Source organism: Somniosus microcephalus, chromosome 15, assembly GCF_052327205.1.
Source record: "Somniosus microcephalus isolate GS21.2 chromosome 15, FLI_Smic_1.0, whole genome shotgun sequence".
In the NCBI taxonomy this organism is placed as follows: domain Eukaryota; kingdom Metazoa; phylum Chordata; class Chondrichthyes; order Squaliformes; family Somniosidae; genus Somniosus; species Somniosus microcephalus.
The window spans coordinates 45,558,655-45,990,366 of record NC_141001.1 but is presented as its reverse complement, the minus strand read 5'-3'; the positions used below and the strand labels follow the sequence as shown (position 1 = coordinate 45,990,366).

The window sequence follows — 431,712 nt, the reverse complement described above, 5'->3', positions numbered from 1 at the left end:
GTGCAGGGGTTGAGACGCCTATCTCATTTGGGTGTGGACTCCGGTGGGGCTCTGATCGAGGGCTCTGCAGTGGCATGGAAGTGTGAGCGCTTGGAGAGGAACCCCCACTTCCTTGAGGTCTGCCACCAACCTCCTTCTCATGGGTCAGGTCCCCCTCCGCACCTGCAAGTGGCTGGAGAGCACCTTGCTGCACATCAGGGGACCCGTATCTGCAATGGCAGTCCTACTCAGAAGGTCTTCCATGAAGGTCTGGTTTTTCTGTTCAATAGATGCCCATCGCTCCTCAAGAGATGTCATTCTATTCTGAACAATGACCATGTTTTCCATACCCTGGCGACTAAGCTCCTCCATGGCCGTAGCCCTCCTCTCCTCTACCGTAGCCATCCTCTCCTGTATGGTAGCCAGCCTTACCATGGAGGTAGCAATCGTTTCCACGGAGGTAGCCATCCTTTGTGGTGATGCGTTCATGCGCCAATGACTCCACAAAGGCTCTGCTCATGTTCGCTATGGACTCCTCCATTCGCTCCACACTCGCAGCGACCCTGGAGACAAAACCTGCCAGAGACTCCTGCATCTGTGCCTGGAGTTCCATCACCTCTGATCTTATGGATGGACCCAGAGGCAGAGGGTCGACATGCTGCTGAGCTGAGCTGGCAGAGTCCTGCACCCTCCAACTAGGACTCTCCACTGCTGTCCCTGTCTCCAGAATCTGCTGATGCTCACTTATGAGCTGTGATACACCAGGTGACAACACTACTCTATGTCCCGAAAGTCCCGAGGTGTGAGCGTCTGCGCTGGTGCTGGGTGCGCTGCGCCCTCAGGGGTTACAGTCTGGCTGCTCAGCCTCTTCTTCCTGGCTAGGGGGGACGGATGCTTGTGATGGTCCTGTGGGGGAGTAAAGGAAAGTCAGAGATGTGATGCAAAGGCTACATCCACATAGCTTTTTGCAGATGCTCATAAGTGCATCTGTTACAGCTTCAGAATCATTATCAGCGACTCATGCAATGTCAAAGAGAGAGATGGGAAACATTTCTCTCACCAGTTTGCTGTGTTGCACCCGTCTGTCCGTCTCCCACGTGCGAATCATCCTCAATGCCCATAATTTCCAGGACGGACTCCTCCCAGGGGGTCAGGTGGGCTATTGAGGGTGTCCTTCCTCCTGTCCTGGCTCGCTCTCTTTTCCTGCAATGAGGGAGCTAAGTGGAGGTTTTAAGCATCAGAGTGATAGGGAGTGTGAGGGCTGCATGGTGGAATAGTTACGTGAATGTGAGCATAGAGAGAGAGGGAATGGGTAAGGGTGCATGGATGTCAGTGTCAAGTGGGATGTGGAGGAAGAGATTGCTAAAGCTGAGTGCTGGTGAGGAAAGGCAATGGGGATCAGATTGAGGGTGATGGGAAATTCATACTCACTTTTCCAGTGCGCTGAAGGTCATAAAATCTTTTCCTGCATTGTATCCAGGTTCTATGGGTGACTCCCAAGGAGTTGACCTCCTCAGCCACCTGCATCCACACTGCCTTGGTCTGAGTGGGAGGCCTCTTCCTCCCTGATGAAGGGAACAGCACCTCCCTGTTGGCCCTAGCCCCATCCACTAATGCCTGCAGTGCCGCCTCGTCAAAGCGAGGAGCTGATCTTGCCCTCCCGCTTGTCATTTCTGCTGCAGCTCCCTCACACTGCACAGTCAAGAAGCTTGGCAGTCTGCAGAAGAAGCAAGGCTTGCTGTGGACCTTAAATGCAGCAGCAATTATGACGTCATCAGAGGGGACTTTCAGTCATGAAAAACCCATTTGCAAAGGCTTCCCACACGTTGGAAATCAATTGGCCAATTGAATTAAAATTGCATCAATCTCCCACATCCATTTAGATTCGTCTGGGAAACACAAAATTCAGATAACACGACACCATCCCGCACCTGATTTAAAACACCCCCCAATGGGTCTTTCTAAAAAGAGAAAGAAACAGGAGAGGGAAAAAATGGAGCAGAGAGAAAGAGCAAGGGAGGACTAGAAGAGATGAGAGAGACAGAAGAGCAAAAGAGGAGACAAGAAGCGAGGACCACAAAAGGGGTTGGGTGGGTAGGAAGAGAGAGAAAAAATAAGAAGTGGATGACTTCACACTTATGCCTATGGGAGTCTTTTTTTGTGTATGGGGATCTTGCATAACCTCCATTCACCATCATACTTCTGCTGCTATAATTTATTATTTATTACTGTTTTATTTATTATTACTGTATTTCTATTAGTATTTTTATCATTGTTATGCCATATTTATTCCAATGTTGGGAGGACTCGTAAAAATCAACATTTCGTTGTGCAGTACACACGTCTGCTGCATATGTGACAAATAAAATTGAATTGAATTGCTGCCAAGCTGCTCAATCACTTCCTCACCTCCACCTTCGATGTTCTTGTTCCCAGTAAAACCCTTACTCTCTCCCACCCTAGTCATTCCCCCTGGTGCGGCCCCCAACTTCACTCCCTCGAACAAGAAGTACAGACTGGAGTGAATCTGGCACACAACTGGTTCAACCATCCATCACCATATCTAGCTGGACCACATCAAACACTATCAGGCCTCACTCTTTGCCAAAACTGTTCACTACTCCAGGATCATCCTGGAGGGCAAAGATAACCCCTGGTTTCTTTTCTCCACTACCAACTGTCTCCTTAAACCCATCTCCACCAGCCCCTCCACCATTACCTCCAACAAGTGCTCGAAGCTCATGGACTTATCACTATGATGATGATTGAGACCATACATTCACTTGCCTCTGCTGCTTCTCCCTTCTCCTTACCCACTAATCCAAATTCTCCCTTCTAGGTTCGCCCCAGCATCGTTCTTTAATCTCTCCAATCTTCTTTTTCCTTCCAAAACCAATGTTATCACCCTCCTCCTCAAAACACCACCCTCAACCCCTGTCCTTGCAAACTACTGATTCATCGCTAACCTTCATATCCTCCCTAAAATTCTTGAATACCTCCCAAATCCATACCCATCTTTCCCACAACTGCATGTTTGAATCAGGTTTCTGTCCTTGCCACTGCACTGAAACGGTCCTAACAAGTGGCATCATCTGTGATTGTAACCGTGGTACATTATCCCTGATTGTCCTTCTCAGCATCTCTGCAGCCAAACTATCTTCCTCCAAAGCCTCTCCTCCATTGTTGAACTCACCAGGACTGCACTCACTTGGTTCCACTTCTACCTATCTGATCATAGCCAGAGCATCTCCAGCAATGCCATCACTTTCTGCCACTGCATCGTTCCCTCCAAAGCCCCTCAAGAATCTTTTTCACTTCCTGTTCCTCATCTGCATGTTGGTGACATCATCCACATTCATGGGGTCAGTTTCCATACGTACGCTGATGACACCCAGCTCTACCTCTGCACTATCTCACTCAACTCCTCCACTCTCTCTGTGTTGTCAGACTGCTTGGCTGACATCCACTCCTGGATAAGCCGCAATTTCCTCTAGTTCAACCTTGAGAAGACCAAAGTCACCATCTTTGACCCCGATCACAAACTCTGTCCCATCGCCACTGATTCCATCCCCTCTCTGACTACTGTCTCAGTTTGAACCAGACTGTTTGCAAGCTCGGTGTCCTGTTTGATCCCGAGTAGAGCTTCTGACCTCATATCCTCTTTATCACAAAAAACACTTGCTACCACTTCTGTAGCACCGCTCACATCCACTGCTACCTCAGCCCATCTGCTGCTGAAACTCTCATGTATTTGTCACCTCCAGACTCTACTATTCCAAGGCTCTCAAAACAAAAAACAGATTATCTGGTCATTATCACCTTGCTGCTTATGGGAGCTTGCTGTGCGGAAATTGACTGCCGCGTTTCCCACATTACAACAGTGACTCCACTTCAAAATTATTTCATTGACTGTAAAGCGCTTTGAGACGGCCGGTGGTCATGAAAAGCGCTATATAAATGTAAGTCTTTCTTTTCTTTCTCCTGGCCCCCGGCCTCCAATTATTTCAGCTCATTCCAAATTCTACTGATCATAGCCTATCTCACACCATGCCCGCTCACACCATGCCCGCTCACACCATGCCCGCTTACCTATCACCCTGTGCTTTCTGACGTATATTGGCTTCTAGTTCTCCAATGATTCCAATTCAAAATTCTCATCCTCATGTTTAAATCGACCCTCCCTATCCTATAGCCAATGATCGGTGGCCATTTGACCAAGCTTTCAAACACCCTTTCTAATATCTCCTTCTTTGGCTTGGTGTCCATTCATTTATGATTACGCCTGTTAAGCACCTTTGTACATTTTTCTATGTTAAAGATGCTATACAAATGCAAGTTGTTGCAATCATATACAGCCTGCTCAGTGGTTCTAACCCCCAGCTCCAAAAGGTTGGGCATCTGTGCCATGGGAATGAGAAGCCTCAGGTTTGAGAGACTGCCATCTGTCCTCGCTCTTATGGGCTTTGAAGAAAGAATACCTTTTGTTCCTGTGACATGCAGTAAGACTCTGGAGGTAGCAAGCAGACCACAGCAGATATGAGTGAAAACATTTGGAAGCAGCCTGTGAGTGTAAAATACACCACACTACCACATGAGCATTGATAATAAGTTCCTCTATCACTTTTAACACAGCGTGAGGAGCTGGCCATTGAAAGTGGTAGATATGCTTAATATTGTGCATTCTTGAAAGGTGAGGCTGACTCCGCTTTACCGTGCCTGACTTGGAATGGTGATTAAACCCTTTTAAGAACATAAGAAATAGGAGCAGGAGTAGGCCAATCGGCCCCTCGAGCCTGCTCCACCATTCAATAAGATCATGGCTGATCTGATTCTAACCTCAAATCTACTATCACTCTCCATCCGACCCGAACCCATGTGATCTCCCGGGAGAGGCAAAAAACCCAATGGCCAATTTGGGAGAAAAAATCTGGGAAATTCCTCTCTGACCCATCTAGGCGATCGAAACTCGTCCAGGAGATCACTCTGTCCCTATATTTTCTACACTACTTACCTTCTGTAAAGGTGATCTCCACCCCAGCCAGGAACAGGAATAAAACCATCTCCTGAAATCTAACACAGAATTAGAACACAAGAAGTAGGAGCAGAACCAGGCTACACGGCCCCTGGGCCTGCTCCACTACCCACAGGGCCATGACCATTCCGAACCTAGACTCATGTCCAATTTCCTGCCCGCTCCCCGTAACCCTTAATTCCCTTTACTTCTAGGAAACTATCTATTTCTGTTTTAAATTTATTTAATGATGTAGCTTCCACAGCTTTCTGGGGCAGCAAACTCCACAAACCTACCACCCTCTGAGTGAAGAAGTTTCTCCTCATCTCAGTTTTGAAAGAGCAGCCCCTTATTCTAAGATTATGCCCCCTAGTTCTAGTTTCACCCATCATTGGGAACATCCTCACCGCATCCACCCGATCAAGCCCCTTCACAATCTTATATGTTTCAATAAGATCACCTCTCATTCTTCTGAACTCCAATGAGTAGAGTCCCAATCTACTCAACCTCTCCTCATATGTCCACCCCCTCATCCCCGGAATTAACCGAGTGAACCTTCTTTGTACTGACTCGAGAGCAAGTATGTCTTTTCTTAAGTATGGACACCAAAACTGTATGCAGTATTCCAGGTGCGGTCTCACCAATACCTTGTACAACTGCAGCAATACCTCCCTGTTTTTATATTCTATCCCCCTAGCAATAAAAGCCAACATTCCATTGGCCTTCTTGATCACTTGCTGCACCTGCATACTAACTTTTTGAGTTTCGTGCACCAGGACCCCCAGATCCCTTTGAACTACAGTACTTTCCAGTTTCTTGCCATTAAGATAATAACTTGCTCTATGATTTTGCAGCACTGATTGGCTGTGTGTCAGATGGTTAAATTTTCACTAACACCCTTCCACTTACCTGCTTTAGTTCTCCTTGGGACTTTCTGTGTCGATTCAAAAGAGGCCTCCCTCCAGTTCGAGACTTGTGAAGCAGCACTTCAACATTAGTATCCCCAAAAGAGAGGGGTGATTGTATCCTGCAGTGGTCTCCTTTGACATGAATTTCTTTGCTGCATTCAAAATAATATTTTGCCTTGTGGCCCCTTTAAGCTACTGCAGCCTTAAAGTCCGAGGACCACACTCAGGCCTTTAAGCCTGCATGCCAACCCACAAAACTCAGAAAAGCTGACAAACAACTCTAAAAAGCTGAAACAAAGGCCCCGATTTTCTGGCCGCCGTCGGGCGGCTTTTCATGCGGTCGGGGGCTGAAAATCGGCGAAAAAGCGGAGCGGGCCGGGGGCGGGGCAGGCCGGGACCCCGACCTAGACCCCTCTCGCCCCGCCTGATTCCCCGCCCCGTCCGACTTTCGGACTGCCGTTACCCCGCGCCCCGCTTCAGTCCCGGCCGCCGCTGGCGGGACTGGTCGTCGGAGCACTAACAAGCAATTATCTGCTTGTTGAAGTTGATTTTCCCATGCAGTTACGACGTTGGGGCTTTCCCCACCTGAAACCCGCCTGCGGGGAACCCCGCTGCTGAGAGCTGGCGTGAAGCTTGCTAGCTGTCAGCTGCAGGTAAGGAGAAGCTGCGATTTAAAGGGCCAGCATTTGTATGTTGAAGGACTTTGTTGTTGCAGGTTTGGGGCTACTTCTTCAAGGCTTAGGCACAGCTGTGGAAGGTTGGAGCTGTTGTGTATGTACCTTTAAGAGAATAACTGGTCTCAGACTGCAGTACCGGCAGTGACCACCCCTGTATAAAAGGCGCTAGCGAGCCTCTGTTGTTTCAGTTTCACTATTGACTTCCACCAGTAAAGACTTGTTTTGTTCAACTCCTGCTGTCCGTGTCTCAATCATTCACGGACGTAATACTGGCGACGAGCAGATACGAACCTACCTACAGTCTGCACCACCTCCTGGGATCCATTCCTACAGCGAAGTGAGCAGAGGTCGAGGCCAGAAAGAAAACAAAGTAAGAGGCAGTAGAAACGGGCGTCGACCGTGGGCATCCGCCCTGTGTTTGCAGAGTTGAAGATTGCTGGAGAAGCTGTCGGAAGTGGGGCCTGGTTCCTGTCGACGGTGCTTCAGCTAATCGGGCTGGTGGCAGGTAGTGCACTGATCTTTCCTGGGCTGCGGCGGTCGCGAAGTCGAGCGGGTGGTTTGCAACAGGGCCGAGCAGCATTGTCGGGAAGAAGAGAGAGAGAGGGTGGAGCACACAGGGCGCGGCCGGTGCTACGAAGCCGGGCTGCGTATAGACCCGCGAAGAGGGAGGCAAGAGTCCCACAGGGTTGTTCCACGACGGGAAAATAATTTTAAAAAAGAAATATTAAACGCGCAAGAAACCGCGAGGAGCTGCAGGTTGCAACGGGAACCGCGGAAAGCAGCGCTAACAACAGCGGGGAAGAAGGCAAAGCGCGGGAGGCGCCATTTTGTTAAATCGGGGAAGAAGGCAAAGCGCGGGAGGCGCCATTTTAGATTTGCAAGATGCCGAAGACTGGCTGTATCATTGCTTTTGATAATACAATAGAGGACTGGACCACGTATGTGGAAAGAGTCGAGGTATATTTCGAGGCAAACGAAATAGCGGAGGAGAAAAAGGCATCGATATTGCTAAACGTAATGGGCGCTAGAATGTACGGCCTGTTGCGGGACCTGATTACTCCAGCCAAACCGAAGGCGAAGAGTTTTAACGAAATTGTTGCTGTCCTACAGGAACACCTAAACCCTGCACCGCTGTTGATAGCAGAAAGATTTAAATTCCACAGGAGAACTCAGCATAAAGATGAGAGCAAGGCTGAGTACCTTACGGAACTATGCAAGCTATCAAAGCACTGCCAGTTCGGAGCAGGACTGGCAGATACCCTACGGGACAAATTTGTCTGTGGACTCCGGAGTGAAGGAACACAGAAGAAGTTACTCTCAGAGAAAGAGCTGACGCTAGATAAGGCTTTCAGCGTGGCAGTATCGTATGAAGCAGCAGCCAGGGGAGCTGCAGAAATTCAACAAAAACCACAGGAATACGGCACCCACGAAATGACACAGGGATTTGCAAAATGTTATCGCTGCGGCAGAACTAACCATGACCAGAAGGACTGCTGGTCCAAAGACAAAATATGCAGGCAATGCGGGAAGATGGGACACATTGCACGAGTTTGCAGGTCTGGGAAGAAGACCAGCGACAACAAAAAGGCTACTAAGGAACCGTACAAGAAAGTACAAAAGATGACGGACAGTAGTTCCGAAGACCAGATGAGCGATAGTGAATCCGGGAACAGGAGACTAAGCTGTCTCAAACTTCACAATGTAATCGCAAAAGAAGATCACCAAACCATTTGGGTCACCCTCACGATAGCAGAGTCCCAAGTTAAAATGGAATTGGATACAGGATCAGCGCTAACCGTCATGAATCGACGAGACTACGAGCGGCTATTTTCACACATACCCTTGAGAGAGACATCCATCGTCTTGACGACGTATACGGGGCAAAAAGTATACCCCAGAGGAAAAATAAGGGTGCCTGTCGAATACAACGGCAAGGAAATACGGAAATTATATCTCTACATACTGCCAAATGGTGGACCACCGTTATTGGGATGGGAGTGGATCAGGAAGATAAACTTAGATTGGCACGCCATTCATGCAATGACGGTGGACGGTAAAAAAGATGAAGACGTCACTCCTGGACAATTGTCAACAATCTTAGCTAACGCCAAAGAGGTATTTCAACAAGAACTGGGCACGCTTAAAGGCGTAACCGCCTCGATAAAAATAGAAGAGAATGCAGTTCCCAAGTTTTTCAAAGCAAGACCGGTACCATATGCAATTCGCCCAGCCATCGAGGCAGAGCTGGAGAATCTGGAGAAGGCAGGCGTGTTGTCTAAGGTCGACTGGAGCGAGTGGGCGACACCCATCGTTCCTGTCATGAAGAAAACGTTAAGCAATAAGTCCGGGGAGCCAAGGAAGATTCGCATCTGTGGGGATTTCAAGGTGACGGTGAACCCAGTCCTTCACACAGTACAATATCTTCTTCCAAGGATAGAAGACATCTTCGCCTCACTGTCTGGAGGGAAGCGTTTTACAAAAATTGACCTAGCACAAGCATATTTGCAGATGGAGGTTCAAGAGTCCTCTAGGAAGTATCTCACGATAAACACTCACAAAGGTCTTTACCAGTATCATCGATTGGTATTCGGAGTAGCATCGGCTCCGGCGATATGGCAAAGAGCGATGGAACAAGTCCTGCAAGGGATTCCGGGGACTCAGTGTTACTTGGACGACATCCTTGTGACAGGTGAAGATGACAGTGAACACCTTAACAACCTAGAACAGGTGCTCACTAGACTACGGGAACATGGGCTGCGAGCCAACTGCCCCAAGTGCGAATTTTTTAAGAAACATATATCGTATTGTGGCCACGTGATTGATGAAGAGGGGTTACATAAGTCCCCTGACAAAATTGAAGCGGTTGTTAAGGCCCCAGCGCCTGAAAATGTGTCGCAACTGAGGTCATTCCTCGGATTGGTGAATTACTACCATAAGTTTTGCCGAATTTGTCGACAATTCTGCACCCACTGAACGCCCTGCTACGAACGGGGGTAGCATGGAAATGGAGCGATGATTGTAAGTGGGCCTTTCAGAAGAGTAAGGACTTAATCACTTCAAGGGAAGTATTGGCTCACTACAACCCAGCACTGCCGATCAGACTGGCGTGTGATGCGTCTCCCTACGGCATTGGGGCGGTACTGTCACATAAACTCCTTGATGGTTTAGAGAGGCCGATAGCTTTTGCGTCACACTCGTTAACTTCTGCCGAGCGTAACTACGCCCAGATTGACAGAGAGGCCCTCAGCCTAGTGTGGGGGGTGAAGAAGTTCAATCACTACCTGCACGGTCAAAAATTTACTCTACTAACCGATCATCAACCTCTTGTCTCCATTTTCAACCCTCAGAAGGGCATACCGATAATGACAGCACAACGGCTGCAGAGGTGGTCCCTTTTCCTAGGGGCACACCAATATGACATCGAGTACAAAGGAACTAAACAGCATGGAAATGCTGATGGGTTGTCACGCCTACCGTTGCCGACGGTGGAAGAAGACGACCTTGCAGTGGATCCAATGGAGTTATTCCACTCGACCATAGTCGAATGTCTCCCTGTGACGAATGCAAACATAGAAAAGGAAACACGGAATGACCCGACACTATCACGGGCCTATGATTTAACGGTGAAGGGATGGCCAGCACATGGCGAACCACTGCTGCCAGCATTCTCGCCGAGAAGAGAACAGCTGTCAGTGTGCAGAGGAACCTTGATGTGTGGATCCAGAGTAGTAATTCCACCTAAGTTGACGGATAGAGTGCTCAATGAGCTTCATGAGGGTCATCTGGCTGGGGTAAAAATGAAGAACTTAGCCAGAGCGTTTGTGTGGTGGCTGGGAATCGATAGAGAAATCGAAGAGATGACCAAGAGCTGTGCAGGATGCCAGAAGGTCCAAAACGCCCCACCACAAGCTCCTCTGCATCCATGGGAGTGGCACTCATCTCCATGGCAAAGGGTGCACGTTGATTTTGCCTGTCCCTTCATGGACTCGATGTTTTTAATCGCGGTGGTGCACATTCAAAGTGGCCAGAGGTAATAAAAAATGTCCTCAACCACCACGGAAAAAACGATCACAGTTTTACGAACCATATTCGCCAGGGATGGGCTGCCTGAACAGATTTGCTCTGACAATGGACCACAGTTTGTGTCTGAAGAGTTCCGGAGGTTCTTAAAGAACAATGGTGTTAAGCATTACACATCTGCCCCATATCATCCAGCCACTAATGGATTGGCCGAGAGGTTTGTCCAAACATTCAAGAAGGCTATCAAGGCAATGTGTAATGAAGATATACCCCTACAACACAAGGTGGACAACTTCTTGTTTGCCTACCGGAATGCGACACATGCGGTTACCAACCAAACTCCAGCCATGATGTTCTTCAATCGAAGACTACGATGCCGCTTGGATTTGGTTAAGCCAAACGTCCGAAGAGATGTGGAGAACAGGCAGTTTCAGAATATGAATGAAAGGCCGACCAGGAGTTTTAAGATAGGTCAACCTGTTTTGGCCCGGGACTACCGCACTGAGAAATGGCAGCCAGGAACGATTTGTACACGACAAGGACCTCTCATGTATACCGTGGACGTAGGGGAGAGCATTGTAAGACGCCATGCTGACCAGATTCTAGAGTCACTGGAAAACGTCAACTCCACACCACGATCTGATACACCTGGTAATGAAATCGACGTTCCAATTGCACCTACCGCAGAACCGGTAATATTGGAAGCAGATGAACCAAACAACGACATTGATCCCGACTCAACATTGCCAGAAGAACCTGATACCCCAAAGAGGCGTTATCCAGACAGAATCAGGAAGCCTCCTCAAAGACTGAACTTATAATTGCTTAAACTTAACCAATGTATCTAGCAACCGTAATTGTGATTGTAATTAGTTATCATTTAGTTGTTAAATGAATGTTATGTACTGTTTATCTAAAAGGGGAGGAATTGTGTATGTACCTTTAAGAGAATAACTGGTCTCAGACTGCAGTACCGGCAGTGACCACCCCTGTATAAAAGGCGCTAGCGAGCCTCTGTTGTTTCAGTTTCACTATTGACTTCCACCAGTAAAGACTTGTTTTGTTCAACTCCTGCTGTCCATGTCTCAATCATTCACGGACGTAATAGGAGCCTCACACACTTCTCCAATGTAATCTCCTGGGAAGCCCCTCTCGCCACCCTCACTCAGCGCTTCCTCAGTGGAGGCATCTACGAGAAGCGTGGGACGCCTTTTTTTCCTTCCCTTCTTGCCATTAGAGGATCTCCAGCAGCAGAGGCGGCAGCAGCAGAACCAGGAACAGCATGATGAGCACCAGGCTGCTGCTCACTCACCTGAAGCTGCACAGGCCAGAAGGGGCCAGCGCTTGGAAGTGGCTTGAGAGCACCTTGCTGCGCTTTAGGGGGCCATGGGGACCCGTATCTGCACTGGCAGTCCTACTCAGAAGGACTTCCATGAGGATCTGGTTTCTCTGTTCAACAGATGGCCAACGCTCCTCAAGAGATGTCATTCTCTTATGTGCACTCACCATGTTTTCCGTACCCTGGCGAGTTATCTCCTCCATGGAGATTGCCAACCTTTCCATGGTGATGCGTTCCTGCGCCAATGACTCCACAAAGGCTCTGCTCATGGTCGTTACGGACTCCTCCATTCGCTCCACACTCGCAGCGACCCTGGAGACAAAACCTGCCAGAGACTCCTGCATCTGTGCATGGAGATCCATCACCTCTTCTCTTGCGGGTGGACCCAGAGGCAGAGGGTCGACATGCAGCGCAGCTGAGCTGAGCTGGCAGAGTCCTGCGCCCTCCGACGAGGACTCTCCACTGCTGTCCCTGTCTCCAGAATCTGCTGAGGCTCACTTGTGAGCTGTGAAACACCAAGTGACAACACTACTTTATGTTGCAAAGGTCCCCCCGAGGTGTGAGTGTCTGCGCTGGTGCTGGGTGCGCTTACTTCTGCTGACGCTGCGCCCTCAGAGGTTGGAGCTTCCTCTGAGGAGTCTGGCTGCACAGCCTCTTCCTCCTCCACAGTGAGGACGGGGGCTCTGGATGGTTCTGTGGGGGAGTAAAGGAAGGAGTTAGAGATGTAATGCCAAGGTTCTTCTGCGAGTTGGCATCTGCTGACAGCTGCATCCATGCAGCATTGGTCTCAGTGGGAGGCCACTTCCTCCCTGACCTAGGGAAGAGGACCTCCCTGTGGGCCCTAACCCCATCCAATAATGCCTGCAGTGAAGCCTCGTCGAATTTGGAGGCAGCTCGGGGTCTGGCACTGGCCACAGCTGCTGCAGGCTCCTCTGCCATCCTGTGTAGTTCATTTGGAAGCCTTCAGAGGATGCAGTGCTTGCTATGGACCTTGAAAGCACCACGAATGATGACACCATTCTGTGGGGATTTCTGACTCGATTTAGACAATTAGCAAGGCTTCCCACATGCTGGGAATTAATTGGCCAATTGAGGGAAAATTGCGTGGAGCTGGCTGACACTTTTTTATGTGTGTCAGAAACCCCACATTCGGGGAAACCCGACCATTTCCCACACAAGCCGAAAATCGGGGCCAAAGAAGCTGATAATTCAAAAAACATTATACAACTAAAAAATGGTGCTGAATAAAGTGCTATGATTTAAGGGGTCTGAATAAGTTGAATTCCTTTTTACTACATTGGGTTTCAGGTTTTTTATTGGTGTTTTGAGATCACATTCCACAATTTATTCAGTTTTTCTGTGAAAACTGAAACCCAGTGTCCTCATGTGTGACACATGAACAGAAGTAGTTACAACAGGATTGCGTGTGGCATGAACTTGTCGTGACGTAAGCGGCAGCTGTATCCAATATGCCATAAGTTGTACTATAGGGAAAGCTAATGTAAACAAAAAATACAATTTTGCTTTTTCTGTTCTTTTGCCGTGCTATTTTCATTTTTTTGTCCTGCTTTTGAAAACCAGTTCAGTTGTGTCTTTTTACCACGTGTGATTGTGTAGAGCAAATCTTTTGACCCATGAGTAATGCTCTCTAAATGTTGTGACTTTTAAGTTAATCTGTAGCTTGACTAAGTTTGGAATCAATTAACCCGGGCAAGTTTATATACAGTGTTATTAACATTTCACTGAAGCCGAGGGCCACATTCATTAAGCTTTCATATTTCCCTACTGTGGGTAAGAAATTGGTTAGTTTCTTGCACTGATAGTTATGACTGGGTTGAGATGATGAATAAATACTGAGCACAATATGCCACAAGCTAGTTCAAAGGTGCAGACCTTAGTGAAGCAAAATGTAAGGATAAAAGACCAGTATAAGAACATAAGAAATAGGAGCAGGAGTAGGCCAATCGGCCCCTCGAGCCTGTTCCGCCGTTCAATAAGATCATGGCTGATCTGATCCTAACCGCCAATCTACTATCACAGAGCCATCTCCTGAATCTAACAGAATTAGACACACGAAATCGGAGCAGGATCAGGCTACACGGCCCCTGGGCCCGCTCCGCTACCCACAGGGCCATGACCGATCCGAACCTAGACTCATGTCCAAATTCCTGCCCGCTCTCCATAACCCTTTATTCCCTTTACTTCTAGGAAACTGTCTATTTCTGTTTTAAATTTATGTAATGATGTAGCTTCTACAGCTTTTTGGGGCAGCATATTCCATGGACCTACCACCCTCTGAGTGAAGTAGTTCATCTTCATCTCAGTTTTGAAAGAGCAGCCCCTTATTCTAAGACTATGCCCCCTAGTTCTAGTTTCACCCATCATCGGGAACATCCTCCCCGCATCCACCCGATCCAATCCCTTCACAATCTTATATGTTTCAATAAGATCACCTCTCATTCTTCTGAACTCCAATGAGTAGAGTCCCAATCTACTCAACCTCTCCTCATATGTCCATCCCCTCATCCCCGGGATTAACCGAGTGAACCTTCTTTGTACTGACTCGAGAGCAAGTATGTCTTTTCTTAAGTATGGACACCAAAACTGTATGCAGTATTCCAGGTGCGGTCTCACCAATACCTTGTACAACTGAAGCAATACCTCCCTATTTTTATATTCTATCCCCCTAGCAATGAAAGCCAACATTCCATTGGCCTTCTTAATCACTTGCTGCACCTGCATACTAACCTTTTGAGTTTCGTGCACCAGGACAATGTACAAAGTCAAACTACAGTATCAGAAATCCATTAGTTCTTATATTAACACTGATACAATTAGGCCAGTGGTACTGACAATGAAATAACAACAATCCTAGTAGGCTTGTAAATAAAGTAAATGGTACAGGTCCAAGTCTGGTGCTAAGATCTTGCTAGCCCAGATACAAGGTTATTTTGTGGGTGTCCCTAACCTACAAATGGCTTAGACACCTTTCAACCTCTTGACACTGTAATGTGGAACAATTTCTCTCCTGCTTCCCAATCCTCAGAATGTGGGGGCATAATATGGGCTAACACCTCTCCCTCTCTCCCCTATTTCAAGCCTTTATCCTTCTATAGCTTTTAGTCTCGTTCACTCTCCCTCTGTCAATCCTCCCGAGCCAGCTATCTTTCCACCCTCAACATATCCCCCGTTATCTTTTACCCACTTTCTCATTTCCATCATCATGAGCTCCTTTTTGCTCCCTCTTTGTGACTTTTTGAGACCTGTGCCACTTATCTGAAACAGGAAAGAGGAAGTAAAACACAACTAACTTCTTCATTTTTGACCAAAAAGATCCAAAAGATCACCTGCAGAACTGCTATGCAATCTGAGCTCCCTCGCATATAAATGTGATGCCCCGAAATATAATCCATTCCCTTCATTTCCAAATTTAGGAAAGTGTCTCCATTTTGAATCTAAAGTCCAGTAATTACGGACTAAAGTCTCTGCCAACAAATCTCTCTCATGACCGTATTACCAGGACTGCTGAAAATGGGGCATACCTGCCAACCCCCCATCTACTCCGTTCCTGCAGCGTTTCCACAATGTTTCTGGTTGAGACTGACTCGCTCCAAAAAGTTTGCAATTTGCCTCTGCAAAGCACGCGCGGCATCCGCGCATGTGCAAGAGAGACAAATGATTGACTTTGTGGAGCGAGTGAACCACAGCCAGAAACGATGCTTTGGGAAACGCTACACGGATGGAACAGATGGGGGTCAAAAAAACTCTCAACATGGACAGTTGGTAACTACGTTTAAGTCCTGCAGCTATTTCCCACCCTCACCTCAGCAGGCCAGCTCCCAACCATAGGTATTTCTAGTGCCCGGGCCTGGCCCTCATTATTCAAGTTGAGTTGGTCCTGGAAGTTGTTTTCCCCCTCTCCCTGGCCCCAGTGCACTTAAAGAAAGACTTTAAGAAATCCATACTTAAGAAAAGACATACTTGCTCTCGAGTCAGTACAAAGAAGGTTCACTCGGTTAATCCCGGAGATGAGGGGGTGGTCATATGAGGAGAGGTTGAGTAGATTGGGACTCTACTCATTGAAGTTCAGAAGAATGAGAGGCGATCTTATTGAAACATATAAGATTGTGAAGGGGCTTGAGCGGGTGGATGCGGTGAGGATGTTCCCAATGATGGGTGAAACTAGAACTAGGGGGCATAATCTTAGAATAAGGGGCTGCTCTTTCAAAACTGAGATGAGGAGAAACTTCTTCACTCAGAGGGTGGTAGGTTTGTGGAATTTGCTGCCCCAGAAAGCTGTGGAAGCTACATCATTAAATAAATTTAAAACAGAAATAGATAGTTTCCTAGAAGTAAAGGGAATTAAGGGTTACGGGGAGCGGGCAGGAAATTGGACATGAGTCTAGGTTCGGAATGGTCATGGCCCTGTGGGTAGTGGAGTGGGCCCAGGGGCCGTGTAGCCTGGTTCTGCTCCTACTTCTTGTGTTCTAATTCTGTGTTAGATTTCAGGAGATGGTTTTATTCCTGTTCCTAGCTGGGGTGGAGATCGCCTTTACAGAAGGTAAGTACTGTAGAAAATATAGGGACAGAGTGATCTCCTGGAAGAGTTTCGATCGCCTAGATGGGTCAGAGAGGAATTTCCCAGATTTTTTCTCCCAAATTGGCCATTGGGTTTTTTATCTGGTTTTTCGCCTCTCCCGGGAGATCACATGGGTTCGGGTGGGATGGAGCGTGATAGAAGATTTGAGGTTAGGATCAGATCAGCCATGATCTTATTGAATGGTGGAGCAGGCTCGAGGGGCCGATTGGCCTACTCCTGCTCCTGTTTCTTATGTTCTTATGTTCCATTTATATAGCGCCTTTCACGGCCACCAGATGTCCCAAAGCGCTTTACAGCCAGTGAAGTACTTTTTGAAGTGTTGTCACTGTTGTAGGAAACCGGGCAGCCAATTTGCACTCAGCAAGCTCCCACAAACTGCAATGTGATAATCATAGAATGGTTACAGCACAGAAGGAGGCCATTTGGCCCATTGAGCCCATGCCGGCTCTCTGCAAGAGCACTTCAGCTAGTTCCACTCCCCCGCTCTTTCCCCGTAGCCCTCCAAAATGTTTTCCTTCAGGTACTTATCTAATTCCCTTTTGAAAGCCACGATTGAATCTGCCTCCACCACCCTTTCAGGCAGTGCATTCCAGATCCTAACCACTCGCTGCGTAAAAAAGTTTTTCCTCATGTTGCCTTTGGTTCTTTTGCCAATCACCTTAAATCAGTGTCCTCTGGTTCTCGACCCTTCCCCCAATGGGAACAGTTTTTCTCTATCTACTCTGTCTAGACCTTCATGATTTTGAATACCTCTATCAAATCTCCTCTCAACCTTCTCTGCTCTAAGGAGAACAACCCCGGCTTCTCTAGTCTATCCACGTAACTGAAGTCCCTCATCCTTGGAATCATTCTTGTAAATCTTTTCTGCTCCCTCTCTAAGGCCTTCACATCCTTCCTAAAGTGCGGCGCCCAGAATTGGACACAATACTCCAGTTGAAGCCAAACCAGTGTTTTATAAAGGTTCATAATAACTTCCTTGCTTTTGTACTCTATGCCTCTATTTATGAAGCCAAGGATCCCGTATGCTTTTTTAACCGCTTTCTCAACCTGCCCTGCCACCTTCAACGATTTGTGCACAAATACCCCCAGGTTTCTCTGTTCATGCACCCACTTCAGGATTGTACCCTTTAGTTTATATCGCCTCTCCTCGTTCTTCCTACCAAAATGTATCACTGCACTTTTCGGCGTTAAAAGTGTGATAATGATCAGATAATCCGTTTTAGTGATGTTGATTGAGGGATAGTGCCATGGGATCTTTTACGTCTACCTGAGAGAGTAGATAGGGCCTTGGTTTAACGTTTCATCTGAAAGATGGCACCTCTGACAGTGCAGCACTCCCTCAGTACTGCACTGGAGTGTCAGCCTAGATTTTTGTGCTCAAGTTTCTGGAGTGGGACTTGAACCCACAACCTTCTGACTCAGAGGCGAGGGTATTTCTAGTGCCATGGGCCGGGCCCTCGTTATTCAAGTTGAGTTGGTCTTGGAAGTTGTTTTCCCCCCTCCCTGGCCCGGGTGCACTTAGGCCAATTGTAGCATCTCAAATCAACTCACTCAGCACAGACTGAAGTGAAGACCTAATCTGGGATCCTCTGATCTGTCTGGTTATGACTTTACACTAAACTATCAGAGGAGTTGATTGTAATTAAGCGCACTACCCTTTACTCTTTTTCTTTTCCTGATTTACTTTGATAATGCTTGAGTGATGTGACAAGATGTTTATGAAGGTGTATTACATAGAAAGGCCATTTTTTAATTGACCATCAACTGGAAAACAAATTTACAAGTGCCCCCTCATGAGGAGGCATGACTAATATAATAATTAAAACATAAAATCTAAATCTAAATTAAAAAGGAAAACTTATCATCTAAATCATAATGCTGTTATAGCGACCGATCACAGAAGGCCTGAAGCGTACCAGGGGAAACCACATGCTCCTTCTCTAAGGCCACCCGAGCACAGACATCATTTGCCAATATCTGAGAATCAGTTTTTGGTGGAGGCTGTTTGTGCACCTACTCATCCATAGTAGGACACAGATCTGTTCTCCAGTGAGGTCAGATTGGACAGCTAAGTTATGTAGCACACTACTGCGACACACCAGAGATGCCACATAGCCTGGATGGTATACAACAATTAAGGCACCAAAATCGATGCTTTAGTAGTCTGAAAGTTTGGGTCTTTCATTAATGGATCGCTTTTGTCTCTCTGGTTATAACAGTCCTCACTAGATTCAAATAAATCTGGCATACAAGACTGGCTAAAGATTAAGGAGCCACATATAAATCTCTGAAGTTCAACGACCAATCATAAAACAAGTCCATGTTCTTTTTTCCCCCTTTATTAAAACGTTCTCTCTCCCTGAATCTCTGCTCAAGATAAGGGCTCATGGGGTTGGGGGTAACATATTAGCATAGATAGAGGATTGGTTAACGGACAGAAAACAGAGAGTACGGATAATTGGGTCATTTTCCGGTTGGCAGACTGTAACTAATGGGGTGCCACAAGGATCAATGCTTGAGCCTCAGCTATTTACAATCTATATTAATGACTTAGATGAAGGGAACGAGTGTAATATATCCAAGTTTGCTGACGATTCAAAGCTTGGTGGGAAAGTAAGCTGTGAGGACACAAAGAGCCTGCAAAGAGATATAGACAGGTTTAGTGAGTGGGCAGTAAGGTGGCAGATGGAGTATAATGTGGGAAAATGTGAGGTTATGCACTTTAGTAGGAAGAATAGAAAAACAGAATATAATTTAAATGGTGAGAAACTATTAAATGTTGGTGTCCTCGTACAGGAAACACAGAGTTAGCGTGCAGGTATAGCAAGCAATTAGGAAGGCAAATGGTATGTTGGCCCTTATTGCAAGGGGGTTTGAGTGCAAGAGTAAAGAAGTCTTGCTGCAATTGTACAGGGCCTTGGTGAGACCACACCTGGAGTACTGTGCACAGTTTTGGTGGTCTTATCTAAGGAAGGATATACTGGCCTCAGAGGCGATGCAACAAAGGTTCACTAGATTGATTCCTGGGATGAGAGAGTTGTCTTATGAGGAAAGATTATGTAGATTGGGCCTATACTCTGGAGTTTAGAAAGTTGAGAGGTGGTTGCATTGAAACATGTAAGATTCTGAGGGGGATTGACAGGGTAGATGCTGAGAGGTTGTTTCCCTGTCTGGAGAGACTAGAACTAGGGGGCATAGTCTCAGGGTAAGGGGTCAGCCATTTGAGACTGAGATAAGGAGGAATTTCTTCACTCAGAGGGTTGTGAATCTTTGGAATTCTCTCCCCCAAAGGGCTGTGGATGCTGAATCATTGAGTATATTCAAGGCTGAAGTAGATAGATTTTTGGACTCTAGGGGAATCATGGGAATCAGGTGGGAAACTGGAGTTGAGGTCGAAAATCAGCCAAGATCTTATTGAATGGTGGAGCAGGCTCAAGGGGCCAAATGGCTTACTCCTGCTCCTAATTCTTATGTTCTTACATTATGTAAAAATGCAAGGTTTAATATTATAATTATTTAAATATATTTAAGCAAATCAGTGCTGTTTAAACAAGGAAAGTGACTGACAAAAACTGAATTGACTGAACAAATCTATTAGCCAGCAATCATATGAATCAGCTTACATGTCACATAAATATTTGATTCATTTTTTAATGAAACATAAGACTGCTGGTTTTGCTGTTTTCATTACTTGTGTGTGACAGGAAAGAGTGATACAAGCATTCCGATGAAAGAATTCACTGATACAGCATCACATGACATATACATTATTATAAGGCTGGATCTTGCAATATATTATCAAAATAGTTACTGTATCATAGTATGTCATGATACAAGACTTTTCAGTACAGTGTCCTTTAATTTATATAATTTTCATGTTCTTTTATCAGACTCCAGAGTTGTTTCCTCAAAACATAATGGTCTTCCTGAAGTAATTAAAATTTATAATTAATATCATTAAGTGTTAGACATTGGACCTAGGTAGAGGAAACATATGTATTCAGTAAGTAAAGTATGTAATGTGTGAATCGTAAAATGGCTGACAGCTAAAAACCGTTGGGAAAGTCTCACCGTCACTAATCACAATCTGCTTGCTTTGCAGAAGTAACTTGAGCTTGTTAAGGAAAAGTATGTATTCAAAGTAACTTGAGCTTGTTAAGGAAAAATATGCATTCAAAGTAACTTGAGCTTGTTACCAGAACAGGAACTGTTATCTTAAGAAAACATGCTACTGAACAAACCATCTGGCCAGAGACAAAGGGCGGTTGTTGCAGCAATAGACTAAGCCAAGGCCGCAGTCACAGAAGGTCCCAGAACCAACTGATAACAGAAATGTGATTAATGTCATGCTTTATATTTGCCATTCAGATGTTGATAGCTTTGCACCCGCCCCTAGGGCAGGGTATGATTTTTGTGTATAATTGTGAACATCGCTAGGGTATCGGTGGAGTCGAATCTGAGAAGGGTCTCAGAAGGTTCTCCCCAGGCCCGTGAAAATTAAAGGATCGTTTTGAACCATCACTCGAAGTCTGTCATCTGTACCCAACTAAGTGTCGACCTTGTATATCACTTGGTCCGCTTTTGCTTACATCACTTCCTAACATAAGGGAATGTGTCCAAGTAAAATCAATTGCTTTCTCCTAAAATAAGGATGAAGAGAGCTTCACCCACCTAGCCTGACTGCTCATGATGCTTTCCATCTATTACCAGTGTTTGCAGAATAGGTTAAGTGTTGCGATTATGATACAGTGAACTATTTCATTTGATCTATTGAGGAAAATTAATATTCTGGAACGGCCGTCTCTTTTCTCCTCCATTGTTCCTCCATCCTCTGACTCTTGCTGGAGGATGGTTCTATGGTGCCAGTAGCCGTATAGTACTTCACCCAAGTGACCATACTAACTTGTATGGGCAGGTGATTCAACTGTGGCACCATCAAAGCTAAACCTGGTCCTGTCCTCACCCAACACACACACACTTTCCAGCAGAGGTCACAGGATAATAACCAAATGAAAAAAAAGGGGCTGATTCTTCTTCTCCCTAACCCAGCAACACTGAGGCTAACTGTACTGCCCCTCCCCCCCCCCCCCCAACTGCCACAGCTGAATTTGGTAAACACAGTAGACCAGGAAATCAAAACTGGAAGCCAGCCCCCTTCCCCCTCCCCACACACCCTTTTCTGAATGGCTCAGTACCACACCCTATGGCCTATTGACCCACTGAGATATTGGGGTTCAATCTCTCCTATCTGAGGCATATTGTTTCTCAGTGAGAAAGCATCTTTATAGAACAAAAAAAAAGTCAGGTGGTTTATACAGTGAATCAGTTATTGGCTGGCTCCTGTTACATTAAGCGTCACTTATCATCCTTTGCAGTTCTGGATGCTGTCCTGGTTCTCCAACACAATTTAAAACCACAGTGTCAGACTTGAGCAGCAGCCAGTTGTGAATTTTTAAAAAAGCAGGAAATGGTGGAAATGTATAGACAATCAGCATCTCAGAAGACAAGTTAGCATTTCAAGTGAGATTTTTCATCACAGGAGCAGAATCTGAGGAAGGGTCCCACCCAAAATGTATCCCAAACTTTTTCAGATGCTATCAACCTACTCTGTATTTCCATTGTTTGCTTTCTTACAATTCATTCCCCCCCCCCCCCCTCCTGACTTTTGCTGGGATATAGTTCCACAGGTGCTTGTAGCTTCCTGGTCCTTAGCCCACTTGTTCAGCGTGAGCCTAAGCACCAAGTGTCAGCAGGCTTTTCAACAGTGGGGGAGAGGGGGATTACAGCCAAGCCCAACCTTGTCCTCGCCCAACATCCACACATGCACTTTTGGGCAGGATAGTGATCCAGAGAGGGAACCAAGGCTGATTTTTCTGCTCTATATAACACCCCTATACTGAGATCAGCTAACTCAGCACAGACTGTGGCTGGAACCTGGGACCTATTTGGTGTGCATAGGTTAGTGCAACTGAGTCATCGGGAAGCTCTTTAAATTAACTCACACTCCATCCTGCCACTTCCTCTTCCTGTTTAGACTTGAATCCCGTAAGAGCTGGCAATGTGGAGGTAAATCTGGGAAACTGTAATGTAACTGCTCCTGGCTAACATAGGATGAACAGAGCAAAGAACCATTAACAGCAAGTAATTTAAACAATTAAAAACATACATATTAATTGTTCGAGGGAGGAGGTGTGAATATGTGTGTGTTCTGGCTATGCAGCGATCTCAGATAATCCGGTGTCTGAGGTGCTTGAATCATTGAGGATCGGGAATGATCAAGCAACAACTGGATAATCCGCAGCTCATGCTCACGCTCCTCTCTCCGTCTCTCTTCCTCCCATTTGTAGAACCTTTCTTCAGTTTTCCTCTGATAGTCCATGAAGGTGTTGATAATGGTGCCAATGTGTCTCTGAAACATGGTTCCTTTCTTCGGCTTCATCCTCTTCTTTGGCACTGAGCATTCTACATGTTTTCAAAAGGACAGATAAGTGAGATATGATCAGATTACTTGGGATAAAGAAAGACTTGTATTTATATAACACCTTTTACAACCAAGGACGTCCCAAAGCACTTTGCAGCAAATTAACTACTTTTGAAGCGTAGTCACTGTTGTAATGTAGGAAAGGTGGCAGCCAATTGCACACAGCAAGCTCCCATAAACAGCAATGTGATGATTGTAAGAGCCATAAAAGCTTAAGAAAATACTTTAAAATAGTGGCTAAATGGCATAATACAGTTAACTTACCTGAACGACTTATTGTATTAAGAAACCCCCTATTTTCTTGCTCCAGTAGTATAGTCCGACACCCCCTTCATTCTTGCCACAATGGAACAGTCCCTAAGCCACACATGGGTGCAGCCATCTTACAGTTTTAAACTGCACGTGGTGAAAGAGGCAGAAGCTGTGAGGTTTGGAGCAGTACAGTTTTTGACCGTGTTCGTTTATACGTGTTTGCTTTGTAATTCCGTTTGTTAAGTGTTATAGTAAACAGTTTAAAAGACAAAGCTACGTTTGGGAACGTTTTATTTCGACACGCGTCTACTCGATGTTAAAAGCCCCACAGCCCAGTGGCCTGCCTGTTTGGAAACTAAGAAGCGCCACTACATTAGTCAAAAACTAGCTCCCTAAGAAGGAAGGGACGGAATCGTCGGCGAACGTATACATGAATGGTCACAGAGCCAGACGACAATTTAAGAAAGCGAAGGTACAGTGACTGTTACTTGCTTTGTTCATTCTGTTGAGAAGCTAAATAAGAGCTGCGGGTAAAATGGCCGAGGCCTTAAGGAGCCAGGAGCTTCCCCCAGCCAGAAGGATTGCTGGCCAAAAGAGGGAAATAAAGCTCACCCCAAAGGCAAGGGAAGAGAAGTTACATAGAAGCATAGGTGCAAGGAAGGCTAAATTAGTTCAGATAACTGGAAAAATGAAGATAATTGATCGTCTCATGGAAGATAATGCTAATATTAAGAAAGCTGAAGACATGATGTATTACGATTTCTCCAAGCTGCATGAAGAATTTAATATACTCAATGAAGATGTATTAGCACTTCTGTCTGAAGAAGAGGGAAACACTGATCAGCACGACTGGTTTGATCTTAAATCAACCAGCATTAAGGACTATATCAAGGCCACGGAGCAGTGGATGTTAAAAATTCGTCAAGATGCTGATACAGCAGAGAAAGATAAGGTTGACGATGAAGTCGGACCAGACGATAGCATTTCAGAGACTTCCGCCAGACCGAGCAAAAATCGAAAAGAAGGTAGCTCTGTTTCTGGACGCAGGTCAGTCGCTTCTACCACAAGCTCGGCGCGACGCATGAGAGCGGAGGCTGAACGGGCGGCGTTGATGGCGCGCGCAGCATCTTTAGATGAGAAGCAAGCTCTTGAACGGGAAGAGGCCCAACTGCAGGTCCAAGAGGCCCAACTGCAGGCCCAACTGCAGGCCCAAGTGCAGGCCCAACAGGCCCAAGTGCAGGCCCAGCGGGCCCAGGTGCAGGCAAAGAAAGAACGGCTGGAGATGAAAACAGCTATCGAGGTCTCAGATGCCAGGTTGAGTGCGTACGAAGATTATGAAGGCTCACGGGACGGCGGGAGCCACTGCCAGTCAACGTTGCCACATAGAGTTGGATCCAGGGCACCTTCAAGAGTTACAACAGAGCCCGAAAGCAATTCCCCGGCATTACAGCGTGGAAGAGTGGCCTCTCCACTAACAGGAGCACGTGATGCTACCCCAGACGTCAGACGGTCTAGACTAGACCCTGCTGATGACCACCAGAGGCCTGAAGACACAGGGAGAAGCCTATACCGAGTGATGCAACGTCAGAACGAAATTACAGAGATGCTTGTAAAACAACAGAATCTGTTTCGACTCCCTCAAAGAGACATACCAGTGTTCCAAGGCGACCCACTCAAGTATAAGCCCTTCATCAGATCCTTTGAACAAGCCATTGACTCCAAGACAGAGAGCAGCAGTGATAAGTTGTACTACCTGGGACAGTACACCAGTGGTAAACCACAAGACCTGGTCAGAAGCTGTGAACACATGAGACCGGACCGGGGATACATAGAAGCCAGGAAGTTGCTGCAGGAGCACTATGGTAACGAGCTGAAGATAGCCACTGCATATATCGAAAAGGCTACCAAGTGGCCACAGATCAGATCGGAAGACGGAGAGGCATTGAACGCATATGTTCTCTTCCTCATAGGATGTCGCAACACCATGGAGGATGTTGAATTCATGGAAGAGATGGACAATCCTACGACTATGAGAATCGTCATCTCTAAGCTTCCCTACAGGATGAGAGAACAATGGAGAAGAACAGCCTTTGAGATAATGGAGAGACGGAAAAGTAGAGCCAGGTTTGCAGACTTAGTGAATTTCATAGACAAACAGGCTAAAATTGCTAGGGACCCATTGTTTGGAAACATCCAGGATGTCAGCCCGACCACCGATGGAAGAGTGAAAGCCAAGCCTGCTGAATCAAAGACTCTCAGGAAAGGTGGTTCCAGGGGAAGCAGCTTTGCAACTATCGTCACTCAGGCCGAGGAAGAAAGGCCCCAGAACTCATCTCCCAAAAAGAGCAGCACAGTGACGCCTGCTAATGCCTTTCAGAAGCCATGCTTATTCTGCCAGAAGAATCATACATTGGATTTCTGCAGCGACATCAAAGCACAGCCACATAAGGACAGAATCGAATTCCTGAAGTACAACGGCCTATGTTTTGGATGTCTCTCTCAGGGGCACCTGAGTAGAAACTGTAAGCAAAGAACAACATGCAGAGAGTGCACTCGGAAACATCCCAGTCTGCTGCATATCCATAAAGAAGAACAAGTCTCTAAGAAGAGTGAAGAAAACAATACCGACGAGAAGGTTGTTTCAAGTGCTCTGGTGTCGCTAGAACCAGAGACTTGTGGACTCACTGGGGCCGGTGACAGTGACTGTATTCTTGCCATCGTACCAGTAAGGATCAAGTCTAAGAGGAGTGAGAAGGTTGTGGAGACTTACGCCTTCATGGATCCAGGTAGTTCAGCAACGTTCTGCACAGAATCACTCATGCGACAGCTGAACGTTAGAGGCAGAAGAACAGAAATCCTATTACGCACCATGGGTCATGAGAAGTCAATGCAAAGCTATATCCTGTCAGACCTAGAAGTGTGTGGCCTTGAAGAGAAGGATTTCATAGACCTGCCTAATGTTTTCACACAGAGGGAGATTCCTGTTAGAATAGGGAACCTAGCCCTGCAGAAGGATGTGGATAGATGGCCCTACCTAGAAAAGGTGCATCTCCCATACATTGAAGCAGAAATTGGCCTATTAATTGGAACCAATGCCTACAAAACTATGGAGCCATGGCAGGTGATAAACAGCAAGGATGACGGACCCTACGCCGTCAGGACAGCCCTTGGATGGGTAATCAATGGACCGGTAAGGAGAGATGATGGCCACAAGTCGAACAAGGAGGAACGACAAAACGTCACAGTTAATCGCATCTCTATCGCAAGCATTGAAGAGCTGTTGATACAGCAGTTCAACGCAGACTTCTCAGAACGCAGCTGTGAGGAAAAGACAGAGATGTCACAAGAAGACCATCAGTTCATGGGTTTGATGACAAGGTCTACACAGTTCATTGATGGCCACTATCACATTGGTTTGCCACTGAGAAGACAGACTGCGAATATGCCGAACAATCGCTGCATAGCAGAGCAGCGCGCCATCAGTCTAAAGAGAAAGCTGAACAAGAACCCCGACTTTCACGAAGACTACAAAGACTTCATGAGAAACATCATAGCGAAAGGCTATGCTGTAAAAGTGCCCGAAGAACAGTTGAACAGAGACGATGGAAGGGTCTGGTACATTCCTCATCACGGGGTGTATCACCCAAAGAAGAAAAAGATCCGTGTAGTGTTTGACTGCGCCGCCTCATTCAGAGGAACTTCATTGAATGACCAGCTGCTTCAAGGTCCTGATCTTACTAATACCCTCATTGGCGTCTTGACTAGGTTTAGACAAGAGCTCGTTGCCATGATGGCAGACATAGAATCAATGTTCTACCAAGTCAGAATCCCTGACGAAGATGCTGATCTTCTGCGTTTCCTTTGGTGGCCAGATGGCGACGTTAGTGAAGCGATGGTGGAATGTAGAATGGCCGTACACCTGTTTGGAGCCACATCATCTCCCAGCTGTGCAAGCTACGCTCTCAGAAAAACTGCAGAAGATGGCAAGGGCAAAGCACCATCCGAGGCTGTGGAGACAATCTTCAGAAACTTTTATGTCGATGACTGTCTGAAGTCCGTGTCAACAGAAGACGATGCCATCGCACTGTCAAGAGACCTTAGAACTCTGTGTTCGAATGGAGGATTCCATCTGACTAAGTGGATAAGCAACAGCAGAGCAGTTCTAGCTTCTATCCCAGAAAAGGAAAGAGCCACTGAAGTCAAAGATCTGGACCTGAGCCACGATGTCCTTCCTATCGAGAGAGCTCTTGGTGTACAATGGTGCATCGAGTCAGACACGTTCAACTTCAGGATAATGGTGAACGAAAGACCATCCACAAGACGAGGGATTCTCTCCATGGTCAGTTCCATCTACGACCCTCTCGGATTCCTGGCACCACTCATTCTGCCGGTGAAGCTGATGCTACGAGAGCTGTGAAGAGACAAGAGAGGATGGGATGAAGATATCCCAGAAGGTCAAGCTCAGAGATGGCACAGATGGCTGACAGATTTGCAACAACTTTCTAGCTTCAACGTCAGTAGATGCATCAAGCCCGCGAGTTTTGGAGTTACAAAGACGGCTCAACTACATCATTTCTCGGACGCCAGTGAGGACGGCTATGGCACGGCTACCTACCTCTTGCTGACAAATCAACAGGGCCAGAAACATTGTGCCTTCCTCATGGGAAAATCCAGGGTGGCTCCGCTGAAGCAGGTCACCATCCCGAGACTGGAATTGACGGCAGCGGTTGTTGCAGTTAAAGTTGACCAGGTGATGCGTAAAGAGTTACAGCTCCCATTAGAAGAATCTGTCTTCTGGACGGATAGCACGACGGTGCTGAAGTATATAGAGAATGAGAAGATACGCTTCAAGACCTTCGTAGCAAACAGAATCTCATCCATTAGAGAAGCTACACAACCATCTCAATGGAGGTATGTAAACACCTCATTAAACCCAGCAGATCAAGCCTCACGGGGATTGAAGGCTGAAAACTTCACGAGGAGCGAAACTTGGATACAAGGCCCAAGTTATCTGCTGGAAACAGAGAGATCATGGCCAGAAAGACCAGATATGCCAAGTCAGATTACTGAAGACGACGTCGAAGTCAAGAGATCAGTCACAGTAAATTTCATAACTACGAAAGAGAACTTTGACACAGTGAACAAGCTTGTTAACCATTTCTCAGGATGGCACCAGTTGAGGAAAGCAGTTGCATGGTTTCTAAGGTTGAAAGAGTTGCTGCTACACCTGAGCGGTAAGAGAAAAGAGTACCGAGCCACTATCAGTCAGTCTGAAAGTAACCCTGATAAGCAGAGAATGCTTCTACAGCAGTATATGCATCAGCACAAGACCACATTGAGCAAGAATTCATTGACCGTGGAGGATTTGGCCAAGGCTGAGAAGGAGATAGTTTGCTTCAGTCAAAGACAAAGATACCCAGAAGAAACCAAAGCTCTACAGCAAAATACTCCAATCAAGAAAGGTAGTCATATCTACAAGCTGGACCCTACACTGCAAGATGGAGTACTGAGGGTGGGAGGGAGACTAAACAAATCTGCTATGCCAGAGGAGGCCAAGCATCCTGCTATCCTTTCTAAGGACCTCCGGGTTGCTACTCTCATTCTTCAGCATATACACCAGAGTATTGGACACAGTGGGAGGAATCACGTGCTTGCGAAGCTAAGACAAAGATACTGGATTCCAGGAGCTAATTCCGTAATAAGAAAAATACTCTGAATGTATTGTTTGCAGACGGTTACACGCTAGAGCTGGGGAGCAGAAAATGGCAGACCTGCCTGAAGACCGTTTGTTACCAGACAAGCCCCCATTTACAAACGTAGGGGTGGACTATTTCAGGCCTTTCGAGGTAAAGCGAGGACGGAGCCTTGTCAAGAGATATGGTGTGCTTTTCACTTGTTTGACCATCAGAGCAGTTCATATTGAGGTGGCACACACGCTTGACACTGATTCCTGTATTAACGCCTTGCGGCGCTTTGTCTGTAGAAGAGGACAGGTGTCCATTATGCGTTCTGATAATGGCACTAATTTCGTCGGAGCAGAGAGAGAACTACGGGAAGCTATTGAAGGTTGGAATCAGCTTAAAATACAGGAAGCCATGATGCAAACAGGAATTAAGCGGATCTTCAATCCTCCGGCTGCATCCCACCACGGAGGTGTCTGGGAAAGACAGATACGCACCGTAAGAAAACTACTCAGTTCTGTACTGAAGCAGCAAGCGCTGGACGACGAGGGACTCCAAACCGTTCTGTGCGAGGTCGAAGCCATCATTAATGACCGACCGATAACTAAGACATCAGATGATCCCAATGACCTCGAAGCCCTGACTCCGAACCACCTGTTGTTGTTGAAAACACAGCCAGCCATGCCCCCGGGAGTCTTCAAAAAGGAAGATCTGTACGCCCGTCGGAAGTGGAGGCAAGTTCAGTATATGTCAGACCTTTTCTGGACCAGATGGACAAGAGAATACTTACCTCTGCTACAGGAGCGTCAAAAATGGTCCAAAATAAAGAGGAACTTCATCGTCGGAGACATTGTCTTAATTGTGGATGATTCAGCCCCTAGAAATTCTTGGTTGATGGGAAAAATAATTAAGACCATGCCAGACTCCAGAGGCGTCGTTCGTCGCGTCTGTTTGCAAACCAAGACCAGTACCCTGGAGAGACCGATCACAAAGCTCTGCCTGCTACAAGAAGCAGCGTGAAAAGCTCCTGAACGAAAGAAAAAAGTGGACACTTGTATTGTAAATATGTTGAACTCATTAGTTTATGACTCTTAATGTTTGAGTAATTGATATGCTTCATGTGCCTAGTCAATTAGGGGCCGGAATGTAAGAGCCATAAAAGCTTAAGAAAATACTTTAAAATAGTGGCTAAATGGCATAATACAGTTAACTTACCTGAACGACTTATTGTATTAAGAAACCCCCTATTTTCTTGCTCCAGTAGTATAGTCCGACACCCCCTTCATTCTTGCCACAATGGAACAGTCCCTAAGCCACACATGGGTGCAGCCATCTTACAGTTTTAAACTGCACGTGGTGAAAGAGGCAGAAGCTGTGAGGTTTGGAGCAGTACAGTTTTTGACCGTGTTCGTTTATACGTGTTTGCTTTGTAATTCCGTTTGTTAAGTGTTATAGTAAACAGTTTAAAAGACAAAGCTACGTTTGGGAACGTTTTATTTCGACACGCGTCTACTCGATGTTAAAAGCCCCACAGCCCGGTGGCCTGCCTGTTTGGAAACTAAGAAGCGCCACTACAATGATGACCAGATAATCTGTTTTAGTGATGTTGATTGTGGGATAAATATTGGCCAGGACACCGGGGAGAACTCCCTTGCTCTTCTTCAAATAGTGTCATGGGATCTTTTACGTCCACCTGAGAGGGCAGATGGGGCCTCGGTTTAACGTCTCATCCGAAAGATGGCACCTCCGACAGTGCAGCACTCCCTCACTTCTGCACAGGAGTGTCAGCCCAGATTTTTGTGCTCAAGTCTCTGGAACCCACAACCTTCTGACTCAGAGACAAGAGTGCTACCACTGAGCCACAGCTGACACCTGATGCAGCAGCGCAAGCCTATGTTCTACTTAGTGCTCTTCTTTGTTACTTTAAATTTTTTAATTTTTGCCCCTGCCCCCCTGTAGCTGCCAACTCCTTGCCTTGCCTTCCACTTCTGGTACTTCACCCAAGCAGCTATTCTTGATGTGAGCCTAGTTAGTAACTAGTCAGCGGGTTATTCAATTATAAAGAGTACCAGTCACCACCTGACATCTATAAAAACAGACTTTCAGGTAATGATCAGGAGCAGGGACTCTTGCAATTTTCTTCTCTCCCTAGCCCAGCGGTGCTAAGGCCAGTTGTAGCACTCTTACTGCAGGCCCAGTGATCTGTACGGCTTAGTGCTACATTTGGTGGTGATTATGATGACAAATAAAGTATTTTTGTTTAGTTTTGGCTTGGTGACTGTCCCTTTAAGTCCAGTTACAATACATGGGAGCTTGAAAGCCAATTTAGGTTAAAATCCATGTCCCGAGCTCATTGCGCTTTCATAACAGAAGTGCTGGCCTACTAGCAAAGACCAAAGAGAAGGCCTGGCAGTGTCTCAGGAGTGGGGAAGACAAAGGGCAGGCCGGGACTGCCAAACAGCAAGCAGCAGACCCTAGCACCAACATTATGGGGTGTCAAATGAGTGGAGAGAATACGTAAATAATATGAGTGAGGTAATCTGGCATTAGGCCCTTCCATCGCTAGGTCACAATCTCATACCTGTTTTGACTGTGCCAGTAATTCCTAATAATTTGCTGGATTTGTAAACAATAATTCTGTAATTATCCAGCTCATATTCATAACATTATTAGTGCATCATTGCTCAGGTACACACCATGCTCAGGTTCAGTCCTTTTTCTGCTTGTTGCAGCAGGGGCCTCCGAGGCTGTGCTAATCTTCTCTTCTTCCACAGGGCCTTCTGTTTCTGCTACATGAGGAATCAAGAAAAATAGTGAATGACAACAGTAAATTGTAGCAGTCCCATTAGAACACAACAGCAATCAACCAAACTTTTCCCATTAGACCTCACTAACACTCAAAAGAACCAGTATCATTAGAACCCAGCACCATTCAACTAAACCAGTCCCATTAGAATCCAACAAACTCAACAACACTTAACTGAACTAGTGTTGCATGCCACTTGAAGGTGCTTCATGGGACAGTACAAAGGGACCTTAACCATGTATCTAACCTGTGCTACACTATGCCCTAAGCCTCACATCCAAATGGCAAATTCTAATCTGCTCCCAATATGGACTACATTCCACAACCTTAGCCTCAGTTCAATGTTTCAAGCCCTAAGCAATATTAAATGATAACTCCTTTGGATTTTCTCTTTCAGATTTTGCTTGTCTGTTCAACCTTGTTGTATAAGACCAAAATCAAAATAAACAAATAAAAGGTTTTGTATCTGTATGAATGTGGAGTTTCTCCTGGCCTTCTGATTGGACCATGCTAACCATATGGTATTATTCATACCATAATTGGCAGGATCAATCAGACCCCAAGCCATAAGAAATAATGGAGCCATGAAGATTGGATCTGTGTACTTACATCTGGAACAAGCCTCCTTACCACCTGTGAGCAATGCCATGGGAAATTTCCTCGTATACATATACTATTGATTATTGTCAAGACTAATCGCAAGCAAAAAGACTTCTGTTGAAAATTGCATGCTTGTGGGAGCAGGTTTGGGCTTGGCTATGATGCCCTCTATAGGGTAACAGCCCCACCAAAATGCGTTCTCTCGGCTCTCATATGAATAAATAACAACAACAACTTGCATTTATACAGTGCCTTTAACATAGTAAATCATCCCAAGGTGCTTCACAGGAGCATTATAAAACAAAATTTGACACCAAGCCGCATAAGGAGATATAAGGGAAGATGACCAAAAGCTTGGTCAAAGAGGTAGGTTTTAAGGAACATCTTAAAGGAGGAAAGAGAGGAGAGAGGCGGAGGGGTTTAGGGAGGGAATTCCAGAGCTTAGGGCCCTGGAAGCTGAAGGCACAGACATCAACGGTGGAGCGATTAAAATTGGGGATGCTCTAGTGGCCAGAATTAGAGGAGCGCAGATATCTTGGAGGTTTGTGGGGCTGGAGGAGATTACAGAGATAGGGAGGAGCGAGGCCATGGAGGGATTTGAAAACAAGGATGAGAATTTTAAAATCGAGGCGTTGCTTAACCGGGAGCCAATGCAGACACGCTGGCGCCGGTGACCTCTTAAAGGGGGAGGGTCGATTTGGCTTGCAGCCACGCCCTGCACATTGGAGCCCTGATTCTCGGCCTGGACAGACCTGCTGCGACATTGTTACGCCTACGACCATGGAGAGGGCCAGGGAGCGAGCGCAGCGGTTCAGTGAGGGGGCGCTGAAGGTTCTGGTTGGCGCAGTGGAGCGCAGACGAGCTATCCTCTTTCCGGACAGTGGCAGGAGGCCGCTGCCCAACGAATATCGAAAAGCTTGGAGGGAGGTGGCACACAGAGTGACCTCCAGCAGCATGGTACCTAGGACCCTAAGCATGTAGGTGCAGCAGGCGGTTAAGAAGGCAAATGGTACTAAGCATGCAGGTGCAGCAGGCAGTTAAGAAGGCAAATGGTATGTTGGCCTTCGTAGCAAGAGGGTTCGAGTACAAGAACAAGGATGTCTTGCTGCAGTTGTACAGGGCCTTGGTGAGACCACACCTCGAGTATTGTGTGCAGTTTTGGTCGCCTTATCTGAGGAAGGACGTTCTTGCCATGGAAGGAGTGCAGCGAAGATTCACCAGGCCGATACCTGGGATGGCAGGAATGACGTATGAGGAGAGATTGTGTCGATTGGGCTTATACTCACTGGAGTTTCGAAGATTGAGAGGGGATCTCATCGAAACCTATAAAATTCTGTCAGGCCTGGACAGACTAGATGCAGGAAGGATGTTTCCGATGGTTGGGGAGTCCAGAACCAGGGGTCATAGTCTAAGGATAAGGGGTAAGCCATTTAGGACTGAAATGAGGAGGAATTTCTTCACCCAGAGAGTGGTGAACCTGTGGAATTCTCTGCCACAGAAGGCAGTAAGAGGCCAGTTCATTAAATATATTCAAGGAGTTGGATATATTTCTTAAGGCTAAAGGGATCAAGGGATATGGGGAGAAGGCAGGGACAGGGTACTGAGTTTGGATGATCAGCCATGATCTCATTGAATGGCGAAGCAGGCTCGAAGGGCTGAATGGCCTACTCCTGCTCCTATCTTCTATGTTTCTATGTAGGTCAGTGGGCACAGGGTTAATGGGTGAACGGGACTTGGTGCAACTTAGGACATGGACAGCAGAGTTTTGGATGACCTCAAGTTTAAAGAGGGTAGAATATGGGAGGCTGGCCAGGAGTGTATTGGCATAGTCAAGTCTCGAGGTAACAAAGGCATGGATGAGGGTTTCAGTAGCAGATGAACTGAGGCAGGGGCAGAGTTGGGTAATATTCCGGAGGTGGAAATAGGCGGTCTTAGTGATGGCGCAGATACGTGGTCGGAAGCTCAATTCGAGGTCAAATATGACACCAAGGTTGCGAACGGTCTGATTCAGCCTCAGACAGCTGCCCATCTGGATGAGGTACCAGAAGGCAACTGTACTCCAGCATAAGTCAGCACCTTAAGGAGACAATTGGGGTGAAAAAAAGGAATTCTCTGGAATACAGACACTAAGGCCAGTGGAGTTAGCAGGCTAAACTTGTCTATACTTTGACCATTTCCTAAGCAGAGATGTGAAAACAGAGATTCAAGCGCTGAATAGAGTCAGTTGCAATCCTCCGTTGTTGATTCCAATCTTCCATTGTGTGCGAAAGTGATCCCACTTACCGTTCCACCCCCCCACCCCCAAAATATGCCATTCTCTCTCCTCACAATGTTATCACTAGTTTGGGTAAATGTTGGAATCGAATCCTTGCCTCTCCATCATTCTTTATAAAACTTGACACATACCTGTAACACTGTCTGCCCCAGACGGTGGTTCAGGCAGAACTTTATCTTCTTCCTCGTCTCTGCTGATGGCTGCAGCTGGTTGGGCATAGCACGCTGTGGGAGTTTAAGATTTACAGTGTGTGAGTGCTCTGCCAATTTTAATAGCAAGATGTGTCCTCCCCTCAGTGGAAATCTGGGCAGAGAGAATGGTAGTTACAGCATGGAGCGCACAGGTTACGCTGTTCTCATGAAGATTCATATCTGTAAATCAGTGCTTTTTTTCTAACCAGTTTTCTCCACTTTTCTCCTCCACCTCTCTTCAAGGTGTTGACTTTTGTTGGGGTACAGCGTCACAGGAACCAGGTACCCTCACCCAGTGGCCACTATTTACCTATGACAGTGAGTATCGGCAGGATATTCAGTCTAAATAGATATCCAGGTTCGATCCTGTCCTCACCCCACATCCACACATGCGAATCACCAGGCTCACTGGATAGCGATCAGGAACAGAAACACTCACTAAATTTCCCTTCCCTAAATCAGAGGTACTGAGGCCTATTGTAATCTCCTTACCACCATCCTGACTGCGATTAGTAGCTTGGTACAGACTGGGAATAGAACCTCAGACCTTCTGGGCTGTGTGACTCAGCTCCTCATTCGCCTAACTCATCGGGCTGGACTTTAAGGAGGAAGGCGAGTTGGGGGCGGGGGAGGCGGTCGGGAAACGCGGAAGGCCGGGTTTCCCGCAGGCCCTGCCGACTTTAACGGCAGGGCCTGATTTGCATGTGAGGCCTCGGTTTCCCACCCACAGCCAGCCAGATTGAGAAGCGAGCTGGCTGCGGGCGGGTAGGCCGGCGGCACCAGGCTGCACGGGGGGGGGGGGCGGGGGGAGGGTTCATGTGGGGGGCCGGGCTGTTAAAAGGATCGGGTGGGGGGGGCGGGGGGGGGGGGGGGGAGGTGGTCAGATGGAAGATCGGGGGGTGGGGAGAGTATCGTGGCCGGCCTCAGCCTCGTCAGTGGGGTGGGGGGAAGGCCTAGGGGGGTGATCGGAGGCCTCTTGTGGGGTTCTCCGATCACGGGGGCTGGGTTAGATAGGGACCCTGGATCCAGGAGGTAGGTGTAAAGGCACTTACCTCCTGGATCCAGCAGTCCCCACCTTGCTGTAACGAAGTGTGTAAAACCCGTCCACTTGCAGTTAAAAACAAAATGGAGTTTAAAAAAGAGGCTTCCTTCCTCATTATAATATTTAAATTGATGTCCCGCCTCCTGTAGATAGAGAGGGTGGGTTCAGGTCGGGAATTCGATTTTTAACAATTTAACTACCCCCACGCTCCAAACCCACACGTTTTTTTTTAGGTTAAAATTCCCCCCATCAAGTCAGAGAGGCAGCAATAAATCATTATCAGTTATAACCGGTGGCGGCGCACTAGCTCACTCTCAGGCTGGAATTTTGCTGGCGCTCAGAGTGCGGGTTTGGAGGCGGGTCCGCGGTCAAAATCAAAAAGATTGACAGTGGGTCAGTGTCACACTGTAAACCCACCTCCTTGTCAGTTTCCCAAGTATCTGGTCTGTCATTCCTGAACAGACCCGACACCAAGCGGTGGGTCAGCCAATTTAGATACTTAAAAGCTTGTTAAAAGGTAGTTAAGCATCATTTTACCATGCACTTAACATTTTACCAGCTTTTCCACAAATTTCCCGGAGTGCGGGGATCACGTCAGGTGAGTAGGTCGGATGTTGTGTCAGCATGAAATGATTTATTAACCTGACAGCTGTAAATGGTCTATGAAAGCTCCCATTTCATAGGTTTTCACTTTCCAAGATTAGAAGCTGTTGCTTACTGCATTTGGAAGACAGATTGAGCTTTATGCAGCTAGCAAGTGTTTGGAGCAAACTCTCTATCCAGTGTCACCTCATTGGAACAACCTCTCTCACCATTGACAGATTGCTTCTGTCATCTCAACCTCACCTGCCATCAATCCATCAGCATCAGAGCCCTTGAAAAAAATCTCACCTTGGTCCTCCGAATCCCAACACGATCAGCACCAGCATCACCAGGCACACCAGCAACACCAACATCCACACCAACCTTCTCCACAATCAACTGATGCTGCACTGGACACAGGGAATCATCACCCATGCACATTGCTGCCCAGGACGCCAGCAATGGCCTCACCATGTCCAGATTTGCTTCACTTAACACTGTACACCCTGGCTGCCACATGATGCACCAGGTTGGCATCACTCCACACCAGAACTATACAACATCCCTACAATGTGCAAGCCATTCCTTTCACACTCATCGCCATTGGCGGAGGGGGGAACGTTATGTCTCACCATTCACTGCAACTCACTAAGACACTTTCAAAGGTGCACACAAATCTGTCCAAGGAGGCAAAGTGGTGAACACATTAACAGAAACTTGAACATTGGCTAAAGCACACAAGTGCCTACCCTTGTGTGTTGTTAGTTGTTATGATTGCACTAGGATGAGGGTGAGTATGAGGGGTGGTTAGTGAGATGGGGAAGTGATGATGTAGATAGAGAGGGATGGGTGGAGGTGCAAGGTAAGTTGGTGTGAGTAAGGAGGTGCAGGAGTAGGGTAGAGAAGGCACAGTAATGGGGATATGATGAGTGGCACAGAGGTTGAGGCTGAGTGTGGCTTTGCAGTAACGTTTAGTGATGTACTGTGATCATTGAAAGGTTTGCGCCACTGCAGCCTGGTCCTCCTGACAACATCCCTGCTTGTGTCCTCCTGTGCAATGTGTAACCGGGCTGCGTTGGTGTCCTGGGGAGGTCTCTTCTGTTGAATCCGTGATTCTTAAAGTATGATGTTTTCCAATAACTACACGGAGGCTGTAACTTAACAATTAACAGGTGTTTACTGGAGGAGGGTAGTCTAAAGACTGACAGTACAGAGGCATGCTCACGGCTTATATACAGGTGTGGTCACTGCCGGTAATACAGTATACAGGAGCTGTAAAAGTAGTTCTCTCTTAAAGGTACATACACTACAATTCCTCCCCTCTTAGATTAGCAGTACCCATAATGTTCAAATAACAATTAACACTTTAACATGCACATTAAACTGAAATAGTCCATTTATAGATTCAATCTTTGGGGCGGCTTCCTGATCCTTTCTGGATAGCACCTTTCCTGAGGTTCTTGTTCTTGGTGCGGAGGCGCTTCTAGCCCCTTTTCGTCGGTTATTTCATCAGTTTCCACTGCTACTGTTTCTGAGGTAGATGCTACCGGTATGTCGGGTTCATCCCCAGGGACGCGAGACATGGGGTTGGCTCGTTCCTGTGATGCTAAGATCTCCCCGACATCCACTGTGTACATTAATGGCCCCTGCCGTGTGCATATCGTTCCGGGTTGCCATTTCTCTGTTCGGTAGTCACGGGCCAAGACTGGTTGTCCTATATTGAAGCTCATGTCGGCTTCTCATTGATGTGCTGGAATTGTTTATCCTCAACATTTCTTCGCACATTTGGTCTGAGCAAATCCAGACGAGATCTCAACCTTCGGTTAAAGAACATCATGACCGGGGTCTGGTTGGTAACTGCATGTGTCGCATTTCTGTAGGCTAACAGGAAATTGTCCACCTTATGCTGTAGTGGAATTTCATCATCGCACATGGCCTTTATCGCCTTTTTAAAGGTTTGTACGAACCTCTCAGCCAATCCATTTGTGGCTGGATGATACGGGGTGGATGTGTAATGCCTTACCCCATTCCTTCTTATAAATTTCCGAAACACTTCGGACACAAACTGTGGTCCATTATCAGAGCAAATCTGCTCTGGCAAGCCGTTCCTGGCAAATATGGTCCGTAGGACTGCAATCGTTTTCTCTGTAGTGGTTGAGGACATTTTTATCACCTCAGGCCATTTCGAGTGAGCATCCACTGCTATTAAGAACATTGAGTCCATGAATGGACCAGCAAAATCAATATGCACCAGTTGCCATGGAGATGAGGGCCACTCCCATGGGTGTAGAGGGGCATGTGGTGGTGCATTTTGGACCTTCTGGCATCCTGAGCAGCTTTTGGTTAGGTCCTCGATTTGTTGATCGATCCCCGGCCACCACACATAAACCCTAGCAAGGCTTTTCATTTTCACCCCTCCCAGATGACCTTCGTGAAGCTCATTGAGCACTCTCTCCCTTAACTTGGGTGGAATTACCACTCGGGATCCACACATCACTGTCCCCTGGCATACTGACAGCTGTTCTCTTCTGGATGAGAATGCTGGCAACAGTGAGTCGCCATGTGTTGGCCATCCCCTCCCCGTCAAATCATATACCCGAGACAGTGTCGGATCATTGCGGGTCTCCTTCTCTATATCTGCGTTAGTTACTGGCAATCGTTCAATTATTGACGAATAAAATATTTCGATAGGGTCCACTGCTGGTGCTTCCTCCACAGTAGGCAGTGGCAGGCGTGATAGCCCATCAGCGTTTCCATGCTGTTTCGTGCCTTTATATTCTATTTCATATTGGTTCGCCCCTAGAAAAAGGGACCATCTTTGTAACTGTTGTGCAGTCATCACCGGAACGCCCTTCTTTGGATTGAAGATGGAGACAAGTGGTTGATGGTCAGTCAGCAAGGTGAACTTCTGCCCATGCAGATAGTGGTTGAATTTTTTTTACTCCCCATACTAGGCTGAGGGCCTCCCTGTCAATCTGGGCGTAGTTGCGCTCGGCTGAGGTTAGTAACCGAGACGCAAAGGCTACTGGCCTCTCCAACCCGTCTGGGAATTTGTGCGATAGCACCGTTCCAATACCATAGGGTGATGCATCACATGCCAACCGAATTGGTAGTGCTGGGTTGAAATGGGCCAACACCTCTTTTGATGTGATCAATTCTTTGCACTTCTGGAAAGCTCGTTTACATTCGCCATTCCACTTCCATGGTACCCCCGTTTGCAGTAGTGTGTAATACTGTAGACAAATTTGATAAGAACTTATGGTAGTAGTTTACCAGCCTGAGGAACGACCTTAGTTGTGACACATTTTCCGGTGCTGGAGCCTTGACTACTGCCTCAATCTTTTCAGGGGACTTATGTAACCCCTCTTCATCAATAACGTGGCCACAATACGAGATCTGCTTCTGGAAAAACTCGCACTAGTGGCGATTAGCTCGTAGCCCATATTCCTTTAATCTAGTGAGCACCTTCTCCAGGTTGGCGAGGTGATAACTGTCATTTTCGCCCGTGACCAGGATGTCGTCCAAATAACACTGGGTCCCTGGAATCCCTTGCAGGACTTGATCCATTGCCCTTTGCCAAATAGCCGGAGCCGATGCTACCCCGAACACCAGCCGGTTGTACTGGTAGAGACCTTTATGAGTGTTGATCGTGAGGTATTGTTTTGAGGCTTCTTCTACCTCCATTTGCAAGTACGCCTGGGCCAGATCAATTTTGGTGAAGCGTTTACCTCCAGATAGCGAGGCGAAAATATCCTCAATCCGTGGAAGCGGATATTGTACCGTGTGAAGGACTGGGTTCACTGTCACCTTAAAATCCCCACAGATGCGGACCTTCTTTGGTTCCCCAGGCGTATTACTCAATGACCTCTTCATTACAGGAACGATGGGTGTAGCCCACTCGCTCCAGTCTACTTTGGACAGTACTCCTGAACGTTCCAACCCTTCCAGCTCTGCTTCGACGGCTGGTCGGATCGCATAAGGCACCGGTCTGGCCTTAAAAAACTTTGGGCTTGCATTTTCCTCTATTTTAATCGTTGCTGTTATGCCTTTTAGTGTTCCGAGTCCCTCCTGGAACACTTCTTGTGCGTCAGTTAGCATTTTTGACAGTCGTCCAGGTGTGACGTCGTCATCCTTTTTGGCCTCAACCTTCAGTGCCTGTATGGAATGCCAATCTAATTGTATCTTCCGGATCCATTCATGTCCTAGTAGTGGTGGTCCTCCATCTGGCAATACATATAGGTCCATTTTAGGTATTTCCTGGCCTTTGTATATCACTTTCACCCTTATTTTTCCTTTGGGGTAGACTTTTTGCCCTGTGTACATCTTCAAGACAATCTCTGTAGCTTTCAAGGGTATATGTGAAAATAGCCGCTTGTAGTCCCTTTGGTTTATGACTGTTAGGGCTGATCCTGTGTCCAATTCCATTTTCACTTGGACTCCGTCTATCTTGAGCGTGACCCAGATAGTCTGGTGATCCTCCATTTTGGTTACATTATGTAGTTTCAGACAACCCAGCTCCTTGCTTCCAGAGTCTGTATCACTTTTCTGTTCGTCTGAACTACTGTCCATCACCGTATGTACCTTTTTGTACTTCTCCTGTGGAGATTTCTTGCTGTTGGTTTTCTTCCCTGACCTGCAGACTCTTGCTATGTGTCCTGCTTTTCCACACTGTCTGCACACTTGGTCCTTGAACCAACAATCCTTCTGGTCGTGTGTTGTTCTGCCGCAGCGATAACACTTCCCTGCTCCATATGACATTTCATTGGTGCCATATTCTTGCGGTCTCCGTTGTATCTCTGCAGCGCCCCGTGTGGCTGCTTCGTGTGATACTGCCATGCTGAAAGCCTTGTCCAGCGTAAGATCCTTTTCTGATAGAAGCCGTTTCTGGGTTCCTTCACTTTGAAGCCCACACACAAACTTGTCCCTTAACGTATCTGCTAGTCCCACTCCAAACTGGCAGTGTTTCGATAGCTTGCGCAGTTCCGTTAAGTACTCAGCATTACTTTTGTCTTTATGCTGGTTCCTTTTGTGGAACTTAAATCTTTCTGCTATCAGCAGCGGTGTGGGGTTTAAGTGGTCCTGTAGGATTTCTACTATGCTTTCGAAATTCTTATCCACGGGCTTCTCTGGGGTTATTAGGTTTCGCAGTAAGCCAGAAGTTTTTGCACCCATGGAATTTAACAAAACCAGTGCTTTCCTAGCATCTGGCACTTCATTCGCCCTGCAGTACACCTCAATGCGTTCCACATGTCGCCCAATCTTCGACTTCATTGTCGAACGCAGTGATACTGCCACTCTTCGGCATCCCTGGGTGTGATTTAACTGTCTAAAATGGCGTCTCCCGCGCTCTCCCTTCTTCTCCGATGGCACAAAATGGCGTCTCCCGTGCTTTCCTTTGTTCCCGCGCTCGCCCTTCTTCTCCACTGCGGCTTCTAAAAATGGCGTCTCCCGCGCTCTCCCTTCTTCCCCGCGGCTCAATGGCGTCTCCCGCGCTCTCCCTTCTTCTCCCCGCGGACGCTGTTCAGCCCTTGAGCCCTGGCTGTGCTCTGCGTGTTCTCCTGTGCGCCTTTCCCGTTGCCGCCGCTCGGTCCTGAACCCGGCTGCTGCTTTACCCTCTCTGTTTTGTTTTTCCTCGACGCTGCTCGGTTTTCAACCCCCGGCTGTGCCCTGTGCGCTTCACCCTCTCTCTTACCCCGTCGACGCTGCTCGGCTTTTTCTCTGCTGTCGGTCGGCTCCAGCCACCGCTGTCTGGGAAGGGTCTGCGCTGTACCTGTTGCCAGTCTGTTGCTGGATCGTCGTGGCTGGGGAACCAAGCCCGGCTCTCAACAGCCTCCCCTGCGATGTTCACTCTCTGCCGGATGACTGGGCGGTTGCTCGTGGTCGACGCCCGTGCTTCTGGCCTCGACTTTCTTCCACCGCCCTCCCGGAGCGAATCCTTGAAGGGAAATGTAGAGTTGCAGGTAGATTCGAATCGACCTCGTCGCCACTGTTGAATCCGTGATTCTTAAAGTATGATGTTTTCCAATAACTACACGGAGACTGTAACTTAACAATTAACAGGTGTTTACTGGAGGAGGGTAGTCTAAAGACTGACAGTACAGAGGCATGCTCACGGCTTATATACAGGTGTGGTCACTGCCGGTACTACAGTATACAGGAGCTGTAAAAGTAGTTCTCTCTTAAAGGTACATACACTACATCTTCCACCCATTGGAAGGGAAGAGAACCTCCCTGCGTGCTGTGACTGAGAGAGCCTGGGTACAGCTGTGCACCTTTGTGCAGTGCTTGTCAGTGTTTGCAGCACCTCAATGCTGTAGAACACTCACAGCAGAACTGTCAAAATGAATGTGGCCGTGGTCCCTTTAAGGAAACCGGTTGATGACGCGTCATCAGATGGCGTCATCAGACCCGCTTCCTTTTAATTGGCCGGGAACCTCACACAGCGGGCTTAACAAGCCCAATCAGGGCAAAATCACTTGGAGGAGGCGGGATGAAGACGGGAGTGGGGTTTGAGGTCGCTGCCTACTCCGGCCGCACTCAACTCACCACAGCTGGCAAAATCGCGGCCACAGTGTCACACAGCCACAGAGCGGGGATCGGCACAAATTCAAGTTCTGCTGCAGGGGATAGTGGCAGCAGCTGGAAGCAAGCTTTGTACCCGCATTCTTGGCTACAGATGACAGGCCATGCAGACAAAGAAAAAGGGAGGAAGATATGACTTAAATTGAAAACATTGGGAAACTCGCCCAAATAACCATAAAAATAAAACAACAAAGAATCACTTGTGACTAAATAAGATGATCACTTGTAACTATGAATAAGTAGAGAGCATGGATTATATGTGGGGTGGAAATATTTCAAAATCAATACAATCAGAGATAATGTTAGGAAAGGAATTTACAACCTTTCAATTAAAACAAAAATGCTGGAAATACAGATTCATCAGTATCTGTAAAATACATTCAGGTTAATGTTCAGCGATATATTCTCCCTAACACTATGGAGCTGTGCATAGATTTTACAGTGACATATGTCTGAGTATGTCACCAGCAGTCACTGGATTTCAAAATAATGAATTGTATGTGAAGCGCTTTGAGATATTTCTGAGCGATGTAATAAGGCACTTTTTAAAGGCAGTCTTTTCTTTCATAATAATTGGTCGTCACTCCTAATGAGTGACGAGTGACACATTTGTAATTGGGGAAGTAGAAGGTACAGCCACATCAAAAATGAGCAGAAAGGAAGTTTCTTTGGCTGGAGGGAGATAAAGACTATTTATTTTACATCTAGGACTTCTATAACCTGCTGTGAATATTAAAGAAGATGGTGACTTTAGAGGTCGGTTCTTTGATTGCTGAGGGAAATTTTATTCTCCCATCAGGTGCCCATGGCATGGAGCCGCACTCGTAGGGAGCACTGACACTAGAACTCCAGCAGTCTCTCATTTCCATCTATTTAAATTAACAACTTCCATTATATAGCGACTTTAACACAGAAAAATGTCCCAATTTAGTTGACAGAAAATCAACCACTGCTGGCCTGCAATTTCCCAAATAGTGCTCCCCGTGAGCACCGCTCCTCACCAGGAACACGTGATCAGAGAATCAGCTCTTTTGACTCTGGGATCTGTGCTTTGAATGTTAAAGGAGGTGGTGACTTTAGGGGAAGTGCAGTGAATGTTAAAGGAGACACGTGACTCCAGGTGACTGTATCTGAGATATTAAACATATGGACTAAGATAGATTAAAGTTTATATCAAGAATTTTGTGTTCATTTCTTCATTATGACAATCTTCCATCAATTTTCAAAATTATAAAAAAAATTCAAAGCTCCACTGTTTTGTTGACAGTCTCCTTACTTTCTCGCACTATAGGTCAGTCTGTATGGTGTGAGTGGGCACTGATGATTCTGCAGAGTATTTAGATACCTGAAGCCCACACTCCTTCAAAGACCGAGCATCACAAGCTTTGACAGCTAAAAGAGAACCCCCCAGAAACAGTTATCATCTCCAACATCAGTTATAAATCTCATAATTCATTAAGAAACTACTCATGAAATAACGCTGGATGGCCAGCTGGTGGCGCCGTCCAAGGAGTATAAATACTTGGGCGTCGGCCCCAGCTTTCCAGGGACATTTTGTAAGACAAGGAACTAGTGAAGTACAACTAGACCTCCATGTTCTGAAACAAGTTGATTAAAGACTTGCTTTATGCTCAAACCAAGTGTGTAGTGAGTTTTATTACGTCAATTTAATCAACTTGATATCGACTCCACGCTTTGGGTGATTCAGGAACAGCCAGCTATGACTCGAACCGTAGAAGGGAACTCAGAAGTAATCGATCCATCATGGAGAAACTACTCAGACCCGCCCGTCTCGACCTGGACCCGAATTCACTTACAGCCACTAAGGTATGGAAACACTGGTATCGTACCTTTAGCAACTTCCTTGAGGAGTGTGGTGAGAATGTTCCTAACAAGTTACGAATGCTTGCTAATTATGTATCCCCTCATGCGTTTGATTATATCGAAGACTGTGTAGACTATGACGCTGCTATCCAAATACTACAGCAGCTATATGTCAAGTCCCCAAATGAAATTTTTGCTCGGCATCTACTGGCCACAACTCGACAACAACCCGGGGAATCACTTGACGAATTCCTTCAGAAACTTCGCAGGCTCAGCAAGGATTGTAATCTTAAAGCTGTTACAGCTGAGCAGTACCAGGAGGAGTTCATTCGTGATTCCTTTATTAATGGGATTGCGTCTCCCTTCTTACGTCAGCGTCTGTTGGGGAATAAAACCCTCAAGTTACAGGCTGCCTATGACCAGGCATGTTCTCTGAACTTAACAAAGAGGAATGCAGACACCTATCTTTCACCACGTGCACGGGCTGCTGCTATCACTTTTAGTGACTCTTTCGATAGGCCTCGGGCGGAAGCCCTCACGGATGACGACCCCAACCCGGCTGATGACAACCCTACCCTAGAAACCTACACTGATGACGACCCAGCACAAGCGGCATCTTGGCAATCTGGAAGGAAGTGTTTCTTCTGTGGAGGCGTGTTCCATTATAGGAAATTTTGTCCTGCTCATAACGCGACCCGCAATCATTGCAGCAAGAAAGGTCACTTTTCTAAGGTATGCCAGTCAAGAGCCGCTGTTAGTAAGAAAGGCCACTTTTCTAAGGTATACCAGTCAAGAGCTCCTGTTAGCTTTGCAGCTACTATCTATAAAACTGCTCCTCCCCCAAGAGCCACTACTAAGGTTACAGCTGCAATCTATAAAACTGCTCCTCCCCCAAGAACCACTACTAAGGTTACAGCTGTCAAGGGTAAAACTGCCCCTCCTCCCATCACAGCTGTTTTTCCCCAAAGTCTGTCCCATACAGCCACGAAGTTTTCGGTAAATGGACACATTTTGAATGCACCAATCAACTCATGCAGCTCTGACAGCTTCATTAGTGAGCGGGCTGTCAGTAAGTTAAAACTGCATATTTACCCCTCGGACAGGGAAATTGCAATGGCTCTGACGACACTGACCACCAATTCTTCCGGCTTTTGTCTTGTCGACCTTATTCTCAATGGCTGCACTTATTTCTCCACCCGGCTCGGGGTGCTCAAGAACCCATGCAGTGATGTGCTCCTGGGACAGGATTTCCAGAAACAACAGAAGCTGGAGCTTACTATTTCCAAAGTACCGTTTTGTGCGCTTTCGGCGGCTTCGCTCGACGAGCCCTCCTTGTTTGCCAAACTTTCCCCCCGATGTAAGCCCATAGTCACTAAATCACGACGTTTCAGCCAAGATGATCGATCCTTTATCGAGACAGAAATCTCTCGCCTTCTAGCTGACGGTATCATTGAGCCATGTTCATCTTCCTGGCGGGCTCAAGTCATCGTTGTTAAAAATCCTCTGAAGCAACACAAGAAACGTCTTTGCATTGATTACTCGCAAACTATTAACCAGTATACCTGGATGCCTACCCACTACCACGCATCGATGACATGGTCAATAACCTTGCCAACAAGGTATTTTCAACTTTTGATTTAAAGAGCGCATATCATCAAGTGCCGTTAAAGGACTCTGACAAGAAGTATACGGCCTTTGAGGCCAATGGTCGGCTTTACCAGTTTTGTCGCCTTCCATTTGGGGTCACCAATGGGGTGGCCGTCTTTCAACGGGCAATGGATAGTCTAGTCAAACAGGAGAACTTAACGGACACTTTTCCATATCTGGATAATTCCATTGCTGGTCATGACCAGAAGGAGCATGATGCCAACCTCCAGAAATTTTTTGACGTTCTCCGTCGTCGCAACTTAACCTTAAATGAGTCCAAATCTGTGAAATCAGTACCATCAGTCAACATCTTTGGCTACTGGGTGGGCAACAGTGTCATCAAACCGGATCCGGAGCAACTTCGTCCGCTTCAGGAGCTCCCTCCCCCTACGAATCTCGGCTCTCTTCGTCGGGCACTCGGCATGTTCGCCTATTATGCAAAATGGATACCCCACTTCTCCGACAAGATCCAGCCCCTGCTTCACGCAAAGTCATTTCCGTTGGAGGCAACGGCTATTTCAGCTTTCAACCTCCTCAAGCGACAACTGGAAAAAGCCACGCTTCGTTCCATTAATGAAAATCTTCCTTTCGTGGTCGAGTGCGATGCATCGGATGTGGCGATCTCTGCTACCTTGAATCAAGGTGGTCGACCCGTTGCATTTCTGTCCAGAACTTTGCAGGGAAGCGAGCTCCATTATCCTCCTGTCGAGAAGGAGGCTACGGCCATCATCGAAGCAATACGTAAATGGAGTCATTTTCTCACTCATCGCCATTTCACACTTATAACCGATCAGCGCTCCGTGGCCTTTATGCTGGATAACCGGAAACGCACTAAGATCAAGAATTACAAAATACAACTCTGGAGGATGGAATTGGCCACCTTTGGATACACCATACATTATCGACCCGGCAAAGAGAATGTGGCCCCGGATACCCTCACGCGGGCATTCTGCTCTTCTATGTCAACTTCGACTCTGGCGGATCTTCATACTGACTTATGCCATCTTGGCGTTACCCGTATGTTGCACTTTGTGCGATCTAAAAATCTCCCATTTTCTACAGAAGATGTGAAAAGAACGTGCTCCTCATGTAGAATTTGTGCGGAATTAAAACCGCAATTCTTCCGTCCATCGGATGGCTCGCTCATACACGCTATGCAGCCTATGCAGCAACTCAGCATTGACTTTAAAGGGCCATTGCCCTCCTCAACGCGAAACACCTAATTACTGACTATGGTGGATGAATATTCATGCTTTCCCTTTGCTTTCCCCTGTCCCAATATGCTTACATCCACAGTGATCAAATGCCTTGATCAAGTCTTTTCCCTTTGCGGTACAGCCAATTTCATCCACTCTGATCGGGATCCCTCCTTCATGTCAAGCGAACTCAAAAGTTATCTCTCCCAACGGGGAATCGCCACAAGTAAAACGACACTGTACCATCCCATCGGTAACGGACAGGTTGAGAGATACAGTGCTATCATTTGGAACGCTGTGCTGAGGTCATGCAACCTACCAGACCAGCAGTGGGAAACTATGCTCCCTGACGTGTTGCATTCCATCAGGTCTCTCCTTTCTACGTCTACCAATGTCACACCTCACGAGCGATTCTTCAGCTTCCAGCGTCGCTCCACCCATGGGACATCTCTACCGTCATGGTTGACAGCTCCCGGCCCCGTGTTGCTCTGAAGATTCGTCCGATCATCTAAAACCGATCCTCTCGTCGACGAGGTAGAACTCACGGACGTCAACCCCACGTACGCGCACGTGTGGTACCCCTGTAAGGTTCGAAAATTTCTGCACAACCCCAGAACAGAAGGAAAGTTATTTTTTTTAAAGGATTTTGGAAATCTGTAAAAGGGATAAAAGTATGGTTGGGCCAAACAGAAAAATTTCAAAGAGTTAAATTACACATTTCTTTCCAAGTGTAAGAAGGTAGAGATTTTGGACTGTTTTAAGGAGTTATTGGGCCAAAGGGATTTAAAATAAAAATCCCAGGAACATTTCTGGCTGGTTTAAAAGACATGTTCAGGCTTGCAAAAGGCTGGAAGAAAGGGGAGGCAGGGTGGGCCCCCGAGTTTGGATATTGAACTGTCTAGGAATGTCCAGGGCCGCCCCAGTTTTACATAAGGACAATGAAGCCTGTTTCCCGCCGAGAATTCACAGAGACAGGTATTGAATAAACAGGACATGTCCCCAGCAACACAAAGGAAGGAACATTTAGCCCTACAGGATACAACAAACAAACCACAGTCCAAAACCAATTAAAGAGATTGACAAACGTTTTGCATTTTTAAACTGGTTTCAAGGCAATCTCGAAACCAGTTAAAGGCCAATTAAGTTTAGATGAGCCATCCCCTAAACTCGTTAAGTTTGGATGGGCCATCCCTGAAGCTCGTTAAAGTTTTAAAACACATTAAAAATAACGAGCCCGCCAAATTTAACAAAGAAACCCGAGATTTGGCGGTCAGATAAGCCAGGCCCCAAATTAGTATAATTGAGGCCTGCCTTTTCAGTTCAAACAGTTCAGTTCGTTCATCAGCTCAGAAGACAGCCAGTTCAAGTCAGTTCAAGTTCAGCCAACCAGCTCAAGAGAGAGATCATCATCGGAGACTTGAAGGAAGAAAGAAGAAACAGAGATCGCGGCAACCAAAGGCCTACAGAAACCAACAACCGCCAATATTACCACCAACCAGGTAATATTGGGCCACCGCGACCAACAAGAAACCAACCGCCGAAAAAACTTACGAACCAAAGACTTGTTTCCACTCTACAAGCTAGTCTGACTTACCCCATGGTAAGAATTGGACACAAAAGATCCTAAAACTAGCCCTAACCAAAGAAAATTGGGTACTTACCCAATAGATCCATCAGCGCAACTAACCGCATCTGCGGACAAACCCAAACTGAAGACCCAACGCAGGTGCAGTCTTCTACCACGTCCGAGGTATGGCAGGCCCCAACCATCACAACTAAAGAGAACCCCGAAATCGCGAACCTCTGCATCTGTCAAGAAAGTTGTTTTGGTGAGCATTTCCTGGTCCTCTGGATTCCAGCCTAGCTAGTGTAGTGGGGTTGGGAGGGTAAGGGATTTTGTGTATTGTAATTCTCTCTCGCTTATTCCGAGTGTTCCCCACCCTTTTAAAGTATAAATTTTATTGTATTGTATATTTTCCTGTCTCAAAATAAAGATCTGAATTCTTTTGACTAACCCAGGTGTCTGTTGCAAGTTTATTACGACGCCCAAATAAGTCCAAAGTCTAGAACAAAAGGGAGTGGGAACGATTCAAACCGCTCAAAGGAGTCAGAAGTGAAGCTGACAAACAACCCACACCACCACCCCTTACACCCTGATGGCCAGGAGTCCACCGTTTCGCTCAGGGACCTGGCTCCCTGTCCGGCCGGTTCCACGGACCCAACCGATAGAGGGACCCACGGGGATGATGCCGACACTCTGCGCTCCCCCGAAGATGACGCCCTACCTGGGGCATCGAGAGATCTGCCAGCTGCCCCACCGGATCCACTCGGGGAGCCGAGCGCTCCCCGTGGGATGGCTACCCGAGGCCAGGACGCCGGTCAATCCCCGGCTATCCAACAGGATGAAGCCAGTTCTGCGCCTGTGGGGACCCGCATCTGGAGTCACGACCTCCCCAGCCTCCCTCGGGTCGATCAGAGCAACAAGGGCCCTGTCGATCCACCGGTACGGATCAAGCGGCCCAGGGACCAAGACACGGTCCGGGGAGACGTGTCTTCTATCCATAAACAAAAATCTAAAAGACTGCGGCTATTCGTGGTCTGCCTAATCCGCTAAGAAGAAGTCGTCGGACTTCCAAATCTTTTAGGCAGGAAGCACGTTATAAATCTCATCATTCATCAAGAAACTACTCGTGAAATAACGCTGGACGGCCAGCTGGTGGCGCCGTCCAAGGAGTATAAATACTCGGGCGTCGGTCCCAGCTTGCCAGGGACATTTTGTAAGACAAGGAACTAGTGAAGTACAACTAGACCTCCATGTTTTGAAACAAGTTGATTAAAGCCTTATTTTATGCTCAAACCAAGTGCGTAGTGAGTTTTATTACGTCAACAATCACTTCCTGTAAATCTTCTAAATAATTGATATTCATTTCGTTTACATTAAAGAAAACACACTGAGGAATTGTGCAATTATTTATGATGTCCCTGTTGCAGTCTGAATTAAAAGGTTACCTGTGACGTTTTCTGAGGCTGAAGAGGCCTGTGGTGGGCCATTTTCCAATTTCTCTTCCTCCTCTTCTTCCTTGATCACCGCACCGAGGAACGCTCTGTCCAGTGCTCCCTTGGCCTGGAGAGGTCGGCACCCCAGCACCGCATCCATTTCACTGTAGAAGCGCATTGATTTGTACCTCCTGCCGGATTTCCTCTGATTCACCATTGTCCTGTATTCGAATTTCAGGTTCTTCACTTTGGCTCGGCATTGCATCCAGTCCCGTTTGACCCCTAACGCTTCAAGGCTGCTGGAGATCCTCACGAACACATCTTTATTCCTCACTGCCCCGGCCAGCTGATCCTGGATGGACCTATCTTTCCAAATGGACAACAAGCCTTTGATCTCCTCGTCTGCCCAATTCTTACTTGCTCTCCTTGCCATTGTTGAGGCTGCTGGTGATTATCCAGTTTATTCACGATTTTCAGGGAAATGTGGATCTCTCGAAGAGGATGTAAGCTCGGAGGCGGCTCGGTGATGATGGTGGAGGAGGGGTGATTGGTGTTGGCTCAGGCTGGTCTACACCCACAAAAGGCTTGCGTCACTGTGTAACCCGAGACTGCAGCGTAAAGCCGATTAATGCACAGCCACAGGAGTCTCAGCACAGAACACTTTCCAACCAAGCGGCTCCAAGCTCTCACGCCAAGAACTGCCTCTCACAAGAAGAATTAGAATCTGAGACTGCAGAATGTAAGAGCGTTAAATGCCAGTCCAATGGAAGCTGTGAGGTACAGGAGGAGGCAGGTTGTGGTTTGGATTCCCGTTCATATCGATTAAAAAAAAAATATCGTCTATATTAATTGACAAAGTCCTGCAAAGCGAGCGGACAACGGGAAGGAAACAAAGCGCGAGAATTTCTTCTTCCTTATTTTAAGTCAAACGTGTTTAGACAAAACCTATCTATTACGGTTGGTTGATTAGTTACATGAGGCAGGAGCTACCCCTCTGGAAATATTAGAAGTGACACTCATTATCAGTATACTGTGTATAACAGAAATTGCAAACCCGTTTAAGTATGTGGGGTGTTTAATTTTTTATGTCAAAAAAGGTACCCCCACCCCAAATGCTGAAATGAGTTTATGTTGTTGGAGCTTGTTCTGTAAGCACAGGAAAATGTGGGTGAGCAGCCATCCCAGCAATAGGGCACCACACTTCAAGCAGGAGATCATGGAAATATTACTGCGGCAGAGGAGTCATTTTCTTTCCCCTGCAATGGCACATCAGGCTGAAAGAGTCAGGCAACCTGGAGGCGGTCTCTAATTCTGCCAGTGCCAGCAACACTGTGTTGAGGATCTGATTCAGTGTCAGGAAAGTTCAGTGGCAAGGTATGGAACCATACCGACATTCATAGTAATGCAGGGTAGCAACTATTACTGGCACGAACTGTTACCACTTACCCACACGTTCTTACAGTATTTGATTAGCGTCCCATGGTTGCCCATTAGGCTGCCTAGAACCTTTCTTTCCCAGGAGCACCTCCTTCAGTAGGAGCTTCCACTGTGCAACCTGCTGCTAACTCCTTCCATTTACAGCACCTGCATGATGCATGTTTTTGTCTTCCTGGCCCCTATGACTAAGAACATAAGAATATAAGAAATAGGAGCAGGAGTAGGCCATTTGGCCCTTCGAGCCTGCTCCGCCATTCAATAAGATCATGGCTGATCTTCTACCTCATCTCCACTTTCCTGCACTATCCCCATATCCCTTGATTCCCTTAATATTCAAAAATCTATCAATCTCTGTCTTGAATATACTCAACAACTAAGCCTCCACAGCCCTCTGGGGTAGAAAATCCGAAAGATTCACCACCTTTTGAGCGAAGAAATATTTCCTCATCTCAGTCCCAGGAACCAGTCTGGTGAACCTTCGCTGCACTCCCTCTATGGCAAGTATATCCTTCCTTAGGTAAGGAGACCAAAACTGTACACAATACTCCAGGTGTGGTCTCACCAGGGCTCTATATAATTGCAGCAAGATGTCTTTACTCTTATACTCAAATCCTCTTGTTATAAAGGCCAACATACCATTTGCTTTCCTAATTGCTTGCTGTACCTGCATGTTAACTTTCAGTGATTCATGTGCAAGGACACCCAGGTCCCTCTGAACACCAACATTTCCTCTCCATTTAAAAAATACTCTGCTTTTCCATTTTTCCTGCCAAAGTGGATAACTTCACATTTCTCCACGTTATATTCCATTTGCCATGTTCTTGCCCACTCAGTTAATCTGTCTATATCCCCTTAAAGCCCCTTGCATCCTCCTCACAACTTACATTCCCACCCAGCTTTGTATCATCAGCAAACTTGGATATATTACATTGCGGTCCCCTCATCCAAATCATTGATGTAGATTGTGAATAGCTGAGGCCCAAGCACTGATCCTTGCGGTACCTCATTAGTTACAGCCTGCCAACCTGAAAATGACCTGTTTATTCCTACTCTCTCTTTTCTGTCCATTAACCAATCCTCAGTCCACGCTAGTATATTACTCACAATCCCATGAGCCCAAATTTTGTTTAATAACCTCATACCTTGATAAACAGGTTGTGGTATCTGTCAGGTCACCAATGTTAACGAATCAATCCACGTGTTTGGTTTTGAAGAAAATTGCACATAACAAGAGGGAGAGGATGAGAATGCATCCTCTCTCCACCTTTGAGGAGTAGGCCCTCCAAATACAGGACTTTGAAGTGGCAGAAGGAGATGGAGAAGTACAAGGCCCAGCACAGTGTTTGCACTATGCTTATCCTTCCTTTGGTCTCCATTCTACCAGTCATGTTCACTGATACTGAAGCAAGCATTGAACAACAGATCCACACCAGTACTGTAGGTCAATGCTAGATGCCGAGGGCATGTTTTTAACAGTTTTTGTTCTGTTTCTATAGGTGTGGCAGAAGAAGCTAAAGCATTTGGGGCTGACTAATTAGCAATGAGTATGCAACAAGGCTGGTAATCTTAGATAAAAACAGAAAATGCTGGAAATACTCAGCAGGTCAGCCAGCATCTGTGGAGAGAGAAACAGAGTTAATGTTTCAGGTAATCTTAAGATTGACCAAGCCAGAAACATATGCATAGCAAGACCAGCTGGATCTGACTACCTAGGAGGTAACGGGGTTGGCTATCCTAGAAATCTGGGGACATTGAGGTCAATTGTTGACCACCTATCACAAAGTGGGGCCTTTACCCACTGAACCAGTGGAACTTTATTGAGCCAGTTTATATATTCTAGATTCAATATTCTGTACTTGACACCAATCTATACAGTCAATGACACCAACAAATTCCACCCTTCTGTGCCTAAACTCCTGAATTAAGCAAATAAGAAGTTATTAGGTTAAAAGAATGTATTCACTGGTCTGAACCACATCCCCCACAATGAAATGGTATAAATCACAATCGCATCCTCATGCTGATGATGTAACTGAACAATGGTGTTCACCAATGGTTTGTTGGCAAATTGCATATGGTGATGTACTGAGGCATTCCGAGTATGGTATGTGCTGAATTAGCTTGAGTACATTGATATAGGTGCTACAAATGGCTTTAGTACTCTTAGGTTTGGTGGGGAGGGGGTAGAAATCCACATTCCCTGTCCTGCTCAGGGCCACTATCCAGTGACTCCTGCTAGAAAGTGTAATGCCTGTAATTTTCTCCACAGCTGAATAACCTGCTGACAGTCTGACACTCACTAGGCGAACACATTTAGAATGCCACGTGAGAAAGATACTGGAGTACAGTGAGCTTGGAACCATAATTCAGCAATAGTCAACACCTTGAAGAGTGGAAGGGGAGAAAACTGGACAAAACAAAAAAAAATTGACAACAATTCATGTTACAGTTCAGTGGAGAATTGGTTGAGATTATCAAAGAAAATGCTTCTGTTATACTTCTGATAGAAATAACTTCATTCTGAACCGTCACAATCCTCAACTCATTTATTTTTATATTGATACAAGTGTTAATGATCTCAGTACAAATTTAACGAGCAGAAAGCAACATGTAAATGAGGTCGTATTTTGCTGCCAACCAATCTGATTAAATAAGACCAAGAAAATAATAAGGAAGGCAAAAATGGAGTAAGGCACAAGTAAGGAGTGTGATGGAATACTCTCCACTTGCCTGGATGAGTGCAGCTCCAACACTCAAGAAGCTCGACACCATCCAGGACAAAGCAGCCCGCTTGATTGGCACCCCATCCACCACCTTAAACATTCACTCCCTCCATCACCAGCGTACCGTAGCTGCAGTGTGTACCATCTATAAGATGCACTGCAGCAATTCGCCAAGGCTTCTTCGGCAGCACCTCCCAAACCTGTGACCTCTTCCACCTAGAAGGACAAGGGCAGCAGGCGCATGGGAACACCACCACATCCAAGTTCCCCTCCAAGTCACACACCATCCTAACTTACAAGTATATCGCTGATCCTACATCATTGCTGGGTCAAAATCCTGGAACTCCCTACCTAACAGCACTGTGGGAGTACCTTCACCACATGGACTGCAGCAGTTCAAGAAGGTGGCTCACCACCACCTTCTCAAGGGCAATTAGGGATGGGCAATAAATGCTGGCCTTGCCAGCGACGCCCACATCCCATAAATGAATAAAAAAGGAAAAAAATTGCAGGTGGTATTAAGGGGAGGAGCAAAGGCTCTTATAAACTGATCAAGAAGAGTCACAAAAGAGCAGATAGGCCCATTAAAAACATTTCAATTTGATAATTGTAGAGAATAAGGACACAACAGAAATACTAAATAATACTAATAGTCATGCCCTATGGAGAATGATAATACAGTGCGAGAGGCACACAGAAGACGAGGTCAGTGAAAGGGAGAAACTTACAGCTTAATTTAAACAGAAAAAAATGAAATGGATAAAATAATGGGATTGAAACCAGATAGGCCAGATGGCTTCTACCTGAGGATATTAAAGAAAATAAGAAGGAAAAATAAGAAACGAAATAATGTAATGTAAGATATAATTTGCTGTTCGTTGTGACTTGGCTGAATTTAATGTACCAGCATGCTTCGAGAGTTCTGCAAACAAACCTTTAAACAGATTTATTTAACTTCTATAACCCTTTTAGACTTGGCATGAGCGGCTCATTGTCTACAGATTTAGTTAACTTCTGCAACCTCATCAGACAGGACCTCGAGAATTCTTCAAAACAAACCCTTAAGCTGACTGAACAATGAGGAACTTCTGCAACTCCTTCGGACATGGCGCAAGCGGCCTTGAAGCCCATTGACTACAGATAAGGAGAAGAGATACCCATGACTGAACAATCGTCAACGTAGTCTGGGACAGAAGAAACACCAGTGATTGAACAATAGCCAACGTGGTCTGGGACAGAAGAAACACCAGTGATTGAACAATAGCCAACGTAGTCTGGGACAGAAGAAACACCAGTGATTGAACAATAGCCAACGTGGTCTGAGACAGAAGAAACACCAATGATTGAACAATAGCCAACGTAGTCTGAGACAGAAGAAACACCAATGATTGAACAATAGCCAACGTGGTCTGAGACGGAAGAAACACCAATGATTGACCGGTCACACAGAAAGAAGGGCCTGCTGCTCACCGCCGAACTGGTCACTCGCTGGTGTTAGTACGTATGTAGGCTTATGCTTGCTCGTTGAAGCTTATGCTTGTGTGTAAACTTGATTTTATGCTTGCTTGTAAACTTGTTTGATTTTAAGTAAAGAAGTAGTTACCCTGACATCTTTGTCTCATTGTCTTCATTCTGGTTCGGGTCTGAACTCTAAGTAACTGTCAGACTGGGATACTGTAAAGGGCCTAGTCTTACAATAACTATCGGCAGGTGAGTTTAACATCAGTATAGTAGGAAGGTTCCTAGAATTCATCAACAGGGACAAAACAAGGGAGCAAACATACTTAACCATACACTTGGAAAGGTATAAACTGACTAGGGTGAGTCAGTATAACTTTGTGAAAGGCAGGTCATGTCTAACTAACCTAATAGAGTGATAGTCACAGAATGTTGGATAAAGGAGAATCAATGGAGATCATATGCATGGATATTGAGAAGGCATTTTATAAGATTCCACATAAGAGACTGCTAACAAGAATTAAGGCATGTGAAATTGGAGTTAATCTTGTGGCATAGATAGGAAACTGGTTGGGAGGAAGGAGACAGAGTTGGGATAAAAGAGAGAGACGGAGTGGTGAGCAGTAATAAGTGGTTTCCCCCAAGGATTGGTGCTGGGGCTTTTCACTAGATATAAATGGCCTAGATTTGAGAATAGAGGAAAGTGTATCCAAGTTTGCAGATGATTTTAATATAGGAGATATAATGAATTGTGAAGAGAGCTGAAAATTGCAATGAACCTAGCTAGATTAAACAAGTCGGCATAAAGATAGCAGATTCAGTTAAATGTAATAAAGTGTGAGCTCGTACACTTTGGACATAACAACGGCATATAGGAGTATCTAAATGGTAAAGCACTATGTGGGCTGGATGAACAAAGGAATCTAGGCCAAAAACAGAAAATGCTGGAAATACTCAGCAGATCAGGCAGCATCTGTGGAGAGAGAAACAGAGATAACATTTCAGGCCAATGAAACTTTCATTAGAATTGATGAAACGTCATCGACTTCGAGCGTTAACTCGGTTTCTTTGGGGGCGAAATTTGGTATCGCCCCGTTTAGGGCGTTAATTTTTGAAATCCTGAAAAATTAGCGCCAGACGCTAATGATTCTGAGCTTCCCCTAAATTGGCTGTTAGCGCTCCTGGAAAGAACTGGAGCGGTAAATCAAGCGCTAATGACCTGAGTAGGGCGCTACAGGGGCACTACCAGCGGAGCGATAATGAATTTCAGGTGCAATGCAATCGGGAATGATCCTTCACACTGGCTCCTTCCAGCTCTTAAAGGGGAGGTTGCATCATTGTGCAGATCCTCATTATCAGCATTGCTGGCTGTGAAGGCGACCTGCAACCAACTCAATCCCCTGATCGTGATGGCTGATCCCATTCCCAGGGAGAGCTCATCGTTTCACGGACGAGGCATTGGAGGCATCGGTCGCAGGAGTGGAGCGAAGGAGGGCAGTGCTGTCCCCAGACTCTGGAAGGAGGCCATTGCCCCAGGTCTTCAGGGTAATGTGGAGGGAAGTGGCCCAGGAGGTCTCGGCCAGTAGTGTGGCCGTACACAGCCTGAGACAGTGCCGGAAGAAATTCAACAACCTCACTCAGGTGGTCAGGGTGAGTACATGCTTCAACAGGTCCTGCATACCAGCATCTGAAGCTCAGTCTGTACAGACTGCACGAACCACCACACCCCCACCAAGCATCTGCACCTACTGAAACTCACATCCACATCTCATGCCTTGCCTACAATCACAGCTATTCAACTACAGCAGGCCATCTCCCAAACACATAGCTGAACTCTGACTCTCACACATTTGTTTCTCTTGCAGGCCAAGATGGGCCACAATAGGCAGGAGCAGCAGAGAACAAGTGGGGGTGATGCGCAGCTCCAACAGCTCTCAGACCTGGAGGAGCGAGTGCTGCGATTCATTGGGCAGTAGGTGGTGGATGCCGTGGTCCTCGGCAACGCCGACCCCCTTGGGGGCAACAACGGTATGTTCATTTCCTCTCCTTCTCTCATCCCACTTCCCCCTCACACCACAAGCAATTCCCACTTTCCAGCTGCTGATACTGTCTGCATTCCTTGCTCCCTTCCTGCCCCCCTGCCCTCACCTTAACGCGAATCTTGTGCCTTTATGTTTTCAGAGAATCAGCAACCAGATTACCAGCCTGTCCCCGAGCCTCCCACTGAGAGTGAGGAAGGAGCAAAGCACCACGTCAATGCGTGTCTCACCCGCAGACACCACCTCCGATACTGGCACTATGCAAGTTTAGTAGAGGGATCTGCACTGGGTGATGCACCAGGGACGAGCGGGCTGCAGCAAGGCCAGGGGGAAAGGATAGCTCAGGAGCCAGCTCCCCAGAGGACGAGTTCGCATGTGTGTTCTACTGCACAGGACTCAGATGAGTACCTTGATGGGGAGGCGTTCACAAGAAGGGTGACAGCCATGCACTCCGAGATGATAGATGCAATGGCAAGGGTGCCCGAGAGCCTCTCGGCACTGGTAAGGAGCGTGGAGGACTCCGCATCCAACATTGCACAGAGCTCTGCGCACACCATGGAGCCCATCATTTCCACTCTGCAGAGAATAGTGGACTCCCAGAGAGGCCGTGCGGATCCAGACCTCATGACGCGTGTCATGGGAGATGTGGCAGCTTCCATTGCAGCACAGGCGGAAGCGACGCAACGTCTTAGTGCTGTAATGCAGACAATGGTTAGTGGCATCGAATCTCAGACTGCTCTCATGCAGTCTCAGCTTCATGCCACGCAACGTCTTAGTGCTGTAATGCAGTCAGTGGTTGGTGGCATCGATTCTCAGACTGCTCTCATGCAGTCTCAGCTTGATGCCACACAAGCTCTGACTGCTGCTATCATTGATGGGTCCACCACAGTCCACCGGGGATCTCTCGGTGTCGCGGCAGGCCACCAATCTGTGCTGCAACAGATTGGTAGGGATGCTGAGGTGCTGCCCCGGGGGAGTGACAGTGGGTCAGTGGAGCAGGAACCTGCTGTCCTCTCTCAGGATTCCAGCATTCCTGATCTCAGCACTGCCACTCCGCCATTGCATGAGAGGGGATCTCATTGAAACTTATAAAATTCTAACAGGACTAGGCAGACTAGATGCAGGAAGGATGTTCCCGATGGCGGGGGAGTCCAGAACCAGAAGTCACAGTCTAAGGATAAGGGGTAAGCCATTTAGGACTGAGATGAGGAGGAATTTCTTCACCCAGAGAGTGGTGAACCTGTGGAATTCTCTACCACAGAAGGCAGTTGAGGCCAATTCATTAAATATATTCAAGAAGGAGTGAGATATATTTCTTAAGGCTAAAGGGATCAAGGGATATGGGGAGAAAGCAGGGACAGGGTACTGAATTTGGATGATCAGCCATGATCTCATTAAATGGCGGAACAGGCTCGAGGGGCCGAATGGCCTACTCCTGCTCCTATCTTCTATGCACTTGTCTCTGCCTGTCATCCAGCCAGCCCAGACTGCCGCCACCCATCCTGAGGTGGCGCAGTGTACATCCAGGCCTTCCAGGCCCAGAGCTGGTGAGGGGCGTCCTGCAAATCCATCTGTAGTCTGTGGCACCGACACTCAGCAGCCTGCCACCAGTCCTGCTACAGCCACTGGGGAGCCACTATATAGGAGCAGTAGATTAGGGAAAGGCACTGTAAAGAGGGAAAGTAGGGGTTTGCACAAGGGTGATTACATTTATTATTGGAATATTGCAGATTTGGTGCTGTGTCTAATTTCAGCTTTGGGGTGTGGTATGGAATGAGAAATTGATGGAGTGATGGGGACTGGCTGAGCAACCAGGAAGTGGCCTCGAAGTCATTGGAACCGAAGTTTAATGAGACGGTCACGAGGCCGATTGAGTGGCTGGCTCCTCCGTCGCTGTTGTTCATGCTCGTGTTCCTCCTCCTCCTCATCTCCCTCTTCCTCCTGCTGAGGTGATGCGGCTGTGCCTGGTGGCAATGACTGGGCCCTCATGATGGCCAAGTTGGGCAGCATGCACCAGAAGACGACGAAAAGGGACACCCACTCAGCTGAGTACTGGAGGGCTCCTCCCGAGCGGAACCGTTGCTTGAGCACCCAAATGGTCTGCTCAGTGATGTTCCTGGTGGCAGCATGCCTCTCATTATATGACTGCTATAAGTGGGGTTGCAGAGGGGAGTCATGAGCCAGGTGGAGAGCGGATAGCCTTTGTTTCCCAGCAGCCAGCCGCAAGCTTCATGTGGTTTGCAAGCGTGACCCAGAACTTCCGGTCGCCTGTCACTTTAATTCTCCGCTCCACTCCCACTCTGACCTCGGCCTCCTACTGTTCCAACAAAGCTCAACGTAAGCTCGAGGAACAGCACCTCATCTTTCGATTAGGCACTTTATAGCCTTCTGGACTCAACATTGAGTTCAACAATTTCAGATCATAATCTCTGCCACCATTTTTTCACATGGCAACTGTTGATGATTCTGTTATTCCCATTTACACCTCTTCTAGACCCATCTTTTGTTTCTTAACTTGTCCCATTACCATCTCCTTTTGCCTTGCACCATCATTCCTTTTGTCTCTTAATCTCTCCTGCCTTCCATCCTATCACAGACCTTCCCTTTTGTTCTTTCCTCCCCTCCCCCCTCTCCCTGCCCCTACACTTGCTTAAAAACCTGTAATATCGCTAACTTTTTCAAGTTCCGACGAAGGGTCATCGATCTGAAACGTTAACTCTGTTTCTCTCTCCACAGATGCTGCCTGACCTGCTGAGTATTTCCAGCATTTTCTGTTGTTTCAAATTTCCAGCATCCACAGTATTTTGCTTTTGTTAAAGGGATCTAGGTACGTGGTCATTACAAGCTAGTTCACAAATGCAAAAATGCAATCAGAAAGGTTCATGGTTGCTGGGTTTCATCAGAAGAGGTTTAGAATACAAAAGCAACAAAAGGTTGAAATTGGGTTAGGCCAGTAATGCATGGGCTCAAAACGAATCGGCAGCCCAGTGGTGCCATGCCTATGCCTGATTGGCTTCAATGGAAAAGGAAATCAGGCGTGATATAAAACAGGCTGCTGATTTGCTATAAGCTCGTGTCACACTACTGGCGAAGACCAATTTCACCCCCATAGAGTATTGCTCAGACTGCATTTAGAATATTGTGTTCTGCTTTCTGGCCCCACCTTAGGGAGATATACAGTTCTTGGGAAAGTCCAGAAACGAAACACCAGGATAAAACAGGGATGAAGGGACTGAGTTATGATGATAGATTGGGTTAAATTGTGTTATAGTCCCCAGATGTGAGCAGGTTTAGAGGTGGTCTGATTAAAGTGTTTAAAATAATGAAGAAATTTGACAAGATAGATAGGGAACAACTCTTGCCTCCAGTAGAAGAATCCAGGATAAAATGAGATAATCTTAGAATTTGAACTAAAGCAGTTATAACCAAGTCCTGGACACAATTCACACAAAGGTACACGAGAATGTGGAAAGCACTGCACCAGAAAGCCATAGATGCAAAGTTAATTGAGGTATTTAAAAGGGAGATAAGTACTTATTTGAGAAGCAAGGTTATAGAGGGATAAAAGTTAAGGATTAAAGAGTTACAGCTGCCATTGCTAACAAAAAAAGTATCCCTCCTCGAGACAAAAAGGCAAAAGCACGGAAAGAATCCTTGCTGGAGGTGTGTGTGAAAACCAACACAGTGACATGGAAGCATTTACCTTGTGCAACTCAGCCCAGCTTTCTAACTGATTTGTCTCTTATCTCTTCCTAGACATGGAACCAAAATTGCATCAACAGTGATCAGCTGAGGCAGCAGTAGGGCACTACAATCGGTCTCAGTATCCTGGGGAAGAGAGGGGGAAACAAACCAGCCATGGTTCCCACTCCGGATTGTTGCTTATATGTTTGGCCGTCAGGTGTGAACAGGATCAGGTTTGATAGCGATGCTCCCCACAGTCAAATAGCCTGCTGACACTCAGTACTTAGGCTTACACATTAATACAGTAATAACCACTTGTGTAAGGTACCAGACAGCTGTAGGTGCCCATGGAACCCATACCCCAGCAAGAGTCAGCATCTTCGAACAAAAAAAAAAAGGAATGGCACCAACAGCAGATTCAATCAAGGTCTTCATGTCTTCAGAATTTTGGTCAGTCATTATTTCTCTTCAGGCCTGGCCACACTACCTGGCCATGTCTGACTCATGGTGGACAGATCAGGTGTCAGTCTGTTGACCATGGTCTCGTCTTCTCTGGAGGCGGGGTTACCCTGAACAGCTGGAGTCATTGGCAATGTGATTCTTGGGTTCAGGAGATTCAGAACAGACACCCTCTGAGCAGCACAGTTAAGGTTAGCAGACTGAAAAAAATGAATTAGGGGTAAGAATGAATTTGCATTTTTATACACCCTATCACAACCTCAAGCTTTTCATAACCAATTAATTACTTTTGAGGTAGCATTGTTGCTATGTTCGCAAAAAGAAGTCAATTTTTTGCAGAGTAAGTCCCATAAATACCAAATGAGATGAACTTTTAATATATTTTTAATGGTGTTGGTTGAGTTGGAATGTTGGCCAGGACACCAGGAGAATTCCCTGCTCTTCTTGAGATAGTACCTTGGGAGCTTTTACATCCATTTGAACCACTGGAACAAGCAAACGGGGTCTTGGTTTAACTGAATCATCTAAAAGATGGCACCTTCAACAATGCAGCATTCTCTCAGTACTGTACAGAAGTGTCACCCTAGATTATGTGCTTAAGTCCTGGAGTGGTGCTTGAAACCACAGCCTTCTGAATCAAAGAGTGCTACCAACTGAACCAAGATGCAGCGTATGGCAGTGTTACACATAAGACAATACAGAGGCTGGAGTGCTTCTTATGCCGTGTGAGCAGTTCATGGATTTTTTTCATCTCGGCTGCTCAGCCTTCTGAAGTCAATGGAAATAAAAATCGTGACAGATGTAAAATGGCTGCCGATTCGCTATCACCCATTTTATACGATTGCACAAAGTCAAATTTACCCCCTTTAACCTTTCCTCATAACTGAAATTCCTGATATCTGGAATCATCTTCATTATTCTCTGTTCTCTCTCAAGGTCAATAATATTCTGTGTGGCCAGCACACAGTAATCCTGATGGGACCTGACCTGCACCTTATACAGCAACAATACAACCTTTTCATATTTTTTACTCTATGTTTTAATGCTCATCAGCAGTGTTCTGTGAAGGATACGGTGCTGCTGCCCAGAGGGGGAAGGCTGAAAACTGAAGGTGCCTGTGTTAGGCGGAACAAGCCTGCTGACCCTGATGGATGAAAGTACAAACGAGCCTTTGGCGTAAATACCTGCCCGATTCTCATTGGCATGAACAGTGCTGGGAAACAGATTTCATCTACCGGGAAGAGAGAAAGACATGAATAAGCGAACATATGCATTTTTTTACGTGCTTTTTTTTTTTTAACCAATTTTCTCTCCTCTTCTGAAACCACCCTGTTGGGATGGCACCAGTTGCCTTCTGGTACCTTGTCATTTATGAGCCAGCATGAGTGACAGCAAGCTATCAGATCATCGGAGTCATCACGATCTATCCAGTTCCAGTCATCGGCTATACACATGCACTTTCCAGCAGGGATCAATGGCTAGTGATTAGGAGCAGAAACTCAACTGATCTTGGCAGAAACCAGCTAATGGCGCAGACCAAATATCAAACCTGGGACTTTCATGCCTGTATGGCTCGGACTTTTAAAAAAATTATTAAGGCGCACCTTTTGTCTTCATGACGATGATGTTTCATTTGCATCAGTGTGTGTTTGCAAGCTACCAAACATGGTTTGCAGTATATTTTATTGTATTTCTCCTCTCCTTAATGCTCCTTGTGCCCTGCTGAGGAGAGGACGGTGGCTCCCACACACGCACCAGTACTGTGCTACAGCTGCGACACTAGGAGGTATGTGAGTGAAGGTGACTAGCCCTCCTTCAGGGACAGTGTCTGGCCGCCATCTGACCATAACCATATGGGTGAATTGGGGAGCTTGCCAAGTGGGAAATAATATGAGTGAGCCTGTGACCAGCTGCACAGGACTTGTTCTTCTCAATGATGAGGGAGCTCCTGCAAACTTTAAGTTGTTTAGTAATTTCCCCTCAACTTCCCTCCCTCCTCTGGTCCCCCGACATCAGTCAGGAAAGCACCCCTCCATCTGAGGAGGCCAGCTTCCTCCTGCACAGGTGAAGCTCACCTCTACTGGAAGATTACTCAATTTTGTTTTTGCAAAGACCAACTTCGCAAGTCGTGACTTGTTCAAGGGTCACTCTTACAGAACCACTATAAACGAACTCCATTCTATTCATTTCTTAAACACAATATTTCTTTCTCTCTCTTCTGCCTCCCCTAAAATCCCATCTACAGCATCATCTGAGAGCTGGCAGGCTGTGAATTGAAGCCCAGAGACATGTGGATTGCAGGGCGGCTGAAGCTGCAAGTAATGAGGAGGTGACTGCGAGGTTCTAGGGAGGCCTCACTGTGAAATTCTCTCGAGTTTGGTATTTGATATCCACATGTTAACCTGGAAATCTAGCAAAAGCTGACCGACAGCTTAAAAAAAACTGACCAAAACACAAATGACAATGCAAACAGCCCTAAATATAGGCATCGGACATGCAAGCTTGAAATTGCATGAACCAGGGGGTGGGCAGGGGAGCAATTATGGCATGGTTCTAGCAGTGGAGCAGTAATTTGGAGCAGAACTCAATCTGCTGGGACTGACTTATTGTGCTCCAGGCGTGCATTGCACAGCTAGTTTGGGAATGTGTCAAGGAGTGTTCCTGGGAATTCCACCTGAAGCGCCCTAATAGGACCAGCAGGACATATGAGCAGGCTTGGGTCCTGTTCTGGGCATAGGGAAGGCCCCAAGAATTACTAGTGCAACGATAATTCACCCCAAGAGAAATTGATTACCGTAACAGTGGTCTTACCGTTCCTCTGGAACCTACATAAAAATATATTGCACCTTTATATTCAGCCCCATATGGGACTTGGGCTCCCCTATCAGATCAGCAGGGTGTCACTCTGACTTTAGGCTGCCTCAGCTGTGGATGCCTGGCCCTATTAGGTAAATTACCTTATCCCCGGGATTAGGGAGGGGGTCAGTGAGAGCATAAAAACATAAAAAATAGGTGCAGGAGTAGGCCATTTGGCCCTTCAAGCCTGCTCCGCTATTCAATAAGATCATGGCTGATCTTCTACCTCATCTCCACTTTCCTGAACTATCCCCATATCCCTTAATATTCAAAAATCCAGCAATCTCTGCCTTGAATATACTCAACGACTGAGCCGCCACAGCCCTCTGGGGTCGAGAATTCCAAAGATTCACCACCCTCAGTGAAGAAATTTCTCCTCATCTCAGTCCTAAATGGCCGACCCCTTATTCTGAGACTGTGACCCCTGGTTCTAGACTCCTCAGCCAGAGGAAACATCCTCCCTGCGTCTACCCTGTCAAGCCCTGTAAGAATTTTGTATGTTTCAATGAGATCACCTCTCATTCTTCTAAACTCTGGAGAATATAGGCCTAGTCTGCTCAATCTGTTCTATAGGACCATCCCAGGAACCAGTCTGGTGAACCTTCATTGCACTCCCTCTATGGCAAGTATATCCTTCCTTAGGTAAGGAGACCAAAACTGCACACAATACTCCAGGTGTGGTCTCACCAGGGCCCTATATAATTGCAGTAAGACGTCTTTACTCTTATACTCAAATCCTCTTGTAATAAAGGCCAACATATCATTTGCTTTCCTAATTGCTTGCTATACCTGCATGTTAACTTTCAGTGACTCGTGTACAAGGACACCCAGGTCCCTCTGAACACCAACAATTCCCAATCACTCACCATTTAAAAAATACTCTGCTTTTCTATTTTTCCTACCAAAGTGAATAACTTCACATTTCTCCACATTTGCCATGTTCTTGCCCATTCACCTAGCCTGTCTATATCCGCTTGAAGCCTCCTTGCATCCTCCTCACAACTTACATTCCCACCCAGCTTTGTATCATCAGCACACTTGGATATATTACATTTGGTCCCCTCATCCAAATCATTGATGTAGATTGTGAATAGCTGAGGCCCAAGCACTGATCCTTGCAGTGCCCACTAGTTACAGCCTGCCAACCTAAAAATGACCCGTTTATTCCTACTCTCTGTTTTCTGTCCGTTAACCAATCCATGCTAGTATATTACCCCCAATCCCATGAGTCCTAATTTTGTTTAATAAGCTCTTGTGTGGCACCTTATCGAATGCCTTCTGAAAATCCAAATACACCACATCCACTGGTTCCCCCTTATCTATTCTGCTAGTTACAACCTCAAAAAACAGATTTGTCAAACATGATTTCTCTATCATAAATCCGTGTTGACTCTGCCCAATCCTATTATTATTTTCTAAGTGCCCTGTTACCACGTCCTTAATAATAGATTCTAGCATTTTCCCTACTACTGATGTCAGGCTAACTGGTCTGTAGTTCCCCGTTTTCTCTCTCCCTCCTTGCTTAAATAGTGGGGTTACATTTGCCCCTCCTCCTCATTACCACCTCTTTTGGCTCCCATCTCCTGCTTCTCTAGTGGGGGGGGGGGGGGTTAATTGAATGCCATTGTACTTTGGGTGGGAATTTCTGATCTCGCAAGAATTTGTACTCAAAGTGCAGCGCCATTCAATCCTTTAGGAGCTGGGTGTGGTGCTTAGAAAAAGGGAGGCAAAAGCCGGGATTGGTGTTGAGGGATGGAGACGAGAGCGGTGCTCAGCAACAGAGTCAGGGGTGGCACTGATTTTCTTCCACAAATGCAGACACTGCCCTGAAAACACTGATTGTCCCTGTGAAACACGGATAGTTGGCATGTCTGTTAATATCAGGGTTTGGAGTCAGGGCTCTAGCTAAGACTCAGCTTTCTAATGTTGCAATTACCAAGCCATGTGTCTTTGAAATGTACCCAGTGTCCATGGACCTCTACCCCAGTATGAGTCGCTGCCTTCAGGAGAGATGGGGTGAAAATCAAAACAAAAGTTTGACTGTATTTTAATTTGTGCAAAGTATTTTAACCAGAACACAAACCTTTGCTTCTGCTGTCACTTCCTCTGCTGTCTGAACACAGCTGAAGCCGCTTCTGGACTGCGAGCTGCTTCTCCAGGTTCCTGCTGGTCTCAGACTGAAGCTTCTCAATGGCACTCTGTTTACTTCTCCACATGTTCTCCTCCAGCACTTTCATTCTCTCCCAAACCTAAAACATAAGACCACACTCCTCACTTTTTGGGACTGGGTACTGCAGTGGGTTATACTCTGTCTTTCACCCAGAGACATGGGTGTGAATCCAGGCCAGAATGATGGGGAGGAATTCTCTCCTATCTACTGGCTGTAAGAGTCCAAGTCATGTGAATTTGGTCAATTTCAATCCAAAATAGTGAGCATATGCCTTATCCAGCTTTGAATTGGCAATCATTCAGAGGGGTCACAAGGTGTGGGAAATAGGAAAATGTTGGGTTAGAGTAGAGGGAGCTTTAGAACAAAATTTCATCAAAAAAGGTGTCTGTATTTCTTTCTCTGTTGGCTGATTCCTGCTCTGTACCATTACTGCTCCTGGGAGGGCAGCCCTGCGACCATTCTCCACCTCTCTTACTCTATGCACAGGAGCAGGGTCAACTTACCTGCAGTTTGTCCCCTCCTAACAGCATTTGGGAGGTCATCATGGATAAGAAAGTATCCAGACATAATGGCAGTGCAATTCTGAGACAGAAGGACCAAGAAAATCCCTGATTTAATCTCCGTACTGCGCTGATTCAGCCAGGGATTCAATTTTCCCTTCCTCCTACAATCCACAGGCTTTAAAACCCAATCATTGCATCACCTGATCACGACCTTTCGATTTACTTTGTCTTTTTTGCTATTCTTTTCAACATTGGTGGCATCCTGCACTGTGGGCCTTGGCCCTTTCACATTGTTTTCTCAATTAAAAAAAAAAATCTTAAAAGTCAAATAAAGGAAATGTTTTAAACTAATTTTCTTGACTCCCCACTTACATCCTGTGGAAGCTTCCTCTTCAGCAGCAGGCTCTTACTCACACTCATCTTCTGTTGTCTTGCAGTAGCACTGTGGGGAAAAAGAGTCAGAGATCTACAATGAGGCAAACAAACACGTTAAGTGAGATGAACAACCAGAGCGAAGTCCTTCCACAATCAACGCAATGAGGGGGGATCAGTAAACCATGAAAATGTGCATGCATGATTTCAATGGACCTCCTGACAGATTAGCAAGACAGGTTTACAGATGAGACATTTGGGTTGTAAAATACTTGTTAGCAGCATGCTGGCTAACTTGATAGATAAATGCAGCAGCCAGTGTGTTAGTGCCCTCAGATAGAACGAGAAGGTTTATAGTTCAATCCCCTGTCTGTGCTGAATTAGCTTTTAGCTCTTAGTTGGTGGTACTAAAATTGTCCTCAGTACCCCTCAGCTAGGGAGGGATTAAATCAGCCAGGGTTCCCATTCCAGATCATGAGTCTATCAGTGTTACAAGAGGTCTCCCCAGGTGCAAACCCTCTGCTCCAAGTTTCCCTCACTCTCACCAGGATGCACCTAGCCTCTACTTTGTGCTTTTTCACAGTGACACAGCAGAGTTTGGGAGCAGTAATGGGCATCTAGCTCTGTTCTACTGCTTCATGCCATGCACAGTGGTGGCAACTTTTTCCCCAAAATGTCCTCTTTAAATCTCTTCCCATCCCTCCTGAAGGTGTTAACTCCCGTTCTGGGTACAGTTGCGTGGCCATGTGTGAGCCGAGATGGTAAGTGTCACCAGGTTTTCCACCATGAAGGGCATTGCATCCAAAATCCGTGCATGCACTTTCCAGCGGGAGTCACTGGGCACTGATCAGGAATGGGAATCTCACTCCTTTTCTCCTCCCTAACACAGGGCAATGAAGCTAATTGTATCGTCCCTACTGCTGCTCCAGCTGAGATCAGTTTTGTAAATGGGTTTCTACTTTTTAAAACCATTGAAATTATTTAAAATAAACCTTTTTTTCCACACCGATAACCTGATTCCTATCTCTTGGTTTCTGATAATTAAGTGATTTAGCTGGCGGCAGTTTCTCACCTTTTCTGTGGTGGTTTTGGACCAGCTTGTGATAATCTGGAATCTCGAGCTAGGTGATTCAGCGTCTTTCCTTCCTTTGTCTCTGTATCACTACTCTGGTTCCCTGCTGTCGATTGTGCATTCCATGACCTCAGCACCCTCTCTGGCACATCTGTTTAAAAATACAAATGTTGATTCGTTTAAACTACCCATTTCAATCTTAGAAAAATAAACTTAAAATGAAATTCATTGGAATTAATTAATAAAAGCACATGCTTCAAGATGCACTGTTAACACTAAATATTGAGTTCCCTGTCAGGTCATCAGATGGAGCAGGAAAGCTGGAGAGTTCCATCTCAAAGAAAAAATGAAACCACATCTCAAGCTTTGTACAGATGACAAAGGCCCTTCAGCCCGTGTTAGCTCATCCATCCAGAAAAGAAAGAACTATCACAGCATCCATCTGCAACTTGATCGACTCTTAAGGTTTTCATTTCCAGTCAATTCCAGATGTGCAAAGACATTCTACCAGTCATCATTCCAAAAATCTACCCATTGCCAGTTTGAATCTAAGCTCCCTTGTCCCACTGTCATGGTCTACATTCAAGTATTGCTGTGGTTTTATATTTTATATATCATTTAATATCTTGTATGCCTCTAAAAAGTGTACAGTTGCCACTTTAAGACCAAAGGGGGCGAAATTGGGTGCTGAATTCAACTCCCGCCATATTTGGCGGGAGTTTTGCGGTGGCACTACGGTGTTGCGCCTCGATCTCCTTCGCCCAGAGATCGTGACATCATCGCCGTGCACATTGCCCCGGACCCGAAATTGACTTCCACCCCCTGCAGCAGCGCCGGTCGAAAACACCGACAGCTGCAGGAGGCGTGCATCGGGCGGCCGGCCGCTTCGGGGGCGATGATTAAAGGCGAGGGGGCAGAGGTAAGTAAAAAAAAAAACTTACCTTGTTGCAGTTTTTTTGCGGGTTTTTTCTGCTCGAGTGTCGGGCTGATCACACGGGATCGCGGCTGCCTTGGTGGTCCAGGTAGGTACTTTTTATATTGCAGAGCCTGCAGCGATGGCCCTTCCCTTTAAGGGAGGGAAGGAGCCTTTGAACGCGGCAGCGCTGCACGGCCCAGTGTGCACCCCTGCTGAAGTCTCCGCCCCGCCTGCTGCCGATTGCGCTCCAAGAAGGAAGTGGAGCGCTTGATTTAGCATCCACTTCCTGCTTGGAGCGCAACGGTGAATTTTTCAAAAGTTTGAAATCATTAGCGCCTGGTGCTAACTTTTCAAACTTTAAAAAATTAGCGCCCCATACGGGGCGATAGTGAATTTCTCCCCAAAGAGTCTTAATTTCTCCTGTCTTTCCTCATAACTGAGTTCTCTGATTCTGGGGTCAGGGGGTTGGCTCTTCTCTGTACCACTGCATCACCACATGACAGGTTTACATACATTTCCAATATATATGTGAACATGGGTATATTGTTCATGGAAAAAGTTGATTGGCAATGTGTGTGGACTATTGATATATTATAAATGGTGTACTTTCACTTTTCTCCAGGGTTTGAATTTTTCCCTTTTATCTTAGTGGCCAAAACTAGACATAACACTCAAGGTGCAGTCTGACTAGAACACTTAAGTTTTAGTGTAAGCGCTTCAGACATACGCATACTGTATTTAGCAATACAGTTCAGCATTCTGCTCATTTTGTTATGGCCTGGCGTTAAGTGCAAATCTACGAACATGCCAGAACTTTCAACTTTACTTTTAGTTATTTCTACACTTATCTCAGATTCTATATTTTGTCCAATTTTTTTTCTTCTAGTGTGGAGAACCTTACACTTATCGGCGTTAAATTTCTGCGTTCACAAATTTTGGCCAATACTTTCACAAAACAGTGTTGTTTTTTTTTAAAAGGAGGAACAGAGACTGGAGGCTATTTGTCTCTGCACCAGGTCTACTATCTCGAGGGAGCTGAGACTGAACTCCCCATTCCCCTTACCCTGGTGCCTCAACCTAGGGCCAGTTAGGATGTATTTACAAAGATGTGTGACTATGAAGGAGTACAGAGGCTGCTGATATGGGAAAAGCAGCCAAGTTTTCAGGTGTCAAGGATGAGATTGTCCAGCATGACATCAGGGGAAGTTGTGAGATTTTCAGCACTGATCGGTTTACTTAGATTGTGTTTCGAGTGAAATTTGCATTACTATCCATGCCCTATTTTACGCCCTAACCCATTGTATGAATCCATCTCAATTCATGGTTGATAACCCTCCCAACAAATGGGAATTTTCAAGAGCTGCACCAATCGCGGAGGTGGACTGACTTTAAGCCAATATTTATCCCTCAACCAACATTAATAAAAAATAGAGACTATCTGGTCACTATCGCACTGCTGTTTGTGGAACCTTGTAGTGCACAAATTGGCTGTCCCGTTTCCTACATTACCACAGTGACTACACTTCAAGAGTACTTAATTGGCTGTAAAGCATTCTGGGATGTCCTGAGGTTGTGAAAGGCGCTATATAAATGCAAGTCTTTCTTTCTTTAGGTTGTGCTTTTAGCTTTACGGAGCAACACAAGTGACCGAAATCTTCATGACAACACGTCGATTGACAGGCATCTCCATAGTGATCATCTGCATTCGGTCCCAATATTGCAAACAATAAATGTACAAGCCTTATGCGAAACACTGGTGAATATTAGTGTAATATTTTCTACAAAATATTGGATAATTGCACACAATTACAAGAACTTTGGTGTGCAAGCATCAAAGACTTGGTTTAAATGCATAAGATGCTGAATGTCTGAAAAATTGAGGATTTCCTACTTTAAAATTTTTAAACCCCAAAAATTCTCCCACTTCCTTCTCTGAATGTGCTGAGTCATGCTGGTACAATTTGATGGCTGTCAGCAGCCCTCTGCAACTGCCCCTATTCTTCATGTGTGAGTGTCAGCAGTCTATTTGGCTTTGGGGGCATCACAGCTGATGTGAGCAAAAAGCAGACCAAGTGATATACAAGGTCGACGCTTAGTTGGGTACAGATGACAGACTTCGAGTGATGGTTCAAAACGATCCTTTAATTTTCACAGGCCTGGGGAGGGCCTGGGGAGAACCTTCTGGGACCCTTCTCAGATTCGACTCCACCGATACCCTAGCAACGTTCACAATTATACACAAAAATCATACCCTGTCTTAGGGGTGGGTGCAAAGCTATCAATGTCTGAATAGCAAATATAAAGCATGACATTAATCACATTTCTGTTATCAGTTGGTTCTGGGACCTTCTGTGACTGCGGCCTTGGCTTAGTCTATTGCTGCAACAACCGCCCTTTGTCTCTGGCCAGATGGTTTGTTCAGTAACATGTTTTCTTAAGATAACAGTTCCTGTTCTGGTAACAAGCTCAAGTTACTTTGAATACATATTCTTCCTTAACAAGCTCAAGTTACTTTGAATACATATTCTTCCTTAACAAGCTCAAGTTACTTCTGCAAAGCAAGCAGATTGTGATTAGTGACTGAGACTTTCCCAACGGTTTTTAGCTGTCAGCCATTTTACGATTCACACATTACATACTTTACTTACTGAATACATATTTTTCCTCTACCTAGGTTCTACGTCTAACACTTAATGATATTAATTATAAATTTTAATTACTTCAACAGCCAAGTCCGATGTTGTTCTCCCCCAACATTCACACATGCATAGTTACCAGAAGGGATCACTGGATCTGACTGGTTTGGTTTCTCCTTAACCCAGAGACACTTAGGCCAACTCTAGCATCCTATTGTCTCTCTGGCTGAGATCAGCTAACTTTGAACCGACCAGGAATTGACCCTCAGCTGATGTCATTATAGCAGCGTCCTTACGGAACTCTGGGTAATGATAGAAACACTTGTGGATCTCCATTCTCTTGCATTCAAGTAAAACACAAGCTGTCTCACTGGGCCATTGAGAAATAGCTGCAGATATATGACAAAAAATGGCCAAGAAAATGTTAGGAATAAAGTGGGCACAAAGATCACCACTAAAGGAGGTCTGAGTAGGACCCAGACTACAAATGCCAACAAGGTGTAGGAAAAACAAGGTTAACGTGCTACAGAGACATAACTGAAATGAGATCACTCTGCTACTGCATCAAGCAATGGACTGGCAGCCACATGGGAGGGAGGATGAAAGCTTGAAAAAGAATGAATGTGAAGTTTTCAGGTTATTACACTAGATGTGCTCTTGGGTTCAGCTCCACCACTGGCTCCCGTGAGCTGACTTTGTGTCCCCTATGATCCAAAGTGCGTTGTTTTCTGTCCAATAAATAAATGATAGCACGATCTAGGGATCATAAGAGAGAATTCTCTCTGTACACTGGCTTCTGGAATGTATCACCTGCTATCATGTGGAATTTATCACCTGCTATCATGCGTATTTTCCTCTCCAAATAGTGGACTGGTCAAACACTCTTACTGAATCAAGACATAGGCTTTGAACCAATAATTTGTTTTATTTATATAAGATAGGTGAATGAACAGTACACAGTTTTAACACAGTGGGATATATATTTCCCTATACTCCTCGATATATAAAATAAAGACGCAACTTGTTTTCTTTCTAAACATGGACCGTAAAACAGAAAACCACATACTGTTAAATTTCTCCAAACTTCACTGGCTAAGCTGGCTCAGGCTTTTATAAAACAGATAGCCTGTGAGGTTCATAGGCTCTCTTTTCCATCTCTAACTCCACTGCCTGAGAATTACCAATATTGATCTGTACAGTGATGTATCTGTCCACCGAGCTGTCAATCAAAAAGTGCTCCAACTAATCAAGCGTCCTTCCCTCTTTTCAATAGTCTCACAACACCTGTTAATCAAAGTAACTACTCCAGGATGGGACCTATCTTTTGAACAGTGAAACAAAGGCTGCAGATGATACACCTCTCATGATTTAATTAAACTAGAGGCCATCAATATAAGATAGTCACTAATAAATCCAATAGGGAATTTAGGAGAAACTTATTTACCCAGAAAGTGGTTAGAATGTGGAACTCGCTACCACAGGGAGCAGTTGAGGCGAATAGTATCAATGCATTCAAGGGGAAACTAGATAAGCACATGAGGGAGAAAGGAATAGAAAGTTATATTGATGGGGTGAGATGAAGAGGGGTGGGAGGAAGTTTGTGTGGAGCATAAATACCTGTTGGGCCGAATGGCCTGTTTCTGTGCTGTAAATACTTTGTAATACTTTGTCATTTGTAAATAGTCATTCACTAATATTGAATTAAAGCAATTTCTCATAAGGGTCAAAGATGTTGTCAGTGAATGTGGCAGCACTGGCAATTAGCACTTGGAATTACTACTGTCCTCAATTTACTCACAACAATATGAAGAACACCACAGCCAATTTATCTGGAACTAAACTGATGTATTTACCTTTGAGAAATTCCTTGTGTGATGCTGTTTTACTTGCTGATTCTAGCAATACAAAAATACAAGTTCCAAAAATATTCAGCACAGATAAAAATCCATTTTACCACAATGAAATACCAGTATTTATATAGCATCCAAACATCTTAGAATGCCTCACAAAATAAATGACTGTATTTTGCAGTGTAATGCAAATACAGTAATGTCCAAATAAAAGAGATAAGTGACCAATCAATCTGCTTATTCGGTGCAGTTGGTTAAGGGAGGAATGTTGGCCAGAAGACCATGAGAACTCCCTGCTCTTCTTCAAACAGTACCACGGAATCTTTAGTGCCCACCATAACAGATAAAGAGAACCTTGATATTTACCATCCAAAAGACAGTGAGGTAGAAACTCGTCTAGGTTGCTAGCACAAAGCTGGTGGTATCGCATCGGCTGCCTGTTATCTGCACCGCTTCATTTTCAAATCCATTGCAAGCAATGGAATTGGATATTAGACGGAGCATATAACAGGGACAAGGCGCTGCCACTCATGTTGCGCTACCTTCCAAGACAAATTTCGACCTCAGTGCCTCTTAAATTAGATCACTTCCTCAGTATTGCACCAGTGCCAGTTCAGATTATGAACTAAGTCCTGGTGTATGGCTCAAACCCACAACCTTCTGATCCAGCTGCAACAGTGCCAGTCACTGAATCATATTGTCAGATTATGACCTAACTGAGGTGCAAGTCACCTGGGAAGTTCAGCAGAGTCAGAGAGAAAGGTGTAGATTAATAACCTCCTCATGCTGAGGGTCCCAGGTCTAAATAAGCACGTCAACTGAAGTATCGCTACAACTACCCCAACTGAGTCCAACTAACTCATCCAGATTGGGTATAGAATCTAGGATGTTTGTGGCCTTTATGACTCAATCTCATATTGGACAGAAAATGAGCAAACTAAGTCTTTGGGAGCCCAACTTTTGGCTGTTCTACAAAGAAGAATATTAATGTCCCAAATCCAATTTTTGTGATATTATGACCGCAGTCAAGATCAGAATGTCATCCAAGGTGAGGCGCAAGTATCGATTATTGGTGCGTATCAATAATCTTTTGTAGTTCTCAAAGTGCTAAATCTCTAATGTGGAAAGACACCATATATGTACACACACGTACGTGCATAAACATGTACATACAGACACACGTGTGCACACAAGCGCATCCATACAAATTCTACCCACCTGTCGTGGATGTCTGATCGAGTGGACTGTCTGCTGCAGATGAGCTGACAGACTTGAGAAGGCCCCACATCTGCTTCCTAGAATTTCACAGCAACGCAGCAATGAGATTCTGAGTTAGAATCATAGAATCATAGAATGGTTACAGCACAGAAGGAGGCCATTTGGCCCATCGAGCCCGTGCCGACTCTCTGCAAGATCACTTTGGCTAGTCCCACTCCCCCACACTTTCCTCATAGCAAATATTTTTCCTTCAAATACTTATCCAATTCCCTTTTGAAGGTCACGATTGAGTCTGCCTCCACCACCCTTTCAAGAATTGCATTCCAGATCATAACCACTCGCTGCGTAAACAAGTTTTTCCTCATGTCGCCTTTGGTTCTTCTGCCAATCACCTTAAATCTGTGTCCTCTGGTTCTCGACTCTTCTGCCGATGGGAACAGTTTCTCTCTATCTACTCTGTCTAGACCCCTCATGATTATGAACACCTCTATCAAATCTCCTCTCAACCTTCTCTGCTCTAAGGAGAACAACTCCAACTTCTCCAGTCTATCCACGTAACTGAAGTCCCTCATCCCTGGAACCATTCTCGTGAATCTTTTCTGCACCCTCTCTAAGGCCTTCACATCCTTCCTAAAGTGCAGTGCTCAGAATTGGACACAATACTCCAGTTGAGGCCGAACCAGTGTTTTGTAAAGATTCATCATAACTTCCTTGCTTTTGTACTCTATGCCTCTACTTATGAAGCCCAGGATCCCGTATGCTTTTTTAACCGCTTTCTCAACCTGCCCTGCCACATTCAACAATTTGTGCACATATACACCCAGATCTCTGTTCCTGCACCCCCTTTAGGATTGTACCCTTTAGTTTATATTGCCTCTCCTCGTTCTTCCTACCAAAATGTATCACTTCGCACTTTTCTGCGTTCAATTTCATCTGCCACATGTCCGCCCATTTCACCAGCCTGTCTGTGTCCTCTTGAAGTCTATCACTATCCTCCTCACTGTTCACTATACTTCCAAGTTTTGCATCATCTGCACATTTTGAAATAGTACCCTGTACACCCAAGTCTAAGTCATTAATATATATCAAGAAAAGCAGTGCTCCTGGTACCGACCCCTGGGGAACACCGCTGTATACCTTCCTCCAGTCCGAAAAACAACCGTTCACCATTACTCTCTGTTTCTGGTCACTTAGCCAATTTTGTATCCATGCTGCCACTGTCCCTTTTATTCCATGGACTTCAACTTTGCTGGAAAGCCTATTATGTGGCACTTTATCAAACGCCTTTTGGAGTTCACCCAAATTTTGTCCAGTTTGGATACTTCACATTTGTGTTGGCCAATGCCTTTAGAACCTTTCGAACAACACATGCTGCTACTTGCTTTGTTCTGCTACAATTATTTCCGCCACCTTGTTGGGCGCTAAATGATTGGTTAGCACAATAAACGCAAGTATATTTTATATGAAAAATATACATATAAAAATCTCAACAGTAATAACAACTTGCATTTATATAGCATCTTTATGATAGAAAAATGTCCTAAGGCTCTTCACAGAAGTATAATCAGACAAAAATGGACGCCAAATCAATGAAGGAGATAGTAGGAGGGTTGACCAAACGTTTGGTCAGAGGTGGGTTTTGAGGAGAGCCTTATAGTATCCATCCTAAGCCCACATATCCCCAGATACACCATCATCTTTCAACACAGTCCTTCATAGCTGCTGGAGGAGGAGGAGGGGAACCTGGCTGTTGGTTAACAGTTTGTTCAAATCCAGGGGAGTCTGCTAGGGGTGTGGGGTGGGGGCTCTTTTATCAATTAAGGTCTGCCCAGCTGTATGAATCTGGGTATGGAAGGAGCCTCCGACTGGTGAAGGGTCTACCCATCCTTGGGAGTCTGGTGGAGAAGGTGGATTCCAGCCAGATATCTTAACTTTCAAAGCTTATTTCATGGAAACACTGCCAGAGTGGGCACTCCTTCTGGTGCAGCTGGAGGTAATGCTCCTTTCAAATACACATTCAAAATGTCCCCATGCATGGAACATTTTGCATTAAGGTCAGTCTGAACCTAGGGCAGAATTTTCTGCATAATTGGGCACATTCTGTAATATGGGGAGCTTCAATTTAGAACAAAACTAGATCAGTCTGGGAAACAGGACCATCTGACAAATTCTGAGCCAGTTCTGGAAACTCTGAAATGACAGGAATGAGAAACAGCATAACCCCGCTAATATACTGGAACCCCTGGATCAGAATAGTCCCCTTCTCCTGACATTTTTTTGATATTTCCATTTCCCCAAACTCCCTACTCTTATGGCTTCTCCAATGAGGATTGCTGAATTTGTGCCAGAGGTGCTAAATATCACGGTGTTTGTGCGTGCACTCATATCCATTGGGAACTGGCGAGAGACTGTCCCAACTTATTATACTTAAGACCTTCACCACTCTTTCAAGCTCAAAGCCAGGGGTGAAAAGATATTTTCAAAGAGAACAAACTCTTCATTTACTTTATCTATGGTGGATTTTAACTTCGTTCCCAGAAATAAAGGTAGCACCCAATGGCCTAAAAGAAAACAGAACTTTGTTTACTCTGTTTGTGTTGATTTGAACCCAAGGTCCCAGAGGTGAATGGCATCAGTCAGTCCTCGATCACAGAGAGGAGACCCTCTGATTGAGCTGGATTCAATCCTGGATCTTACTGGTGAAAATACAGTATTCTAACTCATTATCCCACTCAATTTCCATGTCTAATGACCTTAGTTCTAGCACACTTAGCTAGAACTAAGGTCATTAGACACACTTAGCTGGGGGGCACGGTGGCATAGTGGTTAGCACTGTTGCCTCACAGTGCCAGGGACCCGGGTTCAAATCCGGCCTCGGGCGACTGTCTGTGTGGAGTTTGCACATTCTCCCTGTGTCTGCGTGGGTTTCCTCCGGGTGCTCCGGTTTCCTCCCACAGTCCAAAGATGTGCGGGTTAGGTTGATTTGGCTATGATAAATTGACCCTTAGTGTTAGGGGATTAAATACGTGGGGTTACGGGGATAGGGTGGGATATGTGTCGGTGCAGGCTCGATGGGCTGAAATGGCCTCTATCTGCACTGTGGGGATTCTGTGATTCTGTGAGAAGCTGAGTTGCTAAATCCTACATTTAACACCAGCCTTCTCCTTCACTGATGTGAGATTTGTGATCTTCTATTGTAGTTAGTCACGATTACTCACTCATGCATTTCCTGTAGCTGGGCGAGCTGGAGATTGTGTTCTTCGATCAATAACTGCACTTGTTCCTCAGGAACCAAACCCTGCAAAAAGGAGGGAAAATGTAACAGATTAACGTCATAGTGCTGAGCGTTAGACTATGGCGTTGGCTCAAATCTAGCCCTGACTGATGAGGTGCCTGTGTCAGCCTGTCCAGAGTCTTTATGATACTAACATACCTTAAGTAAATGAGAATAGGAGAAAATAATGGACATGTGGGAGTGAGTCACAGGTTGGAATCTAATTGAGGGATTCAGGTGATTTATATATTGACAATAATACATAGTAAGACTGAGTGTTGGCAGACTGTTGAACTGTGGAGTTCATCACTGCCAAGTCCAGTCCTGTTCTCATCTAACATCTGCACATAAGCACTTGTCAACTGAGGTCACTGGATAGTGATCAGCAGCAGGAATCACTGACTGATTTTATATTGTGTTTTTTTGGTTTCTCTTTCTGTCCAGTTGTGTATTGCACTTACTGATTTTGCTGTGGAAGAGGATGCCCAGGACATGGCGGAAGTGCAGCTTTCTCTTAGCTCGGGTCTTTTGAGGCAGTTCTCAAGCTCATCCCGGTTGGTTTCCTTCAGGTCTATCCCTGTAAAAGAATCATGCACAAATAATTAATGGTGTTGTTTGAGAGATAAATACTGGCCAGGACACTGGGAGAATTTCCCCGCTCTTCTTCATAGTGCCATGCGGTCTGTTACGTCCACCTGAGAGGGCAGATGGGGCTTCAGTTTAACGACTCATCTGAAAGACGGCATCTCTGACAGTGCAGCACTCCCTCAGTACTGTACTGAAGTGTCAGCCTGGATTATGTGCTCAAGTCTCTGGGGCTTGAACATAAAACTTTCTGACTCAGAGGCAAGAGCGCTACCACTGAGCCAAGGCTGACTCCTTAGACCCAATTTTAACCTAGCGTGGAAGTGTGGTGTGCGGGGGCTGGACTGGGAGGGAAGCTCCCACCATGGCGCCAGCATGAGGCCTGTGCAATATTTACTCCTGTGCCTCATTTAAATGTCCCGACACGTGACTATCGCCCGAAGCCTGCAGGGAGCAGGAGCAGAAAATCACGCGGCCACACCAGTCCCCAGCAAGGTAAATTGAGGCGGGGGGGGGGGGGGGGGGGGGGAGGTGGAATTCTTGATGATTGTAGTTAGGGGGAGGGGGCCGCCTAGGGCAGAGGGGGCCTGCGATTTTTTTGTAGTGTCTTAAAATAAGTGGCCGCAGAGATCGTGGATGCATTGGTTGCAATATACCAACATTCCCTGGGCTCTGGAGAGGTCCCAGCGGATTGGAAAACCACAAATGTAACACCCCTATTTAAGAAAGGAGGGAGACAGAAAGCAGGAAACTATAGACCAGTTAGCCTAACATCTGTCATTGGGAAAATGCTGGGGTCCTTCATTAAGGAAGCAGTAGCAGGGCATTTGGAAAATCATAATGCAGTCAAGCAGAGTCAGCATGGTTTTATGAAAGGGAAATCATGTTTAACAAATTTGCTGGAGTTCTTTGAGGATGTAACGAGCAGGGTGGACAAGGGTGAGCCAGTAGATGTGGTGTATTTTGATTTGCAGAAGGCATTCGATAAGGTGCCACATAAAAGGTTACTGCATAAGGTAACAGCTCACGGAGTTGGGGGTAATATATTAGCATGGATAGAGAATTGGCTAACTAACAGAAAACAAAGTCGGGAAAAATGGGTCATTTTCCAGTTGGCAAACAGTAACTAGTGGGGTGCCACAGGGATCGGTGCTGGGGCCTCAACTATTTACAATCTACATTAATGACTTGGATGAAGGGAACGAGTGTAATGTGGCCAAGTTTGCAGATGATACAAAGATGGGTGGGAAAGCAAGTTGTGCAGAGGACTCAAAGAACCTGCAAAGGGATATAGACAGGCTAAGTGAGTGGGAAAACATTTGGCAGATGGAGTATAATGTGGGAAAGTGCGAGGTTATCCACTTTGGCAGGAAAAATAAAAAAGCAAATTATTATTGAAATGGAGAGTGATTACAAAATGCTACAGTTCAGAGGGACCTGGGGGTCCTTGTGCATGAAACACAAAAAGTTAGCATGCAGGTACAGCAAGTAATCAAAAAGGCAAATGGAATGTTGACCTTTATTTCAAGGGGGTTGGAGTATAAAAGCAGGGAAGTCCTGCAACAACTGTACAGGGTATTGGTGAGACCACACCTTGAGTACTGCGTACAGTTTTGGTCTCCTTATTTAAGGAAGGATATACTTACATTGGAGGCAGTTCAAAGACGATTCACTAGGTTAATTCCAGTGATGAGGGGGTTGACTTATGAGAAAAGGTTGAGCAGGTTGGGCCTATACTCATTGGAATTTAGAAGAATGAGAGGTGATCTTATTGAAACATATAAGATACTGAGGGGGCTCGACAAGGTAGATGCAGAGAGGATGTTTCCCCTCGTGGGGAAACGTAGAGCTCAGGGGCATAGTTTCAGAATAAAGGGTCGCCCTTTTAGAACTGAGATGAGGAGGAATTTCTTCTCTCAGAGGGTTGTAAATCTGTGGAATTCTCTGCCCCAGAGAGCCATGGAGGCTGGGTCATTGAATACATTTAAAGTGGAGATAGACAGATTTTTGCAAGATAAGGGAGTGAAGGGATATGGGGAGCCATGATCTTATTGAATGGCGGAGCAGGCTCGAGGGGCCAAGTGGCCTATTCCTGCTCCTATTTCTTATGTTCTTATGTCAGGAGCAGAACTCCTGGTCCTTCTGGCCCACAAGGAAACCTTAAAAGAAAAGAACTTACCAAGGCCTCTTCTGACCACTATCAATAGCGATTCGTGCATTTCACAATTAAAATAGCATCGGGATCCGAATAACGCCATTGGACCCCAACGTTGAAATATTTCTGAGGCCCCACCTGCCTGCAGCGAGTGGCCTTGATGCTCCTGAAAACCCATTTTATTGTGGCGAGCGTGAACGCGGCTGGAACGCAGAGTGTATCGCTCGGCCGTCAGCACAGCGGCTGACCTGGGAGTGGAGTGAGCAGCGACGCCCGACCAGAGTGGACCTGCGTGAGGTACAAGCAGCGCGGCAACTTTAAAAGGAGGGGGCGAGGCGAGGCATACCAATTCAACAGCAGGGGAGAGAGGTAAAAAGTAATCAAAGTGTGACGTCACCAGGAAGCAGGTAAGTGATTGGTTGGTGGGTATTTCTCTCTTTTTTTAAACTTTAACTCTGGTTTATAGTTTCTAAGGTCTCTCTAGTGTAGCAGGGACTGTTGGTAAACCAGTTAACTGTAGTGTAATTAGTGGGATTGATTGATTTAATTTTAAATTCAATTAATTAAAGGGTAAGTCATGGCAGGACAGCCGGGCCCCGTGATCTGCTTCTCCTGCGAAATGCAGGAACTCAGGGACACTTCCTGTGTCCCTGACAACTACATGTGCAGGAAGTGCATCCAGCTGCAGCTACTGACAGACCGCATTGCGGCACTGGAGCTGCGATTGGATACATACTGGAGCATTCACGATGCTCAGGACATCGTGAATAGCACATTTACAGAGTTGGACACACCGCAGGTAGAGGTTGGACAGGAAGAAAGGGAACGGGTGACCAACAGGCAGAGTACTAGGCGCAGGCAGGTAGTGCAGGGGTCCCCTGTGGCCATCCCCCTCTCCAACAGATACACCACTTTGAGTACTGTTGGGGGGGATGGCTTATCAGAGGAAGGCAGCAGCAGCCAACTTCCTGGCACCAGGGGTGGCTCTGCTGCACAGAATGGGAGGAGAAAGAGGGGTAGAGCTATAGTAATAGGGGATTCAATTGTAAGGGGAATAGATAGGCATTTCTGCAGCCGCAAACGAGACTCCAGGATGGTGTGTTGTCTCCCTGGTGCAAGGGTCAAGGATGTCTCCGAGCGGCTGCAGAACATCTTGGAAGGGGAGGGTGAACAGCCAGTTGTCGTGGTGCATATAGGCACCAACGATATAGGTAAAAAGCGGGATGAGGTCCTAAAAGCGGAATATAGGGAGTTAGGAGATAAATTAAAAAACAGGACCTCAAAAGGTAGTAATCTCAGGATTGCTACCAGTGCCACGTGCTAGTCAGAGCAGAAACAGAAGGATACTTCAGGTGAATACGTGGCTAGAGGAATGGTGCCAGGGGGAGGGATTCAAGTTCCTGGGACATTGGAACCGGTTCTGGGGGAGGTGGGACCAGTTCAAACCGGACGGTTTGCACCTGGGCAGGGCTGGAACCGATGTCCTAGGGGGAGTGTTTGCTAGTGCTGTGGGGGAGGGTTTAAACTAAAATGGCAGGGGGTTGGGAACCTGAGCAGGGAGACAGAGGAAAGGGAAACAAGGATAAAAGCAAAAGATAGGAAGGAGAAAAACAAAAGTGGCAGTCAGAGAAATCAACGGTTTAAATCAAACATGGCCACAGTAAATAATAATTCTAATAGGTCTAAGAGCGTTAAAAAAACAAGCCTGAAGGCTTTGTGTCTTAATGCGAGGAGCATTTGTAATAAAGTGGATGAATTGGCTGTGCAAATAGAAGTAAGCAAATACGATTTGGTTGGGATTACGGAAACGTGGCTCAAGGAAGGCCAGGACTGGGAACTCAACATCCAGGGGTATTCGATATTCAGGAAAGATAGGCAAAAAGGAAAGGGAGGTGGGGTAGCATTACTGGTTAAAGAAGGGATTAACACAATTGTAATGAAGGATATTAGCTCTGATGAGGTGGAATCTGTATGGGTAGAATTGAGAAATACTAAGGGGGAAAAAACGTTAGTGGGAGTAGTTTATAGACCTCCAAACAGTAAGGTGGAGGTTGGGGATGGCATTAAAAGGGAAGTTAAAGAAGCGTGCAATAAGGGCACAGCAGTCATCATGGGTGACTTTAATCTACATATAGATTGGGCCAACCAAATTAGTAACAATACTGTGGAGGAGGAATTCCTGGAGTGTTTACGGGATGGTTTCCTGGACCAATATGTCGAGGAACCAACCAGAGATCAGGCCATCTTAGACTGGGTATTATGTAACGAGAAAGGATTAATTAGCAATCTTGTTGTACGAGGCCCCTTGGGTCGGAGCGATCATAATATGATCGAATTCTTCATTAAGATGGAGAATGAAGTAGTTGACTCAGAGACTAGGGTCTTCAATTTAAATAAAGGAAACTACGATGGTCTGAGGAGCGAGTTGGGTAGGATTGATTGGGGAATGGCATTCAAAGGGTTGACGGTGGATAGGCAATGCTAAACATTCAAAGACCGCATGGATGAACTACAGAATTTGTTCATCCCAGTTTGGCATAAAAATAAAACAAAAAAGGTGACCCAACCGTGGCTAACAAGGGAAATTAGGGATAGCATAAGGTCCAAGGAGAGGGCATATAAATTGGCCAGAAAAAGCAATAATCCTGAGGATTGGGAGCAGTTTAGGATTCAACAAAGGAGGACAAAGGGATTAATTAAGAAAGGGAAAATAGAATATGAGAGTAAGCTTGCAGGGAACATAAAAACTGACTGTAAAAGCTTTTATAGATATGTGAAGAGAAAAAGATTGGTGAAGTCAAGCGTAGGTCCCTTGCAGTCAGAATCGGGGGAATTTATAATGGGGAACAAAGAAATGGCAGACCAACTAAATACATATTTTGGTTCTGTCTTCACAAAGGAGGACACAAATAACCTCCCAGAGATGCCGGGGAACATCGGGTCTGATGAAAGGGTGGAACTGAAAGAAATCAGTATTTGTAGGGAAATGGTGTTAGGAAAATTGATGGGACTGAAGGCCGATAAATCCCCAGGGCCTGATAATCTACATCCCAGGGTACTTAAGGAAGTGGCCCTAGAAATAGTAGATGCATTGCTGGTCATCTTCCAGAACTCGATAGACTCTGGAACGGTACACATGGATTGGCGGGTAGCTAATGTTACCCCACTATTCAAAAAAGGTGGTAGAGAAAAAGCGGGGAATTATAGACCGGTAAGCTTGACATCGGTAGTGGGGAAAATGCTAGAGTCCATTATAAAAGATGTAATAGCAGAGCATTTGGAAAGCAGTGACTGGATCGGACAAAGTCAACATGGATTTACAAAAGGTAAATCATGCTTGACTAATCTACTGGAATTTTTTGAGGATGTAACTGGTAAAATAGATAAGGGAGAACCAGTGGATGTGGTGTATTTGGACTTTCAGAAGGCTTTCGATAAGGTCCCGCATAAGAGATTAGCGTGCAAAATTAAGGCACATGGGATTGGGGGCAAGGTATTGACTTGGATAGAGAACTGGTTGGCAGACAGAAAGCAAAGAGTTGGAATAAACGGGTCGTTTTCCGAGTGGCAGGCAGTGACTAGTGGGGTACCGCAAGGATCGGTCCTAGGACCCCAGCTGTTCACAATATATATTAATGATCTGGACGAGGGAATTGGATGTAATATCTCCAAATTTGCAGACGACACAAAGCTGGGTGGGAGGGTATGCTGTGAGGAGGATGTCGTGAAACTCCAGTACGATTTGGACAGGTTGGGTGATTGGGCAGAAACATGGCAAATGCACTATAATGTGGATAAATGTGAGGTTATCCACTTTGGTGGCAAAAACAGGAAGGCAGATTATTATTTGAATGGCAATAGATTGGGAGAAGGGGAAGTGCAAAGAGACCTGGGTGTGATTGTGCACCAGTCGCTAAAGGTAAGCATGCAGGTGCAGCAGGCGGTTAAGAAGGCAAATGGTATGTTGGCCTTCGTAGCAAGAGGGTTCGAGTACAAGAACAAGGATGTCTTGCTGCAGTTGTACAGGGCCTTGGTGAGACCGCACCTTGAGTATTGTGTGCAGTTTTGGTCGCCTTACCTGAGGAAGGATGTTCTTGCCATGGAAGGAGTGCAGCGAAGATTCACCAGGCTGATACCTGGGATGACAGGAATGACGTATGAGGAGAGATTGTGTCGATTGGGCTTATACTTACTGGAGTTTAGAAGATTGAGAGGGGATCTCATCGAAACCTATAAAATTCTGTCAGGCCTGGACAGACTAGATGCAGGAAGGATGTTTCTGATGGCCGGGGAGTCCAGAACCAGGGGTCATAGTCTAAGGATAAGGGGTAAGCCATTTAGGACTGAAATGAGGAGGAATTTCTTCACCCAGAGAGTGGTGAACCTGTGGAATTCTCTGCCACAGAGGGCGGTGGAGGCCAGTTCATTAAGTATATTCAAGAAAGAGTAAGATATATTTCTTAAGGCTAAAGGGATCAAGGGATATGTGGAGAAGGCAGGGACAGGGTACTGAATTTGGATGATCAGCCATGATCTCATTGAATGGCGGAGCAGGCTCGAAGGGCCGAATGGCCTACTCCTATCTTCTATGTTTCTATGTTAACGCATCGCCCGCACCATTTCTCGCCAGGCGGGCGGGTTAAAACAGGGGCTCTGGTTTTTATTTTATTTCTATTTATTTTTCTTAAAAAGTTTTACCTGTGGCACCCAAGACAAGTTCCTCTAGACTCCAAGCCTCTGTGGACTGGTCCTTCCACATTAATTCCTCCATCTCTTCTAAGCAGAGGCTGATGCACAAGGCCGCTATGGTTCTTGCTGGTGAGCGTGCAGATTTAGGAGTAAAAAGCTGAATTTCTGCACAACTCATGTGTTTCTGTTCCATCAGTAGATCCTGAGAGGAAGTCAAGGAAGGAGGATCAGCCTCTTGACCAGTGTACAATTGCATTCTACTTCATTTATTTACTCCATTTAAGCCCACCCTCCATTATACCAATGTGACATTTTATTTATGACATCCACCATGGTTGAGTGAGACTGCCAATCTGTGCTGAATTATACGTAGCTCAATCCGATGGTCTCACAATTATCCATAACTCGGCTGAAATTCCTTAAACTGGTTTCAATTAGAATCTTTGCAGCCAAAATAGCCTAATCGTGTCGGCTAGATTTAAATCAAAGAGCCAGACTTGCATTTTAACTATGCTGTCCAGAATGTCCCAGGTTTTATCCCCAGCCTGTGCTGAGTTACCTGATCTCAGCCAGGTAGCAGCATGGTTGCTGCAGTTTAGCATCAGCACCCTTTGGTTAGTGAGGGGACAATCAGCCAGTGCTCCTGCTCTTGATCATTACTGAGTGATCACTGCCGGAAGTGTGCCATGTGGGTTTGGTCAGGAGTAGGTGGGGAAGTGATTTTCCCATGGTTTGAACAGCCTGCGACACTCACTGTGTAGGCTTACCCATGAATAATGTGCGCTCAGGCGAGGTACTGGAGGGCAACCAGCCTCCATGGAACTAATGTCCAGCAAGAAGTTAAATGCTTCCAGGAGAGAAGGAAGAAAATTGGCAGGGAGTGCAAAGAAATGACAGTGTTAACAAATTAACTGCACCTGCCCGGACTGGAACTGAAGGAGTCACTGTAGAGTGTGTAACAATTCAGAGGGACCCTGAGCCACTAAAATCCCCATGCTTTGTATTTGTAGATCAATGCAATGTGTGTTGATCAGAAATTAATTAAAATACTGTATTAATCTTCATGTGGACCATACTTTTCTAAAGCAAAAAAACAATTTAACTTGGAATACAGCCAGTTTATGATGACTTATTTCTAGGGCTGGGGGTGAGAGGGAAGGTTCGTTTGAGGTGCAAATATGCAATACCACCCCCTATGCATGTCAATAAATTGTTTCCACACTCTAGATTCCTTTGTGCTACACATCTTCCCCTCATCAAAGAGGGTGACAGACACAAGTTCTGAGAGCTCTGCTGACATAACACTAAGGGCTGGATTTTAAGGAGGAAGACGGGTTGGGGGCTCCGAGGTGGTCGGGAAACCCGAGAGGCCGGGTTTCCCACAGGCCCTGCCGATTTTAACGGCAGGGCCTGATTTGCATGCGAGGCCTCGGTTTCCTGCCCGCAGCCAGCCAGATTGGGCCGGGCCGGGCCGTTAAAAGGATTTGGAGGGGGGGGCGGGGGGCGGTCAGGCAGAGATCGAGAGATCGGGGATCAGGTCGGCCCATTAAAAGGATTGGGGGCAGGGGTGGTCGAGCAGAGATTGGGGGGGAGTGGGGGGAGAGGGGATCGGGGCCGGATAATCGGGTGGGTGAAGGGAAAAACGTGGCCGGTCACCGGAGGATCATGGGTGGCCTCAGCATCATCGGTTGGGGTGGGTGAGGGTCGGGGAAGGCCTGGGGGGGGTGATCAAAGACCTCATGAGGGGGATCCAGGAGGTAGGTATAAAGGCACTTACCTCCTGGATCCAGCAGTCCCCGCCTTGCAGTAACTGCCGGGAATTATGTAAAACCCGTCCACATGCAGTTAAAAACAAAATGGAGGTTAAAAAAGAGGCTTCCAGCCTCATTATATTTAAATTGACGTCGCACCTCCTGGGAACGGGTTGGCTGCCCGCCCCTGTCGTGCTTCCCATCCTGCCGCCGTTAAAACCGGAAGTGTAAGGTTGGAGACGGGTCCAGGCCGGGAATCCGACTTTTAACAATTTAACTACCCTCATGCTCCAAACCCACCCGTTTTTTGTTAGTTTAAAATTCCCCCCTGTTGTGTATGTAACCGTTTACCTTTAAGGGAACTATAGAATGTAACTGTTCGCCTTTAAGAGCACTACTTTAGGGTGGCACTATCTATTGGCTCATGTATACTGTAATACCGATAGTGACCACACCAGTATATAAGGGTTGTGATACGTTAACTAGGGCAGAATCGCCCGAGCCTCTGAATAGTAAAGACGTGTTTTATTTTGTTAACAGTGGAGTCTGTGATTATTTATAATACAACCCACAGACTTAACATTGGCGACGAGTCAGGATTCGAACCCTGCGGCAGTTGTTCCACGGCGGCTTCGTCCGAAGACAGGACGTTGAAGAGAGGTTTCAATCCTCACCAGTCTGGAACCGACAGGCTGGAAAGCGACAGGCATTAGGACCCTGAAGCCTCCATAACCTCGTGGGTAAGCCGCAGCGTTGGCTGCAAAGACAGGGCGATCGCAATCCCTGATAAGAGCCGCGGTGAAACGCGCGAGCGGGTAAGCCAGAGCCCGGGAGGGAGCGAGCAAGAGCCGCGCGAGCGGGTGAGCCAGAGGCCGGGGGCCGCTTTCAAGTGCGAGGCGCAGCCGGGCCATCGATCGCATCCGCTGATAAGGCCCGCACTCGGCCTGAAAGTCAGCGTCAGGGAACGGGTGATAACCGCCATTGAAGTGGGCGGAGAGCGCCGAGAAGCGCGGGAAAACCGCCATCGAAGTGGGCGGGGAGAGCGAGAAGCGCGGGAAAGCCGCCATTTTTCGCGGGGAAACCGCTGAAGAAGAAGGAAGAAGCGGGAAACCGCCATCTTGGAAATTATTAAGAATTTCAGGAAAGTAATAAGATTTTTCAGAAAGGCTGGTGTGTTCTCAAGAAGAGAGGGAAAATAAGTATAAGTACAGCAATACTTGTGGTGTTCTCAAGAAGAGAGAAGAAAATTAATTAGAATTTTCAGAAACAAGAAATAAGTAAAGCAATACTTGTGGTGTTCTCAAGAAGAGAGAAGAAAATTAATTAGAATTTTCAGAAACAAGAAATAAGTAAAGCAATACTTGTGGTGTTCTCAAGAAGAGAAGAAAATTAATAATAAGTAAAGAAATACTTGTGCTGTTCTCGGAAAGAGAAGAAGATGCCTAAGCGAGGAAATATTAATGATTTTAATGCTGAAATAGAAGACAGGGCCACGTATGGGGAACGCATAGGTATATATTGCGTAGCCATATACGCCAAGGCAATAACTTTGTTAAATTCGATGGGAGCAAAAACATACGGGCTCTTGAAACATCTAATAGCACCAGTTAAACCAGTGGACCAGACCTTCGAAGAGATCGTAGCAGTGCTGAAGGATCAAATTACTGCAAGCATTTCCAAATGCTACCGTTGTGGAAAGACAACGCACGACCAGAATCAGTGCTGGTTTAAGAATCAAGAGTGCAGGAAATGTGGCAAACTGGGTCACATCGCGAAGGTATGCAGGTCCAGAAAGAAGACCAACAAACAAAGGAAGCCACCACCACAAGAAAAGTACAACAAGGTGCATCAGGTGGCTGAAAAGAGTTCAGACGAACAAAATTCAGACTCAGACCCAAACAGCCAGGAGTTGGATAGTCTGAGAATCCACAATGTGGGTAAAGTAACTGATCTACAGACGATCTGGGTCACACTAAAAATAGCTGGAGTCCAAGTACGAATGGAGCTGGACACGGGATCAGCTGTATCAGTCATCAACCAAAAGGACTACCACCGACTATTCTCTCACATACCCTTAAGAAATACCAAGTTCATATTACAGACTTACACGGGGCATCGCGTATACCCCATGGGGAAAATAAGAGTCAAGGTGAGAGATAGGGGTAAAGTACACCCAAGAATGAATTTGTACGTACTACCTGAGGGAGGACCACCACTTCTAGGACGGGAGTGGATCAAGAAAATAGACATGGAATGGCACTACCGACAAGCAATGACGAGTGAGGACTCGGTGCAGACAAGCAGCTCAGACTCTGAGCCGGAAGACGATAAGTCCAGCTTATGTATGAAAAACAAGGTTAACATTAACTCACGGACTAAGGTTGGAAAATCGATGGCGTGCATAAAGACAGAGAATTCGGAGTCTGTTCAAGCTACAGACATATGCATTACGGAGGAACACCGGGCTCGAACTCAACGCTATTTCAAAGTACAACAACAATTAGAACAATTAAGTTACCGCCTCGTACAAGAGATGAAAACAATGAAAAAGTTCTATGACACCGAATGGGAGAGTCTGGAAAGACAACAGAACCTACTGGCTCAAGCAGAGAGCGACCATAGAGCCATCGTGACCAATTACCGATCACATCTCCCTGATGATGTTCAGGGGTTAGAATATTTGCATGATCTAGAGATACAGCAGAAGGGCAAATCACGCTGCACTGAGGATTTTGTTCTGCAATTAGAGACGGAGCTAGTGCAGGCAAAGTTAAGAGAAGTTGAATCACAGGGTGCTCTTAAGGAGATGCAGAAACAAATCTTGGACATGGAAAAGAGAAACGCTTCTTTACCTGATGAGAATAATGTGGCCATGTTGCAAGAGGAGCTTATAGGGGCGAAACTGAAAGAAGCTAAGCAAAGGATGTTGGAACTTGAAACGCAGAACCAAATCAGCGGTAATCAGCTATGTCAAGCAGAGAAGGAGTGCAAGGGTCTACATGAGAAGGTGCAATATCTCTCAGCCCAAAATAAGGGACTACTCACTCAGTTAAATGAAAGTAAACGGGAAATGGCTGAGATGGACTGCAAGAATAAAGAGTTGATGGCAGTGAGACTTCGAGAGGCAGATAGCATAGCAGCCTTGGCTGAACTCCAACAGGAAATTGCGAAAGAAGCAAATGAAGAGGAATCTTCAGGAAGCCAGGATTTTATTCCAGTTCTTCTCTACGACTCCTTACAAGCAGAGTGCGAGAAGTTGAAAAAACAGTATGAACAGGCCCAGACTACAATTCTGGAGGGGGTTAACTCAGCAACCTCCGAAAAGCTAGTTTCGTTGGAAGTATATGAGCAACTAAAGGTTGAACATGAGCAAGAAGTCCAAAGGCTGCAGGAAATTCTTGAGGAGCTCAGGGCCAAGACAGACTCATCGGTAGAAGTTCCATACATAGATGAGGATGTAGAGGTGAAAGACATGGCAGAACTCATAAAAATATGGAAGGAAGCCCAAGACAAATATGAGGCGGCAATTACCGAGGTTGACCGACTTGAAGAACAGTTTCAACTGGGAATGGGCCCTGAACATGAGCTAGAGAGCATCGAGGCGCAACTTCTCCAAGCACTGGAAGCCAAAGTACAAGAGGAAGAGAAGATGAAAGCATTGGAGAAAATGATGGATGAAATGGAGGAGTACGCTGAATTACGTCCAGGGGAACAGGAGAATGGGGAAACAGCTACTTCAGTAGAAGGATTAAATATCCTGATAACGAAATCCCTGAAGGAAGGGAAAGGATTGAACGCACAAATGAGGCCAGGAGGGAAGGAAGGGCAGACATCCGAGGAAGAGCAGGATGAATATGATTGCTTGAAGAAGGGTTTTGACCTGTTGAGTGACACCGAATGTTATGAGGATGTGGTCTGCCCAAATTGTGATGGGAACTCCCAAAGTGCTGAAATCCTGAGGAAGCACTTAAGGTCTAAGGAACATAGAGAGTTGGTGGCGCTACAGATGGCAGCCGGGAAAAGAGCTCGGAGAGTTTCAAAAAGGCAGAAAAGAAAAAGAAGAAGCAGAAAATAATAACTGTTTAAAATATTATTACTTCTACTACCTCAGTCCGAACACTACGAAAGGTGCTAAATTTGTAAAAAAAATCCAGGGACATTATCAAGACAGCCAGTGGGTTGTATAAGTCCGCACTGCTGGTTCAACAGGACGAAAGTACAAGCTGTTAAAAAAAAAAAAAAAAAAAAAAAAGGCTATGGAGGATGCTGTCTGGAACGAATTAATACCAGAGACTGAATTTATGAACTGTTCCCACAGAGACTGAACCTGTAAACTGATTCCACTGAGAGTATGTTTGTAAACTGTTATATGACGTTGACTCCATTGAGAGTATATCTGTAAATTGTTATATGACGTTGACTCCATCGAGAGTATATCTGCAAACTGTTTATATAAAGTTGAAGATTGTATGTTTAACGGGATTCTGTAAGTAATAAGCTAGGAAGGGAGGAGTGTTGTGTATGTAACCGTTTACCTTTAAGGGAACTATAGAATGTAACCGTTCGCCTTTAAGAGCACTACTTTAGGGTGGCACTATCTATTGGCTCATGTATACTGTAATACCGATAGTGACCACACCAGTATATAAGGGTTGTGATACGTTAACTAGGGCAGAATCGCCCGAGCCTCTGAATAGTAAAGACGTGTTTTATTTTGTTAACAGTGGAGTCTGTGATTATTTATAATACAACCCACAGACTTAACACCCCCTAAGTGATTAATGAGCTCAGGTTTGATCTCTGCTACGCTCCTGATCTGAGTTGCGCCAGAAAGTGGGTGGGGGGACAGGGAAGAGAAAGAAAGTCAGAAGGGATTTAAGTTGCTTGGACAGTCTCAAGCTCAAGGTGAGCAATAAGCCTATAGTCTTGGCAGCAAATGTGGTGAGGTGGCCAAAAATTTACCAGAAGATAAATTATATTAAAAATAATTAATAGAAAATCAGGAGCGTGTCACTGCTACCTGCGGCAATCTGAACTCCCCTTCGGCAATCACTCCTTCCCGATCACGGAAAAGCAACACCTCCAGCATAGCGGAATCCTCCTTTCCTCCTGACATCGCCATTTCAAACTTTGCCCCTTGGGTACTAGGATACAAATAAAAATCATGAACCATGTCACCAGTTAGAAAACAGCAGTTTTATATCCTTGAAAAACATATGACTTGATGCGGAAGTCCCACTTCAATTCACTGCCATCGGACTGCATAACTTCCTTTATGGTTTTTCAGTTTATTTTCCTTGTATGGCCACACGCCAAGCAAAGGAATGTTTTCTAAATTAAGAAATCCAAGTGAAAAGGCCTAAGGTGCAGGACATCACAAAAGGTTGAAAAGAGGAGACAAGGTGAAGAAGTAGCAATTAAGTGACACCTAGCTTGGGTTTTAAAAGCTGGTAGGAGGAATGGAAGACAGAGAGGTAACGAGTTCCACAGGGTTGAGATAGAGTAGGAGACGATGACCTTTGATTTCAACCATGAGGACATAGGAAGATTTTGTTATTTGTTACAGTGGTTCCAGATGATTGAGAAGTTGTGCCAGGCTCAACCAGAAGATGTCCCTCCTGTAATGAGACCCAATCTTTGACAATTTGCTGGTTTCCGAGTCATCCAAATCACTGAGATTCCCAGGTTCGATACCCAGCCTGTGCCGAGTGGACAACCTTACCTAAATTCTCTTTCGAGAGAAGTGGCTTCAGTGAGTCTCTCATCTCCCCTCAGATAGAGCTTGGAGTTGGGGCACATATCTCAGACAAAATCCACGATTTGGCCATGTACTCCCATAGCTTTCATCTCGAGGGCTGCAAGAGGCACTGGTTGAAACCCTTACAGAAAAAATATCGATGAAAGCAATATATCTGTGTAACCCCTGGCCCTAACTACATCACCTGATTTTACATCAATCCACAACACATTGCCTACACATTCCTCACAGCAACAACATCCAGCCTGTTCCTTTCTGATTAACCTACCAGCCTCCAAAGTACCATGACAACCCAGAACCACATTAACAAGGCTCCTCTGTAGTTCGCAGTCTCACTGGACTGCTCCTTCTTATGAATTGAAACCACAGTTGCACTCTGAACTACGAAGGATATGTATGCCTCAAACAGAATCTTATCAGAAAGGCAGCTCCACATCGAGTCAGCAGTTGCTGGCAGTGTTCTCCAAAACCAGTTCCTTGATTCCACAGTAAAAGTATACTTGAGAACTCAATAGCAGGAATGGGTTTTCAGAGGCACTCCTCTGAATGAGGATGAGCACCTTGGGCATGGCGAAGACCAGGTCATTTGGGGTATCCCTCTGACCTAGGTGAGTGCTGCATGTATTTACGCAATGTTGCTGTGCATTAGAAGTCCCCTCCGTCATACTGGTTGCAATGGTGAGTATTGTGTAATTGCAGTTGCAACTGAAAGCATTAGATTCACATTTTTCTGCAGTTGAGGACAGAATTGGGCCCAGTTGTGATGCCAACTGACGTAATAAAACTCACTACGCACTTGGTTTGAGTATAAAGCAAGGCTTTAATCAACTTGTTTCAGAACATGGAGGTCTAGTTGTCCTTCACTAGTTCCTGTCTTACAAAATGTCCCTGAGCAAGCTGGGCCCACGCCCGAGTATTTATACTCCTTGGACGGCGCCACCAGCTGGCCGTCCAGCGTTATTTCATGAGTAGTTTCTTTATGATGATGAGATTTATAACATTCTTCCTGCCTTTTTACATAGGCGAGTCGGGTGCAGGCGATCGCCGTGGCAGGTCTCGACCCCGTTCCTGATTCCATGCCGCTCCTCAGAGTGACTGTGTGTTAATGGGGCCTATTAAGGCTGCCCTGCGCGTTTCCCAGCCCAATTAAATGGTGCAGGTCTGATGACGCGTTTTCAGCCGGGATATTTAAAGGAGCCATGGCCACATTGCATTTGAAGGTTCCTCTAGGAGTGTGCAGGCAGCACCCTGCACAACTGGACTGCTGGAAAGAGTGCCAAATATGACTGCACTGAGACAGAAGGCTGCACCCAGGTTCACCGATGACTCCCTCCACGTGCTTGTGGAGGGAGTCAGAGCACGTCGGGAGGTCCTCTTCCCTGCTAATGGGCGGATGAGACCTCCCCAGGAGATCAAAAGAACCTGACTCCAAATAGCAGTGGAGGTAAACAGCAGGGATGTGGTCAGGAGGACCTGGGTGCAGTGCCGAAAATGTTTCAAGGATCTCATTAGATCAGGAAAGGTGAGTACAAAGTCACACTCACTTTCATCCTGCTGTGCCTCTTATCACATCCCCATCACTCTGCCTTCCCAACCCTACTCCTGCACATCCTTACTCACACCAACATACCGTGCACGTCCACGCATCCCTCTCTCTTTATCTACATTATCACATCCCCATCTTACTAACCACCCCTCACACTTACCCTCATCCTAATCCAATCATACCAACTAACAACACACAAGGAGGCCACGGGGCTTTGGCACCCCACTCCATCATAGTCTCCCTCTAAAGATGTAACCCATCAATTCCATACACTCATTCCATCACTCTCACTCAAGCTTCTCTTCTTTCCCTCCTTGCAGGAAAAGAGAGTCCAAAATAAGAGGGAGGGGAAGAGAACAAAAGGTGGAACGTCATCCTTGGCGACCCTAACATCGGCAGAGGAGGTTGCCTTGGAAGTTTCTGGAGTCGGCAAGCAGCTGGAGGTGGGAGACGGAGAGATGGGGGCATCTCAGCAACCTGGTGACAGAATTACATATCATACAGCAAAATGGCATACATCAGTCACTCATATGGGGACTGATGTCATCAGCCACTGAATGGTCATCATGTGCATAATGGCATCTGTACCCATTCTTCATTTGACATATCTAACTCATCTCTTTACTCCCACAGGTCCATCAAGAGCCCCCCCCCCCCCCCCAGGAGGAAGAGAAAGACGACTCCTCAGGAGGAGCCTCCAGCCTCTGTGGGTGCACCGTCACCAGACATAAGTGCACCCAGCACCGGTGCAGATACGCACATCTTGGTGGGTGTCACGCGAGATAGTGTTGTCACTTGGTGTCTCACAACTCAAGTAAACAAGAGCAGATGGTGGAGACAGGGACAGCAGTGGAGACTCCTCATCGGAGGGCGCAGGACACTTCCAGCTCTGCTCAGCTGCATGTAGACGCTGAGCCTCGGGGGGCCATCCAGAAAGAGGGCAATCCTGGAGCTACAGGAAGAAGTGCTGGAGGCTCTGACAGGTTTTGCGACCGCGGTGTCTGAAAATGTGCAGGGAATGGAGGAGTCCATCTCCAACATGAGCACCACCATGTCGCAGGCGATGGCGACTGTAGGCTCTTCCATGGATAGGATGGCCACCTGCATGGAGCAGCTAATGCACCACTCACAGGAGCACATGGTCTCTATGGAGAATAGACATCAGACGCTCATAGACCTCCTCTCTAGGAGGGATGTCAATGTAGACGTGAGTCCTCATGTGGCCCCACTGTGGTGCAGCAAGGTGCTCTCCAGCTCCTTGCGAGCAGGGAAGTGCCAGTGGCCCATGAGAGGGATGATGGTGAGAGTGGACATGGAAGTGGGGGCTCCTCTCAAAGTGCTCACGCTTCTCCCCCGTTGCCTCCCCCTCAGTCAGAGCTCCAGATGCCCCCTGGGTTCGTGATGGCCAAGTCTGCCCCTGCACAGTCGCAGGAGGAGCAGATTTTGGCGGGGCCATCACAGGCTCCAAAACCCAGAGGACGTCCGCCAAGAGTGTCTAAGCAGTCTCAGCAGGGAAGTGAACAGGCTGCCTCTACCTCTGCTGAAGCCACAGGGATAGCACCTCGTAGAAGCACGCGTGAGAGAAAGATGAAGCACAAGTTAATTCATAAGGGTAGCTACTTGGGTGTTTTGTTAAATGATTGTGTAAAGATTCTGTTACTGTAATGCTGCATTATGTTGTGCAGGGAGTTGCAGACCACGGCGATTCTGGAGACTCTGACTGGTGCGTACTGAAGGGCTCCTCCAGATCGGTCAAGGCATCTGAAGCACATTTTCAGCCTGCCTACTGTCTGCTCTATGACACACCTGGTGGAAATGTAGCTTTCATTATATCTCTCGTGAGCCTCAGTACTTGGCCTCCTCAAGGGTGTCATGAGCCACGTCTTCAGTGGATAGCCCTTGTCTCCAAGCAGCTAGCTGGAAAGTCTGTTTGGAGGAGTGAAGAACTGAGGGAGGGTGGACTGGCGCAGGACGAAAGAGCCATGGCAACTGCCAGGGAATTTGACGCACACACGCATGATGATCTTCCTATGGTTGCAGACAAGCTGCACTTTGAGGGAGTGGAAGCCCTGGCAGTTGATAAATACTCCTGGGTGATGATGGGGTGCTCTGATGGCCACATGTGTGCAGTTGATGACGACCTGCACCCGTGGGAAGCCAGCCAGAGCGGCAAAGCCGAGCGCCCGCTCAGTAACACTGGCGTCATCAGTGGTAAAGTTGATATAATTGGCTGACTTGTCAAGCAGGGCATCGGTGACCTGTGTGATGCATCTGTGGGTGGCCATCTGCAAGATACCGCAAATGTCTGCTGCAAATCCCTGGAAGGAGCCTCAGGCAAAGAAGTTGAGGGCGCTGGTGACTTTGACAGCCCGTGGTAAGGTGTGTCCACCTGCTCCTCTGGGCTGCAGGTCTTGCTCCAGCAATGTACAAATGTCTGAGACAACCTGGTGCGATAGTCTGAGCCTCCTTTGGCACTGCTGCTCCATCGTGTTGAGGAAGCTCATCCTCTGCCTGTATACCCTGTGTTGGGGGTATTGCCTCCGGTGTGGTGCAGCCCTGTGCTGATGCCCTCTGTCCTGTGCAGCATCAGGTGGTTGAGGAGAAGGTTGGTGGTGCTGCTGGTGTGCCTGGTGCTGCTGGTGTTGGGGCTCATTGTGGTCTGATTCTGAGGAACAAGGTGAGACAGTATAAAGGGCACTCGTGCTGATGGAATAGATGGCAGGTCAAGTAGAGATGCCAGAAGCAATCGATCAATGATGTGATAGGTTCTAACAATGAGGTGACACTGGATGGTGACTTTGCTGGAAACACTTGCAGCCTCTAGAAAGCTAAATCTGTGCTGGCAATACAGTCAGCAACAGCTTCTGCCTGAGGAAAGTGATCAGCTGTGAGGTGGGAGTTTTTATTGTACTTTCCACACTGTGCACTAATCAGCTGGATCAATGGCCACTCAACTTCTGCCTCACAGACGTGGTTCCCGAGCTGCGTGATTCCCGTGGTTATCCAGTGAAATTTGAAAGGTAGGGTTAAAAAGACTCTTAACGGTCTGACAAGTACCTAATAATGGTTTAAATTAGCTCACCTGCCTCTGCCGGTCGGGTCGCTGCTGCGCCGGCAAACACACCCAAGGGAAAGGCACGTGGGGGGCCGGATGATGGCGGGTTCCCGACTTTCTGCAAGATTTTTCAAATTTCCCACCCGACCCGCTCCAATCGCGCCTGCACAGACCCCAGAAAATTCCGGCACCACTGTTTAGGTTCCCAAATGAAGAATGGCCACTTGAGTGAGATACTGGAGGACATCCATCGCCTGTGGAACTGTGCCCCAGCAGGAGTCAGTTTGGAGAAACAGCAGATAAAGCAGGGGGGTGGGGTCTGCGGCGGGTGGGGTAGCATCACTTACCCAGTCAGCACAGACTCCACGGCTGACTTTGCAAAATCACTCTTGGCTGCTTCTGACGCTTTTAAAATTCCAGATTTAGACCCAGTGACAGGCAGATCTATCAACAGGAAAAAAAATCAGAACACTTAGCATTAAATGAGTGTCATAAACCCAACCAATCAGATTGCAGAGCTGGTCTCACAGTGTGTATCTTATTACCAGTGAATATTCTTTTCTCCATTTAAGTTTTGTTAGTGCTATTTCCACGGTCTCTTTCACATCACACACAAGAGATTAAAGAATGACAATGAAATATTTTACCACTTTCTCTGTTCAGGAATCCCAGCTCAGATAAAGCATGGGTTGCGTGCAGAGTACAGCTATCCTGAAACCCCCTACTGGGAGTGTATGCACATTAATGTTGGAACGATAGCAACAAACTTATGTGAGATCCCCCTATGGATGAATAGCCTGAAAACATTCACTATCAAAGCTCACACTTGAATAACAGCCACTTGTGCATGATGCTGGAGGATGACCATAAACCAGCAAGGAGACAACATCTTCAAAACATAAATTTATAATTTAAAAAGTGAAAAAGAAATTACACCCAAGTTATGATGAATATGATCGATATCCAGCAAGTCAAACAGACATGTAATGTACTCCCAACTGAATCCTTAATCAAATCACTTATGCACAACTTGGTCAGGTTTGTCTGCTAAGTAAACATATTGGCCCCGATATTTACGGGGAGGCGGGGAGGGAGTGAAGGCGCATGTTTGCTAGGGGGCAAACCTGGATATGCCAGGAACACAGAAGTTCTGCCGAATTTAACAGCAGGACCTCATTATCATTGTTTTACTCCGTTTCCTGCCTAGCAGCCGGACAGATTAACAAGCTGGCTGGCTGGCTGCCGGGTGGGAAAGGCCGCAGGCGGGATGGTCCCTGGTAACCAGGGAACATCGCGGGTTGGTGGGGGATGGTGGTGGGGGGGGGGGGGGGGAGGAAATCAGAAAACATTGCGGGTCTATTCACTTGAATTACTCCTTGTGGTAGCGATATTTGACTCCGAGATGAGCTTCCGACCACATATCTGCGCCATCATTAAGACCGCCAATTTCCACCTCCGTAACATCGCCTGACTCTGCCCTTGCCTCAGCTCATCTGCTGCTGAAACCCTCATCCATGCCTTAGTTACCTCCAGACTTGACTATTCCAACGCACTCCTGGCTGGCCTCCCACGTACCACCTTCCGTAAACTTGAGGTCATCCAAAACTCTGCTGCCCGTGTCCTAACTCGCACCAAGTCCCGTTCACCCATCACCCCTGTGCTCACTGACCTACATTAGCTCCCAGTTAAGCAACACCTCGATTTTAAAATTCTCATCCTTATTTTCAAATCTCTCCATGGCCTCGCCCCTCCCTACCTCTGGAATCTCCTCCAACCCTATGATCCTCCGAGATATCTGCACTCCTCCAATTCTGGCCTCTTGAGCATCCCCAATTTTAATCGCTCCACCATTGGTGGCCATGCCTTTAGCTGCCAAGGCCCTAAGCTCTGAAATTCCCTCCCTAAACCTCTCTGCCTCTCTTTCCTACTTTAAGATGCTCCTTAAAACCTACCTCTTTATCTGCTCTAATATCTCCTTATGTGGTTTGGTGTCAAATTCTGTTTGATAATCGCTCCTGTGAAGCGCCTTGGGATGTTTTACTATGTTAAAGGCGCTATATAAATACAAGTTGTTGTTGTTGTTCAGTCTTGCCCTCCAACTGATCTGAATGGTTTATATTGATAACCTCCAATCCCAATGAAAAAAGCTGATATCTGTTCTGAGACACTAACCAAGCTGACACAAGGGGTGAAATGCTGAGTGTCATCTTAAAAAGCACATATAATCTTGGCATGTATGTTCTCGGTTTGTATAGCTCAGCACTGCACATAGTACATTTACCACTGAGCCATGAGGGAAACACTTTAGTGTCTATATCATTAAATCCCAGTAATAAAATACTTTAAAATGGCTCAGTGGCTGTTCAATTATTTCCCTGAAAGTGCTTCTTTATATATAGTGACTTAAACCATACCTGACTCTTCATCTTACCTTGTTTGCCTGCACTTATTTTGACCTGTTTTGGTGCTTTGTTTTTCTGCCTGGCCTCTGGGTCCTGGATAAGCTGTATTTGGTGACGCTCTTGTCGGTAGGTAAGCAGGCAAGACAGGCCTTGCTCAAAGGGGCCATAAAATTTAGTCATGGTCACACAGAGAAATCTGAATGAAAAGAAACAATTGCACATTAGAAGCTACGCGAAAGGAAATGAAAACCTTCTCTACCGGTCAATTATAAGTCCATTACGAGTGGAACCATATAAAACTCCTTGAAATGGAGCATGTCCATTAAAATTGAGACCCCTTGGAATGGAATGTGAATCTTTGAAGACTATAAAGTAAATCCACCACGGAGTCTCGCTCGAAGGGAATGCGGATCAAGGAGTTGGGTGCAGAGATCAGTACACCCAATCCATGGCACTCCCTATTGCCTGGTCATTAAAATTAATCACTGGAAAATCAGGAGCACCACAAATGGGGTGAGCAGACCTCCAGATCTGATTCTTTGATCAGCATTCCAATTAAATGAAGTTCTGCACCAGGAGTGGAGCCTCACAACATTTATATCCTTATATATTAGACTTAGTGGTCAGCAATGCAACAGAACTGGTTAGTAACCTGGAAATGGGTGAATGCTTGAACTGCAATGACAATTGTGCAGTTAGATTTGATATTGTGTCAAAGACTAAGGCCAAAAATAACAATATGGAGGTGGACAACTTTAGGAGAACAACTTTTGGAGCTTTCAGAAGTGTTTTAGTGAGGATTCTTAGAAGCAGAACTAGATAACGTGGAAATAAAATATATCTCATAACTGTATGGAGTTCCTGTTTATTCAGCAGGATAATGTTAATTCCCGTGTAATCAAACAGAGTGCTTCTTTAATCAGCAGGGTAAGGGATACATACTGTTCAATTCTACGAAGTTCATGTTTATTCAGCAGGAGAAGAATCACTTACTCTGTAACTGTATGGGAGTTCCTCTGTACTTAACTGGATAAAAGTTAATAAAAGCATGTTTAAGTTCTCTGGCTGCTAACAAGTTAATTTGTATAGTCTTTTACCTGTGGTGGAGAGGGTCACCCGTCCAGGTCCCCTGCTCCTCTGTCTGCCCTTCGGTCTGCGCTTCCCCATCAGTGGTATCCTTCTTTAAAAGAGCACCCTCACCCTCCCATGGAAACTGCAGAGAAAGGTGACACACATACATGAACAAGGTTGGTAACAGGCAGGAAGGAAACCTTTGGAGAGTTGAGTGGGAACATTAATGTCAGGGTGAGCACAGAAATGCACAGTTGCTGTAACATCAGTGCTTCAGTGTTGGGATTAGTGCAGGATGTGAAGTTATCTTGACATGATTCGGGGCTAGTTTAAAGAACAATACACATTTACTGATTTAACCATTTGTGACCATTGTGAGGGAAGCAGGGCTGCGTTCTACCTCAAACAGTTACTATTCCGTATTAAATTTTGGTTTTGTTGACGTGACTTGGAAAGACAGATAAATGTAACTTAAACATTGGCTTCAGGTGGCTGTATTATTTTATAAAGAGATATCTGACATAAGAAAACTACTAGGCACTTAGTCTGAGTATTAAACAAGGCTTTAATCAACTGTTTTTCAACATGGAGATCTAGTTGTGTCCTTCACTAGTTCCTGTTAAGGAATGTCCTGAGCAATCTGGGCCCATGCCAGATTATTTATACTCTCCCTGGACAGTGCCACCAGCAGGCTGCCCAGTATCATTTCATAAGTCATTTCCATATGAATGACAAGATTCATGTCAATATCGGCGCCAGAATTGCTGGACCTGGGATGGCAAGATAGTGGATATGCTAAATGGAGGGCTAGAATTTGGGGCAGGACCCAGTTCTGCTGGGCCTCTGCTGCTTTTTACTGATCAGTGAAAATTCCTGCACCCACTCCTTCTGCCCTGTCATCACTGAAAGAGGTGGGACAGATAGGATAACGTTCCTCACCAGAAGTCCCGCCAGTCCCGCATTCTTGTGACCTGCCAAAAGTGTTCCTACGTGATACAAGCGGTCATTCTTAACATTTGAATGTAGACAGAAGTGTTGACAAGCCAAATGGCTGTGAGGGCATCACTGATAAGCCCAATCCTCTCATCACTCAATGTCTATGTGTGTATTTTCCAGTACTGGATGGTGATTGGGAGTGGGATCCCTACCTGTTTTCCCCCTCCCTCCCTAGCCTACAGGAGCTGGGCACAATTGTAGCACCTCAACTGCCACTCCAGGTAAGATCAGCTAACTCAGTGCAGGCCAAGGACCTTATGGCCTGTTTGGTTTATTGCCTTTAGGTGTCAGCCTTGGCTGTATCACCTCAGAATCGGAGGGCCATGGGCTCAAGCTCCAGTCCAGAGATGTGAGCTCATAATCTAGATCGATAATTCAGTGCAGTACCGAGCGAGTGCTGCAGTGTTGAAGGTGCTGTCCTTTGGATGAGACATTAAACTAAGGTCTTGCTATCCTCTAAGGCACACTACTCAAAGAAGAGTGGGGAGTTCTCCAGTGTCCTGGTCAATATTTATCCCTCAACCAACATTACTAAAACAGATTAACTGGTCATTTATGTCATTGCTGTCTGTGGGATCTTGCAAATTGGTTGCTGTGTATCCTTACATTACAACAGCGATTATCCTTCAAAAGTACTTCATTGGCTGTGAAACATTTGGACATCCTGAGGTTATGAAAGATATAAATGCAAGATTTTTGCTCTCTTTGTCAATACACATCAAGGGAGTGCATAGCTTCTTTAAGTTCTGAAAAGGACTTACTTTCTCTGTTGGGATCTTGGCTTCCTCCAAGTCACTGTCCTCCTCCTTCTCCTCTTCCTCATCGCTTTCCTCTGCATCAGCCTTTCGATCCTCTCTGCTAATCAGGCTCTGTAGGGTTTCCTTCGTGGGGCAGTAATACCAGTCTGCTTATTCATTATACACAACAAAAGCTGCAACACATCCCACGCACAGAGGAAGCCTCCTGCCTGGCAGGGAGATATGATTAATGTCTGTAACAGAAGAGGTGACTGGATGCCTCACATATACTGAAGTCATGAACTCAGCCTTGTGAGTCAAGTTTAAATTGTATCTCTCGCTGGTCATGAAGCTTTGATTTTATTCCACATTTTATATATAATGTTTGTTTTAATAGTTTTTTATTCAATTTTCGCCACTCCTCTCTCACACTGTAGTGCCATTATTTCGTCAAGCTGCCATGCTTGATGTGTGAGCCAAGATGGTGAGTGCTGGCAGGTTATTTGACTGTGAAGGGAATGTCATCCAACAACCACATACACTGTTCCAGCAGAATATGGAAATTGATAACGATCAGGACTGATAATCTTGGCTAATTATCTCCTATGTAGCCGAGGGGTAACTCAGGCCAATTGCAATGCCTCTATTGTTGTCCTGGTTGAGATTGGATAACTCAAGACAGACCAGGAATTGAGCCTAGTTTCATCTTTGTCTATGTGGTTCAGTATCTCAATGGACACTGAAGCTACCCACTTATCCATCGAGAGTGCTTTACATACAATTTTCACCATCCTTTTTACGAATATTGCAAAAGGTACAAAAAGGAAACAGTGCAAGGAATATAAGTAGGTTCAACAGAGCTGTGTAAAAGTCACTTGAATATTAATCATCGCATAATGAATAAGCTTTACAACAAACACACGTCAGCCTCAACAACTTCACAAACGCTGGGTGTACAGAGAGGAAAATCTCCATTAGTTCAAATCCAAAGACTCCAAAAAGGTCCTGGGCAAATGGGATGCCAGGCCCAAGCCCGGTCTGAGAGAGAACATAAGCCTAATCAGCCCTCTCTTCGCACCTCTACCTTTCTCCTTTCAACAGCCCGACCCACAAGAATCTGGGAAGAGCACCTGCCACCTAACAGAAAAGGGCTGAAACCAAAGCACTCAGAGAAGCAACTGAACATAAGGAAGAGAAAAGAAGGGAGAGGGAAAACTTGAAGGGATAATATCTTGAAGGCTTGAGTGAGAAGAACCCTTTGGGACAAAATTCAGAACCCTCAACAATCTTGTTGATCAGTTCTGCCATGCACAACACTGGGGAAATTTCCTGAGGGCCCCACAATCAGGACCTTCTGATGCAACCCATGTATTATAATATAAATAGCCGCAGGACCCCGTGAAGTAGTTGGGCACCATCATAATATGAAGATGGCCTGTAATTATCCATTAAATCTAAAATGTATTTGATTTTCCAAATTTCATTTTAATGGCTACTCTTTCTTTGCATTCTATCACACATCCCTGCTACTAGGGGCAGTAGCATAAACATGGCTCCCAACAGCCAGACAATACTAATTGTCTCTTTAGCTATTTTCTTTTATTTTCCTATTTTTCTCCTCTTTTGAAGGCTCATGAGTGACTCATGCTGGATATTGTTCCACAGGTGCCAGCAACTGACCAGAACCTCATCTGAAACAATGGGGAGGAGGTGGAATTAAAAGTTAATAGTCCTGAAGGCTCAAAACGCAGAACCCTCAACATTCTTGTTCCTGACAGATCCTGCTGTGGACATCCTCAGAATTTTCAGAGACACCCAAGGTCAGTGACTAACTGGTATGTCCCACAAATGGTACATACCCCATGACACAATAAAGTTAGTTGGGCACCACCATAATACCAAGTGGTCATTCTTCATGTCTGACCTTAGACAATGGGTGTCAGCTGACTATTCAACCACGGGAGTATCACAGCTAGCCCCATCCTATCGCCAGGGGTCACTGAAAAGCAGCCAGGATCAGGAACCCGGAGTAATTTTCTCTTCCCTAGCCCAGGGGCACGGAGACCAATTGTGGCACCCTTACTACCACCTCATCTGAAATCCTGTGTGTGGTTTAGTTGCATAGAATTTTTGTTTTTTATTAAAGTTTTCTTAATTTCATTTTGAGGTGCACTTCACCAAGTTCTCAGTATGATGCAGTAATATAAACATGGCCTCATGACAAGCAGATGATAATGAGTTCAGTTTTATCAGTTTTTTAAATAAATAATTCCACTTACTGCCTCTCTAGATACAACGTGCAGATCAGAGTCAATCTGTCCATCCCTCATCCCAGACAGAACTGGACTCCCTGTAAACCGCTGTGATTCTAGGCTGTAACAGTAATAAGAAAACATCTTCAAATCCCAGCCACGGTTGCACTATAGCCAGTAATGACTGAGTGTGGTAGTGAGATTGCTTCTACATACCTCAGTGTACCTTTCCTCTTCAGATATTCTACTCGAAACTTCCACCGTCTCCCATGGGTCTTCGTAGTCTGTACACAGAGAGGAGATAAATTGCCACAAGGTCAAAAGGAAAGGCTTGCTCAGTCTAGTACTGTACATAATGTCGCTGGATGTTTATTCTCCGTACAGTTCATGTGTGTTTTCGTTTCACCACTAGCACCTTGGAGTACTGTGAACCTAACTGGCTCAGATCCTGGATTACTGACTCTGCTTCCAGTCTGGATGGATAAATGGAACATCTAAATTTCACCCCTGGACCTGGATTATGCTCAGGCCTTGCATTGTCTGCATGGACTCCACAGTACTACAAAATCACATACCATCAGCTTTCCAAATAACTTCTCCCAATTCAAGATTTGGCGTTCCCGAGCAACCCATCTGGCCTAAAAAAGAGTAAATTGTAAGCGATTACCGAAAAAGGAACTGAGGAACAAAATAATAATCACGACGTCAGGGTGGACTGGCTCCCCAATAGGACGCGGTATTCTTTGTATTCTCACGGAAAATGGGTGCACCATTAATAAAGGGTGATGGAATCATTCGGGGGGCACTCAGGATTCCCGATTTTCCATATGGCCAGTCCACTGCTGCTGACAGTGCCAGCGTCTGAATGCCGATGGCCATTGTTAAATTACCGTTCTTTCATCTCTGGGTCCTTGGCTCAAATGCAGCCCTTAAAGAAGGCATGAAGGTCTCCTTCCTTCGCTGATGAAGGAACTGGACTGTTCCATGAGTTCCAACAGTAATCTTTTACCTCATATCCTGAATTCAGCCCAGACAGTGGGCCGAACTGGCAAAACGTTTTAAAAAAGTACCTTACTTTCCTTTGGGGCTTCAGGTTCCACCAGCCTGGCTCACATCCATCCATCTGGAGGCCGGTATGCCTCACCTCACTTGGGCATATTGACCTACAGAGATGTGTCGTGCCCCTGAGCTACTGGGGTGGGATCCCTGGCAAGGGATTCCCCACCCCTACCTCTGCCCCTCCGACAATATGGCCTCATAAGGAGTGGGCAGAGGTTCGCCCTTCACAAGGTAAGTCTGAAACTCCGGAAATAGCGGGAGACTGGCAGAACTCCTGAGAAATTTTGGCCCCCATGACATTTAGCTCAGTTGCATGGAGGTTCTATCCTAAAATAAATCCCGTGGGACTTGAAATATATACTGGAAGATGCTAAATGAGATTAAGGAGAAAATCTACACAAAGTGCTGACAATTATTATGAGGAATCCATGAAAACAGGGGAGTCGCCTTGGGTTGGGAAAAACCCAATGTGGTCCAATTTTCAAAAAACACAAGAAAACAAACCCAGGTAATTAGAGAACCATTAGTCTTATATCAATAATCGGCAAAATAATGGGATTGATCATTAGGAATAAACTTGAGGATTACCTATATGAAAATAACCTAGTAAATGGCAGCTTCAGGAGGAATAAACTAAAAAATGAGGTCTGTTATGATGCTATACTGCTTTTGAAGTGAGACCTTGTGTACCTAATAGCAATTATAGGGTTTGCTGTTAAAAAAAAAACACATGCCCAAGAAATTAAGTCATTTATGGGATGTGGGCATCGCTGGCAAGGCCAGCATTTATTGCCCATCCCTAATTGCCCTTGAGAAGATGGTGGTGAGCCGCCTTCTTGAACCGCTGCAGTCCGTGTGGTGAAGTACACCCACAGTGCTGTTAGGGAGGGAGTTTCAGGATTTTTACCCAGCTACGATGAAGGATCGACAATATACTTCTAAGTCAGGATAGTGTGTGACTAGGAGGGGAACTTGGAGGTGGTAGTGTTCCCATGCGCCTGCTGCCCTTGCCCTTCTAGGTGGAAGAGGTCGCGGGTTTGGGAGGTGCTGCCGAAGAAGCCTTGGCGAGTTGCTGTAGTGCATCTTGTAGATGGTACACACTGCAGCCACAGTACGCCGGTGGTGGAGGAAGTGAATGTTTAAGGTGGTGGATGGGGTGCCAATCAAGAGGGCTGCTTTGTCCTGCATGGTGTTGAGCTTCTTGAGTGTTGTTGGAGCTGCACTCGTCCAGGCAAGTGAAAAGTATTCCATCACACTCCTTACTTGTGCCTTGTAGATGGTGGAAAGCCTTTGGGGAGTCAGAAGGCGAGACACTCGCTGCAGAATACCTAGTCTCTGACCTGCTCTTGTTGCCACAGTATTTATGTGGCTGGTCCAGTTAAGTTTCTGGTCAATGGTGACCCCCAGGATGTTGATGGTGGGGGATTCTGCGATGGTAATGCCGGTGGATAGGCAATGGCAAACATTCAAAGACCGCATGGATGAACTACAGAATTTGTTCATCCCTGTTTGGCATAAAAATAAAACAAAAAAGGTGACCCAACCGTGGCTAACAAGGGAAATAAGGGATAGCATAAGATCCAAGGAGAGGACATATAAATTGGCCAGAAAAAGCAGTAAACCTGAGGATTGGGAGCAGTTTAGGATTCAACAAAGGAGGACAAAGGGATTAATTAAGAAAGGGAAAATAGAATATGAGAGTAAGCTTGCAGGGAACATAAAAACTGACTGTAAAAGCTTTTATAGATATGTGAAGAGAAAAAGATTGGTGAAGTCAAGCGTAGGTCCCTTGCAGTCAGAATCAGGGGAATTTATAATGGGGAACAAAGAAATGGTAGACCAATTAAATACATATTTTGGTTCTGTCTTCACAAAGGAGGACACAAATAACCTCCCAGAGATGTCGGGGAACATAGGGTCTGATGAAAGGGAGGAACTGAAAGAAATCTATTTGTAGGGAAATGGTGTTAGGGAAATTGATGGGATTGAAGGCCGATAAATCCCCAGGGCCTGATAATCTACATCCTAGGGTACTTAAGGAAGTGGCCCTAGAAATAGTAGATGCATTGCTGATCATCTTCCAACATTCGATGGAATCTGGAACAGTACCCATGAATTGGAGGGTAGCTAATGTTACCCCACTATTCAAAAAAGGTGGTAGAGAGAAAATGGGGAATTACAGACCGGTAAGCCGGACGTCGGTAGTGGGGAAAATGCTAGAGTACATTATAAAAGATGTAATAGCAGAGCACTTGGAAAACAGTGACAGGATCGGACAAAGTCAACATGAATTTACAAAAGGTAAATCGTGCCTGACTAATCTACTGGAATTTTTTGAGGATGTAACTGGTAAAATAGATGAGGGAGAACCAGTGGATGTGATGTATTTGGACTTTCAGAAGGCTTTCGATAAGGTCCCGCATAAGAGATTAGCATGTAAAGTTAAGGCACATGGGATTGGGGGCAAGGTATTGACTTGGATAGAGAACTGGTTGGCAGACAGAAAGCAAAGAGTTGGAATAAACGGGTCTTTTTTCCGAGTGGCAGGCAGTGACTAGTGGGGTACCGCAGGGATCGGTCCTTGGACCCCAGCTATTCACAATATATATTAATGATCTAGACAAGGGAACTAGATGTAATATCTCCAAATTTGCAGATGACACAAAGCTGGGTGGGCATGTGTGCTGTGAGGAGGATGCCGAGAAACTCCAGGATGATTTGGACAGGTTGGGTGATTGGGCAAAAGCATGGCAGATGCAATATAACGTGGATAAATGTGAGGTTATCCACTTTGGTGGCAAAACCAGGAAGGCAGATTATCTGAATGGCAATAGATTGGGAGAAGGAGAAGTGCAACGAGACCTGGGTGTCCTTGTGCACCAGTCGCTGAAGGTAAGCATGCAGGTGCAGCAGGCAGTTAAGAAGGCAAATGGTATGTTGACCTTCGTAGCGAGAGGGTTTGAGTACAGGAACAAGGATGTCTTGCTGCAGTTATACAAGGCCTTGGTGAGACCACATCTTGAGTATTGTGTGCAGTTTTGGTCGCCTTATCTGAGGAAGGATGTTCTTGCCATGGAAGGAGTTCAGTGAAGATTCACCAGGCTGATACCTGGGATGGCAGGAATGACGTATGAGGAGAGATTGGGTCGATTGGGCTTGTACTCGCTGGAGTTTAGAAGAATGAGAGGGGATCTCATTGAAACTTATAAAATTCTGACAGGACTGGACAGACTAGATGCAGGAAGGATGTTCCCGATGGTCGGGGAGTCCAGAACCAGGGGTCACAGTCTAAGGATAAGGGGTAGGCCATTTAGGACAGAAATGAGGAGGAATTTCTTCACCCAGAGAGTGGTGAACCTGTGGAATTCTCTACCACAGAAGGCAGTAGAGGCCAATACATTAAATATATTCAAGAAGGAGTTGGATATATTTCTTAAGGCTAAAGGGATCAAGGGGTATGGGGAGAAAGCGGGGACCGGGTACTGAATTTGGATGATCAGCCATGATCGCATTGAATGGCAGAGCAGGCTCGAGGGGCCGAATGGCCTACTCCTGCTCCTATCTTCTATGTTTCTATGAATGTCAAGGAGCAGTGGTTAGACTCTCGCTTGTTGGAGATAGTCATTGCCTGGCACTTGTGTGGTGCGAATGTTACCAACCTGCCACTTATCAGCCCAAGCCTGAACGTCGTCCAGGTCTTGCTGCATGCGAACATGGACTGCTTCATTATCTGAGGAGTTGTGAATGGCGCTGAACACTATGCAGTCATCAGCGAACATCCCCATTTCTGACCTTATTTTGGAGGGAAGGTCATTGATGACGCAGCTGAAGATGGTTGGGCCTAGGACACTGCCCTGAGGAACTCCTGCAGCAATGTCCTGGGGCTGTGATGATTGACTTTCAACCACCACAACCATCTTCCTTTGTGCTAGGTATGACTCCAGCCAGTGGAGCATTTTCCCCCTGATTCCCATTGACTTCAGTTTTACTAGAGCTCCTTGAGGCCACACTCAGTCAAATGCTGCCTTGATGTCAAGGGCAGTCACTCCCACCTCACCTCTGGAATTCAGTTCCTTTGTCCATGTTTGGACCAAGGAAGTAATGAGGTCAGGAGCAGAGTGGTCTTGGCGGAACCCAAACTGGCCATCAGTGAGCAGGTTATTGGTGAGTAAGTTCCGCTTGATAGCACTGCTGATGACACCTTCCATCACTCTGCTGATGATTGAGAGTAGACTGATGGGGCGGTAATTGGTCGGATTGGATTTGTCCTGCTTTTTGTGGACAGGGCATACCTGGGCAGTTTTCCACATTGTCGGATAGATGCCAGTGTTGTAGCTGGGATGTGGTCAGGCCCATAGCCTTTGCTGTATCCAGTGCGCTCAGCCGTTTCTTGACATCACATGGAGTGAATCGAATTGGCTGAAGACTGGCTTCTGTGATGGTGGGGACCTCAGGAGTAGGCTGATATGGCTCATCCACTCGGCACTTCTGGCTGAAGATGGTTGCAAACGCTTCAGACTTGTCTTTTGCACTCACATGCTGGGCTCCACCATCATTGAGGATGGGGATATTCATGGAGCCTCCTCCTCCCGTTAGTTGTTTAATGGTCCACCACCATTCACGACTGGATGTGGCAGGACTGCAGAGCTTTGATCTGATCCATTGATTGTGGGATTGCTTAGCCCTGTCTATAACATACTGCTTCTGCTTTTTAGCATGCATGTAGTCCTGTGTTGCATCTTCCCCAGGTTGGCATCTCATTTTTAGGTACGCCTGGTGCTGCTCCTGGCATGCTCTTCTACACTCCTTATTGAACCAGGGTTGATCCCCTGGCTTGGTGGTAAAGGTAGAGTGAGGGATATTCTAGGCCAGGAGGTTACAGATTGTGGTGGAATACAATTCAGCTGCTGCTGATAGGCAGTTTTGAGCTGATTGATCTGTTCTGAATCTATCCCATTTAGCACGGTGGTAGTGCCACACAACACGATGGAAGGTGTCCTCAGTGTGAAGATGGGACTTCGTCTCCACAATGACTGTGTGGTGGTCACTGCTACCAATACTGTCATGGACAGATGCATCTGCGACAGGTAGATTGGTGAGGAAGTAGGTTTTTCCCTCGTGTTGGTTCTCTCACCACCTGTTGCAGGCCCAGACTGGCAGGTATGTCCTTCGGGACTCGGTCAGCTCGGTCAGTAGTCGTGCTACCGAGCCACTCTTGGTGATGGACATTGAAGTCCCCCACCCAGAGTACATTCTGTGCCCTTGCTACTCTCAGTGCTTCTTCCAAGTGGTGTTCAACATGGCAGAGTACTGATTCATCAGCTAAGGGAGGGCGGTAGGTGGTAATCAGCAGGAGGTTTCCTTGCCCATGCTTGACCTGAAGCCATGAGACTTCATGGAGTCCGGAGTCAATGTTGAGGACTCCCAGGGCCACTCCTTCCCGACTGTGGGACAGGACATACCCAGGGATGGTGATAGAGGAGTTTGAGATATTGGCTGAAAGGTATGATTCTGTGAGTATGACTATGTCAGGCTGTTGCTTGACTAGTCTGTGCGACAACTCTCCCAATTTTGGCACAAGTCCTCAGATGTTGGCGAGGAGGACTTTGCAGGGTCGACTGGGCTGGGTGTGCTGTTTGCCATGTTGGTAGCCGGTGCCGAGTGGTCCGTCTGGTTTCATTCTTATTATTGTTTCATAGCGGTTTGTTACAACTGAGTGGCTTGTTAGGCCATTTCAGAGTCACATATAGGCCAGACTAGATAAGGACGACAGATTTTATTCCCTAAAAGGACATTAGTGAACCAGATGGGTTTTCCGAACAATCCGATAGTTTCATGGTTACTATTACCTGATACTATCTCTTTACATCGAAACATAGAAGATAGGAACAGGAGTAGGCCATTCGGCCCTTCGAGCCTGCTCCGCCATTCAATGAGATCATGGCTGATCATCCAAATTCAGTACCCTGTCCCTGCCTTCTCCCCATATCCCTTTAGCCTTAAGAAATATATCCAACTCTTTCTTGAATATATTTAATGAACTGGCCTCCACCGCCCTCTGTGGCAGAGAATTCCACAGGTTCACCACTCTCTGGGTGAAGAAATTCCTCCTCATTTCAGTCCTAAATGGCTTACCCCTTATCCTTAGACAATGACCCCTGGTTCTGGACTCCCCGGCCATCAGAAACATCCTTTCTGCATCTAGTCTGTCCAGACCTGACAGAATTTTATAGGTTTCGATGAGATCCCCTCTCAATCTTCTAAACTCCAGTGAGTATAAGCCCAATTGACACAATCTCTCCTCGTACGTCATTCCTGCCATCCCAGGTATCAGCCTGGTGAATCTTCGCTGCACTCCCTCCATGGCAAGAACGTCCTTCCTCAGGTAAGGTGACCAAAACTGCACACAATACTCAAGGTGCGGTCTCACCAAGGCCCTGTACAACTGCAGCAAGACATCCTTGTTCTTGTACTCAAACCCTCTTGCTACGAAGGCCAACATACCATTTGCCTTCTTAACCGCCTACTGCACCTGCATGCTTACCTTCAGCGACTGGTGCACAAGAACACCCAGGTCTCTTTGCACTTCCCCTTCTCCCAATCTATTGCCATTCAAATAATAGTCTGCCTTCCTGTTTTTGCCACCAAAGTGGATAACCTCACATTTATCCACATTATAGTGCATTTGCCATGTTTCTGCCCAATCACCCAACCTGTCCAAATCGTACTGGAGTTTCATGACATCCTCCTCACAGCATACCCTCCCACCCAGCTTTGTGTCGTCTGCAAATTTGGAGATATTACATCCAATTCCCTTGTCCAGATCATTAATATATATTGTGAACAGCTGGGGTCCTAGGACCGATCCTTGCGGTACCCCACTAGTCACTGCCTGCCACTCGGAAAATGACCCGTTTATTCCAACTCTTTGCTTTCTGTCCGCCAACCAGTTCTCTATCCAAGTCAATACCTTGCCCCCAATCCCATGTGCAATAATTTTGCACGCTAACCTCTTATGCGGGACCTTATCGAAAGCCTTCTGAAAGTCCAAATACACCACATCCACTGGTTCTCCCTTATCTATTTTACCAGTTACATCCTCAAAAAATTCCAGTAGTCAAGCATGATTTACCTTTTGTAAATCCATGTTGACTTTGTCCGATCCTGTCACTGCTTTCCAAGTGCCCTGCTATTACATCTTTTATAATGGACTCTAGCATTTTCCCCACTACCGATGTCAGGCTTACCGGTTTAATCCAGATTTATTTAATTAACTGAATTTAAATTCCCCAGCTGTCGTGGTGGGATTTGAACTCAAGTCTCTGGATCATTAGTCCAGGCCTCTGGATTACTAACCCAGTGACATTATCACTATGCTACCGTTCCCTTGTTAACATAGTTTACAAAGATTCCGAGACAAGGATGGACACTCTTGAATGTATGGGGAGTTGAGACTTGCCCGAGATAGTGATCTAATATGAGAGCCAAAATAATCTATGGTAAGAACATTTATAAAGACGTAAATCATAACAGAAGGTTAAGCTGGAGCACTATTTAACCATGATTCTAGGACAAGAGGACACAGGTACTAACTAGTAAAAGGCAACCCCGAATAGTACGCCCTACTGTACTCATGTAACAGTTTCTTCTCCCAAGGCAGCCTTTCTTGTTGTCCAAATACCAGGGACACTAAAGTCAATCTTAGCACCCATACAGTCACTCAACTGAGATCGCCTATCTCAGCACAGAACAATGAATGAACCTGGGCCCTTCTGACTTGTATGGCTCAGATACACGCTGCCTTGATTGGCTAACTGGCATTGTCTGGCACACTCGCCTCCCCCACCCCCCCCCCACCTTTATGGGGGAAACTTACATGACCATCAAGTAGCTGCAGTCGCCTCACTGCCACACCCAGCTGATGCTTTTTCCTTGAAAGGTAAAACAGAAGGATTTTAATAAAAGTACCATGTAGCAACCACTTGCACCATTGAGGGCAGACGTGAAAAAGAGGATAGTCTTTGGGACCTCATCTGTAGAGTGGCATGGTGCTACTCCGATATTGGGCTGGGCAATGGCCCCATCTGCGCAATTTGGGACAGATCAGGGTCCAGCTCTGCCGCATTTGAGACGGCATTTCGAAGCCTGTAACTTTGCCTCCGAGCCATCTTTAAACCACAGTCCCGTGGTTCAGAGTTACAGACCGACTGTCCTGTATGCAGGCGGCATGTTACAGTTCTGTATTGACTGTCTTTCAGATCTAAGGCTTCTGGTCTGTCTTGCATAGTGCCATACCCACCAGGCCACCAAGGGAGCTTTCACCCTGTCACATTGTTCCATTCTGTGAAAAACAGGCATCCATACCTCTCATGATTCGCGTATAACAGCTCCAGGATTTCTTTCTTCTGTTCCCATGGAGTAGCGTAGAAACGTACAAGACGGACCAGCTCGGTGGTTGGAGTGCACATGTCGGAAGCACTGGGCCATCAGAAACACAAAAGAGGGGGATGAAAGCAGGAAGTGAACAAACTGCTGCTGCCTCATCAAATAACTCCTCCTTCCAGAAAAACAAATAAAAGGATTGGAGCTGTATATATTTTATTTGAGTGACCCAAGTGAAGGGCCAAGATGCACAGTGGAGGGGCCTCACTAAGGTTGAAAAGAATAGGATGGAAAATGAGGTCAATCAAAAAGCAATGATTTGGTGATGTCAAGCTTGAATTTTCAAAATTGTATGAAAAAATTGATTGTATGAAAAAGAAAAGATTGAAGGAGGTAAGGAGTTCCATAGTTTTGAAATCCCAGGAGAGAATGGGGTGAATTTTCACTTTTATGGACGGGTGGAAAATTGCCGGTAGCAGATGGCCCGCCTGTTCTACACACTGCTTGTTTTTTGTTTCTATTGACTGCAATCAAAACGAAAATCGGGCGGTGTGTAAAAAGGGAGGCGTATCCCCCATCACCGGTTTTCCATGTGTCGATCCCCTATCACCGGTTTTCCATGTGTCGATCCCCTATCACCAGTTTTCCATCTGCCTATCCCCTATCACCAGTTTTCCATCTGTCGATCCCCTATCACCAGTTTTCCACCTGCAGATCCCCTATCACCAGTTTTCCATCTGTCGATCCCCTATCACCAGTTTCCCACCTGTCGATCCCCTATCACCAGTTTTCCACCTGCAGATCCCCATCACCAGTTTTCCACCTGTCGATCCCCCATCACCAGTTTTCCATCTGTCGATTCCCTATCACCAATTTTCCATCTGCAGATTCCCTATCACCAGTTTTCCACCTGCCGATCCCCTATCACCAGTTTTCCATCTGTCGATTCCCTATCACCAGTTTTCCATCTGCCGATTCCCTATCACCAGTTTTCCATCTGCAGATTCCCTATCACCAGTTTTCCACCTGCCGATCCCCTATCACCAGTTTTCCTCCTGCCGATCCCCTATCACCAGTTTTCCATCTGCCGATCCCCTATCACCAGTTTTACATCTGTTGACCCCCATCACCAGTTTTCCATCATCCGATCCCCTATCACCAGTTTTCCATCTGTCGATCCCCTATCACCAATTTTCCATCTGTCGATTCCGTCACCAGTTTTCCATCTGCCGATCCCCTATCACCAGTTTTCCATCTGTCGATCCCCTATCACCAGTTTTCCATCATCCGATCCCCTATCACCAGTTTTCCATCTGTCGATCCCCTATCACCAGTTTGCCATCATCCGATCCCCTATCACCAGTTTTCCATCTGCCGATTCCCTATCACCAATTTTCCATCTGTCGATTCCGTCACCAGTTTTCCACCTGCCGATTCCCTATCACCAGTTTTCCATCTGCCGATCCCCTATCACCAGTTTTCCACCTGCAGATCCCCTATCACCAGTTTTCCACCTGCCGATCCCCTATCACCAGTTTTCCATCTGCCGATCCCCTATCACCAGTTTTCCACCTGCAGATCCCCTATCACCAGTTTTCCACCTGCCGATCCCCTATCACCAGTTTTCCATCTGCCGATCCCCTATCACCAGTTTTCCACCTGCAGATCCCCTATCACCAGTTTTCCATCTGCCGATCCCCTATCACCAGTTTGCCACCTGCCGATCCCCTATCACCAGTTTCCCACCTGTCGATCCCCTATCACCAGTTTTCCACCTGCAGATCCCATCACCAGTTTTCCATCTGCCGATCCCCTATCACCAGTTTTCCACCTGCTGATCCCCTATCACCAGTTTTCCACCTGCCGATCCCCTAGTTTTCCACCTGCCGATCCCCTATCACCAGTTTTCCACCTGCAGATCCCATCACCAGTTTTCCACCTGCCGATCCCCCATTACCAGTTTTCCACTAATACAAAAGCAAAATACTGCAGATGCTGGAAATCTGAAATAAAAACAGAAAATGCTGGAAATACTCAACAGGTCAGGCAGCATCTGTGGAGAGACCTTGCATCAGAATTGGAAAAAGTTAGAGATATTACAGGATTTAAGCAAGTGCAGAGGCAAGGAAAGGGGGGAGGGGAGGAAAGAACAAAAGGGAAGGTCTGTGGTAGGGTTGAAGGCAGGAGAGATTAAATGACAAAAGGGATGATTGTACAAAGAAAAAGGAGATGGTAATGGGACAAGTAAAGAAACAAAAGATGGGTCTAGAAGAGGTGTAAATGGGAATAACAGAATCATCAACAGCTGCCATGTGAAAAAATAGGGGCAGAGATTATAGTCTGAAATTGTTGAACTCGATGTTGAGTCCAGAAGGCTGTAAAGTGCCTAATCGAAAGATGAGGTGCTGTTCCTCGAGCTTACATTGAGTTTTGTTGGAACAGTAGGAGGCCGAGGATGGTGAGGTCAAAGTGGGAGTGGAGCAGAGAATTAAAGTGACAGGCAACCGGAAGTTCTGGGTCATGCTTGCAAACTAAACGGAGGTGTTCCGCAAAGTGGTCACCCAATCTGCGTTTGGTCTCCCCAATGTAGAGGAGACCGCATCGTGAGCAGTGAATACAGTGTACTAAATTGCAAGAAGTACAAGTAAATCGCTGTTTCACCTGGAAGGGGTGTTTGGAGCCCTGGACGGTGGGAAGGGAGGAGGTGAAAGGGCAGGTGTTGCATCTCCTGCGCTTGCACGGGATGGTGCCGTGGGAAGGGAAGGGGATGTTGGGGGTGATTGAGAAGTGGACTAGGGTGTCGTGGAGGGAATGGTCCCTTCGGAATGCTGAGGAGGGGGGGGGGGGATGTGTTTGGTGGTGGGATCACACTGGAGATGGCGGAAATGGTGGAGGATGATCCGTTAAATTACACTTTACTTGATGGTCTCTTGTTTTTCTTATTGAGAAACCTAGGTGAAGGGCCAAGGTTCATTGTGCAATACACCAGATTAGGAGAGAAGATGAGGTAAGTCAGGAAGTCGTAGTTAGGCAATGTCAAGCTTGGGTTTTAATAGTCCCTAGATTGAAGGATTAGGGGACGACCGGCACGAGTTAAGATTTGCAGATTTGATCTATTGGGAAAGAATGAGCTAGAGTAGGAGATGTGCAATGAGCTTGAGCTCAACGCAGTGTGGATGTTTGCAGTACCTGCGGAAAAGCCGCCCTGTGGTAATGACTAAATGGGTCAAGACGCTGCTGGGAAGGGCATGATTCAGCAGTTGATCCTTGAAGTCCAGAAGCTGTTGGAAAACCAGAGAGAGGAGAAGAATCAATGAGTAACTGATTCTGATTTATGCTCCATAATGGCGGGATGTCTAGTCCATTTACTGTAGTAGGATTCAAAAAGTATCACTGAAATATAAGCCCCAATTTTCTGACGCCTGTTACATAGGCAGGTCTGTGCCAGCAGCAGGGAAGGTTAGCCTCACTGAATTTCGCTAGGCTGGCCTCTTCTAATTTAAAAGGCTTCTTGTGTATAGAAAACAGACACAGATGGCCTGGCCGGTAGTACAGTCGGGGAGAGAAATCCAGCAAGGCAGTTGCTCCTAAAGGCCATTAAAGAGTGTTTTTTTTATTTGTTTGACCGAACCAATCCTTTTCTGGTAAGAATAATGGAGACAAGGATGAAAACACCTCATTTTGACAATGGAGCCTTCGAGGTCCTGCTGCAGTAGTTGCAACAAAAGTGGGTGGCTTCATTTGGTGGGGAAGATCACCCTCCGGTCAATGCAGAGGTTAAACTGCTTAGATGGAGGTTGCGGATACAGGGAATGGAGTCTCTCAAAGAGGAGGTAACTTAGAGGTATCAGGAGGTGTGCCAAAGTAACTGTACCCACGTGTGCACAAGTAACTGTACCCACGTGTGCACAAGTAACTGTACCCACGTGTGCACAAGTAACTGTACCCACGTGTGCACAAGTAACTGTACCCACGTGTGCACAAGTAACTGTACCCACGTGTGCTCACACTATTTTACTATGGCAGCACAGTTCACATGGCACAAAGCAGAATTGGGAGCTGTGGAACCTTCAGCCAGGTAGGATGCAAAGCATGGAGATAACGGAGTCGGGCAGTCAACTAACAGACAAACTTATTTCATCATAAACAGGTAAATGAACAGTATTTAGTACAAAAACTAGGGGAGATTTTCCTGGGTCTGTTTCCAGGAGCATTGGATCACCTCAGTGCAGCAAATATCGGAAAATTGGGCAGGCTAACCTGTAAAGGAAGCTGCCTAATTTTCCAATATTCGCAGTGCCCAGGGGTCACCTGGGCACAGGTCCAGGTACAAATCTTCTCTATTATGTTTACAATTTTTACTGTTTTCCTTGAAATGTCTGGACAACAAAGATGCTTCTCCTGCACATCTCCTCCTCAACATAAAATTGAACTTTGCAAGGTGGTCGCTCATTTCTTTTGTGGTAAAGCACTGCCACAAGTGATTGATTTATCTCACGCCCTCTGTTGGCTTCAGGCTGACTACTGATCTGAGCCCAAGTAGCCCACGACTGGAGTCACCTAGCCACAGAGCTGTAAATCAAAGGGACTATAAATAATCTTCAGCGATGTCCCTCTCACAGGCTTCATGTCTTCACCCCAGAAACAGCTGTCAATCAAAACCACTACCCTGGAATGTCAATCATTTAGGATATTTGTAATTGAATACAATGGCTTGATTCATTGATCTGTGTCTAATACTTTGAATGACCTGCTCGTGTCTCCTTCCAAGTATAAAGTGAGCAACCAACTTGTGCATACCAAGGAATTCCTGAACTACACATATCTTTTGCCTTGCCCTGATATGCAAAATTTAGCCAGACTGCAATGTAAATTCCCTACAGGTTGCAGAAAACAGCTAGCAATCACTGGTCTTAAACCTGTGTGTGTACAATGGCCCACAATAAAGTAACAAATAAATCAGCTAACAGAAAAAAAACTTCATTTTTGTCACAATGGGCTTGTACCTCTCTTGCTGCCGGTATTGAGCTCTTGCTGAGGTATGGTTCCGCTGATGGTGAATTCCAGTATCTCACCTGCCCAAATGACTATTCTTTGTGTATGATCCCAGATGATGATTATAAGCAGGTTATTTAACCGAGGCAGGGCATCACAGGGCCTGATCCCGTTCTAACTCAACATCTAGAGATGCATACTTGCCAACTGGAGCCACTAGATAGCGCTCGCAGTGGCCGAGGGGCTAAATACTCTATGTGGTGTGGTACTGAGACATGCAGACCAGGAAGACCACAGGTTCAACCTCCTGTCTGTGCTGAAATAGCCGATATGAGCCAGAGCAGCAGTTTGAGGAACAGTAATTAATTCCAATGCCCTTGAATTAGTGAGAGGAAAAATCAGCCCGAGTTCCTGCTGCTGATCACTAGAAAGTGTACACATGGCAAGGTTATATGAGGGCAGGATCAGGTTCTGTGGTGCTGTCCACCACAATCAAATAAACTGCCAACAATTGCCCACACACATACCCCAGCAAGAGTGAGAAAGGAGGATGGGAGAAAGCTGGAACACAAAAAAAGTTACAGGTCCACGCAGGGCACGGAGACTAAAATACAGACCTCAGGAATACCCTTCGAGAAGAAGTTGTGAATAGGCAGATAATTGTGGTAGTACCTCACTGATGCTGCTCTGCAGTAGTGCCAGTGATGATAGGACAGTGTCACACAGAGACTCAAATAGTGCGTAATCCTTTGCCTCCACCGTCTTTGCATCCTTCCAACAAAACAGAAGACAGGTTTCAACACCATCACGATCTCATTCAGACTGAGGACTCCATCTCAACAGAGTCTCACCCTCAGAATCCATTTTCAAGAAGCAGTTTCACCTTCAGGATCCACTTTGAACAGCAAGCTTCTCTATCACGGCGACTTTTAAGGATGGCGTGTCACCAATAGAACCTCCCATTTGACGGAATATCGCCTTCTAGTCTGCCTCCATTTGTCTCTGCCTCAGATATCGCTAGGACCTGCACCTTCCATCGTCACGTGGCAACTCTCACTCCCATTTCTCCTTCCTCCCGCTGAAGACATTCCTGCCCTTTAGTGCCCTCATTTGGGGGTTTAGTGGAGTCAGGTCAATCACTACACCCAAAGTGTAGGGAAGGGGAGGGAGGAAATGGGAGAGCCAGCGAGGAGATATGGCAGGGCAGGTTACTGGGGGAACAAGAAAACGGGCAGGGAAGGGATGGTAATGACTGGGAGAGAGACAGAGGAAACAGGGCAGATAATTGGGAACAGATAGACAAGGGTAGGAAGGGTAACAACTGGGAGAGGGAGAGGAGACACAGATGGGAGGGTAACAACTGGGTAGAGGGGAGAGAGACTAGAGTAAGCAGTTCAGTAAATTGTGAAGACATTTCATGCAGGATGTGAGGGTGCTTAAAAACATTTAAAAATTGTTTTGAAAAATTTGCAACACTGCAAGGTGAAACTGAGATTTTTGAAAACTAGCATTGTACCAGAAAAATCCCAACTGTTACAGAGCTGGTGTTAAAACAGGAATTTTACTCGGAAAGGACAGAGTGCAGGAGAAAAAGGGTGGAGTAGAGAATGTCCCTGTGAGCTTCAGCTTCATCCATAGATATCACCAGGGAACTTCAACGACACATCAACAAGCGGCTAAATCCCACGTGCCATCACCTGACCTGCCGTGCACTGATGCTGCAGTTTGGTGAAAACGGACAAGCGATCAGGCGCAGACTAGAATCATAGTACCTCTTCAGCAGGCTGTTCTGTCTCTTTGTTTTCCCCCTCTTCTCCAGTCCTGGACAGCAGGTCTGCAGAATCAACGTTACCTGCAGCATCAGAAAGGAAGATAATCACCATAAACAACCAGAATGGAGCCATACCAGCAGGCTGAACACTCCTAAACCATCAGTGTAGTTTTATTTTGTCCCAACAAGAAGACGAATAAGAGGCAATTTGTAAGGTACTAAACAGAATAGAACAGGACATTCCTGAGTACTATTTCATGTTAAGCCATGAAACTCAAAAAAGGCAAGTTCAGGATTGATGTCAGGCAATACTTCTTCACAAAGACTGATTGATACCTGGAGTGGTTTGCTGAAAGGAGTCAAAAACTCTGGAACCATTCAAGAGGCAGTCAGATGGGGGACCGTCAGTTTCTATGGAAGGTGAGCAATGGGCCTCTCACATCTGAGAAAGTGGCTGGTCCATAAGTTTGGAATTCTTTGTTTTCCCCAACTTTAGTTCCCTCACTCCTGAAGGTACTGGCTCTTGCTGTGATTTAGTTCAATTTTAACCAAACATTCTCTGGTACCTCACCCAAGTGATTATTCTTCATGTGTGAGTTTAGACAGTGGATGTCGGTCGGAAGGCTATTCAATTGAGGAGAGCATTACAACTGAGCCTGATCCTGTCTTCACTCAATGTCAACACCCTTGCACTTTCCAGGAAGGAGTAACTGGATAGCTATCCATGTGCAGGAACCTTGGCTGATAACACAGGGAAGAAAATGTGGAATGGAGTTTATTTAGAAAAAACAAGAATTCTATGGATAGCCCACTGAAAAACCAGACCATCTGACCAAAGGCAAGAAAAGTGATAATCTCAGTGTCCTGGGGACTAATTAAGTGAAAACTTCATGACAAGGGAGGGGAACGTCAGATAATGAGCCATTCCTAAATGCACTGTGCTCGCCTGGTCCGTGGCACAAAAAGGCCAAAAGAGGCAAAAGAAGAACTGGAGGTTTGGGCGTAAACAATGAAACAGATTTTTAAAAGTTACGTCCTGACAAACAAGTGTACAAAGAGCTATGATTCCAATCCAGAAATTACAGTGGTCCTTCCTGGTTACCAAAATGCACACGGTGCTCACGACCAACCTGGAGCATTAGGAGATTTCCCAAGTTATCTTCCTCGAATGACCTCTGCTTTGAGTCACCATGGGCTGGATTCTGCCATTGGTGGCGGGTTGGGGACGGGTCAGGTGTTCGGCGGCTCCCGCTCCCGCCTCCAATGTCAGGCAGGATAATTTAGCTATTTTGCCCTAATTGGGCAATTGATTCCCAGCGTGTGTGCACCCCTGGCCCAATGAGTCTTTTGGTCCTGAAACGCGCCTCTGATGACGTCATTTATGCAGCTGCATGCAAGGGCTCCAAGCAGCCTTGGTTCATTTACTGCCTCAGAACTTTTATTTGCGACTTTTCTAACGGTTTTGTCCTCTTGATATGTCTACTTTAAGGGCCAAGGCCTCACCCCGGTTTGATGAGGACTCCCTCCATGCTCTGGTGGAGGGAGCCAGAGCTCAGAAGGAGGTGCGGTTTCCTTCCTCTGGGAGGAAAAAACCTCCCCAGCAGATGAAAGCTGTGTGGCTGCAAGTGGCACAGGAGGTCAGTTCGAGGTCAATGTGCAGCAGAACCTGGCTGCAGTGCCGAAAGAGATTTAATGACCTTCTCCGCACAGGAAAAGTGAGTATAACATCACCATTACCCTCAATCTGCTCCCCATCGCCTCTCATCACCAGCACTCTGCATTGTCAACCTCCTCCTCCACATCCCACTTTACCCTTACATCCCTTGCACCCTTAACCATCCCTCTCTCTCTATGTACACATTCACTTAACTATTCAACTATGCTGCCTTCACACTCCCTATTACTGTGATGCTATGACAACAACTAACAACACACAGGGAGAGTCCTTGGCCTTTGGACCTCACTCCATCTTTGTGTCCTTCTAAGCATCTATAACATGGATTCTCTACACTCACTCCATCATTCTCACTCAAACTTCATTTGTGTCCCTCACTGCAGGAAAAGAGAGCCCACAATAAGGGGGAAAGGGCGAAGACAGGAGGAGGGCCACCCTCAATAGCCCAGCTCACCAGCGCTGAGGAGGCGGCCCTAGAGATCGTGGGAGCCGAGGAGGATGTGCAAGTGGGGGACAGACAGACGGGCGCATCAGAGCAAGCTGGTGACAGAATAGTTTTGCATCTCTCTCATTTACATTGCATGAGTGATTGATATGGCTTCTGATGCTCAATCAGATTGACTTATGATCATCTGCACAATTCTTTGTGCATGCAACATTTATATTACATGTCTAACTCATTCCTTTACTACCCCACATGACCATCAACAGCCTCCCTCCCCACTGTCCAGGAGGAACAGCCTGAGCCTCCAGACTCCTCAGAGGAAGCTGCAACTTCTGAGGGCACAGCGTCAGCGGAATTCAGCGCACCCAGCGCAGACACTCACACCTCGGTGGGACCTTCGGGAGATAGAGTAGTGTTGTCACCTGGTGTATCACAGCTCACAAGCTCACAGCAGATGGTGGAGACAGGGACAGCAGTGGAGAGTCCTCGTCGGAGGCCGCAGGGCGCTCCCAGCTCGGCTCAGCTGCATGTCAGCCCTGTGCCTCCGGGTCCATCCAGGAGAGCGGTGATTGAACTCCATGAACAGGAGCAGGAGTCTCTGGCAGGTTTTGTCTCCAGGGTCACAGAGTGTGGAGAGGATGGAGGAGTCCATCATGAACATGAGCAGAGCCTTTGTGGAGGCATTGGCGCATGAACGCATCACCATGGAAAGGATGGCAACCTCCATGGAAAGGATGGCTACCTCCATGGTAAGGCTAGCTACGGTAGAGGAGAGGATGGCTGTGGCCATGGAGGAGCTAAGTCGCCAGAGTGTTGAAAACATGTTGATTGTTTAGAATAGACTGACATCTCTGGAGGAGCGATGGGCAGCTATTGAGCAGAGAAACCAGAGCTTCATGGAAGTTCTCTGGAGTAGGACTGCCAGTGCAGAAACGGGTCCTTATGGCTCCCCTGAAGTGCAGCAAAGTGCGGTCAAGCTACTTGCTAGCTCTGAAGTGGGGCTGACCCATGAGAGGGATGTTGCTGGCAGACAACAAGGAAGTGGGGGCTCCTCGCCAAGCGCTCATTCTCCCATGCCACTGCGGAGCCCTCGGTCAGAGCCCCACCAGAGTCCTCACCCAACTGAAATGGGCATCTCATCCCCTGCACAGCCGCAGGAGCAGCAGACTGTTGGCGAGCCCTCACAGGCTCGCAACCCCAGAGGACACCTGCCAAAGGTGTCGAGGCAGGAGCAGCATGAAAGTGAGCAAGAGGCAGGGGAAGCACTATGTAGGAGCATGCATAAGAGGAAGGTAAAGCACAAGTAGTCACAAGGGTAGTCACTTGAGTGTTCTGTTGTGTTTAATTGTTAAATGCCATCCTTTAGTGAATGTAATAAAATGAAGTGATGGCAAACTGTTGAAGTTCTGGGCTGTGTCATTTTGCAAATGGAAGTTCCACATTGAGGACTCAGGGTGACTTGGATTTATCATGATGGTGGTCAGAGTGATAGGAAGCCGTAGGTTCTTGTCATTGTCTATGGTGTGGTAAGAAGGTGCGAGCCAAATGTGTTTGATTGGGCAGCCTAAGCAAATCTGGCCAAGATGAGTGCATCCCTTGCATCCCGGGCAGCAATGTGCTCGCGTGCTGCTGCCGCTGGTTGATGCGCCTCCACAAGGTCTTTGTTCTCGCTCTCCTCATCCTCATCTGAGGAGGCTATGCGCTGAGCCACTTGTCCCTCAGGCAGCTGCAAGCCACGATGCTGTGTGAGGTTGTGCAGTGCACAGCAGAGAACGATGATTCTGGAGACCCTGGCTGCTGAGTACTGCAAGGCTCCACCTGATCTATCAAGGCATCTGAATCGCATCTTCAGCAAGCCGATGGTTTGTTCGATAATGGATCTGGTCGAAATGTGGCTGGAGTTGTAGCACTCCTCAGCTTCGTTGGATGGCCTCCTGAACGGCGTCATTAGCCATGTCTTCAGGGGATAGCCCTTGTCTCCAAGTAGCCATCCGCAAAGTTGGTTTGGCAACTGAAGAGCGGAGGCACACTAGACTGGCGCAGGATGACGGAGTTATGGCAACTGCCAGGGTACTTGGCGCAAACATGCAAAATTTCCTTCTTGTGGTTACACACCAGCTGCACGTAGAGGGAGTCGAAGCCCTTGCGGTTGACAAAAAGTGCTGGATTGTGATGGGGTGCCTTAAGGGCCACATGTGTGCAGTCTACGATGTCCTGCACCCTTGGCAAGCCTGCCATATTTGCAAATCCAACCGCACGTGCAGTGACACTTGCTTGATCCTTGGAGAAGTTTACGTAATTGTGCGCCTTTGCAAAGAGGCATCAGTTACCTGTGTGATGCAAGTGTGTGCGGCTGCCTGGGAGATGCCGCTGATGTCTGCCGTTGATCCCTGGAATGAGCCTGAAGCAAAAAAGTTGAGTGCGGTGGTGAGTTTTACGGCCACTGGTAAGGGGTGTCCACCCGCTCCTCTGGGCTCCAGGTCTTGCTGCAGCATTGCGCAGATGTCACCCACTACCTCTCGCGAAAGTCTCAGCCTCCTTTGGCACTGCTGCTCAGTCATGTTGAGGTAGCTCATCCTCTGTTTGTAAACCCTGTTTTGGGGGCATCTCCTGCGGCGACGTGCTTCCCTACGCTGGCGCCTTCTGGCCTGTGCAGCTTCATGTGGGTGAGCAGCAGGTTGGCGCTCCTGTTGTTGCTGCTGCTGCTGTTGTTCCGGGTTCTGCTGCTGCCATGGCTGGTCTTCGTCCGAATCTGAGGTCCAGGAGGAAAGGGAATAAATGGTTCCCATGCTGCTGGTATATACCTCAGTTGAGGAAGCGCTCAGTCAAGGTGAGGAGAGGGTTTTCCCAGGAGGTCACAGTGGAGATGGATCTCAGCTTCACCACTTCCAAAATCAGTGGACCTGCAAAAAGTTCTCCAAGACCTGAGAAAACAAAGTTCTGCCACCTGCAACTGATCCTTGTTGAAAACTCCGTGGCGCTGCAGCTGTTAGGAAGCCAACCACTTGTGAACCCGACAGGATTAGCTGGCGCGTTTCAGGAGAGACGTGCAGCACACTGGAAATGTGGGAAACTTTGAAAGGCCTCTCAAAATGGGATTATAGGGGTCGTTAAGTAGCAGTTAAGTGCCTTAAGGGCCTATCCCGCCGCTTGGAGGCGGGACCGAAACGGAATCTGCAAGTCCGCATTTGGGAAAGTTGCGCAGAGGCGGGTTGAAGGCGGGATCGGAACCCGCCGCCATTTTTTGCAACTTTCCCACCTGACCCGCCTTCAAACCCGCCTCTTCGGGGCTGGCAAAATCCAGCCCCATGCATCCAGTTTTCAACTGGACATTCTGATTTCTGAGTGAGCATTACTGAAATGTGAACCAAACACAAAAACAAATTTTGTATTAATAAAAAACTTGCAGTCAGAGATTGCAAGATGTAGGTCCTGGGTTGCTGCAGTAGGGAAGCGGGGGCACGTGGCCGCTGGAGGGATTTGGAAAGAAATTGATGAGAGATGTGCTCAGAGACAGTGAAGTGAGTACTTTTGATTGGCTTAAATTTTCTAGAAACCAATTAGGATTTTTGCGTGATGGACATTTCACATGTATGACAAACACACACTAAATGCAAGACTTTTTTTTATATACTAGGAAATTTACCTAACATTGCTCACAATGTCAGGGAATGCACTCATTTATAAGGAAAAAGGAACATTATACCATGTAAAACACAATGGGGCAGACTTTCCACTCCTTGCACCAGGGCGCACCACACAGAGAAGATTTGGACGGGGAGGATCGCATGCCGGCAACAAGCCCACGCAATGTCCAAGCGCCCTGCCCAAATTTCCTCTAAGCGATGCTCCTGACGATCATTTATGCCCAAACACAAGTAGAGGAAAATTCACCCCAATGTGTTATTCTGCTGCTGAATTGTTAGTGTATGTCAATTTAAGGCCAACAAATCTAACTGATATTAAGCAAACACTGGAGGAGTCCATTCAAAGATGAAGGCTCAAGATCTGGCTTTGTTTGTGTCAATTAACATCCTGCAGATATTGTGGCTCCGGTATTTTCTGTTCATGGAGAGTTTCCCCTGGCCTACTTCTCTTTCCGGCACCCAGATCTTGAGTTCCTGGAGCTTCTCACTGTTACCAGTCTGACTCGGTTCCCACAGCTGACCCAGCTAGCAGACTACAACTTTCAGGATGCACCATACAAACACATTGTGGACAAAATTCCTCCGAATGCAGATTAAGCAGCTTCCCTTCTGAATCCAATGAAAACTGCCACATTTGGGGAAAGGCGTTTATTAGATCAGGACTTTTTAAAATGATTGACAGTAAAACTCGTCATTCACGCAGTATGCCAGGGCTTGTTATTTGTAATTCCCATACTGTATGCTCTGTTCAGCAATTGGAAAGAACCGCTAGTACCAAAATCCAGGAGGGTATATATTAGGATGAATGAATGATTTGAAGATAACTGTAAAAAAAATTGTATAAAAAGCACAAAATAATTTAAATCTTGACCTTGAGCTTTTGAACTCTCTGAGGTACCTTTGACAGGACAACTACGGCATGTAACCAACACATGAAGAATGTCCACTTAGGCAAAGTATTGGAGGACACCTGACACCCATGAAACCCACACCCCCATCAAGAGAAAACACCTAGAGAAGAGGAGAGAAAATTAGTGCAGAGTCGATACATGGCCCTTAAGAAACAAGCAGGAACTGCGCCCCCACCCCAAAAACTTTCCTCTTACTCCTCACTATGAAAACTTCCATTTAACCTGACGAGTCCCCTTTAATAAGATTTCAGGAATAGAGTTGGAGAATGGATCCATTCTTCGGCTCTCCTCAGCTCCACAAGAACCGTGGACTCAGCCTGTTCTAATCCCCTTACACCTCTTCTCTCAGCAGTGTGCTACTCCTGTCCTTACCTGCTGCGCTCTCCATGTTCAGATCCTTTTCCTGACCCGAGTGCATTGCGCCGCTGTGTGCGGTATCTGGTTGCCCGGAGACCGCAGATCAGAGGCCTGGCCTGCAGGAGACGCACCATCGCTGGGGGAGCGTTACCTGAAACCGGCCTGAAGGTCCGGACCATCCACAAGGGAGAGGGAGCCTCCTACTGGCTTCTTTATGGGTAAACATCTTTCTTAAAAGTTCACAAAACCAGGATACAATGTTACTACATTAACTGAGTGTTTTTCAAGCTTGCACATAATTCTGGTTATTCCACAAGTTGTTAGTTTTTTTTTAAATTCTAAAATGATAACACTTGGAGTAAGGAATGGTCATTGAGTCCATCAATGCCACATCTATAGCACTTGATACTGGTCTTGACCAACATCTCTCACTCCCCAAAATAAAGGTGATTTTTTGTGATTTTAGAGAATGTAATAGTCATCTTGCACCCAAAGGGAATGCACCAGAAGCATTAACCTGTCCTTTCTCTTTACAGATACTAATAGATCTGCTCTGTACTTCCAGCATTTTCTGTTGTTTTTTTGGTTAAGTCGCAGCACCTACTATTGTATTGTTTCCCGTCTTCATTACCTCTCTTCCTTCTGGTTCTGTTTATTCAATGTATCTGCTTCTTGCTTTCTCTTCAGGTGAGTGAGTCAGAGTTACTCCGTGCAGCCCCACTACTTGGGAGATAGTGTAGTAACCTGGGAGGTTATGAGTAACCTGATCCACCAGGTGGTGCTGTGGCAATTGGTCTCCTGAGTTAAGTCTGATCTGTACTGGTTGTACTCTTTGTTTTTGCTGCCTCATGGCAGAAGCTTTTATGTGCAAGTGTTGATTAAACCATGTTACGGAGTTAACCTGTGTCTGTCTCCATCTATGGCCACCTCAAGATACCACAGTCAGTGGCATTTTTGCCCAAAGAGCAAGGAGCAGAAAGAGGATGGTTGAAGAAGGGAAATAGAGGGTGGAGATAGAGAAAAGGAAGGAAAATTAAGGCTGGATGGGAAGTGTGAAGGAGAATCAAGAGAGAAAGTGAAATTATAATGACTACTGCTATGAATGTTGGGATATCCTAGTTGGATAAAAGTATTATGGGGAGCGAGTCTGAGTTTAATATAAACAGACTTGACTGTAGCTGTACAGTAATATTTTGTAAGATATTCCATACTGGATATAGAATAGAAAGCCTGGCACTGAGGCCCTGGAGCTAGCAAAAGGCTGCAGCTATTTCTGGGAGCTCAGAGCCAAGTGGGAAGCTGAGAAGAGAATGCACTGTCAGTCCATTAATCAAGATGTTGGGCAACGTAGACTACACCTCTGACCTGGTTGCTCTCTGCTAAGCATGTTATTAGCAACAAACAATAAGAAAAGGCTGGCTGCGATCAATCATAGTTCAGATTTAGTGATTACGAGGTAATGATGGCACTCAAAATATCAGGATAGAAAATGTAGTTTAGAGGGGTGTTTAACAAAAGTTTAACACTCTGGAAGAAATGTTGCATACATTTTGGTGCTCTTTGTGTCTCTTTTTGCCATTTGCAATTACACAAACTGAGTTGGGAAGGAAACAGTTTTTATATCGAATTGCTGCTAATAGGTCTCCTATGGCATTGGACACAGTCATACAAGGCCTAAGGCACAGTATATTGCAGTTCTGCTCTTTAATCCTGGGCACACCCCTGCTGCTGTCACTCGAGTTGTGGGGGGAGGGAGGAGGTAGCCTACATATTCTTCTTCCATTCATCCTGACTATGTTAAAATCAAGACTATCATACTATCTCCTATTCTAACTCATTCATGCAATATTCAAAACTGGAATTCCTTACCTCCAACCATCTTCTCTTCCTTTTACACTCCACTTTTCAAACCCAAGCTCAATGTCATCTAATCATTACTTCACCTTCTTGCCTACTGTTTTGAATGTTAGTGCATTTTGAACAGTAGAGATCTTGATCTTTTATTTGGTTTCTCAATTTAAAAAAAATGTCTTACTAAACAACTGTTAATCAACTGCCACCCATCAAAATGGCTATCCCAAACCAAATGTTGATCAATAAAGAGAGGAAGAGGCTTTAAAGCATAATGGCCTAGAAATTCAGTAGCGCCCCATTTGGGGCACCAGCCTCGCTTAGCGCCCCAGAAGTAGTTGCAGCCGCCCGCCGGAAATTCATTTTGCGCACCCCAGAGGGAAGCGCGGCGCTACTCGAGGCGCCCCGCATCCCTCTTGGGGCGCTGCAGCTGAAGATCGCGGCGCAACATGCCGCAGCGCCACACGCTGCGGCACGGCGCGCTGCGGTACTGCAGGCCTTCCTCCCCTTCTTAAAGGGGAGGGGCCTTCTGCAGCGCGATCGAGGATTGCGAGTGCCGGCAAAAGAGCCCGGCACCGAGGAGAAGTGCTGGGCTCTTGGAATGCAGCCGGCACTCCACGGGGGTGGGGGGAGCTCAGGAGACCGGGGACGGCAGCGCGGAGAGGTGCTGGCAGGCGGCCAGCAAAAAAAATGGCCGCCCCGCACCTCCTTTAATTAGCGCCTCTACCGCCGCAGGTAGGCCCCCCTGAACCGGTCACAAATAGCGTCCGGCGTTAAAGCAGGGGGCACAACTAAATATCACGATCGGGGCGGTAGCGGGGCGCTACACACACCGATGACGTCATCGGTAGTGGCGCAGCGCTAACAGCTAGCGCCGCCATTAGCGTTCTGCTAAATTTAGCGGGAGGCATGGCCAGTGGCTTCCGACCCACTTAGCTCCCTCTTAAGGCGCTAACAGGTGGCGCAGCCCACTGAATTTCTAGGCCAATATATATAATTTATTCTAGCTATTCATATAGACTTATTCGGGGGTTTAATGTGTTTGTGTTGATTCAAGATCAGATCTTCTAAATTGACCAATAAAGGAACATTGTGGCAGACTTGGCATCGTCCCCTGTTGCTTTGAAGTCTCCGCTCTGTTGTGTTATCATGTATTTGCCATTGGGTGCCTTGAGGATCAGAACATTGGAGCCGACCAGCTGAATAATGAAGTTGATTGGAATCTCTCCAGTACCAGCGATGAAGCCGTCTTTATCCATTTCCCAATACTTGTCCGTGGACACTGAACCAGAACATAAAGAGGCAGACAGAGATTAACCAGGGATTTACCAGAATTCAGATAAAAGAGTCATTCAAGAGGAGTTTTAATTGAGGGTTTGGAAAGAAAAGTCGATTGGACTGGTGCAAGATAGGAGCGCACAATTAAAGGGGCAAGTGTAATCTGTTGAAATTCTCAAATAACCCTCAGTGCTATAAAGGAAGTACTCTGTGCATTTATTGGTGTCTTTGGTCACTGCTTGTTTTAGAGTTTGACATGGCAGTTCCACCTATGACAGCCTGCCTGCCTGCCTGAGGGTTGCAATGTCCTATATGATTGTCCTCTGTTACAATTCCCAGTTTTAATAGAAGAGTTTCACTACAGCTATGAATGCTGGGATAGCCCAGCCTTCAATGCTGTCTCGTGCCTTGTTTCACTTGCCAGCAACAGAAAACAGGATAAAACACTTGCAAATCCCAGAGAGAAAGATAAATATAGAATAAGGGGCACAGAGAAAGAGGGAAACAGAAGAGAGGGAAACAACGATAAGAAAGAGTAGAGAAGAATACTGTGATGAAAATGAAATGTTTTGTCCATGGTATATATTTTTATTTTCTTTACAGTTGTGGTAAACCACTGTATTGTATATTGCCACCTCTGGGTGGCGCTGTGTATGGAGGCATGCCTCAGCTGACTCCACCCACCACTGTGTGGGTTTCGTTCAGACTTGTTCAGTCACTCACGAAGAAGCATGGTCTCTTCTTAGCTAATAAAAGCCTTATTCATCTCTTCTTTCGACTCATCATCTCTTCTTCGACTCATCACCTTTTATGAAGTAATTGATAAGCGTATCAATTTTATTAGCTAAAAGTTAAATGGCGACACCTGAGGAGCAACAACAGCAACGGATACAGCAGACATTGCTGAGAGCCCTCAGACCACCACGCCTGGACCTCGACCCTCAAGATGTGGGTGCATCAGCCAAGTTTGAACACTGGCTGAGCTGCTTTGAATCCTTCCTCGCAATCTCACAGGTTACAGAGGAGGATCACAAACTGAAAATTTTGACCGCCCAGGTGAGCCATCAAGTATATATGCTAATCCGGGACTCTAATACGTACGTGGCGGCCCTCGAGCTACTAAAAGGGCAATATACGCGCCCAGTGAACACAATTTACGCCCGACACCTCTTGGGATCCCGCAGGCAGCAACCGGGAGAATCGGTAGGGGCATTTGCACGGGCGCTACTGGCACTCTGCAGAGACTGCGATTGTAAAGCGGTAACGGCTGTGGAGCACGCGCAGGGACTCGCCTGTGATGCCTTCGTCAGGGGCCTCCAGTCAGACCACACCCGGCAGAGACTGCTAGAAAGCAAGGAACCCGACCTGAAGACGGCCATTGCCCTTGCGCTCTCGTTAGAGGAGGCCCACCGAAACCTCGAGGCATACCCCCGTAACGGCGCCGAGACATGGCAATCGAAACCGTGGGACACGGGACCGCCGCCCCCGGCACCAACCGCTGCAGCGACCCAACCGAGACAGCAGCCTCCGGTAAGAACTGCTTCGATGCCCAGTAACCAGGCCCAAAAATGCTTTTTCTGTGGCCAGTTAAAACATCCCAGAGCGCACTGCCCAGCTAAGACAGCTACCTGCTCGGGCTGCGGGAAGAAAGGCCATTACGCTAACGCCTGCAAGGGGAAGCCAGCCAGCAGCGCAGCGTGCGGGCCGTGGGAGCAGCCATCTTATCCGCCATTTTGTGTACCCCCGGCCGCATGGCATCCGCCGCCATCGTATCCAACGCACTCAACCGCCATTTCGTCACCGGAACCGACCACCGTCTCGGCGGATGACTATAGTGACTCACTAAGCCACATACTGGCCTCCGTGACGCTGGATCAAGGCCACCCTCACCATCTATCCAGCTCCATGATGGATATCGCGGTAAACGGCCGCGCCACCAGTTGCCTGATCGACAGCGGGAGCACAGAGAGTTTCGTCCACCCCGACACGGTACGTAGCCACTCCCTCACGATTCTGCCAACGCACCATCGCATTTCTATGGCGTCCAAGTCCCAGTCAATGGACATCAGCGGCTACTGTGTGGTGACCCTGTCAGTAGGGGGCACTGAATATAAAAAATTTAAACTGCTAGTCCTGCCCCGTCTTTGCGCTGCCGTCCTGCTAGGGTTGGATTTTCAGTGCCACCTTAAGAGTGTCACACTAGCATACGGTGGACCCCTCCCCCCACTCACAGTCTGCAACCAACAACTTTTAAATCGCCCGCTGCAAACCACCTGCAGCCTTTCCACATTAAAAGTCCCCCCCCCTCCCCTGTTCGCTAACCTCACCCGCGACTGTAAACCCATCGCTACCAAAAGCAGGCGGTACAGTGCCGGGGACAGAGCTTTTATCAGCTCTGAGGTGGAGCGGCTCTTGAAGGAGGGCATTATCGAAGGTAGCACTAGCCCCTGGCGAGCCCAGGTTGTAGTCGTTAAAACCACTGCAAAACGCCGCATGGTAATCGACTACAGCCAAACCATAAACCGGTACACCCAGCTGGACGCGTACCCCCTCCCTCGCATATCTGATATGGTCAATCAGATTGCGCAATACAAAGTATTCTCCACCATCGACCTTAAGTCAGCGTACCACCAGCTGCCCATCCGCCATGAGGACCGCCAGTATACTGCCTTCGAGGCAAACGGCCGCCTCTACCACTTCCTTAGGGTCCCCTTCGGCGTCACCAACGGGGTTTCGGTCTTCCAAAGGGAGATGGACCGAATGGTTGACCAGAACGCGCTGCGGGCAACCTTCCCCTATTTGGATAACGTCACCATCTGCGGCCACGACCAGCAGGACCACGACGTTAATCTAGCAAATTTCCTCCGTACGGCCCAACGGCTGAACCTAACGTACAATAAGGAAAAATGTATGTTTCACACCAAGCGCCTGGCCATCCTCGGCTGCGTGGTGGAGAACGGAGTCATCGGGCCCGACCCCGACAGAATGCGCCCCCTAATGGAGCTACCCCTTCCCCACTGCCAAAAAGCACTGAAGAGATGCCTGGGGTTTTTCTCCTACTACGCCCAGTGGGTGCCCCTCTATGCAGACAAAGCCAGGCCCCTCATCAAAGCCACCTCCTTCCCCCTGACACCAGAGGCGTGTGCAGCCTTCACTCTTATCAAGAACGATATCGCGAAGGCCGCAATGCACGCGGTGGATGAGTCCATCCCCTTCCAAGTGGAGAGCGATGCCTCCGACTTCGCCCTAGCCGCGACCCTTAACCAGGCGGGCAGACCCGTGGCCTTTTTCTCAAGGACCCTCCAGGGCCCCGAGACGAGACACTCCTCCGTCGAAAAGGAGGCCCAGGCTATTGTAGAAGCGGTGCGTCACTGGAGGCATTACCTGGCCGGGAAACGATTTACCCTGCTCACTGACCAGCGTTCAGTAGCTTTTATGTTTAATAATAAGCAGAGGGGTAAAATCAAGAACGACAAGATCTTGAGGTGGAGAATCGAACTCTCCACCTACAATTATGATATCTTGTATCGGCCAGGGAAACTCAATGAGCCCCCAGATGCCCTATCACGTGGTACATGCGCCAACGCGCAGAGTGATAGGCTGCAGTCCCTCCACAATGACCTCTGCCACCCGGGGGTCACCAGGTTTTTCCATTTTATCAAATCCCGTAACCTGCCCTACTCCATCGAGGAGGTCAGGACCATGACCAAGAGCTGCCAAATCTGCGCCGAGTGCAAACCGCACTTCTATAGGCCGGACAGAGCAAGCCTGATCAAGGCCACCCGCCCCTTCGAACGCCTGAGCGTCGATTTTAAAGGGCCCCTCCCCTCCGCTGACCGCAATGTGTACTTCCTCAACATAGTTGATGAGTACTCCCGTTTCCCCTTTGCCATCCCTTGCCCAGACATGACCAGTACCACGGTCATCAAGTGTCTGAATGACATCTTCGCTCTGTTCGGGTTCCCCAGCTATATACATAGCGACAGGGGCTCATCGTTCATGAGCGACGAACTTCGGCAGTACCTGCTAACAAGAGGTATCGCCACGAGCAGGACCACCAGTTACAACCCCCGGGGGAACGGCCAGGTGGAAAGGGAGAACGCGACGGTTTGGAAGGCAGTCCTCTTAGCACTAAAATCTAAGGGCCTTCCGACCTCCCGCTGGCAGGAGGTCCTCCCTGCAGCGCTTCACTCCATTCGGTCACTGCTTTGTACTGCCACTAATGCGACCCCTCATGAGAAAATGTTCGTTTTCCCCCGGAAGTCTACATCGGGAACCTCGCTACCGGCATGGTTGACTTCTCCTGGGCCCGTCCTACTGCGGAGGCACGTGAGGACGCATAAAACGGACCCCCTGGTCGAGCGGGTGCACCTCCTACACGCCAACCCCCAGTATGCCTGGGTGACATACCCAGACGGGCGGGAGGACACGGTCTCCATACGAGATCTCGCACCCTCGGGTACCCCTGAATTACCACCGTTATCCCCCTTACCACCGTTATCCCCCTTACCACTGTTATCCCCCACCACCCCTCCCAACCCAACCCCTGCAGACGGCATGCCAAAGCCCCAGGAATCTTCGCCAACCACCCAGACACCAGACCCGACGTCGGATGCTGCAACACCACCGCCGCCACCACGACGATCAGGACGTCAGACAAGGCCTCCTGATAGACTTAACTTGTAGTACCCTTCACCCCGCCGGACTTCACATTAAACAAGGGGTGAATGTGGTAAACCACTGTATTGTATATTGCCACCTCTGGGTGGCGCTGTGTATGGAGGCATGCCTCAGCTGACTCCACCCACCACTGTGTGGGTTTCGTTCAGACTTGTTCAGTCACTCACGAAGAAGCATGGTCTCTTCTTAGCTAATAAAAGCCTTATTCATCTCTTCTTTCGACTCATCATCTCTTCTTCGACTCATCACCTTTTATGAAGTAATTGATAAGCGTATCAACAGTATTTCTGGAATGAAGATAATTTCTCTTTGAAAAAATTCAGCTTGGGGACGGAACATTTCATTAAACCAGTATATTCACTGCTGGAGCCAAACTAGCTCCAATGAAACAGTGTTGTGAGTATGTTAATGGTTTCATTGGGACCTTGTTTACCTGCTTGTACTTTTCTTAAAATAGTCAAGTAAGATAATTATTCAGTAGATGAGAAAAAATCTCAGTCTATCTCAATATTACATCAGTTTAACTGGAAAGAACCAAGTCATATAGTTTAAATCTGTGGGCTCTAGACCCCAGACATCCTCTGTTTTAAATTCTGTGGATGTTTGACAGCCTTACACAATTGTGAAAGACACATATTTGGTTCCCTTTGTTTTTGGTTGAACTTCAGAGAGGATGGAAAATATATTTTGAACAGCTTTACTGCAGTTATTCTTGTATTCCTGTATTGCAGGCTATGTGGATGTGCCATGCAGATACTCCATGGTGGGTAGATACAACCCCATGTGTAGTTTAATGTTACGGCTGCTGCTGCAGACTTAGTATTATTAAGCGATTTAGCAAAGTATATTGTTTTATATCTGTGGAAGTGTAAAATATATGTTCTACAGTTACGTGAAATCTGACATATTGACTTTATGCTACTCTTTTACCTTTTTAATATACCTGATTTGTAGTTTATAGCCTAAATCACACTGCCTGATAGACAATTTATTCTTCCACTAGCCAAAGACTAGGAGAACATGAAAGGGCTCTTGCCAAATCCAGAAAGTTATTACAGGGGTTTCGATTGGACCACAGAGAATGTGATATTAGAGGATATTGGGGATAATTTTCATAATATTGGGGATAAAACCTAGCGGCGCGGATCGCACACCTGTTGTAGAACCCACAGTTCTTAAACCCTTTAGTTTCAATGGGATGAAAATCGGGCAGGATCCTCTCAACAGGTTATCACCCAGTTGGTGAATTTGAAAGTAACTTCCATTGTGTGCATAAGGTCATACTCTGGTTTGTAGCGAGTAAGCACTCACTCATGGGGCTGGGTCTTTGTCTTGAGCATGAGAGAAATAACTGGTAGAAGTCTAAAAACTTAACAAGTACATTAATGCCATTTTGATAACCCCTGCAGCCTATCTGAAAGATACAATTTGGCTGTTTTAAACACATTTATGTTTTAGGAGTTGAAAGGTACACAGTTCATGAGTGAAAATCTCAAACATGGGATTTGGCCAATGTTAACAGTTCTACTTGCTGCCCTCCTTTAGAATAGCTGCTTTGAGGCAAGAAGGGGCAAAGTTTTTATCTGGAATTCCTGCTCATGTGAATTCATGAATGGGGAATGTTGTCTTACAATCTACTGTCCCCATTCATGTGGTCAATGGAGCAGAACTTCATGATTGCATAGGTGGGAGGAGTTGAACACAAAATGTCTGCTTCCACACTAGCTTAACCAGAAGTTCTAAGCCTCAAACAGGGAAGCTATAGGTGACTAAACAACACCTTTGACATCTCCCTTTATAACATTTAGGAATGTGGGCAAATTCAGTAGACAATGGCCCGGAATTTGCGGTGGGTAATAACAGTGAATGAACAGCGTTCACTGTTATTACGCAACTAATTATCAACTATTTCTTTGGTGCTGGATTTCCTTTAAAGCATTTTTGTATTTTCTCATTATCCTTGGTTCAATGGATTCCTCATCTCATGTACAACTCATGGCTGAGAGGGGAGGTTGGTATCCTGCTGATGGGTCGGGTGAGCACAGGATTGGGCTTGGCTGTGGTACCCCACACAGTTGAATTGTCTGCTGCCATTAATAACTAGGCTGACACATGAAGAAAGGTTACTTGGGTGAGGTACACCCACAAAACCGTATCTCTGCAAGAGTCACCTCAGGAGTGGAGAAGATGGAAAGAACCCTAATTGTCTCTGGTTTACAAAACAGCTCTAATTAAATCGAAGCTAAAATTACTTATCTTTCTGAGAGATGACTAGGGTTCTTTCAAATGGGTTACTGCACTGTATTGATGATAAATTTACCAAGTTTGAATTGGTAGTAGCCATCTTCATCTGAAGTCATCCTACTTGCTTCATGCATGGGTCTGTTGCCATCTAATCTTTGTGTCCCAGAACCAAAAGCAACAAAGCCAAAATCACTTTGCAGTATTAGGGTGGTCGGTTGATGAGTTTTAGAATGAATTCTTGAGAATTATCTGTGAACCAACGTACAATGATATAACTACTGAAACTCACAGCTTAAATCCTCCTCACGAGTCTTCTTTTGTTCAACTATTATCAGCTCAACTGATGAACAATTTTTAATAGGGAGGTACATAACTCAGGACCATAGGCAGAATACATATAATTTTTGAAGTATTTGGATATTTGGATATTTCCCCTTTTATTGTTTGTATTTCTATCTCTTTTTGTTTTGCTCAGCAGCCAGTAGGGTCATCATGTGCGCTGGTCACAGGCCAGGTTGCCAGAATGTGACAGGCTTGACCAAGCTCCTGCTTCTCTGCTTGTCTGATGTTAATTTCCCTTCCTCCCCCTCTCCCCCACCCCCACCCCTCTCCCCCACCCAAAGCTGGAAGATGCTGCAGCCTTTGCTTGGCACCCGCCTGCTTAATGCAGTAAAGATCAGGGATTGATTGGCGTGGAATTTTATAGACATCGTCACTGATACCCAATGTTACTTCTTCACCATCACCCTTTACTCCACAAGTGACGATATCCTGCTTAATTGTCAGCTGGATATCAAGTCATGGATAAGCCAGAATTTTCTCAAGATTAATACTGGCAAGATGAAAGCCATCTTGCTCAGTAATGGAGAGGGTTGATGAGGGTGGTGCAGTCGATGTATATATGGACTTTCAAAAGGCATTTGATAAAGTATCACGTAATAGACTTGTTAGCAAAATTGATGTCCATGGGATTAAAGGGACAGTGGCTACTTGGATATGAAATTGGCTAAGGGACAGAAAGTAGAGAGCAGTGGTGAACGGTTGTTTTTCAGACTGGAGGGAAGTATACAGTGGTGTCCCCAGGGATTGGTGATGGGACCACTGCTCTTTTTGGTATATATTAATGACCTGGACTTGGGTGTACAGGGCATAATTTCAAAGTTTACAGATGACACAAAACTTGGAAATGTAGCAAACAGTGAGGAGAACAATTGCAGACTTCAGGAGAACATAGACAGACTGGTGAAATGGGCAGACATGTGACAGATGAAATTTAATACAGGGAAGTGTGAAGTGATTCATTTTGGTAGGTAAAATGAGGAGAGGCAATATAAACTAAATGGTACAATTTTAAAGGGGGTGCAGGAAGAGAGAGACCTGGGGGTGTAGATACACACATCTTTGAAGGTGGCAGGACAAGGTGAGAAGACTGTTGAAAAGGCATACGGGATCCTTGGCTTTATAAATGGAGTACAAAAGCAAGGAAGTTATGCTAAACCTTTATAAAACTCTGGTTAGGCCCCAGCTGGAGTATTGTAGCCAATTCTGGGCACCACACTTTAGGAAGGATGTCAAGGCCTTAGAGAGGGTGCAGAGGAGATTTACTAGAATTGTACCAGGGATGAATGACTTCAGTTACGTGGAGACACTAGAGAAACAGGGGTTGTTTTCCTTGGAGCAGAGAAGGTTAAGGGGAGATTTGATAGAGGTGTTTAAAATCATGAATGGTTTTGATGGAGTAAATAAGGAAAAACTGCTTCCAGTGGCAAAAGGGCCAGTAAATAGACGGCGCAGATTTAAGGTAACTGCCAAAAGAACCAGGGGAAAACATTTTTTACACAGCTATTTGTTATGATCTGAAATGCACTGCTGAAAGGGTGGTGGAAGCAGATTCCATGATAAATTTCAAAAGAGCATTGGATAAATACTTGAAAAGGCAACATTTGCAGAACTGTGGGGAAAGAGCAGGGGAGTGGGACTAATTCAAAGAGCTGGCACAGGCACTATGGGCCAAATGGCCTCCTGTATTGTATCATTCTTTGATTCTATGAGCTCCCTCCAGAAGTATTGTGCCTCAAGTGCTGATTCCATCTCCTTTCTCAGTAGCTCATTCAGGCTGAATCTAACATTGGTGTTCTCTTTGTACTTCAAACCCTACATCCAGGCTTATGTCAATCTCCATATCATTGTCTACCTACATCCCTCATTCATCCCCATGACAATCCCCATGGCACAGAAACAGACCATTCGGCCCAACCAGTCCATTGCCAACCTTCGTCCAAGCCTATCAACTCAGGACTTGATTTCTCCCAATGCCTTTCTCACTGGCTTCCCAAATTCCAGCTTACATAAACTCAAACCCATTCAGAATTCTGCTGTCTCATCCTGTCCCATATGCTTGTCTTTTCTCCTTTCTGTTGGCTGTCCAACCTCACTGCACTGACTATGGAATTCTTGTTCTTGATTTCAAATTACACCCTGATCTCACTCTGCAATCTTCTCCAGCCCTATACCTTAGCATGCATCCTCTACTTACAACTTTTGTCTACAACATGCCCCCCCTCTCTCCCCACTGGACTATCAGTGGCATGCTCTGCATTCTCAAACTCTCTTGCTAAACCCCCACCCACCCCCCATACCTTGCCACCTCTCTCCCAACCTTCAAAATCTACCTGTCCAACCACACTGTCCATAGCTTCTCTCCCACTTCCAGCTAAGTGTCTTTTAGTCTCCTGCAAAGTGTCCAGTGAAAGGCACTATATAAGTGGTGTGTATGGCTTTATACTATTGGGGCAGTGTCTTTTCCCACTAGGCCATCAGAGGAGCAACTTTACAGCAGTTATTAACTCACATGTGCATGCATATACATAGGGGAGGGGTGTACGAATGACTGAATGAAGAGTAAATCGTAACTTACCAGCTGCAAAGTATCCCACCACGAGCTGACCAGTGCACTTTGTGGTGAGGAGTTTTCCATCACCTGTCTTTATAGCCACCTTAGGCCCATTGTACACAATATTAAACCAACAATCATCAGTCAGGTTTGGGCTCGCCACAATTATATTTTGAGGGCCCTTGAAGGTAAAAGAATGTAAATCGGCGTTAGATGTAAGGGTTCAATTGAACACTTTTACTCCATTTTTAGAAACCTTTTCTCACCTCCTCTCCTGAAGGTACTGACTCACATCTGGGGTATTGATTCCACAGGCACTGACAGCCCTTCAGTACCATCCGCAAGTGCCCATTCCTTGTGTAGGCAAGACTCTTTGACATCATAAAATGATGGTGGACATCATAGCTAAGCTTAATTCTGACCTTACCCGACATCTGCACATGGGTGCATTCCAGCAGGAGCCACTGGATAGCCCAGGGGCGCTGAGGCAATCGCAAAACTCCAACTGCCCAGGCACCATACGATACTGATTGCATCTCTACTGATTGTGAATCTAACTCCCTTGTACCACTGGTCTTAGTAACTATTCCTCACTGGCACCCCCAATGAACCTTCGGGGGCTGCCCATAATTAGCTATTCATTGTGAGCTTTTGGTGTGCAATAAACTCGTCTGAGTGCTCACAGATATCTGCTGCTGCTACAACTATGTAAAGGGCCACTGTAGGCTTTTAAAGGGAAACACACATTTTTTTTTAGCAAAGTTATTATGGAGCTGTGCCAAAGAAAAACACCCAGGTTTGCCGATTCAGCAGCTGAGATGCAGATCATAGAATCATAGAATGATATAGTACAGAAGGCCATTCGGCCCATCGTGCCTGTGCTGGCTCTTTGAAAGAGTGATCCAATTAGTCCCACTCCCCTGCTAGTTCCCCGTAGCCCTGCAAATTTCTCCCCTTCAAGTATTTATCTAATTCCCTTTTGAAAGTTATTATTGAATCTACTTCCACCGCCCTTTCAGGCAGTACAATCCAGATCACAACAATTCACTGTGTATAAAAATGTCTTCTCGTCTCGCCTCTGGTTGTTTTGCCAATAACCTTAAATCTGTGTTTTTTGGTTACCGACTCTTCTGCCACTGGAAACAGTTTCTCCTTGTTTACTCGATCAAAACCTTTCATTATTTTGAACACCTCTGTCAAATCTCCCCTTAACCCTCTCTCTAAGGAGAACAACCCCAGCTTCTCTAGTCTCTCCAAGTAACTGAAGTCCCTCATCCCTAATACCATTCTAGTAAATCACCTCTGCACCCTCTCCAAAGCCTTGACATAATTCCTAAAGTGCGGTGCCCAGAATTGTAAACAATACTCCAGCTGAGGCATAACCAGTGACTTATAAAGGTTTAGCATAACTTCCTTGCTTTTGTACTCTTTGGGCTGGATTTTCATTCAGAAGTCGGGAAGGAGGCGGGACTACAACATAAGAACATAAGAACATAAGAAATAGGAGCAGGAGTAGGCCAATCGGCCCCTCGAGCCTGCTCCACCATTCAATAAGATCATGGCTGATCTGATCCTAACCTCAAATCTTCTATCACTCTGCATCCACCCGAACCCATGTGATCTCCCGGGAGAGGCGAAAAACCAGATAAAGACCCAATGGCCAATTTGGGAGAAAAAAATCTGGGAAATTCCTCTCCGACCCATCTAGGCGATCGAAATTCTTCCAGGAGATCACTCTGTCCCTATATTTTCTACAGTACTTACCTTCTGTAAAGGCGATCTCCACCCCAGCCAGGGACAGGAATAAAACCATCTCCTGAAATCTAACAGAATTAGAACACAGTAGGAGCAGAACAAGGCTACACGGCCCCTGGGCCCGCTCCACTACCCACAGGGCCATGACCATTCCGAACCCAGACTCATGTCCAATTTCCTGCCCGCTCCCCGTAACCCTTTATTCCCTTTACTTCTAGGAAACTATCTATTTCTGTTTTAAATTTATTTAATGATGTAGCTTCCACAGCTTTCTGGGGCAGCAAATTCCACAAACCTACCACCCTCTGAGTGAAGAAGTTTCTCCTCATCTCAGTTTTGAATGAGCAGCCCCTTATTTTAAGATTATGCCCCCTAGTTCTAGTTTCACCCATCATTGGGAACATCCTCACCGCATCCACCCGATCAAGCCCCTTCACAATCTTATATGTTTCAATAAGATCGCCTCTCATTCTTCTGAACTCCAATGAGTAGAGTCCCAATCTACTCAACCTCTCCTCATATGACCACCCCCTCATCCCCGGGATTAACCGAGTGAACCTTCTTTGTACTGACTCGAGAGCAAGTATGTCTTTTCTTAAGTATGGACACCAAAACTGTATGCAGTATTCCAGGTGCGGCCTCACCAATACCTTGTACAACTGCAGCAATACCTCCCTGTTTTTATATTCCAACCCCCTAGCAATAAAAGCCAACATTCCATTGGCCTTCTTAATCACTTGCTGCACCTGCATACTAACTTTTTGAGTTTCGTGCACCAGGGCCCCCAGATCCCTTTGTACTACAGTACTTTCCAGTTTCTTGCCATTAAGATAATAACTTGCTCTATGATTTTTCCTGCCAAAGTGCATAACCTCACACTTTCCAGTATTGTATTCCATCTGCCAAATCTCTGCCCACTTACTTAGCCTGTCTATGTCCCTTTGCAGGTTTTTTATGTCCTCCTCACTCACTACTTTCCCTCCCATCTTTGTATCATCTGCAAACTTTGATATGTTACACTCGGTCCCCTCCTCCAAATCGTTAATATAGATTGTAAAGAGTTGGGGACCCAGCACTGACCCCTGCGGAACACCACTAGTTACTGGTTGCCAATCTGAGAACGAACCATTTATCCCAACTCTCTGCTTTCTGTTAGAGAGCCAATCCTCCACCCACGCCAGAATATTACCCCCAATCCCGTGATTTTTTATCTTGAGCAATAATCTTTTGTGTGGCACCTTGCCAAATGCCTTTTGGAAGTCTAAATACACTACGTCCACTGGTTCCCCTTTATCCACCCTGTATGTTACTTCCTCAAAAAACTCAAGCAAATTTGTTAAACATGACTTCCCCTTCATGAAACCATGCTGAGTTTGCCCTATTAAATTATGTTTATCCAAATGTCCCGTTACTGTCTCCTTAATAATGGACTCTAACATTTTACCAACCACAGATGTTAGGCTAACAGGTCTATAGTTTCCAGCCTTCTGCCTACTACCCTTTTTAAATAAGGGTGTTACATTAGCAGTTTTCCAATCTGCCGGGACCTTTGCTGAGTCCAGTGAGTTTTGGAAAATTATTACCAATGCATCCACAATCCCTACCGCTACTTCCCTCAAGACCCTGGGATGCAAGCCATCAGGTCCAGGGGATTTATCCGCCTTGAGTCCCATTATTTTACCAAGTACCACTTCCTTAGTGATTTTAATCGTATTTAGTTCCTCCCCCCCTAGAGCCCCCTGTTTGTCCAGTGTTGGGATATTCTTAGTGTCCTCTACTGTAAAGACTGATACAAAATAATTGTTCAGTGTTTTTGCCATCTCCATGTTTCCCACCATTAATTTCCCGGTCTCATCCTCTAAGGGACCAACATTTACTTTAGCCACCCTTTTTCTTTTTATATAACTATAGAAACTTTTACTGTCTGTTTTTATATTTTTTGCTAATTTACTTTCATAATCTATCTTCCCTTTCTTAATCAATCTTTTTGTTATTTTTTGCTGTCTTTTAAAGACTTCCCAATCTTCCATCCTCCCACTAAATTTGGCTACCTTATATGCCCTTGTTTTTAGTCGGATACTATCCTTAATTACTTTACTTAGCCACGGATGGCTATCTTTTCTTTTACACCCTTTTTTCCTCAGTGGAATATATTTTTTTTGGAAGTTGTAAAATAACTCCTTAAATGTACACCACTGGTCATGTACCGTCTTACCCTTTAATCTATTTTCCCAGTCCACTCTAATTAATTCCGCTCTCATACCTTCATAGTCTCCTTTATTCAAGCTCAGCACGCTTGTTTGAGATCCAACCTTCTCACCCTCTAATTGAATATGGAACTCAACCATGTTATGGTCACTCATTCCAAGGGGATCCTTTACTAGGACATTTTTAATTAATCCTGTCTCATTACACAGGACCAAATCTAAGGTTGCTTGCCCCCTGGTCGGTTCAGTTACATACTGCTCAAGAAACCCATCCCTAATACACTCAATGAACTCTTCCTCAAGGCTGCTCTGCCCAATTTGATTTGTCCAGTTAATATGATAATTAAAATCCCCCATAATTATAGCTGTTCCCTTATTACAAGCCTCAACTATTTCCTGATTAATACTCCATCCAACAGAGTTGCAACTGTTCGGAGGCCTATAGACTACACCCACTAGTGTTTTTTTCCCCTTATTATTCCTTACCTCCACCCAAACTGTTTCACTATCCTGCTCCTTTGACCCAATATCATTTCTCTGTATTATAGTGATTCCTTCCTTTATTAACATAGCCACCCCACCTCCTCTCCCTTCCTGCCTGTCCTTCCTGATTGTTAAATAACCTGGTATGTTTAATTCCCAGTCATGGTCACCCTGCAGCCATGTTTCTGTAATGGCCACAAGATCATACCCATATGTCATTATTTGTGCCGTTAACTCATTCATTTTGTTACGAATGCTACGTGCATTCAGATAAAGAACTTTCAAATATGTTTTGTAACACTTAGTTCCTGTTTTTTCCCTTTTTAGTACTTTACTTTTTACTCCATACCTCTGTCCCTTCCTGACACATTCTGTTTTTTAATTCCCCCACTGCTACCTAAGTCTATGACCTTCTCTGTTGTCATTTCTATTATTTGCTCTCTCGAAACCTCCCTCCCACTAATTAGTTTAAAGCCCTCTCTACAGCCCTAGTTATATGATTCGCCAGGACTCTAGTCCCAGCACTGGCCAAGTGGAGTCCGTCCCAACAGAACAGCTCCCTCCTGTCCCAGTACTGGTGCCAGTGTCCCAAGAAGCAAAACCCATTTCTCCCACACCAGTCTTTGAGCCACGCATTTAACTCTTTAATTTTATTTATCCTAGCCAAATTCGCTCGTGGCTCAGGTAATAACCCAGAGATTATTACCCTTGAGGTTCTGTTTTTTAATTTGACCCCTAGCTGCTCATACTCCTTTAACAGAACCGTCTTCCTTGTCCTATCTACGTCGTTTGTACCAACATGGACCACGACAACTGGATCCTCCCCCTCCCACTGCAAGTTTCTTTCCAGCCCAGAAGAGATGTCCTTAACCCTGGCACCAGGCAGGCAACACAGCCTTCGGGACTCCCACTCTTGACTGCAGAGAACCCTATCTATCCCCCTAATGATACTATCCCCTACCACTACAACATTTCTTTTTACTCCCTCCACTTGAATGGCCCCCTGTACCACGGTGCTGTGGCCAGGTTGCTCATCCTCCCTGCAGTCCCCGCTCCCGCCCTCACAGGGAGTAAGAACCTCGATCCTGCTGGACAAGAACAAGGGCTGCGTCTCCTTCAACACTACATCCTGGATCCCTGTACCTTCCTCACTCGTAGTCACACCGTCCTGTCCCTGACCACGGACTACATCTGCAGTAATTAACTTCATAGGTGTGACCATCTCCTGAAACATAGAGTCCAGGAACTTCTCCCCCTCCCTGATGTGTCGCAGTGTCCGAAGCTCGGTCTCAAGCTCCATAACATGGAACTTGAGTTCCTCTAGCAGCAAACACTTGTCGCAGATGTAATCACCGTTAGCCTCAATGGGGTTCACCGGCTCCCACATCTCGCAACAGTAACACATCACCTGCTCCATTCTATATAATTAATTAAATTTCTTATTATTAGGTATGAAGACCCTGCCCGGATATATATGATAATATCACACCACTATTCAATAGGACTTACCAACTTAAAGGTATGAAAGAGAAGAGAAGGAAGAAAACCAACCAACCAGCTGATCACCAACCTCCTCCTTGAATACTGTCTGTGGAGCCTGTTTGGTTGACTCGTCTCGCTGCTCCGCCTCCGCAGTGCTGTCTAAGCCTGGGAGTGGGGAACAAAACAGAGCAAAAAACACACCCTCACCTCCCACTTATCCAAACTCTCCCACTTAGCAAAACTCCAACAGCACTCAATGCACAAAGCACTCTGTGCACCGCACTAGCCCCTCCCCTTTTATACCCGGATTCTACTTCCTGTTTAAACTGCCCAAGAGTTTAAAAAACCCTTAAAAAATTAAACTTACTTCAAATAATTGACTTCTTAACACACTAAAATTCACAAAATACACTTAAATGATTTTTCTCCCACTTAGCAAAACTCCAACAGCACTCAATGCACAAAGCACTCCGTGCACCGCACTAGCCCCTCCCCTTTTATACCCGGATTCTACTTCCTGTTTAAACTGCCCAAGAGTTTAAAAAACCCTTAAAAAATTAAACTTACTTCAAATAATTGACTTCTTAACACACTAAAATTCACAAAATACACTTAAATGATTTTTCTCCCACTTAGCAAAACTCCAACAGCACTCAATGCACAAAGCTCTTTCGGGTTGTAGTCCCACCTCCATCGAGATGCGGCCAATCCACGTGATTTTCACTTGATTGACCTTGTTGAGCCCGCCCAGCGGGCTCAGCAGGCCAATTAAGGGCCACCCGGCAACAGGTGACGTCACAGACTGAAATTTCATCTGTCAAGACACGTTGACAGATGAAATATCAGTGTTTCACAGCTGTTTGAAGCTGTCAAACACTGACAGTCTTACTTCTAACCTGAGTCCTTCTACGCAAACTCAGTTAGAAATCTCGCCGGCACTGAAAGCTGCAGGCTGTCACTTTTGACAGCTCGCGGCCATTCTGCTTGCTGTGCCGGCTGAATGATGGACTCCCGAAACCCAGAGGAAGGAAGGCTGTAAAGGTAAGTACCGGTAATTTAAACTTCTTTACACACTTTAGACACACCAAACACACTTGCCTTTGCACTCATGCACCCATCACCCACCTGAACACCGACATCTCGACCCCTCCAAGTCCTTCAACCCGACTCCTCTAACTTGGCGTGGTTTGGAGCCATCGGGAATCCCACACGACAACCTTCAAAATAGGGATTAGGCTAAAAACTGCCTGTTAACTACCTGTTAACAGGCAGTTAATTGGCACTAATCCCTTCCCGCCTCGGGTCGGTGGGTCCCAGTGCGGGGCGGGTACCCGCCTCCTTTAAAACTTACATGGAGGCGGGTTTTGGGCTGGATGCTGTCGGGACCCCCGAATTCGGGATTTTAGCCCCCCGCACGCCTAAAAGCCCGCCTCACGGCACACTGAAAATCGACCACTTTGTCTCTGTTTATAAAGCAAAAGATCACATATGCTTTTTTAACAGCCTTCTCAAATTGTCCTGCCACCTTCAAAGATTTGTGTACTTACACTCCCGGTCTCTTTGTGTCTGTACCCACTTTAAAATTGTACCATTTAATTTATATTGCCTCTCCTCATTCTTCATACCAAAATGCATCACTTCACACACCTCTGAATTAAATTTCATCTGTCACATGTCTGCCCATTTCCCCCAGTCTGTCTATGTTCTCCTGAAGTCTTTTCGCCACGACTCTCTGCTTTCTGTCTCTTCGCCAATTTTGTATCCACGTAGCCACTGCCCCTTTAATCCCATGGACTTCAATTTTGCTACGAGTCTATTATGTGATACTTTATCAAACGTCTTTTGAAAGTCCATATACACAACATCAACCACACTACCTTCATCATCGACCCTCTCTATTACTTCATCAAAGAACTCAATCAAGTTAGCAAAACATGATTTGCCTTTAACAAGTCCGTGCTAGCTGTCATTTATTAACCCATATTTTTCCAAGTGGCAATTTTATCTTGGATTATTGTCTCTAAAAGTTTTCCTATCACAGACGTTAGGCTGAATGGCCTGTAGTTGCCGGGTTTATTCCTCTCACCTTTTTTGAATAGGTGTGTAACAATTGCAATCCTCCAGGCCTCCCTTATCTAAGGCGGATTGGAACGATTTGGCCAGAGCCTCTGCTGTCTCCACCTTTACTTTCCTCAGCAGCCTAGGATGCATCCCATCCAGACCGGGTGACTTTTCTACTTTGAGCGCTGCCATTCTTTTAAGTACCTCCTCTTTATCTATTTTTATCCTATCCAATTTCTCTACTACATCCTCCTTATCTGTGACATTGGCAGGATCCTCTTTAGTGAATACAGATGCAAAGAACTCATTTAGTACCTCAGCCATGACCTCTGGCTCCACTAGGATCTCCTTTTTATTCCCTAATCGACCCCACCCTTCCTTTGACTACCCTTTTACTATTTATATGATTATAAAAGACTTTTGGGTTCCCTTTTATGTTATCCGCTAAACTATTCTCATACAGATGCATGAAATGGGGAAAGGAAAGGAAAGTTTGGTACTCCAGGGCACTATTGCCACAAGGGAGTGGTCTCGAGTGCTTGTGCCGAAGGTGGAACAATGCAGAAATAGAAGTGGAACATACGATAGGATGTGAGCTACATCACAACACTTACATAGTACTTACTTAGCAGTTTTCTGTGTGCTATTTGTGAGTGAGTGAGTGTAACAGAAAACAGGAGAAGGATGCTACCAGTCCTGAGCTTGGGAAAGGCATATGGCTTTATCCCCCCACTCAATCTCAAAGATGTAGAGTGTGGCCTCTTTGGGCTTCAATTTGAGGGACCATGCAGGCATACTCCCTCCTGTTATGTGCCACCTTGTCCTGCAAGCAGAGAAGTAGCCTTGAAATATTGGAAGTGTCGGATCACATTCACTGATGCCCAAGCACCCATCCTGTATCCCAGCATTTGTGTGAATAAATAAGCATGCAGCATTAACTAGGTTTTGCCAGTAGAATTTCTTGTGTGCCCATCTTTAAAAGTGTAAGTGTGACAAGGGTGCAGCTGCAAAGTATGACTTGCTGTATTCTGGCCATACATAGGATTACATAAAATATACAGCACAGAAACAGGCCATTCAGCCCAACCAGTCCATGCCAGTGTTTAAGCTCCACTTGAACCTCCTCCTGTCTTTCTTCATCTAACTCTATCAGCTTAACCCTCTATTCCCTTCTCCCTCATATGCTTATCTAGCCTCCCTGTAAATGCATCTATACTATTCGCTTCAACCACTCCCTCTGGTAGCGAGTTCCACATTCTCACCAGTCTCTGGGTAAAGAAGTTTCTTCTGAATTCCCTATTTGATTTCTTGGTGACTATCTTATATTGATATAAGATAGTCACCAAGAAGGCATTTGACAAAGTACCACATAGAAGGCTGGTTAACAAAATTGAGGCTCATGGAATAGGTGGAATAGGTGGGTCAGTGGCAGCTTGTATAAGGAATTGGCTTAAGGACAGAAAACAGCGAGTTGTGGTAAATGGCTGTTTTTCAGACTGGAGGATGGTAGACAGCGGTGTTCCCCAAGGGGCCACTGCTTTTATTGATATACTAGCTGGGGGGGCCCGGCGCTGCCAGGGCAATTTTGGGCCGCGCGGTTTATGGCCGGGCGCTGCCACTCCCGCGCTCTGTGTCACTCTTTCCCTCCCTGACCCTCTCCCCCTCTCTCTCCCTGCCCCCTCTCTCTCTCCCCCCCTCTCTCTCCCTGCCCCTGTATGTCCCCTCTCTCTCTCTACCTCTCCCCCTCTCACCTCCCTCCCTCCCCCTCCCTCCCTACCTCCCCGTCTTTTGGCACCCGGGAAAGGGCTTTGAAAATTGAGCCCGGCCGCGGTGGCCATGCAGGGCCTAGCAGTTCAGGCTCTCTCGGGCCGAGACGGACCCCAGCTGAGCTCCCGGTGGGGCCGGGCACCGTGCCGCGGGTGGCGCGGTTTATGGCCGGCCGCTGACGGTCCTCCGCCCGCTCTGTGTCTCGGGCCGAGCGGTTGTGAGGCCCAAGCCTAGTGACTCCAACTCACCTCCCGCTCCTGGAGCCGCAATGTGGGGGTTTGTTTGGCTGGTGCTGTGGATGTGGGGATGAAAAAAATGGCGCCGAAGTTTTGGGAGGCTGCAGGATTAGGTCCCGCCCGTGATGCACTGATTGGTCAACCATCAGGTCACTGAACTGTAGGATTGGTCCACCATCACGTCACTCAATGCTAATGAGCGGTAGGATTGGTCAACCGCTAATGAGCGGATTTTTGAACGTTTTTTGTCTACTGTCCGAACAATTTTTGTGTGACCAAAAAGTAAATACACCTATTAGACTCCCCTGATCATAACCTTTCTTTTGATATAACATACGTGTAGGTACGCTCTATAACTTTTGAGTGTATAGCGGACAGACAGACAAACAGACAAACCAACCATATAGCTAGATATAGATATACAGGAAACTTTGGTTTATCCGGAGGTTGTATGTCCGGAAACCTTGATCTACCAGCAGAAATCAGGAACCGTTTTGTTAGTTTTTTTTTCTTCTTGTGGCTTTTTTTTCCCAACAGTCAGGCTCTGGAAAGTCTCTCTGAAGCTGCTGCTAAGCTACAGAGACGCTTCCAAGGTACAGGCCGACTGTTTAGAAGCTGTTGCTAAGCAACAGTGTTTGTTGTCAGATACGGAGATGAAAACCTCCGTATGCTTCAACATTAACGCTGGTATGTCTGGCAGTTTTGATAGATCGGCAACAGCTCGGTCCCATTGGTGCTGGATATAACAAAGTTTCCTGTACATGACCTGGATATTGGAATAAAGAGTAGAATTTCTAAATTTTCCGATGACACCAAACTTGGGGGTGTGGCAAACAGTGAAGATGATACCAATCGACCGGAAAAGGACATAGAAAGGCTAGTGGAATGGGCGGACAAGTGGTACGTGGAATTTAATACAGAGAAATGTGAGGTGATGCATTTTGGCAGAAGGAACAGGGAGAGGCAATATACACTTAATGGTACAGTTTTAAAGAGTGGGCAGGGACAGTGGGACCTGGGAGTTAATATGCATAGGTCCCTGAAGGTGGCAGGACATATTGAGAGGGTGGTTAACAAAGCATATGGGATCTTGGGCTTCATAAATAGAGGTATTGAGTACAAAAGTAGAGAAGTTATGATGAACCTTTATAAAGCGCTGGTTAGGCCACAACTGGAGTATTGCGATAGCAAAATACTGCAGATGCTGGAAATCCGAAATAACAACAGAAATTGCTGGAAAAACTCAGCAGGTCAGGCAACATCCGTGGAGAGAAATTTGAGTTGACGTTTCGGGTCGAAACCCTTCTTCAAAACTGGAAAGAAAAGAAAATAGATCGAAGGCAGGGCTGCGATCGATTGCAATCTAGTATACTGTATTCGCTGCTCACGATGCGGTCTCCTCTACATTGGGGAGACCAAATGCAGATTGGGTGACTGCTTTGCGGAACACCTCCGTTCAGTCCGTAAGGGTAACCCCGAGCTTCCGGTCACCTGTCATTTTAATTCACCGCTCCATTCCCACTCGGACCTCACCGTCCTTGGCCTCTTGTATTGTTCCACGGAAGCTCAATGTAAACTCGAGGAACAGCAACTCATCTTCCGATTAGGCACTTTGCAGCCTTCCAGACTCAATATCGAGTTCAACAATTTCAGATCATAACCTCGGCCCCTATTACTTTTTTACTTATAATTTTTTCCACCCCTTTGTTTTGGGTCTTCCTTTCTCCCCCCCCCCCCCCCCACCCCGCCCCTTTCCTTTTGTTTCTCTCTCGCACCTGACAGCTGTCTCCTACCCTGCCAGTACACTTCACACCTAATCTCAGCTGTCTTTTGTCTCCACTGGCCCATTACCATCTCGACTGGAGTATTGCATCCAGTTCTGGTCGCCACACTTTAAGAAGGATGTGAAGGCCCTTGAGAGGGCGCAGAGGAGATTTATCAGAATGGTTCCGGGGATGAGGGATCTTAACTACAAGGACAGGTTGGAGAAGCTGGATTTGTTTTCATTAGAGCAAAGGAGGTTGAGGGGTGATTTGATAGAGGTGTACAAGATTATGACGGGTTTGGATAGGCTAGACGGGGAAAGGCTGTTCCCACTAGTTGATGGTACAAGGACTGGGAGACACAGATTTAAGGTTTTGGGCAAGAGATACAGGGGGATGTTAGGAAAAACTTTTTTACGCAGCGAGTGGCGAGGACCTGGAACTCGCTGCCAACGGAAGTGGTGGAAGCGGAGACACTCAATGTTTTCAAGGGGAGACTGGATAGGCACTTGAGGGAAATAAACTTGCAGGGCTACAGGGTTAGAGCGGGGGAATGGGACTGACTGGATTGCTCTAGAGAGTCGGCACAGACTCGATGGGCCGAATGGCCTCCTTCTGTGCCGTATGAATCTATGACTCTAAGATGTCCTCTAGTTTTGCTCATCCCCACAAGTGGAAACATTCTCTCTGTGTCTACTCTATCAAAACGATTCATAATTTTAAAGACCTCTATTAGGTCACCCCTCAGCCTTTTTTCAAGAGAAAAAGACCCAGCCTGTTCATCCCTTCCTGATATATATACCCTCGCATTTCTGTTATCATCCTTGTAAATCTTCTCTGCACCCTCTCCAGTTCCTATACAGGTTGAGCTCCCAAATCCGGAGTTCCGGAATCCGGACTCCAGGACGATTGGTGGCGGGTTCCGGAATCCGTAAAATGTTCCTGAATCCGGACACCCTGAGGGAGGCTTCTCAAAAACCAGAAATAGCGCAACCTGGGCCCAGGCACTTCCAGACTCGGCACGTGCTTCTGATGTCCGAAGTCCAGAAATATCGCAACCTGGGCTCGGGCGTTTCTGGACTTCGGAAATCAGAAACACGTTCCGAAGTCCGGAAAAACCCGAAAACCGACTCAGCCTCGGTCCCGAGGTTGCTGGATTCAGGATGTTCTACCTGTATATCCTTTTTATAATACGGCGACCAGAACTGCACGCAGTACTCTAAGTGTGGTCTAACCAAGGTTCGATACAAGTTTAGCATAACTTCTCTACTTTTCAATTCTATCCCTCTAGAAATAAACCCTAGTGCTTGGTTTGCTTTTTTATGGCCTTATTAACCTGCGTCACTACTTTTAATGATTTGTGTATTTGTACTCCCAGATCCGTTTGCTTTTCTACCCCATTTAGATTCTTATTTTCCAAGTATTATGTGACATCCTTATTTTTCTTACCAAATGTAATATCTCACATTTATCTGTGTTGAAATTCATTTGCCAATTATATGCCCATTCTGCAAGTTTATTAATGTCTTCTTGTAATTTGTTGTGGTCCTCCTCAGTATTGACCAACACCCCCCCCCCCAATTTTGTGTCATCCACAAATTTAGAAATTGTGTTTTTGATTCCAAAGTCTAAATCGTTAATATAAATTGTGAACAGCAGTGGTCCCAGCACTGATCCTTGTGGAACACCACTACCCACCTTCTGCCACTCTGAATAGCTACACTTTACCCTACTCTGCTTTCTGTCTTGAAGCCAGCTAGCTATTCATTCCGCTACTTGTCCCCTGACTCCGCATTCTCTGATCTTATTCATTAGTCTATTATGTGGTAATACATGTTAAGCAACTTAGGAGCTGTAAAGTTGTCTGAGTGCTTTGCCTGGGGCAACAGTTAATGTGTAACAGGTTGTGAAGAAACACTTCATGGTATCAGTGAACGGGTGCAGGACATTCTCCGAGGGGAAGGGGAACAGACAGAAGTCGTGGTCCATGTTGGAACCAATGACGTATGTGGGAAAAGGGTTGAGGTTCTACAGGCAGAGTTTCAGGAGCTAGGAAAACGATGAAAGAACAGGACCTCAAAGGTGGTAATCTCTGGATTACTCCCAGTGCCACGTGCGAGTAAGTACAGAAACAGGAAGATACTGAAAGAAAGAAAGAAAGAAAGACTTGCATTTATATAGCACCTTTCACGACCACCGGACGTCTCAAAGCGCATTACAGCCAATTAAGTACTTTTTTGAAGTGGAGTCACTGTTGTAATGTTTTTCTTTTTCTCCCAGTGCCACGTGCGAGTAAGTACAGAACCAGGAAGATATTGCTGGTGAATGCGTAGCTGGAGAAGTGGTGCAGGAGGGAAGACTTCAGATTCCTGGGGCATTAGGGCCATCTTGGGCAGGAGGGAACTGTACAAGCCAGGGTTGCACCTGGGACCAATATCCATGCAGGGAGGTTAACTAGTGCTGTTGGGGAGAATTTAACTAATTTGGTAGGGGGTGGGGAACCAGGATGTAGCAGCAGAGAGGAGAGTGACAGTGAATAGAAAACTAGGAGAGGCAAACAGGAACAGAATAAAGAATAGTGTAGAAAGAACAGGAATTAGATGGAGGAAAAAAGCAAAGCCGACTAGCATGGTGTTTGAATGCATGTGTGTTAATGTGAGGAGTGTTACAAATAAGGTTGACGAGCTACAGGCGCAGGTTGCCATATGGAGTTATGATATAGTGGCTATAACTGAGACCTGGCTTAAACATGGGCAGGAATGGGAACTAAACATTTCTGGCTACAATATATTCAGGAGGGATAGGGAAGGAAACAAGAAAAGAGGGGCTGTGGGGATGTGGCAGTATTGAGCAAGGATAATATTACAATTCTACAGAGGGACAATATACTAGAGGTTTCAAAGATTGAATCTATTTGGTTAGAGTTAAGGAACAGAAAAGGAGCTGTTACATTGCTGGGTGTTTACCATAGACCCCCAAATAGTGAGAATGAGATAGAGGAGCAAATTTCAGAGAAATGTAAAAATAATAGAGTAGTAATAGTAGGGGACTTCAATTACCCTAATATAGACTGGGGAAGAAGGAGGGTGAAGAATTCCTAAAATGTGTACAGGAGAACTTTCTCAATCAGTATGTTTCTAGCCCAGCGAGGAAGGAAGCAGTGCTGAATTTAGTTCTTGGGAATGATGTAGGGCAAGTGGAGTGTGTTTCAGTGGGAGAACATCTGGGTAATAGTGATCATAATATAATTAGGTTTAAAGTAGTTATGGAAATGGACAAAGAAAAATCAACAGCGACAATACCCAGCTGGAAGAGAGACAGTTTCAGTGACTTGAGAAGGGATCTAGCACAGAACTAGCACAGAAACAAAGACTGGCCAAGAAAACAGTAAATGAGCAATGGCAGGCCTTCAAGGCAGAGATACTTTGGATACAAGATGGAACATCCAAAGTTAGAGCTCCATGGATGATAAAGGAAATAGAGGTTAAAATAAAACAGGATAAGAAGGTTTATGATAAATGTCCAGTACAGAATACAGCAGAAAACTTGGCAGAATACAGAGAGTGGGGGGAAATTGAAAAAGGATATAAGAAGGGCAAAGAGAGAGTATGAGAAAAGATTAGCAGGTAACATAAAAGGGAACCCAAAAATCTTTTATAAACATATAACTAGTAAAAGGATAGTCGAAGGAATTGTGGGGCTGATTAGGGACAAAAAAGGAAATCTTCTTGTGGAGCCAGAGGGCTTGACTGAGGTACTGAATGAATACTTTGCATCTGTCTTCACAAAAGAAGAAGATGAAGCTAATGTCACAGTAGAGAAGGAGGGAGTAGAGATATTGGATAGGATAAAAATAGATAGAAAGGAGGTGCTAAATAGGTTGGTATCACTCATAGTTAACAAGTCACCTGGCCCAGATGGGATGCATCTTAGGTTGCTGAGGGAAGCTAAGGTGGAGATAGCAGAAGCTCTGACCACAATCTTTCAATACAACTTGGATATGGGAGTGGTGCCAGAGCACTAGAGGATTGCAAATGTTACACCCCTGTTCAAAAAAGGTGAGAGGGATAAATCTGGTAAATTCAGGCCAATCAGTCTAACCTCAGTGGTGGGAAAACTACTGGAGATCAGTGTTAGGAACAAATTTAATTCCCACTGGAGAAGCATGGGTTAATAAGGGGCAGCCGGCATGGATTTGTTAAAGGCAAATCATGTCTGACTAACTTGATTGAGATATTTGGTGAAGTAACAGAGAGGGTTGATAAAGATAGTGCAGTAGATGTTGTATATACTGTATAGACTTTCAAAGGCATTTGATAAAATACCACATAACAAACCTATTCAGAAAATAGAAGCACATGGGATTAAAGGGAAGGTGGTAACTTGGGCACATAATTGGCTAAGGGATAGGAGACAGAGAGTAGCGGATGATTTTCTGACTGGAGAGAAGTAGGCAGTGGTATTAGGACCATTGCTTTTCTAGTTATATATAAACAACCTAGACTTAAGTATAGAGAGTACAATTTCAAAATTTGCGGATGATACAAAACTTGGCAACACAGTAAATAGTGAGCAGGATAGTAGCAGACTCCAGGAGGACATAGACAGACTGGTGAAATGGGCAGGCACATGGCAGATGCCATTTAATGCAGGTAAGTGAAAAGTGATGCACTTTGGGAGGAACAACATGAAGAGGCAGTATTATCTAAATGGTATTATTTTGGTGGGGGTGGGGGGGTGCAAGAGCAGAGGGACCGGGGGTGTGTGTATATTTACAAATCTTTGAAGTTGGCAGGGCAAGTTGATAAGGTGGTTACGTAAGTGTATGGAATACTTGGCTTTGTAACTAGGGGCATTGAATACAAAAACAAAGAATTTATGCTGAACCTTTACAAATCACTGGTTAGGCCTCAGCTCGAGTATTGTGTACAATTCTGGGCACTACAGTTTAGGAAGGATGTCAAGGCCTTGGAGAGGGTACAGAGGAGGTTTGCCAGAATTATACCAGGGATGAGGGATTTCAGTTATGTGGAGAGATTGGAGAAATTGTTTTCCTTAGAACAAAGAAGGTTAAGGGGAGACCTAATAGTGGTATTCAAAATCATGTAGGGTTTTGATAGAGCAAGTAGGGAGAAACTATTTCCTCTGGCAAGTGGGTCGGTAAGCAAAGCTCAAAGATTTAAAATAATTGGTTTAAAAGAACTAGTGGGGAAATTAGGAGAAATTTTTTCACATAGAGGATTGTTAAGATCTAGAACGCACTACCTGAAAGGATGGTAGAAGCAGGTTCCATAGGAACTTTCAAAATTGGACATGTCATGTACTGAAGAGGACTAATTTCAGGGTTATGAGGAAAAAGCTGGGGTGTGGGACTAAATTGGACTGCTCTTTCAAAGAGCTGGCACGATGGACTGAATGGCCTCCTTCTGTGCTGTAAAATTCTATGATTCTATGCATACTTTGCCCTTTAGCCTTAGCTTGGCAGGTTTTCTCAGGTCAACAAATACAGCTGAGAAATCTTTTGGGTGTTGGAGAGAGCATTCACTCTTTCCACCTCCTCCTCCCAAGCATGCTGCACTGTTCTCCTGTGGGGAGGCTGCAGTGGAGTGCTAAACAGGCCACCCCTCCTTTCAACCACTTTCTGCAGCAGCACCTTTATTTCTGCATCTGTGAAGCAGGGTGTTCTTTGAGGGTGCTGCTCCATAAATTCACCAGAAATTATTTCTACTATTTTGTGTTTTCAAATGAACACGTGCCTTTAAATGGCTGCTACAACCCTTTAAATAGCTGTAGCAGTGCAAGAAATCCTGCTCCCACTGTGCAAGCTTCTGGCAGTAGATGGGTTGAACTCCTATTGGACTCGTACGTTACAACAGTGCCGACACTTCAAAAGTACTTCATTGGCTGTAAAGGGCTTTGGGGCATGCTGAGGTTGTGAAAGGTGCTATATAAATGCAAGTCTTTCTTTTTTTCTAACTAATGATAGTTGACTGAAAGTTTTGGTAGACATTGCATATGATGCGCAGGCAGGCACATTGCCCACTGTGCACTGTTCCTGTGGCTGGCATACTGACAGTGGAAAATCCTTTCTTATACCTCTAAAAAGAAAGAAAGACTTGCACTTATATAGTGCCTTTCACGACCACCGGACGTCCCAAAGCGCTTTACAGCCAATGAAGTACTCTTGGAGTGTAGTCACTGTTGTAATGTAGGAAACGCGGCAGCCAATTTGCGTACAGCAAGCTCCCACAAACAGCAATGTGATAATGACCAGATAATCTGTTTTAGTGATGTTGAGTGAGGGATAAATATTGGCCAGGACACCAACCCTGCTCTTCTTCAAAATAATGTCATGGGATCTTTTATGTCCACCTGAGAGAGCAGACGGGGCCTCATTTTAACGTCTTATTTGAAAGACGGCACCTCCGACGGTGCTGCACTCCCTCAGCACTGCACTGGAGTGTCCGCCTAGATTTTTATGCTCAAGCTTCTGGAGTGGGACTTGAACCCACAACCTTCTGACGCAGAGGCGAGCGTGCTACCCACTGAGCCACGGCTGACAAAATATTAATCTAGCTCCCTTGCACTGTTGGGCTCAGTAACTCTTCCCCATCAGCATTCTGTATTACTGACTGGATCTCAACAATAACAATAACTTGCATTTATATAGCACCTTTAACATAGTAAAATGTCCCAAAGTGCTTCACAGGAGCGATTATCAAACAAAATTTGACACTGAGCCACATAAGCAGATATTAGGACAGGTGATCAAAAGCTTGGTCAAACAGTTAGGTTTTAAGGACTATCTTAAAGGAGGAGAGAGAGAGGTAGAAGGGCGGAGAGGTTTAGTGAGGAATGTAGAGAGGTGGAGCGGTTTAGGGAGGGAATTCCAGAGCTTAGGACCTAGGCAGCTGAAAACACAGTCGTCAATGGTGGAGAGAAGAAAATCAGGGATGCGCAAGAGGTCAAAATTGGAGGAGTGCAGCGATCTCAAAAGGCTGGAGGAGGTTACTGAGATAAGGAAGGGCGAGGGTGAGAATTTTAAAATTGAGGCGTTGCCGAACTGGGAGCCATAGGGGTCAGTGAGCACAGGGGTGATGGGTGAGTGGAACTTGGTGCGAGTTAGAATACGGGCAGCAGAGTTTTGGATGTTAGTTCAGTTCACTTAGATTGTCCACCTCAGTAACTCCTCCTAGCCAGTACCCTGGGGTACTGATTGTATCTGCACTGATATCAGTTCTGCTCTCTTACACTGTTGGGCTAACACATTGATATCTTTACCCGCCCTGTTAAGTTCCACAATTTGATGATTTAAAATCAGAGTAACAACAATCAATTCATCCAATGAAAAGCGACGAGTTAAGAAAGTAACTATAGGTTTTTATTGGCTAAATAACAGAGCCCACCCTCGTGGGTGATCGGATACAACAAGGAGGAATGCCAGCCAGTCGACTACCTTTATACCTGGGCAGGTAGGTGGAGTCATGGGCGGAGTCAGCAGTGGTCAGCCCAGGTATAGCAGCGTGACAAGAGGCGACCTCGTATAGTGATACAACAGTGTGAACAGTGATAACCATAGAGTAACGATATAACAGTGATAACTATAGTGTAACGATAGTGAACGATAAAAGTGGTTTACCACATTCACCCCTAGTTTAGATTTGAGTCCGGCGGGGTGAAGTGTACTACCAGTTCTGGTATGTCAGTCTGTCCGGAGGCCTCGTAAGCCTTTCTGATCATCGCAGCGGCGGTGTTGCATTATCCGGTGTTAATGCTGGTGTCTGCGTGGTCGGCGAAGGCTCGTGGGGTTCCGGCATGCCGTCTACCTGGGCTGGAATTGGGGGGGTGGTGGGGGGGAGTGAAGGTGGTGTCTCCGGAGTGCCCGAGGGTGCGAGGTCTCGTAAGGAGACTGTGTCCTCCCGCCCGTCTGGGTATGCCACATAGGCGTACTGGGGGTTGGCGTGCAGGAGGTCCACCCTCTCGACCAGGGGGTCCGTTTTATGGGCCCTCACGTGCTTTCGCAGCAAGACGGGTCCCGGAGAGGTCAGCCAGGTTGGTAGCGTGGTTCCCATAGTCGACTTCCTGGGGAAAGCAAACATTCGTTCATGGGGGGTGGCGTTGATGGCAGTGCAAAGTAGTGACCGGGTGGAATGCAGCGCTGCCGGGAGGACTTCCTGCCAGCGGGAGGTTGGGAGGCCCTTAGACTTTAAGGCTAAGAGGACGGCCTTCCATACCGTCGCGTTCTCTCTTTCCACCTGGCCGTTCCCTCGGGGGTTGTAGCTGGTGGTCCTGCTTGCAGCAATACCTCTCGCTAGTAGGAACTGACGGAGTTCCTCGCTCATGAAGGAGGAGCCCCGGTCACTATGTATATAGTTTGGGAACCCGAACAAGGCGAAGAGGTCGTTCAGGCATTTAATGACCGTGGTACTGGTCATGTCTGGGCAGGGGAAGGCAAAGGGGAAACGGGAGTACTCATCAACAATGTTGAGGAAGTACACATTACGGTCAGAGGACGGGAGGGGCCCCTTAAAGTCGATGCTCAGGCGCTCGAAGGGGCGGGTGGCCTTGATCAGGCTTGCTCTGTCCGGCCTAAAGAAGTGCGGTTTGCACTCGGCACAGGTCTGGCAGTTCCTGGTCATGGTCCTGACCTCCTCGATGGAGTAGGGCAGGTTGCGGGCCTTAATGAAGTGGTAAAGTCTGGTGACCCCGGGGTGGCAGAGGTCGTTGTGGAGGGTCTGAAGCCTATCACTTTGCGCGCTGGCGCATGTAATTCGTGACAGAGCATCGGGGGGTTCGTTCAGCTTACCTGGCCGGTACAAGATATCATAATCATAGGTGGAGAGCTCGATTCTCCACCTCAAGATCTTGTCATTCTTGATTTTGCCCCTCAGCTTGTTATTAAACATAAAAGCGACCGAACGTTGGTCGGTGAGGAGGGTAAATCGTTTGCCTGCCAGGTAGTGCCTCCAGCGTCGTACCGCCTCCACAATCGCCTGGGCCTCCTTCTCGACCGACGAGTGTCGGATCTCAGGGCCCTGTAGGGTCCTTGAGAAGAAGGCCACCGGTCTCCCCTCCTGGTTAAGGGTGGCGGCTAGGGCGAAGTCGGATGCATCGCTCTCGACTTGGAAGGGGATGGACTCATCCACTGCGTGCATTGTGGCCTTGGCAATGTCTCCCTTAATGAGGGAGAAGGCTGCGCACGCTTCCTCCGTAAGGGGGAAGGATGTGGACTTCATGAGGGGTCTGGCTTTGTCCGCATAATTGGGCACCCATTGGGCATAGTAGGCGAAGAGCCCCAGGGTTCTCTTCAGTGCCTTTGGACAGTGGGGGAGGGGTAGCTCCATGAGGGGGCGCATTCTTTCGGGGTCGGGGCCGATGACTCCGTTCTCTACTACACAGCCGAGGATGGCAAGGCGCGAGGTGTTAAACACACATTTATCCTTATTGTAGGTGAGGTTCAGCCGTTGGGCCGTACGGAGGAATCTCTCCAGATTAACATCGTGGTCCTGCCGGTCGCGGCCACAGATGGTGACGTTATCTAGATAGGGGAACGTGGCGTGCAGCCCGTTCTGGTCAACCATCCGGTCCATCTCCCTTTGGAAGACCGAAACCCCGTTGGTGACGCCGAAGGGAACCCTAAGGAAGTGGTAGAGGCGGCCGTTCGCCTCGAAGGCTGTATACTGGCGGTCCTCAGGGCGGATAGGGAGTTGGTGATAGGCCGACTTAAGGTCGATGGTGGAGAATACCCGGTACTGCGCAATCTGATTGACCATATCAGATATGCGGGGAAGGGGGTATGCGTCCAGCTGGGTGTACCTGTTTATGGTCTGGCTGTAGTCGATGACCAGGCGGTTTTTATTGCCGGTCTTAACGACCACGACCTGGGCACGCCAGGGGCTGGTGCTCCCCTCGATGATGCCCTCCTTCAGGAGACGCTGCACCTCAGAGCTAATGAAAGCTCTGTCCCCGGCGCTGTACCGCCTGCTCTTGGTAGCGACGGGTTTGCAGTCGGGGGTGAGGTTAGCGAACAGGGAAGGTGGCGGGACCTTGAGGGTGGATAGGCCGCAGGTGTTACGCGGTGGGCGGTTTAAAATCTGCTGGTTGTCGACTGTGAGTGGGGGGAGGGGTCCGCCGTATGCTAGCGTGACGCTTTGGAGGTGGGATTGGAAGTCTAGGCCTAGTAGGACGGCAGCGCATAGCTGGGGCAGGACGAGGAGTTTAAAATTTTTATACTCCGTACCCTTAACCGACAGGGTCACAACACAGTAGCCGCTGATGTCTGTGGCGTGTGACCTCGATGCCATCGAGATCCGGTTGCGCGTTGGCAGGACAGGGAGGGAGTAGTGGCTCACCGTGTCTGGGTGGATGAAGCTCTCCGTGCTTCCGCTGTCGAACAGGCAGGTCGTGGCGTGGCCGTTTACTTTGATGTCCATCATCGACTTGGACAGGTGATGCGGGCGGGCCTGGTCCAGTGTGACGGAGGCTAGTGTATAGCTGAGCGAGTTGTTGTAGTCTGCGGTTGAGGCGGTAGTCGGGTCTAGAGGCACGGTGGCGGTCGGGCGTGGTGGGTAAAATGGCGTCTCCCATGAGGTTGGACAAAATGGCGGAGAAGATGGCTGCCCCCATAACTCACACGAGGCACTGCTGGTGTCGGTTGCCTGTATCAAAGATGGCTGCCCCCATGACTCACATGTGGGGATGCTGGCCTCTGTTGCCTTGAAGGAAGATGGCCGCCCCCACAGCTCGCATGAGGCACTGCTGGCCTCTGATGATCCACCTCTGCAGGCCTTAGCGAAGTGGCCTTTCTTCATGCAGTTTGAGCAGGTAGAGTTCCTGGCTGGGCAGCGCGACCTCGGGTGTTTCGCCTGGCCGCAGAAGAAGCAGCCGGCGGCCCGATCGCGGGGGTCCGGTGTCGGAGCCGGTACCGGGGGTGGCGGTCTCGATCGGGTCCAGGACGCTGAGGTAGGTCCCAGGGGGGTTGCTGCGGGGGGTATCGCGGTCGGGGTCGGTCCCGAGTCCCAGGGTCGCGAGTTACAGTACCTTGAGTATGCCTCGAGGTCCCGATGGGCCACCTCTAGAGAGAGAGCGAGGGCTGCAGCTTTGTCCAGGTCGAGGTCCCTTGCTTCCAGTAGTCTTTGCCGTGAGTAGTCGGACCGCAGGCCTTTCACGAAGGCATCGCGGACATTGTCTTCAGTATTTTCTGCCGCCGTTACCGCTTTAAAGTTACAGTCTCTGCCGAGTGCTTGTAGCACCCGTAAAAATTCCTCCACGGGCTCTCCTGGCTGTTGCGGGCGGGATCTTAGGAGGTGTCTGGCATACATGGAATTTACCGGGGTTTGGTACTGCCTTTTAAGCCGGTTGATGGCGTCCTCGTATGTTTTAAGGTCCCGGATGAGTGCGAATACTTTAGGGCTCACTTGGGCGTTCAGAACTCTTAGCATGGATTTCTGAGGCACGCCGGATTCTCCCAGGTAGGCTTCGAAGCAGCTCAGCCAGTGTTCGAAGTCGAGGGCTGAGTTTGCTGCCTGTGGGTTTAGGTCCAGGTACGGTGGTCTGAGGGCTCGCAGCCAGGCCGGCTGCTGTGGCTGTTGTAGCTGGGCGTCTGGCTGGTCGCTTGGCTGGTCGTTTGGCTGGTCGTTTGACTGCTCAAGTGTCGACATTTTAAAATTTAGCCAATAAAATTGATATACCTATCAATTCATCCAATGAAAAGCGACGAGTTAAGAAAGTAACTATAGGTTTTTATTGGCTAAATAACAGAGCCCACCCTCGTGGGTGATCGGATACAACAAGGAGGAATGCCAGCCAGTCGACTACCTTTATACCTGGGCAGGTAGGTGGAGTCATGGGCGGAGTCAGCAGTGGTCAGCCCAGGTATAGCAGCGTGACAAGAGGCGACCTCGTATAGTGATACAACAGTGTGAACAGTGATAACCATAGAGTAACGATATAACAGTGATAACTTTAGTGTAACGATAGTGAACGATAAAAGTGGTTTACCACAGGTAGTCCTTTGAAATACCACGGAAGCAAGCTTTCCTAGTTGTGTTATTGATGATAATCTGAAAGATCTCAGTGTCTGTCACTTGCGACTGAAGTGCATAGACATCTGCACCTAACAAAGAAATACAACAGTACTCGACTAAAAATTAACAAGTTGTGATGTGCATCCAATTTTAAAATGATGAAATTTCTTCTTTTTCTCACCTGTTTGCTCTACTACCCTCCTCAGAGTGTTGACTCATTCCTGGAGTATGGTTCCATGCAGCTTATTATTCATGTGTGAGCCTTGACAATAAGTATCAACATGCTATTTGACCGGGGCCATCACAGCCAAACCTGATCCTGTCCCCATTTAATGTTTGCACGCACACGCACATACACTTCTGGCTGGGGTCCCTGGATCGCGATCAGCAATGGGAACCCTGGTCAATTTTTCCTTCCCAAACACAAGAGTGCTGAATACAATTGCAGCATTCCTACTGCTGCTCTAGTTGAGATCAGCTAATTTATTATAGGCCAGGGATTAAACCAGGGATCTTCCTGGTGTTATGGCTCAGCTTCTCACTGTATAAATTCAATCAGTGCTTGGACACATACCACCATTGCTTCCTCGTCACTGGCTCAAAACCCTGGAATTCCCCAACTAACAACATTGTGGAAGCACAAGTAGTTTAAGAATAAAGCCCACCTTCTTCGGGTGTTTAAAATTATGAAAGGTTTGGGCAAATTGAATCTAAGTGCAGGAAACTCTCTTTTAACCGGCACCTAAATAACCGGCAAAATTCAGGAGTAGGTTCAGGTAAGTTTTACTTCATATTAGTGGCAGTTCCTGGATCTGTGGCTGTGTAGCTGGGGTTCATGCACTTGTTGGTAAGCAACAGGGACGCTTGGTCTGTGGCCGGAGTTCCTGCACATGTTGCTAAACAACAGGGAAGCCTGGATTTGTTGCTGTGTACGGAGCTCTCGTACCTTTTAACTATAGCTCTCTGTAATCCAGACTTTTTGATAAACTGGCACCACGCCGGTCCCGTTGGTGCCAGATAATAAAGAGTTTCCTGTAATCTTTTTTGCCATGTACAGAATTTAAGCACAAAGGGTCATATTTACAAATTATAGACAACAAAAGAAAATAGGAAATGCAGAAAAAACTGTTTTACTGAAAGGGTGCTAAGTTTGTGGAACGTATTACCGGCATGGGTACTGGAATAAGAAACCTTATTGGGTTTCAAGAAGGAACCAGACAGGCTCTTGTCAACAAATGGGATTCAGGATTATTAGAAATGCACCAAGGGAATACTTTAGATAGGTGGGCTAGATGGGCCAAAGGTCTTCTCATCACTGAAACTATTGCTATGTCTCGAATGGGTTCCTTAGTCAGGGGAGGGCTCCAGAGTTAAGTCTCTCCAACAGGAAGCACTCTCTACAGATGCACTGGCAGTAATCATAAGTGTGGACCCAGCTGCTCTGTCATTCACCATTGCTGGTTTAGGACACAGTTTTGGCTACATGGAAGCATGTAATTAAGGATGGACAATAAATGCAGCCTTGCCAGCAGCACCCATATCCTATGAATAAATACATTTTTAAAAATACCCTGGGGCAGATGTTTGTCAAATGCTTTAATTTTTGTTCCCACTGCACTCTTTCCCCCCTCCTCCCACTGTCAAAGATCCTAACTGACGCGAAAGAAGTGTTCCAGCAAGGACTCGGAACACTAAATGGCATGACAGCGATGATTAAAATTGAAGAAAACGCAAGGCCAAAATTTTTTAAGGCCAGACCAGTACCTTATGCGATCCGCCCAGCTGTCGAAGCAGAGCTGGAGAGTCTGGAACGTTCAGGTGTACTGTCCAAGGTAGACTGGAGCGAGTGGGCTACACCCATCGTCCCTGTGATGAAAAAGTCGTTGAGCAGCACGCCTGGGGAACCAAGGAAGGTTCGCATCTGTGGGGACTTTAAGGTAACAGTGAACCCGGTCCTTCACACCGTACAATATCCACTTCCGCGGATTGAAGATATTTTCACCTCGCTATCTAGAGGGAAACGCTTCACTAAGATTGATCTGGCCCAGGCGTATCTGCAAATGGAGGTAGAAGCATCATCAAAAAAATACCTCACAATCAACACCCATAAAGGTCTCTACCAATACAACCGGCTGGTATTCGGGGTAGCATCAGCTCCAGCTATTTGGCAGAGGGCAATGGAACAAGTCCTGCAAGGGATTCCAGGGACCCAGTGTTATTTGGACGACATCCTGGTCACGGGCGAAAATGACAGTGATCACCTTGCCAACCTGGAGCAGGTGCTCACTAGATTGCAGGAATATGGGCTCCGAGCTAACCGCCCCAAATGCGAGTTTTTTAGAAAACAGATCTTGTATTGTGGCCACGTTATCGATAAAGAGGGGTTACATAAGTCCCCAGAGAAGATTGAGGCAGTAGTCAAGGCTCCAGCACCGGAAAATGTGTCACAACTGAGGTCGTTCCTCGGGCTGGTAAACTACTACCATAAGTTCTTGCCAAATTTGTCTACAATACTACACCCACTGAACACCCTACTGCAAACTGGAGTGCCATGGAAATGGAGTGACGAATGTAGGCGAGCTTTCCAGAAGAGCAAAACACTAATCACATCGAAAGAGGTATTGGCCCATTACAACCCGGCATTACCAATTCGGTTGGCATGTGATGCATCACCCTACGGCATTGGAGCGGTGCTGTCGCACAAATTCTCGGACGGCTCAGAGAGCCCAATAGCCTTTGCGTCACGATCACTAACCTCAGCCGAGCGTAACTACGCCCAGATTGACAGGGAGGCCCTCAGCCTAGTGTGGGGAGTGAAAAAGTTCAATCACTATCTGCACGGGCAGAAATTCACCTTGCTGACTGATCACCAGCCTCTTGTCTCCATTTTTAATCCGAAGAAGGGCGTTCCAGTGATGACTGCACAACGACTACAAAGATGGTCACTTTTTCTAGGGGCGCACCACTATGAGATTGAATATAAGGGCACGAAACAGCATGGAAATGCTGATGGGCTATCACGCCTGCCACTGCCTACTGCGGAGGAAGCACCAGCAGTGGATCCTGTCGAAATATTCCATTCGACTATAGTTGAATACCTACCGGTAACTAACGCTTGTATCGAAAAGGAAACCCGAAATGACCCGACACTGTCTCGGGTATATGATTTGACGGTGAAGGGATGGCCAGCACATGGCGACTCACTGTTGCCAGCATTCTCGACAAGGAGAGAACAGCTGTCAGTGTGCCGGGGGACCTTGATGTGTGGATCCCGAGTGGTAATTCCACCCAAGTTAAGGGATAGAGTGCTCAATGAGCTTCATGAGGGTCATCTGGGAGGGGTAAAAATGAAAAGCCTAGCCAGGGCTTATGTGTGGTGGCCGGGAATCGATCAACAAATCGACGACCTGACCAAGAGCTGCTCAGGATGCCAGAAAGTCCAAAATGCACCACCACAGGCCCCTCTACACCCATGGGAGTGGCCCTCATCTCCATGGCAACGGGTGCATATTGATTTTGCTGGTCCATTCATGGACTCAATGTTTTTAATAGCCGTGGATGCGCACTCAAAATGGCCTGAGGTCATCAAAATGTCCTCCACCACCACGGAGAAAACTATTGCAGTCCTACGGACCATTTTTGCCAGGAATGGCTTGCCAGAACAGATTTGCTCCGACAACGGACCACAGTTTGTGTCCGAAGAGTTCCGGAGGTTCTTGAAAAAGAATGGGGTAAGGCATTACACATCCGCCCCATATCATCCAGCCACAAATGGATTGGCTGAGAGGTTCGTACAAACCTTTAAAAAGGCAATAAAGGCTATGTACAATGACAACATTCCGCTGCAGCACAAGGTGGACAATTTCCTGTTCGCCTACCGGAATGCGACACATGCAGTCACCAACCAGGCCCCAGCCATGATGTTCTTTAACCGAAGGTTAAGATCTCGCCTGGATTTGCTCAGACCAAATGTACGAAGAGATGTTGAGAGTAAGCAATTCCAGCACATCCATGAGAAGCCAACAAGGAGCTTCAATGTAGGGCAACCAGTCTTGGCCCGCGACTACCGAACAGAAAAATGGCAGCCAGGAACAATATGCAGATGGCAGGGCCCACTAATGTACACAGTGGACGTTGGGGAGAGCATCGTGAGATGCCATGCTGACCAGATCCTAGAGTCACAGGAAGAAGTCAACCCCATGCCTCACCCATACGTACCTGGTGATGAACCCGACGTACAGGTCGCATCTACCCCAGAAACAGTAGCATCGGAAGCTGATGAACCAACCGACGACAGGGGGCCAGAATCGCCTCCGCACCAAGAGCAAGACACTCGGGAAAGGCGCTATCCAGAAAGGATCAGGAAGCCTCCCCAAAGACTGAATACATAAATAGGCTATTTTCAGCTAATACGATAGCAAAATACTGCAGATGTTGGAAATCCGAAATAACAACAGAAAATGCTGGAAAAACTCAGCAGGTCAGGCAACATCCGTGGAGAGAAATTTGAGTTGACGTTTCGGGTTGGACACTTCTTCAAAACTGGAAAGAAAAGAAACTAGATCGGAGGCAGGGCTGCGATCGGACAAAAGAATAAAAGAAACAAAAGAAGTAAAAGAGATTAGAAGCTAGACGAGATAGTAATAGGCTGGGATTAGGTGTAAAGTGTACTGGCAGGGCAAAAGATAGCTGCCAGGTGTGAGAGAGAAACAAAAGGAAAGGGGGGGGGGGAAAGGAGTGGAACAATTACAAGAGAAAATGAAATGGGGGCCGAGCTTATGATCTGAAATTGTTGAACTCGATATTGAGTCCGGAAGGCTGCAGACTGCCTAATCGGGAGATGAGGTGCTGTTCCTCGAGTTTACGTTGAGCTTCCGTGGAACAATACAAGAGGCCAAGGACGGTGAGGTCCGAGTGGGAATGGAGCGGTGAATTAAAATGACAGGCAACCGGAAGCTCGGGGTCACCCTTACGGACTGAACGGAGGTGTTCCGCAAAGCGTTTCCTGCTCTCGCCCCGAACTTGACAATTTCATTCACTTTGCCTCCAATTTCCACCCTTCCCTCACCTTCACATGGTCCATCTCGGACTCTTCCCTTCCCTTCCTCGACTTCTCCGTCTCCATCTCTGGGGATAGGTTATCGACCAATATTTACTACAAGCCCACTGACTCCCACAGCTACCTGGACTACACTTCCTCCCACCCCGCTTCCTGTAAGGACTCTATTCCATTCTCCCAGTTTCTCCGCCTCCGCCGTATCTGCTCCGACGACGCCACCTTCCACACCAGTGCTTCAGACATGTCTTCCTTTTTCCGCAACCGAGGATTCCCCTCTACTGTGGTTGACACTGCCCTCGACCGTGTCAGTTCTATCTCCCGCACTTCTGCCCTCACCCCTGCCTCTCCCTCCCGGAACCACGATAGGGTTCCCCTTGTCCTCACCTTTCACCCCACCAGCCTCCACATTCAACGGATCATCCTCCGGCATTTCCGCTACCTCCAAAGTGATCCCACCACCAAACGTATCTTCCCCTCCCCTCCCCTTTCAGCATTCCGCAGGGACCGCTCCCTCCGAGACACCCTAGTCCACTCCTCTATCACCCCAAACAGCCCTTCCTCTTCGCCTGGCACCTTCCCGTGCAAGCGGAGGAGATGTAACACCTGCCCCTATACCTCCCCCCTTCCCACTGTCCAGGGCCCCAAACACCCCTTCCAGGTGAAACAGCGATTTACTTGTACTTCTCGCAATCTAGTATACTGTATTCGCTGCTCACGATGCGGTCTCCTCTACATTGGGGAGACCAAACGCAGATTGGGTGACCGCTTTGCGGAACACCTCCGTTCAGTCCGTAAGGGTGACCCCGAGCTTCCGGTCGCCTGTCATTTTAATTCACCGCTCCATTCCCACTCGGACCTCACCGTCCTTGGCCTCTTGTATTGTTCCACGGAAGCTCAACGTAAACTCGAGGAACAGCACCTCATCTTCCGATTAGGCAGTCTGCAGCCTTCCGGACTCAATATCGAGTTCAACAATTTCAGATCATAAGCTCGGCCCCCATTTCATTTTCTCTTGTAATTTTTTCACTCCTTTCCCCCCCCCTTTCCTTTTGTTTCTCTCTCACACCTGGCAGCTATCTTTTGCCCTGCCAGTACACTTTACACCTAATCCCAGCCTATTACTATCTCGTCTAGCTTCTAATCTCTTTTACTTCTTTTGTTTCTTTTATTCTTTTGTCCGATCGCAGCCCTGCCTCCGATCTAGTTTCTTTTCTTTCCAGTTTTGAAGAAGTGTCCAACCCGAAACGTCAACTCAAATTTCTCTCCACGGATGTTGCCTGACCTGCTGAGTTTTTCCAGCATTTTCTGTTGTTATTTTTATTTTCAGCTAATGTTGCATGTTAAAAGTGTTAATTGTAATTAGTTTGATATTTAATTGTTAAATGAGTGTTATGGTACTGTTAATCTAAAAGGGGAGGAATTGTAATGTATATACCTTTAAGGGGAGAACTATCTTTTACAGCGCATGTATACTGCAGTACCGGCAGTGACCACACCTGTATATAACACTGAGTAGTAATCTGTACAGATCAGTTCCAGTGTGAGCCACGTTTAGTAAACACCTGTTGTACCGTTTCTCCTGCAGTCTGTGTCTTATTATACACGGACACAACAACAGGGACACAGGCAAGCAGTAAGGTTTCTGGAAACAGGAAAGCTGCAAAGGCAGTTGTTTGTTAAAGGGAAAGCTGTGAGGGCTTTTACTAAGACAAGAGGTTAGGAATGCTGAAGGATAGTAGCATGGAGTTTTCTTTATTCTGAATCAGCACACAAAGCTAAATTGTATGGATTGAATTGAGTGAGTCTGCTCAAAATAGTTGTCCTGTATGCTCACCTTACTATGAAGTAAAGCAGCTTAATGATCTGCGTCTGGCCTTGTCTACTAAGTGTTTGCTAGGGTAGCCTTCAGAGAGATTGAAGTGCATGTGTGAAAGACACAAATATCCTGTTCAAGGCACAAGGGCGTTTCATTGTTACATCCCTGGATTACGCTGCAGTGCAAATAGATATAGGACCGTGTGAGCCAATTCCCATAGCTCAGATTGCTTATGGGAGGGACTGACACCACTGAATCTGACCAGGTACCTTGGGATAGATCTGAATTTGTAACAGTGAGTGAGATTATTGAAAAGGTCTCTAATGGGTTACTGAGGCAGGGGAGGACTCTAGAGTTAGAGGAGAATATATTCTAAGTCCCTCAGACAGGAAGCACTCTCTATAGATGCATTAGCAGTGACAGTAAGTGAGGATCCAACTGCTCTGCCGTTAATAATTGCTGATTTAGGACGTCATTTTGGCACCATGGAAGCATGTCCGTTCAATGGTATTATCAGGAATATTTTGACCTCTAGAAAGGGCAGGGGCCAAACGGGTTTGGTGCAACAATTTCTGCACCTGAAACATTAACTTGCACAAATGCTGACTAAGCTGCAGAATGTTTCCAGCATTTTCTGTTTTTATTTCAGATTTCCAGCATTTGCAGTTTTCTGCTCTGTTGGTGTAAAAGGTGACGGGACGTTAAGCTTATACTTGGTGGAGAAATCAAAATGGTTAACATCCCCCATGCCTCACAGCCATGGTAATAAAAGCTGTTTCCACATGACTACTGGTGTTACTTGATGCTTTTTGCTTCTTACCTGGTCTAAGACTGATATATTTGGAGGTTAATATTGATCGGATGGTGACTTGCCCAGGGCTCAGGTCAGGAGAGAAGAGTTCATCCAGGCTGGGACTGTCAGTTTTGAAGGTTCTGATATAGTTGTCCCTTCCAGTCAGAAATCTTCCTTCAGTGTCCTTTAAGCAAAACATTCCACACCTTATCTCTGGGATATACAAGGTCCTTGATGACTGACATGCCTCAAGCTTCCCATTGCAGGCAATAAGATCTCCACTACTTGTCCTAATGCTGTATTTCTTCTCTTTAAGAACAAAATGAAAGGCAGTGAACTTTATATCACACCAAAATTTTAATGTTATAAAAGATTTGAAACTCTTTGTAAGATGGAAAACTAAGAAGTTTGATGGATCTGCTGCAGTCATTATCACAAAATTATGTTATTGCTGTCATCACATCCCTCCTGAAAAAACCCACCCTTGACCCCTCTGTCCTTGCAAACTACCGCCCCATCTCCAACCTCCCTTTCCTCTCCAAAATCCTTGAATGTGCCCATCTTTCTCGCAACTCCATGTTTGAACCCCTCCAATCACATTTCTGTCCCTACCACAGCACTGAACCGACCCTCATCAAAGTCACAAATGACATCCTATGTGACTGTGACCGTGGTGCACTATAAACCCATCCTACCTGACCTGTCTGCAGCCTTTGACATAGCTGATCACAACATTAGCTCAATGCCTCTCCTCCATTATCTGACTGAGTGGGACTGCCCTCACCTGGTTCCATTCTTATCTATCCAGTCGTCGTCGTACGTGTCTTCACACTGTTCCCTTTGGGGAACTGTATGAAGTGGTGGAAGGATTTCTGGCCGCGATTAACGCTCCTTCCGTGACCATAACCATCTTCGTACCAGCCATTAGGGTGGTTAGTCCTATGGTGGGAGGGTTTTACGGGCTCCCACAACCCATACGAGGCAGGGGGGCACCCACACCCACGGACGCAAGTATCCCGCTGGATGTCAACCCAGAATTTAGAGCCGGAGCTCCGACTCCACTTGCCGGGACTGTCTGGAGCGGGGTTCGAAACCCTACACCTTCTGGCCCAGCGGCGGGGATGCTACCGCTACACTAAAGGCCCACTCCATCTATCCAGTAATAGCCAGAGAATCACCGGCAACGGTTTCTCTTCCTGCTTCTGCACCGTTACCTCTGGAGTCCCCCAAGAATCTATCCTTGGCCCCCTCCTATTTCTCATCTGCATACTGTCCATCTGCTGCTGAAATCCCCATTCATGCTTTTGTTACCTCCAGACTCAACTGTTCCAATGCTCTCCTGGCCAGGCTCTCATCTTCCACTCTCCATAAACTTCAGCTCATTCAAAATCCTGCTGCCCGTATCCTAACTCGTATCAAGTCCTGTTCATCCATCACCTTTATGCTCACTGACCTACATTGGCTACCGGATAGCAACGTCTCAAATTTAAAATTCTCCTTGTGTTCAAATTGCTCCACAGCCTCGCCCCCTCCCTATTTCTGTAACCTCCTACAGCCCTACAACCCTCCAAGAACTCTACGTTCCTCTAATTCTGGCCTCTTGTGCACCTCAATTTCCTTTGCCACATCATTGGCAGCTGTGCATTCAGCTGCCTAGGCCCTAAGCTCTGGGATTCCCTCCCTATTCATCTCCATCTCTCTACCTCTCTCTTCCTTTAAGAAGCTCCTTAAAACCTACATCTTTGACCAAGCTTTTGGTCACCTGTCCTATTATCACCTTATGTTGCATGGTGCCAAATTTTGTACGGTAATGCTCCTGAGCTGGGATGTTTTACTACGTTAAAGGTGCTATATGAATGCAAGTTGTTGTTGTTACTCAACCATGGCTGCAGTTGGAATGCTCCAAATGGCTTTATTTGCTCTGGGCCAGGATTCCAGCTCCAGTGTCACCTGGTGGAAAGCCCTTAGGTGTAAATGTCAGGCTGATGCACTCAATCATTGAATTCCTGCTAACACTCATGCTCTACACTTGCAGATGAAGAATGGCACTGGAGTGAGGTAATGGAGGACTGTTAGTGCCTGTGGAATTGTAGCCCTGCAAAAGTTGGCACCCACAGGAGATGAAGGGAGAAAATTGGAGGGAAAATATTTATGCTTAAACATGCCTGCCTGAAATACTCCCTTCTCCCCTTCTTCGAGCAGGGTACACGGTCGAGCACATCACTGAGGATGTAGTGAGGGGACAATCGAGAAAAAAGTAACATCAGCAGGTGATTCAACCTCTGCTTCTCTCATACACCTCCCATCAATCAGTGCTGAAGACATATGCTCCAGAATTAGCCGTGCCTCTAGTCAAGCTGTTCCAGTACAGCTACAAAACTGGCATCTACCCAACAAAGTGGAAAATTGCCCAGGAATGTCCTGTCCACAAAAAACAGGACAAATCCCATCCGGCCAATTACTGCCCCATCAGCCTACTCAATCATCAGCAAAGTGATGGAAGGTGTCGTCGACAGTGCTATCAAGCGGCACTTACTCACCAATAACCTGCTCACCGATGCTCAGTTTGGATTCCACCAGGACCATTTGCTTCCAGACCTCATTACAGCCTTGATCCAAACATGGACAAAAGAGCTGATTCCAGAGGTGAGGTGAGAGTGACTGCCCTTGACATCAAGGCAGCATTTGACCGAGTGTGGCATCAAGGAGCCCGAGTAAAATTGAAGTCAATGGGACTCAGGGGGAAAACACTCCATTGGCTGAAGTCATACCTAGCACAAAGGAAGATGTTTGTGATTGTTGGAGGCCAATCATCTCAGCCCCAGGACATCGCTTTAGGAGTTTGTCAGGGCTGTGTCCTAGGCCCAACCATCTTCAGCTGCTTCATCAATAACCTTCCCGCCATCATAAGGTCAAAAGTGGAGATGTTTGCTGATGATTGAACAGTGTTCAGTTCCATTCACAACTCCTCAGATAATGAAGCAGTACATGCCCACATGTAGCAAGACCTGGACAACATTCAAGCTTGGGCTGATAAGTGGCAAGTAACATTCAAGCACACAAGTGCCAGGCAATGACTATCTCCAACAAGAGAGAGTCTAGCCACCTCCTCTTGACATTAAATGGGATTACCATCGCCTAATCCCCCAACATCAACATCCTGAGGTGGTCACCATTGACCAGAAACTTAACTAGACCAGCCATATAAATGCTGTGGCAACAAGAGCAGGTCAGAGGCTAGGTATTCTGCGGCAAGTGACTCACCTCCTGACTCATCAAAACCTTTCCACCATCTACAAGGCACAAGTCAGGAGTGTGTTGGAATACTCTCCACTTGTCTGGATGAGTACAGCTCCAACAACACTCAAGAAGCTCGACACCATCCAGGACAAAGCAGCCCGCTTGATTGGTGCCCCATCCACCACCTTAAACATTCACTCCCTCCACCACCAGCGCAGTGTGTACCATCTACAGGGTGCACTGCAGCAACTCATCAAGGCTTCTTCGATAGCACCTCCCAAACCCGCGACCTCTACCACCTAGAAGGGCAGCAGGAGCATGTGAACACCACCACCTGCAAGTTCCCCGCCAAGTCACACACCATCCTGACTTGGAAATATATTGCAGTTCCTTCATCGTTGCTGGCTCAAAATCCTGGAACTCCTTCCCTAACAGAACTGTGGGAGTACCTTCACCTCACGGACTGCAGCGGTTCAAGAAGTCAGCTCACCACCACCTTCTCAGGGGCAATTAGGGATGGGTAATAAATGCTGGCCTTGCCAGCAACGGCCACATCCCATGAATGAATTTAAAAAATCAGAGCTGTGGTGGAAGAAACCTGGGGGAAATTGGGGAAAAATGCACGATACAGGCAGCGTCCTAAGGAGTGTGTAAATTCATTTTTAAAGATTGATTGTGCCTTGTACCTTTGAAGTTAAAGATGAGTGTCATAACGCAGTCTCGGCCCCAGGGTAATTCGCTGTCACATAGTACTGCGTTCTCATTGGCATCATAGCGCAGGTATTTCTTCTTGCCCTGGTTTAACATGTTGATGTTGGGATGGATGGCTAGATGCATCACCCATTTCTCACTTTCTGAGATTGCCTGGGCAAAGCAAGTGATATTGTCCTCTGCTCCTCCCAAGTACCGTTTGGTCTCCTCAGACTGGAAAGAGACCTTGCCGTCTGAATGCGTGATCATCACAAACTTATTATAAGGATTGGGAACCTCCCGATCACAGGTGATCTTCCCATTATTATCTTCAGCTAAGTACCTCCTCAGAGAGCTCCCGATATGGACCATAGGGGAATTTTCCTTCAAAAACTCTATGGTCCAGATCTGTTTGATTTTCAAGATGGTACTGGTAGCATTCACCCTGAAATTATAGTTCTCTGCTGTCAAGTATTTCTGGACTGAGTTGATCAGACCAACTGGAAGCACTCTGTAAATCATCTTCCCTTGTTCACACTTTAAGCTGCAAGTGTTACCACCACAGTGTTACTTTTGTACCTCTGTGACATCATCAGTGTACTGGAGCAGAGTAACTACAGTGACATAACATATCTTTATGACATCAGGGAAAATCACTGTGAACATAGTGAATGAAATAGAGATAAAGGATGTGTCTTGGGCAGTAGTACATGACAAGCTCACTGTCACTGAGCAAATATTTCCAATTTCCGTTTCCCAATTCCAAAGATAAAGCTTCTCCAAACAAGAAAATTGATTTTGTGTATCCTAACCAGTTGACGCAGTTTACCGTAGACTTGGGAGCAATCTCTCCAAGAAAGTTGAAATTAGTCTGAGGCTACCTCAGCAGAGCACTCGAGAGAGAAAAACTTTCCCAAAGAAAATCATATTTGGCCCCAGTGCTCAACAGAAACGTGCATTACATGAGGAAACAAAATCACATCTGGCTGCCAGATGTCAAAAATGGGCACATGAAACAACAAAATAGCTGACTGGAGGAGTCCTGTTGTACCCAAGAAGAATGAGATAATTTGATTCTAATTGAAACTGTCTAAGTTATATTTTCTCCCTTTTCCTTGCTTGCTATGCTACGCACAAAAAAAGTGACTTGCCAGCTGCTCTCATCCCTTTGCCAAACTCTTCTGAAACTGGCTACCAGTAGATACACAAGGAATGCCCAAGATCGCCCTCTCTCCAATTCTCATTCGCAGCTTGGAGGAAATTACTAGCCTCCAGTTAGCACTTCCACAGTGTGGTACAACAGAGATCAGAAATTTGAGTGAGTGAAGAACTAAGGTTCTAATATTCTGTGGCACAGCCCCTCTGGGCTCTGATGAACTGTGCTCTATTCATCTAAAAATATCTCTTACTTTTAAAACTTTTGTTTGTGAATTTTGTGCTCATCATAGTGAAGGATATTAGTACTGAGAGCAGAATACTACATTTTCAGTACCTAGCGTCAAGCAGGTTAAGTATAACATGATTAGAACCAGAGTAAAGCTCTCAGTACTCTATCCTCAGGTCCAATCATAAAAGCTACCCCATTCCACCTGTATTTCCAGCCTTATTAACCTGTGTCGCCACTGTAATGTATTATCACATGGTTTGTCACATGGTTTATTATGAGCATGCTCAGTTCACTCTGGCCTAGTAAAGCAAGCACACGGACTAGAAACTCATCCTGTCTCTGTCCTTCATTTGTTCTACCCACATATATTACAACTTTGGCGATGAGAATGGGATCCCAAAGCCATTTTTAGGGATCACAGAAGAACACAGTGTTTGACCTTCGAGTAGAAAAGTTTAAGGTACACAGGTAGCCTGCTGAGTCACTGTTCGACAGGATCAGGACAGTCATGGCTACGCCTACGGGATTCATCGGAAGCCTTGGCATGTACAACCGAGCTCACGAACCAGTCAGTTCTTATATTGAGCGGATGGAGATGTTTTTTAGGGCGAATAACATTGAGACCAAAGGTGCAGATGAGAATGTTCAAGCTCAAAATAAAGTAATTTGTGAACGGAAAAAAGCAATTTTTCTAACGGCGATCGGGCCAGATGTCTACGGAACGTTGACAACCCTACCAGCGCCAGGGAAAGCGAAGGGTGCGTAGTTTGAAGACAGTGTTGAGAAACTCGAGGACCATTTTGACCCAAAGCCGTTAGAAATAGCAAAGAGCTATAAGTTTGGTACCAGAAACCAAAAACAAAGTGAAACCATCAGTGAGTACATTGCAGCTCTTAAGAACCTGTCTTTGCATTGTAACTTCGGCACATTGTTGGATTGTGCGTTGTGAGGTAAGTTTGTGTGTGGACTGATGGATGAGCGCACACAGTCCAAGTTACTGAACACTCTGAACCCAATGTTTGACATAGCATGCAAAATTGTCCTATCTATTGAGATGGCGTTGAAGAATGCTAGGGAGCTCCGTCCAACTCAAGTGACTAGTGCAGCTGAGGTCCACAGTCACAAAGCCACCGCCAAAGTTAAAGCTGTGAGACCAACTCAAAAGCATGCCAGTGAGAGCAGTTCAGTGAATTGTTATCACTGCAATGGAAATTACTCACCACAGTCCTGCCAATACAGAAATGCAAAATGTTTTCACTGCCAGAAGCAAGGCCATATTTCAACAGCTTGCAGAGCAAAGCAGGAATTAAGAACCATTCTAGTGGCAATGCAAAGCAGCAACAACAAAAGGGAGGAGTTCACAACATTGAAGTGAACACACCCGATGAAGAACTAGGCATCTACAGTATTTATTCCATTAGCGGCAATGCTAGCAGTTGTGAGAAAGACTTCCGTACAAAACTTTTGATCAACGAGCAATATATTGATATGTGTATCGACACGGCGGCAGACTGCTCTATCATATGTAAGGACACATATGAAAGTAAGTTTAATCAAATACCACTTACAAAGAGTACTGTAGAGTTAAAAACCTACTCCAGAGAAATCCTAGAGACATGTGGACAAATGGAATGTACAGTTCAACACAATGGCCAGTCAGTAAAGCTGTCTATTATTGTAGCGAGCTACAACAACAGGCCAACCCTCATGGGCAAAGACTGGTTGAGAAAGTTAAAACTAGACTGGAAAAACATCTTCACTGTAGATGCTTCAAAGAAGTGACTCGACACAATGCTGAACAAGTATAAAAGCATGTTCTCAGACAGTTATGAGGGCATCACTGGGTATGATGCGCATATCCATATCAAGTCCAATGCGAAGCCTGTCTATTGTAAGGCAAGGTCGGTCCCCTATGTGTTGAAAAGTCAGGTGGAGGAAGAGCTAGCGAAGCTCAGAGAGAACGGAGTGCTAGTAAAAACTGACAAAAGTGAGTGGGCTACTCCGATTGTGGTAGCGTCCAATGCAGACAAAACTGTACGCTTGTGCAGTGACTACAAAGTTACTATCAACCAAGCAGTTGACGATGAGTAGTACCCGTTACCGACATCGCAAGATTTGTATGGAGCACTCTCTGGGTCAAAGGTTTTCTCCAAGCTTGACCTGTCGCACGCTTATGCTCAGCTGAATGTTGACAAAGAGAGTCAACAGTATCTCACTATCAATACACACAAGGGACTGTACTCATACACCAAGTTGCCATATGGTGTCAAGTCCTCCCCCAAAATCTTCCAGGCTACAATGGATAAGATTTTACAAGGAGTTCCAAATTGCTTATGCAATCAAGACAATGTGATGATTGCAACAAGCAGCGAGGAAGATAATCTAGAAGTGTTAGATTTAGTGCTTCAAAGGTTTAATTCCCACAATGTCAAATTGAAAAGGAGCAAATATGCTTTTGTGCAGCCTGAGGTTGTGTACCTTGGTCTGAAAGTTGATGCAAATGGCTTGCAACCAGTTAAGGAAAAGGTTGATGCTGTCATCAATGCTCCAAAGCTACAGAACGTGTCTGAGTTAAGATCTTTCCTTGGAATGGTCCAGTACTACGCACGTTTCTTACCTGAGTTAGCAACCATGTTAGCACCATTGCACGAGCTCCTCAAGAAGGGTGTCCAGTGAGGTGGACGAAAGCACAACAGGAAGCTTACGATGCTTGTAAGAGAAGTCTCTCCAGCAATGCTCCAGTTGTGCACTACGACACAGAGTGTGAGCTTAAGTTAGCGTGTGAGGCTTCAAGAAATTCCAACAGTTCCTGATTAGCAGAAAGTTTACCCTGATAACCGATCACAAACTGCTCTTAGCAATATTGGGGCCCAAATCTGCCATCCCTGCAATTGCCACATCAAGAATGCAATGTTGGGCAGTGCTGTTGTCACAATATGACTACACGATTGAATATCGCACTTCAAAGCAAAACGCAATCGCAGTTCAAAGCAAAACGCAATCGCAGATGCCTTGTCCAGGTTGCCATATGAGAACTCCTGTGTTGGGAGTGAAGGTGAGATTTTCACGCTAGGTATAATTGACAAAGACTTTCCCGTGAATGCAACTGAGATTGCAGATGAGACTCAAAAGGAGTCAGTACTGAAAAGAGCGTACGAAAACACCTTGAATGGATGGACTGATCAGTGTCTGGACACAGAGTTGAAACCATTCCATAACCATCACACTGACTTGTCTTGTGAGCAAGGTTGTATCAAGTGGGGAAACAGAGTGGTGCTACCTACTTCTTTGAGAGATAGAATTCTGGCCGAACTTCATAATGAACATCCAGGGATCGTCAATATGAAATCAATTGCAAGAAGCTTTGTTTACTGGCCTGGAATGGACAGTGATCTTGAATCACTTGTCAGCAAATGCAGCATTTGCCAAAATTGCAGAAACAAACCACTCAAAATTCCACTACAACCCTGGTCATCACCAAGTTGACCTTTTCAGAGAGTACTTGTAGACTTCTGTGAGGAAGCAAATGATTATTTCCTGGTACTTGTAGATAGTCACTCAAAGTGGATTTAAGTGAAACACATGGGTTCAAATACTACAACTGAACGTATCTTAGATGAGTTGAGGTCTATCTTTGCATGTCATGGCTTACCTGAAAAGCTTGTTTCTGATAATGGCCCTCAGTTCCATTCTGTTCAATTCCAAGAATTCATGAAATGGAACGGTATCAAACACACTCTTGTTCCACCATGTCATCCAGCTTCAAAATGAGCAGCCGAAAGGACAGTCAGAATAGTAAAAGAAACTCTCAAAAAGCAAGTGTTGCAGGGTTGGTCGGGACTCAGCATGAAGCAACGTTTGGCAAATTTCTTGCTGAAGTACAGAACTACTCCGCACACTACAACTGGATATACCCAGCAGAACTCTTGATGAAGAGGAGATTGAGAACACGATTGAGTCTTGTTTAATCAAATTTGGTCTCAAGAGTTGAACAGAAACAGTTGAGTCAGAGACGTTTTTATGACAGCAGTCAGAAAGAATGCAGTTTCAGACATAACAAGTGTGTTTGTGTTCTCAGTCCCCCTGGAAAGTTGAGTTCACACAAGTGGGATGTAGGAACCATAGTAGAGGTTGGTGGAACCAAGAGGTATTTGGTTGAAATTGGTGACAACATCCAAAGTGTACATGTAGATCAAATGATCGCTGCTAGAGACGAACCAAGACGTGATCTTGAACCACTTGATCATGAACTCATACATGAGTTTGACTCAGTTCAGACTTCAGTAACTGAAGTACCAGGTTCAAACAAGTCTGAGATAGAAACAGGATAATCTTTGAGTTCAGAACCAAAACAAAACAGCCCAAAAATTGGTTCAACACCAAAACCTTCTGTAAGGAGATCAGGAAGGCTCCGCAAACCTGTTATTAAACTGGATTTGTAATTCATTTAAAAGAAAAAAAGCCAGGAGTTTTTGTTACATGATACACGTAATGCTGAGAAAGGTGGGACCATAGTCTTGTTGTATTTGACAGGGAAATATGTATATTTTCTTTAAGGGGAAAGCAGTGTAATATATTATCACATGGTTTGTCACATGGTTTAATATGAGCATGCTCAGTTCGCTCTGGCCTAGTAAAGCAAGCACATGGACTAGCAACTCATCCTTTCTCTGTCCTTGATTTGTTCTACCCACATATAGTACAGCCACTTTTAGTGATTTGTGTATCTGTACCCCCAGATCACTCTGCTCCTCTACCCCATTTAGACACTTATTTTCCAAAGCGTATGTGGCCTCTTTATTCTTCCTACCAAAATGTACTGCCTCACACTTATCTATATCAAAGTTAATTTGCCAATTACACACCCATTCTGCAAGTTTATTAATGTCTTGCTGTATTTTGTCACAGTCCTCCATTATATTAACACCCAATTTGATGCAATCTAAATTGTACTTCCGATTCCCGAGTCCAAATCGTTTATGTAAATTGGTGAACAACAGTGGTCCCAGCACCGATCCTTGTGGAACACCACTGCCCACCACTGCCAATCTGAGCAACTACCTTTAGCCAGCTTGCTATCCATTCTGGCACTTATCCCCTGATTCCACATGTTCTGACCTTAGTCATGAGTCTACTATATAGTACCTTATCAAAGGCTTTTTGGAAATCCACATATACTATGTACATTGTAAATCCCCAACTACTCCCCAAGGTTAGAAGAAACCAACAAAAAGTGATGTGCTTTTTTCCCCTTGTTATTCCCAGCTACTCCCCAAGGTTAGAAGAAACCAATGTGCTGTGTGATGTGCTTTTTTCCCCTCGTTATTCCTTTCTTTTAAAGTGTGATGCAGAAACTTTCATGTGTGACGCTTGAGGTGTAACAGAGGCAACTCAAAACCTTTTGGAACCACACAAGTGTGTATATATAAAAAGCAAACAGATGACTGTGTTTAACATAGTTATTCAGTTCCAGGCTTGTACTAATGTCCATACGCTATCCATATGGTTTTGGTCTGTTTAAATCAAAACTCACTGAACCAGCTTATTCTAAATCATTCTTTGCCAGAACCTCAAAATTGTGGAACTCATCACCTTCAGTTCTTCTAACGCTCACAGTCTGCAGGTTTTTAAAATTCTAGCTAGCCATTACTTCTTGATTTGATTTGTCTTCTCTCCTACTGTTTTCATCCTTGGTGGCGGCCTGCACCATGGACCTTTGCCGTTCACCATGTTTCTCAGTAAAATGCCACCAGCAAGACAGTTCAATGTCTAATACAATGCCAGACATGTTGTATTCTGTAACAGGTCCCTATATATTCAACACATAACATAATTGCAAAACAATTCTACTTTTAACTCTATCCAAATGGCGAGACTAAAATAATTTGAGAATGACCAAAGGCTATGGCAAATATGCACTCTATTATCAGAAGTTCAATTTTTAGTCTACTTTCATTTACCCAAACTTTAATTAAATGCCATTTTTGTATGTTTTTTTTCCATGACTTTTATTTCTCCTCTCCCAAAGGTGTTAACTCAATTCCAGTCACTCTCCTGTGCTTCATCGAAGTGGCCTCTTTCATAGATGAGCTTTGATAATGAATGGGGGCAGGCTATTCCACCATTGTGGCCATCATAGCCAGACACAATCTTATTCTCACACATGTCCCTAGGTTACTGGATAGTGACCAAGATTGGGAACTGTTGTGTATGTACCTTTAAGAGAATAACTGGTCTCAGACTGCAGTACCGGCAGTGACCACCCCTGTATAAAAGGCGCTATTGAGCCTCTGTGTTTTTAGTTCACTATTGACTTCCACCAGTAAAGACTTACTTTGTTCACTCCTGCTGTCCGTGTCTCAATTATTCACGGACATAACACTGGCGACGAGTAAGAAACGAACTTACCTGCAACTCGGCAGCACCTCAGACGACGTTATTGAAGGTCGAAGCCAGAAGAAAAAAAAAATAAAAATCAAATAAAATCCAAAGAAACTCGAGAAACGGGCGTCGACCGTGGGCAACCGCCCTCCAAATCGTCGGATTAGAAACTTGCAGGAGAGACTGTCCAGAGCCAGGCTTGGTTCCTCGGTCTGTGGTTTCCCAGCTAATCGGGCTGGTGGCAGGTAGTGCACTGATCCTTCCTGGGCTGCGGCAGGCTGAAGCTCGATCGGGTGGCTTTTCAACGGGGCCGGGCAGCAAGTCGGGAAGCAAAGAGAGAGAGAGAGGGTGGAGCACACAGGGCGCGGCCGGTGCTTCGGAGCCGGGCAGCGTTCGGACCTAAGAAGAGGGAGGGAAGTGTCCCAGAGGGTCCACTCCATGACGGGAAAATAATAAAAGAAAAAAAAATCAATATTAAACGCGCAAGAAACCGTGGAAAGCAGCGCTAACAACAGCGGGGAAGAAGGCAAAGCGCGGGAGGTGCCATTTTGTTAAATTGGGGAAGAAGGCAAAGCGCGGGAGGCACCATTTTAGATTTGCAAGATGCCGAAGACTGGCTGTATCACTGCTTTTGATAATACAATAGAGGACTGGACCACGTATGTGGAAAGAGTCGAGGTATATTTCGAGGCAAACGAAATAGCGCAGGGGAAAAAGGCATCGATATTGCTAAACTTAATGGGCGCTAGAACGTACGGCCTATTGCGGGACCTGATTACTCCAGCCAAACCGAAGGCGAAGAGTTTTAACGAAATTGTTGCTGTCCTACAGGAACACTTAAACCCTGCACTGCTGTTGATAGCAGAAAGATTTATATTCCACAGGAGAACTCAGCACAAAGATGAGAGCAATGCTGAGTATCTTACGGAACTACGCAAGCTATCAAAGCACTGCCAGTTCAGAGCAGGACTGGCAGATACCCTACGGGACAAATTTGTCTGTGGACTCCTGAGTGAAGGAACACAAAAGAAGTTACTCTCAAAGAAAGAGCTGACGCTAGATAAGGCTTTCAGCGTGGCAGTATCGTATGAAGCAGCAGCCAGGGGAGCTGCAGAAATTCAACAAAAACCACAGGAATACGGCACCCACGAAATGACACGGGGATTTGCAAAATGTTATCGCTGCGGCAGAACTAACCATGACCAGAAGGACTGCTGGTCCAAAGACAAAATATGCAGGCAATGCGGGAAGATGGGACACATTGCACGAGTTTGCAGGTCTGGGAAGAAGACCAGCGACAACAAAAAGGCTACTAAGGAACCGTACAAGAAAGTACAAAAGATGACGGACAGTAGTTCCAAAGACCAGATGAGCGATAGTGAATCCGGGAACAGGAGACTAAGCTGTCTCAAACTTCACAATGTAATCGCAAAAGAGGATCACCGAACCATTTGGGTCACCCTCACGATAGCAGGGTCCCAAGTTAAAATGGAATTGGATACAGGATCAGCGCTAACCGTCATGAATCGACGAGACTACGAGCGGCTATTTTCACACATACCCTTGAGAGAGACATCCATCGTCTTGACGACGTATACGGGGCAAAAAGTATACCCCAGAGGAAAAATAAGGGTGCCTGTCGAATACAACGGCAAGAAAATACGGAAATTGTATCTCTACATACTGCCAAATGGTGGACCACCGTTATTGGGACGGGAATGGATCAGGAAGATAAACTTAGATTGGCACTCCATTCATGCAATGACGGTGGACGGTAAAAAAGATGAAGACGTCACTCCTGGACGATTGTCAACAATCTTAGCTAACGCCAAAGAGGTATTTCAACAAGAACTGGGCATGCTTAAAGGCGTAACCGCCTCGATAAAAATAGAAGAGAATGCAGTTCCCAAGTTTTTCAAAGCAAGACCGGTACCATATGCAATTCGCCCAGCCGTCGAGGCAGAGCTGGAGAATCTGGAGAAGGCGGGCGTGTTGTCTAAGGTCGACTGGAGCGAGTGGGCGACACCCATCATTCCTGTCATGAAGAAAACGTTAAGCAATAAGTCCGGGGAGCCAAGGAAGATTCGCATCTGTGGGGATTTCAAGGTGACGGTGAACCCGGTCCTTCGCACAGTACAATATCCTCTTCCAAGGATAGAAGACATATTCGCCTCACTGTCTGGAGGGAAGCGTTTTACAAAAATTGACCTAGCACAAGCATATTTGCAGATGGAGGTTGAGGAGTCCTCTAGGAAGTATCTCACGATAAACACTCACAAAGGTCTTTACCAGTATCATTGATTGGTATTCGGAGTAGCATCGGCTCCGGCGATATGGCAAAGAGCGATGGAACAAGTCCTGCAAGGGATTCCGGGGACTCAGTGTTACTTGGACGACATCCTTGTAACAGGTGAAGATGACAGTGAACACCTTAACAACCTAGAACATGTGCTCACTAGACTACGGGAACATGGGCTGCGAGCCAACCGCCCCAAGTGCGAATTTTTTAAGAAACAGATATCGTATTGTGGCCACGTGATTGATGAAGAGGGGCTACATAAGTCCCCTGACAAAATTGAAGCGGTTGTTAAGGCCCCAGCGCCTGAAAGTGTGTCGCAACTGAGGTCATTCCTCGGATTGGTGAATTACTATCGTAAGTTTTTGCCGAATTTGTCGACAATTCTGCACCCACTGAACGCCCTGCTACGAACGGGGGTAGCATGGAAATGGAGCGATGATTGTAAGCGTGCTTTTCAGAAGAGTAAGGACTTAATCACTTCAAGGGAAGTATTGGCTCACTACAACCCAGCACTGCCGATCAGACTGGCGTGCGATGCGCCTCCCTACGGCATTGGGGCGGTACTGTCACATAAATTCCTTGATGGTTTAGAGAGGCCGATAGCTTTTGCGTCACGCTCGTTAACTTCTGCCGAGCGTAACTACGCCCAGATTGACAGAGAGGCCCTCAGCCTAGTGTGGGGGTTGAAGAAGTTCAATCACTACCTGCACGGTCAAAAATTTACTCTACTAACCGATCATCAACCTCTTGTCTCCATTTTCAACCCTCAGAAGGGCGTACCGATAATGACAGCACAACGGCTGCAGAGATGGTCCCTTTTCCTAGGGGCACACCAATATGACATCGAGTACAAAGGAACTAAACAGCATGGAAATGCTGATGGATTGTCACATCTACCGTTGCCGACGGTGGAAGAAGAAGACCTTGCAGTGGATCCAATGGAGTTATTCCACTCGACCATAGTCGAATGTCTCCCTGTGACGAATGCAAACATAGAAAAGGAAACACGGAATGACCCGACACTATCACGGGTCTATGATTTAACGGTGAAGGGATGGCCAGCACATGGCAAACCACTGCTGCCAGCATTCTCGCCGAGAAGAGAACAGCTGTCAGTGTGCAGAGGAACCTTGATGTGTGGATCCAGAGTAGTAATTCCACCTAAGTTGACGGATAGAGTGCTCAATGAGCTTCATGAGGGTCATCTGGGTGGGGTAAAAATGAAGAGCTTAGCCAGAGCGTTTGTGTGGTGGCCGGGAATCGATAGAGAAATCGAAGAGATGACCAAGAGCTGTGCAGGATGCCAGAAGGTCCAAAACGCCCCACCACAAGCTCCTCTGCATCCATGGGAGTGGCACTCATCTCCATGGCAAAGGGTGCACATTGATTTTGCTGGTCCCTTCATGGACTCGATGTTTATAATTGCGGTGGATGCACATTCAAAGTGGCCAGAGGTAATAAAAATGTCCTCAACCACCACGGAAAAAACTATCACAGTTTTCCGAACCATATTCGCCAGGAATGGGCTGCCTGAACAGATTTGCTCTGACAATGGACCACAGTTTGTGTCTGAAGAGTTCCGGAGGTTCTTAAAGAACAATGGTGTTAAGCATTACACATCTGCCCCATATCATCCAGCCACTAATGGATTGGCCGAGAGGTTTGTCCAAACATTCAAGAAGGCTAGCAAGGCAATGTGTAATGAAGATATACCCCTACAACACAAGGTGGACAACTTCTTGTTTGCCTACTGGAATGCGACACATGCAGTTACCAACCAAACTCCAGCCATGATGTTCTTCAATCGAAGACTACGATGCCGCTTGGATTTGGTTAAGCCAAACGTCCGAAGAGATGTGGAGAACAGGCAGTTTCAGAATATGAATGAAAGGCCGACCAGGAGTTTTAAGATAGGTCAACCAGTTTTGGCCCGGGACTACTGCACTGAGAAATGGCAGCCAGGAACGATTTGTACACGACAAGGACCGCTCATGTATACCGTGGACGTTGGGGAGAGCATTGTAAGACGCTATGCTGACCAGATTCTAGAGTCACTGGAAAATGTCAACTCCACACCACGATCTGATACACCTGGTAATGAAATCGACGTTCCAATTGCAGCTACCGCAGAACCGGTAATTTTGGAAGCAGATGAACCACACAATGACATTGATCCCGACTCAACATTGCCAGAAGAACCTGATACCCCAAAGAGGCGTTATCCAGACAGAATCAGGAAGCCTCCTCAAAGACTGAACTTATAATTGCTTAAACTTAACCAATGTATCTAGCAACAGTAATTGTGATTGTAACTAGTTATCATTTAGTTGTTAAATGAATGTTATGTACTCACAGAAATCACAGAAACCCCACAGTGCAGATAGAGGCCATTTCGGCCCATCGAGCCTGCACTGACACATATCCCACCCGATCCCCGTAACCCCACGTATTTAATCCCCCTAACACTAAGGGTCAATTTATCATAGCCAATCAACCTAACCCACACATCTTTGGACTGTGGGAGGAAACCGGAGCACCCGGAGAAAACCCACGCAAACACGGGGAGAATGTGCAAACTCCACACAGACAGTCGCCCGAGGCCGGATTCGAACCCGGGTCTCTGGTGCTGTGAGGCAACAGTGCTAACTGTTTATCTAAAAGGGGAGGAATTGTTGTGTATGTACCTTTAAGAGAATAACTGGTCTCAGACTGCAGTACCGGCAGTGACCACCCCTGTATAAAAGGCGCTAGCGAGCCTCTGTTTTTAGTTCACTATTGACTTCCACCAGTAAAGACTTACTTTGTTCACTCCTGCTGTCCGTGTCTCAATTATTCACGGACGTAACAGGAACCCTGTTTGATTTTCTTCCCTGAACCAACGATGCTGAAGCCAATTATAGCATTGCCCTCGAGATCTTTCCTTCTTACATGAACATGAAGCAACATTGCCACAGCAACACGCTGTATAGTTCAGAGTTCTACTAGTTTGATGGCAATGGCCAAACAATTCCATTTTTAACTTCATTCAAATGGTGGGACCAAATTAATTTGAGAATGTATTAACCCAGACATGTGAGCAAGGCCAGAATCAGCAACGAAAGTTTATTTACATTCAGTCAATGCACAAGTGCTGTTGTAAACACACCTTTACTGAGCCAATTATTGAAAGTTTGACTTTTAACTCCTTTTTCCTACATATTAGCGTTGATTTTCACGGGAGGGGAGGTGGGAAGGGTGCATGGGAGCCCGGTGGCAGTGACTACTTGGAAGCCCTGTCGATCTCAATGGCAGGGTCTTATATTTAAACTAGCTGAAGTGCCCGGCGGTGCCGAGGGGATTTTTGAGGGAATGTTGTTGTTGGAAGAGAGAGAGAGAGCGACTGGGGGGAAGAGAGAGAGGGAGAGCGAGCGACTGGGGGGAAGAGAGAGAGAGCGATTGACTGGGGGGGGGAGAGAGAGAGAGCGAGCGACTGGGGGGGGGGGAAGAGAGAGAGAGCGAGCGACTGGGGGGGGGAAGAGAGAGAGAGAGCGAGCGACTGGGGGGAAGAGAGAGAGAGCGACGGGGGGAGGGGTGGGGGGAAGGAGGGGAGGGGGGGAATGGGGGGGAGAAAGGGAGGGGGGGAGCTAGCAGACCCGATGGCTCCGCAGAGCTCCGTGCCGCCCCACGCACTGACATGGCTCAGCCTGAGCCACGCCCTCCCGAGCACCGGCCTCCGGAGCCCCGCCCTCCCGCTCTCTGGAGCCCTGCCCTCCCGCTGCGCTCTCCCAACCCCCGCGCGTGCGCCCTCCCGAGCTCCGCCTTCCCGAGCCCCGCCCCCCGCCCGAGCCGGCTTCAAGACCAGAGAGACGCCGCCGCGCAACCTACCGCGAGGCCCGGCCGGACTCAAGTCGCGCTCCGGGCGGAAGATGATGCGGACGCTGACTTCCGCCCCGCCCGCCTTTACTAAGATGGCGGCGGTGGCAACGCTCAGCTCAGGCCCGCCCCCTCCAGCCTTCACAAAGATGGCGGCGATCGCTGGCTTTTTGTCGATCGTGACGGGAGGTGCCTAGCTCGGGCGTGGCTGGTCAACAGACGCCCAGGCTTTGAGGCCTGGAAAAACGGTGAAAGGTAGGAAAATTATAGAGGTTAGACAAAAGATTTACAAATGAATTAACTTTTTTTAAAAACTATTTGTCTTTTAAAAGCAACTTTTTTTTGCTGGAAATGTAGATTTGAAAAGAAACATGCAGAAAGCGGGAAAAAAAAATGAAAAGTTTGGAATCAAGATGGCGGCGACTCACCTTGGTTCAGAACGACAAGGCCCGCCCACACACGCACTGATTGGTGGACCGTCAGGTCACCGAAGCGTAGGATTGGTCAATCGTCCCGTCACTCGACTGTAGGAGGGCCCACCCGCACGCGCCAGGAACCCGCCGTACGATTGGTCGACCTCGACGTCACTCTATGCTAATGAGCGGATAATGAGCGGAATGTTGAACGTTTTTTGGATACCGCAGGTGCAATTTTTGTCTGGCCGAAACGTAAATACGCTTATGACGGTTCTGGAATCATAAGCTTTCTTTCGATGTAACACACGTGTAGGTACGCTCTATAACTTTCGAGTTTATTCAATACATACAGACAGACAGAAGAACCGCTTTATATAGATAGATAGATAAATCTATAGGGGGAAAATTCAGTTGTTTGCGCCTCCCGTTAGCGCCTTAAGAGGGCGCTAATGGGGTGCAAAGCAACTAGCGCCCGGGCGCAGCGATGTTTGCGCCGCTCGCGAAATTAACTAGACATTTTGCGGCGGCGCTAAACACTACTGCCACGATCTCCTGCGCCGGCAGATTGTGACGTCAGTCGAGTGCGTAACGCCCCGTTAGCGCCCTGGACCGGAAATTGAGTGGCGCCCCCTGCCTTACCGCCTGCCGCTAGCAACGACAGGTTGAGGGGAGCGTTATGCTGTCAGAAAGGGACTCGGGGAGCGCTATTTAAAGGCGACCACTTCCTGCCTTTTTTTGTCGGTGACATTTTTGCACCACGCATTCTGAGAGAGACTTCTGGAGAGATTTGGGTACTGAGCAGTACTTTGCAGGTTGATTTTGATTTGCCCTTCCTTGTATTGATTTAGAAGAGACTATGGGGGCTGCACACTGAGCTCTTTCCCTGGTTCTTTCCAGCAGATTTGATGTACAGGTCTCTCCAGGCTGAGATTCAGGCCGAGATTCAAGGCTGCAATGAGCAGGATGTGGATGGAGAGCAAGATCAACCCTCCCCTTTAAGATAAAAACAGAAAATGCAGGAGAAACTCAGCAGGTCAAGCAGCATCTGTGAAGAGAGAAACAGAGTTAACGTTTCAGGTCGATGACCATTCGTCAGCACTCCCCTTTAAGAATTGGCCGGTGCCAGTGTGTCTGTGTTCCATTGCTGACTGACATCATATGAGCTTCACCAGCGCTGTGAGGTAGCGCCTCGCTCCTTGGCCTTTGCGCCTTAAGACAGGTGTGAAGCACCTGATTTAGCGCTCCAATCACCTCCAGGGGCGATAAAAGCCAAGTTTGCCGTCGGAGACGATGATTAGCGCCAGGCGCTGAACTTTGCGCACGGCCGATAATGGCGCCCCAAAGGGGGCGATACCGAATTTCTCCCCCATAGAGTCTTGCCCGACAACTGGCCAGATTTACTACCTCGCTGGCAGGTGGGAATGAACATCCAGCAAAACGAGGCTGAAGCCGGGGATTGATGTGAATAGTTCCCGGCAGTCAGTGGGTGGGGGAGGACAGAAGGCTGGCAGCAGGGATCGGGAGGGGGGGGATAAGCCTCTGTCCACAATTTGGGGGGGTGGGGAGGGGAATCCTTTGGCCACCATCAGCAGGGGGAACAGACAGATCTGTCAGAGATTGGGATGGGGGTAGCAAGGGAGGCCCAAAGCTTCCATGTGAGGCCCGGTGGAACACTCCAGCCCCACAAGGAAGCCTAAACTAAAAGTTTTAAAACTTACATTCTGGCCCAGGATCTGGCTCCTGACAGGTTTGGCTGACGGGGGAGCCAACACTGCCCCTCAGTTCAGGCTTCAGCTTGAAATTGCAGATCTGGTCCTGATGACATCATTGGACCCGATCTCCATATTTAAAGTAGGACCCCGCTTCCTTCTTGCGGGTGTCATGCTCAGAAGAGCAGGTTAATATCGGGAAATGGTGGGAAGGCAGCAGGATCGAAGGCGGGTAAGTGACTCGCATTATTTTTACTGCCCCCCGCCCAGTTTCCACCTAATGTGGGGGCCGGGCGGGGCAGGAGTTAAAATCGGGGCCAATATTGTCTCCATCAAAGCAAAGAACAGCACTTCTGGGCACTAAATGTAAACCAATTTGTGCCTTGTCAGTTGAGAACTATGCAACATAAGGCTCATGAACACTCCTTATCAATCCAATGCCTCCCATATCACCTGGAAAGATTCATGCGCGATGCAATTACCAAATAAGCGCCAATCGTTGTACCCCCACGGCAGTGGTAGAGAACTTGGCCTCCCACAAACTAAAGTTTGACGATCAAATTAATATACGTTGATGTGTGGCGGTTCCACCGGGTGTCCCTTACTATGTATATACATAATTCCCTTTAACTTACCTTTGTATGTACATAACTTACCTGTTTGGGCCATTGCCCCTTTAAGAACGCGACGTATCGCACTGACGTCACGTCGCGTGTAACACACCGAGATGCGAGCCGACCCAGCTCGGCCTTACTCTCCCGACGGTCGCCGGCCCGGTTCGGCCTCCCGCTCCTGCGGTGGCCGCCGGCCCGGTTCGGCCTCCCACGCCCGCGATGGCTGCCGGCCCGGTTCGGCCGCCCGCTCTCGCGGCTTCGGCCAGCCACAGCTACGCACCGACGCAGGTCACGTGACCGACCAAGCGCACTAACGTCACGGTCACATGACCACCTAAGCGCGGGAAAACGCGACCGAGCGTGATGACGTCATCACGCTCTCCACAGGACTGCGGAGTCAGTCCTCGTGGCATCCCTGCTGGGGAAAGACCTACTTCACGGTGCTCCTGCATCCAGCCGCCTTACCTGCTGTATTTCGTCTGCTCTTGTAAATAAACAACTTCTAGATTGTTCTCCTGAAGTCGAACTCGATTATTTAGTAGTCATTCGTCCGATACCTACCTAGGTGAACGCGAACTGCTACAGATGTACATTTTTGCTTGGACAATCCAAATTTATATATGTACTTGTAATGCATTTCCAGTAATTGTATCGAAAGCCTAATCTATTTTTACATGGATTTCCAAAGCCCAATAACTACCAACCCCCACCCCCTCAGTCCTCACATTAATTCTCTCTCCCTCCTGTCCCCTTTTTAAATTGTAATGTCTTGGTTCACCAAATCTTGAACCTGGTTAGTGCTGGCCAGATCCCTATTACATGCTGCTTTACAAGCATTTCCATCCATTGTTCTCTGGGCCAGCTTTTAAATCCAGGCTGAGAAGTTAAAAAGTGTTTGCAACCACTGGGCTCTTGAGGTGACTGGCTTTAGTAAGGATCAGAATTGTGAGCACATTGTGCAGTAAAATGGCACAGAAATGCAAGGCAGTGTGCCAGTCTCAGACTCAACACATCAATCCATTGCATCAGGGTCGTGTTCTGAAAAGACAGCTGCAAATGTGTCTCAACTGTAGGCCATTCCTCAACATGTGGAGCTCTTAATAAAAGACAGCAAGGTATCAGGAATCTACATTTTAATGCATTGGAGCGTATTTTGTGTCACTAAAATATACATAGTAACAAGCTACAAAAAAACCCCACTTACAACAGTTTTATTTTTTTAATTTCACAGTAAACGCACAAGCACAATACAAAGTCACCGACAAATCTTCCTTTTGTCCTTAAATTGGTACAACTAAAAAGAATTACTTTTTTTCCATTTTAAAAAGAAAACAGAAAACTGTCCCAAGTGAAGAAAGATTCAAATTCTGCATGGAATGCTAAAGCTCATCCATAATTTTTCCTGCGTTTCCTCCCCGCCCCCCCCCCCCCCCCACCCTTCCCCTGGGTGTTGGCACCAGCTGTAGTAGCACCATGCCAGCAGGTGCCAACCCAGCTGCAAGTCCCAGAATAATTAGGTATTCCCATTTCCAACTCTCCAAAATGAAAAGCACTACAAAATTTAAATCAACAACTTGAAACGAAGGTCTAGCCTGCTTCAGGGACTGAAAGAAAATGGAGCCGCAGAGCTCACTGCCAAACTTCAGAGATTCTCACCATTGACGCTGCAAGCGCAACATCACGTCATCAAGGTGGGGTTTGAAGTGAATCACTTGATTACTGCGTAAAAGTTACCGACCAATCAGTTAAGTCTCAATTGCTCTTTACAAATCCTTCATAGTCTGCACTGCATGAGTTCCCACGCAGCAACTTCCATTCAAGCACCTAAAAAACTCAGATTCCAGTCAAAATGACCATCACTGATCTCCATCACGTGACCATTAAAGCCATTATTGCACAATATGCTGTTGAGTTTTTTAGCCCTTTTGTACTTACAGCTGCTGAAAAGCACGTCACTCTAAAGCTGGGCATGTGCAGGCAACAACTGCGCACAACTTAAAACAACCACTTGTCTTGGGGTCAGAAAAGCCAGGAGCAAAACAAATGTTGAGGGTTGCAGTACTCGTTTTCTACCACCAGATGTCGCCAACATTCACTATTTCTATACCATATACTATTCAGAGTGCACTAGGGACATCTAGTGGCAAATCCAAACTTGCTGCACAAACAAAAAGATTTTGGTGGCTTCATGTTAACCCTTTTAACATTTCTCATCACCCAACAGTGGCAAAACTGCAGCCAGTGTTGTTGCAAATGTCTGAAAATGTGAAGGTTCTGGAGACTCAACAAAGTCTCAATTTCTGTTGATACTTTTTTGGGGAGGGATTTGGCTTGTCCACCTCATTATCTATTCCCCTAAAATTTTTGCCAACAGGTTCCCAGTAATTCTTAACAATTTACTCTCACACTTCAAACCAGTTAAACTGATCATTGTAAACATGGCCCCTTGTTGCTATTTATTAACTTTTAAAAAATGATACGTCCAGTGAGATTTTCTTTCCTTAATGTAGCAGTGATGTGGAGCAGCACTGAGCTCAGCTAAGTGAGTTTGCAGTGTATTCTGAGAACCAAGGAAGTCACGTTGGGGAAAGCTGCCCAGCGGGAGAGGATGAAAAGCACATTTTTGTTACAACACTGCAATTTTTTTTTAAAAAAAGCTCAACAAATGAGAGACTTTGCAGGTGGCACAGCAAGTTGATGGGGTCGCTCTCTCGTACTGCTTGACTACAAAATGTGTATTACCTCATAAAAGATATTAAAAAAACTTCAATTTTCTATTTTAAATTTACAACCAAAATACTTCTGAAACTCTAGCATCACAAAGAAAAATACATTTTGCTGACTGGATGTGATCCAAGCTGACATTACGATGCACAGAGAGAGATCGGGACAACACCACCACTGTTCTACACACATATATAAAAAGAAAGTCTTCATCAGACTGCTCCTGACCATTCACAGGCTGTGGCACACAGATGCAAAAGTTTCTTTTTCCTGCACCCCGCCCTCACCCAGATACAAAAAATGTTTTAAAAAGTTTACTCCATGACAGACTGATGATGATGGTCACTTTCCACCGGTTCATTTGCAAAGTGGAAAGTGTTAAAACAGAAAGATCTCCTTTGATTGCTATTTCCAGTAAAATCATAAATCTGTTTATTTAGAATTTAACTAGGATCAGTGAGTGACCAGAGGAAATGTTACCACAGAAAACAACAGATATCATTAGTGACAGGATTTTATTCAAGACGATGAACCCTACTGATGACATTTTACCCCCTAAAGGTTTTACCAGTGACTCTCAACAGGTAATACACGTTAGGGCTCGGGCTCAGTGCCCTCAGTGGGCAATGAAAAGATTGGCATGGACACTTACGGTATCCAGTCAAACATGCGGCCTCCTACAGAAGACTCCCTCCCAGCCATCTGCACCTCATAGTAAAAAGATCTGCCCAGCCAGCAACTTTCAAAGAAACAGAGAATGTAAAAAAATGTTTAATATATAATTGTTGAACAAAACAAGTTGTTCGACATAATAGCAGGTTTATGTTCCAGAACTCTACTCCCAACTGGAGAAATTCTTCAAGTTGCAGCTCTGTGTGTACTAGCTCTGTACTCTGTACTAGCACTTCACTTTCTACAGCCCATGGTGCACACACCTCTCCCAAGAATTCAGCTCCTTTCTTCACTCGTTTCAAAATGTCTTCCTGATTTATTTTTTTAAATTTTTCTCCTGATCCAGGATCTGTACAAAGGTGAAAACTGTTCGCTGTAGATTGAGGGAAGGGAGAGGAAGAGAGAGAATAAGAGACATTAATTTAGGCATAAGAGCAGTGATATCTACCCTCCTCCTACATAATCAGAATGATCTTCTATTCCCCTCCCCTCTCCTCCTCCTCTGAAGGCACTGGCCCATGTTGGAGTACACTTTCACAAGCACTGGTACCTCTGGTATCTTGCCCAACTCGTCATATTACACCTGTAAGCCCGGACAATTAATGTCAGGTGGTTTTTAACTGGGGGAAGGAAGGGGATGGGCATCACAGCGGAGTCCAATCCTGCCCTCACTTGATGTCCAGGCATTTGCACATTCCAGCAGGGGTCACTGAACCGTGACCAGGAACAGGAAAACTGGCTGATTTTTCTCCTCCCCAATGTGGAGGTCACAGAGGTCAACTGTGGTGTCCGAATTGCTGCTCGTTCCCTCCACGACACCCTGGTCTGCACCTCAATCACCCCCAACACCCCCTCCCCTTCCCATGGCACCTTCCTGTGCAAGCGCAGGAAATGCAACACCTGCCTTTTTACCGTCCCACCGTCCAGGGTCCCAAACACTCCTTCCAGGTGAAACAACGATTTACTTCTTGCAATTTAGTATACTGCATTGTCTGCTCACAATGCAGTCTCCTATACATTGGGGAGACCAAATGCAGATTGGATGATCGCTTTGCGGAACACCTCCGTTCGGTCCGCAAGCGTGACCCCGAGCTTCTGCCCACCTGTCACTTGGATTCTCCGCTCTACTCCCACTCTGACCTCGGCCTCTTACACTGTCCCAACAAAGCTCAACATAAGCTCGAGGAACAGCACTTCATCTTTCGATTAGGCACTTTACAGCATTCTGGACTCAACATCGAGTTCAACAATTTCAGATCATAACCTCTGCCCCCATTTTTTCAAGACGGCAGCTGTTGATGATTCTGCTATTCCCATTTACACCTCTTCTAGACCCATCTTTTGTTTCTTTACTTGTCCCATTAACATCTCCTTTTGCTTTGTACAATCATACCTTTTGTCATTTAATCTCTTCTTCCTCCCCTCCCCCTTTTCCCTGCCTCGGCACTTGCTTAAAACCTGTTATATCTTGAACTTTTTCCAGTTCTGATGCAAGGTCATTGACCTGAAACGTTAACTCTGTTTCTCTCTCCACAGATGCTGTCTGACCTGCTGAGTATTTCCAGCATGTTCTGTTTTTATTTAAGGCAATACTTTTAAACAAGCTTTGTTTTCCAAGCATACCTTAGCGGTGCCTATACTCCCTCTCCCGATCTCTTTCCCTGTCACGGTCCCGGTCTCTATGCCGATCCCGTTCCCTGCTTCTCTCACGATAATAATCTTCATGCCGATCCTCACTGTGAGAACGGTCCCTGTGCCTGCGGCTCCTGTCGTGGGAGCGGCTGTACTCTCGGTCTCGCGATCGATCTCTCTTTCTGCAAATGGAAATGCAATCAAGCCAATTATTTCAGCAACTACCGTTCGGGATGCATGTTTGAACATACCTTCAGTATTGGAGCGCTAAACACTTAAAAGGAGAAATATTAAATAATTATTTTGCCTCTGTATTTACCAGGGAGACTAACATGCTGAGCATGACACTAGAAGAAGAGATCGAAAAAGATATAAAGACATTTAAGATAGAAGAGGAGGTAATTGATAAACTAATAAAACTTGGAGAGGATAAATACCCTGGTCCGGATGGATTGCATCTGTGCATATTAAAAGAAGCTAAGGAAGAGATAGCAGAGGCACTACTACATATATATAAATATTCATTAGAAAAGGGAATAGTACCAGAGGAATGGCGGACAGCGAATGTGAATCCTATATTTAAAAAGGGAGATGGAACAAATCCAGGGATATCCTGTTAGCTTAACGTCGGTGGTGGGAAAGATATTAGAGTCCTTACTCAAAGATGTAATAGAAAAACATCTAGAAACTGAAAATATAATAAAGAGTAGTCAACATGGATTTCAAAAGGGAAGGTCATGCTTGACCAACTTTACTGAATTCTTTGAAGAAGTAACAGAAAGGGTAGATAAGGACAATGCAGTAGACGTAATATATTTGGATTTCCAAAAGGCCTTTGATAAGGTAATGCATAGTAGATTCCTGACTATGATCAGAACATGTGGTGTCAGGGGACAAGTAGCAGAATAAAATGGCAAGCTGGCTACTAAACAGAAAACAGAGAGTAGGGGTTAAAGGTAGTTACTCAGACTGGCAAAAGGTGGGAAGTGGTGTTCCACAAGGATCAGAGCTGGGACCACTGCTGTTCACTATTTAAATAAACGATTAGGATTTGGAAGTACAATTTCAAAATTTGCAAACAACACCAAATTGGGGGGTGTAGATAATACAGGAGGACTGTGACAAAATACAGTAAGACATTAATAAACTTGCAAAATGGGCATGTAATTGGCAAATGAACTTCAATATAGTTAAGTGTGAGGCAGTATATTTTGGGAGGAGCAATAAGGAGGCCACACACTTAAGTGTCCAAATGGGGTAGAGGAGCAGAGGGATCTGGGGGTACAGATACACAATTCACTAAAAGTAGCGACACAGGTTAATAAGGACCATAAAAAAAGCAAAGAAAGCACTAGGGTTCATTTCTAGAGGGATAGAATTGAAAAGCAGGGAAGTTATGTTAAACTTTTAATGGAATTTGGTAAGTCCGCACTTGGAGTACTGTGAACAGTTCTGGTCTCCATATTATAAAAAGGATATAGAAGCACTGGAGAAGGTGCAAAAAAGATTTGCTGTAATGATACCAGAACTGAGAAGTTATACCTGTCAAGAAAGATTGAACAGCCTGGGGCTCTTTTCTTCAAAAAAGAGAAGAAAATTATGAAAGGGTTTACGTAAAGAAAATGTTTCCACTTGCAGGTGAGACCAGAACTAGGGGCCATAAATATAAGATAGTCACTAATAAATCCAATAGGGAATTCAGGAGAAACTTCTTTACCCAGAGAGTGGTTAGAATGTGGAACTCGCTGCCACAAGGAGTAGTTGAGGCGACGAGCATAGATGCATTTCAGTGGAAGCTAGATAAACACATGAGGGAAAAAGGAATAGAAGAATATGTTGATGGGGCTAGATGAAGAAGGGTGGGAGGAGGCTTATGTGTAACATAAGCACCGGCATGGACCTGTTGGGCCGAATAGCCTGTTTCCGTGCTGTAAATACTATCTAATACAGGAAACTTTCTGGTATCCGGCACTGACGGGACCGAGCTGGTGCCGTTAGATCAAAACTGCCGTATAAACCAGCGGCAATGTTAAAACATACAGAGCTTTTCAGCTCCGTGTGAATCAGCAAACCCTGTTGCTTAGCAACAGCTTCAAAACAGTCGGCTGCAGCTGCAAGCGTCTCTAGCTGAAGCTGTTGCTTAGCTACAGACCTTGCAGAGCCTGACTGGGGAAAAAAAAAAGCAATGAGAAGTAAAAAAAACTTATAGAAACCGGCTCCTGAATTTTGCCGGTAGATAGAGCTTTCCGGACTTTTAACCTTTGGTTAAACGAAAGTTCCCTGTACTATGTAATTAATCCTTTTGTTGTAATGTACTTCCCCCTTCTAGAGAAACATTTTTCATTTCTTCCTTTTTCCATTCCTCTCCAGAAGGCGGTGACTGTTGCTGAGATACAGTACCACAACAACCATAGCCCTCCATACCTCAGCCAAGCAGTCACTCTTCATGCTTGAAAGTAGACAATAAATGTCAACTAGCTATTCAATTGTAGAGTGCGTGGAGCCCAATGGTCTTGTCGCCTGATGTGTACTTTCTAGCAGAGGTCACTGAAAAGTGATCAGAAGCAGGAACCCTGGATAAATGTTCTTCTCCCTAGCTCAACTGTACCGCCCCAACCAGCTAATTAGGACTGATGGGGGACTGAACATGGGACCTTCTGGTCTGTGTGACTCATTAATGCCTTATAGCCAATGCTTTTACCCATTGAGTCATCAGGGAGAAATTACCCTCCACCCATTTTGGGGGAAAAAATCTACCTAATAGATATCTGCTGAAAAGCATGTTGATCTGACAGATTCCGTATGGGACCACTTGCTAATACCAGCCTGCTGAGAGTGGCAAACTAAAATGGCAGGTGTATGCTTGCGAAAGAGAGAAATTGAAGAGACTGCAGTTACAAATATCACTTAGATTTTTAAATCTTTTTTTCATATTATTAGATGTGCAAGCTACTGGAAATATTCTCTCCGTTCCCTCAACTGATTAAAGCAGTATAGAACAGAAATATTCCAGGTTTCAACCCTCGTCTGTGCTGAGTTAGCTGATCTCAGTCAGAGACAATGGACTGGATTTTAATTCAGGGGCGGGTTGGGGTCGTGTAATCCGTATTTTGTGTTATCCACACAAATCTAAATCAATGTAGGAGATTGATGCGATTTTAACTTAATTGGCCAATTGAGTTCCAGCGTGTGGGAACCCATGGCCAATGAGTTTTTGCGGTCTGAAAGTTGCATCCGATGACGGCATCATTGCTGCTGCTGCATTTAAGGTCTGCAACAAGCCTTGCTTCTTCTGCAGACTGCCAACCTTTTGGCCTTTGCTGCTACAGGGACCTGGAGGCAGAATGGCCAGTGAAAGACCTAGGTCTGCTCTAAGATTTGACGACGTTGCCCTGCAGGCTTTAGTGGAGGGAGCAAGAGCTGATAAGGAGGTGCTCTTCCCTTCATCAGGGAGGAAGAAGCCTCCCCAGCAGACCAAGGCTGTGTGGCTGCAAGTGGCAGAGGAGGTCAACTCATTATCGGTAACCCGCAGAACCTGGATACAGTGCAGGAAGAGATTTCATGACCTTCAGCGCACTGGAAAAGTGAGTATGAATTTCCCATCACCCTCAATCTGATGCCCATTGCCTTTCCTCACCAGCACTCGGCTTTAGCAATCTCTTCCTCCACATCCCACTTGACACTGACATCCATGCACCCATACCCATTCCCTCTCTCTCTATGCTCACATTCACCTAACTATTCGACTATGCAGCCCTCACACTCCCCATCACTCTGATGCTATGAAAACAACTGACAACACACAGGGAGGGCCCTTGGTATTGCCACCTCACTCCATCTTTGTCTCCTTCTAAGCATCTATGCTATGGATTCTCTACACTCATTCCTTCATTCTCACTCAAACTCCACTTGTCTCCCTCATTGCAGGAAAAGAGAGCTCACAATAAAAGGGAAAGAGTGAGGACAGGAGGAGGGCCACCCTCAGTAGCCCACCTCACCCCCTGGGAGGAGGCGGTCCTGGAGATCGTAGGACTGGAGGACGATGCGCAAGTGGGGGACGGACAGACGGGTGCATCACAGCAAGCTGGTGACAGAATAGTTTTCCACCTCTCTCAATTGACATTGCATGAGTCGCTGATAATGATTCTGAAGCCCTAACAGATGGACTTATGATCATCTGCAATATGCAATGTGCATGTAACCTTGACCTCACATCTCTGACTCTTTCCTTTACTCCCCCACAGGACAATCGCAAGCACCCGTCCCCACTAGCCAGGAGGAAAAGCCTGAGCCTCCAAACTCCTCAGAGGAAGCTGCAACCTCTGAGGGCGCAGCGTCAGCAGAATTCAGCGCACCCAGCACCAGCGCAGACACTCACACCTCGGTGGGACCTTTGGGACATAGAGTAGTGTTGTCACCTGGTGTATCACAGCTCACAAGTGAGCATGAGCAGATTGTGGAGACAGAGACAGCAGTGGAAAGTCCTAGTCGGAGGGCGCAGGACTCTGCCAGCTCGGCTCAGCTGCATGTCGACCCTCTGCCTCTGGGTCCATCCATAAGATCAGCGGTGCTGGAACTCCAGGAACAGATGCAGGAGTCTCTGGCAGGTTTTGTCTCCAGGGTCGCTGGGAGTGTGGAGCGAATGGAGGAGTCCATAGCGAACATGAGCAGAGCCTTTGTGGAGTCATTGGCGCATGAACGCATCACCATGGAAAGGACGGCAACCTCCGTGGAGGTGATAAGTCGCCAGAGTGCAGAAAACATGGCGAGTGTTCAGAATAGAATGACATCTCTGGAGGAGCGATGGGCATCTATGGAACAGAGATACCAGACCTTCATGGAAGTCCTTCCGAGTAAGACTGCCAGTGCAGATACAGGCCCCTGTGGCCCCCCTGATGTGCAGCAAGGTGCTCTCAAGCCACTTGCAAGCGCTGAGGGGGACCTGACCCATGAGAGGGAAGTTGGTGGCAGACATCAAGGAAGTGGGGGCTCCTCTCCAAGCGCTCACATTTCCATGCCACTAGAGCCCTCGGTCAGAGCCCCACCAGAGTCCACACCCAACTGAGATCGGCTCTCTACCCCTGCACAGCCACAGGGGCAGCAGGCTGGTGACGAGCCCTCACAGGTTCGCCACCCCAGAGACGCCCGCCAAAGGTGTCAAGACAGGAGCAGCAGGAAAGTGAGCAAGGGGCCTCCACATCTGCTGAAGCCACAGGGGAAGCACCACGTAGGAGCACGCGTAAGAAAAAGATACTGCACAAATAGTCACAAGGGTAGTCACTTGGGTGAAATTTGATGTTTTGTGTGGAAAAGCCATCAGATGAATAATGTAAATAGAAAATCTGATGGCTAGGCAGTTGTGGCGTGTGTCATTTCGCGAATAGGACTTTCACATTGAGGGCTTAGGATTACTTGCAATTGTCAGTATGGTGGTCAAATTGCTAGGAATCCGCTGGTCCTTGGCCATTGTCGATGCTCAGGTAAGAAGCTGCGAGGCAAAAGTGCTTGATTGGCTAGGCTAAGCAAATCTGGCCAAGATGAGTGCATTCCTTGCATCCCGGGCAGCAATGTGGTCGCGCTCTAGCGCCTTCTGACCTATGCAGCTTCAGGTAGGTGAGCAGCAGCTTGGCGATCCTGCTGTTGGTGCTGTTGTTGTTCATGGTTCTGCTGCTGCCACGGCTGGTCTTCATCCGAATCTGATGTCCAGGAGGAAAGGAAATAAATGGCTCCCATGCTTCTGGTATATGCCTCAGTTGAAGAAGCGCTCAGTGAATGTTGCGAGAGGGGTTTCCCAGGAGGTCACACTGGAGATGGGTATCAGGCTCCAAACTTCCACAGCTGTGGTTATGCCTTCTAAAAGTTCCCCCAGACCTGAGACTACAAAGTCCTGCCACCTGCAAATGATGGCTGATCAAATCTCCTCTTTAATGGTTGACCAGCAGCTGATAGTCAGCAATCCAATTGTGCTCCCGCCAGGTTTCACCATCGTGTTTCAGAACAGGCGTGTTTCATGTGGGAAAAGGGTTAAAATCACAAAGGCCTTTCAAAATGGCATTATAGAGGCAATTTAGTGCTTGTTAAGGGCCTTAACGGCCTATCCCACCTCTTAGAAGTGGGACGGAGACGAAACCATTAGACACGAATTAATGAAAATTGCGTGGAGGCGGGGTTGGGCCCGCCCGCCAGTTTTTGCAATTTTAACCCCCCACACGCCTCCAATCGCGCCTCCACGGCCCAATGAAAACCTAGCCCAATAACTCTGCCAATACAAGCTTGTGACATACTAGATTGTTAAGTGTTTTGCTCGACAAGGATAGCAGCAATCTTCCTGCCCATATGGGTGCCATTATACAAGAATAATCTGCACACTTCCACAAGCGATAGCAGTTTCAACCTAAGACAACTGAGGTGATTCTTTTTATCTGCTTACCTGGATCCTGACCCATATGACTTGGACTCAATTCCGTGGAGGCAATCCTGCAGGGAGCTGACTAGAACCTTGCAGCGGTCATCTGCAGCAACTTTCGACTGTCTAATCAGGGCGATGGCCGTAAGCAACGTCTCGATCGCATTCCCATAGTCCCCTGTATAACACAAAGGTTGAAAAACTGAGCCCACTTCAGAACTTTACACAAATGCACAAATTGGTGCATCTAAAGCATTAACCTGGAGGGATCCAAATTGCAGTCTGTGGGCCAGATGTGGCCCCTAAGCCCTGGCAGTACAAACTATTTCCTGATTTGTTCTATTTAAATGTTTTGGTTCTGGAAGTTTGAAAGGGCTATTCTTAGCATTGTTGCCTCATTTGTGGTTAAATCGTAAACCAGAACACCAAGGTCTGGAAGTAACTTGAGATATATGTAAATTAATTAGAACACAGACCATCCTCATTCAATGCTTCTCCTCTACTGTCCAGCACGGTGGGACTGCCTTCATTTGGTTCCACTCTTCCCTATCTAATCACAGTCACAGCATCTCTAGCAATGATTTCTTTTCCTGCCTGTGCACCGTCACCCCTGGAGTCCCCTAATGACCCATCCTTGGTCCTTCCTCTTCCTCATCTACATGCTGCCCTTTGGCAAAATTATCTATAGACACGGGGTCAGCTTCCACGTATATGCTGTTGATTCTCAGCTCTACCCCTCACCACCTCTCTCAACCCTTCCTCTGTGCTGTCAGGCTGCTTGTCCAACATCCAGTCTTGGACAAGCTGTATTTTTGTTCAACTAAACACTGGGAAGACTGAAGCCATCGTTTCCAGCCCCCTGCTACAAACTCTGTAACCTCACTACCAATTGCATCCCTCCCCTTAGCCACCGTCTCAGACAGAACCAAACTGTTCACAACCTTGCCAGCCTGTTCAAAGCAGAGCTCAAATTTTGACCCCATATCCTCTCCATCACAAGGACCACCTGCTTCCACCTCTTAACTCAAGCCATCTTCTGCTGCAACCCTCATTCATGCCTTTGTCGCATTCAGATTCAACTACAGGAAACTTTTGATTTACCGGCACCTAAATAACCGGAAATCTCGGTTAACCGGCAAAATTCAGGAGTAGGTTCAGGTAACTTTTATTACTTTTTTTACTCCATTTGTTGCTGTGCAAGGGTGTGGCTGCAGCTGTTGCTAAGCTACAGAGACGCTAGCAACTTGTGCCCATTGTTCTGAAGCAACAGGGTTTGTTGCTTTATACGGAGCTCTCAGCTCCGTATCTTTTACTATAGCGTTCGGTTATCCGGAATTTTTGATGAACCGGCAACACGTTGGTCCCGTCCGTGCCGGATAAAAAAAAGTTTCCTGTACTCCAATGCTCTCCTGCCTGGCCTCCCATATTCTACCTCCTATAATCCAAAACTCTACTGTCAATATCCTACCACCATCGTCCTGTCCTAACTGACCTACATTGGCTCCCGGTCCCCCAATACCTCCAATTCAAAACTCCCATCCTTGTTGTTAAATCCCTCCATGGCCTCACCCTCCCTATCTCTGTAACTTCCTTCAGCCCTACAACCACCGCCACCCCCACAAAGTTTCTGTTCCTCTGGCTCAGGCTCCTGTGCATCCCCCTTCGCTGCATCATTGGTGGCTGTGCCTTCAGCTGCCTGGACTCTCAAATACCCTCTAAACCATTCTGGCTCCTCTTCTTTAAGACCCTCCTATAAAACCCATCTCTTTGGTCAAGCTTATGGTCATCTCTCCTAATTTCTCCTTCTTTGGCTCTGTGTCTATTTTTAAGTTTCGCCACTGTGAAGTGCCTTGGGACGTTGTCTTATCATAAAGTCGCTATATAAATGTGCATTGTTGTTTTTGTATATGTGTCCTCAAAGCTCCATGGTACACACCTATGCAGTCCATAAAGACAAAGGCTTGGACATCTCTATGTTAACCTACCCATTTTCTTTCAGAAGCTGAAACGAGCTCTTGGTACTTGTTCCAAATGGGCTTATTCACAAACTGACAAGACATAACCACATACTCTGTCCTCATTTGCACTGCACATGGAGCTTGCCTGCAGACTTTGTACATATAGGACCTCAGTAAGCGTGGGTATGGTGCTGACATGTACTAGGTAGCTTTCATCAATATTATTCCTCCAAACTTTCCTTTCTTGTTCTTCCTAAGCTCCAGATACCCTATCCTACACACACTACCTCCTCTTTACATCCACACTGTGTTAAAATCAAGGCTCATCACAATGTCTCAGAATCACAGAAATCACAGAAACCCCACAGTGCAGATAGAGGCCATTTCGGCCCATCGAGCCTGCACCGACACATATCCCACCCGATCCCTGTAATCCCTACACCAACACCAACACATATCCCACCCTATCCCCGTAACCCCACGTATTTAAACCCCTAACACTAAGGGTCAATTTATCATAGCCAATCAACCTAACCCGCCTCCTACTGGAGTTCTGCAAAGTGCCCAAGGAACCATATCTCTGCATGGATCACCACCTGAGGCGGGCAGGGTGAGAGCGGAGGGAGAGGGAGTTTTACTGATACCTCTACTCTGAACTCCTCGTAGATGAGTACAATTTTGTAGCTAACAAGTTATTCAGTGCACAGGAATTGGGTGGAAAGGCCTGCATCCTGCTGAATCACTAACCTGTGCTGGCTCCAGCCACAGCTTTGGAGATGGCACTGCTAGAGATCGCTCGGTTCTTGTTCATCATCTCTTCAAACTCTGCCTCGTTCAGAGGAGGACTACTGGGGTCAGGATCTCTGCAAGGACATGGATTCTCATAAATCAAAATAAAACAGTCAGCAATCGCTTCAGACATCATGCTGCACAAACGTGATGTCTGCAAAGATAACTAGTGATAACTCAGAATGTTTCACTAATAATAGGGGCAGAAAATGCATACTAGGTCGTCAATGGCCTAGTTCTTCAGTGTATTTAAAAAAATCACTTGGCAGACTTGGTGCTCCATGTGCCTCTGGGTCTCCATTCATAGCTTGTCTGGCTGGCTGTAGGATGTTAACCCAGCTGAGATCAGAGCTGATCCCTCTCTTTTCTTGCTGTCCAGCAAAAGAAAGCGAAGAAATTCTATTTGGAGGGAATGTTAGCCCAGCCTCCAACACAGCAGCTGAAAGCATCAAATATTTGATAGAATTATTGGTCCTGTTGTTTTATTCTCCACTCCTTGCAGAACATTTGGACTCCACAGTGGTATGACTAAAATCAGGAGCTTACTGTGTGGAAGAATTGCAGGCTCAGGCCCGAGTCTCATCACGCCAGACTGCAGCATGGAGCTTGTTGGACCAAATCACCTGTTTCTGTGCTGCAACATTCCATAATGTGTTGTCCAGTGTGCCTGTCACACTTCAGACAGACTTTATTAACATATAAATCAACATAAAACAGTCATCAATCGCCTCAGACATGAAGTACCATAAATAACAACAGAACAATCTTAAAAAGTACACACACACAAAGAGAAAGAAAGCCCTTTATTTCCTGCAGCTTTTTCTGATCTTGAGATAACCTTATCCCTCCCCCAAACAACTGCCAATCTAGAGAAACTTGCAACAGCATCAATTGGCCTCTAATTAACCATGAGTTGCCTATTTAGACCAGTTTTAAGAGGGTAGGTTAGTATCTAAAAATGACAAATATTCACCAAATCCCAGATTACATGTGAGCAATGCCTCAGGAGATTGGCACATCCCTCCCACTCCGGGTATCACATGAACATTACAATGTCACACTTAACGAAAGTACAAAAAAAGAGAAATTCTTGCTGGTTTCAAATAAACTCTCCCAGAAACAACAGCAATAGTCTTTAATTGACTTCAAAATGTGTCCAACAGCGACTATGACCTCAGCATGTGCCTATTTACAGCAATAAGACCATGTGGCCTTAAAGGGACAAGCCAAATTACCCACGGATCTCCCTTAGTAACAGAGCATTACATTGCACATAACATGGTTTAATGTTCCTGTCTACATAAAACAGCGCATCCTCTGAATTACACGAGCAAAGCCATGGGAAATCTGCTCGATATTAGATAGATTATATTAAAAACATTAATGGCTTCATTCCTGTGGTTTTAAGTAATGAATTTATTAACTGATTATTGCTATAATTATTCAGCCCCATCACCCACAATTTTCTGCATTTCACTGTAAAACAGAATCTTATAGTTACAGGTGGGAATCTTATTTTCAGTGTCCTGTATAGATATTTCATACCATCAGAAATAAGAAATTGTATGTGTTGTACAAATGCTGGGAAACCAACTCCACTGTTCTCAACCTGCAAACCTGGAAATAAGATGCACAGCTTTGAAATCAGGGGCAGTTTATTTTATTACACTTTTGGCACCACAAATATTCAATCACCTAATATTGTCACTATTATTTATGTGCTTCTAATGAGTTTAATCCATTGTTACAGTTTCCACAAATACAAATACAAAGTAAGGATGTGTCAGTCTGCTATGTGCTAAATGTACTTTTCTGCAATATTTCTCTATGAGAAAGATTATCCCTTGAATATATTTTTACAGTGAAAATAAAGAACGAACAAACTCGCATTTATATGATGCCTTTCATGACCTCAGGATGTCCCAAAGCACTTCATATTCAAACAAAGTACTTTTTGAAGTGTAGTCACTGTTTCAGCAGAGGGAACACGGCAGCCAATTGCATACAGCAGTGGGACGAGTCTTAATGTCAACACAGTGGGATTTCCACATACAGTACTCACTGACATTATTTCAATGCATTCATTTTGGAGCAGAGTCTAAATATTCCCTGAAGATATTGCCCTTTTCACCCACTGTGTACAAATTGTAAACCGCAGCATGTAAAGAGGAAACTAAAGGCTGCATACGTAGTCAGAGAGTTAAGGCCGGTTGGTTATATGCAAACCTCATCAACCCTCAAAATTAGTCTTGCAACTTACTCCCCAGGAAAGCTCATATTGTGCCATGGCCGAGCCCAACCCTGTCCTCACCCAACATCAAAACGACCCAATAAGTGTCACTGTAAGTAAGTCAGAACACTCGCTGATCATCCCCCTCAATCCCAATTGTAGTGATGGAGTAAATCAGCATAGAAGAGAGCACAAACCTGGGTTTTTCTCAGTCTATACGGTTCAGCGTCTACCCATTTAACCACTGAGCTAGAAAAGTAGCTAAAAACATAAAATCATGCAGCTCAGCTGGACAGGCCTCAATAGTGCTCTATTCCTACCTTCCACGTTTGAATTCCTCTCTGTTGTACTGAAGTGGTGGCGGCCTGCCATAGGCATCCGATAGCGGTGGTGGGAGGCCTCTGTTATCAACTGGTGGAGGCAAGCCGGCATTTGGGGGTATAAAGAAGGCAGGGTTGATGTGAGGTGCAGGTGGAACAGCACCTGGAGGAGGCACTACTAAGTGGGGAGGGAGTCCTGGTGGCAACGGGGGTACAATAGATCCTGGAGGGCCAGGTCGGGCTAAGAATGCACCTGGTGGGGGCAAGGGTCCTGGCTGCATCTGAAGTGGTGGTCCGTATCCAGAGTTGAGAGGAAGTGGCATAGGAGGGGGCAGAAGGCCTGGGGGTGGAATCCCATGTGGAATTTCACCATATGGAGGCCGAACTGGCATCTGGAAGGAAGGTGGTAACTTATCCCTCCTGGGAGGTGCTGCTGCATTTTCAGCTGGCGATGGCCCTCTCCGTGGCAATGGGGAATCTCGGTGGTCTGGAGAATTCATTGAGTCATGTGACTGGCTTCTCTGAGGATTCTGTCCTGTGGAAACATTTACAAAACAATGTCAGCATTTAAATCATGAACAAGTACCAAGTTGGTAAATATGCTCCCAAAAGCGAGGCCATTCGCATGCTAGAAGAATATTCAACTTCAGGTGCAATGTCTGATGATCCAGCAGCAATGCTGATCTTCCACTTTCAAAACAGCACCGCCTGCTGGCCAAACTACTGCTTACCCTCATGGCTTGAGACTTGGTGCCAAACTGGAAGCAGCTGTACAGACTGGTAGGGTAGGGTAAGTCTCGTACTGTTAGCTCTTGGGATCTGGGTACAGATTCCCCAAACACTCGGGTTTTAATTTGCATCAGACTGAGGCTGGGTTGGTGCAAGCTCCAGTCACAGGGTGAAAGAATAGAAATTAAGCCTCTGTTTCCATCTTCCCAATAAAACACCTTGCTTGGGGGGGGGGGGGGGGGGGAATTCCTCATATGGAAGAATGGAAGAATGCCTGCTTTTCTCTGTAATTAATGACCCAATAACAAGATCACTTCAAAGCTACACATTCCTGCAATTTCAATTAATTTTGAAGGAAAACAGACATTATTTTGTTTTCTTTCGTAAAGATGAATTTCATCCGACAAGTGTGGTTGAAGGGTTGTGCTTGTTTCTGGAAGGCCTGATTCCAGAATCCACCTGGACCAGGATTGGAAAAATTCCCGTGATGAAAACAGAAAATGCCAGAATGTGCAGCTATCCTTGGTAATTGGAATGTCTTTATCTCCACTGCCTGAGTTTATCCACTGTTCTACCATATTTCAGCTCTCAACCCTCTTCAGAACTCAGAAGTGTTAAGCTGTCTTTTTCCTCAGATGCTGATGGATCTGCTGTGTATTAGCAGTGTTCTCGATTTTTATTTCAGCATTCAAAGTTAACTAAAAAAAAAATGCAGTCGTGAAAAGACCTCCCAAAAAAACTGAGGGAAAACAGGTTAACCAACTCAAACATCTCCCGCATGATTTGCTAACATTGCTCATTCCAGAAGAATCTGCTTTTTTTAGTCCAAAAATGTTCTCTGTTCTCCTTCCTCACTCCCCTAAAGGCACTGAATCCTTGCTGGAATACAGTTTCATGTGCCACTAATCTAGTACCTTGTCCAAGGGGCCATATACGAGCCAAAATAGTGAACATTTTACATTATTCAACTTAAGAGCGCATCACAACCGAGTCGGATCCTGTCCTCTTCCTCTGATGTCCACATCTGCGCACATCCAACAGGGGTTGTGGGGACTCGGAGTCTTATTTTTTCCCCCAGAAGCACCGAGGCCAATTGTGGCACCCTTACCCTAGCTGGGATCAGCTTGGCCAAAACAGATTAAACTTTTCTTGGTCTTTATGCCTCAACGACTCACTAGATAAATACGCTGAGCACCTAGAGGAGGCGGAAGACACAAGTATCGGACTGCAGGCTGTCATTTTTTCCTTGGTAATTAGAATTTCTTTATTTCCACTGCCTGAATTTACCCATTGTTCTACCAGTTAGACCCCAAGGAACCTGTTTCCATTTGTTTTCTTAACCAATCAGGAAGGCCACTGGTTTTCATGCAAAATTAACAGAATTGCAGAACGCATTCCACAGAACGCTGGCAAAAACCCCATGCAATAAAAAACATTTTACTTGTTCAGTTATCATAAACCAGTGACTCTGAGGATCAATAATTCACAGGACAACATTAGTAAGAACTATCCACTGCATTGTTGCTTTAACATTGAAATGTAATCATATACTGTCCAAAACAGAAAGTGCTTCATGTGATTATGTTTGAAGTACAATATGTAGCAAGAACGGAGAGAATCTATAATTAGGACAAAGTGACCAAGCACAGAGAAATATGAGCTGTTTAGAGAGGGCCAACATGGATTTGTAATGGGTAGGTCATTACTAACAAACCTGGTTGAATTTTGAGGAAGTAACTAAAGTAGTAGACAGGGGAATGTCTATGACTGTAGTTTATATGGACTTTCAGAAGGCATTCCATAAAGTTCCACATAAGAGACTTAACTAAAATTATAGCTCATGGAATTGAAGACGAATTATTGACCTGGTTAAGAGATTGGTTAGGCAGGAGAAGACAGAGAGTAGGGATAATGGGTATGTACTTGAATTGGAAGGAAGTGACTAGTGGTGTCCCACAAGGATCTGGGGCCTCAACTATTCACTATATTTATTAATGACTTAGATAACACAATAGAGAGCCATATATCCAAGTTTTCCAATGACACAAAGATAAGTGGCATAGTAAGCAGTGTAGATGAGAGCATAAAATTATAAAGAGCCATTGTTAGGCTAACTGAGTGGGCAAATCTGTGGCAGATGGATTTCAATGCAGGTAAGTGTGAGGTCATCCGTTTTGGACAAAAAATGGATAGATCTGAGTAATTTTTAAATGGTGAAAAGCTAAGAATAGTGGAGGTCCAAAGAGATTTAGGAGTCCATGTACACAAATCACTAAAATGTAGTGGTCAGGTACAAAGAATAATCAAAAAGGCTAATGGAATGTTAGCCTTTATATCTATTGGGCTAGAATATAAGAGGGGAGGAAGTTTTGCTACAGCTATACAAAGCCCTGGTTAGACCACATCTGGAGTACTGTGTACAGTTCTGGGCACCACACCTTAGAAAGGATATATTGGCCTGTAGCACTGATTCACCAGAACGTTACCAGGGCTCCAAGGGTTAGATTATGAGGAGAGATTACATAAACTAGGCTTGTATTCTCTGGAATATACAGGAAACTTCGGTTTATCCGGAGGTTAACTGTCCAGAATGCTCGAGCCACCGGCAAAAATCAGGAGCCATTTTGTTAGGTTTTTTTTCTTTTCGTTGCTTTTTTTTCCACCAGTCAGGCTCTGCAAGGTCTCGCTGAAGCTGTTGCTAAGTTACAGAGATGCTTGCAAGGTACGGCCGACTGTTTAGAAGCTGTTGCTAACGGGTTTGTTGCCAGATACGGAGCTCAAAATCTCTGTATGTTTCAACATTAGCGCTGGGTTGTCCGGCAGTTTTGATGGGACGGCAACAGCTCGGTCCCGTCGGTGCCGGATAGCACAAAGTTTCCTGTAGAAGGTTAAGGGGTGGTTTGATTCAGGTTTTTAGGATTTTGAAAGGAATTGATGGGGTCAATAGAGAGAAACATTTTATGCTGGCGGGGATGTCTAGGACGAGGGGACATAACCTTAAAATCAGAGCCAGGCCATTCAGGAAAGAAGTTAAGATACACTTCTTTACACAAAGGGTTGTAGAAGTGTGGAACTATCTCCTGCAATAAACAGTAGATGCTAGCTCAATTAATAATTTTAAAACTGAGATCAATTGATTTTTGCCAGCCAATGGTATTAAGGGATTATGGAGCTAAGGCAGGTAGATGAAGTTAGGATACAGATCAGCCATGATCTCACTGAATAGCTGAACAGGCTTGAGAGGCTGAATGGCCTACTCCTGTTCCTATGTTCCTAAGAGTACTTTCAATATAAAATTATTCTTGAAAGGTAACCTAAATATCTCCTGCCTGGACAATCCTTACTTTGATATTTATTAGCTCATAGTGCAAGACACCACCAATGTTGAAAAGAGGAGAACGTGAGCTAAATCAGTGAGTAAGTGATGCCAAGCTTGGGTTTTAAAACTACAGATACTGTATGATGAAGTAAAGACTGAGGGAAGTAAGGAGTTCCAGTTTTGAGGTCCTGGGCAAGTGAGTTAGGATAGGCTATTGTGCAATGACTCTTGATTTCAACATAGTGAAAATGCAGTCTTTGCTCACTTCATAACACTCGCACCTACAGTACTCAGTAGCATCAATTCAATGCATTTATTTTCAAACAGACTCCAAATATAACTCACTCAAGATTTTACACTTCTCCCACTGTGCACAATAAGGGAACCAAAAACAGCAGCATAGACAATGGATTGGGGTAAGCGGCACAAAGTACTTGCGCGCCATCTCCACTGCTGATGTCACCTGAAGCCACTGAGCCTTGTAAATCCCTCCCATCCAAAGCTGCTATATTCTGCAAGGCTGGAAGGTTGTTTCCTTTGTGGAAAGTCACAGTCTGAATGGAGTGTGGTGAGGAGGGGGGTGGAGTTAAACCCCAATTTCTCTCCACTCTAACACAGCTGTAACTGCTCGTCATTCTTTGACAGACCAGGTAGGACTGTTTCAGGAACTTTTAAACTGATCAACAAGACTTAATGGGGGGAGAACGAACAGTCAGTGACCCTTTCTCCTTTTTCCCCAACCTCCAAGGCGGTAGAAAGGTCCACCCTCATAACACACATTAAACAGCCTGACCAAGCATTACCAACATTTTATCTCAGATGAAGCACTAGAGAGCCACTCTGCTGACTTCCAAGAGAGAAAATCCTGGAGATCAGCATTCAGGACCAGCCGAGATAGAAGGCACCAAAGTTAAAGAAAGTTAATATTGGTCAAGCATGCAGCAGTATTCAGCTAGAGCTATGCTGCAAGGGAAGAAGTGAAATTTAAAAATAAAAGTACCTCATTACTGTTGACCTCCCAGTGAGAGTTGAGATGTTGTAACAGTCAATCTCAGCTTCTTAGCCAACTGCCACTGCTCGATGAAAAGCATCACCTCCACATGTACTTTTTAGTGGAGGAGAGGCCCTGGCTGACCAATGGCCAAAATTTACATGAACAACCAACCTTAGAATGGCTGCTCCAATGTTGGGGGAAACTACCATTGTAAGAGCTTAAAAACAGTTTAAGCTTTTAAGTATAGTTTTCATTTGAAAAATGAATGCAAAGGTATAATTTTTGAATGAGTACTTGAGGTTAAAATTCTAGGGCCTTAACTGGAGTTAGAGACCATGGCACAAAGGCCTGAATTTTACACAATACAACAACATGCATTTATTTCGTACCTTTAATAGAACTAAAAGTCCCACAGCACTTCACAGGAGCGTTATCAGATAAAATTTGACACCGAGCCACGTAAAGAGATATTAGGACCAATGTTACCTTTAAGCTGCGTGGCCATGCAGCCAGTGAGGCGGCTTCACAATGCAAAAATCCGCGCAGGTGCGGAAGTTTGAATGGGCCACGCAGTCCATTAAAGGGACCGCGCAGCCCCCAAAAAAAAGAGGAAACATTGATTAGGACAGGTGACCAAAAAGCTTGGTTTAAGGAGAGCTAGTATATGATGTACAAATGCTGGAGAAATTGGATCAATCAGAAGAGATTTGATTGACTTGTAAGATGTTTCTATGTGCTCTTTGCCATTGATACAGTGCGCTGCTAGGGTTGAAATGTCTACTAGCCACAGAGCAGTAATGAACAGAGAATTTCTTTCAGTTATTGAACAGGAAAAGGCAGTGTGACAATGTCCACTGGTTTCCACAAACGTCTATTATAATAGCCACTAAAAATCATGGTAAGTCATAATTCAATTTATAATGACACTGATAAATATGAGAGATTAGAAAACTCCCACAACAGAGGATAAGAGACATGTGAAACAGACTCCCAGAGAAGGTAGTTAATTCAGGGTCAATTAGCATGTCTAAAAGAGAGCTGAATCATTGTCTGTTGAGAAGCAGGGTTGAAGATGTAGAAGAAAGTTAGTGTTCCTCAAAGTAGGAAATCAATAGGTGGTGGTGGTAGAATTATATAAAGACTCTGAATGGGCCAAGCTTGATGGGTTGAATGTTCTTTTCTCACTCCAGATTTTATATTCTTATGACCATAAACTACAAAAATAAGTCAAATACAACAAAAACAGTAAAGTTTTAAAGGATCAAAAAATAAACATGAAAATATATAATTACACTTCATAATAAAGCAATATTAAAACAAAGCTGAATCACTACTTGTTTCCTACCGCTGAATCCTTAATAATGGTGAATGTCACATAATAGATTCATGTACACAACTAGGACAAGCCACAGGATAAGCACAGAACAAGACTCCTGGCTGTAAGCTGCAGTGTTGAGACTCTGACAAAGTGTTTCTTAATTTAACTCCATCTTCCAGATCCCTCTAGGTCACAAGCCTTCATATCCTAGCTAAGGATGTGTGGGCAGCCTAGTACCGCTGATATTGGGAGTGACCCAGTATTAGGTAATACACTCCTGTGGGAATGGGCACCCTCCATTTCATTACATGGTCAAGATTGGCAACAGACCTGTGTGGTGAATTTGTGGGAGTGAACTTGCTTGCTAACACTTTGGGGTAAGCTGCATCACCTTAAGAGTAGTTTTTATTGGACATCTGCATCATGTGCTTGGCCTGGAGACTGCTTCTCCCATTAGTCACTTTAAGGCACAACCATGTACAGTGCAATTTGTACACAAAATATTAATGGGAAGTGGCAGTGTTATAAAATATATAGGATGCTGGAAGGTGAAGTGGGATCATTCATTGATGGACTTTTCCTGTTCTTAAATTGTCCTACAAAAATTCAGACCATATCAACCAGCACAAGGCAGGAGGCAGGAAAGAGGGAGAGCGAGTTATGTATTCTCTCATGTTCCAGTGTTTATTTCCCCCATATCTGATTACATCCAAGCTAGCACTTTTATTTAGACTACATAATGCATTAATTTTCAACATTTTACCGTTAATAATGCTGGGGATGATTGTAGACGGAGGCCACGTGACATTGAAGTTATAGTAACTGCAAATCCACTGATACTGAGCAGGAGATAGGGAGGTGACTGAAAACTCAGTTAAAGGGATAGGATTTTTTGTTAAAAAGAGATGTTCAAAGGTGGGTAGAGAAGTAGCAAGAGGGAATAAGTGGAGAGGGATTTAGGAAAATTCCACAGCAAAATGGTTTTGCCACCAATAGTGAAGCATAAAGGGGATGGAGGGATGAGGCATGGGTTCAAGGTCCCTCATTCACAGTCTCAATCCTACTGCTGTGGCGGGAGGGAACATTGAGCAGAGGCCAGGGGCTGCCTCACAATCAAAGGAAGAAACATTAGAGGCAGGTGTATTATCAGCCTGCTCTTGGCACATCCTTGTGACTAATTCAGAACAGCACCTGCCCAAGATGGACTCAAAAGAATGTGACCCAGGGACATGAGATTATAGAACGAAAGTGGGTGGAAGGGGTGGCAAAGAAAAGAAAAATCTTCATTTACATCAACCTTTGATTTAAACACTGATGGACAGCATCTCCCACCTCCCACCTAGTAATAATCTGTGTCAACCTTACTCATCCAATCTATAGTTCAGTGATGAAGTAAAAAAATGATGAGGGAAAAATATTATAGGCAATGTGCAATTATCTACAATGTGCGAACACAATGGCCTGGAATTTGCAGTCAGCAGCGAAGATCGCCGCTGACCTCGAAGAAAGCTGCCCATTAAGATCTCGCGATCTCTGTGGCGAAATCTTTAGCTTTCTCGACCTTAATTTGATTGTATCATTGTCAAAAGGGGATCTCCAGCGTACAGCAGCAGTGATGTCATCAAGCTATCCAAGCAGCCAAATCACATTGAAAAATTCTCAGACAGCAAACAAGGAAATAAAAAGCAGCCTTTATCATTCACCTTTAAACATTTTTAGAGAGTGAAATAAAGATTGGGACATACATATGGGATTAAGGTAGAAGCTGAAATATCATAAACAAACTTTTTAAAAATATATTTATTATTTTTAAATCTAGTCATTTTTATCATAATGGAGAAATTTGGCATTCCACAAATATAAGATTAGTTTTGCAGGGCCAGAGCAATTATTCAGCAGTCAATATGCTGTTAAAACTCAAGTTACACATCTTTCAACAAGGCTTAACTTTTTATGGGGTGTTTAACAGCGATATTAGAATGAAAAAGGGGAAGTTTTCATCAGTTTAAGCTATTTCACCGATTGCTGGCTATGGGGAGTTCCACAGTGCAGCCTGTGGCGGAGCAGGGAATGACTGACCGCAACTTCAGGATTTCCGTGTTTATCTGCGCATGCGCTGAGTCCTGAGGTTACGGTCAATTTCAGAGGGGTAATGACAATGAACGCTGACAGTTTTTCCGTCATTACCCCCGCAAAATCCGGGCCATTACTATTTTGTCAACTATCTTGTCCTTCTGTTCAGTTTTTAAACCCCCTGCTCCCACCCCCCACACACAAACAAAAAAAAGTTTAATTATGGAGGGGGTCAAGGCTTTTTGCGTAAAACCGTTGGAACACTCTTAATGAAATACTGTTTAGCACAAAACAATAATCACTTAGGGGATTCACTGTTATTAGTAAGCGTGATGAACTGGAAAACCTCAGTCTTAGTAAACTATCTGCTCGACTTGAAAGTAATTTATTTTTGTGGTGAGCCTAGCTTGAAACTGACACCACATTTTGTTCCCGAGTTCGACCATTTCCTGCAGCTGAAATAAATTCTATCAGTGCGGAAATTGATAATGGGAGGAACCAGTTTCCATGATTGTGGGCATACATTCTATTAAGGACTTGGATTTATACTTAAAGCAGGTAGCACTTCCATTGTAACGGGACTGTCACCCCAATTAACGGTACTGGGCAATGGAACTTTACTGTAAACTCAAGTCCTGCTATAAGCTAAACCAAGGAAAACCAACTGGACTTATGAAACATTTTTGAAAAACCCATGTGTTTTTAAACCATTCTGTAATCAATGTTACACCTTCCCCCTAACAATCATTTTGTTACAAAAAAAATTAAGTTAGGAGAAACAAAAGATTAATCAGCTGTTTACTTTTTACCCACTTTGTCCTACAACAAAGGCATAAATCGCATTTGTTTTTGTAGGGCTCCCTCAGTGGCAAAATGGATGAAGACTCTACCCAATATTGTAAAAAGCCATATAGACCAAAAAGTCCCCTGTTTGATTCCTGGTCTGCATTGAGTTAGTAAAGCTTAGCCAGGGCAGCAGTAGAGTTGTTACAATTAATACCAGTGCCATTTGATTTAGAAGGGGTAGCGGGGAAAATCAGCCAGGACTCCAGCTACTGACTGCTATCCAGTGACTATATTTGGAAAGTGAGTGGGTGTGTGTTCACATCTGCATGAACATCGAGTGAAAACAGGTTCAGGCCCTGCTGTGAAGACTTACACAGTGGAAAAGCCTGCTGATACTCACCATAAAGAGTCATACAAGAAGAATGGCCACTTGGGCAAGGTACTGGAGGGCAGCCCCAATAAGAGTCGGCATTTTCATGAAGGGCGGGGAAAGCTGACAAAACAAAAGACTCTGTTGTGAGGGTAGGTTGTTACCTTCAAAAAAAATTTAAAAATCAATGTTGTCAATTAAAATTTTCCATTTAATAACACTGGTCTTATACTGGAGATATTTCTGATTTGAATATTGAAAGGGCACAATCACCTTTAGTACATCATTTAAAGATACATGGAAATATGGATACATTTTCAAATTTAAGAAATGCGACTTGATTTGCAATGTCCAGTGATTCACAGATACAGAATCTGCTTTCAATATGTCTTTTTACATCATTTCAATTTAATTTTTCTATCTCTTTTTCAGAACATATGATCCACTTTTCCCTCGCTACAGTTATGCCCTCTTTTGGAATTAGTCGTCTTCGTCCATTTGTTTCCTTTGTCTCTTCTACTCCCATCTCTCTTTCTTTCCGTTCTCTTTTGTCTGCCTTCTTTGTGTAGGTTTGCAGTTCATAATGCAAGTCTGATTTTTACACATTCAAAAACCAAATGTTTAAATCAGAAGGTGGCTTGCCAGAATTTTGGTTCCGGATTTCATTTCCTTCTGCAGCTCTCCTTTCCTTTCACAAATCTTTCCAGTCTTCCTCAGCTTATGAGCAAAGGAACAATATGTAATCCCAGTCAGTATGGCTCAATACAATTTGGCAAATTTTACTTAAATGAAATCTCATGGTCAACTTTCACACACCTATGCACATCAATTTAAAAACAAGCCAAGCTTTTAACTCATCCAGCCACACTCCTGCAATATAAATGTAGGACATAAAAGTGTTGCCTGTGTGTCCGATTTTGACTGCCACTTTGTAAATGTATTTTCACACCTATTAACTATCTACTAGGCCCAGGTCTGACCAAGACTTTAATCCTCCTTCCACATTTGGCGAGAGTCTTCAGACACCTTTTCGTATTCCTGGGCAGGATACAGGAAAAAGCTTCGCACGTGACAGGCAATCCCTCGCTCATCTCTAGCCTCTAATCTGTCTCAAACTTCTTTATTTTATTGATATACAATTATTGTTGCTCTAAATTCTGCTCTCTTCTTCCTTGCATGCTACAAATACACCAATCTTAATGCTCTTTCTCCCCTCTGCATCCTTGGTGCTGAAATCAAAATTTAATTGCACTATATACTATCTTAACTCATTCTTTCCCAGGACCTCACAACTTACCACCAAACAGGATTTTAAAACTCAAGTTTGGCAACAATTCGCACTTGGATTGGATTGGACACTGGTAATGTATCCAGTAGGAATTGGAGTTGGGAAATCAATTACGGAAGGTGATCGAAGGCATGGTTGAAAAGGTAGGTTTTGCGGAAGCTACTGAAGATGGGTAGAGATGTAGCAAGATAAAGGGATTTATTGACAATTCCAGAGTAGAAAGGCATGATAGCTGAAGGCTCTGCCACAGATTAGGAAACAGAAAGGGGGCACGAGTGGTGGGAAACAACACACAATAGACCAGAGTTGGAAAAGAGGGAGTGAGTGGCATGGAGGGCTGAAGACAGTAGAAATAGATTGGAGCAAAGCTATGGAAAGATTTGAAGTCAAATGCTAGAGATGGGGTGCCAATGGAAATCACATGGACATGGGTGATAAGTGAACGAGACGATGCATTCACCCAATACATGATAGAATATGGGCAGCAGAGCCTGGATGAGTTGAAGTTAGTATAGAGTGAAACTCAGGAGACCAGCATTAGAGAAATCAAGCCTGGAAATGATGAAAGCATTGGATGAGGGTTTTGGCAATGGCGAGGAATGAGACAGGGAAAGAAGCTGAATGCTATGATGTGGGTGGGAATAGGCACTCTTGCGGAGTTTTGAAACTCAGCTCAGAGCCAAACAGGACACGGAGGTTGCCCATCATTAGATTCGACCTGAGCGAACACTGAGGAAGGTGAAGGAATTGGGGGCCTCATCACAATATTTCTGATGGCAGCTCTGGCTCATCCATGATTTGACGTCAGACAGCACAGCAACAATTGTGGAGACAATGGTGATAGTGGAGAGGTAAAGCTGGGTGTCGTCGGTGTACATAGGAAAATTGATTCTGTGCTTAAGGAGCATGTAGGTAAGAATAGGAGGGGTCTAGATGTTTGTCATCTAATCACTTTGATCTGATTTATCTCATCTCCAATTTTACTTTGGATATCTGCGCTATAGACCTTGGACCTTCAGCTAGGTCTTAATTTTTTTTAAATACTGTGGGCTAATTAAAAACAGCAGCAACCACGTTCCCCACAGTGGCTCAATGAGTTTATCCAGTGAATCGCCACACAGACCAGGAAGGTTCCAGGGTTGAGCCCAGGTCTTTGCTGAGATAGCTCATCTCAGTCAGGGAAGCAATAGGGTTGTTATACCTCTGGGTCAGTGAGAGGACAATTGGTCAAGGCTCCACTCTATGTCGCTATCTAGCAACTCTTGTTGGAAAGTGCATGCAAAGCTGTCAGTTTAGGACAGGATCAGGTTCAAGTGTGATGCCCTCACAATTGAATGGCTGGTAGACATGCTGGACTCATATACCAGCCAAGAGACCTTGATTCATACATCAAAAGACTGCCAGCACCTTTGGAATTGTACCCCAGCATGAGTCAGTGCCTTTAGGAGAGGAAAAAAATAGCAGCCATTTTGCATCCGTGACAACACAGCACAAAAAGGACATTTTGTGAGGTAAAATTCCACTATTTTACAGTTCTGTAATCACCAAATAGAAGTTTGCTGATGCAATAGGAAACAAAATTGGACAAAGCCTTGATTTAAATGCAGATTATTGTGTCTGAAAGCATAGGATGTGCAAATTTCAATAGAAGAGTTAAAATATACAGAATTCCAAGCCCAATGATTTCCACCAAACCTGGCTATTAGCTTGGTACCCAGGGGACAATAGGGATACCCATTTATCAAACTGACAAGTTCCTGCTCTCCACCAAGGTCAGATTCATATGTTACAGTTCACTTTCATTCAAAGGTGCTGAACTCCAATGAGCTTTTATTTCTTGTACCGTGATGTTGGTTACTGATGAGGATAAAGGATAGACCTGACTGGCAGAGAACCGCAATAACCTTCCCCCTCTCTCCATGGTTTATTCATTTTTGAAGCATTTTATGCTGAGATATCAGACTTGCTGGGAATCAAGAGGTTGCAAATAAAAATGGTTGAGGTAGGTCGCTCACTGGCTTGAGAAGGTAAACACACAATGTGGTGTGGTAGAGAAATGTTCCAGGTTCAGTTGATTTATCTCAGCCATGGAAGCAGCAGGGGCACTACAATATCTCTGCTTCTAATCACAATCCAGTGAGGCCTGCTGCAAATGTATATGTGGACATCAGCTGAGGACATAGTTAGGCTGAGCTGCGATGCTTCCCAGACACCCAATGCTTGGGGTCCACCAGAGGATCCCATCGGGTTCCTGAGGTCAACAAACTTCTGTTCATGTATAATCAATTTCTGTATTTACTAGCATATTGCATGTTATTTCTGTTGCTGTGTACTTATAAAACAAGTGTTCTGCAATGATAGAACTGCTTTCCTTTGGGTAGCTGTGTCTTTGGAAAGTTCGGACAGGGATCCCTGAAGATTTTTCAATATTTCTAGGAGATTCCCCACACAAAGATTTGAAAACCTGCGGTCTAGGCTCCCGCATGAAGAATGGTCACTTGAGCGAGATGCCAGAGGGCGGCCGATGTTCGTGGAACTGCATGTCATTATGAGTCAGTTCCTTCAGGGCAGTGGGAGTTCACAGCACTCAAAATTAACAAAAGTCCATTTTTAAGCAATAACCACCAGGATGGGTGAAAATGGTAGGATTTTAAACAAGAGCCCTTTTTAACCGAATGGATTCAGTGCTTTTGTAGCTCAGAACATTCTTGAGTCACAGACACTCTGTGTTCTTCCATTTACTGCAAGTTTGCAATTCCTCCCTCCTCCCCAACCCCCAATTTAACTGCTGTCACATATTGTTCAAAAACAAGTTATTGGAATGAGGTTGGGCTTGATCGGTTCAAGATTCAAATCAGACAGGTAATTGCACAGCTATATAGTCATATAGGCCAGAAGAGTCCCAGGATCCACCTCTGTCTGAGTTAGCTGATCTCAGCTGGGGCTGCAATTGGGACTACAAATGATAACAGTGTCCTGGGCTAGGGACGTTAACTCGCTAGACTCACACGAAGTACTGGACAAGGTAATGGAGGGCTGCGAACAGAAATGTACCCCAGCAAGAGTTGGTAGTTTCAGGAGAGGAGACAAGGGGATAGGAAGGGAAGGGGAAAGAATCACAATAGTACAGAACAGGAGGCCATTCTGCCCATCGATTTTGTACCGGCACTTTTGAAGAGCAATCCAGTTAGTCCCACTCGCCTGCTCTTTCCCTATATCCCTGCAATTTTTCCTCCTTCAAGTATTTATCCAATTCCCTTTCGAAGGCTACTATTGACTCTGTACCCACCACCCTATCAGGCAGTACATTCCAAATCCTAACCACTTGTTGCATAAAAAGTTTTTCCTCCTGTGCCCTTCGGTTATCAATCATTCAACAACTGGAAACTGTTTCTCTTTATTTACTCCATCTAAACCCTTCAATTTCACAAACCCTATCAGTACGTGCAGAAAACAGCCATCCGGGGGGGGAATTAGCACCACAAGTTGGGCTCTTTTCAGTGACCCATTCAACCAGACAAAACCATGGAGCAGGCCGGGAGGGGGGGGAAGAGAAGGCCGGGAGGGGGGGGGAAAGAGAAGGCCGGGAGGGGGGGGGGGGGAAGAGAAGGCCGGGAGGGGGGGGGGGGGGGAAGAGAAGGCCGGGAGGGGGGGGGGGGGAAGAGAAGGCCGGGAGGGGGGGGAAGAGAAGGCCGGGAGGGGGCGGAAGAGAAGGCCGGGAGGGGGGGGGGGAAGAGAAGGCCGGGAGGGGGGGGGGAAGAGAAGGCCGGGAGGGGGGGGGAAGAGAAGGCCGGGAGGGGGGGGGAAGAGAAGGCCGGGAGGGGGGGGGAAGAGAAGGCCGGGAGGGGGGGGGAAGAGAAGGCCGGGAGGGGGGGGGAAGAGAAGGCCGGGAGGGGGGGGGAAGAGAAGGCCGGGAGGGGGGGGGGGAAGAGAAGGCCGGGAGGGGGGGGGGGAAGAGAAGGCCGGGAGGGGGGGGGAAGAGAAGGCCGGGAGGGGGGGGGGAAGAGAAGGCCGGGAGGGGGGGGGGAAGAGAAGGCCGGGAGGGGGGGGGAAGAGAAGGCCGGGAGGGGGGGGGAAGAGAAGGCCGGGAGGGGGGGGGAAGAGAAGGCCGGGAGGGGGGGGGAAGAGAAGGCCGGGAGGGGGGGGGGGGGAAGAGAAGGCCGGGAGGGGGGGGGGGAAGAGAAGGCCGGGAGGGGGGGGGGGGAAGAGAAGGCCGGGAGGGGGGGGGGGGGAAGAGAAGGCCGGGAGGGGGGGGGGGAAGAGAAGGCCGGGAGGGGGGGGGGGAAGAGAAGGCCGGGAGGGGGGGGGGGGGGGGGGAAGAGAAGGCCGGGAGGGGGGGGAAGAGAAGGCCGGGAGGGGGGGGAAGAGAAGGCCGGGAGGGGGGGGAAGAGAAGGCCGGGAGGGGGGGGAAGAGAAGGCCGGGAGGGGGGGGAGAGAAGGCCGGGAGGGGGGGGAGAGAAGGCCGGGAGGGGGGGGGAGAGAAGGCCGGGAGGGGGGGGGGGGGAAGAGAAGGCCGGGAGGGGGGGGGGGGGGGAAGAGAAGGCCGGGAGGGGGGGGGGGAAGAGAAGGCCGGGAGGGGGGGGGGGAAGAGAAGGCCGGGAGGGGGGGGGGGGGGGGGGGAAGAGAAGGCCGGGAGGGGGGGGGAAGAGAAGGCCGGGAGGGGGGGGAAGAGAAGGCCGGGAGGGGGGGGGGGGGGGAAGAGAAGGCCGGGAGGGGGGGAAGAGAAGGCCGGGAGGGGGGGGGGGGGGGAAGAGAAGGCCGGGAGGGGGGGGGGGGGGGGGAAGAGAAGGCCGGGAGGGGGGGGGGGGGGGGGGGGAAGAGAAGGCCGGGAGGGGGGGGAAAGAGAAGGCCGGGAGGGGGGGGGGGGGGGGGAAGAGAAGGCCGGGAGGGGGGGAAGAGAAGGCCGGGAGGGGGGGGGGGGGGGAAAGAGAAGGCCGGGAGGGGGGGGGGGGGGAAGAGAAGGCCGGGAGGGGGGGGAAGAGAAGGCCGGGAGGGGGGGGAAGAGAAGGCCGGGAGGGGGCGGAAGAGAAGGCCGGGAGGGGGCGGAAGAGAAGGCCGGGAGGGGGGCGGAAGAGAAGGCCGGGAGGGGGGGGGAAGAGAAGGCCGGGAGGGGGGGGAAAGAGAAGGCCGGGAGGGGGGGGAAAGAGAAGGCCGGGAGGGGGGGGAAAGAGAAGGCCGGGAGGGGGGGGAAAGAGAAGGCCGGGAGGGGGGGGAAAGAGAAGGCCGGGAGGGGGGGGAAAGAGAAGGCCGGGAGGGGGGGGAAAGAGAAGGCCGGGAGGGGGGGGAAAGAGAAGGCCGGGAGGGGGGGGAAAGAGAAGGCCGGGAGGGGGGGGAAAGAGAAGGCCGGGAGGGGGGGGAAAGAGAAGGCCGGGAGGGGGGGGAAAGAGAAGGCCGGGAGGGGGGGGAAAGAGAAGGCCGGGAGGGGGGGGAAAGAGAAGGCCGGGAGGGGGGGGAAAGAGAAGGCCGGGAGGGGGGGGAAAGAGAAGGCCGGGAGGGGGGGGAAAGAGAAGGCCGGGGGCGGGGGAAAGAGAAGGCCGGGGGCGGGGGGGAAGAGAAGGCCGGGGGCGGGGGGGAAGAGAAGGCCGGGGGCGGGGGGGAAGAGAAGGCCGGGGGCGGGGGGGAAGAGAAGGCCGGGGGCGGGGGGGAAGAGAAGGCCGGGGGCGGGGGGGAAGAGAAGGCCGGGGGCGGGGGGGAAGAGAAGGCCGGGGGCGGGGGGGAAGAGAAGGCCGGGGGCGGGGGGGAAGAGAAGGCCGGGGGCGGGGGGGAAGAGAAGGCCGGGGGCGGGGGGGAAGAGAAGGCCGGGGGCGGGGGGGAAGAGAAGGCCGGGGGCGGGGGGGAAGAGAAGGCCGGGGGCGGGGGGGAAGAGAAGGCCGGGGGCGGGGGGGAAGAGAAGGCCGGGGGCGGGGGGGAAGAGAAGGCCGGGGGCGGGGGGGAAGAGAAGGCCGGGGGCGGGGGGGAAGAGAAGGCCGGGGGCGGGGGGGAAGAGAAGGCCGGGGGCGGGGGGGAAGAGAAGGCCGGGGGCGGGGGGGAAGAGAAGGCCGGGGGCGGGGGGGAAGAGAAGGCCGGGGGCGGGGGGGGAAGAGAAGGCCGGGGGCGGGGGGGGAAGAGAAGGCCGGGGGCGGGGGGGAAGAGAAGGCCGGGGGCGGGGGGGAAGAGAAGGCCGGGGGCGGGGGGGAAGAGAAGGCCGGGGGCGGGGGGGAAGAGAAGGCCGGGGGCGGGGGGGAAGAGAAGGCCGGGGGCGGGGGGGAAGAGAAGGCCGGGGGCGGGGGGGAAGAGAAGGCCGGGGGCGGGGGGGAAGAGAAGGCCGGGGGCGGGGGGGAAGAGAAGGCCGGGGGCGGGGGGGAAGAGAAGGCCGGGGGCGGGGGGGGGAAGAGAAGGCCGGGGGCGGGGGGGGAAGAGAAGGCCGGGGGCGGGGGGGGAAGAGAAGGCCGGGGGCGGGGGGGGAAGAGAAGGCCGGGGGCGGGGGGGGAAGAGAAGGCCGGGGGCGGGGGGGGAAGAGAAGGCCGGGGGCGGGGGGGAAGAGAAGGCCGGGGGCGGGGGGGAAGAGAAGGCCGGGGGCGGGGGGGAAGAGAAGGCCGGGGGCGGGGGGGGGAAGAGAAGGCCGGGGGCGGGGGGGGAAAAGAGAAGGCCGGGGGCAGGGGGGGGAAAGAGAAGGCCGGGGGCGGGGGGGGGAAGAGAAGGCCGGGGGCGGGGGGGGGGGAAGAGAAGGCCGGGGGCGGGGGGGGAAGAGAAGGCCGGGGGCGGGGGGCAAGAGAAGGCCGGGGGCGGGGGGCAAGAGAAGGCCGGGGGCGGGGGGCGGGGGGGAAGAGAAGGCCGGGAGGTCGGGGAAGAGAAGGCCGGGAGGCGGGGGGGGGGAAAGAGAAGGCCGAGGGGCAAGTTCCAATATTCAATTTCAATTACATACAAGGAGTGATAGACAAGAATAGATCAGTAACACGAACAGTCAGGTAAGCAACATCCCAATCCAGAAAAATCCTTATTTTCAGGAGAATAAGGACCAAAGGATTATTTAACACAAAGGGAAAACAGGATCCAAATGGATCCCAGTCAGGTTGCTTTCCACTGCTTGGCTCAATGAAAGAGGATACAAAGACCTCACAATGCCAGGACAGGTTGGGATAACTTCAAACTCGACAACAAAAATTACAAATTTCTGCCAGTTTTATCATCAGCCAACAATCTTGTCCTAAGCCCATCTGATGTTAAAATGACTACGGTATATGATGCAAATTTTTAAAAATTACATTTTTTCTGATAATTTTTTAACTAGCTATATGTAGATGCTTTTCTCAACTTACCAGAATTTCCAGAATCACAGATGGAACGTTGCAAAGTAAAATCAAAGAGGGCGTCTTTATGACATTAGTGTATCATCAGGCCTCATTATAGATTGGTGTGATCAACGTGTTTTATTTTAAAGATACAACAGTTATCACACACGGGTACAAACACAGTCTAAAAGGCAAATACGTTATTGGTGCTAGGGGGGAAAATACTAAAATTTGTTCAGTACTCCAAAACTGACAGAGACGGAGCCTGACAGTGTGAGGGAGCTGAATTAACACAATGACCAATATTATCAGTATCTTCGCCTTCAGCAACTTTGTAAAGGTGACCGAGGGGCAAGGCGCTGCTGCAGACTGAACTTAAAAAAAATAAAAAAAATTGTTTCATTCAGAAAGGCCCACGTTACAGGACACCATCAAGGTTGAAAAAAGTGGGAATCAGGAAATAGTGGTTAAATAATATCAAATTTGGGTTTTAAAAACCTGTAGATTTTACGAGGAAGGAAAGACTGAAGGAGATGAGGAGTTCCACGTTTCTGAAGTACTGGGAAAGAACGAGTTAGAATTGGAGACCATGCAATGATCTTGATTTAGACACAATAAAGACGCGGCAAGGGAGAGCGTGCAAGATGGGGCGTTGCAGATTAGCGGAGCAAAATGGAAGTTCGGAGGAGCACTGATCATGGTAGCATCGATAAAAGAGATTAAAATAAATTAACTGCATGCTAATTTAGTCTCCTCACACCATTGGACCCAGTAACTCTTCCCATCCCAGTCAGTTCCCAATGTCAACAGCACTCGCCATTCAAAAATATTACAAAATTTTGCAGAAACCATTAATAATAGATTAACGTGATTTATAAATAAGGGGGGGTCCAATCTGGATTCTGCCCCTTTAAGGGATTATATTTACAAAGTAGTATTATCTTTCAACGTGCATAAGAAAGACAAGACTAATCCTGCTGAAAGCATTAGGAATGTGGCAGACATTGAAGTGGAGTAGACAAATAAAACCATTGAACTGGCAAGCAGCTCTGATGCCTGTGGGCTGATACACAGAAATGCAAAGTCAGCATGTTTTATAGTGGTGCAAAAGGTGTTTCCGGTCTTTGGGGCAGGACATACCCCCAACCCTTGAAGGGGTAAAGAGAAATGATGCACAACATGCAAGACGTCACCCGTCGATCAGTTTGAAGTCTCAACAGTTGTCATAATGAAGTGCTTTGTTTCTCTTCCCCCTCAAACGCACAGGACAGATAGACCTCATTGTGCAAGGAATTGCACGAACACAAGATTTTATTGCAACACAACATGCAGGAGATCTTGGACTCTGGGAACACTGATGGCAATTGGGAACACGGTCACATCACAACAAGAAATCTCTTGGGAAAAAAAAAAACCGATATTACGCTCTGTTCCTTCCATCATATTTCCAATAAGATCCATTTAAAAACACATTTACAGTTCACAAATATGAAAATAGAAACATTTGTCATATTAAAGTGTTGGGGAGGAGGCAGTGAAAACAGTAGCGAATCCAAGAGTTAATATCCCCAAACATATTCCCTCTGAACACAAATTGCCAGCCCAATTGTGTAGTATATCCCACAACTAAAGTAATTCTCTTAACCCAACTGGTCGCATTTGCACCTTCTATATCCGGTGCTGCTATTTAGTGGAAACAATTTTTCTTGAAAAATTTTGGAATTTTGGTTTCCCATTGGACAATAGGTGTTTCAGAACAAATGTTTTCCTGCCCCTGTAAAACTTAATGTGACAAAGGCATAGAGCTGAATTTAGTATCCATTGAACTAGTTCAGTTCATTACCTAATGACAATACTTCCACTTAATGTTTTGTGTGCTAGATCAACCAAATGGAAACATATTGTGCCGCATAAAGCCAGTGTTAGTAACTGGCTTACTAGCGAGTGACCAGAGTAATTCCTGACATAACTGAATGTGAAACAGTTATCTACCATTCCAATGCTACAGGTATTACTCTGGTTCACAAACATACAGGTCTGCAAAGAGGTTAATGAAGATCTAATGTAGTGTAGAATTTCCAAAGATTTACTTTTCTTGGATTGCGCTTCAAACTGGTTGAGATTCTGTTTGTTGCAAGGCATGACCTCCGGTCTCTGTCCATGAAGTTCTCTTTGCGGAAGGAGCTCCATGAGGCGTCGGACGGAACTTTCAGAGCCCAGATATACTTCAGCAAACCTGGTCAGCAAATAGAGGAAGACAAAAGAAACAAAAAAAAAGAGATATCTATTACTCATCACAGCACAGCAATTCAGCAAGCCAGTTCCAGTTTTCTTCCCATCTCTCCTGAAGGCCACTCATGCTAGGTACTGTTTCATGGGTTCCAGCAGCCTTGCGTTACCTTGGCCCAATGGCCATTCATCATGCACGAGCCCAGACAATGGGTGTCAGTCGGCTAGTCAACCTTGGAGAACGTCAGAGCAGAGTTTGACGCACCAGCCACATATATGCACTTTTTAGCAGATAGGGATCAGGAGTAGTAACCCTCCCTAATTTTCCTTTCCTTAAACCAAGTGCTCAGAGTGTGTCAAAGGCAAGCCCAGGTGACATCAGTCAGCTCAGCAAAGACAAGGGATCAAGCACAAACAAGGGACCGAACCCGGGACCCTCCGAGTCTGTTTGTCTTTGTGTTATACCATGTGCTGTCCTTACCCACTAAACAGTTTGAGCACCACTGACGCAAGTGCTCATGGGGTGGGTAGGGAGGGAGAATAAATAATAAATCAGACAACATTCCTGTTTCTGACTGCTATCCAGTGAAATCCTGATGGAAAGTGCACAAGGACAGGATCAAGCTTGCTGTGATGTGCAATTATCCTGCTAACTCTCACTGTCCAGATGTGTGTGCGCATAGAGAGTCGAAGGGAAGTCTCCAGTTCACTTCCACTGCTGCATATTTCTACTTACAGTAATACAGCAAGATGTGCCAGACACCAGGTTTCTTAATTTTGCATCTTGATCTGATTATGAAGTTCAGTTCTTTAACCAACATGCTTCAGTTAGTGCAAGTTCCCAGTGGAGGGAACAACACGAAACAGCTTATACAGAAGTGTTTACAACAGTCCTCATTCTAACCTCAGGTACAGCCAAATCAAAATATGGTTGATCCTCCCCGACCATTCCTTCTCCTCCTTTCTCACTTTTTACTGCAGCACTCATTTTCATTATACATTTCAGATACAGTTCTACAGGTACCAGTAACCTCTACTTCTTTACCAAGGTTATTCAATTATGAGGGCATCGCAACCGAGGGCAGCACGGTGGCATAGTGGTTAGCACTGTTGCCTCACAGCGCCAGAGACCCGGGTTCGAATCCGGCCTCGGGTGACTGTCTGTGTGGAGTTTGCACATTCTCCCCGTGTTTGCGTGGGTTTCCTCCGGGTGCTCCGGTTTCCTCCCACAGTCCAAAGATGTGCGGGTTAGGTTGATTGGCTATGATAAAAAATTGACCCTTAGTGTTAGGGGGATTAAATACGTGGGGTTACGGGGATAGGGTGGGATATGTGTTGGTGTAGGGGTTACGGGGATCGGGTGGGATATGTGTCGGTGCAGGCTTGATGGGCCGAAATGGCCTCTATCTGCACTGTGGTGATTCTGTGATTCTGAGTCCAATTCAGTCCTCTGGATTGTAGAACCCTTCTATTGCCCTGGCATAGATTAGGTAACTCAGCACAGACCCGACATTGGTCCTGGGACCTTCTAGTCTGCATGGCTTAGTACAACAACAGGCTGTGCTGCTATCCACTTGGTCACCGAGGGCCTCGTTTCCTCGACTTTCTATTGTAACTTTATTCCACAGCTGAAACGTCAATTCTTCTGTTCTGTTCACAAAATCTGCCTAACCTTGCGGAGTCGTTCTGGCATTTTCTGTCATTATTATTTTTATAAAGCACCTGTTTAATCTAATGGCCCCGTTCTCACAGGTTAAACATTCATATATTTACTGCACTGCAATTCTCAGTTCAAAGTGCATTTGGCATCTTGCTCAGCAACATATTCACACTCACTGATGTCAGCCCACTGGCCTGACTCTCTCATGTAAAAACAGATTCTTAAGAGCAGATTGTCTTTTCCGACAAAAAATTCTGGATTTTTCAAAATTCTTCTTGAATTAACCGCTATTTGCCACTTCAATAACTGAGCCAAGACTTGGCAAGTGTTATTTCAAGTGGCAGAAATGCATGGCTTTCAGGGCGATTAACCTCTAATCCACACTGCTGCATCTGTTAAAATAGAGATAAATAAGAAATAAACCCCCTGCCAACTTTAGAAATATGAAATAAAACCAAAAATGCACAAATGCAGAGCAGGTCCTTAAGCAACTGGAAAGAGAAGATAGGTTTGTGTTCTGATAAAGAGTCTCTATCCAAAATACTGACCTGTCTTTTCTCTTTACAAATGCTGCTGAACCTGTTGTGAAATTCCAGCTTTTTTGATGCCTATTTAACTAATTGGACTTCACTACATCAGTGACAGACTCCACTTCGGGAACCTGCTGTTCATGGGCATGTCGGCTGTGGTAGCGAGCTGATATCTTCCCCTTTTTTTTGAATGGTAATCTACAACTTGATGTGTGAAGAACTAAATGCACAAGCTGCTAGTTTCTGACACAACTCACCATGTTAACACTCTGCTGAGTTAACACAAAGATGAACTCAATCCTCCCTTACATTGGTGTTAGCCACGCTAGTGGCGCTTCCCCCCATTATTACACATTAATATGGTTTGGCTTTATTTGTATTCAATGCAAATGAGAGATTGAACCATGATGATCCTCCTGACAAGAGGGATTAATAACGTGTGCTAAATGCTTATATTGCAAGAACAAACACACTAGTGCAATCACTGACTACAAACAACAAATACATGCTCTACATCCTTTATTTCTACACAACATCTGGAGTGTTCATTAGAACCACAACACCAGCCAGTTTAAGATGAAAAGCACAACCAAAATTCATGGTGTTCATATCCCCAGCCATCACACTGAACAAATCACACTAGCTTAACTATTGCTTTGTTATAGTAACCTGAAGCAATGCAAGAATGATTGAGCTGAATGGCATTGTACTAGCAAGGACAGAATGCCCTGGCTCATCAAATTGTATTATACAATCTCTGTCAACCAAACAGCATAACTGTAATGACAAATTACCAAGTAATACATACAGACCAGGTTGAAACCTGTGGCCTCTTCCTGCACATAACACAACTGATTGGCACTGAATGGAATATTGAATTTTTTTTAAACTTTCCAATTTTCTTGCTGTGATATAATTTCGCAAGTTCCTGCATCCGAGTGACCATTCTTCATGTGGCTGACAGGCTATTCAATCACAGCCAAGCCTGATCCTATCCTTATTCGATGTCCACACACGTTTATTATCAGAGGGACATGCTGTGTAGCGATCAGGAGTGGGAACTCTGGCTGATTGTCCCTTTTATCAATTTAAAGGCGATTTGAGAAATTTAGAAACTACTGACATTGTAATCTTGGGGTCTTTGTTGCACAGGTCACATTGGAAGCAACAGTGAAGTAAGTTTTCTTTTCCCACAGAATCACTCTGTTTGCTAGCTTCATAAAACTAGGCTTATAGTTATGATTCTGAGCCACAATGAATGTTAGTTTCCACAAAACTCAAGCCACACAGAAAATGGCCACCAGACCTACCTGTCTCATACTGAGATCATCCCAAAATGGCCACCAGACCTACCTGTCTCATACTGAGATCATCCCAAAATGGTCACCAGCCCTTACCCACACTAAACAGAAATCATCTGCAATATTCAAAACAAATTGCCAGTTATAAATTCCTTTCTAGCGCAAAAACACAAAAGTAAAAAAGGCCCAACCATGGCTAACAAAAGAAATTAAGGATAGTATTAGATCAAAGAGGAGTCATATAAAGTTGCCAGAAAAAGTAGCAAGCCTGAGGATTGGGAGCAGTTCAGAGTTCAGCAAAAAAGGACCAAGAGATTGATTAAGAGGGGAAAAATAGAATATGAGAGTAAACTAGCAAGGAACATAAAAGCAGATTGTAAAAGCTTCTACAAGTATGTAAAAAGAAAAAGATTTTAGTGAAGACAAATGTAGGTCCCTTACAGTCAGAAACAGGAGAATTTATAATGGGGAACAAGAAAATGGCAGCGCAATTAAACAAATACTTTGGTTCTGTCTTCACGGAAGAGGACACAAATAACTTCCTAGAAATGCTAGGGTACCAAGGGTCTAGTGATAAGATAGAATTAAAGGAAATTAGTATTAGTAAAAAAAGTGCTGGAGAAATTAATAGGACTGAAAGCCGATAAATCCCCAGGGCCTGACAATCTGCATCCCAGAGTACTAAAAGAGGTAGCCATGGAAATAGTGGATGCATTGGTTGTCATCTTCCAAAATTCTATAGCTTATGGAGCAGTTCCTGCAGATTGGAGGGTGGCAAATGTAACTCCACTATTTAAAAAAGGGAGAGAAAACAGGGAACTACAGACCGGTTAGCCTAACATCAGTAGTAGGGAAAATGCTAGTCTATTGTAAGAGATGTGATAACAGGACACTTAGAAAATATCAACGGGATTGGACAGAGTCAACATGGATTTATGAAGGGGAAATCATGTTTGACAAACCTACAGGAGTTTTTTGAGGGTGTAACTGGTAGAATAGATAAGAGAGAACCAGTGGATGTGGTGTATTTGGGTTTTCAGAAGGCCTTTGATAAAGTCCCACATAAGAGGTTAGTGTGCAAAATTAAAGCACATGGGGTTGGGGGTAATATACTGGCATGGATTGAAAATTGGTTGACAGGAAACAGAGAGTAGGAATAAATGGGTCTTTTTCAGGGTGGCAGGCAGTGACTAGTGGGGTACCGCAGGGATCAGTACTTGGGCCCCAGCTATTCACAATATACATCAATGATTTGGATGAGGGAACCAAATGTAATATTGCCAAGTTTGCTGACGACACAAAACTAGGTGGGATTGAGAGTTGTGAGGAGGATGCAAAGAAGCTTTAAGGCGATTTAGACAAGTTGAGTGAGTGGGCAAATACAAGGCAGATGCAGTATAACATGGATAAATGTGAAGTTATCCACTTCGGTAGAAAAACAGAAAGGCAGAGTATTATTTAAATGGTGATAGATTGGGAAATGTTGATGTACAGAGGGACCTGGGTGTCCTTGTACACCAGTCACTGAAAGCAAACATGCAGGTGCAGCAAGCAGTTAGGAAGGCAAATGGTATGTTGGCCTTCATTGCAAGAGGATTTGAGTACAGGAGCAAGGATGTCTTACTGCAGTTATACAGGGCCGTGGTGTGACCACACCTGGAGTACTGTGTGCAGTTTTGGTCTCCTTAACCAAGAAAGGATATACTTGCCATAGAGGGAGTGCAGCGAAGGTTCATCAGACTGATTCCTGGGATGGCAGGACTGTCGTATGAGGAGAGATTGGGTTGACTAGGCCTGTATTCACTAGAGTTTAGAAGAATGAGAGGGGATCTCATTGAATCGTATAAAATTCTGACAGAGCTAGACAGACTGGATGCAGGAAGGATGTTTCCCCTGGCTGGGGGGTCTAGAACAAGGGGTCACAGTCTCAGGATACGGGGTAGGACATTTAGGACTGAGATGAGGAGAAATTTCTTCACTCAGAGGGTGGTGAACCTGTGGAATTCTCTACCACAGAAGGCTGCAATATCTTCCTGGTTCTGTGCTTACTCGCACGTGGCATTGGCAAGAAAAAGACATTACAAAAGTGACTCCACTTCAAAAAAGTACTTCATTGGCTGTAAAGCGCTTTGAGATGTCCGGTGGACATGAAAGGCGCTATATAAATGCAAGTCTTTCTTTCTTTCAGTATCTTCCTGTTTCTGTACTTACTCGCACGTGGCACTGGGAGTTATCCAGAGATTACCACCTTTGAGGTCCTGTTCTTTAATCTTTTTCCTAGCTCCTGAAACTCTGCCTGTAGAACCTCAACCCTTTTCCCACATACGTCATTGGTTGAAGGAGATAGATAGATTTCTAGACACAAAAGGCATCAAGGGGTATGGGGAGAGAGTGGGAATATGGTATTGAGATAGAGGATCAGCCATGATCATATTGAGTGGCGGAGCAGGCTCGAAGGGCTGAATGGCCTACTCCTGCTCCTATTTTTCTATGTTCTATGTTTTCTAAATCAGTATGACGATAGAACCAAATAGTCATCTAGGGTAATTAGAAATTTAAGCTGGAGACATGGTATTTTTTTTTAAAAACACATACTGAGCCACAATGACCTGCTCTTAAAAATCATTCCACCCCATGCAAATAGCATCAAAGTCACTTCAGAAAGAACAGTAAAAACAAAACTAGGCCAATGCTTCAATATTATTGCCTGATTATGCTTTAATTAATGTTTACTGTTTTTCTTTGATGAGAACACATTGGCCAATTTTCATAAAAGTTCCCCAGTGGAGTCAGTTATGAGAAACAATGATTAAGTTTGCTATCATTTGGGGAGGGCAACAGCGCCGCTACTAGAAAAAAAATACACTAATATAGTGTGTGATACACTCCATATTTAATCATGTTAATTCTTCCACCAAAAGCTAAATACCAGCAATATTACATAGTAACATTGTAATGTTTTGGACAGAAGACCATTGATCCATCTCGTCTACTCCTCCAAACTTCCCATCAGTTTCCTTATTGTGATTCTAGAAGTAATATTCCTGCAATGGAATAGTCCGAATTTCTTCACCCAGAGAGTGGTGAACCTGTGGAATTTTCTACCACAGAAGACAGTTGAGGCCAATTCATTAAATATATTCAAGCAGGAGTTAGATATATTTCTTAAAGCTAAGGGGATCAAGGGATATGGGGAGAAAGCAGGGACAGGCTACTGAGTTTGGATGATCAGCCATGATCTCACTGAATGGCGGAAAAGGCTCGAGGGGCCAAATGGCCTACTCCTGCTCCTATCTTCTGTTTCTGTATCCTAATAGAAATCATCCAGACCTTTTTAAAACCTGATTTTTTTCCTACTAACCTCCCCCCCACTTCGAATCTGTTCCACAATTTTATCACACTCTTACTAAAAAAGTATTGCCTAAATTTCCTATTTTCCTTTCACTTCAAATTATGTCACCTAGTCCTTAAATCTTGTGCTGACAGAAGAACTTTCCTCGATCTAATTTCTCCACATTAGTGAAAATCTTGAAGGCCTCCATTATGTCCCTCTTCATCCTCCTTTTCCTAGAAGTTAAAAGTCTATAGTAGACATTCTTTCCTCATAACTCAACCCTCTTTGTTCAGCAATCAGCCTTGCAGCCCTCCTCTGAACTCCCTCCAATAATTCTACATTTTTCCCGTAATATGGAGACCACAGTACCCCATATGCAACTTGAACATCACCTCCTAGACTTATAAAACACTCAGCCATACATCAAACATTTTATCTGATTTTTTAACCACCTGTGAACACAAACAACGGTTTTAATGGCCTATCCACCAAAAAGACCCCCGATCTCTTTCCTGCTGTTACCTCAAGCACATTGACATTTGATATGCAATTCACATTCTTATTCCTTCTACCTAACTTTTGCCTGCACGAGAGTGACTACATTTCAAAAAAGTAATTCAATGGCCATGAAGCATTTTGGGATATCCTGAGGATGTGCAAGGTGCTCTTTAAATATAGGTTCTAATCCCATGACTTTATACTTATCTGTGTTGAATTCAATCTGTCATCTCTCTGCTCACTGACCTGGCCTATCCTTGTCCTTTTGCATTGGTTAGCACATTCGTTAGCATCACTGACCACTGCACCCTATTTAGTGTGATCTGCCAGCTTAAACATCTAGGACAATATTCTGTCTTCCAAGTGATTTATAAAAATTAAATATGCTTTCTGCGTGAACAACCCACGTTTGGAAGTTTCGAATATGTAAATGTACCACTGGATTTTTTTATTGGTTCTACAGGACACATCCATCATTACACTTAACTGAACCTTGGGGGCAGCACTGGAGAGTTCCAACCCCGTTTTTGCATATATTTATTTTAAATGTGGTGACACCAAGAAAAATTAGTTGGGAGAAGATAGCAAGCCCAACAATGGAAAGAAACAATCAACATGCAGTGAAATGGATGGATTTTCAATCTACCGGTGGAAGGAACCTGAAGTAATTTAGCCAGAATGACAGAACCCGAGATACAGTGTATTAGTGACATTTAATTTGTGGGCTGTAACCTAGCTGCCTTCTGCCCAGCTTCCCATGCCACTAGCACCCGCTTTAAACTGAACACGAAGATTAAAATAAACAAAAAGGACATTAAAGTTAAATCATAATTCCTTGTCCACAGCCATTCTTACACCAAAAGTAAATCCAAGTAATTTTTATTTCAGATTTCCAGCATCCGCAGTATTTTGCTTTTGTCCAAGTAATTCTTTCAGTGATTTGGATAGCTCGAAGGTGGCACAGCTGGTGCTACCTGGAGGACTCAGGTGCTGATATAGTGCATGTGTCTGCTCTCCAAATAATTGACCCAGGTTTGATCGCCGGCCATCATTTCAAAGCATTTATTCTAGTGTCATCTTAGCTTAAACAGTTGTGAGTTCCGCCAGGATTTCAGCAGGTAAATAACACCGACGTGCACTGCAGCGGACACTCCAACTCAATACCGCTGCATTGTCCGAGGTGCTGTCTGCTTGTGATTTCATTGCACTATTCAAATAACAGTAGTGAGTTAACTGGTTGCTTATTTTATTGTTGGATCTTGCTGTGTGTAAAATGGCTGCTATGTTTGTCTACATCACAAGTCATTGCACTCAAATTTGATTCACTGTATTTGAAGCAGTGAAACATTTGAGACATAATTGGATGCTACAGAAACAAAAGGCTTTCTTTTATTTTTAGTATCTCAAGGAGAAGTTGATATGGGTGTTCATTGTATCCCATTAGCTCAGTTGGATTTTCACATGAACTCACCCTTTAGACTGCCCATTGGCCCTGTTTTCATAGAACTTGATCTCCAACAGATCCTGCACACCCACTGAATGGACAGCGTCAGCCACGTCCTGGTCTGTCGTCCACTGAATGAAACAAAACACGAGGTTAGAAAGTCACTAGCAAATCAAGACAACAACAAAAGGATAAGACTTTTAATTCACCCCAATTTGCTTTCAAAGCCAGAAGTAGTGCCATTTTGATTAAGACTGTATACATTACAGCATATGACGTGCCAACACTTGTGCACAGGTTTATTTTATAAATTGGTTGGGGGGGGGGGGTTCTCAAAGGCAATCCTTGGGGTCATCAAGATCATCGGCAGATTTCAGTATTTGTTGACCTACTAGCACATTATTATTGTTGTTATATAATAACATTCATGCTCCTGCTACCTGCCTTGGCAGTACATTCCATACAATCATCAAGCTCTTGTGTAAAGTAGTTAGATAAAAACTTTCCTTTTACCCTCCTGTTGTATAATCAGTAGCAATGGGAGATATATTAATATTTATATCTTGTCCCTACCCTTTAGGATCTTGATTTGCTTCTATAAAATCAACTCGGAGTCTTCTTTCCTCCAGTGTAAATGTTCCAGGCATTGATGTCCTTATTTGGGTTACAAGTTGGATTTGCTTTTTGTGGTCACACCAGCTGGATACAAGTGCTCTGACTTAAAATTCTTGCATCAAAGCCAGGAGGTACAAGTGTTTAATAACTTCACCGTTTACACCTGACTCACTGAAGTAATTTTGCAGATGCAGCATACAGGGAGTACCCACAAAACTGATTTTACAACTAAATCTACACAACAGACCAGAACAAAGGCTCGATAAGCGGGAATGGAGGCAGAACCAGCAGAGTCCTCTAGGACACCCCAATGTCCTAGTGGCAAATGCACCACCCTGTGCAACACTAAGACAATACAGACCAGAAGGTCCCAGGTCCAATCCCTACTTTGTGCTGACTTAGCTGATCTCAACTGGGTATGACAATAAGCATCTCTCCACAACTCCCATTAATTTTTCTGTTTCCCTCCCCTTTTTCTCTCTGTATGGCTTGCACTTTCTTTTGTCACCTCTGTAGCTGTTTCTAACTTTTTCCCCATTCTTTCTTCCTCTTTTTTGCAAGTCTCCCATCTCTCTCTTTCACTGAGATGCTTATAAACTGTAAAGTTAAACTGTGACGTTTATAAATACTTAGACCCTTGGCGTTGATACAGTCCCCGACAGAAATATAACAGAAATATACCCTCCACTAACAGCCGCCATTTTGAAAACTTCTAGTTTTCAAGACAGAGGATGCAAAGAAAGCCTACTTCTGTAGACACACTTAGAGAATCTTCTTCACAATTGCCATTTGGAGATTTTCAAAACAACTCACAACTCAGAATGTTCTGATTTAAACAATCAGTACTGTGGACAAATAATTATCACTTAATTAAGGCAAAGAATTCAGATGGAATCTCTCCAAATCACTTTCAGAACTTGTTCAATAATAAACACAAAATAAGCATTTCCTGTTGCAAAAGTTTTAAAGCACATGGTAGCCTGGCTAGTTTGACAGATTGGTGTGCAATGTACTATGTCATAGACTAGTACACACCCACGATTCCTCACCCACCCCCCACCGTCCCCTAATTTCACTAGTCACTGTAGCACCTCCCAAACCCGTGACCTCTACCACCTAGAAGGCAGCAGGCGCATGGAAACACTATTACCTCCAAGTCACACACCATCCTGACTCAGAAATATATCGCTGTTCCTTCATCGTCACTGGGTCAAAATCTTGGAACTCCCTCCCTAACAGCACTGTAGGGGTACCTTCACCACTCAGACTGCAGCGGTTCAAGGTGGCGGCTCACCACCACCTTCTCATGGGCAATTAGGGATGAGCAATAAATGTTGGCCTTCTTGAACCACTGCAGTCCTATAAAGACAGCAATCAAAAGTGGGACTTTCCGGTCATATTTCCAAACAAAATTACAGCACAGTCTGCAATTAGACCTTCCAGTTCTTAATCAAGGAGACACTCATCATATTAGACCTGTCACACTTCTGCTACAAGGGATCATTAGAGATATTCTCTATGTCCACCAATACAGGGCAGGAGTTATAGACAACATTCCCTCTAAGCTGCGTGGGACGGGCTTTTCCCATGTTAAGTTCCACGTATGCATGAAACTGTGCACCCAAACGAAATTAGGGGGAACTTTGGTTATAGGGACCCTCAACATGGCACCTGGAAAAGCAGGTCATGTCTTTTCAACTTAGTTGAATTTTTTGAGTAAGTTACTAGGTTGGTGGCGGTGGGTAGCCTGGTTGACATTGTATACCTGGATTTTCAAAAAAGCTTTTGTTAAGGTGTCGCACAATAGCTACTAAAAAAGGTTAATCCTGTGGGAGTAGTGGGCAGATCTTGTAATGGATGAGGAATTGGTTGTATGCTTGTAGGCAGAAAGCTGTTATTAATGGCAGTGGTTCTGCTTGGGGACTGGTTACCAGTGAAGTCCCGCAGGGATCGGCGGTGGGACCGCTGCTTTTCATCTTTACCAATGGTCTGGATGAAACTGTCAGGGTAACTTGAGGTCCGCGAATAATACAAATGCCAGTGCAGGCTTTAGATAAGAAAAATAGACTAGGTGTGATGGAGGAATGGGCTTACGTCTGCCAGATGTAATTTAATATAAATAAATGTAGTGTTATGCACATGGGTAGGGGTAACACAGAGCATGTGCATACAATGCAAGCTTATGAACTAAAGACCATTGAGCGGGAGATTCACAACCAGTGCCATGAGGCTATAGCAAAGACAAATAGATTACCAGGATGTATTGCCAAGACAATCCAATATAAAACAAAAAACATTATACTGTCCTTGTATAAGACCTTAACTAGGCCTCATTTAGAATACCGTGCCCATTTTTGGTCTCCTCACATGCTGAGTGATAGAGGCCCTGGAAAAGGTTCAGAGGAAGGCCACTAGATTGATACCTAGTTTAAATACCCTTAGTTACCACGATAGGTTTGGAGAGCGGGTTATTTTTACTCTAGAAAAGCATGGACTTTGAGGAGATTTGATTAAGGTCTTTTAAAATAATGAAAAGATTAGATCTGGTCCATATGGATATGCTATTTGAGTTAGATAGGTTAGGGAGGACCAGGGGATATTTGTGTAAGTTACGTGAACATAGAACTAGATTAGATATCAGAAGGTTTTTCTTTTCACGGAGTCATCGGCCTTTGAAACGAGTCGCCAGCTCGTTCAGTGTACAGATTTACTGTGATTTCTTGGAACTTGTTTGATTGCCTTCGGGGTTGGAGAGGAATTTCCAAGATTGCTTTTGCCCTCGGGGTTTTTTTTTCCCTGTTTCATGCCTCTCCGTGGAGATTACAAGGCTGCTGATGGGTGGGAGGCAGGCAATGGCGGCCATGGTGTTAAGTTGCACCATAATATGGGACAGGCTCAATGGGCCAGTTGGTCTTTTCCCGTCGGTCATTTTCATTTATTCATATGCACTCGACAGACTTAATTTCATGATGAGAAGCAGAGTTTACCCATAATTCTCAGTGAGCGAAACCATTCCATCACATGTAGGCATGATTGAGCAACTTCACTCGCCCAGTTTGACTCTTAACTTGTGGAGGCAATGGGCAAGAGACAGACAACAGGATTCTAGGAATGGCTGGGAGCCAGCAAGGTTCAGTCCTCTCCAACAGTAGGGAAAGCTGACAGAAGTTATATTTAGGCAGTTTCCCAAAGAAGGACACTTTTCCCCACATCAAAATTGGATAGTCCCAGGCAATTTAGCCAATACACTCAGAAAAGGAGGGATAACAGTAACATTACCGGTTGTCCCATCCAGGCCTCTTGGAAACTTTTCAGTGTATCCAAATGCAGTTGGCATCCATTGGACATATGGCTATGTACATCAGAGTAACATTAACCAGGTTCAGAGTCACTCACCCATGTCAGGTTTCCCACATAGACAGCTTGCCGTTTGCCTCCGTACGTGTAGACTATGGTTGGCCTGGCACTATTGTCCGTTTTCTGTGGCTCACCGGGAGTCCGTGGTAATAGCTCATCATAACTTTGATCTTCATGGTTATTACCATCGGCAGCCGCTATTACATCGTCGTAAAGGTCAACTTGATCATTTGCAACATAATCAGTCTCCTGAAAGAAAACCCACACATTTCATTTAGGACAGTGCCTTTTTCCGTGTAAAATTCAATGGGCTGGTTAACAATATTTATGGTGCATTGCACAATTATATGATGTAGCTGCCATATAATCCTCAGCACACTGTATGTATTATCCTCTCCCCGCAGTTGTCTCCTCTCTTGAAGAGACGGAGTCACACTGAGGGCATTGGATGCCCTCCAAAACCAAACCCAAGTAATCATTCTTCTTGTGTGAGCCGAGACAGTGAGTGTTTGTAGGCTTTTCAACAGTGAGGGCATCACAACCAACCACAATTCTCTCCTCACCTGATATCCACACGTACACTTTCCAACAGGTGTTACTGGATAGTGATTTGAAGTGGGAAACCCGACTGATTATCCCCCCTCTCTAGGAATAATTGTACCACCCTAACTGTTGCCCTAGGTGAAATCAGCTAATAAATGCAGCCTGGAACTCTCTGCTAAGGGTGATTAGGTAGCACATCATATGGTGCATTACCCACTAAACCAATGGTGTTTATCATGGATTTAGGAGAGAAGGCACTGCTTGACAAACATGGTCAACTTCGTTGAAGATATTATTACATATAAATAAAATAGATCCGAGAATCATTGCATTCAAAGCACAGGAGGTCATCATTCTGCAGATCATGCCTGTAGAATCCCTACAATTTATTTTATTTGGACTTCCAGAGGATTTTTGGCAAAGTTCTACACAAAATACTCTTAATTAAACTAAAATTCCTAGGAATCCAGGGTAGATGATGGGACTGGAAAAAAGTTGAAATTCCTTAGTGGGAATATTTTGCAGGATTTAAGCTCATTATACAACAGGGTAGATGAATGGTAAATTAAATTTTAAACTGGCAAATGCGAAGTACTGCATATTGGAAGAAAAAATGAGCAACGTAAGTGCACAATGAAGGGAATAAAAATGGCAGAGGAAGAGTTTGAAAACGACAGAAGATGTCATTATCAGTGTTGTGACAATGTGGAGAAGCAATTAAAAAAGCAAGTAGAATATTGGGATACATAGCCAGAACAGTGCAGTATAAATCTAGAGATTCTACTGGGTCAGATCCACTTAATATGCATAATTCTGGTCGACATACTTCAAATGGGACATGTACATATTGGAAAGAGTGCAAAGGAAGGCAACAAGAATTATCCTGTGTAAACAGGGTGGGCTGCGTGAACAACACCTTGTTTATATAGTGCCTTAACATAGAAAAACATCCTTAGGTGCTTCATTGAGGTGTAATCAGACAAAAATGGAGATTAGATGGGGTGACAAAGAGATGGGTTTGACGGAGGATCTTAAAGGAGGAGAGGGAGGTGAAGAATGTAGGGTCTAGATGGCTGAAGGCACAGCCACCAATGGTGCAATGAAATGAGGGGGGGAATGCACAAGAGGCCAGTCGGAGGAATACATTTCTGGAGGGGAGGGGGAAGTGTAAGGCTGAAGGAGGTTAGAGATAGGGAGGGGCAAGGTTAGGAAGAGATTTAAATACAAGGATCAAATCTCCGCATCTGCCTTGGTTTGTGCGGATGCAGTGTAGGGTTGCTCATAAACTTTGCAGAAGATTGAAGACGGGGATCTTCCGCGTTGGGTCTTTCACAAGGTGATTGTTTGTGACTTCTTGTGAACTCTATTCAGCTAACAGACCTTGGTGTTCTTATTTAGGATTTATTCGCCAGAGAGGCCACAACAAATCTCCAGGCTCAGAAAATTCAAACAGGACAAACGGCAAATAAAAAATCTAAGCGAAAGCAGAACGGAGTTGCCTGGGCTTCGAGGAACAGATTACCAGGACTTGGGAGCCACCTGTAGCCTCAGGGTTGCAGGTTGGACACTCATGATACAGGTGAGGAAAACTCTCTCTCAATCCATCCAAAGGGCTAGAAACTGTTTAATTTGTCCCATGAAAGGAACTGTCTATTTATTCATTTTAAGTTTCCTGACCTACCAAGAGATGCAGGTGCAGGCCCAGGCCAGCAAGCATCATGTGGATGTTTGACAGCCCAATATAATGGTCAGAAATACATATTTTGCTTTCCTTTGTTCCTGTTTGAACCCCAAAGTGGGCGGAATGTATAATCTGAGGGAGAATGCTAGCAGGTCACTAGATCTTGGAAGTATAGTGAACAGTGAGGAGGACAGTGACAGATTTCAAGAAGACATAGACAGACTGGTGGAATGGGCGGACACATGGCAGGTGGAATTTAATGCAGAGAAGTGCAAAGTGATACATTTTGGTAGGAGGAATGAGGAGAAGCAATACAGGTTGAGCATCCAAAATCCGGAGTTCCGGAATCCGGGGCGATTGGTGGCAGGGTCGTCCGGAATCCGTAAAATGTTCCGGAGTCCAGAACTCCAGATTTTGGATGCTCAACCTGTACTTCAAAAAGCCATTAACTTTTGTCGTCTTTTTTTGAAAAATCCTATGAAAAGTGCGAGTGACGCAATAAAGCTTTAGTGTTGCGTTTTATCCTCCTTAATCTGCACAGCTCCACTAAGTGTTTCCGCCAGGCTGCAGCCACGGCACCACACCGCCCTGGTGACCTAGTGTGGGCCATCGGATGATCTGCAGAGCTCGCAGCATCCCTCCCCTTTAACAGAAGGGGAGGGGCGGAGAAACGTGTCAGAGCTATGCGGTACAGCCCAGGCATTTCCGGACTCGGAAGGTGTTTCTAATGTCCGAAGTCCGGAAACGCCCGAGCCCAGGTTGCAATATTTCCGGACATCAGGAACACGCTCCGAGGTCCAGAAAAACACGAAAACCGGCTCGGCCTCGGTCCCAAGGTTGCCGGATTCAGGACGCTCAACCTGTATAAACTAAAGGGTACAATTCTAAAGGGGGTGCATGAACGAGAGAGATCTGGGGATATATGTGTACAAATCGTTAGAAGGTGGCAGGGCAGGTTGAGAAAGCGGTTAAAAAAGCATATGGGATCCTGGGCTTCATAAATAGAGGCATAGAATACAAAAACAAGGAAGTTATGAAGAATCTTTATAAAACATTGGTTCGGCCTCAACTGGAGTGTTGTGTCCAATTCTGGGGACCACAAGGATGTGAAGGCCTTAGAGAGGGTGCAGAAAAGATTTACGAGAATGATTCCAGGGATGAGGGACTTCAGTTACGTGGATAAACTGGAGAAACTGGGGTTGTTCTCCTCAGAGCACAGAAGGTCGAGAGGAGATTTGATAGAGGTGTTCAAAATTATGAGGGGTCTAGACAGAGTAGATAGAGAGAAACTGTTCCCATTGGCGGAAAGGTCGAGAATCAGAGGACACAGATTTAAGGTGATTGGCAGAAGAACCAAAGGCGACATGAGGAAAAACTTTTTTACGCAGCGAGTGGTTAAGATCTGGAATGCACTGCCTGAAAGGGTGGTGGAGGCAGACTCAAACACGGCTTTCAAAAGGGAATTGGATAAGTAGCTGAAGAAAAGGGCTACGGGGAAAGGGCGGGGGAGTGGAACTAGCTGAAGTGCTCTTGCAGAGAGCCGGCACAGGCTCGACGGGCCGAATGGCCTCCTTCTGTGCTGTAACCATTCTATGATTCAATGATTTTCTAGTTCACTAGTTTGATGGTGTTTATTCTACCACTTTCTGAAATCTGAGAAATCATGAGGGCTCATGTCCTATCCAGTAAACCAAATCTAGGATTTATGTTCAACATTAGGCAATGCTACACTGGCAGCTACTACTGGACATATAAAGACACTCTACGATATACTGGGAGCAAGGTCTTGCTTACCGGAATGGTTTTTGGTGCACCAACGACCAATGCAGTACTGAGGGAGCGCTGCATTGAAGTGCCAGCCCAGATTTGTGCTCAAGTCTGGAGTGGGGCATGAACCCACAACCTTCCATCACTGAGCCATGGCTGACACCTGGGTGTTTCACAAGGTTCACTGAACAAAGAAACACAAGAAACTCTCTGGTATCCGGCACTGACGGGACCGCGATGCTGCCGGTTAATTAAAAATTCCGGATGACAGAGAGGGTTATCTACCGAGGCTATTTTTAACAAACAAAGAGTCAGACTCCTGTTATTGAGGTGTTCGGACTTCTGACAGTGCCAAGAAGCCGAGTAGTGGCAGTTTGAAGAATACCCCCACTGACTAACTCGGCCACCGCAGGAGACTCAGACTCGGACTTGGCAACATTTCCAGTTATTGAGGTGTTTTCGGAGTATGAATTTTGCCGGTTAATAGAGAATTCTGGATATTTAGGTGCCGTTTAAACTAGAGTTTCCTGCATATAGGTTTGATTCTCAGGGTGAATTTTTACCTTTACACATTTAACTATCACCAATGACAGCTTTTTTTGGGTGGGAGGTGAAGGAGTAGAAAAGAACAGACAGCTTGTGGCTATGGAAGCAATTTGTGGCGATGAATTAGAAGCATCACTGATATTCAAGTATATTTTCTCTAATGCAGTTTTTTTTATTTAAAAAGCTTATTGGTAGCATCACATTAAATATGGCTAATGACACGAATGGAACAAGAACAAAAAAAAATCTGTGCATTACAGACTGACTTGTCACAAGGTGGCTCAACCCGGCTGTAAAATGTAACCATACCGACTGGTTTGGGCACTAAACCTGTCAAATCTCACTATTCACCCCCAAGGACTAGAAAAAAAATAATTAAATTATAGATTATGTTTTCTTCAACTATACCAACGAACCATCTATTTTCAGGATTCTCAATAATCAGGGTTTTCCCCTTGTTTATAGTATTTTACATACTGAGGCTTATTAGAAAAGTCACAAAAATTAAGGCCGTTTAAGGCTCAAATAGCCTCCTCAGTTTTGTATGGTTGTTAATCCAGCGGTTACTGCCGAGGACCATTCAGCTTCACACAATTTTCTTACAAATAACATCATGTCTGCCATATCTTACAATCACAATTTTTCTCTTGTCTCCAGCCCAGATTCAGAGGCAAATTATAGTGCCCTACCAACATGCTGAATGAGATCAGATGAGCATAGACCTGGAACGTTCGGGTTTATGTCTCAGTAGCACATCAGGTGGCTTTTTTTACCCACTGAGCCATTGGGGCAGCCAAAAAATATATTTTGAAGTCACTCAATTAAATTTCAATGTAGGTCACATCTCCCTTCTGTCTGCAGATGTTACCCTAGCATCCCTCTGGCTTGCCACTTCAATGTCCACGCTGACCTCTCGGTCTTCGGCCTCTTACACTGTTCCAATGAGTGCAAGCTTTAGAAAGTCTCTCATCTTTCTGCTGCCACTCCGCAGTTCTCTGCTCTGAACACTGATTTTAGGCCTCAGCTATGCCTTCCATTTTCTTTGCAATAGGGTGCACTGGTCAAGTGCAGCAGGACAGTCGCTGTTCGAGGGGGAGGGGAGGCGGATTAACATTTGAAGCGTAGAACCTTTATCAGGACACAGTGCGGCTGGGAGTCTGTGCCCACGGCACTGACCTATTTTTTTTCCTTTTCTCAGGACTGACGGACCAACTTTTAATTTCAGCTTTTTCTTTTTCCCCCCCACTTTCTTCATTCCCCTCCCATTTTCTTGCTTTTTTGTTTGTGTGGACCTCTCCCATGCCTTTTCATCCTCCACTATATTCCCATTCTATTGTCCCTTTTATGTTTCTCTATCACCTCTCTGGCGATCTTTTACAGCATCTAACAATTTCCTATTCAGCAACTTGCAAGTCTTTCAATCCGTTAACTCACTCTCCACGATTGGTGTAACTATTGATTCTCTCTTCTCGCCCGTTTTTCAAACCTTACTAAAATACCTTTTTATCTTTTAGTCTTCAGTTCTAATGAAGGGTACACCCCCAACCAGAAACCTGTATGTTCTCTTTACAGATGCTGACTGACCTGGTGTGTATTTCCAACATCTTCTGTTTTTATTGCAATGTAAGATTTCCAGCAATGACCAGAAACTAATAATCCGCTAATGTCAGCAATTTATTAATTAATCCAGTCAGACATCTGCAGACTTCCAGACAGAGGAGAGGGAGGTGATCAGTACAAAAGGCACTGGCCAAAAACAGGCATGATGCTTAAACTGATAGATTTTTTTTGTGTTGCATTATATTAACATTTACTTTGCTGTATTTGAGGCTGCTGAAATACACAGGTTGTGATCATCAGAATGCATTGTCAATGACTGTAATCAATGAGTGAGATCCCCCTTTCAGCTTTGGGTCCTGGGTTCAAGTCCAGGACAGACTGTCTCCTCTCACTACTGGCTGTGTGTTCCACGACATGAATTGAGTTCAGGGAAGTCTCAGCTTTCTTGCAGATACAGACCAACAGCATGAAATCGCCCCATATTCAGTATTAACTGGGAATCTCACTTAAAAATCTCACAAGATGGCATGTGTGGGGAAATTGAAAAATGTCACACTGGTGCAGTAGAGGTTGGGGTTGAAGTAGAGGTTAGGGTTGCAGCAGAGTAGAAGGAGCTCTACTCTGCAGCTAACCTGGAAGTGCTCAATACTGATATCACTAATACAATAATAATAATAATACACTAATAAGGACTGGGGTTGGATCAGCTAAGCACAGCCAGGTGTGTATCTGACACAGGATCTATCAGGTCACTGAAGGAGGGGAAAGTGCATTCATATTAATCCAACCCAGTCCTAGAATATCAATGTCCATGTTATTCTGCTTATAGTGCCAAATTGGCATTCCCCCTACCTCACTCTATGGAAATTAGTAAAGGGATGTTTAAAATACCCTGTTCTGACGAAGGGGCATCGACCTGAAACGTTGACTCTGTTTCTCTCTCCACAGATGCTGCCTGACCTGCCGAGTATTTCCAGCATTTTGTTTTTATTTAAAATACTCAATGCTGTCATCAGGTTCATTTAATATAGAAGTACCAATATATTAAAGGGGAAAAGAACTCGAAGCCAACACACTTTTATACTTTGTTGCATGGTGTGTGTGATATTTTTGATTCATCACTTCAATCTGCTCCCACCACCAGTGATGGGCATGTAATCACCAGTACTTCACCCCAGTGTTACACAAAATGCTCTCTCCAGACACAACCCACGTGTAGAAGGATAGAATCTCTAATTGTACCGATGGGTATTTTAACAGTTCGAATGGATACAGTGCAAAAGTTTCACACACACCACCATTACACTTCACTGAAGTGCCAAAAACAGGGAGCAATCCTGCTGTGGAAGAGCCCAGTTCCACTAACCCATCCAGGTAGGCTTGATTGCAGAGACCAGATTCCCTGCACAAAAAGGTGCATCAAGGCTGGGGTGGTGGGGAGGGAAGGAGAATCAGAGCAGAGTGCAAAGCTATATGGAAAATCCAAGGTCTTGAGTAAGGAACGATGCTCTTCAGAATCTGTTGCTGTCCGAGTACAATCTGTACACTTTCCACACAATGAGTAGAAATCACTTCCTTCTTCAGACAGAACGATTTATTCAAAGTATTCGGCGATCTATTAAGTCATCAACAAGCTCAACATGGCACAAGACAAATGGCACTCTTACAAAGGCACGGTCAAACGTATAATCTAAACATCTGGAGTTATATAACACCGGGCATACTCGCCACACTGCAGGGAAATCCCAACCACCAGCAGACACAAAAATACAATCAAAAATGTTCAATATTAGCTGACACTGCTTCCTGCACAAACCACAAACAAATATTTACGTCAGCTACAGATTTTACAGAAACACTACTGAGAATGTAAAAATAAATCCAGTAACTTAAATCACACCCCTTTCAGGGCTCCCCCCAAGGCTAAGTGGGTAAATACACTGCTTGGTTGTGGGATTGAGTTTTACAGACCAAGATGATTCTAAGTTCAATCCCTATGCTGATATGTCTAGAACTAGGGGGCATAGTCTCAGGATAAGGGGTCAGCCATTTAAGAGTGAGATGAGGAGGAATTTCTTCACTCAGAGGGTTGTGAATCTTTGGAATTCTCTGGCTGTGAATGCTGAGTCTTTGAGTATATTCAAGGCTGAGATCGATAGATTTTTGGACTCTAGAGGAATCAAGGGATATGGAGATTGGGCGGGAAAGTGGAGTTGAGGCCGGTGATCAGCCTTGATCTTAGTGAATGGCGGAGCAGGCTCGAGGGGCCGTGTGGCCGACTCCTGCTCTTATTTCTTAAGTTATGAACTCAAACCTGCAACAGGCAGCAAAACACAACATTCTGCCAGACCGCAGTAATCAGGATGTTAGTCCTTCTTCCAGCTTTCTCATTCAAAACAATGGTATAAACCAGTAATAGAAAGATTTCCATAAAATACTAGCAGATCTCCTGTGGAATTGCTCAGAGGAAACTCTGTTTTATAACAGCAGCAGCACAGAACACCATTTTAAGTTAAATTGGAAGAATTTACATTTTAAAAATAGATCTAAAAGGATTTTGCAAATTCCATTCAAAACTAATGAGTTAACTTATTCCGATGAAGGGTCCCAGACCTGAAACGTTAACTCTGTTTCTCTCTCCACGGATGCTGCCTGGCCTGCTGAGTTTTTCCAGCGTTTTCTGTTGTTACAGGAAACTTTTTTTATCCGGCACCGACGGGACCGGCGTGGTGCTGGTTGATCAAAAAGTCCGGATTACAGAGAGGTATACTTACCAAGGTACGAGAGCTCCGTACACGGCCACAGGTGCAGGAGCCCCGGTTACACGGCACTTGTGCAGGAGTCCCGGTTACACGGCCACAGATCCAGGAGTCCCTGTTGCACGGCAACAGGTGCAGGAACCCTGGTTACACGGCCACTAATATATAGTAAAACTTACCTGAACCTACTCCTGAATTTTGCCGGTTAAGAGAGATTTCCGGATATTTAGGTACCGGTTAAAAGAGAGTTTCCTGTATTTCAGATTTCCAGCATCCGCAGTATTTTGCTATTATATTTGAGTTAACTTATTTACTAGTTTTTTTTATTTTAAAATTACCTTCCAATATAATAATCAGCAGATGAAGCTTAACAGAGTCTGTTCCAATGTGTTACTTTCTGATACAATACATAAATAAATAAATAAATAGCATAGATGCATTTAAGGGGAAGCTAGATAAGTACAGCCAGGAGAAAGGAATAGAAGGATATGCTGATAGGGTGAGATGAAGGAGAGTGGGAGGAGGTTCGTTTAGAGCATACACATTGGCATAGACTAGTTGGGCCAAATGGCCTGTTTCTGTGCTGTAAATTCTAGACAATTATACCGTGTAACAGACATACTGTTAAGTACGGTGGAGCTGTGTTTAATCTAGCTGTGTTTGAGGACACAAAGTCTAATTGCTGTAAATAAATTAGAATTTAATTCCCGTCGGCGAGGAAAATTTGTGGTGCTCCAGATGCTTGTAAATTTCCAGCTCAACCTGCAAACTTCCCTCACCAACAGAAATCAACCTATAATAAACCTCAGAATAAAATGACAACCTTTATTTATCAAATATACATTTGACACCTGGAACATTGAAGTATGACACACTCTCAACATTTTTATATAGAAAGAATAAATTAATTTATGAAAGAGCTATCAAGCCTAAAAATGTTTTCACCTCAGCCATGATTCTGGGTCCACAGCACTGCTCACCGAGCAGGCATTCCAAGCAGTAAATACACTTCACCAGGCCAATAAAACTGCAGACCAGGGATGTCCAACCTGCAGCCTAGAGTAAAGTGTGCCCAACCATCCCCGAGACCGGGCAATCTGGACCTTGAAGCCCAGCTGACGAAGTCCTATTTGCCATTATATTTCTTATTTGGTTTGTCCTGTTTGAATTTTGAGAGGCTGGATGTTTGGAACAGGCTGTTGCTAATTGGTGGGCAAATTCTAAACCTGAACACCAAGATGTGTTCGTATCAGCAATGTTTGATATATACAAATTAATGGGAACATGAATTTAAATTCGTACATGACCCGAGGCTCCATGATACGTTTCTCTGCAGCCCAAGAAAATACAAGCAGAGATACACCTGCTATGAGCAACTGAAAAGGTATGTAATAAGTTGGTTTGATTTTAAATTAAGTACAAAATTCTGTTAGAATTCTCTAATTAGTTCATTACAGAAGCACCTATTGCATGCCTAATTTAGATTCCCTGCTGAGAAAACAGCTGGAGGACTAAAGTAATATTTAAAGGGAAGGGGAGGTCCCAGATCATCATCTGCATTTAAGAATGTATATTTCAATTAATGCAAGTCTTAGGACAGGACTGGGAAAAAAAGCCATTGCAAGCTGATCCAATGGTTCCATATAGTCGCTCTCAAAACCCTCACTTGCTTCTTTCATTATAGAACTATACAACTCCTTCTGAAGTGGGATAGACTATTGGCTTCCACTGGGTCTCAAAAACAATTGTTTCTCTAAAAACAAATTACTGATTTTTTAAAAATCTTTTTGAATGGAACCTTTTTTTTCATCTATCATTATTATTATCACTTTTTTTATTCATCCCATCATGTTGCACCTGCAATCTTACTGGAATTTTTTGAGATGTAACTGGTAGAATAGATAAGGGAGAACCAGTGGATGTGGTGTATTTGGACTTTCAGAAGGCTTTCGATAAGGTGCCGCATATGAGATTAGCGTGTAAAGTTAAAGCACATGGGATTGGGGGTAAGGTACTGTCTTGGATAGAGAACTGGTTGGCAAAGAGTTGGAATAAACGGGTCTTTTTCCGAGTGGCAGGCAGTGACTAGTGGGGTACCGCAGGGATCGGTCCTTGGATCCCAGCTATTCACAATATATATAAATGATCTAGACGAGGGAACTAAATGTAATATCTCCAAGTTTGCAGGCGACACAAAGCTGGGTGGGCGTGTGTGCTGTGAGGAGGATGCAGAGAAACTCCAGTATGATTTGGACAGGTTGGGTGATTGGGCAGATGCATGGCAAATGCACTATAATGTGGATAAATGCGAGGTTATCCACTTCGGTGACAAAAACAGGAAGACAGATTATTATCTGAACGGCAATAGATTGTGAAAAGGGGAAATGCAACGAGACCTGGGTGTCCTTGTGCACCAGTCGCTGAAGGTAAGCATGCAGGTGCAGCAGGCGGTTAAGGCGGCAAATGGTATGTTGGCCTTCATAGCGAGAGGATTTGAGTAGAGGAGCAAGGATGTCTTGCTGCAGTTGTAAAGAGCCTTGGCGAGACCACACCTCGAGTATTGTGTGCAGTTTTAGTCGCCTTATCTGAGGAAGGATGTTCTTGCCATGGAGAGAGTGCCGCAAAGATTCACCAGACTGATACCTGGGATGGCAGGAATGACGTATGAGGAGAGATTGGGTCGATTAGGCTTATATTCGCTAGAGTTTAGAAGAATGAGAGGGGATCTCATTGAAACTTAGAAAATTCTAACAGGACTAGACAGACTAGATGCAGGAAGGATGTTCCCGATGGCAGGGAGTCCAGAACCAGGGGTCACAGTCTAAGGATAAGGGGTAAGCCATTTAGGAGTGAGATGAGGAGGAATTTCTTCACCCAGAGAGTGGTGAACCTGTGGAATTCTCTACCACAGAAGGCAGACGAGGCCAATTCATTAAATATATTCAAGAAGGAGTTGGATATATGTCTTGAGGCTAAAGGGATCAAGGGATATGGGGAAAAAGCAGGGACAGGGTACTGAATTTGGATGATCAGCCATGATCTCATTAAATGACGGCACAGGCTGGAGGGGCCGAATGGCCTACTCCTGCTCCTATCTTCTATGTTCAAGGGACCAGTACTGAGATGTACTTTAACATAAAGTGTCCTTAACATCCCCATTGCCACGATGACAGCCATAAAGAACAGAAAAATCAGAGTCAACAAAATGTACCAGAAAGTAAAAGGTGATTAAAACACCTCAATCCTGTAAAGAAGCAAAATGGAATGTGAATGGGAGAATCTGGCAAGAAAACAGCCAACCGCTGAAGTTGCTATGAGTATGTTCAGAGTTACAGAGCACCCATGGGAAAGAAATACTGTTATTAGAAGTTTACATTGACTTTGGTTGGAACGATGTTGGAGGCCTTTGCTTTCCATGATTGATGAAAGGTCTCCATCCAAAACATTAACTTGCCTTTCTCTTCTCAGATACTGCGTGAATATGTAAAATGTCAATTTGCACCATTTTCTGGGTTTTATTTCAAATTTGCAATTTTTTATTTTTCCCTTTTTAATCTTTACAAAAAATATTTTTTTCCTCAAAGAACGATAAATGGTTGGAATAATCTCAGGAACAACCGTTTGCTGCACTGCAAACGTGCTGCCACGAACGTAGAGCAGCTAACAAACTATATAAACGTTCAACAAACACATCAGCAAATAATTCAGATCTCAAGGATGAAAATCCAAACCATTAACCTGCCTTTTCCCTTTCTAAGATGTCGGCATACCGGTGTGTGCATTGCCAGCATTTTATGTTTAATTTCAGATTTCCAGTATGTCATTTTATTTATTTTTTAAATGGGCTATTAGCAAGCTGCACCCATCGATAGTCATTTCTAACCTTAACACATCAACAGTTTTTATTTCACAAATCTAATTGGTAAATATTGTTTCTATAAATATTTTAAAACTTCTCAATATAAAAAGATCCAGGGCCAACCCCCACTCTTCGGATTTAAGTTCGGTAAAAGTGGATTCCAACATTTGTTTTTTTTTTCTCCTCTGAAAGCCACCAGGACTCGAGTCCGTGCTGATTTTAAGCTGCAGGTTCTGCGGTAGCGGCTCGCTCAGCTGATGGGCCCGGGAAAGGAGTTCTCCCGGCTCCCCTAACTCGAGCCACGACCCGAGGCCTGCAGCGCAGATCCCCGCTTACCAGGCACTCCCTCCTTCCCAAGCCTCGGCTTAATCTCTCCACTTGCCCCCAACTCGGCTCGCCTCCCATGCCCCGGATCTCCTGCTCACCCACCTGGTTAAACTCTTCATCCGCGTAAATGTCGATCAGATCGGCTCCCTCGGCCATTCCCCTAGCCGCGCCGCGCGCACACGGACAATTAAACACCCGGACACCTTTCAGGGACGGGACGGGACGGACCGGGCCGCGTCGGCGACACGGACCCACCTGTCCGGCGGACACAGGCATACTTCCGCCCCGCTGATGACACCCGGAGCCGACTTCCGCCCCTCTCACCTTGCCTGCAGCTGGCAGGACCCTAGGACAGAGGGCCTTCCAGCACGGAACTGCCTGTCAAATTACCAAATCATAGTTCGCGATTATCCTCCTCTCGCCAGCGCCACTTCCCGTAAATCCGGGGGAGCCGGAGAAACTACCTGGACCAAGGCTTGTGTGCTACCGGGGATAGCCTTTGGGTTGCGCCACGGCCGTAACCTGCAGGGTCAGAAGAAGGTGCCACTTGTTCTGCTACCTGGGAGAAGGTGGAGGATGTCGGTGGTGCAGAGTGTGAGTGAAAACGGCAGAAAAACAGAGGCACTCAACTCCCAGGAAGGATATTTTTGCCTTGGAGGGGGTTGCAGATTTACCAGAATGATACCGGGGCTAAAAGGGTTAAATTATGAGGATTGGTTGTTGCATAAACTTGGCTTGTATGCTCTTGCATTCAGAAGGTTGCAGGTTGATGTAACCAAGGTCCTTAAAATGATTAAGGGATTTGATAGGATAGATTTGGAGAAACTATTCTAGTGGGGGAATCCAGAACAAGAGGGCAAAATCTGAAAAATAAAGCTACAACATTCAGGAACCACTTTTTCTACACAAAAGGGTAATGGAAATCTGGAACTTACTCCCTCAAAAGGCTGTGGATGCTGGGTGAATTGAAAATTTTAAAGCTGAGATTGATAGGTTTTTGTTAGGCAAGGGTATTAAGGGTTACAGAACCAAGGCAGGTAGATGGAGTTAAGATACAATATTAGCCATGATCGAATTGTATGACAGAACAGGCTCGAGGGGCTGAATGGCCTACTCCCTGTTCCTATGCAGTGAATGAAAGGGCAAAACTAATTCTCGGTGGTCCCCGATTTATTTCTGTCTTCATTATGCGCGACTCTGGGATTTGGGGATCACATGTCACAATTCATTCTGTTTTTCTATGAAAGCTGTAAGCCAGTTGCCTTGAACATGCCAATTTAATATCACGATAAAAAGAAAATAATACAAAAACTAAAAATCTGAAATGAGAGAAAATGTTGGAAAAACACAACAGATCAGCTGGGGGAAGAATTTCAGTTTTACTCAGAGCCCCGTGTGTTTAAAATAACAACAGAAAACACTGAAACACTCAGCAGGCCAGGCAGCATCCGTGGAGAGAGAAACAGAGTCAGCGTTTCAGGTCGAAGACCCTTCGTCAGAACCCCGTGTGTTTAAAATGGTTCATGATCTGGAATGCACTGCCTGAAAGGGAGGTAGAAGCAGATTCAATAGTAACTTTCAAAAGGGAACTGGATAAATACTTTTAGGGAAAAAAATTACAGGGCTCTGGGGAAAGAGCAGGGGAGTGGAACTAATTGGATAGCTCTTTCAAAGTGCCGGCACAGGCACAATGGGCTGAACAGCCTCTTGTGCTGTAAGATTCTATGATCAAAACCTATATTATTGTTCATCCAGCTCTGATCTACAATGTGTGGATTACCCTTCACTCTACCATTCAGCTATATTGTACCCACACTCTGGAACACTTTCACTGAACTCTTCATTACAACCCTCCCTACCTTGAAAAGCCTCCTTTAAAATATACTTTAACCATGATATTTCACAGCTGGCTCATCTAGTTTTATTTATGCAACTTGAATGGCTGTAGCCTGTGGATTTTTTTTAAACCTGTGTAAATTCATTTTGTTTTAAAACATAACTCATTCACAGATCCTTTCCATGATTAACGTGATTAATAATTGTAAAATGTGACAGTAGGTTTGTAAAATTATGAAGGGGTTTGATTAGAGTGAATAGAGAAAGACTGTTTCTTTTGTTTGGGGAGTTGGTGACAAGAAGTCATCAGTTGAACATGGAATGCTTTGCCATAAAGGCAGAGACTGTAACCTCTCAAGTGAAAAATGGATAAATATTTGAAGCAGAAGAAGATACGGAGCTACGAGGAGAGCGCAGGGCAACGGGGTTCTTCTTGGATTACTGTAGCAAAGAGCTGACATAGTACAATGACCAAATGGCCTTCCTCTGTGCTCTAAACACTGGGTGAGGCCAATTTATTTGTTCTTCAGGCAATAGGTCAGTTACAAATGATATCCTCTATGACTGTGGTACATTACCTCACCTTGACCTCTCTATAGCCTTTTGACGTGGCAAACCATACCATCCTCCTTCAATGCCTTTCCTCCGTTGTATAGTTTAGTGTGATTGCTACCCTTATCTTACCTTAGCCAAAGCATTTTCAGCAATAGCTTCTCATTCCAGCCCTGCACCGTTATCTCTAGAGTTCCACAAGGATCTATCCTTGACCCCCCTCCTTTTCCTCATCTACATGTTGCCCCTTGCTGACATCATCCACGGATATGGGATCAGCTTCCAGATGTACGCTGCCGACGCCCATCTCTCCCTCTACATCACCTCTCTCGACCCCTTCGCTGTTTGTGTTGTCAGACTGTTATTCGATATCCATTCGTGGGTGAGCCGCAACTTCTTTCAGTTAAACATTGGGAAGACATCGTCCTCTGCCCCAACTACAAATACTGTACCCTCGTCAAGGATTGCAACTTCCTACCCAGCCATTGTCTCAGGCAGAACTAGACTGTTTGCAATTTCTGCCATCCGTATCCTATCCCACACCAGGTCTCGCTCACCCATCACCCCTGTTCTTGCTGACCTACGTTGGTTCCCAGTTCCTCAATGCTACAATTTAAAATTCTCATCCTTGTGTTTAAATCCCTCATGGTCTTGCCCCTCCTTATCCACCAACCCTACAACCCCCCGCCACCCCCTCCAAACTTTGCATCAGTTGTCTTGGCCCCATGTTCTGGAATTTCCTCCCTAAACACCTCCTCCATTCTCACCTGCTTTACTACCATCCTTAAAATCTCTCCTTTCCACTAAGCTTTTAGTCAACACTTCCTAATAGCCTATTCTTTGGCTCAGCAACCATTTTCATTTGATTATGCCTCTGAAGCACCTTGGGATGTTTTTCTATGTTAAAGGTGCTACATAAATGCAAATTGTTATTTAAAGCTGTGCTTAGAAAAACTGTTAAAACAGCAAGCCATAACCTGTTTCATATGCTACTACAAAAGCAAAAATACTGCAGATGCTGGAAATCTGAAATAAGAACAGAAAATGCTGGAAATACTCAGCAGGTCAGGCAGCACCTATAGAGAGAGAAACAGAGTTAATGTTTCAGGTCAATGACCCTTCATCAGAACTGGCAGGGTCATCGACCTGAAACGTTAACTCTGTTTCTCTTTCTACAGATGCTGCCTGACCTGCTGAGTATTTCCAGCATTTTCTGTTACATATGCTTTTGTTTATGTAAAACAGGTGAGCAAAATGTAGCTTTTTAAATTATATCTGTGACTTTTTGCTGACTTGTATTGTTGCTGGCGGTGATGGGCTGGCCTCGTTGAACCCACCACGACTGAATAAAAGTAGTTGTTTTAACTGCACCCAATCAATATGTGCCTAAACGTGTGTGAGATAGAGATATATGCTTGTAACAAGTGTAATTTCCAACTCAAGAAGGGAGATATGCGAGCATACATCTATTTCCATCTGCAATATCTTATGTACGCTATATCACAATTTGTAGGTGACTCACTAAACACTGGTAATACAATCAGGCAGACTACTCAATGCATCATCACGGTAACTTTAACTTGGACAAAAATATTAATGGGGGAGTTTTGTTAACTATGGTAATCGGCTCCAACCGGCTCCAATTTCAGTTTCTTTGACACTCATGAACTTGATGATCAAGACATATACAAGTGGTGAGGAAGGGATTAATATACAGAGGCTTGACAGAATCTCCACCTTGTTCCTCTACAGGTTCTGAGCCTGTCCAGACAAAGAGTTACAAGGGCCATACTCGGTGCTTGCTCTGTCCGAGCATATCATGGAGATACTCCTGATGACGATATGAAGGACATTATTCAGATACCGCTGCCTCCATGGGAAGAACGAACCAATGAGCCATTGGATACAAAGCGAGCGCGCCTGCTATATGAGAGCCGCAAGCGAGGAATGTTAGAGAACTGCATCATACTGAGGTAAAAGTGGACCTTGAATTTGAAGATGGATTGGAACACAGGAACAGGAATAGGCCATTCAGCCCCTCGAGCCTGTTCCACCATTCAATGAGATCATGACTGATCTGCGACCTAACTCCAGAGACCCACTTTTGGCCCATATCCGTTAATACCTTTGGTTAACAAAAAGCCATCAATCTCGATTAACAATTGATCTAGCATCAGTTGCCGTTTGCGGAAGAGAGTTCCAAACTTCTACCACCCTTTGTGTGTACAAGTGTTTCATAATTTCACTCCCGAAATGTCTGGCTCTAATATTTAGACTATGCACCCAGTCCTAGAATCCCCAACCAGCGGAAATAGTTTCTCTCTATCTACCCTATCTGTTCCCCTTGATATCTTGAAAACATCGATCAGCTCAGCCCTTAACCTTCTACATTCTAGTGAATACAACCCTAATTTGTGTTATCTCTCCTCGTAACTTAACCCTTGAAGTCTGGGTACTGACTCTGAGTTACCATCTGCTTCACCATTTTAACTATCTGGCTAAGGTATTGTTACCTGGTTGTACTGCTTTTTTTCCTAGTGTTTCTAGTGGCACTCTGCCTGATTAGGTGTTACTCCATATCTTGTCCTGACCTGAGAGTGCTATTTGGGACAGTGTAGAGGGAGTTTTACTCTGCATTTCACCTGACCTGAGAATATTTGATACTGGTACTGATGCCCGAAATAGAAAATAGTCCCCCACTACTGACAAAAAAAAATTAGTCAGAGATGTATGACATTGAATAAGAACAAATGGCTTAAATGTGAAGCTGAATAATCCCTGGATGATGCTGTGCTGTCATATGCAATGAATCGCTACTAATATAGCATTTGGAGCTATTCTGCACCAGCTATGTACTGATGTGCTTGTGACATAATGAATGAAACCTACAATAAACTGGTATTCGCAACATAACAATTCTGATAAATTACCCCCAAAATTCAGACAAATTCAAGAAGATCGTTTACCCAGAATAAAACAGGTTCAATCTGCTGGAACCAGAAGGATTAATTAAATTATAAATGATCCCAAAGAATCCCATTGTTGCTTCATTATTGCCATTGCAATCTGTTTGTTGCTTTTTATTAAGGAGAGGATGTTAGATATGTCAGTATTATTTATGTCAAAAGAATTTGGTATGCTACAGTTAGTTTAGGTCAGTTGGTATCCATCTCACCCCTGGGTTAGAAGGTTGTGGGCTGAAGCCTAACACCAAGAGTTAAGAACATAAGAAATAGGAGCAGGAGTAGGCCATTTGGCCCTTCGAGCCTGCTCCACCATTCAATAAGATCATGGCTGATCTTCTACCTCATCTCCACTTTCCTACACTATCCCCATATCCCTTGATTCCCTTAATATTCAAAAATCTATCGATCTCTATCTTGAATATACTCAACAACTGAGCCTCCACAGCCCTCTGGGGTAGAGAATTCCAAAGATTCACCACCCTCAGTGAAGAAATTTCTCCTCATCTCAGTCCTAAATGGCCGACCCCTTATTCTGAGACTGTGACCCCTGGTTCTAGACTCCCCAGCCAGGGGAAACATCCCCCCTGCATCTACCCTGTCAAGCCCTGTAAGAATTTTGTATGTTTCAATGTGATCATCTCTCATTCTTCTAAATTCTAGAGAATATAGGCTTAGTCTACTCACTCTCTCCTCATAGGACAATCCCCCCCATCCCAGGAACCAGTCTGGTGAACCTTTGTTGCACTCCCTCCATGGCAAGTATATCCCTCCTTGGGTAAGGAGACCAAAACTGTACACAATACTCCAGGTGTGGTCTCACCAGGGCCCTATATAATTGTAGTAAGACGTCTTTACTCTTATACTCAAATCCTCTTGTAATAAAGGCCAACATACCATTTGCTTTCCTAATTGCTTGCTGTACCTGCATGTTAACTTTCAGTGATTCATGTACAAGGATACCCAGGTCCCTCTGAACACCAACATTTCCCAATCTCTCACCATTTAAAAAAAATACTCTGCTTTTCTATTTTTCCTACCAAAGTGGACAGCTTCACATTTCTCCACATTATATTCCATTTACCATGTACTTGCCCACTCACTTAGCCTGTCTATATCCCCTTGAAGCCTCCTTGCATCCTCCTCACAACTTACATTCCCACCCAGCAAACTTGGATATATTACATTTGGTCCCCTCATCCAAATCATTCATATAGATTGTGAATAGCTGAAGCCCAAGCACTGATCCTTGCGGTACCCCACTAGTTACAGCCTGCCAACCCGAAAATGAGCCGTTTATTCCTAGTCTCTGTTTTCTGTCCGTTAACCAATTCTCAATCCATGCTAGTATATTACCCCCAATCCCATGAGCCCTAATTTTGTTTAATAACCTCTTGTGTGGCACCTTATTGAATGCCTTCTGAAAATCCAGATACACCACATCCACTGGTTCCCCCTTATCTATACTGCTAGTTACAACCTCAAAAAATTCTAACAGATTTGTCAAACACGATTTCTCTTTCATAAATCCGTGTTGACTCTGCCCAATCCTATTATTATTTTCTAATTGCCCTGTTACCACATCCTTAATAATAGATTCTAGCATTTTCCCTACTACTGATATCAGGCTAACTAACTGGTCTGTAGTTCCCCGTTTTCTCTCTCCCTCCTTTCTTAAATAGTGGGGTTACATTTGCGACCTTCCAATCCGCGGGAACCATTCTATAATCTATGGAATTTTGGAAAATGACAACCAATGTATCCACTATCTCTATAGCCACCTCTTTCAAAACCCTAGGATGTAGGCCATCAGGTCATGGGGATTTATTGGCTTTCAGTTCCATTAATTTCTCCAGTAATTTTTTTTTACTAATACTAATTTCTTTCAGTTCCTCATTCTCGCTAGAGCCTTGGTTCTCCACTGTTTCCGGGAAGTTTTTTGCGCCTTCTTCCGTAAAGACAGACACAATGTATTTGTTGAATTTCTCTGCCATTTCCTTATTCCCCATTATAATTTCTCCTGTCTCAGCCTGTAAGGGACCCACATTTACTTTCACTAATCTTTTCCTTTTTACATAGCTATAGAAGCTTTTACAGTCTGTTTTTATGTCTCTCGCTAGTATACTCTCCTATTCTATTTTTCCTTTCTTTATCAACTTCTTGATCCTCTTTTGCTGAATTCTAAAATCCTCCCAATCCTCAGGCTTACTACTCTTTATGGCAACATTATGAGCCTCTTCCTTTGATCTAATACTATTTTTAACTTCTCGTTAGCCACGGTTGGACCACTTTTCCTGTGGGATTTTGTGCCTTAAAGGAAAATATATTTGCTGTAAATTATGTATTAATTCTTTAAATGCTAGCTATTGCTTCTCTACCATCATACCTTTTAATGTAGTTTCCCAATCTACCGTAGTCAACTCGCCCCTCATACCTACGTAGTTTGCTTTGTTTAGATTTAAGACCCTAGTTTCGGATTTAACTAAATCACTTTCAAACTCAATATAAAATTCTATCATATTATGGTACTCTTCCCTAAAGGCCCCTTTACTACAAGGTTATTAACCCTTTCTTATTGCACAATACTAGATCTAAAATAGCCTGTTCCCTAGTTGGTTCCTCAGCATACTTATCTAGAAAACTATCTTGCATACATTCCATGAATTCGTCCTCCACACTACTGGTTTGCCCAGTCTATATGTAGATTAAAGTCCCCCATGATTACTCTATTATCCTTGTTACATGTGCCTCTAATTTCCTGCTTTATACTCTGCCTTACATTAGAACTACTGTTTGGGGGCCTATAAACAACTCTCACCAATGTTTTCTGCCCCTTGCTGTTTCTTAGCTCCACCCAAACTGATTCTACTTCTTGATTTTCGGAACTAAGATCCTTTCTCTCTACTGTCTTTATCCCATCCTTTATTATCAGGGCTACTCCTCCTCCTTTTCCATTTTGCCTATCTCTTCTAAAATTTAAGTATCCTGGAATATTTATTTCCCAACCTTGGCCACTTTGCAACCATGTCTCTGTTATGGTTATTAGATCAAACCTGTTCATTTCTATCTGCGCTATTGAGTCATCTATTTTGTTGCGAATGCTTCACGCATTCAGATATAGTGCCTTTAGCTTTGACTTATTTCTATTTTTCACTGATGTCACCCTCATCACTGATGCCTTATTACCTTTGTTACTCTCTCTGTCCCTTCCTGACCCACTCTGCTTATTTTTACCCCAAACTCTACTCTGCTCTAGAGCCTTGACATTTCTCTCGCTGCTTTTAAATTTACTCTTTCCTGAATCCTCCTACCCCTCCTTCATTAGTTTAAAGCCCTGTCTACTGCCCTAGTTATTTGGTTTGCCAGGACACTGGTCCCAGCCCGGTTTAAGTGGAGCCCGTCCCAACGGAACAGCTCCCTCTTTCCCCAGTACTGGTGCCAGTACCCCATAAACTGAAACCCCTTCCTCCCACACCACTCTTTGAGCCACACATTTAAACCTCTAATCTGTTTGTCCCTATGCCAATTTGTGCATGACTCGGGTAACAATCCAGAGATTATTACCTTTGAGAATTTGCTTTTTAATTTGGATCCTAGCTCCTCAAACTCCCTCAGCAGAACCTCATTCCTAGTTCTACCTATGTCGTTGGTTCCTACGTGGACCATGACAACTGGATCCTCCCCCTCCCACTTCAAGTTCTTCTCCAGCTGCAAGGAGATGTCTTTAACCCTGGCACCGGGCAGGCAACATAACCTTCGGAACTCTCGGTCGCTGTTGCAGAGAACAGTATCTATCCCCCTGACTATACTGTCCCCTACCACAACTACATTCCCTTTCACTGCCCCCCACTTGAATGGCCTCCTGCACCATGGTGCCACGTTCAGCTTGCTCATCCATCCTGCAGGCTTTTCCCTCATCCACACAGGCAGCAAGAACCTCATACCTGTTGGACAAGAGCAAAAGCTGAGGCTCCTCCAGCACTGCACCTGGGGTCCCCTTACCTGCCTGAGTTGCAGTCACACCCTCCTGTCCCAGACCACTAACCAGACCTGTACCACTATCTAACCTAAGGGGTGTGACTGCTCCTGGATCAAAGTGTCCAGGTAACTCTCCCCATTTCTGATGCCCCGCAATGTCTGCACCTCAGACTCCAGCTCAAAAATTCTGAGCTGAAGTTCCTCAAGATGCAGGCACTTACTGCAAACGTGGTTGTCCAGGATCACAATACTCTCCACAAACTCCCACATGCTGCTGTTGCGACACACAACCTGCACTGCCATCCCTATATGACCTTGTTTTATTTAATTAAATTTAATTAAATTTGTAATTAGGTAACTTGGTTTACAGTGTAGTTTCTTGACTACTTGATCTAGATTAAGTTAAGGGTACTGAAATTATATAGCTACCTATAACACAGCACTACAAGTCGTGTAGGCAAAAAGCAGCAACTCCTTCCCCCTCTTCTCCAAATAAAACACTCTGTTCAAGTCCACTCTGTTTAATCCCGCTCTGTGCAGACCCAAAATTTGTAAAATCAAATATGACACTCCAGTGTAGTACTGAAGGTGTGCTGCCTTTTAGATATACCGTTCTTCAGTTGTTAAAATGGGCATTACAGACACGTCCATACTTGCCTTCACCAAGTACAGACATGCTCATTTATATTCAGGGTCTGTGAATATTAAGCAAAACTGGAAACCTTGGCTAATTTACCCTACCTCAGTAATGTGGCACTGACACCAATTATTGTGTCCCATTCTAGCCAGCCTGAGATAAGCAAACTCAATCAAATCTGGGTGCTTCCTGCTCTGCTTAGCTAAGTAATGTGCCACATGGTACATTGGCCAGAGTCATTCAGCTAGAAATGATAACAGTATTTTGCTTACAACCTATTATACCCAATAACTTTCTTATTTCAGCTTCTTTGCCAATAAATATCTGAATAAAATGACAGCGAAGCAGCTGAGCTTGTATGATAAAGTAATCAATCAACCAAGCAATGACTGGGACATTTACTACTGGATGACCGGTATGTACAGATACAACTGTTCTCCCATCTCTCCTTTCCCCCCCCCCCCCCCCCCCAACCGGGTTTAGAAGGCAACTAATTGTTGCATGGTAAATCATTGACTTCTGAATTTTTTACATTTTAACTTCTTTCATCAAAAGTAAATCCCAACCTCCGATGGTTCAGTGGGTAAATGTTTCATGTTGTGTATGGTACTAATGTGTACAGAACAGGAAGATCCCTGATCTACACTGTGTTAGCTGATCTCAACTGGGACATCGATAAGAGCATTATAAATAGTCTCACTGTCTCTGAGCTCAAGAGGGAAAAATTGGCCAGGGATGCCACTGTTGACATGGACACTTATGAACAGGAATAACGGCATAGTGCTAAAGAGCGAGAATCCTTTATCTCACTGGCACTGAAGCTAATTGTGACAGCTCTACCACTATCCCAGCTGAGATCAGGTAACTCAGCACATGCTGTGAATCAATTCTTTGTAAATAGCTTTCATATTATTCAGTGTGTATTTTTTCCTTTATTGGTCTTGGTTATACAAACAGTGTCAGTCTCATTTAGATGAGTTGCTGTTCAGGTGAGCAGTTGATTTATGATTTTAAAAAATGAATCGACTTTGGCTTTGGAAGTACAATGAGATACATTGTTGGAGGTGAAGTGTGTTACAGGGCTTCACACAATTGAAGGGTTTGTTTAGATGATTAAAAGTCACATATGACTTAAAAAGGCATACATGATCCTTGGCTATATAAATAGAGGTATAGAGTACAAAAGCAAGGAAGTTATGCTAAACCTTTATAAAACACTGGGGAGTGGAACTAATTGGATAGCTCTTTCAAAGAGCTGGCATAGGCACAATGGGCCAAATAGCAGCCTCCTGTGCTGTTTCATTCTATGATTTCTATCTGTCTGGCTGTTACACAAAAGTCAGCCATTAAGGAAGTTGAGAGTTTGTTTTAAAACAACCATTACTATTGCACCATTTTGTGCTTGAATCTGCAGCTTGTTTTATAACTTTTTTCCAGGTCCTTATATTAGCAGTTTGCCCTTGATCGTTATCCAATGACTCCTGATGGGGGGTCCTCAATCAGCTAAAAGTCAAATACATACACATTGTCTAGGCTCACACGTGAAGAATGAAAGTTTTGCTGAGGTACTGGAGGGCTGCTGGAGATCATGGAGTTGTACCCCAAAAGTCAAGGAAAGGGAGGAAATTTGTCCGAACCACTGCACACATACCATTTAATTTTCTTTACAGAATTTAATCACTAGGTAGGAACTGTGCTGTTTGTGGGTTGAAGAGGGTATTGGGTTTGATCCACTGTGTCTCGTAGTCATTCTGGAACTTAGCCACACCATAGTTTACGTGATTGTTGTGACTTCTGTTTTTTCCTCCTTCAACCAAACAGAAACCAAGCCAACTCCTCCAGAATTTGATAATGAAGTGATGACCTTGCTGAAGGAGTTCACCAAAAACCACAACATGGAGCAGAGGATAGGGCAGCCTGCCCTTGATTATTTCTTTGAGAACAAAAACTAAAATGGGTTTATACTGCCCATACAAGGACTGCTGATACTGGATGGTTTTATTCAAGTGAAAATAATTCTTGGAAATGTATATATTCAGCAGCTTATAGAAATTCATACATTCAAATATTACCTAGTTTGTTACCATTAAAAAAGCTTGAGGTACCACTGGCTTTTTTTGAGGTGAGTGAACCACAATCTTTTTATACGTATATAAGGAGTGCTGGGCTGATGGGATCTTCTCCAGCAAAGTTCCAGTCCCCGAAATAGGAATGGTTCTGTGTCAGAACTGAGTGGCTTCTATCAACATCTGTCACTGAACTGGGTCTATATATGATCTTGTATTTAAAAAACAGATTTAAGCTGGTGCCTTGAAAATGAATAAGCCTGTTTTCTGAAAGATGGTATGATCTTTTCATCCAAAATGTTACTCTAGCTCGATGGTTAGGTGTAGCATGTGGCTGGTGTGGTACTGAGTTACTCAGGGTCAACCCATAGTTTGTGCTGAGTTAGCTGAGTGCAGAGGGTTATGTTTGGCATCACCTTCTCCCCCAAATCAAAAATTAATAAGGGTGAGAAAGATAAAATAGTGGTCAGATCTCTTGCTCCTGATCACTGATGGAATTCAGAAAGCGGAGAGGATCGAGTTGATCATACTTGAATAGCCCGCCAGATGTCTGTGTCTCGGCGCTTACAACAACAACCTGTTCGAGGTACCACAAGACCATAGCTGCCAACAGAACTGCATAACTGGGGGGGAAAAAACTGGAGGAAAAAGATGTACTTGCCTATAAGTCTACAGTGACCAGTGATGTTTATCTAATTATGCCTACCTGAAATCTGCTGGAAAGTTACAGCAGTATTTTACTAAGTTTATTTAGTGTGACAGTACCAGTAAGGGAAAACTATTTAACTTAGCATCTCAAGTTGCTCCCCCCACCACCAGTGACAGTGCTTCACCTGGTTACAAACCTGGTTTGAGTGTACAGAATCAAGAATTGTATTGCTGGGTGTTTGTCCACAGTTCAAGTGGGACGTAGTACAAAATTTCCATGTATCCGCTACTGCATCCCAGTGGTTGATAGCTGTAAAAAGCACAGCTTACTATAGAACAGCCAGAATTTAATCCAGATTTGCATATAAAAGAAATGCTTTTATTGTGACACAAATTATATTATAAAACTGTGCTACAACTCATGATCAGAAGCATCCTTAAGGCTTACAACATATCCCCTTCAGGAAATTCCATTTTCCTCCAACAGGGCTGAATTTAGGAAAAAATCTTGTGCTCGATGTTCTCAGCACGATGATTTGTCATTCCATGCGGAACACAAAGCTTGGGCAAATACAGGTTCAACTCCCACTCTGTTCAGCCCAGCTCCCAATCTGAGCACCACTGAGTGCAGGATGCATTGTCTCTCAGCAGAGGAGAGTGCAATTCAGAGTAGTGAGTTAATGCAGGGTAGTCTCTGGCACCTCTTGATGGTGGACCACAGGGGGCAATAGCAGCAGCATGAGGGCAGCCTGTGGATCCTTTTGGCTGCAGGTGTCAGATAAGATGGACAAAGGGGGACAGAAATACAAAGGGGAAACTTACCCAAAATTCCCCCACAAAAATAAAGTTTAATTAAAAATTGTTGTTTTGATCCTATTTTGACACAAACTGCAAAGAACTCCAGATGGTGGGAATGTCTTGGTGACCCAAACGAATGATGCATCATTCCAGTCACTTCATGTGTAGATCCTGGACAAAATATAAAATAAGAAATACTATAATATGCCTGCCTTTTCACAGTACTGCCAATATCAAAGAGAATAGTGAGTCTAGTTCAAGACACTGAAGAACAATTTCTGCTAGCTTTAAGTGAAGTCAATACATAAGAGTTCTATTAGGTGATAGCCATTCATTCTCGGTTCCGAGGGACTGCCTAAGAAGAAGAAATCTGGGCTGGATTCAAATCCAGATCCCAGCAGTGAAAGGATAGCGTCTAACACTGCACCACCTAGTCTCCATTCAATAGTTATTTTTTGCTAATTTCCTCCTCTGCTGAAGGTATTGACTCCTGTTGGATAAGGTTCCATGGCACTCGTCTAATAACTCATCCAAGACAGTGATTGTTGGCTCTGAGTACTATGTGGATCAGTGGGTTGGACTGTTACACTCTGGGATGAGTTTTAGAGCAGTTACACTCTGGGATGAGTTTTAATCCAGCTCTGGCTATAAGGGTTCGATGTGAAATGAGTTTGGGTGCTCACAATCCAATTCCCAGTAGACACGTCCAGTATGAATTGGTACTTTCACTCCAAGAGGCCAACAGTTAGATGATGTGAGAAATAGGAATATGTTACAGTAGGGGGATGCTTGCTTCTGAGGCTGAAGCATATGTCTGGGCTGAAGTAGAGGTTTTATCTTGTATCTAACCCATCATAAAGCCAACCTAGGAGTGCTTGAGGGATTATTGAGGGAGCTTTACTCTGCATATAACCATTCTATACACAACCTTGGAGTATGTACAAAGCAGTGTTGAGGGTCTTTATTCTACATCTAACAATGCTATAATCTGACATAGGATGGTGACATTGGATGTTCAAAATGGAAGCTTTCTATTCACCAGCACTACAGCCCTCACCTAAAGCACAAAAAAGTAATCAACTACATTTAAAAAATGTTGGCAGGGTATTCAACCACATGTGTAGTTTCCAACAGGAATCACTGGATCATGATCAGGAATGGGAACCCTGGCTGATATCAATTGTAACACTCATACAACCCTTAATGAAATGAACATACGAGAGGAATTGAACCTGGTCTGTGCGGCTCAATTAAACATTGCCTTTACTAACTGAGCCAATAGTTAGAGGGTGTCAATAGGTACTTTAAACTTCCAAATAGTGTATACTTGGACAAAAGGTGAACAGGTAATAGCTATCAATGTTGTGTCAGTGTCATTGACATCAGGACTTAAATTAGAGCCAAGGCAAATTGATCAAATTACCTGGCAAAAGTTGAAATTGCAATTATGTCCAATATCCCCTCCAATCCATAGGTTACCAGAAGGATCGCATTGATTATTACATCTGCTTTCAGCACATAGGTCTGCCACAACAAGAAGTACAGGGAAAGCATCACACTTCCAATTGTCAAGACCAGGCTAATTACAATTGGAACAGCCTCTTCAGTCAGGTTACCTTTAAAACCTGGGGAAAAGATAGAGAATCAAAGCAGCTTTAACACCTGGACTCTGGAGACCCATTACATTTAAGGTCACACGCACAAAAAACCCTTTATTGAATACCTGAAGCAACCCTATAGCCGAATGTAGTACTAAGCCATACAGAGCAGAAGGTCTCGGGTTCCAGTCATGTCTGTGCTAACTTGGCTGATTTCAACCAGGGCAGTATTGGGGGCACAATTGGACTCGGCACAGCTGAGCTAGGAAAGGGAAAAATTCCCTCTCCTGATCACTATCTAGTGACGCCTGCAGGAACTGCAGCTTTGTGGATATTGGCTTGACAGACCAGCTGGTCTTTTCTTGTTCTTGGTTTTCATATGTTTGTAAATCATTCAAAATCCTTTGTCAAAAATGGTGAGATTATCAGCCTACTTAACTGATGCCATAGTCCTGTTATATATTTTCAACCATAAGGTGTATGCAAGGAGCTACCCCAGCTTGTCACCCTGTTTGTAACTGGTATACCGGAGAATCTTTTCAGCATCTGTGGATAATATACTGTGTATTTCCCTTCTAATCTGTATCGGAGCCCTTTTAGTCTGTTTGATGCCTCCTATGTTGGGGTTCTAAGTCTGCTTTCTTTTGTTCTGGATCTTTCCTTTATATCTCTTGGTAGAGGTGAAGTAATAATGTGATTCCTCAGGACTTCTTTGTGATTTCCCACAGTTGTACACCTCCCTTAGGGACTGCACCGTGACATGGTGGGAAGGGTTGCCTGCTTCTATGACCCTAGAGGGAAGTCTGTGCCCTCTACCATCTGCCAAAATGGAAAGCTCTGAGAAGGACTGACCTCCAGTAGATTTACCAGACAAGCTCAGCTCCTCTACGAGGGCCAAATAAGGTCCTTCCACCAGTTAGCCAACAAATTTCACCTCTCCCAGCATAACCAATATTGCTATAACCTGATGAGGCACGACCTCCAGATCCCTGCAATACTTTGCAGACTACAACTTCAGTCAACCCCTCTGGAACTCTTCCTCCACTCACCAACAGTCTCTTGTAGGCAAATGTCCACCCTGTGCACTGTCCTCGCCTCCATGACCAAAGACATGACAGAAAACCTAAGGAAAGCAGGGAACAAGTTCCAGGCTATCCATTAAAGAAGGAGGAATGGCGGGAGGAATGGAGACAGGTCCTGAACACTACCAGCTGAAGTAAAATGCACAAAGGCAAGATGGAGGGGCTGCATCCAGAATGGCATCCTCCTACACGAATCCTGCTCATGCATTAAGCCATTCAGCATAGTCCAGAAGGACCGTGGCTGGTCGTGAAATTCGACAGGACGAAGTGCAGTGCTTGCTGGGTCTACCCAAAAGAGAGTGAGGGTACCCCTCCCTGCCCCACAATGAACAGGCTAGCACAACTCTCACTACCAGTGCAAGAAGGTAAATCACTTCCCCTTCCCCAAGGGGAAGTGCAAACCGTCCCAAAACAAACATGGCTGTAGAACATGTGGGATAAAATGAGTAAGGATGGGGGTCACTGACCATCGAGGACAATGGCCTGAACCAACATAACTACTTGTATGCAGGGACTTTTTTTCCCCTGTCTTGAGACCTAACTAATCCCTAGAAGCCAAGACCAAACAAATTGCTTCAATTCTTATTTGTATTTCTCCAAGTGCAGAGTCATGCCAAGAAACCTGGATATATCAATGCACTCCACCTGCGTGCAATCAAATGTACAATGGCTTCATAAAATATGAATGTAAAAGTACACTTTTGAGAATTCAATTAAAAATATTTTTAAAACACTTCTTTTGACTGTTAGATGTTAAATGCTTGATTGTTTTCCTGTTTGAATCTATAATTGATTTCTAAAAGTGGCTGCTTGAAATAAAGCTTATTTTTAAAAAAAAAGTAAAAATTGAGTACTTAGTTAAGGAATGTATAATGAGAATCAAAGCCACTGATGTACAGTTTCCACCGAAAATTGGATAAAGTTATGGAATTTGATCCCCAAAACACTGGTAAAAATCCCAGAGCAACATGTAACAAAAACACAATTTGACTTATTCAATTACTGTAGCCCTGATAATCCACCATGTGTTACATGGCATAACAACCCTGTTATGAACATTGAACAATGCAATGGTAAATCTGCTCATTTATACTGAATGAAGTATTGTATTTAGTGCGTATCTATCACACCTCAAAGCATCACATTTGCAAGCACCACACTTTGTCACACACGCAAACATGTTTCAAACTTGTACCTGATTGGCTCAAATGTAATATTTATGAAATAGCAACAATTCACTTTTAAAAGAAAAAGTAGAAAAAATAAATTGAATCTTGCTGTCCTTCAAACATAGATAACCGAGACTCTTCCCCAAGGGAAGGAGCCAATCTAGGGAAACTTTCTTCAGCAATAACAATTAGCCCCAAAATTACCTCAGAATTCCTGAGCACTGGTCTTAAAAGACAGGTCAGGTTAAACACAACTCCAACTAAACATCATAACTGTGCCCAAACTCCAGGCTACCCATAGTAATGCCATAGAGGTCAGATAGCATGGTACAATATAATTTAATGCAGCATCTTACCGTGATTTAGCCTTATCACTTCCAGAATTACCATGAGAATCAGAAGAACCAAATCAAGGGCCAGATTACCATCTGGGAAACTGAACACCTGACCTGAAACATCAAAAAAAATTAATTTCTGGACTCGATGTTTTAAATATCAGGGTTATAAATAGTTATAGCAAAGTAGTTACAAGTGTAAAACTTACTTTTGTATATAACCATTAGAAAAGTGGCAAGAAAATAAAAAGTATAATAAAATATATTGAAATAGTAAACCATCTGTAGAGGGATGGAGGAAAGCTGTTGCAATTCTGGTTAAGGAATGTTGCTGCAGTGAAAACTACGGATACATTCATACTGGACAATTTTAGAGGATCAAGTGTCCTGAGTTCTCACCCAGGGTTTCTGAGCAGGCATCTGGAAATTGTTCAGAGATAAACTGGATACCAAAAGTCTAATTTTTAAAATAGAAGTCCATTTTTTCAATGTCTTATGAGAAGGGGACAATTTCTGCTGCACATTATGTGCATTGAAATCATAAATGCGAGTATTGAGAATTAATTTATGATTTCACGTCACATAACAAAGAAATCACACCCCATGCAGGGTTGTTATTGACGTCTTTGGGTTTCTGCTGAATTTTGATCACCAAAAGGCAAAAATCAGAAGTCCAGCAAAGCCATGATTCCATCCTAAGCTCTGCCTCTATCCTACTGCTTGTCCGTGTTCTGAACTTGCTGGAGTTTCAGGATCGCTGGGTCAAAATCTTGGAGCTCCCCCACCTAATAGCACTGTGGGAGTACACTCACAAACATGGTCTGCAGCGGTTCAAGAAGGCGGCCCACCACCACCTTCTCAAGGGCAACTAGGGATGGGCAATAAATGCTGGCCTTACTAGTGACGCACATATAGCGAGAATTAATTTTAAGAAAATTGGTAAAACATGACATCCTAACTTGCTAACAATTATAAACTGTTACAAGTATCTACAACAGCAGCCTCCAATCTGTGTAAGAAACAGCTGAGAACCGCCAGAGTGACTGAAAAATCTCAATTCTTTTGTCTTTGTAATTGAGTTACAGAGATACAATCTTACACTAACTAAATGCCTCCTTGCAGATTAGCCTAAAACACCACTGAGAGTCCAATTCTGCATTCCTGGTGATGGGATTTAAAATAGCAAATGTTAATTCCCAGAGAGGAGATTGTTCATGTGGCCTACTTAGGAGTATTAAAAAGGATTCCTGCACTTATTACTAGATTTTTAAAAATAATTTCGAGAGGCGACTTGATAGCTTAGTGGGTAAATGCACCTCCCAGTGTGGGTACCATATGCAGCAGGTAGGTCCAGGTTCAATCTCAGGTCTGTGCTTAGTTAACTGTTCTTAACTCAGATGGCAGTGGTGCTGCTACAATTGATCTTAGCATTTCTTGTGTAAGGAGGGGAAAATCAGCCACAATTCCCACTCCCGGTACATCAAATGACCTTGCTGGAAAGTGCATCAGTAAAGGACAGGATCGGGTTTGACTGTGATACCCTCTACAGTCTGCTGTCACTCACCACGAGGGATCAATAACTTGCATTTATATGGCTCCTTTAAGTAAATGTCCCAAGGCACTTCCCAGAGATGAAACAAATGACAAGCAGTCAATAGTTAAAAGCAGTAACAAAAGGAATGGGTAAAAGGATACATTTTGAGGAGGCTTTAAAGGCAAGAAAGATGTAGTGAGCCAGAATGGCTTAGGGAGGGTGTTCCAGAGAGCTGGGCTGAGACAGCTGAAGGCTTTGTCATCGATGATGGACCAGAGGGAGGATGGGATGCACAGGCGGCCAGAGTTGGAAGACTGAAGGGTTCGGGGTGGGGGGGACATCAGGCTGAAGGAGGTTGCAGAGATGGGGTGGGGGTTGTCAGAGGAGGATGTAAACAAGGACAGGGATTTTGAATTTGAATGCATTGGAGGACAAAGAGCCAATAGATGTCAATGAGGACAAGGGTGATGAGCAAGAGGGCCTTAGTGCGAGGCAAGATGTGGGTGGCAAAGTTTTGAACAAGCTTTAGGTGTGTAGGTTGGAGGTTGAGACCAGTGAGGGGGACTTTGGAGAAGTTGTGTCTGGAGGTAAATAAGTATTAGTAAGGGTTTCATTTGTATTGGGGATGAGTTAAGGAAGGGCAGCAGTAGGCAATGTTGTAGAAATGGAAGTAAGCAGTCTTGATAATAGATGAGATATGGGATTTGAAGCTTAGCTCAAAATCAAACAGGATACCGAGGTTGCTCACAAATGAAGAATAATCCATTTGAGCCAGATGCTGGAGGACTGCCATTACCCTTAGACCTACGCAGGAGTTAGCAAGGACAGACAACTGAGAGCGAAAAACACCTTTGTACTACTTAAAGATGTCATGAATCAAGAAAACACAAAGTGGAAGATTGGAATGCAGAATGTATTACCTCTGAAGAGGTCCTCCTTCACTCACTCACAAGTAGACTCCTCAACCCCCCATGCCCCACTCCCCAACCCCCAAATGTTAACTGCCCTTTGTACATTGTGGAATACATTTTGTATTACAATTCTTGGCTTTGAGAGAGCTGAACTGGGCTGGATTGAGAGGTGACAGCGCCTGAAACTAAATTTTATTCCAAAAGGATACAACAGCAGCAGATTTCACTGTAAAGGAAAATAGACTATTAGTGACAGTACAATAAAGGATTACATTTAATAATTTACTTTGGTACTAATACACTAAAAGGGAAAATAAATAATTTGAGTTAATAACTTGAACTTAATTTTATCCAGTACGTTTCTTGTCTAATGCTTTTAATTCCTCTCAAATTGTTCACCACTCTACCAGCACCAGTGGCAGATCTATAACCATTATTAGACTTCACCTTAACGTTGTTCAGCTCTAAATGCTCTCTCCAGACACGGCCTAAGTTTGGATGTGCAGATTTCTTAATTGCACTGCCTAGTGTTTTTTTACAGTTCAAGTCAATATAGTATAAAAATCTTGCTAAACTCTCTTGGATTTTTTCTTGAGCTTTTTCACTCAACGAAATCAGTGCTGAGGCAAATTATTCCTAGGCTTCTTTCAGTGGCACTCTGTAAATATTCTGAGCAATTATTCCTAGGCTTCTTTCAGTGGCACTCTGTAAATATTCTGAGCAATTATTCCTAGGCTTCTTTCAGTGGCACTCTGTAAATATTCTGAGCAATTTTCCCTGAATTTACCTTTTAGCATATTGAGAAACAGTTCATCTCTGTTAGCAACTTCCCTCCATTTGCAAGGCTTAGATCAGGAACTTACAGGAGAAGAGGGTTTGGAGTACATATGCGTGTGAACCTGTATCCTGCCCTTCAATACCTCGCCTTGGAACAGCACCTCAGAGAGGCAACGTACTCCACAACCAGGCTGTAATCCACATTCGTTTATAAATTAAAAAAATGATTCTGGATTGGAGCTTTCTTTTTTTATCCTCTCCTCTGTCTATTTCATCTCCTTTGCTATCTCCAAAGATATTGACTCTTGCTGGGACATATTTATAAATGTCTGACAACCTTCTGGTACCTCATGCAAGTGGCCATTTGCATAAGCATTCTTTATGTGTCAGCATTCTTTATGTGTAAACCTAGAGTGAATATTCAACTGTAGGGAGATCACAACTGAGTTCAGTTATATCCTCAGCCAACATCTACACACATTCTTTCCAACAGAGGTTGCTGGATAACAATCTGGAGCATGAATCCTGGCAAATTCTGTTTCTCTCCTTAACCCAGGGGCTTAATGCAAGTTGTAGTGCTTTCATTGTAGTTCTTGGTGAGATAAAAAGCCCAAATCATAGCTCAAACATGGAACCTTGGGACGTACGTTGGAACATTCTTTCTCAATCAGCTCGTTGAAAAGTGGACTGCCACTGTCTGTTTTTTTCATGAAAATTACCAGCCGCCTTGTCTGGCTCAAAACAGGATGGGCAACTACTTTAGTTCTCAGATTTAAAAAGCTACATTTTAATGAGAATATGCCTGATAGACCTTCCTTGGAGGTAGATGAGCCAGAAGAGCCATACACCAATTTAAGGTAATTTTACATACATGAGACTCAATGATGATTTTCAAATTGATTTGTTAGCTGTTTGGCAAAAAAAACCTTGCAAAGCACTCCATTAAGACAATGTCCCATTAATGTCAAGTTGCATTTGCAGTATGTTATGCACTAGCTCCTTTAATGCAGGGAGTGAGATTCATTGAGTAAAACACAAAGGCTACAAATTATTTAAATATACAGCGAGAGCTTGCTCAGATGGCTCAGCTATAGAGTTAGCTGATCTAAGTAAGTTGTGATTCTGCACCCTGGGCTCAGAAAAGGGAATAAACATTAGTCAGGATTCCCACTCCAGTTCGCTATCCTATGACTCCTGATGCAAAGTGTAGACCTGTGGACATTGGGTAAGCTATGATGTCTTTCAACGTCCAGCACCATGAGGAACCTCACTCTCTAGGCTCATTGGCGAGGTACCAGAGGGCTGCTGATACCTGTGGAACTATACCCAGCAAGAGTCAGTGTCTTTAGGATAGGATTGGGAGATTTGAGGGAGAAAAACACAGTTGTCAGCTTTAAAATTAGTCTCAATTAAAAATAAGTGAATTCACAGCGCTTACATGTATACCGAGCCTCAAAGCGCTTCACGCAATGAATTTTAGACGTGCAGTGACTGATATGTAAGCGAACTTTCCGCTCCGTAAAATTAAAGCAACTTTCACTGACGGTGCGACTCTCGCTAGGATCTCTTACAAATCCCAATGTATAAACTCAATCTTATTATTGTAAAGTTATTTGGGGCGACGAAAAAAAACCTTTGGTTGCGATAGCAACGCGTCCCTTGCTGCCTCACCTTTTATTAACACCATCTCTTCCGACATGTGGAGGTCCTCCAACATCCCGTCATCCTCCGCACGGTCACTTGGCGGCCCCGCCGAACCCCGATAGGATGGCGCCCCCTAGCGATTGGGAGGACAATACCTGTCACCCACTAAAGACCGGGAAAATGCAGCTATCTTTGCTTCAGGACTTTAAACTCAAGACAATTTGTTGATTGAAACAACTGGATATCTATTAATGATAAAAGGAAGGCTGGAAATTTGTAATAAGTACAGAATATGTTGAAGATATACATCAGGGTGCTCAGCACCTTCATGTGACCAAGTGCCTCCACCGAAAACTTTGATCTGTTGTGCATTTCCCATAGAATGACATAGAACGTACAGCACAGACACGGGCCATTCCTTTTATTAGATAAATTAATGTCATCTAAATTAGTCAATCAGATGATCCATTCGGTCCAGCTGGCATATGTCGGTGTTTTTGCTCCACACAAGCCTTCTCCCACTTTACTTCATTGAACCCAATCAGCATATTGTAGGAGTCTACGTACTCCTAGCAAAAAATACTGAACTCGGAGAGGTTCAACAGAAAAGGTTTAATTCTTGAGACTGCATGTTGAACACAAAATGGCGTCAGAGCCTACACCAAGTACGACTGCCTTTCATCAGTCCACAGCTTCGACTGCCCCTCCCCCGCTCTGGGCTTAACTATGTTGCAGATCGAGTTTCTTAAAGGTGTGATCCTTCTTAAAGGCATGACGCCTGATTTATAGTCTACGGACCGAAAAGCGGATTGTGTCCTTTCTGTGGTCGGTACGCCACAATATACTTCTATTTCTTTCTCCCTCATGTGTTTAATCTAGCTTCCCCTTAAAAGGTATCAATACGCCTCAGCTACTCTATATGGTAGCAAGTTCCACATTCTAACCACTCTTTGGGTAAAGAAGTTTCTGCGGAATTCCTTATTGGATTTATTAGTGACGGTCAAATTTATGACCCCTAGTGTTGGAATCTCCCTTTTCTGTTTGTTTATTTATATCCTTGTTTAAATAGAAAATGACCCAAAAGGGGTTTTAGTATATATACACAATCAATGAAATAAGAAAATGCTCTGCTTGAGATGCTGTATGTAGCCATAACATGTTAGGCCAATTTACAATCATGATTTTTATTCCTGAACTTTTTCATATGGCCTATCACTGCTTATTATTTTATTTTAAAAATTACAGAAATACTAAGAGATTAGGTGACATGCTGGAAAACCATGGAAACTGGCTAAACCCAAGCCAGATGCTTTTCCACAAGGTGGAGAGGGGGGAAAAAGATAGAATGTTGCCCCAAGCCTGTCTGAAGCACTTCTTTGGGCCTGTATTCAGAGAATTGATTAAAATACCCTCATCAGGCGCCTTCATTGTCAAGGCAGGTAAAGGCACAACTTAGTTAGCACTAAACCTTACAAAGTTTATGTGTCAGCTGTGGCTCAGTTGGTAGAACTCTCACCTCTGAGTTAGTAAAGTTGTGGGTTCAAGTCTCACTCCAGAGACTTGAGCACAAAAATCTTGGCTAACAATCCAGTGCAGCACAGGCGCTGTCTTTCAGATGAGATGTTAAACCGAGGCCCCGCCTGCTCTCTCAGGTGGATGTAAAAGATCCTATGGCGCTATTTCGAAGAGCAGGAGAGTTATCCCTGGTGTCCTAGCCAATATTTAGCCTTTAATCAACATCACTAAAACAGATTATCTGGTCATTATCATGATCCTGTCCCTGCACACTCTTTAAAACTGTGCCATTAAGTGTATATTGCCTCTCCCTGTTCCTTCTGCCAAAATGCATCAACTCACACTTCTCTGTATTAAATCTTGTCTGCCCATTCTGCTAGCCTTTCTATGTCCTGTGCAGTCGATTGGTATCATCCTCACTGTTTGGCACACATCTTGGGAAGGGAAGAGATGCACATTGGAGGGATTTTAGAAAAAAGTATTACCTCAGGCTGTAATGATATCAGCAAATAGAGATGGTATTTGCCTATTTGATTATGATGCCTTACCAGCATGTTTGTATGTATTGATTGCTTGTGCCTGACCAGCAGAGGGCATGTGACCGAGACAAGCAAGGCAGTTGAGTTTAGTTTCAGTTTCATTCTAGATGCATCACCAGCATGATGTCTCCTGTAAATGCTATATAAAGAGTTGAACAGACTTTGGATAAAAAGTCATTCTCTTTCATAAATGTCTCGTCATTGAACCCACAAAGAAATCAATACATGGTGTCAGAAGTGGCTGAAAGAGATGAAGAGAAAAAAATCTGAAGTTAAATCAGCTCTCCGCAGATTAGCAAGCCAAAAGAGAACATTGTTACTTACCATTAGAGAATAGCTAACGAAGTGAAAAATGGAAGGTTTACTCCCACCGGCGACGCTTCAGTTGACAGGTAATGTGGCTGAAAATTGGAGGAGATTCAAACAACGTGTAGAGTTGTATTTAGCGGCAATCGGAGCTGATGAGAAAAGTGATAATAAGAAATCGTCAGTGTTCTTAAATGTCGTGGGTGATGAAGCGCTGGAGGTGTATAATAACTTCACATTCGCTGCTGATGGAGACAAAATGAAGCTAGATAAAATAATGGAACAGTTTGAGGCCTACTGCATACCTAAACGTAACGTGATGTTTGAGAGGCACAGATTTTTCACATGTGTACAGAAAATGGGTGATACTATTGATCAGTATGTGACTGAACTGAGAAACAGAAGCAAATCGTGTGAATTTGGGGGACTGACAGACTCGCTGATAAAAGACAGACTGGTGTGTGGTATTCCAGATAATGGTCTAAGGGAAAGACTGCTAAGAGAGCAAGATCGAGACCTGGGAAAAGCTATAGCACTGTGTAGGGCTACAGAGACTGTGAAGTTGCAAGCAAAAGAGCTGTTCAGTGACAATAGCTGCAACGTGGATGCAGTGAGAATGAACGGACATAAACCATTTAACAAAAAGAGCGCCAATGTGAAAAAAGAGGCGTGGCCAGCGAACGAAAATGAAAGGGACAATCGAAAGACATGTAGTCGATGCAGTACACAGCATCCACCAAAAAAGTGTCCAGCATATGGTAAAACATGCAATTGTTGCAACAAAAACAACCATTATGCCCGTTGCTGCACGAACCAAGTGCAACAAAGCAAGGTCCATGCAGTAGATGAAAGCGACATAGAGGAGTTCTATGTAGATGTTGTGTCTGAAAACAAAAAAGAAGAGACTGGATGTTGACACTAAAAGTGAATGACATACACATTCCATTTAAATTGGATACTGGAGCACAAGTTAATGTGATATCAGAGACTGATTTTAAGAAAATTAGACCCAGACCAAAGATACATGGAATAAAAGTGAAAGTGACAGGATACTCAGGTACTGAAATACCAGTGAAAGGAAGATGCATTGTCAAAGTGACACACAAGGACAGAGAGCACACGCTAGCATTAATCGTGGTGCCAAAGGATGTGCAGGCCATACTAGGCTTAATAGCCTGTGAGAGACTGAACCTGGTAAAGAGAGTCCTCGTTGTGGAAAGCGAAGGAGAGACAGTCTATGATGAACTCATGAAAGAGTACAACGACCTATTTAAGGGTCTAGGCTGCATTCCAGGAGAACACACGATCAGAGTAGATAAAAGTATGACACCGGTCATACATCCATGCAGAAAAGTTCCGTTTGCTCTTCAAAAGCAACTGAAGGCAGAGTTGGACAGGATGGAAAGCCTGAACGTGATTCGGAAGATAGATGAGCCAACTGAGGGTGAGTTCCCTCGTCGTAGTGGACAAAAAGAATGGAAAGCTCAGAATTTGCCTGGATCCAAGAGATCTAAACAGAGCAATAAAGAGAGAGCACTTCAAGCTTCCTACACGTGAGGAAATCATGGCACAGTTTGCAAATGCAAAGTATTTCAGCAAGTTAGATGCATCATCAGGATTTTGGCAGATGAAGCTGGACGAAGCAAGTTCAAGACTGTGCACGTTCAACAGTCCATTTGGCAGATACAGATTCCTAAGGTTACCATTTGGCATTGCCTCAGCTCCTGAAGTGTATCACAAAACTATCCATATGATCTATGAGCACCTGGAGGGAGTTGATACATCAATGGATGACATCATAGTATGGGGAACCACGAGAACTGAGCATGACGAGAGACTGAAAAAAGTGCTGGAAGCAACAAGGAAAACAAACCTGAAGCTGAATAGAGAGAAATGCCAGCTCGGGGTGACAGAACTGACATTCGTGGGAGATATATAATAGTAATAATAGTGGGGGATTTCAACTTCCCCAATATAAATTGGGATAGTCAGAGTGTGAAAGGCTTAGAGGGTGCAGAATTCTTAAAGTGCATCCAGGAGAGCTTTTTGAGCCAACATGTAGAAAGTCCTACAAGAGAGGGGGCGGTACTGGACCTAATTCTAGGGAATGTAGCCGGGCAAGTGGTGGAAGTGTCAGTAGGAGAGCATTTTGGCGACAGTGACCATAATTCGGTGAGATTTAAGGTGGTCATGGAAAAGGACAAAGACGGCCCGGAAATAAGGGTTCTAAATTGGGGGAAGGCCAATTTTAATATGATAAGGCAGGATCTGGCCAAAGTGGACTGGGAGCAGCTACTTATAGGAAAATCCACATCAAAACAGTGGGAGACTTTCAGAAGGGAAATAGAGAGAGTACAGCGCCAACATGTTCCTGTAAAGGTCAAGGGTGGGACCAACAAGCAAAGGGAACCTTGGATGACAAGGGATATACAAAAATGCATTAGGAATAAAAGGGGGGCTTTTGGCAGTTACAAAAGACTAAAGACGGAAGAAGTCCTAGAGGATTATAAAAAGTGCAGGGGCGTACTTAAAAAAGAAATTAGGAGGGCGAGGAGGGGCCATGAAATAACACTGGCGAGCAAAATAAAGGAAAATCCTAAGATGTTTTATAAGTATATTAAGGGCAAGAGGATAACCAGGGAAAGGGTAGGGCCCATTAGGGACCAAAGTGGCAATCTGTGTGTAGAGCCAGATGAGGTAGGCGGGGTTTTAAATGAATTTTTTGCATCTGTGTTCACTATGGAGAAAGACGATGCAGACATAGAAATCGGGCAAGGGGACTGTGACATACTTGAACATATTAGCATCGAGAGGGAGGAGGTGCTAGCGGTTTTAGCAGGCCAAAAAGTGGATAAATCCCTAGGCCCGGACGAGATGTATCCCAGGCTGCTGTGGGAGGCAAAGGAGGAGATTGCAGGGGCTCTGACACAAATTTTCAGAACCTCTCTGGCCACAGGGGATGTACCAGAGGACTGGAGAACAGCTAACGTAGTACCATTATTCAAGAAGGGTAGCAGGGATAAACCAGGGAATTACAGGCCAGTGAGCCTAACATCTGTGGTAGGGAAATTATTGGAAAAAATTCTGAGGGACAAAATTAGTCTCCACTTGGAGAGGCAAGGATTAATCAGGGATAGTCAGCATGGCTTTGTCAAGGGTAAATCATGTCTGACAAATCTGATTGAATTTTTCGAGGGGGTGACTAGGTGTGTGGATGAGGGAAATGCTGTGGATGTGGTTTACATGGACTTCAGTAAAGCTTTTGACAAAGTCCTGCATAGGAGACTGGTCAAGAAGGTAAGAGCCCATGGGATCCAGGGTGCCTTGGCGCGTTGGATCCTAAACTGGCTGAGTGGCAGGAGGCAGAGGGTGATGGTCGAAGGTTGCTTTTGTGACTGGAAGCCTGTGTCCAGTGGGGTACCTCAGGGATCGGTGCTGGGTCCCTTGTTGTTTGTGATCTACATAAATGATTTGGATGAGAATGTAAAAGGTATGATCAGTAAGTTCGCAGATGACACGAAAATTGGTGGGGTGGTAAATTGCGAGGAGGAAAGCCTCAGGCTACAGGACGATATAAACGGGTTGGTCAGATGGGCGGAAAAGTGGCAAATGGAATTTAACCCTGAAAAGTGCGAGGTGATGCATTTTGGACGGACAAATAAGGCAAGGGAATACACAATGAGTGGTTGGACCCTAGGAAGTACAGAGGGTCAGAGGGACCTTGGTGTACATGTACATAGATCCCTGAAGGCAGCGGAACAGGTAGATAAGGTGGTTAAAAAGGCATATGGGATACTTGCCTTCATTAGCCGAGGCATAGAATATAAGAGCAGGGAGGTTATGATGGAGCTGTACAAAACGCTGGTGAGGCCACAGCTGGAGTACTGTGTGCAGTTCTGGTCACCTCACTATAGGAAGGATGTGATTGCTTTGGAGAGGGTGCAGAGAAGATTCACCAGGATGTTACCTGGGATGGAGCGCCTCAGCTATGAAGAAAGACTAAACAGGCTGGGGTTGTTTTCCTTGGAGCAAAGAAGGCTGAGGGGGGACCTGATTGAGGTGTACAAAATGATGAGGGGCATAGATAGGGTAGATAAAGAGGAACTTTTCCCCTTAGTAGGGGGGTCAATAACAAGGGGGCATAGATTCAGGGTAAGGGGCAGGAGATTTAGAGGGGATTTGAGGAGGAACTTTTTCACCCAGAGGGTGGTTGGAATGTGGAACTCAATGCCTGAAAGGGTGGTAGAGGCAGGAACCCTCACAACATTCAAGAAGCATTTGGATGAGCACTTGAAATGCCATTGCATACAAGGCTATGGACCAAATGCTGGAAAATGGGATTAGACTGGACAGGGGTGGATGGGCGGCGCAGACACGATGGGCCGAAGGGCCTCTTTCTGTGCTGTAAAACTCTATGACTCTATGACTCTATGATATCCTTAGCAGTGAGGGCATCAGACCAGATCCCAGAAAGGTGTCCGCCATTGAGAATATGCCAAAGCCACAATGCAAAAAGGACGTGCAGAGGTTTAATGGAATGATCAACTACATGGGGAAATTCATATCCAACCTCTCAGAAAAGATGGCGCCACTGAGAAGACTAACTGAAAAGAACATAGAATGGGAATGGAATCATGAGCATGAGAAGTCATGGAGCGATCTAAAGAAACTGCTCACAGAGGAACCAGTTCTGAGGTTTTATGACCCAGCGAGACCCATCAAGATATCACCAGATGCATCACAGAGTGGGCTCGGTGCCGTTCTTCTGCAAAAATATGACTACTGGCAACCTATTGCATATGCATCGCACTCAATGACAGACGCGGAGACGCGATATGCTCAAATAGAAAAGGAGCTGCTCAGCATCACATACGCCTGTGAAAGATTTCACCAGTTTGTGGCAGGACAAGCAATCAGTGTAGAGACTGACCATAAGCCCTTGATTGCATTGTTCCAAAAGCCACTAAATAGCTGTCCGCTTAGAATACAAAGAATGATGATCAGGCTGCAACACTATACACTGAATGTTGCGTACACACCGGGTAAGCTGATGTATACAGCAGACACGTTGTCCAGAGCTGTTGACCCAAGTGAGCCCGCAAACACCACAATGGATGAAAAAGTGAACGCCTACGTGGACATGATCACAAGTGCACTGCCCATAGCAGATGCAAAAATGGAGCTCATAAAGACTGAGACAAACAAAGATGAAACAATGAGACGACTGAGGAAAAGCATCTTGGAGGGATGGCCCAACATGAAGCAAGACTGCTCACCTGACATGGCAGAGTACTGGAACTGCAGGGCGGAACTATCAGTGGTCGAAGACATCATCTACAAAGGAAGTAAAATAGTTATCCCAAAGAGTCTGAGAAAAGAGATGTTAAAAAAGATCCATGGAGGACATCTGGGAATCGAAAAGTGTAAGAAAAGAGCACGAGAGGTGATGTACTGGCCACGAATCAACCAAGATGTGACAAATGAGGTGTCAAACTGCACAATATGCCTGAAATATCGAGCAAGCAATCCGGTCGAACCACTAAAGCCACACCCAGCGCCAGACAGACCTTACCAGAAGGTAGGCGCTGACCTATTCGTATGTCAAGGGAAGGACTATCTTGTAGTCACAGACTATTACTCCCTGTATCCAGAGGTTTGTAGACTGTACACCACCACTGCAGATGCTGTGATAACATATATGAAAGCCATATTCTCTAGACATGGCGTGGCAAGCGAGGTCTTCACAGACAACGGACCCCAGTTTTACAATGCAAGTTTCCGACACTTTGCCAAAGAGTGGGACTTTGTCCACACAACGTCAAGTCCTCACTTTCCACAGTCCAATGGTCGAGTGGAAAAATCGGTCCAGACAGTGAAAAGACTGATTTACAAGGCAAAAGACAGTGGAACTGACTTCTACCAGAGCATGCTTGTATACCGCACAACGCCGCTCGAGTGTGGTATGTCACCAGCCCAACTCCTGATGGGACGTCGGCTAAGGTCAAACCTACCCATCCCGGAGAACCTCCTGAAAACAAAAGAGGGGGAGAAAGTGAGGAAGTTCAAAGAACAACAGAAAGAAAAGCAAAAGTACTACTATGACAGAGGAACACAAAACCTACCTGAACTCCACACTGGTGACCAAGTAAGGTTCAAAGACAAAACAAACACATGGACTCAGAAGGGAACTGTCCTGAGTGAAGTTCAACCAAGATCATACACCATTCAGACAGATGAGGGTGCTGTTCTGAGAAGAAATCGTCGAGATCTTCTCATGGGACCAGCCACAGCAGGTCAAGAGACTGATACTGTTGAACAACCTGATCACACAGCTGAGAAACCATCATCTGAGGCAACAACTCAGATTCAAGGACAATCAATCAGAAAATCCTCAAGACACGTGAAGCCTCCTGAGAGACTCATTGAGCAAATTTAAGGACTATTGTTATGGAAGGAAGTAATGTTATCTTATTCTTTCTTCAAGTTCTAGTGTATTGACATATTTCATGTGAACACACAAAGCAAGGTTAAAAAACCTTGATCATGATAATGATAATGTAAGTTCATTAAGTGTTACAGTTAAAATGCAGATTAATACAAAGAAAACATGTTGTTAGTTAAAAGTAAAATACTTTTGTTTTAAGAAAAGGAGATGTAATGATATCAGCAAATAGAGATGGTATTTGCCTGTTTGATTATGATGCCTTACCAGCATGTTTGTATGTATTGATTGCTTGTGCCTGACCAGCAGAGGGCATGTGACCGAGACAAGCAAGGCAGTTGAGTTTAGTTTCAGTTTCGTTCTAGATGCATCACTAGCATCGTGTCTCCTGTAAATGCTGTATAAAGAGTTGAACAGACTTTAGATAAAAAGTCATTCTCTTTCATAAATGTCTCGTCATTGAACCCACAAAGAAATCAATACACAGGCCAGTCTCATGCACCACTTTGATACTTCATTGAGAGAGTATCAATCTACATCAAAAAAAAGAAAGAACTTCCATTTATATAGTGTCTTTCACAACCTCAGGACATCCCAAAACGGTTTACAACCAATTAAATACTTTTGAAGTGTAATCACTTTTGTAATGTAAGAAACGTGGCAGACTATTTGCAGACAGCAAGCTCCCACAATCAGCAATGTGATAATGACCAGATCATCTGTTTTAGCGATCTTGGTTGAAGGATAAATATTGGCCAGGACACTGGGGTAGAACTCCCCTGCTCTTCCTTGAATAGTGGCATGGGATGTTTTACGTCCACCTGAGAGGGAAGACAGAGCCTCGGTTTAACATCTCATCTGAAAGGTGGCACCTCCGACAGTGCTGCATTCCCTCAGTACTGCATTGAAGTGTCAGCCTAGATTATGTGCGTCTAGTCTCTGGAGTAGGATCCACTGATCTATCAAAAGTCTTGTATATGTCATGCACTTCCTATCCACAAGTCTTACTTCCTATAGTCACAATTTTCTGTCACCTTTTGTGTTGTGGCGTACCGATCACAGAGCGGACACAATCCGCTTTCCGGTCCGTAGACTATAAATCAGGCGTCATGCCTTTAAGAAGGATCACACCTTTAAGAAACTCGATCTGCAACATAGTTAAGCCCAGAGTGGGGGAGGAGCAGTCGAAGCTGTGCACTGATGAGAGTTGTACTTGGTGTAGTCTCTGACTCCATTTTGTGTTCAGCATGCAGTCTCAACAATTAAACCTTTTCTGTTGAACCTCTCCGAGTTCAGTATTTTTTGCTAGGAGTACGTAGACTCCTACAGTGTTGTCTTTTACAATGGGAAAACCCCAAAAGCACTCTTCAACATTTTATAATTGAAAAACACCAACAATTGTCACATAGTAGTTACAGGGCCTCTGGCACAATGTAGCACTGTGGTTTTAGGCTTCCCACAAATGGTGGCAGTGTGGCATGAGTCACCCAACTCCACTGACCATTTTACTTTTTTAAACTAAAATTCCATATGTATTCCCTGTTTTTCACCCCAAAAAAGTGGCACCTAGGAAACCCATACTTGTATGCAGGTAACTCCCTACCACAATGACCCATTTGTGGATGCCCAATTTCAGGCCTTGAGCCGCAGCTATGGCACCACTAGATTTTTAAACAATATTAATGTTTGTAAGTACTTAAGATCACATTGTCTAGTATTAACTGTTTAAGTGTCTTAACAAACAAAAATCCTTTTTTTTACTTCAAATGTTGGAAACTTTTAGTATTTTTAAACCTCCCTTTACAGTCAGCAAATGATTTGCAAGTTCTTTGAAAAGTAATCTGCCAGTGAAACTGACAAAAGTCAGTTTGTAGCTGTGGGGTAGGAGTAGAGGCATTAAAGATAGGAAGGAAATATTAATGCACCAGTGCCAAATTCTCCATTCATTTATTGATTTTGTTTGGTGTGCGTGTTACACTATTAAGTTATTGATTTCTTGGTATGCCTGCTGATCTATCAAATTATTTACTTGCTGTTGCCCACTTATCCATTTATTTGCTGGTATCCACTATGTTAATTTATTAATCATTTTTGCTGTTTGCCCCATTAATGTTTTAATTCACTGCAGTACTATTTATTAATTTACTGGTGCTTGCCGCTCTATAAATGTGTTGATTTTGTGGTGACCAGTGCTATATTGATTTATTAATTCACTGGTGCTTGCCGCTCTATAAATGTGTTGATTTTGTGGTGACCAGTGCTATATTGATTTATTAATTCACTGGTGTTTGCCGCTCTATAAATGTATTGATTTTGTGGTGACCAGTGCTATATTGATTTATTAATTCACTGGTGTTTGCCGCTCTATAAATGTATTGATTTTGTGGTGACCAGTGCTATATTGATTTATTAATTCACTGGTGTTTGCCGCTCTATAAATGTGTTGATTTTGTGGTGACCAGTGCTATATTGATTTATTAATTTACTGGTGTTTACCGCTCTATAAATGTGTTGATTTTGTGGTGACCAGTGCTATATTGATTTATTAATTCACTGGTGTTTGCCGCTCTATAAATGTGTTGATTTTGTGGTGACCAGTGCTATATTGATTTATTAATTCACTGGTGTTTGCCGCTCTATAAATGTGTTGATTTTGTGGTGACCAGTGCTATATTGATTTATTAATTCACTGGTGTTTGCCGCTCTATAAATGTGTTGATTTTGTGGTGACCAGTGCTATTTTGATTTATTAATTCACTGGTGTTTGCCGCTCTATAAATGTGTTGATTTTGTGGTGACCAGTGCTATATTGATTTATTAATTCACTGGTGTTTGCCGCTCTATAAATGTATTGATTTTGTGGTGACCAGTGCTATATTGATTTATTAATTCACTGGTGTTTGCCGCTCTATAAATGTGTTGATTTTGTGGTGACCAGTGCTATATTGATTTATTAATTCACTGGTGCCTGTTTAGCTGTTGCAATGTTCATCAGTAAACTTTCATTGTCAGGAAGTAGTGATGCATGTGCTTTGTGTTGATTGTGAATTTAATTTTCCTGTTGCAATTGTTTATAATGCAAAAATAAACACTTTTTGCTGTGATTTAAGTTCTCCAGTTTATTCCATTAATTTTCAATCTCCATGTTATTATAGCAGCAGCTTCTGGTGTCCACTGTTCTAGGATGTACTGTCAGCACATGAGAAAAATCAAGATAAATCTTTTCAGTACTGACTCCTTGTGTGCAGCACACTTACTTCCTGTGTAATGATTTAGTCATGTCTGCGTCACGCTTTCTCATGCTTGCTCCTAACAATAAGCTAAACTATACATACTTACCATTGTCTCCCATATATCTAATCGAGGTGGCACTGCAAGACTTTATTTGCAAACTTTTTTTTTTTTTTTAAACTTTGAAAGCAAGGATTCCTTTTTCAGCCTCCCCGTTGACTGCCCACCTGCTGAGTCCTCTCTTACTGCCTCTTGCTAAGTTTAAAAAATGCTACTATTTTTATTTTTGGGCCTTCATCTCGCAAGATCGTGGCTTCTCCCACCCCTTCTCTTCCAGCCTCTGCTGGCCTGCTGACTTTTCCTGGGCCTGCTGCCTTTATTTTTCAAACTGCTTGAAACTTGGAAAGTAAGCTGCCAGTGAAACCAACAAAGATCAGCCAGCCGCCACAGGAAGCAAGTTAATAAACCGCTTTGAAAATTTTTGGTGTGAGGACTAACAATGGGCAGATAGGATTCAGCTGCAAGCATTAAGGGGTATTGGGGAAAGAAAATGAAGGGAGCTAAGTACATGACTAGTTCAGTGTGAGATGCTAGGCTTGAGCAGGAGAAAGGAGAAGCTGGCATGCAAAGGGTGGAATTATGGACAATCTCTGAGTCTAGACAGTTCCATCAACGTTGTAGCTTCGCTATTTGTGTGCATGCGTTCCCGATGCTTGTGAAATTATTTTTCCTTGAAGCATACTCAAGACATCCAGATGATAGAATTTGACAGATCACTCAGAGCCGGTAGGAGTGATGGAGAAACCAGTGTGCGGCTCATCCATACCCTTCTTGCATGAGTGCATTCCAATACAGCGTGCATGTAGTTTCTAGTAGCAGTACTGGTCCAGAGCACACCGTTCAACATTTATGTCACAGTGCAAGCTATTTGTGTAAAAAAAATAGAAACATAGAAGATAGGAGCAGGAGTAGGCCATTTGGCCCCTCGAGCCTGCTCCGCCATTCAATGCAATCATGGCTGATCATCCAAGTTCAGTACCCTGTCCCTGCCTTCTCTCCATAGCCCTTGATCCCTTTAGCCTTAAGAAATATATCCAACTCCTTCTTGAATATATTTAATGAATTGGCCTCTACTGCCTTCTGTGGTAGAGAATTCCACAGGTTCACCGCTCTCTGGGTGAAGAAATTCCTCCTAATTTCTGTCCTAAATGGCCTACCCCTTATCCTTAGTTCTGGATTCCCCGACCATCGGGAACATCCTCCCTGCATCTAGTCTGTCCAGTCCTGCCAGAATTTTATAAGTTTCAATGAGATCCCCTCGCATTCTTCTAAACTCCAACGAGTATAAGCCCAATCGACCCAATCTCTCCTCATACGTCATTCCTGCCATCCCAGGTATCAGCCTGGTGAATCTTTGCTGATCTCCTTCCATGGCAAGAATATCCTTCCTCAGATAAGGCGACCAAAACTGCACACAATACTCAAGATGTGGTCTCGCCAAGGCCCTGTACAACTGCAGGAAGACATCCTTGTTCCTGTACTCAAACCCTCTCGCTATGAAGGCCAACATACCATTTGCCTTCTTAACCGCCTGCTGCACCTGCATGCTTACCTTCAGCAACTGGTGCACAAGGACACCCAGGTCTCGTTGCACTTCCCCTTCTCCCAATCTATTGCCATTCAGATAATAATCTGCCTTCCTGTTTTTGTACCCCACAAAGTGTGCATTTCAGATTTTCTGCATTAAAAAGTGAAAAGGTTGCCTCCATGTGTTGTAATGGTACCTCCCTGAGGATGCTGCAGCTCCTAACTTTTCATTAGTGACATAAGAAAATACATTTTTACAAATAATTTATTTGCACTACATCACAGTATAAACAGATTCTTGAGTCTATATCATACAACACTATAAAATCTGTTAATCCAGTTGTATATCTCAGTACAAATATATCAGCACAGTGAAGGCTACAATCAACAGTATTCCAAGCAGGGGCTCCAGGCTATGTTACCCTGATTTTTTTAATAACATAATTGAAAACAAAAGCTTTGATTTTGTAAAAAAATAAACTTTAATTTTGAGGACAGTTTAAAAAAAGAGAATACAAATATAAATAAATATATAAATGGCACAAGTTAGAGTTTAAGATAGTCTGCTAATAGATTTAAAATTACACTTCTTCCCACACATGCAATGAGGATGTTTCTGTGATCAAGCAAGTTAGCAGTTAGAAAGGTATATATTGTTTATATAGATAGAATATACATAAAAGTTTCTAGTCACACATACAAATTTCTATCACGCCTCCTTAAAAAGTATTAAAAAAGTAATTTCCTGCTGGTTTCAAAAAAACTTCCCAGCAACACAAAATACTCTCTAATGACCTTAGGATGTAGCTAACAAAAATTGTTTTCTAGATGACCACACAATGTGCCTGTAACAAGAATTTCTGTATTATATTCTTAAATATGACTTTACATACATGATAAATCTGACTGCGGAGTATTTATTGCATTTTGGCTGATAACACAATTAAATGGTAATTATTAATTATAGGCACACTATCTCTGCCACAAAGGTGCTGATTCGATTTATAGAACACTTGCCCTGCTTTTTGCTATTTGCTGTGAACACAATTTAAATTATTGAGAGAAAACCCAAACGCTATCAACTGATGGCAGCTAAAGTGGGATAAATATCATCTGCAGACCAAACAGGATGTATAAATGTTAAGTTAAAGTAAATTATCAGAAGCAAACAGATGTTACTAGGAGTATAAGAGTTCAGAAAGGTGTGGACAGGGAGTCAGAATTGACTCATTAGTGGAGGAAGGCTAACAGTGGCATGAAGTTTCAATACATAGGCTGGCAATAGAGGAGGAAAATAAATGGTACAAGGAGGACGAAAGGTGCATTAGCACAAGTATGAAGAGGACTAAAACAATCAGCATAAGCACAAAGATTAAGAAAAGGAGAAACAGCATCAGTGTGTGCTCAAGTTGACAGATTGAGCCTCAACAACTATGAAACCAGTGAATGGGAGTCCAGTTGATTCAGCCCATAACTTTGTACTAAATAATTTCATCAAGTCTAGCCTTAACCCAAATTTTAAGGAAGGGTACAATAACTAATTAGGGCATTTGATTATTAGCAAACCACCATAGGTGGCAGAGGGAACTTGGGCCAGTAAGTAACTCAGTGTTTTCTCAAGTATTACTGATGGAAAGTGAGGATTATGATGTAGTGAAATGACCGATTCTTGCTGCTTTTGCGAGTCTGATGCTGGTACACCCATATCCGATGCAAGGTGATCAGTTTCTAAGTGCCCACATTCGTGGTATTATCGAAGCAAAAAAAGCACCCTTTATCAGCTACACTGTCTATGTTGGACAGGTGTCAAAGAAGTTGGAGTTTTAGAGTCATTGCAGAGCAAAGCACAATTGGTCAATGATTTAAAATGCTAAAATATTGTTAGCTGGTGCAGTTACTAGTGGCCAAGGTGAAACTGGAACAGAGAGTTAAACCAGTGTGGGATCAGCACAACTGTTGTAGTGAATGCAGGTCGCATTGTGCAAGACAGGGGCTTCACCAACCTGAACCAGGTCAGGAGCCCAGATTGTCCAGAGACAGAAGGTTTATTGAGTTCATTCAGAAGACAACAGAGGCACACAGAGAGGTAGAAAGTCACTTGGTATTTGGCTGTTGAAGCAAGTCTCAAGGGCCAGACCAAGTTACACACATTTTCCTTTAGCAATGGAATAATACATTGTGCATTACCTGATATAATGCTCCTGTCATTCTCAAACAGTGTATCCTCCAATTTACCATGAGCAATGTTAAGAACTACTAGTGTATTAAATATAATGTTTTTGATGGGATCCCCAATAGTTCAGTGGGTAAAATACATTGCATCATATGATACTAAGCCATGGAAACCAGGAAGATCTGATCTCTGGTCTGTGCTGAGTTAACCGATCCCTGCGGGCAGCAGTATTACGTACTTCAATTGACGTCAATGTCCTCAGGATAGTGAAAAGAAAATCAGCCAGGTTTGTTGCTCCTGATTACCATCTTGTGACACTTGCAAGAAAGTGTGCATGCGTCTGGATTTGGCTGTGAACTGACTCAGGCTTGGTTTTGATGCCTTCCACAGCTGACACTCCAACTGGGCTTATCAACACTCACTGTCTAAGCTCACCAATGAAGTATAGATATTTGGCCAGAACCCCTGCATGAGTTACCGTCTTCAGAAGACGTGAGAAAAAAGGGAGCAAATGAGGGTGGGGGCAGAATTAGGGAAAGTAATTTCAGTAAATATTACATTAATGTACAAGGAGGGAGGAACCAGAGAGAAGGAAGTCTCCAGGCTGTCCTCATGCATCCAATAGGGCTGGCGCAAGAGTGCCTTTGACATCTAAACCATCTTTCCACTGCTGTTGTCAGAGACAAGAGAACAAAAAAATAGAATGTAACATACTTACAAAAGAAATTATTGAGCAAAAAAAAACACAATCCAGTTCCATTGATATAACTGTATAAAATATTGGAAATGTTATCCTTAAGGTTGCCACTTACAAAAACACCATAAAATGTGCTACAATTATCTAGCAGCCAGCGTAGAGACACATTTCATCAGCGAAGGGGCATTTTCCACTTCTTCAGGTTCTCAGTCATTGATGATTACACTAAGAAAACAAAATTAAATTCAAAAAATTAGAAATGTCCCTCAGCTACCATAGATATTTAATAATGGGAATTATATTTTGAATATTTGAAAGAGTGTGGTAGGACTAGAGGTAATGACCTATAATAAACATAGACAAAGTGTTAGGTTAGATTCTCAGTCATTGTCCTCTGAACAAACTTCCACGACATATGGAGAGTATGGAATCATTACAGTTCTTTAAAAAGGGCACTGGACATGTTCCCGAGAGAAGAAAACATTGTCAGCTATGCGGGGTAAGTGTTTAGTTAGTTGAGATTGTAAATCATCATGGGCAACTCTGGACTCTTGGAACTTGCTTGCTTGCATTCGGGAATTAGAGAACAATTTCCCAGAGTTTTGTGTGAATTGGCCACAGGTTTTTTTCCTATGTTTTTTGTGTTTGCCTGGAGATACCATTACCAGAGGGTAGATGTTCAGTGTGCAAGGTTACACTGTCCACTGGATGGAACAAGCTTAATGGGTCTGATTATCTTCTTTTCTTATGTTTTTACAGGACAATGAATTTTATTTTACTCTCTTACCATTACTCTGCATCTACATGACCTGATGGAACAGTGTAGAGGAAGGTTTATTTTTCACCTAAATCATGCTATACTTATAATGCTTTATAAATTCAAGATTTTTTCTTTATTTAACCTTCTAGTTCTTCCTCTTTGATGCAATCTCAGTTTTGAAATAAAAAATTATTGCAGTTTCCTAATCTACCTCATTCTTCTCAGGACCTCAAAACTATAGAACATGCTGCCTCCCTCAATCTTTCCTTCCTCATAATATACAAGCTTTAGAAAGCCAGATGCCACCTAATTGCCAATACTATCGTCAATCTTGGTACTGTGTGGCACTGTGACCCGCAGCCCTTTACATTGGTTTTTCCATAATTAAAGAAAAGCTTCCACAATAGCTCAATGCACAATATGATTTGGTATTGAGCCACACAGTCCTAAATCCAATCCTGTTCAGCGCTGAGTCAGCTTATCTCAACTAGGGCAGCAGGTGGGCCTCTGGTCTAAAACAGGGGGAAAAAATAACTAGGGGTTCCCACTCCTGATTACGATCCAGTATTCCCTGCTGGAATGTTGGGCAAGGTCAGATTTGGACTCAGTTGTGATGCCCGTCAGAGACAAATAGCCTGCTGACACCTACTGTCCAGGCTCACATATGAAGATTGGCCACTTGAATGAGTTACCGGAGGTTTGCCACTGGCCAAGGCGATGTAGCCAACAAGAATCAACACTTTTACAAGAGGGAAGGGTGGAAAGGGTTCAACTTAGGGGAAAGCGCTTCAAATTTCAATGTCACTTTTGAAACTGCATCCGAATTTATATTTACACAATCAAATGCAAATAAGGTACAAGCATTTAATAATGACCAACATCTAGAAATCTACAACGACATATTGTTCGACTCACCTTGAGAAGCTTATTAAACCCACAGTGCACAGAACCAGTTCAAAGACATAAAACACTAATAGTATTGCGTTGATGGTCACTTCCAGCCTCAGAACGTAAGTCTGTAGCAGCAGATAATAAACAGCCATTATTGTAGATGGTCCAAGAAGCATCAGGCTAATAGTTAGAGGTACCTTACGCTGGGACAGATTCCCCTTGGAACCTAAGGTGGAATTAACAAAGGCATTAGATGGAATTCATATTCCATTCACTCCTCCACAACTGAAAGTGGTGACTCCTTGCCACGATACAGACCTCTGGCTGAAAGTGGTGACTCCTTGCCATGATACAGACCTCTGGCACCTCACCCAAGTGGCCATTCTTCACTTATGATCCGAGAAAAAGTGTTGTCTGACTACTGAACCATAGAAGGCATCACAGCCATTCCTGATCCTGTCCTCACCAGATCCACAGAGACGCACTCACCAGCAGTAATACCCAAGTCACCTTATTCTCCCTATACAGCTGCTTTCCCCAATCAAATATGTTCCCCAGAGGTCAACCTCTGGAATCTTCTCCCCAGCCCCTCTGCCCAGTAAATTGTTTCCTTTTCACCAAGACCAGTGGCTCACTTCATGCTCTGCCACGTCCCAGGTCTATTCCACCATAGGATTTCCTCTATTCTTCTGGCTCCTTCTCCACATTTCAATTCCTCATCCCACCCTTTCTAGATCCTTCTTGTCTCCTGCCCACAGGCACCTGCCTCGTCAGATTCTGTTGTCTCTTGCCCTTGGTTTCTGTATCTACAAGACAATTCTAATAGAGGATTTCAACCAACATCATTTTTATATGTTATGGGTCAACCATAGAGACTTTCTCAGGTTTAGTTGCGTCAGTCACTCCCATAAATGGATCCCACATTTCTCAAGTTCCAGAGTTGATTCATAGTGACCAATACCTATTTAAATAATAGCAAAGGGTTGTAACAATGCGTCTCCATTGACATATGAATTAGACACTGAAAACTTTTGAACTAGATACCATAAACTTACACGTGCACTTCTCCAATTTTTCAACAGGGTGAACTGATGAACACTCAGGTAAGATGAGGTCATTGACAAATCAAGAAGCTGGTTTATTTTGCAACAGACATGTACGTGAGTGAACAAAAGCAGCAATTCCAGACTTTAAAAAAAAGTTTCCTAAAACGCTTCTCGTAACAAGACAAAACAACAAAAACATGCTTTGCTATCCAGAATAGCGAACAGTATATTCACATTTTGTTTCCTTTCGGGTCAGCTTCTGGCTAGAAAAACCGATGTGATATATCTTAAATCCCATCTTGCTTTGCCGCAATCTTTGTTAGACCCGACAGATCCTGAATATGGGTTTTTCTCTCGTTTTTGTTCATTCTGACCCCAGGTAATGGAATCCAACCAGACTATACTGGCAGTCACTACTGCTGACTCTCAAATGAATCAAGTCATCTCAAAAAGTATGGGTATTAAAGATCAGAGAAAGGCCCAAACTAACTTTCATTGTCTGAAGCATGCGAGTGCATTAGGGATGCCATGAGAGGTAACTCACATCTTAAGTTGGTTATAGGAAGTAAGAAAGACAGACTTGCATTTCTCCAGCACCTTTCACAACCTCAGGACATCCCAAAGTGCTTTACAGTCGATGAAGTACTTTTGAAGTGTAGTCATTACTAATGTAGGAAATGCAGCAGCCAATTTGCCCACAGCAAGAATCCACAAACAGCAATGTGATAACGACCAGATCATCTGTTTTAGTGATCTTGGTTGAGGGATAAATATTAGCCAGGACACCTGGGAGAACTCCCCTGCTCTTCTTCAAAATAGTGCCATGGTATCTTTTATATCCACCTGAGGGGGCAGCCAGGGCCTCAATTTAACATCTCGTCCGAAAGATGGTACCTCTCACAGTGCAGGACTCCATCATTACTGCACTGAAGTATCAACTGAATGATGTGCTCAAGTCTCTGGAATTGTACTTGAACCCACAGCCTTCCGACTCCGAGGCAAGAATGCTACCACTGAGCCATGGCCGACACCATGAACCCGATGTACTGAGAAGTATTACTGGGAACAGTAGCACCTCTGGGTGAAAGCAACCTTAACTTTGGCACGATTTGGGATAAACCAATAATCAGGTATACAACTTTAAAAGAGTCAACGTCAAGGAATGAGGTAAAGAATTAAACAGGTTGACCGGGGGGGTGGGGCGGGGAAGGAGTTGTAATCAATCTTCACTGGATGCCCATGCCCCATCAAATTGATTTTAAGATCAATTATCTTCAAATCTGTCCAGGGCCTTGCTCTGCTGTACCTCAGCTAGCTTCTCTAGCTGCAAGTCCTTGTGCACACCCTCCACTCCTCGGACATCATCTTTCTCCTTGTCCTTGTGCCCTGCTCCCTCCATTCCAGCACCAGTGTCCAGTCCTCCAACCACTACTGCCCTTGCCTTCACATCTTCATTTCCTGCTTTCAAAAACCTTAAGATCCTTCTCTTTGACTAAGTTTTTGTCCTTCAAAACCCCTTCTTCCCTTTCTCACTCATGCTTGGTGTTCACTCGTTCTGCCTACTGCCCTGTAAGGTACTGAGATGTTTCTGCTTCATGGAACTACCCTATTGTATAAATAGTGTACTTTCATGAATTATGACTAAGCAAATTCTGAGGCTTACTGTGCACCAGGATTCAGCATAAATAATTCCACAGCTATGTGCAAAATTCCAGAATTTGTTTAAGGTCACTTACCAAAATATATCCTCAGTATTTCAACTCCAAGGTACAGAAAGAGCATCACTAGGTCCAAAGCCAAGTTTGAAGAGGTATAGGGCAAGAGCAGACCTACAGTATACACAGGAGAAGAACATTACAGGTAGGACAAAAACAGACTTATACACAGAAGCAGCACATTATTGGCATAGGACAAGGCTAGACCTGCCACAGGAGAAGTATATTAGTGATACACAGAAAGATCAAACCAACAAGAGCTGTCTGTTACCAGTACAGGCAGTCTGCTGAATGGAAGGTGCTGTTGTTATAATTCATGTTACTCCAGATATTTTTTTTTTTATTGTGCCCAACAAAAATGTCAGTTTCGAAAGACAAGCCAGCACCCGCTATTAAAAGTGAGATCTTGTAAAGTAATCTGGGAAAACATGTCCAGGTCAAGCAATAGACCTGTTAATCATCTCTGGATTTATGCTAGGATTTCCACCAAGTGCCAAAGTCATTTCAGAAGAAGATCAGTACCAGCCAGACAGTTTTATAAACTACCAAACAGGTTTATTCATAGATGGTTATTCATAGAATTAAGCAGTAAGCCAGTTTTTGAGGTCAATCCAGATAAGAAAGCAGCTTGCAACCAGTTCATGAAAGGTTTAAACAGACAAATAAGTCACTTGTGTTCATTCCTTTGAATAGCTTTCTTTTCAGGTCTTTCAAATAAACAATACACAAACACTTCTTGGAAGGGAGTAGCTGCTTGATCCCTACTAGTCATTTTTCTTGGAATTACTTAAACATCTTACTCATGGAGCTGCATTTTGCCTCCACGTTTATTGTGTCTAGGTCAAAACCAAAAAGTATATACTTCACCACTACCTCGCTCGACTCCACCACTGCATCTGATTTGTCACGCTGCTTGCCCGACATCCAATATTGAAAGAGCAGAAATTTCCTCCCAATTAAATATTGGGAAGACCGAAGCCACCATCTTCGGCCCCGGCACAAACTGTTTCCTAGACACCAATTCCATCCCTCTCCGAGGCTGAACCAGACTGAACCGTTTGCAACCACAGTGTCCTATTTGATCCTGAGCTGAGCTTCCGACCCTGTATCCTCTCATCACCAAGACCGACTGCTTCCATCTCCATAATATTGCCCGTCTCCACCCCTGCTTCAGCCCACCTGCTGCTGAAACCCTCATCCCTGCTTTTGTTACCTCCCATCTTCCACCCTCCATAAACTTGAGTTCATCCAAACCTTTACTGCCCGTATCCTAGCTACACCAAGTCTCGTTCACCCATCATCCCTGTGCTTGCTGAGCTACATTGGTTCCCAGTCCAGCAATAATACCTCGATTTTAAAACTCTCATCCTGGTTTTCAAATCCCTCCATGGACTTGCCCCTTCCCATCTTTAACCTCCTTCAGACCTACAACCTGAGAACTCTGCGTTCCTCCAATTCTGGCCTCTTGTGCATGCCCAACTTCCTTTGCCCATCATTGGCGGCCTTTCCTTCAGCTGTCTAGGCCCTAATCTCTGGAATTCCTTCCCTAAATCTCTCCACCTTTGAAACTTACCTCTTTCCACCTGTCCTAATATCTCATGTGGCTCGGTTTGTCTGATAATGCTCCAGTGAAGCACTTTGGGACATTTTACTACGTTAAAGGCGCTATATAAATGCAAGTTATTATTGTTATATCCAGAAACCCCTTTGAAATACATCTGTGCTTTGAGACGACAACCTGCAAGATTGAGGCATTTCACCTTAGACAATGAACAACCAGCTCCACAACATGTGCACAGAGGCATATTGATGGCCACCTGTACGGTCTCTGGTGGAGCGATCCTGACCAGATTATATCTTGGATTTACAGCCTGGTGATACACCAGTTAATTCTGGCACTTGGGTAAGACACAATCTTTCTTTTACTTGTAAATTTTCTCTCCTAAAGATGTTGATTTCTTAACGGGGTCTAGTACTATGCGTGCCATCCAATACCTCACCCAGATGGGAAATATTCACATCTGAACTTTTACAGGAAGTAGCAGAAGTCTGTTCAATTGCAGGGGCATCACAACCAAGACTGGTGTTATCATTTTCACACGTGCACATTCCAGGGATTTCTAGATAGCAATCAAGAACAGGAATGCTAACCATCCTGTCTAAGATCAGCAATTTTAGTATGGACCAGATATCAAACCTGAGATCTGTAATTATAACTCAGTCACTCACTGCATACGCTTAGTGAGCCATCAGGGTTGTGTGGCTTTAATTTTAGAAGAAAGTGACAATCTATACAGCAACACTGAAATCCTAGGTTTGGCTTTAAATATTTCAAAGACCCGGTTCTTTGGGTTTATACAGTCAATGGTGTGTCATCAAGCTATACAGATGATGAGAGTCTCAGATTTGATGGCCCATACATGCTGAGTTAGCATGATTAGTCAGATGAGCAGTTGGAAGGGGCTCAGGTCTCAGTATCCCTACGCTTGTGGAAGAGGGCAAATAAAATCAGCCACGTTTCCCATTCCCAATGAGTATCTAGTTACCCTGCTGGAAAATGTATGAGTACATAGACACTGGAAGAGAACAGGATTGAGCCAGGCTGTGATGGCCTCTGTGATAAAATATCTTGCTGACATTCACCATCTCGGCTCATATAATAACTTGCATTTATATAGCACCTTTAACGAAGAAAAACATCCCAATACATGAAGAATGGCCACTTAGGAAAGGTATGGAGGGCACCGATAGAATTGTAACCCAGCAAGAATCACTGCAAGGACAGAAATCACAGGAGAAAATAAGTTCAATAAGTTTACAGTCTTGAATTGAAATGCTTAAGTTTTTCTACCGAAATTTCCATCTTACTGCTGAGAAAGTAATTTTAAAAAATTACAACCGTCATATTTTCCTCCAATTGGAAATTGCTGCAAAAAAGTATGAGCATAAAACACATCTAAATTTTTTGCTAAAATTATCAAAGAGCAAAATATAGGAACACTATTTTACCCTCAGTATACTTTTTCAAAATAATGTGATCTACATGGTTCTATTGGCACAGAATTAACACAAAATAACACATTTAAAATACACTCACAAACAGGATTCAAAACCTACTTTTGTATATGAAAATAAGGATCTCTGCCACAAAGTATACTGCATAGTACCAGCTGTTGAGGAGTAGCAGAATTTCCAGTGGAGTCAAGGAGAGCTGATGAAAAACATTAAGGAAACACCACATACAAAAATCTTTATTAATTGTAGCTTTTTTATTTAATAAGAATTCCAGTGTTGGACCAAACTTCCAGCAATTAGAAATCATATAGTTTCTCTTAATGAGGCTAACAATTCAGAATCAAAGTGTGAGCAGCTTTGTGCTGTGGACTCATATCAACCAGGTTCAAACACCCTAAAGCTAATTTCATGTCAAACCCACACAATCAGCAGGGGGGTGGGGGGAGACTTTGAAGCTAGATCTCAGAAGTGATGAACAATACTCCAATTCCCATTTGTTGCACTATTCAATCCTTTTGTATTTGCATTCTCAAAAGAGGAATAAATCTTGTACCAACTTTAATTTACAAAAGGATACAATTGGAGGAGGTTTTCCTGTAAAACAAGACAACAATCATTAGAAACTAAAACAATAGCAAAATACTGTGGATGCTGGAAATCCAAAATAACAACAGAAAACGCTGGAAAAGCTCAGCAGGCCAGGCAGCATCCGTAGAGAGAGAAACAGAGTTAACGTTTCAGGTCGAAGGCCTTTCGTCAGAACTGGAAAAAAGCAGGAAATGGAGTAGATTTTAAAGCAAGTTTAGGGGCTGGGAAAAGGGGGAGGGGATGAAAGAACAAAAGGGAAGGTCAGTGATAGGATAGAAAGCAGGAAAGATTAAGAGATATTCAAGGCAAGAGGTGGTGGAAGTGGGACAGGTTAAGGAATAAAGGATGGCTCTAGATGAAGTGTGAATTGCGCTGGCAGAATGAAAGACAGCTACCATGTGGGAGGGAAGAAAAAAAGGCCAAACAAAAAGTGGGAATGGAATGGTGAATTAAAGTGACAGGCCACCAGGAGCTCGTGGTCCCCCTTACGAACTGAACGGAGGTGTTCCGCAAAGCGGTCACCCAATCTGCGTTTGGTCTTCTTCTTAGGCAGCCCCTCGGAACAGAGGATGACTTGCTTCTACATTAAAAATGAGTTCACAGGTGCCTGATGAGTCCAATGCGGGACCTACAGTCTCTGTCACAGGTGGGGCAGACGGTGGTTGAAGGGGCGGGGTGCTTGCGCTGTCTGCGCTTGGCTTCCGCTTGCTCCCATTCGAAACTGTTGCACACTTGGCTCCACTAACTGCTCAATTTGAAAATGCACAATTTGATGTGGTACTGAGTCAGACAGAACAAGAAGGTCCAGATTTGATCCGTCTTGTGTCGCTAATCTCAGCAGGGCTGTAGTAATGGTACTGAAATTACCGGAGGTGGATTAGCTGCTCCTGATTTAGTGGTCATTGCTTAAACATGCACAAGTGGGCAGAATCCAGTCTCAGCTGTGTTGCTGTACACTGTGAAATGACCTGCCAATACTTTCTGTCGAGGTTCACACAAGGTTGCCCGTTTCTAAACATTTTAACGTGCAGTTAAACTGCTCATGAAACGAGTGCCTCCATTTGTTGAGAGTTTACAGGGTAGCTTTCATGATATTGCTCCTTTCACTACTTTTCCCATTGCCTAAGGACTGTGCAACACTTGTATCCACTATTTATAAGCAGCACCACTTCACAGCCTCCAAAGGCACAAGAGGTCCCAAAGCACCGCACCCCATCATCCATCTCACCTCTCGCCATTTTGCGTCACCACAAACAACGGCGTTCCAGCGTATTTCCGTCACTTCCTAGTAACCAGTCCCGGGCTGGAAACACGCCGGATAGAATCTGCACACCCGTTTAAACAAACTGAGCGGTGTTTACCAGCGACCTGCAACCCCATACCGCCTGCAGCTCCAACATGGGAACTGGGGATCGTGTAGCTCTGAGCCGTTCACACCAGGAAGGTTGCAAGTTCTGTTCCCCGTCAGTGCTGAGCCAGCTGATCTCAGCCATCAGGGAGGCGACCATTCGGCACAGTGTTGCTGGGCTGGTATCTTAAATCTCATAGAATGATACAGCACAGAAGGGGGTCATTCGCCCCAATGTCTGTGCCGGCTCTTTGGTAGAGCTAGCCAATTAATCCTACTCCCCTACTCTTTCCTCGTAGCCCTGCAATGTTTTCCCTTCAAGTATTTATCCAGTTCCCTTTCGAAAGTTATTATTGAATCTGCTTCCACTACCCTATCAGCAGGGCATTCCAGATCACAGCAACTCGCTGCGTAACAAAAAAAGCTTCATGTCGCCTCCAGTTCTTTTGCCAATCTCCTTAAATTTGTATCCTCTGGTTACTGACCCTGCTGCCACTGGAAACAGTTTCTCCTTGTTTACTCTTATCAAAACCATTCATGAATTTGAACACCTCTATCAAATCTCCTTTTAACCTTCTCTGCTGTAAGGCAGGAGTTCTCAACCTTTTTGCTTCTGATGCCCCCCTCCCATGTTATAAAAAATTCCACAGACCACCTGTAACACAAGTATTTTTTCTGTATACCATGTTACTGCTGCTATCCTAACACTGCAGAAAATACTGGTCCCCACACACATCCCACTCCTGCTTTCCCTCCACATGAACCCCAATCACCTGACCCCTAGTCTCCCTCTTTCCCCCGCAACCCCCGACTCTCTCGCCAACCGTTCCCGGTACATCAGCCGGTCCCAGTTCTCTGCTTGTCAGTCAAACAGCCTTTTTCCAATATTTTCATAAACAAGTGTACAATTTAACTGAAAAAAACAAGTTTTTTAAGGACCGTATGATTCTTCGCCCAAATTGCTTGCAGCAGTGTCCAGATTAATGTTTTACTCTTGGCAACTTGAAAGGTTGAAATCCTAGCTGGAGGCCAATAGTGGGTGTGAAAAATCAATCAGGTCTGCCTGTGATGCACTCCTTGGGAGAGCAAGACTGCTAACACTCAAGGTATAGGCTCGCAGGTGAAGAATGAATGAGGTTGGGCACCAAAGAACAGCAAGCACCCTTGTAACTATACTACAGCGAGTCAACACTCTTGCTAAAATCTATCTGCTAGCCGGGAGTTTCCGATATTGTGCAGAATCAGTTAAGGGTGCAGGCTAGAAGTCGAATTGGACGGACACGTAAGTGGTTCTGGTGGCACTCTGCTGGTTGTACTGCAACTGTTCTGCCAGCAGGCCAGTCCGCCCGTATATGCAGCGGGACCTGGCGTGAGGAGAGTGGAAGACGGAGAGCTCGAGCCAGGGGATCTGCGCCCAGCGACCACTAGGAGCCTGGGCTCAGCGGTAGCTGCCGCCATCATCGGTTTGCTCAGCTCGATCCCACCTTTACGCGACTGTATTTTTCTTTTTTTAAATCCCACAGGTTATTTATGATGGATCCCCTGAAACCCTCTCGCGGACCCCCACTTGAGAATCCCTGCTCCAAGGAGAAGAACCCTAGCTTCTCTGGTATCTCCACATAACTGAAGTCCCTCATCCCTGGTACCTATCTAGTATATCTCCTTTGCACCCTAAGGCCTTGACATTCTTCCTAAAGTGTGGTGCCCAGAATTGAACACAATACTCCAGCTGAGGCCTAACCAGTGTTTTATAAAGGTTTAGTATAACTTCCTTGCTTTTGTACCCTCATGTTTCTGTATGAATGCTCTTGAGCAAGCTGAAGGATACACCACTATACTCATACCTCAGCTCAGTATTTTTCTGACATTTCCTCCCTAGTTGCAATCAACTACCATCTCATCTGGTATGCCCTGTAAACTTATCAAAGCTGCCCACTGAGGGTAATCTTGATGTAAATCATTTTTACATCAGTGGAATTATAGTGCACGTTGGTGCATTGAACTCCATGAGTATTTGGGCCTCACATGTAACATCTCACTCTGAAGACTGCATTCTGTTTACCAAGGTACAAAAGAGGGTTCAGCTCTTTCATCCAAAGAAACCGGTCCATTTCAAGAAACTTTAAGCAAGATATACACTTTCAGATCTCAGAGTGCAGCCCACTTTGGAAGAAGGGGGAAAAGAGGTGTACTCTATTACAACTGTTGAAAGAGAAAGTGTTTAAAAAGCCCAAACTGGAACAACTAATTCTGCTGATAAAATGAGACAAAATACAAATAGAATAATCTCTCATTTATTGGGCCGGAAAACAAAAAGCTGAACAGCAGGGCAATGATAAACCAGAAGATTCACTGCAAGGAAATGAGTGAAAAAAATCAAGTAAAACTTTTGAACATTTCATTTACATATTTAATACAAAAACAACCATTTTACAGAGATTTGCTAGAAAAAAATTATAAAAGTTTTCAAAGTACAAAGTCACTAACAGATCACATAAAATAGTCAGACATTTATTTTATTAGAACGGCAATGAATGTATTCATTATGATGAAATAAACATAGGATTTAATGCTCCTACACAATACTTTTTAATGTAAAATGCACACAGTCAGAATTGGAATCGTACAAGCACTGTTGCCTCACAGCGCCAGGGACCCGGGTTTGAATCCGGCCTCGGGTGACTGTCTGTGTGGAGTTTGCACATTCTCCCTGTGTTTGCGTGGGTTTCCAAAGATGTGCGGGTTAGGTTGATTGGCTATGATAAATTGACCTTAGTGTTAGGGGGATTAAATACGTGGGGTTACGGGGATAGGGTGGGGTTGGTGTAGGGGTTACGGGGATCGGGTGGGATATGTGTCGGTGCAGGCTCGATGGGCCGAAATGGCCTCTATCTGCACTGTGGGGTTTCTGTGATTCTGTGATCAGAGCAAACCATTACTTTCATTTGATTCAAATATATAAAAAGTAAAAATATTTTTAAAATGAAGCTCTAAATATGTAAATACTGTACAACACAATTCATATATAGAGCAAAAACTCAAAACAATTGCAGATCACTCTGCTAGTTCATAGACTTGGCCACCTGTCTCCCATACAGTGGATCCTTGGTACCTCCTCTTCTCTTGTAGAATTGCTGGTGGCAACCAGCTTCAAGACCGCAGCTCATTATGCCATTTCTGAATCTATAATTTAGAGGTGAGCAGTACCGCCCCCCAATTTGATCCTCTTCCTGTGGGGCAAGGTATCTTGCAATTTCCTCCTCAGCGCCCCTTTAAAAATGGCCATGCTGATACCTAAAAAATCATTACGTGGGACAAATAGTAGAAGGTATATACTCGGAATATAATTCTATGACGCAATGCAAGGTATTTAAAAAAGGTTGGCTTGAGTGAATACAAAATCCCCGTTACTGTCAGGCAATACCACAGTTACTGATTAACAAAAGCATGGATGTTTAGTCAAAAATATTGAGCTGTATTTAAGCTTATGATCACAAACAGCTTTTATTCTTCATCTAGAATACTCAAGATATTAATGCATTTCAAACATTAAATAAAAGACAAACATCTCAATCTTAGTTTTAAATTATGTATATTAATCACAACATAATGTAGCACTAAGCTAGACAGGCCCAGTTGCAGGTTGAACGCAGTGTTTGTGCTGAGTTAACTGATTATAGCCTGCTATAGTTGGCCTTAAGTGTCTGGGCTAGGGAAATGAAATAAAGTCTGCGTTCCCATCCTGATCACCATCCATAACTGCTGCTGAAAAGTAAATGTGTGGCCATCAAGTGATGTCATTAGTAATTAGCCTGGTGTGTAAATGTAATACCTTAAAGCCACCTCAAAGTGAAGACACGAACAGCACCTGCTATTATGCTCTCTACAGTCAAATAGTGCTGACACTAATCTAGGTCGCTCGTGAAAAATGCCAACTTGGAGAACTACCAGTGCCACAGAACTGTACCCCAGCAAGACTAAGTGTCTTCAGAAAAGGAGGTACAAAAGAGGAGAAAAATGACAAAAAAAATCTGTATGTTTGCTGGTGAGATTCGAGCAAAATTAATATCCATTCGACACAGAAACAAATAATTAATGGCAACTTCACGATTTAGCAACGAAATGCTTAGAGAATCCCCACCTCTTACTGCTCGAGTTCAGAAAGAAAATGAACATTAGTGTACAGCAGTCTCCAAAGAATTTGTACAGCAGTCTCCAAAGAATATTTTTCCGCAAATATAGCTAGAAAATGCTCTTTTTAATCAGATAAAAATCTGTACATGTGTAACAGTCCATTTTTAATGTCGTGTATCACCCCACTTGTTGCTCCGCCATCTTATTTTCGGACACGAAAGAATTCATTTCGGAGCCATTCTGAGTCCTCGTATAATCGAGGGTCTCCGAGGCAGAGAGTAGTTCTTTTGTAGAAGTAATAGTATAAAACAGCAACTGGAGGATGGAAAAAATAAAATACAGTTTCAAGTTAGTGCTTGATGGAATTACAGTTGAAACTTCCTACAGTAACAGGCACAAGACATCTGTAGAAACAGATCAGAGCTTTTCCTCATGGCATGTGTAACACAAAACTTTACATAAGTAGAAAGTCCCAGGTTCAATTCCTGGTCCGTGCTAAGTTAATTGATCGGAGCTAAGCTAGGCCACTGGATTTAGCCTCAGCACTCCCAGGCTAAGTGGAGAGGAGTGCTGAGGCCAAATCATTCCTGATTGTTGTTACAAAGTGCACATGGGAAGGACAGGATCAGATGTATGTTCAGCTATGATGTCCTCCATAGTCAAATAGCTTGAAATACACACAGTCTAGAGTCAATGCTATTACGATGAGGTACAGGAGGAGCTTGGTGCCCTTGCAACTGTACCCAAGCAGGAGTCAGAACTTTGAGCAGAGGAAAGGAATAAATCAGAAGAGACGTGGAGTGGAAGTAATACAATCTGCAGCTACATAAGAGCACAAGTATTGTTAGTGGCAATGTATTACGATATGGTTTCAAGCTTGGATTATCCAGTTTAGTCATGTCATTGTGGAGGGGGATGGGGGGGGGGGGGCGAAAGGGTGGGTGTGAAAGGGAGAGGGGGTGGGAAAGGGAGGGGGGTGGGAGGGAGAGGGGAGGGGGAGGCAGAGAAGAGAAAGCACCAGAGGACAAAGGCAAACAGGCAAGAGAAGGAGATGACCAGGAGAAGGGGGATCTGGAGAGGAGAGAGGACATCAGAAAAGGAGGGGAGGGAAAGGAAGATAAAAGGACAGAGAAAGATCCAGGAATGGAGGGAGGAAAGAAGGATGGGGGTGGGGGGGGCCTCACATTTTTGTATATGGAGGTTTGCATTATTGAATAAATGAAATGCAGCCCACCCACTGGTTTTGACATGTGCATTTGGCCCCCAGCTCAAAAAGGTTGGACATCCATGGAGTACAAGACAGAAATGGCAGACAGACTCGTGAATCAATCCCTGTACTACATTCTGACAGAATTTCTGCAGAACTGTTTAGATTTCTGAGGATTAATGTTTTAAAAAAAAAAAAATACCATTTTCACAAATACACACAGTGCTGATAAAGTGCAGAGGAATGGTAGGATACATGTTCAAACCCTGCTTTCCTCCATATAGTGGCTTCTTCAAGCTCAGCTTTAACCAAAAGGAGCATTAGGAGGGCTACTCTATTGCTGCAAAATCCAAACATCAGCTACTGGCAACTGCCATCCTTTTCAACCTTGGATGTCAATTAAGAGGCGTCAGCAACTTTGTTGGCTTCATTTTCTATACTTGTCCACTACACATAGTTCCCTGGCTCAGAGTAAACGCAGGCCACTAGTTCCCAGGCCTTTTCCCAATGGCATTTCGTAAGTCAACCATTAAGAAAGTGCAGTGGAGTGACTTGTTCTCAAATTTTCCCTTTCTTCCTATAGGGGAGTGTTGGACAGCGTGGAAGTTAAATGTTTAATCGTCAAACACTTTGTATCTTAAAGCAACAGGTTTTCCTGGAAGTGTCGTAAAAGGAATGCTTAGTCAGGCTTTCCGATATAAACTGGATGACTTTGAAGTGTCGTGAGGAGAAGACATTGCTTGTTTTCTGAAATGTAAAGTGCTTGTGTAAGGGAATGGTTAATGTTTAGTTTTAGGGTAATAAACATGGGAAGTAGGTATCCATTAGATACAAACAACAATTGGTCAAAGATGCTAAAATTTACATAGACAATCTGTTTCGAGGATTTGAGAAATAGATATATTGTAGTGGTACCACCGAGTGTCCCTTACTTACCGTACATAATTCCCTTTAACGTGGTGATGTACATGTGCGGTTTGCCGTGCGGGGCGTTCCCCCTTTGGGAACGCGGGCAAACGCGATGACGCGGACCAACGCGATGACATCACATCGCGCATCACGTGACTCACCCAAACGCGGGCAAACGCGATGACGTCACGCTGCACATCACATGACCACCCCAAGCGCGAGAAAACACGATGATGTCATGACGCAATCCCCGGGACTGCCTACTCAGTCCTCGTGGCATCTCCGTCTGGTGGAAACCTATTTTATGGCTCTCCTGTAGCGAGCTCAGCAACCTGTTTGAATTCCTCTGTTCCTGCATTAAAAACCTTTTTGATTGTTCTCCTGGAGTCGACCTCGATTATTTGATAGGCATTCGTCCAACACCTACAATTGGTGAACCCGAATACCTACAATATGTCATTTTGACATTTTCCTTTGATGTAGTCAAAATATGATGTATAAAGAATCATGGTTTTCAACAGTATCTCAGAATGTACTCGAAAGATACAGAAACCGGTAAAGTCACTCTCTGTATACAGTTAAAGGCCGATCACATTTCTGTATATCAATAAAGTCTGTTCCGTATACTCCACTATGAAGTCTCGTGCTTATTCAAAACGCATTAGTGTGAACCAGAGGAGAAAGGAGGTTGCTTAACAGGGAGCATCTGGGCTCCATCTTGTAACTTCACCACTCTCCTGACAGCAAAGATGAGGTAAAAAAAAACTCCCATATGGGGCATGGTGAGGATTAACTCCATATTTTACCCCCTTTCAAGCCTCAGTGAATTGGCACCATCCACACTGCAGTCCTATCTATTTATATCCACAATGAGTTCACACTCTTCCCCCTCCCCAAATAGTCTCGAGGAACCTGGTGTAGCAGTGAACCATATAGAAGATCTCAGAATTAAACCCTAGTTTATGCCAAATGAGGTGTTCTCAGGCAGTGTGTCATGCTGGGGTACTGCAATTGGCCTCAGCAATGCTGAGCTAAGGAGCCAGGGTTCTTGCTCCGGATTGCTAACCAATGTTCCCTGTTGAAAACCAAGTGTGTGCGTGCGCTTTGGGTAAGAGCAGGATCAGATTCAACTGTGATACCCTTGCTGTGAGTGGCTTGTTGAAAGTCATTGTCTGGATTCACACATGAAGAACAGTCACGTGACCAGTGCCGTAAGAATCTACCTCAGCAAAAGTCAGTACTTTCAGGAAAAGATTGTTTTAAAAAAGTAGACAGACAATCTTGACAATATTAGAATAGTTACTGACAGCTCTCTTACCAAACCGTTGGAAGACGAAAAGTGCTTGAAGTCCATTTGTCCACACGTGCTTGCGTATGTTCCACCATCGCAGATTCTGATAGAAATAGGAATTAAAGTGGACACTGAAGGTGAATAAGATTAAGGAGCTCAGGGAAAATAGTTATAGCAACACCCACAGCCATTTTCGGCAATATGCAAACAGGTTTAGAAATGCTTTTAGCAACATGACACCTACGTATCACCTAATAAGATTACCAGTATAAGCAAGCCAAATCCCCTTGACCTTCTTTCTTATCTCATGCCTACTAGAGAACATGAGCATTGCTAACATGTGAAACTCAAACAGAGCCCTAATGCAGCAGCTACTGTTCAGGCTTTCTCCCAACACTGTATCGAACATTCAAAGCAAACTAAGTTTCCTAAGAATCGAAGCCTGCACCTTATACATACCAAGTCTGAAATAGCATGACGACAATCAACAATTATCCTTTTATTATGATACTGCCCAATGGAGATTGTGCAGGATGCCCACCATTTTCTCCTATCTTAAGAACATAAGAAATAAGAGCAGGAGTAGGCAATGCGACCCCTCGAGTCTGCTCCGCCATTCAATAAGATCATGGCTGATCTTCTTCAAAACATATTACAAACCTTATTAGATCAATGAGGATAGGTTAAAACTAATTGTCAGATTTATTTACTAGTAGAATAATAAATAGAAGTAGTAAGATGCAGCAAGTTACCAAAATGCAGTAAGAAGCCAGAACATATGATCCAGGGTCCTCATGGATGAGCTGTAAACTATACTCCCAGTCTCTCTTTTTTTTTCTTCTCTCATCCCCAAAAAGCTGGATCTGTCCTTGATGCTCATTATCCCTTGTCCACTTTCATATTCCCTTAGTCTCTCCTAGTTCCCTGCTTCTCAGTCTTTGCCTCCCATGTTTCTATAACCGGGCTTGCTGCTTCTTAGTACACATTCTCACTCCCTTAGGGTGGTTGATAGAGATTCAACAGTAGCCTTCAAATGGGAATTGGATAAATACTTGAAGGAGAAAAAATTGCAGGGATATGGGGCAAGAGCGGGGGAGTGGGACTAACTGGATTGCTCTTCGAAAGAGCCGGTGCAGACTCGATGAGCCGAATGACCTCCTTCTGTGCTGTACTATTATATGATTCATATGCTGTACTTTGCCCCCTCCAGGTTTGTTTCTATGCAGCATAGGGCTACTATAAATTACATCTGAAATGCAAGGCACCTTCTTTATTCTGTCCTAATAATCAACAGCATCAGAGTTCCCACAGGATCACTGCTTGCAAAGATCCAGACTAATCTCAAGCATTCAAAACATCAGGACATATCACATAATGAACTGCCAAACCACTGCACAACAAATTTCCCTAGATTAAAAAAAAACACTTAAATAACCTAAGCATATATATTTTATATTATTGCGTGGTGCATTGTCTTGATCCATTTAATTGATACTATTATGGTTAGTGCTCCTCCTTTCTTGTTCTTCCCAAGCATAAAATAATCCATTGTACACATTTGTCCTCTTCCCTACTTCTGCACTGTGTTGAAATGAAGATGCATTGCATCACCTCTCATTCTTTACCTGGACTTCAAAATGTTGAAACTCCTTAACCTTCCCTTCCCCCTATAATCTAAAGGCATATAAAACCAAAGCATGCCGACATCTAAATCATTACTTTGTGATTTACCTCATCGTCTGTCATACTCTTTTCAACATTGGTGATGTCCTGCACTACGGGCCTTGGCACTTCATCCAAATTTCTCAATAAATAAAAAATACGTCACTTCCCTGATATCTCAGCAAGTTTATTCAATGAATAGCTGAGCCATACAGATCAAGAATGTCCTCGTTGAACCTGCAGCCTATGCTAAGTTAGCTGATTTCAGTGGTGCACCAGTCAAGGCACTGCAAATGGCTAGGGAGGAGAAAATTAATCAGTGTTTCTGCTTATGACTGCCATCTAGCAACCACTGCTGAAAGTGCATTTTTGTGGAGTTGAGTCAAGACGGCAGTGGGCTCAGTGGTGATTTCCTACATGGCAGAATAGCCTGGCAAGATGCACTCTCTCAGATCCCATCTGAACCTACGGGTACCCAGGATCCATGGAGCTGTAACCAAGCAAGGAATCAACGCATTCAGAAGAGGGAAGGTTAGAAAATTGTCAGGATAAAAAAATCTTGCATCAAGATTTCCAAATCTGTCATGCTGTGCGGGGAACAGCCAAGCAAAAGCAAGGACTTATGGGGGAAGGGACAAAATAATAATAAGCTGCTTTTGAACATCCATCAGCCAGCTACAACCAGCACTGAATGGGGATGAGAGCAGGTTGTCCACCTGCCCTTTCAATTGCAGATAATAGTGACCAGAGCAGAAGAGGGAGGGAGAAAATATTTTTGTTCCCGTTAGACAAACATCGGGAAAATTATCGTTTTATTTTCTCTTCTGAAGGTGCTGACTCTTGTATCTGCCTAGAGAGTGTGTTGGCAGATGATTGGAGGGCAGCATTACAGCAATGTCTGACTGGACATCCACACAAGCCCGCATCTTGGATGGATTATTAAATAGTAGGAACCCCGGCTAATTTTCCTCTCTCATCAAGGGCACTGAGGGCAACTGCAGTACTACCCTGGTTGGGATCAGCTAGCTCATCACATACCTGTGTTTCCCTTTTCGATGTTGACTTACCCGTGTATTTCCAATATTTTCTTTTTTGAATTAAAGACTTCCTCATTTTGCTATCCTCTCTATTTACCAAAAAACTTACAATATTCAGCTAGAAAGATATAATTATAAATTCTCCCCCTCCAAGAAAACTCTTAAAGAAAGATTACATTGATCTAGCACTTCATCACCTCTCATATCACTATTTCACCTGCTATGAATTACTTGGAAGTATCATGACTTGTTATGCACTCAAAAATGCAGTATTTGCAATTTCATCATTTGTTTAAAGTTTGCGTACCTGAATCCAAACATGAAAGCTGACACTCAGAACAAAGTAAATACCAGTGACAACAATGGTTCCTGTAAACCTGTGAATCAGCAATTTGACCAACCCAGCTTGAAAGATGAATGTGTTGAAAAACATAAGGAAGATGATGATGATATTGAAGAGGATTCCAATGTCCTGAATGCTGAAGGAGGAAAAAACAAATTTAGATTTTTTAAAAAAGTTCCTAGACTAGTTATAACAATTCTGCAGTAACAATGCCAATTAATGCATACTGCTCCTTTAACTGTAATTCAGCAAACACAATCTTTGAAAGCGATCAACTGGGTAAATGCAGTGTCCAGTGTAGTACTGAGCCATTCAGAGCAGAAGATCCCAAGTTAGATCACTGGTCTGTGCTGATCTCAGCTAAGGTAATATCCAACGTGCTATAACTGGTCTCACCAGACCAGAGAGGGGAGAAATCCACCTCACCTCCTGAGCCCCGCCCGTCCAGTTATCCCGACTGGAAGGTACCTGCAGGTGAACACAGTTACAAACAGGATTGGGGTTGACTGTAATGCCCTCACTGATTGAATAACCTGATGACATTCATTATCTAGGCTCACACAACACGAATGGCCACTTGGATGAGGTACAAGGAGCCAGTCATTTCCCATGGAGCAGTATCCCAAATGAATTAGTGCCTTTAGGGGAGAAAGAAAGCAAACAAACTTTAAAAGTAACTAAACAAACCAGATTTCAATATATTTTCTAAACTACATATTGCCAAAAAAGATAGACAAATAATGTCAAATTTAAGTTTGTGAACAGTCACATCAACCTGTATGTCGCTCAGTAGCTCCTACTCAAGTCAGAAGAATGTAACTAATTATGATTTGTATGGCCGAGTACTACCTTTATCCACAAGGCAAGTGGAGAAACTGGAGGAGACAAAGTTTAAAAAAAAATGAAAGACCTAAAGATTCCCACAATTTTTTCCCCTCAGTCTTTCATTACACAGCTGCTTGCCTCTACCTAGATTCTCTTGGCTGGGAGGACAATGTGGCCTAACCTTAAGATCTCTGTTTTCCACAGCTGTTGGTATATCTTCTACTTATTCCCCATCAGGAGGTTCCCTTACACCGTGGTAATTTTTTTTTTAAAGCAGAAAAGCCTAGGTGAAGGCCCATAGGGCAGGGCACGATCAAACAAGAGTGCAGATGATAGGGAGTTCTATCACATTTAAAATCATAATGTCAATGAAAAATACCTGGTCATTTAAAATGTGTTTTATTGCAGGCTTAGTATCTATAGGTTGGGATAGAATTCACATCCTTCATGTGTGGTTACAAATTCGATTGTGGGGAAAATTGGTTCCACAGATGACTCAGCTACACTTTGATTCAATGAGACATGTATTTTAATATGTTTATATACTTCGATTGCAAAGCAGGTAGAAACCACTTAACACAGATTGCGTGCTTTGTTCTGAAAACAATCAATTAAAGTTAAAGCAAAAGCAAAATACTGCGGATGCTGGAAATCTGAAATAAAAACAGAAAATGCTGGAAATACTCAGCAGGACAGGCAGCATCTGTGGCGAGAGAAACAGGGTTAATGTTTCAGGTCGATGACCCTTCGTCAGAACTGGAAAAAGCTGGAGATGGAACAGGTTTTTAAGCCAGTGCAGGGGCAGGGAGGGGGAGGAAAGAACAAAAGGGAAGGTCTGTGATAGGATGGAAGGCAGGAGAGATTAAGAGACAAAAGGGATGATGGTGCAAGGCAAAAGGAGATGGTACTGGGACAAGTAAAGAAACAAAAGATGGCTCTAGATGATGTGTAAATGGCGATGACAGAATGATCGACAGCTGCCATGTGAGAGAGAAAAAAACAAAATGGAAAAAATGACAGGGGCAGAGGTTATGGTCTGAAATTGTTGAACTCGATGTTGAGTCCAGAAGGCTGTAAAGTGCCTAATCGAAAGATGAGGTGCTGTTCCTCAAGCTTACATTGAGCTTTATTGGAACAGTGCAAGAGGCCGAGGACGGAGAGGTCAGAGTGGGAGTGGAGCGGAGAATTAAAGTGACAGGCGACCGGAAGCTCGAGGTCACCCTTATGGACTGAACGGAGGTGTTCCGCAAAGCGGTCACCCAATCTGCGTTTGGTCTCCCCAATGTATAGGAGACCACATCGTGAGCAGTGAATACAGTATACTAAATTGCAAGTACTACAAGTAAATCGCTATTTCACTTGGAAGGAGTGTTTGGGGCACTGGATAGTGGGAAGGGAGGAGGTAAAAGGGCAGGTGTTGCATCTCCTGCGCTTGCACGGGAAGGTGCCGGGCGAAGGGGAAGGGGTGTTGGGGGTGTTAGAGGAGTGGACCAGGTCATCGACCTGAAACGTTAGCTCTGTTTCTCTTTCTACAGATGCTGCCTGACCTGCTGAGTATTTCCAGCATTTTCTGTTTTAATTAAAGTTAAAGACTTGGTAACAAATGTAATTGAATTGGGATGTCTCATCTAGTTGAAGTTGAAGAAATCATTATATATTTTGTAAGCTTTGTTCAATTGTGGTAGACAACTTTTGATTTCCTACGTCCCAGGTTGAACATTCAAAGGGTACGCAAGGTGTGTCTCAGACTGCGTACTCGCTTTCCACCAATTCCTCCAAGATAGAGGCTGTAAACTCTATGCTGGCAGATGAAACCATAAATCTAAGTTCCAGAGACTGGTTCACATTTAATGTTACTAAGAGGTAGAAAATGCTTTTTTTATGTACCCGAGATAAAAGTTAAAATTTCTGTAATCATGTAAAATCTGCTGTATTGATTTTCTGCTATCTACTTTTTATATTTAAAATAGCTGATTTATAGCTCAAAGCCTAAGTCATACTTCCAACAGTCTGGTTATCCTTCCGCTATCCAAAGGCTCGAAGAACACGAGTGTGCTTGTGTCAATTCAATGAATTAATTACAGTAACAAGTGTTTCTATTCAATTTCTGGACAATACTACATTGCCAGATATTGTGCACAGAGTCATATTCTGGTTCGTAGGGAAAATGGTCTTTAGTGCTGAGCACGAGAAATATCTAGTGAAGCCCTAACAAAATGTGAAGCAAAACAAGTGGAGTAATAATTTGTAGGTGACACCATGCTTGAGCTTTAAAAGCCTATAGACGGAAGGGTCGGCTGCAGGAGGAAGGATCGACTGTAGGAGGATCGACTGTAGGAGGTGAGGAGTTGCAGTTTTTAGATTCTGGAAACGTACAAGGTACAGTAGGAGATGATGCAATGAGTCTGCAGAAAGGAGGAAGAGAATGTCGTATAATCAGGGTCATCTTACATTCACCCAACCATCATGATATCCATCAATGGTCCCAGTCATCTATTAGTCTTGATATAACTAATTGCACGTGCTCACACATACACTCACATGAATATTATCAGCGGGATGACTGGCTCCGTGAATATAAGCTCAGAGAAGGAATTGGCCATCAAGTCGTAGATCATCAGGAGAAATTGGATTGACAGCACAAGGCTGTAGTTTGACGTCTGGAGCATTCCCCAGTGAAGTCAGTGTCGACAACACAGAGAATCAGTGGTACAGTAACGCAAACTCATGGTCTGTTCAATAACCTGGAACACAAAGATACACTTCAACTATGGAATTTAAAAAATGTGCACATAAAATAACATTGTGGGGATCCAAGCATCGTAACAAATCCCCCCCTCCCCCCCATGGGTAGGTGGTTACTGATGGTGAGTCACTGGGACAGATATATTGTGGCTACATTGTAGTATCCCAAATGCTACCCTAGTAGAGATTAGCTAACTCAGCACAGAGCTGGAACTCTAGTTTGCGTGGCTCCATACCATACCTTGTGATGGCTTTACCCTGTAAACCATTGGGGCAGATAAGGAGTCTGCACCATTGAATTCAAGACCTAACTGCAAAGGCGACTAAAAAAGGAACTGTTGCTGAGTTAATAAGAAGCCATTAATTTAGTTCACTGGTTATGGGTACAATTTCAAACCTGCTACCATTAATAATCAATCACCTGTCCAAGTACAGTCGCTGCTCCTGAATCCAACAGAGGTATTGGGTGTAAGCAACAGCCAGAAAAAGTAGCTGTTGTCTCTTGCTCTTTCTTTCAACAAGTGTATGAACTAGATGAGCAGGATATCGGCCAAATTCTTTCATCCCACACAGAGGCAATATGCAGCGTACTCCCAATACTCACAAAGTGCTAATAAAATGACACAGAACAGCCAGTATCGTAGGATCATCCCACATTGCTGGTCATCTTCCAGAACCCGATAGACTCTGGAACAGTACCCATGGATTGGAGGGTAGCTAATGTTACCCCACTATTCAAAAAAGGTGGGAGAGAAAAAGCAGGGAATTATAGACCGGTAAGCCTGACATCGGTAGTGGGGAAAATGCTAGAGTCCATTATAAAAGATGTAATGGCAGAGCACTTGGAAAACAGTGACAGGATTGGACAAAGTCAACATGGATTTACAAAAGGTAAATCATGCTTGACTAATCTACTGGAATTTTGAGGATGTAACGAGAGAGACAAACTAACGAGCATTTATTTATATCGTGCCTTTCACAAGCTTTGGATATCCAAAAGTGCTTCAGAGCCAATGAATTCTTTTTGAAGCATAGTTACTGTGGTAATGCAAGGAAATGCTTCGCACTTGATTTACAAAGTTTATACACAAGTGCATCTTTATTTTTTTCAATCTAAGGAGCAGCACCCGACCCCTCTCTCAGGCAGAGCCCAGCCATGAAAGTGCGACCACCAGAAAAGTCAACTAATCAGTTGTTCCACTCCAAACTGATTCTGACAGCAGGAGTTTGTCCCATTGAAAGCCTTCGTTCTCTGTGCTCCAGCGGATATGCTGACATTTCTGACTGACCGGTCTGATCAACCGGCTTGGGTTAGGTCAGGTCACGGGTTCCCTGCCAGCATGGTCGTTTAGAAAGACATTTCAAGTACAGTTTAGCCGTGGTAGAATAACACCAAGGTAGTAAATCAAATATCACACAGCCCCTATTTTAATCTCTCAGTGGCACCAATTTCTAGTCTTATTTATACAGTACAGTAGGTAAAGTCATCAAACCTTCCAATCTGTGTCACAGCAATTCATGCATTCTGCTGGCAAGATTCAGGCATAAATACTGTGCTCCAGGAATGAACTTCAATTTAATGGGATGCAACAACAAAACAAGCAAATGCATCAACTAATGATTCTGATCACTAGTAAGAGATAAATAGTATTCCTTTCATCAGGATAAACTTACAAAGCCAATTCCTCTTAAAAGAGACTGACCTCCCATGACTCAGTCAGTGAGCCACACAGGCTGGCGTCCCAAGTTTGATCTGAGCCAAGGCAGCGGTTGAACACTATATTTACCTGCAACTAGGAGGACACAAAATAGTCAGGGATCCCACCCAGATCGAAAGCCAGTGACACCCCAACTCCTGCTGCTGGGAAGTGTGTGTGCATGGATGCTGCAATGACAACTGTTACAATTCAAAAGACTTTCCAAAAGAATCTTTATTTCTGCTCTTTGCAAACGTCAGCTTCCACACTTCTTACAAACCAAAACATGACTGTACACAAAATAACATTTTCTGCACTCGGACCCAATGTTCCCTTCAGCCCTACGACCCACCGAGAACTCTGCATTCCTCCAACTCTGGTTTCTTGCGCATCTTCTACTCCCTTTGTCCGAACATGACTGGCCATGCCTTTAGCCATCTAGGCCCCAAGCTTTGGAAATCCCTCCCTAAACATCTCTGCCTCTGCAACTCTCTCACCCCTTCTTTAAGAACCACCTTAAAACCTACCTTTTGACGAAGCTTTGTCACCCCTCCAATATCTCTCTTTGACTGGATGCCAATTTTTGTCTCATTGCGCTTCTGTGACTCGCCTTGGGACATTTTTCTACGTTAAACACGCTGTATAAACGCAGCTGTTGTTGATGAACCATTTGACCGTTACTGTCATGATTTATTCTTTAATGTGTTACCGCTTTGTAATGCACCCCAGCCTGTGTTAATCCGCACGGAACAAGAAGTTTCTTCTAATTTTTTTAGTTATTTCTATTTAGTTCCTCCTCCCCTCTGCCATTGGCACTACAGATTATATAAAGGGTGGGTTCAAAGCAGATTAATATGGCACTTTAATTATGCAGACAGTACTTATGGGATTAGGAACATCTTCTTGTAAGTACATCTTGGCCTTTCATTCACTCGAATAGAAGACACAAGAAATAGTCACTCAACTGGAGTGGTTGATTTTTTGACACTGAATGCCACACAGCTCTCTCTACAGTGCAGATGTGCCGTCACTGCAAATAGCTACTTCCTTAGAGCTCAACTTACCATTGCTCCAATGTAAAGACTGTGGAGCCTCCTCTTATTCACCAAGAGAAATTGAGGACGGAGCCTAACTGACTGGGAGACTGCATATTGGCTCCAGGCACCCAATTAGTAGTGGTCCTCAATTCCCTGATGTAGCACAGATTAAACTTATTACTATTCATTTAAATGTTTTCCCTCCTCTCTTCAAGATGCTAGCTCCTGCTGGGCTACAGTTCCATGGACACCATCAGCCTTCCAGTACCTCACCCAAGTAGCCATTCATTATATGTGAGTATACGCAGTGAACAGCAGCAGGGCATTTGATTTACATATGCGAACGGAGCCCAATCCTATCCGAACAAGTACAGGAGCAGGAGCACACACACAACACACAGGCTGCGCAGCAGGAATCACTGTTTAGTGACCAGAAGCAGGAAATCTGACAGATTCCCCACCAACCAGGAGTTAAGACCAACTGTAGCACTGCAGTGTTGCCCCGACCCATTATTACTACTCAAATCACCCACACACACACGGTCTTCCCTCAACTTTACCACAACACAGACTTCAAGGTTTCAGGACCAATCTCCTTCCAGATCCCCTTTAATCATTTCTTCATCATTTTACTACACATCCCATGCCCACCCCTCCAATCTCACCCACCACCCCTGAAAAAAAACTTCCCAATGCCCTCAAAGAAGATCCTCAAAAACTCCAATCTCCCTTTCCCTGGCTTACCACCCACAACAAAATCAACATCTTTCATCATCGTAGCACAACTGTCTCACCTCCATCATTGACAGCCTTGTCTCCACCAGATGGTCTACCACTCCATACCCTGTTATAACAGCCACCTCCATTGCCTCACGTTCTTGGGTCATAAGCAAATAGGAAGCAATCAATCTTGTTGTCCATTTCCAGATCTGGCTTAACCGCCTTAAGCAGAACTGTCATTCTCTCCATGGCCAAATTCACTCAAGATCATTGCTGCAGTCGGAACAACTTCACCACCACCACTCGTTTCCTCCAACCTCCACCCCTCGCACCCGCCATTTTCACTTTGGACACCAAATGTGGAGAAATGATGAGCTTCACGTCCAAAAGAGAGGCCTTTAGCACGGTTACCTCCACGCAATATCCCCACCCCCATTATCAGCTCTCCCTCCTGCCCTTTCCCACTCTAGCTTCAACTCCCCTATGTTCCATACTTTCTTCCCCATCTCAATCCCAGCCCTCACAAACCTCATTATGTCCACAAAGCCTGCTCCTTTGATCTCTTCTCCTCCCAGCTCTTATTCACCCAATTTCACCCTCCTCCGATAAGAATCCGGTTGAAGAGTAGGAGACAACAAAATCTCATTAGAGGAGTTTTGTCGGGGGGAGGGGGCGGGACGACGAGTATGCAGTGGGTGCCTCAGGGGTCAGTGCTGGGACCACTACTGTTTCTAATTTACATAAGTGTCCTGGATTCCAGAACTCGAAATAAAATGGTTAAATTTGCAGATGATAGCAAACTGGGTGGGGCAGTGGAATTGTAAGAGGCGGCTCAAAAATTACAGAAGAATATAAGAACATAAGAAATAGGAGCAGGAGTAGGCCATATGGCCCCTCGAGCCTGCTCCGCCATTCAATAAGATCATGGCTGATCTTCTACCTCATCTCCACTTTCCTGAACTATCCCCATATCCCTTGATTCCCTTAATATTCAAAAATCTATCGATCTCTATCTTGAATATACTCAACAACTGAGCCTCCACAACCCTCTGGGGTCGAGAATTCCAAAGATTCACCGCCCTCTGAGTGAAGAAATTTCTCCTCATCTCAGTCCTAAATGGCCGACCCCTTATTCAGAGACTGTGACCCCTGGTTCTAGACTCCCCAGCCAGGGGAAACATCCTCCCTGCATCTACCCTGTCAAGCCCTGTAAGAATTTTGTATGTTTCAATGAGATCACCTCTCACTCTTCTAAACTCTAGAGAATATAGGCCTAGTCTGCTCAATCTGTTCTATAGGACCATCCCAGGAACCAGTCTGGTGAACCTTCATTGCACTCCCTCTATGGCAAGTATATCCCTCCTTAGGTAAGGAGACCAAAACTGTACACAATACTCCAGGTGTGGTCTCACCAGGGTCCTATATAATTTCAGTAAGACGTCTTTACTCTTTTACTCAAATCCTCTTGTAATAAAGGCCAACATATCATTTGCTTTCCTAATTGCTGGCTGTACCTGCATGTTAACTTTCAGTGATTCGTGTACAAGGACACCCAGGTCCCTCTGAACACCAACATTTCCCAATCTCTCACCATTTAAAAAATACTCTGTTTTTCTATTTTTCCTACCAAAGTGGATAACTTCACATTTCTCCACATTATATTCCATTTGCCATGTTCTTGCCCACTCACTTAGCCTGTCTATATCCCTTTGAAGCCTCTTTGCATCCTCCTCACAACTTACATTCCCACCTAGCTTTGTATCATCAGCAAACTTGGATATATTACATTTGGTCCCCTCATCCAAATCACTGATGTAGGTTGTGAATAGCTGAGGCCCAAGCACTGATCCTTGCAGTACCCCACTAGTTACAGCCTGCCAACCCAAAAATGACCAGTTTATTCCTACTCTCTCTTTTCTGTCTGTTAACCAATCCCCAATCCATGCTAGTATATTACCTCCAATCCCATGAGCCCTAATTTTGTTTAATAACCTCTTGTGTGGCACCTTATCGAATGCCTTCTGAAAATCCAAATACACCACATCCACTGGTTCCCCCTTATCTATTCTGCTAGTTACAATCTCAAAAAACTAATAGATTTGTCAATAAGTTGGACAAGATATGTAAATGGGCTGAAAGATCAACAAAATTTAATGCAGACAAATGGAAAGTGCTACACAAAGAACAAAAATAGATGACACAATTACTCCATGGATGCTGTTAAAATAGCCAAGAATGCCTTTACAATAAAACCATAAGGAGACACTGGGTTGCCACAGTAACAAAAAACAAACAAAAGTGCCTCTTTTTTTTTTTTTTTAAAGAGATGTGCAACAAATAAAGAACGAAACCATAACAAAGGAAACCTATAAATTATATATCACCCGTGTCCAGTACACACTCTAGTCCCTACAGTGCCCACAGGTTACCAAAGGACTCATGCGTAACAGCTAATTATGAAGTTGAAAGAGACCCAGGAATCTTATTAGACTCAACACCAAACTGCTCCTGGGCCTGGCGAAAATAACCATTAACAGGTCCAGGCGGCGGGCGGTCGTTCGGCCCGATTACCTGCCTCTCTTCCGCGGCCATGTTCGCTTCCGGGTGGCCCTGGAGATGGAGCACACGGTGTCCGCCGGCACACTCGAGGCCTTCCGCGACCGGTGGGTGCCGCGGGGACTGGAGTGCATCATCACCCCGGCCAACAACATTCTAATTTAATTTGTTAAGTTTAATTTAATGTTTTACTAATTTACAGTCGATTGGTTTAATCACCCCCACCAGAAAGAGCAGACTCAACACCAAACATGTCCAAGGCAGAACAGCAATCAACAAAGCTATTAGGCCTCTTTTGTTGAACCAATTTAACTGTAACTTAAAAGAACTTTAAATAAAACTTATCAAATTAAATTAAAATTACATCGGCCAGGGTGATGATGCACTCCAGTCCCCGCGGTGCCCACCTGTCACAGAAGGCCTCAAGTGTGCCGGCGAACATCGCGTGCTCCATCTCCAGGGCCACCCGGGCGCAAACATAGCCGAAGAGAGGCAGGCAGTCAGGCCGAACGACCCCCTCAACTGCCCGCTGCCTGGACCGGTTAATGGCCACCATGGCCAGGCCCAGGAGCAGTCCTACGAGGAGGTCCTCCGACCTGCCCGCTCCCCTCCGCGCCGGGTGACCGAAGATCAGGAGCGTAGGACTGAAGTGCAGCCAAAATCGAGGAGCAGCCCCTTCAGATAATGGAACAGGGGCTGCAACCTCTCACACTCTACGTAAACATGGAACACGGACTCCTCTAGGCCGCAAAAAAGGCAGGCGGCCTGGGAGTTCATAAACCCACTTAAAAACTTATTGCACGGGACTGCTCCATGCAACTCCCTCCAGGCCAAGTACCCAATAGAAAAGGGGAGGACTCCCACGTAGAGAGCCCTCCATTGGGGACCTCCGCCGAATGGCAAGATGGCACGCCAAGGCGTGTCCGGATGGCAGGCGAAGATGGCAAAGTGGAGAGTGTGCAGGAGCAGCCCGTACAGGAAACCCCTCCACACAGAGCTAAAGGGCACGAGGGGTATTTCCCCGAGACGGCTCAAGTTGTGAGGCGCCGGTTCCAGAGAGGGGTTTCGGGGCCGCGCACCGATGAGGAATTCCGTCCGAATGGGGGTCAGTTCGGACGGGATCGCCCCACGTGCTTGAGCCTCCTCGATACATCTAGTGGAGTCAGGGCCCAGCGCCACTTTCAGTGACTCGATGGCTTTGGCCGTGTGGCGGACGTTGGCCAAGGACAGGCGCTGCACCAGCTCTTCTGGCGCTATCCAACCCGCTCCTTCGCCATAGAAACATAGAAGATAGGAGCAGGAATAGACCATTCAGCCCTTCGAGCCTGCTCCACCATTCAATGAGATCATGGCTGATCATCCAAATTCAGTACCCTGTCCCCGCCTTCTCCCCATATCCCTTGATCCCTTTAGCCTTAAGAAATATATCCAACTCTTTTTGAATATATTTAATGAACTGGCCTCCACCGCCCTCTGTGGCAGAGAATTCCACAGGTTCACCACTCTCTGGGTGAAGAAATTCCTCCTCATTTCAGTCCTAAATGGCTTACCCCTTATCCTTAGACTATGACCCCTGGTTCTGGACTCCCCAGCCATCATAAACACCCTTTGTGCATCTAGTCTGTCCAGGCCTGACAGAATTTTATAGGTTTCGATGAGATCCCCTCTCAATCTTCTAAACTCCAGTGAGTATAAGCCCAATCGACACAATCTCTCCTCATACGTCATTCCTGCCATCCCAGGTATCAGCCTGGTGAATCTTCGCTGCACTCCTTCCATGGCAAGAACGTCCTTCCTCAGGTAAGGCGACCAAAACTGCACACAATACTCAAGGTGCGGTCTCACCAAGGCCCTGTACAACTGTAGCAAGACATCCTTGTTCCTGTACTCGAACCCTCTTGCTACGAAGGCCAACATACCATTTGCCTTCTTAACTGCCTGCTGCACCTGCATGCTTACCTTCAGCGACTGGTGCACAAGAACACCCAGGTCTCTTTGCACTTCCCCTTCTCCCAATCTATTGCCATTCAAATAATAATCTGCCTTCCTGTTTTTGCCACCAAAGTGGATAACCTCACATTTATCCACATTATAGTGCATTTGCCATGTTTCTGCCCAATCACCCAATCTGTCCAAATCGTACTGGAGTTTCACAACATCCTCCTCACAGCTTACCCTCCCACCCAGCTTTGTGTCGTCTGCAAATTTGGAGATATTACATCCAATTCCCTCGTCCAGATCATTAATATATATTGTGAATAGCTGGGGTCCTAGGACCGATCCTTGCGGTACCCCACTAGTCACTGCCTGCCACTCGGAAAACGACCCGTTTATTCCAACTCTTTGCTTTCTGTCTGCCAACCAGTTCTCTATCCAAGTCAATACCTTGCCCCCAATCCCATGTGCCTTAATTTTGCACGCTAATCTCTTATGTGGGACCTTATCGAAAGCCTTCTGAAAGTCCAAATACACCACATCCACTGGTTCTCCCTTATCAATTTTACCAGTTACATCCTCAAAAAATTCCAGTAGATTAGTCAAGCATGATTTACCTTTTGTAAATCCATGTTGACTTTGTCCGATCCTGTCACTGCTTACCAAGTGCTCTGCTATTACATCTTTTATAATAGATTCTAGCATTTTCCCCACTACCGATGTCAGGCTTACCAGTCTATAATTCCCCGCTTTTTCTCTACCACCTTTTTTGAATAGTGGGGTAACATTAGCTACCCTCCAATCCATGGGTACTGTTCCAGAGTCTATCGGGTTCTGGAAGATGACCAGCAATGCATCTACTATTTCTAGGGCCACTTCCTTAAGTACCCTGGGATGTAGATTATCAGGCCCTGGGGATTTATCAGCCTTCAGTCCCATCAATTTTCCTAACACCATTTCCCTACAAATACTGATTTCTTTCAGTTCCACCCTTTCATCAGGCCCTATGTTCCCCGGCATCTCTGGGAGGTTATTTGTGTCCTCCTTTGTGAAGACAGAACCAAAATATGTATTTAGTTGGTCTGTCATTTCTTTGTTCCCCATTATAAATTCCCCTGATTCTGACTGTAAGGGACCTACGCTTGACTTCACCAATCTTTTTCTCTTCACAAATCTATAAAAGCTTTTACAGACAGTTTTTATGTTCCCTGATAGCTTACTCTCATATTCTATTTTCCCTTTCTTAATTAATCCCTTTGTCCTCCTTTGTTGAATGCTAAACTGCTCCCAATCCTCAGGATTATTGCTTTTTCTGGCCAATTTATATGTCGTCTCCTTGGATCTTATGCTATCCCTAATTTCCCTTGTTAGCCACGGTTGAGTCACCTTTTTTGTTTTATTTTTATGCCAAACTGGGATGAACAAATTCTGTAGCTCATCCATTCGGTCTTTGAATGTTTGCCATTGTCTATCCACCGTCAACCCCAATCAATCCTACCCAACTCGCACCTCAGACCATCGTAGTTTCCTTTATTTAAATTGAGGACCCTAATCTCTGAGTCAACTACTTCATTCTCCATCTTAATGAAGAATTCGATCATATTATGATCGCTCAGACCCAAGGGGCCTCGTACAACAAGATTGCTAATTAATCCTTTCTCGTTACATAATACCCAGTCTAAGATGGCCTGATCTCTGGTTGGTTCCTCGACATATTGGTCCAGGAAACCATCCCGTAAACACTCCAGGAATTCCTCCTCCACAGTATTGTTACTAATTTGGTTGGCCCAATCTATATGTAGATTAAAGTCACCCATGATGACTGCTGTGCCCTTATTACACGCTTCTTTAATTTCCCTTTTAGTGCCATCCCCAACCTCCGCCTTACTGTTGGGAGGTCTATATACCACTCCCACTAATGTTTTTTTCCCCTTAGTATTTCTCAATTCTACCCATACAGATTCCACATCATCAGAGCTAATATCCTTCATTACAACTGTATTAATCCCTTCTTTAACCAGTAATGCTACCCCACCTCCCTTTCCTTTTTGCCTAACTTTCCTGAATATCGAATACCCCTGGATGTTGAGTTCCCAGTCTTGGCCATCCTGGAGCCACGTTTCCGTAATCCCAACCAAATCATATTCGTTTACCTCTATTTGCGCAGCCAATTCGTCCACCTTATTACAAATGCTCCTCGCATTAAGACACAAAGCCTTCAGGCTTGTTTTTTTAACGCTCTTAGACCTATTAGAATTATTATTTACTGTGGCCACGTTTGATTTAAACCGTTGATTTCTCTGACTGCCACTTTTGTTTTTCTCCTTCCTATCATTTGCTTTTATCCCCGTTTCCCTTTCCTCTGTCTCCCTGCTCAGGTGCCCAACCCCCTGCCATTTTAGTTTAAACCCCCCCCGAACAGTGCTAGCAAACCTCCCCGCAAGGATATTTGTCCCGCTCTGGTTCAGGTGCAACCCGTCCGACTTGTACAAGTCCCACCTTCCCCAGAAGCAGGCCCAGTGATCCAGGAAACTAAAGCCCTCCCTCCTGCACCAACTCTTTAGCCACGCATTCATCTGCTCTATCCTCCTATTCCTATACTCACTAGCACGTGGCACCGGGAGTAATCCAGAGATTACAACCTTTGAGGTCCTGCTCTTTAATCTGCTACCTATCTCCCTAAATTCTTGCTGCAGGACCTCATCCCTCTTCCTACCCATGTCATTGGTCCCAATGTGGACCACGACCTCTGACTGTTCACCCTCCCCCTTCAGAATGCCCTGCAGCCGTTCAGTGACATCCTTGACCCTGGCACCAGGGAGGCAACAAACCATCCTGGAGTCACGTCTACGGCCACAGAAACGCCTATCTGTACCCCTTACGATAGAATCCCCTACCACTATTGCTCTCCCACTCTTTTTCCTCCCTTCCTGAGCAGCAGAAGCACCCCTGGTGCCGGGAAGTTGGCTGCTGCTGCCTTCCTCTGGTAAGTCATCCCCCTCAACAGTATCCAAATCGGTATACCTGTTTGAGAGGGGGATGGCCACAGGGGTCCCCTGCACTACCTGCCTGCCTCTACTGCTCTGCCTGATGGTCACCTATTTCCCTTCTGCCTGTGCAGCCCTTACCTGCAGTGTGACCACCTCATCAAACGTGTTATCCACGACCCTCTCAGCATCGTGAATGCTCCAAAGCCCATCCATCCGCAGCTCCAGCGCCGCGATGCGGTCTGCTAGTAGCCGCAGCTGGATGCATTTCTGGCACACGTGGTCATCAGGGACACCGGCAGTGTTCCTGAATTCCCACATAGAGCAAGAGGAGCATAACACGGGGCTGGGCTCTCCTGGCATAACTTACCCTCTAATCGAGCATGTCCCTGATTCTAGCCACCCTACCACACACAGCCCTACCCTCCGCCTGCCACCCAATCCAGCAGTCGTGGAGGTGCAGATTCCTGAGCAGCGGCTCCCGAAGGAAAACCGCCACTCCTGACGGGGGAGAACTACGCCTGGAGGCGACTCTGTTCCAGACCCAGAGCAGTTCCTGGTAGAAGACAGGCAGCTCCCGCAGGTAGGCACGTGTACGCAAAGCTATTAGGTCATTGAACTACATTGCTGAAATGGTCAGAGAAAAGTAATGATCAAACCTTATTGCTCTAGTTAAACCACAGCTTGAATACTGGTCACCAAGAAATAAGAGACATTCGAGCACTGGAGGCAGTGCAGATAAGAAGCTGATCTCCAGTGACGGAGGTGTCTGGCTTACGAGGACAGAGTAGAGAAACTTGGGCTTTTCAGACTGGAAAGGAAGCAATGAAGAGGTAGTTGTATAAAGGTCTACAAAATAGTTAAGGGAATTAAAACAAGTTAACCCATAATATTATTGAAAATTAAAAAGAAAATTAAAGGGACACAGGTTTAAACTAGAGATGGATACTTTTAGGACAGATGTCAGGAAATCCTCCACACAGAGTGAGTAAAATGTAGAGTAAACTTCCAGAGAGAGAATTGGAGGCAAAAACCCTGGAATCGTTTAAGAAACAATTGGATGCTACATGGGGATCTCCGAATGGATAAATTAAGGTGGGTCGAATCCTTCATCGCTCCTCGTCCATAATTGTGAAGGTAAAGTATCAGGAAGGGTCCCAACACTGATCCCGGGCCCGCTCGGCTCTGCCCCTTCCCCATCCCCATCTCCCCAGTCAAGGCTTCCTGCTCGCCAGCGAGCTCCTTATCCATTCCCAGGTTTCACCTCCGAGCCTCACCATCGGCTGTAGAACAAGGTAAGATGGAGCTTTCCACAACCCCGGGTTAGAAGCCAGGACTGTTCAATAACAATGATGATTTAATTGCTCACCTTGTGAAAGCCGTCCACTCTGACCCCACTCCCCTCCCCGAGCCCCCTGCAGCCCCGGCGGTCACGGAAGTCGCGGCGGCTTTCATGGAAACCGGGACGCGACACCACGAAGCATGCGCATACCTTCCGCCGCGTCTTGGCTTTCATCGCCAAGAGCAGCGGCGGCAGCATCACCTCCCCGCTACAACAGCGACACCTGCCGGACTGGAAGAGCAGCGCCGCAGCCCCACCTCCCCGCTACAACAGCGACACCTGCCGGACTGGAAGAGCAGCGGCGGCAGCATCACCTCCCCGCTACAACAGCGACACCTGCCGGACTGGAAGAGCAGCGGCGGCAGCATCACCCCACCCCCGCTACAACAGCGACACCTGCCGGACTGGAAGAGCAGCGCCGCAGCCCCACCTCCCCGCTACAACAGCGACACCTGCCGGACTGGAAGAGCAGCGGCGGCAGCATCACCTCCCCGCTGCAACAGCAACACCTGCCGGACTGGAAGAGCGGCGGCAGCAGCACCCCCCCGCTACAACAGCGACACCTTCCGGACTGGAGGGGCAGCGGTGGCAGCATTACCCCTCGCTACAACAGCGACACCTGCCGGACTGGAAGAGCAGCGGCGGCAGCATCACCTCCCCGCTACAACAGCGACACCTGCCGGACTGGAAGAGCAGCGGCGGCAGCAGCATCATCTCCCCGCTAGTCCCTCTCTTTTAATTCGACCCAAAAAAAAAGAAACAATTTCACAAATAAGGTGACAAAAACCCAATTACCCTTTTAAATAACCCTCCACCAATCAAATTAAAATTTGGTTGTCCCGATTAACAATGCACTCCAGTCCCCGCGGCGCCCACCGGTCCCCCGCTAGTCCCAGACCTGAAACGTTAACTCTGTTTCCCTCTCCACGGATGCTGCCTGGCCTGCTGAGTATTTCCAGCATTTTCTGTTGTTATTTCATCGCCCCGCTATTTCCCCAGCACAGCGACACCTGCTGGCGCGCTGAGCGCAGCAATGTTCCCTCCTTACCCAAACCCGGTACAAAGTCTTCAGCCACTACAGATGAAGGAGCAGTGGCCCATAGAAACATAGGAGCAGTAGGCCATTCGGCCCCTCGAGCCTGCTCCGCCACTCAATGCGATCATGGCTGATCATCCAAACTCAGTACCCTGTCCCTGCTTTCTCCCCATATCCCTTGATCTGTTTAGCCTTAAGAAATATATCTAACTATACAGCCCACCGTATAGTTACCACTGAGCAGCCACCTATGCCCAGTGAGACAAACGAGCTTTGGTGTGATTTTTTTTCCACCTTTTATTTCTTCACCGACTCCATAGTCTCGCATTTGAAGCGAGATTGGATAAGTGCCAAAGAACATAATGCGATGTCCCAGGAGGTTTTACACATTTGTGAAGTCGAATTTCCTCTGCTGTTCCACCGGAACCCTCTAACAACTGTGAAAAAGGTTTGGAACTGGATATGCCCGTCCCAAGTCCCGACCTCATTTGGGGGAAAAAAATTCTATGTTTCTTTTAATAATTTGAAAAGAAGCTACGGAATGATTTTTTTTCAGAAAAAGCTTCATGTTTGTAATCAACAGCTTATTTATACTTCACGGAGAAAATTTAAATCTTTGGCAGCAAGGGAAACACTTAGTGATCTGTGGTTTGTTACAATTCAAAACCATTAAGACAATTGTTATTTTAGTTAAAATTTTATTTCTCTCGGTTTCTACAAGCTGTAAAATAATTTGATCTCCCGGCACAGGCACAATGGGCCGAATGACCTCCTTCAGTGCTGCAAGATTCTTGAAATCCAATACTGAAAGCTCTTTAATTAACCTTTTTATAAAATGTTTACCTTAAGACAGCTATGCTATATTTTGATGAAAATAATTAATGCAGGTGTGGAGCACAGAAAGGGAATCTTGGAACCTTTTTTTAGGCAAAATGTTTCAAATGTAAACTTTCATCCCCTATCAGTCCAACCAAACTTCAGGACCCCCACCCCAGTTCTGAAAAACCCAAGGACCACTCTTCTCTCAGTTCTGTTGGACTGCACAACCCCACCGCCCACAACCAATGCTGTTAAATATCAGGTACCCACCTTCAGCCTGGTGCATACTGTCTCCCACCTTGCAGTGTGTCCTGGGGCTTTAACAAAAAGCAAGAGAAAAAGTCTATTCTAATAGACATAATTGTTTGTTAGAGTTGGCCTGACTCCTCTGTAACCCCTCTGGCATTTATCAGGTATATGGGAACCTGTGTACATGCATAAGCATGTCATACAGTATAGGATTCTTAATTGCCATTTTTAAGTTTATTTCAAGCATCCCAACTCAACTTTTTATATTTAACATGTTTATGGAAAAGTTTTACAAATATATTAGATAACCAATGTCAAATACAACACTTACTCCAGCTCAAACAAATAGTTAATTGGGAGTTCTACTCTGTGGACTCTGCAAATGGTGAATAAAGGCAACACATGGTGCAGTACTAAGCTGCACAGATGAGAAAGGAAGCTTTAACAGTTTACAGTTTCCTGACCCTAACGGTCTCCTTTTCACCATAGATGTCCAATCCCTCTACATCTCCACCCCCCACCAGGACGGCCTGAGGGCGCTCCACTTCTTCTTGAACAGTGGCCAAACCAGTCCCCATCCACCACCACCCTCCTTTGCCTGGCTGAACTTGTTCTCACATTGAACAACTTCTCCTTTGACTCCACTCACTTCCTCCAAATTCAAGGTGTTGCTATGGGAATGCATATAGGTCCTAGCATCTGTTCCAATGATGCCACCTTCCATACTAGTGCTTCCGATATGTCTTCCTTTTTCCTCACCAAGGAGTCCCCTCTACCACGATTGACACAGCCCTTGAACATGTCTGTTCCATTTCCCGCACTTCTGCTCTCGCCTCTTCCCCTCCCTCCCAGAACCACTATAGGGTTCCCCTTGTCCTTACCTTCCACCCCACAGCCTCCACATTCAATGGATCAGCCTCCACCATTTCCGCCACCTCCAGCACGATCCCACCACCAAACACATCTTCCCCTCCCCTTTCAGTATTCCGAAGGGACCACTCCCTCCATGACATCCTGGTCCACTCCTCAATCACCCCCAACACCCCCTCCCCTTGGCACCTTCCCGTGTAAGCGCAGGAGATGCAACACCTGCCCTTTTACCTCCTCCCTTCCAACTGTCCAGGGCCCCAAACACTCCTTCGAAACAGCGATTTACTTGTACTTCTTGCAATCTAGTATACTGTATTCGCTGCTCACGATGCGGTCTCCTCTACATTGGGGAGACCAAACGCAGACTGGGTGACCGCTTTGCAGAACACCTCCATTCAGTCCGTAAGTTCAGCCAGGCAGAGGGGCGTGGTGGTAGATGGGAGCTGAGAAAGACGAGGTGCTGTTCCTCGAACTTACATTGAGCTTTGTTGGAACAGTGTCAGAGGTCAGAGTGGGAGTGGAGCGGAGAATTAAAGTGACAGGCGACCGGAAGCTCAGGGTCTTTACAGCATTCTGGACTCAACATTGAGTTCAACAATTTCAGACCAAAACCTCCGCCCCTATTTTTTCCACATGGCAGTTGTTGATGATTCTGCCATTCCCATTTACACCTCTTCTAGACCCATCTTTTGTTTCTTTACTTGTTCCCATTACCATCTCCTTTTGCCTTGCACCATCATCCCTTTAATCATTTAATCTCTCCTGCCTTCCACCCTATCACAGATCTTCCCTTTTGTTCTTTCCCCTCCCCCCCGGCCTCTGTACTTGCTTAAAACCGGTTACATCTGTAACTTTTTCCAGTTCTGACAAAGAGTCATCAACCTGAAACATTAAATCTGTTTCTCCCTCCACAGATGCTGTCTGACTTGCTGAGTATTTCCAGCATTTTCTGATTTTATTTCAGATTTCCAGCATCCATAGTATTTTGCTTTTGTTTTGGAGAAAGGCCTCGGATTCAATCCCTGGTAAGTTAGCTGATGAAAGAGTGCGAGGCTCAATGATTGAGATCACTGTCCCTAGTGTTAGGGAAGGAGTGGGGAAGCAGAATTCCTGTGCAGTGACATGTCCTCAAATGTGTATGTGTGCACATTAGGTAAGGACAGGATCACATTCAGATTCACCCTTAAATGGCCTGCCAATACTCAGTCTAAACTCACATGAACAACAGGTATTTGGGTGATGTTTCAGGGGGAGAAGGGGCTGCTGGCACCTATGGAACTGCACTAAAGCCAGTATCATTAACAAAGGGGAAAAAACCCACTAGGTCTCAAATATTTTGAAAAAAAAGGAAGTTATGTAACACGTTGCTCAGAAGGCAAGAGAGAGATTTGGTGTCTCTTGCAAGTGGTGAGAGAAAAAACTTCCCTTACCAAGAATAAACAGGTAAAATATATATTTTTTTATTCGTTCACGGAATGTGGGCATCGCTGGCAAGGCCAGCATTTATTGCCCATCCCTAATTGCCTTGCTCAGCCATTCATAGGGCTGTGGGTCTGGAATCACATATCGGCCAGACCAGGTAAGGACAGCAGATTTCCTTCCCTAAAGGACATTAGTGAACCAGATGGGTTTTACGACAATCCAATAGTTTAATAGTCACCATTACTGATGCTAGCTTTTTATTCCAGACTTATTTAATTAACTGAATTTAAATTCCCCAGCTGCCCTGGTGGGGTTTGAACTCACGTCTCTGGATCATTAGTCCAGGCCTCTGGATTACTGGTCTAGTAACATTACCACTACGCTACCATTCCCACTTCAATTACTAGGAATGAACACAATCCCAGCCTGCCTTCTGTCTACTTAATCATGTTTCCATTGATGTGTAAAACAGAGAAACTATGTGAATCTATCCAATCCCTCGGCAGAAAAACAGACACAGTCCCCTTATACTTCAGTTGAGGTTCGACCACTGGTTCCAAAACTACACAATCAAGAGTATCCAGTTATACTGGTTGTTGACACGGTCAAGTTATTGTCATTTTCACTGAAAGGTAAGAAAAGAAAAACAAAACAAAACGTGTACTTATGTAGCGCTGTTGAAATATCAGTGTTTCACAGTGGATTACTTGTGGAGTGTAGCGACTTGCGTAGGTAAACGCAGCAGCCATTCTGCGTCACACACATCAAAGACATGAATGACCAATTAATCTGTGTTTTTGGTCTTCGTTGAGGCAGGAATTTTGACTAAGACACCAGGAGAACGCCCTGTTCTTTGAACAGTTTTGTGGAATATTTAATATTCTCCTGAACAGGATATTGGTTTACTCTCTCAGCTGAAGGATGGCACTGCCGACAAAGCAACACTCCTTCAGTGTCAGCCGAAATTAGATCAGAGGCAAGAGCGCTAGCGACCCAAGCAAGCTGGCACTTGGACAGCATTAAAAAGGTAATAGTTACGTATATGTATTCATGTTATACTGCGGCCAACACCATATGGGGGACAGGAAATATGTTTGTGACCTGCCTCTAAAAGACAGTGGAGCTTAATTACTGTAACTGAGATGGCATCCACAATGGGACCATATACTGCAAACTTTGGAGTTATTGAATGAATCAGATGGTGCAACGGATCCACAATTGCAGTATCAGTGATGTAGTGCAGTCCCTTCACACTTAGTGAATCTATACCATGTCCACAGGTTCGCTTCCCACAAGCATCACGATGCTGTAGAATATTAAGAATTTTCTGAGCCTATTCTTTTGGAAGTGGTATTCCCAGTGCTGTGTGATTCTGCAAATTCCTGGCTCTTTCTACTTCTTCTGCCAAACAGAAGTCTTCCAGAAACAAGGTCGCTAAGTTACTCAGACGTTTGTTTTTGGACATGGAGAACCGTAGCATGCACTCAATAACCGGTATTGCTGTGATTTCTTCCCGGGACAAAGGAGTCATCAGGTACATTAATGTGGTAATGGCGGAGAGTACCGTGTCCTCATTAGGGCTGGATAAGCAGTCCAGCACTGCCTGAACCCCATTGCTCTGTAAAATATATTCCTTGTTCTGTTTGTCTAGACACAGGTTACAGAGACCACCTGCAGGAAATGAAAACATCGTCAACACTTAGGTCCATGAAAAAAATACTATTGGAGAAGGGGATAATATCTATATATATATAAATCGGTCGATCTGCCTGTCCTTCTGTCTGTCTGTCCTTCTGTCTGTCCTCGGGTGTGCGTCTGTCCGGCTATGCGCTCGAAAGTTATACGGCGTACCTACGCGCGCGTTACCTCCGAAGAAAGCTTACGCTTCCGGGACGCTTGTAAGCGTATTTACTTTTCGGTCAGACGAAAATTGTTTGCGCCTTATGCAAAAAACCTTCAAAATTAAACTCATTATCTGCTAGCATTGACTGACTGACGTCAAGGTTCGACCAATCCTGTGCCGTCACGATTGACCAATCCTACAGTACGGTCCCCTGATGGTTGGCCAATCGGTGTGTGTGTGTGTGTGGGCGGGACTAATCGTTTTCATCTCGGGGATCTGGCAGCCATTGTTTCACTGCCATGACTTCAGCTTCCAGCTCAAACTACTTTGAAAGTTAGTATCTCTTTTAAAAATAACATAAGATTTACCAAAAACATTTTATAAGTACTTTCACTTTCATCTTTCAAGGTATTAAAAGGTAGAAATGTTGCCCGGCAGCAGATTCACAGAGGGACACAGGCAGGGCCCAAAGCCTGGCACTCGATTTAAACCGCCCGACCCAAAACAGCCCTGGCAAAGCCGGGCTCCCCCCAGCTAGTACATGATAAATGAGCATCCACATTAAACATTCATTTTACTGTTACTGTCCATACAGTTCCCTTCCCATTCAACACACGAATAAAATAAAAACAAGGTCACTTATTTATAATTGCTTCAAAAGTGTGGACACAATGACATAATCTCAACCTGAAAATACTAACACTCCCATAATAAAAAAAATCCTAATGACCATAAGGTGCCACATAAAAGGTTATTACACAAGAAAAGGGCTCATGGGGTTGGGGGTAATATAGTAGCATGGATAGAGGATTGGTTAACAGACAGAAAACAGAGAGTAGGGGTAAACGGATCTTTTTCAGGTTGGCAGGCTGTAACTAGTGGGGTGCCGCAAGGATCAGTGTTGGGGCCTCAGTTATTTACAATCTATATTAATGACCTAGATGAAGGAACCGAGTGTAATGTATCCAAGTTTGCTGACGATACAAAGCCAGGTGGGATAGTAAGCTGTGAGGACACAAAGAGTCTGCAAAGGGATATAGATAGACTAAGTGAGTGGGCAGTAAGTGGCAGATGGAGTATAATGTAGGGAAATGTGAGGTTATTCACTTTGGTAGGTAGAATAGAAAAACAATATTTTTTAAATGGTGAGAAACTTTCAAACGTTGGTGTTCAGAGAGATTTGGGTGTCCTCGTGCAAGAAACACAGAAAGCTAGCATGCAGGTACAACAAGCAATAAGGAAGGCAAATGGCATGTTGGCCTTTATTGCAAGGGGGTTGGAGTATAAGAGTAAGGAAGTTTTGCTACATTTGTACAGGGCCTTGGTGAGACCACACCTGGAGTACTGTGCACAGTTCTGGTCTCCTTATCTAAGGAAGGATATACTGGCCTTGGAGACAGTGCAACAAAGGTTCACTAGATTGATTCCTGGGGTGAGAGGGCTGTCCTATGATGAGAGATTGTGTAGAATGGGCCTATACTCTCTGGAGTTTAGAAGAATGAGAGGTGATCTCATTGAAACATACAAGATTCTGAAGGGGATTGACAGGGTAGATGCGGAGAGGTTGTTTCCCCTGGCTGGAGTGTCTAGAATGAGGAGGCATTGTCTCAGGATAAGGGGTAGGCCATTTAAGACTGAGATGAGGAGGAATTTCTTCACTCAGAGGGTTGTGAATCTTTGGAATTCACTGCCCCAGAGGGCTGTGCATGCTGAGTCTTTGAGTATATTCAAGGTTGAGATAGATAGATTGTTGGACTCTAGGGGAATCAAGGGATATGGAGATTGGGCGGGAAAGTGGAGTTGAGGTCAATTATTAGCCATGATCTTCTTGAATGGCGGAGCAGGCTCAAGGGGCTGTATGGCCTACTCCTGCTCTTATTTCTTATGCTGGCACATTACATACCATAAACACATATCCCCAAGTCCTCATGAGGAAATCCAAAGAGGATCCCCCATTATCTATATAAAAGTTTTGAGAGAGTCTGAAGAGCATCCATCACACTTCAAAGGGCCCAAAGTAAAAAGACAATCATTTTACCTGCAAATCAATTACGGGTTAATAACCTAATGGTGAGGATGTTTTAGATTGACCAGGAAAGTTACAAGCACCTCGCGATCTGTAAAATTCCCTCATTAGCAATAATTAACTTATAATTGACCTCTGGCTCAATGTAAACCAATTTCCTCCAGGGAGTACCTGAGCAGTGACCTTAAAGGGACAGGTCAGATCAGAAGTTAAATATCACAACCATCTTCCAGAACCGAGAATACCCATGAGCTACATCACAGAAAATCAGATAAATAGGTAGATATAAAAATCTTGAGATGTTACTGCCAACATTTCTAGTATTGCATTTTTTCAACATATAAATGTCATATTTCCTAAAAAAAGTTATTTAAAAAAAATCTATTTAGTCATTTCCTGTTGATTGCTTCTGACAAGAGGCCCGGAATAGACCACACCTTAGAAGATGCATGCAGTGAGGTGACAAAACACAAATACGAAATTTAGTCTTTACCTATTCCAAATTCTACAAATCTTTCATTATCTTCTGTGAGCATATCCAGGAATAGGTCAATGACCTGCAGCTGTCGAAGATACGGATAGTTACTGGGATCATAGGCAAAATTCGCCAGGTTTGCCAGAACTTGCTCCTTTGACTCTGAGAAGTTAGAATAAAACAATGTCAGCTTCTACACACGGGACTGTACAGGATCTCCACTGGCACAGTCATTGTGCTCATCAGTCCCAATGACTTTCATATTTATGATGGAATGAACATCATGTAAAAGACAACTTCAGCGATATTTTCCCACATTACAACAGTAACGACACTCCAAAAATACTTCATTGGCTGTAAAGCGCTTTGAGATGTCCGGTGGTCGTGAAAGGCACTATATAAATGCAAGTCTTTCTTTCTTATTTGCCCAGTAAAGCCTGTGAAGTGCTGCAATAAATGCACTAGATTAAAAAATACTAAACACCATAAATTTAAACACTGGCAGCTTTGTGTGGACAGAATCATGAGCACAACCAAGAATATTAGTTTTCATGGCATCTGCGTCTCACTCCCTAACATCCCTGCAAAAGCTCCTTTTCAAACATTTACTATTTAGAATCCTATAGTTTCAATCCCGGATTGTGACTGACAATCACGAATCACCATCCTACATTTTTGGTCGTCCTACCTTGACTGTCAGTATCCTGAAACTCAGTAACAAGGGCTTGTAGGTAATCGAACCGGTCTTGCCCCTGGGATTTACTTTCCATACACCGACTTGAGCTGGCCATTTCATCCGAACTCCAATCAGCTGCATAGAAAAGAGAAAACTGATCACAAGCCTAGTCAGACTGCAGTATGGATGTAGTTGTGTGACATAACCTGATTCCCACTATGCCAGATTCCAGCTGATGAAAGGACAGAGAAATGTGATTAAAAAAACTCCCACGATCTAATGATATGGTGGAACAGGCTCGAGGGGTTGAATGGCCTACTCCTGTTCCTATATTTCATTGCTAACAAAGTGGCAGAGCAAGTGGGCCAACTGGTCTATTCTTATTTCTATGCACTGTTGGCCTAAGAACTCAGTCCAGTTACAGCCATATTAAAGTGACAGCCCCACATGGCCACTTGCTAAATCACTGTGGCGGTGGAGCAGTTGGCATCACCAAGGCCCATCAAGGGTTTTTCTCCCTGTACACGTCTGATACCCTTGCCTTGTTCTTCCACCATTGTTCGTCAAATTCCTCGTCATTTACTGCTTTTCCAGGGTGAGTTCTTGGCCAAGATCTGCTCTGTTCGTGTCTGCACTGAATGACTTCTCATTTGTGGTACTTCAAACTTCCCCCCAACTCCCCGAACCCCTTCTCACCTGACTTCTGGGCCCTCAAAGTTTAACTTAACCCTGCACATAAACTTTCCCATCTATAGTCACCCCCTTCACTTTATCACACAAGGCTTCACCAGCTCCAATCACTGACAGGCCCTTCTCCCAAGCAGTACCTCATCCCCCGCTCTGTCCATCTCTTCATGCAATAACGTCACCACTGCTCCTTAAAAAAAAACTTAATTCTACCTCCTTTAGCAATGCGCTTTCAAATACCCAGCTCTATCTTTGGCCTTCCACAATAAAGCTGTTTACTTTACCTACAGCTCCCTGACCATATCCCCAAGTGCAAGCAGCTTATGGTTCAATTTGCCTCTCAGCGCAAGACTATTCATGCAACCACCATCTCCTCCTCACTCCCATCCCAGTCCTGAACCCATATTGCAATGAATTCTCCCACATCGCCCCACATTTACCTCCACCGTGAGAGCCGCCTCCTGTTCTCTCAAACACGTCCCCATAAAACTCCTGGAAAGTGAACTACCTTTCTGTGACATAGGGACTCCATTATCTTTCAAATCATAAAAATGTCCCTATATTTTTTTTACATATATTTCAGACTGATAGCTTTAAATTTGTGTCACTGCAAGTTTAGTTTCACTGGAATAAAAACAGAAAATGCTGGAAATATTCAGCAGATCAGGCAGCATCTGTGGGGAGAGAAAGAAAGTTAACTTTTCACATCAATGACCTTTCATCAGAACTGGAAAAAGTTCAAGATGTAACAGGTTTTAAGCAAGTGCAGAGGCAGGGAAGGGGGGGCGGAAGGAAAGAACAAAAGGGAAGGTCGGTGATAGGGTGGAAGGCAGGAGAGATTAAATGACAAAACAGGTGATGGTCAAGACAAAAGCGGATGGTAATGGGGACAAGTAAAGAAACAAAAGATTGGTCTAGAACCGGTGTAAATGAGAATAGCAGAATCATTAGCAACAGCTGCTGTTCAAACAAAGGGGGACAGTGGTTATGATCTGAAATTGTTGAACTCAATGTTGAAGGCTGTAAGGTGCCTAGTCGAAAGATGAGATGTTATTCTTCAAGCTTACGTTGAGTTTCATTGGAACAGTGTAGTAGATTGAGGACCAAGAGGTCAGAGTGAGAGTGGGACGAAGAATTAAAATGACAGCAAACCAGAATCTCGGGGTTACACTTGAGGACTGAACTGAGATGTTCCACAAATAGATCACCCAATCTACATTTGATCTCCCCAATGTAGAAAAGGCCGCATCGTGAGTAGCAAATACAGTGTCCTAAATTTAAAGAAGCGCAAGTAAATCGCTGTTTCACCTGGAAGGAGTGTTTGGGGCCCTGGACAGTGGGAAGGGAGGAGGTAAAAGAGCAGGTGTTGCATCTCCTGCGCTTGCATAGGAAGGTGCCAAGTGGAGAGGGTGTTGGCGATGACTGAAGATTGAAGTAGTTTCTCTGGATTGGGGTAGAATCTACATTCATTATGTACAGCGAGAAATTGTCACTGAGGAGAAATGTTCGCAGAGATATTGCACAGGTAAATATGTTTCGATTGTAAATCTGTTACCAGCTATTCAAGTAACTACTTGAAACAACTCTGCTTCATCGTATAAAACACTATTGAAGCCCAGCTGCAGGCGGCATAAAGCAGTTTATTTACTGCGCCGCGCTGTGATACAAACGGGCACTGAATCCTCGTACGATGAGGAGAAAGTTCAGGCGAGACCAGTGTAAAAACAGACTGGGCCCAGCACACTGATACTGAGGATGTCACAGGCCAGCAGACCTGACACAGGGAGGAAGGCCTGGCCCAGCACACTGACACTGAGGATGTCACAGGCCAGCAGACCTGACACAGGGAGAAAGGCGGGCCGCCGCTGACTATGACCTGAAGCTGATTACTCACCGTGTGCCCAGCCCAGAAACACCTTCTTCCCCCAGACCGGAAGTTGTGGACAAGCTGTAGCGTCACTTTCCTGGAAACCAGGACGCGCCGCCGAGGCTTCTGAGCATGCGCGCACCGCCGGGCGCGCCGCCGAGGCTTCTGAGCATGCGCGCACCGTCCGGGCGCGCCGCCGAGGCTTCTGAGCATGCGCGCACCGCCCGGGCGCGCCGCCGTTTGCTCTTCCAACGCAGCGACACCTGTCGGCGGGGAGGTGTTCCCATCGTCAGTTTGGGAATTTAAAGGGACACCGACAGCTGCGATTCGTTCACTAAAGTATAATTCAGGTCGCGAACTAACTCTCTATTCAGCATTATCCAACATAGTAATGGATTGCAAGTCGGTCTGCATCAATCGTTTTACTGTAATCATTTTGGAAAGTTTAAATTACCTGTTGTTAATGTGCAAGCCAATGTAGGTAAATGCAGCACTTTCATTTTTTTGCCCTTTTCTCCCAACTTTCTGTTCTCTCCTTAAGGTGTTCACTATTGCTCGAGTTTTAGTGGGCTACATCCATCCTTTGGTACCTTGCCAAAATGGAGAAACATCAAGAATTTGCATTCCTATAGCACTTCTTATGTACAGGAATATATTTCAAATGTTTTACATTAAGGAGGATACAATACTATCACCTCCAGTGTGATCCCACCACCAAACACATCTTCCCCTCACCTCACCTTTCAGCATTCCAAAGGGACCGCTCCCTCCGCAACAGCCTGGTCCACTCCTCTATCATCCCCAACACTCCTTCCTCTTCAAAATAACAACAGAAAATGCTGGAAAAACTCAGCAGGTCAGGCAACATCCGTGGAGAGAAATTTGAGTTGACGTTTCGGGTTGAACCCTTCTTCAAAACTGTGGTCCCAGGAACGTCAACTCAAATTTCTCTCCACGGATGTTGCTTGACCTGCTGAGTTTTTCCAGCATTTTCTGTTGTTATTTCGGATTTCCAACATCTGCAGTATTTTGCTATCGTACTCCTTCCTCTTCGCCCGGCACCTTCCCATGCAAGCGCAGGAGATGCAACACATGCCCTTTTACCTCATCCCTTCCCACTGTCCAGGGCCCCAAACACTCCTTCCAGGTGAAACAGCGATTTACTTGTACTTCTTGCAATCTAGTATACTGTATTCCCTGCTCACGATGCGGTCTCCTCTACATTGGGGAGACCAAATGCAGATTGGGTGACCGCTTTGTGAAACACCGCCGTTCAGTTCATAAGGGGGACCCCGAGCTTCCGGTCGCCTGTCACTTTAATTCTCTGCTCCACTCCCACTCAGACCTCACCGTTCTCGGCCTCTTACACTGTTCCAATGAAGCTCAACATAAGCTTGAGGAACAGCACCTCATCTTTCAATTAGGCACTTTACAGCCTTCCGGACTCAACATAGAGTTCAACAATTTCAGACCATAACCTCTGCCCTATCCTTTTTTCCCCATTTATTTCATTTATTTTTTAATTTTTAATTTTTATTTTATTTTATTTTACTTTTTTATTTTTCTCTCTCCCACATGGCAGCTGTCTTTCATTCTGCCAGTGCCATTTACATTCATCTAGAGCCATCTTTTGTTTCTTAACTTGTCCCATTACCATCTCCTTTTGCCTTGCACCATCTCGTAATCTCTCCTGCCTTCCATCCTATCACAGATCTTCCCTTTTGTTCTTTCCTCTCCTCCCCCCTTTCCCTGCCTTTGCACTTGCTTAAAAACCTGTTCGATCTCCAGCTTTTTCCAGTTCTGACGAAGGGTCATCGACCTGAAACGTTAACTGTTTCTCTCTCCACAGATGCTGCCTGACCTGCTGAGTATTTCCAGCATTTTCTGTTTTGTTTGGGATACAATACTATGCAGGCAAAGAAACCAGGCCAGCCTTCAGTTGCAGCACACAAAATGGCCTCCTCAATGTGGTATCCACCTCAGAGATACCTTGAAACAACTATTACCACCACTGATATGATGGCTGCAATTACTTGGGGTTGGTTTGGGGCAAAAATAGAAGGGAGTGGGGCGGACTCCTTGACCCCATTTGAATGTGGTGGAACACGCTTATAGTAGCCCTTAATGAGAACTTGATTTTTTTGTCAGGAGAATTCAGATGTAGTTTTTTTGTGGCAGATTTGAGATGGCAATCTTTAAGAATGCATTTTCCTCTGCCCTTTAAGAATGCTTTTATGAAGAAGTAACAGAGAGAGTAGGCAAGGGTAATGCAGTAGATGTAATTTATCTAGATTTTCAAAAGGCCTTCGATAAGGTATCACATAATAGACTAATGAATAAGGTCAGAGAATGCAGAGTCAGGGGACAAGTAGCAGAATGGATAGCTAGCTGGCTTCAAGACTGAAAGCAGAGAGTAGGGGTAAAGGGTAGCTATTCAGTGTGGCAGAAGGTGGGAGGTGGTGTTCCACAAGGATCAGTGCTGGGACCATTGTTGTTCACAATTTACATTAACGATTTAGACTTTTGAATCAAAAAACAGAATTTCTAAATTTGCGGATGACACCAAATTGGGGGGATAGTCACTACTGAGGAGAACTGCAACAAATTACAGGAAGACATTAATAAACTGCAGAATGGGCATATAATTGGCAAATGAATTTCAACACAGAAAAATGTGAGGTATTACATTTTGGTAGGAAGAATAGGGAGGTCACTTATTACTTGGAGTGTGTGGGTCTCGGTGGGGTAGAGGAGCAAAGGGATCTCTGAGTACAAATGCACAAATCACTAAAAGTAGTGACACAGGTTAACAAGGCCATAAAAAAAGCAAACCAAGCACTAGGGTTTATTTCTAGAGGTATAGAATTGAAATGTAATGAAGTTATGCTAAACTTGTATCGAACCTTGGTTAGATCACACTTGGCGTACTGCGTACAATTCTGGTCACCATATTATAATAAGGATATATAGACACTGGAGTGGGTGCAGAGAAGATTTATAAGGATGATACCAGAAATGCGAGGGTATACATATCAGGAAAGGATGAACAGGCTGGGTCTCTTTTTCTCCTGAAAAGAGAAAGCTGAGGGGTGGCCTAATAGAGGTCTTTAAAATTATGAAAGGTTTTGATAGAGTAGATATAGAGAGAGTGTTTCCACTTGTGGGGAACAGCATAACTAGAGGCCATCAATATAAGATAGTCACCAATAAATCAAATAGGGAATTCAGGATAAACTTCTTTACCCGGAGAGTGGTGAGAATGTGGAACTCGCTATCACAGGGAGTGGTTGAAGCGAATAGTAGAAATGCATTTAAGGGCAGTTAGACAAGCATATGAGGGAGAAGGGAATAGAGAGTTATGCTGATAGATTTAGATGAGGAAAGACGGGAGGAGGCTCGAGTGGAGCATAAATGCTGGCATGGACTGGTTGGGCTGAATGGCCTGTTTCTGTGCTGTATGTTCTATGTAATCCTATGTTTTCACTGACGATGAATTTGGACTAACCATCAATCTAAAGAAGACTGTGATCATGGCACAAGACTGCACCAGAAATTTCAATAGCTAGAACCGCACAAGAAGTTATGAACATGCGGACAATGAGGGACAGGTTAAGATCCTCTGGTCCATCCAGCCTGTCCGACACAATTGCAATATCTTTTGTATCACAATATATACACTCCCCGCCCCACCCGAAACCATGTGATCTCCTGGGAGAGGCGAGAAACCAGATAAAAACCCAGGCCAATTTGAGGATAAAAAAACCTGGGAAATTCCTCTCTGACCCATCTAGGTGATCAAAATTAGCCCAGGAGATCACTTTGGCCCTGAATTCCCTGAAGTACCTACCTTTTCTAAGAGGTGATGTCCGACACAACCAGAAACAGGTCCAGCTCTCGCTTGAAGGAATTCAGCAAATTAGCTTCCACCACACGAGTCGGCAGCCTGTTCCAGAGGTTCACTATTCTCTGAGAAAAGAACCATCTCCTGACATCTAACCTAGATATGGCTTTACACAACTTAAATTTGTGACCCCTGGTCCTCCTTAACCTATTTAATTGGAACAAACTGTCAACTGGAGCATAATTTATTCCCTTCATTTTCTTATAAGTGTCAATTAGATAATCCCTAAGCCTATGCTTCTCTAAAGTGTAGAGTCCCAACTCTTTTAGCCTATCTTGAAAACTAAGATGCTTCATACTAGGAATTAGTCTAGTGGCCCTCCTGTGCACCTTTCCAAAGCCTCAATATCACCCGCCATGTGAGGAGACCAAAACTGGAGACAGTATTCCAAGTGCGGCCTGACCAAGGAATTGTACAAGGTCAAAATAGTATGCCTGTGTCCTATGAATGCACCCCAACACCCTATTTGCTCCAGCTATCGCTTCATGGCATTGCTTGTGTAACTTTAGAGATGTTTGCACTAGAATGCCCAAATCTCCTTCTTTCTCCACCTTCTTTAATGCTTTTTCCTGAAGGGTGTATGACTGTTGAGCATTTGCCCTGCCCTGTACTCAAGTTCTGCTACCTAGGATCAAATCTGTCAGATAATGTATCTCTAGATGAGGAGCTAAATTCTTGTATTAGAAAGGCACCAACCATATTTGGCCAATTGACTAAGTGTATGAGGATTAATAGGTCGTCGTTGTACGTGTCTTCATACTGTTCCCTTTGGGGAACTGTATGAAGTTGTGGAAGGATTTCTGGCCGCGATTAACGCTCCTTCCGTGACCGTAACCATCTTCGTACCAGCCATTAGGGTGGTTAGTCCTATGGCGGGAGGGTTTTACGGGCTCCCACAACCCATACGAGGGGGGGGGGGCCACCCACACCCACGGACGCAAGTATCCCGCTGGATGTCAACCCAGAATTTAGAGCCGGAGCTCCGACTCCACTTGCCGGGACTGTCTGGAGTGGGGTTCAAAACCCTACGCCTTCTGGCCCAGCGGCGGGGATGCTACCGCTACGCCAAAGGCCCACTCTGATTAATGGGTAATTACCATTGAACATCAAGATACAGGTCTACCAAATGTGTGTCCTGAGCATGCTGCTGTATGGCAGTGCAAGCTGGACCACGTACAACAGGCATGAAAGAAGGCTAAATCCTTCCACACCTGCTGTCTTCACCGTATTCTAAGTATCAAGTGGGAAGATAACATTCCTGACACTGAAGTACTCGAGGAAGCTAAGTTGCCAAGATGGGAATATTCCAAAGGATTTTTGTATGGAGAACTTGCAGATGTTTCAAGGTTGCTGGGATCACCTAGACTAGAGTTCAAAGACATTTGACAAAGGGACATGAACATTTTTAACACCAATACTGCAAACTGAGAAGATGTGACTAATAGGCTGCACTGAAGGGCTTCGCTGCATCAAGGAGTCAAAGAGGCTGAAGAGAGGTGGCTAAGGGAGAGGAAAGAGAAGAGCGCAAAGAGGAAAGCACATCAGGTTTCAAGAGTCAGTACTCTTCATCATCTGAACCCATGATTTATGCCTGCACCATCTGTGACAAGGACTGTTACTCAAGAATTGGACTCCAGCCACTCACATTATTGTAGCATGACAATATACATTTATCTATCTATTTAACTAGAAAACATTTTAAAATAATACATCAGCACTCCAGGTGCCACATTCTAAATGCCACACAGTCTAATTCAAATCCATGTATCACACTTAATTCTGGAGCCAAAATGTCTGCAGCTTCCAACAAACAAAGTCAAAGTTTTATAGCGTGACTTGTTAGCAAGCTGAGCATTAATTTCAACAATAAAGCTACACAGAGTAATTGTTCTGTAAAGAGATATGTAGCTACACTTTAGTAGCAGAATATTCCATTGTAGTGTTTCTGTCTTTACAAAATAGTGCATGCTCTGTCTTAGGGTTGCAAAATTCTGGGAATTTTTAAAAGAGGAAACTTTCCATGGGAATTTTCGGGAATTTATGGGAATTTTGGGAATTTATGGGAATTTATGGGAATTTTGAGTTTTTTTGCACACTGATGGTTTTTGTCTCTGACCCTTATATTATCTTTGTCGTCAAAATAGACATACTGTTCCATACAAATAAAAACAGGCTTTCAAAACTTTATTTAGGTTATAATTTTGAACTTTATTGAACCCCCACAAAAAAGACCCATCTAAAATAAAATAAAAAGAGCGTCAGCTTATTTAGCCTGTAATTTGTCCTTATTTTGTCCCTTTGAGTCTTCTACTCATGAGTCTTCTGAGTCTTCTACTCCTCATTGCTCCTCCTGATTCTCTGACTCTGGCTCTGACGTGTCCATTTCCTCCTCTGTGTCAGTGTCTAGCTGTGTGGTGGACACTTCTGTATCTGGCTCAATAAGTTGTAGGTTCGCCCGGATAGCCACCAGTTTCTCCACTCTCTTGTTAGTCAGCCTGTTGCGCACCTTTGTATGCGTATTCCCAAAAAGTGACCAGTTTCGTTCAGAGGCCGCTGATGAAGGTGGGATTTGGAGTATCACCGATGCAATAGGTGACAGGGCCTCAGATGCACAAAGTCCCTTCCACCAGGTATGTGCTCTGATATGCTTGCATGATTCCCATATCCCATCCCCATTCCAAAGACCTTGCTTGGTAGAGAACTTTGCCAGACTTCCCAGAACATTGCCCACATCCCGATTGAGATGGTGTGAGAGGGTAGAAATCACACTAAGCGCTGTTGATCTGTTCTCCAGAAAGTATTGGTCTCCCAACATGCTTTGGGTCCAGCATGTATGCTGCAGCATGAATCGGCTTGACACAAAATTCTTGACGCGTCTGTATGAATTGAACAATTGCCTTCTCCTCTGCTTTGAGCAGCAGGGATGTGGGTAGGGCAATGCTGATTTGTTCTTTTAAATCAGTAAAAAGCCTGAGAACATCTGACAAGACAGCGTCATCTCCTTCAATCTGAGCAATTGCAGATGCTACTGGTGAGAGTAGTTTAAGGCTGCTAACCACTCTCTCCCAAAACACATCATCCAGCAGTATTTTCTTGACTGGGATATTGCCATTTCTTGCAGCGACTCCTTACCCTCCAGAAGGCTGTTGTACATTATGACAACACCACCCCATCTAGTGTTGTTGGGCAGCTTCAGTGTGGTGTTCTTGTTCTTTGTCATTTGCTTGGAGTTGTAGGTTGCTGCAACTACCTGTTTTCCCCTGACATACTTAACAACTTGCTTGGCTCTCTTGTACAGTGCTTCCATGGTTCTCAAACCCATGATGTCCTTGAGGAGCAGGTTAAGCCCATGAGCTGCGCACCCAATAGACGTAATATGAGGGTAGGCCTCCTCCACTTGAGCCCAAGCAGCCTTCATATTCGCAGCATTGTCAGTAACTACTGCAAAGACCTTTTGTGATCCAAGATCGTTGATGACCGCTTTCAGCTCATCAGCAATGTATGTGCCTGTGTGTCTGTTGTCCTTCGTGTCTGTGCTCTTGAAGAACACTGGGAGAGGAGTGGAGACGATGTAGTTTATGATGCCCTCCCCTCGTACATTTGACCACCCATCTGAGATAACTGCAACACAGTCTGCCATCGCTATCGTTTCTTTGAGCTTTCCTTGGGCTCTGTTATACTCAGCCTCCAGCAAATAAGTAGACAAAGCATGTCTGGTGGGAGGACAGTATGCAGGGCAAATAACATTGAAAAATCTCTTCCAGTACACATTGGCTGTGAGCATGAGGGGTGAGCCTGTTGCATATACAGCTCGAGCAAGGCACTCATCTGCATTCTTCTGGCTATGGTTATCCATTGTATCAAAGAACCTTCCAAGTGGGCCAGGAGTTGCTGATGATAAGGAGCCTGATGCTGAATGAGAACCATCATCTTCTTGAATGGAAGCAGAGGAACTCTGGGCTGACTGCTGTGAGCTTTGAGTGAAGTTGTTGCATTTGGATAAATGCTGCTGCATCTTTGTGGCATTCTTTACATATGGCTTTCTACAGTGTTTGCACATGTACACAGTCTTTCCATCTTTAATGCCTGGGGTAAAATGCTTCCACACATCCGACGGTAAACGTGGCATTGTTCTATGCAGAGAAATAAAGGGCATTCATCTCTGTGTCGAACTGCGGTCGATCAGCACGATTGCAACAGGGTGAGTACATTTTTGCTGATGCTCCATGTGATGGAAGCATGACCTGTACACACACGACGCTACATCACCAATAGTGTATTATTTTGTATATTTTAAATTGAAGGACAACAGAGTTCAACAAGTAACTGGTTTATTTGGTATAAAGTCTGATTTACTTACTGCATCATCACAACATCAGCAGAAAACAAAATGACTTCCCTCAGGACCCCTAACCTGGATCTTAAAAAAACTATAACAGTCTTACAGATGCCTGCAGGCCAATCACAATTCGATATGCAAATATTACAAATAGAGGGAGCTAATCGCTCATCCACTCATCCAACCAATCAGGACACATTTGTTCACAGTCACACACAAAACTTGTAATTATTAAAACAAGCCAAGTAAGAAGATAAACATATATTGATTAAGAAATTCCTTAATAATTAAGATTCCATCTCTGTTAGTAATTTTAAGAGAGGACCTGTGGGAAAAAAAAGAAAGAAATACAAAAAAAACAATATTATGCTAGCATGTGCTTTTTTGGGCAAAATTCCCAAAATTCCCAAGCTAAACTTCCTGTGGAAAATTTCCGGAAATTTACCGGAAACTTTCCACCCCTTTGCAACCCTACTCTGTCTTATCATGAGCAGTGCCATGGAACGTTACCTAATAATATAAAAACAGTGAGCTGGATTTTCTGAATGGGAAGCTTTTGGAGGCGGGACTGCTGCTTACCGGGTTTCAGTCCCGCCTCCATCAGCTTCTGGCCAACCAGCGGGAATTTCCCCTGATTGACCTTGTTAAGCCCGCCCGGCGGGCTCAGCAGGCCAATTAGGGGGAAGTCAGTAACAGAGCACGTCAACGTATCACGTGTCATCTGTCAAGAACTTTTGAAAGAAGAAATGTCATCGTTTGACAGCTCTGTGAAGCTGTCAAACACTGACATTCTTTGTAGTTTGATGAGTCCTTGGGGGAGAAATTCGGTATCGCCCCATTTGGGGGCGCAATTATCGGCCGGGCGCAAAGATTAGCGATTGCCTCCGACAGCAAACTTGGCTTTTATCGCCCCTGGAGGTGATTGGAGCGCTAAATCAGGCGCTACACAACTCTCTTAAGTTGCTAAGGCCGAGGAGTGAGGCGCTACCTCAGAGGGCGGGCGCAGCGCAGGTGCTGTCAGTTAGCGATTGAACACAGACACACTGGCGCCGGTCAGTTCTTAAAGGTCGATCTTGCTCTGTAGCCACACCCTGCTCACTGGAGCCTTGAATCTCGGCCTGGGCAGACCTGTGGCTAAATCTAGCAGCCAGACACTATGGAAAGGGCCAGGGAACGAGCGCAGCGCTTCTGCGAGCGGGCTTTGGAGGCTCTGGTTCGTGGGTTGGAGCGCAGAAGATCCATTCTGTACCCAGAGAGTGGCAGGAGGCCTTTGCCAAGCGAGTACAGGAAAGTGTGGAGGGAGGTGGCTCAGAGAGTGTCCTCAAGCAGCATGGTGCCTAGGACCCATGTGCAATGTAGGAAAAAGTTCAACGACCTCACTCGGGTCGTCAGGGTGAGTGCCTTTTTTTCAAAACCTCTTCATCCCTCCATCTCCACCTCACTTTATGGCCAGAGGGTCTTGAAAGCCCCAATGCCCAACACTCATCCAACACCTATGGCCCTTTCATGAAACACACACGCACATTCCACACTTTGCATACAGTAAGGGCTATTCAACCATGGGATGCATTTCAGGCAAGATCATGGCTGCATACAGTAAGGGTTATTCAACCATGGGAGGTATTTCAGGCAAGATCATGGCTGCATATTTACTCAGACGCTGTCCTTTTTCTTGCAGGCCAAGCTGTCTCATAATAGGAGACAGCAGCAACGGACCGGTGGAGGGTGGCCTCACCTTGAAGCCCTCAGCGATCTTGAGCAGTGCGTCCACAGGATTGTGGCAAGCCGGGTGATTGGTCCCGTCACCACTGGAGACGCCAACCCCATTCTGGACAGCAATGGTAAGGTCATCACCTTTTTGTCCTCTCTCCTTCCACTTGTTCCTCACAACAGCAGCCTTTGACACTTTCAATCCAAATCACGAAATCGCTGCACTCATGCCTCCCATGCCTCCCTGTCCTCACGCTAAAGCCACTCTTGTACCTCCCTGCTTTCAGATGGTGATTCACCAGGTGAGAAGACGGGCCCTCAAGCTGCCAGTGAGAGTGAAGCTGAAGGCGAGGAGGAAGAGGAAGCTGGACCATCAGCTCCCATGCCCATACTGGGGACACGCCTTCCCTGGAGGGGAGCAGGGGGGAATGGTCTGATGAGGGTGAAGCTCCAGGACCCAGCGGGCTGCAGCAACGCGAGGGGGGTAGGGAAGCTCGGGGGCCTTCTCCCCGGACGGAGTGTATGGCCTCGAGTCCTACTGCACTGGACGCAGATGAGGAACGGGTCCTCACTGAAATGAGCGCCCAGGCGGAGCAAAGGCACACTGAGCTCATGGCTGCAGTGGCAAGGATGCCCGAATCCATTGAATCACTGGCAAGGAGTGTGGAGCACTTCGCTGTAGCACAGGCGGCTGCCACGCAAATGCTAAGTGCTGCAATGCAGTCAGTGGCTGGTCTCATGCAGACGCAGATTGAGGCCACGCGAGCACTAACTGCTGCCACCCTCGCTGGATCGGACAGATTTCCCCGGGGCTCTCACTGCGCCGCAGCAGGCCAGCAATCTGTGCTCCATCAGATTGCTCCGGATGCTGAAGTGCTGCCCCGTGGGAGTGCCAGTGTGTCGGTCGAGCAGGGAGTTGCTGTCCTCTCTCAAGATGACAGCATTCCTGCTGCCACCACTGGCACTTCTCCACTGCAGTTGCCACCACCTGTGGGACAGACTGCTGCCGCCCATGCAGAGTTGGAGCAGTCAGCAGCCGGGCCCTCCAGGCCCAGAGCTGGTCCAGGCCGTCCCTCAAGGGCATCTGCAGTCTCAGTTTCTGACACTCCGCAGCCTTCCCCCAGCCTTGCTCCAGCCACTGGGGTCCCATTACAGAGGAGCTGCAGGGTGGGAAGGGGGGAGTTTCGCAAGGGAAGCAGATCACCCTCGAAGGGCAAAAAGTAGGAGGTGTGGCAAAATGTCTTTCATTGTTTTATTGAAGGCTGAGGTTCGTGGTCAAATTTTTGTTGCTGTTTTTGACATTGTCTCCAGGTTGTGAGAGCCAGTTATGTGAATGACTGTTTTTTTTTTGTGTTTCATTCTATTACTTTGTCATGCGGAAATGAAACACAGTTTGTGAAATAAAGAAGTGTCTGTATTCAAATTGTGCATGTTTGGTCTTTGTACTCATTGTTGCCTTGACCGGCTTAGGGGCTGCGGGATGGTTTCATTCAGGTTGTTTGAATGGCAGAAGCCATTCCCTCAGAGGGGGCCTAGAAGCGACTTGCTATGAGCCTTTGACGGACGGCCCTTCCACTTTGTGCCTCCCTCCCACCTTGGTGCTGCTGATGATCATCCTCTTCATCTTCCTCCTCCTCCTCCTCCTCCTCCTCCTCCGCTGGTGCTCCAATGTCTGCTGGCATTGGCTGGGTCCTGAGGATTGCCAGGTTATGCAGCATGCAGCACACAACAACGAAGTGGGAGACTCGCTCAGGCGAGTACTGCAGGGCTCCTCCAGAATGGTCCAGACAGCAGAACCGTTGCTTGAGCACACTGATTGTGTGCTCAATGATGTTCCTGGTAGCTTGATGGCTCTCGTTGTATCGTAGCTCAGCAGGGGTGCTGGGCGAATGGAGCGGTGTCATCAGCCAGGTGCACAGAGGATATCCCCTGTCCCCGAGAAGCCAACCTGCTGGGTGATGCAGTGCCTGGAAAAGGTCTGCCACAGAAGTCTGGTGCAGGATGAAGGCATCGTGGCTGCTGCCTGGAAAGTGGGCATTGACAGCGAGTATCAGCTGTCTGTGGTCACAGACCAACTGGACGTTTAAGGAACGGAAGCCCTTCCGGTTGCGGAAATCCTCGGCATTCTCTTGCGGCGCCCGCAAAGCCACATGCGTGCAGTCAATGCACCATGGGGAAGCCCGCTATCCTAGCAAAGCCCGTTGCACGTTCTTGCTGCTTGTCCGGGGTCATGGGGAAAGAGATGTACTCTCATCTCCTTTTAAAGAGGGCATTTGTTACTTGACGGATGCAGCAATGCACCGCGAACTGGGAGATATTGGCGATGTCCCCAGTAGCTGATTGAAATGAGCTGGTGGCATAAAAGTTGAGAGCCACTGTTATCTTCACTGCCACTGACAGAGACATCCTGCTCCTCAGTTGAGGCTGCAGATCTGGCTGAAGCAGGTGGCAGAGCTCAGTGACACCGCCTTGCTGAATCGCAGCCTTCGCAAACACTGCTCCTCAGACATATTAATGTAGTAGAAGTGTTGGCGAAAAACCCTGGGAGGGTAAGGTCTCCTGTATCGAGGCCTGTTGGCCCTCCTCCGTCTGGCCATGATTGCCACGCTCTCTCTGCATCTCTGTGCCCTCCGAATGTAATGGAGAAGGACGACGCTCCCATTCATTGCAGCCCCCATAGTATCTGGCCAATCAAAGTTGTGAAGGTCAAAAAGCAAAGTACCTGCAAAGTTATGGTCAGAAGCCAAAAGTACCTCAGACAGCGTTGACTCAATGCAGAAGTCTTTCTTTCTCTCCTTTGTCTCTCTGCAAATCTCTCTCTCCCTCTCTCAGAACGAGTGGTGCAAAAATGGCTACCACACAAAAGCCAGGAAGAGGCCCCCTTTAAATAGCGCCCCTCCAGCCCCACAGCGACTGGGAAGCGTTCCAGGCAACCTGTCGTTGGTAGCGCCAGACGGAAAGGAGGGGGGCGCCACTGAATTTCCGGTCCGGGGCGCCCCAAGGGTGTTGCACTCTCGAATGACGTCAAGATCTGCGTGCGCAGGAGATCGGGTGGTATTGTTTAGTGCTGCCGCAAAATGTCCGTTCAATTTCGCAAGAGGCGCAGATTTCGCAGCGCCCGGGCGCTAGTTGGTTTGCGCCCCACTTAGCGCCCTCTTAAGGCGCTAACGGGTGGCGCTACCAACTGAATTTCCCCCCCCCCCCACTTGTGTTCAGGACTCATCAAACCTTTCTACTTTGCAGAAATCAGCTGGCTGTTGTGTCGAAGGATGCAACAGCCAGTCTGTGATCTCTACAATGGAGATGTTGGGGACTCTGGCTCCACAGCGGCTGAAGGCTGTAGGTAGAACCAGAGGTAAGTTAACATTTTCTAACACTTTACACTCACCTCACATACTTAGCACTCCACACTTGCATCCATCACTCACCTTTACATCGCACTTTCAGACCCCTCTGACCCCCGCAGACCTCCTACTCACCTCCTACACCCCGGCAGGGTTTCCCCAGGTCGGGAAGCCCGCACTTCAGCACAAAAAGTGGGGATAATCCCATTAACTACCTGTTAACAGGCAGTTAATAGGCTTTAATCTTTTCCCGCCTCCAAGGAGACGGGACCCGGGGCGGGACGGCTTCCCACCTCCTTGCAAGAGGGCACGGAGGTGGGTTGGGGGCGGGTTTGCCACCCGCCCCCAAATTCTGCAACTTTCCCGGCAGTCCCGCCTCCATACCTGCCTCCTCGGGGCTGAGAAAATCAGCACGCGCCAGATGTCACACACTGGACATCACATTCCACACTCCTAATGTTTGCACTGTTTTACAGATGCAAAATAATCTTAAAAATGAGACGAAAAGCCCAATTGTTGAATGCTGAGTGCTTTGGCCCTGGAGTTGAAACTGACAAACACTTTATACTTTGACTAGTTTCCTGACTAAAGAATAATTAAACTCTGAGTGCATTACATGGTGTAAAATGCCTGTCTCTATAGAACAGCACATCATCTGTTACTGGAAGTAATGGCCTAGAAATTCCCTTGGGTTTGCGCCCATTTAGGGGCGCAAGAGTGGGTTGCGCCGGAAGTTGCGTCGCCGCTGAAATTAGGTGGGCCTTTAAATCGGTGTAAGCCGGTAGCGCTGCGCCGGCACCGATGACGTCATCGGTGTGCGCAGCGCCCCGGTACCGCCCGAAACCACGCCGATCCCCATCTTCCGTAGCGGCTGCCTCTTCCCTGGCGGCCGCTAACAACGTTTTGAAAACCTGGCCGTGCTGCAGCCTTAGAGGCGCTATTTAAAGCGGAGGTGCGGCTGGCCGCTTTTTGGCGGCCGCCTGCCCGCACCTCCTTCCCCGGCCTCTTCCACCCCCCCCCCCCGCGGCATTGCCGGCTGGTTTCCGTGGAGCCCGGCACTTCGCCGTTGTGCCGGGCTCTTTTGCCGGCACTTTCAACAGGGCTCCGGCCGTTGCAGGCACCTCCCCCTTAAGAGAAGGGGAAGGCCTGCAGTACAGCAGCCTGCCGCTCCGCATCGGGTGGCGCAGCGGGACCGGCAGCGCTGAAATTCACTTTCAGCGCCCCAAGCGGGGCGGGCACACCCTGTACCAGCGCCCGCTTCCGCTTTGGGGCACTGAAAGTGAATTTGGGGCGGGCACAACTGGCTCGGCGGCGGGCGCTAAATTTCCGGCGCAAACGTGCTGGCGGGGCGTCACCGAATTTATAGGCCAATGCGTTGGAAAATCCTCTAACCTCGAACACACACTCATCACACTCCGGGTGTCACACACCAGATGACATGCTTTGTTACTGATGCAAAACAATCAAAGAAAGAAAGCCAGTTAGTGACATGGAGCCTGCAATCTACAAGCAATTTGCTGCCTCTCTTCCGCGGCCACGTTCACTGGAGCTGGTGCTGGAGATGGAGCACGCGGTGTCCGCCGGTACGCTTGAGGCCTCCCGCGACCGGTGGGCACCAGAGGGACTGGAGTGCATCATCACCCTGGACAACCAAATTTTAATTTAAGTTATTAAGTTTCTTTTAATTTTTTTTTGTTAAGATACGGTTTATTTGATAATTGTTTGCACCAAAAGAGCTACAAGCAATTTGCTGACCTCTAATTGACCTTGGAATTCACAAGCAGTTAGAATGCATGGATTTAAAGACATAAAATTCTTGAGCTGTGGCTTTAAAGGGGTAGCAGCTAAACATCATGACTGTACTTCAGATCCTACACTACACAAGAGCAATACCACAGAAATCTGTTAGTATATACAAAAATTATTATTTTTAATGTGGATTTTGACATGCAACCTCAGATTCCCAAAACAGCAGGAACACCTGCCCCTTTTCCTTCCCTTCCCACCATCCAGAGCCCCAAACACTCCTTCCTGGTGAAACAGCAATTTACTTGTACTTCTTTTAATTTAGTATACTGTATTCACTACTCACGATCGGTCTCCTATACATTGAGGAGACCAAACGCAGATTGGGTGATCGCTTTGCGGAACACCTCCGTTCAGCCCGCAAGCGTGACCCCGAGCTTCCGGTCGCCTGTCACTTTAATTCTGTAGCTTTCAAAAGCTCTGAATTCATTTGTCTGTGCCTACACAAACCACTCTGGGTACAGGTATATCGTGTATAAGTAAAATAGGTTTATTAAGCATTAAACATCCAGTACAAAGAAGTAATACTTAACAAGAAAATAGTCGCAGTCTGTTCATTGAACCCCGGCGATCCTTCCGAGTGACTGTGGTGCGGTGTCTTTACTCTCTTGCTGTGTTCTGTTGACTGAAGCTTCTTCTTCCTCTGGTTTCACGCTGCTTTCAGTGTTCAATAGCTGTTCCTTTATACTTTTTTTTCCCTCTTCAAAATACATAGCCACTTGCAGCTGCTTGGGCTATCTCACCATTCTGACCTTCACAAGCACGGTCTATGATTCCCTCCCCTTTTCTGCTGTGAGCTTTGGGTATGAGAACTTTTACATAGCCAGGCTTCCCATGAATTACAACAGAGGTCTTTTGCCTTTCCCATAGCTCATTATCTAGACTGGTCTGAAACTTCAGCGATAAGGGATGTTCGGTATTGGAAACCCTCGATCTTACTTTGAGACTTAATTAATGTTTTGTCCTTCACTGACTTTTTGTTTTTAATATAACAGAAAATCTACACGACCTCAGCACTATTCTCGCAGTTAACATAATGTTGGCTTAATTTTACCATCATGCTTTGCTTCTCAGCCATTCACCATTTTATACAGGCTTTTTAGGTTTTTAACATACAATTTCACATATTACAGTTATTTAACAATGGTTACAAAATCTTAACAATGTTTACTAAATCCTACAGGTACACTCTATCCTACAGATCCCTACCTTGAGGGTGAGACATTTTGCCGACCCCTCAAAACTAAAATCTTACATATGGGTTGGTTCTCCCACGTTTATGTAACTCGAAGATATTCTGGGTTGTGATCCTATTTAAATGCGATCGGGTTTTGTACATTAGGGCCTAGAAATTCGGTGGGCTGCGCCACCAGTTAGTGCCCAAAGAGGGCACTTAGTGGGTTTAGCGCCACTGGCCATGCCTCCCGCTAAATTTAGCTGGGCGCTAATGGCGGCGTTAGCCAGTAGCGCTGCGCCGCCACCGATGACATCATCGGTGTGCGCAGCGCCCCGCTATCGCCCCGATCGCCAAATTTGGTAGCACCCCCCACTGTAGCGCCGGTCGCAATTTGCGACTGGTTCAGGGGGGCCTACCTGCGGTGGTAGAGGCGCGGAGGTGCGGGGCGGCCATTTTTTTTGCTGGCAGCCTGCCAGCACCTCTCCGCACCGCCGTCCCCGGCCTCCTGAGCCCACCCCCCGCCGCGTTTTGCCAGCTGTCTCCCAAGAGCCCGGCACTTCTCCTCGGTGCCGGGCTCTTTTGCCGGCACTCGCGATTGCCGATCGCGCTGCAGCAGGCCCCTCCCCTTTAAGAAGGGGAGGAAGGCCTGCAGTACCGCAGCGTGCCGTGCCGCAGCGTGTGGTGCTGCAGCACGTTGCGCTGCGATTTTCAGTTGCAGCGCCCCAAGAGGGATGCGAGGCACCTCGAGTAGCGCTGCGCTTCCGTCTGGGGTGCTGAAACTGAATTTCTGGCGGGCATTCGCGACTCCTTCCAGGGCGGTACTTCCGGCGCTCTGGCGAGACTGGCACCCCAAACGGGGCACCACCGAATTTCTAGGCCTAGGTGTTTCAGGTGGCAGGTGTAAACAAGTAAGCATATCAGTACTACAAGTTGGGTGATGACCAGTACATGGGAAATTATCCTAATCCAAGGAAGAATTTCCATGTATGTCCCTATGTCCCACCAGTGTGTTTGATCTTCGATACCTAGAATTTCCTTGGCTGTGGCTTTATTCCCTTGCACCAGTGTATAATAATGGCGTTGGGAGGTGCTCACTTGATTTATTAATTCGGTTAAGGCTTCAGGTAGCTCAGGGATATCATACCCGAATTTAGTAACATAATCTTCTAGATTTATAGTTAAATCATCGTCTACTTGTAATACCTAATGTGAGGCTATTGCAAGGAGAATCCTTCCTCCTATTACCGTAGTCTTAGTAGGTGTGATACAGTAGGGCCCTGGGGCTATTGAACATTCAAGTGTTCCGTGATTATAAGAGTTTTCTAAAGTGGTAAAACAATACCTCCCCTCTCGTACATAGGCTGTTCTAGTTCTCACATCTGAGGGGCCTGTCACTTCCATGGTACAGTTTAACCTTTCTTCATTCCAACCATACCAACAGGTGTCCTTTGAATGATCGTACAAACTGTATGGGCAAACAAGGGCATCCTCATTTGTACTACATCCTTGTAGGTTTGGTTCAATCCATGTTAGTTTTTCTAACTGTACTAACCATTGTGGTGCCATGAGAAATTGGTTAATGGTATTTGTTAGATCCGTGGTTCAGTGGATAAAGAATTACACGGATGCTGTACATAAACAAACAACAGGTCTTTACTGGAGGAGGGTCATCTCTAGACTGGAGTACAGAGGCATGCGCACAGCTTATATACCGGTGTGGTTACTGCCGGTACTACAGTATACAGGAGCTGTAAAAAGTAGTTCTGACTTAAAGCACATACACTACAATTCCTCCCTTTTTAGATTAATAATACCCCCTTAATATTCAAATAACAATTACATTTTTACATGTACATTCAATAACAAAAGGTCCATTTATAGATTCAGTCTTTGGGGCGGCTTCCTGACCCTTTCGGGATAGTGCCTTTCCGGAGGTTCTTGTTCTTGGTGCAGAGGCGATTCTGACCCCTTTTCATCGGGTAGTTCATCGGGTTCCACTGCTACTGGGTCTGAAGTAGATGCTACCGGTATGTCGGGTTCATCCCCAGGTACTCGAGACATGGGGTTGACGCCTTCCTGTGACGCTAAGATCTGATTGACGTGGCATCTCACAATGTTCTCCCCGACATCCACTGTGTACATTAATGGCCCCTGCCTTGTACATATCGTTCCGGGTTGCCACTTCTCTGTTCGATAGTCACGGGCCAAGACTGGTTGCCCTACATTGAAGCTCCTTGTCGGCTTCTCGTTGATGTGCTGGAATTGTTTGTCCTCAACATTTCTTCGCACATTTGGTCTGAGCAAGTCCAGACGAGATCTCAACCTTCGGTTAAAGAACATCATGGCCGGGGTCTGGTTGGTAACTGCATGTGTCGCGTTTCGGTAGGCTAATAAGAAATTGTCCATCTTATGCTGTAGTGGAATTTCCTCGTCGCACATGGCCTTTATCGCCTTCTTAAAGGTTTGTACGAACCTCTCAGCCAATCCATTGGTGGCTGGATGATACGGGGCGGATGTGTAATGCCTTACCCCATTCCTTTTCATGAATTTTTGGAACTCGTCAGACACAAACTGTGGTCCATTATCAGAGCAGATCTGCTCTGGCAAACCGTTTCTGGCAAATATGGTCCGTAGGACTGCAATCGTTTTCTCTGTAGTGGTTGAAGACATCTTTATCACCTCAGGCCACTTTGAATGAGCATCCACTGCTATTAAGAACATTGGCCTAGAAATTCAGTTGCGTTCGCCAACCGTTAGCGCCATAAGAGGGGTAGATTTCGAGCGCTAGGCACTTAGCGCCCGGGCGCAGACCGATCTGCGCCTACGCCCAACTTCAGTTGACATTTAGCGCCGGCGCAAAGTGTTTGCGCCCGCTCAGCTGCGCGCGCAGCTTATGACGTCATTTCATCGCGCAACGCTGTTTGTGCGCCCCAAACCGGAACTTCAGTGGCGCCCACCCAATGTGGGCGTGGCGCTGTTAAGAACTGTGAAGTGGAACGCAGCAGAGGCCCTGCGGGCCTCGGGGAGCGCTAATTATAGGGCACTTAGACTGAACTATAAAGGCCAGCCATTTTGCTGCAATGACTTTAGTGCTTTGGATTTCTGGACAGAGACCAAGGAAGAGACCTTACTGATTTGGGACAACATAGGAGAGGTATTTTTGGCTTCTGGCCAGAGCTTGGAAATTTGACTCATTGTGATTTCACTGTATGCAAGTTTATTATGGGGGCTGCATGGGGTTCCAACCCTCAGTTCCAGCATTATGTGCGAAGGGCTCGCAGACGCTGTGTGAGAGGGGCAGCCATGCCTAGACGCAGAGGGGCCATCAGGCGTCGGCAACATAGGCCTTACCCACTCAGGGAATACCGGCAGCAGGTGTCCTATCTCACCATGACTGCCGCGCATTGTGTTAAGAGGCTGCGCTTCAGAAGGGAGGTGGTTGCAGAGATCTGCCAGCTGCTTCACAGAGATCTGCGTCCACAGCTGATGTGCAGGACGTCTCTGTCGGTGGAAGTGAAGGTCACGGTGGCTCTGAACTTTTATGCAAGCGGCTCCTTCCAAGCCGCTGCTGGGGACATAGCGAACATCTCCCAGTTCGCCGTGCATCGCTGCATCCGGCAGGTCACCGATGCCCTTTTCGCAAGGAGACACCAATTCATCTCCTTCCCCATGACCCTAGAGAGGCAGGAGCAGCGTGCAGTCGGATTTGCCAGGATCGCCGACTTCCCCATGGTGCAGGGCGCCATTGACTGCACGCATGTGGCTATGCGGACACCTATCGACAATGCCGAGGATTACCGCAACCGGAAGGGCTACCATTCCCTCAATGTACAGCTGGTGTGTGACCACAGGCAGCGCATCCTAGCTGTCAATGCCCGCTTTCCAGGAAGCAGCCACGATGCATTTATCCTGCGCCAGACTACTGTGGCTGACATGTTCCAGGCACAGCCTCCCCCAAGGGGATGGCTTATCGGGGACAAGGGCTACCCTTTGTGTACATGCCTCATGACCCCGCTCCGCGCGCCCAGGACCCCTGCTGAGGAGGCATACAACGCAAGCCATCAAGCCACAAGGAACATCATAGAGCAAACGATTGGCGTCCTCAAGCAACGGTTCCGCTGCCTGGATCGATCCGGCGGATCTCTACAGTATTCGCCGGATAGAGTCTCCCAGTTCGTCGTCGTTTGCTGCATGCTGCACAACCTGGCTATCCGCAGGACTCAGGCACTTCCACCTCACGTTGGACCACCACCTCAGGAGGACAAGCAGGAGGACCATGAGGAGGAGGAGGAGGAGGAGGAGGAGGAGGAGTACGAGCCCAGGAGGGAGCCACAAGGTCCAAGGGCCGTCCGCCGGCGGCTTATTGAACGGCACTTCTAGGCCCCCTGTCAGGGAATGGCTTGTGGCAATGAACGCACCTGAATGCAGCCGCTCCGCAAGCCCTCAGCCGGTTAACGCAACAACCACTTGAAACATGACACCTGGACAAGCTGAATAAATAAAAAGCTTTATTTAACAAACTCAGGGCCCTTCCCACATGAAACAGAAAAACAGACAAGACCCCCAAAAAACAGTCAAAAACATATCTCACTCCCACAACCTATCTCACTCCCACAACCTGGGGAGGAATAACAAAACTTGTCCATCCAATTGGCCTTCATCCTCGGCCTAACCAAGACAAACCCCCCCATACAGAACACAAACACCCCCATATAAAAACACATTTGCCAACACACTCTACTTGGTGTGCCGAGAGGGCGAGTCCTTGTGCAGGCTTCTCCGGCCCCTGCCCGACCTGCTGCTCCGCCTCAACCTGGGCCCTGCGGGTGTTGCAAGGCTGGGGGAAAGCTCCTGAGGGGCACAATGGGTGACGGCAGATGCCCTTGGGGGTCGGCCTAGACGAGGTCTGGCCCTGGAGGGGCCGGCTGCTGACTGCTGCAGCTGTGGCTGGGCAGCATCAGTCTCTCCAGCAGCTCGTCGCAGCTTTGCTGGGGGAGTGGCAGTGGCGGCTGCAGCAATGGGGGCAAGCTGGCTGATGCCAGGCGCTCGCTGGTCGCCACAGACAATGGCACTCGGCCGGGCTGGCACTGCAGCAAGCGCAGCAATCTGGTGAAGGCCAGACCGCTGTGCTGCAGCAGCGCGGCGGGTGCCCTGGCGATGCGTCCGTGACACAGCGAGTGTGGCAGAAGTGAGTGCCCGTACTGCCCTGGTCTGTGCCCGCATCAGATCAGCCAGTGTCTGCACGGCACCACTCATGAACTGTCGACTCGCGTCCTGTGCTGCCGCGAGTTGGTCGACACCCCTGGCCTGTGAGTCCCTGAAATCGGCCACACTATGAGCCAGGGACTCAATGGCCTGAGGCAACTGTCCCACAACTCCCGTGAACTCGGTGTGGCGCCGCTCCGAGTCCGCGGACATTTCATCAAGGAGGCACACCTCCTGGCCGAGGACCGTCTCCGGACTGGAGGCCGGACCCTCCCTCTGGGGAGAAGGCCGCCGTGCTGGCCGACCCTTCCCGCGTGGCTCGACGCCACTGGGCCCAGCAACTGCCCTCCCCTGCAACACTTCCCCCCTCTGGGGAGAAGGCAGCCGTGCTGGCCGACCCTTCCCGCGTGGCTCGACGCCACTGGGCCCAGCAACTGCCCTCCCCTGCAACACTTCCCCCCTCTGGGGAGAAGGCAGCCGTGCTGGCCGACCCTTCCCGCGTGGCTCGACGCCACTGGGCCCAGCAACTGCCCTCCCCTGCAACACTTCCCCCCTCTGGGGAGAAGGCAGCCGTGCTGGCCGACCCTTCCCGCGTGGCTCGACGCCACTGGGCCCAGGAGCTACACCCCCCTGCAACACTTCCCCCTGGCTCTCCTCCAGGCAAGACGTGTCCCCTCCATTGCCATCCCCTGGCGCGGATGAGGGTTCCCCCGATGTGCCGCCTTCCTCTTGGTCCTCGTCGTCCTCCTCTTCCGAGGGACTGACACTCGCAGCTTCAGGACCTCCTCCTCACCAGCTGAAAGCAGGAAGGCACAAGAGTAGCTTTAGAGTGAGGACAGGGCGTCAGCGAGGGAGGCATGAGTGGTGCCATTATGCGCATTGGTGGGACAGTGGCAAAGGATGTAGATCTGAAGCGCAAGGGGAACCAGAGAGGTCCAAATGGTCATGTCCTTACCATTGGGGCCCAGCACAGGGTCGGCATCTCCAATAGCAACAGGGCCAGTCACCCGGCCACGCATGAGTCGAGCCACGCGCTCCTCCAGCTCACTGAGCTCCTGGAACTGGGCACGGCCTCCCCCGGTGACAGTCCGGCTCTTCAGATTCTGCGCCAGCTTGGCCTGCAAGAGAAAGGACGGCCTCTAAGTACAGTGTGGTGCCCTGTTGTTGTGTGCACTGCCTCCCATGGTGGAATAGCTTGGCCAGTGTGGTGCCCTGTTGTTGTGTGCACTGCCTCCCATGGTCGAATAGCTTGGCCAGTGTGGTGCCCTGTTGTTGTGTGCACTGCCTCCCATGGTCGAATAGCTTGGCCAGTGTGTAAAGTGCAGAAAGTGCTATTGATGATCATGCCAGTGCCATAGCTGCTGGAGGAGGGCTGACCATTAGGCCTTTGAGGTCCCTTTGCCCATAATGTGAGGTGCACATGCAAGGATGAGGAGGACACTGGAAAGGGTACTCACCCTGACCAACCGAGTGAGGTCGTTGAACTTCTTGCGGCATTGGTCACCAGTCCTGGGGACATCGCTGTTGGCTGTGACCCTCTGGGCGATTTCCCTCCAGGCTCTCCTGTACAGCCTCTTGGGAGCCTTCTTGCCACTGTCCGGGCACAAGATATCTCTGTTCTTCTCCAAACCCCTAAGCAGCACCCTCAAAGCATGCTCTGAGAAGCGCTGCGCTCGTTCACGGGCCTTCTGCATGGCTTCAGGTGCTATTTGGGTCCAGCAGCAGTGTTCAGGCCTAGCTGGAGGGCTCCACTATCCAGGGCGTGGCAGCAGACCAAGTCGACCCTTCCCCCTTTAAGAGCTGGCCGGCGTCAGGGTGTCTGGTGTCAATCAAAACATGACCGCACCTGCGCTGCGCCCGGCCTCGGCGTTATCAGTCTGCACCGCCGGCTTAGCGCCTAAAGATAGGGGTGCAACGCCAATTTTAGCGCTCGCCCAAACTCCTTGGCCAAAGCTACTGAATATCGGCGAAGTGGCCTCCACTTTCCGGCGGGCGCAAACTTTAGCGAACGCCCGACTTTAACGCCCCAAAAGTGGCTATACTGAATTTCTAGGCCCTTGAGTCCATGAATGGGCCAGCAAAATCAATGTGCACCCGTTGCCATGGAGAGGAGGGCCACTCCCATGGGTGTAGAGGGGCATGTGGTGGTGCATTTTGGACCTTCTGGCATCCTAAGCAGCTCTTAGTTAGGTCTTTGATTTGTTGATCGATTCCCGGCCACCACACATAAGCCCTAGCAAGGCTTTTCATTTTCACTCCCCCCAGATGGCCTTCATGTAGCTCCTTTAGCACTCTCTCCCTTAACTTGGGTGGAATCACCACTCTGGATCCACACATCACTGTCCCCTGGCATACTGACAGCTGTTCTCTTCTGGATGAGAATGCTGGCAACAGTGAGTCGCCATGTGTCGGCCATCCCCTCACCGTCAATTCATATACCCGTGACAGCGGCGGATCATTACGGGTCTCCTTCTCTATATCTGCGTTTGTTACTGGCAATCGTTCAATTATCGACAAATAAAATATCTCGATAGGGTCCACTGCTGGTGCTTCCTCCACCGTAGGCAGTGGCAGGCGCGATAGCCCATCAGCGTTCCCATGCTGTTTCGTGCCTTTATATTCTATTTCATATTGATTCGCCCCTAGAAACAGGGACCATCTTTGTAACCGCTGTGCAGTCATTACTGGCACGCCCTTCTTAGGATTAAAGATGGAGACAAGTGGAGGGTGGTCAGTCAGCAAGGTGAACTTCTGCCCATGCAGATAATGGTTGAATTTTTTTACTCCCCATACTAGGCTGAGGGCCTCCCTGTCAATCTGGGCGTAGTTGCGCTCGGCTGAGGTTAGTGACCGAGACGCAAAGGCCACTGGCCTCTCCAACCTGTCTGGGAATTTGTGCGACAGCACCGCTCCAATGCCGTAGGGTGATGCATCACATGCCAAACGAATTGGTAGTGCTGGGTTGAAATGGGCTAACACCTCTTTTGATGTGATCAATTCTTTACACTTCTGGAAAGCTCGTCTACGTTCGTCATCCCACTTCCATGGTACCCCTGTTTGCAGTAGGGTGTTCAGCGGGTGTAGTACCGTAGACAAATTTGGTAAGAACTTGTGGTAATAGTTTACCAGCCCGAGGAACGACCTCAGTTGTGACACATTTTCCGGTGCTGGAGCCTTGACTACTGTCTCAATCTTGTCAGGGGACTTATGTAACCCCTCTTCATCGATGACGTGGCCACAATATGAGATCTGTTTCTGGAAAAACTCGCACTTGTGGCAATTAGCTCGTAGCCCATATTCCTTTAATCTGGCGAGCACCTTCCCCAAGTTAGCGAGATGATCACCGTCATTTTTGCCCGTGACCAAGATGTCGTCCAAATAACACTGGGTCCCTGGAATCCCTTGCAGGACCTGATCCATCGCCCTTTGCCAGATAGCCGGAGCCGAGGCTACTCCAAACACCAGCCGGTTGTATTGATAGAGACCTTTATGAGTGTTGATCGTAAGGTAATGTTCCGAAGCTTCTTCTACCTCCATTTGCAAGTACGCCTGGGCTAGATCAATTTTGGTGAAGCGTTTACCACCAAATAGCGAGGCGAAAATATCCTCAATTCGTGGAAGCAGATATTGCACCGTGTGAAGGACTGGGTTCACTGTCACCTTAAAATCCCCACAGATGCGGACCTTCTTTGGTTCCCCAGGCGTATTACTCAACGATCTCTTCATTACAGGGACGATGGGTGTAGCCCACTCGCTCCAGTCCACTTTGGACAGTACTCCTGAATGTTCCAACCCTTCCAGCTCTGCTTCAACCGCTGGTCTGATCGCATAAGGCACTGGTCTGGCCTTCAGAAACTTTGGGCTTGCATTATCCTCTATTTTAATTGTTGCTGTTATTCCTTTTAGTGTTCCTAGTCCCTCCTGGAACACTTCTTTTGCGTCAGTTAGCATTTTTGACAGTCGTCCAGGTGTGACGTCGTCATCCTTTTTGGCCTCCACCTTCAGTGCCTGTATGGAATGCCAATCTAAATGTATCTTCCAGATCCATTCACATCCTAGCAGTGGTGGTCCTCCATTTGGCAATACATATATATCCATTTTAGGTATTTCCTGACCTTTATATGTCATTTTCACCCTTATTTTTCCTTTGGGGTAGACTTTTTACCCCGTATACATCTTTAAGACAATCTCTGTAGCTTTCAAGGGTATGTGTGAAAATAGCCGCTTGTAGTCTCTTTGATTTATGACTGTTAGAGCTGACCCTGTGTCCAATTCCATTTCCACTTCGACTCCGTCTATCTTGAGTGTAACCCAGATAGTCTGGTGATCCTCTATTTCAGTTACATTATGTAGTTTCAGACAACCCAGCTCCTTGCTTCCGGAGTCTGTGTCACTTTTCTGTTCGTCTGAACCACTGTCCATCACCTGGTGTACCTTTTTGTACTTCTCCTGTGGAGATTTCTTACTGTTGGTTTTCTTCCCAGACCTGCAGACTCTTGCTATGTGTCCTGCTTTCCCACACTGTCTGCACACTTGGTCCTTGAACCAACAATCTTTCTGGTCATGTGTTGTCCTGCCGCAGCGATAGCACTTCCCTGTTCCATAGGTCATTTCGTTGGTGCCGTATTCTTGCGGTCTCCGTTGTATCTCTGCAGCGCCCCTTGCGGCTGCTTCGTGTGATACTGCCATATTGAAAGCTTTGTCCAGCGTAAGGTCCTTTTCTGATAGAAGCCGTTTCTGGGTTCCTTCACTTTGTAGCCCACACACAAACTTGTCCCTTAACGTGTCTGCTAGTCCCGCTCCAAACTGGCAGTATTTCGATAGCTTGCGCAGTTCCGTTAGGTACTCAGCGTTGCTTTCGTCTTTGTGTTGGTTCCTTTTATGGAACTTAAATCGTTCTGCTATCAGCAGCGGTGTGGGGCTTAAGTGGTCCTGTAGGATTTCTACTATGCTTCCAAAATCCTTGTTTACCGGCTTCTCTGGGGTTATTAGATTTCGCAGTAACCCATAAGTTTTTGCACCCATGGAATTTAACAGAACCAGTGCTTTATTAGCATCTGGCACTTCATTCGCCCTGCAGTACACCTCAATACGTTCCACATATGTCGCCCAATCTTCGACTTCATTGTCGAACATAGAGATACTGCCACTCTTCGGCATCCTTGGTTTTGCGTTAACTATCCCCAATGGCGCCTCCCGTGCTTCCCCTTCTTCTCCGCTGGCACAAAATGGCGTCTCCCGCGCTTTCCTTCCTTCCCGCGCTCGCCCGTCTTCTCCGCAGCAGCTTCGCAAAATGGCGTCTCCCGCGCTCTTCCTTCTTCTCCGCGGCTCAATGGCGCCTCCCGCGCTCTCCCTGCTTCTCTGCGGCTCAATGGCACCTCCCCTTGCTTCGCCCCACGGACCCTGATCAGCCCGTGATCCCTGGCTGTGCTCTGCGCGTTCTTCTCTTGATATTTGTCGACGCCGCTCAGTCTAGAACCCGGCTGTTTCTTACCCTCTCTCTCTCCGGTTTGCAGTATTTTCCCTCGACGCCGCTCGGTGATCAATCCCCGGCTGTGCCCTGCTCTCTTCACCCTCTTTCTTACCCCGTCGACGCTGCCCGGCTCTCTCTCTCTGCCGTCGGTCGGCTCCAGCCGCCACTGCTCGGGAAGGGTCTGCTCTGGACCTGTCGTCGGTCTCTTACTGCTCGTTGTGGCTGGGGAACCAAGCCCGGCTCTCCACAGCCTCCCCAGCGAAGTTGGATCTCTGCCTGACTGCTGGGCGGTTGCTCGCGGTCGACGCCCGTGTTCTTGGACTTGACTATTTTTTTTTTCTTTTTGTTTAATGTTGCAGGTAGATTCGCATCAACACTCGTCGCCACTGTTAGATCCATGGTCCAGTGGATAAAGAATTACACGGATGCTGTACATAAACAAACAACAGGTCTTTACTGGAGGAGGGTCATCTCTAGACTGGAGTACAGAGGCATGCGCACAGCTTATATACCGGTGTGGTTACTGTCGGTACTACAGTATACAGGAGCTGTAAAAAGTAGTTCTGACTTAAAGCACATACACTACAGTATTTCCTTTTACTACTCCTATATTCACTATTCTAAATAGGGGTTGGGCCTGGTTCGATTCATTAGACTAGGAATTTGTAGTATTAGTCCCATCAACCTTTGACTCCCTACCTTGTGGCATTCGTGTTTGACGGGGTGGATCCTAATCAAACTTCTGATCTTACATCGTTCTGCATCATCGTAATAGCTGGATAGCACTGATAAGTGTTTATTAGTGACCCAAGTGGGGAGACGTCCCATATTGATGGTCTGAAGGTTTTCCCTAGTTTGCTCAATCAGCCAATTCCCGTACATAATGCATACGTCATTATGGGCTGCTTGATCAGAGGCATTTCTGTTTTCTCTAATCAGATCATTAATTCTTTTGGCGTGATCCTCTATCTCATGTATGATGTCCCGCAGGCGTATGGTCATTACCTGATCCTCCCTTAGCTCCTTGCTTTCTATGCTGTTTTCTTCACTGAGTATCTCCTTCAATTTCTCCCTTACCGTTTGTAATTGTCTCTGTAAATCTGCGGAGTCCATTAAGTTAACTATTGAGGTTACTGTGTTGAAACCCGTGAGCCCATCATTTATCAATCCTCTTCTCCACCTACTCTTTCCCTGGCTTTCCTCTTGAGTTGTACTAAGCTCGTGGCAGAAGGCCCCTTCTGTTTTCTCTATGCTCGTCGACAAAGTCGCCTTTTCCCAGTATTGGCTAAAAACCTGCTGCAGCATTCTTTGAGTTAATTGTGCTGTTTTGTCAGGGCACCACTTTAGTAGTATTAGGTCTGTTAAATTGAGGATAACAGGGCCACTTCTGGTATTATTTGATGATACACTGCTTTATAGGTAGGGATAATTACAAGACCATTCCTAGGTCCCGGTTTTAAGTGGGGGCATTGTTTCTCGAGTACTCCCTCTTTATTTTTAACCATTAACAGGGGAGGGTTTTTAGCGGCACCATGTTGTACTACAGTTGCGTTTTCCCATGGGGTGGGTGCTGGTAGTGGGCGTCCCTGTTCATGCCAGGCTATTACTTGCGCAGATGGAGCGTGTGAATCCTGTCGGGCCAAAACTACGGGTGTCTGAGTGTCATTCATCACCCACCAAGGGAATAGACAGCCATTCTCGGCAGCTTCCTTAGCAAAGTGATCGGCTGCCTGGTTACCTCTGGAGTGGGGAGATGAATCTTTCTCATGGGCTGCTACCTTTCCTACATGACAAGGGGCGACTCGCACCTGGAGCACTTTCCATAGCTTATGGAGGAGACCAGAATATAATAAAGATTTACCATCTGATGAGCAAAACTCATTTGTTTTGTTATAGGGGAAGGGCCATAACCGCATTACAGACGTAGTTGCTGTTGGACCAGATATTAGTTTCAACCATAGTCGTATAGTGAGCGGCAAGAATTACAGCAATTAGTTCTGTTTGTTGGGAGGAGTGGGCGGGAACCTGAAATCCTACTGACCAATCGGAAGTGTCCATATCAATGAGGGCACATTCAGTTCTAGGATGGCCGTCTACATAGTATGGTGATCCGTCTATGTACACATTTCGAGCTCCAGGTATGGCGTTGGCTTTTACCGGGTTTTGTTCCATATCTAGGACTGGTAATGGACACTGGTGTGGGCTTCCCTCATAGGCGAACATAAGAGGTAATAGTGTAGTTCGTTTAGGAGTAATGTCCAGGTCTTGCTGTAACAATTCAAGTGTCCATTTACTGATTCGCTGAAAGGACACCTTAGTCTCACTTGGTTTTAGCAACAGATTAAGGGGCGTGTGTGGTGAATGCAAAATCACTTTCTGCAGTCCGGTGATGTAAGTAAAATGATTGACTGCCCAAAATGTGGCCAACAGGTGGCGCTCGCACGCTGACAACGTGCTTTTTACCCTTCGTAAGATACGTGAAGCGTACGCGATGGGGTGCAGGGTCTCGCTGATTGCTTGGATCTGACTTAAAATGGCAGTTAGGCTGGTAGGGGTGGAGCCTACTTCAAGATGGAAGGGCTGGCTATGATCCGGGGAAATGAGAGCAGTAGCCTGCATCGTGGCTTGTTTCAAAGCACTAACTGCAGCAGTATGGTGATCTTCCCATACGGATTGTATCTCTTCCGCATCGCCCTTTAAAAGATCATACAAAGGTTTAGCCAAGTCTGCAAAGTTCAGAATAAAATTTCGCTGATATCCAACCAGGCCTAAAAAGGATCGCAGTGCAGTCTTTGAAACTGGCAGTGGAAGCCGCTGAATAGTCTCTACCTTTTGGTGGTCCGGACTAAGGCCGGTTGATGAGATCTTTACTCCCAGAAAGGTAACTTCATCTTTTGCCAGCTGAGCCTTTTTTGGATTTATTTTCAGCCCTGCCTTCTGTACTAACCCTATCAACTCATCTAGAAGTTCTAGGTGTTCCTCCATTGTTTCAGTAGCCAAGAACAGGTCGTCAACATACTGTAGAAGGGCTGATGGTTTAGAAAAGTCTTTAACTGCTCGTGCCATATATTGATGAAAGATTGATGGTGAGTTATGAAACTCTTGCGGCAAACACGTAAACGTGTAGCCCTGCCCCTCAAACGTGAAAGCAAATTTGTACTGGTCCTCCTGAGCAACTGGGATACTCCAAAAACCATTCGCTATGTCTAGGGTAGAGAAGACAGTAGCTTTGGGGGGTACGGATGTCAGTAGCGAAAGGGCTTGACTAACAGTCGGACTTTGACGTGGGGAAGCTTTGTTTAGGGTTCATAATCAATAGTAAGCCTCCAGGCTTCAGGTCAAGCATGGGCAAGGAAGCCTCCTGCTCTACCTACCGCCCTCCCTCAGCTGACGAATCAGTACTCCTCCATGTTGAACACCACTGAGAGCAACAAGGGCACAGAATGTACTCTGGGTGGGGGACTTCAATGTCCATCACCAAGAGTGGCTCAGTAGCACCACTACTGACTGAGCTGGCCGGGTCCTGATGGACATAGCAGCCAGTCTGGGCCAGCGACAGGTGGTGAGTGAACCAACACGAGGGAAAATCCACTTGACCTCATCCTCACCAATCTACCTATCGCAGATGCATCTGTCCATGACAGCATTGGTAGCAGTGACCACTGCACTGTCATTGTGGAGACGAAGTCCCGTCTTCACACTGAGGACACCCTCCATCGTGTTGTGTGGCACTACCACCATGCTAAATGGGACAGAATCAGAACAGATCTAGCAGCTCAAAACTGGGCATCCATGAGGCGCTGTGGGTCATCAGCAGCAGCAAAATTGTATTCCACCACAATCTGTAACCTCATGGCCCGGCCATTACCGGCCTCACTCTACCATTACCATCAAGCCAGGGGACCAACCCTAGTTCAATAAGGAGTGTAGAAGAGCATGCCAGGAGCAGCACCAGGCATACCTAAAAATGAGGTGACAATCTGGGCAAGCTGCAACACAGGACTATATGCATGCTAAAAAGTGGAAGCAGCATGCTATAGACACGGCTAAGCCATCCTACAATCAACGAATCAGATCAAAGCTCTGCAGTCCTGCCACATCCAATTGTGAATGGTGGTGGACCATTGAACAACAAACGGGAGGAGGCGGCTCCAGGAATATCCCCAACCTCAATGATGGTGGAGCCCAGCACGTGACTGCAAAAGACAAGGCTGAAGCATTTTCAACCATTTTCAGCCAGAAGTGCCAAGCGGATGATCCATATTGGCCTCCTCCTGAGGACCCAACCATCACAGAAGCCAGTCTTCAGCCAATTCGATTTACTCCACGTAATATCAAGAAACGGCTGAGCGCACTGGATACAGCAAAGGCTACGGGCCCCGACAACATCCCGGCTGTCGTGCTGAAGACTTGTGCTCAAGAACTAGCCACGCCTCTAGCCAAGCTGTTCCAGTACAGCTACAACACTGGCATGTATCCAACAATGTGGAAAACTGCCCAGGTGTGTCCTGTCCACAAAAAGCAGGACAAGTCCAATCCGGCCAATTACTGCCCCATCAGCCTACTCTCAATCATCAGCAAGGTGATGGAAGGTGTCGTCAACAGTGCTATCAAGCGGCAATTACTCACCAATAACCTGCTCTACTCACTGATGCCCAGTTTGGGTTCCGTCAGGACCACTCAGCTCCAGACCTCATTAGAGCCTTGGTCCAAACATGGGCAAAGGAGCTGAATTCCAGAGGTGAGGTGAGAGTGACTACCCTTGATATCAAGGCAGCATTTGACCGAGTGTGGCATCAAGGAGCCCTAGTAAAACTGAAGTCAATGGGAATCGGGGGAAAACTCTCCACTGACTGGAGTCATACTTAGCACAAAGAAAGATGGTTGTGGTGGTTGGAGGTCAATCATCTCAGCCCCAGGACATCGCTGCAGGAGTTCCTCAGGGCGGTGTCCTAGTCCCAACCATCTTCAGCTGCTTCATCAATGAACCTCCCTCCAACATAAGGTCAGAAATGGGGATGTTCGCTGATGATTGCACAGTGTTCAGTGCCATTTGCAGCTCCTCAGATAATGAAGCAGTTTATGCCCACATGCAACAAGACCTGGACGACATTCAGGCTTGGGCTGATAAGTGGCAGGTAACATTCGCGCCATACAAGTGCCAGGCAATGGTTATCTCCAACAAGTGAGAGTCTAACCACCGTCACTTGACATTCAACGGCATTACCATCGCCGAATCCCCCACCATCAACATCCTGGGGGTTACCATTGACCAGAAACTTAACTGGACCAGCCACATAAATACTGTGGCAACAAGAGCAGGTCAGAGGCTAAGTATTCTGCGGCGAGTGTCTCACCTCCTGACTCCCCAAAGCCTTTCTATCATCTACAAGGCATAATAAGGAGTGTGATAAGAACATAAGAACATAAGAAATAGGAGCAGGAATAGGCCACCTGGCCCCTCGAGCCTGCTCCGCCATTCAATAAGATCATGGCTGATCTTGGGCTCAAAGCCACTTCCTTGCCTGCTCCCCATAAACCTTCACTCCCTTATCTTGCAAAAATCTGTCTATCTCCACCTTAAATGTATTTAGTGACCCAGCCTCCATAGCTCTCTGGGGTAGAGAATTCCACAGATTTACGACCCTCTGAGAAAAGAAATTCCTCCTCATCTCGGTTCTAAAAGGGCGACCCTTTATTCTAAAACTGTACCTCTGCGTTCTAGATTTCCCCATGAGGTGAAACATCCTCTCTGCATCTACCTTGTCGAACCCCCTCAGTATCTTACATGTTTCAATAAGATCAGCTCTCATTCTTCTAAATTCCAATGAGTATAGGCCCAGTCTGCTCAACCTTTCCTCATAAGTCAACCCCCTCGTCTCTGGAATTAACCTAGTGAATCGTCTCTGAACTGCCTCGAATGCAAGTATATCCTTCCTTAAATAAGGAGACCAAAACTGTATGCAGTACTCAAGGTGTGGTCTCACCAATACCCTGTACAGTTGTAGCAGGACTTTCCTGCTTTTATACTCCAACCCCCTTGAAATAAAGGTCAACATTCCATTTGCCTTTTTGATTACTTGCTGTACCTGCATGCTAACTTTTTGTGTTTCATGCACAAGGACCCCCAGGTCCCTCTGAACTGTAGCATTTTGTAATCTCTCGCCATTTAAATAATAATTAGCTTTTTTATTTTTCCTGCCAAAGTGGATAACCTCGCACTTTCCCACATTATACTCCATCTGCCAAATGTTTGCCCACTCACTTAGCCTATCTATATCCCATTGCAGGTTCTTTGAGTCCTCTGCACAACTTGCTTTCCCACCCATCTTTGTATCATCTGCAAACTTGGCTACATTACACTCGGTTCCTGGGGTCGTACAGCCAGATTGCCTGCCTCTCTTCCGCGGCCATGTTCGCGCCCGGGTGGCCCTGGAGATGGAGCACGTGGTGTCCGCTGGCACGCTTGAGTATTTCCGTGACCGGTGGGCACCGCGGGGACTGGAGTGCATCATCAACCTGGACAACCAAATTTTAATCTGACTTGTTTAAGTTTCATTTGAAGTTTGTTTAATTTCCAGTCAAATTTGTTAACGTACCCAAATCAAAAGAGTACACTCGGTCCCTTCATCCAAGTCATTAATGTAAATTGTAAATAGTTGAGGCCCCAGCACCGATCCCTGTGGCACCCCACTAGTTACCGTTTGCCAACCTGAAAATGACCCATTTATCCCGACTCTTTGCTTTCTGTTAGTTAGCCAATTCTCTATCCATGCTAATATATTACCCCCAATTCTGTGAGCTCTTATCTTATGCAGTAACCTTTTATGTGGCACCTTATTGAATGCCTTCTGGAAATCCAAATACACAACATCCACTGGTTCATTTTGTCCACCCTGCTCGTTACCTCCTCAAAGAACTCCAGCAAGTTTGTTAAACATGATTTCCCTTTCATAAAACCATGCTGACTCTGCTTGACTGCATTATGATTTCCCAAATACCCTGCTACTGCTTCCTTAATGAAGGACTCCAGCATTTTCCCAACGACAGATGTTAGGCTAACTGGTCTATAGTTTCCTGCTTTCTGTCTCCCTCCTTTCTTCAATAGGGTGTTACATATGCAGTTTTCAATCTGCTGGGACCTCTCCAGAGTCCAGGGAATTTTGGTATATTGCAACGAATGCATCCACTATCTCTGCAGCCACTTCTTTTAAGATAGCAAAATACTGCAGATGTTGGAAATCCGAAATAACAACAGAAAATGCTGGAAAAACTCAGCAGGCTGAGTTTTTCCAGCATTTTCTGTTGTTTTTTCACTTCTTTTAAGACCCTGGGATGCAGGCCATCTGGTCCAGGGGACTTGTCATCTTTTAGTCCCATTATTTTAACAAGTACTATTTCCTTAGTAACAGTGATTGTCTTTAGTTCCCCCCTCCCTGTGGACCCTGATGGAATACACTCTTCATATGCCTGGATGAGTGCAGCTCCAACAACACTCAAGAAACTCGACACCATCCAAGACAAAGCAGCCCACTTGAATGGCACCCCATCAACCACCTTAAACATTCACTCTCTGCACCTGAAGGGATAATTACAAGTCCTAGCCCTTTTGGGCTACCCCAGATCAGGCATATTCCCCAGACATTCACCTTCAACTTAAGTTAGAGATAGCCGAATTCCATAAGATGCTTAAATGGGTCTAAAGGTTCAGGCTATTTCTCCCTAAAGGAAAGGAACAACTGAAGATGTTACCGTCCTCCAGATAGTACTTTTAATAAGTTGAACTAGACTGTAACCTTCCGGATATTATGAGGGTCCGGAATACCCCCCAGAATTCTGCAACTCCTTACAAAAGAGTGTACAGAATTTGGGTTCGCGAGTTTATACAGAATTACTCTTTGAGACAATTCTAAAAATATATAGTTTTATTTAAGAGCTGACATTCATTTAACATCTGCTGAATCAGTTACAACATTAACAATTCAAAATACAGATAGCTTACATTTCTTATTTCTTAGCGATCCTTATTCTCAAATCTTTACTTCGTTACATTTCTTATTTCTTACTTATTTCTAAATCCAGATTATCCACCAAAATCAAATAATAGTACCTCTTTGATCACCCGAGACTCAAAGTTAAAGACTTACAGAGATGCCGCTGAAGGGTTGAGAAACGCTTTGCCCGTTCAGCGAGTTCTGCCTTTCTGTTGAAAAGGTCTTATTTTTATACCCTTTTGGCAGTGGTTTCTTCTTTGAAGTTCTCTGCTGATGTCAGCTAATTGTCTTTATTGATACCTCTTTTTGAATGCTTTCTATTCTTACTGCCAATTCAACTATTGCATGCATAATTATGTCTCTACCTTTAGGTATTCCAAAAACCATCATAAAAACAATATGACAGCTATCTTTATTTGATGTCATTCTTACAAAATGCTTTCATTCAATTCTTACTATTGGCTTTACTGGTTTTTAGCAGACATTATGGGCTGGATTTTCCTAAGCCCCCGGAGTCGGGTTGGAGGCGTGCGGGCGATAAAAATCGGAGATCGGGGGTCCCGACCCCATCCCGCCTCCAACCCGCCTCCATGTCAATTTCATAGGAGTCGGGTTGCCGACAAGTGCTGGAACCCGACTCCCAGAGGCGGGAAGGGATTAAAGGCAATTAAACTGCCTGTTAACAGGTAGTTAACAGTAGTTTTTTGCCTATTCACGATTTTTATTGCTGGTTTGTGGGCTTCCCGACAGCTCCAAACCACGAAAAGTTTTCGAGGCGGGACGTGGGGCTGAGGTCTTGGAGGGGTCGAGATGCCCAGTGTTCAGGTGAGTGAGGGGTGCAGGAGTGCAAAGGTAAGTGTTTTGCAAGTGTTTAAAGTGTTTAAATAAGTTTAACTTACTTTTACTTACCTTTACAGAAGTCCTGCATTCCGGTGTCGGGAGTCGGCTGCAAGAACCACAGAAGCTCCGATTTTTAAAAAAAAATCAGCATCTTGGTTTCTGCAGCAAAATGATTTTAAAGTTATCCTGAGAAAGGACTGAGGCTGAATTAGCAGTTTTTCTGTGCTTGACAGCTTCAAACAGCTGTTAAACACTGATATTTCATCTGCCAAAAGCTTTTGACAGATGAAATGTCAATCTCTGACGTCACCTGTTGCCGGGTGGCCCTTAATTGGCCTGCTGAGCCCACAGGGCGGGCTCAACAAGGTCAATCAGAGGAAAATCCAGTGGGTTGGCCATATCTCCATGGAGGCGGGACAACAAGCCCGAATGTGGGTTTCCCACCTCCAACCCGCCCCCGTAGCAAAATCCAGCCCTATGACTCCGTGCTGCTCCAAGTTTAATACAAACACAATGTAATTGCTTGGTGTCATCTATTGAAGTCATATCTTCAAAGTGTCCTTGTTGGTATCATACAGTATTTACTATGTATATATATTAAAGACACTTTGACCAGAGTGTTTCATGCATTTCTAGCTATCTCAATTGTTTGCATATTTAATCGTGTTTCCTGTCTTCCAAGTTTAACATAAAAACTATTTGACGAGCAGGTGTTTCTTTTACTTGATGTCATCTTTTCAAAGGCACATGGTTCTTTTAATGTTTGTGTTTCTGTTCAACATGTTAGCTTTTAACACCTTAATTGGGTCTTTTCATTGTGTTGGTTGCAAACCGTAGACCTTTCGGAAGCACCAATGGTTTGCTTCAGTCTTTCATTGTTTTAGCATATTTAACTAATTCCCATTTCAAAGCTTGTTTACAACTTTGTTATCAACTGATCTTTAACTCAGGAGCCTGTATTCTGTTTGCAGCCTGTGTCTCCGAGGCTTTCCAGACTTTTAATCCCAGTATATCATGTATTAATAATATCAGTAGTCTGTTCATATTATGGTGTATCTTTCTCAAATATGGCGTATTCCCTTACACACCACCAGCGTACCTTGGTTGCGGTGTGTACCATCTACAAGATACGCTGCAGCAACTTGCCAAGGCTTCTTCAGCAGCACCTCCCAAACCCACGACCTCTACCACCTAGAAGGACAAGGGCAGCAGACACATGGGAACACCACCACCTCCAAGTTCCCCTCCAAGTCACACACCAACCTGACTTGGAAATATATCGCCGTTCCTTCATTGTTGATGGGTCAAAATCCTGGAACTCCCGCCCTAACAGCACTGTGGGAGTACCCTCACCACACCGACTGCAGCAGTTAAAGAAGGCGGGTCACCACCACCTTCTCAAGGGCAATTAAGGATGGGCAATAAATGCTGGCCTTGCCAGTGACGCCCACATCCCATGAATGAATTTAAAAAAAATTCCGTCACACTCTCGACATGAACTTAGTAGGTGGTGGAAGAGCATTTAGGGGCCAGGAGGTGTGCCACTCATCACAGAATAGCCCGTTTCTATCTTGCTTTTGCAACCACGGTGTTGATATGGATGGTCCGTTTAAGCGTTTGGTCAATGGCGAGCACCAGAATGTTGTTGGTCGGAACATGGGAATGGTGTTACCATTGAAGGTCAAGGGGAGGGGTTTGGGACTTTCCTTGTTGGAGATGGTCATTGTCTGGCACTTAGGTGTCACAAATATTACCTGCTACTCGTCAGCCCAAACCCGGGTATTGTCCACGTGTTGTTGTAGGTTGGCATGGGCTGCTCCATTATCGGAGGAGTTGTAAATGGAGCTGACTACTGCAGAATCATCAGTGAACTGCCCCACTCCTGACCTTATGACAGAGAGAAGATCATTGAGTAGTTGAGGCAAATAGCATCGATGCATTTAAGGGAAAGCTATATAAGTATATGAGGGAGAAAGGAATAGAAGGATATGTTGATAGGGTGAGATGAAATAAAGTGGGAGGAGGCTCGTGTGGAGCATAAAGATCGCCATAGACCTGTTGGGCCAAATGGCCTGTTTCTATGGTGTAAAATCTATGTAATTGCTTTTAAATAATGGGTAGAACTTTCAACTGCAGTGGGGGTCTAAAACTAGCAGTATCTGATGGGCCACCCACCTGTTACACACACTGCCCGATTTTCCTTTTCATTGAAGTTAATATTTGTCTTCTTGCTCTTTAGGTAGGCCAAATATATGAACAATATACAGTGCTGGGAGCAGTTCTCTAGGTCATCAGACTTAGTTAAGATGACTTACTCCCACTGTAAACAATAACTAACTTTGACCAGCAATTAAGGCAGGTAGCGAGAGCGGCGGACCTGTGGGAGACTCGGCGGCGGCGGCGAGGTAATAAAAGCGGCAGCGGGGCCAGGAGAGGCCTCAGAGCAGCGGCGGCAGGTAGCGAGAGCGGCGGACCTGTGGGAGACTCGGCGGCGGCGGTGAGGTAATAAAAGTGGCAGCGGGGCCAGGAGAGGCCTCAGAGCAGCGGCGGCAGGTAGCGAGAGCGGCGGACCTGTGGGAGACTCGGCGGCGGCGGCGAGGTAATAAAAGCGGCAGCGGGGCCAGGAGAGGCATACCAAACTCCAGTCTGCGAGCTCAGAGAGGTAAAAAGTATTCGGGGTGTGACGTCACCAGGGAGCAGGTAAGTGATTGGTTGGTGAGTATTTCTCTCTTTTCAATACAAGCTTGAATTCTGTGGTGTTAAATTTCTAGGGTCTCTGTGTTGTAGTGGGGACAGTTGGTAAATAAAGCGCCCTAGAGTATACCTGTAACTGGGGTATTGAATAAATTTTTTAATTAATTAAAGGAGTAAGTCATGACAAGAGAGCTCAGCCCCGTGTTCTGCTCCTCTTACTCCATGTGGGAAGTCAGGGATGCTGCCAGTGTCCCTGGCGACCATGTGTGCGGGAAATGCATCCAGCTGCAGCTACTTGTAGACCGCATTGCGGCGCTCGAGCTGCGGGTGGATGAGTTTTGGAGCATGCGCGGTGCTGAGAGGGTCGTGGATAGCACGTTTAGCGAGTTGTTCACGCCGCAGGGTAGGGCTGCACAGGCAGAAAGAACTTGGGTGACCATCAGGCGGAGCAACAGAGGCAGGCAGGAAGTGCAGGGGCCCCCTGCGGACATCCCCCTTTCAAACAGGTATACCAAGTTGGATACTGTTGAGGGGGATGACTCACCAGGGGAAGGCAGCAGCAGCCAGCTTCCTGGCACCAGGGACGCTTCTGCTGCTCAGAAAGGGAGGAAAAAGAGTGGGAGAGCAATAGTGGTAGGGGATTCTATCGTAAGGGGAACAGATAGGCGTTTCTGTGGCCGCAAACGTGACTCCAGGATGGTTTGTTGCCTCCCTGGGGCCAGGGTCATGGATGTCACTGAGCGGCTACAGGGCATTCTTAAGGGGGAGGGTTAGCAGGCAGAGGTCGTGGTCCACATTGGGACCAACGACATAGGTAGGAAGGGGGATGAGGTCCTGCATCAAGAATTTAGGGAGCTAGGTAGCAGATTAAAAAACAGGACCTCAAAGGTTGTAATCTCTGGATTACTCCCAGTGCCACATGCTAGTGAGTATAGGAATAGGAGGATAGAACAGATGAATGCGTGGCTAAAGAGTTGGTGCAGGAGGGAGGGTTTTAGTTTCCTGGATCACTGGGCCTGCTTCTGGGAAAGGTGGGACTTGTAAAAGTCGGACGGGTTGCACCTGAACCAGAGCGGGACAAATATCCTTGCGGGGAGGTTTGCTAGCACTGTTGGGGGGGGTTTAAACTAACTTGGCAGGGGGATGGGATACAGAGGGGAGCTGAAATAGGGGGTGATGTGCTGCCAATTATAGAGAAAAAAACAAGTCAGCTTGGTAGACAGGGCAAATATACAAGGGCAAGGCTGGATGGCATCTATTTTAATGCAAGGAGTCTTGCAAATAAGGTGGATGAACTGAAGGTGTTGATAAACACATGGGAGTATGATATTGTTGCTATCACGGAGACATGGTTGAGGGAGGGGCAAGACTGGCAGCTCAATATTCCGGGGTACAGAATCTTCAGGCGAGACAGAGGGGGAGGTATAAGAGGAGGGGGTGTCGCAATATTAATTAAGGAGTCAATTACTGCAGTAAGGAGGGATGACATATTAGCAGGTTCCTCTAATGAGGTCATATGGGTGGAGCTTAAAAACAAAAAGGAGGCAAGCACTTTGCTGGGAGTGTACTATAGGCCTCCAAACAGTCAGGGGGAGATAGAGGAACAGATATGTAGGCAAATCTCAGAGAAATGTGCAAATAATAGGGTAATAATAATGGGGGATTTCAACTTCCCCAATATTAACTGGGATAGTCAGAGTGTGAAAGGCACAGAGGGTGTAGAATTCTTAAAGTGCATCCAGGAGAGCTTTTTGAGCCAGCATGTAGAAGGTCCTACAAGAGAGGGGGCGGTACTGGACCTAATTCTAGGGAATGTGGCCGGCCAAGTGGAAGAAGTGCTAGTAGGTGAGCACTTTGGTGACAGTGACCAGAATATGGTGAGATTTAAGGTGGTCATGGAAAAGGACAGGGATGGGCCGGAAATAAAGGTTCTAAATTGGGGGAAGGCCGATTTTAATAGGATAAGGCAGGATCTGGCCAAAATGGACTGGGATCAGCTACTTGTAGGAAAATCCGCATCGGAGCAATGGGAGGCTTTCAGAAGGGAGATTGAGATCATACAATGGCAACATGTTCCCGTAAAGGTCAAGGGTGGTTCCAAAAACCACAGGGAACCTTGGATGTCAGGGGATATACGAGAATGGATTAGAAAAAAAAGGAGGGCTTTTGGCAGATACAAAAGGCTAAAGACGGAGGAAGCCCTAGAGGAGTACAAAAAGTGCAGGGGGATACTTAAAAAAGAAATTAGGAGATCAAGGAGGGGCCATGAAGTAACACTGGCGAGCAAAATAAAGGAAAATCCTAAGATGTTTTATAAGTATATTAAGGGTAAGAGGATAACTAGGGAAAAAATAGGGCCCATTAGGGACAAAAGTGGCAATCTGTGTGTGGAGCCGGAAGATGTAGGAGGGGTTCTAAATGAATTTTTTGCATCTGTTTTCACTATGGAGAGGGACGATGTAGACATAGAAATAGGGCGGGGGGACTGTGATATGCTCGAACATATTAACATCGAGAGGGAGGAGGTATTGGCGGTTTTAGCAGGCCTAAAAATGGATAAATCCCCAGGCCCGGACGAAATGTATCCCAGGCTGCTGTGTGAGGCAAAGGAAGAGATTGCGGGGGCTCTAACACATATATTCAGAACCTCTCTGGCCACAGGGGATGTGCCAGAGGACTGGAGAACCGCTAATGTAGTACCATTATTCAAGAAGGGGAGTAGGGAAAAACCGGGGAACTACAGGCCAGTGAGCCTAACATCAGTGGTAGGAAAATTATTGGAAAAAATTCTGAGGGACAAAATTAGTCTCCACTTGGAGAGGCAAGGATTAATCAGGAATAGTCAACATGGCTTTGTCAAGGGAAGATCATGTCTGACTAATTTGATTGAATTTTTTGAGGGGGTGACTAGGTGTGTGGATGAGGGTAACACAGTGGATGTGGTATACATGGATTTCAGTAAGGCCTTCGATAAAGTCCCGCACAGGAGACTGGTCAAGAAGGTAAGAGCCCATGGAATCCAGGGTGCCTTGGCACATTGGATACAAAACTGGCTTAGTGGCAGAAGGCAGAGGGTGATGGTCGAAGGTTGTTTTTGTGACTGGAAGCCTGTGGCCAGTGGGGTACCACAGGGATCGGTGCTGGGTCCCTTGCTGTTTGTGGTCTACATTAATGACTTGGATATGAATGTAAAAGGTATGATCAGTAAGTTCGTGGATGATACAAAAATTGGTAGGGTGGTAAATAGCGAGGAGGGTAGTCTCAGTCTGCAGGACGATATAGATGGGTTGGTCAGATGGGCGGAACAGTGGCAAATGGAATTTAACCCGGAAAAGTGCGAGGTGATGCACTTTGGGGGGACTAACAAGGCAAGGGAATACACAATGAATGGTAAGACCCTAGGCAAGACGGAGGGTCAGAGGGATCTGGGTGTGCAAGTACACAGATCCCTGAAGGCGGCGGAACAGGTGGATAAGGTGGTAAAAAAGGCATATGGGATACTTGCCTTCATTAGCCGAGGCATAGAATATAAGAGCAAGGAGGTTATGATGGAGCTGTATAAAACACTGGTTAGGCCGCAGGTGGAATACTGTGTGCAGTTCTGGTCGCCACACTACAGGAAGGATGTGATAGCTTTGGAGAGGGTGCAGAGGAGATTCACCAGGATGTTACCAGGGCTGGAGCGCTTCAGCTATGAAGATAGACTGGGCAGATTGGGTTTGTTTTCCTTGGAGCAGAGGAGGCTGAGGGGGGACATGATTGAGGTGTACAAAATTATGAGGGGCATAGAGAGGATGGATACTAAGGAGCTTTTTCCCTTAGTAGAAGGGTCAATAACTAGGGGGCATAGATTCAAGGTAAAGGGCGGGAGGTTTAGAGGGGATTTGAGAAAGAACTTTTTCACCCAGAGGGTGGTTGGAGTCTGGAACTCACTGCCTGAAAGGGTTGTGGAGGCTGGAACCCTCACAGCATTCAAGAAGCATTTGGATGAGCACTTGAAATGCCATAGCATACAAGGCTACGGACCAAATGCTGGAATATGGGATTAGATTAGACAGGGCTTGATGGCCGGCGCGGACACGATGGGCCGAAGGGCCTCTATCCGTGCTGTATAACTCTATGACTCTATGACTCTAAGGAGGCTGAGTATCTGCCTCAGCTGATTGAGTGCATGCATCTATCCCACCTAAATTATCCTATATCTCTGTGTCTCTTAAATTCAAAGATGAAGCTCCCTTGGTGGCTTTTTTTGTACAGATCGTACAAACCAGACAATCCCAGATTTGAGGTTTGGCCTGTGCTGAGTTAACTGGTCACAATTGCATGCCTACAGTTGGCTTCAGCATTCCAGGGCTAGGAAAGGGGAAAATCAAGTGGGGTTCCCACTACTGATCATTATCCAGTGACCTCTGTCAGAATGTGCATGTGTTGACATTGGTGAGGACACGATTAGACTTGGCTATGATCTCATCTATGGTTGAATAGCCTGTTGCTGTCTAGGCTCACACATGAAAAATCTTCACCAGGATAATGCCAGGGAAACTATAGATATGAGGAGACACGAGATACTGGGATTATTTTCACTGAAGCAGAGAATGCATAGAGGAGATTTAATAAAGGCTTTTGAAATTATGAAGGGTTTTGATAGGGAGAATACGAATAGACTATTTCCTTCTGTTGAGGGGTCAGTGATGAGGGATCAATGGCCTAGATTTTGCGGTTGTAATGATGGCGAAGCTGTCAGCATTTGCCGTCATTACTCTGTGAAATTGACAGCAACTTCTGGTGTCCTCACATCCTCAGATAAACGCTGAAATTGAGAAGTTGCTGTCAGTGATTCTCTGCTCCTTCACAGGGCGCTGCTGAAGACCCCGCAGACAATAATTTTTGAGAAATCACTGAACTGACGAGAACTTCCCCTTTTTTGAGCTGTAATATCACTGTTAAAACCCCCCAAAAAGTTAAGCCTTGTTCAATGAGGTGTAACTGGGTTTTTAACAGCATATTAAGTCATAATTACTGACGAAGAACCACTCTGGCCCTGAAAAACTAATTTTATATTTGTTGAATGTCAAATTTCTCCATGATGATAAAAATTTAATTTTTTTAAATATAATAAAAATTATTTTTTTAAAGTTTGTGTATGGCCCAATCTTTATTTCGCTCTCTGTAAAATTTATAAAAAGTGAAGTTTAATCAGTACATTTTACTTCCTGGTTTGCTGTCTGTGAGAATTCTTCAATGTGATTGGCTGCTTAGCCTGCTTGATGACATCACTGTTGCTGGACGCTGGAGATCCCCTAGACTTGGTGCCAGAATCAAATTAATGTCGGGAAAGATGAAATCGACGCCACAGAGATCACTGGTTCTTTCTGGGCAGCTTTCTTTGAGGTCAGCGGTGAGCGCTGTCACTTCGCCGCTGACTGCAAAATAAGAACAAAAGAATTAGGAGCAGGAGTAGACCATTATTTTATAATTGTTACTCGGAGAGTGTGGAGAGAGGTTAGGAGAGATTTTGTGCAAAAGGTTGTTGGAAAAAGGAATGCTTTGCTACAGAGAGTGGTTGAGGCATTGGTGCGAGTTGTCTATAGGCCTCCAAATAGTAGTGGTAATGTAGGGGATGGCATCAAACAGGAAATTAGAGATGCGTGTAACAAGGGTATTACAGTAATCATGGGTGACTTTAATCTACATATAGACTGGCCAAACCAAATTAGCAGCAATACTGTGGAGGATGAATTCCTGGAGTGTGTATGAGATGGTTTTTTAGACCAGTACATTGAGGAGCCAACTAGGGAAAAGGCTATCCTAGATTGGGTATTGTGCAATGAGAAGGGGTTAATTAATAATCTTGTTGTGCGGGGTCCTTTAGGGAAGAATGACCACAACATGATAGAATTCTTCATTAAGATGGAAAGTGAAGAAGTCCAATCTGAAACTAGGGTCCTAAATCTAAACAAAGGAAACTACAAAGGTATGAGGAGTGAGTTGGCTATGATAGATTGGGAAGCTTCATTAAAAGGCATGATGGTGGATAGGCAATGGCTAACATTTAAGGAATGAATGCATGAATTGCAACAGTTATACATTCCTTTCTGGTGCAAAAATACAAAAAGAAAAGCGGTCCAACCATGGCTAACAAAAGAAATTAAGGATAGTATTAGATCCAAAGAGGAGTCATATAAAATTGCCAGAAAAAGTAGCAAGCCTGAGGACTGAGAGCAGTTTAGAGTTCAGCAATAAAGGACCATGAGATTGATTAAGAGGAGAAAATAGAGTATGAGAGTAAACTTGCAAGGAACATAAAAGTGGACTGTAAAAGCTCTACAAGTATGTAAAAAGAAAAAGATTAGTGAAGACAAATGTAGGTCCCTTACAGTCAGAAATGGGAGAATTTATAATGGGGAACAAGGAAATGGCAGAGCAATTAAACAAATACTTTGGTTCTGTCTTCACGGAAGCGGACACAAATAACTTCCCAGAAATGCTAGAGAACCAAGGGTCAAATGAGAAGGAGGAATTAAAGGAAATTAGTATTTGTAAAAAAATAGTGCTGGAGAAATTTATAGGACTGAAAGCCGATAAATCCCCAGGGCCTGATAAGCCACATCCCAGAGTACTAAAAGAGGTAGCCATGGAAATAGTAGATGCATTGGTTGTCATCTTCCAAAATTCTATAGATTATGGAACAGTTCCTGCAGATTGGAGGGTGGCAAATGTAACCCCACTATTTAAAAAAGGAGGAAGAGAGAAAACAGGGAACTACAGACCGGTTAGCCTAACATCAGTAGTAGGGAAAATGCTAGAGTCTATTATAAAGGATGTGATAACAGGACACTTAGAAAATATCAATGGGATTAGACAAAGTCAACATTGATTTATGAAAGGGAAATCATGTTTGACAAACTTACTGGAGTTTTTTGAGGATGTAACTGGTAGAATAGACAAGGGAGAACCAGTGGATGTGGTGTATTTGGATTTTCAGAAGGATTTTGATAAAGTCCCACATAAGAGGTTAGTGCGCAAAATTAAAGCACATGGGATTGGGGGTAATATACTGGCATGGATTGAAAATTGGTTAACAGACAGGAAACAGAGAATAGGAATAAATGTGTCTTTTTCGGGGTGGCAGGCGGTGACTAGTGGAGTACCGCAGGGATCAGTGCTTGGGCCCCAGCTATTCACAATATATATCAATGATTTGGATGAGGGAGCCAAATGTAATATTTCCAAGTTTGCTGATGACACGAAACTATGTGGGATTGTAAGTTGTGAGGAGGATGCAAAGAGGCTTCAAGGCGATTTAGACAAGTTGAGTGAGTGGGCAAATACATGGCAGATGCAGTATAACATGGATAAATGTGAAGTTATCCACTTTGGTAGGAAAAACAGAAAGGCAGAGTATTATTTAAATGGTGATAAATTGGGAAACATTGATGTACAAAGGGACCTGGGTGTCCTTGTACACCAGTCACTGAAAGCAAACATGCAGGTGCAGGCAAATGGTTAGGAAGGCAAATGGTATGTTGGCCTTCATTGCCATAGAAGGAGTGCAGCGAAGGTTCACCAGACTGATTCCTGGAATGGCAGGACTGTCGTATGAGGAGAGATTGGGTTGACTAGGCCTGTATTCACTAGAGTTTAGAAGAATGAGAGGGGATCTAATTGAAACGTATAAAATTCTTACAGGGCTAGACAGACTGGATGCAGAGAGGATGTTTCCCCTGGCTGGGGGGTCTAGAACGAGGGGTCACAGTCTCAGGATATGGGGTAGGTCATTTAGGACAGAGATGAGGAGAAATTTCTTCACTCGGAAGGTGGTGAACCTGTGGAATTCTCTACCACAGAAGGCTGTGGAGGCCAAGTCACTGAATATATTTAAGAAGGCGATAGATAGATTTCTAGACACAAAAGGCATCACGGGGTATGGGGAGAGAGCGGGAATATGGTATTGAGATAGAGGATCAGCCATGATCATATTGAATGGCGGAGCAGGCTCAAAGGGCCAAATGGCCTACTCCTGCTCCTATTTTCTATTAGTTTTGGATTGCTCTAGCAAAAAGTCAGCACATACATGATGGGCCAAATGGCATCCTTCGGTAAATGTTAATGGTTCTATGGACTAATGTAACCAAGTGCCCTGACACCTGTGGCATTGTACCCCAGAAAAAGTTACAGCCTTCAGAAGAGGGGGATTTATAATTACATGAGCAAGGGTCTGATTGAACTTTGCTTGGTAACATCCAATTTTGTCGATGAAGCTGGCTGTCAAGATAAGGATTTAATTTTCACAAGTCATGCTTTGCCCTTTCTCCTGCTTGCCCCTCCCACCAAGAAAACCTACATTTCACTGAAATTTAAATAAGCATATATTCCAATTCTTGGTCCCTTTCTTTTTCCCACCTCTATGAATCTGCCCTCCATTTGCTGGCCTGTCTGACTGGCACTGTCAGTTCTAGATATCAGAATTCATTATTGCTCTCCTTTGTTCTGTAGTGAGATAAGCAAGCCATTCCATTAAGAGATGGGTCTAACCATGACTCATTAATATATCCCCCCCAATTTCCCCCGTTCCAAGTGCCCATTCCTCATGGGTGATGCTAGATAGCAAGTGTCTGGTGGCTATTCAATGATGGAGGGCATCACAGCTGAGTCCAAACCTATCCTAATGTGAATTTTCCAGCAAAGGTCATAAGACAGCAATATTGCTGATTTCTTACTTCTCTTGCCCAGGAATGCTAAGCCCAGTTGTAGTGCCCTAACTGAGGTCAACTAACGCAATGCAGACTGGGGTTTGAACCTGGAACCTTCCAGTCCATATGAGAACACAGAGGCAGTTAAGGGTTCAAGATGGGTGGTGGAGAAGTAGAGCTGAATGTCATTAGTGTATATGTGGAAGCTGACCCCAGTGTATGATCTCAGCAAGAGACAGCTTGTAGATGAGGAAGAGAAGGGAGCCAAGGATAGATCATCAGGGGGACTCTGGAGGTGTAAGGGCAGGAAGTAATTGCTGGAGATTCTGTAGCTACTATTGGATATTTAAGAGTGAAACCCAGTGAGGGCAGTACTACTGAGCTGGAACATGAAGGAGAGGCGTTGGAAGGGGATGTTATGGTCGAGTGTGACAAAGCTGCAGAGTGGTCGAGGAGGTATAATGCACCACAATCACAGAGGATGTCATTTTTACCTTTGGTTAGAGACAATTCAGTGTGAGAAAGATAAAAGTAAAGCAAGAACACACATTTATATAGCATTATTCTCCCGAATACATCCCAAGCTTTTCATAGCCAATGAAGTACATTTTACGTTTAGCCAATTTGTAGGCAATTTGTGCACAGCAAGGTCCCACATCACCAATTTGTTTTGGTGCTATTGGTTACAGACAAATGTTGAGCAGGACATACCCTCTGCTTATTCAAATATCCACTTGAGAGGACAGATCGGGCCTCGGTTTAATATCTCATCCAAAAGATAGCACTCCTTCAGTACTGCACTGAAGTGTCAATCTAGAGTTAGGTCTCTGGTGTGGGTTTGAAGGTTTAGAGACAAGAGTGCTATCACTGAGCTAGGCTGACACTTAAAAATTAACAGTACAAATCAAAGTTTACTGTCATTTCCAGATGCGATGGAGGGGCAAAAGAAGTACGCCCTCCACCTCTCCTAATTTAAACTGGACAGTCTGGATTTTGAGTACAGTGCCTGAGAATTTCTAAAATCTGAATCAGACATCAAAATTTTGTTTGTTAACCTAGATGTCTGCTCCCAAGCATCTGTGTCTTATGATGACAATGTCTCTTAAAAAAATCAGCTGTTAGATCCTTCTCCTTACCACCATTACAGAATCTCCATGGGAGATGGGGCAGAAATGATCAAATTAACAAGCTTCAGTTTCTGGAATCCTGACGGTGTCAATTTGCCTTTAAAATGACAAGAGCCCCAGGAAGGAATTGCATTGTGGGAGTTGTAGTCCCCTGGATTCCAAGGACAGCAACTCACGGGATTGATACGCGTGCGCATTGGACGCGGAACCACCTCTGAGGGAATTGGAGGATGTGACTGAAGGCCGAGTATAAAAGTGGCTGTAACGTGAGCTATAGTTCTAGAGAGTGAGTTGTGAGGTAAGAAATAACTTTGGGAAGTACTGGCAATCGCGGGTTAAACCGGCGTTATCTGTTACCTATGGGATTTAAACAAAAAATCACTATCTGTGAGGAAGTTTGCCTGGCGCTTTCAAGGACACGACATCCCTGTAAATTCCATGTCGTATCATTGGTATAAACTGCTGTCAGGAAAAATAGAATATTTTAACGCCCGTACTTAAGCAAAAGTATGCCATTTGATTTACTGTTCGAGGAAAAGTCCCTACTACTTCGCCAATGCACTCTTTCCACGCAGATACTAAAATATCAACTTATATCTGACGAAAGGTCATCGAACTGAAACGTTAAATGTTTCTCTCTCCACAGATGCTGAGTGTTTCCAGCGTTTTCTGTTTTTATTTCAGATTTCCAGCATCTACAGTATTTTGTATTTGTATATCTGTAATTGTGTGTTTGCCCCCCAAATATTAGTAGCTTCAGTTCAATTCATAAGTTGTGATTTCCTAAAGTTGTATAAATCATGTGATCCGTTTCTTGGGTGCCTATCCCTGCTCGAGCAGGATGTCAGTTGCTGCTCCTATTTCCATAATTGGGGAAAATTGTCTACTCTTGGGATCTGGCAAGTTTACTTTGGGGTTGTCACCAGCTATGAGGCTTATGTTGGGTGCTGGTGCGACCAGTCCTCCAACATCAGATAACTTGGTACAGACTAAGTATCTTCTGTTCTATAAGGCTCAATACCACATCAAACTATGCATTTACCCACTCTGTTGTGTGCTGCTGTTTAATCAATTTTAAAACCCAATTGCTTGTCCTTTTTTTTAAAAACAAAACAAAATTTAAAATCTTGTATGTTCTACAAATGGAATATAGGTGAGCTGTCCCATTCTTTTGTTTTTGAATAACTTGTTCTACCACATTTGTATTCACAGTAAAATTCTGATAGTAATCTTGTGCATTTCTATAGCTATTTTAAGGAAGTCATTCATGGGGTAAGTGATGTGAAATATGTAACTATGCAAAAATGCTGAAATGTTATCTGGAGTGATTATGCAAATCCAAGTCAAATTTTGTATACAAAGGCTGTGGCACTGAGCCATATGGACCAGAAAGTCCAGATTTAATCTGTCTACTCAGGCAGCTGATCTCTGCTGTGCACCACTTTTAAATACTACAAATGGCCCCAGGTTGGGGAGGTGAAAATTGGGAACAGGAGTAGGCCATTAGCCCCTTGAGTCTGTTCCACCATTAATTAGATTAGTCTGATCTGTATTGTCACTCCAGTACCCACCTTGGTCCCTAAACCCCTCAAACTGTTTTGAAAATTTCAATTGACCGAGCCTCATTTTGAGAGAGGGTCATCACCCTGGGCTAATTGCATGTGTGTAACTTTAGAGTTGATGTATGGAATGAATGAATAAATGCAACTCTCATAAGGGAAGTAGAATTTGGATTTGTCTGTAATTTTGTTGTAAAACTGACTTTTTCCAAATTTCTTACTGTGCTAACTTTTTTTCTTCCCCCTCCTTCATTGGAACTGTAACTTTGCATGAGTCAGCAACTTCAGGAGAGGAGGGTGGAAAAACTGAACACTACTTTGTTTTTTTTTTGTTTGTTGCTGTGCAGGACAAAGATGAAGAGCACCAACGTGTTTTACCTTGTCTACACCTTGTCTCTCCTCCTTGGTCTACTTTGTGTCATATTCGTGTCTATCTGGAGTAAGGGCTACAGAGGAGGCTTTGCCTGGGATGGAACAGCAAAGATGTTTAACTGGCATCCTGTCTGCATGGTGACCGGGCTTGTTGTTCTCTATGGGAATGGTAAGCTTGGAATATGTTACATTCTCTGGCTGATGGTACTTTCCTCCAGACCTACCATTCCCTTTTTAATATTTAGATGTTGCACAGTATTATCTGCATAAGTGACACTACCTTCCAAACCTATGAGCATAACTTTTGATGGTTTTTATCAATACTTACCATTTGTAAATTGCTTTAATCAACATTTTCCATCAATCTTGCTATGTTAACTGTCAGTATGTAGTTGCAGGCTCTTGCAGCTTGGTGGCTCTAGAACAAAATTCTGAAGTCACTTTTCATCAACTGATTGGGCAATGCCACAAGCATTTTACTTGTGTATATTAAATAGTGAAAGTGTGATCAAACTTGTAATGCAATTGTTAGCTAAAAATTGGTTGCTGTATCTCTACTATGAGGCAACCGTACTTGGCACAGGACACAATGATGCATTCTCTGTCAAGGGAACAGTGGCAGCGGAGGTCTGTCCATGGATGATTCCTGTAGTCCCCTTCTAGGTGGTGACCCACTAATTTATAGTTGTTGTTGTCCCCATGGGTATCTGGCTCAGCATTTCTCACCAGTGTTATCCCTTCCTATTCCTGCACTCCTTTTGATTCACAGAAAACGTCAAATTGGATATTTCTCTTCCTGTAGCCCAACATTTGGGCCTTGTACCTCTTGTCAACTGGCCCCAACACCTAATTGCCCAGCACGTACTTTTGTGTAGCTGGTCAGTCATCTATCACTGGGAGCCTGGCCACTCAAGTTTCTTCTATAATTATACATCTTTTTTAGCACCAGTGTCTGTTCCAAGCTCTCTTTCCACCTACCCATGCTAGCTTCTTGGTTAGATGCAAAGTCAAGCTTTTACCACTCTTATTTTGTACCAACTCGAACCTTGGCAGAGCATTGCCTACTGCATTAATGACATTTTCCATTGCGTCAAGCTGTGGCCAAATATTGTTGGTGGGGCAATTTCATTTTGGGGCTATTCAAAACTGGATTGAGCCTGCTAAAAATGTGTTGATGTGGGCCCCTTCTAGACTGGTGACTTTCATCCCATCTTTGCATGATGACATCTGTACTGTATCACAAGCTCTAGCAATATCTACATAATCCAGTTGCTTCTGATGCAAAAATTTTGAGCAGATGGTTCACTTACCCCCTCACCTGAAGGCCAGATTGCTTCACTGGAGTCTAGAATCATAGAAAGTTACAGCATGGAAGGAGGCCATTTGGCCCATCGTGTCTGTGCTGGCCAACAAAGCTATCCAGCCTAATCCCACTTCTCTGCTCTTGGTCCATAGCCCTGCAGGTTACAGCGTCCCAAGTGCACATCCAAGTACTTTTTAAATGTGGTTAGGCTTTCTGCTCTACCACCCTTTCAGGCAGTGAGTTCCAGACCCCCCACAACCCTCTGGGTGAAGAGAATTTTCCCTCAAATCCCCTCCTACCGTCTGCCAATTACTTTAAATCTGTGCCCCCTGGTTTTTGACCCCTTTGCTAAGGGAAATAGGTTCTTTCTATTCACTTTTTATCTATGCCCCTCATAATTTTATACACCTCTAAGGTCTCCCCTCAGCCTCCTCTGTTCAAAGGAAAACAGACCCAGCCTAACCAGTCTTTCCTCATAGCTAAGATTCTCTACTCCCGGCAACATCCTTGTAAATCTCCTCTGTACCCTCTCACATCTTTCATGTAATGTGGTGACCAGAACTGCATGCAGTACTCTAGCTGTTTTATACAGTTGAAGCCTAACCCCCCTGCTCTTGTTATGGCTTCAAACCTTCCTCCAGGATTTAAGCATGTAATCTCTGCTGACTCTTCAGTGCCATACTGAGGGAGTGCTGCATTGTCAAAAATGCCATCCTTTTGAGATGAGTTTAACTGACTCCATTTGCCTGTTCTGATGGATTTCATAGATCCAACACCACTAAAATACATTTAACTGGTCACTCACCTCATTGCTGCTTGTGGGACCTTTGCTGTCTACAATTTTTGTTTCCTGCAAAACAAACAGGACACCACTGCTACCAACGAACCAGAAGCATTCTGCACATGTGCACTGCCGGTTCCTCACAGCAGTGAGTTCCTTTTATATTTTAAAAAATGTTAAAAGCCGGGAAGGGAGCAGGCTTGTTAACGTGATCGTTTATTTGGGGGGAAAAAAACCCCCGCAGAAACGTCATGTTGGAGTGCGCAGTACACTTCTGTGCAGCTTCCGGTTCATTGGCAGCAGTCACTCCAAAACCGATAACTTCAAAAGTCATTGGCTGTGAAGCACTTTACGAATGGATGAAGTACTGTATACAATACTTTTTTAGTGAGGCTAGATGGTGTTGGCAGGCTGTCTGGTGAGGAGGGTAACTCAGCTGATTCTGTTCTTGCCGGGAGGAGCCTCTGATAATCGGGAATGGAAACCCTGACTGTCCTACCCAAGACTAAGGATATTGAGGCCAGATGTAGCATCTTGAGCATTTGCCTGTATCCAAAGTACTGCCTTTGCTGAGATTGGCAAACTGCTTACTTGAGAGAAATTTAGTTTGCTAATCACCTGCGTTTTTTTTTTCCATTCTTGTAAACTACTGAGTTTGCAGTTGTACTCTAGATTCCACGGCACTACTGTTTTTATACAGTTCAAGTGGACATGTAGTATGGAAAATTTTAGCCACTATTGTGCTTTCATAACTCTCGACGATGCTCCGACCCACTCTGAAACCAGTATTGAGCTCGAAGAAGTGCTGGTTTATAAATGCTCATCCATAAGGAGAGAACTGTATAATTCACTTGACCTACAGTATTGTTTTGAACTACAGTATTCAGATAAGTACTGAAACTCCTGGTATTCTTTGGCTATTAATTTTACTCGGTTGCTTGTTCTCCTTGATTTCTGCTCTTGTTTCAAGCCTAATAATGCTGCTTTGACTCTGCTGCTGTAGATTATTTAATGGTTTATTTAACAGTTATTTGGGTGCGCTCTGCCTTGTTGGGCCACCCTTCTGTTAGGGAGTGGTGCAGAGTAGAGCTTGAACTACGCAAGTTTATGGGATGTGACTTGTAATGTTGCCTGTTCGCTCGATCTACCCAACATAGTGAACGTTGCATTTTTTTGCACATAATTACCTTGTGGCAAACTCCAGCTGTCAATTATTCTCTACTTAAATGTATACAGGCCATTGAATCTCTTCTGTCAACTGCAGGTTATTTCTGTTTCCATTGCCTTGGCTGCAATCTGCTAACTTGACAGAGTTGGAACTGTCTTGTCTGTGATCAGTTACACCCTGCATTTTATCAAAACTCTGGAGCTATGCAAAGTTTATATTTTAAAAACCTGCATTTTTGAAAGAATGCAAGGGCATCTATACATGTGCAGATGTAAGTGGGAAAGTGTGCACATAGTTGCCAAGGTTTTCCATTTTCTGTTATCTCCAGCCTTTTACCCCACTCATCTAGTTTAATGAGCAAAAAATCACCAAGCTAGTAAGTGGAAAACCCCAGCCAGTGTTTCACCATGTGGATAAATGGTTTGAATAGTTTCCTGGTGGGTATTTCATTCAATTTGTACATTGTGTGAATATAGGAGTAACTCACATGACCTGTTCTTGTCTCCCAGCCATTCTTGTATACAGGTTGCCCTTCACCTGGTCCAGCAGCAAGTTGATCCTAAAGTTGGTTCATGCTACACTGAACCTTGGTGCACTGTCTCTAGCTGTCATTGGGTTACTAGCAGCATTTGGGTTCCACAATAAGATGCATATCCCCAACTTGTATTCCATGCACAGCTGGGTGGGATTTTCAGCAGTCATTCTCTTTAGCTTACAGGTAAGAAATGTTAAAATTTAGTTGTTAGACTTTTCCTATAAACCTGTTAAAATTGACCTAGTACAGTATTGTCAAAGGAAGTAGTAATTTGCCAACCTATTCCCACAGCCACTAAAGTTGATCTATTTTCTGCTTTAAGATAATGCCTTAACTATTTGCATTTTATTCCATACTTGACTTGATTTACTGACTACATGTACTGCATGTGTATGGTACTTGGCGATGTAGACCAGAATATCATTGGACCTAATCCTGGTCTCTTCTGATTGCAGTAAGGCTGCTACATTTGGTCTGGTCTCCCTGGGTAAGGAGAGAAAACCTACCCAGGTTTTTCTACTACTGCTAGTTACACTAGCAACTCTTGCTGAATGTATGCATGTGTCAACATTGAGAGGATTAGGCTTGTATGAGTCCTCCTCTTCCCCGTGGTCAAAATGGGGACCATTCCTAAATGTGGGGGAGGGGTGGAAAAGGCCATTTGGATGAGCTAGTGGGTTGTACTGCAACATCTTTCTAATTGTTGGCACCTCTGACCACTTGGGCAAAGCAGTGCTCCTCAACTTTGGACTACTCATCATCTCCTCCTTGTCCTCTGTTTGCAACCAGGACATGTCTCCTAATCTCGGCTGTGCCTCTGTAATCTGAATTCTCTCGGTCCATTTCATGTGCATTTTGGCCCGAGCCCAATACTTTATTTCTCTCTTGGGTCCTTCTCCCAGGTTTCCTCTCTTCTGTTAGTTATTGCCAACTTTTATTTTCTCTGCTCATGTATTTTGTCCCTGCATCCCCATCATAACCCATCTATATTCCTCTACCTTCTTGCTCCTGCTGATATCCTAGGCTTGAACCCCTCTTCGATCAGCCTACAGCTTCTCCCCCTCTCGCACACTCCCTCCTCCTTTGGAAGCATCTTAGTTTGTTCCTCCCCTTTTTAAAAAAAAAAAAAAAAAAAAAAAAAAATCTTTCTCTACTGCTGCATTCCAGGGTATCCTGCCTCCACTTCTGCACTGTGAATCTTCATCCTCTGATTTTGATCTCCTTTCCCCTCATTTTTGCTGCCCTGTCTAAATCTTTCCCTCCATTTTAAGCTCTCCTACCCATATTCACAGCCACCCCTCAATCTTGCCATCTCACATGGCTACTTTACTCCCATGGTCATTTTCTCCACTCCCCTTGCCCTCTCCTCTGAATTAATCGACCTTCAGCCCTCCTTTTAAACTCTCCCCCATGGGATATAGTAGGGGTGACTGAAACATGGCTACATAGAAAACTGGATTGGCAACTAAATTTTCAATTTTATTTGTCACATAACCAAATACAAGTGAAATCCAGTCAGTGAAATGCTTTTTTTCTTAATGAGCCGAGCGCACCAAGCAGCAAAAGACACTTAGCTGTCTGGTATGCACGGAGCCCGCAAGGACGGCAGCCATCTTCATCGGCGCCATCACAATAGTCTGCTCTCGCCAGATATAGCACATTTGGGAAGGAGGAGGTGGAGCAGCTATACTAGTTAAAGATAGCATAATGGTGGTAGAAAAAAAGATGTAACTAGCAGTAAAATAGATACAGGATCCATATGGATTGAGTTAATAGATAAGGATCATCACCCTAATAGGGGTATACTATAGACCACTAAATAGTAGAAGGGAATTGGAGGAAGAAATATGAAGGCAAATCTGAGGTGAGCAGCAGGCATAGAATAATAATCATGGGAGATTTCAACTACCCCCAAATAAACTGGCAGGAAGCTGTAGTGAAAGGTGGAGGCTTTACAGTGCATACAGGATTTTTCCCATTAGAGATAGTGTAAAATAAATAAGGAGGGCACAGATTTAAGGTGATTGACAAAAGAACCAGATGAAGGAAAACTTTTTATGCAAAAGAGAGTGGGACTAACTGGATTTCTCTTCAAAAGAGCTGGTGCAGACTTGATGGGCCAAATGGCCTCCTTCTGTGCTGTACTAATCTATGATTCTGTGATAGAATAGCATCTAGAGACAGAAAATATAATAGTCAGCATTGATTCTGAAAGGCTTAGTCATACTTAACTAACCTGAGCGAATTCTTTTTGAAGAGGTAATGGAAAGAGTAGATCAGGGTAATGCAGTAGATGTCATACTTGGATTTTCAAAAGGCCAATGATAAGATGCCACATGGTAGGTTCAAGATTTGGGCATGTGGAGTCTGGACAAATAGATAGCAAAATGAGTAAAAAATAGGTAGTTCCTGATTGGAGGAAGGTAGAAAGTGGTGTTCCACAAGGATCTGTGCTGGGACCACTTAATAATTTACATTAATGATTTGGCTAAGTAACTAACTGTAACAAAATTTGCAGATACCAAACTGGGGGGTATAGCGAACAAAGGAAGATTGTAACCTAATACAAGACATTAGAAAACTTGCAGACTGGGCAGTTAAGTGGCAAATGAACTTTAATATCAATAAATGTGAGGTGATGCACTTTGGTAGGAAAAGCAGAAACATTAGACAATAAAAACTGAGGTAAAAGAGCAAAGGGATCTAGGGATACAAGTGAACAGATCATTAAAAGCAGCATCGCAGGTCAGCAATATAAATGCTAACAAAGCACTGGGATTAATGTCTAGGGGTATAGAATTCAAAAGTAATGAAGTTATGCTAAACTTGCATAGGATCCTGGTCAGGCTGCACTGCACAGTTCTGATTTCCATAATATAAAAAGGAATAGAAGCACTGGAGACAGTGCAAAAAGAACTGAGGCTACAGCTATCTGAAAAGATTGAACAGGTTGCGGCTTCTTTAGAAGAGAGGTGACCTGATCAAGGTCTTTAAAATTATGAATGGGTTGGACAGGGTAGATGTGGAGAGAAAGTTTCCACTTGTAGAAGAATCCAAAACTAGGGGCCATAATTAAAAGATGGCTACTAATAAATCTAGTGGTTGGGGGGAAAATGAGAAATTTCTTTAGTGTTTAGAATGTGGAACTTGCTACTGCAGGAAGTGGGTTAAGGCAAATGGCTTGGTTGTTTTCAAAAAGGAAACTAGACGAGTACATGAGGAAAGTGAATAAAAAGATATGCTGAAAGGCTGATGAGGTCGTTGGAATGGATGGAGACTCATGTGGAGTATAAACACCAGCACACACAAGTTGGGCCGAATGGCCTGTATACAATGTAATACAATCGCTGCAACCTATGGTCACGGTCACCCTCTTGACCTTGTCACCTCTCTTGGCTCCTCTACTCACATCGTCTCTCCTTAAACTACTGCCTCATCTATCGCATACAAGGCCATCTCTGATTACTTCCTTGTAGCTCTCATTGTGTGCACCCCCACTTCCTTCTGTATCTGCCCCAGGGGGAAAAAATCTCCAAGTAGAACCTTTGTTCTCTGAATCTGGTTATCGGCTAGGGTACTGCTCTTGATCACTATCCAGTATTTCACTTGCCACTGCCTTGGTGACACTTGCTCAAGGCTCACATGGCCTGGACAGTTTGGGGGAAATATTGGAGAATATCTATCACTAGCATGAGTCGATCCTCTCCAGAGAGGACGGCAGAAATTGGAGGGAAGGAACTTGGCTGGTAGAGTTTTGAAAAGTAATTGAGTAACAGAATCTGGTTCATCTAACCTAAAACATTGAAGCTAAAGTAGTCTGGATAAGACTTTCAACTTAAATTGTTTTTTTAATCTTGTTACATGGGTTACTTTTTTGTGATTGAACAGACAGGATGTAGTTTTGCTATGGAGACTATTATGGCATTCATCTGAAGATGGCCTGACTGACATTTGACAGGATATGTAATAATGTTTCACTGAAATTCTCCTCCAGTACATCCTTATGTAACCAGAGAAGTGGCAACATACAAACAAACAAACAAACAAACAAACATACATACAGATTTGGAGCAGGAGTAGGCCACTCGGCCCTTCAAGCCTGTTCCACCATTCAATAAGATCATGGCTGATCTGATTACTCCACATTCCCACCTACCCCCAATAACTTTTCATCCCCCTTGCTTACCAAGAATCTCTCTACATCTGCCTTAAAAATATTCAAAGACTCTGCTTCCACCACCCTCCTGAGGAAGAGAGTTCCAAAGACTCATGACCATTGTGAAAAAATTTCTCCTCATCTGTCTTCAATGGATGCTGCAGTTGTACAGGGCCTTGGTGAGACCACACCTTGAGTATTGTGCAGTTTTGGTCGCCTTGTCTGAGGAAGGACGTTCTTGCCATGGAAGGCGTGCAGTGAAGATTCACCAGGCTGATACCTGGGATGGCAGGAATGACGTATGAGGAGAGATTGGGTCGATTGCTGGAGTTTAGAAGAATGAGGGGATCTCATTGAAACCTATAAGGACTGGACAGACTAGATGCAGGAAGGATGTTACCAATGGGCGGGGAGTCCAGAACCAGGGGTCGCAGTCTAAGGATAAGGGGTAAGCCATTTAGGATGGAGATGAGGAGGAATTTCTACACTGAGTGGTGAACCTGTGGAATTCTCTACCACAGAAGGTAGTTGAGGCCAATTCATTAAATATATTCAAGAAGGAGTTGGATATATTTCTTAAAGCTAAAGGGATTTGGGGAGAAAGCAGGGACAGGGTACTGAATTTGGATGATGAGCCATGATCGCATTGAATGGCGGAGTAGGCTCGAGGGGCCGAATGGCCTACTCCTGCTCCTATCTTCTATGTTTCTATGGATGACCCCTTATTTTTAAACAGTGACCCCCTAGTTCTAGACTCTCCCACAAGAGGTAACATCCTCTCCACATCCACCCTGTCCAGACCCCTCTGGATCTTCTGTTTCAATCAAGTCACCTCTCACTCTTTTAAACTCCAGCGGATACAAGCCTAGCCTGTCCAACCTTTCCTCATAAGACAACCTGCCCATTCCAGGTATTAATCTAGTAAACCTTCTCTGAACTGCTTCCAATGCATTTACATCCTTCCTTAAATGAGACCAATACTGTACACAGTACCCCAGATGTGGTCTCACTAATGCCCTGTATAACTGAAGCATAACTTCCTACTTTTATATTCAAGTCCCCTCGCAATAAACGATAACATTCTATTCGCTTTCCTAATTACTTGCTGTACCTGCATAGTAACCTTTTGTGATTCATGCACTAGGCCACCCAGATCCCTCTGCATCTCAGAGCTCTGCAATCTCTCACCATTTAGATAATATGCTTTTTTATTCTTCCTGCCAAAATGGACAACTTCACATTTTCCCACATTATACTCCATTTGCCAGATCTTTGCCCACTCACTTAACCTATCTATATCCCTTTGTAGCCTCCTTATGTCCTCTTCACAATTTACTTTCCCACCTATCTGTCATCAGCAAATTTAGCAACCATACCTTTGGTCCCTTCATCCAAGTAATTTATATAAATTGTAAGAAGTTGAGGCCCCAGCACTGATGCCTGTGGCACACCACTCATTGGCAATGACCCATTTATGCCTACTGTTTCCTGTTAGCTAGCCACTCTTCTATCCATGCCAATATGTTACCCCCTACACCATGAGCTTTTATTTTCCACAATAACCTTTGATGTGGGACCTTATCTAATGCCTTCTGGAAATCTAGTACAGTACATCAATCGGTTCCCCTTTATCTACAGCACATGTTACTTCCTCTCAGAACTCCAGTAAATTGGTTAAACATGATTTCCCTTGCACAAAACCATGTTGACTCTGCCTGATTACTTTGAACTTTTCTAAGTGCCCTGCTATAATGTCTTTAATAATAGCTTCTAACATCTTCCCTATGACTGATGTTAGCTAACTGGCCTGTAGTTTCCTGCTTTCTGTCTCCCTTTTTTAATAAAGGAGTTACATTTGCTATTTTCCAATCTAATGGCACCTTCCCCAAATCTAGGGAATTTTGGAAAATTAACACCAACGCATCAACTATCTCACTAGCCACTTTTGACCCTAGGATGAAGTCCATCAGGACCTGGGGACTTGTCAGCCTGCAGCTCCAACAATTTGCTCAGTACCACTTCCCTGGTGGTTTATAATTTTCTTGAATTCCTCCCTCCCTTCCATTTCCTGATTTACAGCTATTTCTTGGATGTTACTTGTATCCTCTAGTGAAGACTGATGCAAAATACCTGTTCAATTCAACTGCCATCTCCTTATTTTCCATTATTAATTCCCCAGACTCTCACTTTTTATAGGACCAACGCTCACTTTGTTAACTCTTTAAAATATCTATAGAAACTCTTACTATCTGTTTTTATATTTCTAGCTAGATTTTTCTCTCCTTGTTAATCTTTTAGTCATTCTTTGCTGTTTTTATATTCTGTCCAATCTGCTGACCTGCCACCCATCTTGCAATTATATGCTTTTTCTTCAAGTTTAATACTATCTTTAACTTTTTTAGTTAACCACGGATGGTGGGTCCTCCACTTGAATTTTTCTTGTTGGAATGTATTCTGTGTATTTTGAAATGTCCCCTTAAATGTCTGCCACTGCAACTCTATTGACCTATCCCTAAACCTACTTTGCCAGTTCACTTTAGCTAGCTCTGCTTTCATGCCCTCATAATTGCCCTTATTTAAGTTTAAAATACTAATCTTGGACCCACTCTTCTCTCTCAAGCTGAATGTAAAATTTCAATCATATGATCGCTGCTACCTAGGGGTGCCTTCATTGAGGTCATTAATCCTATCTCGTTGCACAATACCAGGTCTAGTGTAGCCTGCTCTCTGGCTCCAGCACGTGCTGTTGTAAGAAACTATCCTGAAAACATTCCATGAACTCTTCATCTATGCTACCTTTGCCACCTTTGCCAATCTGATTTTTCCAGTCTATATGCAGATTAAAATCCCCCATGATTATTGCCATACCCTTCTGACAAGCTCCCATTTTTTCTTCCTTTATACTCCATCCTAGAAACATAGATAGGAGCAGGAGTAGGCCATTCGGCCCCTTGAGCCTGCTCTGCCATTCAATGAGATCATGGCTGATCATCCAAATTCAGTACCCTGTCCCTGCCTTCTCCCCATATCCCTTGATCCCTTTAGCCTTAAGAAATATATCCAACTCCTTCTTGAATATATTTAATGAACTGGCCTCCACTGCCCTCTGGCAGAGAATTCCACAGGTTCACCACTCTCTGGGTGAAGAAATTCCTCCATCTCAGTCCTACCATGTGGTTACTGTTAGGGGGGCCTGTACACTACTCCCACAAGTGACTTGCCTTTATTATTTCTCTACCCAAACCGCTTCTACATCCTGGTTTCCTGAACTTAGGTCATCCCTCTCTATTGTGCTAATACCATCATTAATTAACAGAGCCACCCCTCCACCTTTTCCCACCTTCCTGTCCTTCCTAAATGTCATGTACTCTTCAATATTCAGGTCCCCATTTATGTCCTCCTGCAGCCATGTTTCTGTAATGGCTATCAGCGCAAATAGAAATAAATAAATATGATCTATCTGTTTTGTTTCGAATGCTACGTGCTTTCAGATGCAGAGCCTTTAGTTTTGTCCTTTTATTATGTTTTGTCCTTATTATTTTTGTAACTTCTAGCCTTATCTGTTGATGTACTCTTGGGAAGGGATAGAGAGTACAAATCTGTCAGTCTGTTTATCATTTCCCATATTAATACCTTTCTCTATTGCCTTCTCTCTCATCTTTGAATTACCACATCTTCCCAAATTTGATCCCACATCCCCAATATTTAGTTTAAAGCCCTCTCTACTGCCCTAGTTATACCACTTGCCTGAACACTGGTCCCAGCACGGTTCAGGTGAAGACTGTCCCAACGATACAGATCCCACTTTCCCCAGTACTGGTGCCAGTGCCCCAGGAATCGAAACCCATTTCTCCCACACCAGTCTTTGAGCCATGCATTCATCTCTCTAATTTTATTTACCCTATGCCAATTTGCTCGTGGCTCAGGTAATAATAGACATTATTACCCTTTAGGTTCTGCTTTTTAATTTAGCCCCTAGCTGCTCATACTCTCTCTCATCAGAACCTCCTTCCTAGTTCTACCTATGTCATTGGTACCTACATGGACCATGACCACTGGCTCCTCCCCCTCCCACTGCAAATTCCTCTCCAGCCCAGAGCAGATGTCCTGAACCCTGGCACCGGGCAGGCAACACAGCCATCTGGACTCTCTCTCTCTCTTGGCTGCAGAAAACTGTATCTATCCCCCTGTATGCTGTCCCCAGTTACCACTACATTCCTATTAACTCCCCCTGCTTGAATGGCTTCCTGTACTTTGGTGCCATGGTCAGTTTGCTCATCCACCCTGCAGCCACCACTTTCATCCATACAGGCTGCAAGAACCTCAAACCTGTTGGACAATTGCAAAGGCTGAGGCTCCTCCACTTCCTGGGTCCCCATACCTGCCCCACTCAGTCACATCCTCCTGTCCTTGACCACTGACCAAACCAAAAGACCCTATCCTAAGGGGTGTGACTGCCTCCTGGAATAATGTGTCCAGGTAACTTTCCCCCTCCCTGATGCGTCAAGAGTCCGCAGCTCGGCCTCCAGCTCATCAACTCTGAGCTGAAGCTCCTCAGGCCGCAGACGTGTTTGTCCTGGATCACACTGGCGTCCAGGAGCTCCCACATACTGCAGTCGCAACACAGCACCTGCCCTGCCATCTTTATTGAGTCTTAATTAATTTATTTTTATTAATTAATAATTAACAAACCCTACAACACTTGAGATTTATTACTGCTAGTACAAATGAAACATTACAATTATTAAAATTTCCTGGGCTTTAAAAGATAACATCCCTTTCCTTTTGCCATCCTCACCTGTGATGACTTCTCCTTGTGGCAGTTCTGGTTGTTAGATGGCTGGTGTGCTTTTGCTACTCCAACTTCATTGTAGTCTTTCATCCCAGTGCACATAGTTATACATGATCAGCACTCCCTTGAATTAGTGAGTTCAAACTTCAAACCAGGACTTGAGCACATAGATCTAGATTGATGTTGTATTGTCTGAGGTGCTCTTTCCAATGAGATGCAAGATTCCATGGAATTTAGAGCAAATCTTGGTTAACATATCATTCCTCAACTAACCTTGCCAGTTGTAAGCCATCTCGCTGCTGCTATCACTGCTGAGGTCCACCAACCCAGGACAGACCTCAGTATTTATTTGCTCCATAATGAGGGGGTGGCCAAACAAGTGTCCCTTTGTTTAACCGGTACAAATATGTAGGTTGTGCCTGCTATAATTGGTTTCAGTTTGCAATATTCTAACTTGTTCCTCCTTTGATCTACAGTGGCTGCTGGGATTCCTGGCCTTTTTGCTGCCCTGCACACCGCTCTGGCTTCGAGCTGCTTACAGAGATGTGCATGTCTTTTTTGGACTTTGCATCTTGGCAATGACTGTTGCTGCTTGTCTGTCAGGAATTAACGAAAAGTTAATATTTGTGCTGTAAGTAAATTTTCTTTAGGTTTAAAAGAGCAAAAAAGTCATCCTCCTTCCTTGCCTGAAGCCATATTAATCATTCTTTATAAAAACAGACCTTTCATACCCTTCACCCTTCATTACTGATATATTTGTCAAAGTTCTGTAAGATTCCAGTCACCTGTTACTTTAATTCACCACCCCATTCCCACTCAGACCTCACTGTACTCGGGCTCTTGCATTGTTCCACGGAAGCTCAACGTAAACTCGAGGAACAGCACCTCATCTTCCGATTAGGCACTTTACAGCCTTCCGGACTCGACATAGAGTTCAACAATTTCAGATCATAACCTCGGCCCCCATTTCATTTTTGCTTATTTTATCCACATCTTTGTTTTGGCCCCCCTTTTTCTCTCCCACATGGCAGCTGTCTCATTCTGCCAGAACATTTCACACCTAATCTAGAGCCGTCTTTTGTCTCCACTAGTCCTATCACCATCTCGTCTCGTTTTGAATACCTCTTAATGTCTCTCCTTTTGTTCTCTCCCAGCCCTGCCTTTCAATCTTTTCATTTCCTTTCCAGTTTTGAAAAAGGGTTAGACCTGAAATGTCGACTATTTTCTCTCCACGGATGTTGCCTGGCCTGCTGAGTTTTTCCAGCATTTTCTGTTATTTCTGTAAGATTAACATCTCTTAGATTCTTGATATTCCCAGATTATTTAGTAGATTTGCTCAGTGAGTACAGATTAAGGTCCTGAAGGAAGGGGTGAAATTAGCTAGGGTTCCTAATCCTGATTGCTATCCAGTGACCCCTGCTGGAAGTGTCAAATGATGACTGGATTGGGCTTGGCTGTGATGTCCAATAGCCTGACTAGCCGCCCAGGCTCAAACGAATGCCTACTTGGATGTGGTGTCAGGTGACTGGTGCTTGTGTGACTGTTGTGGGCCAGGCATCTGCCTTTACGAAGAGAGAAGTTTGAGGTTAAAATAGATTATGTTCCAGCAAATACATAAGTGCTGGGGAGGGGGAATATGCAGGGAAGATAGTTATACCACCCCTCTGCCCAAAACCTACCCTAAATGGCAAAATTCTTTGTGTGGCTGGATTTTAATTGCTCCACTATTGGCAGCCATGCCTTCAGCTGCCTGGGCCCTAAGCCTCTCTACCTCTCTCCACCTTAAGACACTCCTTTAAAGCCTACCTCTTTGACCCAGTTTTAGCTCCCCTGTCCTAATATCACATGTTGCTCAGTGTCAAATTTTGTGAACACTCCTGTGAAGTATTACTACATTAAAGGTGCCATATAAATGCAAGTTGTTGTTGACGTGGCTCTCTATACAATATTGGAAGACGGAAACACAAACACTGGAGTCAAACATTGGACTGAGTCACTCGGGTTGTTCTTGAGCACCTTCTCTAACTACCTCAAGCAGCATTACTAGAGGGCTGGAAGCAGGCCACTTGTCTACCCATTCTCTGGGGAATCATGTGGATAGGGGGAAATGTAAGGAAGCATAAAATGAGAATAACTTTGACCTTCAGTTAATATATTGATTGCACTAAAACCAGTATTTTTAAATGTTGTTTTCTTTTAGCAATGCTCCCAACTCTACTGCTCCCTACAAGAAGCTTCCGCCTGAGGCATATTTGGCCAACATTTTGGGAGTGTTACTGTTGTGTTTTTCATTGACTGTAGCCTGGATGCTCCTCAAACGTGAATGGCAGCGACCAACTCCACATGCATCTGCACTCAGCGATGTTATAGAGGTACTTTATGCAAACAATAATGCAGTGCCTGGCATTTTTATCATCTGAACCAAACTGCAGTCCCGTGTACTGATTCCTTAGTGAGTGGCCAAAAACTGCCATTGCTAATCTCAATGGCTGCTCTGTGCATGAGCCATAGTAGGGTGAGGTGGGCTGACTGCCCTTTTTTGAAAGCTCCCTACCTAGGAAATTGGCAAAGCTCAGCTCCTCCATTTGGTAACAAGACAGAATGTGATTGGCCACTGGAGTTGATGAGTAATCTGGAAAAGCATGGTTTGCTCTATTGTCTACCACAGTGGCTTCCTGTGTAGATTTCTATGTAATAACTCTTTTTTTTCCATGGGGAAATGGAGAATGCACATGTGTCTTGAGTACACACTGCCATGTTGAAATGCATAAAAGCTGTGCTTTCTGTTCTTCCCAGTATAATAAGTGAGCCTAGTTTCACTGCATGTCATTATTGAATAAGTTTTGCATTTTATTATAAAATCTTATCCTGGAGTATGACCTGTGAATTCAACATTAGAATTACTATAAGAGAATTTTTTAAGTAAGATTATACAAAATCCTTCTAGTATGCATTTCCTTCAGTGTTCCATGAGTGTGACCAAGCAAGAGTGCATAAAGAAATTAGAACTCTCCAGGAACTGGGAATGCCGGGGCCAGAATGTCTACAACCTCTTAATTGACCTCTGTATAAACTCTTGCTTTACTTCATAACCGTAGTCTTAAATGGACAAACACACTTGGTTAATTATACACTAAACACTTTGACTCTTCTGTTTAATCTAGTTTCTAATGGCATTTATCTGGTCCCAAATGGTTGGTGCTTTTTAAAATTTTGGGGATGGATCTCTAACATGCCTATGTGATCCAGGAAACATGATGTGACGAACTGGAAACTTGTACATAAGTATTTATTTATTTAAACTGAAGTAATGCTGCTGTTTTAAAGCTCGTCCAGGGCTGAGCAGACTGCATCTCCCAGATGTGTGGTAGCAGCTTACTGTGAAGTTTGTTCCTAGACTGAGGAGAGAATATTAGTTTTTTTGTTGGCAAACTATACTGCTTTTAGATGGGGTGCTGATGAGCCTGCTGGGAGGAGTAACTAGCCTTGAATGTGAAGGAAATGTTGTGCAATTCCATTTGCCTTTTCCTTTGAATTTAGTACATTCTTACTTGCCCATTTTTAATAACTAACACTTACTATTTTGAAACAAATATTGTCTGCATGATGTTTTTGTGTGGAAATGCCTTGCAGGATGGTACTAAGCTACTGACCAGAAGGTGCCAGGTTTGATCATAGAAACATAGAAGATAGGAGCAGGAGTAGGCCCTTTGGCTCCTCGAGCCTGCTCCGCCATTCAATGAGATCATGGCTGATCGTCCAAATTCAGTACCCTGTCCCTGCATTCTCCCCATATCCCTTGATCCCTTTAGCCTTAAATATATCCAACTCCTTCTTGAATATATTTAATGAATTGGCCTCTACTGCCTTCCTTGGCAGAGAATTCCACAGGTTCACCACTCTGGGTGAAGAAATTCCTCCTCATCTGTCCTAAATGGCTTACCTCTTATCCTTTAGACTGTGACCCCTGGTTCTGGACTCCCCGACCATCGGGAACACCCTTCCAGCATCTAGTCTGTCTAGTCCTGTTAGAATTTTATAAGTTTTGATGAGATCCCCTCATTCTTCTAAACTCCAGCGAGTATAAGCCCAATCGACCCAATCTCTCCTCGTACATCATTCCTGCCATTCCAGGTATCAGCCTGGTGGATATTTACTGCACTCCTTCCATGGCAAGAACGTCCTTTCTCCGATAAGGCGATTAAAACTGCACACAATACTCAAGGTGTGGCCTCACCAAGGCCCTGTACAACTGCAGCAAGACATCCTTGCTCCTGTACTCAAACCCTCTCACTACAAAGGCCAACATACCATTTGCCTTAACTGCCTGCTGCACCTGCATGCTTGCTTTCAGCGACTGGTGCACAAGGACACCCAGGTCTCGTTGCACTTCCCCCCCCCCCCCCCCCCCCCCCTTCTCCCAATCTATTGCCATTTAGATAATCTGTTTTTGACACCAAGTGGATAACCTCTCATTTATCCATGTTATATTGCATCTGCCCAGCTTCTGCCCAATCACCCAACCTGTCCAAATCATACTGGAGTTCCTTGGCATCCTCCTCAGCGCACACGCCCACCCAGCTTTGTGTTGTCCGCAAACTTGGAGATATTACACTTAGTTTCCTCGTCCAGATCATTAATATATATTATGAATAGCTGGGGTCCAAGGACCGATCCCTGCGGTACCCCACTAGTCACTGCCTGCCTCTTGGAAAAAGAGCCATTTATTCCAACTCTTTGCTTTCTGTCTGCCAACCAGTTCTCTATCCAAGTCAATACCTTGCCCCCAATCCCATGTGCCTTAATTTTACACACTAATCTCTTATGCGGGACCTTATCGAAAGCCTTTTGAAAATCCAAATACACCACATCCACTGGTTCTCCCTTATCTATTTTACCAGTTACATCCTCAAAATTCCAGTAGATTAGTCAAGCACGATTTACTTTATGTAAAGCCATGTTGGCTTTGTCTGATCTGGTCACTTTTTTTTTCCAAGTGCTCTGCTATTACATCCTTTATAATGGACTCTAGCATTTTCCCCACTACCAATGTCAGGCTTACTGGTCTGTAATTCCCCGTTTACTCTCTACCACCCTTTTTGAACAGTGGGGTAATATTAGCTACCCTCCAATCCATGGGTACTGTTCCAGAGTCTATCAAATTTTGGAAGATGACCAGCAATGCATCTACTATTTCTAGGGCCACTTCCTTAAGTACCCTAGGATGTAGATTATCAGGCCCTGGGGATTTATCAGCCCTCAAGCCAATCAATTTCCCTAACACCATTTCCCTACAAATATTGATTTCTATCCCTGGCACCATTCCTCTAGCCACATTCATCTGAAATATCCTTCTATTTTCTACTCTGACTAGCACGTGGCACTGGTAGCAATCCTGAGATTACTACCTTTTTGAGGTCCTGTTTTTTAATTTACCTCCTAACTCCCTATATTCAGCTTTTAGGACCTCATCCTGTTTTTTACCTATATGCACCAGACAACTGGCTGTTCACCCTCCAGAATGCCCTGCAGCTGCTCAGACATCCTTGACCCTTGCACCAGGGAGGCGACACACCATCCTGGAGTCTCGTTTGCAGCTGCAGAAACGCCTATCTATTCCCCTTACAATAGAATCTCCTATTACTATAGCTCTCCCCCCTCTTCCTCCCATCCTGTGCAGCAGAGCCACCCCTGGTGCCAGGAAATTGGCAGCTGCTGCTGCCTTCCCCTGGTAAGCCATCCCCCACCCCCCCCCCCCCCCCCCCGCCCAAATCAGTATCCAAAGCGGTATATCTGTTTGAGAGGGGGATGGCCACAGGGGACCCCTGCACTACCTGCCTGTGCTTAGTACTCTGCCTGTTGGTCACCCGTTCCCTTTCTGCCTGTGCCACCTTTATCTGCAGTGTGACCAACTGATTAAACGTGCTATTCACGACGTCCTCAGCATTGCGAATGGTCCAGTATGTATCCAATTGCTGCTCCAGCACCGCAATGCAGTCTGCCAGTAGCTGCAGCTGGACACTTCTGCACACAGTTGTCAGGGACACAGGAAGTGTCCGAGTTCCCACATAGCGCAGGAGGAGCATACCATGGTACTGGGCTGTCCTGCCATGACTTACCCTTTTTAATTGAAATCAAATCAATCCCACCAATTACACTACAAATAAATTATATATTTTAGGGCCCTGGTTTACCAACAGTCCCTGCTACACCAGAGACCCTAGAAACTATAAACCAGAGTTAGAGTTTAAAAAAGAAAAATACTAACCAACCAATCACTTACCTGCTTTCTGGTGATGTCACACTTCGATTACTTTTTACTTCTCTCCCTTGGAGATTGGTAAACCTACCTGGTCTCTGGGACCTTTTTTATATCACCGCTCGGAGATTCCTCCTGCTGCTGTTGAGGCCTACCTGGTCTCTGGGGCCTCTTAGAGCCTCGCCGCTCGTGTTTCCTGCCGCTGCCACTGAATTTGTGCTTTTCTATCAATCTGGGTGACTGATATGCACATCCACTAACTCATAGAAACCGTGTGTGTGCATGCATTGGATGAACAGGATTGGGCTGGACACTGATACCCTGCCAGTATTTGCTGTCTAGGCTCACGTAGCCACTTGGATGAGCTTGGAGAGCTGCCAGCTCCTGTGGAGCCATATTCCAGCACAAGTTGGTACTGCCAAGAAAACATGGATGGAGGGGAAATAAACAGAATTGGATTTTTTTTCCCTAACTTTTTTTAAAAATGGGTCTTGGTCACACTTGATGTTCAAACATTAAACCAAGATTTAGACAAAAAAATTAATGTTAGTAGCAAGAACAGGAATTTGATTTTGGGTGACAATCGACTGGCACTAGATGTAGTCAGTGCACTTTACAAATGCTGCACAGCAAAGTAATTGCAGAAAGCATTCTACAGCAACCATCTTAATCAAGTACCACCTAATATTATCTGGAGTATTGACTGCTAATTATAATTCATTTAGAATGGTTACTGACAAATTGTTTTTTGTTTTTTTTAGCCACTTCTGACTGAAAACTAAAGGAGGAAATTGACAGACTTCTGGATACAGTAGAAGAAGCATGTCTTGGGACTTGTGTACTAATGCTATGTCATTGTACTTAATTGCTAACTCCTGGTATTGATGGTTTTGTGCTTGAAGTATTGATTTTAAACAGGTTTAGCATTGCCATATTTTGCCAAGTCAAAAAAACCAGGCAGGACAATGATTGGATCATGACCCAAGTTTTTTTTGCTGAAAATTAATTTTAAACCACAACTCCACTAACTAATGCCTAAGGGAGGGACAGAAGGAATGAAAGGGACCTCTATTTATTTAAAGCCTGAGTGCCTGCTTTACAGTTTAGATTTCCAGACCACCTGTTCAACAAAAACTGGGTTGTACAGATAACCAACCTAATTAAATGAAATATTGGACGACTATTCACATTTGAGCAGCAACTCTAATGCAAGCAACAAACTGATTTTTTTCATGCAAGAATCAAAAAGGGTTTCATCTCTAGGACCTACGAATGTGTATGCTGACTGGCTACCATTGGAGCCGATTTCTATCACCTGAGGGGAAAGGTATTTTCCAAGAAAATTGTTTTTCGGTCTACATTTTAATTTTGCTTCCAAATCACTTCACTATTTAAGAAAAGAGATGATGCCTAGGATGCAGTTGGTGGAATAGAATAGCACATTGTCACTTATTTCTAGGACCTGGGTTGTAATTCCATCAAGGTTTTTGAATGAAGTTCTCTTCCCTAGTGCAGTGAATTAGCATGCCATGCTTTGACTTCAATCCAGCCCAGATTGTTGGGATGAAAGTCTCATGATGTTTGAAGCACTTGAGTAAAATTAATGTAGGCAGCCTCTACTGTTCATAGTTGGGGTGTGACTATAGCCCAAAAATTAATGTTTGCATAACAATTGACTCTTGCAGGCCTTAAAATGATGAAAAATGTTCAGCAGTAGTTGGTGCTGCTACAAGTTCAATTTTTAGCCACACTACGGCAGTTAGCACTTTGCTCTGCACTTGACTTTCACTTTACCTGACTGCTTGATATTAGGTCAGCAACTTTTTTTTAAATGTACTTTGCCTGGAGCACAAAAAACAGAACTTTGGGGGAGGGGGAAAGAGGGGCTATTGGGCACAGACCAAAAACTTTTTTTTACAAAATGAAGGCTTTTATGATAGAATCACTTGTTACAGAATGTATTTAATGTACACAACCAGATAAAGAATTCCTCATACTTGTATTGTCACTCTCGTCATTTTTCCTTATCTACAAATGTGTATATACAAAATTGCTGTTAACCAGCAACACAAATTATGCATATCTACTTCTAATTTGTTGAACCTTTTGCCTTGGCACCTACATCAGAACCTAAATCCTGTCTTGTGATATGAAATTGTCATTTAAGGTGCTTGGACATTATCATTCAGCTGTTTTTTTTGGTCTTGCAATACTCCTGTGCAGCGCCTTGGGACATTTTACTACGTTTAAAAGGTGCTACTGTATAGTTGTTGTCTTAACAAGCAAGTGAAAGACCCAGAAGCTCCCAAGTTCAATTCTAGAGCCAGACAATTAAACTGTGGTTTAACTTAGTAAGTATTTAGGGTTTAAAATTGTGGTTGAGTGGCCCATCCTGCAAAGTGCACCTTTGCAGATATTAGATGAAGAAAAATATCTGGCTTAGCTGTGAATTGACATTGCAAGGTTTGATTGGCTAGTTGACTAAAAGTTACTACTGTTTTCCATAAAGAGAACTTGCATTTATATAGTGCCTTTCACAACCTTGATGTTCCCAAACACTTTACAGCCAATTAAGTACTTTGAAGTCGTTGTAATGTAGGAAACACAGCAGCCAATTTGTGCACAGTAAAATCCCACAAACAGCAATGAGACCAGAAAATCTCCTATTTTTAAAAGTGATGTTGGTTGAGGGATAAATAATGACCAGGATATCTGGGAGGGAAGAGAAACTCCCCTGCTCTTTGAAATTGTGCCATGGGATCTTCCACATGAGCAGGCAAACAGGGCTTTGGTTTAATATATTGTCCAAAAGACACTGCCTCCAACAGTGCAGCATTCTCAAGCACCACAAAAAATCTTCAAGCATGAGACAATGGCTACCTTTTGGTCCCTTGCCCAAGTCACAAGACCAGATTATGACTGATATTTGGTGTAGAGAACATCTTGGTTGAGCACAGTCATGTTTTTGTTTTGTCTGCCTATGCAACTTCTAACCGGTTACTAGATTGTTTTCAGGAGTGGAAATCCTGGTTGGCCTTTTGTCTCTGTACCCCGGCAGAAATTAATTGTAGTGTTGACTCCCTGGCTGATGTGCAATTTGTATTACATGTGGGAGTCGGGGATGGTAAAGAACGTTAAAGGCAGGGACCTTTAGGTTGTCGTCAGGAGCAGAATGGGTGAGAGCTCTAATGTTAGGTTGTTTTTGCAGAGATGAGTCAGAGACCAATAAGTAATTTGGAGTATGTACAGGTTTGAAAATCTGAATAAATTTTTTAAAATTTAACCTGTTGTGAAATCGAGCCAGTGCCGCTTGAAGGCAGGAATATAAGACTTGGTATGGGTGAGTTAATATGGGGGAATGGCAAGCAGCAGCCAGGAGGACATTGGAGAAGTTGAGCCATGTGGTGAAGCTATGAACTTGCCTTTCAGTGGCAGAAGGGGAGAGCTGGAGGTAGAAGCAGGCAAAGTTGCTAAGGTGTCAGTAGCCCTTTAATACTTAGTCCAAGTAACTATAGCCTGGCAGGATATTCAACCATGTCTTCATTAAACATCCATTGCCCAAACTTTCAGAGGTTACTCGACCGCATACGGAAGCAGGAACAGTGGCTTAATTTGTCCTTCTAGTCCAGTAATGAGACCAACATCAACTTAATGCAATAATAGTTGCGTAATTTTTCTTGGTAGTAGCAAGCCCTAATGTGGCTTTTTTAATAGATTTAAAACAAAATCTGTTCTCAAGTTAGACAACTATCCCTTGCTGGTTTTCTCTTGGAGCTTCCCTGTTTCAGTTGCAACCAAGTCCCCTCCTGTTGCCCTAAATGCCCCCTACACGAGCACATGCTGACACATCTGGATGCTTCCTGTCTCTGGGGCAATGGTGTTTTTTGCTACCCTGGTCATAATCATCAACTTTATTGTCATTGTTAGTGCACAAGTGCAGTACAACAAAATGTAGGCTTCCGGCTCCTGAGAGTGTACATTTAGATTAAGACATTTAAACATTCAACATACATTTGGCTTGTAATACATTAACAAACATAACCATAATAAAGTGCATTGGCAGATGTGCAGGCTTTAGAGTTTTATTTGTGGAGTTCAGTAGGGTGACAGCCCTGGGAAAGAAGCTGTTCCTAAATCTGGTCGTACGGGTGCGAATGCATCTGTAATGTCTCCCAGATGGCAGGAGGGCGAACAGACTGGCTGGGGTGGGTAGGGTCTTTGATGATGGTCCGTGACCTCCGTAAACAGTGTTTTTGGTATATGTGCTCTATGGTCGGTAGCCGGGTGCCGGTAATGCGTTGGGCAGTTTTGACTACCCGCTGCAGGGCCTCATTGGAGAGTGCACAAAGGTTTTTTTTTTAAAGTCCCCAAACACCACTATGGACTAAGGTAATGAATTGTTGAAGATTGTTAATTACATTGAGGTAAAGGCTGGTAAACTTTATTTTTTATCCTAGGACCTAGACAATGAGGTGGATTTAAGTAGTGATTTTAATTAATGCCAAGCTTAAAAGACACAGGGCTGTAAGAAGTTCTGCAGATCCTGGGAATAAATAAGTTAATGTAGGAGGTGACATGGAGTCTTGATTTCATTAATGTGAAGACATAGGAAGGAGGAAGAATATGTAGGACTATGTGTGTGTGTATAGGAGGAAGATCAGAGGAGCAAGCAGCATAACATCATTTGAGGAAGACAATGATTTGAAGGGAGGAGAGAGATTGGAGGCTAAAGGTGACCACATGCACAATTGCAGGGGGGGGGGTGTCAAAGTTCATTCCTGTTTAAGGTATGATTTGGAATGGAATCTGTAAATTCAAATTAAAACCTTAAAATTATTTTAGAAACTTGAGTAAAAACATACCATAATGTAAAATTGTTATTTCAAAAAGGGTTTTTAATGATTTTTAAAACTTTGCAACCTATAACAGTTTTTAAAAGAAATACACATAATGCTGCTTGTGTGCTGTCAGGCTGAACTGCAGGCACACGGGTGTAGGCTTTGAGATAAGCAAGCATTCAGGACCAATCATTAAAATTGGGAAGATTATGCCCAGATGTTGGGATACTAGTCTCCAGGAGGTTTTATTTTCCCCTGTTAATTCTTTTAATCTTGACCAGATGCATGATACCTATATCTCTGCTTACATCATTCATTTCCACAGCTCTGATCACTGGATTCTCTTCGCTCCTCTGCGTGCCTTGTGGTTTGGGTAGGCCATGGAGTGAGCTAAATTGAGAGATGGATTAATGTGTTTTTTAGTCCTGTTATTTACCATGCTATGATGATTATGAAACTGATCCATCCAAAACTTATTGGAAGCTAACCGTTTAATGTAGGTTCTGATGTAAATGGTGTTTTCATTGTCGCAGATGTGCAACCAGGTCAACAGCAGCAAACTGTCTTCAGCTCATCTTGGGACGTCTGCAAAAACAGTAACTCAATCACTGGCGCCTACACTCACCCATAAGCTATTAATGATGAATTACTGCTGCATCTGTTTCATAATAAGTGTTTCAGTATCAACAAACAGGATAAAGCAAAGCCAGGCAACTCGCAGCTTTCAGCCCAAGCCTGTTGCTCAAGCTGGAAACTTAATTTAGGTGAGGAACGGTGGCATTTTAAATTACCTATAGTGGAAGTCCCAGGCTCCTGGTAACAAATTCAAAATTCTCTTTGCAAACTTGCATTTTAGAGTGTCAACATTTGCATTTTTTATGCATAAAATTTCCACCAAAAAAAGCAAATTTGTGATGGAGAGATATGAAAGATTGTTTTCTAATGATGTAGAGGGATAGGGCACAAACTCGTAATGCAACTTTGGATTTTTTAGTCTAGCTTAGTACCACATCCATTAATAGCCAATCATCTCATTTCTGCGTGGATGGCAGCTTTTTAAGTTGCTGCTTGCACCACTCGTGGCAATTCCCATAATAGATTTTTTGACCTAGAGTTGGCACTTGTAGCTTGGCTTGAAATGATGAAAAACACCCAGCAGTAGTTAGTGCCCATAAAGCATAATGACTTGTCTCTTTTGTGCATGTGCAGAAGAAGCAATTTGGTATGCTGTTGGCAAACAATGCAAACTACGGTTAGGTAGGTATGAAACAGCAGTTACATTTTTGGAGTGAAAAATGCTGAGATTTTTGCTCTCAGTTGATCATATAGTTAGTACGTTTGGAGCAACATTGGAACAATGTGAATTTGCACAGAATGGTGTTTGTTGATGCTCTGCTGCTATGATCAAGGCAATAGACCCCTCTTTGGGTTTTTCTTCCAGTGGTTGGTCACGACAAGCTAAAAGTCCAATGAACCACCCTTTCTTCATTCTCAACAATGCATTCAAAGGTAATTCTGGCTCACTTTCAGTTCAGAATGAATGGTGTGCTAATAAATTACAGGGTATCTGATCCTATACAGAACTCAAATATTTTACAGAAAAAAAACATGCTTGACTTGAATGTGAGACTTTCCCAAACAAGCCTCCTTCAATGTAATCACAATGGATTGACTAAATATCAGTTTTTAAAATAACAGCTTGCATCTACACTTTGTGCCTTTAATGGAGAATAAAATACCAAATGCTTTGCAAAGGTGTGATCAGTAAACTGATGCTAAGCCAAAGAAAGATATTAGGAGGGATGAGAAAAAACTTGGTCAAAGAGGTGGTCTTAAAGGAGAATGAGGTAGTGACAGAGGAGTTTAGGGATGGAATTCCAGAACGTAGTGCTTGGGAGGCACGGCTGCCAATGATGGGGAGAGGGAGGGGGAATGCTCACGAGGCTACAATCAAAGGAATGGAGAATTAGGTGGGGTTGTAGAGTTAGAGGTGGTTGCAGAGATTAGGAGTGATGAAACTATGAAGGGACTTAAACACACGGAAGAGAATTTAAAATTGGAGGTGTTGGAGGATTGGGAGCCTATGTGGTTCAGCAAGAACAGGATTGATGAGTGAATGGAGCTTAGTTTGGAATAGGATACAGGCAGCATTGGGATCGATTATGACGCTGAGCTCGCAAATTGGTTCAGCTTCAAAAACATTGGGGAACAGACTTCATATCCATCATTATTATGCAAGGTTACATTACAGATGTTAAGGTGCACAAAGTAAATCTGACATCTAGATAAAAAGAATAAATCTGGCCTATACTTTTTGTTGCCCTAATGATGCAAATTGAAAATCATCAGAAAATCAAAAAAAGACACATGGCACAATCACTGCAGGACAACACTTGTCACTGATTCTCCCCTTTTGCCTTCATTCCAGTTTAATTTTATAAAAAGGTGACAAAGCATTTGAGTCCATTGTATACCCTATACCCCAATTCTACTGTACTTGTGGAACAGTTGTGGTCCCAACACACTCAGGTCTGCCTCCAATAGTTCAGTATAACCGCTCAGGCCTATATTAGCTGTCCAGAAAAATACCCTTGAATTTTTATATTTGTATCTCTTCCCTAACTTTTTAATATGCGTGGATGCAATCCATCTGGACCAGGAGTTTTATCCTCTCTATGTTTGATTAATTTATCAATTAACTCCCCCCTTTTCTATCTTAAATGTCTTTATATCTTTTTGATTTCTTCTAATGTCATGCCCACCACGTTAGTCTCCCTGGTAAATACCGAGGCAAAGTAATTATTTAATATTTTTGCTATTTCACTGTCATTACCTGTGAGTTTATCACGTGTATCCCTTAGTGGTCCCACCCCTATCCTGATTTTTCTTTTGTTATTTATGTGTCTGTAGAATACTTAACTATTTCTTTTTATATTCCTTGAAATTTAAATTTTGTAGTTTCTCTTTGCCTTCCCAATTTTTTTTGACTTCCTAACCTATTTATATTCCCTTTTGTCCTCTTTGTTGTCTATGTGCTTAGTATATGCCTTTTTCTTCAGTTTCAATTTTGCCCTTACTTCTTTATTCACGACTAGTTTTGCCCTTACTTCATTACTAGTTAGTTTGTTTTTACTTTTTAGTGGGATATATTTCTCCTGGACTTTATTAATCACCATTTTAAATGTTTCCCACGGCTGGTCTATTTCTTTGTCAGTAATATTTTCCAGTTTATTTTCCCTACTTCCATTCATATCCCCTTAAAATCACCTTTTCTTCCCAATTTTTTTTACTTTGGTCTTTGTCTTACTTAAGTCCTTCTCAGTCTGTATCTTAAACCTTAGTATGTTGTGATCGCTATTGCCGAGATGTTCCCCTACACTTTTCTCATCCGTTCCGGTTCATTTCCTATTGCTAGAACCATCAGTGCACCCTCTCTTGTTGGACTTTTTACATACTGAGTAAGAAAAGTCTTGCACACATTGTAAAAACTCCATTCCCTGTACCCCTTTTGCTACCTCTTGTGCAGGCAGTTACTGCAATGTATATATCTTTATTAAGGGGGGAACTACTTTTTACAGCTCATGTATACTGTAGTACCGGCAGTGACCACACCTGTATATAGCACTGAGTAGTAATCTGTACAGTTCAGTTCCAGAGTGAGCCACGTTGAGTAAACACCTGTTGTACCGTTCTCCTGCAGTCTGTGTCTTACTACTGATGGACACCACATTGGCGACGAGACAAATTCGATCCTACCTGCAACTCTGCATCACCTCCCAGGGATTCATTCCTGGAGACCAGTAGATTGGAGGTCAAGGCCAGAGACACGGGCGTCGACCATGGACAACCGCCCAGTCATCCAGCAGAGACTCGAGAATTGCGGGGGAGGCTGTTGAGAGCCAGGCTTGGCTTTCCAGTCACGGTGGTCCAGCGAAACGGGCTGGCAACAGGTAGTGCGCAGACCCTTCCCGGACAGCGGCGGGCTAGAGCCCGACCGAGCGGCACAGCAAAGGGCCGAGCAGCGTCGACGGGAGAGAGGGCAGAGCGCACAGGGCGCAGCTGGTGTTCAGGGGCCGAGCAGCGTCGAGGAGAGGGAGAGAGACGTGCAGAAACCCGCGAGGCACCGCCACTGCCACGAGGACCACCGAGAGCGGCGTTGGCAGCAGCGCAGGAGAAGCGCGCGAAACCTACAGGGCGCCGCCATTGCCACGAGGACCGCCGAGAGCGGTGTTGGCAGCAGCGGGGGAGGAAGGAAAGCACAGCAGATGCCATTTTAAACCACACCCAAAATGCCGAAGAGTGGCAGTATCACCGCATTTGACAATGAAGTCGAAGATTGGACTACATATGTCGAATGAAAGGAGGTATACTGCAAGGCAAATGAGGTGTCAGATGACAAGAAAGCGCCGGTATTGTTAAATTTAATGGGTGCAAAGACGTATGGCTTATTACGAAATCTAGTAACCCCAGCGAAGCCAGTGGAAAAGAGTTTTGGAGACATAGTGACGATACTACAGGAACATTTAAACCCCACACCGCTGCTGATAGCAGAAAGATTCAAGTTTCACAAACGGAACCAGCATAAGGATGAAAGCAATGCTGAATATTTAACAGAACTGCGCAAACTATCGAAACACTGCCAGTTTGGAACGGGACTGGCAGATACCTTAAGGCACAAGTTTGTGTGTGGGCTTCAAAGTGAAGGAACCCAGAAACGGCTTTTATCTGAAAAGGACCTTACGCTGGACAAGGCTTTCAGCATTGCGGTATCATATGAAGCAGCAGCACGGGGCGCTGCAGAGATACAACAGAGACCGCAAGAATATGGCACAAACGAAATGTCATACAGAACAGAGAAGTGCTATCGCTGCGGCAGAACAACACACGACCACAATGATTGCTGGTTCAAAGACAAAGTGTGCAGACAGTGTGGAAAAGTAGGACACATAGCACGAGTCTGCAGGTCAGGAAAGAAAACCAGCAATAAGAAATCTCCAAAAGAAAAGTACAAGAAGGTACATAAGGTGACGGAGAATAGTTCAGACGAACAAAAGAGTGATACCGACTCTGAAAACAGGGAGCTGAGTTGTCTGAAACTACATAATGTGATCAAAACGGAGGATCACCAAACCATTTGGGTCACTCTCAAGATAGCAGGAGTCCAGGTAAAAATGGAATTGGACACAGGATCAGCCCTAACAGTCATAAACCGACGGGACTACGAGCGGCTATTCTCACACATACCCTTGAGAGACACAAAAATTATTTTGAAGACGTACACGGGGCAAAAAGTCTACCCCAAAGGAAAAATAAGGGTGACCGTTATATCTAACGGTAAGGTAACACCAAAACTAGACCTGTATGTATTGCAAGATGGAGGACCACCATTACTGGGATGTGAATGGATCCGGAAAATACAACTGGATTGGCATTCCATACAAGCACTGACTGTGGCTGCCAAAAAGGATGACGACGTCACACCTGGGCGACTGTCAAAGATCCTAACCGACGCGCAAGAAGTGTTCCAGCAAGGACTTGGAACACTAAAAGGCATGACAGCAACAATTAAAATCGAAGAAAACGCAAGCCCAAAATTTAAGGCCAGACCGATACCTTATGCGATCCGCCCAGCTGTCGAAGCAGAGCTGGAGAGTTTGGAACATTCAGGAGTACTGTCCAAGGTAGACTGGAGCGAGTGGGCTACACCCATCGTCCCTGTGATGAAAAAGTCATTGAGCAGCACGCCTGGGGAACCAAGGAAGGTTCGTATCTGTGGGGACTTTAAGGTAACAGTGAACCCAGTCCTTCACACCATGCAATATCCACTTCTGCGGATTGAAGATATTTTCGCCTCGCTATCTGGAGGGAAACGCTTCACTAAGATTGATCTGGCCCAGGCGTATCTGCAAATGGAGGTAGAAGAAGCATCAAAAAAATACCTCACAATCAACACCCATAAAGGTCTCTACCAATACAACGGGCTGGTATTCGGGGTAGCATCAGCTCCGGCTATTTGGCAAAGGGCAATGGAACAAGTCCTGCAAGGGATCCCAGGGACCCAGTGTTATCTGGACGACATCCTGGTCACGGGCGAAAATGACAGTGATCACCTCGCCAAACTGGAGCAGGTGCTCACTAGATTGAAGGAATATGGGCTCCGAGCTAACCGCCACAAATGCGAGTTTTTTGAAAAACAGATCTCATATTGTGGCCACGTTTTCGATAAAGAGGGGTTACATAAGTCCCCAGAAAAGATTGAGGCAGTAGGCAAGGCTCCAGCACCGGAAAACGTGTCATGACTGAGGTCATTCCTCGGGCTGGTAAACTACTACCATAAGTTCTTGCCAAATTTGTCTACAATACTACACCCACTGAACACCCTACTGCAAACTGGAGTGCCATGGAAATGGAGTGACGAATGTAAACGAGCGTTCCAGAAGAGCAAAACACTAATCACATCAAAAGAGGTATTGGCCCATTTCAACCCAGCACTACCAATTCGGTTGACGTGTGACGCGTCACCCTACGGCATTGGAGCGGTGCTGTCGCACAAATTCTCGGACGGCTCAGAGAAGCCAATAGCCTTTGCGTCACGATCACTAACCTCAGCCGAGCGTAACTACGCCCAGATTGACAGGGAGGCCCTCAGCCTATTGTGGGGAGTGAAAAAGTTCAATCACTATCTGCACGGGCAGAAATTCACCTTGCTGACTGACCACCAGCCTCTTGTCTCCATTTTTAATCCGAAGAAGGGCGTTCCGGTGATGACTGCGCAACGACTACAAAGATGGTTACTCTTTCTAGGGGTGCACCACTATGAGATTGAATATAAGGGCACGAAACAGCATGGAAATGCTGATGGGCTATCATGCCTGCCACTGCCTACTGCGGAGGAAGCACCAGCAGTGGATCCTGTCGAAATATTTCATTCGACTATAGTTGAATACCTACCGGTAACTCACGCTCGTATAGAAAAGGAGACCCAAAATGACCCGACACTGTCTCGGGTATATGATTTGACGGTGAAGGGATGGCCAGCACATGGCGACTCACTGTTGCCAGCATTCTCGACAAGAAGAGAACAGCTGTCAGTGTGCTGGGGGACCTTGATGTGTGGATCCAGAGTGGTAATTCCACCCAAGTTAAGGGATAGAGTGCTCAATGAGCTTCATGAGGGTCATCTGGGAGGGGTAAAAATGAAAAGCCTTGCCAGGGCTTATGTGTGGTGGCTGGGAATCAATAAACAAATCGAGGACCTGACCAAGAGCTGCTCAGGATGCCAGAAAGTCCAAAATGCACCACCACATGCCCCTCTACACCCATGGGAGTGGCCCTCATCTCCATGGCAACGGGTGCATATTGATTTTGCTGGTCCATTCATGGACTCAATGTTTTTAATAGCCGTGGATGCGCACTCGAAATGGCCTGAGGTCATCAAAATGTCCTCCACCACCACTGAGAAAACTATTGCAGTCCTATGGACCATTTTTGCCAGGAACGGCTTGCCAGAACAGATTTGCTCCGATAACGGACCACAGTTTGTGTCCGAAGAGTTCTGGAGGTTTATGCAGAAGAATGGGGTATGGCATTACACATCCGCCCCGTATCATCCAGCCACAAATGGATTGGCTGAGAGGTTTGTACAAACCTTTAAGAAAGCAATAAAGGCTATGTACAATGACAACATTCCGCTGCAGCTTAAGGTGGACAATTTCCTGTTCGCCTACCGGAATGCGATACATGCAGTCACCAACCAGGCCCCGGCCATGATGTTCTTTAACCGAAGGTTAAGATCTCGCCTGGATTTGCTCAGACCAAACGTACGAAGAGATGTTGAGAGTAAGCAATTCCAGCACATCCATGAGAAGCCAACAAGGAGCTTCAATGTAGGGCAACCAGTCTTGGCCCGCGACTACTGAACAGAAAAATGGCAGCCAGGAACGATATGCACACGGCAGGGCCCACTAATGTACACAGTGGACGTTGGGGAGAACATCGTGAGATGCCATGCTGACCAGATCCTAGAGTCACAGGAACAAGTCGACCCCATGCCTCGCCCATACGTACCTGGTGAGGAACCCGACGTACAGGTCGCATCTACCCCAGAAACAGTAGCATCGGAACCTGATGACCCAACCGACGACAGGGTGCCAGAATCGCCTCCGCACCAAGAGCGAGACACTTGGAAAAGGCGCTATCCAGAAAGGATCAGAAAGCCTCCCCAAAGACTGAATATATAAATGGACTATTTTCAGCTAACGTTGTATGTTAAAAGTGTTAATTGTAATTAGTTTGATATTTAATTGTTAAATGAGTGTTATGGTACTGTTAATCTAAAAGGGGAGGAATTGTAATGTATATACCTTTTAAGGGGAGAACTACTTTTTACAGCTCATGTATACTGTAGTACCGGCAGTGACCACACCTGTATATAGCATTGAGTAGTAATCTGTACAGTTCAGTTCCAGAGTGAGCCACGTTGAGTAAACACCTGTTGTACCGTTCTCCTGCAGTGTGTCTTACTACTGACGGACACCACAGTTACAATCTCCCATTCTCTGTTCTTTACTCATTTTACATATTTGCTTACATATTTCTTCCTCCACCTCCTTTCCACTATTAGGTGGTCTGTAGTATACACTCATTAGTGTAATTGACCCCTTCTTATCTCTTATTTCAATCCATATGGATTCTGTTTCTAACCTATTAGTTGTAACCTACAGCCATTATGTTGTCTCTAATTAGTACAGGCTACCCGCAACCTCCCCCTCCCCCATTTCTTCCTTTCCTATCCTTTCTGATTATGTTATAACCTGCAATATAACCTGCAAATTTTAGTTGCCACTCCTGTTCTTTATGTAGCCTATGTTATTCTGACTACAGCTGGTTCCTCACTACGGATTATTGCCCCCAGTTCCCCCATTTTATTTTAGCTGCTGTGTACATTGTTGTACAGGCAGTTTAATTTGTCTTTAATAGTTGTTCCTTTTACTTTGTTTTTAACAGTCCTTTTATTCTTCTGTTTTATAACTGTATTTGTTGACTGTTCATTACCTTCGTCTGACCTTTACTCTCATCTCCTATTTCTTTTATCTTCAGACTTATGTTATTTCCACCAGATCCTTTCCCCCATCTTATTAATTTAAAGTCCTATTGACAGCCCTATTTATCCTTTCCGCTAGGACACTGGTTCTACTCCTGTTCAGGTGGAGCCCGTCCCAGCGGTACAGCTCCTTCCTGTCCCAGTATTGGTGCCTGTGTCATATGAAATGGAATCCCTCCTTCCCACACCAGTCTTTCAGCCACGCATTCCCCTTCCTGATCTGCCTATCCTTATGCCAATTAGCACGTGGCTCGGGTAGTAACCCCGAGATTACCACGCATGAGGTCCTGTATTTTAATTTAGTTCCTAACTTCTTTATTTCCTTAGCAGGACCTCCTCCCTTTCTTCCTTATGTCATTGGCCCCAACGTGGAACAAGACAACTGGATCTTCCCCCTCCCTTTCCAAGTTCTTCTGAGATATCCTTTACCTTTGCCCCAGATAGGCAACACAACCTTCTGAACTCTCAGTCGTGATTGCAGAGTGTAGTGTATGTGCCTTTAAGACAGAACTACTTTTACAGCTCCTGTATACTGTAGTACTGGCAGTGACCACACCTGTATATAAGCTTTGCGCATGCCTCTGTACCCCCAGTCTTGAGACTACCCTCCTCCAGTAAATACCTGTTTATTGTTAAGTTACAGCATCCGTGTGGTTATTGAATAACAGCATACCCTCAGAATCACGGATCTAACAGTGGCGACTCGAATCTACCTGCAACTAAAAAAAAAAAAAAGTCGAGGCCAGGAACATGGGCGTCGACCACGAGCAACCGCCCAGTCGTCAGGGAGAGAGTGAACATCGCAGGGGAGGCTGTGGAGAGCCGGGCTTGGTTCCCCAACCACGACGATCAGCAAGAGACTGCGACAGGTCCAGTGCAGACCCTTCCCGGGCAGCGGCGGCTGGAGCCGACCGACGGCGGAGAGAAAGCCGAGCAGCGTCGACGGGGTAAGACAGAGGGTGAAGCGCACAGGGCGCAGCCGGGGGTTGAAAACCGAGCGGCGTTGGAAAAAAACAAAAAAACAAACAAACCGGAGAGAGAGAGGGTAAAGCAACAGCCGGGTTCAGGACCGAGCGGCGTCGAAAAACCCCCCAAAAAAACAAACAAACCGGAGAGAGAGAGGGTAAAGCAACAGCCGGGTTCAAGACAGACCGGCGTCGAGAAAAATAAATAAAAAAGAACGCGCAGAGCACAGCCAGGGCTCACGGGCTGAACAGGGTCCGCGGGGAGAAGAAGGGAGAGCGCGGGAGACGCCATTGAGCCGCGGAGAAGAAGGAAGAGCGCGGGAGACGCCATTTTTAGAAGCTGCAGCGGAGAAGAAGGGCGAGCGCGGGAAGGAAGGAAAGCGCGGGAGACGCCATTTTGTGCCAGCGGAGAAGAAGGGGAAGCGCGGGAGACGCCATTTTTGACAGTTAAATCACACCCAGGGATGCCGAAGAGTGGCAGTATCTCTACGTTCGACAATGAAGTCGAAGATTGGGCGACATATGTGGAACGTATTGAGGTGTACTGCAGGGCGAATGAAGTGCCAGATGCTAGTAAAGCACTGGTTTTGTTAAATTCCATGGGTGCAAAAACTTATGGGATACTGCGAAATCTAATAACCCCAGAGAAGCTGGTGAACAAGAATTTCGAAAGCATAGTAGAAATCCTACAGGACCACTTAAACCCCACACCGCTGCTGATAGCAGAACGATTTAAGTTCCATAAAAGGAACCAACACAAAGACGAAAGCAATGCTGAGTACCTAACGGAACTGCGCAAGCTATCGAAACACTGCCAGTTTGGAGCGGGACTAGCAGATACGTTAAGGGACAAGTTTGTGTGTGGGCTACAAAGTGAAGGAACCCAGAAATGGCTTCTATCAGAAAAGGATCTTACACTGGACAAGGCTTTCAGTATGGCAGTATCACACAAAGCAGCCGCAAGGGGCGCTGCAGAGATACAACGGAGACCGCAAGAATATGGCACCAATGAAATGTCCTATGGAACAGGGAAGTGCTATCGCTGTGGCAGAACAACACATGACCAGAAGGATTGTTGGTTCAAGGACCAAGTGTGCAGACAGTGTGGAAAAGCAGGACACATAGCAAGAGTCTGCAGGTCTGGGAAGAAAACCAACAGTAAGAAATCTCCACAAGAGAAGTACAGAAAGGTACACCAGGTGATGGACAGTGGTTCAGACGAACAGAAAAGTGACACAGACTCCGGAAGCAAGGGGCTGGGTTGTCTGAAACTACATAAGGTAACTGAAATGGAGGATCACCAGACTATCTGGGTCACGCTCAAGATAGACGGAGTCCAAGTGAAAATGGAATTGGACACAGGATCAGCCCTAACAGTCATAAACCAAAGGGACTACAAGCGGCTATTTTCACATATACCCTTGAAAGCTACAGAGATTGTCTTGAAGACGTATACGGGGCAAAAAGTCTACCCCAAAGGAAAAATAAGGGTGAAAGTGATATATAAAGGCCAGGAAATACTTAAAATGGATATATATGTATTGCCAGATGGAGGACCACCACTGCTAAGACGTGACTGGATCCGGAAGATACAATTAGATTGGCATTCCACACAGGCACTGAAGGTTGAGGTCAAAAAGGATGAGGACGTCACACCTGGACGACTGTCAAAAATGCTAACTGATGCAAAAGAAGTGTTCCAGGAGGGACTAGGAACACTAAAAGGCATAACAGCAACGATTAAAATAGAGGAAAATGCAAGCCCAAAGTTTCTTAAGGCCAGACCAGTGCCTTATGCGATCAGACCAGCTGTTGAAGCAGAGCTGGAAGGGTTGGAACATTCAGGAGTACTGTGCAAAGTGGACTGGAGCGAGTGGGCTGCACCCATCGTTCCTGTAATGAAGAGGTCGTTGAGTAATACGCCTGGGGAACCAAAGAAGGTCCGCATCTGTGGGGATTTTAAAGTGACAGTGAACCCAGTCCTTCGCACGGTACAATATCCGCTTCCACGAATTGAGGATATTTTCGCCTCGCTATCTGGAGGTAAACGCGTCACCAAAATTGATCTAGCCCAGGCGTACTTGCAAATGGAGGTAGAAGAAGCTTCGAAACAATACCTTCCGATTAACACTCATAAAGGTCTCGATCAATACAACCGGCTGGTGTTCGGAGTAGCCACGGCTCCGGCTATCTGGAAAAGGGCAATGGATCAGGTGCTGCAAGGGATTCCTTGCTTTGTAGATTTCCAGAAGGCTTTCGGCTCCATCTGGCATGACGGTTTATTCCTGAAACTTATCGAAAGCGGGGTAGGAGGGAAAACATATGATGTAATTAAATCAATGTATACAAACAATAAATGTGCAGTTAAAATTGGAGACAAACAAACAAAATACTTCCCACAGGGGCGGGGGGTGACGCAGGGCTCGCCAATCTCACCGACACTCTTTAATATTTACATAAATGGATTGGCAAAACTACTTGAACAATCTACAGCACCCGGCCTCACCCTATATGAATCCAAGGTTAAATTCCTCCTCTATGCAGACGACCTGGTTCTGCTGTCACCTACTAAAGAGGGGCTACAGCAAAACCTGGACCTGCTGGAGTCGTACTGCCAGACTTGGGCCCTGACAATAAATCCCCAAAAAACCAAAGTCCTTGTGTTCCAGCAAAGATCCAAACATCAGGGACCCAAAATAAATTTCACAGTAGGAACAACCAAAATTGAACAAACCACTAACTACACATACTTGGGCTTAAAAATCAGTTCTACGGGAAACTTCAAACTGGCTGTGAATGAACTGAAAGAGAAAGCAAGAAGGGCTTTCTATGCCATCAAAAAATCAATCCAAATAGAAATCCCAATTAGCATTTGGCTCAAAATTTTCAAATCAGTAATTGAACCAATTGCACTCTATGGCAGTGAGGTATGGGGACCGCTAACTCAACAAGAATTTGCAAAATGGGACAAACACCCAATTGAGATCCTACATGCAGAATTCTGTAAAAGTATCCTCCGGACTCAAAGGAAAACAGTAAACAATGCATGCAGGGCGGAACTAGGCCAATATCCATTAATAATCACTATCCAAAAAAGAGCCACCAAATTTTGGAATCACCTACAAATGAGCAATCCCCAATGCTATCACTACGACGCCCTGAAATGCCAACAGCTGACCATAAAGAAGAATACCCTCAGTCAACTAGTCCTGGGACTCAGTGAAGTAACTACTAACAATACTAACAATAACCAGCCCCAGGACAGTGACAGGGTAATACAAAGAATTCGACCCAACACAATTGTCGCTAAGCAAAAGGAAAAATATCTGACAT

The 431,712-nt window shown here is 45.4% G+C and overlaps 9 protein-coding genes and 1 pseudogene across 15 annotated transcripts; 2 read left to right on the top strand and 8 right to left on the bottom strand.

The window, feature by feature from the left end:
* Positions 1 to 20,167: 20,167 nt before the first annotated feature.
* On the bottom strand, positions 20,168 to 51,343 carry LOC147106695 (uncharacterized). Of its 2 annotated transcripts, XM_086007743.1 has the most exons (4): positions 50,703 to 51,339; positions 34,761 to 34,853; positions 31,645 to 31,737; positions 20,168 to 22,996 (listed from the first exon to the last, which is right to left on the bottom strand). In XM_086007743.1, exons 1-4 carry the CDS (start codon positions 51,121 to 51,123, stop codon positions 22,704 to 22,706), a joined length of 900 nt encoding a protein of 299 aa, XP_085863869.1. In that variant the 5' UTR covers positions 51,124 to 51,339; the 3' UTR covers positions 20,168 to 22,703. The 2 variants fall into 2 exon arrangements, with proteins under 2 accessions (XP_085863869.1, XP_085863870.1); XM_086007744.1 differs by lacking the exon at positions 34,761 to 34,853 and having other exon boundaries at positions 50,703 to 51,343.
* A 3,315-nt stretch (positions 51,344 to 54,658) lies between these two features.
* On the bottom strand, positions 54,659 to 129,764 carry LOC147106694 (uncharacterized). The gene is made up of 23 exons (XM_086007742.1): positions 129,612 to 129,764; positions 122,563 to 122,642; positions 121,463 to 121,561; positions 118,985 to 119,076; positions 115,778 to 115,891; positions 115,290 to 115,344; positions 106,930 to 106,992; positions 106,571 to 106,638; positions 106,382 to 106,475; positions 104,127 to 104,246; positions 102,396 to 102,511; positions 101,328 to 101,494; positions 99,244 to 99,340; positions 93,558 to 93,681; positions 86,796 to 86,988; positions 79,819 to 79,934; positions 79,302 to 79,381; positions 76,084 to 76,160; positions 69,464 to 69,614; positions 68,392 to 68,461; positions 67,430 to 67,595; positions 63,564 to 63,721; positions 54,659 to 62,663 (listed from the first exon to the last, which is right to left on the bottom strand). The coding sequence occupies exons 1-23, from the start codon at positions 129,655 to 129,657 to the stop codon at positions 62,490 to 62,492; spliced, it is 2,520 nt and encodes an 839-aa protein (XP_085863868.1). The 5' UTR covers positions 129,658 to 129,764; the 3' UTR covers positions 54,659 to 62,489.
* A 2,750-nt stretch (positions 129,765 to 132,514) lies between these two features.
* Positions 132,515 to 178,442, bottom strand: LOC147106693 (fascin-like; annotated as a pseudogene).
* A 17,252-nt stretch (positions 178,443 to 195,694) lies between these two features.
* Positions 195,695 to 257,808, bottom strand: LOC147106692 (cleavage and polyadenylation specificity factor subunit 7-like). 2 transcript variants are annotated; one of them, XM_086007735.1, is made up of 10 exons: positions 257,570 to 257,808; positions 244,465 to 244,674; positions 240,481 to 240,584; positions 231,548 to 231,693; positions 220,929 to 221,021; positions 211,310 to 211,844; positions 208,718 to 208,833; positions 206,037 to 206,190; positions 199,598 to 199,788; positions 195,695 to 198,347 (listed from the first exon to the last, which is right to left on the bottom strand). In XM_086007735.1, the coding sequence occupies exons 1-9, from the start codon at positions 257,741 to 257,743 to the stop codon at positions 199,599 to 199,601; spliced, it is 1,722 nt and encodes a 573-aa protein (XP_085863861.1). In that variant the 5' UTR covers positions 257,744 to 257,808; the 3' UTR covers positions 195,695 to 198,347; position 199,598. The 2 variants fall into 2 exon arrangements, with proteins under 2 accessions (XP_085863861.1, XP_085863862.1); XM_086007736.1 differs by lacking the exon at positions 220,929 to 221,021.
* On the top strand, positions 257,759 to 274,361 carry sdhaf2 (succinate dehydrogenase complex assembly factor 2). Its single transcript, XM_086007737.1, has 4 exons — positions 257,759 to 258,061; positions 261,608 to 261,828; positions 267,739 to 267,848; positions 269,255 to 274,361. Exons 1-4 carry the CDS (start codon positions 257,759 to 257,761, stop codon positions 269,383 to 269,385), a joined length of 765 nt encoding a protein of 254 aa, XP_085863863.1. The 3' UTR covers positions 269,386 to 274,361.
* On the bottom strand, positions 270,982 to 280,259 carry LOC147106690 (transmembrane protein 80-like). 3 transcript variants are annotated; one of them, XM_086007741.1, is made up of 5 exons: positions 277,784 to 277,835; positions 275,339 to 275,432; positions 275,151 to 275,243; positions 272,369 to 272,570; positions 270,982 to 271,116 (listed from the first exon to the last, which is right to left on the bottom strand). In XM_086007741.1, the coding sequence occupies exons 2-5, from the start codon at positions 275,409 to 275,411 to the stop codon at positions 271,104 to 271,106; spliced, it is 381 nt and encodes a 126-aa protein (XP_085863867.1). In that variant the 5' UTR covers positions 275,412 to 275,432; positions 277,784 to 277,835; the 3' UTR covers positions 270,982 to 271,103. The 3 variants fall into 3 exon arrangements, with proteins under 3 accessions (XP_085863867.1, XP_085863866.1, XP_085863864.1); XM_086007740.1 differs by lacking the exons at positions 275,339 to 275,432; positions 277,784 to 277,835 and adding an exon at positions 280,023 to 280,259; XM_086007738.1 differs by lacking the exon at positions 270,982 to 271,116 and having other exon boundaries at positions 272,365 to 272,570; positions 277,784 to 280,004.
* Positions 280,260 to 293,864: 13,605 nt separating this feature from the next.
* LOC147106689 (transmembrane protein 216-like) lies at positions 293,865 to 306,036 on the bottom strand. Of its 2 annotated transcripts, XM_086007734.1 has the most exons (6): positions 305,729 to 306,036; positions 304,490 to 304,506; positions 304,015 to 304,108; positions 300,919 to 301,011; positions 298,161 to 298,362; positions 293,865 to 296,710 (listed from the first exon to the last, which is right to left on the bottom strand). In XM_086007734.1, the coding sequence occupies exons 1-6, from the start codon at positions 305,736 to 305,738 to the stop codon at positions 296,692 to 296,694; spliced, it is 435 nt and encodes a 144-aa protein (XP_085863860.1). In that variant the 5' UTR covers positions 305,739 to 306,036; the 3' UTR covers positions 293,865 to 296,691. The 2 variants fall into 2 exon arrangements, with proteins under 2 accessions (XP_085863860.1, XP_085863859.1); XM_086007733.1 differs by lacking the exons at positions 304,490 to 304,506; positions 305,729 to 306,036 and having other exon boundaries at positions 304,015 to 304,480.
* Positions 306,037 to 308,126: 2,090 nt separating this feature from the next.
* On the bottom strand, positions 308,127 to 332,461 carry tmem138 (transmembrane protein 138). Of its 2 annotated transcripts, none has more exons than XM_086007729.1 (5): positions 332,303 to 332,461; positions 319,798 to 320,000; positions 316,396 to 316,567; positions 313,417 to 313,492; positions 308,127 to 310,297 (listed from the first exon to the last, which is right to left on the bottom strand). In XM_086007729.1, exons 2-5 carry the CDS (start codon positions 319,923 to 319,925, stop codon positions 310,185 to 310,187), a joined length of 489 nt encoding a protein of 162 aa, XP_085863855.1. In that variant the 5' UTR covers positions 319,926 to 320,000; positions 332,303 to 332,461; the 3' UTR covers positions 308,127 to 310,184. The 2 variants fall into 2 exon arrangements, with proteins under 2 accessions (XP_085863855.1, XP_085863856.1); XM_086007730.1 differs by lacking the exon at positions 332,303 to 332,461 and adding an exon at positions 331,593 to 331,757.
* A 1,528-nt stretch (positions 332,462 to 333,989) lies between these two features.
* Positions 333,990 to 344,378, bottom strand: armc7 (armadillo repeat containing 7). The gene is made up of 4 exons (XM_086007732.1): positions 344,273 to 344,378; positions 341,704 to 341,826; positions 341,034 to 341,177; positions 333,990 to 338,342 (listed from the first exon to the last, which is right to left on the bottom strand). The coding sequence occupies exons 2-4, from the start codon at positions 341,804 to 341,806 to the stop codon at positions 338,005 to 338,007; spliced, it is 585 nt and encodes a 194-aa protein (XP_085863858.1). The 5' UTR covers positions 341,807 to 341,826; positions 344,273 to 344,378; the 3' UTR covers positions 333,990 to 338,004.
* Positions 344,379 to 392,721: 48,343 nt separating this feature from the next.
* LOC147106686 (lysosomal membrane ascorbate-dependent ferrireductase CYB561A3-like) lies at positions 392,722 to 415,469 on the top strand. The gene is made up of 6 exons (XM_086007728.1): positions 392,722 to 392,846; positions 394,455 to 394,648; positions 398,241 to 398,449; positions 407,691 to 407,845; positions 409,415 to 409,586; positions 414,235 to 415,469. Exons 2-6 carry the CDS (start codon positions 394,462 to 394,464, stop codon positions 414,253 to 414,255), a joined length of 744 nt encoding a protein of 247 aa, XP_085863854.1. The 5' UTR covers positions 392,722 to 392,846; positions 394,455 to 394,461; the 3' UTR covers positions 414,256 to 415,469.
* The last annotated feature ends 16,243 nt before the right edge of the window (positions 415,470 to 431,712 follow it).

Coding starts and splice junctions, on each gene's coding strand:
- LOC147106694 (XM_086007742.1), bottom strand. CDS start 129,657: ATGCACTCGGGTCAGGAAAAGGATCTGAACATGGAGAGCGCAGCAG. Junction 101,495..102,395: donor GGTGACCCTCTCCACCACAG/GTAAAAGACTAT, acceptor CTTTTCATTCAG/ATTTCTCTGTGTGACCATGA. Junction 79,382..79,818: donor CCTCTTCCACAGCAAAATCA/GTAAGTGCAATA, acceptor TCCTTTTTGCAG/GGTTTGGTTCCTGAGGAACA.
- LOC147106695 (XM_086007743.1), bottom strand. CDS start 51,123: ATGGCAAGGAGAGCAAGTAAGAATTGGGCAGACGAGGAGATCAAAGGC. Junction 34,854..50,702: donor AGCCTCAGAAAACGTCACAG/GTAACCTTTTAA, acceptor AAACTCCCACAG/CGTGCTATGCCCAACCAGCT. Junction 22,997..31,644: donor AAGGACTGAACCTGAGCATG/GTGTGTACCTGA, acceptor GAAAACATGTAG/AATGCTCAGTGCCAAAGAAG.
- armc7 (XM_086007732.1), bottom strand. CDS start 341,806: ATGGCCAGCTCAAGTCGGTGTATGGAAAGTAAATCCCAGGGGCAAGAC. Junction 341,178..341,703: donor TCAGGATACTGACAGTCAAG/GTAGGACGACCA, acceptor CTAACTTCTCAG/AGTCAAAGGAGCAAGTTCTG. Junction 338,343..341,033: donor ATTTGTAGAATTTGGAATAG/GTAAAGACTAAA, acceptor CATTTCCTGCAG/GTGGTCTCTGTAACCTGTGT.
- tmem138 (XM_086007729.1), bottom strand. CDS start 319,925: ATGCTCCAGACGTCAAACTACAGCCTTGTGCTGTCAATCCAATTTCTC. Junction 313,493..316,395: donor GCTTTCATGTTTGGATTCAG/GTACGCAAACTT, acceptor TATTTCTATCAG/AATCTGCGATGGTGGAACAT. Junction 310,298..313,416: donor TTTCGTCTTCCAACGGTTTG/GTAAGAGAGCTG, acceptor TCCATCCTCCAG/TTGCTGTTTTATACTATTAC.
- LOC147106686 (XM_086007728.1), top strand. CDS start 394,462: ATGAAGAGCACCAACGTGTTTTACCTTGTCTACACCTTGTCTCTCCTC. Junction 394,649..398,240: donor TGTTGTTCTCTATGGGAATG/GTAAGCTTGGAA, acceptor CTTGTCTCCCAG/CCATTCTTGTATACAGGTTG. Junction 398,450..407,690: donor TCATTCTCTTTAGCTTACAG/GTAAGAAATGTT, acceptor TTTGATCTACAG/TGGCTGCTGGGATTCCTGGC.
- LOC147106692 (XM_086007735.1), bottom strand. CDS start 257,743: ATGCCTGTGTCCGCCGGACAGGTGGGTCCGTGTCGCCGACGCGGCCCG. Junction 244,675..257,569: donor CGGATGAAGAGTTTAACCAG/GTGGGTGAGCAG, acceptor GTTTTCTTTCAG/GAGACTGATTATGTTGCAAA. Junction 211,845..220,928: donor TTCTTGTATGACTCTTTATG/GTGAGTATCAGC, acceptor ATGTTTCCACAG/GACAGAATCCTCAGAGAAGC.
- sdhaf2 (XM_086007737.1), top strand. CDS start 257,759: ATGACACCCGGAGCCGACTTCCGCCCCTCTCACCTTGCCTGCAGCTGG. Junction 258,062..261,607: donor GGATGTCGGTGGTGCAGAGT/GTGAGTGAAAAC, acceptor GTTCCTCTACAG/GTTCTGAGCCTGTCCAGACA. Junction 261,829..267,738: donor GAGAACTGCATCATACTGAG/GTAAAAGTGGAC, acceptor TTCTTATTTCAG/CTTCTTTGCCAATAAATATC.
- LOC147106689 (XM_086007733.1), bottom strand. CDS start 304,219: ATGATTTCTAATTGCTGGAAGTTTGGTCCAACACTGGAATTCTTATTA. Junction 301,012..304,014: donor CCTTATTTTCATATACAAAA/GTAGGTTTTGAA, acceptor TGTATACTGTAG/GTCTGCTCTTGCCCTATACC. Junction 298,363..300,918: donor AATACTGAGGATATATTTTG/GTAAGTGACCTT, acceptor ATTCCACCTTAG/GTTCCAAGGGGAATCTGTCC.
- LOC147106690 (XM_086007741.1), bottom strand. CDS start 275,411: ATGGTTTACTATTTCAATATATTTTATTATACTTTTTATTTTCTTGCC. Junction 275,244..275,338: donor TCTAATGGTTATATACAAAA/GTAAGTTTTACA, acceptor TTGATGTTTCAG/GTCAGGTGTTCAGTTTCCCA. Junction 272,571..275,150: donor AGTGATAAGGCTAAATCACG/GTAAGATGCTGC, acceptor TCTTTTCCCCAG/GTTTTAAAGGTAACCTGACT.